General features: G+C 39.7%; 4 protein-coding genes and 2 non-coding genes across 16 annotated transcripts; 4 read left to right on the top strand and 2 right to left on the bottom strand.

Moving 5' to 3' along the window:
- Nucleotides 1-117,409: 117,409 nt before the first annotated feature.
- Nucleotides 117,410-117,514, top strand: LOC117199698 (U6 spliceosomal RNA). The gene has a single exon (XR_004481022.1). It is a non-coding gene; the product is annotated as a U6 spliceosomal RNA (small nuclear RNA).
- Nucleotides 117,515-206,514: 89,000 nt separating this feature from the next.
- SNTB1 (syntrophin beta 1) lies at nucleotides 206,515-438,622 on the top strand. Of its 3 annotated transcripts, XM_004265352.4 has the most exons (8): nucleotides 206,518-206,633; nucleotides 206,822-207,602; nucleotides 305,139-305,355; nucleotides 347,124-347,331; nucleotides 388,753-388,892; nucleotides 424,089-424,285; nucleotides 431,319-431,509; nucleotides 434,423-438,622. In XM_004265352.4, the coding sequence occupies exons 2-8, from the start codon at nucleotides 207,029-207,031 to the stop codon at nucleotides 434,513-434,515; spliced, it is 1,620 nt and encodes a 539-aa protein (XP_004265400.1). In that variant the 5' UTR covers nucleotides 206,518-206,633; nucleotides 206,822-207,028; the 3' UTR covers nucleotides 434,516-438,622. The 3 variants fall into 3 exon arrangements, with proteins under 3 accessions (XP_049556631.1, XP_004265400.1, XP_049556630.1); XM_049700674.1 differs by lacking the exons at nucleotides 431,319-431,509; nucleotides 434,423-438,622 and adding an exon at nucleotides 430,603-431,294 and having other exon boundaries at nucleotides 206,515-206,633; XM_049700673.1 differs by lacking the exon at nucleotides 206,518-206,633 and having other exon boundaries at nucleotides 206,725-207,602.
- TRNAR-UCU (transfer RNA arginine (anticodon UCU)) lies at nucleotides 346,186-346,258 on the top strand. The gene has a single exon. It is a non-coding gene; the product is annotated as a tRNA-Arg (tRNA).
- On the bottom strand, nucleotides 371,555-526,201 carry MTBP (MDM2 binding protein). 8 transcript variants are annotated; one of them, XR_004480980.2, is made up of 24 exons: nucleotides 525,981-526,187; nucleotides 524,861-524,941; nucleotides 521,891-521,964; nucleotides 521,644-521,795; nucleotides 519,950-520,008; nucleotides 517,837-517,981; nucleotides 516,696-516,813; nucleotides 514,683-514,817; nucleotides 512,548-512,642; nucleotides 511,647-511,719; nucleotides 507,141-507,258; nucleotides 491,714-491,887; nucleotides 490,411-490,518; nucleotides 481,354-481,509; nucleotides 476,507-476,645; nucleotides 469,699-469,854; nucleotides 466,842-466,937; nucleotides 460,640-460,906; nucleotides 458,811-459,060; nucleotides 457,967-458,080; nucleotides 454,874-454,939; nucleotides 396,963-397,021; nucleotides 376,122-376,282; nucleotides 371,555-372,106 (listed from the first exon to the last, which is right to left on the bottom strand). XR_004480980.2 is itself a non-coding variant. In XM_033419876.2 (22 exons), the coding sequence occupies exons 1-22, from the start codon at nucleotides 526,096-526,098 to the stop codon at nucleotides 453,552-453,554; spliced, it is 2,733 nt and encodes a 910-aa protein (XP_033275767.1). In that variant the 5' UTR covers nucleotides 526,099-526,184; the 3' UTR covers nucleotides 452,570-453,551. The 8 variants fall into 8 exon arrangements, 4 of the variants coding, with proteins under 4 accessions (XP_033275767.1, XP_004265401.1, XP_033275772.1 ...); XR_004480979.2 differs by lacking the exon at nucleotides 371,555-372,106 and having other exon boundaries at nucleotides 376,087-376,282; XR_004480981.2 differs by lacking the exons at nucleotides 371,555-372,106; nucleotides 376,122-376,282 and adding an exon at nucleotides 395,146-395,227.
- A 154-nt stretch (nucleotides 526,202-526,355) lies between these two features.
- On the top strand, nucleotides 526,356-563,821 carry MRPL13 (mitochondrial ribosomal protein L13). 2 transcript variants are annotated; one of them, XM_004265355.3, is made up of 7 exons: nucleotides 526,356-526,497; nucleotides 529,748-529,871; nucleotides 535,026-535,119; nucleotides 537,801-537,861; nucleotides 545,383-545,469; nucleotides 551,938-552,059; nucleotides 563,532-563,821. In XM_004265355.3, the coding sequence occupies exons 1-7, from the start codon at nucleotides 526,414-526,416 to the stop codon at nucleotides 563,551-563,553; spliced, it is 594 nt and encodes a 197-aa protein (XP_004265403.2). In that variant the 5' UTR covers nucleotides 526,356-526,413; the 3' UTR covers nucleotides 563,554-563,821. The 2 variants fall into 2 exon arrangements, with proteins under 2 accessions (XP_004265403.2, XP_033275781.1); XM_033419890.2 differs by lacking the exon at nucleotides 545,383-545,469.
- Nucleotides 538,170-539,729, bottom strand: LOC101282700 (serine/threonine-protein phosphatase 2A catalytic subunit beta isoform). The gene has a single exon (XM_004265354.4). The coding sequence runs from the start codon at nucleotides 539,693-539,695 to the stop codon at nucleotides 538,766-538,768; it is 930 nt and encodes a 309-aa protein (XP_004265402.1). The 5' UTR covers nucleotides 539,696-539,729; the 3' UTR covers nucleotides 538,170-538,765.
- Nucleotides 563,822-576,716: the final 12,895 nt, after the last annotated feature.

The following is a 576,716-nucleotide window of genomic DNA, read 5'->3' as shown; positions in this document are numbered from 1 at the left end:
GTAAGAGGAGTTTCACTGACTTGAGCAGCACTCTCCACTAGAACTTTCTGCAATAATAGAAATATTCTATAATCTACTTTTTATTAAGAAAACTGAAAATTTACCTGGCAGAGGGCATGATTCAGGAAGAGGTTAAGAATAAGGGCCAACAATTCAATCTATCTTCAAGTCCTAGATTGTAGTATCCAGGAGGGCAGTCACTAGCCACATACGGCTATTGAGCACTTGAAATAGTTAGTGCTAAGGAAATGAACTTGTAATTTTATTTTAGTTTAATTAATGTAAATGTAAACACACTTACAGCTAGTAGCTCTGGTATTAGACAATGCAAGTTTGGAAAAACCTATGTTCTAGAATGGAATTGTCCAATAGAAATATAATGAGTGCCACTTGTTTTTAAGTTTTCTAGTGGCCATATTAAAAAATATTTTTAAGTAAAATGATTTTAATAACATTTTATTTAACCCAATTATGCAAAATATCATATTAATATTTAATCAATATAAACAGTTATTAATGAGAAAATTTACATTATTTTAATTGAATCAAGTCTTCAAAATCTGGTATATATTTTACACTTAACAGTAAATCTCAATTTGGATGTTAAATTTCCAATGGTTAACATGGAACATAGTCCTACAAAAACAATGAAGTTGTGTTTAAGAGATAACTCTTTTATACTACTTTCATTTTTAAATTTTAAAATATATTAATTATAATTAAATAACATTGTTTTTTTCTTCCTGGGTCACACTAACTCCATTTCAAGCACTCAATAACCACACATGGCTTGTGACTCCCATAGCGGACAATGCAGCTCCAGATAAATAAAAAACTAACAAAATTGTTTTTTGTTTTTTTGTTTTTGTTTTTGTTTGCGGTATGCGGGCCTCTCACTGCTGTGGCCTCTCCCGTTGCGGAGCACAGGCTCCGGACGCGCAGGCTCGGCAGCCATGGCTCACAGGCCCAGCCGCTCCGCGGCATGTGGGATCCTCCCAGACCAGGTCACGAACCCGTGTCCCCTGCATCGGCAGGCGGACTCTCAACCACTGCGCCACCAAGGAAGCCCAAAACTAACAAAATTGAGATGAAATATAAAATGAGTTGATCTTGCAGTGAGACCAAGATAATGTGTGATGAAAGGTCGGCACTAATACAGATTTTGATGCTAGGCCTTCCTACCAGAACAAAAGTGGAAAATGAAACAACTTGCAGAAGTGAATTTCCCCATTTCCTGTTCACTTTTCATTCTCTACCCTGTTCTTTCCGAGGCTGCAGTATTTCCAGCGTGTGAATTTGGCCCGTGCTGCTTCCACATGTTCTCCCTGCCGTGGCTAAGGAAAATCTCTACAAGTGCAGAGCTTCAGGGATTCAGCCCAGCTTTTGTTAGATCCTCACACTTCATTCTGCTTCACCACTTTATCCTCAGGACATCACTCCACTGCCTCCACGGAGCTATAACTATTCTGGCTCACATCACTAGCATCTCCTTCGCTCCGGGTTCAACTGGATAAGCAGCTGTTAAGTACAAAAGAGTACTATACACTCCAGAGCCATCTTCCTCTTCTCTCTGTTCCCTGGCTCAGACAGATCATATGTGAGAAATGCTGCTTGTTCAAGGAGAAATAGGCTTGAAAGTGATTTCCAGGCTCCTATATCCAATTTTCTTCCCATCTTATGCTCCTGAGTATTACTGTAATGAAGAACTCCGAAGTGTCAGAGAGGAAGACAGGATGTTACCTCTAAAAGGGTACCCTATCCCTCAGAGTTTGAAGAAATCCAAGAGTCTCTTAATACATGCAGTCCACATATCGTGAAGGTCATCCACATCCAGGTGCAAAGAAGGCCCCAAAAGGATGGGAAACTTCTATTAAAGAACCATTGCCAGTTGTTCCTTGGAATAGCTTCCCTTGGAAATGACCGGCCCCCAGACACTCACTGTTAGTCAGCCAACTGGCACATTCCAAATTTCCAGTTCCGTTTTTGGACAGTCTAAATTTGTCATATGTTTCAAGAGTTTTCTGTAGGGCATTCTTTTTCTTAATGGACCTCAGGTGCAGAAGGTTGAGTTAATCATTTTCCCCAGTTCATAACACTTTATTGTCTTTGGTTCAGGAGAACCAAAGATAATAAAATATTACTTATTCATACATTCATTTGCTATGTATGTACTTTTTTTTTTTTAAGAAAATGTTGGGGATAGGAGTTTATTAATTAATTTATTTATTTTTGCTGTGTTGGGTCTTCGTTTCTGTGCAAGGGCTTTCTCTAGTTGTGGCAGGCGGGGGCCACTCTTCATCGCGGTGCACGGGCCTCTCACTATTGCAGCCTCTCTTGTTGCGGAGCACAGGCTCCAGACACGCAGGCTCAGTAGTTGTGGCACACAGGCTCCAGACGTGCAGGCTCAGCAGTTGTGGCTCACAGGCCTAGTTGCTCCGCGGCATGTGGGATCCTCCCAGACCAGGGCTCGAACCCGTGTCCCCTGCATTAGCAGGCAGATTCTCAACCACTGCACCACCAGGGAAGCCCCTATGTATGTACTTTTTTATTGAAGTAAAGCGGCAGATAAGTTGTACATATAGCAACATGGAATACTAATATAAATATTAAATAAAATAAATAAATATTATTTATTCATATATTCATTCATTTGCTATGTATTATGTACTTTTTTATTGAAGTAAAGTTGATTTACAATATTATATTAGTTCAGGTGTACAGCACAGTGATTCAGTATTTTTATAGATTATACTCCATTAAAAGTTATTACAAAATAATGGCTATAGTACTTTTATCCCCTTTTCTCACTTGGAAGTCTCCCTACAGAGGCAACCATTATATGCTGTTTAATATTGTCTCTCTTTTTAAAAAACTTTTATATAAGATGTGTAATTTTTGTGTGCATGTATTTTTTAACTATATAATTTATGTTGCTTATTTTATTCTATATTATTTATTTCATTTCCTAATTTTTCACTAAGGTCTGTAAGTTGAAGGTTCCTCCATGTTGCTATATGTACAACTTATCTGCTGCTTCCAATTGCTGTACAATACCCAGTGTGCATCCAATGAGTAGGGGATCACTCTGCCATCTCAAAAGTATCAAGAGAATCTGGGAGTTCAAATATGCTTAAATGGCTAAAGAAAGCAATAAACAAAGAGCTTTGTTTATAAACCAGGAGAATGATGTATGAACAAATAGAGACTATCAGTTAATGGAAATTATAAAAAGGAACCAAAGAGAAACTCTGGAGCTGAAAAGTAAAATAACTGAAATGAAAACCTAGAAGAGTTTAACACCAGCTTTGAGCAGGCAGAAGAAAAGAACTAGCAAAGCTAAAAGAAGACATTATCTAGTCTAAGGAGAAGAAATTTAAAAATGATAAAGAAAACAGAATCTAAGAGACATTGGGAAACCATCAAGCATACCAACATAAGCCTAACAGGAATCCCATCAGAAGAGGAGAAAGAGAAAAGGGCAGAAAGAATATGGAAAGGAATAATAGCTGAAAACCTCCAAATTTCACAAGACACTATTCTACATATTTAAGAAAAACTACTCTACATATTTTACATATATATTCCAAGAAGTATAAATTCAAAATAGATCCACACTGAGACACGTTATAATCAAAGTGCCAAAAAGCCAAGGACAAAGAGAGAATATTGAAAACAGCGTGGAACAGGGCCTTTGTACAATGAATAGGATCTGGGTGGAGGAAAGGAATGCCAAATCTTTTAGCTTCACTCACCAGGAATTTAGTCTCTTCAATTTGGGGGTAGAGGGGATGAGAAATGCTGGCAGTTTGCCTCTCCGGTTCAGATACCAGAAGCCTTGATTGGGAGCTGAGGGGAGTGGGAGGCTTCTTCTGCCTGTAGTGGAGCTTCCCTCAAGCTGAACTCAGAAGGGGGGATGGGGGGTGGGGAGAAAGCAGGTTGTGGCTCTAATGCCACAGACTCTCATGGTTCTTACTAAGAGTTAGTAGATTTTCTTGAATAAGTCTACTACCTTAGGATAATGTACAAAGACTTTAAATCGTTGTTGGGGTTTGTTTTTTTTTAATAGTTTTTGCAAGCTTTTCTTGTTTCTCACGGAAGTGGGTCCACAGAGCTCCTCATGGTGTCATGTGGAAATGCAACTCACCAATGTGTTACTTCTTAACCATTCCAAGATATCTAAAGAGACAGTGATCTGCCTGGAATTCTTGTGTAGTAACATTGCATCAAAAGACGTAGACATAGAGAATGGACTTGAGGACATGGGGGGAGGGAGAAGCTGGGGCGAAGTGAGAGTAGCATCAACATACATACACTACCGAATGTAAAATAGCTAGTGGGAAGCAGCAGCATAGCACAGGGAGATCAGCTCGGTGCTTTGCGATGACCTAGAGAGGTGGGAAAGGGAGGGTGGAAGGGAGGCTCAAAAGGGAGGGGATATGGGGACACATGTATGCATATGGCTGATTCACTTTGTTGTACAACAGAAACTAACACGGTATTGTGAAGCAATTACACTCCAATAAAGATTAAAAACAAAAAATTCCCAGTTGACTCTGTAGAATGCAATAATGTAGTATATTTGTGACTTTTAAACTGTTAATTATCCTACAGTTACTTGAAGATGAGGTCTCACTTTGCCAACACAGCTGGTGCCCTCTGCAGAAACACAGATATTTGTGGAAAGGCCACTGCCTCTCACTGCCCCCAAACTTGTATTTTCTGCATCCTTACTCTTCCTGGCCACCCAGTGTTTATGGAAAACTGTGGAAAATCCCTCCTCCCTCACTCTAGGCCACAATTTGTCACTAAGGTTGGCACTGATGGAAAGGTACTTCCTGTGTAACACAAAGCCCCTCGACAATATGCCTCTATAATCTGACGATGCCCCACTTTCCACATGCACAGACCTAACTCCATGGAGCTGGAGCTGGAAACCAATCACTGAAGCAAGTATCGTTGGATCCTCAAAATATAAATTCCTCCCTCCTTGCCTTTGCACACACAAAACCTTAATAAGACTCTTTACAGCAATCTGCTCATGATGCCTTCCTGCTTATTAAATATACATATTTTTGCTTGTCTCCCAATAGAAGCTCAAGCGTTTCCTAAAGTGGTGGAAAACTATGGCCTGTGAAGCCAAATCTGGCCTACTACCTGTTTTGGTAAAGCCCGTGTGTTAAGAATGGCTTTTACAGATGAATATTTGTAATCAATTAGATAATAGAGAATACTGATTTTGAGCCCTAAAGTGAAATGTTATTCCCCAAAATAATTCCATTTTTTCACTAATAGAGTTATATTACCAATAAATTTGTACTTAATTATTTGTATTATATTTTGAGTTTCACCATTAAAAATTTTGTATATATGTGCTTTCTTTCTTGGCATATAATATCAATAAAATTTATACTATCTTCCACTTGTCTAACTGGTCCACAAATTCTAACATATTTACTATCTGTCTCTTTAAAGAAAAAGATCTTCCAACTGCTACCATAATGGATGCCCAAGAGAATCTAAGATTGAAAAATGCTAAAGAGTAAAAAAGGTGTGAAAATTGGCAAACTTCTATATGGGATATAGTATCCTGGATCTGCAGGAAAAGACTGTGAAAGCCAGTGACAAAGTTGCAAGGCCCAATAACACAGACACAGATTTGCAGCAGATGTGGTCAATTTATTCCTTTCCTGACCAGATGGAGGCTATAAAGTCAGAAGCAAGGCAACCTTCTTTGTACCAGTTCTTTACACTGTCAACACATAAACTCCAAAAAATGCCAGGCACCTTGCTTTCTTCAGGGCAAAACACTTTCAGTAAATTTTTATTAGCCTAATTCTCACCCATATGCTTGGCTAACCCACCATGCGATGTTTTCTGTGCTCCAGCCACCTGCACAGTAGCATGATATATTTATGTCAGAGGCAACAGGATATGGTAGAAGCTTTGAAAGATAAGAAATAGGAATTTAAGGATTTATTCTGCCAGGTAACAACTAAGTGGCCTAATCTATTATATTAAGTGACAATCTACCAAGTCCTCAGTTTCTTCTCTATGAAATGGAAATTATAATACATAGATACTCCCAAGGCTGATATTCAAAACTTTTAATGGCCAATATAGTGCAGGCATTGATCAATCAGTAAGTATACTGGTCACGAAGAGCAGGAAAGCCACACAAGCCAGACTTATTCATAAGTTGTGTGGGGACTAAATGACAAATTGCATGTCATATGCTCAGCACAGAGTGTAGAACAGTAACTGCTTCATAATTTTTGCTATCATTACAGTGACACAATTCCTTCTCTTCTTCCTAAAAAAATGATTTCCTACCTTATTTGTTAAAATGCAGTGTGTTTTCCATATAGTGATGTATTCATAGTGTCAGAGCTTCCATTTCTTTATTTTGGGGTAATTTTACACAATGAAGAAATGTACTCTCTTGAAATAAATATCTGGAAAGGGATCCTTAAGGTTGGCAGGATTGAGAAACACTATTCTTTTGCCCACAACACTAAGAATAATACTAAGCAGTGAGATTCTTGCTAGAAGTAAATTAAGTTAAAGATTCATAGGTCTTAAAAAATAGTTAACTTGTAAGAAAAGGTTGCAGTAAATTTAACAGGCATTACCCAAGCTCTGACCACATGGAGAAAACCCTCAGGCAGGAAGGCTTTCATTATTTTTCCTCAGTTTTGATCTGTATACCTTAAGTGTTTTCTTGATTGAAAACAAGATATAGAACATTAGCACCAGCAATTAGGAGAAAGATCAAACAAGATAGCCAAGTTCTACATCTTCATTAGGTCCACCATGATGATATGGAGCAGAACTGATAGAACAGAACAGACTTATTGGCTATGCATGCAACATGCTGAGCAATCTTCTGTTTTACATATATTAACTCATATAATCCTCACAACTTTATCAGATTGTACACTGGACACCTTTCAACTACCACATCACACTCCCTTGGTCTCTCCTGCCCAGTATTCCACCACAACTACAGCAACCAGCTCTGCCAAGACTTCTACTAGCTTCATGTTGTACAGCTGATAGCATCTAGCTTCAGGCCACCTATCTTAGTCACTTCAGGCTCTATAACAAAGTATGATAGGCTGGGTGGCTTATAAACAACTGAGATTTTATTTCTTACAGTTCTAGATGCTGGTAAGTCCAATCAAGGTAATCTAGTGAGAACCTGCTTCCTGGTTCATAAGCAGCCATCTTCTAGCTGGGTACTCACATGACCACCCAGCTAGGGAACTCTCTATTGTCTCTTTTCTAAGGGCACTAATTCCATTCATGAGGGTTCCACTCTCATGACCTAATCATCTCCCCAAGGCCCTACCTCCTAATACCATCATATTGGGGGATTAGATTTCAACATATAAATTTGAGAGGAACACAAGCATTCAGTCCATTGCACCACGCATTCCATTTGTTTATTTTATCTCCAATGCCAAGACTTCTCTTTTGATGCCCCAGAGTAGGACACAAAGGTAACTAACTCAAAGCCTGCATATGCAATCCAGAAATAAAAAGGAGTTGACCTCTAGGCAAGTCTTTATTCAATGACAATTGGGAGCTGATGGATTAATTTTTTCCCCAAATGGACAGATGAAAGGTTTTTCACATGGTTTCTTAGACAGTACTGCAGAATTAAGTAACCAGTAGCTTGTAGCACTGGCCAACTCAGTCATGTATCTTTGTATTGGCTCTCTCTTCTCTGCTTCACTGCTCTTTCCTTATTCCTCCTCCCTGGGACTATACCCTCCAAAAATATACTCACACCTCTCACTAATAAAACTTTGTCTCAGACTCATATTTCTGGGGAACTTGTTAATAATCCAATTAGTACCAAGAGTGGCCTAGATAATAGACTCTCAAGGCAGAATTTTTGAAGCCTGATCACTCACCAGTCAGATGGCAATACAATCCCTATTTCCTACTGGTAGTTGGGGTGAGGATTACCATTGGAATTCAGCAGAATTAGAATTACTAAGAATTTTACCTGTTGTTTTGGATAAAGTGCCAGTAGAAGGTACAACATCGGATTATACAGTGGCTGTGGCAGATAAATGGTATATGGAGCCAATGATAATTATAATAATTATAGAACAGACTGGTTTTATTTGTTGGAAGTCTTGAATGAAAAGCAGATAAGAACATAATTGCCAATTTCAGCTCAGGGCCAGCTAGGAAAGCTATAGGTCCTCTACAAAGGAAGAAGACTCTACTCTCCTGCAACTGCAGGGCAGGTTGTGCTGAAAATCAGGCCCCTGATCTAACTGTAAGGGTGGCAGACCTTTAACAGAGATTAAGTGCAAACCTTAACAGATTTCTTATGTCAAAGTTGGTACCTGGTAGAAATAAAAAGGTGTAACTGTGTGACCTGGAAGGGGGACATTTAATGAATAAGCGTGAGACTTTTTTTTTTTTTTTGCGGTATGCGGGCCTCTCACCGTTGCGGCCTCTCCCGCAGCGGAGCGCAGGCTCCGGACACGCAGGCTCAGCGGCCATGGCTCACGGGCCCAGCCACTCTGCGGCATGTGGGATCTTCCCGGACCGGGGCATGAACCCGTGTCCCCTGCATCGGCAGGCAGACTCTCAACCACTGCGCCACCAGGGAAGCCCGAGATTTTTTTTTTTTTTTTTGTAAAATCAGATTTATTGAAGGATTACTTAAATACAATAAATTTGCCTCTTTTAAGCGTACAATGCAATAAGTTTTGACAAATTCACACACTCATGCAACCCCAAACATACTCAAGATACAAAATCATCCTTAAAAAGTTTCCTCATGTTCCTTTGCAGTCAACCCCCTCCCGAAATCCCCAGCCTCTGGCAACTATTGATCTGTTTTCTATCCCTAGAGCCTCACCTTTTCTAGAATGCCACATAAGTGGAATTATATAGTATGAGGGTTTTTATGTCTATGTTCTTTCACTTAACATAATACTTTTAAGAGTCATCCTTTTTGTTAGTTTGTTTCTTTTACTTGCTAAATAGCATTCCATTGTGTAGACCACAATTTGTTTATACATTCATCTAAGCCTGAGAATCCTGAACCTCCAGATTTCCCTGGACCTTCCACGCCAGCGAGAACATTCTCCTCCCTCTTGCCAGAGAATAGTTTTCCCTTAGTTGGACACCCTGTACTGTTAAAGGCCACACAGATCAAGCAGGGAATCATAGCCCCTTCTTTAGGAGGAAACAGCACACATACCAAGGGAATAATAGAATCTGTGTGTGTTAGAATAATGGCGCCCCAAAATGTTCATGCCCTAATCCCTGAGACCTATGAATATTACATGCCAAAAGAGACTTGGCAAATGTGATTAAGATTAAAACCTTAAAATGTGGAAATTTTTCTGGATTGGTCTGATTTAATCATATGAGGAAGAGAAAGGCAGAAGAGAAGGTCAGAGCAGTGTGACCAGAGGAGGACTCGACTCACTTTTGCTGGCTGTGAAGAGGGAGAAACAGGGCCACCAGCCAAGGTATGTGGCAGCCTTTGGAAGCTGGGAACAGTCCTCATCTTACAGTCAGTAAGAAAATGGGGGCCTCAGTCCTATAGCTACAAGGTACTGAATTCCACCAACATCCCAAATAAGCAGAAAACATATTCTCCCCTACAGCTTCTAGAAAGGAACTTAACCTGCTGACAACTTGATTTCAGTTCAATGAGACCCACACTGACTTTTGACTTACAAAACTGTGAAAAAGTTGTGGTATTTTAAGTCACTAAATCTGTGGTTATTTGTTACAGCAGCAATAAAAAACGAATATCCTGTATACTAGCAGGAATGGTATATTAGTAGGGATTGTGGGAATAGGGTGTAAAAGTGTGTCTTGGGGGTGTCAGAATAGAAGATGGGTCAGAAAATAGGCTTCTTTGGGGGATATATTCAAACTGGAGCATTCACACTTGGCTTGGCATCCCTATTCTGGCAGAGAGATCCTAAAACACTTCCGGGATCACTCCTTGAAATCTGACATACTGTTGGCCAAGTAGATGGCAGGACCTCCTTGGCATAGTCTTGAGAAAGAGTTAGAAAGCTAAGAGGTAAGAATATCAGAAAGGATTTATTCTGTGAAACCAGAAGGGCTCAGAGGGTATTACTTCCACTATAACAATAAGAAACTCACCAATAAGGGGTATATCTTTGACAAGATTGATAGTGGTTGTCCTCTGTGGGGCAGCATAGATGGTGAGAGATCTTGACACTGGGAATAAATGGATCCTGAAACAGCAGGGTCCAGTTGGCACACTTAAACTTCTGTAAAGGTTAACTGGATATAGTTTAACAATGTACAGTACACCAGACTGGTTTGCAGGACCTGTAGAAATCCGGCAATAGCTAATGTCTCTTGCCTAAGGGCAAGATAAAAGGACAACTGACTACTATGTTACTCAATTCTTACAATTCAGAAAAATAATCAAGTTCAAATAAATAAAGGTCTATGTCAGCAACCATAATGAAAAATTATAATTCTTTCAGATTCTTTGGACATAGAATTTTTCAGGTTTGACACAGGATTTAGAACTTTTCAGGTTTGACAAAGGATTTTAACACAATGAAAAATTATGATTCTTCATCCAGTTTCCAGATTCAAGTCAATTCACAGACTGAGCCAATTATTGAAGGGGCAAAAGGACCCTGAAATGCCACAGAATAACACATGGCAAAATCCCCTTAATCCTTCTCCCAAAGTGACATATGCCTGTTAGCCAAGGTAACTGTGTTGGAGAAGGGCAGTACTCAGACATTTCAATAACTGTTAAGATGTAGTGTCTGAGCTGACACTGATTCCAGGTGAACCAAAACACCACCATGCTTTCCACTGCTAGAAAAGGAATGTATGGAGGCCAGGTGATAAGTGGAGTCTTGCCCAAATCTCTCTTACATTGTTCTAATGGGTCTATGCAACCATCCTGTGGTTATTCCCCTGGTCAAGTGTATAGTTAGGTTTAGATATATTCAATAGGTAGAAGAACCTTCACTTCAATTCTCTGCTCTATAAATTAAAGTCGTTATCATAGGAAGGACCAAGTGGAAGCTTCTGAAAAAAAAAAACAAACAAACAACTCTTTCATCCCTAATCCTGATAGACAATCAGAAAGAATACTTCATCCTGAGAGGAACTGCCCTTAATGCTACCATCAAAGACTTACACAGGGAATTATACAGGATGAAGGGGTGATAGTCTCCATTTTATCTCCATTCAATTCACCTGTCCTGTCTCTGCAAAAGCCATATGGATCATCATAGATGATGGCCAGCTATCATAATCTTAATCAGGTGGTAGTCCCAGGCTCAGCTACAGTGCTAGATGTTGTATTTGCTATGCACCTAACGGTCTGGTGAATGCATTCTTCCTGAAACCCACAAATTAGGAGGATAAAAGCAGTTTGCTTTTACATATAGAGAAAAACTAATATTCACTGTTTGCTATGGACTATGCTAACTCTGCTGTGCTCTACCCCAGAACAGTTCACAGTAACCTTAATTGTCTTCACAGTTCGCAGAATACCACACCAGTGTACTAAGTCCTGGCTAAAATACAGCTCAGACCGTAGGTGAGGCCGGCAGCGTGGATCCTCACTCTGTGCAAATCCTCGGGTTAGGCAGCTGCTTCTGGGAAATGGCGGCAGATAGGAGTTTGTGGAAGACCCAGCTACGATTCTCTCAAAGGTTGCCCTCCTCCTGGACTTTGAAATGCTTTACATGATCGGTTTGGGGCTGGGAGATGCCAAGGACATCACAGTCAAGGGCCTTGAAGTTCTAAGACGCTACAGCCAAGGGTATCTGGAAGCCTATACCTCAGTCCTGACTGTAGGGAAGGAAGTTCTGGAAGAGTTTTATGGAAGAAAATTGATTCTCGCTGATAGAGAAGAATTGGAACAGGAAGCAGATAATATTTTAAAGGATGCTGATATCAGTGATGTTGCATTCCTTGTAGTTGGTGATCCATTTGGCGGTGTGGCTGACAGGGTCTTGGTGCTCTGGCCGGGTGTCAGGCCTGTGCCTCTGAGGTGGGAGAGCCGAGCTTAGGACATTGGACCACCAGAGACCTCCCAGCCCCATGTAATATCAAATGGCGACAGCTCTCCCAGAGATCTCCATCTCAACACTAAGGCCCAGCTCCACTCAATGACCAGCAAGCTACAGTGCTGGACACCCCATGCCAAACAACTAGCAAGACAGGAACACAACCCCACCCATTAGCAGAGAGGCTGCCTAAAATCATAAGTTCACAGACACCCCAAAACACACCACCAGACGTGGGCCTGCCCACAAGAAAGAAAAGATCCAGCGTCATCCACCAGAACACAGGCACCAGTCCCCTCCACCAGGAAGCCTACACAATCCACTGAACCAACCTTAGCCACTGGGGGCAGACACCAAAAACAACAGGAACTATGAACCTGCAGTCTGTGAAAAGGAGACCCCAAACACAGTAAGTTAAGCAAAATGAGAAGACAGAGAAATATGCAGCAGATGAAGGAGAAAGGCAAAAACCCATCAGACCAAACAAATGAAGAGGAAATAGGCAGTCTACCCGAAAAAGAATTCAGAGTAATGAGAGTAAAGATGATTCAAAATCTTGGAAATAGAATGGAGAAAATACAAGAAATTTAACAAGGACCTAGAAGAACTAAAGAGCAAACAAACAATGATGAACAACACAATAAATGAAATTAAAAATTCTCTGTAAGGAATCAACAGCAGAATAACTGAGGGAGAAGAACGGATAAGTGACCTGGAAGATAAAATAGTAGAAATAACTACCACAGAGCAGAATAAAGAAAAAAGAACGAAAAGAATTGAGGACAATCTCAGAGACCTCTGGAACAACATTAAACGCACCAACATTCAAATATAGGGGTCCCAGAAGAAGAGAAAAAGAAAGGGACTGAGAAAATATTTGAAGAGATTAGAGTTGAAAACTTCCCTAATATGGGTAAGGAAATAGTCAAGTCCAGGAAGTGCAGAGTCCCATACAGGATAAATCCAAGGAGAAACATGCCAAAACACATATTAATCTAACTATCAAAAATTAAATACAAAGAAAAAATATTAAAATATAGCTCAAATTGTTGCATGTTACAATTTGTACCATCAAGAAAGATGGACCACTTACTATTAAGTTTAGACCCATTTACTGGGCTACCTAGAAGGCTACCAGTTTCAACTGCGATCTGAAGCACCAAAGAGTCGTCTTCTTTTAAAAAATCTTCACCATAAATGTACTTATGCTTCTTCTTCTATCTTCAGTACATCCGTCCTTTGTCTCTGTCTCATTCTTTCTTTCTCTCTGTTTCTCCCACACAGGCCAAATTTTTATTGTTTTACTTTATTTTTCAAAGAATAATTGTGTTTTCAAATTATTAATTTATGCTGTTATATTTAATAATTCTTCCCATATATTTCATTTGCTTTTACTTATTTTATTTGCTTCTAAGATTAAAGTTTACCTCATTTAATTTGTCTTCATTAATACTAATTTTCCTGAAAATCACTTTGATTGCATCCTGTTAGTTTGCATTGTTATTCATTTCTTAATAGTCTGTGATTTCAGTTTTAACTTCCTCTTAGACTCAAAAGTTCAGAAGAGGTCAGTATGTTTTTGTTGTTAATCTCTATGTAATTGAATTTTATTTATTGACATTTGTTTGCTATCTTTTGTTGCTAATGCAACTTTGTGCTTTTAAAATATCCTTTAATATTCTTTGTAGCCTTATAATGGATAACTTTAAAACTATTCCATTGGTATTTAAAAACCAAGTATATTCTCTCCTTATTGAATAGAATAAAATTAAATCAACTTTCTAGCATGATTCATCCATCTTCTCTATATCTTTACATTTTTAAAAATATGTAATTCATTGGTTTCTGAGACAGGGGTGGTATGAATTCTTTTCTATTGCTTACGTTTCTAATAGCTTTTTATATATGTATTTCTTATAAATTAGCATAAGTACTTATAATGCATTATAATTTTTATCTATAAAAATTATTATTTTTTTCTATGTGATATTTTTCACCTTGAATTCTCTTTTGTCACATGTCTCCATTCTTTTTGTTACCATTTTCACAAAGTATCAATCACTTTTTTACTTTTTATTGTTTTTTTCTTTTGCATATGTGTCTCACAAGGAGAATATAACTGAATTTGATGGATTTGTTTACCTAACACAAAAATCTTGAATTCATCAGTTTTATCTTCTCTTTTGTCTTGCATGCTACTCAACTAACCTATTAAGTTTTTATTTCATCATTTATGTTTTTAATTATAAAGACTGACTATTCCTTTTGCAGGGATCCATTTTTGTTCACTTTTAAGAATGGGTTACTCTCTCAAATATTTATACAAGTATTATTTATACCTATCTTTATATTTCCTTCCATTTTCTACGCTAAATCTGTTTCATGAGGAGCTAGGGATTCTGTTAAGTTTATTGCTTCACTCTTATGCCTTAGTGCTCTGCAAAAGTTTGGTAATGTTTATACATCAGAAAGTGACTGTTCACTTAGCAAAATATTGTAATTTGAGTGTATTTCCATGGCATAAGTCAAAATCCCTCTTTCTTAGGCGGACAGTCCAGATTCTGACTGCAGGAGTCCTACCTCTGAGGAAAGTGCAGGGGATGAGAAAATGGCTTGTGGCAACCTGGCATGTAAAATGCAGTTTCTAGTCTCATATTCCTGTGTGAGCTATATGTTTCCTCATGGTACCACCCCCACTTTTGAGGTCAACAAGCCTAACTGGCAATCTCATACACTAGAACTACTACTTTCAACTCTATCCCCTCCTCTACACCTATTTCATTCTTCTCACTAACCAACTTTTTCTGCTACACACCAGACATAGCCAACAATGCCTGAATTTTCATTTATTCTACTGTAAACAGCAGACTAAACTAGAACCTCTTATTTCCAACGTCATAAAGATTTTCATGTTCCAATCTTGGGAAAGGTAGCTACCCATGCACCCATGTTTTGTAGCCAGGGAGTCAGGCTGTACTGATAGGATGGCTCTCAGAGTAACCATAGAGATGGAATAGTATAGGGAGAGAGTGGGAAGAGACTGTTACTAGAGAAACTCCTTAGAAACAGAGCAGGTGACAGTCAAAGGGAAAAACATACCAAGTACCTTGAGCAGGATAGACATTTAGTGATTCAATGGAAGAGGAAAAGGAGATTAAAATTAGCTAAATAACAAAAATGTTACATAAACTAGAAGGAACAATGCCAAATGGGCTTTTGCATGGCTCAACAGCTGTATAATGTGAACCTTAGAATGCATTACCATCTAACATGTATATGAATTTTGCAGCTCCAAAATCATCATATGATGCCTGCTTTCCATCTAGGCTATGTAGTATTTCTGTGTATATTTATATATATAGTTTATCCTCAACCTACTTCAAAAAGATTTTGTGTTAGCTTACGATGAAAGACAAGCATATAATCAGATTATTTAACAGTAGAAACAGAAAACAGCATAGATTCTAAGGGAAAATAAACTGAAGAGAAATATGGGTTATAGTTATGACTGAGCATTAAACATGGTTCTGGGCTTCTTGACACCCAAGGCAAAAGGTACTCAAAGTCTAAATAACAGAAGATGCTAGTTCATCAAGAGAAACAAAAAATTTTCCTGGGAAGGAATTTATCATATATTTACTCAAAAGATAATAAAACATATAAAAAGGCAACCTTGAAACAGATGCAGAAGCATTCTTTATATAAATACTTTCCTGTAAAAACCATAAGTTTAAAAATCAGAGTCTAACATTGAGGGCTTATTTAGATAAGGCATCTCTTTAGAAGGCTACGATATGCAGTCTTGGCCTGTATATCCTCTTGGACTTCAATGTTATACCCACCTCCTGCACATAGTTAATTTCCACTCGTCTGTTTATATTTGTTGTGGGTGTTGTCTCCTTCTCAAAGCTTGCCTTAATTAACTTTTTGTCCCTCAGGCTGAGTTAGGCATGTTTCAACATACTACATAGAACCACTGTTTACCTCCATCATAAGTATATGCCTTTATCGTTGTATCATAATTTTCCTGCTGCTAGAGTCATTGCTTGTTGAAAGCAAGGACTGTGCTTTATTCATTTTTATATTCCAAGTGCCTATGTCAGGGTAAAAGTTTTCAATATTTGTTAAATAAATGAACTATAAAAAGAATTAATGTTTATCTAGCTTGATACAATTTTATTGTTTAAATTTCCCATAGCCATAGACAGGGAGCCTATCTCTATGTTTATCTTTTTCTAATTCCAATGCTGTCAATCATGATTCTGATAGAACCTTAAGATCAGACTAAATTTTTGACTTGTTACTTTGAGAAAAGCTGTACGACTTGGATGTTAAACATGTTTCACAAGGACAGTGGGACGTGTCACCCTCTGGGGAATCATCAAACAGGGTCAACATTTTCCTCAAGAAGTAAATTTGTATTTGTCCATAACAGCTATCATTTATTGACTGCTTACAATAATCAGTTATTCCCTAGTTGATATCATTGAACCCCATGGTTTTAAAGGTCACCTGTATACTGATGACTCCCAAATTTATATCTCCAGGCCCAATCCACTCCCCATAAGCATCTTTTATTCATCAAGTTGCTCACACTAACCATCTTAAAGTCGTTCTTGACTCCTGTCTTTCTCTTATACACATACTTATTCTGTTACCAAGTACCAAGGAGTGTGATTGCTGGACTGTATGGTAAGAGTAGGTTTAGTTTTGTAAGAAACTGCCACACCATCTTCCAAAGGGGCTGTACCATTTTGCATTACCGCCAGCAGTGAAAGAGAGTTCCTGTTGGTCTACTTCATCAGTATTTGGTGTTGTCAGTATTCTGGAATTCAACTATTCTGATAGGGGTTTAGTAATAGCTCACTGTTTTGTTTTGCATTTTCCTGAGGACATATAATGTGGAGCATCTTTCATATGTTTGTCACCTGTATATCTTTTTTTTAATTTTTTTATTGAAGTATAGTTGATTTACAATGTTGTGCCAATCTTCGCTGTAGAAAAAAGTGACTCAGTTACACACATATATACATTCTTTTTTTATATTCTTTTTCATTATGGTTTATCACAGGATATTGTATATAGTTCCCTATGCTATATATTAGGACCTTGCTGTTTATCCATTCTAAATGTTATAATTTGCATCTACCAACCCCAAATTCCCAGTCCATCCCTCTCCCTCACCCCTTCCCCCTTGGCAACCACAAGTCTGTTCTCTATGTCTATGAATATGTTTCTGTTTTGTAGATAGGTTCATTTATGCCATATTTTAGGTTCCACATATAAGTGATATCATATGATATCTGTCTTTCTCTTTCTGACTTGCTTCACTTAGTATGATAATCTCCAGTTGCATCCATGTTGTTGCAAATGGCATTATTTCATTCTTTGTTATGGCTGAGTAGTATTCCATTGTATATATGTACCACATCTTCTTTATCCATTCATCTGTCGATGAACATTTAGGTTGTTTCCATGTTTTGTCTATTGTAAACAGTGCCACTATGAACATAGGGGTGCATGTATCTTTTTGAATTATAGTTTTGTTCAGGTATATTCCAGGAGTGGGATTGCTGGATCATATGGTAATTCTATTTTTAGTTTTCTGAGGAACATCCATACTGTTTTCGATAGTGGCTGTACCAACTTACATTCCCACAAACAGTGAAGGAGTGTTCCCTTTTCTCCACATCCTCTCCAGCATTTGTTATTTGTAGACTTTTAGTGATGGCCATTCTGACCAGTGTCACCTATATATCTTCTTGACGAGGTGTCTGCTCAGGTCTTTGGCCCATTTTTTTAAATTGGGTTGTTTTGTTTTTTTACGGTAGAGTTTGATTTCTTCGTATATTTTGGATAACAGTCCTTTATCAGATATTTCTCTTGCAAATATTTTCTCATTAATAAATATCTCTTCACTAAAAAAATGAGAATACTAAATTTATTAGTTAGGGCATTTTTTGGGGAAAAGGAAGGAAAAACAGAACACAAATAGTTTCCTTTTAAGCTGATACTGTGAAGTTTACACATATCACTTCTGCTCACATCTCACTGGCCATAACTTACATGGCAACATCTAACTGCAATGAAGACTAGGAAATGTAGTTTATGGTTAACTAGCTTAGGTGTCCAGTTAAAATTTGGTGACATGGGGAAGAACCCAATACTGAAAATAGGAAAGAGAATGGATTTTAGAGGACAGTTATGAGAAAACACCACACCCCACAATGTGTAGAAATAAAGAAGCAATTTTCACAAATTAAAGAACAAAAAAATTCTGGGTTCTGTAAATTTCAGTCAGTTTTAATGAGGTATGGAAATATTGAAAGTTATCAGGAGAGACATTTTATGACAACACAATATTTCCCATATTTTTAACCCCAAAATTTCTTCAAGTATGGTTCACTCTAGGTAAAGTGAACAAGTGACAATTGTATGATGTCTTTAGATACATCTATATTTCATTTTAATAGTTATTCCTTTATTAATTGGCTACCTTATTTTTGTGGCAAGCTATTCCAGCTTTTCATCTACAGGAATGATGTAAAGTTTCTTTTAAAAATATATTTAACCCAAAGCAGGGAATCACATTTAAAGAAAAATATCAAGTAAATTATAATATAGATATGAGATTTACATGACAAAAATTACTAAGGTTGTATACAAATGACTTAATCTATACACCTTTAATAAACTTTAAAAATTTCATTCTTTGTTGATATTTCCAAATAAATTAAATACGGTTAAAAGCAAATAAATTACAGTTTTATAAAGTATTTTCATAATTTCAAACTGTTCATATACCTCCACATTCTGAGGTTCTAATGCACTCCCATAATGAGGTACAGCACCTCATTGAGAATCATTAAGTAGTGGAATAAACAGTGAAATTTTTTAGTGTTGAGCTCCTTGCCTGAAATTAACATTTACTGGTTCATGACACTCTTGAGCCTCAGCCCTGTCATCTATAAGATGGGATAGTAACACCTCGCCTAACCTCCCAGATTTAAGTAGGAAACTCTTCAGCCAAAATTAAGTATAAGTGGATCTGCAAATATAAGGGATCCATTCAGCAATAGCAATAATCCTAGACTCAGTAATTTTAGTCAAAGTTTCGAACTGTGAATTAGAGCGCTGTTAACTAGTGAAAAGCCAATCAACGAAGGGCAAGAAAGGAACAGCCATGGGAACCCATGGTCAAAGCCGTTGGAATCCAGTTCACAAAAAGACCTTTCTTCTACACTAGCACCAATGGAAAATTTCACTGACTTCAAGTACAAAATCAACCCAAACAATACAAAGACATACTATTGAGTATTATCCTAATAAATGTCTCTTTAGGAAAGTAGTTTGGGAGACAGTGTTTTCATTTCCTTTAAGATAGTTATGCTACTAGTGTGTACTTTGTAATACAGCATTTTATAAATTATTATTCTAAATAGTAACTAAATTTATTACGATACAAACACACATATACATACACACAATCTTTTAGGTATTTTCTCCATTATAGAGAAGGGAAAATTAAGTCTCAGAATTCAAATGTCTTGTCTAGGATCATATATTTACAACAAGGCAACACTTGAAATGTCTACCACATTTATAGACACTCAATATATGTTTATTAGATAAATGAATGAATTAACAAATAAGTTAAACATTGAGAAAACTGAGAAATTTCAGCTCCTAAAATGAAGGTATCTTTTACTCTACCATATTGTTCTTCTATTTTCATTGAGTCACAATTCCATAAAATAGTAAAAATTAACAAAAAAATAGGAGCTTATATTATAAGGGCATTTGCCAATGGCCTAGGCTCTAGCTATGTCGAATTTATAGTTTCAAAATTATTTTATAGTTTCTGCTTTGTGCTCCAGAATGACTACTTTCACCATTCTAAGTTGCCCTCCAGTAGAACACTGCTTACTACAACTGCCAATATTCACATCCCATTTAACCCACAGACCCCTTATAGGATCAGAAACAGCATGTTCAAATTAAGCAACATGTATGATGTAAAGGCTGTTTTATGGATTACTTAAAAGTATTCATGGCTATAAATGTTTCTACCCTTTGATCTGGGACTTTTTATTCATAGTTCTCCACTCTTAAGATCTCCAAAGTTTTCTTCCAACAAGGAGGCCCGAATCTATTGTGATGAATAATGTGGGGGAGCTCTGTTTTTATTTCAGGCTCCTCCCTGCTATGGAGCTTTCAGATCATGTACACAGAACTCGGCAGCCAATGAGATTTACTTCTCTAAGCAGAGGTAATATGTGGAAATAGCTCAGCACCAGCTCTGTTTACTCTGTCTCAACTCACCTAGGGTCATACCATTTCAGAGCTTGTTGGTATGGCTACTTGGCAAGTTGAAATTGTCAGAATGACATGGAAGATTAGATGGAGATGGCAGTGAATTTATCCTAAATTTGAGTGACTTTTGGTGTTCTTCAAATTTTATTTCTAGATCTTACATGTGTAGATCCTTTTAGATACCTATTACCCTACTCAATTGACTCTCAAAGTAGTCAGAAGATTTTAATGCAAATATTCCTATTACTTGCCCTATGGTACCTAGTATGTGGTCTCTGCTCACCTCTAGGTGCCATGGAGATGTAAATGTACTTCAATGACTTTCTGGAAGCCCCTGATTTTGGAGCTGATTGAATGATCAAATTACTTTTCATATTAGGCAGCCCTATCAATAATCAACTCCACTACCACCTTTCCATTAAGACTACATCTGACTAAGAATTAGACATGTTTTTCTGAATGTCAAATACCTAGGGAAAACCACCCTTGATAGAAAACTCTATCATTAAAATAATGTCAAAAGAATGAAGTACCAAGAGAAAGAGGTAAAATGAAGTCCTGTGGCAAGGAGGTTGCTGCCTCATTTACTGCTCCCGGTAGCAGGAGTGCAGCTTTGACGGTGGACTGGGTTTCTTGAACACAGTTGGGTAAAAAAAGATGATCATGGGCAATTGGACAACAGCACCTTAGACAATTGCACTTAGTGCACCAACTATGAGACCTAAGAGTGCAGATACTTTGCCTTTTTTTTTTTAATCACAGACAAAAATAATCCATCACCAAGTCAACAGTCACCCCATTCCATTTGCATCGCAAAAATCTGAGATGCTTCAGCAATTTTTACCCTAACATGGAAAGTCAGCAATAGGGTTGGGGACTAAGAATGCCTCCTGCCATATCAGCAAACAAAGGATGTTGTGGTCATCAAGCCATCAACCACTGCAGCCACCTCCAACAGTGTCCCCTGAGGGGACGCAGGATGTGAAAGAACAGGATACTGGCACTAGATAGTTTAGGTGCATATCAAAGGAATGATTTCACTGAGCCCAAACTCTTGCATCTCCCCATACATAGAAAAGCACTACATCCACTAACTTCAGATGTCTGATTTTCTTTAATAAACAGTAATATTTTGATGTTCTGACTACCTGGTTTTTGTTGCAAAAACCCTTGTATACACTGGCTCCTCCCTTACCTCTTCGAAGCAGTCCCTCAGAGCGATCTGAGAGGCTGTCTTCCGGGCTTAAGTTCTCAGAAAATCCACCAAATAAAACATAATTCTCAACCTTTAGGTTGTGCATTTTTTTCAGTTGGCAGAGTGTTTGCAAACTGCCACATACTTTCTTGGGAGGAAGCAATAAGTAGTGATTAAAAACAGTGCTCTTGACTTCACTACTGAGATTTGATTCCCACTTTTACCTAATTATATGTGACTATTACTCTCAGTTGACTCCTGTTTGAAATGGGGCTGGTGAAAGTTTCCATCTCAGATGGTTGTTGTGAGGATTAAGTGGAATAAGGAATGTAAAATGCATAGTATACAGAAGGCACTCACTAAATGCTGGCTATTAGTTGAGGTTCTTGGAAATATTGGAGGCTGTCCTTGCCATCAGAAGTCTTGCTTTCATGTCATAGGAAAACACTGTAGTTTGTTTACCTACAGTGCTACAGCTAAAACCATGTTTCCTAGTCAAATCTCATTTATTTGACCTCATCATTCAAAAATGCACAAACTTTTCTTACATTTCTATTCCACTGAATGCATTATTCCCATTTTACTCCTTATCAATCATTCTCAAAATAATATCTTTAAATGAAATCAATCTCTGACAGTTCCAGCCTTTTTCTACATGGTACAAATGACTGGATGAAAGACTCATGTCACTATGGACAATGTTCCAACGTTTTCTGAATATTTGGTGCTCATATGAAACCCCTGCAGGTGATATTACCTCATCATCACACCTCGCCTTTAACTTGTTAAATACTCTGCTTGCAGATTCAACCTCACACAAGGATTTTATATTTGTATTTTTTTTTCTTGGAGCTGATCTTAATTTAATACATACTGCCATGAAGCAGCTTGCGCTAGATCCACAGAGGACAGTCCAAGCCTGACTGGCTGGCCTTGAAAGCACAACTCCTGTAAGTTAAACAGAGTTCATAGACCCTGCTGTGATCAGCTTCATTCCTCTTGCCCCAGACAGACAGAAAAATCTGCTCATTTTTCATGGTCCCTCCACACACACAAACATAGCCACACAGCCAGCGTTAAATCTCATTAATCGAATGGTAATTTGTTGCAAGCTATGTCTAATGCAATGCAAAAAATTGTTACTCGCCAGATGACCAGATCCACTCATTCTCTTTCTATTCAGAGTGCCTTAATATTCTGGTGCTTGGTATTTGAAGTTAATGAAGTTTTATTGTATGCGAGGCATCTACATAAAGGGTGGTCAATTTATATCAGAGCTCATTCTATGCAATGTGGTTTGCAATGAGGCTGTTTTCAATAAGTTGACTTTTATATTCCCAACCATATGTGTTCAGATGATCATGAGTATAGGATATTTGAGGAGAGCTGGAAATGTGTTTGACTTGTGAGGCCAAACTTCTAACACATCATGGTGGTCTACTCTCGAAAGCATATATATATATATATATATATATATATATACACACACACACATACACACACACCCATATATATATATATATATATATATATATGAAATGCATGTATGAACTCAAATCTAGACCACATTTACTTTTTTAAGTGCAAAACAGAATTTGCCAAATATTAGGAATAACAGAAAAATTATAACACTAAACAGGAAACAGTGAAATATTGATATCAGACTTCACTATTCCTAAAGTCCACTGGGCATTTCCCAGCTAGGCCCCTCTTACAGCTCATCTCCCATATGCCTGAGTCCTCTGCCATGTGCAGAAGTCATTGTTTACTCCATCTCCAGAAACCTCTTCTTCCTTCTCGAGTCCTCAAATTCTTATAGCCAGGGCTTCCAGAGCTAATATTAATGTTCCCTTATTATTTGAAGCAATTTAACTTAGCATCTTCTCAAATTCCACCTTCAGAATTAAGCCTGAGATTTTCTGAGCATATTTCTAGAGTAAATTCTTTTGTACATGATGAAGCTTGCTTTTTTTTTCTTACCTGAATTAGGAATAAAAAGTTCTCTAGTAGCCATAGTCAAAAATTGTCCATATCAAGCATTTAGCACAGTGTTTTAATTTTCTATTGCTGTATGACCAGTTAACACAAACAAATAAAAACATCATACATTTACTATCTTGCAGTTTCAATAGGTCAGAAGGCTGGGCACAGTGTCACTGGGTTCTCTACTTAGTCTCACAAGGCTGAAATCAAGGTGTTGGCTAGGTTGAGTTTTCATTTGGGGCTCATGGTCTTCTTCCAAGCTCATTCAGGTTAGTAGCAGAATCCAGTTCCTTGTGGCTGTACATGTGAGATCCCCTTTTTCTTGCTGGCTGTCAGCTGAGGGAGTCACTCTGCTCCTAGAGGCTGCCTTCAGTTGCTAGTTATGTGATACTATCACAACAGGGCAACTTACTTCTTCAAGGCCAGCAAGAGAATCTTTTTCACTTGGAATCTTTCTGACCTATGTTAAGAGTTCACCTGATTGAGTCAGGCCCATCTAAGATAATCTCTTTCTTAATTAGCTTAAAGTCAACTGATTAGAGATCTTAATTACATCTGCAACTCCCTTTACCTTTGCCACACAGTGTAGCACAAGAATGATATCCCATCTTATTCATAGGTCCTGCCAACAATCAAGGAAAGAGGATAGTACAGCAGAAGGTGGAATCTTTGAGGTCATCTCAGAATTCTTTCTACCACACATGGCATTCATGACAAGGTAACCTTCAGAAAGACAGTTTATTTTTGCTATACCTATAAACGTACTTTAAGGTGCAAGCACAAAATGTTCCTTGTAATTGCAAAAATGCACTGTGCTCTCCTTTTCATTCTTCCTTTCAACATGCTGTTTTTTCTTTCTAAAACAACCTTTTTCCCAAGACCCTACTCCCTACTTAGCGGACTATTACATATGTCTCAAGATCTAAGTCACTCAGCTTAGAAAACATTAATAAAATCTACTATGGGTCAAGCTCTGGCGACACAAACTCCCTCACAGAGTCACATGCTAGCAGGAGCTACAGAGAGAAATGGAGAGAGGCTTATAGGACTTCTGGTCTAAAGGTAGCAGGATAAAGACATTTCTAAACATTATATCCTTCCACCCATCAATGCAAAATAAAGAGAACAAGAAAGAAAAACACAAGCTATTTCTTTGATGAACTATTAATGGATAAGGTGATGGAGATATGGCAAACAACTTGGAAGATCAGAAAAAGGTCAAATATAAGGGCCTAGGTGGGGATACAGATGAGACGTCAACTGCTTGCCTACATAATCCTGGAGAAATTCTGAGATGTAAGGCACCAGATATATATAACAGAAAAAAACAAGTTTGAAAATCTGCAAAAATAGAAATTATATACCAAAATTCTCCAACCTCACCCCAAGGAGTTGAGTCCAACTGGAAGGATATGGGGGTTATAATATGTGGAATAATTGAACCAGATAGACCCTAAACTTGGGAACACAAGACAGAGAGGAGAGTAAAGGTGAGGACCTAGATTTTTAAAAGGAAAATAATGAAAGACTACATATTGAACAGTGAGACAACCAGCTCCCACCTAGGTATCAAACTTATCATCACTCAACCCCCATAGCTCACTGGCAAAAGACTGGAGGAAGTGTCTTTAGAAAAGTTGAACCATTCCTTAGGGAAGGCCTAGTGATACTGATGTTTGCTGGAGGAGATGGGGGCAGTTCCAAAGAGAAATAGCCAAATTCACCACTGATACCCCTACCATTCAATCAGCCTAATTGTCCCTCACATTTTAATGCCTCACTCTTGTAAGAGCAGACAGCTATTCTTATACCACAATACAGTGGTATTTCCAACACTTCGAACTATTCATAGTATATAGAGAACATGTAATAGCTATTTGTTGAATGGATGAATGAATGAACAAACGAATGGATTTCGTAACACTGTAAAATTATATTATAAAATAAAATTTACTTTAAAAAACGAATGAATAGCCAAGGATTACCAAACTGCTGAGAAAAGCCTTTGACATGAGAAAGGCTGAAAATGAAATGTTAAAAGGAAGTTGAAGAAAACAAAGACAATGCTAGGGCAAAACATCTAAAAATGAGATAAGAAAAAGTGGATCCAAAAGTAAGAATATTATATCAAAAAATTAATAATCAGAGAATAAGAATTAGCCTGGAAAACTAAAAAAAAAATGATCAAAACTTAAATTCAGCAAAAAGGATAGAAGACAATGACAAGTAAATATTCCAGAGAGTAGAATAAAATGATGAAAATATCAAAAGTAGGAAAGAAAGGACAATTCAAGGATCAATCCAGAAAATCCAATATCCAACTAACAAGACCCCAAAAATGAAGTATCAAATAAATTATGCAAGTACATTTCCCAAAATATAGAGTCCACCAAATTTTTAGGAAAAAAGGAATCCATACTAAAGTATATCATCTTGAAACTTCAGAACATCAGAAATTTAGAAAAAAATTTTAAACAGAAAGGTCACATACAAAGGTATCAGAATGGCATAAACTTCTCAAAGAAATATTGCCTAGAAGACATTTTTCTTTGAACTTTAATATTCTAAAGCCAATGTGATTTTGAGAATTCTAAAATCAAAGTATCGTTCAATGGTGAAATCTGAATAAAGACCTTTTTAGATATGCTCCAAAAAATTGCCTCCCACAGAACTTTTCTCAGGAAGTTATTCAAAAAGTTGATTAATAATACAAGGCAGATAAAAAGCAATGAAATTGAGTTATTTGTAGTGAGGTGGATGGACCTAGAGTCTGTCAATACAGAGTGAAGTAAGTCAGAAAGAGAAAAACAAATACCGTATGCTAACACATATATATGGAATCTAAAAAAAAAAAAAATGGTTCTGATGAACCTAGGGGCAGGACAGGAATAAAGACACAGACGTAGAGAATGGACTTAAGGACACCGGGAGGGGGAAGGGTAAGTTGGGACGAAGTGAGAGAAGAGCATGGACATATATACACTACCAAATGTAAAATAGATAGCTAGTGGGAAGCAGCTGCATAGCACAGGGAGATCAACTTGGTGCTTTGTGACCACCTAGAGGGATGGGATAGGGAGGGTGGGAGGGAGACGCAATAGGGAGGGGATATGGGGATATACGTACACATATAGCTGATTCACTTTGTTATACAGCAGAAACTAACACAACATTGTAAAGCAATTATACTCTAATAAAGATGTTAAAAATAATAATAATAATAATACAAAGCAGTAAAATCAAGAAAGAGACCTACACGGGATGCCTGATTTCCAACATGGAATCCCACCACGTTTCCTCAAAACAAAATGCTTATTTTTTCTGCCGAAGTAGTATGACAGTAAGGCATGTGACTACTGGACCTACTTTATACCTCCTTACTCAAAAGCGGTTGCCTAACAGAACAATGGAATGGCCTACTAAACTCAACCAAGACGTGGGCTCAGGTGCAGCATCATCCAGGATGCGGGATGTACACTAAACCAAAGGCAGATATAGCCTACTGTTTCTTAGTCATTAGAATACGTGAGTCTGGAAGTCCAAGAGTGGAAGTAGGATTGGCCTCTCTCCCTATCAGCCCCAGTCACCCACCTGCAGAATTTTTGCTTCCCAGCCCCACGAACTTGGACTCCACTGGGTTAGAGGTCCTAACTCTTGGATCAAAGATGTAGGATTGGAAAACCTTACGGCTGAGACTATCACCTGGTCGCTTAGGAGTAGGAATAAAGTAGCTTGTTCCTCTAACCTCCTCTGTTAAGTCTTACGGAGATTATAGCCAGCTGCTACCTTGAAGTCCTGTGACAGACTGAACTTAATGAATGTACAAGGGGTGGCCTGTATTGTACGCCTCTTGTGTGCCCAGCCTTTGATTCCAGTCAATGCTGAAGTAACTAGTTTTGAACAATGCAACATGTACATACATGTACCTTGACCACACCTTACCTCAGCTGCACCACATATTTCAATTTCCTTCCCAGAGCTTGTCTGATACTCTGGTGTGAGGAATCTACCCAGCACTCATATACATATATTGAGGAAATGTGAGGAGATTAACAACCCATGAGGCAAATCCTGACCACTGAAGATCACTGAGGAATCAGTGGATACATTTTTCCTTCTCTATCCCTTCTGCAGACAATTCTGGGGCATCACGTACATGGCTCCTCAATAGGTTTGTGCAGGACTGACTGCCATTCTCCACATTGTGCAGCAGTCACAGGTAACAAATGGCCCAGCCTAGAGCAGAAGGACTGAGGACTGCAAGATGGATAATCGAGAGGAAAGTGGAGGACTTAGATGACAGACAGGAAAGAAAGAAGGGAGGAAGAAAGGAGAGAGGGAAGGAAGGAACGGATGGACGGAAGGAGGGAGGGAGGAAGGGAGGGAGGGAAGAAAACAGAGGCAATCCCAGAAAAACAAACTCGTTCAGGAATGTAAAGATATTCATATACAATACATAACTTAGCAGTGTTTGATTTTTACTCAAACATAATAATGAAAACTAAATATGGATTTAAGAAAAATTATAAAATAAGTATCATGATAGAATAGAGAGGGGCAGTGGGGTGTAAGAGTGAAAATCTTTATCCAACATTATTAGAAGTCTCTAGGTGACATCTAAATTAATAAATCAAGTATGAAGAAAATGACTCTTTAGAGATATGGAGGGGTACAGGTTTTTTAAGCCTTTCAGCTTGTTAATTTTTTAAGTTGTGGTAAAACACATGTAACATAAAATCTACTATCTTAACCATTTCTAAGTGTACAGCTCAGTAGTGTTAAGAATATTCACATCGTTGGGTCACCAATCCACAGAACTTTATCTTGCATAACTAAACTTAAAACTCTATACCTATTAAACAACAACTCCTCATTTCCCCTTTCCCCCAGCCCCTGGCAACCATCATTCTACTTTGTATCTCTATGAATTTGACTGTTCCAGGTACCTCATGTAAGTGGAATCATACAGCATTTGTCTTTTTGCGACTAGCTTATTTCACCTAGCATAATACCCTCAGGTTCACTCACACTGTAGCATATTGCAAAATGTCCTTGTTTTCTAAGGCTGAATACTATTCCATTGTACGTTTATATAGCAACATTTCAATGTGCATATTCTGAGACACATCAAGTCAATTTCTAAAAATTATCTTAAGACAGACAAGTTAAACAAAATGAACATGAGGGCTTCCCTGGTGGCGCAGTGGTTGAGAGTCCGCCTGCCGATGCAGGGGACACGGGTTCGTGCCCCGGTCCGGGAAGATCCCACACGCCGCCGCAGCGCGGCTAGGCCCGTGAGCCATGGCCGCTGAGCCTGAGCGTCCGGAGCCTGTGCTCCGCAGCGGAGAGGCCACAACAGTGAGAGGCCCGCGTACCGCAAAAAAAAAATAAAAGGTTCGGGCCAGATATTCAGGATTTCAATATGGCTTTTTTTTTTTTTAACCCAATAGCTATGTGGGTCTCAGTTTCCCCATCTGTAAAATGAGTGTAATCATACTTCTTATCTCAAAAGGTACCACAAAGGAAAAAAAAAAATGAACATGAGATGTTCATTATAGCATTGTTTAAAATATAGAAAAATTAGTCAGTAAACTAGAGTACATTAATAGAGCACTAGTTATATAAATTACAGTACAGTTTATAGTTCATTCAATGAAATATGCAGCTATCACAAATATTTATATGCTCCTATATTTATTGACATTTATGATATACTAAGATTTTCCTGGTATATTATGGTTTATTCTCAACATATTAACAGAAATAGTTTCAAATTGTATGCAGAGATTAAATTTGTATAATACAGCACAATAGACAAGATGTTAACCATGGTAAGAATAATAGTTGATAGTATTAAACTATTTTTTGATAAGTCTATTATTTTTATTACAATAAAGAATTATTTTTATTTTGAAGGGGTCATTTTTTTCCTACCTCTGCTGTTTACCCAAGTGAAATAAATAAACACTTTATCTTTATGGTAAATTGTCTTTTCCACTCCTGCTCTTACCCTTTCTCTGGCTGCCGGTTGCATTCATTGCTCAGTAATACTATGACTCAATTTTGTCAGAATTAGTCTTCATCACAAAGTCAGGACTATCCTGAGTTGAGGCCATAGTGACCCTAAAATAGACATCCCTATATATAAAATCCTTTTCCTTAACTAGTTTGTGGAAGAAAAAGAAGGTAGAGGGAAAGAAGAGAAAATTAAAATGAAAAAATATGAAGCCATTTGCATAAAAACTGATGATATGCCCTCTCATTTCATTAATCAAAATGGCCAGCAGTGTGAGAGAACAAGGTCAGTGCATGCATGTGTCCCCATGTATTATGTATTTGTATCTTAAAGAAAAGCACGTTTAGAAAATAAGACAATTTTCCAGAAATGGGACCACCCTAACAGTCACCAGTTTGGGGCTCACTTGTAGAAAGTCCTTGCTTTAGGAACATAGACAAGATTAATACATAACAACTAGCTTAAGTGGTCCATTGAGATAGACAAAAGAAAGGTCAATATTTGTCCATACACTAAACGGAGAGAGAACAAATAGTGAAAGGGGAGCGTGTGAGCTAATTCTAAATGCTTTCATTGGTGTGTTCTAGAAATCCATTTTCAGCTTTCTTCTTTCTCCATCTACACATTCTCCCTTGAGTATTTTGCATATCCTTATTGCTTCAATTCTTAAGTAAAAAACAGGCTTATACACAATTACCAATAACAAAATGAACCTGCTTCCATACATGTAGTAAGAATAAAGGAGTTCAAAGGAGAAAGAGGCTATGTCCAATGGTGGAATCCAAGAAGGGGCATTGTTGCTGAGTACTGGGAAATAGGAAGGATTTCCTAGACTTGGTAAGAAAGAAGGAGGGTATTATATTAAATGCAGAAAGGGCAGAGCATATGGAAAGATAAGGAGAAGAAAATATTGAAAAAGTTAAAAGAAACTCAACAAATTAGTTTAAAGTAAAAAATATGTGTTATGAAATATCAGGGGATGACATCAGAAAAATAAATTAGGGCTGGATTTATGTGAGTCTTGAATGCCAAATTAAGAATATGAGACAATAAAAACACAAACCATTATAATCATAATATCATATTGATATTTTTCCACCTGTTCTCTTGCATTTCTGCTTGATTTAATCATACAATTGTTTCTGATACTGTTCTTGCATAAGAAGGTGGTTATTATATTTTTTAAAACTGAACAAATTAAAACCCATCATTAATTCAACAAGAAAAGTGCTGTCAGTTTTAATCTCCTTAATTGCACAGGTGAAAGGCATTACTAGAAGATCTGGCAACATTTGGAAAAACAACAATTCAGAGTTAGAGAAATAAGTGCAAACCATACACAATTCTCAGGGAAATTTCCCAAATCTTTCCAATAAGAATGGACATGGCCCATTCTTCATCCAGGCATGTTGACTATTAACGTCACAATCCATTTGCAATGGGGCTAAACTTTCAGGGCTAGAACAGATTGCTAGTGAAGGCTTAATGACCAGAGGTCTCAAAAAATTTGGCAACAAAATGCTGAATACTCTTACTGAGTCTGGAAAAGAAAAGCTTTAATTAGTGGTCATCGAAGCACAAAGCAAAGGGTCAGCACACCTACTTAGCAAATGTCTCTTTGAAGTAAAACTGTTTACTGGGCTGCTGATTCCCCACACATCCCTGCAAACAGGTGGCCATGCTTCCCATGCTGATTTGCACTGCTCTTTCTCCTCTGTGTGTGAGTGAATGGTCTGCCAAGTGGAAGGAGACCTGCCAAGATACTAAACTTGAACATGGACACACTCCTCAAAACTTATGTGACTTAAAAGTACCCACTACAACAGTATGCTGATCCTAAACTAACTTGACTGTGTTGAAACTGTCTTACATTCTACTTTTAAATTGTTACCATTCTTTCGAGGTTCAAAGAATTTTATTTCACTTAACCTGTCTTCTGGCCCAAGAAGATTTGTCTGTTCTCCCTCAGATAAATTATTCCTTGCCAGTGAGGCAACTCTGTAGGATTACTGAAATGGGCGTAGGAGCAAAAGTTTTCATATTTTTAGAAGGAATGGATCGGCTACACACTAGGCTAGTAGGGTTGGGTTGGGTAATTCTCCTTGTTCCGAACCTTCTTCTCCATTAGCTTGAAATTCCATCCTTAGAAATTAATTTACTTGAGTCTTAAAGTTTTCCATTCTTTAGGATACCCCTACTGAAATGCAAATACCCCCGAAAGCACTCAGCTGGCCCCTCCAGGGGAATGGAATACAGGCTGCATAACTGGTTTGGAGCAGGGACATAACAGCAGAAAAGAAAGAGATATTAAAAGGAACAGTAGAACGACAAAGGTACAATTTTCCTCCTCATCATTTTGTGTGAAAATGGGAGGAACATACCATTGTTTCTAATTTCATCTTCTCTCCCTCAATAATTCAGACTCCTAATCATTCCTTGTTTTCTAATAACCCAGCCTCACCTGAAGAGAACCCTATTCAAAGCAACAAGAACACCATAACTGTGGGAAGAAAATCACGACAAAGCACATTTAGGTTAGAGTCAAACCACTGGAAATTTGCATGTAACTCTTGGAGTTAAGCTGGGGCTGGGAGTACTGAGAGGCAAGAGATGCCATGTGTGATCACTATGTGCATGAGTTTTTCTGGAAACATAGGTTTTCATTTTTCTGGAATAAATGCCTAGGAGTTCAATTGCTGAGTCCTATGGTAAGTATAGGTTTAGATTTTATGAAATGGCTTTACTATTTTCCAGAACGCTTGTAGCATTTTACAGTCTCGCTAGCAACATATAAGAAATCCAGGTTCTCTGCATCCTAGGCAAAATTTGGTATTGTCACTGTTTTTTTTTTCCTCTGTTCTAACAGGTACGTAATGATACCTCATCATCATGGTGTTAACTCCCATTTCCCTAATGGCTAGTGATGATGAATATCTTTTCAACTACTTATTCACCATCTCTATATCCACTTTGGTGAAAAAGCTCTTCATATCTTTTGTTCATTTTCTACTGAGATTGTGTTGGGGATGTTTTAATGTTGAGTTTAAAGTTTTTTATATATCCTAACGATAAATCCTTTCCTGGCCATGTGGTTTGCAAATATTTTCTCTAGATCTATGGTTTATCTTTTTATCCTCTTAATAAGGTCTTTCTCAGAGCAAAAAATGTTTCAATTTTGATGAAGCCAGTTTATTGATTATTTTCCTTTTATGGATCATGCTTTATATGTTTATGTCTAAAAACTCTTCACCAAACCTTAGATCCCAACGATTTTTCCTGTTATCTTCTAAAAGTTTTATAATTTACATTTTACATTTAAATTTCATCCATTTTAAGTAAACTTTTGTATCAGGTGTGAGGTATAGGTTGAGGTTCATTTTTTTCCCTATGGACATCCATTTACTCCAGCGAAACCATCTGGGCCTTGAAATTTCTATCCTAGGAGGTTTTTAATTATGAATTCAATTTCCTTAATAGTTATAGTGCTATTTAAATCATCTATTTCATATTTAATTATTTGTGACAGTTTTTCATCTTGTTAGGTTATCCCTTTCTTGGTCTTTTGGCTAAAGAGAACAGGTTTCTATTAGAGTTGGGTTGTGTGTGTGTGTGTCTGTGTCCACTGGCATTTCTAGGTTGCTGGCTTCTCTGGTATCCAGAATCTGTACGAAGCAAAAAGAAAACCCAGGAAACACACCACCATGTTGTTCCTTGGATTCTGAGGTACCAAGCTAGTCAGACTTCTCTTCAACTTTCAGCCTTCTTGTGTACAGTTTATATATAATGCACAGGGTTTTCAGTTGTACTTAGTGGGAGAGATAGGGAAAAGTATGTGTATTCCATCCTCACAAAATTAGAAGTCTAATTGTTATCTTTAAATGTATGAATAAATATTTTTAAGTTTCTCTGTTTTAATTTCTAATATGGTAAACATCAATAGGTATAAACCACATAAATAAAAGTTTTTTGAGGTTGTCAAAAAATTTTGAAGTGTAAAGAGATCCTGATGCCAAAAAACTAAGGAAACACTATCATAAATCATTTTTTAAAGATTACTGCTGAAAAATGCCCAGTGTTTTAACCACAAATAACACACTGGAGTGCATTAAGGGAGTGGTCTCCATGGAGATGTGGAAGAAGCAGCCAAATCTAGCATTTATTTTCCCAGTACTGAGAACAACCTGTGATACACAGGGTGACCACATGTCCAGCTATGTCCAGAAAAGTTTAGGTTTCCACCTGTTTTCCAGGCATAATTATTAATAATAATCCCTTTCATTCTCAGAAGTATCCTGCTTTGTGTGATAAATTACATTGTCACCCAGTTTATACAGAACCATCAAGACTGTGCCACCATCCCTTTTTACTCTTTACTCTCTGTCTCAGAAAAACCCCTTAAACCTCATACTTTCAAATATCTTAGGATACAAAATACAAATATAGTATTTAATTTTAAACCACATGTTGATGCCAGGTAAGCTGAGTCTGGAAATGTCCATTTGTCTCATGGTGGCTGCCAAAACAGGACCAGTAATCACCCTCCCTGAGTCTCTCTCTAAGCCTTGACTGTGTGATGAGTATGTCTTCTACAAGGTTTCCACCTTGCCTTAAGATTCGAGCTAAGCATGTCCCCTTAGGCTTATCATCTAGGACCAGCCAGGAGAAAATCTTGAAGACCTTCTCAGATCCCTGGCAAGGCTTTAGCCATATTTTCTCACTCCTACTGCTAGCTCATCTTCCCCATCATGGGAATCAAGAAAGAAAAAAGAAAAAATGGTACAGATGAACTAGTCTGCAAGGGAGAAATAGAGATACAGATGTAGACAACAAATGTATTGACACCAAGGGGGGAAAGGGGGGAGGGGTGAATTGGGAGATTGGGATTGACATATATATACTAATATGTATAAAATAGATAACTAATGAGAACCTGCTGTATAGCACAGGGAACTCCACTTTGCTGTACAGTAGAAACTAATACAACACTGTAAAACAACTATACCCCAATAAAAAATAAAATAAATAAGTAAAATAAAAACAAATAAAAGCTTAGTTTTTAACACTAAAAAACAAAACAAAAAACTCAGCTATGATGGAAATACTAGAAAATGTTCCAACATTTGGATGGCTAATACTAGTGAAAAAGCAATTCATTCTTTATCCATTGATTTATAAAAACATTTACTGGGAACCTACCATACACTCTTCTCTTGAATTATATAATCACAGAGACTGGCATACAAAACAAACTGAAAAATACTCATTTCCTTCAAAATATTCTTTTCAAATACAATTTTTGGAAGAAGAAACCAAACATAATTTTCCATCTTAACATATCCTGGAAATATCTTCTATACACTAATTTTACCATGAACAAACTATATTTTAAAAGCACAAAACAAACAAAAATCTCATACATAACATTAAGAATTTTTGTGGGAATCATTTTGAAAAGTTACATGAGAGAAAAATATTTTCCCATGGAAAATACGAATTTGAAAATTATCTCATTACTGCATAGATTCTTATCAGACACCCAGAGCCTGAGTTATCAAATCAATTCCTAGAATTCTCAGACATAAGATTTTCTTCTCAGTCAGCAAATTGCAACTCTAAAGAGGAAATGAAAGTCTGACTTTCAGAATTTAAGGAAAGAACAATGTCACCAAGTTTATGTGGAAGAGAAATCTCCCATTTCAGAGACCTAAACTTGGGGCAAGCCCTGAAGAACAAGTTAATTTAAAATGGCTCTAAGTCTCCACCTCATAACATATGCAGAATATGCCACTGCCAGGCAGTGCTCTGCTACACAACAGGCCTGAGAGACACAGAGGAGGAGGAAAATATACTATTACCAACAGAATATTAGCCATAAGAGAAGAGCAGGGTCTGAGTGGCAAAATTAATCATACTACCAACAAATACCACCAATATTAGAAATGTACTTGCCAGTTTAGGCAAAATAGTACCATAGGGAAATTTTTTTCCCTGATATGTGGTTAACTTGTTTCCTCTTTATGAACCACCTTTTTCCTCCTCTGGACTCCCATAATTTAGTTTATCCCCAGGGAACTTGCTTACAGTTTTCAATCAATTCCTAGAAATTATTGAGAGTAATATGTGGCAAATAAGCCAAAACTCATTCCTCTAGAGCCCAAGTTTGACATCTTGTTCATAGAGCTCAGGCTTCACCCCAGAATCCTTCACAACACAGTACACAAGATACTCTCGATCAGTTGTCCTGGGTTGACACAAGAACCCTATTTTCCATCTTTTCCCTAAGGCATGAGTTTAACCACATAAAATATTTATACTTCTAGCCTATCCCTTCTTAACATAATCATTAAATATTCTTCATTAAAGTCTATCAGCACTTCAAAGCTTACCACCTTCACAGAGCCTTCCCAGTATCCAATCAGAGAAATCCGGTTTCCTGGATTTATTAAACCAAAGCCCAATTTTGCAAAAATTTGCCTTTCAATGTCATATTCAGACATGTACATCCTAATCAGCCAAATAAAGAGAGCAGCATGTGACCTGGTGGATGAGTACACATAAATGTACAAAAAAATATGAGTATATAACACACGCTTTTAAAAATAAATGAAGCATTCTATACAAGTACAGTGAAACACTTGAATCGTTTAACTCCTTACTTGTACAGTTCCAGAGCAGAAGAAAATGGTAGACTACCGAAGTAACACACACAAAAATAGTAAAGATGACAAAAGTTAAAGAAAATGAAGCAAAGATAGCACTTTTAATATGAATCAAAGCATAAAATACAAAAATATTAAGAAAATATACAGAGCCTATAATAAAGATATCTCTAAAATTTTATTGAGGTCATAAAAGAACAAAAGAATTAGAAACACTTCTTATTATTTCAAGACATTCCATGTTTCTTGATAAGAAAACTGCTATGAAGAAGTCACCTCTTCTAAAATTGGTTTGTGGTCTAAACCTAATTCTGGGCAAACAACCAATGAAATTTTTTAGAGGGGACATGTAGCTTGTTGAAATAATTTTAAAATTAAGCTAGAATAATAAATTGATGTGATTAAGAAAAATTTGAAAAAGAAGACTAATTAATATAATGTTTAATATTACAGATAGTTTACTTCTATTACTGAAAACATTGAAGTAACAATAGTAATAGTGTATAACAATAGTAACAATAGTTATTGAGGAACTATTATTTGACAGGTTTTGGAATAAACATTTTATTTAATTTCCACACAATCCTCTGTTGAAGACAATATTATGGCCGTTTTACCAATGGATAGGTTAAGTGATTGACCAAAGCTTACATGTAGAGGTAGAGCAACCTGTTAGGTAGGTGCACAGGCTCTGGAGTCAAGGAGATCTGTATCCCAATCGTAAATGTATCCCTTGCCAGCTCTGGGACTTTGAGCTTGTGATTTAACTTTCTGAAGCATCAATTCCTAATCTGCAATTTGAGGATAATAATAGCCATATGACTAATATATACTACCAAGTGTAAAATAGATAGTGGGAAGCAGCCGCATAGCACAGGGAAATCAGCTCGGTGCTTTGTGACCGCCTAGAGGGCTGGGATAGGGAGGGTGGGAGGCAGACGCAAGAGGCAGGAGACATGGGGATATATGTTATATATAGCTGATTCATTTTGTTATAAAGCAGAAACTAACACACCATTGTAAAACAATTATACTCCAATAAAGATGTTTTAAAAAATAATAATAAATAAAAACATTTTTAAAAAGAGCAATACATGAATGAAACAATATACATATGCTTAACAGAGTCCCTGTCACATAGTTGATGCTCATTAAATAAATTCAAGGTTAAAAATGCTGGAAAAAAAAAAACATGGTGGGACAGGTATTGAAAAGCGATAATAACAGCTAACATACAATGAGCATTTATGACATCCTGGGTACTGTATGTATGAAGTCATGTTAATTATCCTAACAATATTGGAGGCATTCACTATTATTACCTCCATTTTAGAGATTATGAAACAGAGGCACAGAGAGATTAAATAATTTGCCAGGAGAATACAGCTGAACTGAGGCTCAAGTGATGCTCTTATAGCCACTGTGATCTACAGCACTTCCTCACACACAATCACAGTGTTATGAGACATAGAGATGACGGAGTAGAAAAGCCTAAATGCAGGCTGTGATTAAGATACTATCAAATAGCCTAGGCTTGAGTAGATGAGGATTTAAACAAGAACAGAAACAAAGGAGTTAAAAGGGAGGGAATTAATAAGACACCTTTATTTAGGAAAAAAATAACAAGATTTAAAAAGCAACCAGATGTAGATGAAAGAAGAGTTTAATTTCCAACTTCGAGAAATGGGAAAAAAATGATGTTCTTGGTCAAGATATGGAAAGCAGGAAGAAAACACAGCCTTAAAAGAAACTACTCAAATTGGTCAAACTGGATACTCCACAAAAAGTCAAGAGCAATATTTTATTTAACATTTACTATGGGTCACGGACAATTTAACAGCAATAAAATCCTCTCAATTAACACTTGATAAATAAAGGGAACTTTTCACACAAAGACGACACAGTAAATACAAACAATGAAATAATGTATCATGGGGATTTCCTGGTTTAGCTTATCGAAGCCAAAGTCTTATTTTGCCATAACTTGATGCAGACAAGTTTTGCAAGTCTTTGGGAAACTCAGGGGAAACCCAAATATAATTGCTTAAAATTCTGAAGCTCCAATTAACATTCAGAACAAATAACATTCAGAGTTTTGTCAAATTTAGGCTATTTAAGAGACTTTAAAGTTCTCAAAAATCTGGGGTTCTTTTATTGATTAAGACACCCTATAAAATGTCTGGGAATGTTATGGGATAACAACATTCCCAGGTATATTATATTAACTATAAAATCTCCTATATAGACATCATTATCAAAGTCATTCTTAAAAGCCCAAATCACCTTTTTCTCAATCCTTCTCACCTCTTCTCCTACTCCTATGTGAATACATGGGTACACACTGACTTAGTCTTCAAAAGACAGGGGAAGAAGTTATCTAAAATATGTCGTTGCCAGGTACTGATTTATTCTGTGAAAGAAAAGGATTTCCCCTTCCTCTTCACAGAATCTCCCCTCAAACTTAGAACAGTCATTGGCCTGAAAGTCCCAACTCTAACTTCTCCAAGAAGACGGCATGATTTATAAAGGCTCCAGGGCTCCAGGCAGAAGAGCAACTGCCAGCTGTTGCTTAAAGTAATCACATCACAACAGAACACAAAGTAAACTCTCAAAAGCTTTATTCCCATCACTACCACCATCATCAACAAGTCAGTGTTTCACAGAGCCCTCAGACTATCTTGAGGAGTCTTTAATTCTTTTTTCCTGCAAAATTGTCTTTAAAAGACAATGGAGACAAAACTAGAAAAATTTCATGATACGGGAACAAATGACTTATTGTACTCAACTTCTGAGCCCTGGTTTATCTGACCAAGTCACGTAAACTCTTTGAGCTTCAATTATCTTATCTATAAAATAGAGGGCTAGGTAAAAAGGCTCTAAAATCTAAGCACAGTGGTAATGTTGGGATTAGACTGCTATTCCATCTCAACATCTCAATATGGACTAAAACTTTTTAGGTGGGAGAAGGAGAACCCAGGAAGAAAGCCCTCACTGGACTTGCTAAAGTTGATGTTGGGCCTCACGACCTTCTCTCTTGGAATGACCCTACCTTCAGTTGAAATTATAATAAAACACTACAACTCACCACTACTGTTGTCGCTGCTCCTGTTTTTCTGGAATGCTTTAGCATTCTGAGCTCTTCTCTTTAATTCCTTTCCCCTCCCCTCCCCTCCTCTCCCCCTCTTCTCTCTTTCTTTAAATATTTCTTGAGCATCCATATGTGCAATCACAAATGTTAGCCACTAGGGACAGAGCGGTACATAAAATGGACACAGAACTGGCTCACATGGAACCAAGCATCTAAGACTAGTTGTTTCCTCCAACCACAGCATAAGGTCATCACACCATAACGAAGCCAATGTTTAAGGATGCAAATTTAAGAGAAATTCTCACCAAAAGTCAGAGTCTCACATGCATAGATGCTGGAAGAGATTTTAAACTTTTGTTATTCTAATCTCATATAAAAACATTGGAGTGGACTTCCCTGGCAGTCCAGCGGTAAGACTCTGCACTTCCACTGCAAGGGGTGTAGGTTCGATCCCTGGTTGGGGAACTAAGAACCCACACGCTGCGCAGCCAAAAATATTAAAAACAAAAACAAACAAACAAACAAAAAATTGGAGTATCTGATAGATGTTACTCAGCCTCTCTTTGAGTACTTCCAGTGTTATGGCACTCACTTCCCCACAGAAAAATCCACCCCACATCTTCAGCACCATATAATATATGACACATGACATCCCTTTTCTCCAAGGAATACAGGAAAATCTCTTTTTAAATGGCTAGTATGCCTCTGGCAGAATATTTTGTAATGCCTCCCCAAGTGATTATTTTCAGAGGTCATTTAACAATCTTGATTATTAAGAACATGTAGTTTGAGATGATTAACATCTTGTACTGACACAAGAAATATTTCAAGTCTAACAAATATCTTAAGAAAGGACTTCCTTTGTGGTTCTGCAGCAGTTCAGGTTTGAAGTTGGTTGTTTGATGAGAGATAAGGCAGACAGATTTTAATGTTTTGTTTTAGTTGTTTTGATTGAAAAAGAGTACATTTAAAATATGTAAATATGATGGGTCTCTAGCAAAAAAAAAAATGGAAAATGAATATACTTATCTACTTTTGCTCTCTTCCATAACCCCAATAAAATGCCAGTAAAGGGTTTTTTTAATGCATAAATCCACAAGGACGAGGAGAAATAACAGAGGAGAAAATGATAATAAAATATTAGAAGATGGAAAGTAGATATATTAGCAGTAAATGCCTTAGTGAATTCAAGAAAACTAAACATTAATAGACAACTGGGGAAAGCTCCACTTGACTTGCCCAGAATTCCCTAAAGGCTAGGAACTACTAACAGTTCCCAAAGGGAGAAGAAAGGGGGTGGCATAATAAAGACAGTTGATAGAAAGTCAATTTGAGGAAAGATATCCAGATCTTGTCCCTAATTTCACAAATCTGGGGACTAGCCAAACTTTGGAGGTTTATTTTCAAGAAGGGATAAAGAGTCTTTATGTGAAGAACATCAGGTACATTTTTTAACATAGGTATCTTTCTAAAAAGAGGAGGATGAAGTAAAGTATATGATAACCCCATCAAAAAGGTCTTAGGGAGATCCAGAGATCTACCCAATAAACAAATAAGCTTTTCTAATCTTGCAGTCAACCCTGTGAGCTGAGAATGGGTCAGAGACACATCTGGGAGTGATCAACTTAGGGATAAAGAATGAGTTAAGATGACCACTACAGGTAAAAGATCCAACACAGGGAGGAAATGAAGGAAACCACTGAGGGACAATGAAAAATGAAGAGAGCTATGAATCAGGCTGAGGGACAGACAACCAGTCCAGAATAGGACAGAAAGAATGCTCTGGAAGAAATTCCATTAACAGTGCAAACTGGTAGAACACCAGTGTTTAATTTGGCGTTGCACTGTGTTGGGTAGATAAAAAACTATCAAATGCATAAACAAACAAAAAACCTTCAGAAAAAACATAAAGCTGTTCAGAGGGGGTAAAAAAGTTACCATAGACTATAATGCAGAAAATTATGCCTTGATCCCTCACTTTAGATGGTTCCTAAAATTATGTACATATTATGGAACACACAGAGGATATCAAATCCAAGTTCAGTCTGAGTATTAATTTCACGTCATAAAATGTAAATATTAACGACTGAATTGACTAAAATAAATATATTAAGAGGTTGGTAGATAGGAAGGCAGAGAAAGTACATGTATAAAGAACGCAGGGGGAGGGCTTCCCTGGTGGCACAGTGGTTGAGAGTCCGCCTGCCGATGCAGGGGACACGGGTCCGTGACCCGGTCCGGGAAGATCCCACATGCCGCGGAGTGGCTGGGCCTGTGAGCCATGGCCGCTGAGCCTGCGTGTCTGGAGCCTGTGCTCCACAACGGGAGAGGCCACAACAGTGAGAGGCCCGCGTACTGCAAAAAAAAAAAGAACGCAGGGGGAGGAAATAAAGCTAAGTCCTTATCTTCCATGGTGGGAAAATCAGCCACTAATTCTTAAAACTAAAACTTCAAGAAGTAATATAAGCAAATTATATAGAGATACAAAGGAAAATACTAAAGAATCAGTTAAAATACTTGAAAGATGTTGTGTCTGGAGAGGACAAAACTGGGAGAGAGGCAGAAAGGAAACACTGATTTTCATACCAATGAGAACGCTTTCTCAGGATCAATCTGATTTTTTAAACTGTAAGTATAATTGAGTTATTAAAACAGGAAAAATGAATAGGTTCCCTACAAAGCTCCAGGGCATCTGTTAACAGTCTAAAGAACCAAAAAGGAAAGCGTTTTCCCCCAGACGGAAACTCAGAATCAATGCAACAAAGCCTTGCATTCTAGCCCAGCTGGCAGAGCCCATACTTACCCAGCTGGAAACAGACAACCCAACATCTGGGTCCCAAACACTGAATCCATGTTTCACCTTCTTCCTACCTGCTATGTCAGATATCGAGGGGCTGTATATGCACTGTGCTGAGGGTTGAACTTGATTGCCTGTTTTTATTTCTAACATATGTAGGCAGAAATTAGGATTTAATGCAAAGAAGGAATGTGTCTCAATGTTTTGCTTTGGAAATCCCTAAAATACTACAGAGTCTATGGCTATGTCAGATTCAAGTTAAATGGCTGACAGAAGGAGTTAAGGCTACTGATATCCAACCAAATAATCTAAGTAATCTAAGACCACCTGTCAATCTTACTGTCTTCAAAATGTCACAGAATACTCCGTGTCTCAAAGACACACACACACACACACACACACACACACACACACACACACACACACACACACACAAGGTAGCTGAGACGGACTACAGATTTTTTTAATACAATTTAGTTGGCTTTTGCCTGATCCCACTGACCATATGGCAGCTAATCAAAGGGAATCCCCACCTTATGAAAATAGTATGGAGGTTCCTCAAAAAATTAAAAATAGAACTACCATATGATCCAGCAATCCTACTTCTGCACATTTATCCAAAGGACACAAAATCCCTATCTTGAAGATATACTTGCACTCCCACCGTCATTTCAGCATTATTCACAATAGCCGAGCTACAGAAACAACCTAAATGTCCATTGATGGATTAATGGGTTTTTTTTTCAATGTAAACATATAAATAGGATAGATAGATAGATAGATGATAGATAGATAGTGGAATATTATTCAGCCTTAAAAAATAAGGAAATTCTGCTATTTGTGACAACATGGATGAAACTTGAGGGCATTATTCTAAGTGAAAAAAGACAGACATAGGCAAATACTATATGGTATCACTTACATGTAGAATCAAAAAAGAAGTCAAACTCATAGAAGTAGAGAGTAAAATGGTAGTTACCAGGGGCTGTGGGGTAGCAAAAGTGGGGAGAGGATGGTCAAAGGGCACAAACTTTTAGTTATAAGGTGAATAAGTTATGAGAATCTAATATATAACATGCTGACTGTATTGATAACACTGCATTGTATACCTGAAATCTGTTAAGAGAGTAGATCTTAAATGTTCCCACCAAAAACAAAAACAAAAAAAAGTAACTGTGTGAGGTGATGGATGTGTTAATTAGCTTGATTATGGGAATCATTTCATAATGTGTGTGTGTGTGTGTGTGTGTGTGTGTGTGTGTGTGTGTATCAAATCATCACCTTGTATACTTTAAATATATTACAATTCTATTTTTCAATTATATATCAATAAAGCTGGGGGTGGGGGAAGGAATCCCTTCCAATCCATTCCCTCCAAGGCTCACAGGTCTGGATTAACAGGCAAATGATAAACTGTAACTGGCCTTATAAGGAAATTTCAACTTACTCGAGCAAAGCAGCCAGCTAAGACATAATAAAGAGGGCCGACAAAGCTTGTTCACAAGACCCCTTTAATGTTGTTTCCTGCCTCCTGAGTTCTCCTATTTTGGGTCTCAGGATCAGTTAAGGCTTAGAGGAAGCTAAGACTTTCCTGGAGGCATTTCTACCTGGCTGAGAACAGATATTATACAGAATCCCTAGGATTCCATTTTCTATTAAATCATCATAAGCCAGAGTGTCACAGATGCAAATTATCGTGCAATAGCATCTGTATGCAAAAATGACTCACTCATCTTCTGTTAACAGAAGGTTCAATTTGAACAAAGCATGAGTCCCAGACTTGAGACCATTGGCAAATGCTCCATGTGTATTTCTCTAGAGCAGCATTAGATGTGACCATGAGAATGGAGCTCTGGTTTTAAGACCATCATATTTTCACCCTGTAGCACCTCCCAGGAGTAGGCAGAATTTTCATATTCAGTTCTTTGGATGATAATTTTTTAGGTAAGGTCTGAAGACTTATTTTAATGTTTGCCTCTATTTTTAGTTCCTTCCTTACCCAGAGTATAGGAATTTCAGCTATTAGCATGGGTTCAAAAGTTTCCCACCAGATGAATTACACCCTAACCAAGCAGAATCCACTACTGATCACTTCATTTAATATCACTTTTAAATTTGGATTTGAAATGTATTATGAAATAAGGGTACATATATGCAACTTGTATATCCAAACCTAATGATTAGGAACTGGTCTCTTAAGTCAGATAGGATTGACATCATATTCTTGTTCTTTGCCTTCTAGCTGCATGACTGGGTCAAACTTTAGTTTTCTCATTTAAATAAAGTTGAAATGAAATGAAAGACAGCATCTGGAGCAGTATACACTCAAGAGATATTAGCTATTATAATTACATCATTTTATTATTAATACTTCTATGTAGTTACACTTGGAGAGAATTCATTTTTCAAATAACACCATATTTCTCAAAAAGTTTGACATTGTTGACCAATCCTTTCTGAATAATTTTATAAGGCCTGTGAGAATCAGATTCATATTTTTTTATATTATACACTGTTATCAAGTATAGGTACTTTTTTTTCAGAGAGATCCTGATATATATTTACTTAAATTAACCCTTCTATCTCAATTGATTTTTTTTGCAAGAAAAATTAATATGCCCAAACAAAGAAATAAAAAGTCAGTATTAGAAGGTTGATATATGTGGTGGATTACATTATTTTTATGTATTCACTGTCTTCTCTATGAAAGGATTATCTACTTCTGCCTTATGACCGACAGACTTGATCATTTCACTTACTTTGGCAAAAGAAATGTGAAAGTAACATAAGCTGCTTCCAAGCAGAAACTTTAAGAGCCATCAGGTAATCTCATCATTGTTCTTTTTTCCACCTCCTTAAGATTAATTTAGAATTTCTCTTTCAATTCTGGAACTCTGAAGGAAACACTTGCAAAGCATCTATAATTGAGACAGACAACTACAGATGCATCTATACCCGAGATACTGACAACCCAAAGTTCTTTTGGTATATGTGGGAAATAAATATTTATTGTGGTAAGCCACTGATATTTGGGGATTGTTTGTTATAGCAGCACAACCTAGAAAAAGCTGACCAATACAAAAAGCTCTTAAGTAAGGTATTTCCATGACAAGAAAGCTAAAATAGAGGGTATTGGTTGCTTAAGGAATGAATGAAAAAGAAATTTACTGAAGGCTGGAAAAATGATGACCCATATTATGTAGTGATAAACTGTTTGCAATAATGGAAAATAATGTATCAAATGATCTGTGGCTTTAAGAAAAGAGATTAAGAAACAGAATGCTACTAGATTTATGTAAGTAATTGCTATAAGTTGCATTTGACAGAGAACTACCAGAAAAAAGAAAGAAGTCAATAACAACTGGCCAGTTAGAAGAGTTGTAATATGAAACTGTTTCTCATCTACTAGCATAAGAGCAATTTGAGAAATACTTTGAGAAACAAAGACTAATGAATGTCATTAGTCATGGCAATATGTCCAATACAAGAGTGAGAAAACTATGCCCATAAATATAACCCCTCAATTCATTAAAATAGTTCCTGTTAAGATGTTTCAGGCAGATACAATGACTCAGAGAAAAGAGATGAAAGCTGTGGTTCTCCCCTGGAAATGTCATAGGCTTGAGTTACCTATAAGTACGTCTAAAGAGGTATAGAGATATGTTTCAAAAAGAATTTTGTGTGTGGGTTCTTGGAATAAAATAGATAAGAAGAGTTGTAATTCTAAGAGACCAACAACTTAGATTAAAAGAGACTACCATTTGAGGCTTAAACTGACATTTGCCACTTCCACCTTCTATAAACAAATGTAGAATGAGAAACCTATTAAGCCCCTAGGGAAGGCATTTTCCCCAATTCCCTCCTCAAATATGGGCAAGAAAAAGAGTGGAAAAAGAGGAATCTTCTAGTAAGTGGAGCCAGAGTCAAGCAGAACAATGGACTGATGAACTAATTTCAAGAAGCAGAATCTGGATCTTAAAAAAATGGTTTTTAAAAAATCCATTTCACAGGAGGCCTCTGATTGTCTGCCCTGTACGATTTCAGAATTGTTATGGAACGGTGATTACTGTATACTTCCCATTTGTTCCTTTCCCAAATATGCCTTTATACGTAGCTCACAAAGGTGGGGTCAGAAAAATACTTTTTTCTGTTCATGGGTCACAAAGAGATTCACATTAAAATCTGAGGCACAGATTACTGCAATATCCTAGATTAGGCCAGTTGGTGTGATTGGGTGCAAATCTGGTGGATATACCTGATAGACAGGGTCAATGTTTTTCAAGTAAGTCTGGGAAACAACTGTTTGACAAGATGAAGGGGAACTGAAATAGTTTACTATTATGGCCAAGTATTCACTATCCTTTCCATAAAAATATTATATTTTCCTACCCAGATGGTATGAGGTTTAACAATTTCACTTTTTTTTTTAACCAATGAAATTAGCAGTGATGTGTGCCACATCCAAGCAGAAACTTTTAGAGCGATTATATGGTTCTTTTTTTTTTCTCTTTTCCCCCTTCCATGGAAACATCATGTCCAAGATACTGGCATCTCCTTAGCCTGGATCAACCAATGGAGAAACACGTGGACCAGAATCACAACCATCTCAAAGTGAGCAGTAATAGAATTACAGATGACACATAAAGGTTATGTAACACGAGTAATAAAGAAAACCTGGTTGTTTTAAGACAATGAGATTTTTGAGTCATTTTTATCACAGTCTAACCTAACAAAAACTGATCAGTAATATATAGGAAAGCTATTACATTTAATATGATATGCATACAAATGCCACTTCAATTTTTTCAGAAATAAAAAATGCGCATTGCATTACATTTGCATTACAATGAGTAATCCTGGTGTATGTAGTAGATATATTTCACTTGTGAATTACTAATATATAATAATATTTCATTTGTGCATTATTCATACGTAATAGTATTATATATTTTGAACAGCCTCCCTATATTTTAATCACTTCCCACATTATGAATCCTGCTCTGCTGGGGTAGAATTTAGAACACATCCTTTCAGTGCAAATGCAAACAGGTGACTTATGTCCTGATACAACTGTATGAGACTTGAATTTAGAATGAAGCAACAATCTACAGAAGCTTCATTCAGGGAAATTGATTTTTAGCAAACTTGGAACAGAAACATTTAGTTCTTCAGAAATGGCAGTTGATGGGATGTCCTGCATTCTGTCCGGAGTGAAAGGAGATGGACAGCAGTGACCCTGAGAAGACCCTGCCACGTTGTTCTACATCATGCCTTGTTTCACAGCTTCGGAGTCCATGTCTCTATAACTTCTAAATGGGCTTTAATAAATTCCTGTCTTTTTAATTAAACTAGCCAGGGATAACCCTGTTGTTTGCTAGTAGATATCCAATATATATCAGATATATATTTATATATGTGAACAGAAAAATACTCATTTTGTTATAATTTGTACATAACAGGAGAATGATTCATATTCCCAGTGTAAACCAGGTCTCCTGAACATGACACCCTCCACCACTCTCATAGGTAGAGACTCAAGGAGAGGAACTTCATTACAGGATTGGATAGTCTTAATTTCTTGACTATTTCTGGATAACTACTTTATACACATACTTACACTCCATTGGCTCACACATCTCTCTTGCTTTCATTCATTCTCCTCTAATTAAAGCCCTCATCACCTCTTCCAAGGACTAATACCATGGTTTTCCTGCCTCTAGTTCCTCAACAATCTAATCCAATTTTTAGGCTGCCGCCAGGGCAGATACCTTTCTTCCATATTTAAGAACTATCCACTGACTCCAGAAAAATCCATCACCATGTGGTCCCAATCTACCTTTCTAGACTCATTCCCAACTAAATCCTCTCATGCTCCCTGCCTTTCTGACACATATGACTTCTGAAAAGGGTCGTCAGTGGCACCTTTACTCCTGAACACTTTTGTTCAGCCTACCACCAGAAATGCCTTCCACCTGGTCAATGCCTTCCACACCTGCACACACAGGAAATTGGAGGGAATAAAAAAGAAACTCTATCATCCTTCAAAAACAACCTCAAATACTACCTGTGTAGGGAGCTTTTCTCATTCCTGTGGGGGAATTCATCACTCTCAAAGCACTGTGTACCCCTCTTAGAGTGTCTATTTCTATTTGCTGGTATTGTTTTATTTGTTTGCAGATCTCCACATACGTATTACATTATAAACTCTAATAGAGCAGGGGTCAGATTGAATCATCTCCGTAAATCCAGAGTAGCACTATTATCTTTTGTCTCTAATAAGTACTCCAAGAGTGTCTACAGATAAAAGAAAACAGTTCTGTACGGAGTAGAACAGATGTTACGGAACAGGATACGCATTTCCTCAAAGGTTAAACGGCTCTGCCTCGGCCACAACAGTAGCCACACATTTTGTTCCAATGCGGCAGGGGAGCCTATAGAAAGTGATGAATGAAAAATGTTCTCAGGAAAGATCAGATTACCGTGATGCCTTTAGGGGAGAAAAGACGCATTTGGATGTGCATCTTTAGACTGTAGACTATTAAATGACCTTGAATGTTTGGAAACAGGAAAGGAGCAAAATCCAGTTTCCTCCTTAAGTGTAGGTCCATCAATGTTTAATTATGGATTTAACTATTGGCATCAACCTAAAATAATAAACTCTCCTACACAATGTCACCTCATATGGGCTGTCCAGCGAGAACACACTCAGGCCAGCATTTCTCTCAACAGGGAGAGAAAGGTGACATAATAGATTCTAGTTGCTCAGTGAATCTGAATTATGTGAGAACAGCCATATGAGTTTGGATGGAGTAGAGTGGGTCACAGGGTGATTTTGTACCTAATATCTCTGTCCCAGGCGACAGAATTCCTTTGCTCTTTTAAAACAAAATCAATTTGTTTGAAACTATAAAATTCAGTCATAAATTATTTGATTTAAACATTGCTCAATTTCAGTGATTAGCAAAAGGTGTAGAATACAATAGGTATTCAATAAAAAATTGTCACATTGTATTGAATTGCAAATGAATTAATGCCTCTTCATCTTCCTCCCCCATCCCCCACCACAAAAGAAAAAAAATTAACCAGCTGCTCTGGTTATTCCATGAATAGTATCATACTGAACTGTCTTTTTATAACCTAAGTTAAACTTTATGTTTTTATAATGCAAAAAATATTTTATTTATTTTAGTCAATCAGTCAAACATCGGCTTGACTCAAAGTATTGACTAAATTGACTATATTTTACCAACATATAGACACATTTCATGTTCCCTTTGTTGATCTTCTCTCTATTTAAATTTCTTCAACTTTGGGTTTTCTAGTCAAGTGAGGATATGTATCCTCAACATATTTTGAAATCTATCCTTTTCAAATCAGTCAGCTTACAAGTTCTTGATTCTGCAGTGCTGAAGTAGAAGGATTAAACCACCCTTAAATTAAACTGAAAAACTGTCTAGAACCAAGAACAGGTTGGAGAAGCCTTCAGTCTTAGAATGCAAGCCATTATTCTTTATACTAAAATTAAATGCAACAGAGAAGAAGCAATGAGTTCCTAAACAACCGCAAAGGGAGAAAAGTAGGTATTTATTGATGTGTCTCCATTCTCAATCTGAAATAAATACTCTTTGGGGGCAATAAATTTTGTGTGTGTGTGAACTTCATTTGTAATTCATTAGCTTGACCACATCAAAATGCAACATAAAGGAACAAAAAGGAAACAGGCAAATAAGGTTATATGCTTTTGGAAACTAAAAGGAGACAGTGAAAAAGCCAGGATTTATACAGTAAATGATTGAGAAAAAACAATGAAACAGCTGTTCCATCTCTTTTTTTTTTTTTTTTGCCTATTCTGGATATAAATATAAAAGTGTACACTCCTCCAAAACAGAATAATTCTTGCCTTCCTTAGAGTATAACAAAATCTATGTTTGTAGTTATACAAAAAGAAAAAACAAGTAGCAATTCATGTGCTATTATTCAGTTTTAGATCATGAAAGAGATTGTCATGAAAATATTCACCCCTAGTAGTACTAGGAAAAAGAGACTCATATAACAGAAATGGGAAAAAAGCTCCTACTATTCTCCATAAATATTTATGAATATCAATTTTTCCAGTCTGCATAAAATAGAATTCTACTTCCTACCATCAACTGAGTAGTGTTGTGACTATTCATGTGATTAAAAATAAATTTGTGATTTGGTGGAAACAACAAAATAGGTTGAAAAAAATTAGGTTTATTGTGCTCAGATTCTCACTTCTGTGCTGAAATCTTCATTGCATTCTGTTGATAATTACTAATCAACATTGCTTTTAGAAAAGACACCCATCACTATACCTGACACTATATAGCCACACACTAAATATTTTTTAAAAGACAAATCTGTTGGAAAGGTATCACTGAATCATGAGTCAGAGGCCAATTTTGACTATTTTTGTAAAATAACTTTGGCCCCAAACTTCTCTTCAGTATAACAAAATACAATGCCTTTTTATTTAAGTGGGGAAGGGTGGAAGAGTGGGATGAAGGGAACTAACTTTATTAAATTGCTACCGTGTGCTAGATACTGTGGCTGGTGCTTCCCATATATTATTTATCGATTCCTCACAAAGCTGATATTATTATACCAAAATTACAAATGAGAAACTGAGAAGAGATTACTAGCACATCAAATGCTTTATAGGTAGCATAACAGAATAACATCATTGGTATTTCAATGGAAACACCAAGATAAACAAATACAGCATTCCAAAGTGCCAGACTAAAATAGAAACTGCCAACGTTAGTGTTCTAGACTGGTTTCGCAAACTTTGGTCCCTGTATGCATAATGATACCTGTCCCAAATTGAGTACGTAAAAGTTCGAGAGAGTAAAGAGAAAGGCTTTAAACAGAGTTGCCACCATCTCTGAATCACATGGGGGCCACCACTGCGCCTTTGGCCTAGCAAGAGAAGCCTCACCAGGTCTCCTTGTAGAGCTTCAGATGAGTTTGGTAGGCATAGTAGGCTGAAATCTGACTCCTGCCCGGAAAGCAGGAGGGCAGGAGAGGTGAGTGGGCAAGCTACATTACCAGCTAAGCTTTGGTCAGGGGCATCTGAAAAGAAATTGCACTTCCCTTTGAGAGGTGGTCTGAAAGTACTGCATGCTTCCCGTGGACCGTGGCTTTGAGGAAGAGAAAATGAGCCTAGAGCCTTTTTTAAAGTTCTGCCCAAGACAGTCTTCTAGGAAGAATATCTGGTTTCCAAAAGTGAAAGTACCGGTCACGAGGTCCTCTGAAGAACCAAGGACTGTAAGGATGCAACCACAGAATGGGCATTGCCCTTAGAATGGAGGAGCTGCAGCTGGAAGATTTTAGGAAGATGAGAGACAGACAGACAGACAGACAGACAGAGACACAGAGAGAAAGTGAGCTTCATAGATCTGCAAGGCCAGAGAGGGCAAAGTTATAGTCTGACAGCACAATTCAAGAATTAATTCAGTTTCTTTGTCTCCTCCTCCCTGCCTATATTCCTTATTTAGATGGGCAAGAGTAGTAGCTAGTTAGTGGAGTAAAGGTGAAGAGAGTGACCACACCCTCACTCCCAATGCAAGCTGCCAGACACAACTGGCCTCCAGCCGGGAAGAGGGAAAACAATGAACATTAAATGAAACTCCATATTTTGAATAATTTCTGGGCTTAAAATTCATATTTAGAAGTTGAAATGCATTTAGAATTTGACGTGATAATTAGGACATGCTAGGTAACTTGCAAGATGTGAAGTTTCTTTCTGTCCCAGGTGGATTCAAGAACAGAGTCATGACATCTTTCTTCTGTTTCCCACAATGCTGGTACCGTGTGGATTGATTGATGCCATGGTTGTAAATATCAGGATGTCCCAGAGATCTCCCCCCAACATGGGACCACCCACCAACCTTAATACAGCCTGGCTCCCATCAGCTGCCCATTATTTGGTATAATGTGGAAAGATGTGGAAGGGCTGAAAACAAAGCCAGTGCCTAAGAAGGGACGTAAAGTGATACAAGGAAGGAAACTGTTCCCTGGAAAACAAGGAAAGGAAATAAAATTGCATGTCATCACCAGCCAGGGAAGTGCCCAGCACAAAAATGGCCCACTGGAGTCAGGACACCTCTCAGCTGAGAGGAAAGAAAAAACTGTCTATATTCATGGAAGATGTTTTGGTAGCAAAATCGTTTAGGTATTGACATATTTGAAAAAGAAATACTACAGCCTTATTCTTTTAACTTGGTAAAGTCTATTACTTCGGTATTTCTCCAAACCAACAGGCTAGAGGTACTCCGAGGGGTAACCTGAGAGTCCTCACGTGTGTTCTACATGCCTGGTACATAGTAAGTATTCAATATTTGTTAAATAAATGAATATGAGTCTAAATCTGTCAATGACGATAATATTAGTTTTCATCACAATATAAATATAACCCTTGGATCTTTGAATGTTTATTATTGTTTAATTGTTCTTTTTTGTTCCTGTTATAGCTTTTCATAGCTTAAAGAACAAAAGAACATAGTTACCATGGACTTAAAGTTCTAAGGCTTGAAACAAAAGAAGCAAATACAATGCCAACAATGGCTTGGGAAATAAGGAAACAGTTGGACATGGGAAAATTAAACTGCCAGGATGGTATAGGGGCTGTGAGAATACCCATTTCAAATCCCTGCCAGGGTAGGTAGCTAATGAACTTCCCGCAGTTCTCTCTCCCTTTCCCCTCACGGGCTCTTGCAAGTCTGACCTGAGTTAGCAACTGCAGCTACGAGGGGCCAGATTACTTATGAAAGTGTGCCTAATGCCCAAATATTTCTGAAGAAATCGAAAATCCACTTTTTTATGTCTAATTCAAGATTTTTAAATATGGGTTCAAATTTTTCTTAAAAATCGTATGCAAACCAAACAATACATCCACCATCTTGATTCGCCCACAGCCAGCCAATTTGTAGCTTCCACTCCATGGTATAAATCCTTATCAGTGTAATTTTTTAACCACCTCTACTAGGATTTGCTTTATTTTCCTTTTCACTGTTCTCATTTCTCTACTGAGGACAGAGGATTCTAGGAGTTCAAACAAAGTCAGGAGTTCTTACAAAAGTTCAAACTGAGGATGGGAGAGGAGACTTCTCGATACCAAGAGAACACTTGAGACGTGGAGATGCTTGGAGGGACCAGTTGCCTTTAAAGCAACAGAAACAGAGTGAACACCCAGTTTTTCCCCTGAGTTCAAAGACAAGGAATAAATGTTAGACAGCTCTTCCTCCATCAGGGGCTCCGTCTGACCTAGCATCTAAATGTGCTTTCAAATTGCCTTTGAAATTTGAGAAGGCTGTATAGTACCCTACTATAAAGTCAGCTTAGCCTGGAAAGCATGTCTTTAATGGCAGTCTAATATCCTTGGGACAGCTACTGTAAGCCTTCTCAGTAAATCACTCCTACTTATGGGTTTAAACTCTATTATGGTCCAGTTAGTCTTCATCAGTATGAGAAAGTCTGATTTGTTTGCTTTTCACATTCAAAGTATCTGTCTTGTTAGAAAACAAAACCAATATTTTGTTTGCCTTCTGCACACTGTTAGTAATTGGAGGTCCCTAAATATACATTTATTTTAGTTGTGCAGAGACAGTTACAGAATATAATTAAAAGGGATTTCTAGACCACATTTGTGGTGAGACTGCAATGACAGACCTGTGTTAATGAACTTCCCTCTCACTCTCCAAGATTGCAAACATCTTCTGGTTTCCCTTGTGTATGATTCAGAGAGAATTCAGCCTTAGGGAATATGAATACAGTCCATGTCACTTTAATCAGTAACAAATGAGTCTCACATTATCCGGTTCTTTCATGCTTTATTCAACAATACTATTGCACGTCATTTGGATTTGCATCTCTAAATTTCAGTTTCCTGGCCAAGATTTCTGGGACTTTCTGGTAAGAACTGGCAGACCCCAAAGTGGTTCCCTCCTCATTTCTAGCCACTTTGACAAATGCCTTTTTCTCTAAGAAATGCATGCACAAGTGCTTACATGTTTTTTTCTGCACAATCTCTGTATTTATAGCAGACTTTGAGTCCTAGAGTTTAGCTCTACAATACGTTTTCTCAGCTAAAATTCTAGGTATAGATTCATATATACAAAAAAACTTAAATTATTCTATCTATAAATGAATAGTGAGAGATTTGACTCACTGCCCAGGGATCTGGGTTGTTGTTAAATCCTGTCCTTAACAGGTGATTCCAAAAAGTAAGAAATTATCTCGAAACCTGTATTTTTGTCTATATAATAAGAGTCTTGCACCAAATAATACCTAAGTCCAGGGACAAATCTAGGTTTTATGAGGTCTGAAGTGTATACAATTTAAGGACTCTTTACAAGAAAATAAATTCAAAATTATGAACACAAAGTTAGATATAAAAAAAATTTATTTATAGTAAGGAATAACAACAAATTACTAATTTTAAAAGGATAACAAATACCATAGATATCACAAAAATAGAGAAAACTGAAATAATATTTTAAATAATAATTGCCTGGTACATCCCTGTATTACTTATCTCCTTACATATTTTAGCTGCATAGTCTTGACTGACTCTTCATTTGCCTATAATTTTGTAATATTATTCTCTACAGATAGAAGAGAAAGGCAATTCAGTCTTTCCTCTAGCAGGGCTGATCATAATTTGTGTTGTTCATAGTTTATTATTTAGAAAAGTTTCTTCCAGTTTCACAACCCATTGTTAATAACTTTATGTAAACATTTAATATGTTGTCAAATTTGGGGGAACATCTAAACAGTGTCTTTTTTATACAAGCTGTAAGATTCAGACTAATCTTCCACAGACCAGCTTCTGACTCCATATATTTGAGACTTTGCATCTTCTTTACTATCCACATACACCCAAGCCAGATGCTATAGATACATATCTAATGCAACATTATTTCTGGCACCTTTGAGTGAATCAGAAAAATGGCTGGTCGGAATATTCCTGAAAACCATTCCTATTATGAGATGGCTAGCAATAACTTAACAATAGCTGGAAGAGACTGCCAATCACATAAATATAGCCCATTAAAATCAAAACTCCAGTTAAATGTATCTTACTTTTTTCATATTATATATATGTGTATATATTAAATATATATTATATAACATATATTAAATATAGATAACCATGTGAAAATATTGCCAGGGATCCTCCCAGGAGCTTGAAAACATCCCATTAAATGAGGGGCCTAAAGTGTAAGTTTCAGTATCTTCACAGTAAATCCATTTCTGTTCTAAACCTTCCTAATTCCAAAAAAGGTTCTGAAAATTAAAGTAGCTAAAATTCAACCCTTTTCTTTTGGCTTAGAAAAGAAAAAGTGGAAGAGTAAAAAGAAGTGAAGGATAAGGAATCATAAATACACAGGCATATGGTTTAAATTATTTTGAGGTTATGAACTGATTTCAATCACTTCTAGCCCATTTCCACTTACTACAAACAAACAAGAGTTGGTTGCAACGTTCTCTTGTCAATTAGGTATAATCTATCTTGTATTATTTAAGGACTGAGTTGACCCTGTTCTGAATATAGGGTGGACATAGCTCATACTTAGTCATTTAGATTATTCACTAAAGTTACTACCTTTAATTCTGATATAAGATTGGGTTTAAAAATAGGCACCAGTCTGGAAGAAAGGTGTCAGGGATTTGTTGTTGTTGTTATTTGTTTGGGGTATATTTTTGCCATTACTGAAACTTAATACAAGTTTTGTAGTAATCCTTGAGTTGATCCGAGACCTAAAAACACAATCACAAACTGAAACCCTTGTCTTTAAGGAAATTTTATTAATTAATGGAAAAAGCCCTAGACTCTATACTTATCCATTCATTCAACAAACTTTTATAAATACTTAGTCATATGCGGCAAGCACTGTACTAGGCAGAAGCATGCATGTATAATTTGTGACTCTGACAGTCTTTCCCAAGATCTCTGGGCATGTTGATTCCACTCTTGCCTGTCTTCAAGTTCTGAGTTTGTTGGTGAAAAAAAAAAATAACTAAAACAAAGCTGCTTCCTACAGCCATATGATCTTCCTTTCATTGAATTATAACAGATACAAAATACTGCAACCTGGAGTCAAAAATCTAACTTTAAATGCCCTTTCTGCTTCCCGCCACCTGTGTGAATTAGCCTGGTGGTCTTCAAAATGTGTTACTTACATTCTTCCCCAAAGGCACAAAATTTAAGTTAATGTCTCAATTCTTTGAAATCAAAAGTTTAAATAGGAACAATGTCTGTGATTTTTGGTATATTGTAAATATTGCTATTTAGAAATAATATGGTTATATTACCTTTTAAAATGTGTCCAGTAAATCTAATATCATAATGATAGATACTTGCTATCATATGTTTAAAACGTATATGAAATCTCTTCCTTAACAGTTAGGAATTTTATCTCATTTCTTTTCCCTTTGATCTCCTTGAACCTATTTCCCATTCCACTTGTCACACACACACACACACACACACACACACACAGTACCCTAGGATAATATACTTTTATGCTTAAGAGGTTATTACTTTATCATACTTGTCATACGTTTCATACTCTACAACAAAATCTTTTATATAAATTTAAAACAAAGATTTAATGCTTGAATACTAACCAATTTTGTTTGAATCCTGTCATAATTATAATTATCACTAGTCCACAATTAAACAAAAAAAATTAAAATTTTGAAACTCATTAAACCAAAAGATAAATTTTTGGAAGTTTATCTCTTAAAAAGGTTGTTTTTTGCAATTAGCTCATGTCTCCACGGATGTCTCTAGAATAAGACAGTTTTCAGTACCGTGTCTATTCTTATTTTTCATTTTTATAGACGTAAATTCTGAGAAAATTTGTTCTTACAATAAACTGAATGGTATGCAAGAGCTTTTCTATTACATATCACCCATTTCTTTGGATTTCCTCCAAGGTATATGCCAAAATTCATGTAGTGATCTATCATCTAAAATTATTTTTAATAGTCTCTCAACTGACAACTTAGTTATTTCCTCCTTCAGTTTTGTTGAAAGCCAAGAACTGGAAAGTACCTGACCTGTGAAATGATTTGTTATCCAGTCATGAAAGCCATTCACTTTCTCAGTTTCTGGGAAATATACCAAAAAGGTTTTACCAAGTCTTATTAAATGACTCTTGGTCTTTCACACAGCGGCACCTTGTTTAACCCAATATCCTCAGAAACGTTTGAGAAAATCAAAATATTGCTATTTTCAATACACTTTTGGCAATACTAATTTTTAATAAAATAATTTTGTCTTATCATGTGGCTTAAATATATTTTCCTCAAAACCTTGGCACTACAAATTGAACCCATTCAGTTTATGGAAACTATCCACTACATAACCTAACTGGCAAAGTCAGTCCTCATTGTCTAACCAATTTATTGATTCCATATTTACTTTCTGTAAGAAAATGTTTCACTTTAGTTATCAATTCAAAATAAATTTATTAATTTATTATTAATTTATGACCATCAGCTAACTTATAAATTGTATGTTTAAGATACTTACAAAAACAATGGCGCTTTGCCATGCTTTTCCTTTTTAATGACTTTCTTTTTGCTTTATGTTCATGAAACTCTCCCTTAAAAACAATGGATTTTTGACAGTAACCAAACACACAGTAGACTAACAAATATTAGAAAGCTGACTAATGGCAAGGGATGGTGGGATACAGGAGTGCCTGAACCCTGCTAGTGTAAAAGAAAGGCTAGTGCAGCCATTCCGGATGAATGCTGGTGCAACTTAGTCAATTGCATAGACACTTCCCCTGTGACTCAGAATTTCCACTCTCAGATCTATATCCCAAAGACATTGTCACCTAAATGGGACTGCAATGAGGATGCTCATTGTGGAATTGTGGTGGAGGCAGGGAGTTGGAGATTATCAGTTTGTCTGTCACTGGGAGAATAGATATATATAATGTGGAAAAGGTCACCATCCAATGGATGGATGTTAACATTGCTGTGCTGGTTAATGAAGGAGGAGGAGGAGGGGAAGAAGAGGAAGAGGAAGGTGGTGAAGGAGAAGGAGAGCAAGAGGGAGGGGAGGGGGAGAGGGAAAAAGAGAAGGAGGAGGAGAGGAAGAGGAGGGGGAGGAGAGGGAGAAGGGCAAAGTGGGAGAGGAAGGGGAAGTTGGAGGAGAGGAAGAGGATGGAGAAGAGGAAGAAGAATAGATATATTTTATAATATTTGTGGAAATTAAAAAGACACAATTACATAACTAAAATTAGATGATACATATATTGCAGAAACACACATGAAGTGATAAACATTAAACACATTAGAACTGTTGTTACATTGCAATTTATCGTTATTTTATATACATTATAAATACATAAGATATAGTTAACATTCACACTCTGCTTTCAGATACCGCTCCACCTGAAATAGGACCAGCATCTACACTTAAGGGTACTCTTTTGTTCCTCCTTAAGTCTTCCCAGGCAGGATGGTTGGGGAAGAAGTTCCAGGGCAAAATAAATGATCCAAGGAGAAGGAAAAGTCAGCTCTTAAAAGAATTAATTTGGTCTTAGAATAAAAAAAAAAAAAAAACAGGTGAGTTGAATAGAGGACATCTAGCCCTTGATAACTGGAAGTGATCAGACTCTAGGCCAAAGACTAAGAATTGAGCCAAGGCATCTCCCTCCCTCCTCCTCTCTCATCCTCTAACCCCCCATCACATCTTAAGATAAGCGGGGAGGGATCTAGAGCAAATATGATACAGTGTTAAGTCTGGATAGTAGGCACCAGATGGTGTCTTGTGTTATTTTTTATATGCTTCTGATGCTTGAATTATTTTGTAATTACTAACAATTTGCATGAAACTTGTGTTACTAATGTGGTATACAGAAAATATTTGTTTAAACACGAAGTAAAAGACCCTTTGCAACAAATCTACAGACCCATCCTGGAAAATCCCAAGGTGATCTTGGAAATTACAATAATCCTCAGAGGATTACATTTCCAACCATTATCATGTGACTTGCTCTGACCAATGGCATCTGAGCAGATGTGACCTATGCCAAGTCCTAGGGGAAACTATAAGAACGTCACAGGCTGAATTCCATCCCCTAAAAATTCATATGTTGAAGCCCTAACCCCTAGTACTTAAGAATGTGACTATAGGGCTTCCCTGGTGGCGCAGTGGTTGAGAGTCCACCTGCCGATGCAGGGGACACGGGTTCGTGCCCTGGTCCGGGAAGATCCCACATGCCGCGGAGCGGCTGGGCCCGTGAGCCATGGCCACTGAGCCTGCGCGTTGGGAGCCTGTGCTCTGCAATGGGAGAGGCCACAACAGTGAGAGGCCCACGTACCGCAAAAAAAAAAAAAAAAAAGAATGTGACTGTATTTGGAGATGAAGCCTTTAAAGAGGTGACTAAGTTAAAATGAGGCTGTTTGGGTGGGCCCTAAACCAATCTGACTGATGTCCTTACAAGAAGAGATGTTTGGACATACAAAGAGACATTCTTTGTGGACATGCTCTCACAGAGAAGAAACCACGTGAGGATACAGTGAGAAGGTGGACGTCCACAAACAAAGGAGAATGGCTCCAGAAGAAACCAAACCTGCCAACACCTTGATGTTGAACTGTGGTCTTCAGAACTATGAGGACAAGGACAAGCACCTACACGTCCCACATCAGAACTACTCCTTTAACCTGGGGTAACATTAGACAGACTGGGAAGCTAAGTGAAGCCACATCAGTTAACTTGTAGTTGCCAACATGTACCAAGAGAATAAATGCTTGCTGTTGCAAAACACATGCACACACATGCACACATAGAGTAGAGCTGTGTGGAATATACTTTTTGCCTGAGTGCCAAAGGGCAAAGAGTTAAAATCAATATTGCACCACAGCCGAACGAGAACTGAATCACCATCACAGAAGGAACCTCTGGAATACAGAAATAAATCTGAAATTTGATATAAATTTTTCCTTGTCATTATTACCATTTGATTATTACACATTGTAGTGGTGGCCAAGGTTATGGATTTGACATTACAGTACAGGAAAAATGATTTCTCAGCCCTGTCAGCTGCCTGACTGCACCCACGGTTACTGAAGGCACTTTAGAAAAACAAAATAGAAGTGCAGTTTCAGTTGCCTTGGGGAGGGGAGCGATTTGGCTGGCTCTGAGGTACAGAGTGCTGCTAATGGTAAGTTGCCACAGAGTGATTAAGCTTTTCTTCCTCTCCATCATAACCAAAATAAATCCTCCATGGACTCAAAACAATAAGAAATTTTCTAAAAGCATTCTTGTGAAGCCTGTTGTTTTGAAGTTTGAGTTGAGTGAACAAAATGTGTTTTCATATGTGTTTTGTTATAACCCTTTTCCTCTAACACTTGCAGGTTTTACTTTTACAATAATGAATCTACATTTATATATCAATGGACTGTTAGAATTTCATGAAATAAAGAAGGTTTTCTTCCTGCCTTTGAAATTTTTATTATTTTTGGATCAAAGATGTATATCCTAGATGTTTTACAAATGAGTTTGAGGTCTTTCCAACTCTTAAAAATTTTAGATAGCTAGGTTGATAGTCTTTTTTTTTTTAACATCTTTATTGGAGTGTAATTGCTTTACAATGTTGTGTTAGTTTCTGCTGTATAACAAAGTGAATCAGCTATACGTATACATGTACCCCCATATCCCCTCCCTCTTGTGTCTCCCTCCCACCCTCTCTATGCCACCTCTCTAGGTGGTCACAAAGCCCCGAGCTGACCTCCCTGTGCTATGCAGCTGCTTCCCACTAGCTATCTATTTTACATTTGGTAGAGTATAAATGTCAATGCCACTCTCTCACTTCATCCCAGCTTAACCTTACCCTTCCCCGTGTCCTCAAGTCTATTCTCTACATCTCTGTCTTTATTTCTGTCCTGCCCCTAGGTTCTTCAGAACCATTATTTTTTAGATTCGATATATATGTGTTAGCATATGGTATTTGTTTTTCTCTTTCTGACTTCACTCTGTATGACAGACTCTAGGTCCATCCACCCCTCTACAAATAACTCAATTTCATTTCTTTTTATGGCTGAGTAATATTCCATTGAATATATGTGCCACATCTTCTTTACCCATTCATCTGTCGATGGACGCTTAGGTTGCTTCCATGTTCTGGCTATTGTAAATAGAGCTTCAATGAACATTGTGGTACATGACTCTTTTTGAATTATGGTTTTCTCAGGTTATGTGCCCAGTAGTGGGATTGCTAAGTTGTATGGTAGTTCTCTTTTTAGATTTTTAAGGAACCTCCATACTATTCTCCATAGTGGCTGTATCAATTTACATTCCCACCAACAGTGCAAGAGGGTTCCCTTTTCTCCACACCCTATCCAGCATTTACTGTTTGTATATTTTTTTTGATGATGGCCATTCTGACTGGTGTGAGGTAATACCTCATTGTAGTTTTGATTTGCATTTCTCTAATGATTAGTGACGTTGAGCATCCTTTCATGTGTTTGTTGGCCATCTGTATATCTTCTTTGGAGAAATGTCTATTTAGGTCTTCTGCCCATTTCTGGATTGGGTTGTTTGTATTTTTGATATTGAGTTCCAAGAGTTGTCTGTATATTTTAGAGATTAATCTTTTGACAGTTGTTTCGTTTGCAAATATTTTCTCCCATTCTGAGGGTTCTCTTTTTGTCTTGTTTATGGTTTCCTTTGCTGTGCAAAAGCCTTTAAGTTTCATTAGGTCCCATTTGTTTATTTTTGTTTTTATATCCATTACTCTAGGAAATGGGTCAAAAAAGATCTTGCTGTGATTTATGTCCAAGAGTGTTCTTGCTATGTTTTCCTCTAAGAGTTTTATACTGTCTGGACTTACATTTAGGTCGTTAATCCATTTTGAGTTTATTTTTGTGTATGGTGTTAGGAAGTATCCTAATTTCATTCTTTTACATGTAGCTATCCAGTTTTCCCAGCACCACTTATTGAAGAGGCTGTCTTTCCTCCATTGTATATTCTTGCCTCCTTTATAAAAAATAAGGTGACCATATGCGCATGAGTTTATCTTTGGCCTTTCTATCCTGTTCCATTGATCTATATTTCTGTTTTTGTGCCAGTACCATACTGTCTTGATTACTGTAGCTTTGTAGTATTGTCTGAACTCAGGGAGCCTGATTCCTCCAGCTCTGTTTTTCTTTCTCAAGATTGCTTTGGCTATTCGGGGTCTTTTGTGTTTCCATACAAATTGTGAAATTTTTTGTTCTAGTCCTGTGAAAAATGCCATTGGTAGTTTGACAGGGATTGCATTGAATCTGTAGATTGCTTTGGGGAGTATAGTCATTTTCACAATGTTGATTCTTCCAATCCAAGAACATGGTATATCTCTCCATCTGTTGGTATCATCTTTAATTTCTTTCATCAGTGTCTTATCACTTTCTGCATACAGGTCTTTTGTCACCTTAGGTAGGTTTATCCCTAGGTATTTTATTCTTTTTGTTGCAGTGGTAAATGGGAGTGTTTCCTTAACTTCCCTTTCAGATTTTTCATCATTAGTGTATAGGAATGCAAGACATTTCTGTGCATTAATTTTGTATCCTGCTACTTTACCAAATTCATTGATTAGCTCTAGTAGTTTTCTGGTAGCATCTTTAGGATTCTCTATGTTTAGTATCATGTCATCTGCAAACAGTGACGGTTTTACTTCTTCTTTTACGATTTAGATTCTTTTCTTTCTTTTCCTTCTCTGATTGCCATGGCTAAAACTTCCAAAACTATGTTGAATAACAGTGGTGAGAGTGGGCAACCTTGTCTTCCTCCTGATCTTAGTGGAAATGGTTTCAGTTTTTCACCATTGAGAACGATGTTGGCCATGAGTTTGTCATATATGGCCTTTATTACGTTGAGGTAAGTTCCTTCTGTGTCTACTTTCTGGAGGGTTTTTATCATAAATGGGTGTTGAATTTTGTCAAAAGCTTTTTCTGCATCTATTGAGATGATCAAATGGTTTTTATCCTTCAATTTATTAATATGGTCTATCACATTGATTGATTTGTGCATATTGAAGAATGCTTGCATTCCTGGGATAAACCCCACTTGATCATGGTTTATGTTTATGATATCTAGTGTCATAGCATTGTGGTCGGAAAAGATACTTGATACGATTTCAATTTTCTTAAATTTACCAAGGCTTGATTTGTGACCCAAGATATGATCTATCCTGGAGAATGTTCCATGAGCACTTGAGAAGAAAGTGTATTCTGTTGTTTTTGGATGGAATGTCCTATAAATATCAATTAAGTCCATCTTATTTAATGTGTCATTTAAAGCTTGTGTTTCCTTATTTATTTTCATTTTGGATGATCTGTCCATTGGTTAAAGTGGGGTGTTAAAGTCCCCTACTACTATTGTGTTACTGTTGATTTCCCCTTTTATGGCTGTTAGCATTTGCCTTATGTACTAAGGTGCTCCTATGTTGGGTGCATAAATATTTACAATTGTTATATCTTCTTCTTAGACTGATCCCTTCATCATTAAGTAGTGTCCTTCTTTGTCTCTTATAATAGTCTTTACTTTAAAGAATATTTTGTCTGATATGAGAATTGCTACTACAGTTTTTTTTTTTATTTCTATTTGCATGGAATATCTTTTTCCATCCCCTCACTTTCAGTCTGTATGTGTCCCTACGTCTGAAGGGGGTCACTTGTAGACAGCATATATATGGGTCTTGTTTTTGTATCCATTCATCCAGTCTATGTCTTTTAGTGGGAGCATTTAATCCATTTACATTTGAGGTAATTATTGATATGTATGTCCCTATTACCATTTTCTTAATTGTTTTGGGTTTGTTATTGTAGGTCTTTTCCATCTCTTGTGTTTCCTTGCCTAGAGAAGTTCCTTTAGCATTTGTTGTAAAGCTGGTTTGGTGGTGCTGAATTCTCTTAGCTTTTGCTTGTCTGTAAACATTTTAATTTTTCCATCGAATCTGAATGAGATCCTTGCTGGGTAGAGTAATCTTGATTGTAGGTTTATCCCTTTCATCACTTTAAATATGTCCTGCCACTCCCTTCTGGCTTGCAGAGTTTCTGCTAAAAGATCAGCTGTTAACCTTATGGGCATTCCCTTGTATGTTATTTGTTGCTTTTCCCTTGCTGTTTTCAATATTTTTCCTTTGTATTTAATTTTTGATAGTTTGATTAACATGTGTCTTGATGTGTTTCCCCTTGGATTTATCCTGTACGGGACTCTCTGTGCTTCCTGGACTTAACTGACCATTTCCTTTCCTATATTCGGGAAGTTTTCAACTATAATCTCTTCAAATATTTTCTCAGACCCTTTCTTTTTCTCTTCTTCTTATGGGACCCCTATAATTTGAATGTTGGTGCATTTAATGTTGTCCCAGAGATCTCTGAAACTGTCCTCAATTCTTTTCATTCTTTTTTCTTTATTCTGCTCCATGGTAGTTATTTCCACTATTTTATCTTTCAGGTCACTTATCCGTTCTTCTGCCTCAGTTATTCCACTATTGATTCCTTCTAGAGAATTTTAAATTTCATTTATTGTGTTGTTCATCATTGTTTGTTTGCTCTTCAGTTCTTCTAGGTCCTTGTTAAACGTTTCTTGTATTTTCTCCATTCTATTTCCAATATTTTGTATCATCTTTACTCTCATTATTCTGAATTCTTTTTCAGGTAGACTGCCTATTTCCTCTTCATTTGTTTGGTCTGGTGGTTTTTACCTTGCTCCTTCAACTGCTGTGTATTTCTCTGTCTTCTCATTTTGCTTAACTTACTGTGTTTGGGGTCTCCTTTTCACAGCCTGCAGGTTCGTAGTTCCCATTGTTTTTGGTGTCTGCCCCCAGTGGTTAAGGTTGGTTCAGTGGCCTGTGTAGGCTTCCTGGTGGAGGGGACTAGTGCCTGTGTTCTGGTGGATGAGGCTGGATCTTGTCTTTCTAGTGGGCAGGACCACCTCCAGTGGTGTGTTTTGGGGTGTCTGTGAACTTATGATTTTAGGCAGCCTCTCTGCTAATAGGTGCGGTCGTGTTCCTGTCTTGCTAGTTGTTTGGCATGGGGTGTCCAGCACTGTAGCTTGCTGGTCATTGAGTGGAGCTGGGTCTTAGCGTTGAGATGGAGATCTCTGGGGGAGCTCTCACCAATTGATATCATGTGGGGCTGGGAGGTCTCTGGTGGTCCAATGTCTTAATTCGGCTCTCCCACCTCAGAGGCTCAGGCTGACACCCAGCCAGAGCACCAAGATCCTGTTAGCCACATGGCTGCTAGTGTTGGAGGGTCTCCCGCAGAGGCGGGGGGCAGCTGTGGCTCACCACAGGGGCAAGGACACTCGATAGTCTATTTTTATTTGTGAATTATTCCAAGATATTCTTTCATAAAATCCATACATGAAAGTAGCTAAAAATTAAATGAAGTTCTCAGCAGTTCATTGTTTAACATTAAGGACACTAATACACTTGATAATTTCAGATAGTTTCAGAATATGATATCACATGATCTATTATTTGGTTTTGTATTATTTAAATATTACATACATTTTTGATTCAAAAATAGTATCCTTTCCAAGTTATCCAGTCCAAACACTCTCAATGTTCATATTAAATTCCAATATTTTACTTTTTAACTCTTTTAAAGTTCTTAATCATTTTTTTTCATAAAATTAACACACTTGAAAATCATCACAATTTACTTGCAGCATTTTGGTTTTCCAATGATGAATATACATTTATATTTCACTGGACTTTTAAAATTTTAACAAGAAGAACACTTAAGGAGATTTTTCACTGCAAGTTATATCTAGCTTGACAATTTACTACTTGAAATAAAAACAATATATTTAGATATTAATATTTATAATATTCAGATATTGACAATAAATTCAAACGTTACTGTTGGTACCCCACCCAAATGCCATAAGCATTCATACTTCAAAAAAGGGCAACTCGAATTTTTCTAAACAGGAGCCCTGTAACTCTTCCCATGAAGGCCTTCTCTAATCACAAGAGCCCACTCAGCCAGTGCACAAGGCACAGCAGACCAGAAGTACTGAGGAGTTAAGACACTCTCCTCACCCCCTAAAAGCCCTCTATCAAAAATTGATGGGATTTGGTGGATAGATACCTCAGCTCCTCACCTCTCTGTTGGGATAACTCTGAGGTAAGATCTACTCTATCCACCAGAGTTCTGCTACAGAATTGAGACCTAATTGTCTAGTAATAACAAGTTCAATAATATGCCTGCATTGGCTTCCTTCTTTTCCTTGTATCACTTCCCACTCACCCACTAGTGCTCCCAAATAAACAACTCACACCCACATCCTTTCCTCAGGGTTGGCTTCTGGGGGAACCCAGCCTAAGACATATACAATCATGAAATCACACACACATTAGAAATGCCAGAAATGACATTAAAGTGGGATCTTTTATAAGCCATTAGCTTGAGGTTTACAAAGGTGGAAAATTTTAATCTGAAAAAATTTAAACCTGTATCAGTTGTCTAATGTTACAATAAGAAATCATCCCCGGGCTTCCCTGGTGGCGCAGTGGTTGAGAGTCCGCTTGCCGATGCGGGGGACACGGGTTCATGCCCTGGTTTGGGAGGATCCCACATGCCGCGGAGCGGCTGGGCCCGTGAGCCATGGCAGCTGAGCCTGTGCGTCCGGAGCCTGTGCTCCACAACGGGAGAGGCCACAACAGTGAGAGGCCCGCATACCGCAAAAAAAAAAAAAGAAAAAAAGAAATCATCCCCAACTCAGTGACTTGAAACGATGATTTATTGTTTATCACAATTCTGTTCATTCGCTATGCAGTTTATCCTCTCCTTTTACCTGGATGACTCATGCAGTTGCCTTCAGGAAGAGTCAACTGGGTTTGAAGGTTCAAGTTGGCCTCACTCATGTATGACAATTGATGCTCATTGTTGGCTGGAGTGACTTGATTTTCCTGCCTGCGGTCTCTCGTTGTCCAGTAGACTACATCCTTACATGGAAGTCCCAAGACAGCATTCCAAGAGAACAAAGACAGAAGTGACAAGACCTCTGGAAAGCTAGATTCTGGAAATAGCAAACACCACTTCAACTACATTCTACTGGTAAAAGCAAGACACCAAGGTTAGCCTGGGTTGAGAGAGTAGGGTTATAGCCTTCATCTCTTAATAAAAAGAGCTGGAAAATGTTATGCCTATGCTTCCAATCTACCATAAATCCAACAGTCTTTGTAGTAGAAACCAGCTAGATATTCACTAATCCTACTTTCACTTTCTGGACATGAAACAGAACTATATCTCCCAGCCTCCCTGTAGGTAGGTGGAATCTAAGGGCTTAGATTCACAGTGCCTCCAAGTGCAGCGTATTACGCTGTAGTTTGTTGTCCCCTGCCCCAGCAACAGCATGTGCTGAAGATGTCAACATCACAAAACAGAAGGAGCATGGACCCCTCAGGGCTTTTTGAAGGGAAACTATTTGATTTTCATTGAACCTTGAGTGAAAAATAAACCTATAATCCATTAAGTCACTGAGATTTAAACACACTATAATATAAAATATCCTGACTAATAAAGACTTTTTTTTTTTTTTTTTTTTTTTTTTTTTGCAGTACGCGGGCCTCTCACTGTCGTGGCCTCTCTCGTTGCTGAGCACAGGCTCCGGACGCGCAGGCTCAGCGGCCATGGCTCACGGGCCCAGCTGCTCCGAGGCATGTGGGATCTTCCCTGACCGGGGCACAGACCCGTGTCCCCTGCATCGGCAGGCGGACTCTCAACCACTGCGCCACCAGGGAAGCCCGGTGATAGGGATTTTTTTGTTGCTGTTTTTGTTGTAGATTAAGGAGAAAATTCCCCCTCATTTTATACCATGTTAGCAGTCTTCTCCCTACTTAGGACATCTTCCTGATGATGTCTATTAGTTCCTTGGGCTCCGTTAGTCCCAAGGAAAATACAGATGACCAGACTTCCTACTGTGGCAGAGATTCAATTGCACAATATATATTTCTGACAGTTCAATTTCACAATTAAACTACTACTGTTCATAGAGAAGAGATGGCTGGTAGGAGCACATGCAAACATCTGGGGAGGTGAGCTTATGACTAGCTTAGAAAAACACTACCTTTGATGATAATGTCCAAAATTTACTTTCATGCACTCTCACACTCTCCTTATCTCTCACCTCTTAGATATATTCCTCTCTATTAGAACAACATTCATAGAGTTTTGCTCTGAAAGACCTTGCCAATTCCTTTAGATGTTAGTTTTCCCTTTGGTTCATAGCTGAAGTGACTTGGTCATATGATAAAGGATATCAAGTGGGTCACTAAGAAATTTTTATCCACTTTCTAGAGCAAAAACTCCTCCAAATGTTTTAAAGATGCAAACCTGTGCCTTTTCATGTCTGGCAATGATGCTGATGATGAGAAAAACCTTCCCAGACCAGGATGATCTATCCAAGATCTATTTATTTTTCCATAATTCCTCTGTTTATGTGTTCTCAGATGACTAATGAGGCCAATCTGGAGCTGGCAGATTTTGCCACAATTTAGACAGATGGTTTCAGTATATGTGTGTAAAGAAAGTTGGAAATGTGAAAATAAAGATATGTTTTGTACCATTCTGAGTTTTTCTAAGAGAACAAAGATAAAATGACAGCGGCATGGAAAGGTTTCAGTGTTACTAAACCATACAATGTGATCCTCTTACCTTATGAGCCTCTGGAATAACTACTGAGAATCACTACACTAACATATATATGGTTTCTTTAGTCCAAACACTTGGGAAAATCTAAACATATGCTCTAGTCATTGCTTTAGAAAGCTTGTATAAGCAATATTAAGTGAACTGTTGCTGATAAAAATGTGACCTCACTCCAAACCTGAGCCCTTCCTAGAACTGAAGCAAAACCAAATATTTCTGGGCAATTTGAAATATAAACAGGGCTGCCCATTTTTCAGGTCTTTGCATGGATGACACATTTCTAAACCTTCTACTTTAATCTAGTTATCCAAAGTTTAGTGTAATCTCTCTTAGATGCGAAACCCTAGAAGCCTTCATAAGTTTCCAATTCATTGCATAGAGCCAGCAATATGAAGACACATTCATTCATTCATGCATTCATTCATTCTTTCATGTATTATCAACTAGTACTCACTGAATACTTTGTGTAAGAAAAGATAGTTGATCCTGCAAAATTCTGGCATGAATACACCCATATCAGCCCTGTATTCAAGAAACTCATAGATTTCAGAGATGCGGAAATAAATTTTTGTGATGCAAAAGACGTATAAACAAAATTTGTATGATAAATGTGTATACCTCCTTGGAGAACAAATGCACTTTTTGCTGCTGATGGCTGTAATGGTAATAACAAGGAAGAAGTAGAATGGAGGAGAGAAAGAAGAAGAAACCAAGTATAGTAAGTAGTCCTGAGACATTACTCAGAAATGTGTGCCACGTGAATACCATTAATGGTAATTTGCTAAGCATTTAAGCTACTTCTGGTGGTGGAAGAGACAAGGGTTGTGTATGGGTCTTGGATGCAGGCATAAGGAACAGAACATCTACATGTGCTTACAAGGCCCTGTGATGCAGGACAGAAATAAGACTTGGAAGAGTGGGGAACGCATTGTGGTCCATGGGGTGGCTACCCATGTACTGTTGCAGTAAAGCTCCAAGTAAGTTTCAGGTTCTAAGTTCTGACTTGGATATCCAGGTCATTATGAAGATATGTTTTTCAAGGTAAGAGAATAGAAAAAGCACTATTTAATATTTTTGTTAGCTAGATTTATAAATTTTAAATGGCATACATTATAAGAACTTCTATTTCTACACTAGCCCCAATCCCACCTACAGACTGTGTGTGTTTGGGAGCCTCTTCATCAAAGAATCACAGGCTTTTTCAGACCAGGCTGGTTTCTTTGGTAGTAATATTCCCTCATAATCTTTGTAGGCATTTGACCTATTTGTTTCCAGTTAGTTCCTGTGTAAGTAACCACAGCCAGAAGTTTCCCTCCCATCTCTCTTGCTCTCAATATAATTGTTTCTACCTTGAGATGATTTGAAACGGTGGGTTTAGGTGGGTAGTCGATACTGTTTATCTGATCTTTGGCACTGGGTTGTCTGCCAGTTTCTGAATAACATGTAATGATAGGGAAGTGTTAAAGGCTTGAGGCCCACCCCTGTAAATCTGGTTTCATCAGCACAACCCCTAATAACTAGCCCAACTTCAACTCTCTCTTATAGAACTTTGCTAAATGTAGCAAAAAGAAGCCAGCACACATCAACAGTGTAATTTTTCCGACAAATTTAGCTAGATAAAGACTCTGTTGGCATATGGTCTGCCTTCCAAGGTATTGCAGATGAGAATTCTATCAAACGTTTTACTAAAGCATAACACAGATCACCAGCTTTCTAGCTTACCGTGTGTGCCCCACTCCTTAAGATCAAATGTTAAGCTAAATGTCAGGACAGTGGCCCAGTTTTAAGTATCGATTTCTATATTCATTGTAGAAAACAAACTCAATTACGTGAGACCCAAAATACAGTGCTTGAGCAAGAGTCAAGTTCATTTGTCTCTTACATAGCAGTCCAGTCCTTCAATCAGGCAGCTTTGACATTTTCGACATGCAACTTTCAACTCTAGGTCTAAAAGTGACCATTCCACTTCTCATCACCTCCCAAGTGACAGAAAGAAGGAAATGGGTAAAGGCAGCATAGACACATTCATATTAATGATAAGCACAGAAATATATACTTTCTATGTTCATCAGATTGGACTGGACTTACTCACATGGCCACATGGGGTTGCAAGGATAGTGGGAATATGTAGATGCTACTTGTGTAGCCATGTGTCTAGCTAAAACTGCGGTGTTCTATTACTAAAGAGGAAGAGGGATGTATAGTGATGGAGAATCAGCAGTCTCTATTACCATTACTCATTAGGTCAGAATAGGAGCCAAGAGAGGAAAAAGGAGTAAAAACCACAGAGAGAAGCAATGCTAATGACTAGGTAGGAACCTTCTCCTCAGCTGATTTTTAGTCTGACACCCTGAAGCTGTCAGCTCATTAGGAAGAGTTCCTTCTACACCGAGGCCTCCCTTTCGTCTCCCAAGAGGACACTCCCAAATTACAGAAAAGCCCATCTGCCACTTGGAAGTTTCAATGATTTGACTCATTCTCCATTGTTCTGTTAGACACACGTGCCACAAATAAAGAGACTCTTCTGTATCTGTGCAGTAGTAGCTCAGAAGAGCTCAGAGAAGGGCGAAAAACTCACGTAATCTGGAATACTTTTACAAAAGAAGTAGGACTTGAGGTGAATGCAAAGGAATAAAGAAGGACAGAAGGGAGTCAGGCTTCTGTGAGGATTGATCAGAGGAGCTACCCCTGCTACTCAGACTTTGCAGGTCTGCACAACCTTAGAGAGAATGACTCAGAGGCAGGTAAATCAGGACTGGTTTCCACAATAAAGTTCCCAGGTTGAACTTCACCAGGTTACTTAATCTCTCTGTTCCTCAGTTTTCTCATCTGTAAAATGTGGACAACATTTACCTCATAGGGTTGTTTTGAAGATTTCAATGAAAGGATGCATTCAAAGTGCTAAGATAATGTGCCTTACACATGGTGTATGGTTTTTTTTTCCACATGGTATATGTTTAATAAATGTTACCTAAAAACATGTATCTTGGTGCTTTTATTGAAAGCATAATAGATGGACAGAAAATATATTTTTATTCATAGTAATATTTTTCACTGCCTCTAACATTGTGCCTGGAATGACACAGAAGTCATTCAATAAATAAGTGAATGAATGAGTAAATGAAAACATTTTGAAACCCATTAAAGTAAGCAACCTATACAAGGTTTCCCTGGCTTCTCAAGTTTCTTAGTGGTTCTTAAATAGTGGCTCAAAAATGAAGAATTTACGTTAAATATGTGAGCCAATATACATAATTCTATCTGAACAAAGAAAGTCAAAACTGCTTATTAATTTACAGTGAAGCCATAATATCAGTCTGGGAAAACCAAACATGCAGCAGCACTGAAATATTCTAGAACACACACACAAAGAATCCTGAAGTTTCTTTAGGAAAATGGAGCCATCTACAGGCCATATCAATTTACCATCAAACAAAACTCATTCTTTGAATTAGTCATCACAGAACAGGAAGGCTTTTTTCTTTAATGTCTTACTATTCTTATTTTTTTGTTATTCTCATTCTTCTTCTTCCAAATACGTAGCTCCAGTTCCAAAGCATATCCAGAACACAACCAGTTTTTTCTACCTCCACCACCAGCTGTGCCAACATCACTTCTCCTTGGATCTGTGCAGTAATCTAACTTGTCTCCTGCTTCTGCCCTTGACCCACACAGGTCCATGCACAACAGAGTCACAGCCATCCTTTCAAAGTAAATTAAGTGTCCATTACATTTAAAACTAAATGAATGTCTACCATAAGTTATATACAATTTCAAGTATTGGTGTTAAAGTGATAACAAAGACATTGTACCTATTTTGTGAAGAAAACAGAAAAATTTATGGAAAAATCATTATATCCACTATAATAAAGGTAAGACCAGAATGAATGATGAAGAATTATACAACTAACTTCCTTAAAAATGACAGAGCATTTAAGCTGGTTCTTGAAGGACAAGCAGACTAGTACCTTCCTAGTCAAATAATAAGAATGGTAGGAATAAGGCAATAGCTGTCATTTAGCTGGGATTGACTATTACCAGACACAGTGCAAAGTGCTTAGATGCATTACCTCACTTAATCCTTACAGCTACCCAAATAAGTAGACATGTTATCTCATTCTACAAAGGCAAAAGCTGAGAGTTGCCAGGGTTAGGTAAATTTGCCTAGGTATACACAGTAGTGGATCTGAGAGCTGAATCCAGCCTGTTATGGAAGGCTGCATTCTTAAGAACTAGGCAATACTCCCTCTATGAAAGGCAGAGACAGAGATCCTGGTGACAAAGCTACTGCAACAAAAAGAAGATTCTCAGTATCTATTCTGCAGCCCTTTCACTGACCAGAGTCCTGGAGCTTTAAGATGACTGTGATTATTTAAATGAATGCCAATGCCAATGACATTGTCCTGCCAATTGCCAATGTCCTGCCAATCCCTGCCAAAAATATAAATTTTCACATTGCAACACACATACACACAGAGAGATACACCTGCTGCATGAGACTCTGAAAGCAAGAGGCTATAACCAGAACATTAGCCCCATATGGGCAAGCACTATGTGTTATCACTACGTGTCCCCAGTGTACCAACTTGGCATTTAGCGAATGTTGAATAAATGAACAGATGAACTGAGACTCTGACTGCATGTTAAATATCCAGTTACAAACTGAAAGGTAAGAAGTGCCATCGCAGGACAACAGATTGCACAACAGATTGTACGTGGTGCCCAACAGTTGACGGCTTTTATTTTCAAGGATTTGAACATTAAATAGGCAATTGAGCAAGGATTTGAAATTGGCTAAATCAAGTTATAGACTGGGTAAGTCTTGTGCATTTTAAGTCTAATTTTATAAACATGCCTCTCACCAACTTCAGTCAGGAACATGCATGATAAATACATGTTTTGCTGATAATCATTCAGGTAGAGCTTTTCCACCGATAGAGCCAGTAGTAACCATAACAGGGGGCACAGCATAGTGACATCAGTGGACACTGAGTTCCTAAGTGTTATGGTAAAAAAAACCAAGACCTTGAAATGAGAAGAAATGGGACATCGCAGTGTTCACGAAGACAAGCCCACCGGTTTTAACTCATTCAGTTTCAAGTAACAGAAAGCTTTCTCAAACTGGCTGAAACAATGATTGCCTCTTGTAAGTGATATATTTAAGAGATGTGCCCAACTTTAAGAATCACTGGACCCAACGCCTCAAAAAATATCATTAAGATATTGCTTGTCTCTCCAGCCTTGCTTCAGCATTCCTCTGTATTTGGCTGCATTCTCAGATAGGTTCCCATTTGGAGCTAGCAAACTGGGTTTCAAGCAGCTTCAAACTTATATTCTATAAACTTAGCAAGCCTGGTGAGTAAAGAAACCTCTTTTCCAATAATTCTAGCTCGTAAGTCTGTGGATTTCCTCTTATTGTCCCCGCCTGTGTCATTTGCCCATCCCTGAACCAATCACTGTGGCCAAGATCATGCAGCCATTGCTCTGACTGGTCAGGATTGAGCCATGTACTTATGGCTGGAGTCCAAGGATAGGGTCAACTCTGCCCACATGATATAGACTGAGAGTTAAAGAGGACTAATTCTCTAAATACAACTTATCTAAATAAAACACAGAACAAGGAACGCTGGGTTTAAAAAAATACACAATAGACAAAAGGATATGAATGGCAGAAGCTAAAAATATGGAAAAGCATGTTGAATGCAACCCTAAACCTGTTAGACCACAAACAGTCATTAAGCATTACATTAAGGAGTTTGACCAAGTTGTAATTTGATGGCAATGCTGTGAAAGGATATCATTCATCCTTTGGTTGTGGGTGACTGAATGAATGCATATGTGCATGAAAGAGGAAATGAAAGAATAAACAAATGTGGAACTTTTTTGTTTGTTTGTTTTTACTGTACTTTATTAAGTAGCTTCTTCTTGAACATAGACAATTACCATCTTGATACATTTTTTTTTCTAAGCAGTAGCTTTTTTTCTTTTTTTACATCTTTACTGGAATGTAATTGTTTTACAATGGTGTGTTCATTTCTGCTGTATAACAAAGTGAATCAGCTATATGTATACATATATCCCCATATCCACTCCCTCTTGCGTCTCCCTCCCACCCTCCCTATCCCACCCCTCTAGGTGGTCACAAAGCATGGGGCTGATCTCCCTGTGCTATGCAGCTCCTTTCCACTAGCTATCTATTTTACATTTGGTAGTATATATAAGTCCATGCCACTCTCTCACTTCGTCCCAGCTTACCATTCCCCCTCCCTGTGTCCTCAAGTCCATTCTCTACATCTGCATCTTTATTCCTGTCCTGCCCCTAGGATCTTCAGAACCATTTTTGTTTTTTTAGATTCCATATATATGTGTTAGCATACGGTATTTATTTTTCTCTTTCTGGCTTACTTCACTCTGTATGACAGTCTCTCGGTCGATCCACCTCATTACAAAGAACTCAATTTCGTTTCTTTTTATGGCTGAGTAATATTCCATTGTATATATGTGCCACATCTTCTTTATCCATTCAAGAGTCGATGGACACTTTGGTTGCTTCCATATCCTAGCTCTTGGAAACAGAGCTGCAATGAACATTGTGGTACATGACTCTTTTTGAATTATGGTTTTCTCAGGGTATGTGCCCAGTAGTGGGATTGCTAAGTCATATGGTAGTTCTCTTTTTAGACTTTTAAGGAACATCCATACTGTTCTCCATAGTGGCTGTATCAATTTACATTGCCACCAACAGTGCAAGAGGGTTCCCTTTTCTCCACACCCTATCCAGTGTTTACTGTTTGTAGATTTTTTGATGATGGCCATTCTGACTGGTATGAGGTGATACCTCATTGTAGTTTTGATTTGCATTTCTCTAATGATTAGTGACGTTGAGCATCCTTTCATGTGTTTGTTGGCCATCTGTATATCTTCTTTGAAGAAATGTCTATTTAGGTCTGCCCATTTTGGGATTGGGTTGTTTGTTTTTTTGATATTGAGTTGCATGAGCTGCTTGAAAATTTTGGAGATAAATCCTTTATCAGCTGCTTCATTTGCAAATATTTTCTCCTATTCTGAGGGTTCTTTTTTCGTCTTATGATTTCCTTTGCTGTGCAAAAGCTTTGAAGTTTCATTAGTTCCCATTTGTTTATTTTCGTTTTTATTTCCCTTTCTCGAGGAGGTGGGTCAAAAAGGATCTTGCTGTGATTTATGTCCAAGAGTGTTCTTGCTATGTTTTCCTCTAAAAGTTTTATACTGTCTGGACTTACATTTAGGTGTTTAATCCATTTTGAGTTTATTTTTGTGTATGGTGCTAGGTAGTGGTCTAATTTCGCTCTTTTACATGTAGCTGTCCAGTTTTCCCAGCACCACTTACTGAAAAGGCTGTCTTTTTTCCATTTTATATTCTTGCCTCCTTTATCAAAAATAAGGTGACCATATATGTATGAGTTTTTCTTTGGGCTTTCTATCCTGCTCCATTGATCTATATTTCTGTTTCTGAGCCAGTACCATACTGTCTTGATTACTGTAGCTTTGTAGTATTGTCTGAACTCAGGGAGCCTGATTCCTCCAGCTCCATTTTTCTTTATCAAGATAGCTTTGGCTATTTGGGGTCTTTTGTGTTTCTATACAAATTGTGAAATTTTTGCTCTAGTTCTGTGAAAAATGCCACTGGTAGTTTGATAGAGATTGCATTGAATCTGTAAATTGCTTTGGGTAGTATAGTCAGTTTCACAATGTTGATTCTTCCAATCCGAGAGTATGGTGTATCTCTCCATCTGTTTGTATCATCTTTAATTTCTTTCATCAGTGTCTTATAGTTTTCTGCACACAGGTGTTTTCTCTCCTTAGGTAGATTTATTCCTAGGTATTTTATTCTTTTTGTTGCAATGGTAATGGGAGTGTTTCCTTAATTTCTCTTTCAGATTTTTCATCATTAGTGTACAGGAATGCAAGAGATTTCTGTGCATTAATTTTGTATCCTGCTACTTTACCAAATTCATTGATTAGCTCTAGGAGATTTCTGGTAGCATCTTTAAGATTCTCTATGTATAGTATCATGTCATCTGCAAACAGTGACAGTTTTACTTCCTCTTTCCCGATTTGGTTTCCTTTTATTTCTTTTTCTTCTCTGATTGCTGTGGCTAAAACTTCCAAAATTATGTTGAAGAATAGTGGTAAGACTGGACAGCCTTGTCTTGTTCCTGATCTTAGAGGAAATTCTTTCAGTTTTTCACCATTGAGAACTATGTTGGCTGTGGGTTCGTCATGTATGTCCTGTATTATGTTGAGGTACGTTCCCTCTATGCCTACTTTCTGGAGGGTTTTTATCATAAATGGGTGTTGAATTTTGTCAAAAGCTTTTTCTGCATCTATTGAGGTGATCATATGGTTTTTCTCCTTCAATTTGTTAATATGGTTTATCACATTGATTGATTTGCATATATTGAAGAATCCTTGCATTCCTGGGATAAACCCCACTTGATCATGGTGTATGATCCTTTTAATGTGCTGTTGCATTCTGTTTGCTAGTATTTTGTTGAGGATTTTTGCCTCTATGTTCATCAGTGAAACTGGCCTGTAGTTTTCTTTCTTTGTGACATCTTTGTCTGGTTTTGGTATCAGGGTGATGGTGGCCTCACAGAATGAATTTGGGAGTATTCCTCCCTCTGCTATTTTTTGGAAGAGTTTGAGAAGGATAGGTGTTAGCTCTTCTCTAAATGTTTGATAGAATTCACCTGTAAAGCCATCTGGTCCTGGGCTTTTGTTTGTTGGAAGATTTTTAATCACAGTTTCAATTTCAGTGCTTGTGATTGGTCTGTTTATATTTTCTATTTCTTCCTGGTTCAGTCTCAGAAAGTTGTGCTTTTCTAAGAATTTGTCCATTTCTTCCAGGTTTTCCATTTTATTGCCATATAGCTGCTTGCAGTAATCTCTCATGATCCTTTGTATTTCAGCAGTGTCAGTTGTTACTTCTCCTTGTTCGTTTCTAATTCTATTGATTTGAGTCTTCTCCCTTTTCTTCTTGATAAGTCTGGCTAATGGTTTATCAATTTTGTTTATCTTCTCAAAGAACCAGGTTTTAGTTTTACTGATCTTTGCTATCGTTTCCTTCATTTCTTTTTCATTTATTTCTGATCTGATCTTTATGATTTCTTTCCTTCTGCTAACTTTGGGGTTTTTTTTTTCGTTCTTCTATCTCTATTGCTTTAGGTGCAAGGTTAGGTTGTTTATTTGAGTTGTTTCTTGTTTCTTGAGGTAGGATTGTACTGCTATAAAGTTCCCTCTTAGAACTGCTTTTGCTGCATCCCATAGGTTTTGGGTCATCGTGTTTTCATTGTGATTTGTTTCTGGGTAATTTTTTTTTTATTTCCTCTTTGATTTATTCAATGATCTCTTGGTTATTTAGTAGTGTGTTGTTTAGCTTCCAACTGTTTGTATTTTTTACAGTTTTTTTCCTGTAATTGGTATCTAGTCTCATAGCGTTGTGGTCAGAAAAGATACTTGATATGTCAATTTTCTTAAATTTACCAAGGCTTGATTTGTGACCCAAGATATGATCTATCCTGGAGATTGTTCCATAAGCACTTGAAAAGAAAATGTATTCTGTTGTTTTTGGATGGGATGTCCTATAAATATCAATTAAGTCCACCTTGTTTCATGTGTCATTTAAAGCTTGTGTTTCCTTATTTACTTTCATTTAGGTTGATCTGTCCATTGGTGAAAGTGGGATGTTAAAGTCCCCTAATATTATTGTGTTACTGTGATTTCCCCTTTTATGGCTGTTAGCATTTGCCTTATATATTGAGGTACTCCTATGTTGGGTGCATAAATATTTACAATTGTTATATCTTCTTCTTGGATTGATCCCTTGATCATTATGTAGTGTCCTTCTTTGTCTCTTGTAATAGTCTTTATTTTAAAGAATATTTTGTCTGATATGAGAATTGCTACTACAGCTTTCTTTTGATTTCCATTTGCATGGAATATCTTTTTCCATCCCCTCACTTTCAGTCTGTATGTGTCCCTACATCTGAAATGGGTCTCCAGTAGACAGCATACATATGGGTCTTGTTTCTGTATCCATTCAGCCAGTCTATGTCTTTTTTTGGAGCATTTAATCCATTTACATTTAAGGTAATTATCAATATGTACTTCCTATTACCATTTTCTTAATTGTTTTGGGTTTGTTACTGTAGGTCTTTTCCTTCTCTTGTGTTTCCTGCCTAGAGAAGTTCCTTTAGCATTTGTTGTAAAGCTGGTTTGGTGGTGCTGAGCTCTCTTGGCTTTTGCTTGTCTGTAAACGTTTTAATTTCTCCGTCAAATCTGAATGAAGTCCTTCCTGGGTAGAGTAATCTTGGTTGTAGGTTTTTCCCTTTCATCACTTTAAATATGTCCTGCCACTCCTTTCTGGCTTGCAGAGTTCCTGCTGAAAGATCAACGGTTAAACTTATGGTCATTCCCCTGTATGTTATTTGTTGTTTTTCCCTTGCTGCTTTTAATATTTTTTTCTTTGTACTTAATTTTTGATAGTTTGATTAATATGTGTCTTGATGTGTTTCCCCTTGGATTTATCCTGTATGAGACTCTCTGTGCTTCCTGGACTTGATTGACTATTTCCTTTCCCATATTAGGGAAGTTTTCAACTATAATCTCTTCAAATATTTTCTAAGTCCCTTTCTTTTTCTCTTCTTCTGGGACCCCTGTAATTCAAATGTTAGTGCATTTAATCTTGTCCCAGAGGTCTCTGAGACTGTTCTCAATTCTTTTCATTCTTTTTTCTTTTTTCTGCTCTGCGGTAGTTATTTCCACTATTTTATCTTCTAGATCACTTATCCGTTCTTCTGCCTCAGTTATTCCACTATTGATTCCTTCTAGAGAATTTTAAATTTCATTTATTGTATTGTTCATCATTGTTTGTTTGCTCTTCAGTTCTTCTAGATCCTTGTTAAACGTTTCCTGTATTTTCTCCATTCTATTTCCAATATTTTGTATCATCTTTACTCTCATTACCCTGAATTCTTTTTCAGGTAGACTCCCTATTTCCTCTTCATTTGTTTGGTCTGGTGGGTTTTTACCTTGCTCCTTCATCTGCTGTGTGTTTCTCTGTCTTCTCATTTTGCTTAATTTACTGTGTTTGGGGTCTCCTTTTCACAGCCTGCAGGTTCGTAGTTCCTGTTATTTTTGGTGTTTGCCCCCAGTGGCTTAGGTTGGTTTAGTGGGTTCTGTAGGCTTCCTAGTGGAGGGGACTAGTGCCTGTGTTCTGGTGGATGAGGCTGGATCTTGTCTTTCTGGTGGGCAGGACCACGTCTGGTAGTGTGTTTTGGGGTCTCTGTGACCTTATTATGATTTTAGGTAGCCTCTCTGCTGATGGGTGGGGTTGTGTTCCTGTCGCTAGTTGTTTGGCATGGGGTGTCCAGCACTGTAGCTTGCTGGTTGTTGAGTGGAGCTGGGTCTTAGCTTGAGATGGAGATCTCTGATTGAGCTTTCACCATTTGATATTACATGGACCTGGGAGGTCTCTTGTGGACCAATGTCCTGAACTCAGCTCTCCCACCTTGGAGGCCCAGGCCTGACACCCAGCCGGAGTGCCAAGACCCATCAGCCACACGGCTCAGAAAAAAAGGGAGGAAAAAAGAAAAAAGAAAGAAAAAAATAAGCGAAAAAGAAAGTTATTAAAATAAAAATTATTAAAAATTAAAAAGTAATAAAAAAGAAAGAAGAGTGCAACCAAACCAAAAAACAAATCCACCAATGATAACAAGCGCTAAAAATTATACTAAAAAAAAAAAAATGGACAGACAGAACCCTAGGACAAATGGTAAAAGCAAAGCTATACAGACAAAATCACACAAAGCAGCATACACATACACACTCTCAAAAAGAGAAAAAGGAAAAATATATATATATATATTTTGGGAAGTCTGAGGTCTTCCACCAGTGTTCAGTAGGTGTCCTGTAGGAGTTGTTCCACATGTAGATGTATTTTTGATGTATTTGTGGGTAGGAAGGCGATCTCTACATCTTACTCATCTGCCATCTTGAAGGTCTCCCTGTAGAACTACTTTTTAAGGTAGGCATTATTGAATCCCATTTAACAATTAAGGAAAATGAGGTACAGAGGCTGAATAGCTTAGTTAAATCACCATAAGTCAGCAACTGAGAATTTTAGCTGAGGACTCAACCTCTTAGTTGAGTGCTTTGAAATGCGGTGCAGTAAAACAGAGGCTTGTTCAAAATAGTGGACATAGAGTTACTAATGCACAAGCACAAGTAGAGATGCTAGGGCCCAGGGAAATCAGAAAACTATTGTGTTTGCCTACAGTGTCCTTGAAGTGGAAGCTCATGGGAAAATCGGAGATGCCTCCACATCTGGCCACCAAAGAGTAAAATGGTAGCTTGCAGAGAAGTCTGAAAAGCTACCACTTCTGGTCATCCAAGCCGCAAAATAGGAGCTGAAAGAGATGTCTGAGATGCCATCATGAGTGCGAAGTTTCAATAATCTCCTGAGAATAACAGACTTCCTTTCTCTGTACCTTCCAAGTATTGTTCAAATACCTATCATTGGGAAATCCTAACTCATAACTATCTTGTAAAGAAATCTTGCTCAAATATGCTTCTTGAATGCAGAGAAAACCTTAGAAGTGAGTGACAGCAGTGCAAAGTTGACAACCAAAATCCAGCCCAACTACTTTTTTTAGGGAAAAGTCAGCCCTGGGACCACTGGAACTATATGTGTCCCTGTAATTATAGAACGACACTTGACCTACTAGTGTATTACATTTCTCCCTATTGAGTTGATGTTCCAAGCAAGGTATAAGAACTCTTCCAGAATTTCCCCTATTATCATGATACGTCTTCCTAAAAAGTTACCTATCCATGGATATATGGTTACCATTGAGTTCAGCATATGTTTAAAAGTTATTCTTCCTACATTTTATACAGTGAAGCTCTATTTCACATTCATGCTTGTATTCTGGAGCCTATGAAATACAACAAAAATAATTTATTAATGGTACTAAAATATTCAAATAATTGAAAATATAAGTTGTTATTCATAAATAAAAATAAAAGAGGCCTATTTTAGTGAATAATTCTTTTTTTTAACATCTTTATTGGAGTATAATTGCTTTACAATGTGTTCATTTCTGCTGTATAACAAAGTGAATCCGCTATATGTATACATATATCCCCATATCCTCTCCCTCTTGCGTCTCTCTCCCACCCTCCCTTAAAGTGAATAATTCTTAATCCTAAAATTCAAAACTGTGACAGGGACTTTCATTATAAAAATACAGCTTAAATCTGAATTCTTAAATATCTTACTAGTCAAGCGTTCTTGGGCAAATGATTTCATCTCTCTTAGCCTCTACTTTCCCATTTGTAAAATGGTGACAATAACACACCCTTTATTGTGGAGATTAAATGAGATAACCTATGTGAAAGCACCTAGGTGACACATGTAAAATTAGTAATACTAATTAGTAATACTAATTAAATAAATGTGAGATTCTTTTTTAAAATAAAAGGGAAACTATGGTCCATGCTTTAAATTAAACAAAGAAGAAGAACACACACACACGCACAAAACAAAAAAACAAAAACCTTATTTTGGCTTTCGCCCAATCACAATACTAAATCACCCCCATGCTATTACTTAAGTTAATATAATTATGTACAAGGAAAGGAAGAGGCATTTACTAAGCATATAATGCATGAAAACATGACCTCCGCTAATTCATTGGATCCTGAAAGCAATTTAGGTTTGGTTTTACACCACATGCAACCTCTCAGACTTCAGAAGCTTTGAATCAGCACTGTACCACCTTGCCATAGATTGGGCACAAGTATAAAAATAAAGAGAAAAATCAAACCATAACTCTGGACTCTATCCAGGGTCTTGTCTTAAAGTCTTAGAAAATGTCTCTCTTTGGCAAAATAAAGGAGTAATCATATCCTTGCCCATGTGGAACCTCTACAGTCTCTTCAAGGTTGTCCTGTTCTACTGTATCTCCCTGACCCCAAATCGTGACCCCTCTGGTCTTTGTGATGTTCTTCCCCTCTGGCTTCAAAAGTATATTCTCACTCCCTTCAGTTTAATCAAACATTTTCCTCTCTTCCCTTTTATTCCAATCACCCATCAGCAGCCGTAGCTGTTTCACAAGTGTCTAATATCCAGCATACAAAACAGGACAACTGAACACTATCACAAAGGGAAAGATTGAAAATTGAACTTTAGTAAAATTAAGAACTTCTGTTCATCAAAAGATATCACTAAGACAGTGAAAAAGCTACAAAAATATATCTGCATTACATAAATCTGACAAAGAACTTAAATTCAGATTTTTTTTTGAAATCTACTTTATATTAATAGGAAAGGACAACCCAAGTTTTTTAAATAGGTAAAAAACTTTGATAGTTCACAAACGAGGAAATCTAAATTCCAATAAGCACATGAAAAGATGCTCAACATCACAAGGCATTAGAGAACTGCTGATTCAAATCACAGTCAAAAAGTCCTACATACCCATTAAAATGGCTAAAATTTAACAGTAACAATGGAATGGATCAGTGTTAGAGAGTATAGGAAACTGGAACTCTCCTATCTCACTGGTGGGAGTGAAAATTGTCACTACTTTAGAAACTATTCGATGCTATCTACTAAACCTGAATAGACACACATATTCATGACCCAGCAATTCCTCTCCAGGGTATATTCCTAATAGAAAGGAATGTGTCCACATAAGAGAAAAGGGTATATTTAAGAATATTCAAAGGAGTCATTGTAGTAGCCAAAAATGAGAAAACAATGCAAAAGCTCATAAACATTGGAAAATAAAATCATGGTGGTAGATTCATATGATAGAGTATTAAACAACAATAAAAAGGAATAAACTACTGCTATACACAAGGGCATGGATGAACTTCACAAGCATAATAGTGATCAAAAATACATGTTCCATGATTCCTTTTTTATAAAGTTCAAAGAGGGGAAAAACTAATCTAGGGCAATAGAAGCCAACAGAGTGGTTACCTTTGGTGGAGGAAGGGGCTGACCAGGAGATGCACGGGGATATTCTGTGGTATGGGCAACATTCTCTGTTTATATCGGGAGTATCACTTGAGTATTACACGAATACGTTCACTTTAGGTAAAAGCTAATCAAGTTGTAACTTAAGATTTGTTCAGTTTACGAAATGTAGTTTATACCTCCATAAAAAATACACACACAAAAATCCACATCCTTCTTCATACCTCTAATTAAGACTCATGGATTCCATATAACCAACTCTGTGACTTTAGAATAAACATAAGTATGATTGGAATTCACCCGTCCACACAGAACATTTTCATACTCCATACCCACAAGACCACCTTTTTCCAAAAAAACACTTATAAATATAAGCTGAACTGTCTGCAATTCAGCATTCTCTGGTCAATGGTTTGTGGAAATCATCATGTACAGAAATGGAAAGCAAGAGGTCAAGAGTTTCTAAAACAGTCATCATAATAGTGGCAAATATGAACAGATTATTTACTATACATTAAGCAATGTGCTAAGGCCTCTAGGTGTATTATTTCATTTAATCCTCACAATAAACATTTGAAATAAATACCATTAGTACTCCCATTACAGAGGCCAAGGAAAGTGAGACACAGAGATGTTAAGTATCTTATCTAGGTCCACACAGCTGACAAGCAGCTAGAATCAGGATTTAAACCCAAATATGTCAACCTACCCTGTCAACTCTGTGGACACTGGCCTACCCTGCCCTCCTCCTTGGGAAGCAATGAGACAGAGGAGGTGGGAGATAAATTCTCTCCTCCCTCTCTGCCCAGGGAAGAACTTCACAGTTAGGAAACACAAAGAAAATAGTGTAGATATTTCAGCTTCAGAGCTCCATTCTGGCCAGGAGCACATAGTCTGGGACTGGGGGTGTCCTCCTTGTGAGAGGCATTTCTGCACAATGGAATGGAAAGAGAATACCCAGCCTTTGGAGTATGAGAGATCTCAGAGCTCTCCCTCTTATATGCTCTTGAACAAGTCTGTTTCTTTTTCTACAAAATGAAGATGATCTATCTTTTTCATAAAGTTATTAAGTGAAAGAAAACATTGGTTATCTTAAACCACTGCAATTTGGGGAGTTTTGTTTGTCTGTTTACCACAATGGAGCAGAGCCTATGTTGTCTAGGACACTTTCCTTTCTGATGTCTCTACTAATCCTCATCACCGTCCTGGAATGTATTGCAGAGAGGTGATTAACTTAAAGACCATGCAGTTTTTAAGCTAAGGTCCTTTCCTATGCTTAGCCACTGTACAAACTGCCCTAAATTCCTTTTCTCCTTCCTTTTTATGTGACCTAACCTGGGAAATTTGGAAGAACACTCAAGTATCTTTATTTCTCTCCTTTTAAATTTAGAACCAAAACTAAAATGTTAATTTCTGCTTCCTTCAATCCAGATCTTATTTTGATCCTTTTCAGCAAATGAGAATCAAATAATTATAACTACCACTTCAGCATCACCTCCTTTAGGACAGATCTAAACCTCTGATCATTTTTGCCCCAAACTTTGTTGCTCTTTCCACTCCTTTTTTTTCACAGTGTGCTGCCATCATCCACACAGGTCCCCAAAATTCATATCCTCAGTTATCTTTCATCCTCTTCTCCCCTTCAACCCATAATACATTGTTTCAAGGTTGATTGAGTTTAGCCCCCTGCCTCAAACCTTACCTACCACGGGTAGTTTAGGAGAGCTGGAACTTTTTACCTTTTAATTGTATGTACCATCTTCCCAACTGGTCCCTCTGTTTCTACCTCTCCTCTCTCCTTGTTTAGGGATCTCTCATCTATATTTCCTGTAGAATAAACTCCAAACTCCTTAAATGACAGGTCAGGCCTGACACCCTCTTGACCTTCTTTCCCAAGTGCATCTAGCTCACTTCTCTTATCACAGTCTATACTTCTGCCAACCTGACATCAGCACCATTCCTTTCACGATCCTTTGTACAAGCTGCTCTTCCGTCCTCTTCCCAATCCTACCCCATCTGTCAATCTCTTACACATTCTTCAAAATACTGCTAAATGTAACTTCCTCTACAAAAGCTCTTTTTTCCCACTCCCAGCAGCCCAGTTGGTTGATTTCTACTCTGAGTTCCCACAGCACTTGATACGTTGAATTGTGATATCTATTTTTCAATTCCTGCCGTTCCTCAGAGTAAAAGTTGTGTTATCTCTATCTTTGTAACCCCAGTGCTTGGCACTCTACCTGGCATATATAGCTTTTATGAAGATTAAAAAAGGTATCTGAAAGAAAGTATATATAGCACGAATGAATGAATTAAACAAATGTAAAAGTTGCAAAGGAGAGTAAGAATCTGATTTGGAGAAAGAGCACTGCATTAATAATCCATACACCTGAGCGTTACTCCATCTATGCCATTCACTAGCCATGTGGCTGTAAAGGTGTAATTTTCCTCCTCAGTACTCTTAAACCCAAGGATCTCTGACATCACTTCCTATTCTAACATTCTATAGGGCTTGAAAGAGATCAACAAGCTAACCAATGACCTAAGCCTCTGTGTGCTGCAAGAGTTAATTCACATGCTAATGAAGTTCTAGGGTACAAGAATCCCTTTCCTAACTGAGGCCAGGAGGAAAGAGCCACAGCATTTCTAAGCAACAGCTTTAAAGACATAAGAAAAAGAAATATTGGCTCAGAAACAATATAAAAGGATACTCTCTGGATGTGGGACAAACCACATGAAGTAAGAGGAAATACTTTTTTTATGAGGAGATTCGAGCCAACCCCTCAAAACAAAACAAAACAAAATTCAGACAAAGTAAAAGTCCATTCCAATGCAAAGCACTTTCATTTAGGGGAAGGCAAATGGTGCAAGGTTCTTGCCGAGTTGGACCCAGAAGCTCCACTCTCAAAATAGACAGGAATTTTAACTTTACATGTGTGGTTTTGCTATTGTCAATTACGATATTTGTAATTAGCCTTTGTTGTCCTTTCTGGCCTGTGTTAGAACATTTTGTGGTTTCAAGAACAGGGACATACTGGTTCGTATTTTGGAAAGGGGAAGGGATGGCACTGAAAGGACGCATAGAAGGAAGACTGACGAGGATCTTATCTGTGCTACCAGCATTAGGGAGAGCAAGGAAGAGGGGAAGTCAAGTTTCATGGGAACCCAGGAAGAACCACCATGACGGCCTCACCAAGATCAGGATATACACAGATTTCACTTAGCAACATCTCTAGTAGTCAAGTAAATTGCTTGTATTTTCAGCAGCCCAAGTTTGCTAAACCATGCTCTATTAACCACTGTTAGCATGGCTCAATTATATCCTTTGCCCCTTTTTCTGTGTGACTTTCAACTTCTGCAAACTCATTACATTATCTCCTCATGTATCTAGGTCAGATATTTTCCAGGGAGGATCTGAACACTCCAGTGGTAACATCTTGTCTGATTAGCAAAGCATTTACACAATGCCACTAAGTAGGCTGCTGGCCAGCCTGCAGATTGCTCACACTTGAGTCTCTACCCTGATTCTATCAGCTCTGGCCAGAGTAAACTGGTCAAATGAATCAACATCAATGTTTACAAAAGAAATCCCTGGGAATGATATTTTGGGTGATGCAGGTACTCTCAAATTTGGTCTGTCCAGGACATAATAACAAGGCCCACTTAGACAGTAGGGGATAGCTTTCCTTGTTTTAAATTGGAAGAAGCTGCCAGTAACTCCAGAAACCTCTGAACATATCTTTAGTGTTCAGCAGTCACTTGAATGACCCAGTTACTCAGGCCAACAGAAGGCCACTTTTCAATGAGTTTTCTGCATCCATCAGCTGTATTGATTAAACTTCTGTTACCAGTTGGCTGAGCTATGCTGTAGTAACAATGGACCCCAAAATCCTAGTGACTTACAGAGGGCGACTTCTCTCTCATGTGTGTCCATTATGGCCGGCTCTGGCCCTGCTCCCTGCCATCTTCTCTCCAGAAACCAAGCTGACAAAGCAGCCTCTATCTGGACTCCACATTCCAGTTTATCCAACACAGTCCTAGCTTATGTCTATGTCCCAGAGTAATTATTAATAGCATATCTTTTCACTCTAAAGAGTTCATCTTCTCACTTTCAAAAATGCCTGGTTTGGACAATAAATCATGTGTCACTTTTCCTATCTGGGTTATTGATGATTTCCTGGCAAAGAAAAAAAGAGATGTTGCAAAAACACAAGCTGGCTCTTAAAAGTTTCTGTTCAGAAATGATACATGTCACTTCTGCCCACCTTTCATTGGCTAAAGCAAGATCTCATATCCATTCCTGAGTTCAGTAGGGTGAGAAAGTATAATTGCCCCCAAGGAGGGGCAGCAAGTATTCTGAATAAAATACAGCCTTCCACAGTGAACAATGGCAAACATAAAGAAAAAATAAAATGATATAAATGGTGTGCCTGAGGCATGTGTGTGGAAGAGATAAAAGGGTACAGTTAGAGTTACTACGATTGGGGGCTTCTATAATTTTATCAATTCCCTAGTCTTGCTCAATGCCCTCATTTTTTGAAAGGAGAACTGAAGCCCGGGAGGAGAAGTAACTTGCTCAAGGTCCTGAAAGTCTGTGGACCAGTACATAACCTGCTAATGTGTCAGTTAAGGAGTGTGGTGAACAGAAAGGAAGGTCTGGTGATAATATAAATCATATATGTCTAAATATAAAGCAATCCCAAGCCACTGAATTTGCATAGCGTTAAGACAGATGTAAAATCAACATCGCACAGAACACAGCAAATGAGAGAGTGCCCAATAACATGAGAAACTTTGTAAGGACTGGAACATAATCCTTCCTCTTTTAGGAGGGATGATTTTGGAGAAACTTCTCCCCTTCTATTCAGACATTTATGGCATATGAGTCTCACTTCCTTCTTGTCACTAGGTGACAAGTCACTGACTACCTCCTTCTACTCCAGGGCCCAGCCGCCCAGAGATCAGTGGTTCCCAACCTCGGCTGTAACCCTCAACCCTGGTCCCCAACCCTCTTCCAAGATTCTGATTCAGTTATTGGGAGAAGAGATGTTGAGGATTAGTACTATTTAAAAGCTCCCAGGTTATTCTAATTTACATCCAAGATTGAGAATCACTAACATAGGATTTTTTATAATATTCCATGGACCAGGATAATAGACATAATTTTTGGTCTAGCAAACCACTCTGAAAATAAGGAGATTTACATACTATTTCTTATCGACTGAATGTTTGTGCCCCCCCCCCCACAAAACTCATATATTGAAGCCCTAACTCCCAACATAATGGTATTTGCAGATGGGGCCTTTGGGTGGTAATTAGGGTTGCATGAGGTCATGAGGTGGGGCCTGCAAGACGGAATCAGTACCTAATTGGATGAGGTCATGAGGGTGAGGCATCCACGATGGGATTACTACCCTTATAAGAGACACGAGAAAGCTTGCTTTCTCTCCCTCTCCACACTCCCACAAAAAAAGAGGTCGTATGAGCACAGAGAGGGACAATGCCCATCTACAAGCCCAGAGAAGAGGCCTCAGAATGAAACTACCTGTTTGCACCTTGATCTTGGACTTCCCGGCCTCCAGAACTGTTAGAAATAAATATTTGTTATTTAAGCTACACAATCTATGGTACTTTGTTATGGCAGCCCAAGCTGACTAATATACACCAGTTCTCTTCAAAACTTCTCAAGTCCTATTTCTCACTGCTAGTACTTCCCAAATACACACACACATACATATGCACAAACACAAGCACTTAGTGTGTTTTACTTGTTTGCCTATAATGCATTTTTTAACATATAAGTAACATATAATTTATCACCCAAACCAGACATTTTTGAAAGTGAGAAGGTATACTATTTCATTGGTGTTTTTAGCTTGAAGATTCAGTGTCTCTCTAATGAGTATAATAAGGCTACAGGTTAGGAGACCTTTGGTCTAGCATTGGTTCTGCTACTTAACTGGCTTGGACACTGGCTGAGTCACTTCACCTCTCTGGATGTCACTTTCCCATCATAAAGGAAAGAAACAACACAGACACTTTTGTAAGGTCCTCTCTTCCAGGGCAGGAGTCACACAGCCATCCATAAGGCAGAAGTTCTGATCTACTTTATAAAATTTATTGAGCTTTCCAAAAATGCCAATACCCAGGACTCTCCTCTTCCCCCCAAACTGGTCATTGGTCCAGGGCAGATGAAACCATTCATTGTCTTGGTGGTTTTTAAAAAAACTTCTAACAAGCAGCCAGGATTAAAACTATAAGCTATTTTACAAATTTTTACCACTGAGAATACAGACTCAGGTGAAGTCATTTGCTCAAGAGCACGTATCTTTCAAGTGGCAAAACCAGAACACAAACTCTAGTTGTCTAGCTGCAAAATTCCACCCACTGCACGTGGTACAAGAACTCCTGACACATTATCAAGTGCCTGATGCTATTTCCAGAGCTTTGGCTGCTCGTATTTGAAAAGTTGCTTAGCTGACTGACCAGCCACACTCACCTATCAGCTGCTGCAGGTGTCAAGCACAAAAACTGGTTTCACTGTGAAGCTGGGATAGGGATATTTTTCCATCTGTGCCCAGTTGGATATACTGGTCTTCCATATCTGCGGTTCAAAGGAGAACAAGATGCACCAAGATTAATTGTGAATTATAAATAGGAATGTTTATAGATATAGAAACGCTCTGGCTTGCATTTCCACATAGAAACTTTCTGGTGCACTATATGGACGTTTTGATTAATGTTACATTCTTGGCTCGTTCTTCAGTTACTGCAACACACAGATTTCCGTCTACATGTACTATTAACTGTCATCTGAGCTTCCCACTCAATACAGCTGATAATTACACATTCTGGAAGCTGAGTGTCACAACCAATTAACTTGACAGGCTTCACCGATTCGGGTAGAAATGGAGACTGTACAAATCTGTTTTGTAGTATCTCGGTAGATATAAAGAAGTGATTAAGTGCAAGGACTACAATAAAATAATACTGGCTTAAACCCAGGCACATGAGGAGTGAGTAGAACGATTTTGAGCTTTGGAGCCAAAGAGACCAAAGTTCAAATCCCAGTTCTGCCACTTCCTAGTTAAAAAGCCTCCAAAAAGTTACAGTCAGCACCCCGTATCCTCAGTTGCAGAACCAGCAGATAAAGAGCGCCTTCTGTACTGTGTCATTGCATATAAGGGACTTGAGCATGCTCGGATTTTGGTACCTGTGAAGGGTCCTGAAACCAATCCCCCGCCGGCCAAGGGATGAGTGTACTTAGCCCTACTTTATCTTAAACTATATATCTACCCAAAAGTGCATTTTTAAAGGTGTCTGCTTCTTCCCCGCCCCCGGCGACAGGGTGGGGCAGGTGGGCGGCCAGGCCTGCTGTTACCGCTCCACTGTCTCCGTCGCTGCCACCGCCATGGCGGCCGCTGCAGCCTCGCGCAACCTCCGCGGGAGAACGGGTCGCCTCGTGGGACAAAATACAGCAGCACTCAGCCTTCGCCCGCCGTAGCCCGGGAGGTGGAAGGGGAGGAAGGAGGAAGAGCCCTGGTTCTTAAAGGAAATAAATTTTTGTTCAACCTACCAGCTTAAGAAATGGAACTGATCAATACTCTTTCTTTTTTTTTTTTTTTTTTGGTGGGGGGTGGGGCGTGGTCAGTAGTCGTAGCTCACGGGCTGTAGAGCGCTGGCGCAGCAGTTGCGGCGCACGGACTTAGCTGCTCCGCAGCATGTGGGAACTTCGCGGACCAGGGCTCGAACCCGTGTCTTCTGCATCAGCAGGCAGATTCTTAACCACTGTGCCACCACGGAAGCCTATGTGATTTGAGGGTTTAAATCACTGATTTAGGAGATAGATTGAGTGATGAAGGAATGATAACACTTCAGTCTCTGATTCTGAATTCAGACTTTATGTATTAACTACTTTGTACCATGCGACTGCACTTGAACTACCGGTGTGTAAAAGGACAGTTTATCATCCTCTATCAGAAGAGTCTGAAACATGAGATTTGAAAAGGTTTGACTCTACCTAAGACTAGAAGAAAGTCCACCTTCTTTTTTTTTCATTTTTTAATTTAATTTATTTTTTTATACAGCAGGTTCTTATTAGTCATCAATTTTATACACATCAGTGTATACATCTGACCAGTACACTTGAAGCTCCTAGAATTTGACCCATTCTCATATTCCCTTCCTCTGTGGTGGTAACTCAAAGCCTCTCTTAATCATTCCCTTCCTTTCCTCTATAGTTTCCCCACCCCTATATGTATCCCTAAATACACTTATAGTCGGCTTACCTGCTCTGAACTGTAGAATAATGTTATGTGTGCCTTACTGCACTTGTTCCACGCTGTGTCTAGAATTAGTTCACATTGATGTATGTGGCTGGAGATCACTTCTTTTCACTGCTATCTAGCATTCCACCGATTGAATATAAAACAACATATGTAACCATTCTCCTGGTGATGTGGCCATTTGAGATCCTTGTTCTTATGATCATTATTAAAAGAAGCACTTCTGTACAGCTTTTCCCAGTGTATCATTGTCAGTTGTTCTAGAGCAGGAGTCAGCAAATTACAGCCCAAGGGCCAAATCCAGGCTGCCATCAGTTTTTGTAAATAAAGCTTTATTAAAAAATAGTCACGTTCATTCATTTACATATTGTCTATGGTTGCTTCCCACCACTGTATCACAGGATCCCATTTGCTCTCCTGAACGGTGCCTCCTTCCCCCAGACCGCAACACAAAATTTCTGTATCCCTCCAAACAGTCTAGTTTTTTTCCCTTTTTTGAAAAAAATCACCATCTTTATAGTCTCTTAAAGAACCACCCGGAATTATTAGCAATTGCTTTTAAAAACTAATTCCCTTTTCTTGAAAGCAAGAACATTAAATTTCAAACACTCTGAAAGGTAAAGGGAAATCCTTGTGTTCATCTTGGGGATAGTAATTTAGACATGACTGAAAGGAATGTTTATGCTGTTTAGAAATAAAATGGTTGTTCTTTTTATAGATTTCTACCTCCTGCTTCCTATACTTCATACTCATTCTCACCCAGAGGCAATCCTTTCTAGGAATAATTCTATTCCATCTCCCTGAAGCAACTTTGTCTAGAAACAGTCAAAAGATGATTCCTTAGGAAACCAAATGTGTGGGCTAGTTTGGCCAAATGTGTGGCTAGCTACTACAAGAAGAATGCCAAGAATCTCTCACATCATGTGAGCTTTTGGAAGGAAATTCATTGCCTCCCATCTTTACAAGTGATTCCAATCCCATGCCTCAGAGCTTCACTGGGCAGTCCCAGAGGTAGCTTCATTCTGAAGCCTGTTATTTGCTTCCAGTAGAAATATGTTGCTCCCTAATAAGTAGTAAATGTGGTTTTTGGAAAATCCTTGGAACTTAATGCCATAGAGACTAGACCTTGGGAAATCTTATTTCCCTTGATAGCCAGCCTTCTCGGATGGGTTCAAAGCCTATTTTCTGCTTTGACATGTTTTAATTAAGCAAGTTACTTGACTACTCATTTCCATGGTTTTTCCAACAAGCATTTTAAAATAGGCAGCAACTAGGAGAAAGGCATAGTGCTGGTACAGATAAAGATGAATCTGAAATAGCCCTTCTCCGTATGGACAGCACCACTTACAATATTTGCTGAACTCGGTGCAAAATGAAAATGCAGGACCACTTGTTGGAAAATTTTTAAGATTTTCAAGATGGTGATAACATAGCATTCAACTAAGTGTGAGGTCCTTCTAAACACGGGGTACTGTGCAACTCATGTCTATGAAAGCCAGCCCTCATAATCTAGTGGATGACATAGACACAAGTTAGTTACCTGATAAAGCAACAAAGAACTTATGTTAAACATCTGCACAAGTAACAACTTATCATATAGACATGTAATTCTAAAGGATAATCAGGGTAAGCAACTGACAATAGGAAGTAGTTAAACTGGACTTTAAATGAGTGAAGACATTTTTATAGGGAGAGAGGGTGACCAAAAGCATTCTTGGCTGGGAAACAACACAAGAAAAAATTTGTGATGTGAGAATGTTGGCTTTGATAGAGGAGAGGCAGGAAAGCTACAGTGGTTAGAATGCAGAGTGCTGTAGGTGACGTGGTGGTGATGAACCCAGAAAGGTCATTTAAGGTCAATTACTGGGGTGTCCTGGGAGGCTGAATTCCTTAAATTTGGACTTTATCTTGATTTGGATATACTAAACCTTCCAAGGTTTTTAAGTAGGAGAATTATATAATCAGTTCTAGGATTCCAGAGAGAAAAATAACTCCAGTTGTAATGTGACAAATGGATCAGAGAAGAAAGGGACCAGAGACAGGGAAAACTATCAGGAAATAGTTAATAACGTCCAAGGGTAAGAAGTTGGGGCTCCAGGCTACAGATAGAAAGGAGACAGATGGAAGACACTGCAGATGGAAAATGCACTGCAGTGCATTTTCTTTGAAAATGAAAAAGAATTGCCAAGAGTGCACGTATTTCTTTTTTTTTTTAATTTTTTAAAACCACTTTATTGAGAGGCACGATTGACATGTAAAGATCTGTACGTATTTAATTTACACAACATGATGAGTTTGGGGATAAATATATACCCATGAAAGCATTAAGGCCATAAACACGTCCATCACTTCCTAAAGTTCCCTCCTGCCCCTCTTTAGTAGCACGTATGTGTGTTGTGTGTGTTTGTGTGTGTGTGTGTGTGTGTGTGTGTGCGCACCCGTGCGCTAAGAAAACTTAACATAATATTTACCCTCTTAGGAACTTGGGTGGATGGGTTATAAATATTCATGCAGCTCTCCTGGAGAACTCAATGCCAAGATTAGAAAGATTGTTCTTGTGCCTTGCCAAGCAATGAACAAGCACAGACCCCCACTAACAAGATCCACAGGGGAGCTGTCAGCAAGGTACAATCATGGCTGTCATGGTGGAGAACAGAAGGACCTACCCTGAGCTGCCCATGTTTGTTTCAGTCAAACTGCTGGGCTGTTGAGGTGTAGATGGGTCTGAAACACCTAATCCTTGCCAAGAGCTGGGCAAACTGGGTGAACTCACCCAGAAAATCTTTTTACATAATTTCCATAAAAGACTAAGGAAAGCATCAATTTTTTAATTGATAGATGGGTAGGAAGCAGGAAAAAAAAATTTTAATGTCCTTGAAGGATCTGTTTAAATACCCAAAGCATCATTTGTCTAGGAGGAATACTTTTTTAAATCGTAAAATTTTTGATACAAAAATGGATGACAATTATTAAAACACTGGTTTCTGGCCATAAGTCAAATCAATATAACTGCAGCATCAGAACAAAGTTGTATAGAAAGATTTTGGTTCAAATCGTGATTCTGCAACTTACTATTAATCTGATCTGAGACAAGTAATTTAGCTTCTCTGAGATTTTGTTTCCTTGAAAATGAACATAATTTTATTTGCTTTGCAAACTTCCCAAAATCATTATATGGGGCAGGAGATGAACAAGTACACAGCAAGCCTTGAGGGGCTCCAAAGTGCTCTAGAAATCAAAGATCTTTATTAGCAGTGCTACAGACCTTAGTGGTCTGTAATTTTTAATCCTACAGAATTAATTTACTTCCTTATAGCAAATATACTCCCAGAAAAATGTGGATTAGAAACCACTTGAATTGTCATCCTTGTGTGTATGTGTTTTGTTGTTGTCAGTTTTTGCACAAACGTATAACAAATATTAGCAGACATCATAACAAGGAGTAAATAGGAAGACCTGCCAGAGCCTTCAGTATGTAACCAAGAAAATATATTCCATGTATGCTGTCTTCTGAGCATATGGGAAATGTTAAAATAAGTGAACCCAACAAATACTTGTAAATCACATTTGTTTTTCTTGCTTCCCTGCCCCCAACAACAACAAAAAACACTCATAAATCATCCATTTTATGTATAAGCACAGTGGTTACCTCCTACTAGGCTGCTTCTGATGGTGCAAACTGGCCATGTTAAGTCCACCTGTTCTGGCATAAGGAATTCGGCTGGCTGTGGCTTGGATATGTCTTAGGTTCACTAGGTGTATATATGTCCCTCTCCCACTAGAAAGAAAAGAACTTCAGGGCAGGGACTGACTTCTTCCTTGTTGTATCTTCAGCATCTAGTTCCGCGCCTGACACACAGTAGGTGCTCATTCAATGATGAAGGAATGAATGAGAATTTAAGAGTTCTCGTAAAAGGATGCACAGCCAGTTTTCTTCTCCATATGATTATCCAATTTTCATGGGTAGAGTTTTTCCTCTGATGTGGGTATTTTTGCAAAGACCACACACACTAAGGCATCCTTTTGCATTTTTTAATAACCCAATTTCACCTAATGTACAGTTTTTGCAATGAGTATGAAATGAGTTTACACATGTAGGGAGTTTAGCGTTTACATGATATGTACTCAATAAGCTAAATATTACATTATTTATCTACAAGAGGCAGAAGAGTGACTCTGAAGCCAGATTACCTAGAATCATATCCTAATTCTTCCATCATTGCTATGTGACCCACATGTAACTTAACTGCTCAATGCCTTATTACTTTAGCTCTGTAATAGGAAAACAATACAGCTCACTTTACAGCATTGCTGTGAGGCTCACATGAGATGCTATGTTTGAAGGTAATGCAAGAAAATGGAACACATGTATGGTGGTGGGAACACAGTAAATACTCAATAAATACTAGAAAATAACGAAAGCCGAAGAAACATTTGTTAATCACCTGCTTTATGCCAGAAACTCAGCTAGCTGCTGTGGAAGAGAGACAAGACCCAATCCCTCATAGAATTTAGATTCTAGGCAGAAAGGATCTCAATCTGGGTAACAATGATAACAGGGATAGTTACACTTTCCCTCCATTGTTCCTTCAGAGCTCTGGACCGGCACACAATTGAGAGAAAAAGAATTTTTACAGCAGCCATGTAAATGGACTGTTAAATGGCTTCTAACACTTCAGCTCTTGGATGTAATTTGGATACAAATAATAATAGTAATAATAACCTTACCATGCTCAAAATTCTATATTTGATCTCATTTAATCCTTACAACAAAATTGCAAAACAAGTAGAGTTGCCCTCTATTTACAGATTGAAGTTCAGAAAAGATAAATAATTGCCCGAGGTCACATATCCAGTGTATCCCATAACTGCACTAACCATGCCTGGATGCTTTCCCTGGCCTTTTGCTGGAACTTGGCAGCTAAGCCGATAAGCTCAGCAGGAGTATATTCTCTCATCATGAGCACTTCCTGAATTAGGGACTGCCCTGTTGGCTGGCACGGTTGTTGCTGTGCTTTTCCTTTCCTTTGTGTTAGAAATCAGATGGCATGGGGCCAGCACAGCATCTTCCCCTTTGTTCTCCTCACTTTCCCAGGAATTCCACCTCCTGGCATCCCAATCAGGCTGTGTCACAAGGGCTCAGACCTTAATCCGAGCGGCTTTCGCCCTCCTAGCTTTGCAAAATGGCACACCGAGGTCTCTGACTTATCAGCCTGTTCTCCCACCTTGTCTGCCAGCCCAAAGCTAGCAGAGCGCTGGACACTGCAGGTCCTTCTCCAACCTCAGCTTTTCTTCCAACCTTCTCACAAGATCTTCAGCCTCTAGTTGGGCATCAGTGGCCACAGAACTGCCCACAGTGGAGGTCAGCCCACCGCCCAGCCAAGCATTTCCCTTCTTTGCCTTCCTGCAAAGAACTTCTTGAAGTTCCTCAAACAAGCACATCAAACCAGCCAACATTTTTGGGACATCCCAATACCTGCTCAGTGGTCCACAAACATCTGACATACTGGCCACCCCTCCCCACATAGAGGTTGATGGCCAACTCGGGATTTTCCCTGTGGGTGCATCTATCCCAAGACCCATTTCTTGTCTCCCGGCTGAAGGAATTCAATTGCTGGTTCACAACCTTGGGAGCTTCCTGGGTAAAATCTGAAAGTGACCCCATATACGGAGGGCAAAGGGAGACCAAAGAAAGAGACAGAGCCCTCCAGATTGGTAGGTGGCAGGTGTAATAATCAAGGGAACCTACATACAAGGCTCGTCTTGGGTGGCTCCAAGATGCGTAGATCTCAGCACCCGCCTTCCAAAATCTTAAAAGTTTATATATAGAGAGAGAGAGGCCTTAACCAGTTTCAGTCACATGTACCAGGCAGATGGTCCCGATACCTAAACTCTCTCTAGGCTCAGTCCCTGAAATGGCTCCAGTTATGGGAACTATGGGTGGAATGTATGTTTCAAGGACAGAGAAGGGGTGAGGAGCCTCTGATTGCCCAGGTCCAGCTCTCTGGTCAACCAGCAGTCTCATCCTCTTGATAACCTCCTCCAACTCTAAGTGTAACCAAGTTACATATCAAGTGTAACTGCTCTAACAAATAAACTCGAAATTGTGTAATGTCACAAACACAAGAGAAGTTTCACTCTTGCTTACATAATAATACTGAGTAGGCGAACAGGAAGGCAGAGACACAGGTTGCCAGAAGCTCTGTCAACATGTATATTCTAATAAAATAGGGAGGAGAAAGAGGATTTAGAAGGGTACGTGGGAGGGCTTTCCTGGTGGCGCAGTGGTTGAGAGTCCGTCTGCCGATGCAGGGGACATGGGTTCGTGCCCCGGTCCAGGAAGATCCCACATGCCGCAGAGCGGCTGGGCCCATGAGCCATGGCCGCTGAGGCTGTGCGTCCGGAGCCTGTGCTCCGCAACGGGAGAGGCCACAACAGTGAGAGGTCCGCGTACCGCAAAAAAAAAAAAAAAAAGAAGGGTACTTTTGGGAGATTTAGTGGGCCAGACTTGAAAGTGGTGCACATCCCTTCTGCTAATTTTCCATAGTCTAGAATTTAGACACGTGATCACTCTTAACTCCAGGGAGAAATGGGGAATGTAGACCCTGGCTGGGCAGCCACCTCCTGCACATAATTCTGTCCTATGGAATGGAAGCACAAATATTTGTGTCTTCAGTCTTCCCTAGACAAAAAGTAAGTACCAAAGGCATGATTCCAATCCAGGTCTGTCTGTCTCCAGAGTCCATGCTTCTAAACACTGGTAATCACAAAGCCAGCCAAGAGCTCAGTATTGCCCCTATGCTGTCCATGTTTCAAATCACTTCATCCTCAAAACAACTCTATGAAGTGAGTCCTATTATTTGATAGACAAAACATGACCCAGAAGGATCAAACAGCTTGTTCTGTGTGACCTTGGGCAAGTCACTGAACTTCTCCACTGCTCAACATTCTTATCTTTAAATGGGCTTTATAATAACACCCTTTAGAGTGTGTGTTTGATCAGAACCTGCCCCCACCCAGTCCCTGATCCTGACAACTTCCCAGGACCCTTCCAACTCTGCGTGCAACCCTAAAGCCAAGTTCTGAGATCAGTCTCAAAGGATGTCTTCTACCAGTTATCCCAGGAGCAGAATTGAGCTGTCCCCCAGGATGCCAGCCTTTGCTGGCAAGACAACCTATGGGCTGTTATTTTGGCCTGTAGGATGCTGTCTCTAGATTATCTCACTTTCTAGATAATCCTTGCTGTGGGTTATCCAGGCATTCCACAATAAAACACCCTACTGAGAGAAAAAGGTTTTTGGCTTTTGACCCAAAGATTTAATGTCCTTGCAGCTTTTGGAACACAACATTTCTCCCTAAAAGTTTACCATCAAATGGTGACATCTGTCAAGAATAAAAAGCTATAATTCTATTCATATACTACTTTGAAGTTGAAAACTAAAATTACATTTACTGGACATAGATTTAAAAACCTCTATTTTCAAAGTAACCACAGACCAATTTTTTACAGTGGAGCCTCATATCAGAGTAAATTTCACAGGGGTTGCTGCTTCTGAAAGGATTTCATGTCATTGTGCTTACAAGCCCAGGCATTGGAGCCAAGTTGCATACGCTTAAATTCCAGTTCTGTCACTCCCGCTAGCTGTGCAACAAGGGCAAAGGGATTTACTTTCTCTAAGCCAGTATTTCCCAACCTGTAGAATGGGGACAAATCCAGCGCCTGCCTTAGAGTGTTGCTGTGGAGATTAAAGGACTGAGGGTAACCGATGTGATCACTCAGCATAGTGCTTGGTAAACACTCCCTGGATTGTGTAAGGTAAGAAGGCATTTTATTTTCCCGTTCATTTTCTTAGATTTAGGGCCTGCATAATGGATCAGACAGAAATTTCCTCTTTCTAATATCTTGAGCCCATCAATCACTACAGTATGATGATCAACCTGTGGGTAGAATCTGCCTCTCATCCTATATCACGAGGGTGGCCCATGGCTCCAGAAAGTATATCCCCCCAAATAGGTTTATCCTGTTCACCCAGCATGTGATTAGTGTGAGGCTAATTTGTACCTCCAGAACTAAAAGAGGGAAAAAGGCTTTATAGTACAGTTGTTAAAAGCTTAGTTTTGGAGCCAGATAGACAAATATTAAGAATCCCGCATTCTGTGTGGCCTTGGGCAAGTCACTGAACTTCTCCACTGCTCAGCATTCTTATCTTTAAATGAGCTTTCTAACAATACCACTTTTATAGGTTTACTATGAGGATTAAATCTGATGTGACAGACACTGTGCTAAACATTTTATAAACATAATAAGTCTTCGGTGAGTACAGAAATCCTTTAAGCCTTGTAACGGATTCTCATTTTTTCTTCAAATAAAGACATGGTCAATGTAAACGTAAAATGATGCAATCACTATGGAAAACAGTTTGGCAGTCCCTCAAAAAGTTAACTATAGGATTGCTATGTGATCCAGCAACTCTCCTGCTAGGTAAATACTCCCTCCAAAATGAAAACATATGTCCACACAAAAACATGTACACAAATGTCTGTAGGAGCTTGAGTCATAATATCCAAAATGTGAAAACAACCCAAATGTCCATCAACCGATGAATGAATAAACACCATCAAATACTATTCAGCAATAAAAAGAAATGAGGTACTAATACATTCTATAACATGGATGGACCTCAAAAACTATATGCTAAGTGAAAGAAACCAGACACAAAAGACCACATATTGTATGATTCCATTTTCTTTTAACTGAAGAGTAGTTGATTTACAATGTCATGTTAGTTTCAGGTGTACAGCACAGTGATTCAGTTACATATATAAAGGTTTTATATATATTCTTTTTCATATTACTTTCCCTTATAGCTTATTACAAAATATTGAGTATAGTTCCCTGTGCTATACAGTAGGTTCTTGTTGGTTATCTATTTTATATGTGGCAGTATGTACATGTGTGATTCCATTTGTATGGAATATCCAGAATAGGCAAGTCTACAGAGATTGGAAGTATCTACAGATTAGTGGTTGCCAAGAACTAGTGGCGGGGAGATGAGGTGTAAACTGGTGCGAGGTTTCTTTTGGGGGTAATGAAAATATTCCAAAATTCTATTGTGATGATGGCTGCGTAACTCTGTAAGCACACTAAAAACCATTGAATTATACACTTAAAACAGGTGAATTGTATGGTATGTAAATTACATCTCAATAAAGCTGTCTACAAAGAATATATAGGCACACTACAGAGATGTTTCAAGTTTGGTTCCAGACCACCACAATAAAGCAAATATTACAATAAAGCAAGTCCCATGAATTTTTTGGTTTCCCAGGGCATATAAAAGTTACGTTTCCACTATAGTAGTCTGTTAAGTGTGCAATAGCATTGTGTCTAAAAAAAAAATGTACGTACCTTAATTTAAAACAATTTATTGCTAAAGAAAGTTAACCATCGTCTGACAACTCAGGGTTGCCACAAACACTTAATTTGTAAAAAACGCAATATCTGTGAAACACAATAAAACTAGGTATGTGTGTATTGAATGGTAACTACATCTACTGTAGGTTCCTGGCTGGGATGTCGAATATATTGGTTTGTGTGTTATAAACATTCAAAATGTAGCTATTGAATGAAGAGCAAAATAGAGAAGCCTAACTTTTCCTCTGAAATGTCCTGCCATTGCCAAAGAGTCTTCCTTCCCCTCCTAGCCAGAAATCAAGTTGAATCAAGTGCCAAAGCCAACCTAAAGACGTTGAAAGCGGGGACATTTTCCTTGCAGTAGGTATTGGTGTAGGAACTAGACCCCTTGCTGGCTGGCTCTTTGGTCTAAATAAGCAATAATCTCTCACCTACGAATACACACACTCTCTTCCATACACAACCAAACAGTCTGAAGAACAGAACGTTGTTTTAACAAGGTGACCAGACTAAAAGATTTTAATGACTTATTCAGTCACACCATTGTTTGAATGAATTTTTCCTCGGTGTTTACGGGTTGTTTAAGAAAAGAAACATAACATAACTTATTCATTCATTTAGTTAATATTTTTAGATCACCTACTCAGTGCCAAGCACTAGTCCAAGTGTTGCATATACTCAAATTATTGATCTACTTGGACCACATCAAACAGAAGCATTTTATCTCCTCAAGATGACCCTCATGTGCTCCTGGAGATCAAATAGGAATGCAAATTTAATTAAATTAAGGTCTGGTCAGCTATCCAGAAAAAGTAAAAAGCATACTCTAGTTGCTTAAGATTTTTAAGCAAAGAATGATGACACTTGACTGTCCATTGAGAAACCATTTCTTATTACTCTGGTCCTATGTCTTCTGTACACACTAAAGTATTTATCCAGGGCTTCCTGGTGGCGCAGTGGTTGAGAGTCCGCCCGCTGACGCAGGGGACGCGGGTTCGTGCCCCGGTCCGGGAAGATCGCGCATGCCGCGGAGCGGCTGGGCCCGTGAGCCATGGCCGCTGAGCCTGCGCATCCGGAGCCTGTGCTCTGCGACGGGAGGGGCCGCGGCAGTGGGGGGCCCGCGTACCGCAAAAAAAAAAAAAAAGTATTTATCCAAAGAGAATGTTGAAAGGAATTTATTCTCCAATGAATAACCTGATTCTCCGAACACGAATTTCACTACAGTTTCCAACACAAGAAAGAGGGAAAAATGGCACAGAAGGCAATAGCATGACACACTGAGGCACCAAACTTGAGTCCTCCAGCCTCCTCTGTGCTCAAAGCTTTACCTTGGCTGTTCCCCTAAGCTTTCAACTGGCTTCAATTACCTCTAGATTTAGCTTCAACAAACAACCAAGTATTGAAAACTCAATTTTCCATTCTTCAAAGTGCATTACCAGAAAAAGTGAAATGCAAGGCAACAAAGAGCATTTAATCATTAGGATCTTGCCCCTTGCTGTGGTGAAACCACACGGCTTGGCCCACTTCCAAGGCTAGAATTAATGAATGAGCAGGAATCTCAGGGAAAGCCTTTAACTACAGTCTGCTTAGCCCACAGAGCCTGCCCCTTTATTGCTCTTGGCATGTCTGCCTCTGTTTCTAATGGATCACCTTCCCGGGGGAATACGCACAGGGGGAAAGGTGCAGCCTTATGAATTCCTGTTTCCATTTCTTTTCTTCTCTTTAGAAACAGACTTAAGGAGATTTAATTATGCTGAAGCAGAAAAGTCTTGAGTCTTAAGACTAAGACAGCAATCAACTGTGTTCCCTCTCTGCCATTTCTCAGCTGTGGGGAATCTGACACTTGTTTGCGGCCATGCTCCTAGGCTGCAGTATCCCAACATCCAACCTTCCTTCAGCTCGGACCTCATGGGCCTCACAGCATCAGCATCACAGATCCCTCTACCTATACTCTACCTTCTTGAAGAGGCAGTGTGTTGTTGAGTCAGGGTCAAGGGCAATGCTGGCTACATCCTAGGGCTGGAACTTCATTAGATAAGCTATAGGTTAAGAGCTTCTTGGCTTCTATTCTAGATCTCCTCTCCTGATTGCTTCTCTCTGTTGGGCCAGCCTAAAGCTAGAGCAGGAAAACAGGCCTGAGGGTGCTTTGTGACATTTATTGTATGTAGGCTACCCAATAATCATATCCTTCTTCTTATACGAACATCACCTCAATAGGCTTTTAAGGAGTTCCCTCTACCCTCTCTAGACACAGACTGGCAACTGGCAACGAATCACCCTGCCCACCTCTAACCAATGCGTGAGCACATGACATAAGCTGGGGCCACATACCCTCCCTCCCCCAAATTTTACTCTTCAGAAGGATGATTAGAAAAACTGAACACAGATTTTTTTCTTGAGGAAGAAGACTGTTTAGGGGAAGACACATTATCAGTTCCTGCTCTAAAGAGTCCACTTATCCACCTTCTACTGCCCCCAGCACACACAGACGCACGCTGTTGTCCTGTTCATCAGCCCCCCTTCTGTTCCACGAGTAATTCCACATCCTTCCAATAAATTCCTTCTTTGCATCAGTTAACCAGAGTCAGTTTCTGATACTTGAAACCAAGCAGCTGCATAATAGGTTCATTTTTTTCTCAGTTTAATAAAGCCAACTCAAGGATGTAACTGGTCTCTAAAGATGGTCCATGCTTCCAATCTGCAAGGAAATCTTTGTAAATGTACATTGTATTTGTGTGGCACTTCCCAGGCTTTAAAGAACTCTCTCCACACACACACACACACACACACACACACACAGCATGTGCATATATATAAGTACGCATTCATATATAGACGTGCGTGTGTGTGTGTATGTGTGTGTGTGTGTGGAGAGGGATAGAGAAAGAGAGAATCATTCTCAACTGAGACTAAAATAAAACAAACAGCTCTCCAACTCTGTGACATAAATAGCTATTGAACACAGAAAAAAGTGAAATGAGGTGCTTAGAAAAAGAATGGCATTGTAAATGTCCTCAGATTTTCTGGCTCCAGCCCAGAATGCTTTTAAGTAAACAACACACAAAAGCATAAAACCAAATGCTTTAACACTTACTAATGAAGTATTATAGACCCCTTATCTCACTGAATCCTCTCCATAGCCATCTGGGATACTATTAGGCTTATTTAACACTATGAAGTAAATGAGAATTTCAAGTAAATTGTCTTGTGTCTCAGCTAACAAATTAGAAAAACAAGATGATGCAACACCAGATCGTTTGGAATGCCAAGTCTATGTTCTTTACCCCACATCATATCCATCCTCTACAATGGGGGAAGAAACATACGCTTAATGGACTTAAATCAGAAAACACTTTTAATAAACGTTACTTGATAATAAACGGTTTAACTATGGGAGGGAGGGGTACATTTCTGCCACTGAACATATATCAATGTAAATTCAAGGTAGATTCAAGAGTTCAATGTTTAAACGTGAAGCAGTAACCAAGTAGAATAAAATATAGGCAAGATTTTTCTGATCTCAGGGTGGGGAAAGCCTTTCTAAGCTAAACAAAGGAAGCATCTTAAAGGACATTATTGATATATTTGACTGCATACCAATTAAAAACATCTGTAGCACAAAAAGTACTATGAATTGAATCCAAAGACAAACAGGAAAAATATTTCCAAAATACATTATGCAAGATAAATAGTCTTAGTATATACATATTTCTTCTAAAAGAAAAATTAATTAATCAACACTTCAATATAAAAATATAGTCAACAGTCGTACAGTCAAATCACAGAAGTAATAGATAGGGGAAGAATACATCTAATTTAAAAATACAGGTTCTCTAATAATAAAAGAAATACAAATTAAATAAACTATGAGTTTCTATTTTCACACACCACATTGACAAAAGTTTTTTAGTTGTATCAATACTATTACCACACTGAATGCACTGAGTAATTCTGTAGCAAAGACTTTAATAATATGTAACAAACACCTTAAAAAATGTCATTATAACTTGTCTCAGTGGGGAAGTGTTTTAAAAATACATTACATTTATATGATAAAACGCAAGGCAGTTATTAGGTGACAGGATAATTTTCATCTTCTTTGTTTATACATGTCTATATTTTCCAAATTTTTACAGTGAGTATCTACAGGACAATGTGTGTGTATGTACATACATATAAACACATATATTGCTATACATACACACATGTATATATATATATACATACACATAAATGATTTTTTTAATTTTGCACATTGAAGTTTGTATGTATTCGTGTGTGTGTTTATTGAGAATTTTAAACTCAATGGGGCATAAATAAGAAACCATTTCATTCTTATCTTATTTTGTCAAATCTCCCTTTTCCCTCCCATGTTGATACCCTAGGCAGAGTCCATAATTTCTGGATTCTTTCAGTGATTTGGAAACTCAGTCTTTTCATTTTAAAACAGAGTCTGTTCTCTGCTTTGGGGCTCTCTCCAGCTCCAACCCCAGGCAATGCCCCAGCTTAGAGGCCCTCAGATGGAGAGGGGGCTGTGGTCTGCACTTGCCCTTTCTAGGTTGAGGTGGGGAAGGACGTGGTGGCTCCTGGGATACCAGCTGCTCTCCTTCTTATGGACCCAGCTTTTCCTCTCTGAGGGGCAAGGAGCCCAGGAGGCTCCACTGGTGGACCCCGCAGAGCCATCTTCACATGGCTCCCTGCTTTGCAAGATCCGCCCGTGCACCCACTTCTTCTGCACCCTTTCTCCTCTCTGCCACTCTGATGCTCCCAGAGCCTTTTGTTTCTGAGGCTTCTATCCGAGCAACTAAGCCATTCAGGATAGAGTTCTCCGGGGCTTACCCATCATGGGGAGCGGAGAAAGAGTTAGAATACAGAGCAGGCAACTAAATGCCTCTGGACACCTCGATTTCTCTTCATTCCTGTCCCCATGAGCTCTCGCCCTCCAGCTCCCTGCCTCCCACTCTCCTCCAACCATTCTCCACCCTGCAGCCCAAGGACTCCTTCTAAAACCCACACCCAACTGCTTAAAAACCTTTGAGTGATTTCCCACACCCTGAGGGTAAGCACCAAAGCTCCTCACAGGGCTGTGAAATGGCATCTGGTCTCTCCTTAGTGTCTGCCTTCATTTGGTCCTCCACTTCTTCTCCCATCTTAGCTACACTGAATGTTTACCCATCTCCAACTAGCCACACTCTCCCCATTAGGTCTCCACACACGTGTTCCCTTTTTCCAATGTACGCTCAGCCACGCCCAGTCCTATCACATCTGCCTCCCCCTTCACCTAATCAGTGTCTGCCCATTCTTCAGATTGCAGTCTAATCTATTACAATCCCTCAGGGAGGTCCCCCTCCTGAGACAGGGCAAGGGCCCCGTGGACCCTTCCATCACCTGTCATACACTCATTATACTATTTTGCGATCACTGATTTAATTTCTGTGCTCTCTCGTAGGCCGTAGTTCTGCTGAGAGTTAGAATTGCATCTGCCATATTTACAGGAGTTTATATCCTCAAGACCTAGCACCTAGTCACTTAACCCAGAATAATAAATACATAATGAGGATTTGACTATAAACGAATTCCTAAACTTGGATTGAAGGCTGCTTAAGGGTATCTGGCATGGTCCTCTGCAGGACACAAGCTGAATAATCAAAAAGAACTGAATAAAAGGTGTATTTTTTCCAAACTGTGGGCACAGCCTAAGGAAAGCAGCAAGGGTGGAACAGCACCCTAAGATATGTACCTAAGGAAGCACTTACCACCCCAAGGCCCAAAGGGGAATAGAAGGGAGCCTCGGTCAGGATCTACTCAGAGATAGGGCTGCACAGAGAAGGATACCTGAGCAGAAGCAAAGCTGATATGAACCTGCAATTCAGCAGGGAGTCAGGGAATGAACACCTGAACTTCTCCCTCCTCTCCACCCCCATCTCCTGTTGGTGTCTTCCATTGCCTGAACAAATCCAAGGCCACAGGACAAGGAAGTACAGTGATGTGGTCCATCTAAACCAGGTTTCCAGGGTGCAGAGCAGGGTGGAGAAGAAGGGGGGGGTAGATTTGGAGTGGTACCAGCACCAGCAGAGGTTTCCCTAGCTCTACATTTCTTTGTATCCCCCTCAGTGCCCAGCACAGAAACAGTGGGCCATAAACACCCATGAAAATGGATCCACTAAATTGAATTGAATGAAACAGAATGGAATTGAATTGCTTTGAACTGAATGGAGCGAACCAGACTGCTAAGTAGTTTACAAGTCAAAAGTTGTCTTATCTTTATGGTATAATCATGGATCTTGCACCCCTGAATTCCAGTACAGTCTCTCTAAGCCTCCTGGTTTAGCAGAGTTTGGAATGCACGACATCCCGTGTTCCGAGCAATTCCAGTGAGTCCTGCAATTCACTGTTACATGACACTGTATGTAACTTCATATGTTATCTTTAATTCCTGGGTCTCCCTCCCCACTAAGTTTATAAGCCATGGTAAATTGGGCAAAGAAATATTGTTTGTCTTTAGGGTTTCAAACCCTAAGAGGTAGTAGACTGTTAGAGGTTTACACACACGCATTAAAAAATGAAAAAAAGGAAAGTGCTACTTTTACGTGGGATTTCCAACATTTTGCAGCAGCATCTGTACAAGCCTCCAGGTGCTGGTATTGGCTCGTACAGAGCAGCACCTTGTGAACACGAAGCTAGTAATTTACCTGGTGCAGCGTCTGGGAGCACAGAGCCATTTGAACAGCAGCTGATGCTGGGGCAGGTGGTGTGCCCAAGGCATTACTGGCATCCCATTAGGAGAGCAGTTAGAGTCCTGGAGTTAGAAGGGTCACACGGGCCAAGTCAGGCTGACTCTAAAATAACCTGTCCAAAAATCAGTCATTTTAGTGGAAACAATTGCCAAACTCTTAAAGTAACAATCAGATGATTAGATAGTCCCCTGTTTACCCAATCATGTTATTGATATTTTAGCGTAGGCCCAGTCTTAAAAAAAGACAATTTAAACCCAGTAATTAAACTTGAACACAATGCGGGACTTCCCTGGTGGCACAGTGGTTAAGAATCTGCCTGCCAATGCAGGGGACACGGGTTCGATCCCTTGTCCGGGAAGATCCCACATGCTGTGGAGCAACTCAGCCCGCAAGCCACAACTACTGAGCCTGCATGCCACAACTGCTGAAGCCCACACTCCTAGAGCCCGTGCTCCACAACAAGAGAAGCCACTGCAACAAGAAGCCCGCGCACCCCAATGAGGAGTAGCCCCCGCTTACCACAACTAGAGAAAGCCTGTGCACAGCAACGAAGACGTAACACAGACATAAATAAAAAAAATAAATTAAAAAAAAATAGAAAATTTGAACACAATGCAAGTCCAAAGTGTCTAGTTGGACTAGAGGGTCCTTTATGACTCCAGTAGGGGAACGAACCCAACCTAGCTGCTATAGGAAAATTATTCTTTGTCAGATTTTTGGTATAATAATGAAAATCATAATAATTTCACCCACAGTTAAAACAGTCTGTGTAATTAAATCATGGTATAATGGGATTATACGGCTATACAGAGGCTGAAAAATCACTGATCTTGATGTCAAGATCTGACAGAACACAAAAAAGAAACCCACAAAAACCTCACAAAAGTAGTGTTTATAGAGTCAACTATAAAATAGCACAGTGATGTGATCAGTTGTGTAATATGGAAACTCAAAAAAAAAAGTTACATCATTCATTAAAACCTACCTAGTCTGTTCATTCCAAAAGAGAAGTTATTTTAAATTAGGTTCAAATAGCATAAAGGGAGGTGGAGATTTGAAAATGATAAGGACACACTTTAAGCCAAAAGATTTTACGTCACTTTGCTGTGCAGCAATGATCGGCACAATGTTGTAAATCAACTCTACTTCAATAAAAAAAGGTTTTTTAAATAGCTATCCACTGATGATGAAAAATCTGAAAGACAAATTAAGGAAACACTCCCATTTACCACTATAACAAAAAGAATAAAATACCAAGGAATAAACCTACCTAGGGAGACAAAAGACCTGTATGCAGAAAACTATAAGACACTGATGAAAGAAATTAAAGATGATACCTACAGATGGAGACATATACCATGTTCTTAGATTGGAAGAATCAATATTGTGAAAATGACTATACTACCCAAAGCAATCTACAGATTCAATGCAATCCTTATCAAATTACCAATGGCATTTTTTACAGAACTAGAATAAAAAATCTTAAAATTTGTATGGAGACACAAAAGACCCTGAATAGCTAAAGCAGTCTTGAGGGAAAAAAACGGAGCTGGAGGAATCAGACTCCCTGACTTCAGACTATACTACAAAGCTATAGTAATCAGACAATATGGTACTGCCACAAAAACAGAAACACAGATCAATGGAACAAGATAGAAAGCCCAGAGATAAACCCATGCACCTATGGTCAACTAATCTATGACAAAGGAGGCAAGGATATACAATGGAGAAAAGACAGCCTCTTCAATAAGTGGTGCTGTGAAAACTGGACAGCTACATGTAAAAGAATGAAATTAGAACACTCCCTAACACGATACACAAAAATAAACTCAAAATGGATTCGAGATCTAAATTTAAGACTGGACACTATAAAACTCTTAGAGGAAAACATAGGAAGAACACTCTTTGACATAAATCACAGCAAGATCTTTTTTGATCCACCTCCCAGAGTAATGGAAATAAAAACAAAAATAAACAAATGGGACCTAATGAAACTTAAAACCTTTTGCACAGCAAAGGAAACCATAAACAAGACGGAAAGACAACCCTCAGAATGGGAAAAAATGTTTGCAAATGAATCATCAGACAAAGGATTAATCTCCAAAATATATAAACAGCTCATGTAGCTCAATATTAAAGAAACAAACAACCCAATCCAAAAATGGGCAGAACACCTAAATAGACCTTTCTCCAAAGAAGACATACAGATGGCCAAGAAGCTCATGAAAGGATGCTCAACATCACTAATCATTAGAGAAATGCAAATCAAAACTACAATGAGGTATATCACCTCACACCAGTTAGAATGGGCATCAGCAGAAAATCTACAAACAACAAATGCTGGATAGGGTGTGGAGAAAAGGGAACCCTCTTGCACTGTTGGTGGGAATGTTGATTGATACAGCCACTGTGGAGAACAGTATGGAGATTCCTTAAAAAACTAAAAATAGAATTACCGTATGATCCAGAAATCCCACTACTGGGCATATACCAAGAGAAAACCATAATTCAAAAAGACACATGCACCCCAATGTTCATTGCAGCACTCTTTACAATAGTCAGGTCATGGAAGCAACCTAAATGCCCATCGGCAGACGAATGAATAAAGAAGATGTGGTACATATATACAATGGAATATTACTCAGCCATAAAAAGGAACGAAATTGGGTCATTTGTTGAGAGGTGGATGGATCTAGAGACTGTCATACAGAGTGAAGTAAGTCAGAAAGAGAAAAACAAATATCGCATATTAACACATGTATGTGGAACCTAGAAAAATGGTACAGATGAACCAGTTTGCAGGGCAAAATTTGAGACACAGATGTAGAGAACAAACGTATGAACACCAAGGGAGGAAAGCCGCGGGGGGGGTGGGGATGGTGGTGGGATGAATTTGGTGATTGGGATTGACATGTATACACGGATGTGTATAAAACTGATGACTAATAAGAACCTGCTATATAAAAAAACAAATAAAAGAAAAAAAAATCTATCGAAAATCACTGGGAAGTCCTGAAACATTTTGAAACCGAGAGAACAAAAGCAAGATGGGAGAAGCAATTATTAAGCTGCTGAAAAGTCCAGAGACAGGGACTGGACCCCAGAGAACAAAGAACAAGATGGATGAACTCACTTCAGAGACAATCGGATCATGCATTGCTCATGTCAAGGATCTGAAAACCCAGGGGGCGTCTCTGATAGAGCCATCTTGGGAAGGTCAGTGTGACACCACGTGTGTGACAGCCTCCTGCTCTTCCCCATCTGCTCGTCCTGGACCCAACAACTGGAGAAGAAAGAAGAGAACCTGATAGGCAGCAGAGTCGAGGGCGGGGTGCCTCTACCCGTCATATGACCGTGGACCACGTCTGAGCTTGATGGAAGGGAAAGGGAAACAACTCTGATTAGGATATAAGATTGAAGACTTGACTTGGACCAGACTATATTTTTCAATACCTGAAATCAGACTGTTTCTTTCTGTTAAAGTGACTTGGCAGCTATGGGATTTTTTCCAAGCTGTTATCAAGGGACAGGGAAGAGAGAGCTGACACATCAAAGAAGGCAGCAGTAGGCAGAAAAGAATGTTATTTCCTCTTTGTCTTCAATTAATTCAATCAAGAAAACAGTTACTTGTGGAACTAAGTGTTTACAAACCCCAATCACACTAATATTAATGCCCCCCACCGACACACAGAGTATTTTAAGAGGCATAGAGCCCACACAGAAAAGTTTGTCTGATTAGTCAGTCTGAGTCACTTACACATTCTCAAATTGAAGGAGACCAAGCCCCAGGATTGAGGGTCCTGATGGTCCTACCATAATTATGTAAAAGTGGTAAAGAACATTTCCCCGAAGGAAGGGGTGCTGGAAAAGAGAAACAAACAAAAAACAGTGGATGGACATTACAGTACCAAAGTGGAGCATATCACAGCAGCTGACCTACATGTTTTGGTTTTGTCTCAGTTGTCAGTAATCATCTCCTTCTGTCTTTTTCATTAATCTACTTTTTAAACTTCTCCCTTGAATATTAGGATTGATTAAAGGAATCAAAGAGCAGGACATCTGTGAGGCAGAGGGAGTGTGGGGTAGACTTCAGGTCAGCGGGTTCTTCCTGGAAGCTGTATGAACTTGGGACAAATGACCTCATAACTTTTAAGCCTTAACACTCCTTTAAAAACTTACAAGATTGACCTAACAAAGGAAAAAAAAAAAAAAACAGTCAATGGTCACATGAGTGACTTCAGAAGCAACTTAATTAGGTATTGGTTTTCCTTAGAGGAATAAAATATATAATCTATATTATGGTGCATCCAGTGGGTTTTAAAGATAAGATCAAGAAACATGAAAGTCACCTTTTATGTTAAACAATAAAGAGATTTATATAATAAACTGCCCAGGTAATAAGTAAAGGCCTAAATAGAAGGGAAAGAAAGAGGATAGAAGAGAAATAGAAACGGAGAACAAAAATTTCAAGGAAAAATTTCAAGGAAAAGGCAGAGACAAACACAAACAAATTACAAAGAAAGAAAAACCAGGCAGGGTGAGCGAAATAAGCTGGGGGTGGGGTGGGGTGGGGAGCGGGAAATACAAGCTAATGTCTGTATGATAGCAGCGCCATCTTGTGGCGTAAAAGGATAGTGCAGCTGATGGCTTCTGACGCCTTCCTCTCTCTCAACTGTACAGTAACTGCGAACAGTAATTTCACTTTCTTGGTACATTTGCAACGAACCAAGTGAAATCAAATAGCGGGAAAAGCCCAATGTATGGACTGAGGTTTCCCAATTCTTCCTAGGGGAAACAATGGCTCATAGAACATTCCAAACATTACAAAGATGAGATACACCTGAAAACATTCAGAACAAATCTAAAAATAATGACATTTGTAAGTAAAGTTTTCTTAATATTAAGTTTCCTGTGACTTACTTCTGTTTCATTTACCTCCATTAATTCATTTATTCATTCAACAAAGAATATTTATTGAACATACATGATGTGCCCCAAATAGCACTCTGTGGGTGGGAGATACAGCAGCTCCTGACCGATGAAGCTTCTGTTTCAGTGGAAGATAAACAATCCAGAAATAAACAAGTAAATATAAAGTGCCAGTTGGGATTGGGTGCTACAGTGCTAACCAAAGTGGCAGATAGGAAGCATGGGGGTGAGAAGGCATTACTGCTTTATCTGGGACGGATAGAATGAAAATGAGCAGAGACATGAAGCGAGGGAGTGAGTCCTGTGGCTTTAGGGGGAAAACAGACCCAAAGGGGACTAAGCGACAGAGGTGCTCAGGCTCTGGAGTCAGACACACCTGAGCTAGAACCCCAGCTTATCAGTTACCAACTCTGTTACTTGATCTCTCCAAGCTTGCATTTCTTCAACTACAAAATGAGAATTAAAATGCTTTCTTTGTCATACTCTTGGAAGATCAAATGGGGATAAAATGTTGCAAAGGTTTATGCATATAAAGTGCTTTGCACAGTGCCAGGCACGTGGCTCGTATACAAAAGGGGGGAGGGATAAATTAGGAGTTTGGGATTAGCACGTACACACTACTATATATAAAATAGATAACCAACGAGGACCTACTGTGTAACACAGGGAACTCTACTCAACATTTTGTAATAACCTACAAGGGAAAAGAACCTGAAAAAGTATATATATATATTTTTATATATATGTATATATATATGAATCACTTTGTTGTATACATGAAGTTGACACATTGTAAATCAACTATCTTTCAATTAAAAAAAACAATAAACATTAGCTATTACCTATGTCAGTTTTTTGGGGTTTTTTTTTGCGGTGTGTGGGCCTCTCACTGTTGTGGCCTCTCCCGTTGTGGAGCACAGGCTCCGGACGCGCAGGCTCAGAGGCCATGGCTCACAGGCCCAGCTGCTCCGCGTCATGTGGGATCTTCCCGGACCGGGGCACGAACCTGTGTCCCCTGCATCGGCAGGTGGACTCTCAACCACTGCACCACCAGGGAAGCCCCCTATGTCAAGTTTTGATCGATGTGACATTATAGACACAGATTTGAAAACACCTTGATTCTTATGTTTTTATGGGATTGTTCAATAATAATAGCTACTATCAATTGAGTGCTTACTCTATTAACCTTATGTTAAATCGTCACAATATGTCAAAAAGGGGTAATATTGTTTCCATTTTACAGATGAGGAAACTGAGGCCCAAAGAAGTTAAGTAGCTCGCCCATGTTCATTCATGCAGTCTGTGTGAGCCAGAATTCAGACCCAGGCAGTCTGACTGCCGAATCTGTGTTCTTAGTCACAACAGGAAACTAGTCCTCAATTAGCTCTGCACAGAAGGCAAGTGCTGGAAGCCAGAATCCGAACCCAGACTTCTCATTTCTTCCCCTCCATGTACCTCTCATTCAGAATTACTTGATTTAATCTCTGTGATTCAAATTTGATCATTACACCCAAACTGCACCAATATGATGCCAAAACAACTGATCAGTGAAAAATAAGATTTCAAATCACCTACCCAGTTGTTTTTCACATTAGGGGAAATAACCCATTAGGGAGTTGTGAAACCAATTTGGTCAATGGTAATCAGCTTCTTTTAAAAAAATGAAATAAGGCTTCCCTGGTGGCGCAGCGGTTGAGAGTCCGCCTGCCGATGCAGGGAACACGGGCTCGTGCCCCTGGTCTGGGAAGATCCCACACGCCGCGGAGCGGCTGGGCCCGTGAGCCATGGCCGCTGAGCCTGCGCGTCCGGAGCCTGTTCTCCGCAACGGGAGAGGCCACAACAGTGAGAGGCCCACGTACCGCAAAAATAAATAAATAAATAATAAAGAAAGAAATGAAATAGATAAAATGTAAAACACTATATAGGTACACATAGTAAGGTTAAGTATTTTCAAGTAAATCTTTGTTTCAGGCACACGCGTGCGCGCACGCGTCTATTTAAGTCCTCAGCACTCTCTGTATTGTGATGTAAAATGCATTTCTTACAGTGCGCCTCAATCTAAATATCTCAAAAAACACTGATTTAGGTGATATTCTTTAATCTTCTCCAAAAAATGATTAGTTGCTCAATTATACTTTTTGATTTCCAATCTAGCCTGTTGAAATCAGGTATGTACATCATAAGATGAATTACCAGAATGGAATTTTCATGCCTTGTTCAGGTATGTTGCTGTCATGGACAGACCAAGTCTTTACCTATATGTTATCAGCAAATCTGGAACAAGTACAATTTTTACTCTTTAGTGTTTATTATTCTTCCCAAAGACTTGTTGGATATTTTTTCTTTCATTGAGGAGACAAGTCATTTTAGCCTCCAACACATACTGCCTCATTTTGCTAATCATAAAATCTATGTCACACACTGAAAAAGAATAAACAAATTACAAGCCTTAAAGAGACAGTTTGGATTTTCAACCAGTAGGTGAGCTTATAGACCATATATTCAGCCATCCTCAGGCATTTTTCGAAGTTGGAAATGTCAGGCATTTATATGGTTTATCTGTAAGGCACTAACAATAATTGGAACATTATGGTCTTATTATTTGCCAAAAAAATTTATCTAAGCAATTCAAGTGGTTGAAGGTTAAGGGTGTAGAAAAATGTCATGTGACACCAAACAAAATTTTATTACTGTTTTTGCACTTACATAACTTAGAAACACCTACTTAAAATAAATAAATAAATAAATAGCTTCCTCCCTTATGACAAAAGTTTAATCTTAGCTCACACTTTTAGAGACATGACATAGGGCAAAGGATGTTTTGATAGCTTTAGAATTTTCTGTATAAAATATGATTTGGAGCCAAAAATATCAATACTCAAAACTAATCTGTAATCAAAATATCAATCAGTTCTCGTAGTATGGACTTCGAGGCAAAAAACAAACAAAACCCAGAAAACCTTCAATGTGTCTGATAGTTTAGTTCCATGGTTGGCCTTCCTTGGTGTCCTTCAGTCAGTATCAGAGAAATTTCTGAAACTGAAGAACAGAGGTGATCAGAGCTCCTTCTCTACTCACCTTCCATATCACCACCATCTCTAATGCTACCACTTCCACCATTACCAGACCTACAAAGTCTAGAGCCCTCTATGGGGAAAGCAATGAGTTCCTAAGTCTTGTCATCAGCCCACCAGCCTTCATGTAATAATCATTTGCTTCCCTATCTCTCTGCATGTCCACAATTCTATTAACCAGCCACAGAACAACTGATTTCCAAGAGAAGACTTAACACTTCTATGGCCCTGATTGTCCTGATCATTTCTGGTTTCGAATACTTTGCCCTCCAATCCTCAGAAACAGGGTTGAAATTGTGCCACACCTCCACAGTTGCAGCCTCTATGACAGGTATCACTTATCGCTCTTTCCTGCTGAGCCCAGACACAGCTTCAGAATCCTCCTCAACCCTGCAACTGTGGCAACCGCTAGCAGCTAAACAGAGTTGACATGAGATTGAATGTATTTGACCTTCGTGTTACACACCATCATAATGTCTAAAAACAACACTTTGACATTCAAACACTATATCTCAGACCGTCCCTGGCATTTGAGAGGGGAACAAAAACCAATGTCAGACAACATGTTTGATTTTAAGGTTTGGAGGAAAAGGGTTGCAGAATTTTGCATAATAAGGAAACGAATAGCTTCCAGGGAACAAAAATGGCCATGATTAATATGAACAAATAATGGGAAATCTAGTTCATCCCCATGTCTAGCATTTTGCCCCATTGATCAACCCAAAATCAAACCTTTTGTCAAATAAAGAGCTGTTAGTTTTTAGATTTAAACAAAATTGACACTATAGCTATGACAATGTATTCCCTTTCTGGAGGACATTTGCAGTAGAAGTCACATCTCAAAGGGGAACCAAAGGATTTCACTTTAAAAGGATTTGACTTTAAAGAATTTCAGCCAGGAGAAAACTGGAAATCTTTGGTTATGGCAAGATAATATATGTAATATATTAATTTATGTCTTATACTAGTCTAAACTAACGTACTTATCCCACTCTGGACTCCAAAAGGAGCCAAGCTTCCACGTTTTTCCCCATGGAAAGTGGGCAAGATCCCCACAAAAGACATAGAGTATCATCTGAAGAAAATATCTGATCTACCCAGACATCAGCATTAAGCTGAGAGGAAGTAGTATTTGAGCATCAGAACATATGTTGGAGGCTCGCTTCGGCAGCACATATACTGAAATTGGAACAGTACAGAGAAGATTAGCATGGCCCCTGACCAAAGATGACATGCACGTTCATGAAGTGTTCCATATTTTTAGAATCTGAAAAATAATAGATATATATACATATGTATAACTGAATCACTTTGCTGTACACCTTAAGCTAACACAACATTGTAAATGAACTAGACTTCAATAAAAGAAAAAAATTGGGTAAGTTGGGTGGGGGGGAGAAATTGGATCCCCTTCCCCCAATTAATGACATTAAATGCAGGAAACTGACAAGCTTCTTTAGTAAAATAAACATAACTAAGTTAAATAACAGCTATGCAACATAACACACTGTGTTTGTAGTCAATGCATTTAATCGGAGTTTTTGGAGTCTTCATACTAAAGTGGAATAAAAATTGTTTTGAGGATTAGAGACGGTATACACAAAGTCCTTAGCACGTAGTAGGTGCCCATGCAGTGCAGTCAGGGCAGCTTCAGGGGCTGATGTCTTCACGGTCATGACATCCTTTGTTTACTGATATAGCAGGTGACGTTATTTGTCCAAAGTAGAGAGAGGAAAAATATATTGGTGACATGTGGGAGAGTTGAGGTTGTTTCCTCAGGAATTGGTGGGTATTGGTCCTACTCTAGCACCTGCCATGAAGGAAACGTACTGTCTTCAGCTGATACGAGCCCCTAGGGGATATGTTAGCATCCCATTGACACAGGGGTATTCTTCCCAAAGAAGATGCAGAGCTAGAAATGCAGAGCTAGAAAATCAAAGCCCAATGTTGATCTACCTGGCACCAATCAGTAGGTACAAATGGTGTTTCAGGAGTTTGCAGCTTTCCTATCACCCTTAAAATGACATCATATAATCAGTAAGTCTTAAGTCTACCCGTATTCCGGGGAACAGAAAATCACCCCAGGTCTTTACTTCATCCTGCACTACTACGTATCACCACTAGATGACAGCAGTTGGCAAATAACTGCGTAGTCCAGGCTGGGACTGAATTTTTTTTTTTTTTTTTTTCTTTTTAAGGCAGAGCCGGAGCCACACTTGGGAAAGTAAAGCGTGGAAGGTGAATCACACGAAATAGTCTTTCAATAGGCTTCCATTTTCATTTTTCTCCATTGTTCCCCATCTGATAGCCCATTTGGAAAAACATGCCCCTGGGTATTCAGTATGTGAGGATTCCAAAGAACAATTGTTAAAGTGTTCTTCCATTGCTGTATCACAGGCCTTTGACTATTCAAGTGATACTGGAGGTATAAAGAAAGTACTGTAGCAAATATGGTCTTGCAGTAGATCATGCATCTGATTTAAGATTAGGTAAGTAATGATTTTAGGTAACTCAAGGATACATTTGGTGAAATGTGACCTAAGTAACATTTTGACACGTATAGACTTAACAAGACTTAAGTTTGCTCCCTTTGAGTGGAACCAAGGACGATGTTACAAGAGGAGAAGGGAGACATTTTCAAAAGTAAAGCTGGAACGAAATAAAATAAGGCCCGCTTGGAGAAGAAAAACAGCCAGTGTAAAAAGAGAAAAAGTGATTTATCCAAAAGATCAAAATCGGTAACTGCTGTTTCACTGATTTGGGCTGAGTTCTCTTAGCCAGCATTCTGCTCTAACTGACCAATCACAATCGTCCCTCTGAGAGAGAAAGGAGTGTGCAAATAAAGCCTACGTAGAAGCAAGGACACAACCCCTGGCTCCTCTTCTCTCTGAATGAAGAGATCCACAAGTTGTCTCTGGCCTTGGGAAAGCTCTCCAGGCACTGAATGTGCTAAACACTTGAATTCCATCAACTCACCTGATACTCCCGAGGACAGCATGTTAGCAGCAGGGGTTATGGGTTGGATCCCTGGTCCGCGGAGCTAAGATCCCACACGCCTCCCGGCCAAAAACCTGAAACATAAAACAGAAGCAATATTGTAACAAATTCAATAAAGACTTTAAAAAACAAGGAAAAAGAAATGCAGGGTCTAAGACCAAGACTCTTTCCTCCTCCAGGGCAAGACGTGGCAAAGTGAGAGGAGATAACACCAGCCGCTGAGGGCTCTGAATTCAGCGCAGGCACCTGACCCTCTCCTCCGATAGGTGGTTCTCCATCCGGTTCCGCTGACGGAAAGAATTGGAAGAGTGGGAGGTGGAGAAACGTGGGTCCTACCCGCTGCCAAACTGAGACCACAGCCTGCAACTGTTCCCTACCACCACCCACGATGATTGGGCAGCTCACGTCTGTGTTTGCAGTAGAGACAGCCATTTCTGTGCTACAACCTCGTCTGTTGTAGTAATAAAACTGCCTGCTATTTGTTTTGTTTTGAGCATCACATGGCCACTTCCATCGTAAAGCTTCTCATAGGTCTTCGCTTAATGGTTTTTTTTTTTTTGAATATTCATTTATTTTTAATGACTTATTAGAACAAATACCTATAGATATCATTATATATATGATATATAAATTAATTATACAATATATCATGTATTAATTATTAAAACATACTCTGGTAAATATTATATACTCAATATGAAACAGGAGGAAAGGGGGCAGGGCACAACCTTTAAAAGAATTACATAGCCCGAGGACACAACATAAACTGATTAGAACAAAATAGGTCCAAGATGGCGGACGAGCCTACTTCCACTAGACCTTGAGCCTCAGTATACACTCATTGTAACACATCAGCAAGCTAAGCGACACACCCACAGGTGCCACGACAGTTCCAAGGATGACCATAAAGGTCAAAAAGTGGGCGGTGGCTCAATTCCTAGAAATCCCCACCCCTTCCCCAAAATAGCTGGAATACTCCTCCCACTCATCAGCGTATGAAATTACTCACCCCTATAAAACTAACAACCCCATACCCTGGTGCTGCCCTCGCCTTCTTTTTTTTTTTATTTTTTTTTATTTTTTTTTATAGGTATACCTGGATTTAATTCTCACTTCTACCGCTTGGTAGCTGGATAGCCTTAGGCAAGTTTCATACCTCCCTGAAATTCACTTAATTCAGTCTGTAAAATGGCATAATAACTTATCATAGCATCCTTTTAGGAATTTTAAATCAGTTCTTGAAATAAAAGTACACAATATATAGACAAGTATGGATTCCTCAATAGATGTTTGACCTTTCATTTCTCCAGTATCCCACCCGCGTCAAATAAAGAAAAATACTTTTTAAAATTTATGAATATTTCATTGTTGTAAAGTTAAAGCCATAAAAATAATCAAATGGCCTACTATCATACCGTTAGAAGAAAAAAAAAAGGTGTTCATGAGAGTTCCATATTAGAATACAAGTTTTCCTTAGGCACCTGTTTATGTATGCTATTCTGCTCTTTGCAATAAATAATTAAATTTAAAAGACTTAATTCCTCACTTTTAAGACCTTATTAGTTTACAAATTACATATTGACCTATGCTAAATTTTATACCGACCCATGCTAATGAATTCAGTACAGAAAACAAAAAACACTGCACTCAAGCAAACTACATATATATATATATATATATATATAACTTATATGAGAATTGCTACTCCAGCTTTCTTTTGGTTTCCATTTGCATGAAATACCTTTTTCCATCCCCTTACTTTCAGTCTGTATGTGTCTCTAGGTCTGAAGTGGGTCTCTTGTAGACAGCAAATATATGGGTCTTGTTTTTGTATCCATTCAGCCAATCTGTGTCTTTTGGTGGGAGCATTTAGTCCATTTACATTTAAGGTAATTATCGATATGTGTGTTCCCATTCCCATTTTCTTAATTGTTTGGGGTTTGTTATTGTAGGTCTTTTCCTTCTTTTGTGTTTCTTGCCTAGAGAAGTTCCTTTAGCAGTTGTTGTAGAGCTGGTTTGGTGGTGCTGAACTCTCTCAGCTTTTGCTTGTCTGTAAAGGTTTTAATTTCTCCATCAAATCTGAATGAGATCCTTGCTGGGTAGAGTATTCTTGGTTGCAGGTTTTTCTCCTTCAACACTTTCAATATGTCCTGCCACTCCCTTCTGGCTTGCAGAGTTTCTGCTGAAAGATCAGCTGTTAACCTTATGGGGATTCCCTTGTGTGTTATTTGTTGTTTTTCCCTTGCTGCTTTTAATATGTTTTCTTTGTATTTAATTTTTGACAGTTTGATTAATATGTGTCTTGGCGTATTTCTCCTTGGATTTATCCTGTATGGGACTCTCTGTGCTTCCTGGACTTGATTAACTATTTCCTTTCCCATATTAGGGAAGTTTTCAACTATAATCTCTTCAAATATTTTCTCAGTCCCTTTCTTTTTCTCTTCTTCTTCTGGAACCCCTATAATTCGAATGTTGGTGCGTTTAATGTTGTCCCAGAGGTCTCTGAGACTGTCCTCAGTTCTTTTCATTCTTTTTTCTTTATTCTGCTCTGCAGTAGTTATTTCCACTATTTTATCTTCCAGGTCACTTATCCGTTTTTCTGCCTCAGTTATTCTGCTATTGATCCCATCTAGAGTACTTTTAATTTCATTTATTGTGTTGTTCATCGTTGCCTGTTTCATCTTTAGTTCTTCTAGGTCCTTGTTAACTGATTCTTGCATTTTGTCCATTCTATTGTCCATTCTATCTCCAAGATTTCGGATCAACCTTACTATCATTATTCTGAATTCTTTTTCCAGTAGACTGCCTATTTCCTCTTCATTTGTTAGGTCTGGTGGGTTTTTATCTTGCTCCTTCATCTGCTGTGTGTTTTTCTGTCTTTTCATTTTGCTTATCTTACTGTGTTTGTGGTCTCCTTTTTTGCAGGCTGAAGGTTCGTAGTTCCTGTTGTTTTTTGTGTCTGTCCCCAGTGGCTAAGGTTGGTTCAGTGGGTTGTGTCGGCTTCCTGGTGGAGGGTACTAGTGCCTGTGTTCTGGTGGATGAGGCTGGATCTTGTCTTTGTGGTGGGCAGGTCCACGTCTGGTGGTGTGTTTTGGGGTGTCTGTAGACTTATTATGATTTTGGGCAGCCTCTCTGCTAATGGGTGGGGTTGTGTTCCTGTCTTGCTAGTTGTTTGGCATAGGATGTCCAGCACTGTAGCTTGCTGGTCGTTGAGTGAAGCTGGGTGCTGGCGTTGAGATGGAGATCTCTCGGAGATTTTTGCTGTTTGATATTATGTGCAGCTGGGAGGCCTCTTGTGGACCAGTGTCCTGAAGTTGGCTCTCCCACCTCAGAGGCACAGCACTGACTCCTGGCTGCAGCACCAAGAGCCTTTCATCCACAGGGCTCCTTAATTTGGGATGATTCGTTGACTATTCAGGTATTCCACAGATGCAGGGTATATCAAGTTGATTGTGGAGCTTTAATCCGCTGCTTCTGAGGCTGCTGGGAGAGATTTCCCTTTCTCTTCTTTGTTCTCACAGCTCCCAGGGGCTCAGCTTTGGATTTGGCCCCGCCTGTGCGTGTAGGTCGCCGGAGGGCGTCTGTTCTTTGCTCAGACAGGACGGGGTTAAAGGAGCCGCTGATTCGGAGGCTCTGGCTCACTCAGGCCGGGGGGTAGGGAGGGTCACGGAGTGTGGGGCGGGCCTGCAGCGGCAGAGGCCGGCGTGACGTTGCAGCCTGAGGCGCGCCGTGCGATCTCCCGGGCGAGTTGTCCCTGGATCCCGGGACCCTGGCAGTGGCGGGCTGCACAGGCTCCCCGGAAGGGCGTGTGGCTAGTGACCTGTGTTCGCACACAGGCCTCCTGGTGGCGGCAGCAGCGGCCTTAGCGTCTCATGTCTGTCTCTGGGCTCCGCACTTTTAGCCGCGGCTCGCGCCCGTCCCTGGAGCTCTCTCAAGCAGCGTTCTTAATCCCCTCTCCTCGTGTACCAGGAAACAAAGAGGGACGGAAAAGTCTCTTGCCTCTTCGGCAGGTCCAGACTTTTCCCCGGACTCTCTCCCGGCTAGCCGCGGTGCACTAACGCCCTGCAGGCTGTGTTCACGCCGCCAACCTCAGTCCTCTCCCGGCGCTCCGACAAAAGCCGGAGCCTCAGCTCCCAGTCCCGCCCGCCCCGGCGGGCGAGCAGAAAAGCCTCTCGGCTGGTGAGTTCCGGTCGGCCCGATCCTCTGCGCTGGAATCTGTCCGCTTTGCCCTCCGCACCCCTGTTGCTGTGCTCTCCTCCGCGGCTCCCAAGCTCCCCCACTCCGCCTCCCGAAGTCTCCACCCGCGAAGGGGCTTCCTAGTGTGTGGACACTTTTCCTCCTTCACAGCTCTCTCCCGCTGGTGCAGGACCCGTCCCTATCCTTTTGTCTCTGTTTAGTTTTTTCTTTTGCCCTAACCAGGTACGTGGGGGGTTCCTTGCCTTTTGGGAGGTCTGAGGTCTTCTGCCAGCGTTCAGTAGGTGCTCCGTAGGAGTTGTTCCACGCGTAGATGTATTTCTGGTGTATCTGTGGGGAGGAAGGTGATCTCCGCGTCTTACTCTTCCGCCATCTTCCTGGAAGTCTCCGCTTAATGGTTTTGGCAGACATTGATGACTGGAATGGAGTCATCAGAATGGAGGGTTTTTTTTTCTTTTTCCAGCTTTACAGAGATTTAATTGACATATAACATTTTGTAAGTTTAAGGTGGATGCCTGTTGAGTTGATAAGTTTGTATGTTGCAGAATGATTTCCACCAAGAATGGAGATTTTTTAATCCTATCATTCCTCCTGCATTTATTAGCTAGAATTATCCAATAAAGAATGTTCTCTCAACAATTGTTGAATTACCTGAAACAAAAGAGGCGGGGTAGATGCTTCTTTCTTACCGTCTATTTTCAGAATAGTGAGCTGGTGCCCACGCAACCTCCAAACTAACTTGTTGATTTTACATACTTGATGTGTTTCACAGTGTTGTAATCATTATTTGTTTTTACATTCTTCCCAAATTTGGCCAGTGGGAAATCCTTCAAGTTGGCTCATATAATCTTGTTCTGGGGCATAATAATATGCCCCTAATTCATCTCAAAACACTTTCTTCCCCAGAAGTAAAATTAGGCATTTTTCCAAGGATCCCTGTTCCCTTTAAGATGGAAGTGGTACTTAGGTTTTACGTTCTGGGTACCCAGAGTAATCATTTAAACTGAGTTGGTCATGCTTCTAGGCCTTTTCAGTGGACAGGGCTAGGAAATTTGTAGTTTTTAGAAAGAGAAAAATAAATCATGAATACTGATATTTCTAATTCAAATCAAAGATTACAGAATTTTTACTTCAATTCTTTTATTTTAAGTTTGTCTTTTTTTACTCTGAAAACCTTATCTCCTAAGAGTATTAACTGAATTTCTTAGTTGCTTTATCTTGCACTCTATATAATGGTATTTAAAATAATAATGTGAATATTACCACTAACAACTAGCTGAAAGAATTCAATCTAAAAGATCTCTTTTAAGATTTATTTTATTGAAGTATATTTGCTTTACAATGTTGTGTTAATTTCTACTGTACAGCAAAGTGATCAGTTATATATACATATACATTCTTCCATATTCTTTTCCATTATGGTTTATCACAAGATATTGAATATAGTTCCCTGTGCTATACAGTAGGACCTTGTTGTTTATCCATTCTCTATATAATAGTTTTCATCTACTAACCCCAAACTCCCAATCCATCCCTCCCTCACCTCACCTCCCCCTTGGCAACCACAAGTCTGTTCTCTATGTCTGTGAGTCTGTATCTGTTTCGTAGAAAAGTTCATTTATGTAAGAGATCTTTATACTTTTTTTTGTCCTTAGGATATATCTCCCTAGGAATGTGAAATCGAAATATGTCTTTTAAAATCAGTTGAAATAATTCTTGAGATGGTTATGCCACAGAATTGATATAAAGTTAAGTTCACTTTTTTCCAGTTTATTTTAAAGTTTTAGGGCTTGTTGTATTTTGGTTGCTTTTCTCTTTGATTTAACTTTGTTTTTAACTATGTAAAATATTTACATGATTCCAAAGTCAAAAAAAATTTCATAGAGAAGTCTATGTCCCCTCCATATCCTCTAATTCCTTGTTCCCTCCATCCCATTTTTTAATTAATTTTTGGTTTATCCAGCTACTGAAATTATAAATAAGTATGTATTTCCTATGTCTCCTCCTTTCTTATCTAAACTATAGCATTGTGCAAACATGCATGTGATGCATTTTGTTTTTGTTACTTAACAATATGTCTCGGCCGTCACTCTACATTACGACGTAGAGGTCGTCCTGATTCCTTTTCACAGCTACATAATATGGCATTGTGTGGATGCTCCAAAGTTTATTTAACTAGCCTCCCTTCGATAGAAATTTGGGTTGTTTCTAGCCTTTTGCTAATTGGTTCTCTACATTTGTCTTATTTTGCCCTCCCAAGAGTCCAGTTGGTTTGGCTTCGTCTTATTTTATAGAAAAAGAAACTACTGCATAAGTAGTTAAGGACTTGACCAAAAGTCACAGAGTTAAGTGGGGAGGAGGGAACCAAGGATTCTCCCGCTTCCATAATTTCTGTTCTTTGCACAAATCTATATAATTCATACTTCGGTGTAAATAGCTGGTAACACCTTTGTTTTAGAGTGAGAAGGAAGGGGAGGAAGTGAGAAGCACATGCTTTAGGGTAGATTGTGGAGGAAAATTTAGCCTTAAGTTCAAGGCTGGAATTTCAGGTCTCAGCCAGACTGTGGGAGGAGTATCTGAGGGAACAGCTGGCCTCTCTGGCATTGTCCCCAGTCAAAGGAATGCCACACATCCACAAGCAGGTGGGTCTATTTTTGGCAGAAGGACCTTCTCAGTGCCTGCTAAAATCACATCTTGTCCCCTTCTATCGCAGGGCACTCAAGACTCCCTTTAAAGGATATAAAACAGTCCCTTCTCCACTCTTCCCTCATCTGTGACTACCCCCTTTGTCTTCTTTTGTACTCTGCAGACCAGGGGGAAAATGTTACATATACTAAACCACACAGAGCAAGCCCAGTTCTGATAAGTAAACATCATTTTACAGTCTTCTTATGGGAGAAATTAAGCTGATATTTACAGGAAGACTTAAAGACTTGGAACAGAATCTTTCATTAATTTTCCCTTTTTCAGAAACGAAATTGAGCTATTTGTAATGAGGTGGATAGACCTAGAGTCTGTCATACAGAGTGAAGTAAGTCAGAAAGAGAAAAACAAATACCGTATGCTAACACATATATATGGAATTTAAGAAAAATAAATGTCATGAAGAACCTAGGGGTAAGACAGGAATAAAGACACAGACCTACTAGAGAATGGACTTGAGGATATGGAGAGGGGGAAGGGTAAGCGGTGACAAAGCGAGAGAGAGGCATGGACATATATACACTACCAAACGTAAGGTAGATAGCTAGTGGGAAGCAGCTGCATAGCACAGGGAGATCAGCTCAGTGCTTTGTGACCACCTAGAGGAGTGGGATAGGGAGGGTGGGAGGGAGACGCAAGAGGGAGGAGATATGGGGATATATATATATGTATAGCTGATTCAGTTTGTTATAAAGCAGAAACTAACACACCATTGTAAAGCAATTATACTCCAATAAAGATGTAAAAAAAAATTTCCCTTTTCCCATCACTCTATTTTTTTAAGGGACAGTGTCAATTCTGAAGGAATATAAGCCCATATCATTATGTTATTTTAAAATGAGCATCTCAAGGTAGTGTCTCATCTAAGAATATGTTTAGCCCAATCTCCTCCCACCTTCTCCTCTCCAAAATAATCATATTTAGAATAAAGCACGGAGACCACTGTAACACAGGAGGGTCAGCAGCTTTTCAACTTCAAGACACAAACCATATTCACTGCACAGTCCTTCCCAAGGTGAAACAGCGGCCACTACATCTTATAGAGATTTTCCAAAAGGGTTTAAACAAAGGAGCTTTCATCCCTGCCTGAGTAGTCGGAATACGCCATTCCCTCAGTAGTCTTGTTAATAAAGGTTGTATTGTGCCATTGCTACACTTCTGAAACCAAACAGCACAAGTAAATTAGGCACATTATCATTGTACTGCAGACGAGGCAGCAGGGGGGATCTGATCTGACCACGTGAGGATCTGATCTCATCATGGATCTGACCAGCTTTCCAAGCTAGTCCGGCTCAGGACTCTCCCCAGCTCAGCTGGGTGGACCCACTCAAGTAAAGCCAGTACCCCATAACTCTGACCTTTGTCTTGTCAAGACCCCATAACTCTGACCTCTGTCTTGTCAACTTCAACATGTGAGTCAATGCCTGAAAGTTCACTCACTCAGCATACAGGAAGTTACTTTCTGCCATGTGTCAGAGATGAGGAAGAAAGTTGTGAGCAACACACACACACTCCCTGTTATCTGAGAGAAATGGGGAGAAATAGGAATATAGAAAGACAAATCTATACAAGTTAAGTGTTACAGCAGGACCTTGGGTACATTTTAAGCTCTTTGTGCCTGTTTGTAAAGGAGGATGACAAAAGTAGCTAAATCACAATGTTGTTATGAAGAGTAAAACACCTAGTATCAGGCACAGGGTAGGTGTTCTATAAATGTTAGATAGAGTTAGTTATTAAGTGAATTTGAAGTTAATGTGAAGCTAGGTCTTCTCCCTATCCTTTCTGAAGCATATCTTTCTCCTCCAGGGTTTCATTTAATGAACCCAACAAGCCTGTAACATAGATGCTACCCACATTTGGAGAAGTTGAGGCCACAGAGATGAATGGGCTTCTCCAAGTCTTACACTTCACATAAAGTAGTGGTGGAACCCAGATCAACTCACATCAATTCAGCCCCCAAAATTCCTTATGCTTTTAATCCATACCTTACGCTACATTCCCTGTGAGAATCAAAACTATGAATAAATACCCAGAAGAGAGAGAGATTAATTCTATCAGGAGGCATCTAGAGAGGCTTCTTGAAGAAAGAAAGTGAGCACACACTGCCCTGCTAATCCTCCCATGGCTCCTTACTGCTTTACAATAAAGTGCGAACCCTTCACCAAAGCCAGAAATCCTTTTTTCCTTTCAGCCCTTGTATCGGAGTCCCCAAAAAGTCCTATAAGTTACACCCACGAATTTTATCCCAATACATCATTTTTATCTATCTATCTACTGCTACCACCCTAACCCAAAGTACCACCATCTCGTGTTCAGTTTGGTTTCCCTACTGATCTCCCTGCACCCCTTCCTGCCAACCTAAAATCCATTCTCTGCACAACAGCAAGGGTAAGCTTAAAATGCAAATCCGACTGTGGCACTCCCCCACTTTAAAGTCCTCCAGTAAATATCATTTGTATTTAGAATTAAATCTAACTTCCTTTCCGTGACTCTACGTATACATGATCTGGTGTCTGCTTATTTCTCCCACTTCATCTAGTCAATGTCTTCTCTCCACTCATCATCCTGCAGCCGTAAATGCCTCCTTTATTTTATCCAACAGAAAACATTTTTGATCTCATCTCATGGCTTTGCACTTGCTGTTTTCTCTGCCCAGGATGCCATGGTCTTTTCTTCCAGACTTGTTCCGCCTTATTGTTCAGATCTCAAATATCACCTCCTTAAAGAGATCTTCCCGAGACACTTCATTTAAAATAGGACCCCATTCCTCCTGCCCCTCCCACCCGCCCCGTTTTTTCCTATTACTGCACACTGTCTAATTCCTTTAAGGTGCTAGTCACACTCTATAATTTTTAATGACATATTTATTTGTTGACTGGATCCCCATTGAAATGTGAAACTCCAAGAGGATGGGGATCTTGCCTATATTGCTCCATATGATATCCAGGGCTTGTAGTAGACATTCACGACATAGTTATTAAAAGGATGCAAGGAAGGGAGGAAAGCAAGTTTCAACAGCATTTTTTCAGAAGCATAAGACTTGAGCAGGTAAATGTATAAGGAAAGTAGGGAGGCAATTGAGAGCAGAAGGGACAGCTTGAACACAAATCTTGAGTCAGATGAGTTCAAGATTTGTTTAAAGAAGGACACGTGTACTAATGTGCCCAGAAAGTAGCTGTATAAGGAAACTAGGATCTTCAATCAGTTTACAAATGCTTGTCAAATGCCTGTGATGTCACAGATACTGTGCTGGACGTTCCCGTTACATACTGCTGCATAGCAGATTATCCTAAAACTTAGTGGCTTAAAACAATCACAATCCTTTATCTTCCTCACAAAGCTGCAATTTGAGCAGAGCTCAGCAGGGGCAGCTCATCTCTGATCCACGTGACACTGGCTTGGTAGACTCAACTAGGGGCTGGAAGATTGACTTCCAGGACGGTTCACTCCCATGGCTAGTTAGCACTGGCTGTCGCCTGGGAGCTCGGCTCCCACTGTGAGCTGGGGCCCACGCTTCCTCTCCCTGTGGGCATTTCTACAGATTGCTTGAGTTTCCCCACGGCACAGTGGTTGGATTCCAACAGCAAGGGTCTAAAGGAGAGACACAAACGTGCGTGGCATTTTTATGACCTGCCTTTGGAAATAACGTATCATCCCCTTCAGCTCTACCGTTTGAGACAGTCACAAAGTTCCATCCAGTTTCAAAGGGAGGAGACAGGGAATCCACCTCTGGATGGGGAAGTGACAAGGTTCTAGAAGAATACTTGAAATAGGAGATATTGTTGCAGCCATCTTTGTGAAATAGCAATACAATCTACCACTCAGGGATACAGCAGTGAGCTCGGAATTACAGTACCTGCCCTCAGGAAGCTCGGACTGTAATGAGGAAGACAAACCCATATGGTTTTGTAAAGTGTAAGTTCAGTGATGGAGGAAAAACAAAGTGTTAAGCTGAGACCAAATGACCTGTTGCTACGCTCACAATTTAACAGCTTAAGATAATAATCAGTTGCTTTCTCACAGTTCCAGTGGGTTAGGAATTCAGGAGTGACCTAGGTGGTTCTGGTTCAGAATCTCTCATGAGGCTGCAGTCACCACATCAGACTGGACTGCAGTCGTTTAAACTCTTCCGCTTCCAAGATAGTTGCTGGCAGGAGGCCTCAGTTTTTTGCTACATGGACCCCTCCACAGTGCTGCTTGAGTGTTCTCACAAAATGATAGCTGGCTTCCCCTAGAGTGGGTCATCCAAGAGAGAGGGCAAGGAAGAAACTGCAACTCCTTTTATGACCTAGTCATGGAAGCCACACACCATCACTTCTGTTATATTCTATTCATTGAACCCATACTCAAAGCCAGAGAATTAAGCTCCGCCTCTTAAAGGGAGAAGAATTTGTGAACATGTTGAAAGCCATCACAGACCTTATCTATAATGCAATGGAAAGAAATTTAGGAAGAAGTAATAATTGGGTCAGACATACTTTAGATAGATCATCCTGCTGGTGATATGCTGGATAGATTTGAGAAAGGTAAGACTGAAGGTCTGCAGACAAATTAGAAGAGCCCTGAAATATCCCAAAGAGAGATCAAACAAGTCTAAGTGACTTGTAGCAACAGAGGATGAGATGCGTTTAAAAAATGCTAAGAAGGCAAAATTGTGTTATGAAAGAAATAAAAGCATTCAAAAATTAAATGTCATATTTTAGACTTGAGTGTCTGATTGGAGTGATGGTTGCCAATCAAGATGGAAAATCCATGAGACAAAGCACATGGAGGAGAAAGAGAAAATTCAGCATTAGATATTTTGAGTTTGAGCTTCCAGTTTTAGTAAATGAACAGTGGTAGGTTTTTTGTTTGTTTGTTTGTTTTTCTTGCCACTGCAGCATTTATTTTTGTCCTATTTTGTTAACAGCCTCATTTTTACAAGGTGGCCCTATCCTCACCCACTCTGCTTGGACAGGGCCGTACCCAGTGATGTGCTGGTAAATGATCTCTCCAAAATAAGTAAACAAATAAAGCCCTAGTTTGTAGTGTGAAGACTCCCACCTTTTCAAATTTAATTCTCCCAACAGTTTAACAACCAACTCAGAAAATTACTGGAATGTTATAATCAACTGGTCCTGGTACGATGGGACTATATCTCTGGTTTAGCAATGAATCCCATGACCCAGATCTAAGCCAGTCAGCACACTGAATTTCTTCTTAACATGGTGACTGGTTCAGAGATGGACATTTTAGCCAATCAGAGCCAATGAGATGCAAAGAGATTCTTGTTATGCATCTGGGAAAATACTTTTATTTTTCCTTGATACTTGTAAATAAGAGATAATGCAAACAGCACTATTACACCATGTGAAGTTTCAGAATGGAGCCAACCTGCCCTGTGCAAAACAGAACTGAGAGATGGAAAGAAAGTAAATCTAGATGACATTATTTAAGCCATAAATCTAGGTGTAGCTAAAACTAACTCTATTCATAGACGTTCCAATTAAGTGAGCCAATAAGTTCTATTTTCCTTTTTCTTCTTTCTTTCTTTATTTTCTTGTGTAAGTAAATTTTGTTTTTCCTTTCCTTTACATTCAGAGTTTCTCAGCTGATATTATGTGTGACATCCAGATCCTTGGTTATATAAATCTGAAGCGCAGCAGACAAGTTCAGGATTGACAGAATTTAGTGAAAATTTAATCCATGAGAAGAAACAAATTCACCAAGGGAGAGAACCATCCTGCTAATCATAATTTTCTTAAAATTCTATAGAATGAGAGATACGGGAGCAACGTTAGAGATCATCCAATCAAACTCCTTTACTTAACAATTATGAAAACTGTGTCTCTAAAAGGTTCAATACTTTGTTCAAGATTACTTGGCTCTTTAGCCTTTAGAGCCAAGATGAAAACCTTGATTTCCTGACTCTTATGTATCCCTTTTCCCAATCATGGCAAATTCTGAGCTATAGGATCTAATTTAGCTGAGCAACTACATATCGTATTTATATTATGAATAAGTAAATGTATCATATACTACTTTTCAGTTTAATGGATAGCACTTTACTATTTCAGAGCACCTTGTATAATTTAACCTTCTTGCCAACACTGTAAAGTAGGTGGGACAAGTATTTTAGAGATAAGAAAATCTAGGCTTGGACTATTTGAATGACTTTTCAAAGGTCAAATAGCCAGTGAATAGTAAAGCCAGTAATAGAATCCAGGACGCTTGATTCCTTCCTCCAATGCTCTTTCTTCTGCTTCTCTTTCAACTTAATGATGTTTCATTGCAAGTGCTTAAGGTGTAATTTAGATAGCACAACTTCCCCGGATTTGAGATGGCTTCTCATAATCGTCAGAAAAATATATTCTAAGATGTTCGCTCTCTGCACTATTTCTGTAATTCTCCAGGCTGCTAAGACTCAATCTGCTTAGTAATCAAGGTGTCAGCACAGATGGTTTCACAAGAAATGTATTTGTTTCCAGGGCTACTGTAACAAATACCACAAACTTGGTGGCTTGCAAAAATGGAAATTTATTCTGTCACAATGCTGGAGGCCAGAAGTCCATAACCAGGGGTCCTGCTCCCTCCCAAGGCTCTAAGGGAGGATCCATTCCATGTCTCTTCCAGCTTCCAGTGATTGCTGGCATTCTCAGCTTGTGGCCACATATCACACAAATCTCTTCCTCCATCTTCACATAGACTTCTCATTGTGCCTGCCCTCTGCGTATCTCCTATAAGGATACTCGGCATTGGATGTAGGGCCCACCCAGATAATCCAGAATGATCTTCTCATCTCGGTATCTTTTACCTTAATTACATCTACAAAGATCTTTTTGCCAAATAAGGTAACCTGCCCAGGTTCTGGGGATTAAGACATGGATCTATCTTTTGGGGGGCCACCATTGAGCACACTATGAGAGGCAAAGGAGGATTATTTATTTATTTATGTGTTGACAAGAGAAGAGTTATTTATCCGAAGGTCAGAAGGCTTACAAGTGGAGTGAATCAAAGATCTGCTGCACCACCAGTGATGACAAAGCACTCTTTTCCAAAGGTGACCTTCAACTCATTTACAAATTTTGAAAAGATCTAAGTGGTCCATAACACATTCTCTGAAAAGAGGCCTTACCATCAGCTTTGTCAGCTAACTGTGGGTCATGGGCTAGAGGGTGAAAATGTATCCAACAAGTAGTGACTTGCTTACATGCTTAGGCATGTGCCCTGTTTATACGATACCCTCTGCCAGAGTTAGCTTCATGCCAAGAGGCAAACTTGAAAAGCCACTATTGAAACAAGAGCTCCTGTTTTTGTCTGACCAGAATATCAGATTCTTTGCATCATTCACTCTCTTGGAGAATCAACCACTAGACCATTTGTGCTTCTCCCATTGTCCTTTAAGTAAAGATTAATATGTGTTTGTTTCCAACTCCAGAGCTATGTCTGTGATGTGTCATAATCTATAGACCTCACATATAAGGCACAGTCTTTCAGAGGCTAGTGGCAGCTCTACTGTGTGCTTATTCTTCCAAGGGAAAGACACCTTCTTGTTTACAGTCTCCAAAAGAGAAAAAGAAAGGAAATACGCTTACTGAGCATGCTGGGCATGTTCCATTTGCCCCCAGATCTACTCTCCATCCTTCTCTACTCTGCTCCCCAGATCACTTCCTGTGACCTTAATGGACTCTCTTACCAAATGGCTTCAAGTTGGGTTTGGCCACTAGAGAATTCTGAAGGAACTGGAGGGAGAGAAAGCAAGAGGGAGGGAGGGAAGCTACTCTATTCATTTCCCAGGCCCCCAGTTGTTGCCAAGGGCTGGCAATATCTCTCACGGAGGTCTCAGCACCTCTCTGGCAGCTCCCTCGGCACAACCTTCTCCGTCTCCAAGTCCCAGGAAACACTGCTTTTACCCAGACTTTCAGGCCTGGAGCTGGTATCCCTAGAGTATTGCACTATCTTTTTTGTTGTTGTTGAAGTATAGTTGATTTATAATGTTGTGTTTGTTTCAGGGGTACAGCAAAGTGATTCAGTTACACATATACATATATATATTCTTTTTCAAATTATTTTCCATTACAGGTTATTACAAGATATTGAACATAGTTCCCCATGCTCTACAGTAGGTCCTTGTTGTTTGTCTATTTTATATACAGTAGTGTGTATCTGTTCATCCCAAACTCCTAATTTACCCTGCCCATCCCACCCCACCCCATCCCACCTCCTGCTTTTCCCCTTTGGTAACAATAAGTTTGTTTTCTGTCTGTGTGTCTGTTTCGGTTTTGTAAATAAGCTGATTTGTATCATTTTTTAGATTCCACACATAAGTGATATCATATGATATTTGTTTTTCTTAGTACCATAATCTCTAGGTCCATCCATGTTGCTGCAAATGGCATTATTACATTCTTTTTAAGGCTGAGTAATCGTCCATTGCGTGTATGTGTGTGTGTGTGTGTATATATATATATATATATATATATATATATATACACACACACACTACATCTTTACCCATTCATCTGTAGTATATATATATATATATATATATATATATATACTACATCTTTATCCATTCATCTGTTGATGGAAACCTGGATTGCTTCCACGTCTTGGCTATTGTAAATGGAGTACTGCACTATCTTTTGTGGTTTTCCTACACTTTGCCTAGACATTTTTAAAATAGTCCTGCTACTACACTTTCCTCAAATTTTACTACTTTTAATGGACCACCTGTTTCCTAAAGGGGCTCAGGCTGATGAAGCCCAATCCTTTCAAGGTTTTCTTCTAGACGTCCCTTTATTTCAGTGATTACAACAGTCCTACAGGGTAGGTACTCTTAACCCCATGTTACGATGAGGAAATTGAAGCTTACTGAGGCGACATAACTTGTCTTAGGAGACAAACTAGCAAGTGAGGAGTTAGGATTCAAACCCAGATTTGTCTGACTTCAAAGACCTTGGATTTTTAGCTATTTCTCCTCAACACTGAAGAAATGTCTTTTTTTATTATTGAGCTATAATTGACATAGGATATTAGTTCCAGGTGTACAACATAGTGATTTCATATTTTTACACATTGCAAAATGATCCCCATGGTAGATCTAGTTACCATCTGTCACCATATAGGGATATTACGATATTATTGAGTATATGCTCTATGCTGTACAATACGTCTCGTTACTTATTTATTTTATAGCTGGAAGAAATGTTTTAAAGGATGCCTGGAGAAACAAAATGTTTTAAGGCACTAAAATGCCAGAATGGCTTAAATGCTTTATCAAGGTTAAACTTTATAAAGCCATTCTGAGGGCCCATCTCTCCTTAGTATTGCATAAGGAGAAAAAAAAAAAAAAAGACAGCCCTACCCAGCAGCCACAATAATTGGAATGTAATTGACATCTCTACTGTATTCTCCTAAAAAAAGGCCAGGAGTAAATTACATTTTCAATGCAGAGCCAGACTTCTTAAAAGCCTCTTTCTTTCCTTCATCATTCTTTCTATGTATTCCATATATGGCAGCTACTCACAAAATCTTTTCCAACCCATCCCAAGCTTTCAAGATTTCTCCCAACAGGCTCCCTGTCTCCATCTTTTCTGGATTCCTTTATGCTTTCTGGATATTTTCCCTCCTACCAGTAACTCTGCCCTTTCCAATGAAAATCCCTGTTGTCTCTTCCAGGCTTTTCCAGATTTCCCTTTGGCACCATGTCCCATTAACACAGCTAAAGAGCTAGATTGATTTATCTAGCTTAACAAGCGTCTTCTGGGGAGAGTGGGAGTTACGTTAATATTTCAAATAATTTTTTCTCTACATAATATAGATGTACTCAGTTTTCAAGGAGAAAAGATTTTGGTAGCACATACGAAATCTATACTAAAGATGAAGGATAAACTATAAGTACTGGAGCATGGGAAGGGTAATGAGAGGGGTAAAGGGAATATTCAATTCACATCTTATTCATTCCCTCAACTTCCCAGTGGGCTGCCAATGTAGTACAAATATTTGTTTCAGTTCAATTGTGTGAAACTCCAGACATATTTTATTTGAGAAACAGCATTATGGCTACATATTTTATCCATCATAAATTGTGTTTGCACTTAAAATTATAATTACTAATTAATAATGATATTTATTTCCCTATCAATCGATTTACCATTAGTTCTTCTGTGTCCCAATTTCTAACCAGGTAACTACACAGTCCTCCCAGCGATACCCCCAAAGCAACCTCTACCTCCTGGAGAGTGATTATAAAATCCACTACCTTTCACATCTTTCCTTAAACACCTTAACTGATGGAAATTCAGGAAAAGATAGAATGGGTCTACAGTCAAGACAAGCTATTTGCAGTAGGTGCTTTTAAAAAAAAAATCATTTATGGGTTGACAGTAGTTCATCTGGAAATATTCTCTTTGGCAAGGTAAAAAAAACAAAACAGTTGATTAGCTCTGGGACTTAAAAGACAGACAGACCCTCACAGGAACATTAGACAATAACCCAATTCATCCTGAATCCACAGTTCATAAGATGACAAGGATCTTCATTTTTCTGGCCTCAAGAAAGGCATCAACCAAACTGAAAAGGAGACAGTTTGTTCTTTTTCTAGAGCCCGGTAGGGTAGGGAGTAGAGGAGGTGAGAAAGCTATCATTTGCTGAGCCCTGCTGTGTGTGAGACACTATTGCATAAGTTAATAACTTACCCTAGGGCACAAAATAAGAAAAGAAAGCAAATACGCAGGCCAAGAGTTAAGGAGTATTTGTATGTTCATTATCTGGTCTCTCCACCTCCACTGTTCTAGAAGTTGTAACATCTAGGGGAGCAAGCAGCTTGTCAGTCTGTTGCGGAATCCCCAGAGCCTCACATAGCACTTGGCACATTAAAAGGAGCTCAATGAACATATGCTAAGTAAATGAGCAAATGAATGAGTTCTTTCTTACTTCATAGCCCAGGGTTATCCTACTCCACCTTACTTGTGGCTAGAAAAACAAAACTCAAACGGCACTTGCTCTGAGATTTTAAGATGTCTCCCCTGCGGTGTATTGATATCAGGATAGAGTTTCTTCCTTTACAAACCAAACCTCCCCGTCCAGATAAATTATCATGGAAAATGGCACAGTACCATCAAATTGGAAATGAAAACCACAATTCCTGTTTGCAAACAAACACAATACCCTTAACGGTCATGGGAACACCTAACTTCGACTCCCACAGTTAACTTGAGAGCAAATTGGAAAGTTCAGCAGAAAAATTACATTATAATGAAAATTCCCATGAACTAATGCTGCTTTAGGTTTGCTTTGGCTGTATTTGCAGCCAAAACCCAGTCAATCAACCAATTGTTCACCCTACACTATACCAAAAGAGTGGTTTGTCTGATTTTTTTTTTTTTTTTGTCATTGAATTGATGAATTGCTTTGGCATCAGGTAGCCAGCTTTTATCTTGGGAAATAATAATTTTCTACTGGGAGAGCTATTCAACAGTGTGGTAGTACTTTATCACCAGCTGCGCATAAGTGGTGTTGTTTGCAATTTGATAAACGTGCACAGAGGCTCAGAGGTCCCCAAACACAAGTCTGATATGTAAACATAATCAAATCGTACTATTAACCAGGGGATCGAGTTGTCATTGCTCATCCTTCTCTGTCTTTTTCAACTTCTCGGTAAAAAAATCCTCATACTTCATTCTGCACAGGCGAAGGGAGGGATAGTTTTCAGTCTTAGATGGCACTAGAATGAGAGTTAAGTACCTTCCACCTGTTCTAAACTGAATTTGTGATTGGAGAAAACCACATCAAAACAATTTCATAAGAAACTGGAGCACTTCCAAAGGCTTTTAAGCTCATTTCAAAATACTGAGCAGTACCTAAGGAATGCAGAAGAATAGCTTATTCTTTCAACTTTTCTCTACCAAAGGCTTTGGAATCATAGAATTTCAGGTTAAGAGGAACTAGAAATGCCAAACACACACACACAAATAATACACACACACACACACACACACACACACACACACACACACACACCCCTCCTTTCTAGATAACTAAGAAGTAAAGTTAATTATTTAATTTAAGCCTTGCCAATAATTATGCCTTTTCTTCATTTTAAAGATTATGAAACTGAAGCAGAAAAATGAAGCAACTTACTATGTGTCCTATACTTGGTAAGTGCCAAAACTGGAACTCAATTCCATCCCTAAGCCCAAACGAATACACTGCACCACTTTGTTTCTATGATACTGCTGCCAACCTACGCTTGACTTCCTTTTTTGGCCATGAACTCAGCCCATCCAATCCTCAGACATCTCTGTTTGAGTTGTCTGCTCTGCGTTAAAAGTTGCCTTTCTATAACTCCTACCTACTGAACCTAGATGTGGCCTGGGGCCATACTGAATAAGTGTAATCTCTCTTCCAAGTGACAGGCTTTGGAATATTTGAAGCTGACAATCGTGTCACATGGAGCTCTCTTTCTTGTGGGTTAATATTCCCAGATCCTTCAGCCATCCTTCATATAACATGGTTCACTCTCTTAATTGTTTTCTACTTTATACATGTTTCTCTTCAACTGTCATCTGGCCTCACCAAGAAGACCGGAAATCTCACCATCCTCAATCTATTAATGCAGCAAAAATCGAATTAAGATTTCTCCATTCTGCACCAATCCTATATTTTGAAACCTCCACTTTATGGGCACCCAACCTTGCCTCAGAGTCTCGCAACCCTCACACAGAGTGTGAAATCTCTGACAATGCTCGTCTGAAAACACTAAGCAAAACCTCTATGAAATTAATCAGAGATCCCAATGGGACTCTGTATTATGCATCCTAATCCACTTGAATGTCCTGTCTCTCTCCTCAAAGCCTCATGGCCCAAGGATACCCTATCTCTAAGGAGTTCATAAATTCTTAAGTGCCTGCCACAAACCCAGTCACTCTTCTAGGAAAGTGGTCCCAGGTGGCCTTCCTTGCCAGAGTTGTCATTAATGTTAATAAGGTATAGTCACCTGTCACCCTTGCCATTGCTGACAAGACTGTCCCAAGGGGCTGTACAAGGTCTGGTTACCTTTGGAGCAACTATCATGAACTACAGGGAAAATGATGAGATTCTTATCAAAGGTATCAAAACAACCTCATTATACACTCTCCTTAGAAAATATGTCAGAAAGGTAGTCTCCAAGCTCAAATGTGTGAGAAATATGTTTGCTTTAATTTCTTGACTTTATTTCTATTGCAAGTTCCCAGATTACTAGAGGTTTAATCTTAAGAAATTGAGGAGTCCCTCTCCTTTGAAAGGGGTTACCTCCAATTTGAGGGGATTTTATGGAGTGCTACTGCATCCTGCAATGTTGGGATGAAGGCATCTGATTTGGTTTATTTAACCTCACAGGCATCAACTGAGCTGTCTCCCTTTGTAGGTCCCCTTTCCTGTCTTCAATCATTGATTCAATCATGTTTGGAATAGATGGTCTCCATTCTTTCTTTTTTTATTTATTTTGGCTGCGCCGGGTCTTAGTTGCAGCACGTGGGATCTCCGTTGCGGCATGCGGGATCTTTTAGTTGCGGATTGTAGACTCTTAGTTGCGGCATGCAGACTTCTTAGTTGCAGCATGCACATGGGATCTAGTTCTCCAGCCAGGGCTCGAACCCGGCGCCCCTGCATTGGGAGCACAGAGTCTTACCCACTGGACCAAACAGGGAAGTCCCTATGGTCTCCATTCTTAACTCTAGGCTTTCTCCTGACTCACTTCCTAAACACTCAGGGTCATTCTTCATTCTTAAGCCAGACAGAACTACAGGAAACTCAGTAGGGCTGTTTATGACTCTTTCCTCCTTTGCATTTTCCCAAATCTCTGGGATAGTCTGTTCATACGCATCCTTTCAGATTCCCTCTGAATGCGTAGACTTTTGAAATACAAATATCAAGGAAAAACTCCTTCTTTCGCCTTCTGACGTGCCATCACATTCCTGAGACAATGAGCTCAGAACCTCTTTCCTGTTACGTAATAGCAGAACGAAATTCTAGGAATAAACACGTTTAAAATGACATTCCACAAAGCATTAGTCTCTTGCAAGTAGAAGATGAGGGCACACAAAAAGATGGAAAAATCACTCAAACTCAGCAGCTGCCCCAAATGAGAATACAGGAAGTCTTCTGGTTACCATTACTATCCTTATTTCATAGGTGACCAAACTAAGATTACGAGAGGTTAAGAAACATGCGCAAAGTCACCTACCTAGTAAATAGTAGAACCAGGATTTGAGCCCAAAAGTCTGACCCCAGAGTAATGCTCTTAACCACTTCTGTGACAAGGAAAAGAGGCAGGAAGGAAAACCATAATGAAGGGCAATAGTGAACTAATGTTATGAAGAAACAGAAAATGTATAGTGCCACAGAAGTGTGTAATGAGGGTCAAAGGAAGAATGGGGGGGGATCTGATCTAATCTGAAGCTTAAGAATAGATCTCTCTGAAGAAGTGACCTTTGGGCTGAGATCTGAAAGGTTGCCTAGGAGCTAACTGGTCACCGGGAAGAAAGAATAGCACGTGCAAAGGCCCTGAGGCAGGATGACCACAGCTGTGTGTAGACCTGAAAGGAGGCCAGGACGCCTGGAGCAGAGGGAGTGTCAGGGAGACTGGTGAGTGATGAGGTTAGAAAAGGAAACAGAAGTCACTTCTGGCTGGGCCTTTTAAACTATGTAAATGAATTTTACTAGAAATGGCCATCCCATCAGAAGAACCTCAAGTCCTGCGTTTACATTATCTCTTCAAGCATCCATCATGAATGAATCTGATTGGTGTAAAATCTGATTGGTTCAACTTGGCTGACGTAGTCCCCACTTATCCAATCAGCAGGAGGGGCAGGATCACATGGTCTTCAGAGTCAATCATCATGAGGAAGAACGGGCGTTCTAATACAAACAAATATATGTATCTGGGCACAGGTTGCTGCATTGACCAGCATCTCTGAAATTACAAGATCCCCAGACATACTCAGGTTTCCCCTGGGCAGTGGGTTTTATTGTAAAGATAAAACGGGACATTAAGTAAAACCTGATGTTCATTCAGAAAACATTAGCTCTAGCAATGCACTGCACACAGCAGAAGCACTAGCCGTTCCATCACGTGATCAGCCTCTCAGCAGCAGGCCTCCAGTCTGAAAGCTCTGCCGTTCAGGTTTCCTGGCATTAAGTCTCAGGGTCTGCTTCTTCTCCTCCTGTTATTATGACGTAACTCTCTCTATCTTCGGGTCCAGTTCCAAAAAAGCGAGGGTCTAACTGAGCCGAGCAATCACCTTCTAGTATTAGGCTTCCGTGTTGAGGAGCATGCTTCCCACGGGTCGTTTCTGGGCAAAACCTAAAGAGACCTGCCATCACCCCAATGACATTTCCTCCCCGGAGAGCAGAAGGCGGCACAGTGGTGCTGTGGGTGGAGCATGAAAGCTTACACAGTGTTGTTTTTAAGTTAATGTGCAACCAACATTTTTAAATAGAAAGCTTTCTTGTACAACTCCAGATTTCCAGCTGCCCTTGAAAACCTGAATATCAGACAACGCTAGCCACAGTCAACAGATACTGAGTAGTAAGTGACCCGTGACCCCTTTAGAGGCCCATAAGCTCTCAGTTCAACATAGTCTCCAATATCCCTACGGTCAACCAGCTTCACTGATTTAACTTACATGCCTGACCCTTGTAGGCATCTGAGTTGGCAAGCACTAAAGTATGTAATTACGTGCACTTTTCTCAAAAGGGAGTTCGTGGTGAGGCAGGCACTTAGAGTCACTGACTACAGGACTGTCACAATATCAAGTTCAGAAACTCTACCCTAGTATAATTTCACTGCTGCTGGCAACCCCTGAAACAATTTTGAGATAGTCTCTGAACACAGTTAACTGGGGTCCCTGCCAATTGCGTATAAGGCAAGTGAACCTTCGCTCTACTGTGATAGCCTAACCAGACTCGACCTGATGATTTTGAGAAAGCTTAAGGATAGAGGAATGGCTCCTAGACGTTGGACCAATTCCATTCCACATCTTAGGCCATCCCGCTCTGCCCTAATAATACCTGTTACAAAACACAGTAATAGGATCTCCTTGCCAAGCTATGTGATCCTCCTGGCTATCAGATGGCCCAGAGGAATGGATATTCATGCTGGTAAAATTGGGCACTTAGCCCCTAAACTAGCACGTTCAGGCTAGCATGTAGCATGTCTCAGTATTGAGATGCTACGGCTTGTGGTAAAAACGCATCTTACGGGCCAAACTGGTGTCCACCTACCTGCCAACCACGTGACCTTGGCCGAGCCCCTTCATCTTTTTCAGCTTCAATTTCTTCACCTACAAAATGTAGATAATAATACGGACCTCAGTGAATATTCTGAGGATTAAAGGCAGTGATGGGTGTCTTCCTTCTTTACCCAGGTAGGGTATAAAATAACTTCAAACCCAGCAATGTGAATTACATTAAACCTCTCTAGCCACCCCCACCCCCCTCACCTTATCATCTTAAGAAGTTTCTTCTGGCCTCTTTCAGGTTACCACTCCTCCCAGGGCTTTCCCCAGTTCGAATATTTAGCCCTCGTTTTACAGAGAGAAAAACCGCTCAGTCCCACAGGTGGCTGCATACTTTCAATGAGGCTGCAGCTGCCACTGTTTCAGAGTAAAAGCCACCTGCCCCCCTTGGCTAATTCACTACCAAAGCATCCCACTGTGCTGCCACATGCCCCTGACCACCAAACCCGCAAGGCCAAGGTGGGGCCCGGCTCAGTGCAGCTGCTGCGGTCAGCAGGCGTGCAGCATGGGTGCAGAAAGAACCTCTGTGGATGACACAGGAGGGACCTGTCTCCCCTGGAGGCATATGCTGCTATGGAAGCTTCATTTGCCTATCCCATCTCTTGGGTCAGTTTTCATATTCCTGACGTTTAGGCTACCTGGCTGATGTTTAGGTTATAACTGATGTCTTCTCTCCCCTATCCCTGCCTTAACCAAGAATTGGTTCAGTCAGCACTGATTCTCCTTTGCTTTACTCTAGCATAGAGACAAGAAAACTAAGTATTCAATTTTCCTAGCTGCAATCTAGCTAGCAGTGGTGATGTGACACTGTTCTGACCAATGATATGTAAGTTTAGTGACACACACTCTCAGTCACTTTCCCAAGACAGACCTCCCATCCAGCGTGGCTGAGTTGGAAAGCATTTCTGACACAGCATCACCCTGTGACAGAACCATTCTTTCTCACGACTTCCTTAGTCTCCCAGGTCCCTGGAGGTAGAGAAAGACCTTCCATCTCACACTCTCCAGCCCGTCTCCTACAACGGGATGAGTTTGTTTCATGTTTTGTGAGAAAACATCACAAACGGGTAAAAGTCCTGGTCCAGCAGCAGGCACAGGGTGGATGCTCCTCTTGACCTTTTGATACCATTTGAAAATTCAACCACGAGCATATACTATCTTCCTGACTAAAAATTTACTATCGTTAGTGTCTAACTGAGGCTTTTTCATTATGTTATTAGAAAGAAGCAACAGAGCACTTAGAGGGAAATATATAACTGTCCCAAGCATTTTGTGTCTGAAACAAATACTTCAGGATTTGGATAAATAGGAGGAAATCTAGATTCTATTTCCAATGAACACAATGCTTGACTAAGCCATAGAACCAAGGATGTAAGCTGTCTGGACCTAGGCTACTTTAATCCCATCTTGGACACAATGCCCAGTATGCTTTTGGCCTTCGACCTGGGCAAAAGGCAATGTCTGTGACCCATTTTGAGTCACGACAGCTTATTGGCTCCTACCGAACATCTCTTCTGTTCTTAAAAAGCGGATTAATGTGGAATTTGCTGTCTCTGCTATGATCCCTTAAAAGGGCTACGATTACGGAGCCAAGCAAGGCCATCCGAGGTGGAGGCTCATTCTTGCTGTTCGTGCACTTGACAGTTTTCTCTGAGTGGTTCCCCAGTCCCATGCCTCTGAGGCCACAAGTGTGCTATCCTGCGGGGCCCAGCCAAAGAACTCCGGGTCGTGCCTTTCATCAGTACATTCAAGGCCAACGCCACGCGAAATTCATTTCAGCTGTCTCCCAGCTCAATTCTCACTTCTACAGAGAGAAGAATCCGCTAATGGAGACCTTTGGTTTCAGTGTCAGTATGAGATTGTGCTGAAAGAAGAGACTTTTTAATGTAAAAATAGAGAGAAATTATTTATCATCAATCACTCAGAGTTTGCTGAGTACCCAGAGCGGGGCAACATGTGAGTGCAGTGATAAATAACATGGGCCCCGGAATCAGAAAGACTTGGGTCTGAGTCCTGCTTCTGTCAGGTGTTTAAGGTCGAGGCACACGATAGTTCCAGCATTCAGTCATTCTGAAATGTAACTCTAGGCAGTGAGGAGGCACATTCTCTCTTAGCATAGCAAAACCAGATGATTTGCTTATACGAAATGGGTTCTGTGTTATGGTAATAGGAAGAAAACTAATCTCTCATGAAGGATAATAAAAGTTTTTTTCTGAATGAACCTTTCTGCCTGCCTGGTATCATTGAATATCCATTCTATGGTATTGTTGGGGACCAGGCTTTTTCTATCCTCTGGTCCCACCATCCTTATGACATGACTCTCATCCTCATGATGGCAGGAGATGTGTTGCACCTTCAGCCATCATGCCTGCTTCCCAATCAAGAAGAAGGTAGGAGGACCACAGGTCTTCTACCTAATGGAAGCCCTTCCCGTCAGACTGAATTTACGTACCATTGGTCAGAACTGTGTCATATCTCCACCGATAGCTGGATTGCAGCTCAGAAAATTGAATACCTAGCTTTCTTGTCTCTGTGTTAGAGCAAAGCAAAGGAGAATCAGTGTTGAGTGAACCAATTCTTGATTAAAGTAAGGATGGGAGAGAGAAGGCATCAGTTATTTAATGAGCTATTCATTTATGTTATGTTTATTTCCACAATCAGATGAGGGACTAGGGTTCAGGGAAACTGCAACAATTACCCAAAACGTAAAGGTAGGAGTCCAGCCCAAGTCATTCCTACTCCAGTATTTTTGCTCTTAAAAAGAACTTTCCTTGCTTTGGACAAGAATCTAGAGTTTCCCTTTAAGCACCTCAAGCCAGAGTAATGGTCTCCTTTACAATGTAGAAGTAACAAGCATGTTTGCAATTGGCAAGATACCTCCTTTACTGGCTTTAGGACGCAGTGAGATTGACAATTTAGTTGATTATTCAAGGTAGAGGCTTGCAAACCCTACTAGGCACTGCAGCTACTGATCTCTTAATACAATAGGCAAAAATACATCTATTTTTGGCCAATGATAAGGTCTCCAACTTGATTTAAGTACCAGTAACTTTCTCCACTTCTTGTAATGGTTTAAGTGGATGATCTAATATGACTTTTACAGTCATTTTCTTTTAAGATGTAAGCAGAAGGATGTTTAAACCATTTCCTCAGAAAGTAAAAAGCAAAGAGATACGGTTCTTGGGGCTTCTACAAAAAGGTGATCAACAAGGCATATAAATTGTGGCTGCTAAGAGATTAGTGATAGCCAGAGTTAGAAGGATTTGGATAGCCAGAGTTAGAAGGATTTGAGTTGGCTTCCAAATAAACCACAAGTGCAAGCGTCTGCGTATCATTCAGGGGACAAGGTCTTCGGCTTACTTCAATGCCTGATTCTTTAGATGGAAGGTTTATCTTCACAGTGTGTTGCCTAAGACCAGACTTCATAGAATATAGAGTTGCATCATTTCAAGATAATACCTACCTTCAGAAGGCTCTGTGTCACCACACAAAGGTGAGCCATGGACAAAAGCATAGCACTCACTAAACCGCATGGTCCATAGAGTAAGGTGTGCAGCTATAGTGCTGGGTATCAGAGAAGTGACAGAATCAGAGAATCGGCTTTGGAAATTGGCCCACGGTAAATGACTCACTCACTCATTCCACAAACCTTCATTGATCACCTACTGAGCTAATCGCTGTGACCCTATTTGGAATAATCTGATCACAGATGAAAGGGGACAGTGACCTGCTTTAGTGTGAGTGTCCAGTTAAACCAGGCACCATCTCGCTTATTAAGAGCTACTTTGAGAAGAAACCTTCACCCTTCCCAGAAACAAGGGGGAGATGAGCCCACAGTGACTAAGAGCATGACAAACTAATTCTTACTAGGACTTTGGAAGGTTTTGAAGCCTTAACAGGCAAGAACTTTTTGTTAAATAATCAAGCAGTTCTTTCTGAGAATCACACAGGGCTTATCCCAAAGTAAGGAAAAAGCTATTAGTCACCTGATGGGTTAGCCAATTGTTTATTCAACATGGTCTTTAAAGTAACCAAATGTGTACAAATTGAACTTTTGGAGCTATTGATGATCATGATGGGGCACGAACTGATGACCAACTCCACTTAGCAGTTTTCTGAATTGAGCTGTTGAAACAGGCACCAAATTCATGATTTCACGTACCCCAGCACTCATCACACCTAGTAGCAAATTTTGAATTATATTGAAATAGTCTCCGCATTATATGTCCTCTAAGGGCTGAAGATGTTCCTTATTCATCTGTGTATACTCAGCAGTTAAGACAAAGCCTATATATGAATACCAAGTTCATTTTTCTCTCAAAGGTAAAATTCACAACTGGTTAGGAAAATCACTTATGTCAGAGGTATAAAAATAAATCACTTTAATAAAAAGACAAAACAGGTGGATGAATACTTTTATTTGAAACCTTCTGTTACATTCTTCTTGGAGCAAAACAGCAACAAAATCTCTCTGTGTATTTACATGAAGAGGTGAAATCACGTCTTATTGTCAGTTCATGCTGCTATAACAGAATATCATACTGGGTGGCTTAAACAGTAAACATTTGTTTCTTACAGTTCTGGAGGCTGGAAAGACCAAGATCAAGGTGCCAGCAGATCCAGTGTCTTGTGAAGGCACTTTTCCTGGTTTGTAGACAGGTATCTTCTCGTTGTACCCTCATGTGGCAGAAAACAGAGAGTGGATGCAAGTTCTCTCCTGTCTCTTCTTATAAGGGCACTAATCCCATGCATGAGGGCTCCATACTCATTACCTAATTACCTCCCAAAGTTCCCTCCTCTTAATACCATCGCATTGCAGGTTAGGATTTCAACACATGAATTTTGTGGACACAAACATTCAGTCCATAGCAAACAGTTTTCTAAGGTGAAGTTTTGAGTGATACCTTTTCTCCTAAGAACCCTAGGCATGATTTACAACTCAAACAATATATGGGAACAAGTCCACAATGCCCTGTTCTATCATTTCACTGCTTACTTGATAGATTTCTGTACAGGTTCACAGCAAGACATGCAGGCACACAGCAAGACATGCAGGCGCTCTCTGTAGATAATAATTTGGTGTTATTTCAAACAAATGTTCAATAGTTACTTATTTGGGCAGGGAGAAACAGATTTTTCTCTAAATAAAATTTATACTGAAACAGATTCACTTACTAATTCAAATTCACTTATCAACGCACTGAAATAATTTGGCAAAACCCTTTTATTTCTCTGCAATTCTTGTTTCTCTTTCATTTTCCTGTGATACTTAAGAAACAAGTCACCGTATTGGGAGGCATATTAATGTGTGCAAAACTTAGATAATGAAACAAATTCTGGGCACAGTATTATATCATGCATTATTCATTTTTAGAATTTCAACAGATTTTCAGCGATGCCTGGACATGTGAGTCACAACACTTAACAGAGATAGGTGGGTGATAACAAGGAGGGCCTTTCTCTTTTTGACTTGAGGAAGCTCTCTATTTTGTCAGGAGCAGAACTAATTAAGCCTCCCAAGTTCTGTGTGGTAGAAACTTGAGACACCATAATTCTGATTTATTCTAAAGATGCTTTACGCTCAGACTGGGCTCTAAGATGCTGCATTTTAGGCATGCTTCTTTAAATTCATTAAGACCCCAGAAAGATCTAAAACAATCTCATTTAGTAAAACAATAGGGCTTTGAAGGAATTTAAAGCCCACAGCAGTCTCAGCAGAAGGCTAAAGGAAAGAAGACGTTATCATAAAGATATTTGTAGAGGTGGCCTCTGTCTAATGAAGTGAACCCCAGTAAGATTCCCAGGAGATTCACAAAGCTTTTAAGAAAAAGGAATCGGCAGAAATAGCAGCAGCTTGGATTGAAAGGAACAGATAGAGACAAAATGAAAAGAGGTCTTTAGAACCACTGAGAAGGCTACAAACTTGAAAACATGGCTACCTTTCATGAAAGAGAGAAAAATAACTCAGAGGTAGAAACAATAGCCCAGAAAGTGGAGCCAAGAGTCATGAGGGATTGTTTCCAAGTCTTTAGTCCTACTCACGCAACTACCAACCTGCCCTGCTGAATTTCAGAATTGCTATGAACTTACAACTCCTATATACCTTCAATTCCTGCCTTTTGAGAACAGAAGCATTTATAGTAGCTTTAGAGTAGAGATAAAACTACAGAATACACAAAACCAAAATTTGGTTCTTTCAAAAAATCAACAAAATTGACAAACCTTGACCTAGACTGACCAAGAAAAAAAAAGAGATAATACTCAAATTCCTAAAATCAAAAATGAAGGTTGGGATATTACAACTGACCTAACAGAAATTAAAAGATAGCAACAAATTAGATAATCCAAATGATATGGACAAATCCTAGAAGTATACAAACTGCCAAAAGAGACTCAAAGAGAAATAAATAGAAAATCTGAGTAGATCTAAAACAAATAAAGAGATTGAATCAGTAATTGAAATCCTTCCAACAAAGAAAATCCCAGGACCAGATGGTTCTACTGGTGAATTTTACCAAATATTTAAGGAAGAATTAATATCACCCTTTCACAAACCCTTCCAAAAGTAGAAGTCATAGAAACACTTTCTTACTCATTGTAGGAGGCCAGCTACTATTAATGTATTACCAAAGCCAGACAAAGACACCATGAGAAAAGAAAATAACAAACTAATACCCCCTATGAATATAGATGCAAAAATCCTCAACAAAATGCTAGCAAAGCAAATCCAGCAGCATATTAAAAGAACTGTACACCATAACCAAGTGGGAATGCAAGGTTGGTTAGCATCCAAAACTCAATGAATATGTTATACCAATAGAATAAAGCTACATGATCATCTCAAAAGATGAAGAAAAAGCATTTGACAAAATCCAACATCATTTCATAATAAAAACTTTCAAGTAGATAGAAATAGAAGGAAACTTTATCAACCTAATAAAGGGCATTTATGAAAAATCCACATCCATCATACTTAATGTTAAAACTTTACATCTGGGCTTCCCTGGTGGCTCAGTGGTTGAGAGTCCGCCTGCCGATGCAGGGGACACGGGTTCGTGCCCCGGTCCGGGAAGATCCCACATGCCGCGAAGCGGCTGGGCCCGTGAGCCATGGCCGCTGAGCCTGCACGTCCGGAGCCTGTTGCTCCGCAACGGGAGAGGCCACAACAGTGAGAGGCCCGTGTACCCCACACACACACACAAAAAAAAAAACAAAAAAAAACTTTACATCTAAAATCAGTAACAAGATAAGTAATCAACATTTTACTAGAAGTTTGAGACAAGACAATTGTTGGGGGGTGGGGGAGAAGATGGAAGAAAAGAAGGAAGGGAGGGAGAGAGGAAGGAAATGAAAGGGTATCCAAATTGAAAAGGAAGCTGTAAAACTATCTCCAGAAGACATGATCTTACATATAGAAAAACCTAAAGAATTCACAAAGAAGCTATTAGTGCCAGTAAACTGGTTCACCAAAGTTTCAGGATACAATATTAATATACAAAAATCAGTTTTATCTCTACACACTAGAAAATGAACAATGCAAAAATGAAATTAAGAAAACAATTATACTGATACTTATAATAGCATCAAAATCAGTAAAATACTAAGGAGGTGCAATACTTATACACTGAAAGCTACAAAACATTGTTGAAAGATATTAAAGAATGGCTAAATAAATAGAAAGACATCCTGTGTTCATGAATTGAAAGACAATATTGTTAAGATGTCATTACTACCAAAAATGATCTACAGAGTCAATGAAATTCCTACTAAAATTCCAGCTGCCTTTTTGCAGAAATTGACAAACTGAACTTAAAATTTATGTGGAATTGCAAGGGACCCTGAATGCCAAAAGAATCTTGAAGAAAAGAGAAAAGTTGAAGGACTCATACTTCCCAATTTCAAAACTTACTACAAAGATAGTCAAAACAGCATATTACTGGCATAAGAATAGACTTACAGATCCATGGAAAAGAACTGAGAGTCCAGGGATAAATCCATACATCTATGGTTAATTGCTTCTTGACAAGCACATCAAAGATATTCAATGGGGAAAGAATGCAAAAGATTAAAGTTGGACATCTACTGCACACCTTATACAGAAATTAATTCAAATAATGAATCAAAGACCTAAATTTAAGAGTCAAAATGCTGGAGATTGGTTCAAGATGATGGAGAAGAAGGAGGTGCACTCACTCCCTCTTGCAAGAGCACCGGAATCACAACTAACTACTGAACAATCATCGACAGGGAGACACTGCAACTCACCAAAAAAAATACCCTACATCCAAACACAAAGGAGAAGCTGCAATGAGACAGTAGGAGGGGTGCAATCACAATAAAATCAAATCCCATAACTGCTGGATGGGTGACTCACAAAATGGAGAACACTTATACCACAGAAATCCACCCACTGGAGTGAAGGTTCTGAGCCCCACATCAAGCTTCCCAACCTGGGGGGTGTGGCAATGGGAGGAGGAATTCCTAGAGAATCAGACTTTGAAGGCTAGCAGGATTTGATTGCAGGACTTCGACAGTACTGGGGGAAACAGAGACTCCACTCTTGGAGGGCACACACCAACTAGTGTGTGCATAAGGACCCAGGGGAAGGAGGAGTGACCCCATAGGAGACTGAACCAGACCTATCTGCTAGTGTTGGAGGGTCTCCTGCAGAAGCGGGGGTTGGCTGTGGCTCACCGTGGGAACAAGGACACTGGCAGCAGAAGTTCTGGGAATTACCCCTTGCCATGAGCCATCCCAGAGTCCGCCAATAGTCCCACCAAAGAGCCCGGTGAGCTCTTTCTGTGTTTTAGTTTTGTGCGCTATAAACACAGGAATTCTGATGACTTCTATTTTGCATTGTTTCTCATTTAACAAATATATTAGTGGGGAAAAAATCAATGGGGAAAGAAGGAATTATATAGACCAGCATTCCATAATGGCAAGAGGCAAAAAGAGTATTGTTAATCTATTCAGTGGCTCCGAAGACAATAGGACTTAAAGATGAAAAACATAGAATGCCTGCCCTCAAGATATTCCCTGTCTAATAGGAAAATAAATAAATGAATAATGTGGTTGATGCTATACAAAAGGACCATAAGAAGTACTGTTGGACTGGAGTGGGGAAAAGTTCAGTTAACCGTAGCTGGGGAGATAGTATAGGTTAAACAGTGATTAGAGGCACTTTCACAGAGGCAGTGATATCAGAATTTAGAGGGATGAGCTGGATTTCTCTGAACACAATAAAAGTTAAAGAACACTACAATCAGAAGAAAGTAAATATATGGGCAACACACACAATAACATGAAACAAGATGTTAAATTCTTGAAACTGCAACAACCTCAGGAGGACTAAAATACATATAGTAGAGTGATGAGAGATGGAAATGAAAAAACAGGCAGAGACCAAACAAAGCTCATTGCATTTCTTGTTCCATGAATAATTAGTTGCATAAATTCATTAGGAGGAAGAATAAAGATGTATTTGTCCTTTAATCCAATTATCCCATTTCTGATCATTTATGCCATAAAGATAATCCAAAAGAAGAAATATACTTTATGGGTGAAAATGTTTACTTCAGCTTTAACTATAAATGCAAAAAAAAAAAAACACCCCAAACCTATAATCAACTCAAAAGTCTGATGGGAGGGACTTCCCTGGCGGTCCAGTGGTTAGGACTCCACATTTCCACTGCAGGGTGCACGGGTTTGATCCCTGGTCGGGGAGCTAAGATCCTGCCTGCAGCACTGCACAGCCAGAAAAGGAAAAAAAAAAAAAGTCTAATGGGAGATAGAGTGACTTAAAAAGTCTTCCAATGCAATTAAATGCAACTATTTAAAAGGTGATAGACATAAGGCTGCAGGATATAGAAAATATGATACAATGTTAAATGGAATAAGTAGATAGAACAAAATATATAGTATGATTGCAAATATGTAAAAAAATTCTGTCCCCGCTATGGTGGGATTGGCATAGGACAGGGGTCGATTTCTTGACACGCAGAAGCAGCCTCACGAGTAAGATGATATTTGTGCCTACTTATTAATGTGCATAATTATTCATCACACTCTCCCTTCAATTCTCAAGAGGCTCCCAGAAGGCACATGAAATTCTATGGTCATCCTCTCATGGGAAGAAATTTTACCCCAAGTAAAGAGTCCCATAGTTCTGGAAATGATAGTGGGTCATTAGGGAAGGGGGTAGTTTTGAGCACAAAATGAGGTAGATTACTCAAATTGTGTTTTAGTCCCACACCTCACTCTGTCCCCTAAGCTGTTGAGGGTATTACACAACCACATTAACTTTAAAATTAAAGATTAAAAATTTGTGTCTCTAGTAAATTGAGATCACAAGGCAAGTTATGTTTTAGGTGTCACAGTGCATACTGCAAGAGCGTGGAAAAAATATTTCTCCCACTTCAGTGATGAATATTCGAGCAAGAAATAGAGAGGCCAAAAGTCACCTCACGTGGAATGGAAAATCAGCAGAGAGAATATCAGATATGAGGTGACCATAGAGGTAGGAGAGTCAGGGCAAAAAAGAAATTGATACGTAGGGATGCACAAGTTTTTGCACTCGTGTTTTTGTTTTAATGTATACTTGTGGAAAGGATGAGAAAGTGACGTACAGAAGTGAAAAGCAGTTGTTTTAAGGCAAGGGGAATTTAAGGGTCTTTTTCCCTTTCTCTAAAAATTTTTATGTAGTTCTGCATTTGTGACTTTCTCATAATAATACTTTTGTCTAAAATGTTGGCAGTTCTCTTAGGGCACTATTAGAAAGCAGAACCACTAGGGTGTACACATGTGTGTGCACATACACACATATATACATACATTTTTTACAAGAATTTGACCTTATACAATTTTAGGAGTCGGTTAAATAGTCACTCTAAGGCTGTTGTCTTTGTGTCTGATGCTGGAACTTGAAGTCCTCAAGGTAGACAATCAGGAAGAGAAGATGAATATAAAGTGAGTTCCAGCAAGATCCAGCTGGAATCCACAAGCATAAGCTGGAGCCTAGAAGGAGAGGCTGAAACCCATCAGTTCTTACCTGCATGGATGTTCTGTAGGATCCAAGGCCCTTCTTCACAGTTAAATACACACAGCTGGCCTGAGAGTTGGCGTAATGAAAGGAAGTTTCAGGAGAAGCACAAGTAGTTGCAGGCTCACCCCGGCATCACCCCAAACGGGTGAGCCAGCAGATCAGTGACAGCACTTGCGAGCTACAAAATGGCATCTGCATCACATCACCATCTATATGTCACCCAAGAATATCTCTTTTGTTCAACCCTAACCACGAACATACAAGAAATGGGAATTTGGGGAAATGTAGGTCACTGTGGCCAAGGTGAAACCTGACAAGGCCACCACAAAGCCAAATTGTGCTTTTTGTCAAGAACACCAACAGTTTTCATAACAAGACTGTGAAAATCTGAGCTCAAAGGAATCTCTCTTTTGCTGGGCTATCTTTGGTAGTATTTATTTAGAAGCATTTTATTTAACCTCATTCAGTTTCTTCCTTCATTATAAAACGAGGTTAGTAGTATCACCCGTTTTAAGTAGGTTTCTAAGTTATAAACCATAGAGACTAATTCGGACGCAGGATTTCTCAACCTCAGCACTACTGACATCTTTGCCAGATCATTCTTTGTGATGTGGGACTCTCCTGAGCATTGTAGAATGTTTACCAGCATCCCTGGCCTCTACCCACCATGTGCCAGCCCCCTCCCCAAATGTGACAGCCAAATATACTTCAGACATTACTAAATGTCCCCTGGGGGAGGAGGGCAGAGTCACCTGCAGTTGAGATCTACTGGTCGAGTGGATTTAGGCAGAGAGGAAATGACAAAGATTCTTTGCTTGGCCAAACTTTAGGCTCCTGAACCTTCTCCTAGCCCCATCTGTGTACTTTCTTATAAAATCTAGTTTTAGTAAGAACCCTGCTAAGTCAGTTTAGCCAAAATCCCCCAACCTTAATATCTAATTAGGTTCCTCACTCATCACCATCACCCAGGTGATATCTGATCAACCTGGTCTGTCGTCAGAAGAATCCTTTTAGGTTGGCTTAACCAGAATCTCCTTTACCCTTGATGTTTCCTCTCAGTAATTTTCCATCTACTGACCCCCACCCTGGTCCTTGGTTGTAAATTCCCATGTGCTCATGCTACATTTAGAGTTAAGTCCAATCTCTCTTATTTACTGCAAAATTCCATCACAGTGGTCCCTAAACCTATCACAGTAGCCTCCCTTCCTTGAATAAAGTCTTCCTTACAGTGATTTAACAGTGTCATTGAATACATTTTTTTCCTTTAAGGGGAATTCATTATAAAAAGATGTTGAATAGCTCACAGTCTTGCTGGAACAGTAGATAACCAGGTTTGCGTCTAGAAAGCAAGGAACAATGTGAGAAATTATGCCACAGAAATTTCCTAGAGAGAAAATTACTATTGCTGCTTCTAGGCTCTGCCCACTATAATCTGCACGGCTGACACCACTGACCCTTGACATCGGAACCTCCCTCCCACCCCGCCCCGGAGTCCCACTCCCTCTGCTGTTCAGGGTTAGTCTAACCCTAACCCTAACTCTAACCCTAACGATGGCTGCTGCCCCCACTAAAAGCTTCGTTGTGCTCCCCATTTCTTCTGGTTGCTAATTCCCTTTGAGAGTCTGCAGAGCATACATATGACCAGAGGAGACTGAGTTTATACCTATCCCCCTCTTAGCTGCATGAGAGGCTGGGGAAATGATTATCCAGTATCCTTCTGAGTCTCATGAGTGGGAAATTCTTCACACACAGGATACACTTCTAAAGCTGGGTGGACCAAATGAATGAGAATATCCACCAGACATATCAAGCCAATTGATTTGAGAATTATCTCTGATAATGAATGTGAAGAGTGTAGCAAGTTCCTGGCTTTAATTATAGAGCATTTGCTCCTTGCCTAGCAGAAGGCTAAGTACTATGATGGGTCCAAAGAAGTCAGGGTTCCTGAGCTCCAAGAAATGACAGTCAACTCCGACAATGGTCCAGAGTTGACCTTCCTCTAAGGTTAATCCCTTTAGCGCTGTCCTGTGTCCAGGGAGAGCAAACTCTGCCTTTTGGTTTCAGAAGACCTCATTACTGCTATTGGAAAGAACATTTTGGTCAGAGATAAACAACGTTTCCACTTTCTTGTTTGGAAAGCTATTTAGAGAAGGGGAAATGAGTGAGCAAGGGTTTCTGGTGATGTGATGGATGACAAAAGGCTTCTCTCCATGCTGCAATGGCCCAGAAAAGGCAGCAGTCACACACGTAACGCTCGTTACTGCTAATGGGAGTTGAATCTGGCATCCGGAGAAGAACATGCCCTTGGAGCTGTGCTTCCCTCTGTGGACAAGTTGACATTGAGGGAACCTTTGTCATAAATAATGCCTGCCATTCAAGAGAACATTCAGCCCATTGCTGAGGAGGGAAGACAAAAGAGTCACTGAAGTTTCACAGACTCTGGGAGCTCTCTTTAGGAAGACGAAAGAAGGCACAACAGGCCTCAGAGCCGCAGTGATGGATAAAAGAAGTAAAGAAGGGGTTCTGAGTTGCTGGGCCTTGTGATGGCTGTACTATATACATATATGTCAAACATCCAGGTACAAAATGAAAAATTCAGTTCCTGTTCCCAAAAGCTACAGTCTACTCTTTTGTGTTATATATTTTGACAAAAAGTAAAACAAAAAATAAAACACTATTTCAGGGTCGCAGTCCATTCAACCAAGAATTCTATCCCTGGAAGACTGTTTAAAGGTATCTTGGTGAAGGGCCCATGTTATATAAATTGACAAATAAATGAATGAGTGAAGGCTAAATGAAGGATAAATAAATAAATACAAGGCTTAACAACCAGCCTACTTGAACCTGTGTGCCTGTCATCCACCTCCAAGCACCTTTCAGAGAGTTCATTTTAAACTCTTCCAAAAGAGTTTGGACCTTGGACAGCCCTGCATTGAGGTTAAATAACTTGCCCAGAGTCATAGAACTGCAGATGAGGAACTGAGATTCAAACCCATATCCATCGAATTTCAAAGTCTTCACTGACTAAACCTCCTCTAAGGGCCATCCTTGTTCTTAGAATGTATCTCTTAGAATCCCTATCTGCTGTATATAGTATTGAGGTCTTCTCTTGAAACATTTTTTATTCAAGAAATAAATAGTGGTACCTACCATGTATTGAGCTCTCTTCTAGCCACTGGGCATACAGCAGTGAACCAGACAATGTCCTTTCTCTGTTAGAGCTTATATTCTAGTAGGGTGAGACAGAAAAATGAATCCGAAGTGTTATTATGTTCAGATGGCAATAAATCCAGTTGACCCATGTGCAAGGTTGGAGTTAGGGGTGCTGAGTCTCTGTGCAGTTGAAAACCTGAGTATAACTTCACAGTCAGCCTTCTGTACCCAGTTCTGAATCCTCAGATTCAACCAACTGCAGATCCTGCAGTACTGGAGTACGGCTTTATTGAAAAAACCCATGTATAAGTGGACCCAAGCAGTTCAAACCCTGTTGTTCAAGGGTCAAATGTAACTGAGGAAATAAAGCAGGCTGATGGACCAGAGCTGTGCTGCCCAATAGAGTAACCATTAGCCATATGTGGCAACTGAATACTTAAAATGTAGCTAGACCAATAGTTGAAATGTGATGTACGTGTAAAACACATATGGATTTCAAAGATTTAGTACTAAAAAGAGAGAGTAAAATATCTCATTTAGCTTATATTTCTCTTTAAATCCTTGAAGGTATTTATATTAGCTTTTTTTTCTTTTTCTTTTTTTTTTTTGGCGGTACTCGGACCTCTCACTGTTGTGGCCTCTCCCGTTGCAGCGGAGCACAGGCTCCAGACGCGCAGGCTCAGCGGCCATGGCTCACGGGCCCAGCCGCTCCACGACATGTGGGATCTTCCCGGACCGGGGCATGAACCCGTGTCCCCTGCATTGGCAGGAGGACTCTCAACCACTGAGCCACCAGGGAAGCCCGTATTAGCTGTTTTAAGATCCGCATCTGCTAATTCCATTACCTTTATCACTTTTGTTTTGTTTATAATAATGGATGCTTCTCCTGGTAGGAAGTTGTACTTTTTCTACTTCTTCACATGTCTAGTATTTTGTTTCTATTAGACCTTGGACCCTGTGCATTTTATAATGTTGAGTGCTGGATTTCCTTTTAAGATACATTCCTTTAAAAGGCATTGGACTAAAAAAAAAAAAAAAAAAAAAAAAAAAAAGGCATTGGACTTCATTCAGGCAGGCACTTAAATTACTGTACTTGTTATTCAGCTTGAAATTTGCCAAGTTTTCTTACAAGCTTTTTAGTGCAGGTTTCAAGTGTCCTTAACTCTAGAGCTAGTTTATTCTCCTTCGTAAGGCAGGACCCTTCAGTGTCCTGAGGGCTTCAACACGAACTCTTTACTGTGGTTGACCAAAACTCAGACATCTCCCAGCCCCGTGTGTGTTCTAGGAACCCTTCAGTTTACAGTTCCTTGGTTGTTTCTTTGCCCAGCCTCATGGAGGCTCACCTTTCACATCTGTAGGTTACTATTCAACACTATATTCAAGGGGACCTTTATGCAGATTTTGGAGAGTTTTTTTCCAGGCAGCTCCCTCCTTTCTGGTACTCTGACCCTTAAATTCCAGACACCTCACTCTTCCAAAATTCCAGCCTCCATCTCCTCCTATGCTCTGCTTGAGTTTCCCTCCCTTCACTGCAATCTAGGAAGTGCCTCTGGACAGACAGCCCAGATGAACATAAAGTTCACATTATTTATTTCTCTTCTCTCATGAATCACAGTCCTGCACTGCCTATTGTCTACTGTCCAGAAACAGTTACCTCATATATTTCATGCAGTTTTCTCATTGTTTACTGTCTCATCACAGTTACTCTATCACAGTCAGAAGCAGAAATAAGCCTGTATGAAATTTGGCCATTTATAAAAATTAAAATATTTTATTTTTAGAAAGTAAATGCATTCCAAGGGCATCTCATCATAAGAAGCATCTAATCTAGTCCACCGATTTTCAAACTTGGTTGCACTTTGGAATAACCTGGAATATCACTCCAAGGGTTTCTGATTTAGATGGTCTGGGATGTCATTTGGGCATTAAAAAATGTTAAAGACCCCTTGTTGATTCTACTAATATGCAGTCAAGCTTGAGAACCACTGATGTGATATACTGAAGTATTTACTGACTGACATTACACTACAAAGGAGTGGATGAAGTGTGGTTTTTGGTTTGTTTGTTTGTTTTGCGGTACGCGGGCCTCTCACTGTTGTGGCCTCTCCCGTTGCAGAGCACAGGCTCCAGATGCGCAGGCTCAGTGGTCATGGCTCATAGGCCCAGCCACTCTGCGGCATGTGGGATCTTCCCGGACCGGGGCATGAACCCATGTCCCCTAGCATCGGCAGGCGGACTCTCAACCACTGCACCACAAGGGAAACCCTCCATTGGCACTTTTATCTTTGCTTCATCCTCCTAAGGGAATGTGAGGCATGTGTGATTCCTCTTTTAGAAGGTTTGCTTTACTTGGTATTGCTACAGTTCACTCCTATCATTTCCTAATAATGACAATAGTATAAAAAGATTTTTTTAATGCTTCCCATAATTTTTTCATGTAATACCCATCGGATTATTACTGGTTATGTTTTATGATATAGAGATATTATAGATGCCTATATTTTTCTTTCTACCAACATGTAAAATGCTGATAAGTTAAAACCCTAGAGGGTGAGGCTTGACCAATCAAAGACAGGAAACAAGAAGAAACCTTGCCTAAAGGCATTCCACAAACATGAAGTGATCACCTAATATATTCTAGGCACTGTATCTGCTTAATAATATTACATGAAACTTTGACATAGACTATACTGTCCTATTTCTTTTTATGGTAAAAGGAGGTGGTTTTTTTCTTCTTTATCCTAGAAGCTACTTTAAAACTGGAATTAGTGAGAATAAAATAAAAGAGCTTGCATGCACAATGTCTTTCAAAAACAGCCATTTCTCTTAATGATAGCAAGTCTTGGAAATCTTGCTGAAAGCTACATGACTTGTTTAAAGTAAATGAGATTTCATCTTCCCATAATGATCATATCAGGGAAAGAGGAAATCTGAGAGATCAAGTGGATTACAAGGGCCAGGGACATCTCTAAAAACTATGAACCAGCACAGAGATGCAAATTTCCAATTTTTGGTCTTCAATGACAGAATTCAAAAATAAATTCAAACTATTATTACCATAATTCCATAATATAAAGAACATTTTAACCCCAGTAAGAAGGAAATTATCTCAGAATTCTAAAATTCTGCTATAAACTTAACATTATGAAAAACTCATTAAATATTTTATTTTTCTCAAAAGCTGGTGGGACTCAGGGTTCCTTCTGTCCTCCTTTAGTAGTTCATGCTTTAGTTTATTCTTCACTCATTTATTCACAAAACCTATGTTGAGTGCCCACCATGTTCTAGGATTGCTAGCAAAAGATGGAGATCTCTAAATACTGCAAAGTATGATTTTCAAAAAGTTAAAAACATGACTCATATGATCAATTTATTTAACTAATTTAATATGGAATGATCAAAGGGAATCAGCAGAATCGTAAAATAGTATCAAAGAGCATTTGAGGAACTGAGAATTTATAGGGATTAAAGAAAGAATATTGGAGTAAAATTGCTAGGTTAGGTAGAAAACGAATAAACTGTCCTCCGTAGTTAAATTTTCTACGAGACAGAAATTTGCATCTCTATTAAACAAAAATCTACCAGTTAAAAGGTAACATGACAGAATTAGGGCCCTGATCCATAAAAAATACAATATCAAATACAGGCATTTTCTCCTTGATTATTAAGTAGTCATTGGGTAGGTCTATTAGTCAATGTTCCAGAATGACACTGAAAGGACACGCAGTCCTCTTTGCCTTATTTCTAAGTATCAGATAATTTTGAGAACAAGAAGCAGATTCTATGGGCTGGTCTATTACAACTATACTTCCCCAGCTGCTAGAAAGGAAAAAATAAAAGGATTAAAGAGAATTAAGTCTTCAGAATAAATGAATATATATAGAACTTACATGTGGCACTTTTTTTTTTTTTTTTTTTTTCTGCAGTATGCGGGCCTCTCACTGTTGTGGCCTCTCCCGTTGCGGAGCACAGGCTCCGGACGCGCAGGCTCAGCGGCCATGAATCACGGGCCCAGCCGCTCCGCAGCATGTGGGATCTTCCCGGGCCGGGGCACGAACCCGCGTCCCCTGCATCGGCAGGCGGACTCTCAACCACTGCGCCACCAGGGAAGTTCCTACATGTGGCACTTTTAGTTCTCACGCAACTGAGCAAAGTGGTTATCACCAAGCAAATTTTAAAAATGGAAAGATCAAGGCTGAAAGCACTGAGATCACACAAGAGGAGCCACTATTCTCAAATCCATACATGTCTGTTCGAACCTTCAAGCACTTTCCAGTAGGCCATGTGGCCACTCATGAAATTCACAGGTTTGCTGAGCCATTCACTCACTGGTTAATTCGAAGGCATTTATTGATCACCTCCTACACACTCAGTATCTCAGGCCTGGCCCTGAAGCAGGGAGCTAAACAGGTTCTATCTTCATTTTATCTCTGCCTCATCAGCTTACATTCTAAGGGGCCCCAGGCCTTCATTTTAGCCAGTTGTCACGCAAGCATTTCCCTCTGACATATCAAAACACAGCAAAAACTAATCTGAAGTCATTTCTTTTTCTTTTTGGAAGCATGCCCCTCTTTCTGCCACTCAGCCCACAGACACCTGCCTGTTTCATCCGGCAGCCTCTCCCCTTTCCTGCTACCTCTCATCTTTCCCTTCCAAAGCCATTTCATTCCCTGAGTTCAGAGCTGCCGAGCTTTCCTTGCAAGTCAGACAGACACCTCACGCGTTCTATTCAAAGGTTTCAGATGCCTAAACGACCAGCAGCTGCTCTTGGGAAACCTGAGCCCAGAGCCCTTTCAAGCAGTGGCTCCAGGAACTCCCCTCCCCTCTGGGCCTGGGATGGACAGAAAGTCAGCCCAGGCTAGAGCTCACTTTCACACAGGACACATGTCTGAGAAGCCGGTCTTTGTTACAAAATGTCACAGCTACGTGAACAGTGGGAGCATAATTCAGGCCACTTTCTTGGTGGTCATTCACAATGGATTAGGTCACTGGTAAAACAGAACCCAAAGGTCCCCAGTGTAGAAGGGCTCCCTTTGGCTTTAGCAAGAATGCAAAACGTCAAGAGGGTGTACCTTTACAGCTCATGGAGACTATTATTTGCTTCCTTGTAAACTGGGGTAAAATTCATTTCTGTTTTGAGCTAGAGTGATGTGACTGTGCAATGCTTAAACAGCAGGCCACAGAATCCTAATCTTTTAGACCTGTAAGGACTCTACCAAAAAAAAAGAAAAAAGAAAATGGTAACTATTGAGGTGATGGATATGTTAATTAGCTTGATTGTATTGATTATTTCATAATGCGTACATATATCAAAACATCAAGTTGGGGCTTCCCTGGTGGCGCAGTGGTTGAGAGTCCACCTGCCGATGCAGGGGACACGGGTTTGTGCCCCGGTCCGGGAAGATCCCACATGCCGCGGAGCGGCTAGGCCCGTGAGCCATGGCCGCTCAGCCTGCGCGTCCGGAGCCTGTGCTCCGCAACGGGAGAGGCCACAACAGTGAGAGGACCACATAACACAAAAATTTTTTTTAAAAATTAAAAAAAAAAAAACAAAAAACATCAAGTTGTATACCTTAAATATTTACAATTGTCGTCAGTTATATTTTAATAAAACTGGAAAAAAAATCATATGTCCCATTCCTCTGCTTTCAGACAAGACTCCACAAGATCCGTAACATTCAAATCAGAGAAATCCAGTCAGAGCCCAAGGGAAGCGGGGTGGAGCTTCCCACCTTTCCCCTCAATCAACCAGTCCAAGGTTTAAGGACACTCAGCTCTCAAATACATTTTTCCTGGGGCATAAGTGAAATCCCTCACACCGGAGCCTAATCCTTTCCCCTTCCTCTTGTTCTGTAATTGCAGAGGTGCCATAATACTGGTCAGTATCCACTGAAGTGTGACCCATTGCAAATACTTAAGCACAATCTCTAAATGTTCTCGCCCCAAATGTCTGAAACTACACGACTGGTATAGGTGAACCGTGAAGTTGAACCGTGAAGTTGAACTAGAACCTAGTGAACTTGTCTGTGTAAACTCCCTGGGGGTCTGAAACGGGAAGCTCTAACTAACCCGTGGGAAAAGGCGTTTTTACTTCCTCCAGAAGGACTGACAGCCAGGCTCACTCTTATTATTCCCAGACCAAAGGCCAGGAGACAAATGGAGGCCCACATACCATATAACAATATATTTTAAAGGTATAAATCAAGCTGACAAACTGTTGGTTAAAATATGTTCTATCCACCTTCCTTGAAAAGTACACCTTCATAATGACAAAATTGAACAATATTTTTAATACTGTTAAGTTTAAGCGATTGTAAGTCAGTATAATATCAAAGATAACTGAATTTAATTCAAGTTACAGTGTTCTGTTGGTAAGCCGCCAATGTCAGAATGAGTTCTAAAGACATGCCATTCATAAATTATTATATTTTTTCATAAAAATATGCCTTGCCTTTATTTCAGCACATCACTAATTACACTGTTAAAGATTTGTCACATAATCTGGGATCTACTGCCAGCAAAGCCAAATTAGACAAACTTTCTTGAGTCATCAGAGTTCTTAGTTTTTTAAATTAAATTCAATGTAGAGAAATTTCCCTCTTCCGAGACAATAGCAATTAGCATTGTCAATGAATTCTTTAAGGAAAACAGATTCAGAAGTTAATCATAATTTTACATGTCATTTAAAAATTGTTGATGTGGTCACATATAATAAATTATGATCACAAAAATGTCATAAAATAATTTTATCATATAAGGCACAAATGCACTGTAAATTTAGCATCTCTTTATGAAATATTCAAATTCATAAGACCTGCGTTTCATTTCTCTCTTCTAGTGAATCTCATATGTTATCTAAATTTAATTTTGTTGCTCTAAGAATGATTTAGTCATTATTCTCAGCATGTGTCTGAGAGTAGTTATGATGTCAGACTTGATATGTTTCATCAACATGTTCCTCCATTGCCTAGATCCAGAAAACATATGTAATCTCTGATTTGTTCCCAGTGTCATTGCTATGAACATCGAGACCATTCTCCCAGTAACAAATTCAGATGATGTACCTTACATGCCACACAAAATATTTCTGTATTTCAGCCAACATTCTACTTTGCACACTTTATCACCTTACCCACCATTTGGTGCCATTATCTTAGGCCTTTCCTGATTGATCTTTTAATTACTTAAATAAGCTGAATCGTTTTTTTGAGAATTTGTTAAATTATATTAAATATTTTTATAAAGTACAACTTTTGCAATCCTAGCTTCGGTACCAATCTAATTGCCAATGTGAAAAATCAGTATCATGCTCCACATTCATTACATCTAGACCAATGCTGTCCAATAGAATTTTCTGCAATGATGAAAATGTTCTATATCTGAACTGTCCAGTATGGTAGCCACGCTCCACGTGTGACTAACGAGCACTTGAAATGTGGTGAGTAGGACAGAGGGCCTGGATTTTTTTTTTTAAATAACCTCTCTTTTTTTTACAAAAAAATCTATTTATTTATTTGGCTACACCAGGTCTTAGTTGCAGCACGCGGGATCTTTTAGTTGCAGCACGCAGAATCTTTTAGTTGCGGCATGCGGTATCTAGTTCCCTGACCAGGGATCGAATCCTGGCCCCCTGCATTGGAGGTGCAGAGTCTTAACCAGTGGGCCACCAGGGAAGTCCCACGACCTGGATTTTTAATTTCGTTTAATTTTGGTTTATTTAAATCTAAATAGCCACCATATTGGACAGCATAGATCTTGACCTACATATAAACAAATTTAAAAGTAATATGAATTTTTCACACTGTAAAATATTTCTCATTTGGCATGTATGCCTTCTTGTTCCTACCTGGAAACCCTATCTCCTTATGTAAAATTAGCTTCATGCTACCTGAGAGAAAGAACTTGTTAATTAATTTTTCTTTCTCTTAATTAAGAGTTCTGCCACTCAAATTATTTCCACACCCTGATACAGTGTCTGTCTCCACTATCTTGTCCCATCCAGGAGAGGGAGTGGAAAAATGTTTTGTTGATGCCTGAGTTGTGTGTGTTATGTGAGACTTTCTAAAACGGTCTTAGGTCAAAGGCTCCTCTTGCCCAAATCTAGGATGAGGCATGTGGGTGAAAAGGAAAATCTTGAGTTGAGAAAGGAGGTGGGGAGAAGAGAAAAGAAAGTAGGGCACATAGATTGGTTTATCCTCACCCTCCTTCTTGCTTTCTCTCTTCAGGATGCCCAAATGTGGAGAAAAATGGTAGTCAGCAGCTTCTGACCACAACTTTCTTCCATGAAAATGTTCACTGTTCTGAGGGAGGAGATCAGAACTTTGTGTAACCAACATGCAATAAGTAATAATTGATTGAATGACTCAGTAAGGCCCACATCCATATATACCACCCCCACCAACACTAGGAGGGGCTTTGCAATCAGCCACTCTTTGGGATCCAATAATTTGACACATTTAACTGTAGTCCTGAGAACCTCTTGACAAACTACATCACCTCCCTGGGATTCAGTTTTATCTCTAAATCAAGAAGTTTGCATATTGGAAAACAGAACCCGTCTTCTCGATCTTCACTAACGTGCTATTCTGTTTACCGTCCGGACTTCTAATGGAATTGTTGAATCTGTCAAGTGAGAGGACTATAAAAATGGTACATCCAGGCCGTCCTCATTAAAGGAACACCATTTCAGGGGTATTCTATTTGTTTGCTAGGGCTGCCTTCACAAAGTACCACAACCTGAGTGGTCTAAACACCAGAAATTCTTTGTCTCACATCTCTAGAGACTGGTAGTCCAGGATGAAGTAGTTGATAGGACATGCTCCCTCTTATGGCACTAGGGAAGGATCTGTTGCGGCCTCTCTCTTAGCTTCCGGTAGTTCCTTGGATTGTGGCAGCATAACTCCGATCTTCACATGGTGTTCTCCCTGTCTGAATGTGTCTGTGTCCACATTTCCCCTTTTTATAAGGACACCAGTCATACTAGCTCATAGCCCACTCTACATCTTGATGACTTCATCTTAACTAATTACAACTGCAATGACTCTATTTCCAAATAAGGTTCTATTATGAAGTTCTGGAGAGACCACAGCTCTGCCAACTCCTTCGATTTTGGCTCAGTGATACCAATTTCCCACTTCTGGCCTCCAGAGCTCTGAGAGAATACGTCTACTGTTTTAAGCCATTAAGTTTAAGCCATGATAATTTGTTACAGCAGCCATGGGAAAGTAATTCAATACATCTGAATCCAAGTTTTTCATCTGTTGAGTTGGGGATGGGAGACAGAATAGATAGGCAATTCTCAACTCTTGCTGCACGATACCATCAGCAGGAGAGCTTTCAAATTATTCTGATGTGGGGCTGGCTCCAGAGATTCTGGTTTAATAGTCTGGGGTGAAGTCTGAGTAGCAGTACTTACAAAAGCTCTCCAAATGTTTATAGGTTGCAGGGAAGCTTAGAAGCCACTAGACTAAGTGGTTCTTCCTGAATCTAACATGCTTTCATTCTATATTCTCGTACTTTAATACCATTACCTGTTTGAATGTGGGATAAGAAATCCCCAGAGAGGACAGGAGGAAAGAAACCTCCAGGAGAAACCAGGACAAAACTGAGTGATATGAAAGAGAACCAGAGGGACATAACAGCGAGTTTCAACATGTCCCTTTGGTGTTCAATAGCCTTCCTCTCCTGGAGAGAGTGAAATCACTCCTAGCAGTGAAGAAACACTGTAGAAGTAGGTGACTTTCAGAAAGGCTACATCCAAATGGCAAGCCAATTTACTTCTGTGCTTCACCAGAGTGAAAATCAAAGGACCAGTGGGAATTCAAAGGACTCCCTTTCCTAATGATTCATTTATCACTTTATGAAATATTTATTACAGTACTTTCTTGGATGCCATCCAACCTTTAGTCATTCAACAAATACATACAGGTTGCATACTGTGTATCAAGCACTGTTCTAGGTATTGAGATCCAGCCAATATCCAGAAAGATCCTATACTTGATGAGATCCTGGGGAAACAACATGGTGTGAGGAAAAATAAATCAGGGATGGGGAACATGAAATGGGGTGGGAGGTAGTGCACATGTCTGGACAGGGAAAGTCTCCCAGGAGATATATTTGAGCAAAGCTCTGAAGTGGGTGAGGGAAGAGCCTTGGGCATTCACTTAAAGAGCTTCCCCAACAAAGGGAGTAGCAAGAACTCATGGCTACTTTAATAAATCTAGAGAATCATCTGTCTTCGGAACTTGAATACTTGATTCAAGTATCAATGTATTCTCTTCTGCTTTGCCCTATTTCAAAATAATTTGGAAATGGAAAATAGGAGAAACTGTTTAAGTAAAGCTTGAGTATGGGGGACACTGCATTGGTGAAGAATTGGTTCTATGAATAAGACCCTTTTATACTCTTTTTAGCAATAAAGAGAGCAAAAAGAGCCTTTTCAGGCAAATACCCCCAAAGCAAAAGTTGAGCCACTGTGGGGCTTCAGTCTCCAAAGGGCAAGTTCCTTGACAGGAAGCTCGAGGGAAGAACAGTGACCAAGGCAGTAGACGCCCCTAAGCTCCATGCTGTTTTTCAGCACTGTGCTGTGATTTCCCTTTATCATTTTTGGACCAGTCCCCTTTCCAATTGGGGATCACAGCTGCTAAGAATAAAGTGGTGTCTGTTCTACTGGCAGAAGGCACAATGGCCCACTCATGTCATCAATGGGACTCATTGTTTGGGAAATATTGCCATTGAGATATTTTAAAATGTTAATGAATTAATTTCTGTTTCAATGCTGATTGTCACTCAGTTCCTTTTGTTTTTAAATGCAGGAGAGTTTTTTTAAAAAAACAAATTGTTGTGGATCAAAAATATTTCTCATGAATATATAAATTCAGAATTTCAGGAACCTCTAATATTATTTATTTAACCAACTCACTTAAAGAAGAGAACGCAGCTCAGAAAAGCTGAGTACTTGGCTAAAGCAACAATGCTACTTAATGACAGACTTGGAATTAACAACCAGTCTCTGTGCTCCATCCAGCATTCTTTTCACTATAGCAGCCTGTGCCATCAGAAATATTTTTGTTAGAGGGATCTGTAATTCACCATTAAATTTTCTTGCCAAGTAAGTATATTCTCCCAGCAATTTTTTTCTTACTACTCAAATATGGAGTCCAGTCAAATTTCTCATGGTCTTCTCATCAAATCAATGCTATCTTTTCCACTCAAGGAAAAATAGTCCTTGTACACTGGACAGTCTCAGGGAATCAAAGGAATGTGTTGTTCTTTCAGATACAGGCATGTTTCTTGATGCAGCCTGTTTGGTGGCTTGTGTGGACATTAGCTATAAAGCGTCCACCCCCTTTAGGTGTCCTGGTCAATGGTTTGTTGCTGTTAAATCACTCTTTCCAGAAGCTGAGGGTACATCAGCCATCTCAATACAGTGCCCTGAAGATTGCATACTCAATGAGCCTCACTGGAAAAAAAAGGGGGGTCCCTTTAATATTGTGGAACATATAAGTGTGATTCAGTCCACACTTACATCAAAAAAGCTCTGCTTTATCTGAATACCCATTATTCTGCTGTCATTAGAAGAAAACACGACCCTGGTTTAGATATGCAGATTGAGCACACAAAAAAAATAGCAATAAACTTGGCATTCAGAGAATTTTTGCTTTAGGTACTTCATTCAATCATCTATTCAACAAAAATGTTCTTAAGACCTATGAAAAGTCAAATCCTATTCTAGGTGTTAAAGAAAAAATTATTCATGACACTTGTTAAAGATGAAAGGCAGACTTCATTCAGAGGGGGGCTACTGAGATCAGTATGGGGACCACTGTAATAGGGTCTTGTAGTGGAGAAGAGATATTGGTCTCAACTTTGAACACAACCTGGGCAAGTGGAAATTTATAGCCAAGGAGCAGGGTGGGGGTCAGTAGATAGAAAATTACTAAGAGGAAACATCTGGGGTGAGGGAAGATTCTTTCTTAACCAACCTAACAGGATTCTTGCTGAAGGCAGGCCAGGGTGATCAAACATCACTTGAGGGATGCTGGAAGGTGAGGAACCCAATTAGATATCAAGAGTGATTGGGGAGGACCTTCAAGACGGTGGAGGAGTAAGACACGGAGGTCACCTTCCTCCCCACAGATACACCAGAAATACATCTACATGTGGAACAGCTCCTACAGAACACCTACTGAACACTGACAGAAGACCTCAGATTTCCCAAAAGGCAAGAAACTCCCCTACGTACCTGGGTAGGGCAAAAGAAAAAAGAATAAAGAGAGACAAAAGGATAGGGACGGGACCTGCACCTCTGGGAGGGAGCTGTAAAGGAGGAAAAGTTTCCACACACTAGGAAGCCCCTTCGCTGGCGAAGACAGGGAGTGGGCAGGGGGGAAGCTTCGGAGCCGCGGAGGAGAGCGCAGCAACAGGGGTGCAGAGGGCAATTCCTGCACAGAGGATCGCTGCTGACCAGCACTCACCAGCCCGAGAGGCTTGTCTGCTCACCCACCGTGCGGGTGGGGGCTGAGAGCCGAGGCTTGGGCTTTTGAGGTCAGATCCCAGGGAGAGGACTGGGGTTGGCTGCATGAACGCAGCCTGAAGGGGGCTAGTGCACCACAGTGAGCCGGGAGGGAGTCCAGGAAAATGTCTGGACCTGCTGAAGAGGCAATAGACCATTGTTTCGGGGTGCACAAGGAAAGAGGATTCCTTTCCCGTGTGCCCACAGAAGGCAGAGTACCACCTAAGCAAGCTCCAGAGATGGGCGCAAGCAGCGGCTATCAGCTCGGACCCCAGAGACGGGCATGAAACACTAAGGCTGCTGCTCCTGCCACCAAGAATCCTGTGTGCAAGCACAGGTCACTACCACACCCACACCCCTCAGGAGCTTGTGCAGCCCGCCACTGCCAGGGTCCCGTGATCCAGGGACAGCTTCCCTGGGAGAACACATGGCATGCCTCAGGCTGTTGCAATGTCATGGCAGCCTCTGCCGCCACAGGCTCACCCCGCATTCCAATTATGACTACTGTACCCCACCCTCTCGCTGGCCTGAGTGAGTAAGAGTGCCCTAATCAGCCGCTGATTTAACCTCCTCCTGTCTGGGCAGGGAACAGATGCCTGATGGTGACCTACAAGCAGAGGCGGGGCCAAAACCAAAGCTGATCCCCAGGAGCTGTGCGAACAAAGAAGAGAAAGAGAAAGGGAAATTTCCCACAACCACATAAAAGGATGCTCAACATCACTAATCATTAGGGAAATGCAAATCAAAACTACAGTGAGGTATTGCCTCACACCAGTCAGAAGGGCCATCATCAAAAAATCTACAAACAACAAATGCTGGAGAGGGTGTAGAGAAAAGGGAACCCTCTTGCACTGTTGGTGGGAATGTAAATTGATACAACCACTATGGAGAACAGTATGGAGGTTCCTTACAAAACTAAAAATAGAACTACCATATGACCCAGCAATCCCAGTACTGGGTATATACTCGGAGAAAACCATAATTCAAAAAGAGTCAAGTACCACAATGTTCATTGCAGCTCTATTTACAATAGCCAGGACATGGAAGCAACCTAAGTGTCCATCAACAGATGAATGGATAAAGAAGATGTGGCACATATATACAATGGAATATTTCTCAGCCTTAAGAAGAAATGAAATTGAGTTATTTTTAGTGAGGTGGATGGACCTATTTTTAGTGAGGTGGATGGACCTACCTATACTCTGTCTGTCATACAGAGTGAAGTAAGTCAGAAAGAGAAGAATAAATATCGTATGCTAACCCATATATATATGGAATCTAAAAAAAGAAAATTGGTTCTGAAGAACCTAGGGGCAGGACAGGAATAAATACACAGACATAGAGAATGGACTTGAGGACACGGGGAGGGGGAAGGGTAAGCTGGGATGAAGTGAGAGAGAGGCATGGACATATATACACTACCAAATGTAAAATAGATAGCTAGTGGGAAGCAGCTGCATAGCACACGGAGATCAGCTCGGTGCTTTGTGACCACTTAGGGGGGTGGGATAGGGAGGGTAGGAGGGAAACACAAGAGGGAGGGGATATGGGAATATATGCATACGTATAGCTGATTCACTTTGTTATACAGCAGAAACTAAAACAACATTGTAAAACAATTATACTCCAATAAAGATGTTAAAAAACAAAAAGAAGAGTGATCAGATATTCAGGTTTGAGGATTCTGGCTAAACAGACATAGCAGGATTCTTGCTAAAACTAGACATTGCAGAAATAAACATGTAAATCCAAGAGTTGAACCCTAGTAGAAAAAGAGTTTAGGAGAGCGTGAGTAGTTTGGTCAAGAAGAGAATCTTGGTTATAGGTTATAAGGGATGATGCTGAGCTAAGGCAGGTTTCCCGCTCTGTCATGTTTTGCAGCATGAACTTTGAAAAATCAGTTTTATATGTCTTGGCCTTGCTCTTCTCATTTTAAAATGGGAAGTTTTAATACTTGCCTTGAGATTTACACAGAAGAAATATCAACACTTTATAAACTGTGAATCACGTTTCAAATGCAAACAACAATTTTAAAGACAGTCCTTGTGAGGGATGCTAGTAATAACAATAATGTGCGAGTTCCTGTACTAGGATCTTTTAATCATCCCAACATCCTGCCAGACAGGCAGCATGATTTCCTTACAACCTGCCGTAACTGAGGCACAGTGAAGTGAAATGTTTGCCCAAGTTCCCAAGGCCAGAAGGTAGAGGATCTGGGATTCAAACCATGTCTGTGACTTATTAAGTTCTGAAGTGAAGGCCATGCATATGTGACTTCTACAAAACAGAACTGACTTCCATTTAGCAAGAAAGAACCATAAATGGCTATAAAACTCTTGGAGCAAAGTAACCAAACTGGTTTGTAAAATTTTATGCACATACAGTGACCTACTTCCCCTACCCCCAGCAATAGAAAATGTCTCCCAGACCCCGATGTCTTATCTCTTGATACAAATTCTAGAACCATCAAAAGCAATAATTGAAATCATATCTCCAGGTCAATCAGTCTTCAAATTTGACAGCTTAATCAAGAGATGTGTGGTCACCACTGTCAAAAAAACCTTTTTTTTTTTTTTGTATCTAGGCCCAGGCAATTTCAGGACGATAAACTCAGATAAATAAAGTTTACCTGGAGTTCATACAAATACAAATTTCAGGAACTGACCTTTGCCGGCCTAGACACTTTTTTCTTTCTTTCTTTCTTTCTTTTAACCACAAGCAAAAAAATCAATAGCAAAATCAAAACCAAATCAAACAAATGAACTGAAAAAACAAGCCTGAACAACTGACCACAAAAATTTCTAATTAGAAATTTAAACATCTAGGAAGAATTACCTAGAAAAGAAATTTTCTGTGGGTTTGCTCTCATCTTTCCTTTAAGGTGTCATTTTGGTTCTATGTGCAAAAGTGGATTAAAATCAACTTCACAGGCAGCCTTGACTTAAATCAAGGAGACAGTTCCATCATTACCTGGAAACTTTGCAGCCACAGCCCTGCTCCCATGTAATAATCCAAACCTTCACCTACGGCAAATTTGAAATGTTATATATATATGTTTTAGGTAGACGTGTGTTGGCGGAGAAAAATCAACTCATCAGACGTGCTCATCTGCCACCTGGCTTCCTCTGGGTGCCTGAAACATCCCTCAAATTAAGAACATATCAAATGGAAAGAAAAAACAGCAAAGACCAAAGCTGAAGGCTCAATTCCAAACAACTGTCCAAAAACAATGTTAACATCACTCTTTCTCAACTCTAAAAATGGCTTTTTTTTTTTTTTTTTTTTTTTTCGGTACGCGGGCCTCTCACTGCTGTGGCCTCTCCCGTTGCGGAGCACAGGCTCCGGATGCGCAGACTCAGCGGCCATGGCTCAGGGGCCCAGCCGCTCTGAGGCATGTGGGCTCTTCCCAGACCAGGGCACGAACCCATGTCCCCTGCATCGGCAGGCAGACTCTCAACCACTGTGCCACCGGGGAAGCCCTAAAAATGGCTTTTAATTAATTTATTAAAATCATTAAATTATGCCATTATAAAAAATTCATATTTTTAAGATATCTTTTCTGTGCTTTGTGTAGTCCATCCTCCAGTTGCCGAGAGAATGCTCACTTGAGCACAAATCTTCACTTCGCCCGCACGTATGTCGCCTGTGTGTTATGTTTATCGTGCCATACAGTACAAAGTTGGATATAAATGTGTTCATTACTGTTCCATGAAATGTATAAAGACATCTGGGTTGCTTTTCACTCATAGCAAACCCCTTCCATGTCCTGTCTCTTTCTGCTTAGCCTTAAAACAATCCTGTAAAGTAACTGAAAAAGGTACCATCACTCCCGTTTTACAGATTAAAAAAACAAAGCCTCCAAGAAGTTAAGTGACTCGCCTGGCAAAGGCTAACAGACTCAATGTCGTGTTGCAGGAAGAACAGGACACTGGAGCTGAGCAGACAGACCTCTAGTATTTACCACCTGCTTTCCTTCCCTTCTCCCTCCCTCGGTCCCTTCCCCTTCTCCCTCCCTCAGTCCCTTCCCCCTCTTCCTCCATCCTTCCCTGCTTTCCTTTCTCCTAGGGGTCAATAATTATTGAACTCTTTGAAGTCCAGGCAGACATCCTGTTCAGTCACTGACTAGCAAATTCATGGCCATACTCCCATTCCCGGCATCCAAAAGCAGAAACCCCAAATCTGACCAGTGTCAAATTTGAAATTGCGGCTCCTTCTTGTCTTCCAAATCCTGAACTTTCCTTCCATCTTAGCTATCATAGGTATTTTTGTTGGCTAATTTGGATAAACATGTATGTTGTTTACCAGTCCACATAATTTGCACAACTGTGTCTGTTGGGATCGCTTGAATATTCTTTTGTCTCCAAGTATCCTTGAGAACAATGATTTAAGCAACAAAGTTTGGGGTAATAAAAAACTGAGCAGACTTCCACATATGAGAAGGACTCAACTGGAAGATTAAGGAAGAAGGAAAGAGAAGTTTCACCCCTTGTCTCCAGCAAGACCACATTTCTTACAAACACCCTCACAATGCAGCTGCTATTTCTTGTTTCCAGCAATAATGCAGGGTCATTACTGTTGTCTTTAGTCACATGATCTCAGCTTCTGACCCCTCCATCCTTCATTCATAAAGTGAAGAAACATACCAATTGCTTCACTGTGAAGTTTGAAGGAGACTCCCTGGAGGCAATCAGCAATTTCATGATTAATGTCAATAGCAGAGATCAGTGAGCTATGGAAACGGGAGCTGGAGAGGGAAAGATAAAAGAGAAAGAAGAAGCAGTTGCATGGGAGACTACAAAAATCTACTTGTAAGTCAATTACCAATTTCCACATTTAGGTCTTCCTTGAAGGGAGAAAAATCAGTCTTTCCCAGAGTATGTGTAAAGACATGATGTTAATAGGCTTCACCACAAAAAAAAAAAAAAAAAATGAGGGGTGGGGTAGGAAGTCTTATAGTCATTATTGGGCTAAATAAAATTTGAAATTTTGTAGACTTTAATATGTGAATGGAAGTGGTAAGACAAGATGAGTACAGAATACATTGGTTTTACCAGATTTATGTGATCATGGAAACAATTTTCTTACAGTCTATGACACAGAATGTTCTGTGGAACACACTTTGCTCAGTTATACCTGTAAAAAAAAAAAAAAAAAAAGAAAGAAGAAGAAGAAAGAGGTAAGAACTCCAGATAAGATATAGTTGAATTTCTCACATTCACATAGTAACTTACAGTTTATCAAACACTTAACTAACATAATCTCAACATAGGATGTTTTGATCTCACTGTCCCCTTGAATTTTACCTAATCCCATATGGTCCTCGATTAAAGCAGCTCATGACCCTTGTAAACAAGGAGAATTCTTTCTCCATCTCCCTCCAATTTCTCCCATTCTTTTCATCCAGTGTTCTCTCCTCCTTCCCCCTGGACACTAAGGTCCAGCACTTTCTTCTCTTCCAGTAGGATCCTAAAAAGAAGGGGAGTTCTAGGAGTGCAACTAGTTATCAGTTCAACTGGTGTGGAGTACGTACCATATGATTAGTTACTAGTTGGTGATGCTGAGGTTGTCCCATGTTTCTGGCACTTGGAAATGCTAGAGAATAGCAGCAAATCAGGTTGCTGTATGTATAAAGGTAAATTCCAATCAGATTGACATCCCAGCTTCACTGCTGCTGTTGGACAAAGGAAGGAGACAAAAGTATGTCTTCTGCCACTTTACATTGTAGACATTGCTGGTGATTGGATAAAGCAGGTAAAAATAATTATCTAGTAATCTCTGTGTCATTTTTACTAATATGGAATCTATAGGAGCGAGTTGGAAATTTTTTGAACATGGCTTCTCTCAACTCTTGGTCCATGTGATATGGAAAGGATGAATTTCATCCCCCTGATCCAGGGCGTGTCACATGGCCAGACAACTCCCTCCGTTGTTCAAAGGGATCAATTGAGGGATGGGCACATGACGTCAGTGGGTCAATTAGTGTTGACCCTCGGCACTTTGCTGAAACTCTCAGGAAAGAGGAGCTCTTTGTTCTCTGTGATCATTAGCTGTGAGAATGATGTAAGCCTAGAGATTTTGGTGACCAAAACCGCCACATTACTTCCATGAGAATGAACCCAAAACTGGGGAAGGCAGGGCCAAGATAGAGAGAGAGAACAAGGTGACTTACTGGTGGCATTATCTGAGCTACTGGATGCCTTCCTGAAGCTAGAAACACTTCTGAATTTCTAGTTTTATGAGCCAATAAATCCTTTTTTCCCAGAGAAGTTTGATTTGAGATTGTAACTAAATGGATTTTGATTAATGCACGTTAGAATTCTTAACCCCTAGAAAGAGACTGAAAAATATATCCTTTTACTCATTTTGCCAAAGATGATTAGAAGGATTTCAAAAAATTAATGTTTGCCTTCGCTAGAAACTTAATATTCAGAGATATTTAAAAATTTTTTTTAATTGTTAACTTGGAAAAATAATTTCATTATCATTTTTAGAATGGTCCATTTTCTCTTAGTTTAAAAATGTATTAGCATAAAAATATTCATTGTAATTAGTTTTTTTAATCTCTCTGTATACTTATGTACCCCTTTTCTCCAGTCATGTATACTTGTTTATTCACTCTTTTTTTAATCAATTGACTCACAGTTTTTTCTATGTTATTATTACTCTTCACATTGAATCAATTTGGTAGTTATTGATCCTCTCTAGTTTTTGTTTTCTACTTCACTTATTTCTGCTTTTAAACTTATTGTTTTTCTTCCCTCTACTTGTTTTATGTTTAAATTGCTGGGTTTTTTCCAAGGGCTACAAATTTCCCTATAGTACAGTTTTAGATTTTTGGTAGGAAAAAACTCATGTATTTCAGTTCTAGGTATTTTCTGAGCTCCATAACGACTACTACTTAATCAATGGGTAAAAATGAAGTTTAATTTTTTTATTTGCTCATTTTGCTTTCCAATCATGTCTGGTAATTATTTAGTTTTATTTTTGTTGTAGTCTTCTAGTTGCATTGAGGTTATAGAAAAGAGTCAATATATTACTACTGAAACTTTGGTTTTCACTAAGGCATGCTTTGGAGGTAGATACATAATTGGTTCTGGCAAATGATCAATATATATTCACAGTGTAATTAGCAAATGTACATTTGCTAATCGTTAAATACAGAGTTTGTTGTAAATCCATTAGATAAAGCTTCTTAGTCGAGTTTTTTAATTTTTCTATGTTTCTCCTCATTTTTATTTTGGCTTGATTCATTCATTCACTCATTCACTTACTCAACCAATGCTCTGAGTGACTACTACCGGCCAGGCACTACTTTAGAACCTTGAGATATTGTGGAAACGATAAAAACAAAAGTTTCTGTCATCAGAAGGCTTCCTATGGGGGAAACCCTGATAATTTAAGACAGAGGGAAGAAAGAAGGAATGAAAGGAAGAATGGAGAGGTATATGGTATCTGAGGGTTCGATTCACCCAGCTGCTGATGTGGAACCCACAAATCCGGAGGGCTGACTGTAGTGCCATTTTTGATAAGGGACTTGAGCATCAGTGGATTTTTGTACCCTTGGGGGTTCTGGAATCAGTCCCTCTCAGATACTGAGGGATGGCTGCAGAGAATTACAGGTGGTGATAGGAACAATGGAAAAAATAAAGAAAAAAGATAAATAGTGCAAGGATGGGAAAGGGAAGTGGTCTGGATTATATGTGGGGTTCACAAGAAAGGGCCCACTGAGAAAGATACACTTGAGAAAAGACTCAAGAAAGTGGGGGTGTGAGCCAAGTAGATTTCTGAAGTCAGAGAAATTAGCAAGTAGAAAGGTCCTACAGTGGGAGCACACTTGGTAGGATCAAGGAACATGACGGACCAGTGAAGCTACCACAGAATAAGTAAGGGAGAGGCTAGGGCGTGATGATTTCAGCAAGGAAGGCTGCTGGGTTACAGTGAGGAGGGAGACTGAACGGGGACTTTTAGCTATTTTCAGGGCTTTGGCTTTCATTCTAAGTGAGATGGAAAGTCATTGGATGCATGTGGAGTGATTAATATGAGTAAAATCATAAACAGGTCATTTGGATATCTTTTGGTGGGGGGCAGGAGGGAAAGTGAACAGCTACAGTAGGCAAAGGGCAGAACCAGGGAGAACACTTAAAAGGTAATTGAAATGTACATGTAAAAAACTATGGGATGTGGCACATATATACAATGGAATATTACTCAGCCATAAAAAGAAATGAAATTGAGCTATTTGTAATGAGGTGGATGGACCTAGAGTCTGTCATACAGAGTGAAGTAAGTCAGAAAGAGAAAGACAAATACCGTATGCTAACACATATATATGGAATTTAAGAAAAAAAACTGTCGTGAAGAACCTAGGGGTAAGACAGGAATAAAGACACACACCTACTAGAGGATGGACTTGAGGATACGGGGAGGGGGAAGGGTAAGCTGTGACAGGGCGAGAGAGTGGTATGGACATATATACACTACCAAACGTAAGGTAGATAGCTAGTGGGAAGCAGCTGCATAGCACAGCGAGATCAGCTCGGTGCTTTGTGTGAACTAGAGGCGTGGGATAGGGAGTGTGGGAGGGAGGCAGACGCAAGAGGGAAGAGATATGGGAACATATGTATATGTATAACTGATTCACTTTGTTATAAAGCAGAAACTAACACACCATTGTAAAGCAATTATACTCCAATAAAGATGTAAAAAAAAAACAAAAAAACTATTGGAGCCCAGGCCAGAATGGTATCAGAGAAGGTAGTAAGATGAATGTATTCAAATACGGCTTAAAGATATAGCTAGCAAGATTTGCAAACAGATTAAATACACTTGGAGTATGAGATAAAGAAAGGAGTAAAACATGACTCCAAAAAAAGTTAATCTCTTCCTTCTCTCCATAACACTAAAGAGATTTTGAAAACTTTTCTTGTCATGCCTCTCCTTTTTATACGTATTCGTTTTCCAGTATTTTACTTCCATCTTGCTTTACACCCACCAAATGAATCACTGTTCTCTTTATTGTTTTATATACAGCCGTTGCCATTTAGATTTGCCCACAGTACTGTCTGTTGTTTTTTGAAAACACACCTAATTTCTTGGATCACACTTCTTTCTTCTATATTCAACTTCCTTTTATCTAAAGTTTATTATGTCAGCTATCAATTTATTGCTTCCTAGCTCGAAATTCACCCTTCAATATTTGCTCTGCAATAGTGGAAGAAATTCCTTTCAATATTTCTTCTTTACAATGAGTTAAGCTTTCTGGATAGAGGGCATGGGTGGGGCACTTCAGTAGGGAGGAGAGCTCCTGTTTTATCTGGATGTACTGACAGTGAGGGGTATCGGCATTAAGACATTCAATGGTGCTTGGCCCTAGCCACACACCCAGAACATGTATGGCTTTTTGGTCTAGCCTAGTGATCACTTGTCATGGTCTCAATAGGGACACTGTGAGTTCTGCCCACACTGGCACCCTAACTCCCTCTGCAATACTCCCTCTCCCTGGAGGTTTGTCTCCTATGACCTGTGGCCCATATACCAGACTTCTCACACACTCTGGCATCCTGACTCTCACTGCTTGCCCCTGCTCTGAGAAGTTTGTCTCCAGCAGCCCTCCTGATGCCACAGCCCTCCAGACAGGAACAATATATGGTAACCCCTCACCCACGCCAGTGCTCCACCTGTCCTGCAGACCTGCATGCCTGGCCACCACCTGTAGCATGCGTGTGGCTTGCCTCTGCACCCTGGAGTGTTTAGAGGATGTTCTCTTATTGTCATTCTAGCTGCTTTGTTTTTTTTTTTGTTTTTTTGTTTTTTTGTTTGCGGTACGCGGGCCTCTCACTGCCGTGGCCTCTCCCGCTGCGGAGCACAGGCTCCGGACGCGCAGGCTCAGCGACCATGGCTCACTGGCTCAGCCGCTCCGCGGCATGTGGGATCTTCCCGGACCGGGGCATGAACCTGTGTCCCCTGCATCGGCAGGCGGATTCTCAACCACTGCGCCACCAGGGAAGCCCTCTAGCTGCTTTTAAGATCATTTCTGTGTCTGTGCTATTCGGCAGTTTGACAGTGATGTATCTAGCCCCTCCCCACTTCTGTTGAAACCAAGCAGGTCCCTGTGGGACCTTCCTGGGGACAGACTCCCTGTGTCTCCCCCTTCTTATTTGTAGAAAAACTTTAGCCTCCTAGGCCTTCCACCAGTTCCAAAGAGCAAACTTAATCAGAGAAGTGAGAAAACGCAGAAACAAAAGAAAACAGTCAAGCAAGACAAAATTATAATACTTTAGCCATCAAGCAAGTCAAGGACATTTAGTTCCTCCTCAAGGGCCATAGATAATATCCTTAAGTTGTTTTGCAGATACCAAAACCCCCCACCAGTGGAAGAAGTTAACTGCATGCTGATCACCAACACATAGACCTCAGACTGGTTGAAACTAGAAGGTTAAGGATTGAAATTCTCAAATCATCACCCTGTTACCTCATGATCAACCAGAGAACTGTGCATAAGCTGACCACACACCCTGTGACCCTGTCCCTCACACTGTCTTTAAAAACCCTTCCCTGAAAGTCATTGAGGAGTTCAGGTCTTTTGAGCACAAGCTGCCTATTCATCTTGCTTGGCACCCTGCAATAAATGCTATATTTTCCTTTATCACAACCCAGTGTCAGTAGATTGGCTTTGCTGCATGTTGGATTAGTGGGCCCAAGTTTGCTTCAGTAGCACTGTTACGTTCTTGCACTTCCAAATATGAGAATCTGTGCCTTTCATCAATTCTGGAATATCTTCACCCATTTTCTCTTCAAACATTGCTTCTTTCTTATTCTCCCTCTTTTCCTTCTGTCCTCCTTTTTGACATACGTTAGGCCTCTTCATCCTAACTTGCATCTCTTTAACCTCTCTTTGTAGTATCTACTTACCCCTCCATTCTGATAATTTCCTCAGCTCTACCTTCTACTTTCCCCTATTCTCTCTTTCAATGGAACTAATCTACAATTTAACCTATCTATTGAGTTTCTAATATAAATGACTCCAGTTTACATTTCCAGAATTTCTATTTGATTCATTTTCAGATTTGCCTGTTATTTTTTATAGCTTCTTATGTTTAGTTTTTTCTAAAGTTCTTTTGTAGTTCTTTAATTGTCTTAAATGCCCTTATTTCATCATTTGAATTCCTGCTATTTGTTGTGTCTGCTGATTCTCAGGATAACTATTTTCTTAAATTGATTTATGATTTATCATTGTAAGTTTTTCTTCAGAAAAAATTTCTCAGTAAAAATCTTATGCATCACAGTTGAGAGTACATCCTTCAGAAGAAAAATTTGGCCTTCTGAAATATGCCAGAACAATTTTTGTGTTAATTTGTCATCATGGAATCCTCAAACCATGCAGGCAGTAAAAAGTACAATCTCTCATCCAAGTGCGAACATGCCAATGGTTAAATTTATCAGAAGGAACTTTGTTCCCACTCAGAGTCCAGGATGACAGACAAGGTTCCTTTTCATCTTACTGTGCCAATGGTTCATTTGTGTCTAATCTACCCTTTCACTAAAATGGTAGCCCTTGAAGGGTCAGACTTAATACAGTGGTCTCGGTTATAAACTATTTTCTCATGTAGGTTCATTTTGTCCTGTCCCATTATGTGCACCTAACACCCTAGTTTACTAAGACTGACAACCACCAACTTCAGGACTTCCACAGTTCTATAATATCAAGTCACTTTTTTACAGCTCCATTGACACCTCATGTCTACCCTTACTCATTGAAAACCTAAGCTATGAACTCAAAAGGATGTTGTCTATATATTTTTTTAACATCTTTATTGGGGTATAATTGCATTACAATGTTGTGTTAGTTTCTGCTTTATAACAAAGTGAATCAGCTATACGTATACATGTATCCCCATATCCCCTCCCTCTTGAGCCTCCCTCCCACCCTCCCTATCCCACCCCTCTAGGTGGTCACAAAGCACCGAGCTGATCTCCCTGTGCTATGTGGCTGCTTCCCACTAGCTATCTACCTTACATTTGGTAGTGTATATGTGTCCATGCCACTCTCTCACTTCAGGCTCTCTGATATTCCACCATGTTTCCAGATATAAAAGTATGACTATTATTTTAAAATATTTTTCCCATAGTAAAATGTAAATTTTCCTCATTCTGACACAAACAGTTGTAAAAAAGTTGTATTGCAACTGGCTTTACAACTGACAAATGAGAAATGTAATTTTCCTATTGCTCATTCTTTGCTTCCCAAAGTGCTTCTGTTGAACTAAAAGTCTAAGAGCAGAGAACATATTTTTATTTGAGTCTTCTGAGTCATATTAATTAGGCAATGTTTTCAAAGTGCTTTTTGAGATGAAACCATTATTCATCAGCAAACCCAGTTTTTTGTTAACATAATGATGGCTCCTTTTAAAGATGCTAATTGGCCCACCTGCCATGAAAGAACAATTTCACCTTTGCATTAATGACTGGAAACATCATACCTAGGCATCCTACTTATGAGTTCATAAATAAAGACTTCATAGGCAGAAATATATATGATTTTACTGTTACAACAGCGATGAAAAGTCACTGCAATGAAAGTGAACATTTTGGCAATGCTGTGCACCTCCTGAAAATAGAAAGTTGCTTGTGTGGGAACCACAAGAGAAAACCCATTATTCTCATTGTTTCCATATCATTGTTTCTATACATAAGAAAAATATTTTCATATTTCTCAGCAGACTAGACCTTACTGAAGTAGTCCATTCCCAACAACTGTCCTATGAATATGGTTTTAAGCTAGTTCTATTCTATGTCTATAGAGGGGAAAGAACTATTAAATGATTTTTTTCAGCATTTAAATGAAAATAACAGTAATGAGTAACTTAGCAGTAACAAGAAAGTTTCTCTCAGGTTCTTTTCTAACATGCAAAGATAATATTATGCTCTCTAAAATGTTATCCAAAGATTCTTTGGCATTTTTTTTCAAAATTATATTTTTATCCACTCTGTATTTCATTGGATATCAAATATTTGATATGGCATTTGAACTGACTTAATTTTTTCCCAAGGGCTAAAATGATTTTTTTATAAATCTTCCCTACAGAATCAAAACTATTTGGAAGGCAACATTAATAGCCTTCTCTTCTGAGAAAAGTGAGAGGGCTATAAAAATCTAGCATAGAGAGCCAAGTACACTACAGCTCTTATAAACCTTGAATCTAAAAATAAACCTTTTCATGACACTTGTTTGAAAAAAAAAAAAGGTTGTTCTAAGAGAATATTCTAGAAATAAATTTAATCCAAATGTCTCTTTTCAAAAGAATTAGTTTTGAAGTCATTGTTCCATAATAAAACAGCCTAGTATATGAGCAATTTGCTAGCTGTAAAGTAGGCATTTGGGGGTGTTCGGTTAACTTTTTTGTGGATCCAGAGGCCCTTGAATGGGCTAAGTACCCATTTATGAAATGGTGCCCCAGAGTCAAAAAACTAAGAGAGCAATCAAAAACACCTAGATAATTGTCAACAATCAGGTTCTATCCCAGGATAATCTACATGGTTCATATATAACATAAATCTAAATGAAATTTTTAAAAATCTGATGATATATAATGTTGAGAATCTGGTTTCTAAACAGAAGTCTTATTTCTTAATTTCAAAAGTCGATCAGGTTGGTTTATGAGGTTCCATACTATAGTAAATTTCACTGTGCCTAAGTAAGGAATTTTAAATAGCTGGGCCAAGAAACTCTCTACCATCAAGGAAGTTAACTAGATGCATTTTAGGGGGCTGCAGGTGTGTCTGAAATTCAAAATTTGGATGTTTACCTTTACATATGGCACTAGGTGTTGGGTACATAAGAGGTGAATATAAGATAATGGTCCAAAGTTCAGAGGGGAGGCTGACATGTAGATCTGCAGTTATAAAACAGTGATGGCAGGGAAAAAAACGAGCGATCAATTCTACTTGGGAAGCTCAGAGAAGATTTCTGAAGGAGGTATTTGCAGTAAGATTGAAAGTTGAGCAGGAGTAATGTAGGTGGACAAGGGGAACAAGGGGCATCCCGGCAGAGGTATGAAATAGGATTGCAGATTTGGAGAACTGTATAAGTTCAGTATGATTGGAGCATTAAATACCTGGGAGAACAGTGGGAACTGAGGTTCCCAAAATACACACATACATATATTTACACTTTAACATTTCAGCCTTTTAAAAAAGGTGACTTAGAATCAAATTATAAGAAGGGTGTATTATGTACCTTGATGGCTGAAAACAACACATATTTATTATCTCACAATTTACATGGGTCAGGAGTCTGGGCAAGGCTTAGCTGGGTCCTCTGCTCAAGGTCTGACAAGGATACAGTTAAGACATCTACTGCCATGTGCTCACCTGGAGACTTAGCTGGAAAAGAATTCACTTCCAAGCACATGCAGGTTATTGGTAGAACTAATTTCCTTGTGGTTGTATGAGGAAGGGTCCCAGCTCTTTGCTGGCTGGTAGCTAGATGTCACCCTCACACCCTAGAGGCTGCCCACAGTTCCCCACCATATGGCTCTCTCCTTAGGCAGTTCACAATATGGCGATTTGCTTTTCAGAGTCAGGAAGAGAGTCCCTCTCACTGACAAAGTCTTATATGATGCAGCCTAATCAAAGGTATGATATCCCATCACCTTTACCATATGTTATTGGTTATAAGGAAGCCACTACCTCTTCCTACACTCACGAGGAGGGAATTACATGAGTGTCATTCATTGAGGTGTCACCATAGGGTGTGTCCACCTCAGAGGGCTTGATGGAATCTTCATGGAATCAAATAGAAATTGAGTATCTAAACTGTTTTGATGTCATTTTCAATTCCTAATTTTCCAATGACTCATGTTAGAAAATTGGAGGTAAATTCCTTTGGAAAATGATCGGCCCTAAGATATAACAACACAACACATAGAAACATAACAAACATTCTCAAAACAAAATAATAGAAAATAAAGCTTTGATGAACTAATAGTGCTCAAAATAGCTCATAAAAATTCAGATATTACAAATAATATTAATTCTGTATTTGATATAACAAACTAAATATCCAAAGGATAGCAAAAATGACACATTGGATTCGGTCATCACAACCCCTCTTCCCGTGGTCCACAGCGAGGTAACAGGTGCTGAGAGCTATTCAGAGCTTTGTGAAAACTATTTGGTCTCTGGGAGTGATCATGACTGAATGAGATACAAAACAAAGCAATAGAAGTGGCAATTCCAAATGCAGCAAGTGATTACATGGAGTGACTTATTTACTAAAACCAGAGAGGAGAAACTTGAAAACTCCACTTATTCACTCAATAAGTATTGACACCTCCTACATGCCAGGCATTGAAAAAGGCACTGAAGACATGATGGCAAACAAGGCAGACTCAGTTCATGTCCTCAAGGAGTTCTCGTGACCTTGTGGTGTGTGGGTATAAAGTGAGCTCCTGTAGACTTGCCCTGCCTGGTATGGTACCCACTGACCACGTGTGGCTATTGAACATGTAAAATGTGGCTAGTAATGATTGAGATCATTATATACTATACTAAACTATAAGCTTAAGATGTACATTGGATTTCACAAATTTACTAAAAAATATATATATATAAACTATCTCAGTAATTTTTATATCAATTACAAGTTAAAATAATATTTATGCATTGAATTAAATAAATATATATGTATACATAAAATATATTATTAAAATTACTTTCATCTGTTTCCTTTCATGTGGCTTACATGTGTGGCTTGCATTGTGTTTTTACTGGACAGTGCTCTAGACTAGGAACTTCTCATTTCTATGTCTTTTGTGCCAAAGATGGTGCCTGTCACATAGTTTACTCCACACCCATCAGGAAGCAGTAAAAGCAGAGAGAGAGGGACCACCTGGGGCTGTGTAACAAAGTAAAGGAGAGTTGTTATCAAAATTTCTCTCTAAACACTGCTGTTCTTGGAACTAGACAGTGGTGATCTACCACTAAAATATATATATATAAAATAATTGTTTCTTCTCAATTTTCAGAGGGGGAAAGTCAAATAAAAGAATTTTCTTTAACTAGATTTTGGTTTTGTTTTATTCATTTATTTATTGGCTGTGTTGGGTCTTCGTTGCTGCGCACAGGCTTTCTCTAGTTGTGGCGAGCAGGGGCTACTCTTCCTTGTGGTGCGCGGGCTTCTCATTGCAGTGGCTTCTCTTACTGTGGAGCACGGGCTCTAGGCACATGGACTTCAGTCGTTGTGGCACGTGGCCTCAGTAGTTGTGGCTTGCAGGCTCTAGAGCACAGGCTCAGTAGTTGTGGCGCACGAAATTTGTTGCTCTGCGGCATGTGGGATCTTCCTGGACCAGGGCTCAAACCCGTGTCCCCTGCATTGGCAGGCGGATTCCTAACCACTGCACCACCAAGGAAGTCCCATTAGTATATTTTGTTCATGAATTTTTCTTAAATCTCTGTTACCAGTTGTTGCTTTTGTGCTATAAAATAAATAAGAAGTTAGTGTGATCAGTGGAAAAAACTGAAAAAGAGCCTCCATCCAGCAAACACTGAGAGCTTCCCTGGAAAACAGTTTTCCAGATTCCTTTGCAATTTATTTCCAAACTTCTTTCAAGTCCAGTTTACTTTTGGCTTCTGATCTTTAGTATCATGTCTTGTTTGGGATCCTCTTCTGCCCTTTGGACAGAAGTCAATATTTGCCTTTGCTAGCTTTGATGTTTGTTGCTACTAAAGATATTGGTTCTGTCCTTTTCTGGACTTGGGCAGGAGGAATCATAGCTCAGTTTTAGCCTCTTAGCCTTCCCAGCTAATTCTAAATTGTACCCACAGAAACAAGGTGTTAGACTGAGGAGACATTATTGCTTTCCATAGGATGAATCATTCCTAAGGAAAAAAGCATCAGCTTCCATAGTCCACTTGATACCACAGATGAACTTGTCATACTCCCTATAAGAAGAGGAACATTTTTCTGCCCCAAAATCCATGGCGGTGGGAGCTTTGGGAAGTTATTGAGAATCTAAAAAGTTACCTGTTCTTCAGATTACTTGTCAGGAGAGTGGGATTCTGAGAAAGAAGATGTACATGATGCAGAATGCATAGAATAAGAACTGTAAGAAATATCAGTTCCCTTGTTTTTCTTAAATTCAACTTAATTTGATTCTCTACTCCAACCCACCAGGTTGGCAGACTATTCAATCTCAAGCATTATTGGGGTCTCCTCTCCGTCCCAGGTTTGCACCACAGTATGGGATCTAAAGATACAGGGAAGGTCTTCTAATCGCCAGTCTATATGAGGACCACTGAAGTCTCAGAGCTCAAGTTTATTGTAGTTTAATGTGCCACTCATGGAGTCTGGGAACTCTTTCTAAGGCTGAGAACCTTCACAATAGAGTTTCCACCTCCTTATGCACTCATCATAGTCCTAACTTCTAAGTCCTTGTCTCCTCTTTAGGGACAGGCACAGAGCGGTGTATGGTATACAGATGCCCACTGGTCTGGGGACACACAAATCTTTCTCCTTTTCCACTTTCAGAGGAATCTCTTTTCATTTCCTGGCCCTCAAAAACCTTCATCATCTCACCTCTTTCTCTGGGGCACGATATTTTTAAATACCCACAGTATTTTATAAACGACAGAAAGCATTATTGACTTCAGGTTGCTTTTACTAAGGCTCTGGCCCCTACCTGGTACAGGAGGCAAGATGCGGTACAACAAGGAGGAAAAAAAAGAAAATTAAAATTTTAACTGATTAACCTGGGACCAACACTGTGAAAACCACAGATTTAAATAATGGCGCCTTTGTTTTTTGATCTGTCTCTAGTAACCAGTATTGGACGTGGCTCAATAAATATAGATTATGTAAATGAGTTAATGAATGAAGAGTATTCAGTTAGATTTATATCGGCCCCACCTTTCCCAAGGTCTGCCAAATTTAAGTTATCTCCGCCACTTTCTCAGGCTGCCCATCTAAATTTGTCTATCAACATGGCTACTATCTCAACAGCAAACAAACAGACCTCGTAGTCATGGTCTGAACCTTCAATGGTACATGCATCAGACAAGCAGAATGCAATCCAGGACATTTCAAACATCTTTTAATCAAACAAAAAGTCAGTGTACCTATTTTCTTTACCCTTCTGTATGAGGAATTTTGATGGCAAGACTGTTCATTTCCCTACCAATTCTAATGTGAAAAGAGTCTGCAAATTTCTGCTCGTCCCACGAAGCCTGCAAAATCAGCTTCCATTTGAAGAAAAATAAATGCAAAGATAAGACAGAGTAGGGGTGAGACCCTGGTGCCTTCAACACATCTCCATGTTGACAGAACTCAATTTTTTGCTTCACCCACTAAAAAAATTATTTGTATCCATTTCTAGCCTTCTCTCCTTTGATCCTCTTCAGTTGAGAAGCCCTTCCCTATATTTCCCATACAGCTCTATGGCTTACGTGACTGCCTAAAGGGCACCGTGGGTTTTCACATGGCAAGTGTGACAAATTTCTAGAGCACAGTGAAGACGATGAGGTAATGTAGAGTCCCATTCCGTCGGAGTCATTTATTTGGTTTTCATATAAGGAGCAGCCACTTGCTAAACAGAAACATTATCCTCCATGACTTCATGTTTCCACAGAAAGGTCGTCCCACTAAAGTAACACCCCTGGCCTCCTTCCCTACCTTTTACTCACTCCTTCCCAGCAGAGAAATGATTTATGCAACTGAGGAACGTGGGAGAAGAGATAGGACAACTCCGTTCCTTAAGAACTGTTGGGTTAGCCCTGCCTCTGTGATGGGGATTGGAGAAGCTGTCTTGGACCAAAGACTCTGTGGTTGAGTGAGTACGTCTGTCTAATCCTAGAGTTCAGTATTAGGAAGCAACATCTTCCAGCCTGGCTGTGGGGTCCCTTAAAAGTCCAACACTACTGTGTCATGTTCACTGTGAGCTATTGGGAATACAAATACCCATAACAAATAATCATGGTCCCTTCACTCAAGAAACTCATGGCTCATAGGAGAGACCAGGCACATAAACAATTACAATGTAAAGTGGTAAGGAGTGACTGAGAAAAGCACTGGGTACTAGGGGAACACAGAAAAATACATCTAATCCAACTTGAGGGGTTCAAAGAAAGCTCAAGAAGCAAGCTGAGTCTTCAATGAGAATTAAAATTTAGCATCAAGGCAGTAAATAACAACAAAACCTACCATCTATTGACAATACGCCATGTTCTAGGCACATGCTTTACATGAATTAGCTCATTTAATCCTCATGACAATCTATGAAGTAGATTATTACTCCCATCTGAACACGGAGGACACTGAGACTCAAAAAGTACATTATGTTTTTCCAGCTCATACATCTTGTCAGTGATGAGGCATATGCACTTTTTTTTTTTGGTATTTAAATCAGGATTCAGCAAACTTTTTCTGTAAAGGGACCGATAGCAAATATTTTAGACTTTGCAGATACTCTCAACTCTGCTGGAATAGTGTGAAAACAGCCAGAGAACCTGCATAAATCAGTGAGCATCGCTGTGTTTCAATTAAACTTTATTTATGGACACGGAAATTGGAGTTTCATATAATTTTTCTGTGGCACTAAAATCAATTCTTCTTCTTATTCTGAATTTTTTCAGGTATTTAAAAATGTAAAAGCCATTCTTAGCCATAAAAATACAGGCCATATTCAAACAGGTGCTAGGCCAGATTTGGCCCTCGGACCGTCCATTGCCAATCCCCGCTTTAAATCATTTTCTACCCGACTTCCTCTCTGATGCTTGCTTGCAGTTTTCCTTCTCCTTTGTGATGGTGAGGACCTTTGTTGGTTTTAGTTGTTTTTTATTAAAGTGTGAGTTACTGGATTTTCTTTGATGTCTTCTAAGATAGAAGATAATTTCTCACCTTCCCAAAGTGCCCCATAGCTGAAAGTAAGCATGTCACGGCTGGGACTTCCCTGGTGGTGCAGTGGATAAAACTCTGTGCTGCCAACGCAGGGGGCCCAGGTTCGATCTCTGATCAGGGAACTAGATCCCACGTGCATGCCGCAACTAATAGTTCACGTGCCACAACTAAGGAGCCCGCCTGCCACCACTAAGACCTGGTGCAACCAAATAAATAAGTAAATAAAAATATTTTTTTAAAAGTCATGACCGATGCTGGCGCCAGTTAGAACCCATCACAGTCTCTCTGCCCTGATGTGATTCTGAAACACTTGGCAGAACTTTACTTCTTGCTCTTCCAGCCCATTTTGTTTCTACCTTGTTATTCCCAGGCACATTCCTCTGAGTCAATAAGTTCATTCCTTTATAAGTCCAGATGGGGAGACTGATAATAAGTTCTGATGACTTCAGAAAATGGCCCTTCATGGAGGTGTTGGGTGAGCCCTAAAACATTCCTTCCATTTTCCAAAGAGGAGAAGTTAAAGGCTCTAGTAGACAAGGTGGTATAGAAGCCACCTTGTAGGAAAGGCCCAAATAAAGTAAAATTGTCAAAGTTCAAGTCTGACACTTGTGATAATGGTGAGGGGGTAGAACCTACTTTCTGAGCGCTTCCATTCTTTCTTAGAGGCTGTTGTGCCTGCTCAGCCCCTCTTACCTATCTGCACACTTAGGTGCCCAGGGTCCTCAAAACGCCCCTTGCTCAACTCCTCAGATCAAAGCCATTGGCAGAATGGCCTTTGGTATTTCGAAACTATAATGATGAGAACTCCATTTTTTTCCGACACCCAGGAATGGATCCTTTTTGGCAGAACTGCTAGTCACTTATCCTAAAGTCCATTCTCCCTTTCTTTCTTAGTAATAGAACCCAAAATTGTTACCCAGGCAAATGACTGTCTAGAAAAAAGATGAATCTTCCTAGCTTCCTTACAGCCATTTGTGAAGAAATGACTATGTTCTGAACAATGATATACAAGGCAAACTGTATTCAGTAGCTTTCAAGAAGCATACTTAGGTATCTGGTGTGCACCCCTGCTCTCCCTTCTTATTGTCTCTTTCTCCTTGAAATAAAGTTGCTATGGCTGTTGCTCCAGTAGCCACTTTGAAAATGACTAGGAAAGCCACACACAAGGGATGCTGGGTGGAGAGCTGGAAGGAGCGTCGGTCCCTAATTTCATTTGGTCATCAAATTAGTTCTGGACTACCTCTGGATTTTTTATACATGGGCAAAAAATAAATCTTTATCTTACTTAAGCAACCACTTTATTGGGTTACTATTATACACAGCTGGCCACACACACACCCCCGCCCCTCCCCGAAGTCTAACAATCATCATTTGTTACAATTGATACAATCATCATGTTAGCCAAACTCATACAGGCAGAAATATTGAATCTCTGACTTTCTGAGGAAGTTCAAATCATGGACCACCAAGTACTTAGCAGTGAGTAAAGATGATCAGGGGCACCTCTGAGACTGTTACGGCAACTTCCTGGCTCCCACTCGTCAGATCAGTTCTCAGCTCAGCTATGAACTTCACGGTTTTCCATCTTACATAGGGACACAGGGTAGGATAGAGGTCAAGAGCAGAAACCCATGACCCACCCATACCTGCTCAACCTCTTACTCACCGTGTGTCCAAAAGTAGGTTAACCTCTTTAAGCTTCAGGTCCTCATCACTAAAATAGTAACTACTTCATAGGATTATTGTAAGGCTTAATGAGTTAATGTAGGCTAAACAGTGTCTGAAACAAAGAGGTGCTATCTGTGTGCTGTTATTATTAATATTATCATCATTAGTATCTTTGATGCTTTGGACTTGATGTTGATAGCACTTGATCTTCCTAGTATAGAGTTACTATTTTATCCTTTGTAAGTTCATTTAAAATATTGTTTAGGGTTTCCCTGGTGGCGCAGTGGTTGAGAGTCCGCCTGCCGATGCAGGGGACACGGGTTTGTGCCCCTGTCCGGAAAGATCCCACATGCCGCGGAGCAGCTGGGCCCGTGAGCCATGGCCGCTGAGCCTGCGCGTCCGGAGCCTGTGCTCCACGACGGGAGAGGCCACAACAGTGAGAGGCCCGCGTACCGAAAGAAAAAAATTGTTTAATTATAAAAGAAATAAACGTTCTCTATTAAAAACAGTTAAACTGCACATAAGTCAATAAAGTAAAACTCAAAATGTTCCTTAACATGTTGGTTTCACTATGATTCCTAGGGTCAATCATTATTTTTTTTAATTTATTTATTTTATTTATTTTTATTTTTTGCTGCGTTGGGTCTTCATTGCTGCGCGTGGGCTTTCTCTAGTGGCGGCGAGCGGGGGATACTCTTCCTTGAGGTGCGCGGGCTTCTCATTGCGGTAGCTTCTCTTGTTGCAGAGCACGGGCTCTAGGCACATGGGTTTCAGTAGCTGCAGCATGCGGGCTCAGTAGTTGTGGCTCACAGGCTCAGCAGTTGCAGTGCATGTGCTTAGTTGCTCCACGGCATGTGGGATCTTCCCACACCAGGGCTTGAATCCACGTCCCCTGCAATGGCAGATGGATTCTTAACCACTGTGCCACCAGGGAAGCCCTCAATCATTATTAACGGTTGTACATGTATCCTTTCGGATATGTTCCATGCATGGAAAAATATACATAGACATATGTAGAGAGAGAAAGAGAGACACATATGTAGACAGAGAAAGAGAGACACATATGGATATGCATATCCTATTGTTTTATACAAAAAGCTCCTACTATAGCTACTATTCTATTATTTGCTTTTTTGACAATATTATTATTTTATTGAGATGTAACTGACATATAACATTGTATTCATTTTAGGTGTACAACATAATGATTTGATACATGAATATATTGTGAAATGATTATTACCATGATAACTTTAGTTAATATCCACCACTACACATAGTTACAAATTTATTTTCTTCTGATGAGAACTTTAAAGATCTACTTTCTTAGCAGCTTTCAAATATACAATACTCCATATTGTACATTACATCCCCAGGACTTTGTCTTAAAACTGGAAGTTCGTACCTTTTGACTTAATATGATCTTGACATCCTTAAAAATGTTTGCATTGTATTCCCTATTCATGGACAAATATGTTCTTTCCAGTTTTTTACTATTATAAAAAACACAGTACCTTTGTGCATTTGTGTGAGTATATCTGTCAAAAAAATTCCTGAAAAGAAAGAGCTGGGTCAAAGTCCACAAGCATCATAAGTAGTGCTGAAAAGCTCTCCAAAAATTTTGTTTCAATGTATAGCCCACTGATAGGGAAAGGAGTTCAATCTCCCTACACTATCTTTAAGATTATTATCAAATGTCTTAGATTTTTGCCAGCCTGAGAGATTAAAAACAAAATGCTTTATTGCTTTAATTTTTATTGTTAGTGGGGCTGAGAAGCTTCTGCTAAATTTATCATTTATCTGTTTTTTCTTTAAAAAAAATTTTTTAATGTGATGTTTTTTGTTTATGTCCTTCCAGTATTTGAATCTTGCCGTTTCCTCGAGGACTCTGGCTCCGTGTGCCTTGGGTCACCACGCATATGGACTCCTGCTGTAATTCAATCTCTTTCTGACTTCTGACACCAGCCACTCAGCTGGCATCTTGGCCTGAGTGCCTTGGTTCCAACTGCCCTCGTACGTAGATGGGAGAGGGGCTCTGGTGGGCAGGTTTGGACCCACTCATCCAAAAGGGTTAAGTGACAGAATGAAAAACTATAGCCCTTCTTTCCTAAGTCATATCTCCTCTGTGAGTCAGAGGAATAGGTTGTATAACCCTAGGCCTCTCCAAGCTGGTGTGAATCCTCACCCAGAGTCCAAGATCTCCAACAGCACCACATTTCCTAGTGAGAAACCATTACTCTTAAGTGAAGACTTTGCAGAAAGCCCAACAAGCTCTACCATCCTACTGTCATGCTATGTCAGAGTTGAATTCCTTTAGGAATGGTTGAGAGGAGCAGGGTCCTCCAGGCAATAAGGTTTCCCCAGCCCGGGGCCGTCTTTAGCTCACAAGGTTGACTCTGGCTAATACATTTCTTAGAGCTCCTGGAAGCACCTCTCAGAAGCAACTGAAGCCTCAGAATACAAAGGAAATACTAGAGAAAGTGGAGTCTACGAAACCAAGCTCTGGCTTTGCAAAGTGCATCTGTGGGCCATAATTTTGGTAGGTACACAATTTGAAGAACTTGTTTGTAAGAACCTATGCAAAGCCCGGTGTTGTGAGGCAAGCATGTATAAAACCCTCCAGAGGCCTCTTATAGGCTCCTTCACTGTCCCCTAAGAAACAGCATGGTTCAACCCACTCTGCCTTATTCAGGGAGGCCCCTTCCCTCTTCTCCCACGGATGCTGCAAAATCTTGCTTTTCATCCCCTTCAGGGAATACCTGAACTCAGGAAGCTGGGGCACTTGGCAAAAGCAGCAAAGTCCCCTTTAGAACAAAGAGGCACAGCTGTAAATGCAGCTCTGAGGACACGCCATACTCACCCACAGCGCTCTCCAGCGAGGAAAACCACTGACCTCTGAGAGAGACCGTGCATCACTTAGTTTGAACCAATCACCCACTTATTACTCATGCTTTTCCAACCCCCCTGTGCCCTCCTCAAACCACTGGGTCTGCACCAGTCCTGCTCTCCGTTTCTTTCAAGTTCCAACACAACACTTACTGTTCTGACCCTGTCCTTCTCTGAGGGTGCCCACCTTCCACATTTTTCTGGACACTGAAGGGTTCGGTCCCTATCGCGATGGGCTCCTTTGTGTTCACAGAGTCAGAACGGCACGGTGAAACTCTCCAGGACTTTGACATCCGGCAGAGGTGCAGCTGAATCCCAGCTCTGGCATTTGCCACCTATGACCTTGGGCAAGGTATGTAATAGTTTCCTCCGTTGTCGGGTGGATAATCACAGTTGCCCTGGAAAGTTGTTCCAATGATTAAATCAGATAATTATGTAAAGTGCTTAGCTCTGTGCTTGATTCATGCTATGAGATCTAAATATTATTCTTAGCTTGACCTCTCTTTTTTGGTAGTTTCACATAATCCTTTTCTTTCAAATCCAAATTGTCTATCCTTTGAGATCACAAACCAAGTCCTATGTTTTTTTTAAACCCCATAAAAGTGTCTAGCCCAGGCTGTTTATGGATTAGTCAATAACTGTTTCTGAAATTATTGGAATATTTAGACAATATTATGGTAAAAGGTGAGAAAGACGGGAATCACGTGTAAGAGTTGATGGCCTCAACAGAACTGGTACAGTGCTGTACAGAGCATGATTCTCCAGATACTGAAGAAAAATGCTCAAGTTTGACTCATAAAAGCTGAGTTATAATAACCTTGGCAACCTTGGTAAAGTCACACAACCTTGGGTTCTCGTCAGAAAATAATGCTTAACAAAACCTGCCTACCTTTCTGGGACATGTTGAGGTTCAACTGCCACCATCTATATGAAAACATTTTCAAACAGTAAAATATAGTATAAAAATGAAAGAGCTGAGAATGGCTGGGTAAATTAGACTTCTTAAGATTACCTAGGAAAGGAAGAAAGAGGTAGGCTGTTTCTCCTGGAAACTGCCCAGTGTCTGAACATTGTTAGGATTTGTAGCCTTGAAATGTGTACATAATCTGATCCTCCCCTGGATGACAGAGGGTCAGGCTGTACTTCCCAAGACTGCTCAGAACCAGATCTGCTAGCCCCTTCCACTCTGCTCCTGTGCCCAAGTTAACCCTGCAGTGGTTAAAAGCTGATTTCTAAAATATTAGGAGACTTTATGGGGAGCAAAATCCAGGTACTTACCCCGAAATGTTCTCTGGGTTGACTACATTTACAAAGAATGTACAGTGCAGAGAATTCTGAGACTCCTATAGATTCAAATAAACCCCAAATTTATCTCTATACAAGTCCCATTTTTAGCACTTTTTGGGTCAGGTTGGTTTCTTTTCATTTGCTTTTGCTGCAAGCTTGTGGAAGTGTTTGCTTCTTGACAAGTAGGAGTTGGGAAAGAGGTGGAAAATTACAATCTGATAGCCACACCATGCCTTTTGGGCAAGAACCTAATAGAAAAACATCGAGTCTGGTGTTGAACCATACAGCAGAAAACAGAAGGTCTAGCATCCTATTTCTGTCACTAGTTTGGACAGTGGTATAGGCTGAAGGCGCATACCATGAAGCAGAAGAAAGTCCAACTGGCTAGTTGCCATAAAACCTACCTTGTAGCATTACACTTACTGTATGAGCAGGGATGGGACCTCCTTGGAGCTCAGAGGTTTCATTCTATGCTGTGAGAACATGAGATTGTAACAGATTATGTACTGAAGACTGAAGACAGACCAAACATATGCCAACTTCCCAGAGACTGATATAAACATCCAGAGCTCCAATTCGGTTATGTATAGTGGGAGGTACCAAGTCATGACCCAAAGTTCAAATCCAGCCTGCAGCAGTCTTTGTTTTGCTTGTCATTTATTTTATTTCTGGGGCTAAATAATATTTTATGCAAATTTGAGCCAAAGGTTTTTCCAGCTTTACTGTGGTATAACTGACGTATAACACTGGGCAAGTTTAAGATGTAAAACATGATAATTTGATATACATTTATATTGTGAAATGATTACCACAGTTAGGTTAGTTAGCACATCCATTACTTCACAGAGTTATCTCTTTTTTTTAATGGTAAGAACTTTAAAGACCTACTCTCTTAGCAGCTTTCAAGTATGCAATACAGTATTGTTAACTACAGTCACATACTATACATTAGATCCCCAGAACTTATGTCTGAAAGTTTCTACGTTTAACCTCCTTCACCTATTCTTCCCCACCCATCTGGCATCCACCAATCTACCCTCTGTTTCTATGAGTTTGGTTTTTTTAGGTTCTACATGTAAATGAAATCATAGAATATCTTTCTTTTTCTGTCTGGCTTATTTCACTTAGCATCATGCTTTCAGTGTCCATTCATGTTGTTGCAAATGGCAGGATTTCTTCTTCTTTATGGCTGAATAATATTCCATTACACATATAACTCACATTTTCTTTTTCCAGTCATCCATTGAGGGACATTTAGGTTGCTTGTGTATCTTGGCTATTGTGAATAATGCTGCAATGAACATGGGGGTGCAGATATCTCTTCAAGATAGTGATTTCATTTCCTTTGGATATATATTCAGAAGTGGGATTTCTGGATTATGTGATAGTTCTATATTTAATTTTTTGAGGAACCTCCATACTGTTTTCCATTGTGGGTGCACCAATTTATATTCCCACCAACAGTGCACAGCATTCCCTTTTCTCCACATCCTCACCAGAACTTGTTAGGTCTTGTCTTTTTTTTTTTTGCGGTACGCGGGCCTCTCACTGTTGTGGCCTCTCCTGTTGCGGAGCACAGGCTCCGGACGCGCAGGCTCGGTGGCCACAGCTCATGCGCCCAGCCGCTCCACGGCATGTGAGATCTTCCCGGACCGGGGCACGAACACATGTCCCCTGCATCGCCAGGTGGACTCTCAACCACTGCGCCACCAGGGAAGCCCCAGGTCTTGTCTTTTTGATAACAGCCATTCTAACAGGTTGAGCCAAATTTAGAAAGTCATTTAAAAGTATATTTCTTGATTGTTTTGGCAAATCAGAGCATCTGGCTCCTATGCTTTTCCCAAATGACAGCAATCACTGCCTGTTCCTGAACAACACTGGCTCTTGACAGGGAGCTTGTGCTCTCCAGGTTTGCGTATCTCTCACCTCTGATTATTATCCAACACGGGGATCATTTATCATGGTGTTTGCAGAGAAATATCTCATCTATACTTATGTCTCTATCAAATTTGGAAAATTTAATAGAAAACTAGAGGGCAGAGTATTTTAAGAAAACTGAAAGAGGACATATTTCCTTTTGGGGGTAAAGAATAAACATCCTCATCAAATATATATATATATATATATATATATATATATATTTATCTATCATCATCATCTTATGGTCATAAGCTTCTCTCTTCCCCAAGGTAAAATCACTTTAGCCTTGAAAAACTTGCAGAGCTTACTGATTATAATTGACTTTTTGTGACAGAATCTAAGTTCACTCTAAGTTGATTCTTTGGGGGAAAACAAAATTCTCTCTTAAAAGGAAAAAAAAAAAGAAGATAGAAGAAGGAAAGAAAGAAATCCCCAACCAGCCTGAAACACATTTTTCAGTCACTTGATTTTCTGGAAAGAAAATAAATGGCAATAAAGTGTTTTGCATCAGTGAAAAAAATAAGACTCCCTTGCTCTGACTGTAATCTACAGCTGCCTTTACTTGGGGGCATTGGTGCTGGTGACATTGAAAAGAATAGCCATAGTTTTTTTAGCCTTTCAGAAAGCCAGTGAGACAGAGTTTAAAACATACCAGTGTTAGGGCTGCCAAAGACTCATTCTTTGGAAGAGAGGTTGATCCTCTTGTGGGTTTCCCTTTCAGAATGATTGTAAAGGCCCTCACTCAGAGGACCGCATATGTAAAATCTGAGTTTCTATCAACTGAAGCTTAAAATATAGTGAAGGTAACAGGGTGACCCAGTGGAAAGGGGACAGGATGTGGAGTTTGTCAAGCCTCAGTCTGAATTTCAACTCTTCCACCCAAAATTGATGTGACCTAGAATGGGCTTATTTCTGTGTGTTTCAATTCCCTATTTATGAAACATGGATAACTTCTGCTTCACAGAGAAAACATAAATTGACCCATTGTAGGCACATTCAAGTGTTGATTCTGATTCTTTTGTTTGTTTGTTTCCTTTATGTATAATAATGTTAGCTAACATGGACTGAAATGTTTACTATCTGCCAGACCGATGCCCCTTCACCTACATTCCAGTTTTCTCCTGCTTTTAAAGTTGCTCTAGTCCCTTTCCTAAATTTGAATACACTAGAGCAGGAGTCATTCTTTTTTTCTATAAAGGACCAGGTTAGAAATATTTTTGACCATCTCTACTGTCAAAGGGTTCAAAGGTCAAAGGGCTCTATAGTTTGTCAGATTATTCAAACCTGCTATTGTAGTATGAAAACAGCCACAGATAATATATAAACAAATGTCTGTGGCTGTGTTATGATAAAAGTTTATTTACAAAAAAAACAAAGAGCTGGACCAGGGACCATAGTTTGCTGCATTAGAACCCCCTTGACAAAATGTAAATTTCCAGACCCTACCAAAGACCAGAATCATCAGAATCCTTTGGAGTGAGGCTTACGTTTCTGCATTATTATTCCCAACTCTATTTTGAAAAAAAAAAAAAAGTATTAAGCCTATCAATAATTTGAAAGAACCGTACAATGAATCCCCATTTATCTTTCACTAAATTAACTTATTATTAATTTTGCATCATAGATCTCCTTCTCTTTCTCTTGTTCTCTGTCTCTATGTTTGAAAGTCAGTTGATACTTTGCCACATTTTCTTGGTAATCCCTCCCTTTCTCCATCTGAAAGTCAGTTACAGGCATCAGCACGTATCTTCTAAGAAGAAAAACTTTCTACGATTATCACCTGCAAGAAACTTAATTAACATGGATACAATTATATGATCAAATATACAGTCTGTATTTAAATGTCTTTAATTGCCACACACAAAAAATTCCTTGTAGTTTTTCTTTTATTATTGAATCCAAGGTCTTGCAATTTATTTGGGTTTCATGTCCCTTTAGCTTCCTTTCTTTTAGAAAATTCCACCCTGTTTTTTGTCTTCCATGACTTGACACTTTTGAGAAGCCCTGGCCACTTATTTTATAGAATCCCTGCAATCTGGATCTGCCTGTTTCCCCATATTTAGATATTTAGATGGTAGATTGGATCAAGCATCTATATGGTGATCTGTGCACCTTTACTGAAATATATTCTAAGTTCAAAATGAACTGCAGAGAAATTTTGAACTTACTAAGTAGGTTTGTTTTTGGTACTGCTATCAGGATAGTAATAGTAATTCTGAAACAATTTCTTTTTGTAATGTAGGACACACCAAAATGAATAACTCTATTGACATGTATGAAAACCAGATTTCTCACCTATTGGGAGACACAAATATGGAATAAGGAAAAGTAAGAAAGTATCTCATGGTGTAGAATTTGAAATGATAATAGGAGTATGAACTCTATCTACCTATCATCATAGTTTAAATAAGCACACCTAGTCTCCAGATCTTGATTTTTAAATCACATTTCACACTGAAAGGAACCAGGGGTCCTTAAGGAATGGCTGATCCCAGGGCTAGGCAGATAAAATACAAGTTGATCCTGAAATGGCTTGTTATGCCAGAAAGCAAAAAGCAAAAAGCAAAAAAAAAAAGTGCTTGATAATGAGGATCTGTCAAAAGAACACAAGAGGCAGCTTGAACAGGTTCATACTGGCCATATTTGATATATTTAAGCAGAAAATAGAAAAATGATAGTAATGAGTTAGAGCGCATTAGATAAGAATCTATATCACAGTGAAATTCAAAACCAACAACAAAAATCACTGTATATAGAAAAAAGTTCCTGCTTCAGAAGCAATAATAAATGTGGAAGAAATTATTGAATATGATACCTGCTTTTTTAACATGTTCCCCAGGTGGTTCTAATTCCCTCCAACCACTGGGAACAACTACTAGGTGTCTCCTTGACACTGTTCAATTTTATAATAGCCATGAATCTTAAACATAGCCCCAGGTCTGGAGAACCTAATACTTAATAGAAATATATGAAAAACAGAAATTCTAGTGAACCTGTGACAATTTGTTTTCTCCTTCAAAACACTTCTGAAAGTATTTTCCCTCGCTGTTTAATATATCAGTCATTCCGGCTACTCCTGAAACCTGCCTTTCTATTGTAGCGTGGTCCTAGGAGAAGTCCTGCTTACTTTCTCCATAATCCCCTGCCCCTGCAGTGCAAAGTCTTATCACCCGTGGAGACAGGAAAAGGAGGCAGCTGCCTGGGATTGCCTCCAGGCTCAGCCTCTTGCTTGTTCTATTTTTTTTTTTTTTGTCCCTTCACCAGGCAGACCAGAGCTTTCAGGCAGTGATTGCCAACTTCGAGTTTAGTCCAGTGGACACTGCGTGTAAATACACTGTCTTGCGATGCCTCAGAGGGCTTGAATTTTCATTCCAGAAGTAGGGTAGTAGCCCTTTGCCTTTAAATATGTCTTCCGCCTCTGGGTTTCCAAGTTTTGCAATTAATTGGGGCTACTTTTGCATAGTTCTAGTTTAATTATGCAGAGAAGCAATTCAAAAGTTAGCATATAGTTATGAATTTCTCTCCCCTTAAACACTTTTCCTTTGCTCCCATATTCAAATCGATTGCTAGACCCTATCAATTCTGCTTTCAACATTTTTTAAGCATCATCCTTTAACTTTTCACTTCCTTGCTACCACATTTTAAAGACGTGTATGGAAGAAATTTTGATTTCTTATTCCTCTTTACCCTTGCACCGGGACGTCTTCTATGCCTACTTAGGCCAACTTGCTAAAGTTTTAGTATGTGGTGGGATATACCTTGCCTACTAGGATTTCAGAGTCATTTTATTCAACATGTCTTCAGTATGGGATCTCACCTATCCTTCTACAGTTATAAAAAAGAATCAAATTTATATCCCTTAGGAAAAGTGACTTAAATTTACAGCATGGATATTAAAAGACTGGAAATGGTTGGTTTCAGCAGAAGTAGTTATGGAAGAGAACGAGAGAGAGTGGAACTCAATAAGAAAAGAGAGAGGATAAGCGTCTATAACTACAATTCTGCCTCGAGCTAGTCTTGTTGCCCAAAGTCACCACTACAACATTCTAAACACAGTGAGCAATCAGATAACTCACCTGACCTACTGGCTGAGAGCCTGGGTGGTCGTCTATCTAGTTTACCAAGGATCCACCCAGCTATCCACCAGGTCTATGCAATAGAGTGTGTTGGCCAACGCACTTGAAATGGATGATGTGCCTGTAGGCCTCCTGGGGCACGCCAGAGAAGAAAGGACCTGCTCAGCCTTCTGTTCAAGCGCTGTGCCCCAGTCTCAGTGCTTCATCTTTAAAATAAGAGTCACTCCTCCTGTGCCTTGAAGAAACTTTGAGAGCCAACGTGGAGTCTTCCGTGGGTCTCCCCTTCTTGCAGCAAGTAGCCTCAAGGGTCCCCTTGGGCTAAGAATTGCATCTGGGCAATTCCTCGTTTCTCAAGGTGGTCTCTGTTGCCAGTTAAGACTCCTCAGTAGGTCTCTGTGAGGCTTCAGTGGCCTCAAAGCAGAGGGTCCAGATGGGGGCCTGACTGAGCCCTCTGCTGTCAATCTCAGCTTGCTCTAGCTGCAGCCACTAATGACAACCTTGTTTCCTTACAAATTCCAGCCTGTGACTTTGGGGCCATGTCGTTACTTGTAAAAAACCTATTCTTCTGTTGTCTTTGATGGGGTCAAAAAAATTCATGTAGTTACATAAAAATATCTGATTCACAGGGAAGCCAACTATATGTCTTGTGTTGGGACAGTTCAAAATGTAGTTCCTAGACGACTTTTGCAAATCGTTCTTGTTGCCAGACGTGCTCAGACATTGCTGTGCAGTTGTGGGGGAGGATGGAGGGAAGGGGAGGGGAGATAGTTTTTTGGTCTTTTTGCTTTTTACCTTCCCCAAGAGGGGACAGTCTGGCCAGCTTGCTCCAGTAATGCAATAAAGACATTGCAATAAATAAAGCAAAAAATAGTGAAACAGTAGGGAAAGGGGCAGGTCACAACCTTTAAAGGAATGACATATCCTGAGGACACGACATAAACTGATTACAACCAAATAGGTCCAAGATGGTGGACGAGTCAACTTCCTCCAGACCTTGAGCCCCAGTATACACTCGCTGTAACACATCAGCACTCTAAATGACACATCCACAGGCGCCATGACAGTTCCAAGGCCGACCATAAAGGTCAAAAAGTAGGTGGTGGCCCAATTCCTGGGAATCTCCACCCATTATGCAAAATAGCTAGAATACTCCTCCCACTCATTAGCCTACAAATTTACCCACCCCTATAAAAACTGACAACCCCATACCCTGGGGCTGCTCTCGCCTTCTGAGGTGGTCCACACACTGTCCATGGAGTGTGTTTCTCTCTAAATAAATCCACTTCTTACCTGTCACTTTGTCTCTCACTGAATTCTTTCTGTGATGAGACATCAAGAACCTGAGCTTCATTAAGTCCTGTGACCAAGTGTGTGATCTCAGTTGAAAGGGTTTTGGCCGGGTTCAAGGCCCAGCTACGTGGATGCAAGTCCCAATCAGGGTTTTGGCCAACTTTGAGTCTTGGATGCGTGGGTTCAAGCCCCAATCTGGGTTTTGAGTCCCAGCCTGACGGTTCAAGTCCCAATCTGAGTTGCACAGTTTTAGTTTCAATAGTGAGAAGAAGAAATAAAATAAGAGTCACTAACCAGAATTATGATTCAGAATCTGGAATCCGGCTGCTTCCATTCATTTCACACTCAGTACTGCAGCCCTCTCATTCTCCCCATGAGCTCTTTATGTACATGTCTGTCTTGCTGTCTTAATTATCTTTGCATCCTTGGGTGTGCCTGTCTCCAGCACCTTCCACAGTGTTTTATAAGAGCAGGTACTCAGTAAGCATTTGGTCAACACGTATGTACACAGGTAGGCCTCAGCTTAGGAGCTCTGCATTTCAAGCACCCTCCTGCCCCTCTGTCATTCTGTTCTCTAATTTCCCCTCAGATGTCAAGGAGCTTTCTGCCTCCTCTTCTTCACAAGGTAAATACCTTATATCCAAACTCCATTCTGTAATTGGATAAATCCCCCTAAAGATGCTCAACCTATCTTCAGGAAACAGCATCAAAAGTACAATGATCCTATTTTCCAAACCTAAACACTGGAGCATGTGTTCTAACCAGTAAAAATTGACTCAGTAGGTATTAGGAAGTAATACAGTCTCTCGCTATCCGAGGGGGATTGGTTTCAGAACCCCAAAGGATACCCACATCTGAGGATGCTTAAGTCCCTTAAATGGCATAGAGCAGTGGGCTTTCCATACTGCAAGTTCCGCATCCACGGATTTAACCAACTGCTGATACAGAGGGCCAACTGTAGTTGTAATTAAGACAGTTCCTGACAATCCAAAATGTATGATGGTTGAGGCTCAAAGAGGACAAGGAAAATGGATTGTGCTGTAATCCTCCAAGGCCCTCCTTTGTGGTCTGGCCCAGTCTATCTCTCTGATCTCCCCTCTGGTCTCTCCCTTCCTCCCAGGGGCTGCTCCAGCCATGCTGGCCTCCTTTGGTCCCTTGAACCAGGCAAGCTTAGTTCTATCTCAGGTGCTTTGCTCTGGCTCTTCCCTCTCACTGGGACCCTCTTCCCTAGATCTCTGCAAGATTCCCCTCTTCTTACCATCCATGTCTCAGGCAAAAGTCACCTCCTCACAAAGGCTTTCCTTAACAGTGGCCTTGCCCCTCGTCACTCTAGACCCTGTTGCTCTGTTTTATTTTCTTCCTGGTATTTACTTCTCCGTGAAAGTATCTTAAGTTTGCAGTCTTTCTCCACCTCCACCCTACCGCCCACTATGATGTAAGCCTCATAGGGCACATCCTACCATTTGTCTGCTCGCATATCACAGCACCTAGAACAGTGCCTGGGACAGGACAGATGCACCACCAAACTTTGTGGAATGAGGGAGGAACACTGCCCCTTCTTGCTACTGCTCCATCACTATCCTCTGCTCTGTGCTGCTGAGGATTTCGTGGCCTGTTTTTGCAAGCCTATGTCCACCCAAACATCTGCAGGAAAATGCAGCTCCCACAGCAAAGGGGCACCCATGGGAAGATCCCACTTTGGGCTGGGTGGAAATGGAAGTCAAAAGTTTAGGACAGAAGGAGGAAACAGAACTGGAGACAGAGCTAAGTAAAAGAAATCTGGTTAAAAAAAGGAGGAGGGGACTTCAGCTGTAATATCTGGAATGCTCAAGTTGGACTGGGATTCATAACCCAGTTGTGTCTTTGTCACAAACCCACCACGTGGCCTTGGATTTGTCACTGCTCTTCTCTGAGCTTCAAAGGCCACACGCATAAAGTGAGGAAGCTAGTAGTCTTTTCAGACCTGTCCAGTGACCATTCTTCAAAAGGGGAGACCTAAGAGAACATAATCTGTCCTAATTGTAAGTATTACAGGGCTGCGGTGCAGTAGTCCCATCTAGAACCAAGAAATGAGGTAAGTAAAGTTTACCTTTGAGAGTCAGCCTTACTGCTCAGGGGCCAGATATGCAGAGCTGTGTGAGGGTTAAGAAAGGGCTTTTAGGCCAGCAAGACCACAGTAGTCATCAGCTTCAACTTACTAACATGTCTAAAGAAAAGAATGTGTCAATTCTGGAAGGGCCGGGTGTGCTCTAACTTTGGAAAGCAGGAGAGGCCAGAGAGACAAGGCTGGCTGCCCCTTTCTACACACATCTAGGGGAAGGGTCTAAACCCTCAGGGCTTTCCTCCCAGTGGAAAGGCTGGCCTCAGTCCAAGGTGAACACTGGGGCTGACAGGTTCTGAGCATTTTTAGGACAGTGTAGGACAATGATTAAGGTCCAAATTCTTCACACCTGGGTTTGTATCCTGACTCTGCCATTCATTAGCTACAGGACCAGAACAAGTTTTACAATCTGTACCTCCGCCTTTCCACCTGTGAAACAGGAGAGATGATAATAGTAAGTATCCCCAAGAATTACTGGGAGGATTAAGTGAACATGTATAAAGCACTTAGTATAGGGGCTATTATTCTAATTCCATTGGTGAAGGCATCTCTGGCTGACATGTATACCTCAGGCCTAATGATACTGAATATTTGCTCTTCTCCTTCTGATGCCACTATCAACAAGCAACCTACTGCTTCCCATGTAGGGCTGCTTACCCGGAAAAAAAATGTGCTTATCACAGAGATTCTGAGAAATTCCCATCCCGGAGCTTGCAATTTCTTATGGCAAATTGATACATTACTTCTAGTTATGCCTGGGCCTCTGACATCGCTTGACCACAGAGGCAAGATACAGGTGTGATATGAATGGACGATTTCAGTCCAAGGGCGATCTGTTTTGATTTCTAAATCATCACACTGGCATCCTGGTGCCTATCTCCACCTCAGTGCGTTTGGCAGCACTCAGGCTCCTGAAGAGCGACGTGTGTGAGTCCTCAGCCTCTAAAGCAGAGGGCAGCCCCCAGACGGTTTTCCCACCCAACACTGGAGCCGCCCGTGCTGTCCCGGCCGTGAGTACCTTTACATGAAAGAATAAACAGCTTTTGGAACACTGGTGGGTTAGAAATATAGGAAATAAGGTTGCTACCAGCAGAAGTATAAATCTAAGCATTCCCCTTGACCTACCTGCAGTGACTTCTTTTCCTCAAAAACAAAAAAACCCAAAACTCAAATGTTTCCATTTCATTCTGGGACCCTGCCTGGAATACCAACCACCCGATCTCTGGGGATTTGTCTGGGTTTTTAAACATTCTCCATTAAATGTGTGAGTCATTCTGGAAGGGTCAGAGAGCTTCCAATGATAATACACATCAGTGGGAATGTGTTCAATAGATTTCTTTCCTCCTGACACCTTGCTGGGTTGGGTTTACCTTTAGGAATTCTGATTTGTGGATTTTGTTTTGGTTTTTGGAGAGAGGGCAGAGAGAGGAGGGAAAAGGAGGGAAAGGAGAAGTGTGAAACACTTCCAGAGTTCCATGAGACCTGCTTAGGGTCGGGGAGAACTTGAGAGGTTCAAGGACCAGGAGGGTTCTGGGAGGTTCATCTAAGACATGGGTTATGTTGGCATTTCCGCATTGGCCTGGGAAAGTAACCAATGATTATAATATAATTTCCCAGGAAAAATACAGCTAGAGCTCCACATATGTCACTCATAAAGGAACTTTTGAGAGACAGTCCATTGCAACTGAGTTCTTAAATGGTGGACTTTCTATATTGGATCTCGGGAAGAAAGAGAACGTCACAGGAAGCATTTGGGTGGCACTGGGGGGAAAAAAAAAGATAGGTCAGAAGCAGAGAGCATATAATGTGCTAGAAATGGAAGAACATCTGTCTCTGGGGTCTGGGGCAGGCAGCGACCTGCTAAAAACCCCAGCCAGCAAAGACACCTCTCCAGAGACCCGGCAGAAAGATGTCCTGCATTTAAAAAGAAGTTTCCCGCAGTCGGGTTATGCTGACGTTTCATTTTGGGGTCTTGGGACAGCCCTCCCTCGTGACTCTCAGGGAACCCAGGGCCTCTGCCTGAGTCTACCTGACAGTCCCTGCGAAAAGGAGAGACAGGTAAGAACTCAGCAGGAGAAGCCGAGACTTGGTTTGAGGAAGCCAGAGGGAGGAGATTTGAATCTAGACACCCCTGGGGGGTAGGACTGAGAGGCGATTCTACAGAGGGTGTGAAAGGGGAGGGGGCTTGGGAGCATCAGGCAGGGGACCAACGCAGGACACACAGACCACGCCAACGTGCGGTGCGGGCGCCCGCGGAGAAGGACGGGTGGAGAAGAGACGCCTGGGGCGGGGTGGAGGGGAAGCTGTCCTTGCGGCGACGTGCGCTCGGAGGAGGGAGGCGGGGAGGGTCGAGCGGGCGCGCGGCGTGTGACTGCCGAGGCTGCGGCGGCTGGAACAGGTGAGCGGCCGCCGGGCGCTGGGTCCCCGCCCTTCCCCGGGAGCGACTCGCCCTTCCCCGGGAGCGACTCCCCCTACCGACCCTCGCCGGCGCTTAGCCGTTACGCGGCTTCCCCTCGGTTTGGGGTTTTGCCACTGGCAGCTGGTTTTTTTCCCCTTTCCTGTTTCTGTCTCTCCTTCTTCTTTTAGGTTGCTCCACCCCGCCCAGGATCAGGCCAGGGGGAACCGGCCGCACCGCGGTTGCCAACTCGCGCAGGGCGCTTTGGCGAAGTCCCGGAGTGGAGTCCCGCGTCCCGCCTCCTCCCTGCGGGGCGCGCTCTCCTTGCTCCCCCCCGCAACCCTTCCCCACTTTTCCCCCCTTTTGCAATCACATGGCATTTTAAGAATGCCGGAAAGATGGCGGTAGCGGCGGCGGCGGCAGCGGCGGCCGGGCCGGCCGGCGGGGGAGGCGGCCGAGCGCAGCGGAGCGGGCTGCTGGAAGTTTTGGTGCGGGATCGCTGGCACAAAGTTCTGGTGAACTTGAGCGAGGACGCCCTGGTTCTGAGCTGCGAGGAGGGCGCTGCGGCGTACAACGGCATCGGGACCGCCACCAATGGCTCGTTCTGCAGGGGCGCCGGCGCGGGGCACCCAGGCGCGGGCGGCGCGCAGACCCCGGACTCGCCCGCCGGGGTCCGCACCGCCTTCACCGACCTGCCCGAGCAGGTGCCCGAGTCCATCTCGAACCAGAAGCGCGGCGTGAAGGTGCTGAAGCAGGAGCTGGGCGGGCTGGGCATCAGCATCAAGGGGGGCAAGGAGAACAAGATGCCCATCCTCATCAGCAAGATCTTCAAGGGGCTGGCGGCGGACCAAACGCAAGCCCTGTACGTAGGGGACGCCATCCTGTCCGTAAACGGGGCCGACCTGCGGGACGCCACCCACGACGAGGCGGTGCAGGCGCTGAAGCGCGCTGGCAAGGAAGTGCTGCTGGAAGGTGAGGGGTTAACGCCGGGCGGGCCGCTCGGGATGCGCAGCGCACGCCCCCCCGCCCCACCGCAGCCGCATCCTCACACCCACCCGCTTGCTGTCACCCACCAGGGGGCCGCAGCGCGCTGCTGGCGGAGTTTTGACAACTTTTGCCCACCTGGGGGCAACTTGTTCCCTCCCTAGGGTTGTCCCAGGCGTTGACCCGTCAGGGGTGTAGGAAAGGGCTAGGCGAAGAGGGTTTCTGTGCCGAGCACCGGGTCGGAGGCGTAGTGATGTTGACTCATTTTTTATCCGCGCAAAATCCTTGTGTAGGGGCTGGAAGTGAAACTGGCAATGAAGTGTACGCGCCCGCGTTCCGAAGCGAGCTCACTGAGTAATAGCAACTCTGACAGTTTTCTGCTTTGGCACAATTTTCTTCTCAGGAGCCTGGGCTGCCCAGCTAAAAAAAAAGGGTTGAATCTCAAAGGGGCCAGAGAGGGGTGGCAACGTGTGAATGCTAGAACTCCCACCACCCTTCCCGATTTCCTCCTTTCAAATTGGAAACTGGGCTTCTGGCTCGGGAGCTGTGCCCAGGGCTGGGAATTGAGGTGCAGCTGTATGCAAAAGTTCACTTCTGCTGCCAGGGGTTTGGCCGGTGCCTCTGGATTCCAGGTTGCTCCGGTGGAGGGCTGGTGAAGTGGTGTTTCTGCCTGCATCTTCCCCCGGTGTTTCCCCTCCATTCCCCCGGAGTGATGTGGAAACAACTTTGCATTTGTAAACAGTTTCCCCTGCGTGTGAGGTGTCTTAGAAACTACTCTCTTGCGATCTTATGTCCCCATTCTCCTAGTTACCGAATGTGAGCAGAATAGGTAGCACCGTTTTCTGCGCTTTTGTGACTGTGGGGCGTTACGTGGGGCAGAAGGGCAGTGGTAAGGGGATGACGCATTCTCCTTTCCCACTACAGCTGCATTTTTCACTGGATGCCTGCCACTCTGCCCCTTAGCTTGCTTTGTACATAGCTCTTTCAGCACTAATGTCATGGAAATATCTATTTATTCAGCTTTTCCCCTGCTGTAGATTGAGTTATCTGGGGTCTTTGATTTAGTTTGGGTCATCTCCCTTGAGCTCCATGACATGCTTGCTGAGTCAACGAATAAATGAACCCATGGCCATTGAAACAATGTTTCAACTGAGACCTTGTAAACCAGGTGGTTGATTTAAGCCTAAATTAAGAACTTAAGTCAATTTCCTGCTCATCAGTTGTGGTGCTGGTGTGTGAAACCCAGAAAGTTCGAAGTTGGGAAACCAACTGTTCCCTGTAACAGCTGATGCAACTCTCTGGTACATGGCCCACATCCTGGCCTAGAATACACGTCCCCCCCCCCCCCCCTTATTTGTCTAGAGGATTTGTGATGTCTTCATATTTAATTGCTACCCAGGATCCAGAAAGTGGAAGGCTATTTGCTTTGGCTTTATGGTTAACATAAGTAAACAAAAAAAGTTTTCTTGATTCAAGTGTGTGTCGGCTTCTGTGACAAGGGGCAGGCGGAATCTGGAGCAAGTGTAGTTTGGACTATAAACGGCTGAATACCTGCTTGGCTTGTAATATTTACTGCAAAATATCAGGGGGCACACAGGCAGGTGGCTTCTATTTCAGGCACTGCCCTTCATTATGTCTCTTCTTCTCCTCAGTTTCACTTTAATGAATAGTGATTTAGCAAAGAAGTAAAAAAAAAAAAAAAAACTCTCTCACCCCAAAAGAGGAAGAAAATGTGACTCGCTACAGTTTAAAATAAACTTAGACAAAGAAAAAAAGTCAAGCAGTTGTCTGACTTTATTGGTGCAGCAACTGAAAAGTGAGCTTTGTAAAAATCTCTGAAGGTAACATTCTTACAACGGATTGTTGTGTGTTCCAGGCAAGACCTCTAGGGGCAGACCTATGGGCTTCTTAGACACGACCCACCTGGGCTTTGGGCAGCAGTCTTATTCCAAGCCTGAGTTTTCAGAAATTGACTGCTATTAAGATAAGCAAGAAACCCAACCCCCCCCCCCAAAAAAAAAAAACACTGTCTCTTCTTCTGAGAGTATTGGTCCGAAATGAGGTGGGAATGATCATGTATCATCAAATCAAACAGCACACAACCTCTCTTTTGTAGCTTGGCCTAGTACAGGGATTCCCAGCTGAAGGTGCTTTTCAGAATCACGGGAAGGGCTTTTTAAAATCACCTATCGGGACTTCCCTGGCGGTCCAGTGGTTAAGACTTCGCCTTCCAATGCAGGGGGTGTAGGTTCAATCCCTGGTCCAGGAGCTAAGATCCCACATGCCTCACAGCCAAAAAACCAAAACATAAAACAGAAGCAATATTGTAACAACTTCAATAAAGACTAAAAATGGTCCACATCAAAAAAAAAAATCTTGAAAAAAATTTAATAAAATAAAATCACCTATCTACTTGCTACTGCACTGAAATGCCATCTTGATTTCAGAATTTCTACATAGGAAAGTCTTTGCTGATGTAATCTAGTTGGACCAGAGGGCTAAGGGAGATGTATTAAAGATATATTTATATGGCAAAGACACTGTTTTCTATTTAGATTGCTTTTTTTGGTTTGTATGATTTTTGAGGGAGCGGTTGGAGACTAGTTTCATCCCTCAACCGCAGCCAATATGACCCCCATTACATGACATGCGCCCCCTAGTGGAGACTGACTGCCTCTACTAATGGTACATCCTGTGAAATGAAACCCCGCCCAGCAAATTTCAATGCCAGCGTTCTAGTCTTAGATTCTGCCACAGAAGGATGTCAACCTCCCTGAGCCTCAGTGTTTTCTGAAAAATGAGAATAAAGAAATGCTTACTTACTGGGCTGCTGTATGGAAGAGCACTCTGAGAATTTAAAAAGGCCTGGGGAGGGGGGCAGGACAGAATGTATCAAATGCCTGCTGTGATTATTTTTACAATTCACATGAAGATGAAATTGCCCCTTCTAAGGGACACACCTTTCCTATTCCTTTACTAGAGTTTATATTTTTTAATTTTTATTGTTTTTTTTTTTGTTGTTGTTTTTGTACTATAGAACTGTAATGTTAGGAGACCTTTGCTCTGGGAAAAGAGAATCACAGCAACAGCTAATATCTCTTGAGCACTTAATATGTGCCAGGTTTTACTTATATTTGTTCGTGTACACTTCTGGTAACCCCATGAGGTTAGTGCTACTGTTGCTTATTTTACTGATGGGAAACTAAAGTTTACAGACTTTACACATTTAAAGTTTACAGGTTATTTGCATAAACTACCAGAGCTAGAAGGCATCCAGGTCTATCAGACTTAAAAGCTCATACTTAAAACCTCCAGGTGAAATTGATACTCTGAGCTTCTGCTTCAACTGCGTGCTTGAATCAGTTGAAGCTTCATCAGTTATTGGGCTCAAGATGTCCTTCCCCACTACTCGAATGTGCTGACATGCTTGGGACGGCTTTGAGCAGGAAACAGCAATTGTGTGGACCGCTCAAAAGGGAGAGACAGGAAAGAGGATTGAGTCTCAAAGCCCTCATCACCAAGTGTCTGGCTATCAAGAGGGAGCTGCTGCGATATGGCCCAAATTTACAATGTGACTGAGCCTCCATCATTAAACACATGGCGGGCAAAGAGACGAAATTGCAATTCAGACTTAAAGAGTGAATAAACTATGCCAGTGAAGTCAGTGTTAAACCAAACGTGCATCAAAGTTAAGATCAGAAATCTTCACACTGTGAACTCCTTTCCCATTTTAGGGAGGTGGGAACAGGGACCCTGCATTCAGCCATGCAGATATTCAACCTCACAACTCCAGGGGTGCACCCTGTGGAGTTGGGCAGGGCATACCTGCATAGACGTCTTTGGCAGCTTTGGGTACAGAAGGGGGGGTGGGGGAAGAGGTTTTTGCCCTTATATTAATAGTAAAATCATAATTTGGCCTATATCAACCTTTTTGTAACTGAAGCGACAATAAAATTGGTTTCTTCAGAACTTTGTTGAGATCAAGGAGTGCAGAATGTTCTGGAAGTGGAGGTGAGGGGGGGACAGAATTATCCTTGGGTACAGAGGTCACTTATGGAACTAGACTAGAAAAAATAGAAACGCAAAGGAGAAAGTCAGAGACAGTTGTTGGCATTAACCTTCTCCATCAGAGTTCCTCCCTCAGTACTACTCCCAGGAATGCTTGTCTGCTGAGATCATCTAAAATATCACTTTCATAATCACTTTCTCCAGTGGTGGAAGTAGGGATGATGGGGCAGGGAGATGGCAGGGTGCAAGGGAAGGGCAGTGATTTTGCTGGCACTCAATCTCAGGATTAGATGAGAATTTGAAGTTTAAAGAATATTAATTTACTTAGGATGTACAGATTCTTAAAGAATACCCAAGAACCCTGGAATTAGAATCTTGAAACTTGAGTTATCTTTTAACTAATAATTACACTTTTTGCAATATACTTTATTTCTTTGGACCTTAATTTTCTTCATTGGAAAGCTAGAAAGCTGCAGTAAGCCATCTCTAAACCTTATTTCACTTCATAACTTATAAATTCAGACCCAACACACTTTTATTAACAAATCTTTCTAACACCCCTTTTATTATCATGAAATGAATTTCATAAATATAACCTAACTCTAATTTAAATTTAAAATCAAAATAATACCCTATTATTAACATGAAAAAATGGAGAAATGAAGTGAATTATAAAAAATATGTTTCAACAGATAACTGCATTGTACAACTACACCAGAGGTCATAATGAAGGAGGTAGATGCTAGGACTTGTATGTAAAATTACTATCGATGCATAGCTACAAATGAAGATGGGTAGGGGTATGTAGTATCACTTGGGATCTGGAAAAATCTTGCACTGTGAAGGACTGGCTCAGATGTTGCAAGGTGTCTTGGATCCCTGGCGGCTATCACTAAATGCTAGTCGTATGCCAGCATGACCCACCTTGACCTCAAAATGCCTCCATAAGTTTATGAACTGCTATTGGGGAAGGGCAAGAACCAACCTCTTAAGAACCAGTGTTCTGTAAGAATGCTAATTCTACTTTATAATGCCTAACCTTTTGTAAACTCTTTTTACACGTGTGATCGTACCTAACACTTATATAATATTTACCTTGTACCAGATGCTGTTCTTAGCACTTTACGTGGACCAAATCAGTGGTATCTCACAATACCCTGATGCTATCAGTATGTCTATTCTACAGATAAGAAAACTGAGGCCCAGATCAAGTAAGCCACTTGCCAGAGAAACACAGTGAATAAATGCTGAGGCTGAGATTGAAGCACAAGCCTTAAAGCCTTTGATCCTCATGAACAGCTGTATAAAATAAGCGGACTAGGGATGCTTATCCTTGACTTGTTGATTGGGAAAGTGAAGCTCCAAGAGGTGGAATGATTTGTCTTTATGAGGCCTTTCTTCTACTTTCTTGTTTGAAATATTCATTTTCTACTATGTCTGTAACAAATAACTAGAAACCCTGGTAAATTAAAACACACGTTTACTATCTTACAGTCTGTTAAAGTCAGAAGCCCGATGCTGATCTCACTGAGCTAAAATCAACGTATCTGCAGGGCTGCATTCCTTTCTGGAGGCTCTTTTCCAGAAGCTTCTAGAGACCACTCTCCTGCCTTGACGCATGGCTCCCTTCCATTAAGCCTGGGGTAGCAGTTTGAGTCCGTCTCACCTCTAATCACTCCAACCTCTATTATACCTCCGTCTTGCATTTTAAAGGCCCCTTGCGATTACATTGGTCACATCCAGATAATCCGGGATCATCTCCCCATTTAAAGTTAATGTTTAGCAACCCTAATTCAATTTGCAACCCTAATTCCCCTTTGCCATGTAAGGTAACATATTCACAGGATCTGGAGGCTAGGCATCTTCTTTTCAGGGGGTGGTGGAGAGGGATAATTTTTCTGCTACCACATCTGGTTTGCTAAAGTCATAATGGTGCAGAGTTCCCAGGTAGGACTTCATGAATACACGGAACCACAGTAAAGAATCACTTCCTGTCTCACTGCAAAAGAGTTCTTCATTCATTCATTTATTTATGCCTCTAACGAGTTATTTATTCCGTGTCTTCTATGTGCCATACGCCACTAGGGGATTGCCCTCAAGAAGCAACATTTGAGTGACAGACACAGATCAGCACCGGATCAGCACCGTACAGGCAACTACAGGATGGAGTGAAAAGGGCAACATGCGGGGTTTTATGGGATGCTGTGGGTTCCCGCGGGAAGGGCAGCTGAGCCCCTCTAGGGCTAGGGAAGGCAAATGCCTCAGGGCAGCCTAAAAAAGAGCTTGGCCATCAGCTGTAGCCCAGTGTGGCTGAGTGGGTAGAATGTGACCTTCAGACCTTGATGAAGGGCAAGACTGAAAAAAGACCAGAGAATTGAGCAGGGGGCAAGGCTGGTAAGCCTTGTTACAGAGTTGGATTTCATTCTGAGGGTGAAGTGTTTTAGGCAGGGAAATGTCACGCTCGGTTTCACATTTCAAGAAGCTCGCTCTCTAGGGCGGTGCTTCTAGCATGAGGTTGGCAGGGCTTTAGTGAAATGACTGGCTCCCTGTTTCCACCCAGCTGCCCTGGGACACGGCCACTTGACCCTGAATTATACTTGGGGGCAACTCCATGAGTAAGGCTTAGGTTTGCAAAGGGGCTTTACTCACATTACGATTTTGTCACCAGGTCACCCCTTTGTGGATGCTTGGACAGGTGTTACAATCTGCCTTTTGCACAGGAGGGTTAGGTGACTGGTCCCAGGTTACCTGTCAGTGACAGAGCTGGAAATCAGATTATCTAACACCCCATCAGCTCTCCTGCTGCGCGCTACACAAACTCAAGACATCGTGTGGGGACCAAAAGAAGTCTCAGAGGAATAAGCCTTGGCCTCTGATTTGGGGAGCCTTACAGTAAATAGGGAGGCAGGGCATTTGAGGCTGACTGTGAAATACTTGAGATTAGTAAGACAAATAGGGTGATTTTGACCCCAGCATATATAGCATAGTACCTGGCAGACATCAGGCTGTTAAAATGTGTTAGAAAAGGAAAAAATGGAAGGACAGATGGAAGGAAGGGAGGGAGGGAGGGAGGGAGAGAAAAAATTGGGGGATTTAGCAGTGACCCTTTTTTTATGACTCCCATCCTCCAGCACTCCTGCTGTTGGACTATGGTGATAAACATCTGGCATCCGATAATGAAAACTATACCTTTTCCTGTAGAGAAGAGGAATAAAGAAGGGACTTTATAAACCTAGGAAGCACTTACTTAACATAGACCAGTCTTGAAAGTTCCCAAAAGAGGAGCCAGGCATGATTTTAACAGTGATCCGAAAATGTAATTAATTATCCTTTTCGTGTTATATTTATAACCACTTTGCCTTTGCCCCGCTGTGGCACAGGGACCTCCACATCTGAATAAGTAAGAACGCTTTCTACCCAAGGAGATGAAAACTCTCTGCTTAGATATTTTAATTGTTTCTTTTTTAAGCTTATGTATCAGCCTGAGAATTCAGACCATGTTCCTTAAGTGAAGCTGATCGGAATGGTCCTTCAGTTCCTTCTTTCTGCCGGGGTAGGGGATGTTCTTCTTGTTCAGTGGTGCATTTTAGCCGTCGCCCCGTGAAGTATGTATAAAAATAACTCGCTGCACATGGCTCCACATTTGTGAAAGACATCTAACCAAAGCTACCAGTGTTCTGTTTGGCGAAGGGAAATCATTCTCTGGCAGCTAGTGGCCTGCTAAGAATTCTACTTCAGATGATGCATTTCAAAGCAGTTCATGTTAAAGAAAAGCCAGAATTTCCCCCTGTATTTGTAACAGGTGTTTTACGTACCAAACCTCATTACCCACTTCACTGGCTTTGATCTATAATAATGCTTGCCTTTAGCCCTGGTCTGCAGAGTGAGACTTAAGAGAAAATATACAATGTGCACCACAAAGTAAATATCCTAACAGACCCGCACAAATGAGCCGCATTCCCAGCGCAGAATAGACAAGATGGACAGGTTCATGATTAATAATGATTATCATGGATCTTAAAAGGATGACCCGTACTTTAGCTCAGTACTTTTAAAAACTGCTCCTCCCTGTGGACTGAAGTGTCGTTCTTAGCATGTTCATAAGTGTGGGAGGCTCTGTTTAAAATGTAACGGGTTGCTGAGGATGACTGCAGCTGACATGTCCAGTTTGTTTGCATTGCTGTTCAAACTGCTCTTGTTTCTTCCTTTCGCAATTTTGTTTTTTTTTTCAAAGTGGTAAAAGACAATGGTTCAGAGGGTGGGCCTTGGATTTATTTTGTCTGGGCTTGAATTTGCAAGTCACCTCTTTCTCCCTGTGTGATCTTGTGCAAGTTACTTAATTACAAGCTTCAGTTTCTTAATCAGTGGGTTCATTGTAAGGAGTAGAGTGATTATGTATGTAGAGTGGTTAGCTCATTGCCTGGAACCAGTAGTCTGCACTAAATAATTAGTAACTGTGTAATATGTCAGGTCTCATGCTTATCTAAGTATTATTTTTGGATAGAGGGTTCAATCCTATAAGTAAAATGAAGGGTTCAATCATATGTTCTATAAAGCCTTTTGGGGGGCACAAGGGACAGCTTGGGATTTGCCATGTTGGGGAACCAAATGATGTAAGTGATGGCTTAGGAGAGTTCGTTTGCCTCGCAGGTGTGAATTATGATCCCACAAGGGTGTATTTCACTGATGAGTTTTAGTCGCATCAGATGCTTTCCATCAACCAAACCACAGTGTAGGGTGCTGTGGCTTTTAGTGGGCAAATGTGAACTGTGTCTTAAAATGCTGATATGCAGAGGAGTGTTTTGTGAAGGAACAATAGGCAAGTAGGGATTTAACCTACACAGCAAAATTCAAAACTCTTTAAAATTTTTTCTAGTAATTATAGGAATGCGGAGATCTTATTAACCCAAAGAAACCCAAATGTTTCTTTTACAAAAAATGTAAAATATTTATATAATCATTACTAAGTCAGAAATATACTTTAGTTTTTTATTCTATTATTTAGTACTGTGTTTCATGGTCTCCAAGAGACCATCCAGTGGAAGATATGTCATTGTTTATGTACCCTGAAGAAAGAAAAAACTGTCTAAGATGGGAAGTCTGATAGGTTACCTGCATAAAGTTGGGACACCAAAGGGCTATGCCTTCAATGCAGGAATAAATGAAAAATAAACCCATCACACAAAAAGGGACAACGAAGGCACTCATTTCAAATTTGGTACTGGTGGAAGGAAGGAAGAATATATCTCCAATAATTTTGAATTGCAGGTTGGTTCTAATAAATATTTAGGTCTGAATATACAATGTCAGTGTGAGTTTTAAAAAGTACTTAGGCAGATAATCTAAAGTGTTTTCAGATAGAGAGAGCCCCCGATGAATGATAGGAGAAATTATAAATACTCTCTGCAAGAACTTGGTTTCCATCCCCACCTTCAGAGATTTTAAGGCCCATCCCCCAATTCAAAGATGATAAAATATGAAAAGAAATGGGCAGTTTGAATTGATGAGGTATGGTGTAAAATTGTTACACAACTATTTATTAAAATAATTTTTCTTTTAATGTTTGTAAGGTGGCACCTTGTTGGTAGATTGAAGCAAAAATCTGTAGAGGGATGAGATGAAATTCCTGTTCTAAAATAGAATACCCCAGAGGGGAGACAGGTGTAGAGTAATAAACTACATTTATGTAAATTACAATAAGTTCTATAATAATAAAAAGTTATAAAGGAGTAAATGTTGTGACAGAACTTATGGAATATCTGAAGGTACTAAGGATATATGAAGTGGAAAGGAATGCTTCACAGAAAAGGTGACTTGAGAGTAGGATTACATAAGCAAAGTGAAATTTAAAATATAGGTAATTACATGGCTATCTGGGGCCCTGCATTTCAAATACTTTCATCTGAAATGTCCTTCATCTGCAATGAAAATCAAGGTTAATGATTTTTCTTTTTTGCTTGCGATATCCATATACTGTCCTCTGTTCTGTACTTCATTTTTAGAATTTGTCTAAATCAAAATACTACATGTTTATAGCATTCCTTCGCCTACCCTCCCCCATATCTTCTCTCCTGTTCCCCAGAATATTAGAATATATAGCAGTATAGGCATATTATTTAGAATATTCTAATAGCAGTATGGGCATATGATTTAGAATATTGGAATACTTTTTTTTACATACTAGAATATATATTCTAATATTCTGAATAATATGCCTATTACTGCTATTTCTTGATATATCAGATTTAGCCATTATTGACTAAATCAGTCTCTGTTTATAAAATTATGATAATGTCAGTATTGCTCCATTTTCCAGCCAAGTAATATTCTATGATCAGGTCTTTTGCAGTTACTAACAGCTTTTCTTTTTTTTCCATTTGCTTAGTTTTCTTATGCCTAGCTCAATTTTTTTTTCCCCAAATGCAGCACTAATGTATCAAATTTCTAGCAATAATTATTTTTCAGATTTTCACACATATCAAATAATCCACCCATTCTGTTTATTTTTCTCCTGGAGCCCTGCCACTCTGGACTGGTTCTGTCTTGGCCTGGTGTGTGGCCATCTTCCTCGGGTTGTCCTTGGCTTTATCCTGTGTCTGTTTTCCCGAATCTACTATCACCTTCATTTCTTGTTTACTCCCTAGTTTTGCTGGAGCACTTTTTTTTTTTTTTTTTGCGGTACGCGGGCCTCTCACAGCTGCGGCCTCTCCCGTTGCGGAGCACAGGCTCCCAACGCGCAGGCTCAGCGGCCATGGCTCACGGGCCCAGCCGCTCCGCGCCGTGTGGGATCTCCCCGGCCGGGGCACAAACTTACGTTCCCTGCATCGGCAGCGGGACTCTCAACCACTGCGCCACCAGAGAAGCCCCGGAGCACATTCTTCAGTGGCTTTCTGAGAAAGAATGTTTCGGAGGTAAATATGTGATAATATCTTTAATTTGTTTTCTCACTGGGTTGGTCCTTTGATTGTGGTGGTCTGAGGTAGCAGTCATTTTCCCTCAGCAGTTTTCAGGGTTGCTGGTGAGAAGTCTTAGGCCATTCTCGTTCGCTTTCTTTTATGTGTGAACTATTTCTTTTTGCTGGAAACTTTTTTTTTTGTGGTACGCGGGCCTCTCACTGTTGCGGTCTCTCCCGTTGCGGAGCACAGGCTCCGGACGCGCAGGCTCAGCGGCCATGGCTCACGGGCCCAGCCGCTCCGCCGCATGTGGGATCTTCCGGGACCGGGGCACAAACCCGCGTCCCCTGCAAAGGCAGGTGGACTCTCAACCACTGCGCCATCAGGGAAGCCCCTTACTGGAAACGTTTAATACTTTTTTTTTTTTTTTTTTTTTGCGGTACGCGGGCCTCTCACTGTTGTGGCCTCTCCCGTTGCGGAGCACAGGCTCCGGACGCGCAGGCTCAGCGGCCATGGCTCACGAGCCCAGCCGCTCCGCCGCATGTGGGATCTTCCCGGACCGGGGCATGAACCCGTGTCCCCTGCAAAGGCAGGCGGACTCAACCACTGCGTCACCAGGGAAGCCCTAATACTTCTTTTTATCTCTGATATTCTCAGTTGTATAGACTGCCTTGCCTTGGTGTGAGGCTTTTGGTAATCAATTTTCCAAGCACTTAATGGACAGCAGTAGGCTGAAGCCATAGTTCCCAAACTGTGTGCCAAGATATCCTAGGGTGCCCCAGTGAACTCACAAGGGTACCATGGAATATTTTAAAGTTTCAAGGAAAACAGCACCATCTCTTGGATACCAGGCAAACTGTTAAAGGGAGTTTCAACATTAGATTGCTGCATTCCTTCAATAATGTGAATATCTTTGCAAAGCCGGGTTTTCTGCGATTACTGTGATAAGAAATTAAATTAAATTAAAAATAAGTACCACATGAAATGAAGGTGGCAGTATCCACATGATTCCAAAGCTTTAGAAGTTGTGTAGTGCCCAACAAGTGCTAAGTTTTTAGGACTTAAAGATGTACTACGTTGTTTGGACTTAACTGCTTAATAAATTGAATTGGTAGGTGTTTCTTTGGGCCTATGAGTGTCATGAAAAAAATAACTAAGACATTTAGGGTGCCATTTACCGAGTAGATTGGGGTTTGTGGTCCAAAGGCTCTTACACGTCAGTTCTGGAACAGTTTTCTTGTATTATTTATTTGACAGTTCTCCTTTGCCGTTTTTGCTCTCTGTGTGTGGAAATCTTATAGCTGGATGTTGGACCCTCTGTATGGACACGCTAAGAAACTAATTTTTGTTGTTATCTTTTTTTTTCTTTTTTTCTCCAGTTGTCCTTCTCTTTCATGTTTGTTCATTTTCATGAACAATTACTAGATTTGTATCTACAACTCTTGTATTGAATCTTTAAAAAATTTTATCTGTTCTATCTCTAAGCTCCAGAACATTCTCTTGGTCTCATTGTTCATTTTCTTATAGCATTCTCTTGTTTTGTGGATACAATATCTTTGCTGCTAAGAACCCATGAATAATAGTTTCCTGAAGACTCTTTTTTGCACTAATATTGGCTCAGATGTCTCGATGTACCTTTCTGTCCACTTAATTTTTCAGTGTGTTTAGGCATATCTGATAGTGTCACGTATTCTGAGATTTGTTCCATTTTTGTGTTCCCCGAGAGGCAGAGCCTGATAAGAGTATCTCAGTGTAAGAAGTTTATTTGGGGTAGAATCACAGAAAACACTGGTAGTAGAGTGGGAATGTAAGACGGTGATTGGAACAAATCCATAAAGACCCCACCGTGAGCCCCTAAGCCACTCTGGAATGCATCAGATCCTAACTGAGGGGTGAGGAAGGGGGTGAAACTTATTCACCAGCTCGCCATCATCATTTCGTTAAGGTTGACTGCTGAGGGTATTATCTCTCTGATACTCTTGCTGGCATCTCTGTGAGGGTCACAAGTACCCTCCTGCCAAAAAGATGCCCTCCAGGCAGAGAACTGCAGGTATTCACTCTAAGCAGCCTTCTCTGCATGTAACATTGACTGCAGAGGAGACATGATATACTAACTTGGGCTTCATCAGAACCTCATTTCCTGATTTAAAAGTGTTCGGAGGAAATCGTGATGGAAGATGTACTGTGCTCAGACCCATTTCTGTCCCAAAATCTTTTGTAAAGGCTGGTTCAGACACAATCAAGATGGAGTATATTATCCTCGGGAAGCCTTGTAAGGCAAAATTTTGCCCACCTTTACCTGATTTTTAATTTCTTTGAGTGTGTGGTTAGCAGAGAGGCTGGCAGTTCCACTTAGTTGATTGCACAGTCCCTGCAAGTAGGCTATGCACAGGTTAGATTAATTGAACCAAAGGGGAGCTCTGTGTTTCTCAACCTCAGTGCTATTGACATTTTGGACTAGATAATTCTTTGTTGGGGAGCAGGGTCCGTCTTCTGTGACGTAGGATGTTTAGCAGCATCCCTGGCCTCTACCCACTAGATGCAAGTAGCGTCCTCTGCCCCTACTTATAATAACAAAAAATGTCTGCAGACATTGCCAGATATCCCAAGGAGGGCAAATAGCCCCTGGTTGAGAGGCACTGGTGTACAGCCTATAGTACCGGTTCTCAGACTTGGCCATGCGTTAGAGACACCTAGGAAGCTTTAAAAAACCTCATGACTGGATCCCTCCCTAAGGGATCCTAATTTTAACTAGTCAGGGATTTATTCTGGGTATTAGTCGGTTTACAGGCTCCCCAGGTGATTCTAATGTACCTTCAGGGCTGAGAACCACTGGCCAAATCGATCTGCTCATTAACTGTAAAGTAGTGAAACAGAGTCTAAGGCAATCAGGAGTGGTGGGGCCCGTGGTGGACTGGGTTAATCCAATGTCATCTTAAGGTGGGCAACTTCGGCTCTTATTGCCATGTGGAGGAAGATCTCTTTTCTGTTTTGTCTCTGGAACTTGCGATTTTCCTTTATTGACGCTTTGGAGTGCACAAAATACATGAACAGCAAGCCCCTCTTTTGATAATACGATTCCTGTTCCAGGGACAAAGGAACTATTGAGTCTCAGAGGGACGGTCAAAAGTGTAGATGAGGCATGAGCAGAGTGGACAAACTAGCTTTTGAACAATAGCCTCACCTGTCGAGAACTTAGTTTTCTCATGGCTAACGTGGGGATAACAATAGTACTTTGTGGGGCTGATATGAGAATGGAAAGAGTGAATACAGAACTTAGTACAATATCTAGTACTGTGCATTGTATCAAAGTGTGTTGGTTACTATTATGATATATTTGTCTTCCTGCATAGATTATATGATCATAAGAGAAGGGATCAGGCCTTGTCTACTTTAAGAACTTCAATGAACTGAACAGAATTGACTCATCGGTAGTTGTCTGTTGGTCATTAGCCATGGCCCTAAAACAGCAGGATTTGGGCAAAACTAAGAAACAAGCAGCTTCATTTGGTAAGATTTACAGATGGTTAAATAATGTACGTGGTGTTGGATCAACAATTATTTAACAGTGTCTCCATGTCGTAGGTCTTTATCAATACCTGGTTGAAAGAGGGGCCTAAATTAACAAAACCAGATGCTCTGTCCCAATCCTTCTAACACCTGGAAAATAAAATTTTGAAATGGATTTGCTGGTTTAAATATATTTTGAACACTTTACAATTTTTACGTGGGTACATTTTATTTTAAATTATACCTCATGTCCCAGAATCATTCTCATTCTGCCAGAAAACGTACTCTCCACAAATTTATCTTTGCCTCAATAATTATGAAATGACAGGAGACTGTATTTCCAATATGGTATGTTTATCAATCTGTATTTGTCAGGGAAAAAAATGAATATAACTTTACAACTGTTCCAAGTACTGAATTAAGTTGTCTATCCTTTGAAAACGTCCATAAGGCGTGGAAGGATGATCTGAAAGAAGAAACTTTTTTTTTTTTTTTTTTTTTTTTGCGGTACGCGGGCCTCTCACTGTTGTGGCCTTTCCCGTTGTGGAGCACAGGCTCCGGACGCTCAGGCTCAGACGCCATGGCTCACGGGCCCAGCCGCGCCGTGGCATGTGAGATCTTCCCGGACCTGGGCACGAACCCGCGTCCCCTGCATCGGCAGGCGGACTCTCAACCACTGCGCCACCAGGGAAGCCCCAAGAAGAAACGTTTTAAAGAATGAATCTCAGCCAGTGATTTGTAAAATTCCATTCTCAGCTGCTTAATTTTTTTATATATGTTCATATTTATATACGTGTGGGCATGTAATGTAAAATATGCACATAAAATATATTTTGGGAAAATGGAAAGTTTCCCTGATATAGTTGTAGAGAAAGAACATACCTAGAAAACACACATGACACTATTTGACAGCTTTGCTAAATGAGTGTTGTGGACAGTAAGTGCTGCTACACACATAATGAGGGAGGAATCCTGAAAGCTGTGGACAATACAGAATGCTTTTACAGCGCCAGGGCCTGAAGTGGACACAGATGGTTCATTCTTGTCTGCCACTGCGTCCTTCCACGCTGGGTAGAAGTAGGGTGCTTGCTTGCAGGGCAGGCTTCATCTCTTTCCTCATCAGCCCCGTCCCCCCAGGCTGGAATAGTTAGACTTTTGGGGGCCGGTCCCAGGTCTTGGGAGCCTCCCACTTCCCAGGTTCTCTCTGTCAGGTTTCATATCCAGACTGGTCTCCTTCATCTTTGGCTTTCCTCTCCAGTCTTTCTAACACATTTACAGATTCCACCCCTTGTTTTAAGTTAAATATGTCCCCTCTAAATTCTTGTGTTGAGGTTCTATCCCTCAATACTTCAGAATGTGACATGGAAATAGGCTCCTTGCAGATGCAGTTAGTTAAGATGAGGTCATACTGGAACAAGGTGGGCCCTGACTTGTATCCTCATGCAAAGGGGAAATTTGGACATGGACACACACATACACACACACACACACACACACACAACCTTGTGAACATGAAGGCATAGATTGGGGTGATGTTTCTACAAGCCAAGAAACTCCAAAGATTGTTAGCATGGAACTGATTCTCCCTCATGGCCCTCAGAAGGAACCAACCTGGCCAACACCTTGATTTCAGACTTCTGGGCTCCAGAACTGAAGCCCAGAACTGAGAGAATAAGTTTCTGTTGTTTAAGCCACCCGTTTGTGGTGCTTTGTGATGGCAGCCCTAGCAAACAAATGCACCCCCTATAGGAGGTTTTAGAATAAATTCCATTAAAATTTGGCAAGGAGTTTAAGGAGTGGGTGCATAGTCATTGAGTTCTAGCACATTTTTTTCTCTTTGTCAAATGTCTGATGACACCATCTGTCTTTTCTAAGTGTTCAAATAAATTCCTCATCACCTCTAGGTGTGTAAGTCAGCACCAGTAGGGCTGAGCAATGGTAAAGGCTGTTGCAGGTTGATCTGTGCTCATGAAATAGGTGGGAACTAGCTCTCTGTTATGATGCATACTGCACTGCAAAATTTTGCTCTCATGCATCTTAGCCTTGCTGTGAGTACTGTTACTTGGAAGCAATTTCTCTACTTTCTGGCTGTGTCAAAACCTGATATCCACGCTACTGGAATAAATCATTAATGTCATTCCCCAAATGTTCACATATACGGTTGCTGGATGCAATACAGTTATTTGATTTAAAAAATTTAAGTATAAGTATGTCCCAAATACTGCGTGGGACATAGTTAGGCTAAAAAATTGGGCTGCTTACCTGAAAGCCAAGTTTAACTGGGCATCCTGCATTTTGATTTGGTAAAGCTGAGAACCCAATTTACATTGCTTTCAACATTGTAGCCTTAAAGCCAGCCAGTGACAAAACCATGAGTCACTGGAGTAAGCCAATCAGAGGGTGGATCATTTAGAAAGGGTTTTGTAAAGATACAAGTAAACCAAGAAGCTGCTCAGAAGGTGTGGCTAAAACCTAATATTATCACTGTGACCTGAAGTAGTTCTCATCTGAAAATTGAAGAATTGGCATCTTGATGCTGTAGGTGTAAAACTAATTAACAAGATTGTTATTACTAACAACCCCCCCCTTTACATCTTTACCCTGATTTCTTTCTAGCATGTCATACCCATAGTACTTCTATTCCTTAGTACAGCTGGCCTTCAGTATCCCTGGGGGATTGATTCCAGGACCCTGTGAATACTAAAATCTACTGATGCTCAAGTCCTTTATATAAAACGGGGTAGTCTAGGCAGCCTTTGGTATCTGCAGGTTCCACATCCGTGGATACAAGGGCCAAATGTATGTATGTATGTGTGCGTGTATATATTTATATATAGTGCATATATTGTATATTGTTTATTGGTTTCTTGTCAGATTCCTTCTGTTGGAGGCTCTATTCCCAGTGCCTAGAGGATTACTTGGAATTCAGTAGACACTCAGTAAATACTAGTTAAACTGAATGAATGAATGAGTAAATGGCATTCTTTAAGTAACCCAAGGCTTTACAGAAGACCCTTTAGTTAGTCAATTTAAAAGAAAGGCTGACCCTCTGAGCTTTCTATGTGAAGGTCTGAAAATTTTCTGCTGTTGTGAATTAATTTGGGCTAGTGGGGGCTGAGAGCATGGTGGGAGAAATTTAGAGATGGAAAGGTCCTTTTTTCAAAACTTTCTAGCATTCCGTTCCAAGTTTTTGAGTTGTGTCAGGCTGCAAGACATTGTATGGTCTAAAGGACTTCTCAAAGTCTCTGCAGCTTCTTGCTAACTAGTAGTGAAGTTAACCTTCTTAATACTGAATTCACCAGCCATCTCCTGGTTCCTCCAGTCGGTTTCGTGAAGGGGAACAGAGGCATATGGGAAGAAAAGTTTCATCGCCTGGATCTTACCCTATTATTGCCATAACTAAACCAGTTGCAGGATTTTTTCTTTTCCGCGGCATTAAAAAAACATGATCATGCTTGACCGATATTAAAAATAAGTTGAAGCATATATTTATCATTGAGAAAGACACTGTGAGCTAGTCACACTTATGAAAGTCCTTTCATGTGCTTCAAATAGCAAATATGTAAAGATGAAAAAACACCTAATAATTTTTTCGTTCCTTGGCAGCAGCATTAACATTGAGATTAAATCTTTGGTTGTTAATGTGTTCTAGAATCTTGTAAATAGGATTTTTTAAAAATCACCTTAAAAAAATCTGTATTTGACTAGTTAAAACAAAGTGGGGTTTGAAGTTAAACAGGCTGAGTTGCAGTTGCGCAACTCCCCGGACCCTCACTGCCTAAATCTTCATAATTCCAGTTATCAGAAGCCAAGGACTCTGGAAGAAAAAAAAAATGTTTTTGAACTAGAGTTGGTCCCTTGAGTGGAACACTTAATAGATTGTATGCTGAGAGATTACCTTTGGGGACAGCATTTGTTCATGGGCACCCGGTGTCCTCTCTCTTAGATCTTGCCTTATCTTTTCAGCAGCACGATTAGAAGTGGCGACTGCAGTCGCAGTGGAAAAATCCAGCAGGAGGTTATCATATTTAATGTTTCGGAAAACTTCCTTTTGAAGGCGATAACAGTATTTCTTAATCACTGTACTGCTGGGCAAGCACAGGTGTGTTGCATACCGTTAAACCACTCTCTCCTTAGGACATAATGTTGTTCTTTGAAAGTATTTGGCTCTCCTTCTACCTCTTTTTCCTCCCACCCCCTCTTTATGCCAAAGAAGGCACATTTCCCAGACTTACTCTCCACACCGAGCAAGGTGTTCTTTCAGAAATCCCGGATGATTTTTTTTTTTTAACTCATTCCATTCCAGTTGCATTTCCAAGCTCATGATGCATGTTTCTTATTTGGTTTCAGTCCACACATTTTGACTGAGCATCTCCCGTGTAATGAGCATTATAGCAGCTTCCAGAGGTAGAAGCAAGTCCTCAAGGGGCTTCCAATCAATCCACTGGGGGAAAAGACCTACAGAGTAGCCATGTTTTTCTCTTTTCTTCCGTTAGAGTTTGTCTTGCGCTGCGTCAGGGAGAACCATGGTGTAAACAGATAGCTCAAGCCTAGTAATAAAAAGGGTGGGTTGGAATAGCATTTCAGTCAATTTTGGTCACATTCAAAGTATGAGTCTTGAAAGGCAAGTGAGGGAGAAGCACAGGACTTCTTGATGTGAGTCAGTTAAGAAACATTTTGTAAAACCAGCTACCTTTTAATTTTAACTGCAGGATACAACCCTCAATCTTTGGTCAGCCGTGGGAACCTGCTACAATTTTAGCCTCAACCTACTTTCTTCTTCCTTCATGAACACTAGGCTTTAGCTAAACTCTTCTTCTTACCTCCTAAAAACACTGTACAGTATAGGATCTGCCACAATACTTGGCTAGCAGCAGGTAATTAGTCAATATTTGGAGAATGAGGGAAAAAATCAATATGAATGTAGGTATTTCCTCTTCCATTTCAATTCCAAATTTCTGAGAGAGAGAGGAAATCTGACTGGTATGGCTTGGGTGAGGTGTCTCCCCTTTGTCCAGATAGCTGTGTCCGGGAAATCGTGTCCAGGGCCAGGTGGTCAGTCAGCAGGGGTTTGGAGCATCTGCTCTGGGAAGGGTGTCATGAGTATGACCTGCTGTACTTCTGGGCTTAAGGAGCAGAATTTATTGAGAGATTGTAGAGGATCAAGTATCTGGAAGGAGCAGCAGGGAACAAGGAGTCTGTTGATTTTCCTTCTTCGCCCTTGTAAGTTGGACAGAGGTTGAAGGAATGGCCAGCATTGGAAAGAGTTACAAAGGATGTGGTATTTTCAGGGGAAAGCCAGGCTTCCGTCAGGGCAAGTAGGAGGAGGGAGTGTTTAAGAAAAGATTGAAGATAAGGAGAAAGAATCTTTTTTCACAAGTAAACATAATTCATTTTAGTTTATGCTTAATTATGGGTATTGACATTTTTTTTTCTCGTTATCTCATTGTGATCAGATATGCATTTACTGAATACATAAGACCAAGTCTGCATGGGTAACATTGCTTTTATTTTAAATGATGCATTCCAGTTCCAAACAGTAGTGTTACAAATTGAAGGGAAGTAACCCACTTTTAGGTTGGGATTTACCCATGATTGTTGAATGACTCAGTGAAAAGTGAGTGAGTGAATGAGTGAGTTAGTATAAAACATAAACTGAGAGTGAGAAGTGGGTGTGTTTGGAAAACTATCAGCTTTATATAATTGACTCTTCTGAGAAATATTTGCTACTCTCTGTTGGTTTGCTGCCAGAGCTTGTTTTCAAATTAACCCAGATTAGTTGTCTCAAGTTAGATAGACAGATTTGCAAAAGCTTTTTAGGCAAATGTACAATTGCATATTATAGGAGAACTATTGATTAGATAAACCAAATAAGAGGAAAATTCTCCCCTTGTAAACTTCCTGTGAAGTGCTCTTGCTGTAAAGACCTGTCCAGGAAGAGTTGAGTAGAAATCAAAGCGAAACTTGTCATCCTTGCTTTTCTTTCTGGGTGGAGAGCAAAAGGTAAACATCATGGTCGAATGGAAAAGTAAATGGATTTTAAATTTTTATGTGTGTTTCCCCAGTTTGAGGTGCTCAGGCTTCATTCAGCTGTACAGTTAAAATTGACAAGACCCCTTAAAATGTGACATAGTCACTCGAGGGTTGAACCTTCCAGTATAGCTATCGGGTGGATGCTTTTGGATGATGACTTTGTTGTATAACATTTGTTATGTTTATATATAAATGCAAGCATATTTATTTATAATTTAAATTATTATTACTTCCTTTGATCCTAAATTATCCTAGAGTATGTATTCATTTAGAGGAGGTAATGTTATGGTTAGCATTTTCCATTTTATTTAGTAGAGGAGTTAACAGTGGGTAAATGTAAAGTGAACTTCTTTCAAATCTTTTTTTCCAGTTGATTTTAATTTTTAAAGGGACATTCCTAGAAAAAGAAAATATTCAGTAAATTCTGTAAATGTTGTTCGGAGGAAGGCTTCAAGGATCTGGTCATTGCCTGGTTTTGTGGATTGAATTGTGTTCCCCCAATATTCATATGTTGAAATCCCAACCCCCAGTACCTTAAAAGGTGACCTTATTGGAAATTGAGTTGTTGCAGGTGTAATTAGTTAAGATGAGGTCATACTGGAGTAGGGTGAGCCCATCCAATGTCACTGGTGTCCTTATAAGAAGAGAAAATCTGCACACTCAGCCATGCATAGAAGGAAGACCATGGAAGAGACACAGGGAGAGGACAGTTATCTACAAGCCAGGGGGAGAGGCCCAGAACAGATCCTTCCCTCACCGCCCTTAGAGGGAGCCAACTCTGCTGACACCATAATCTTGGACTTCTGGTCTCTAGAACTGAGAGGCAATGAATTTTTGTTGCATAAGCCACCCAGTTCTTGATACTTTGTTATGGCAGCTCTAGCAAATGAATCCACTTGGCTATGTAATCTGATGAGCAGGGGTGGCTATACAGGGTGCCGTGGGTCCCCCCTCGCTAGAAACTGACTTTCATTTTGGAAATTCCAGTTCCATACCCCACCTCCTGGTATTTCGCTTCTTCTCTTTAACATCAGACATTTATAGTGTCTGATGAGGCTGAGTTGTGATATAATAATTTTCCAGGGAAGTCTATCGTATAGTCTGAAACTTCCTAAATAAGAATGGATCCCTTCCCTGCGTTGCAGAATTCATAAAAAGAGGCAGGTTGAGAGGGTGTTGATAAGGTACAGAACTGGTAGAGAGGCTGGATTCTTGCTTTGGCTCTAGCTGTTAGCTGTGTGGCCTTGGACAGCTCACTTCTCTGAGTCTCAGTCTTTTGATTTGCAAAACAGATCTTCTCTATCTTTTTGTGACTCTGTGAATGTAAATTCAAAAATCTAGACTACATAAGACAAAGTAAGCATACACGTAATCATAACATTTAATAGCCTTTTTCCACTTTCGTATTCTCCAAATAAAAATGCCGTTGGTTACAAAAAAAAATTGCAAAGTACAGAACACCTTATAATGAATATCACAGCCTCCTGCTTCAGCCTAGTTTTAACTAGTTTTAAAGTGAAGAATCCCCACCCTCCTTAACTTCCAGCTCACTTCCCAGAGGAAACCACTTTGAACACTTGCCATATTTAGCTCTTTTAGTGGTTACCACCCTATCTTTAATGATGTGTTTATGCTACATTTCCTTGATGATCAGGTCCAGACATTAGCTCTTTACTCCCCAACGCTTACTAGTTTTAAAGTGAAGAATCACTGATTCAGCAGACATTCCTAACGCCTGTAGGTCAACAGGTCCCTTTAGGAGTCTCACTCTCTGTGGATCTAATTTGAGAACAGAACTCTAGCTTCAGTCAAAGGGAAACCAGGGATTAGATGATTTCCACAGGGCATAACACAAGATGTCGGGAAGGAGTTTGGTTTAATTACTCAGCCTCAAATTGGGCCTGAACTGTTATGTTTTTACTCCTTTCTCTTTTTCTTTTTTAATATTTTTTAAATTTATTTTTTATTTTTGGCTGTGTTGGGTCTTCATTGCTGTGTGCGGGCTTTCTCTAGTTGCGGCCAGCGGGGGCTGCTCTTCGTTGTGGTGCGGGATTCTTATAGCAGTGGCTTCTCTTTTTGCGGCACACGGGCTCGAGGAGCGCGGGCTCAGTAGTTGTGGCGCATGGGCTTATGTGCTCTGCGGCATGTGGGATCCTCCCGGACCAGGGCTCGAACCCGTGTCCCCTGCATTGGGAGGCGGATTCTTAACCACTGCGCCACCAGGGAAGTCCCTCCTTTCTGTTTTTCTGCACATATTTATTTTAAAGGAAGTAAAATAAAACAAAATATTGTGTGTTATTTTTATAAAAAGGAAAAGTATCTACCCTGATAGCTCATCATTGATTAAAAAAGAAATTAAGAGATACTTGACAGGTTAGATGCTTGGTTCTTAAATACTAACCCAGCTGCTCTGAAAGGGTCAATTGGTGTTCATTTGTGGCACTAGTTTGATTTGGTTTTGCAACTTCCCTTTTCTGGAAAATTGCAATTGGCTATCCAAAGAGTAAGATACGAAGTTGAAGAAACCATTACTGTTTCTTGGAAACACAGCATTTCTGCAATACAGATTTTTCTGGAAATGCTATTAAGTAAATGACATTGGCTTATAATTTAGAAAACCTCTTTTTCATCCATGATGGCAATAAAATACATTTTACAAAGGTTGTCATGTTGACAACTTGGGGTTTCTTTGAACCTGTTCAAATAATCTGACGCGTCTGCTGTTCATTTCTAACTCTTGATCACGTTAGATGTCTCATCAAAGTGGAGACGGGAAACACTGATGTTAATGGAGTTTCGAATTTAACTATCATATATACCATAGCCACATATTAAGATATACATTAAGCCACATAGACCATAGCCACATAGATACATATTAACTCATAGCTTAAAGGGAGATATTAAAGGATGTGTCTACAAATGAGACAAACAAATTTGGTGGTGAGGTGAAAAGAAATGTAGAAGGAAGTGTTGGATTTTCAGCACTTTTTTCTATTTACCAACCGTCTTTCTGGAAATTCTCTTAGGAAATTCTCCTGGGCCCTCAGCAGTGAAAGCATGGAGTCCCAACCACTGGACCACCAGGGAATTTCCTGTCTTGCCTTGTTGACTTCATAATAGCACTCTTTCCGACTTCTCCTGTTCTACCACCTATCTTTTTTTTTTGGTAGATCATCCCCTATATGTCCCTAATAGGCTTTGGCAAGTGTCCATCTGTAATCTACTTCTTTTCTTCTTCCATAGTTTTAACTGTTATTTATTTGCACACAATTCTTAGATCCCTTTCTCTAGCTGCTGCTCCTATCCTGAACTTCCGGCATGCCAGCTGGACATTCCTGCATGAGTGACCTGGAAATTTCTCAAATGAGACATGCCCCAAACAAAATCGTCATTTTTCACTCTTCTGTTCAAACTTAACCTCCTCCCAGTGCCCTTCAGTTGGGTTACAGACTCATGCTTTGCCCACTTATCCAACCCAGGAAACGGAGGCTTGGGCTCTGCCCCTGCCCATCTCTCAGAGTTCAGTTCATTCTACCCACACAGGTTGCAAATCCTGATGCTTCTTTCTGTGCCCACTGTTCTTGTCCTAGTCAGGTCTTATCATCCTGTTTCTAGGCTGTAGCAACATCTTCATAGTTGGGCTGTCAGTCATCAGCTTCTGTAATCCTCCATTGTTTAATTTTATTTTTTGCCAGAACTGTTTCACTTAGTAGATGTTGTGATCATGTCATCTCCCTGCTCAGAAATCCTTGGCTAGATCCCTAGTGACTATCAGGCTACAACCGAAACTTCACAGCCTGACATCCGCCATTTCTTCATCTGTCCCCACTGGACCTGGCACCCGGTAGACGCCTGATGAATAAATGAATAATGGATGAAAGAATGACCAAATGAATGACTCAACAGGTATTGAGCGCCAAAGATACACTCGTCTCATGCTGCCAGGAAAGCTATTTCCCTCCTTCTAGAATGGATGAAATGGTATCCAGTGTGTCATCACTGTGCACTTTTTCATGACTATCCAGACGTGATCAATTTCCTCTCAGTTTGTGACTGGGGGATGTGTTATTCACACCACAGTCACAGCAGTTAATATCCGTCATGGTTATTTACATGTGTGCTGGGTATTCACCGAGAATTGGACCTTTTAGGGCAATGAAGACTCAACCCCTAACACAAAGCTTGGTGCACATGGGAAATCATCCCTCATTTGAATTCCCACCACCACTGATTTCTTTCAGACTCTCAGTATATCTCTCCTGAAGTTCTATAATAACTTCATAGGCATTTTCCCTGTCTTCACTCTCTCATCCTAAAATCTACTCTTCACAGCCCTGCTAGGTTAATTCTTTTGACCTAAAAATGAAAAGTTTGCAAAGATGTGAGAACACTGATGAAATCAGAGGTCAGGATTCTTGATTTAGAGGTTGTTGCCCTTTTGAGAGCATCTGAAGTTTTCCCTTTTTTGGTAACTCTGATGGTTTTAGAGATGTAGGCACCCTAGGTTGCAAAATGAATAGAATGTCATTTTGTGGGGCATGGGAGATCTTTCAATAAATTTTAGCTGCCTAACCATTTTGCAGTATTTGTACTTTGAGAGTAAATATAGAGTTAAGAGGAAATGTTCCTGGGAGCAGGAAGGAGACATGTATAAGCCTAAAGTGAGCCTAATAAGTGTATTTCCCCTGCTAAGGGGTCTTGGAAATTACCTGAGTTGTAGCATATAAATACGGTTATTGCAGCTTGACGAGGTTATGTTCACATGCACGTAGAGTGTGGACTGACGCAAATGACTGGACTTTGTCAACAGAGCTGAAGTTTGCAGGACAGCTAAATAAGTTGGAGACTTGAGAAAGGGAGAGTTCTGAGAAACATCCATCTCACCAAAGCGTTTCTGCTGCTACTGCAGATGCCACTGTGAATTGGAATTGCTTATTACTTCAGTCACTTTCCATAGTGCTTTGGGGGCTTTGGGGGATACCATTGCCTTTGTATTATCTAAGTCTGCTCCTGCCACCAGTGACTGGAAAACCTAGGGCATTTTTTTTTTTTTTTTTTTTGCGGTACGCAGGCCTCTCACTGCTGTGGCCTCTCCCGTTGCAGAGCACAGGCTCCGGACGCGCAGGCTCAGGGGCCATGGCTCACAGTCCCAGCCGCTCCGCGGCATGTGGGATCCTCCTGGACCGGGGCACAAACCCGTGTCCCCTGCATCGGCAGGTTGACTCTCAACCACTGTGCCACCAGGGAAGCCCCAAACCTAGGGCATTTTAACAGGCAGCCTGTTACTTGAGAGTTGGCTTCATGTTCCCTGTACTAAAGTAGACATTCCTCCTGGGATTTAACCTCCTGTGCAAAGCCTGAACCACTTCGGTAGGAAAAATGTGGCCCTAATCATGTTTGCCAGTCACCCGTGGCTTGCAAAGTACTTAATGCTTATTAACTCATTAATCTTCTCCATGAACCCTGTGAGGAAGGTAGATGTCAAGTCGCGTTTTCTTCCTTCCAGGGGTTGTGAATTCGAAACACAGATTTGCACAGGCTGTATAAGCACATGTATGGCCAATCTTGGGAAGTGACCCTACCATTTTGAGCTTTGTGAAATCAACATATTTTAGCAGCTGATTCTTTTTTTTCTGGTAACTCCAAGACGGCTCTTTAAAGCCACCAAGCAAAAGTCCTCATTGAGTAAATGTAGCAAGGAGACATGGGCTGAAAAATAAAACTTGAAGCAACAGCAACTGTTGGATGGGGTGGGGAAGAGATACTTACAACATCAGGACCGTGACGCATGACCTTGAGGTTGTTCCAAATTCAACATGTTTTATCAGTTTTTTGAGGCTCCTGTTTATCCAAGGGGTAAGGGTTTGTTTAACCAACTGTTTTCTAATCTCCTCAGAAATAGTTATGAATAAACCATGGCAGGTGCTCTTTTAAGAGACCCAGTCTCTGGCTTCGGAGAGTTCTTTTCTTCATTCTAAATCTGAGCAGTAGAAATGCATCCTAGTTGAAGATTGGGATTAAACGCTTATAGCTGAAACTGGGATATTATGCCTACTTCTAGGTAAGAGTGTTATTTCTGTCCCTTAGATCTATAAATTGAAGGTGATTTCTGAGGATCTGCCCTGTCACAGGGCCTGATTTTAATCAACATGCTTCTCAGATAACCATCTTGCCATCTTATTATTTTCCTAATGAAGTATGCAGAGCCCAAGGACGTGCAGACTGTTGATTCATCCATGTGTGCATTTATTCATTTCGCAAGTACTTCTTTATTACCCACCATGTGCCAACATGTGCTAAGCTCCTGGGGGGTGCTGAGATGGCCAGGCTTAGGAGGAAGGGCAGGTGGGCTATTTAGCTCTAGGTCTCATGTTCATAAAAGGCCTCAAATTAAGACTCCTGACCTTGTTCCCAAATGAAGTTTTATTTTGGCTGTCAATAAGGGTAATTTGTGAAATATAAGCATTTTAGACTGTATGAGCGTTCTGATAATCCTGCTTTGGCAGGTCTTAATTCCATAGCATATTGGGAGTTTCGAAAGAGGAAGTGACCTGGGCCAGGTACCGCCTCTGAGAGGTTTTAGGAATGGCTCTGACACCCTTCCTGTGTCTCGTTGCCCCCCAGAAGATCAGGCATCCTTTCCCCCAAGAAAGAAAGAAGGTGGTTTGCCGGGATGAAGGAGCATCTCCTGGCAGCAGCCGTGGAAAATAAATGTTAGATGGAAGGGGCAAGAGACAGCCTCTGGGGAATAGAACTGAAAAGGTATGGGACATCGTAAAGCCCCCTGGGCAGTTAATGGCACAGTGAGACTAGAATGAAGGTTTCCAAATCTGATGTGCTCTTCTCTTTCCTCCATAGAAGGGGACCTTCAACGAAAGATACTGTGCTTTACCTTGCTGCATGGTCCCCTACATCACTCCTTAGGATACAGGTTGACTTCAATTTGCCCTCCTCTCTCTCCCACACCCTCACTCCTTCTCTCCCTCCCTCCCTTCCTTCCTCCCTCTCTTCCTTTCTTCCTTCCCTCTCATTCTTTCTTTTTGTCTCTCTCACTTTCTCTCCTTCTTGTTTAATTGAGTACATCCTGCTTTATACTTATTGCCAATGTCTTCTCACTACACTAGTCCATTGTTTCTACTAACAATAGAGGTTGGCCCACATCAAAAGCCAAAAGCTTGGTTTTTATCAGAACAATATTTGTGTTATGTGCTTTGATCTTGCTTGACTCTCCTGCCTGGGGCCAGAGCAGGACTTTATCACAACAGTGAACTTGAGGCTGTGCGTTCTCCTCCCTGGAGCTGGGATGGCCAGGATGCAGTTAGCCTGTTGCAGAATGAGTATCACTTGGACTAAAAACCTGCAACCAGTTTTTCTCAGTAGGTCCCAACTACGTAAGGCAGAGAGGGAGGAAAAGAAAAAAACCCCACACAAATATTACTCAGCCATTAAAAAGAATGAAATAATGTCATTAGCACCAACATGGATGGACCTAGAGATTGTCATACTGAGTGAAGTCAGAGAAAGAGAAATATTGTATGGTATCGCTTATATGTGGAATCTAAAAAAGAAATGATACAAATGAACTTATTTACAAAAGAGAAACAGACACACAGACTTAAGAGAAGGAACTTATGGTTACCAGGGGGGAAGGGTGGGAGGAAGGGATAGTTAGGGAGTTTGAGATTGACATGTACACACTGCTATATTTAAAATGGATAACCAACAAAGACTGACTGTATAGCACAGGCAGCTCTGCTCAATGTTGTATGGCAGCCCGGATGGGAGGGGAGTCTGGGGGAGAATGGATACATGTGTATGCATGGCTGAGTCCCTTTGCTGTGCGCCTGAAACTATCACAACATTGCTAATCGGCTATACTCCAATATAAAATAAAAAGTTAAAAAAAAATAAAACCCACACAAACAAGCAACCCCCTTCTCCACCTAAAACACAGAGAAGACAAACTAGGCCAGAGTGACTTATTTACCTGCCTGTCCTGTTCTTATGATTTCTCTTTCTTTGGGTTTTAGACAAGTGCAATATGACAAAAGTTTAACTCTGTGTTTTCCCTGGAGTTCCAGAGTTATCTTTGAGCTGCCTGGTGGATAGCACACTCAGTGTGCCAAAGGCTTTTCAAACTCAGCGTGCCAAGACTGCACATACCATTTTCCTCTAGAAACCTGCTCATCCTCTTCAGTTTTCCAACTCTGCCACCAAGATCCCAAGCTAGAAACACTGGATTCAGCCTACACTCCTTTCACGCACCGTGTTCTGTCAGTTCTCCCGCCTAAACGTCTGTGAATCCAATTACTGCCGCCTCTCCACCCTGTACTCCACATGGCTTGCAGGAAGATCTGTCCAAAATGCAAAGCCGAATGTGCCATTCTCCTTTCTAAAAAGCTCTGAGCATCCCCCAGACTCAGAGCATCACGTCTGTACCCTGAAGCATGGTAGCGCCACGCTGCAGCCCTGTCGGGGTTACCTGTAGCCACACTGAATGTCCGACCAGGCCTTCACGGGGTGTCATCATAAATGCCCCTGTATCTTTGCTCTAGTTAGTTGCATCATCTGGAATATACTTTTACAGCTAGTCACATTCTGCTCTTTCTTTCAGATTCAGCTCAACTCTCTCTACTCTTTATTTTATTTTATTTTATTTTATTATTATTTTTTTGCGGTACACAAGCCTCTCACTGTTGTGGCCTCTCCCGCTGTGGAGCACAGGCTCCGGACGCGCACACTCAGTGGCCATGGCTCACGGGCCCAGCCGCTCCGCGGCATGTGGGATCTTCCAGGACTGGGGCACGAACCTGCGTCCCCTGCATTGGCAGACGGACTCTCAACCTCTGTGCCACCAGGGAAGCCCATCTCTCTACTCTTTATCAAGTCTTCTAAGGCCTCTCAATTAGTTGGTGGCTTCATCCTTTTACCTTTTACCTGGCTTACTAGAAAGAACATGAACTTCAGAGTTAGACCAAACATCTTGAGAGCGCGTTTCACTCTGAATCTCAGTTGTGAGTCCTTTACAGAAACTGCCTTAGATGAATACTTATGTGTGACTCAGCATCATAAATACAGAATTATTATCATTCAGCGGATAATTACAAAGGTGGGAGCTCAAGATGGCAGAGTAGAAGGACGTGGGCTCACCCCTTCTTATGGAAACATCAAAATCACAGCTAACTGCTGAACAACCATTGACAGAAAAACGCTGGAACCTGAATCTCAGTTGTTTCATTCAGAGCATCGACACAGTGCCAACTTTGTAGACTCATTGATAGGATTAAACAAAATGGCACTGTTTCCAATAAATACCAGTTTCCTTCTCACAAAACTGTAGAAATATATAGCACAGCGGTTAAAAGAATATGGCCCTGAATCCAGCACATGTGGCTTTATAAAGCCCAGCACCACCACTTAGTCATATCAGTGACCTTGAGCAATGACATTCCCTTGAGCAAATTACTCTTCTTTCAGTGTCCTCATCTGTATGATTATAGAACCTACTTTGTAGGCTGCTTGGGAATATTAAATGAGATAAATGTAAAGTTATTGTGTTTGACACACAGTAGTCATGCAATGGATGTTGGCTGTAATCATTTTCCCCCCACACTTGCCATGCTATATCACAATTATTTGTTTACATTCTGCTTTTCCTATTAACTTGAAGATTCCTAAAGGGAACAGGCTATGCCATACTCGTGCGTGTATCCTCAGCGACGACCAGGAAACATGGAATAAGCATTCAGAAGGTATTTCTTCAAATGCATAAAGCCAGGAGCATTTCATCCGAAGTTTTCATTCTGCACCACAATTAACAATACAGTCTGGGCTCCTTCCCGGACATTGCCCCATTCTCCTATCCATGCCAATCACCCTTTATGATCCATTCAAAATTGGCTCCTTTAGGAAGCCTCCCCCCATGTTACCCCAGGTCCATTCAGATCTCTCCTTTAGATCTCAGTTCCTGTTGTTTTATTACTTTTAAAGTCCATTATTATTATGATGATTTTGCAAGTGTATCCCCTGTAGGATTGGAGACTTGTCAACAGAGGGGACTGCCTTCTTCCCTGGTCTGTGAGTGCTGTTGGTACCAACAACAGTGACACACTTGTCAGTGCTTTTAATGAAACGTGTTACCTCTCAGGCTGCCTCTTATGGCAGCGTCTTTTCTTCCCCTTCCTTCCCTCTCTTCCCATTCCCTCCAAGGGCTCTTCCAGCTTTTGAAGAATGTGGTTGATCACTGCTTTTGACTAGAGAGCTTCCATTCCTGCTATGGACCCAGAGTCTGTCAGTTTAAGGAGTTTCTCTCCTCTGTCCTGTCTGTGGTGGTAACACAATTTTTAGTGTTCCCTATCCTCATTTCAGTTTAGTTGACCCCAGTTGTATTGCAGACATTTGTCTGCGTCCTTTGTTATACTTTATATTTTTTTAAAAAGTGTGTCCCTGGGCTTCCCTGGTGGCGCAAGTGGTTGAGAGTCCGCCTGCCGATGCAGGGGACACGGGTTCGTGCCCCGGTCCGGGAAGATCCCACATGCCGCGGAGCGACTGGGCCCATGAGCCATGGCCGCTGAGCCTGCGCGTCCAGAGCCTGTGCCCCGCAACGGGAGAGGCCACAACAGTGAGAGGCCCTCGTACCGCAAAAAAAAAAAAAAAAAAGTGTGTCCCTAACCTTATATGTGAAAGGCAATCCAGAGGGTTCTGGACAGGACAGATATAGGACAGAGATAAAATATGTATTGTAACATTGTTACCCACCAGAAGTCCTGAGAGAAGCTTATTTTGGAAGATTTCTATTAGAAGGGCTAAATTCTGTTCTAAAGATGCTCAAAGAGCTTGATGTAAATTAAAGCTGTATGATTTGGGTTAAGTTTCAAAGAAGGCATGATTATATTTGTTGTACACATGTTTTTCCATTGTTTTCAAATCAGATCCTCGAGTTGAAAATGATTCTTGTTTGGGAAGAAGACACAAACCAGTCAAGGGCTTCTCCAGTTCAAACTGGTTGACTATTAAAAAGAAGCATCAGCATACAGCACTTGCATTTACATCATCTTCATTGTATTCACTTTCTTAGCAAAGAAACCTAAATGCTTGTGATCTAATGGAACAGAAATTACTTATACATTTTCCCCTGAATCTGTCCTTTTCTTTATTTTTGTATAGAAACAAAATTTTCAGGTGCATTTTCCTAAAGAATAATTGTTTCTCCATTCTTCACATAACAGAAATAATAGAGACTAAAAGAGAATGCCACCCAGGGTTTCCTTTAATTCCATAAATTCTGATTTCCTTTTATCTTATTCTCTGGAGTCTGAGATTCTAATTTTTGACTGAGTCCCTGGACCTTTCTCTCTTCCCAAAACATTGTTCACCTCCCTCTGGGACGAGAAGTTTCCTTTCTCAGAGATACTGGGCGCCTGGCTCCATTCTAGTCCAGCCACAAATCCGGTATCACAGCAGCTGTCAAATATTCCTGATCTCCCCACCTAACACCTTCTCTCACCCTTCCATTGAGTGAACAATCTGGAAATAGATGGTCCAAAGTGACTCTTCCTGTTAGAATTCTGAGATCATTACTCCATACCTCTGTCTGTCTTTCCCATAACCCAGCTTAATGTAAACATAGGTAAAGATTGGTACCAGAAATAAATTGCTTAAAAAAATAAGTATGATCCATTTACATTAGATGAGTCTGCATTTTAAGAGGTACATCTTGCACACAGGATTTATAGTCTCCCTTTTAATATTGAAGGTTAAATTGGTTTGAGGTCCAAATTTTCAGTAAGCACTTGAAATCAGGCAAAGAAATGCCCAATTATTATGCATGGTTCCTATCATGAAGGCCGGGGTGGATATAGGGAATGAGGTGAGGGAAAGTAAGGAAAAGATCCATACTGACTTGATGTTCTGCAGAGTGAATGGTGATTGTTTTTCTTGCCTTTTTGTGTCAGTCCCTTCACTGGGATCAATGTATGCTGGAAGGAAAAGCCACTTGGCAATGTAGGATTAGTAGAAGACGGCATCACAAGACTGATTACTATAGAGTCAGATGTTGCAGTAGTTATAGACATAAACTGGTAGGAAGAGATGCATTTCATGATGGAAAAGACAGCTGGGATGCATAGAAATGTTTCTCACAAAATACCGTGGCTGATGATAACCGACTGCCCAGTGATTAGCAAGAACAACTATGTGTAGCAGAGAGAGCCCTGGGCTAGGAGTGCAGACCTGCCTGTGTTCTAGGCCCTGCCCAACAGCAAATTTGCTATGTGAGTTTGGGTTAATCACATAATAATAACATCATAGGTATTGAATATATGGAGCATTTTGTTAGGCATTTTATATGTGCTGGTTATCTGTTGTGCAGCAAACCATCCAGTGCTTAGTAACTTCAACCACGTATCATTCTCTCTCACAATTCCATGGTCATCGTTTGCAGTGGAGGAAAACTGAGGCTCAGAATAGATTGACCAACTTGCCAGGGTCACAGGCCGACAAAGAGTAGAGCATGCTGTCAGGGCGTCATACCCTCTCTTTCAGCACCTTTTAAATGGAACATCTGGCAAACCTTGCCAGCACCCCCCTCTGATGCACACTACTTCCTGCAACCCTCCCTTGCTTGTTTCTCTCCAGAACCCTTATTACCATCCGGTCTAGTCCATGCATACTTGTTTCATGTGAGTGTTGTCTGCCCCTCTCACTAGAATGTGGTCAAATGTAAATGATGTGGTTGGAGTATAAAAGAGGTACAAGTACAAGCTAGTGTTATTTGCACACAGGAAGTACCACTGTGTCCCCTATAGTATTCGGTATGACTTTAGGATCTCCCCATGATGAAGTTCTGAGGATGTGGGCTGCTGGGTATCCATCACTCCTGGCCTTAGGGTGCCAGCACACAGCCGAGGGGCTAATGGTTGGTGCTGCTTTGCTAGAACTTGAGTGGCATGAGGACGATGTGTTCCATGGGACTCAGTGGTGTGACGATGTACAGGTGGGTTAGTCTCCGTTTCAGGTTAATTGTTCCGGGCTTTGCTGCTGTTTTCTACGGTGAGTTTCACAGACAGAAACAACTGCCTCTCTTTCTAGCAGAGCTCTCAGGACATCAAAACCATTGTCCGGCTCTTGGGTGGATCAACAAAGCAATTGAATGCAGTTGCAGTGAAATAATGCAGACCCCAGAAAGGTCCAGCTGCTTGGCTGGGCCGTGACCATCTTCCCCAGTGATGCCTGCAGGTCTTTTGTGGGGAGTAGAGAAGTAGCATCTCTCTTTTCATTCATCAGAGTCATTAGTTGCAATTTATCGAGAATGAGAGAGGTTAGAGTTGGAAAGTGCAGAAGGATATATTAATATATATATATAGTATATTAATAATAATGCCACCATGCTCAAGAAACAACAAAGCCCGATAAAAACCTAGTAATAGAAGAAACGTTTTATTGAGGCATCTTGCAAGGGATTTCTGTGTTTTATCACATCAAAGGCTCTGAACTGCCCTCTGAGGAAGTAGTACCCCTGTGTAACAGATGAGAAGCCTAAGGCACAGAGATGCTAAGTGATCGGCCCAAAAGTCGCACAGTAATGTGTCAGAGCCCAGGTTTGAACCAAGATACTTTAGCTGTAGAGCCTGAGTTCTAAACAACTATACCACTAGATCTTTCTACTGCCTTTTTTGCTTTTTTGTTGATAGCATTTTCAAGGTCTAAAGAGTGTATAAGCAAGTCAATGAATGCATCTAAGATGTAAGCTCTTTGTATTCTTCAACTATATAAGCATGGTGCGTGTGCAAACAATTTATAGACATTGCTCACAGTTATCAAGTACGCTGGAGTGGGAAGTGATTTTAGAAGCAGTCTATTCCAGCTTCCCACCCAATGCAGGGATCCCCAGGGAATCATCCTTCAGGTTGGCTTCAACTTTAAGGTCAGGTGAATAAAAATATTAGCAACCAGCATAAGAACTGATGTTAATAATTGCTGTAACCATGGAAACAAACTAGAACACAAATGACAAAAAAGGTTCTTAAAAGGGAATAAAACACACACACAGAGTAATGACTAGATTTGGGAACCCAAGTCAATGAATAAAGGCTGGATAATGGAGGAGAGTGGGGTTGGGAGAAGTATAGACACTAAATGCCTGGGCATCTATAAACCACGGTCAAACCCGTTTTTGTTTGTTCATTTGTTTTGGTTAGGTAAATAAGATTTTTTGTGTGTTTGTGTAAAAACTCTGTGATAACCATTCATATAATTAAAAATAAGACGCCTGTCTTTTAAGTGGATATGGGACATAAAAGAGCCTCTAAAGGAAAAAAAAATAATGGAAAAGAAAAAGCAAGGACACAAAAGAACAACAGTAAACCCCCAAATGTATGCAGTATGGCAAGTTCATAGGTTTAAATTCTTCTATTAAAACATAAAATGTTTCAAAGTGGATTAAAAAGCAATATTCAGTCATTTGCATTCATTACCGGTGAATTAAAATGGTCTAGTCAATTGTCACATTGTACAGTATTTTATTAGTTAATATCTTCTCTAATTACCTTGAAGACAGACTTTAAGTCTTATTCACTTTGGTATTGCCAGTGTATAGCTGGTATATTGTTGTCAAATATGTGTTAGATGATTTAATAATAAAAAGATAATACGTGGATAACAATATGAGGAAGATAGTATTTAATCAAAAAGTGTTATACACAAGAGAGTGGGTGGTTTCACATTGATAAGTGATATAATCAATGATGAAGACATAATAGATTTGAAAGTTTATGTGCCAAAGAGCTTTGCTATAAAACATATGGAGCAAAAACTGTTAGAAATGCAAAGATAAATTGGTGGTAAGAGTATGGGCTTTGTAATCAGTCGTACCTGGATTTGAATCATGGCTTCGCTGTTTATTAGCTTGGACCAATTATTTATCCTTTCGGAACCTCATTTTCATCATCTGCAAACATGGAAATAACCTCATTGTTGTGAGGATTAAGCGAGGGAATGTAGGTCAAATACTAACCCACAGTAGTCAGCCGTCCCTCACCACCAGGTCCCTTAATTTTTTGGAAAAAATGGAAGGGAAGGAGAAGAGGGAGGGAGGGAGGGGAAGAGGAGCCCTGTTCTGTTTAATATATCACTGCTTGGATGTACCATTATTTGTTCTCTTGATGACATCTTTTTGGATGGCCATTAGAGAGTTTCTAATATTTTGCTATCAGAAACAAGACTGTAATGAATATTCTTAGAAATATGTCACTTTGCATACGTGTGAAAGTACTCCAAGAATTAGAATTTATCCTGAGTCAAAAGGTATGTGTGCTTATGACTTGGAGACTGTTGCCAGATTACTCTCCAGAGCTATGGTGCCAGTCTACTCTCCACCAGCAAAGTGCTGAGAATGTATTTTTCCTCATACTCTTGCCCATTACATTGTGTTATCAACTTTTTGATCTTTGCTTATCTAATTGGTGGAAAAAAAAACATTGAAACTTTGATTTGCATTTCACTTATTTTGAGTGAGGTCAAGCATCATATTGTAGATTTAATTTTTTTTTCCTATTTCTATTCTTTGCCCATTTTCTTGTTGGTGTTCTTTATAGTTTAAGGAAATTAGCCTCTTGTTAGTTGTAAAATATGTTTCCCATTTATCTTTTGACTTTGCTTAATAGTATTTTTTTCATTAAGACATTTAAAAAATGTTTATATTTAACATTTTATATTATAAAAAATGTTTATAAATGTCAAATTTATTAATCTTTTAAAAATGACATTCAGGGTTTATGTCATATGTAGCAGGGCCTGCCTTACCTTAGATTATTTTAAAAGGTCATTTTTCTTCTAATATTTATTGGTTCCATTGTTTAAATTTACGTCTTGATCCTTCTGTAATTTATTTTGTTGAAGGTGTATTGTTTTAAAATGACCTCTACATTTTATGTACTAAAACCCAGTTGTACTAATAATCCCATGCCTTTTGGTGTCTAACACAAAGATAAGACCAGGCAACCAGTGCCAGATACCAGCAAGGTGGTTGTTGAAGAGAAATATGTTAGTGCTGTTAGGACAAAGACCCGTGAACTACTAGTTACAAGGAAACTGATTTCCGCTCCTCCAGGAAGAAAGAACATTTTAACAAATAGAGAGACCAACAATGGCATCACCTCCTTTTTGCAGGTTTCTTTGTGGCTTAGTAAGCTATTTTTCTGAGTATTCCAGGAAGCCTGCATTCCTCTGTCTGCTTTTCAAGAACTTTGCACTTTACAATGAGCATCATTAACCAAGCAGTTCTTGGGAAATAAGCACATGTAGTAATGGGATATGTAGAACTCATACTGTCTAAATAACAAAATGAATTTCCTGGGAATCACATACCTTGTGCTGGAGGTAGACGTTTCTGAGATAGTCCATTGCAGTGATAAGAGACTGGGCTTCAGAGTCAGAGGGCCTGTGGGCCTGGCTACACATACCTCTGAGCCTTAGTTTCTTCATCTATAGAATAGGGATAGTAATACTACCAAGGGATTGTAGTCAGGCACTCCTGAAAGTTTAAATGATTGATAAATACTAGCTATTTTTATTACTATCCTGTTTTGGTACAATTCCATTGCCTAGCATTTTTTTTTTTCTTTCAGCAAGCATTTATTGAGTGCCCACCGGGTACTGAACACTGTACTGGATTCTGGGGCATAAAGAAGATTAAACAAGGTACCTGTCATGAAAGACCACAGTCTTAGGTTGTACAGAAGTATGGGGACAAAATACTAATTAGATCAATAAAGCCAAAAGCACTGTACAAATTCTAGATTATAATCCAAACTAGAGAAGGAGTGGCACATAGAGCAAAGTACCTTATGTTGGCACCAAGCCTGTGAGTGCACAACAGCTGGTAGGAAAATCAAGTAGCAGCTTCCTCTGCACCCTCCAAGCCCAAATAGTCCCCTTCTTTCATGCACGTAACGAGAGATGACAGCACGGGATCAGGTCCTAATGCACAGGCTTTCATGAACCCAGTCCTTCTTTTCATCCTGATTAGAGGATAAAGAAAATGGGTTTCCTGGCTGGTCTCATCCTGGTAAACATTTTGCCTGCTTTACAGAACTGCCACCCTAGTTAAGTGCAATTTGCTGGACCTGCAGTTGGTGGAAAACAGCAGGGCCTTTGTCAGTGAATAGAGCTGTAGTGACAGGGGGGACATTTATAAAAATGCTGGTGTGTCTCATGCCGCATGCCAGCTGGTGCTGTTAGTGCTCTTTTATGTGACTCTTGAAATTCACTATAATCAATTCTGAAAGTAAAGCCAAGGCATAATGAGTAATCAAATTCAGTTCTCTGGAACCCATAGTAGCGGTGGTTTTAAACGTGGGTATTGTCTCACTGGAAGTTGAAAACTTCTGAGAAGTTGAGAAAAAAAAGGTTGATATTTGTGTAAAGAATCATATGGGTTCTTTTCCAGTGGTTTTAGTTTTATTAAGAACCAGCAATCCATGAGTTGCAGGAATACCATAGACTAGGCACCTTGTAAACAACAGAAATTTATTTCTCACAGGTCTGGAGGCTAGAAGTTCAAGAACAGGGTGTCAGCATGGGGGGGTTAAGGGCCGTCTTCCAGGTTGCAGACTTCTCATCGTATCCTCACATAGTGGAAGGGAGGGGCGAGGGATTTCTCTGCGGTCTCTTTTATAAGAGTGCTAATACCATTCATTAGCTAAGCACCTCCCAAAGGCTCTACCTTTTAATATCATCACACTGGGCATTAGGATTTCAACATATGAAATGAGGGGCAGGGGGAGACACACTCAGACCATAACAACATGGGTAACTGGAACCCATGGATTTACGTGAATCCTGCAAATCCTGGTCTGAGTTACCATTTTGAGAAAAAGAAACACTTCTATTAAAAGTCTCTGGTTGCCTCACAGGGTGTTCTATACCAAGCATAGGGGTGGGTTAACTATGACCTGTGGGCCAATTCCAGTTCACCACGTTTTTTGGGGGGTTATCTGCCTAGGAATTAGGCTGTGTTTATTGTTTCCTGGAACTGTAGGTGTCAGAGGCTGAATTCTTCTGATGTCCTTGTTTTTGTCTGCTCTGTTGTCTTGGGTTTCCCTAGAGACTCCTTTAGAAATATGATCAGAGCCTTGCAGTTAGCAGCAATCCCCTGTTATTATACAGTAGCCACACTGATGTGGTGGCAGCATGTGTGCGAGGGGAAACACTCTTTTATCCTTTGATTATGATTAGGTCTCAGTCCTTAGTCTCCATCATTGCAGATTTAAGAGCCTTTTAATTTCTTTTCCTGTTTATATTCTTTGCTCATTTTTCTGTTGGGTTGATTAACTCTTGTAGGCATTCTTTATCGTTTAAGGAAATTAGCCTCACATTAGTTTCCCATTTGTCTTTTTTTTTTTTTTTTTTTTATGTTACGCGGGCCTCTCACTGTTGTGGCCTCTCCCGCTGTGGAGCACAGGCTCCGGACGCGCAGGCTCAGCGGCCATGGCTCACGGGCCCAGCCGCTCCGCGTTACGTGGGATCCTCCCGGACCGGGGCACGAACCTGCGTCCCCTGCATTGGCAGGCGGACTCCCAACCACTGCGCCACCAGGGAAGCCCTCCCATTTTTCTTTTGACTTTATACTCTTTTTTTATCCACAGAGAAAACCCCCCCCAAAAAGGTGAATACATTTGACTATATACAGTTCTTCACAAGTGGTTCTCAGAAGTTTTTTTCACCCCTTAGATGAAACAGGAAGACGAGGAAGGGCTGCAGTTGGGTATTTCCCTTCCCTTAGCTCGTTTGGGTTCTAATCAAACCCCAGTAGTTTAGCCTCCGGTAAAATAGTTTCCCTTGAAGACAGGCCTTGTTAAGGAGAACAGAAGAGTCTGGGTATACAGTTGACCCTTAAACAAAACAGGTTTGAACTGGATGGGTTCACTTATACGTGGATTGTTTTCAATAAATACGTTCTACAGTACAGCACGATCTGAAGTTGGTCAAACCTTCAGGTGGTTGGTTGGTGGATGTGGCACCATGGATACAGAGGGCGGACTGTAAAGTTATATGCAGATTTTTGACTGTGGGGAGTGGGGCGGTGGGATGGGGTGGGGGGTTGGCACCCTTAACTCTCACATTGTTCAAGGGTCAACTGTATTTCAGAATGGTTACTTTTCCTCTCCTCCTGCTGGAGGCATGAAGGGCTCATTTTCCAGTCTTCACGTTGAGAACCTGATGGAGCTCTCGGAGATAAAACTCAGGAAAGTGGGAGTCCCTCAAGTCTAGGCCTCCAGGAGTTTTAATCTCTCAAGCTAGGCCAAACCCAGTCTCCAATAATTAGTAATCAAAGGCTAATCAGCCAATTGCAGTTTAGGTATTCCTACCCAATGCTGGCTCCAGCAGAGTTTGTGCTCCTGGTAAGATGTGAATCTCTGTAGCTACCTGTCTGGCCACTTGTGGGAGCATGGTGATTTGCTCTCACACATTTGTGACCTCAACTCTCTAATGACCTAAGAAAAGTTGTTGATTTGTAGTTTCTCATCTTTTTTTCCTGTTGTGAGGATGGGAGCGACACCTTCCTAGCTCTTCGCGTGTCAAACCAGAAAGCGAGAGTTACCACCACCCTTTTTTGAACAGCCCATGAGCTAAGAATTAAGTCGTTGAAAAAAATTTAAAAGAGAATATTTTGTGACTTGTAGAAATTATATCAAATTCAAACTTCAGTACCCAGAAATCAAATTCTGCTGGAGCATAGCTACTCTTATCCATTGATACATTATCTACGGCAGAATCGAGTAGTTGCGAGAGGGACGCTATGGTCAGCAAAGCGTAGCGTATTTACCCTCTGATCCTTTATGGAAAAAGCTTGCTGACCCCTGGTTTAGCACGTTCTGGGTGCAGGTCCTGATTAAGTTCAAATCCTTTTTGACACTGTGCTTGAGCTGGAAATCAACATTGAGCACCTATCAAGTACGGGACAGGATCATCATATTCAGAGATGAGTGAAGACATAGGCCTGCCCCCAGGGAGCTTACAGGCTTGTGGGGCAGACTAAGGGTCAACCAGATAAGCATTTACTGGATTGTTTCAGAATGAAAGACATTGGAGTTAGCTTGCCAGAGAGCGTCATTAGAGCCCAGCCTATCGGGGAGAATAGGAAGTACTTGGTGATGGGCCAAGGGCTGGGTCTTCTTAGAGTGCCAAGGTCAGGAGATCGTTGGTGTGCTGTACTTCCTTACTCAGTGTTGATCGCTAACAGTGGTGGATGCCCCGTGACTGCTGTGGCCACCTCACTATTGTAATGTAATGTAATTCAAATAGGCATAACTGTGTCCAGTGTGGTTTTCAATTCTTATGTTACCAAGAAGTATACTGCTTTGGGGAGGGAGTGTGCTCATTTATCAAAAAAGTATTTGAAGCGGACTACCAACCTAATGACCAGTGAATCAGGAGAATTCCCTAAATGTTTATAAACAAGTAGAAATATGTGAACATTTCCAGGTTGGTCTTCACTCTGTTGGTCATATTTGCTGCTCTCTTTCTGTCCTCTGAAGCTTGCTTTGGGTTTCCTGCAGAAAAAAAGCTAAACCACTAACTGTTGAGCTCATATATATCCTATAATGCAGAGTGAGTCTACTATGATCTCCATAGAGAATAGCAACTTTAGAACTCATGGCCATAACCTGTTTTAAACTCTTTCAGTCCTTGTTGTTATGTGTATAACAGCTGAAAGATATCAGAAACACTTCCTGATCTTAAGTGGGTTGATGCTGAGGAAGGTCTGTGATGGGCTTATATGATAGGGTGGGTGTAGGCAACACGTAGATAATACAGTCTGGACTTCCTTATTCATTGACGATAACTTCAGTGAGGTCTGGAGTCTTTAGGAAAGAGAGGTGACCACACTAGCCTCTTGGGTCTTCTTTGTGTTAAGTGTTAAGGTCACCCGAGTTCCTGATTTAATAGTAGCTTTGAGTCTTTCTGGCTGTGTCCCCAAACTGCAGTCTGATTGCACACTATGCTGTGGTTTGGCAGGGGAACAAAGGTATATTCCCTTACCTTCTTCTTAGATTCTTTATCGGAGTGATTGTGAAATCCCCTCAGGAAGTCTTGTAAGTGAGCCATCAACAGATGACATTGCATGTAAATGGAGCTGGAGAAATAATGAAGCAAATGACCCATGCAGAAGTGACCTAGAGACTGTCATACAGAGTGAAGTAAGTCAGAAAGAGAAAAACAAATATCTTATATTAACGCATATATGTGGAATCTAGAAAAATGGTACAGATGAAGCAGTTTGCAAGGCAGAAATAGAGACACAGACGTAGAGAACAAATGTATGGACACCGAGGAGGGAAAGGGGGCAGGTGGGACGAACTGGGAGATTGGGATTGACATATATACACTAACATGTGAAAAACAGATAACTAGTGAGAACCTGCTGTATAGCACAGGGAACTCTACCTCACTTTGCTGTACAGTAGAAACTAACACAACATTGTAAAACAACTATACCCCAATTTTAAAAAAAAAGAAAGTGACTGAGGCACAAATAAAGAGCATATTCTTGACCGTCTTGCAGCTCTCATAGAATTTAGACTTGACAAGGACTTCCAACTCAATGCAGAGATCACTTTCATGAAACCTGTGTTCTGTTATCATCATCCAGGTCCTTTCTGAATGTGTCCAGAGGTGGGGAACTCATGCCCTCACCTCAACCCATATGCATTAGGGCTCACTAATGATTACGTTATAGGGATCTTGTGGTTGCGAGTGACTCCAAACTCAAACTCGTTTTAGGGAAAAGCAACATTTTTTAGCTCTCTTGACAAAACTTGGGAAGGGCAGGTTTCAGGGTTGAGTAGAAGCTAGGTTTGAATACTGGAAATCAATCAATTTCTCCATCTCTTTCCCTGCCTCCCTCACTTTCCTCATTTCCTCTTTCCCTCTCTGATTTTTCTCTATTCTCTTCCATCTTTCTAAGTAGAGATGGGCTTTCTCCACTTAGTGGAAAACAACACGGCCACCAGCAACTTCCCAAGCTCATATATCCCTGCTTCACAGTTAGAAAGGGTTTGCTGTTTGTTCTTTCTGGTTCCCATGTTCCCAGTCGGGGGGAAAGCTCTGATTAGCCTACCTTCATCTGGTGTCTATACTCACGCAGTCAGAGTAGCCAGGAAGGAAGGACACCCCCATTGGAACGTTATGGTTGGAATAAAGGAAAGTCTTCCACAGAGGAAGGGAAGAGTGTTAGGCTGATGAACCTAGGGATGCACATTAGAGACATCTTGGGTGCTTGGGAATGCTTTCCTGAATTAAAACTGCGTGCTTGTACTTCCTAGTTTTGCCTTCTCTTGAAACACAAAATGCATCAATCTTTTCTTCTTTGTGACCTTTCAAATATGTAAATACAGCTTCCCCGTCTGACCATTTGGCCTCTTACAACAATCTCCTGGCCTATGTCTCCTGTCTCTGAGTGACCTTCTCCTTTCACTTTCGGCTCCAATAGGACCTTCTTGGATGTCTCCCTACTTACTCGTTTCCTTTAGCCTCCTTACTCACCCTGTCATTCCACCTTAGTCCCCAGAGTTCCCCTTAATCGTCGCTCAGCTGGCCTTGGCAGCTGTGGGCCTGTTACCCAGTATCATGTAGGAATGCAGTTCTTTCATTAGAAAACAGGTTTGGGAACCTGATAGATCTGTTTTGATTCCATCTCTCCCACTGAGTAAAAGTGTGACCTTGAGAAATTGACTTAGCCTTTTGCAGTGTTGGCATGAGGATTACGGACTAATACCTACACATAGTCCCTAGCCCAAGGTCTGGCATTGAGTAGGCACCCAATAAAGGATAGCTGTGGTTATTGTCATCATGATGATTACCTTAATTCCTGACATCCCATAGGTAAGGGGCATGTGGCTAGAGACCAGATCCTCTAGCCTTTGTCCATGGAGAAAAAGATGAGACTTTACCTCACCTGGAAAAGGAAAAAATTGGCAGGTACAAGTTGGACCTTGGGACTTCAATTTCTTTCTCCCCTGCAGGCATTAGATTTCAATCTCTGTGCCTCTGGGAATGTAGCAGTTGATTTTCTCTTGTTTTCTACTTCAGGTCTTAGGCCAATTGTCTTGAGGGAAATAAAACCTCTGTTATCCCAAGCTAGGGAATTGGACAGAATTCAAATTCCATCCAGGTCAGCTATTAGAGACCCTAAAGGTAGAGATGATTCTTCTCTGGGGCTTTCTTGAAAGTGTCAGCCCAACTCATTCAGCTCAGTTGAAGAAAGACGGTTCTCATATTATTACTGTGGGTAAATGTCTTGGCATTTGAAGCTCTCCAACTTTTGGCTCTAGTTTAATTTTCCAGCTTTAATTCCCTTTACTTTCTAATACTTACCTTCTGCCATTCAGAAAAGGTCAATTTACTGTCCCCAAAGCTCGCCCTGTGAATAGGTACCTCTGAAATTTCCCTATATCATTACCCAAGTGGGTGTCCTGCACCAAACTAAATCCATCTTTACCACCTTATCCGTTCATCCATCCATGCCCATCTGTCCATCTATTGAATAAGATAATATTTGTTCTATTCTGTTATTAGTGTTCTGTTCCAGGTGCTAGATGTGACCAACATCAAGTTCCTGGTCTCGTGGAGTTTATATTCTAGTGAAAGAAACAGAAAACAAATACATAAAGAGATGCTTTAATGTCAGGTGTGTTAAGTGTTGTGCTGAAAACTAAAGCAAAGTGAGGACATAGCAAATGATGTTGAGGATGGGAAGGGTAAGGGAGTGACGCTATTAGATACACTCATTATGAATCTTAGACTCTTAATGATTTGGAGGATGGGAAGTGGAAGTTTAGGTAGTCCGGAATACCACCTCGTTCTCTGAAAGATGTCTAGCCACGGAGACAATACACCATTGCTCTTAAGAGCATGGGCCTTGGAGTTGGATTAAACTGTGTTTGAATTCTAGCTCAACCACATGTCACCACTTGCTGCCATCTCAGAGAGGAGATTTTTTAAATGATATATATTTAATATTAATTAATTATATATTTTATTTATTTTAAATTATATAGTACGTGTGTGTGTGTGTGTGTGTGTGTGTGTGTGTTTGCTAACCCCTGTGTTTCTGGGAACTTTAACTTAGCCAAGTTGCCTGACCTGAGATCAGATTGGATTTTTCATTACCCTTTTGTCTAATGAACCAAGTAAAACTGCCCTTCTACTAGGCTTGGCTTTTGATTTTTTTTGTTTTTAAATGTATTTAGTATTTATTTATTTATTTTTTGGCTGCGTTGGGTCTTTGTTGCTGCGAGCATGGGCTCTAGGCACGTGGGCTTCAGTAGTTGTGGCTTGCAGGCTCAGTAGTTGTGGCGCACGGGCTTAGTTTCTCCACGGCATGTGGTATCTTCCCGGGCTTGAACCTGTGTCCCCTGCATTGGCAGGCGGATTCTTAACCACTGAGCCACCAGGGAGGTCCCAAGGCTTGGCTTTTGTTAATTATCTCTTTGAATTGGATATTCTTCTTTTCTCACGCTGTGTGTCATGACATAGTGTTTGGGGGAGGTTTATAGGCAAAAAAAAAAACAAGACCGTCACCAACAACGGGTCGCAGGTTACAATGCCAAGATTCTCTGAAACATCTCAAATGACACAGTGAGCTGCGTGCTGGGCGGCACCGTTTGTGTCTGACTGCTTTAAGCTAGAACAAGGTGAAGGAAAGAGAATGGGTTGGAAAAGTTACCCGGTCGTAACAGCTGACATTTATTGGGTACCCACTGTGTGCAGACACTGTACTCAACTCTTACATGATGCTTCTCTTTTAATCCTCATACAGTTATTATCCCCAGCTTCCAGAAAAAGAAATGGAAGCTTACAGAATTTAAGTCGGTAGCTCAAGAGGTTGTAACTAATACGTGATGGAGCTGCTGGCTTAAGAAGTTTTTTAAAAAATATAAAATAATTCTTTGGCCCACGAGGGAAGAAAGCTTTAATCATGAGCCAAACGCATAAGGGAAAAGAAAAACCGGGACCAGCTGTAAAGGCAGGAGTTTTCTTCCAGTGCCAACAACAATATTGCCACCACTGCAGGTAGAGGTACGATCAGCGGGGACAGACTTCTTGCACATAAAATCTAGCCTTTACGATTTAATTTGTGTGGATATCTGAAGGAGCTGTATGAAAAAGAAATGGAAATAAACATATAAGGAGTGGCATGAGGGGCTTTGTAAACCCTTCCGTCCCAAATTCTCTCTTCTACCCTGTTGTCACGTCTGAAATTCCTTCATTAGTGACTAATGTCCTTGCATGTTTTTTCTAGATGTCATCGTCATGTGGGCAACACATTCATAGCCTATCAGATTTCATCAAAATTCAGAGTTTGTCTTTTCACATCCACTGCCTCCTATTTCCTACCCTGAGATAACTTAGTGTCCTCACTTGGCCTTTCGTTTCTACACTGAATCTCACTTCCTCATCCCCTCCATTAGCACTTCTCCACTCTGTGAATCTGTCCCTCACTCCTTTGTTCTCTAAAGCTGACAGTGGGTGATAAAGGGTCAGTTATTAGGTGGAATCTCTTAGCCATAGATAATATGATTCCCCTCCTTAGCACACAGTGTGGTAATATTCAAGCAGCAGGCTAATTCTTTTGAGTTTTCAATATCTGAATCATAATATTCTAGGTCGGGGGGGATGGCTGGAGGAAAGAGACTTCTTTTAAATTCTTCAGGAGCCTTTCCACATTCTTTTTTTTTTTTGTGGTACCTGGGCCTCTCACTGCCGCGGCCTCTCCCGTTGCGGACCACAGGCTCCGGACGCGCAGGCTCAACGGCCATGGCTCACGGGCCCAGCCGCTCCGCAGCATGTGGGATCTTCCCGGACTGGGGCACGAACCTGCGCCCCCTGCATCAGCAAGGCGGACTCTCAACCACTGCGCCACCAGGGAAGCCCCCTTCCCACATTCTTAAATCACAGTCCCCTTTGCTTGTGCATAGAGCTGGTTCTGCTTGTAAAATGGAAGCCAGCTCTTCATTTTCCACCTGACTTCATGACAGATGGAAATGTCTCTTCCGCTTCTCCTTATCGCTCAGCATCCTTCTTCTCTAAGCAAATGAGCATTCGTGACCCTTAGTAAGTCAATTCCATTTAAACAGAAGGCCAGACACACCCCAGTGTATTCAGTTATTTTATAATCAATTCCCTTTTCTGCAGCATCTTTCTTCCAAGGGTCAGAGAGCACTTTACGAACTATACTGGCAACATTATCACAAGTCGGAGCACAGTGAACGGCATCTGAGGACGGTGATTTAGGAGAGAGTGAATATGAAAAGACAAATTTGATTTTGATCAATGGATGATAAGCTCTTCGTGTGCTATCTCCATAGGCAACACCTAGAGAAATCAGCTCAACAAATGCATCCCAAATGAAGGAATTTCAGGCAAGCCAGTTGGTACTGGAAGTTAGGAACACAGCAAGTTATTTCACATTGTGGATACTTAGTAAATCTCTGCTGAATGATTAACCATGTAAATGCATTAATTCAAAATGTTTGTTGAGCTCCTGCTAGGTGCCAGACACTGGGCTCAGCCTGGGGATTATAGAGGCGGGGGGATGCTGCCATAGGATGCAGTAGAGAATGAATATACCATAGTGCTGGCCTTTAGGAAGCGCAGATGAAGACACATGAGACAAATCAACATAATAAAGATGATTAGAAGACACAAGAGAACAAATAACGAAGATGAAATTTATATAGCAGAGGTTACAAAACTGGCATATTTACAATGACCTGTTCAGAGTTTAAAAAGTAAATGTTCTTTTGAAAAATTGGGAGATCATACACACCCACCCACCCCCATACACACATGCACCCCTCAGATTTTGAGCTTCTTTTGAATCTCTCAAACCTGACAACATGAGCCCCTAATTCCCATTATGATATCTAGTGATGAGCCCCTAATTCCCATTATGCTATCTGGTGTATGCTGAGTAGCCTTTTAGAGACGGTGGTCCATCTCCGATTAGCCCCAGGTTCCCCGCTCCCACCCGTGCACAGTACAGACAAGTTCAGTTATATACAAGTGACCCTCTTTTGCATATATGCGTCCTTGCCACCCGAAGCGTTTAAGTTTGAAAAGGCTGCTGTAGGGTGCAGTGGGGAACGAAGAAGGAAAGAGTCAGTCCTATTTTGAGAGGTGTCAGAGAGGAAGTGAGTCTTGAGTGCTGTTAAAAGCTGAAGTTTTAATTAGGTGGCAAATGGTGGATGGCCATTAGGGGAACTGTGAGGTTTTGCCGGAAGCAAGAAGATACCTTTTCCTGGAGTGAGAAGGCAAGGCCAGATCATGGGAGACATTGCTTGGCGAGCTAAGAAATGTGGGCACATTTACAGCCTCTTTCCCTCGGCAACACCTTCTACTCAAAAAGACGACGATACAATGGCTTCTAAAAATTGAGTTCAAGATAAAGCCACCTAGTTACTAAGGCCAGAATCCTGAGTTCATCCTTGATTCTTTTGTCTCTACCCCTTCATGAATTTATTATCAAGCCCTGCTAATTCCACCTTCTAAGTATTCCTTGATTTCCATTCCTTTCCAGCTTCATCTCTTGTTCACTACATTCCTTCCAAGCCCTTGCACAGTTCCTAGATGTGTTTCTTCTCACCTCAGGTCTTCCTACATGCTGTCTCTCTGCCTAGATCTTAGTTTCCCTATGACAAGCTCTGGCCCACCCTTCAGGTCCTAGCTTAATTATCACTAACTCAGGGTACCTCGTTTTGACCTGGCCATGCTCCCTTTGTCTTCTTGCACAAGATATGGTCTTCCTATGTATGTTCTCAAAACATCCTTATGCTTCTCCACCACAGAAAATATAACGATTTTATTGCCTGTGTAATTATGTGTGCAGTGGCCCTCACCATCATTCAGCTGTAAGGTCCAAGAGAGCAGGGGTAGGTTGTGTCTGTCTTGCCCACTCCATCACCCGTCCCAACCCCAAGCAGGTAGCAGCATAGTAACCACCATATTGTATGAGTCACATTATTGCCATGGAGTAAAACTTATAAAAATAATTATAAAAAATAATGCTTCATATAGTAATAATACTGTGGTGTATAATCACTGCCATATTATTGCTGAGGAGTAATGACAGAGTGACAGGCTGTATGGGCAAAGGAATCTGGTTTATTCATTCATTCCAACCGTATATATTGGAGGTGCATTATGTGCCTAGTATTGTTTTAGGAGTTAGGGATAGAGCAGTCTCTGACTTTGTATGCCCATCGATGAGCGCATAAATGAAGGAGACAGGAAAGGATGAGCAGAAAGGAAGGAGGGAAGGAAGGAAGAATTATTAGCCTAAGTGATGGAATAATCTGTCTGCAGTAGAGAGGCCTGGCCTTGAAAGATCAATGAGCTTTCTTAATACTTCTTAATAATGAAAATAATCATGGTTATGATTGATTCAATTGAAAAAGTTTCTGTCCACATCCCATGATTACTAGAGTTCTATAAAGTGAAAGCTTTAAAGCTCGGAAAGAATCAGGTAACAGCTTTGATGCAAAGACTTGAACGGTCTGTTTGCCCAAAGAAGAAACAAATCTGGACTCCTAAGGAGTTAGGTAAGTTCAAAATGGGCACTTTAGCAGACAGGGATTCCAAGACCAGCACAGACTTTTCCATACTAATAGTTCAATACTGCAGCTGCTGAGCACCAGCTAGCTAGGCTTTCGGTGGAAATGTAAAGATGAGAAAAATAGCTGGCTCCTAACTTCCTATAAGTCTGTTTCAGTTTTCTTCATTGCAAACCTTTATCAGCATTTTTCACAAGACTTTCATAACAGCCATAACACTCAACAGGCAACCACAAGACGGGGGCCTCTTCACAACGTACAGACAGCCAACCACAAGACACTACCAGGGAAGTAGAATAAAATGCACCAGGCACATACAGAGAGGGACTGTAGTGGTTTATAAAGAGTATCTTGATCCATTCCCTACACATGGAGAAACCAATAAATTTAAGTAGTCTTTAAGAAAAGAGAGTTTTGGCTTCTCAGCAAGCAGTCTGGTCAACTGCTAGCATATAATGAAAGGAATTATTTGAGACTTAGCCTCCATCACAACAAGATTCTGCAAACATGTAAAGAGGAAAGAGAATGCTTTTCCTTTCTCTTTTATTTTCTCCTGCAACCAGTGAACTGTTGAAGGTCTGCCCTAGCAGTTAATTTTAAAAGTTGAGGAAAACAGGTTGTTGGAAAAACTAGCTGGAAATAGGCTCTGACCCAGACCTTCTAACTAATCCCTGGAAGGCTGTCCTCTAATTTTTTTCCAGACCTTCCTCTGATATCGAGTTTGAAAAATCAGGCAAACTAGAAGATTATTATTAATATGACCAGTGTTTGAAATAATATTTTTATTACTTATATTTAAACTATTAGTGAAATAGCTAGCCTTTATTATTTCCTTTCTGGGTGCCAGGGACCATACTACCCACTGCACATATAATTACTAACAATAACAAAATCAGTACAGGGTTGGTAGTATTATTTCTATTATTTTTAGAAGAGGAAATTGAGTCCCAGAGGGATGCAAATGACTTAAAGTCCCACAGCTGTGAAGTCACATGGCTGAGGACTCAAACGCTTGAGTCTGTCTTCCTCCAGAGCCTGGGCTATTTCCACTGCACTGGGCTTAATGAAACCAGAACACCACCCTTTGCAGTGAACAAGGATATGTCATTAGCACCATGCTAGTCTTTTGCTAAGCACTGAAGTATTAACACCATTACCCTGGAAGAAATTTTCATATTTTATTTTCCTTTGGAATTCACTGCCTTGAAGTTATATAGTCAGTTCAAGCACTAACATGTCTCCCCTTCTCTGGGCAGCTCCAAAGAGTTCCTGTGGCCCCCGATGCAGGAATTTGACTTTCCCAGACAGCAGATCACTTCACCCTCCTTTTCCCTCTCGAGTCTTTACAAGTCCTGCGTGTGCCAGATGCTTCAGAAAACAGATCCTTTGTATTGAATTTCCAGACCACAATTCCCAGATTGCGGAAGGATGAGGACCAAAATATTTTTATATTCCATCAGCTCAATTTTTTGTGGATAGATATATTTTTAGAGTCAGTTAAAAAGGAGGAGGGAAAAAAACCCACTCCCGAGCAAACAACTCCCTGATCTAACACAGAGAATGCAGGAGTCCTTACGTTCAGTGGAATGGACAGGATGTCAACAGTTGCTACAACAGAGCTTGTTTTTCTTTGTTGTTTTTTTTTAACATTTATTTATTTATTAAACATTTGGCTGCGCCGGGTCAGGTCTTAGTTGTGGCACACGGCATCTTTAGTTGCGGCATGTGGGCCCTTAGTTGCAGCATGCATGTGGGATCTAGTTCCCTGACCAGGGATTGAACCTAGGCCCCCTGCGTTGGGAGGGTGGAATCTTAGCCACTGCGCCACCAGGGAAGTCCCCAGAACTTGTTTGAATAGAGTGAGAATGTAATTTCTCTCACCTGCTTCAGAGCGGAAAGGGGGATGAAAGGTTTGGGTTAATTAGAGAAGTCAACAGTTACTCTTTGGCAGGTATCAAACAGTTAAGCACTGGCAAAGAAGTCCATTCAAGATCTCATCAAACAGACAATGCCTAGCAATGTGTAAAATGTATCTTTTGGGGGAAGAATAGAGGGAAGGAAAAGGAAAAAATAATCACTTTTTTTCTCTCCACTCGGAGACAAACGTTTAAAAATCGGTGTATTATTCTGGATTAATTTGTTTGTATATGTACATAGGTGTGTATGGGTATGCTTATATACATATATATTTTTTAAACAAAAATAGGACCGTACTACATATTCTGTATCTTCACCTGCCTTTTTTAACTTGAAAATACAACATGAACCTCTTTCACTGGTTGAAAAAAATATTATTTTTCTTTCTTTTTTTTTTTTTTTTGGCCGTGCTGTGAGGCTTATGGGATCTCAGTTCCCCTACCAGGGATTGAACCTGGGCCACAGCAGTGAAAGCCCCAAATCCGAACCACTAAGTCACCAGTGAACTCCAGGAAAAAAAAATTTTTTTTTTACATGATTGTTTTTCATTGCTTCAGAGAATTCCTTGAGTGGATATATGAGTTGTTGGCTATATATGTTGCTTTCTACCTACCTATTATAAACTATCCATGTTGACATTCTTGTAGGCGAATCCTTATTCAATACAAATTTCCTTACGATGAATTAATAAAAGTGGCATTTATTGGGCTAAAAGCTCTGCATATATTCAAGATTAAACTGTCCTCAGAAAGATCTACAGTCTGAATATAGGAAATACCATTTCTCTAATCTTCACTAATACTGAATATCCATGGTCCTGAGTAATAAAAAGAAAATCATCATTTTAAAAGCCAGCGACTTATTCATTTTGGTTGGCAAAAATTGCCTTAAGACTGCAACTTTTATATAGGAGAATGCCTCCTTGACCTTTTTTAGGTGAGAAAGGCTAGACCAGGGGGTGGAAAACTCTCTTCTGTAAAGGGGCAGATAGTAAATATTTTAGGCTTCGTAGGCCAGCAGGTCTCTGTTGCAGCTACTCAACTCTGCAGGTAATGGGTATGGCTGTGTTCCAGCAAAACGATGTACAAACACAGGTGGATTTGACTTCTGGCGCTATGGTTTGCCAACCTTTAGGCTAGACCCTCAGCATGGTCTTTAAGGATAAGATTGAGACAAAGACTGAACAGTAGTGCCTTGCAGGATAGAGTAACTGGTACTTGGGAAACTCTTGGTAGGAGGGGCAGCAATTAGAGGGGGTGAAAGTTTGGGGGAGGTGGGAGAGGACTCAGACGAGTCCAGCATCAGGGCAGTTAGCAAGGCTTAAGGAGAAGCCTGCCAGAGAGCAATTCCCTCTAGTGGGGGTGGCTGAATAAATTTGGCCGAGGAATTTCGTCACATCTAAGATTAATTTTAACTTATTTCCTGTTATGCTCCAAACAGGAGGCCTCCTCCATCTTTCTCAAGCCTCTGGTAAGATTTTGCTACACTTGCTACATTGTGGTTGTGTGCTTTGGAAGAATGAGGGCAATAGGACCAGTTCCAGGGGTGGGAAGAGGTGACATTGGCTGTGGTGAGTGAAGTGTTTGAGAATTAAACCAGAGAAGGGATCCAGGCAGATTGTGACGGGAGAATGTGATCTTGCTTCTCCCTCAGAATCTTCAGAAGTTCTGGCGGAATGCTGGACTCTACTCTCCATCTGTGGGATGGGGCTGTATCAGGCAGCGTCCTGGCAGGAAACAGATGCAAAGCTGGAGCAGAGTCGTGGGCAGGGCTAAGGGAACCGGCCAAGATGGGGACGGGCCCAGGGACCAGCAAGAGTGGAGAGCCATCAGCACCCCTAGGTGTGGGGAGGTACGGGAGAGGATCATGTCACCAGGGGCTGATGAGGGCTGGAGCCATCTAAGAGGGACCTGCTTGCCTTTGCTTGTAGCTGTGTGCAGCCTAGATCAGAGTAGACATCTAGGTGGCTGGGCCTGTTAAAATAATCACTCAGACCTCTTTTTTCCCATCTTTGTTCTCCTGCCTGTGCTCCCAGTGGCCAGACCAAATAAGTAAAAGTCAGAGGGCAAGGAGACTGGGCAGTGGAATTCCCAGAGGTCAGTCTCCCAGTACACCAAGAGGAGCAGAATGACCTGGGGGCAAAGAGTTGTAATCGAGAATACTATTCACTTTATTTGGATAATAATAATAATAAAAAAGGATATATCAGAAAACTGAAGGCCTTGGGATATCTGGGTTTTAATAAATCTGCCAAATTATTTAATGAACAACCATATTTTATTATTTATATTTTTTGTTTGAAACATGGCAACAGTGCTAGGTGCTTTAGACGGAGAGAGCAAGAGGGGACAGCAGATACATCTGTGATTCGTACTGGCTGCTTGCTCTTGTTCTGGTTTTAGGAGGCTAAAATATTCCCCTAATTAATCGATGTGTGGCATCTATTCAAAGTTTCTTTTGTCCTGGGAAAACTCTACCAACACTAAAAAATAAATAATAAAATATTAAAATAAAAGGAAAATGTTATGGCTGATTACAGCAGTTATAATTATAGCAATATGTCACATTTACTGGTAAAACATCGAACTTATGCTACATCAAACATATTAAGAGCAGCTGAAAAGGATGGTTTTGTATGATCTGTATTTGGTGTGAATGATCCATCTTCTCCAGAAGAGTCAGCCTCCGAGGCTGGTAGAGGGGCCAAGACAAACGTTAGGTCATAATCATCTTGTGTAGCTCTAGGAATCTGTACATTTTTCTGTTGTACGGAATTGCATTAACACTGATCTTCACGTATGTGGATCTGTTGGCTTTTGGAGGCAAGGGAGAGGTACTAGTTAATTTTTAGTGTAAGAGATGTAGATGCACCTTCTTCTCAAGGTTGATTGAATCAGATTCTCTTCCTAATGAAACTGGAAATAAATGGAGGTGAAGACATGTCTCCCCAGCACATTAGTTTCTTGTCGGAGGGATTCCGGGACCAAAAAAGAAGCACAACATTTTCTTTTCTTGGCCCAGTGCGATAACAGTAGTGTGCTCTGTGCTTTAGCCTGAGACACACAGTTTAGGAACAGATTGAGGCTATTTCGGCACCATCTGCCAACATAGTAATGATGACACCCACAAAAGCCCACCCCTCCCAAAGCCCCTCAGTCGCTAGACTACCTGCTGTTAGTTGAATGTTTTATTCATAGGTTGCAAGAGGATCTTACTCTATCAGGAGATAGAGAATTACCACTTGTACCATTGCTGCAAAACAAGCTCCATGAAATTTTCAACTTCCTTCATGGATGCACAGCCCCTTAAACACAGACCTTTGCGTGAGCCTTCGCTCAGCTTTCTGTTAATATGGGCTGATTACTCCCGCTCACATTGCAGGTCTCAGTTAACTACAGTGCTGCTGGCCAGGTATCGGGAACATCGATTGAGAAGCCAAGGAAAGGGTGCTGAGCGTGTTTTTGTAATTACCTCTGTGTTGCATGCAATTTCCGGACTCCAAGTGATAATGAAACACAGACACTCAGTGTCATTTTAAGAACTGTATCCTTTGAAGATTAAGCTTCATTGCGCTTGTCCTCACATACTTTGTCCCTACTAATCAGAGGTCTCCTTGCAGGACTATTGAGCAGAAAGACCTAGAAAGAAGCATTTTTGCTTCCATAGTACGGTCACTGACTTAGAACCCAAAGGTCCCAGAGCAAGTTGCCAACTCCAAACCCTCTTTAATACTCACAAGAGAAAAACAAGTCTGTTCATTTGTATTAGGCTTATATTAATGGAATGGCCAGAAACCTAGCAAGTAAGAACATGTTTGATGTTACCTATCTTCCAAGAACAGCTGAAGTTTTGATAGTTATCCCAAAGGATGACTGGTTCATATGGTCGACATCTGCTTGTAGAACTTTTGACCTTTCCTTTAGGAGTTCTGTGACTCTCAGGTTTTGACTGTGCACAAGAAGTACTTTAAAAGTTTGTATACACAATACCATGTTGGGCACTTTGAGAAATTTCTCAGCAGTAATTTTGGCCCTTCAGGATTTTTGCCTTACATTTAAGAACCCAAAGCCAGTCCCCACTCTCTGCAGAAGATGAGCTGTCACCCCTGTTCAGCAGAGTAAGTCTGTAACCTGGTTGTGCGTGTAGTCAAGGGTCTTCAGCCTCCTGATAAGTAACTATTGATTGTTCTCTTAGTCTATTCAAAAACATATACTACTATAACAACAAAAAAAAAAACCATATAAACCGGGTGGTTTATAAACAACAAACAGTTATTTCTCATAGTTCTAGAGGCTGCAAAGTCCAAGATAGAAGTGTTGGTACTTTCTGTATCTGGTGAGAGCCCACTTCCTGGTTCATAGTCGGCTGTGTCTGAACTGTGTCCTCACATGGCAAAAGGGACAAGGGAACTTTCTTGGAACTCTTTTATAAGAGCACTAATCTTATTCTTGAGGGTAGAGCACCTCCCAAAGGCCCTACCTCCTAATATCATCAACCTGGGGGTTAGGATTTCAACATATGAATTTGGGAGGATGGGGGGGGGCACAGATATTCAGTCCATAGCAATAGTAAAAACAAACAAATAAAAAAGGCTTTTTAGTCATTTTATTTTATACCATTTTAGCTACAGCATTTTCTGATTGTAACAGATAATAGGTATAATGTCCGTGACCGGGGACAAAAAGGACAGAACAGATTATTTGTTGTGCGGAGCCTTGTGTGGTGGCTTTAGGATGCAGCCTCCTTGCTTCCTCCATGCTTTTCTGTGACTGCAGAGGCTGGTTCAGCGTCCTTTCTGTGCAGTTGTCATCTTTTCCCTAAATGCATTGTTTTGCATTTGCCTTTAGGGAAGAGGCAGTCCCTCTGGGGACCCTCTGCAGGACCTGAAGAGTCCTGTATTGTAACCCCACCTCACTTTACATTTCTTTGGAATGTCTTATTTTTGCCCTCTTGGAAATCTCTATACATTCTCTCTTCCCAATTATTATTAAAAATCTGCTGGGAATCACTATCGGTTTTACGTGTCTCCCACCCGCAAGATGTGAGTCGATCTGTCCTCCTCTCTCCCTTTGGCAAGAGCCACAAGAGAGCCCTGGCTTAGTTTTGAGAAATTCATGCTGCGTTTGGGACCTCTTCTGATGTTTGTGTGGGGTTCCCCATCTAAAAAATACCCATCAGTCTGATAATTTCCAGAAAGAGAAAGGAAAGTTTTTACTCTGAAAGAGAAATCCATTATTTCAGCCTGTATGGGGATCACTTAAAGCTCCTGAAAGAGACAGCCTAATGAAATGCCACCAGTGTGGCTTGAAATAGTTAACAAATGCCAGAAAGATGGAGAACTTCTACCCCCAGGTGGAGGTGGAAGCTGGGCTGGGAGTCACACAGCTGGGGCAGGCTGCTCAGGGGCCATCTGTCACTCAAAACCTCTGCCTTCTGTAGGAAAATAAATGGCCTCAGACGAATGTGATGCTCTCAGTTGGAAACCTCCTTCAGAGCAGGCGAGCTGGTCACCTCTCAATAATGTATCCCTTACTCAATAATCCTAGGTTGGTACACTTCTCCTTATATCTCGTGAAAATCTTTTTTATTGCTTTTCAAGCCAATACAATATAATGTCCAGGAGAGGCAGGAAGAGGGTTTTTAAAGGCACAGTTTTCTACCTCAAAATGCTTTCCCTTAGGCCAAGGGCCGTAAATTGGCAGGCAGTGTTTTGCTTGTCTGGTAGATGGCTTGACTTTTTTTTTTAGTTAAATGTCTTTGATTTTGTTCCCTTGTTTCCACAGACCCTGCCATTTCCTACTGTTTTTCCTTCAGCCCATTCACAGGTGTGTTCTACCTGCCCAGCCCCTGCAGGTATTTGGGCTCAGGACTCTTGATTTAAACTCTTATTTTCTCAACTTGATAAAAGACAATAGTAACACGGTCACCTCTGCATCTCCTACACATACCAAACTTCAGTCCTAACCCAAGGGTGTTTTCGGAGAATGAAGAGTTAATATGTGTTTTTCTCCCATATAGAAGGTTTCTCTCCCATTAGTAAATTGGTAGCATTTGCCAATTTCCACGGTATAAATCCTCCCACCATGGCTGATTCCAGGCTGCCAATACAAAACCATCAAATGCTGAGGTGGGAAAAGATGCACAAAATCAGTTGTGCAAGCCAGCCCCAGCACACTGCTCATTGTTGCTGCAGTCGTACCCATGGTCTCTTCTGGTTTATTTCCTCAACTCTGAGCTAATCAGATGAAGAGGACATTACTCCGATTGTGGCAATGGACAGAGCAAAATGCCCAAAGAAAATATAGAATATATTGCTCTGGTGAACTTTAGAAATTATATCAAACATGAGGTCAGCAATTTTTTTCCCCTATAAACAGCCAAATAGTAAATACTGTAGGCTTTGTAGGTCACATACAGTCTTTATCACATACTCCTTCTTAGCATGCCAGCCATACAAGTAAGGTCAGGAGCCAGTCAGATCGGTCTGTGGGCTACAGCTTGTAGGGTATAAAAGAGTAAACGTGGGAAGATGGTCAGATTCATGTATATTTTAATTAGAAGGGGTCAAATACCCTAATTCTAACTATCTTTCTCTGAGTACCAATGCACAGAAAGAACATGAAGCAAAGTTACCTAGAGGTTTTTAATGCAGGGAAATAAAATTAATGAGTAGTTGCCACTGAGACTTGGTAGACTTGGTCATATGTCTGGAATATAATCATCGTAGGATAATGCTTCATCCAAAAGGAAAAGCGCTGTAAGAAGTGGAGGTGGATGCACTGAACACCAAAAACATGCATCCTTGGACCTAGACGTTATCATACTAGGTGAAGTAGGTCAGGCAGAGAAAGACAAATATCATATGCTATCACTTATATGTGGAATCTAAAAAATTATACAGGCACTTCCCTGGTGGCACAGTGGTTAAGAATCCGCCTGCCAATGCAGGGGACATGGGTTCAAGCCCTGGTCTGGGAAGATCCCACATGCCGCGGGGCAACTAAGCCCGTGCGTCACAACTACTGAGCCCGCGTGCCTAGAGCCTGTGCTCCGCAATAAGAGAAGCCACCGCAACGAAGAGTAACCCCCACTGGCCACAACTAGAAAAAGCCTGCGCACAGCAACAAAGACCCAAAGCTGACAAAAATAAATAAATAAATGAATAAATTAAAAAAAAATTATACAAATGAATTTATCTACAAAACAGAAACAGACTCACTGACATAGAAAGCAAACTTGTGGTTACCAAAGGGGGAAGGGGGGAAGGATAAATTAGGAGTTTGGGGTTAGCATGTACACACTGTACATAAAATAGATAAACAACAAGGTCCTACTGTATAGCACAGGGAACTATATTCAATACCTCATAATAACATAATGGAAAAGAATCTGAAAAAGTATATATATATATATATATATACACACACACACACAACACATATATGTGTGTATATATTAGAGAGAGAGAGAGAGGGAGCTGAGTCACTTTGCCGTACACCAGAAACTAACACAGCATTGTAAATCAGCCACACTTCAATTTTTTAAAAAAGAAGACAATGCATCCTTGTGTGCAAACTCACTGCCCAGTGTTTTGTGAGGACAGAAGACTGATGTGATATTACTGTGCCTAGAGATTAAGAGCATGAGCTGTGGGTTCAGATCCTTGCTCTGCCACTGACTAGCTGTGATGTCATCAGTCTTAAACTCCCTGGGCCTCAGTTTCCACATCTGTAAAATGACAGTCATAACTGTAACCACCTCATAGTCCCGCTGGGAAGATTGAGTCGATAGATTTAAACTGCTTATAATGTGTGTAGCACGTGGTAGATGCTTTATTACTGTAAATCCAGTAAAGGGAATGGACGATGCCTTCTTAAGAGATCACTCTCTGGAAAGAAAGATGTGGAAGTGATGGGAGAACCTGAACCTGGGTGCTTTTTCCTGTATAAAATATGAAATAGAGCATGTGCCAAGTTCTTGACCATGACAGCTTCGTGACTCAGAAGACAGAGAAAGTGATGAGGGCAGCAGCCTCTCTCCTAATCTTGTCTTCAGCCCTATTTATAAGGGGTCCATCACTTCCCTTTCCTTCCAGCTCTCTTCATGTCACTAGAATTAAAGAATCCAGTATCTTGTCTGTTGCAAACACAGATCACAGAAACCTTTTTATGGGAAGGGTGCAGACAACTGCTTTCCTGTTAAATTTCTTTTAGGACCATTGGCTGATTTCCCCTCGGTCTGCATGGGTTAGTCTAGGAATATGGGTTCATGCATGACTGTGTCATTTTCATTCATCCCAACCCCCAACTTCTCTGTTAACTTCGCAATTTTGAATAAGTTGCTCTGTGTTTATGATCCTCTGCTTCTTCACCAATAAAATAGGAGTAATAGCAACACTTCCACATCTGGGCAGAAGGCAAAAATGTGAGGAAGAAGTAGAAAGCACTCTATAAGCCCAAATACTTTGTAAATATTTAATACTTAGTAGTTGAGGTAGATGTCAGGGGAGTATGGAACACAACATTCATCTTTTTGTTATGACAGCTCTTTAGATGTGTTTAATTTCCCAGTGCAAACACTGTGGACCCTGACCTTTTCTGACCCCTTTCTCCTTTTCTTATTTCTCTTCTCTCACAGTACCCAAATATTTCCCACCCAACATCAAATCACAGTTCATTTTAATTCCTCAGCAAAGGGTAATTTTAGCTTATGAGGTGCCCCGATGTCCTGCTGTCCATCTTGAGTTCCTAAATGCTGTCACAGAAGAACTTAGGCTTCACTAGGAAATTCCCGTTTTTGACAGAAATATCCCTTTGTGTTCAAACTGGACTGAATGCCTTTATCCCAGAACAGCCCCCATTGTTGGAAGTCCTCCCTTCTCGTTAGGCTAGCTTATTCCATGGACAGGCTAAAGGCATTTCCTTCCAGCTTCACAACCCTACTGGGTCCTTGTCACTAATGAGACCCAGCGCCTGCTACTGTCAGCAAAGTTTCCTGATTGAGGCTAGGAGGGGTATAGGTAAATGAAGGCGGCAGGGGGATTATTTAAAAATGACACTTAATAATGCATGGAGATTTTTCCAGATTAACTCTGTTCTTTTGAAATGACAAGAGCTTTTCAGTAAACACTTGTCTGGATGCGGTTTCGCAAGGGAGATTTGCCACACTCTGAGGAGAGCTTTTGCTTCTAGTGTTTGTTGCTGTGCCCAGGTCACACCCACCTCAGCTGCCCAACAGAAGAGCAATTCTTATGAACAATGATTTGTTTTGCAGTTTTAGTTTATTCCTAAATTGCAGAAATGGTTGATGAGTGAAGTCTTCTGATAACTTTTTATTGGAACAGAATAGAGCATAGATTCAGGAATACTTGAGGCTGACATGTGTTTGGTGAAAAAAAGAAAAAAACAATAAAACCTCGTGCTTTTTTTTTAACTTCATGGTGTTGCATGCAGTTATCTGAGGCTAGATATCTTATATTTGTATTGCGCTTTGCAATTTGCATAGGACTCGTACTTTCACGTGCTTCTCGGCTTTAAAGTACTATTATTGAGGGTTTGGGGTGATGATGTTCAGTGACAGCTTTAGAAGACAGCTGTGATGAGTGATTGGGAGTTGGGGGTGGTATTTCTTTTACATTTAAGAAGGAAGGAAGAAAGGATGCATGGAGGGAGGGAATGAGAGAAGTCAGCTACTTAACCTCGTCAAGACTTGCTTTTCTTACCTGAAAAATGAAGATAATAGTAATCCTTACCCTGTTTGTCTCACAAGGTCTTTGATCCCCTGCAGTAACCTCTATATGAAAGTCCTGCTTCATCCAAAAAGTGCTTTAGAAGTTCTAGTGGGTGTTACTGCTTATATTATGATGATGCATGGAAAGTCCGTCCAGCCAAAGTTGTTTCATTCACTGGCCTCCTGCACTGTGAAATTCCCAGTTTCGGGGGTAACACAGTAACTCCATAGCACTCATCAACACAGTAACTGGATTGGTTTAGCCATTTACATGTTAGCTTCTAGGGAGACCTAGTAGGGATGAAAAATGGGATTATATATTCTGATAAATAAGAAGGGGCTGAGAAGAGTTCTGAACTGGAGAACAACAAGGAGAAAATGAGGACTGTATTGCAGGGGTAGGTTGAAGCCAGACTAAACAAAGACAGACCTTGATGTCCAGGCTGGCCCTAGAACTGCCTTCAGCCTTAAAACTCAACAACTGCTCTGACCCCTTAAGCAACTTCAGAACTCTTACGTCTCCCCAATCTCTGGGTAGTCCTATGGTTAGGTCGTTCTGAGCTTGTTTCGGTTTTCATTTCTTCTATCAAAACTTGTCGGTTTATAGGAGATAATGTCAGGTTTGGACCCAAATTGCCCTTCTTTCCCCTCTTAGAAAACATCAATAGAAGGAGTATATGCTATACAAGTCATGAGATGTGTTTAAACAAATTTATAGCTAACTTTTCTTTAATGCTTCATAGTTGACAAGTATTTTTCAAGTATTTTTCAAGTATTATGTAATTTATTTAGAGCATTGACTCTGTGGGTAGGTATCCTAAGTATTGGGGGAAAAAGGAAGGTAGTAATACATACCTGCCACCCAAGATTGATAGGATTAAATGAGACAATGTTTATCAAGCGCTCTGCTTAGCCCCCTGGCGTACAGAAAACACATATTTCTAATGCCCCTCGTTTATGGATGAAGAAACAAATTCAGAGAGGTTATGTGATATGTTTAAGGTTACAGGACAAGTCAAAGGTGGATCCTTAGGTCCGACTGCCTCTCCACCATGCTAACATGGCAATGAACAGTCAAACCACGTGACATTTAAGTTTGGATTCCATGTCACAAACTGTTGAGAAACAAACAGAGACAAAAAGAGGAAAAGGGAGAGACATAAAGAGAAAGAAGAGAGGGGGAACACAAGCATGTGCTGTGGTCTGAATGTGTGCCCCCCAAATTCATGTATTGAAATCCTAATGCCCAATGTGATGGTACTAAGAGGTGGGCCTTTGGGAGGTGCTTAGCTAATGAGGGTGGGACCCCTTTGAATGGGGTTAGCACTTTTATGAAACAGACCCCTCAGAGCTCCCTGGCCCCTTCCATCACATCACAGATACAATGAGAAGTCTGCAGCCTGGAAGAGGGCCTTCACCCAACCCTGTTGACACCCTGGTCTTGGATTTCCAGACTCCAGACTGTGAGAAATAAATTTCTGTTGTTATCACCTACCCAGTCTGTGGTATTTTGTTAGAACAGCCCAACCGGACTAAGAGAGCTTTTTATTTTTGCCTGTGTTGGGTCTTCGTTGCTGCACACTGGCTTTCTCTCGTTGTGGCGAGCAGGGGCTACTCTTTGTTGTGGTGCACGGGCTTCTCAGTGCGGTGGCTTCTCTTGTTGTGGAGCACAGGCTCTAGGTGTGTGGGCTTTAGTAGTTGTGGCTCGCAGGCTCAGTAGTTGTGGCTCGCAGGCTCTAGAGCACAGGCTCAGTAGTTGTGGCACATGGGCTTAGTTGCTCTGTGGCATGTGGGATCTTCCCGGACCAGGGCTCGAACCCGTGTCCCCTGCATTGGCAGGTGGATTCTCAACCACCGCGCCACCAGGGAAGTCCTAAGAGAGATTTTAAAATGTTGACTTGCTAAGACATAGGTGAGAGATAATAAGTACTTCATCTAGGCACAGTTAGGATATCGTAAAAAATGTGTGTGTGTGTGTGTGTGTGTGTGTGTGGTTGTGTGGCTTTAGTATGGTATGTAACCAAAGGGCTTATGGGAATGAAGCGCATTTAATTTTCCTCCAGCTTCTAGTTTCTTAGGCTTCCATGTTTTAGCCCTGCTGCATCAGACCTTGCATATTAATAGATGGTTGGCATGGCAATCCTTGGAGGGCCCCAGGGGAGGGAGAGGTCTTCTAATAAAATCCAAACTGGTTCAGCTGAAAATTTCGTGAAGTCTTTTTATATCTACTTTGTTTCTTGACCTCCCAACAAACATCATGGAAATGTCATTTCCAGCCACAGAAGTTTCGGTACCTTGATAGAATTCTGAGGGGAAGTAGACTCACGTTCATTGGTTCCCAGCTCTTCTTTGGGGCCCCCCTACCATCATTCAGCATCTCTGACTTCCGCCTGCTGCAAAGTCTTAACTCACCTAAGGTCTCTTCAGAATCCCAACATTTGTGCTGGGCCTTAAGCTGTTATTCCCTATAATCCACCAGCCTAAGGGCTACCTTCCAAAGAGCACAGTTAACAATAAGGAGACTTGGGGGGATATTGTGACACAGCTTTGGAACTGTTTGAACCAGTCTCTTCCTGCCTCCCCCACGTTCCCCCTGCATCCTTGGAGAATCCCAGGTGACTCATTTGTGCCTCGTGTAGTAGTTTGCTTAGGGCTTCCATAACAAAATATGCAGACTGGATGGCTTCCACAGCAGAAACTTATTTTCTCACAGCGCTGGAGGCTAGAAGGCTAAGATCAAGGTGGTGGCAGGTTTGGTTTCTCCTGAGGCCTCATTCCTTTTTCTCGCAGATGCTGCCCATGGCCACCTCCTCACTGGGTCCTCCCATATCTTTCCTCCGTAAGCACCCCCAGTCTCCTTTTGTGTGTCCTCATCTCCTCTTCTTAGAAGGACACTAGTCACATTGAGTTAGAGCCTACCCTAACAGCCTTATTTTAACTAAATCCACTCTTTACTGGCCCTCTGTCCAAATACAGTCACATTCTGAGGTCCTGGGGTTAGGGCTTCAACACATACATTTTGAGGGGGACCTCAAATGTATTTTGAGGGGGACCCAGTTTAGCCCATAGCACCTTGACAGCTGTCAAATCTTCATGCTTTGCTGCGTCCATTGTTTGTTCCTTTTCTGGCCTCACCTCCCGCCAGGGGTTGTCTCATGGAGATCTCTTGTCTTCCTCTGCCAGCCCCTCTCCTGAATCTGACTCCTGTGAGGATTTGCTGACTTCCAGGCGGACTCTTGGGTTTGCGCAGACTTTGTTGCATTGACCTCATGTTGTCAACATGGCCGCGGCCACTGCTGAGTTGGACTATGGCCCCCTTCCACCAGAGTGATGACTCTTTTTCTTAAGACATAAAATGGGCAGATGTGTGTGTTCTCTCTCAGATGCGCCTAAGTATCTTGGCTGCTTTTCCTGTCACACTCTTTCTATTTTATATATCCTCCCTCTTGGAATTTCACACATCCACTCCATGGGCTGGGTTGAAAAACAATTGGCATTGTGTTTAATGCCAAAGCTTCCTTGTCAGCTTATAGCCGTTCATCCTAGAATCATCTGCAAACTCTCAGAATCTCTATGCTGGGGTGGGGGGGGCTCTCTTTCCTCCTCCAGGACTTCCTGGACAATTCAAAGGTAGCCATTGTTCTGTCTAGGGCTGGCCAGAATGTCCAAATGCTTCAGTCATATCTCATTGGAAGTTACACCAACCTGTATTAGGGAATACAACATGGGTTTGATCCCTCTGGCCCTGGGGTAAATCCTAGAATTGCCTAGAATTAAACCCTATAATGGCCCCTCATTAAAGGAGTATTATTTCCCAAAGGTCTCAAGCTTCTTCATCTCTAAAGTGGTGATAATGAGAGTACCTATTTCTTAGTGCTGCTGTCAGGCATTAAATACGGTAGCTTAAAGTCTGGCACGTAGTAAGCACTCAGTCAATATTAGCTTTCATGACCATTATGCCAATAAGACGTCGTGACAGTCTTGATCTTTTTACGTTAGAAGCTTCCTTCTTCCTCTTTGCGCTCCTCTTTTTATTCAACAAAATATTTATTAAATAAGTGGTATGTTTTAAGCACTGTGCTAAGGTCTTTGCATTCACTGATCTTACTGGATTCCTCACAGTAAGCCTTGCGGTGGGTATTATTAGGAACAGAACTTTACAATCCTGGGAGTATAGCCTTGAATAAGACAGATGTGTTGTAGCCTCTTCCCAGAGATTGCAGCATAGTGGGAAAGTCAGATGTTTGACTACAATAGTCATCACATCAGCCTCCTCTACTGGAGGTGGTTGGCTACTCCTTCTAGTGATCACGGGATCCTGGAGTTTAAATAGAGTTGGCCTTACTATTGCTAAGTGCTTCATGTTGTGAAATTACATCCCCAACCTCTGGCATCCCTTAGGGCTCTTATCAGTGAAAATCCGGAAAGCTTAGAGAAGGAAGAGAGTGGAAAGCATATGGTCATTTGTATTTTGTTAGATTAGAGCTGATTATTTATTATCACCTGGTAAAGAAGACACACAGACCCAAGCTCCAGTCTTTCCTTCAGGAGGCACCGAAGAGTGTGGAATTCCCAGCCAGCATCCTTACAGAAGGCAGTTACTTGGTTGGTGGAATAGGAGTTTAGAACAGACCTATTGCTTGGAGATCCAGACTCACTGAGCCTGCTTGGGCCATGCGACTCTGCAGAGCAGTATACCGAACACAGAAATAATGTTTTAGAGAGAAAAATGATACAGACGCCTATGCGTACACCACCAGTTGCCAGCCACGGCTACCCTTCCTAGCCCTCCATTAAAAACCACAGCCAGATTTTCAATATGGGTAGACATTCTTGTCTGCACAAAGTGATCCCTCAGGTACAATGACTCACTCCAAGAAGAAGAAGGAACAGGCCACCCAATGATTCTGAAATAAACTATTGTACTTTTTTTTAAACCACTGTGTGAGTACTTCTCAGAGGTGATATTTACCTGCCTAATACTTTGCACACATATAATTTTATTCCCAATCAGGGCCTCTTGGGTGAAATTAGTTTCCTTTGTCACCCCGGTGATGTTTGTCACATGAACTAGCATTACTGACGTTGCCTAATAGCTGTAGTTCTAACTGTCCCTTGCAAAGATGTGTTTTACTCTAAAGTACGATATAAACTCCTGAAGGCATAGGCAAACAAGGGTTGACTTTTGCCCATCACATAAACTTCTGCACCCTTTCTATCTGTCAGCCTGCAAGAGTCTCAGAGAAATAGTGTATGTGCTCTCTATTCATAAAATATTCCTGTGCTCGAAATAGAAACGATCAACTCTGCACTGAGGGAAATGACAAAATGATGTGAAAGCAAAAGGAGAACTTCTCATGCTCAAGAACCCAGAACCCACGTCCCCTAAGCTAGGTTTCCGCTTTTCTGGTTAATGGTGAGGAATAACCAGCAAAGTCTACCTTAAATATAAGTTCTGCTAGAGACAACAAACATCATTTTGAATGTCCTTCCTTTTTTTTTTTTTTTCCGCATCATAAGCTATAATGCTGTCTTCCTCTCAGTGGTTCAAAGTTGCAGAAATGAGGAGAGTTAAGGTATTTGATAACCAAAAGTTATAGGAAGCTATTTAATAACCAAGGGAGACTTGAAAAAAAAGTAGCTGATTTACCAACGAGTCATATCAGTGCTTTGAAGAAAAGAACACAGCTGTTACATCCTATGAAAAGTGTGGGTAATAAAATCTTTACAAAGGTGTTGAGCTTTCCAACTTTTAATTTTCATACCCTCGTGGAAAGATAAGCATCTTCAAAAGAGCTAAATTGCTTCCTATGGCTTTTTGAGTTTTGAGACACTGCTCACTGTTTATACAGCCCTCCCATTTCCATGAAATAAAATTGTCATTCTAGTCGCCTTTGCAGAAATTACACAGCATTGGGGAATGTTGAGTGTTTTCCGTTGAAGTTCTTATTAGGGGAAGTTGAAAATTCAACAAGTCATAATAATTACCCAGAATTAAACCCATGGTATCTAGTAACAGCTGGGGTGCTGAATGATAGGGAAGTTCTGCCACGGACATCTGCGGGTTTGGCTTCTGGTTCTGGGTTTTGGTCCTTCCTGAGCGATTCAGGACAAGTCGCCTCTCAGTGAACCCCAGCTTCCTCCTTCGTGACGTGACTTGATGTCTGCATACTCATCGATGTCCTTTCCTGCACCAATGTTCTGTGACTCCTGGCAAGACCAGGGAGCTAAACTTTTCTAATGCAATATTAAGCAATCAAGATGTTAGGTCTCAGAAGTCATCTCTTCTAAGCCCCGTCCATCCAGAATGTCATAAACTGGCCCAGAGAGATGATATTGGTTCTCCTGGTCCATTTCTAATGCTCTGCCATTGACCCCCTTTCACTCTCTCTGGGTCTGAAACCAAGGAGCTGCTACTGCTTCATTTTATGGAACGTGTGTGGTTCCTTAATATTGTGATTGTATAGTTTGTTTTTAAAGAGAAAAAAAGACAGAGCTAAGCATTCTTTTTTTTTCTTCTTCTTGTTTTTATTTTCTTGAACAAACTAAAATAACAGGGTATAATTTGACCTGGATTTATAAAACTGCGATTTATTCATTGAATGGAAAACAACTGTACTTTTTCTTCTTAGCTATTATTTTCTCTAACCTTTTTTTTTCTTAGCTATTATTTATTAAGCCACCCCATGCCAGGCACTGGGCTAAGTTCTTTTTCTAGACATACTATTTAAAATCTTTAAATCATCATGAAAGATAGGTGTCATTATGCCCATGTTACAGAAGATGAAATTGAAGTACAAAGATATTAAGTTGCCTAGAGTCACTCAGTTTGTGATGGAACTGAGATTCCAGTTCATGCCAGTCATCCTAACCACAATGTACTGTATATATACACAGATATATATCCTATACATGTATATATCAATATGTATAAAACATATTGAGGAGATGTAGGTAGTGGTAATGTTTCCACTTCCATTTCTAAAACAGTTTGTTGCAAAATGAAACTCATTTTAAACTCACCCCCCAAGGATTTAGAATTCATTGCAGTAGCTCCTAGCATAGGGTAGGTTCTCAGTTTGGTTGAACAGATGCTTGGATTTATAAACATGGGATTTATGTATGGAACATCAGTATGGGGTCGGTGATAGAATCGGCAGTGCATTTGTTGATGTTGAGTTGAGATGATGGGTCTCCGTGTTTGCACTTTGACCTGATACCGTGGTCATTGGCACGGTGCCTGTGGGGACACTGGGACATTAACCCACACTCTGTGTTTAAAATATGTCGGTGGAAAGATTAGGTCTGATAAACAGATTTCTCTCCAGACATGTTTTGCAATAGTCTTGCTTTTGTGGGAGGTTGATGGTAAGTTAGACATGGTCCTTGCCCTGGTCCTTCAGCCTGTTCTGAAAGGGACATGACTTTCACTTTGGGGATCTTTGAAAGGCATAGAGCATGTAGGCAAAGTGTGGAGTTTTTAACTATAATTGATAATGATTATAGTTGTACCTACATAGGGAAATCTTATTTTTCAAAACAATTTTCAAGAGTTAATGCATGCATGGGGTACATAATTCAACAACTACCAAAAGTCCTACCTCCAGCCCTCCCTCTCATTCACCCAATTCCCCTCCCAGAAGCAACTGGCATTCTTCCAGAATATTCCAGAGATACTCTAGACATATATAAGCACTTAGGCATTTATGTATTTTTTTTCCACCAAGAGTAATACATTTTATACAATCCTATACCTTGCTTGGAAAACAGGATTTTAAAAAAGTGTCTAGCATTGAAGGGTCATTTAGTAAATATTCTGTTTAACAAATTAATCCCCAAAGGCAACAGCAAGAGGGAGGGGGTGGGGGAAAGAATAGTTGCGTGGCTGGTAATACCATTCCCCAGTAAAGCTCAGAAAGATGTCCGTAGGAAGCTGGCTTCTAATCTCCATTTGTTCCTCTGTGCTACAGTAGGAAGCTATGAGGTGTAGGTAAAAGATCACAGGGCTTGGAATCAAACTCATACTGAATTTGTTAGCCATTGATTTTCCCAGTGATCAGCAAACTGAGAATTCTCATAGGAAACTACCCAGCCCAGTGCTCGGTACATGGTGGATGTGACGCAGGAACGATAGAAACTCCTGGTCTTTCATGAATCTCCTCTGCAGTATTTTCATTCTACTTCAACCTGGGTCTTGTTGCAATATTCTACATACTGTGGAAAAAATCTGGCAGTAGTTTTTCTGGTCTCTGAAAGCAGTGGCCAGCATATACTGAGTGTTACTCTGTGCCAGGCACCGTGCAAAGCACTTTGCGTACATGATCACGTTTAAGGCTCACCGAAACCCTATAAGATTATTACCATTATTTTTCAGACCATAAACTGAGCAGAAAAGTAAAATAATTTTCTCACAGTCGCCCCTTGGGTGAATGACAGCTACAGGACTTGAACTCTGAGCTGCCTGAAACCAACATGCATACTTCTCACACACTCACCTGCTCCTTGTCTGGATCTGATAGTTTCACACCTGTAGACACAGCCTTTGGACATCACAGGCAAGAATGAACTTGTTACCACCTCAGTCTAGTTCTCCACACACATCCCTGAAGTTTTATGCAGCTTTACACACCTCGTTAAGTTGTTGCAAACACAAGTAACAAGATGAGTCACACCTTGAGCCCACATGTCAGCGTTCTTCTTTACTTTGTTGGTCAGCAGGTAAGGGCTTGTACTGAGGTGCATTTTCTGATTTCTCCTACTCTCATCTTCCAACCCTCCATTCAGGAGCCCTTCCAGCTCTTGATCACAGCAGGAGCCATACAACTCTTGCTGCGTAACGCAAAAAGAAAGGGAGAAAAGTGTTGACTGAGAATTCTAGCAAACGTTATTTAAGCTGAAAAGGAGCGCTGCAGATTGACTGTTAGACTCTTAGTGCTAGGAATGCCTGGACACTTTCTTGTCAGCCTTACAGTTTCAGATTTTTATGACTGTTTAATTACCACCGCTATCCCACATTGCCCGCAAGTGCCTCTTCCAAACACTATGGAAGTTCATTGTCAATTACAACCAGCTACGTTCACGCTCTACATTGTGGATCTTTAATAGCTTTCTTAACCCCACAGCACTGTCACAAACAGTCCAGATAACGGCTCCAGTTTTCCCTCTTAGAACTCATTTTTTTTCCTTATGTACCATGAAAACAAAAATCGGATGAAACTGTTATCTTTCTGCAGAAGAGTGATTTTCCTTGTAACGATTATTTAAACAGGAGTCTATTTCAAAATGTCCACCCTCATCTTACATGGTATCAGAAATCTGTTCATAAATGTATTTCGCCATTTGGATAATTCTGGGAATTACATATTTGTAATATCGATGTTGAAAGAGGAGTTTAATCCACAGAGGGTGATTTAATCAAGAAAATAGCTTTGCTATTGGAATATATGGTTCTTTACAGAGCAACAAATCGAATCCTTCCTTATCCAATAAAATTTATACTCAGTGGCCAACAGTGTCTCTGAGGACATCTGAGAAACTAGGGAAGAGAGCATCTAAGGGCTAAAATAATATTCAGGGATTTTAAGTGATAGCTGATGATTTTTAAAGAAACGTAAATTTTGAGCACAATAACCTAAATGGAAAAAGAATTTGAAAAAAGATAGGTACATGTATATGTATAAGTGAATCACTTTGCTGTACACTTGAAACTAACACAGCGTTGTTGATAAACTATGCTCCAATATAAAATAAACATTTTTTTAAAAGAAATGTAAGTGTTAAAAAATAGATTTTCTAAACCAAATGAACACAGAGCCCTTAAGTAAGGATGAGCAAAATAGTTTTGGTTATACTGCACCAGTGAGCAGGGAAAACTTTGGTTCCAGTTAAGTATATGGTGGAAACAGAAGCCTTCTTGTGGTGGGAAGGGAGAGGAGAGTAGTTTCAGTGTAATGCGATGCTGACCTCCCAAAGGATCATTGATCAGGTTGATTAGATTGGTTTATAGCAAGTCAACGGTCATATCATTTTTTAGGCTTTTGGTACTAGGGGTCTAATTCATTATTAGAGTTAACGATAATGATTAACTTCATAGATTTTGTTAATGATATTAAAGGATTTCCACATAGCAACTTTTAAGAAAGTCTCTCCTGCCTAGGATTGATGAAGCACCTGTCTTAAGGTAAGAAGACAGACTAGATAATGTCTTTAGAGTCCTTTCAGCGTATGTTACTATGATTAATATTGTGTATGGCCGGACCTTTTTGTAGGCATAACAACTGTTCTTTCTCTGCTGCAGCTGCTGCCACTAACTTCCTTCCTCCAGTCCTCTTTTAGTTTGGGGTTGTCTGAAAGCAGAGTCTGAGGCAAGGACTTAGGCACAGGTACTTTATTTGGGAGGTGATCTCAAGAAGCTGGAATGAGGGCAGAGAGATTGATGCAGGGAAAAATGGAAAGTCCAGGAAGAGCATAACATTGAAATATTGAGCTGGTGACCACTTTGGGCAACTGGGGCTTAATCTCATTGGGGACCCTTTAAGAAATTGTTCAGAATGCACCCAGAATAATCCCCCCTCGCCATAGGTTTGAAAGCTGCAACATCATCCACCAACTCCTCCCCCTGCCCCTGTTCCCTCTCTTCACCTCCCCCTTCCCTGCCTTCTCATTAACTCCTCCACGCTGAATGAATGGCTTCCGCAGCTCTGGAGAAAGTTCCGAGGCAGAGAGGTTGAGAAGCCTTAAGATGCGAGGCTCTCAGTATTTAAAGACCTGTCCACCACAGCCGGAGCTAAATGAAGTCAGACGTGGTTCAAGTCACAGAAGGCCATAGGGAGGGGGCACGAAGCCCCCATTAGCAGCTCCCAAAATATTCTAACTCCTTTTACCCACCAGCCCTTCTTCTCTACCCCACAGCCCACTTCACTACTGTTCATTCGCTCTCTGCCTTGTACTTTTCAACCCACTGCCTTCACTGGTCCCTAAGTCTCCTTGCTTTTCCCCTCATCCCCATGTCTATCTTCATTCAACTGTGCAATTCTGCCACCCCTGCTTTTCTCCCTCTATTGGTGATATCGTCCTTGTTTGGGGGCTTATCGTTTTTTAAATCTGCTTTCCATTTCATCAAAACAGAAAAAGACCAAAAAAAAAAAAAAAAGAAACCAAAAAGGGTGGGGATGGGTTTCCAAAGCTCAAATCTTACATTGGGTTAGTGATCGTAAAAATACTGTGAGCTAATTTGCAGCTGTCGCTTTAAAATCTAGTGCTTTCTTTCCATCAAATTACTCTTTTCCCTACTCCATGTTCCCTAGAAGGGAATCGCTACTGAAAATAACTTTTCAGCATTTGGAAGCCGGAATGTGGTGTGGCTTGAGGATTTGGGCTTGGTGGGGAGAGAGCTTTATTCTGAGAGATGCAGGAAGACGCACACCCTGCTTAACAGGTGGCCCGAGCTGATGGGACTTCATGTTCTATAGCAGCAGTGAAGGAATGTACGATGGACGCCAACTAGAGCCCATTAGAGCGGACAGGCCCAGGCCCATGGCTGTCACTCTAAACCCTAACCTTGTCAGGGTGTCCAAGAGCTCTGACTCTCAAATTACCCACACACATGCTGTTTGGTGCCCCTGAAACGGGGGTCTGTTTCAAGGTCTGTAGAAACATGAATTAACCTTTGCAGCAGAAAGGCTCATCAATGTCCAAAGCCTTTTTTCTCTCTGCTGTTGTCTGTCGGTTTCCTTTCCAACTCCGGGACCCAAACGATCTCTGCAGAGACTGAACTAATCTCTTTCCTTCATGGGGAATGAGCAAGAATTTCGGACTCCCTGGCTCGAGCTCCATCAAGCATATGCCTCCTTTGAGTTCCCAAAACATATTGTTTATGCTTCTGCAGCAGCGATGATGGCCTTGTAGTGTCATTTATCTGTTTGCATGTCTGCTGTCTTCCCGTGAGACTTGGAAGCACCTTGTGGCAGGAAACATATCCTAGGATGAATAACAGCTGCCGTTTGTTGGACATTCAGTATGAGCTAGGCATGGTTCTACGGCTGTAAGCATATTTCATTTTCTTTGCGGTAGTCCTGCTGGGAAGGTATTACTATCTTCATTTTGTAGATGGGAAAATTTGAAGTTGAGGGAGGTCAAGTTTGCCCAAGGATATACAGCTTTTGAGGGGGCAGAGTTGGAACTTGGACCCAGTAGCCTCTATGTCTAAGCCAGAGTGTATGACCAGTGAGCTGTATGGTGTCGCTTTGTCAAGGAACCAACTAGGAGTGAATGAAGGAATTCACAGAGCAGGCTTAGCAAACCCCAGGCTCGTCTCACACACTTATTTACACTCTGCATTTGGAAGTAATGCCAATCACACCCATCCTTCTACACTGAGGAAGAGCCTTTGCCTTGCTTTCTGAAAATAATTCCAATTGGCTTTCTGTATGGTTTGTAACGTTGGCATATACACTTCAAGTCTTTTCTAAGCATGTATAATATGTAGTATATATGTGTGTGTATTTATATATATATAAAACATTGTGCTGTATGTAGCTCATCTGAACCTTTGTTCATGTAACAACGTAACGCTATGAATATTCTTCCATAGCAAAATATCATTTCTCTGATATAGCTGGAAACAAGTCTTGTGATAAAATAATCAGATTGGAAGGGACTTTCTGAAGTCACCACCCACCTTTATCTAAAGCGGTGGTTTCAAACTCATTTTTAACCGTGACTTATTTTTTTTTCCAAATAAATCTATAAAGAATATCAACAAACGGCAGTAGGGTTATATTTGTATGAATTTATTTCATAACTGCAGCTTTACACATTTACTTATTAAGAAGGCAACCAACTAGAGTAATAAGGCTGTTTTGTCTAGACAGCCCTTTTTAGTTGGAAGTTAGGGATGGCAGTTGAAGTTTTATGCGTGCCTTGGCATCTTGTTTCGATTGTGCTGTGATGGGAAGATCATGGACCACACAGCTAAGTATCTGTGAGTGGTCATCAATATTTAACCACCGCAGTTAGCTGAGTATGTGCGGCAGGAGAAGCCTGATTTCAAGGTCTGTACAAACATGAATTAACCTCGTAGCAGAAGTCCATACCTTGGTGTGTGCCAATGTGTCAGAGTTTCATATAAGACACATTTAAATCTGGGAGCAGAAAGGCTTTTTATTATCAATGATAATATCAATGATATTATCATTATCATTTTAAAATATAGTCGAAGGTAAATTTTCACTAAAATATAAAATCTTAAATATTTGTGTAACCCCTTAAAGCACGCATTGTAGAAATATAGGATTCCATGACACTCTAGCGTTTTCTGGAACTCAGCTAGGAAACCACTGATATAGCATCCCCCCACAAAGTCTAATAAATTTATAAAAGCTGGAAGACAGGGAGGCTACCCAAGACTGCTTCAGGAATACACCCAAGTATTTAAATCCCCTCATTATGGTCAGAAAAATTTTCCTCATGCCTGACTCACGTCTCTTAAGCTGCTGCCTGCATTTAGCACAGTAGATAGAGGTTCTCAGAAAATCCTTGGTGACTGGTAGCTTGAGGCTTCTGTGGAGGGGTAAGGTAGTTGGTCACCTTCCTTCTCGCCAAATAAACATGTCTTCTCTCACCACTCCTGACGTAGCATCGTGGGTACCCGGGATTCGGCAGCATCATTTTCTGATTAGCCCCAAAATCCTGCCAAAGCAGTGGTGACTTCTTCAAGTCACCTCAACAGAGAAGACATTTAACTTGATATGTTTTCAGAGTTTGGGTTTGGAAAAGATCCTGGTTGATGCCCTTCATAGCACTTACGTGTGTCTCTCATCCATCTTGTCATAGCTCAGTCCAGGATACAGGTGGTTGCAGTGAGTCAGGCAGAACGGGAAAGCCCGTAACTTGACCTGTCCACTTGAGCCAACTAGTTGTTTGGGAAGTTGGATTCACCTGCAGCAGATAGGAACAGGAAATGGTAGGCAGATCTGAGGAATAAGGAAAAGACCCAGTTGTCAGAATGGGGTCACAAGGTCAGAGTCAAGAGCACTTGATACTGATGGGCTGTGTCTTATGCTGAGGGTGCTTAAATCTATCCTTGCTGGCTTATGGCGGGCTTGTATGAGAACCAGGGTGCTGGCCCCTAGGACAGAAGCCAAGTAGGGAGCTGGGAAGAAAGCAAAGCTTCAGAGTTTGGATGCCAGGCAAGTTCTAATACACTTAGCATTGGGCAACCCCAGAGGGCATACATAGGGGGTTTGTCCGCACACTCTTATGGGGTAGCTGGGTTCTTCTGGACATGGCACACCAGGAGGTGATTGAAATTATTTAGAGAGCACTGCCTTATCTTGCTGTCTGCCCCTTTGTCCTCGCCCATATATTCACTACCTCACCTATCACCAGAAGGTGTGGTGGTAGCCCAGACTTCTAAGAGAATTTGCAGCTGTTCTAATCCTGATAGTGAGTATAAAATTTTTATTGAAATATATGGATAGTTTGAAATTGTTTTACAAACAGGAGAACAAGAGCTTTGGGTTTTCTGAGCCTTGGGCCCTATTCATGTAATTGGGTTCCTACATGAGAGAGAAAAAAAGTCAGGCACATCCCGTGATAGGAGGAATGGTGTGAGCAAAGCTGAAGGTTGGGTGAATAAGTACGTTTCGACCCCAGCACACCATATTGGCTCTTCTCCCTTCTTGGTCCCTCTCTCTCCCCACATCCTTGTTTGTGCTTCTTGGAATTACCCTCCAAATAATTCACCTGTACCCAAGTCCTTATCTGGGGCTCTGCTCTTGGGAGGAAGCCAAAGTAAGAAAGTGAGTTTGACGATGAGACCATCTTCTTCCACTGAGTGTGCCGCAGCTTTGGGAGAACATTCTGTGGGGTGATGACCAAAAGCAGGCCCATCAGCCGAAACAGGCATCTTGACCTGAGCAAACCAGGGAGACTTGGCCAGGCCAATTATCCATGCATCCAAGAAAGCAGGGGTGTTCCTGGAGCAGGGAACTTGCACAGGGGGTAGTGAGGGAGGGTTGGGAACAGTGGCTTGGATCCAGTTGTAGACAACTTGGACAACCAGGTTAATGAGTTGCTTCTCTGTTCAATTCCTCGGCAGTTGGACAAGTCTTTCTTATACCCCGCTGTTTGCTTCTGACGCAGTGAGAGAGTTGGGGTTGGAAGCAGGTCCAGATCGATGCCCTCCACTGCACTTTCCTACTCGTGGTATCAGTGGAGTTCTGGAGTCACAAAAGCCCAGGCAGAAGAAAGTATTCTATTCTTCCTTTCTTGTAGAGAATTGACATTCTTTTGCCTCAATGCTTGTAATATTTGGGGTTTCTAAGGACCCACAGGGGGGAAATGTGCTCTATTTTGCTTTCTTCTTGGTGGTTTTAATTTCCCTTAACCTCTTCATCTCTTCTGGTAGCTCTGTTGTGCCTCGTACTCAGCCCTCCAAAACCCTCACTTCCCACCTCCCAAATAATGCTTAGTCTTTCTTTCCCTTTCCCTCCCAAGAGCAGTTAGTGAGCAAGGGATGTGTCAGAAGCAGGCCTGTTCCTAATATTTTCAGAGCCCTGGGCATGAATGCAAGTGGAGATCCACATGCTATTGGCCTAAATATTTTAACATTTTCAAACAGATTTTAAAAATTAAATAAAATCTATTTGCCCTCTCCTTTGCTGGATCATATTTAAAATTCTCAGATCCCTTGGAGTTCCAGTCCAGAAACTGGTAGGGGAGAGCTGGTGGGAGAGCAGGCAGAGAAGTGGCCCTGGGGACACCTTCATCCTCTCTGTCTCCACCCTTGGCTTCACAGACGCCACTACATGCTTTGTGCTCATGTGAGTGGACAACTAAGCCCACACAAGCTCTGTCTAAGCTCTGCCTCTACAAACATGCATTACTTTTGCTCCTCTTTGAGCCTGAGGTTGGCATACTCTGGCTCAATCAACCTCAGAAAGAAAGACAGGGGCCAATGAGACAGCAAATTCCAGGGAACTGAAAGGAAGGGAGTCACAAGCTCCAACTGGGCAATCCCCTTGGCCTGCAGGATTCATCACCCCATGGGGAAGGGTGTGGCCAGAGAAGGACCAGAGCAGACCTCTTTAAGAGTAGAGCACAGGGCGATGTCCTCTCTTGCCTGGTTCAAAGGGCAGGACTTCTCAGAGCTGATGGGTGGATACATCTAACACCTCTTTTCTCCCCACTTCAGCCTGTCCTCAGGCACCCTTAGAAGTGCTCTCTTGTTTGAGCCACTTGAGGAAAGAGGGCTCTGTTTTTCATTTCATTTTTATTTTCTCTAAAAATACCCTGAAGATCCTGTCTCAAAAAGTGTGGGCATTGAATAAGCAGCTTCTAACCCTGACCCCATTTCTGTGTCTGGAACACACAACAGAAAGTTCATCTTGACTCTCCCTGGCTTCCCTCCACCCTGGACATTATTCTTGGCTATTTACCATCAGTGCTGCGGGCAGGTCTCATCTGATAATGCAGGCCAACTAGGTAGACTCCTGTCCAGCCTCTGCAGCAAGAGGTGGAGAAGGCAAACTTCGTGCTCTGGAGGCCTAGCGTTATTTGCTAGCTGAGAATCTCCATCAGTAAAACTGAAATCAGAGAGAGAGTGTGTCATGGCAAAGTTGGACCAGAAAGGCAGCTGGTGACCTGGTGAGTTTTATTCATATTCCCTGGGCCACTGGAGTCACCCAAGCATTCCTTTGTCTCGGGCCGCCTTTCTGCAAAGGCTCAGTGACTTAGCTCTAAACTTGTACAGTGGGAGAACAGTCTTAATATAGAGTGGGCCGTTTGAATGGGGTTCAATGGGCTGCATCCCGGGCTCTGTGGTAGCCGGTGATATTACATATCATCTAGGCAGGACTGAAAGGAACATTAAACTGCATTTGCATTATCAGCGAGGTCCTGAGTGGCCTGTGGATCAGAATCAGAGCATTCTAATCAGTCTGCCTAATGTCTTCCTGGGCAGCCTCCTACAGGGCTAGGATTAGTTGGCACAGGAAGGCTGAACCACCTTTCACAGGGGAAAAAGTCATCCACAAGAAAGCCTGAAGCGTGTTGAGCCAGGGAAAGGCTAGTGACAAGTTAAAGGGCCTCATATTACGAACGAAAGGGCCACTTCTGGGGAACCTAAGGATTTCTGCAGAGAGGATCGGCTCTCTTGGCTAAAATGTGCGAGAACTCCTGTGAGGGGATCAGTAAGAAAATTGCTTTTCAGAGAAGCCCAGGCTCTGGACCTCTTGAGCTTTTGCCCTTGCGTGAATTATTTAGCAGTCCTCAGAACTACTTCGTAGGCTAGCAACAACTTCTATTTCCAGTGCAAAATCATGAAATTTTAGAATTTCAGGTGGAAGAGAAGGTAAGGGCATCTAAACAGAAGTGTGATGCAGAATTTCAGGTTGAAGAGAAGGTCAAGGACATCTAAACTGTGATGCTCAGTTCCTCTCCAAGGGGCTGCCCAGGGGACTTCCAGCCTCTGTGAGAAACCTCCCCTGACAGGGAACCCACTGCTTGTAGCTGAGGGCATTTCTGATTGTTAAAAGTTCTTATTCCCTGAAGTCCGGAACATCAGCTGTCCCAAAACAGAGACCTATATTTTAATCTCTAGCATCCTCTCTGAGTGAGGAAGCACACATATTTGCAAAGTCAGCTGCTGGAAAAGATGATTAACTATAAGTATTGACCTTCACAAAATAGAGTCGTTTGCCTAGAATCCTGGCTAAGGAATCAGTTTTGTTCTGTGTGACGGTGTGAAGAGAATAACAGAATATAATGTGAATAGCTTAAATAGGGATAAAAAAATTAAGGTTACTGATGTGGGACAATACTTTGAAGTATATTTCAAGTGAAAATTGTCAGTAATAATAATAATAGAATTCCACACAGACTATATACTTTATCCTTGGGCAGTTAGTCTGTGGCAGATATGCTTAAGGGGAGAAAATGTATTCCTTTATTCATTCATTCATTTATTTTATATTTACTTTTTTATTGAGGTATAGTTGATTTACAGTGTTGTGTTAGTTTCAGGTATACAGCAAAGTGATTTAGTTACACGTATATATTTACATATATGTATGTATATATACATATATATGTATATATTTATACATTCATAAAACATTTATTCGGTACCAACTCAGCCCTAAAATAGCCAGAAGAAAGACTTAAATTTTTTCATCTATGAAGGAGCCCAGAATCTGGTCAGAGAGAAGATGATTTAAATCACTCACTGTGGCTCACTGAGAAGAGGATTCCTGGGGTTCTACCAGGACTGAGGAAATGTACCTGGATTAAATCAGAAGGAATTTCCCAAGGTAAATGGGACCATCATATATTGATGTCAGCTAGTTCTCTTCGTTGCTTTCTCAGAAACCCTAGTCCCTTGATGAGTTAGAGATTTGGCTTTTTGATTAGTCCAGACTCTGGTTAGTTTCTCAAAATGTTTCCCCCACTGCCTTGCAAGCAGGACGATATCATGAATACAGGGAGTGCTTAATAAATGTGAAACGAGGAGGAGAGAAACAAGAAAGGAGAAGAATGCCACCTCTCTTACTTGTTATTTCAACCTCTGGTAATGGGACCCTCTGGTCTCTGCCGAATAGTTGGTCTCGGTACTTGACATCACTTGAAATCTTGCATAGAAGTGTGCTCAAGTCCTGTCCATCTTCTTTGCTTATCATACTTCTAGGCATCTTCTTTTGTTTATCACTTCTTTAAAGGGGACATCTCTAAATCATACAACCCAAGTCTATTCTTTTCTCTTTTTAACTACTTTTCTCCCCGCCCCCCCCGCCCCCCCCCCCCCCCCCCCCCCCCCCCCCCCGCCCCATGCACAGCTCATGTGATGCAAGCTTGTTTGCTGTTGTTTCCTGGACTCTGTTGAATACTGCCAGGCTCACATTTTGATGAGAATCAGGAAACCTGAGCATTGGGTAGGTATACACTGTAAACCTCACTTAAATATCAGCAACTTATCCTTCATTAACACGATAATGAACCAAATTCCCTGTTCCTCTCCTAAGGATATTGTGAGCTTAAGGAGACCAAACACACGCTTTGACTTTCATGCGTTCAATCTAAACTTGTTTTGGAGAAGTGAGTGGCTTAAGTTGAGAATGAATGACCTTGAATGTACTTTACTTATTAAAGGAAATGGAGCTATGCATGTCGAGGAAAAATGAAAAGAAGAGAAAATTACAAGATAAAGGTTGGATCTATTATTTTACGACTCCTAGAGTTGTGTATTGAAAGAGAATTCCACTGTGATGGGGATTTACGTCTTCTGGGTACGTGAAATTCCTCCAGTTTGTGCTATTATGTAGCTCATCTTTTCACAGAAATCCCAGAGTGCTGACAGATCAAGAGGTTTAACGTTTCAGATCCTTTCAGCATTCAGCAAATGCAATAAATATCAGAGGTGGCTTGGGTTGAATGTAAGAGCAGATTTTGTTTCTGCAGGAGAGAAACTTAAACCCACAGGCTTGCAGTAACTTTGAGGAGATTTTCTTCTACACCTCGCTCCAAATGTGACTTGGTATTTTAATAAATTTTGTGTATCTTGTTGCTTCCCTGTAGGGCATCATTCTTGCCCAAGTTGCCACCTGAACAAGGGGTCATTTCTAAAACTCTTCTGTTAGTTCACTTAACAGAGGCTTCTGAACTTTTTGCTTGAGGGTTTGGAATTTATACCGACACCTCATCCTCTAAGACGGATTCTTGGAAAAACTCTTTGGGAATAGTATCTGCTTCCTATTTAGATTGAAGAGCATGCTTTTAGTGAAGAATGTCTCTGCCAGAAAGGACTTAAAATATCCATCTCAATGATTCTGTTTCTTTCTAGTGTGTATTTATTTATTGTGGCCAAATCGCCTTCTGTGAAATGCAGTATTGGTGTCATACTTATGCGGGCCAGGCTCCAGTTCCCTTGGAAAAATTGCATTACACAGCTGGCCAGAACTGACAGCATAAGCTTTGGCTTTTGCTGAAGGCGAGCGTTATGGATGGCTTTTCACATGCTGGTCTTTCAAATGTAATCTTCTGATTTAGGTCGGCTGCTATCTCTGTGGTAGGCAAAAGGGAATGTTTCAGAAATACACTGGGAAGATACTCTTGGCATATCTGCATAGCAAAAAATTAATTTCTCCTCTGGAAGGCTAAATTCAATCCAGTTCCAACCCAAACTCCAAATATATGTGTTTCTGACATGGGACGTCCTTAAACATATAAAGAATGCAATATGAGAGATGCTAATAATGGACTCCTTTCTCTAAATATACTCCAACCTGTGATAGGTTTAGATATTCTCCTCTTGGCTCTAGCACTCTCACGTTTCTGGGTTTCCTCTTTTGAATAATAATAACTATTTTTTGGTAGAGCCTTTAATAGGTAATAATGTACATTATTTTAATGCTTCTGTCAAATTGTTATTATTGGGCATGAACTATTATCACACACTACAACATGGGTGAATCTCAAGAATATTACGCTGAGTCAAAGAAGCCAGAGACACACATATACATACTGTATGATTCTATTTATAGACAATTCTGGAATAAGCAAATCAGGTTGCTTTAGGAGTGGGCAGTAGGGAGGGTTGACTGAAAAAGAGCATGGGGGAAATTTCTAGGAGGATGGAAATGTTTTGTGTCTTATTATGCACTCTTCTAATCTGACTGAATGATGTGTTTAAGATCTGAGCCCTTTACTTTATGTGAATTACACCTAAATTTTAAAAATTATGATTTCTATTAGTATATATACATGAGGAGCCTGAGTTTTAGAAAGACCAAATGAGTTGTCCATTGTCATGTAGCTGTGGAGAGAACTGTGCCTCAACCCAGATGACGTAACTCATAAGTCCAGGTTTTTCCACTTTAAAACAATTTCCAAGAATGGTCATATTTACATGACTCCACTATGAGGTCAATGAGTTTTCAGAACTTTTCTTCCTGGGAATAGAGATGGCTTTCCAAAAGCACATGAGTGGGTACTGGAATGAGCAAAGAGAAGGGGGCCAGCATCACAGATTCACAGCATGTGTAATGGTTAATAGCTAGTGCTGGAATCAATTCTCACTCTGCAAGTGACTATGCATGTGACGTTGGGCAGGTAAACCTGTCTGAGCTTCATCTTCTTCATATGTAAAATGGGTTGCTGTGAGGCATAAATATAGCCATTCATAGACAGTCCATAGGTGTCTATGAATTATCAATGAATGTTTGCTATTATTAGTCACAATTCTGGTTAAAGGAGGAATAAATGCCCTTGTGTTATTCACAGGTTTACTGTATTATACTGTATTATTTACCTATATGTATTATAATGTGAAATCTTTGTCTCTACTATACCTGTCCAAGTGGCTACATAGTTAACTTATCATCATATTAAAGAAATGCATGTAAAGCTAAGAGTCAGTAGTTCCAGTACTTCTCTCCTTGACTTCCTTGTTTTGGCAACAGGCATTGTCAAACAATTTATTACTATATGTACTTCATGTGCGGTGTGTATAATGTCATGTATTTTTCCAAGTTCTGGAAGAAAATTCATTCTGAGTACAATTCACTTATAAATCTGTGATTCCATGAACTCTGGGAATGATTCACTGAAATGTCTTAATGTTTGTAAATGATTGTAGAACTGGAAGGGACCATCTTTTGGAAGTAATTAGTATATTACATAGTTTAATGTAGGTAGACTTTCTTAAAGCAGGATATTCCATTTAAAAAGTGTTTGAGTATTACTCAAGGATTTTAAAAAAAAGAAGTCTTTTTGAGACATGATAAACAGAATATATGGCTTTTTTTTTTTTTTTTTTTTTTCCCGATACACGGGCCTCTCACTGTTGTGGCCTCTCCCGTTGCAGAGCACAGGCTCCGGACACGCAGGCTCAGCGGCCATGGCTCACGGGCCCAGCCGCTCCGCGGCATGTGGGATCTTCCCGGACCGGGGCACGAACCCGTGTCCCCTGCATCGGCAGGCGGACTCTCAACCACTGCGCCACCAGGGAAGCCCAGAATATACGGCTTTGATGGTGAAGTTTGTTTTTCCAGCTTCACTTCTATTATTATAGATAGCATATTAGGCTATAAATGTTTGATTATTATATATCAGAGCCCTCTTTAGCTGGCTCAGGTCACAAATCCTGCATGACTTGTAGGCTTGTCCAACAAGGTAATATATTTTAGATAAGCACTATCTGTTGAACAAAAAAGAAGGAGTGAAAAGTTTGGAGCTTGATAGGAAATAAAGCACTTATATATTTTTTTTCATGAAGAAATACTTTAAACTTTCTGGTTCAAGATGCCTGACAACATCTGCAGCTTTTGTTTCCATGGCATGTTTGCATGGAGCGAAGCCTGGATACCCAGGACGATAGACAATAAGAATGTCTAGTCTATAATTCACAACCAGGATTTTCCATTTTGCAACCCTTCAGCTGGTGAGGCGGAGCTTGTAGGACCTTGCCTCAGAGGGATTTGGGGGAGATTTTGCCTTGAGGCAACAAAATTTAGAGTATATAAAGATTTTTTAAATGATTTGTTTAAAACTATGCAATATTTATAGATGTTATTTACATTAAGATAGTCCAAGTACTCTTTCAGCCTGTAGAAAACTGTTGAGTTTCATACGTAGAGTCAGTTAACCATATCATCATATTAGTACTGCCTATAAGTAATGTTATGAACCACAAAATTGATTTAAGATATTTTTCAGGCTGCTTGTCCCAGGCTTGTTAAAACTCTAGTTTTAGCCTCTGCCAATGAACACCTGGTTCCAATGTTTCACCACAAGTAATGGTTTGTCCCTTGCACAAGCCAAAAGGATTTTCGGTTTGCATTCTTCTCTAAGTGCAGGAAATATCCCTTCAAGGTCGACCAGCTGTCTCTTCAGGGTGTTCTGAATATGTGCTAAACATGATCTAATTGAAGATTTATAGTAAATATATGAGTTACATGTATTAGCGTCATTTAAGAGGTGCAGATACTAAGGCTTAGGGAGGTCAGGAAATGTTCCATGTAGCCATTTGTGGAGGAATCAGTAGCATAAGCCAGATTGGACTGACTCTCAATCTGTAATCTTTTACCTAAACTATATTGGTTCTTGAATAACCCAATCATTTTCCTGTTGTTTAGTTTGAGCTTTCCCTTCATAACACCCACAACCTCCTCCTTCTTCTTTCCTGCTCCCAGATTAGATCATGGAACATAGATAGTGTTTTAGAACAGGAGGAAGAGTTTAAGTCATCTGTTCATTTCAACAGCTACTTCCTTCTTAAGCTTTGATCTTTACATTTGCCCTTTGCTTGGCCCTTAGCTGTCTGCAAAGAAGATGGGGCAGGGGGCGGTGGTGGAGATGTGGATTACTTGGAACATAAGAAAATATCACTAAGGTTGGAATCCCTAAAATGACTCTAGGGTGATACACACCTGCCAGCTCCCTCTGTCCTAGTGTTCTAGTTCTCTATGTCTGTCTCTGGGAGTTTGCCTTGGTTGGAAAGCATAAAGGGAGCTACGTGCGCCTTTTAAAATAACAGACACTATACGTATAGTATCTGGTTTAATACACACAACAGCCCCATGTGATTAGTATTATTTTCTTCATTTTGAAGAGGAGAAATCTCAGGCTTAGAGAGGTTTAGCAACTTGCTCAAGATCTCAGAGCTCATTCAGGAGAGTAGATTCTACATTAGTTTGGATTTCAAAAGGCAGCTTAGCACAGCACAGTGGGGAAGAGGAAGGACTTTGCAGTTAGATCCAGGCTTGAGTGAAACACCATGACTTTGAGGCTGTGAGGCCTTAGAGTCATTTATTTGACTTCTGTGTCTTCATCAGTAAACTGAATAATAAGAGTACCTATCTTTCAAGGTTGTTGTGAGAATTAAAAGACGTAAGCTATGTAAAATTCTGGACCTTTAGTTAGCACTCAGTAAGTGTTAACCATTATGACTGTTATATTCCCTCCTCCCCCTGGGATTGAGGTGAAGCCCTCACCACTTCCCAAAGCTTCAGACTCACAGTTCTACTGCCTTTTGATCTCTGTCTTCATGGATGGTCTGTCTACATCTCAAACCTTACATCTTCAAAACCGAAATAGTTTACTCTCATGTCCCAAATCTGTACTTCTTCACATATTTTCTGTTCTTTTTAATGGCATCACTGTCTACCTAATTAACCAAGGTATTTGAAAGCTTGGATTTTATAGATAAGGAAGCTTAAGAACATTGGAGGTTAAATGATTGCTAATGACCACACAGAAAATTAGGACCCCAGCCAGGATGGAAATCCAGGTATAATGAGCTTTAAGTACTTTACCTTACATCTTTTTCCTTTTTTCCTTTCTTTCTTTCTTCACTCTCTCACTTATTCATTCATTTTTTTTAAACCTTTCAATCCTACACTTTTAATTGCTTCTCATCCTTTAACATTGCCTAGGGCCTCAAATATTATACTGAATAGAGTGGTAATAATGGGTATCATTATTTTGGTTCTGATTTTCAAGGAGATGCTTTCAGCATTTCCTCATTTAGAATGTTTGATGTCAAGTTTTTTTTTTTTTCTTTTGTTTTTGCGTGTGCGTGTGTGTGTGTGTGTGTGTGTGTGTGTGTGTTTTGTTTTATCAAGTTAAGGAAGCTACCTTCTATTTCTGGTTTACAAAGGGCTTTTTTTGTTTCAAAAAAACTGCTTGCTGGTTTATATTATAAAATGATTTTTCTGATTGAAGTAATCGTATGTTTTTCTCCTTTTCTTCTGTTAACGTACTGAATGACATTTATACATTTTCTTATATTTAACTGATCTCGCCTCCAAATAATCCAAATTTGTACTGTCTTCTAATATACTATTTGGCTTGGTTTGCTGATACTTTGTTTACTATTTTTGCTTTAATTTATGAATGAAATGGTTTGGCAGTTTTCCTTTCTGAAATTTTTCTTGTCTGGTTTTGTTATATTAGCTTCATAGAATAAATTGGGGAGGCTCTTTCTTTGTTTTCTGAAATAATTTGATTAAGATTTGAATCATCTATTCTTTGAAAATTTGACAGAATTCACTAATAAACTCTGGTTCTCTTTTCTTTGTGGGAAGAATATTGATCAGTGTTTCTATTCCTTTAAGAGTTATAGGACTAGCCATGCTTCCTATTTCTACTTAGTTTTAGTAAGGATCCCCCTGCCCCCTGCCCCAGGAATTTGTGCATTTCATTTAAGTCTTCAAATTCATTATCCTAAATATGTCCGAAGTTTTATTTTATTATCTTTTTAGTCTCTCTTGTGTCTGTAGTTATTTCCCCTTCTATTTATTTATAATACTGGTTTTCTGTTACCTCTTTTTATTTCATCAAACATGCCAGGAGGCTCTCTATTTTTTCAGTCTTTCCTTTGCTACTTTTAGATCTTTCCCTTGTGATGTGGAATAGTTTGACAATTTGAATTCTGATATAATCTTTACAGAATATGTTTATTAATTTAATCCTTCCAATATCCACAGGTTTTTCTAGCACCAATAGCAACTCATTAGTTATTAGTCACAATAACCTAGCCTATGTCTCCATGTCACTTGGACCATTTGCATTGCTACAGCTGGGGTTATTAGATTTATTCGATTAGATATTAGATTTAGAACATAAAAGACCAGATTCCAGGTCTGCTTCTTCCTTGAGGTAAGATAATTAAGCCCTCTGAACCCCAATTTGTCCACCTTTTTTATTGTTAAATTTTCCTGTGGGTCTATTTATTACAAAGAGTTGTATCTCTTTTCTGATGCTTACCATCACTCCTTCCTTGCCTCCTTAAAAAACAAACCAAACAACAAAACAAGCCCTTCTATCTTGGCTGCTCAGGGTCAAGAGAAGCTTCTGGAGGCTTAGAGGAAAAACTTGCGAGGTTTTAGTCTCCTGGATCTGGCATTTAGATGCAAGAAGCTTGCTTAGGCCTCTCCTCTGCCATCCTGATCGGTTCTTGTAGTTCTTGGCAACTCCTCTCCCAAAAGACTCGTAAGCAAGGTCAAGCTAAGTTTGGCCTATGGGACAAAATCCAGTGCATCAGGTGTGACCAATAGGCATTAGTTCTGTTGAGCAAGATGTGTCTGTGTGCACGTATGTGTGCTTGGGAGGGGGTAGAATTTGGTGGGGAAAGTTGTTAGGCTCTTGCCTCCTGGGCCATGGAAATCTCAAGCAAATAAATGCACAGCCAGATTCTTACAGGACTTGGAGATCGTGCACAGTTCAGCGGGGATGACAATAAGTATGAAATGAGATTGTGCCCTTAGAAGTGTTTTAAACGGTAAAGCCTGTTGAAAATGGCAGGTATTCGTAACATCGTCCAGTTTAATGGACCCTAATGTTTCAAAGCCCGCACCCCCATCTCCTTTACTCTCGGATGCTTCTACAGTCGCTTTAGGTCTGCAGCATATCCAGGTTAGGATGAATAAAAAATCTCAGACACGGCCTGAGTCTGCCATTGGTCGTGATACTTTGTTTACTTAATGTGGTTTCTTTCGGAAAAGCTTGATGACTCTGGGCTTCTGCCACTGAAAAGTAACTGCAAGTTTACTGAGCCCCAAGTCTGATTTGCAGGATGTTATTACCAAGCTACATCTGGAATAATAGAAGTTTATTTTCCAGAGATACCTGTCAGGAGGAAGTGAGAGCAGGACTTCCTGCCTTTTGACGTAAAGTCCTATTCACACATGATCTTCTATCTAGGAAAGAGTAAGAACAATATTAGGGCTTGAGCATTCAGACATCCTTTCTGCCCATTACTCATTTCCTGTCTTCAGATGTTAGGGTATAGCTGTTAAAACAGTTACTGTATTTTCCGAAGGAAGAGAAACTATGATTATTTGCGATGGTGAAGAGTTTACTGGCAAATTGTTGGAGGATCAAGTCTGTAGACATTGTTAATCCATATTCTCTCAAGTACTTATTAATACCTAATGAATACGCTTCAGTCCAATTGTGTGTGTGTATTGAATTATATGCTGTAGCAAACCCCAGATTTAATTTATGTGCAGTAAATGCATGAATGAAATGATACTTTATGCACTGATTTTGACAGTTCCTAGAGTTAGAAAAGAGATTGGTATTCTTGCAATACATGTTCTCATTTAAATTTCCTAACAACAGTAACAGCAACATAATAGCAATAGTTATATGTGAGTGCCAAGGATGTGCCAGGCACTGTTCTAATGGCTTTGCATACATTTTCAAAATTATTTAACCCTCATGACAGTTCTACAAGATAGGTCGTATTATTATCAGGTGAGGTAACTGAGGTTCAGAGAGGTTACATACCTTGCTCAAAGAAGCCCAGCTTGTAAAGTAGAAGATTTGGGGTTCGAACCCAGATTCTGTGACTCTAGAGCCCATTTATTAAACTAGTTCATTTTATTGTCTCTCTAAAGAAGACACTGTTTTCCTCATCTTCTAAATGAGAATTCTAAGATTTAGATATTGTAACTAACTGTCCCATTGTCACATAACTAATATGTAGCTAATAAGTATATAATAACAAAGAAATGTACAGCATGACTTTGCATGGTATACAGCCATGACCTTCCCTCACTGTACTGGAGTCATTGGATTCCGCATCTCAATGAACCACATTCCAGGAAGAACATAGAACATGACAGCTTGAAGGGATTTTAGAAGCAATCTGTTCTTCTGCAGAGTAAAAGAATCTTTTCTGCAACGTGGGAGATAGCTCATCCAGTTTCTGCTTGAATGTTACTAGCAATAGCGAACTCACTACTTCACAGTGTTTTCTTACATTGAACCCAAATACAACGTCTATAATTTGTCTTCACTGACTGTGGCTCTACCCTGCAGAGATACACAGAGTGAGTTCGGCACAGCTTTCTGTTCTTTAGGCCCCATCAATCTTCACTTTTCTAGGTTACCTTCTAATAATGGTAACTGACCCTTATGGTGTTTACTATGCCAAGTTCCTTAGAAGTTTTTTTACTTATATTAACTCATTTAATCCTCACAATACCTATGAGATGGGTGAAAGAAATAACACATGAAGAACCTAAGTTATTTACTCAAGAGCTTGGTGATAGAAAAGCTAGGAGTTGGACCCCAGCAGTCAGACTCCAGAGTTTATGCTCTTCACTACTATGAGCTAATGCCTCTCATTTAACCTATATTTTCTTTATTTCTTGAATCTTTGACAAGCCGATTACCCTCTTTACCCTCATTTGAACATTGTCTAACCCATTAGGGCTTCAGGTATGGGCTGATCAAGGTGACAAAGAGGGGAACTATCCTCTTCTGAACACCATACATGAATCATTGGAGCCTAATGTCCTATTACTTTATTATGCAGTCATAACCATGGCCATCCCTAGAACCTTTCTACACACAAAACTGCTTATAATACAGTTCTCCTATCCTACATGTTACAATGATTTTTATTTTGAATACACAGTGACAGAACTTTCCATCTTATCCCTATTATATTTCATTTATTTAGTTTGGGCTTGGGTGAAACTCTTAAATCCTTATTTTGTTATCTAAGGCATTAGGCCCCTCTTCCAGCAACTCTTTAGGGACCTAAAATAGTAAAAGCAACGTCTATGATGCCTGTCATACATTAGGTCATCCATTAACTCCTTTAGGCCCTGAGAGAATGTGGACCAGGAACCCGATAACAACTGGCTATCAGATGAGGAAGGTACTAGTGGTTCCAGCCTCCTTTTTGCCAGGCTTGTCTTTTTCTTTCTGTAAAGCCAAATATGTATATTTTATCTGTTTATAAGGTGCTCTAAATGCTTTGTGTACTCTGCAGAGTAAAGCCACCATCAGAGAATACAAATTATAGGAGTAAGATTTGGATTCATATAAGAAAAGGAGTATAAGAAAAACATTCCAGACAAAAAAGTCTTTTTAAAAGCATGACTTATAAATGTTCATGGTTGGACAAACAGGATTCGTTCAGGCACAAGCATCTAGCCATGTGTAGAGGCAGCATCCAGAGTGCAGGAAAGAACACGGGTTCGGACTGGCGGCTTTGGAGCCGGACTCCCTCAGGTCAGATCTGGCTCTGCCAATTGCTGCTGTGTGACCTTGGGCAAGTCACTTCAGCTCTCCATGCCACACTCCCCTAGCTTGTGAGGTAGGCATTATAATAGTCCTACTTCATAGAATTGCTCTTAAATAAGCTAGTATACTTCAGACATTTAGAGTAGGGCCAGATGCATAGTGAGTAGTCAGTAGCTGCTAGTTAGTATTCTAAAGCCCTTTGTTCATACAAGGCCCACTGCCTGTTTGGGTAAACAAAATGCTGTTGCAGTGCAGCCACGCTGATTTATTGACATATCATCTGTGTGTCTTTCATGCTACAATGGAAGGAAGTAGTTGTGACCAAGACCCTAAGGTCCAAGAAATTTTATATCTGGCCCTTTACAGAAAAAGTTTTTGCCAACCTTCATTCTTCAGGATAGAGGACAAGGATTTCTGAGCCTCGTCTGTTACTCCTTTGTCTTGAAACCTTGGATCAGCGACAGATACTCTCTGGCCTCTGCTACTTCTGTTATAAGCCTCCTTCTCCTGAAGAACAAATCTGTGAAAAATCGTATCTTGGAGATCCTACTAACTTTGTCTTTCATTTGCTCAAAACTTCCGTGTTTTACAGCCAGACTTTTGTGTTAATTGCTGTGGATATAGATGAGAATATCAATTTTTTATTTTTTCTAACACTAATGAATACTTAGCATGTGCGGACCTCAGTTCTAAGCCATTTATATGTGTTAGCTCATTTAATCCTCACAGCAACTCTTTGAGGCCGGCACTACTCTTTATCCCCACTTTACGGATGGAGAAATGGAGCCACCGAAAGGTTGAGAAAATTGTCCCAAGCTCACACAGTTGGCAGGTGGCAGTGGCAAGATTTGGAACTATGCAGTGTGGTTCCAGAGTGTAGAGTTTTCACTTCTACTGTAGTCACTCAACTTTGAGGACCTTATGATTCCACCAGAGAGACCTATATGTGAACAGATAACTGCACGTGATGTGTGTTTAAATATTTGTAAGATGAACCAGCACAGTGCCTTGCGTGGCATAAGCCGTCATCCTAATGTTTAGGTCCTGATGCTGTTAATATCAGTGGGGATCGCCACAAACCGTGGTTGGAGCTTAAGGGAGGCATGCCTGGAGGACTTCAAGAAGGAAATCTTACCTGAATTGAGACTTCCTTGATATTAAGAGGAGCTTGCCAGAAAGCTTTCCATGCAGAGGAAAAAACACATGTGCAGAGAACAGAGGCATGTTCAGAGAATTAAACAGTATTTCTCTATGGCTGGTCTGCAGACAATGGGGACCAAGAGGTAGTCACTGATAGGAAGTGGGCAGGGCCAGAATGGCTCTGTAGGAATTGGGACAGACCCAAGTCCTTTAGTGGGTGTCTCTTTCAGAGCAGAGTTCTATATCTGTTTGTTTATTGTCAAACACACACCCCAATCCTGCTCATATGCACTGGAATGTAAGCACCTCAAGGGCAGGCACCCAGTCTGTTTTGTTCACTGAAATAACTCCAGCACTAAAGGCCATGCCCATAGCAGGAGCTCATTAAATGTTTGTTCAGTTAATGGATAACTAAACCAATCAGCATCCTTCTGGGTGGTTGTAGGACTCATGGAATAGGATACTTTCCCTGGGCCCACCTGTCATCCCTGGTGACAATGAGCTTGCTTTGTTGAAGAGTCAAGGCAGGAGGTCACCTCAAATGACTCTGCTGTAGAAAATAGGGTAATTTTTGAGTTAGTTTTTAAAGTAGAGGCTTAGCAAATTCATAACCAGTTTATTTTAGTCCTGGCTCCACATATGAAAATTCAGCATCCTCACCCACAATGTCCTTGTGACCTCATGCAAACCTTTGGTCATCCTTCAAATGTCTGAAAATCCTACCCTCAAGGACCCACCTGGCAAAATATAAGTGAAAAAAATATTGGAAAGTGAATGAAAACAATGATTCTTCTAGGCCACCGTGCCAAAGTAAAGAAAAAGTAACCTAAGTATATAAGCTCAACATAGGTTTGTTTTCATTTGTCAGGTGCCCATAGGGCTTGGTAAAAAGTCAGAAGGCACATCTGCCTAAGGCCTAAGGATTTGGCACACATTTTAACAGTGATGTTAAATGTTTAACAGCGATTTCCCAAGGGATCATCGAATGTTTGAAGGGTAGGAGCCTTATTTCCCACCCCTGACATGTGAGGAGAATGAGGTCTAGAAGGTGAAATAACTTGCCCAGGGCTGGAGAGGTAGCGACAGGGCTGGAACTGGAACCAGGTCCCTGACTCCCAGGGTCAATTCTCTTTCCAGTTCACCGCTCAGCCTCCTGAGAGATTAGCTATAGTTTCTGAGAGGCTTATATTACCTCTTTCATCATTTCTTGGTCTTTTTGGAAATATTGATGATCTCCCTCTGCATCTTTCCTAAGATGACCCAGGAAATGGCATTAAGAGAAGTCTCTTGCGTATTTCATTGAGTCAGCAAACCCCATTGTCACCAACTTGTCCCCAATTTGCAAGTTTCACTGAAGGTCTGAATACTCAGGTTTCTTGGCTCCAGCTGATGCCTTTTCCTCTTAATCACATTAGAAAATGTACATTTCATGTTCACATCCCCTAGAGTAGTGAAATATTTCTTTTCCTCCTGTAATCTGGAAATCCCTTTTTTGGTTGTTTTGTTGTTATTTTTAAGAAGAAAACTTGCACATAACAGAGGGACTTGCTGGTTCTTCAGAAACCAGCCTGGTAGGAGAGTTGATTGGATTTGCCTAAAGCATTTCCTCATTAGTAGCCTGTGTGTGCTTTTCCTTTCAGATGTCACCTGGCCTCCTCAACAAAGATTTAATTGTGGCAACTTGGGGCCTTTGCAGACGTGGGTTTCCTGAATGTTCTTTTGAAATCTTCACAACTGGGCATCTTTCAGATGAAAAACTGGAAACATATTGAAAGTGACTTGGTGCATTATTGGTTTGGAGACCACTTCTTATTTCTCTTCTACCCCTATTTTGTAAGGGAGGATTGGAATTTTAATTGCTCAGCCATGGTTTTTAATTCATGATGCCCAGAAAGGGCATGGTTTATTAATTAGTCCTGATTATGAGGTGCCCTGAGCCTGGGCCTGGCTGCTTCTTGATCAGTTTCAACAGTTCTTTGCCTGAAATTACTGTCTGTAAGCACATGGCGGTCTAATTATGCAGACACTAGCTGTTCAGATCTGCCAGGTTAAACCCTGTATTATACATATGACAGTGCCTTAAAAGGCATTTGTTGCAATGCCAGTTTATTAGTTCAGCCTTACAAAATCCAGCTCTCTTATGTTATAGGCAAATAGCCTCTTAATTGGATGTTTTCTCCCAGTACATGAAAACGTTGGCTTAAATACACAGACACACACAGACACAGACACAGACACACACACACACACACACACACACACACTCATCCAGTTAATTTTTTTAAAAGTGCGAGAAACAGTATTGCTTCGTGGTTAAAGGTAAGGACTCTGGAGCCAGGCTGCCTCGATTTGACTCATGTGTCTGCCACTTTCCTGCACTCTAACTTGAGTTTATGAGTTTCTCTCTCTCTCTATTGCACAGTCTTCAGTAAAATGGGAATGATTGCAATGTCTGTATCCTAGGGTTGTTGTGAGGTTCAAGTGAGTTAGTACACAACAAACACTTATCAGAGTTCATGGAACCTAGTTCTTGTGTTTTTTACTGATTGCTCCAATACATTTATTTGTGGTTATATCTTATAAAATCTAGTTGTGTTAAGCTGGCACGGTTAGGGATATCTCCCTGTGGCAAAAGCTAAGAATTGTCCCCTAATGTCTATTCTCTTTTTCTTCCACAGTAATAGCCTCCCCTCACACCAACTTTTAGCCAGGTTGGCATAGAATTGTCCAGAGTTAAGAGTAAATTTCTTTTCCATGTAGAAGTGGCCATGTGACTAAATTCTGGCTGATGGGTTGTAAGTAGATAGTGTGTCAGCTTCTGAAAAGTGACCCTGAAGGAAGGGTAGTGTGTCTTTGACCTTTTCCTTCTTCCTCACGATGGGAATTTGGTCACGATGGCTGGAACCCAAGCAGCCCTCTTGGGTCATTAGATGGCAGGTTAGCAATGTAGAGCAGGAAAGGAGCAGAAGCCTGAGGACCTAAAAACTTCAGGGAGCAGAGTTGCCCTAGCAGCCCTTTTCTTTCACACTAGACTTTTGGTAAAAGCAAACCTCTATATTATTTAATACACTGTAATTTGGGGCACCTATTGCTGTCAAATCTAGTCTTAGGTAACGTCTTACCCTCCCTGAATTAGACCACATTCATTATTTTGATTGCAGTGTGTAGAAGTTTCAGGACACGAAGGCACAAAGAACCACAGAAAGTTTTCACACACTCTTAATTTCCTATTAGAGGCACTGCTTTACAACACCCAGACGTGGCTGCAGTGCTTTTACTGTCTGAATGAGGGGACTTAGCCTCAGGCCTCAGTTGGTGATTGGAGAGGGCACCGCTTGACAGTAGAATTACACTCATAACTGATGGCCAAATCTTGTAGAAACTACTTGTAATATCCCTCAGAAGGGATAGTCTGACAATTTTATTGCTTCCCTTGGGCCAGAAATTGTGAGCCTCCGGACAAATCCAAGACAATTTTCTTTTGCTCTCGTTGCTCTACCCAAGAACAAGTTTCTCCACTTCCTATAAATATCAAAAAGAAGCAGGCCTCCTAAACAAAGGAACTTTAAGCAGGTTTGTGGTGGTGTTGCTAGTTCTTCCTCAGGATAGATATGGAAATAGTTCAGTGATCTTAGTGTATCTTGCTTAGGAGCAATGATGATAATCTCTTAGTCTCCTTTATTTCCTTGAAATTGAATCTTATTTTCTGGCGGTGCCAGAGATCTCAAGACTCATTTAGGGATTTTGCTGAGCCATCTTCCCAACACTGGTGAAAAGGAGAGATGACATCTAAAGCTCTCAGAGGAAACATAGGTTCTAAGGAAGAGTGCCTGATTTCATACTTGGCACATCATGAAGAGTATGATAAATGTTCTTCTTTATCCCCCTTCCAAACTGAGGTCCAATTTTCCTTTCCTATGGAATTGTGATAGAAATTATAAATCAGAGTACATTATATAAAAGAAGGACTGTTATTCTTACCTCTACTTTTAAAAGTCCTAGCTGCCCTTTAAGGCCAAGTTCAAATGCCACCTACTCCATGAAGCATCCCTGGATTCTCACCTCCACAATGCTCACCCCCTACTCCAGCCAGAAGGATAATAATACAATCAAAGTAGAATCTTCAATCTCAGCTGATACTTGAATTTCCCATATATCAATAAGTATAAGTCTACAATATACATAGCTAAGCAGAGTTCTAGCTTCTGCAAAAGCATTTTAGAGATGGAAATTCAGTACCTTCAAAAGAATTTATTTATTCCAGTTTTTAGACAGCTTAATTCTGTCCCACTAAATTTTCTGCATTTGTTTATAGGTATGTCTGTGCTCCTCTTTAAATACACTGCCCAGAAATAAACAATATTCCTTGAAATACACTGTCCATGAATCACCTTTCTTCTTCTATTACTGCAACCTGTGCTAACAGGTTTGCAGCAACCATGGAGCTGTTTTCTCCCAGTTGCACTTATATTCAGTGAAAATTCTGAAATCTTCTTTTTAAATATGTGTTGGTGCTAAATGACATCTCCTCTGTCTTAGATTCATGTGGCTGGTTTTGATATTTAGTTTGGGTCCTCCAGTATATAGATCCATATTGCATGCATGTGGGTATGTTTGGTCTGCTTATTAAAGTGTTGCAAACCTAACCTGTCACTCAAGCCCCTAGATCCATTTGTCTGATGAATTCTTCCAAGGTCCTTTATTCTTATTATAGCTCATTCTGCTTTATGCCACAGCTTATGTACTTGTTTTATGCGACTGTCTTAGGTGGGGTTCCCTAGAAGCAGAGCCTCTGTCTGGGGAATCGGGCAGCAGCTCTATAGTCTCCCAGGTTTGACGGCTTCTGATGGTCCAAGAGCAGTTTTCCAGAGCAGGAGAGTAGCTAAGAATTGTTCTCAGCCAACACACAGCAGCTAGGATATAGGTGCCCTAGCTGCTGAAAAGGATCTGCCGGGACACCAACAGCATCCACTACAGTCAGCCATGATTTTGTAACTCTTAAGTATGGAAGCCATGTATTGTTTATTCCTGCAGTCTCCATGAACCTGAGTCCAAGTCTTACACAGGGAAGGCACTAGTTTGTGGAATTGAATCACCAGAGATCTGGAGGAAGTGCCCCCTGGTTTGCATCCATTCCAATCCACTGCCATTTGTAATAACAAATACCTCTAAGGGACTTACCATGTAAGTGACAGAGAGAAGGATATGGAAGCTTATATTGCATATTCCAAGAATCCAGTTTCCCTGTCCACTTGAAAGCTGTCTAAGGACCAAATGCTTAAATTTAGAATTGGCAAATACCACCTTAGTAAGCATATCAAAGAGCAGAATTTTAGTCTGCTCCATTCAGCTTTTAAACGATTTTGTTTCTTTAAATTTTATAAAGTAATATATGCATATGGCTAAACATGAGAATGGTATAAAAGAGTAATAAATGAATAGTAAAGGTCTATTTTTCCATCGTCTTGACTTGCAGTTCCACTCCTAGAGCTAACTACCGTTAACATTTTCTTGGATTTCTATCCAGAAATAGTTGTAGCTATACGAGGATAAATATCTATGATTTTATACACAAAATGAGTACAGTATATGCATTGTTCTCTAAAGTTTTTTTAGACTGTTAATAGATCTTAGAGGTTTTTCTACATTAACGCCTCTATAGCTATCTCATTTTTTTTTTAATGAATGTATAAACGTCTTACAATTTATTTAACCTGTCCTCTTTCTTTTTAGTGGACATTTAGGTTGTTTCTAGTTTTTGGCTTATACAAGTAATATTTTTGCCATCACAGATTTTTACCATTACAAAATAAGTGTTCTTCTATGTATTTCTTTGCATATATGTTCTTTTTAAAAAATTTTTTAAAATTTTATTTATTTATTTTTGGCTGTGTTGGGTCTTCGTTGCTGTGCACAGGCTTTTCTCTAGTTGCAGCAAGCAGGGGCTACTCTTCATTGCGGTGCGCAGGCTTCTCATTGCGGTGGCGGAGCATGGGCTCTAGATGCATGGGCTTCAGTAGTTGTGTCATGCGGGCTCAGTAGTTGTGGCTTGAGGGCTCTAGAGCGCAGACTTGGTAGTTGTGGCGCACGGGCGTAGCTGCTGTGTGGCATGTGGGATCTTCCCAGACCGGGGATCGAACCTGTGTCCCCTGCATTGGCAGGCGATTCTTAACCACTAAGCCACCAGGGAAGTCCCTGCATATATGTTCTTAATACTATTAAATTGAAAAGCCTATCCCTGAGTCTCAACAGAATAATGGAGACGTGGATAGTTAATGTGGCCACCAGATTCCCTACATCTATACTGAATAACTGTGTGTCTTTTAGCCTAAGATATGCTTTCTCACTCTGCCCATTTGTTTTTCAGCCTCTTTCCCAGAATGCACCTCATAATCAGAAAAGATAGAAATTGTCATAATTGAAAAAAGCTGAGAGTAATTCTCAAGTTCAGGTTATCCTTATGGCAAGTTCTAAAAACCACGTTGGTACATAATTTAAGGAATAGAAATTCTGAATCTTGTTCAGATTTTAAGAGTCTCTGTTTAAGAGCTTATCTAATACAAGTTTCAAAAATGCCATCAGACTTTCCAGAAATTCAGCCCTGATGTACTGAAAAGTGCTTACTGTTGTCTTTTTGCTTGCAGTGAAGTATATGCGGGAAGCCACACCCTACGTGAAGAAAGGCTCCCCAGTATCCGAGATCGGGTGGGAAACACCTCCGCCAGAATCCCCTCGGTTAGGCGGCGGGTCCTCAGATCCTCTGTCATCGCAGTCCTTCTCCTTCCATAGAGACCGGAAAAGCATCCCTCTCAAGATGTGCTTCATCACTCGGAGCATGGCCTTGGCTGACCCTGAGAACAGGTAAGGATGGCTAACGCCCTCCTCCGTATCTCACTGCTCTTTGGCCTCTGCGGTTGAAAGAGAGCTTTTACCAGGTTGTACTTGTGTTCTGGAAACACTGGACAGTTTCCAAAGAATAGCCTGAAAGGACCACGATGCAGGAATGTATATGTCAAGCTAGGCCTCCCTCTCTTTCTTCCTCCATCCTTCTTTTTCTTCCTTTTATCCTCATGAAGAATCTGTATACTAAGCTCTGGTTCTGGAAAGAGTTGAATCAGTGGAGTCAGGATCTTATGTGTCTTCCCTGGGTCTGCCTCTGCCAGTGTATGGAACTTTGGGCAAGTCTCTCGGAGCACTGAACCTCAGTTTTGTCGTATGTAAAATGGAAATAGTTGAAATCAATACCTCGTTGAGTTGTGAAGATTAAATGAGGAAATCCATGTGAACTGCTTAGCCCAGGAAAACCTTCCATGAATATAAGCTATATAATACTATGTATTATTCCTATTGGTTTTTTTTTTTTGGCTACACCATGCAGCATATGGGATCTTAGTTCCCTTACCAGAGCTCGAACCCCTGCCCCCTGCATTGGAAGCACAGAGTCTTAACCACTGGACCACCAGGGAAGTCCCCAGTACTATGTATTGTTGATGTTAGGTAACAATAAGCAACTAGGCCTCTCTGGGCCTCGGTGTTCTCAACTGTGTACTTGGAGGGTTTGATGAGAGCATCCTTAACACTTTTTGGCTCTGAAGCTCTCTTTATCCTCAAGAGAGAAAAAGGAGTGGCCTCGATCCAAGCCTGGAGTGCTATTTCCCAAAGCCTATACATGACATCTTTGCCACAGGATAGATATATAACCCAATCCATGGCAATTAGAAGGAATCCAGGCAAGATGAGCCAGTATTTGGGGTCCCTATTCCCCCAAAAGTTTTCCTTTATCTCTGCTGACAGAAAACATACATCTGGAAGGAAAATAAAAGACATGTAGAGAAGAGAGAGAGAAATTGAGCCAGAGAAGGGGGAATCGTGGTGACCTTTGCATCCTCATTCAAATGCTAGAAAAAGAAACAGCTCTACTGGCCCTTATTTACAAATGAGTGGGACAGCTGCAACCCCACCCCAACCCAACGAGGAAGTATTTGGCTGGGTTCCAAGCTGCTGATGGGGAAAACCCAAAGGAAATAAGAGCAGGGAGGAAGTTGCCTCCTTGGCTCACAGCTGAGTGCTTTTTTTGTTCTCTTCCCAGTAAACTTATGCTAAGGAAGCTGCTAGCCCTTCTGACCCCAGTCAGCTGCAGGGTCTGCCCTGCTCCCCGCCCGTCAGTTCTATCTGCATAGGGATCAGAGATCAGCCATTGTATGAGCGAGCCAGGGGGTATTAGCAAAAGATGAATCTGAGAAGGCAGATTGGGAAGGAGGCAGAATTCTTAGATGGTCCATTCCCACCCGTTCTCTGTTTTGCTTCCCCTCCCCCCAATTTCTACCACTTTCCTGGGCCTACAGTTGACATCCTGGTTCCTGAGTTTCCTCTTCCCTGGGCTTTTACCCACTCAGTCAAACAAGTCCTTTCTCCCAAGGGTCTGAGGTCTAAGGTTTCAGATCTGATGAATTCATAATTTATCCAGTGGCTGTCTTGTGCTGGGCAGCATGCTAATTACTTCAACCCAGAGACTGCAAAGTGGCAGCCTTTAGGTGTCCCCAGCCCACAGATATGTTTTTTTAGGGTCTGTCTAGGGTTGCAAAGAAATTTGAATTAGTTGTTACATTGAATAGTCAGAAAATTTCACATTAAAAAGCCAGATTTCTGGACTTCCCTGGTTGTCCAGCGGTTAAGACTGTGTGGTTCCACCGCAGCGGGCACAGTTTCAATTCCTGGTCAGGGAACTAAGATCCCGCATGCTGCATGGTGCACCCCCCAAAAAAAAGAAAAGAAAAAAAAAAAGGTTTCTGCAACTTTCACATGGGCTATAAGAAATTACTTTATTAAAAAAAAAAGCCAGATTTCTACGTTTCTAGAAAAATAAGATCTAATGATATCATTAGGCCTATATTGCTGCAGGCAGGCCTCCCATCTATAGGAGCCCAGTAGAGTCTTATCCTTTGAAAAGGGAATGAACTCTCCTAGTCACTCCTTTTGCCTTACACTTAGGGGATTCCGTTAATTACCTGCCTGGGTCTTCACATTTCCTGCCTTGTCCTTGAATTTGTAATCGTGTTTAGTCCTCTGAGTTTCTAACATCATCCCCACTCTACAGATAAAAATAACTGAGGCTCAGGGCTTATGTAAGTTCCTGTGGTCATATAGTTAACGTATGATACAACTGGTCTTTAATGTCATGCCTATAGAATGGGTGACAGTGTCAGTTTACCATTCCCAGAAAAATACAGAGACTAGAAAACTCGGGATATTGTAGAAGTGGTTAATACATTAGGGAGAGAGTTTGAGTAGATGATTTCTAGGGTTCCTTTCAACGGTGGACTTACATGCTATCATATTTCTCCCAATCATTTAATTACATTGTAAAGAATATTTGGGGAGATATCAGGCCTTAGTTCAAATATTGGAAGCTTCATTTTGTCAAGCCAGTAGAGAGGATGCATTTTAAAAAATTTTATAGTATTGAAGTATCGTTGATTTACAATGTTGTGTTAATTTCTGCTACACAGCAAAGTGATTCAGTTATACATATATATACATTCTTTTCCATATTCTTTTCCGTTATGGTTTATCACAACATATTGAATATAGTTCCCATTTTTAAACTTTTATATCGGTGCTCTTCAAGTTGACCATTGATAAGTGTATGTAGGGCCTCCTAGGTGGTAAGGGAAAGCCTGTCCTGCTGGGGTGTGAGAACCAGTAGGGCAAGACTGAAAAAGAGAATCCAGCTAAGCCAGAAGGTCCAGGAGGGGATTTTGGTCCAAACAGATACAAAACTGCTGACAGTAAATTAACCTTTCACAATGTGCCCGTGTATCAAATCACCATGATGTGAACTTTAAATATCTTACAATTTTGTCCGTTATACCTCATTAAAACTGAAAAAAACCCCAAAAGACTAGGGGTTTAATTGAGTCTTGACCCTGGTTGAATAAAAGAAGAAAAGAAAAAAGAAACGTATTTTAGGGAACTCCAGTCACATGCCGGGCAGAGTATAATGTACCAGTCAGAAATATGGAATCTGCAAAATTCAACTCTCTGCTGAGTATGAGACACACCTAAGACAAAGTGATTTTAAAAGGCCAAAAATATAGGCTGGGCAGATTATATAAGGCAAATGCAAACTAACAGCAAAAACAGAAAGCATCAGTTTTGATCTTGATATGTGACAGGGTAAAGTGCAGACTGAAAAGCACAGAACAAGACAAAGAAGAACTGGTTTATGTTAAAGGCCAGAGTTCACAAGGAACAGAATTCAGCAGTTACGCATGCACATCAGGTGACAGAGCAGCAACCTTTACAGCAAAATATGCAGAAAATGCAAGAAGAAATAGAAGCATACTAAAATTAGGTAGTTCAATACTACTCTCAATCCAAGACAAGGCAATTGGACAAAAGATAAAGATACAGAAGACCCAAATGACATAATTAAGGGATGTCTGGGCACATCACAGTCTTTGTACCCTGATAATAAAGAGTACACTTTTTTTTTTTCTAATCCACATAGAACATTCACAAATTAACCATAGATTGTCACAAAAAAATGCAGTAAGTTCCATAAGGTAGAAGTAATACAAACAACATCCTCTGATGATTGTGGAATAAAACTAGAAAATCAATAACTAAACCAAAGCACAGAAAGCCTTTCTTCATGGAGTTTCAAAAGCTCTCTCTGAAATAAATAACTCTTGGGTCAAAAGGGAAATAGAAACTGAAAGTGTACCATTTTTAAAAATAATGAAAATTATGCAAATATTAAATATAAAAGGGAAAGAAGTTGAAAGGGAGAGTGTTGCCTCTGCTGTCAGCTAGATCTACGGTGGAATCTTAGCTCCACCACTTATGTGTGAATTTAAGCAAGTATCTCATTTAATCCCGATAACAACCCTAGCTCATAAGTACTCTAATCTCTATTTTATGGACAACGAAACTTCGTTCAGAAACAAGAGTTGAAGCCAACGGGAAATCTGAGATTCAGACCCAGGCCTGGCTGGCACCAAGCTCAGTTTCTTAAACATGACACCCCATTGCTTCTGATTTTAGCGCCTGGCAGAACAGCTCACCTGAACTGTAAGCACCATGGCCAGGAATTAACAGTCTCCTGGATGCTAAAACCTCAGCATCTTGGGGCTAATCCCCTCGGTTGGTGACACACAGCTACTCATAGTTTGCATTAAAAGCTCTAATGTTCGGGCTTCCCTGTTGGTGCAGTGGTTGAGAGTCCCCCTGCCGATGCAGGGGACACGGCTTCACGCCCAGGTCCAGGAGGATCCCACATGCCGTGGAGCGGCTGGGCCCGTGAGCCATGACCGCTGAGCCTGTGCTTCCGGAGCCTGTGCTCCACAACGGGAGAGGCCACTGCAGTGAGAGGCCCACGTACAGCAAAAAAAAAAAAAAAAAAAGCTCTAATGTTCAATTTCTCAAATTGAAACAGCCATAGAACAGCAGGTAGCATTGCTGCTTTTTGTGTAAAAAAGGTCACCCAGCAGGCACTGAATACACAAGAATATGTCACTGCTAGTGTTGGTTGTCAATGATTACAATAGTTCTTTTGCCACCTTGTAAATATCTCCTGTGTTTCACAGTCAGCTCTTTGCCATCATGGCCACTGTCCTAGTCCAGGCCCAGACTATCCCAAGTCCTCTGGACTATTGGGACATATTTTCTACTGGATGCTTCCAAGGTTCTAGTTTGCCCCTCCCCCATCCCCTAGCATCTACCCTACTCTCAGCTAGTTAAGGGAGTGTGAAACACTCAAAATTTATCCATTTGGTCAACGTGGCTTCCGTCACTTTCACTAATCATGAAACTCCTCAGTATTGCATAAAATCCCCATGAGATTTTGGATCTTTCCTAACTGTCCAGCGCCTCTGCATCTCATCCGTTATGCTCCAGGAACCCTTAAACAATTTCTGCACACCCTACACTTGCCACCCTGACAGCTTCCTAGTCACCCTTTAAGACTCAACACAGGGGTAGCACAGGTCCTGCTAAACATTGTGTATAGATCCATTCATGATAGCATCCTTTATAATGACTTGTGATTTTTTTTTCCTAACATGATTACCCAGTTCTTAAAGCCAGAGGACCCTTGAGGTCTGGGATTCCCCATGCTTTTACTTTGATATCCCAGCTTTCTAAAAATTATTATGAAGAGAGGGAAGCAGCAAGTGATAGAGTAAATGGAGGGAAATATTAACAGTAGGTACACCTGGGTATTCATATATTCTTGGCACAATTGCTAATTTTCCAAGTTTTCTCTAAACTTGAAATTATTTCCAAATAAAAAGTTAAAGAAAAATCCACACACTGCCAAAAATAAGAATCCCAGCTTTCTAGAACATTGCTTGATATAAAGCAGGCATTCAAAAATATACGATGTTAATAAATGATAAATGGCATATTTATCTGCCCAGTTTTGCTATTCTTACCTTTTCAAAAACTTCTTTTTAAAAAAATCTTCTACTAAATATTCTTGCAAATAAAAGAAAAAGCACGGTTCTATCCTGCCACGCTCAGCAAATTTAAACCAAGACAATTCATTAACCAAGCCCGTTGAAAGCAGATGGACCAATGCAGTGGGTGTTATACAAAGCTTTGTGCATGACTCTGTGTACTAGTAACAGATCCCACTGTAGATCTTCATGGTTAAATTACAGAGCACACAATCTTTCTTGAAAAACAGTGCACATCTCTAGTTACAGCACGTAAGTGAAAAATGCACAGAAAGCGTCGTTGTGGTTTCAAATGGAAAAGCTCCGCTCATCACACCATGATTCAGAGGGATGGGATCTCGTAAATCCTATAGGACCCATGGATTTGTTCCCACAAACTGCCCTTGGTGATATCCCCATAATCCAGTGCCCAAGCTTCTGCCACAGAGGATCAGAAACCTAATTGGAGGCACAGTGACGTTGGATCCATCTCTAAGGGGTGGACTCATATTAACCAAGCAAACTAGGGTTCACTTGTAATGGGCAGTGTAGTTGTCAAACAGATGTAAACACCTGCATGGGAGGATCTGTGTGTCCCCGTTAGGGGCAGGCCGTATTAGAAGACAAATGTAAATAATAAGCAGAATACCAGAACTCCAAGTAACAAAAACACCGTGGGCTTTCAAGGCAGCCTAAGCAATGCATTCTCTCCATGTAGGCCAGCTATGTGAGAAATTAGATTGTCACCAAGGTTATCAGTACAAGATACGCCAATCGACCATAAGAAGTATATTTTCCATGAGGAAGCTGGAAGCTGTCCTTTCCTACATCAGAAGAGCTTTGCCACGTGGCCGTTATGTTAATTTCTGCTCTACTCAGACTCCCATCTCCTTTGGTCTGTATGTAAATGGCCCGGGGTTCCCCCAAGTGGCTCTCCACTGTCCCCTTAATTTCACATGATCTTATACCTGATGGGGATCAGAACAGTGGACTGAATTTTTGCTGATCAAATTATATCATTTTCCAGTCCTGGCTCCCTGAATTTGCTCCAGTATCCCCTGGTTCAGAGTTTTAGGTGATCCCAAATACTTTAGTTACACATTTATAAACAGATGGTCTTTTAGTGACCCCCAGCGGAACAGTAATCATTTTACTGGTTTCACCTTATTTTCTCCTTTTCCCACTGTCTGGGGACACATTATTGTCGCCCCCCCGCCCCCATATCTTATGTAGAATTCTAAACTGTACTCTTTAAACTTAGAATACTAGTGAAAAATCCTCTCCTGTAGTACATCCAGAAAGAAGATTCATGAGGTGCTTATAACCACCTTGTTTCCACAGTAAGTTCTTGCGTATGAAAAGTGTTTCTCCTGTTGAGAGGCTCACAAAACATGTATTTTCTTGGTTCGGTTTTCTTCACTCTTGGTTGGACACATCATGGTGGCCTCATAACTGAAAATACCACCAGCAGATCATGATTGATGTTACATTTTGGAAACAAAGGAAAAATGAAAAATCAATTATATTGGTGCTGTAGTAAGTGGACACAGTTTAAATATCTAAAACAGAGGCCCAGATTAACTAATATCAATGAATAAAACTCTAGATTGAAGTTAGAAAATGTGAGTTTGAATCCCAATTCTGTTACTTATTCCCTTTAACTTGAGGCAGATTATCTAATCTCTCTGATTCCCAGGTTCATCTATAAAATGTGCTTTAAAATACTGACCACGTAAGATTGTTGTGATGATTAGATGACTTAATGTAAATACCCTGTAATTCCTGGCAGCATAACCATGGCATAAATGCAGCTTTCGATCAAAATATCCTTATTCCTGGGTGCAAGAGGGGTGGGGGGAGTTTTTTCCAGCAGAGAAGTTTCCAGGTGATCTCCCCAAGCTGTTGAGCAGAGGCTGTTTTGTAAGACATTCTTTCACAGAGGGGTTTAGCCTTTTGAGACGTCTGGCTCTCTGCAGAAACTTCAGTTCCAGTTTCCCAACTCCTGGGCTCACGAAGCCTTAGCTGTCATTTATGTATCAAGACGGTCCTCAGCCCCCCACCACTACCTGATGCACTCTCTGACACCACCCCACTCCACCCCGTTTCATCAGGGATGCCTCATGGTCAGACTGAATATTCACCCTCCTGGTTTTCAATGCCCTTGTACCCTTTTTTTTTATACCTGGGAGTTTCCTTTTCTTTCTTGCAAGCTCAGTATTACATTAAAACATAAAGAAGCAAACTTTTCTTATTATATCTTATCCAGCATATCTAGGTGTTCATAGCAGAAGGGTTTCTGAATCTGTGTAGACCACCATTGTGCTGGAACGGGAAGCCTCCTCTCATGGCTGCAGAATTGCTTGTAATTGGCCATGTGTATCATGAACAAAAGTCAATGTTCTATTTTTTCAACTTATTTAGAAAAACAAGTTAAACTTTACCATCATGTTGAAAACTAAAAACAAACAATTTGAGTATTAACCTTTGGATGATCTACCACTTTCATTTGAAAGTGTGGGCTTCCCTCTACCACCAAGAGCACGATTTTGGTCATGCTTATTCATCTGTCTATACCTGACCGTTTATCTATCTGTCTATCTATCTATCCATCTCTGTATCCATCTACTTATTTATCATCTTCATCAATCACATATCTATCTATATCTATCTATCTAGCCATCTATCCATCTACTTATTTATCATCTTTATCAATCACATTATCTATCTATCTTTCTTTCTTTCTTTCTACCTATCTTGCTCTCTGTTCTTGTTTCTTACTCAGACAAGCCCAGTGAACTATTTTGTTACTGTAGGAAGAATATGCATAAAACAAGAGATGGCCTTGGTGTTTGTTTCAACTGTGCTCACATTCTGCATTTGGGAAATATAGGAAATGGAATATATACTATTATTTCAACAATTTGTTTAAAGATAATGGGAAGGGGAAATTCAGGGAGATTGGGCTGAATTAGTCAGAAACCTGACATAGGAAACAAAGTCCTAATCAGTTGTATTGTTTTTAAGTGTACATAGTGAGACAAAGGAGGAATGCCTCACAGCATTCATGAAACAGACCTAAGAAAATAGGTAAGATGCTCCCTTTTTAAAGTTATTTTAAATGAAAGTTTAAATTTTATCAAAAAACAATAAAGGCAGATAGTTTAAAAATCAGATAAATCTGAAAGATTTGTTTTACAAAAAAAGCAATGGATTCTTACCATTAATCTGCAGCCCATTTGTAAACCAATCCAGAGGCTCATGTCTGAGATCTGGGAAATTTCCTCATATTATTTATTTGATAAAATTCTCCTCTGTTTTCTTTGTTCTTTCTCTCTGCCTCCCGTGTTGGAAGGATATTGGACCTCCTAGATTGATTTTCTAAGTCTGTTTCTTTCTCTATTTCCACCATATTTTTTTACTTCATTTTTTGACCGTTCTCATGAATATATCTTGTTTAAATTTCAGCTATTATATTTTAGCTCTTTTTGTTCTCTGAATGTTCTTTTTTAAGAGAATTTTGTTCTTGTTTTATGGATCCCATATTTTCTCTTACTTCTTGTAGACTATTAATTAGTTTTGTTTATTTTTCATTGTGCTCTTTGTTTCTCCAGTTACCTTATTTCTGCTTGTTTCGATTTCATATTCCTTGCTGGAGGTTTTCCTCAAATGGCTGGTGACCCATTGCTATCTGTTCATTTTTTACATGGAGAGACTAAGAAGCCTGTTGGAACCTATGTGTGTGAGGAGTGGGGCTTAATCATTGTTGAGAATTCATGCACAGTTGCTGCTTGCTGAGTCAGCCATCCTAAGAGACCCCTTCTGATTCTGCAAATGTTGGTGTTTGGAAGTTTGAGTTACTTAGGGGAGAACCATCTAGTCTTTCTGTGGGTGTGGGTGGTGGGAAAAGTGGAGAACCTCCCTCTGCCAGTTTTCTCACTGTCCCACCACTCAGCTTGCAGACCTCACACAGGACCCTTGTTTTGAGCCCTGCATCATCCCCAGTCCTCTCTCTGGAGGTTCCAAGCCCCTGCAGGTTTGCAGATCCAAGGGGCTCACACTTCACTGAAATCCTGTCTTCAGCCCTTCAGATTGTAAATTCCTTGCCTCTTAGTAAGGAATTAAGAGGAATTCCTTGCCTCTGACTCTGTAGTCAGTTACCTGGTTCCACTGCTGTCGGTCCTTCACACATGCATTGAACTCTTGCCTCTCTTATTTTCTTGTGGGTTTTATACCTATTTTACTGTCTTTTTCCTGGGATCTTTTAAGGGAGGGGAGATGAACATGGGTGGCCAAGCCACTATGTTTTTCCCAGTGAGAACCCTTACATGATTTGCATCTTTGTATACAACAGAGTGCACCAAAGGTTCATTTTAATGAGCTTAAAAAACATTTTCATAGCCTTGTTATTTTTAAGAAAATCAGTTTCCTCCATAGGTACACTTCAGGACTGTATTCATCCTAATTATCATCCATTTTTAACCAGTGGGAGATGAATTAGTAAGGCTTCCCTGGCAATGGTAAGCAAGTTACAAAAGGGAATTCAACTATCCTTAGTTAGCCTTGAGAAAAAGAGTTGAGGAGAAGACTTGCCAAGCATGGTTCTGTGATTTCATCAATACACCAGTAAAATGAGTTCATTTTAGTCCATTCCTGTGCCTCTAAACACCATTCCAGGAAAATCTCAGTTTCCCCTCTTCTAAGAGCACTTTGGGACATTGAACTTGACCATCTGGGTGCTGAGAGATTTTTGCTAATGTTGACTCTCAATATTTAGGTCTTGATCCTTTGCTCTTGATTCATTAATTGAACTCCATTTGGTTTGCAAAAAGCTGCCCCAGGATTTCCAGCTGAGATAATGAAGCTTCTGAAAATAACTCCAATGCTCTCATGCAGGCGTTCTCTATTCAAGCAGGCATCACCTACCGGGCAATGGGGACAAGGGGGAGAGAGGGAGGTTCACAGAGCAGTCCCTGCCCTTTGGTCCTTTGACGCATGCGTGGAATTTTATTCTCCTTAGTAGAGGATGGGTTTGGGGCACAAAGAGCTGCAGACACATTTAGAACAACACCCACTTGGATATACAGAGCCTGTGACTGTTGAGAGATACTCTGTTTCTAAATAATAGGAATTTTGACATTGCCAGTCCTTCAAACCAGGTTGAGATTTCCTTCCTTCTCTTAATTTCAACTTTTAAATAGATAGTTTTGATCATTCTTTGCTAGATGTTGAAGCGTCAGCAATGACAGAGTTCTTGCCCTGACACAGCTTACCGTCAGGTGGGAAATAGGTACAAGCATGCCGGCAATTACAAAACAATACTACGGAAGGGTGACGAGAGAAGTAAAGGATGCTGTAGAAGCTGTCTCATGGGACAACTACCTAATCCAAAGTTCTGGTTTTGGAGGGGGTGGATGCAGGCAATAAGGGGTGATTGTCAGAGGCGGTGATGTCTATGCTGAGACTTGAATCATAAAATAGAAGTTAGTCAGGCCAAAGGTCACTGCAGGGAGGCAGAGAAGGGATTCTTGGCAAAGGAAATAGTATGAGTCTAGGCACCAAGGCAAGAAAAGACATAGTTCTGATAAAGAACTGGAAGAAATCGGTCTCTTTGGAGCAGTCAATGAGAAGACTGTGTCAGGAGTCTGGAAGGGGGCTTCCCTGGTGGCCCAGTGGTTAAGACTCTGCGCTCCCAATGCAGGGGGCCTGGGTTCGATCCCTGGTCAGGGAACTAGATCCCGCATGCATGCCACAAACTAAGAGTTCACGTGCTGCAACTAAAGATCCCACGTGCCACAACTGAGACCCAGAGCAGCCAAAAAAAAAAAGAGTTTGGAAAGGTTGTCACAATCTGACCTAAGCCATTTTATGGTTAGACTTCATCCTGGGAGGGTCTGGAGCAGTGGAACAACAGGACAGAGATCCCTCAGGCCTCACGGTGAAGCACGGGCTGGAAGCGGAAGGCAAGACTGGACGCTAGGGGAGCGGTGAGATGGCTCTCGCAGAAATGGAGGTGAGAAATAATCCCAGCTTCTACCAGAGTAGGACAGAGGCACTAAGGAGAAGTTGGACGAATTTGAGAGATTTTAAGAAAGAGAATCTGCAGGAGTTCATGATAAAATGGACTTGGAGGGATGAGGGGAAAGAAGCTGCCCAGAACTAATCCATGGAAGCAGAGCCACACACCTGGCCACTGTTTCCTAGATGATTACACTGGCCCTGAGTGAACGGGACTGAGGACACGTATGTTTTGGTACAGGGTTGGGGGTAGGTAGAGGCTTAGAACAACTTTAGGCCTTTGGAGATACTGCCTCCGTTGAGAGTGTGAGTATGACACCTTTGGACGGTTTTATGTCCCTACCTGGATCCACAAGCATCCTGAGGACCAGTAGCATGACTTGGCTTTCTTTCGCATTTGCCACATTTCTTAGAAGACCACATAGAAATCACTCGCTAAATATAGAAAGGCAACTGCAGTGATTCCACTCAGGGTCCTGGCAGGTGTCTGTCTTGAAGGGTTAACTGAAGAGCTTTTAATGAAGGGACTGTTTATGGAAGAGTGGGCTGGGTTAAAGGAACCAGCAACGGATGGAGAGGCGCCCAGCATTTAGCAACAGCAGGAAGCTATTCCTACCTCCTGGGACCGAGGGGCAGAGGGCACAAGTTTCTGCAGCCCAGTGAGGACCCTGGGAGATGCACAGTGGCCCAGGAAGGGTTGGGGGTAGGTCAATACCCTCAACCCTTCGTTGTTTTTTTTTTATAAATTATTTTATTTCATTTATTTTTGGCTGCTTTGGGTCTTCATTGCTGCGCACCAGCTTTCTCTAGTTATGGCGAGCGGGGTCTACCCTTCGCTGTGGTGTGCGGGCTTCTCATTGTGGTGGTGTCTCCTGTTGCGGAACACAGGCTCTAGGCATGCCGGCTTCAGTAGTTGTGGCACGTGGGCTCAGTAGTTGTGGCTCACGGGCTCTAGATCGTGGGCTCAGTAATTGTGGCGCATGGGCTTAGTTGCTCCGTGGTGTGTGGGATCTTCCTGGACCAGGGCTTGAACCCGTGTCCCCTGCATTGGCAGGCAGACTCTTAACCGCTGTGCCACCAGGGAAGCCCAACCCTTCTCTTCTTCTGCCCTAGAATCTCCTGTCGATGCTTCCAATTGGCTGCATGCAACTGGGAGCCAGAAGCTAGGGAGCCTGAATGATTAGTTAGAGTTTGACATCTTGGAGCACAGAGCAAGGCAGAGAAGGGCAGAGAATGAATCTGGAGGCAAACATAGAAAAAAATCACAAAAGTGTATATACATTCTGCCTTTTTGAACATAGGTCTGATATGTTTATGACAAGTTATATACAAGTTATATACTAGTTATAAGAAAAATGTGGTTGACCCCAACACTTCGTTTCCTGATCTTGTTGGATAAAAACGTCTTGGACAGTCCCAAGTCAATATTTGTAGGTTCCTGCTTAATAAATGGTGTTATGCCCCGTCTAGAGTTTTTTGGGCCTCACACTGTCGTGGCCTCTCCTGTTGCGGAGCACAGGCTCCGGACGCGCAGGCTCGGCGGCCATGGCTCACGGGCCAAGCCGCTCCGTGGCATGTGGGATCTTCCCAGACCGGGGCGCGAACCCGTGTCCCCTGCATCGTCAGGCAGACTCTCACCCACTGCGCCACCAGGGAATCCCCCGTCTAGAGTTTTGATCGAGATTTCTTTTCACCACGGTGATGCGAGCTGGATATAGAGATGACAATTGAGAAGCTTAGAGAAAAAGACAGTCTATTTTACGCAGGCTGGAAGCTGCCAGAAGGACAGGGAAATGGAGTGGACAGGGCAGCATAGCTAAGAAATGGCCTTCATGATCATTGTTGTCATCTCTTCGGAAAGTGGCAGAGGTCTGGAGGGGGTGTCGTCTTCCATTATGACAGAGCTGAGGGCTGGAGAAAGGGCAGGTGAGAGCAATGCTGTGGCTATACCAAGCTGCTTTTGACAGTGAAATCTCCATAAAAAGGCAACAGGTAGACAGATGGAGATGTGAGGAGACGGGGGTACATTTGAGCAGTAACCGTTGGTCAGTGGGAATCAAAACTGAAAACTCTTTTTAACATGCATTTGCTCTGCTCTAAAATGCCACATCACTTACCCTTTAGAGACGCGCTTTGACTTGAAATATGGTGCTTTTTTTTTTTTCCCCTAGAATAAAACCCTCTCCTCTACCTCTGTTACGAAACACACAGTAAAGGCCAAGGAGTACAATGTGCTTCATTTCCTGTATTATTAAATATTCAGGCAATTGGAAAATGTTTCCTCATGTTACTTGGAAATGAAACACTAGATCCAGAAGTTAGAATTCTTGGAGCTATTTTCTCAAGCTCTCTGGCAATATTTTTTTTACTGGATGTGTTGTGTCATCTTGAAAAGATGATTGACTTTCAGGCCAGGCTAACCTGGGTTCCATTGCTAGCTTTTCTACTTATTATCTGGGTGATTTTGGTCAATTTACTTAGCTTCTTTGAATTTTTTTATATATATATAAAATGAGGGTGATAGCATTTCTATGTATGTGCTGTTTTAGGAATTAAATAACTTGGTATGTGCCTAGTTACCTGCCACATAGTAGGCACTAAATCCCTTCCCATTTAGCTTTTTTTCTGGTGCAGAAATAGCCAACCCTAATAAGATTATCAAGAGAGTCTTTTAGTGTCATGAAGATATGTTAAGAATGTTTTAGATAGTTTTATTAAGTGCTGGGAAAGCCCTGGGAAGAATATTGAGTTCGAAAGTATAAAATACCTGTTTAGGTAGATGAAAACCCCATCGTGATTTTATACACTTCTGTCTGATACCGCATCTGTAGTAGTTGACAGTCTGAAGAACTGGGTCAGTCTGCAAATAGTATCTTTAGATTGATTTCTCCAGGAAAGAAAGAGACAGGACTTGAATCACTAAGAAGGGGTAGACTCTTACCAAGGCCACATACAGTTTTATAGAAATATTCCAATAAGTCTTGATGGAAGAATTCTCTAGCCAGCTGTCAGATATGTAGAGAAGGAGAGTGATAGAAAAAAAAAAAGCGCATGCATGCGCCAGAGTAGGAATTAAAACCAAAATATTTCTGCGGATACCACAGTAATCCCAGGATCCTATTGACTTCAATTTGCATCAGTTTTCCAGGCTTCACAAATCTATTATCATTATGTCTATGTACAGAGTTATAGCAGTGCTGTTGATGGGCGACCAGCAGTATAGAACGTGTATTTTAGTCATTTCTTTCTGGATGTGCAGATTCTTCTGTTATGTTCCATCCATCTTTTCTTTTTGAATTCTTTTTTTTCTTTTTAAACATCTTTATTGGAGTATAATTGCTTTACAATGATGTGTTAGTTTCTGCTTTATAACAAAGTGAATCAGTTATACATATACATATATCCCCATATCTCTTCCCTCTTGCGTCTCCCTCCCTCCCACCCTCCCTATCCCAGCCCTCTAGGTGGTCACAAAGCACGGAGCTGATCTCCCTGTGCTATGTGGCTGCTTCCCACTAGCTATCTATTTTACGTTTGCTAGTGTATATATGTCCATGCCACTCTCTCGCTTTGTCCCAGCTCACCCTTCCCCCCCCCATATCCTCAAGTCCATCCTCTAGTAGGTCTGTGTCTTTATTCCCGTCTTGCCCCTAGGTTCTTCAAGACCATTTTTTTTTTTTTTTTAGATTCCATATATATGTGTTAGCATACGGTATTTGTTTTTCTCTTTCTGACTTACTTCACTCTGTATGACAGACTCTAGGTCCATCCACCTCATCACAAATAGCTCAATTTTGTTCCTTTTTATGGCTGTTGAATATACAATATTCCACTGTATATATGTGCCACATCTTCTTTATCCATTCATCTGTTGATGGACACATAGGTTGCTTCCATGTCCTGGCTGTTGTAAATAGAGCTGTAGTGAACATTGTGGTACATGACTCTTTTTGAATTATGGTTTTCTCAGGGTATATGCCCAGTAGTGGGATTGCTGGGTCGTATGGTAGTTCTATTTTTAGTTTTTTAAGGAACCTCCATACTGTTCTCCATAGTGGCTGTATCAATTTACATTCCCACCAACAGTGCAAGAGGGTTCCCTTTTCTCCACACCCTGTCCAGCGTTTATTGCTTGTAGATTTTTTGATGATGGCCATTCTGACTGGTGTGAGGTGATATCTCATTGTAGTTCTGATTTGCATTTCTCTGATGATTAATGATGTTGAGCATCCTTTCATGTGTTTGTTGGCCATCTGTATATCTTCTTTGGAGAAATGTCTGTTTAGGTCTTCTGCCCATTTTTGGATTGGGTTGTTTGTTTTTTTGATATTGAGCTGCATGAGCTGCTTGTACATTTTGGAGATTAATCCTTTGTCAGTTGCTTCATTTGCAAATATTTCCTCCCATTCTAAGGGTTGTCTTTTCATCTTGTTTATGGTTTCCTTTGCTGTGCAAAAGCTTTTAAGTTTTGTTAGGTCCCATTTGTTTATTTCTGTTTTTATTTCCATTTCTGTAGGAGGTGGGTCAAAAAGGATCTTGCTGTGATTTATGTCATCGAGTGTTCTGCCTGTGTTTTCCTCTAAGAGTTTGATAGTGTTTATAAGGTGAGAAATGCACCATTTTCAGGCAGATGCTTATAGTTTTTGATGTCTGTAGAGGAGAGGAGAACTAACTAAACATACGGGCGTTGAGCTGAATGAACTAACCAAAGCTCCATTACAAACCAATGTTCAGAGCAGCTGAGAGTTTTTGCTCCAGGTCTGTGTGTTGTAATGGAAAGAGCTTGTGCCTTTGAAAACAGAGGGACCCAGGTTTACATCCTGGCTCTTTGGATCTTGGAGATCTTATGTTATCCCTCTAAGCCTCAGTTAATCCATCTATAAAATGGGCATTATAAGACCTACTTTTCAGAGTTGTTACACAGATTAAATACCTCTCAAAATGAGGTATGCATAGCCTCATAGATAAAGTCGGTTTTATCAGGGAATATATAAGACCAGTAAATGAAGAAGTGTACTTTCCAGGAGCATGAATTCTTCTCTGAATTTTGGGAGAATAGAATTTATTATGGAGTTCATTCACATGAATTTTAAAGCCAAAACATGGGACTTCAAACAAATTTATGCTTGGAGTTATTTTAGCTCAAACCTAGATTCCCTGAAAGTACAAGTTTACTCATTTCAACAATTAAGAGTTCTTAGAAAGTTGTTAGAAGAACCTATATATATATAACAGTATTTAGCAAATGTTGTCCGTCACATCACAGTGAAGCAATAGTAACCAGCCTAGGTAACTTAAACAGAGAGGGATTTAATATAAGGAATTCACTGCTTACAAAAAATGGGAAGCCTTTGGAATGGGTCTCCCTTAATGACCCTCAGAACTATATAATACTGATATAATCAGGAAAGTGGGGAACCAGGAGGTTGCCACTGAAACTGTTGAAATTATATAGCACCAGAGCAGTGATCCAGGAGTCAGGAAATTGGAATAAAGATGCTGGAACCTTGCATCTGCCTTGTGACACATAGAAAGTTGGTGATTGGACACCATAGCTCCAAGCCAGCTGCCATTGCCTCTTCCTTTTGATGCTGCCAGCCTTGTTTGCCAGCAGTGGCAGTTAAAACATTAAAAGTTTGTCCTCCTCTTCACTTCCACCTCCCAAATCTCATGGGAATATATAAAACCTATATCTGGCATAATCTTATATGTCTCCAGAACCCTAACTGCAACAGAATCGGGAAAGGTGGATAAGTTTTTCTAAGCAGTCTACGTTATAGAGAGGGTATCATGAGGCTGAGTTAGCCAATTCAAGTATCCATCACATACAGTGTTGGCTACATAGTGGGAGCTCATTCTCCTCTCTTTTTCTGTAAAGACTCAAAAACAAGAGCTTAAAGGAAATTCTGTGCCTTGATATGGTTTGGGGAATTGTGGCAAAGATAGGACCTCCTCTCCTGGATCAGTTTTGTAGAGTTTTGGAAATAGATGATAGTGGCAGGAACAGTAGTGCTCACCGCATCCATTTGTTCCTCTGAATTTCCAGGTTTCTTATAGTTATGTTGGGCCTTGTGACTAATTCTGTCTAATGAAATATGAGCAGAAATGATGTGCACACTTCTGGGCTGAGGCTGTGATGGGCACATGTGTTCTTGGAGATACAAGTACAAGATGGGGGAGCTTCCTGAGTGACTCCATGAGCAGATCCCCACCTTACCCACCTGGGACCCTTTATGGACATATAGCATGTTATTTTCATAAAGTTTGGTTATGTGGGATGACTGAGATACCAGGATCATTTGATACCACATTAAACCTATCCCATCATGACTAATGCGATCATCCGTAAATGCGCTAACCAGTCAGTCAAGCTGATTAATATTTACTGGAAGACACCCGTGTTTCTCCTGAAGCTAGGAGTCTTCAGCAAATGAAATTTTCTCTTTCCCACTTTATATAGTTTTTAATTTAGAACGCAAAAACAACCATATTGCTTTTTTTTTTTTTTTTAGTGAATGAGCATGACTTAGCAAGTGAATGAGCATGACTTAGAGTTACCAGATGAAGGACCATCGGGCCTTTTCACACTCAGAACATGTGAAAAGCATCCTTTGTTGTTGCAATTATAGCTGTTGCTTTTGGGGACTGTTATTACTTGTGGCCAAGGCTCTTTCCCTCAGGGGCTAGAGGACACCTGTTTGGTCAATGAAGAACAGACTTGAAAACACTTTCCTCTCTAATTTACCTTTGCCCCTTTACCCATTCTCTCAAGTTTTCATCTATATTAGCTTCTCTACAATAATTCTCAGGCTTCTTTTTTTTAATCTTGTCACTGCATAATTGATGTGAAAATAAAGTGAGATAATGTATGTTAAAGTAGTTCACAATCTATAAAGATATACGAATGTAAGAGAAAAACATACCTCACTGAAGATGTCTATATCTCATCACCCCTTCATCAAGGCCCAAAGAAACCCAAAACTTCCCCAGCTTGAGTCTCCATGTATCACCCTTTTACAGCTGTTACAATGTGAAGGTTTTACATTTATTTGTGTCTTTATTTGATTAACATCTGACTCTTCCCCTAGCTCCCTGAGTTCACTGGCCATGTTTGCTTTTGCTCATCAGTGACTGGCTCAGGGCAGGTACTGAATAAATAGTCATTGGGTGTATATATGTAGGGATATATGGATGAATGGATTGATGAACGGAAGAGAGAAAAAGAACACAAGAAAGACCCAGGAGATAGGAAAGCGCTTCTCAACTTTCCTCTCCAGCATTTCTGTAGTCTGCAGGTTACCATCGATGGGCCAAACAGATGTCTAGAATTTCTTCAGCTATGATCTTTATGGTACCTTGTAAGTTCCCCAAGGTACTTCTGGTTCCCAGATGGAAAAATTCTTCCTTACAATGATTGCCTCAGTCAGTATGTTAGATTGCAAAAACCATGAGGCACCATTTATGAGAGGAAAACTACCCTCCAGTTATGACCAAAGGGCAGAGAATTCATTTTTTTCAAGGGAACCTCGGTTGACCTCTGTTGGCCTCTTTGTAAGAGTTGGATAGCTTTAATATTGTACCTTCCCTATTTCCATGTAGCCAGTGCTCTAATTGCATGTTGTAACCCTTCAGCTTAGAATTACTTGTCCCGAAGAGCCATGAACTTGGGCCCAGAGGACTGGTGGGGGGAAGGACTGGACTAAAGACTGGCCTTGGGAAGTCAGTGTCCCTCCTCTTCCAGGAGGTCCTGGAGCTAATCAGTCCCAATGGAGCCAGAGGACCCTAGCTCCAGGCATTCTGGGAATCAGACGGAGTTTGTGCCACTCCAGGTGATGCAGCTGTCCCTCCATTGCCCTACGTAACCCAGGCAGAGAGGATGGCTTCCAACCACAGGAAATCAAAATCCAGCCTGCAGACAGATGTCATTCAAGGTCCACCCAGGAAAACAGACTACTCTGGGCATTTTAAACAGAGGCAATGAAAGGCAGGAAATTGGTTATACTGGTGAAGGAAGAGCTGAGAAGCCAACAGGGGTGATATGACCACCCAGAGCTGAGCAAGCTCTCTTAGACTGAAGGGACAAAGTAGGGAGGGGGTGTACCAGCATCCAGGGCACAGGGCCACTCGTATGGGGAGGGAGAGAGTCACTGATTAAGCATACAGATTCCTGGGCCTATCCCAGACCCACAGAACTGGAACCTCCAGAAAAAGAGCATACAAATCTGCAGTTTTAACACATTTTCTTGGCATGTCTAATCATTGGTTAAGTATAGAAAATCCTCTTTTGAAATAATCAAACAAAAGCAAAAATCCCCAAATATAAAACTTGATCCAGTAGACTTGAGATCAAATACTGGTTGTGCCGGGATTCACTAGTTTATAGCCTCGGGCATATTTGGGCCTCAGGCTCCTTATCTGTAGAATGGTAGTAATGATGTCAGCTACATTGTAGGGTTTCTAAAAATGGAAAGAACATATGTACATGAACCCTGAATGTGGCAGAGCTGCTAGGAGGCAGATCTGGGACTTGAATCCAGAACTTTCTAGTCCGTGTTCACCATGAACTTTCCATTGAAATCTGTCTTCTTTTTGACTTCACAGAGGTGTCTACGTCGGAATTCTTTAAAGAATTTCTTAGGTGTCTCCAAAGAATTATAAATTTGATTCTATTCACAAAGCTGTAATACATGCCTACTTAGCAGAAAGTACTCAGTGAATAGAGCAGTGTGTTATTCGACACCTTGCTGACGTCTTCCACCTAGAACCACCTATTCACCTCCCTACCCACTGACTCCTAACAGATGGACTTCATAAACTCCGGTCATTCTTTAGTCATCACACCAGGGGAGATATCACCTACTCTGGGAAGTCTTTGCTGTCTCCCTCTCTCAAGACAGAATCATTGCTATTATTATCCCGAGGAACCCTGGCTATCATTTTTACAGCACTTACTGTATTAAGAGCAAGGCAGTAAGTGACAGAACTGGGTTTGAGCCCAGCCCTTTTATTCCAAAGCTCATATGGCATAGAACCATAACTTCACATACTCTCTCTCTCTCTGTCTTCAACCCCCTTCTAAAGTTGCCCTACGCAGACGTAGAGAATGGACTTGAGGACACGGGGAGGGGGAAGGGTAAGCTGGGACAAAGTGAGAGTGGCATGGACATATATACACTACCAAATGTAAAATAGATAGCTAGTGGGAAGCAGCTGCATAGCACAGGGAGATCAGCTCGGTGCTTTGTGACCACCTAGAGGGATGGGATAGGGAGGGTGGGAGGGAGATGCAGGAGGGAGGAGATATGGGGATATATGTATATGTATAGCTGATTCACTTTATTATAAAGCAGAAACTAACACACCATTGTAAAGCAATTATACTCCAATAAAGATGTTTAAAAAATAAATTAAAACTGAAAAAATAAATAAATAAAAATTTAAAAATAAAATGTTAAAAAAAAAAAAGTTGCCCTAACCATTCTGGATGGGGGAAAGGGGGGAAAGCCTATTTCCTCCACTGAGCTCTGACCTTCTAGTCATCCATTCCAGAGCAAAACCCCATGTTCCATTCATTTTTGTGTCCTAGCACAATGCATGATTTATAATAGAGCAGAGGTCAAAGTATGGTCCCAGACAGCAACATCAGCGTCACCTAGGAATGTATTAGAAATGCAGATTCTTGGAAGTCTGAGGGTGGGATCAAGCCAACTCTATTCTAACAAGCCCTACAGATGACTCAGATGCACAGTCATCTGAAAGATGCACACTCCCTCCTACCTGCTCTCCAAAACACAGGTTCTCAGCCCTCTGTGTACTCTTAACAACCATTGCTTAAGCAGCTTTATAGCATGTGTGGCATCTTGTTATCATTGCCTGATTCTCTCTGTGAACTGATTTCTTAGTGCAGGTGTTTGATCTAGTGCATACTTAACTAGCCAGTACCTTATTCAGTGCCTGAGCCCTGGTAGGTGCTCAGTACATGTCTGCCAATAGAAGGGGTGAATTCATGAAGACAGGGAAGCTAGACCCATGCTTTCAAGAACATGATACATTTTTAAGAGCTGGAAGGAACTTTAGAGAACAATTCATACTAAACTGAAGCCCAGCTGAGGAGGGTTCCCAGGTTACAGCAGTGACTTAGTGGTAAAATAAGACATGAATGATGTCTTGATGTCTTCGAGCTCCTTGCTGTTCAAAGTACGATACAGAGACACCAGCAGCAGTGCATCACCTGTGGGTTTGTGAGAAACGCCACGTCTCAGGCACCCCCTCCAGACCTGTTATACCAGAACCTGCATTTTACTATGATTCGTCTCACTACAGTTTGAGAGGCATTTTCATTTTGACTCAATCACTGAGCTTTCACCAAATTAATCTCTCATCCTTTGGTTGACTGTCCTTGTTTTTGTTTTCTAAAGATGAAATTCAATTTCCTAGTGAATCCACGTATGTGAGGAATTTATTAAGGAGGGGATGGTGGTGGTGAAATTAATTAAATTCACTCAGTGCCTTGGAAATAAAGCTTTAACAAATGATCAGAAAAAGTTCCTTCAGTGCAGATGGGACGACTGATTTCTCGTTTAGAACAGCACCCAACCTGGCTCAGATCCAGGCAAAATGTCAGCTGCTCCAGCTCATGAAAGGTCAACATATTGTTTCAAACAACTTTTATGAAATGCTCATCTTGGACTTCCCTGGTGGTGCAGTGGTTAAGAATCCACTTGCCACTCAGTGGTTAAGAATCTGCCTGCCGGGCTTCCCTGGTGGCGCAGTGGTTGAGAGTCCGCCTGCCGATGCAGGGGACGTGGGTTCGTGCCCCGGTCCGGGAAGACCCCACATGCCGCGGAGCGGCTGGGCCCGTGAGCCATGGCCGCTGAGCCTGTGCGTCTGGAGCCTGTGCTCCGCAATGGGAGAGGCCACAACAGTGAGAGGCCCGCGTACCGCAAAAAAAAAAAAAAAAAAGAATCTGCCTGCCAATGCAGGGGACACGGGTTCGAGCCCTGGTCCAGGAAGATCCCACATGCCACGGAGCAGCTAAACTAAGCCTGTGTGCCACAACTACTGAGCCAGAGTGCCACAACTACCGAAACCCGCATACCTAGAGCCCATGCTCCACAACAAGAGAAGCCACTGCAATGAGAAGCCCGTGCGTCGCAAGGCAGAGTAGCCCCTGCTTGCCGCAACTAGAGAAAGCCTGCGTGCAGCAATGAAGGCCAAACGCAGCCAAAAATAAATTAATTAATTTAAAAAAAAAAGCCAGTTGCTGTTTTAAAAAAAGGAAAGAAATGCTCATCTCAAAATTGGAAGCACTATGAAGATGGTTATATGTAAGCCAACACCTCAATGTCATCAACCTTGTACCCTTACTCCAGCCTGCTTTGTTCCCACAGGATCTAAGGTGGAACCATTTGAGGCTTTGTTTTCTCCCATCTGAAGTAGAGCCAACTTTCTGTTATGGTTATGGCAATAGAATAACAGTGTGAAACAGGGAAGCTCATTAGCATAAAATATTTCCCTCTAGAGTTTCAACTTCTGCCCCTAAGTCTAAGCCTAAGGGCTGCTTACAATTAGTAAAATCGTGTGACTTGAGTTCCTTATTTCCTCTAGCTGTCCAGGATGCAAAATGAGTGATGGTGTTGGCAGGCACGAGAACAAAGGAGGGAGTATTAAAAGCATGGGTCATACCCAAGTCCTATAATTGGTTCCTTTCAAAGTTATTTGCTGTATACCATACAATACCATACTAATCAAAATCTCAGCAGGGTTTTCTATAGAAATTGACAAACTGATTAAAAAATTCGTATGGAAATGCAAAGGACCCAGAATAGCCAAGCAGTTTCAAAGAAAACAAAGTGAGACGACTAACACCACCTCTTTCAAGCATTTTTATAAAGTTACATGATCAAAACAGTGGGGTACTAACTTCAAGATAGATGACTTGATCAATGGAAAATAATAGGGGTCCAGAAAAAGACTCATACGTAGACGAACAACTGATTTTCAAGAGAAATGCAAAAGTAATGGAGAAAGGATAGTCTTTTTAGTGAGTGGTGCTGTAAAAATGGCATGTCCAAATGCGAAAAAAACCTTCGCTCCGTACCTTACACAGTATATAAAATTAGTTCAAATGTATCATCAACTTAAATGTAAAACTTAAAACTATAGAACTTCTAACAAAATAAGGGAAGACTTTTGTGAATTTGGGTTGGGCAAAGGTCCCATATATGGCACCAAGAGTGCAATCCATAAAGACTGATAAATCGGATTTCATTCAAATGAAAAACCTATTCGTAAGAGAATGAAAACACAAGAAAATATTTGCAGAGTAATACTTGATAAAGGACTTGTATCCAGAACAATGTATTAAAAACTCTCTAAATTTAATAATAAAAAAGGAATAATGCAGTTTTTTAAGAGCAAAAATGTATACAGACACTTCACCATAGAAGATAGATGGATAGGAAATAAGCACATAAAAAGATGTTCTACATCATTAGTCATTACAGACATGCAAATTAAAACCACAAATGAAATAACACTACACACATTAATCTGGCTAAAACTGAAAAGACTGATCATACCAAGTGTTGACAAGGGTTTGAAGGAATTGGAACCTCCATACACTGCTGATTGGAAATGAAAAATTGTTACAAGCACTTTGAAATGCAGTTTGTCAATTCCTTAAAATGTTAAACACACGTCTATCATATGAACCAGCAATTTCACTGCTAGCTGTTTACCCAAGAGAAATGAAAGCATGTGTCCATAAAAAACCACAGTTGTTCATAGCAGCATTATTTGTAATAACCAAAAACTATAAACAACGCACATGTCCATCAAAAGGTGGTGGATAAACAAACAGTGGTATATTCATACAATGGATTACTGCTTGGCAATAAAAGGGAATGAACTATTGACACATGCTACAACATTGTATGAATCTCAAAATAATTGTGCTGTGTGGAAGTCAGATAAAAAGGAATATATACTGTATGATTCCATATATTAAAATCCTACATAATGCAAACTAAGCTATAGTAAGAGAAATGGAGGGAAGAAGAGCCATGGAGGGTATACATGTGTCTAAATCTTGTACACTGAAAATTATGTGCAGTTTATGGGGCTTCCCTGGTGGCGCAGTGGTTGAGAGTCCGCCTGCCGATGCAGGGGACACGGGCTTGTGCCCCGGTCCGGGAAGATCCCACATGTTGCGGAGTGGCTGGGCCCGTGAGCCATGGCTGCTGAGCCTGCGGGTCCGGAGCCTGTGCTCTGCAACGGGAGAGGCCACAACAGTGAGAGGCCCACGTACCGCAAAAAAAAATTTTAAAAATTATGTGCAGTTTATTGTATGTCAATTATAACTCAGTAACGCTGTTTAAAAAGAAATGCAGTTATAGAAAGAGTTTCCAATGAACTGGACTGTTTGCTGTTTGAGAATATCCTCTGCTTCTGCGCCTCTCTGTCCCTGGTCGTGGTCCCCCTGTCCCGCAGACTGGAATGCCCTCCATCCATTCTCCACCTGTCAAAATCCACTTACTCCATAAGCCCCATCTCAAATGCCTTTGTCTTCCAGAAGTATTTCCTGATCCTTGCCATCTAGCAGCTTTCCTTGGATAACCTATGCTTCTTTAATGGCATACCTGTTCTGCCCTATGCTCTGCCGCCACCCTCACTAGGCTGTAAATGGACTACATCCAACTTATCTTTGTATCCCACCATGCCCCACCATGCCTAGAAGACTTCTGTATCCATGTATGGTTTGGTGGACCCATTTCTCCAAAGATACAAGTATTAATTCATAAATCAAATGGTCAGGATAGAATGCTCTTCCACTCTGCTGTAGTTTAACCTTTAGTATGTAAATTGTTCTCTCCTCTGCATTTCTACTGCTGGTACCCCCATAACTGCAGAGATGTCCTAGCTGGTGTCTCTCCCCTCCAGTCCCATCTCCCCAGCATGATCTCCCTAAAATACAGCTTGGTCATGTCACTTGCTGAAATGAAATTCTGTCAGTGGGTCCCCTTCAGCCTCTCTCCCCTGTTTGTCCCTTCACTTTCTTGCCCACATTTCCCCTACACTTCGTCTAAGCCAAGACCCACACAGAGTTTCCATAACGTGCAGTGTGGATTTCCTCTACTGTCCTTTGCTCAGGCTGCCCCTCTCCTTGGGATACTCTTCCCTGGGCTAGCCAACTGACTCCATCAACGATATTCTAACCAGTGTGCTATGTGGCCTTTCCTGGAGGGCAGTCATTGAGTTCTTTTTTTTTTTTTTAATTAATTAATTAATTTATTTATTTATTTTGGCTGTGTTGGGTCTTCTTTGCTGCGTGCGGGCTTTCTCTAGCTGCGGCCAGCGGGGGTTACTCTTTGTTGCGGTGCGCGGGCTTCTCATTGTGGTGGCTTCTCTTGCTGCAGAGCACAGGCTGTAGGTGCGCAGGCTTCAGTAGTTGCAGCACGCGTCCTTAGTAGTTGTGGCGCACGGGCTTAGTTGTTCCCCAGCATGTGGGATCTTCCCGGACCAGGGATTGAACCCGTGTCTCCCGCATTGGCAGGCAGATTCTCCAACCACTGTGCCACCAGGGAAGCCCAGTCATTGAGTTCTTTGTCTGCCACTACCCACTCCCCCCTCACCTTTCAGTCCCTGCAGACAATAAGCTCCTCGAAAGCCATGGCCATATTGTCAGACTCAGTGTCCCTAGCACCTAGCAGACTACCTGGCAGAGAGCAGACCTTCAATAAATCTTTTTGAATGAATGATTCAAACATGATTAAGGTTATATGTACTTGCGCCAGCCTCAAATCTGTCTTCTTTCGGTTTCTTTTTTTGGAGGAAGTATATTGAAGTCTCGGTAAAAGCAGTCTGGGCTAATTGATAAGCAGTCCTCATGCAGATTGCCCGAGGGTACAAAGCTGGATATAAAGTTTAATCAGTTGCCTTGAACATCTGGAGGGAACAAATGTTTGGAATGCCTTGAGGCAGAGGCAAGTCTCCCTGGCAGCAGCCATAGAAGTCACTGCATTCTTTTCTCCCCTCCAAGGCCTGCCCCCTCCCACATGTCACCCACCCCAGTCCCCGGCACCTCCCCTACCCCATGCACTCCCATGCCAAGAAGTAGAGAGCTTTGAGTTAATTCCTTCATTTGTAACAATTTTCCAGTTCCACTATTTTAACATATATTTTCTTTAAAAAAAAAAAAAAAAGCAAATGAAGTCAAAACAAAATCAAACAAATCTAACCCACAGCCTTGCTGCTTCACAGAGAAACTGACTCTCTCCACCTTGTTTCACACCTTGGCATTTACTGTAAGAATGAGGAAGATTGAATTTCGTGTAGCGTGACCTTTTGAAACTCAGGACGGTCCTTTGCATTATTCTGATTTTCACCCTCTCTTGCAACCAGTACAGAATTGCATGACAATTTAAAACTTGTCTAGATAGTTCAGATATAGATTTTTTTAAATAGCAATTTTGTGGGTAGCTGATTCATTTGTTCGTGCTTGTTTAAATCCTTCATGTAATGAAAATGCTGATTGCTATCTACAAAAGAGGTGAAAGTGTCTTTGAGCAAAGCCTTCACAGAGAAAATAATTATGAAGCTGTCATTTCCATAAATACCTTGACAGTGAAATATCTACAAAATACTATAGTGAGTGTTTCAAACACAGAAAGAGCTACTAGCCTCAAATTCAGGATCAACCCTCTGGAAAATGGTAGAGAAAGTTGTTTGGCTCCAGCACACCATGAGTTCTCCATTCTTTCCCTATTCTCTGAACTTGGAACTTAACATGGTTGTTAAGAAGTTGGATTCTAGGGACTTCCCTGGTGGCGCAGTGGTTAAGAACCTGCCTGCCAGTGCAGGAGACACAGGTTCGAGCCCTGGTCGGGGAAGAGCCCACATGCTACAGAGCAACTAAGCCCGTGCGCCACAACTACTGAAGCCCGTGTGCCTAGAGCCCGTGCTCCACAACAAGAGAAGCCACCGCAATGAGAAGCCCGCGCACCGCAACAAAGGGTAGCACCCGCTCGCCGTAACTAGAGAAAGCCCACATGCAGCAATGAAGACCCAATGCGGCCAAAAATAAATTTTTATAATAAAAAGAAGTTGGATTCGAGGCTCAGTAATATTGATACTACTGCCTGTAAGTGTGACCTTGGCTAAATCACTTCTCCTCTTCCAGAAGTTAGGGTTTTGTTGGTTTTTTTTAATCTTTAAAACTAGTGGTTGGCTTAAATGACCTCTAACTTCCTTCTGGATTGCTAATTCTGTCTTTGATCACTCATTCATTCATACATTAAACTACGATAATTTTGGTTTCTGCCTTTCTTTATCTTTATCTAGTTCTCTCATGCTAACGAAAATTGCCAATGGTCTTTTCCACTTCCTGAATCCAAATTCCCTGGCAGCTCTAGTCCTTTCAGGTGGTAGAACTTCTTCAAATTTTTCTTGTCCCATCCAGTTTATGTCTCCTCTTCGCCATTCTCTCGGGGCCCTCTTCTCTGCTGGCTGGTGGCTATTAATAATCTTTGTTGAAGGGTTCACGTCTACTAATGGTTTAAGGTGCTGCCTTCCGTAGCTAACACATCTTTATTTATATAGGGGTCATAGATATACAGTAGTGCTTTTGCCCTTATATTCTCCCCTTTTCTTCTCCTCCCTCCTTGTAAGACTTAGTCAAAGTTAAAACTAAATGGATGAGAGATATTTTGGTGCTAGTGAAGTACTCTTCTCTATGTAAGCAGCTGCCAGTTTCACATGGTTAATTATTGCTTAAGTAATTTATAGAGAATTTAACAAAAGATTCTCTGCTCCTTGAACAGATACAAACTCTTCTCTTGTGTTAGGAATTTCTTATGATATTTGAAAACTTAAGAAAGTGTGTATGTTTGTCCAAGATTGCTAGACAGTAATCTTAGTGATTACAGGAACCATATCCGTGTTGAGTTGCCCTTCTCCTCATGTGCCTAATGCCATGTCTAGTAGGTACCAGACACTCAGAAAATGATAAGGAAATAAATGAAAAAGGCATCTCACAATTTTGTAAATGAGGCAGACCCATAAGTCTTACTTTTTCACATGAAACTCTGACATAGAAGAGTTAGATGACATCCACTTCTATTCTTATCTCTCAGAGATAAGCACTTTGAATTAGCATTCCTCGTGGCTTCAATTCTGTGTCATCATTTTACCCTGTTTTACACATTTGCAAGGCTGCCTGCTTTTACATCTAATCCGGGTAAGTCTCACAAGATCACAAATTGATTATTTTAGCCCAAGAAAATCATCTATGGCAAATTGTGTGATAAACATTATAATATGAAATAAAATACAATAAATATTTCTGAGCTGAATGCTATTGCACTTCACCCACGTAAACTAGCCTTCTCGTGGGACATTAAAACATGTTTGACTTTATTTAATGTACCAAGCTTATGACTTAGAACTGAAGACACTTTGTACCATAGAATTAAATTCCATTCTTCAAGACTAAAAAGGTTAATTTCTAGTAAGGGAAAAAATAAAAATGTCAGTGCAGGCAGTGATAGAACTTTATCTGGAAAGGGAGTTACTATAGAGATGAGACAATCTTTTACTAGTAGACAGAGCCATCCATTCACTTAGCCCAACCAATACTTATGGAATACCCTCCTCCATGTGCCAGACAGTGGGGGTGAAATGAAGATAATTCTGCTATATGTCATACCTTCAAGGAATTTATAGTCTGGTGGGGGAGATAAACTATAAAAGGATAAATCTTGAAAGAAATTATCAGATGACTAAAAATGAGAACTCTCTCCAAGTGTAGGGCAGTAAGGAGCTACATGTCAGAGCTACATGTCAAAATGCTTTCAAGATATTTCTAGAAATATGAAACAGATAGCATGAGTGCTGTCAATCCTCACTGCCATGCCCATGGCAGACAGCAATGTATGATTATGTTACTTCACCTCATTGAGCCTAGAATGAGACCTCTGGCTCCTTCACAAGACATCATTTCAGGAAACCACTACTTTTTAATCAAAGTTGACCTAGAAAGTAGAACTTGTATCCCACCTTAGATATTGCTCCAGCTCCACTATGAAAATTTGGTAACTTACAGTCTGGCTAGCTTTTCTGAAAGGGAGATAATATTGATAACACTTGGAGACTGAATGAGCACCAGGAAAAAAAAGACAGGAGGCATCAAGGATGACTGGGTCATGCAACCTGGATTATTGGGAGGATGCTGATGCTGTGAAGACAGAGTAACCACAGAATACTCTTGGAGAGTAGCTGGTATATGTATATTCTACAAGTATGAAGTTATTACAAGACACCTAAATGAAGATGGAGCATTTATAATGTTTCTTGTCAAATCTGGACTTCGTTTTTTTTTTGTCTTGGTGATTGGCACTGTCATTCATTCAGTTGTATAAGCCAGAAAACTAGGCATCCTAGACTCTTCCCTTTTCCTCACTCCTCATAGCTAATCCATCATGAAGTCCTATCAGTTTTGTTTTCTATACATTTCTAATCCACGTACTTCATGCGATTTCCACCACTAGATATTGTGCGGGACATACTTAGCGTAAAAAATTATTCATTGTTTATCTGAAAATCAAATTTGACTGGGCAGCTTATATTGTTATATGTGAAATCTGGCAACCTTAGCCCAAATAATCTAATTACACAGAAGCAGGCTTCAAATGCTATGCTCTGGATTGAACCATGGGGTGGATTGTTTATTTTGTCAGTATATTGTACTAAGATTCTAGAGACAAATGTATATTTATTTGACCTGCATTGCATCTTGTATATTTACAGGGCTTTAAAAAAAGAAAACTCCAGTTGAGTAAGGTCAAACCACAGAATATTTTGTGAGGTACAGATGAAGTGTGGAGAAGAAGAACAAAACGTTTTCTCTAGTTTGACATTAGCTGTCTCCTCTTCCAAAACTTTGATAACGATATCGCTCCCGTAGGAGAGGCCAAAGTGCTGAAATTCTTCACATATTTTGTAAATTTATGTATTAGTGAAACACTGAAACGAGCCAACGTGAGAGATATTGTCAGGTTCCCTCAGAGCTGAGCAGAATACTATATCATGCATGACCTGTTTTTGAAATGGGGTTTTGTGAAAAAACAGCAGAACACCTTTTTCTGGCTTCTGCTCACACTTGACACATTCCTTAGATGATCTCGTCAGCTCCCATCATGGCAACCATATTCCCAAATCTCCATTCTTAGCTGGGGAGTGTAGTTTTAAGCAACAGAATCAACTCTGGCTGAGGATGTTAGGGTGCTCGCATATCTCCCGGAGTTCAGATAGCCAGGCTAGGAAGTTCAACATCCAGCCACATGGTGAAGGCTGTTCTAGAAGAAATGCCACCGTTGCCATCACTTAACCACCATCCACAGCCCACACAGCTGCCTCAGCTTGCTCCTGTGACAGCTGGCACTGGCCAAGCTCTACCACTGCTGCCATTAAGAGCAGGGTGCCTCCACCACTATACGTGCCAAAGGATGGACCCTGTACTCACCTACTTTCTCACATTGCCTCCTTCAGAATTGCCATTTTGAGTGAGTGGCTCGGTGCCCTAGCGGTGAGGAGGGCTGAGAACTGGAATTCTGGCTTCTACTTTGGGGAAGCTCAACTCAGAGTTTGGAAAACTTTCCAAATACACGGGAAGGGTGTTCAAAAGATATTGAGCAAAGCGTGAAAATTCTTCTCTACTCTTTTAAGCAACAGACCATGCTTTACAAACGTCCTGCTAAATGGAACGTAATGACTGAGACACAAGCCTTGCAGTTAGGTGAACTTGGGTTCCAGTTCTAGCTTTGCCTCTTACTAACTGGGAGATTGGACGAGCCTAGCCCCTCTGAGGCACAATCTTCTCATCTGTGCTGTAGACACATTAATACCATTCCCCTCATAGGACGGTGATAAGGATAAAAGGAGGACGGTGAACTCCTTTGGTGGTGGAGTTTACATCCCACAGGACAAATCCTCATCCTCATTTTGAATATTATTACTGCCATATTTTACCTCTTTCTTTAGTGTTGTCTTTTTCACAGAAGACTGTCTTTTTTCTAGTGAATTGTTTCACTAACGACATATCGCAGAAGGTATGCAAGCATTCACTGTCTTCAACTTTTTTTCTAGTATTTTCTTTCTGATTACATTTCAAAAAGATGAGAAATTGTAGAAAAGCAGAAAAGTAGAAATAAAAATGCCTCGGAATTCCACTATCTAGGGGTAGCCACTGTTAAAGGTCTGCCATGTATGTGTCTGTCGGGAAATTTTTTATCAACCACCAGAGTCACAGATTTGTGGAACAGGAAACAACCATGTGGTTTGCGTTCCCCTTGATTCCCTGTAGTTCTGCAAGTCCACAGGCCACCTTCCTACTCACCACCTTCATCTGTGTTTTCTCCAGCCTCACATCGGAGGGGAAAGGTCACTTGAAACCTTCGTTGCCAGGTTGCAAGTTATGTTTTATTTATTAGTATTGTGTTAGGAGGCTTCAGTTTTGTGTGTCAGCCTTGTGTTTCTAAACAGGGGAAGTAGAGGATGCTGGGAAATATTATCTGGCTCCGTGAGAGCCTTTGAGAGAGTGAGAGGGGAAGAAAATGACTCTTTTAGTGTGAGGTTTGCCAAATGATCTCTGAGAAGCTGTGATATCATTCATAGGCCTTGCCAGGCTGCATGGAAACGGCTCATCTTGGCAGACATCTAGAGTGAGCATATAATTCCTCGGGGTTGGTATGGGCCTTTATCAGAAATAGTTCCATAGGCAGTATTTACATAACTGTGGTGGAGTGTGAGAATAAACACAGCTGTGGCATTGCCCTAAATATTTCTATTCAGTAGGGAATTAAAAGAGAACTTTATCGCTGAATAAAGATAAACACAATTCATCAAGCAGTGGTCAGTTCAACTGGGGAACAAAACAGGAGTTAGAAAAGACTGGCCTGCTGAAAATAGCTCCAGTCAGCCAGCCTGACTTTATTGCTCCTTCCCTCCCTCCCTCCTTCCTCCTCCCCCAGTTCCAGAAATGTAGAAATCATCAGCTCTCAAAGAAGTTGTCTAGATTTTTTTTTTTTACACCAAGAGGAAGTGGAAGCCCCTCAGTCTGTTTACTGCGTATAGACCTACTGTGAGCCAGTATGCTTCCGGGTGCTTTATCTATGCGTCTCATTTTAGAAGCCTTCCCTTTTTTTTCGGGTTGTAGAATTGAATGTGAGTAGGGAGTAAGATTATTTTGCCAAGGAGACGATTTTTTAATACCAACATGTGTTGGAATGGAAGCAGGATTGCCACAGCTTTAAGTGGTCTGCATCTTACAGGTTCCTTTCAGCATTCACATATATATAGGGTGCTGGCGATATTCTGTTTCTTGTTCTGGTAGTGGTTCAATGGGTGTTTGCTTTGTAATAAAACACTGAGCTATACAAGATAAAACCACGGTAAAATACCGTGTTTTAACTGAACAGAGGATAGCAGCTGAGTTTTCCAAGTTTCTCTATAATAATTTCATTTTCAATTTCTTAAATTTCCAAACATTATTCGTTTACAAGAAGATGTGCATGTATATAAATGTAACAAGTAGCAAGTAAATAACATAAACATGAATAGTAATAGAAACCCAGGAAAAATTAACTTTAAATATTTTATGAAGACCATCTTGAAGACAGGAAGAAAAAGTAGTTAAGGACTCTTTTCTTTGAAAGTGACAGACACTCAACTCAAACTACTTAAATGAAAAAGGGAAACCAGGAAGTTCAAGGGGGTGACTCCAACTACAGGCCTGGGTGGATGGAGTGATTCACATGATGTCATGAAAAATCTGTCTTGGCTCTAAGCATCATATATTTTAAACATTAGTGCAGTCCCAGGTCAGCTATGCACAGGAAGATAGTTCCATGGTTTATTAGTTTTTTAGGACTGCAGGAACAAAGTGAGCACAGACTGAAAGCTTAAAAGAAAAGAATTTTATATATTCTCTCTCAGTTTTGGAGGCCAGAAGTGTGAAATCAAGGAATTGGCAGGGTTGGTCCCTTCCCGAGGCTGTGAGGGAGAAACCGTTCCAGGCCATCCTTGGCGTTCCTTGGCCTTGCGATGCTTGACTCCAGTCTCTGCTTGCATCGTCACCAGGCCTTCGTCTCTGTGTCTCTGTGTATCTTTTCTGTCTCTTCTACTGAGACTGTCATTGGATTTAGGACCCATCCTAATCCAGTGCGTAGATTAATAAAATAAGCATCTCATTATCATCCTTCCTTTCATTACTTCTGCAAAGATTCTATTTTCAAATCAGTCACATTTGAGTTTCTGGATAGGCATGAATTGGGGGAGGTACTATGCAACCATCTACACATGGTGAGCTTCTTGGGGGCAGGGACCATGCATTCTGCTTTTCTCTGCAGCACCCAACACACATGTGAGTGTCTGGAAGACTCACCAGTACTCACAGCATATTTTCTGTGTGCATGGGTAAAGAAATCGCTGCATGTTCCCAACTCCATTTTGTAACCCAAGAGATTTACTGGGATTTTCTGTTTTAATAGGCATGACTGTCTCTTTACTAATAGTGTAGCTAAGAGAGAGCTAACTTGCTTATATGTGCCCATGGGTCCAGATAATATAAAAGCATTGCGTCCACTAATACAGTTTCTTTTTCCAGTAACTCAGACAACAACACAGTCTTAAAATGCCCAAAGCTTAAATGACAACCGCTAACATCGGGATTTACCAGTCACGAAGCACATTCACAGTTATTATCTCATTTGGTTCCTCAGTAATAACCCCATGAAGGTTATTATTATCACTTTCATTATAATGATCATTATCACTTTCATCCTCATCATCATCATCCCTGTTTGATAGGAATAAAGAAACTCAAGGCTCATAGAAACTGTGACCTATTTGTGATCTGTGTATGATTCAGGACTTGTAGTTGTGTTTGAAAATTACACAGCTCAAACTGGCTTCTGCAGAAGGGGAACATGGAAGAAAATACAAGGATATGCTGAGTGTCAGGTACGGCTGGATCCAGGTCTCTCATCTTTGAGCTCTGCTTTCCTCTGTATTGGCTTCATCTGCAGGCAGACCACCCCTCTTGATGGCCAGATGGCCATCAGCAGATCCATGATTATAACTGTTCCCTCTGTATATATGATGAGAGAAAAACATCATCTTAACAGTGACTCCTGAAGAAATCCTGGGCCTGGCTCTCCTTGGCCAAATTGCATCACACCTACAACCTTTAACCCATCAAGCCCCCAAATCACATAGACTGAGAATGGAGGTAAAGCCTATTACCAGAAAGGGGGGGAGTAGAAACTGGGCAGACAGAACCATAGATGTCCATAGGAAGCATAGTTTATAAATGACAGAGTTTGGGCTTTGGGACAATGTTGTTTTAACCAACAGGCCAGTCCGGCTCCTCCCCCTCCCCTCCCCTCCCCCCTCCTCCTCTTCTGTTCAAATACAGTGAATACACAGTGGGTACACATGGAACAAAATTCAGAAAATACAGAGTTATACTGTGAAAGTTTCCCTTCTTAAGTGAGTGGGTTTGCTGATTCATTTTGGTTCTAACATTCTGCAAGGATTGATTGTGTTCTCAGTTGCTTGTTGGCATTTGTATTCAGGCGGGCCAATAAGACAGTTTTTATAATGTGGCTGTGTTTTTATGTGGCTTGCAAACATAGTTTGGTGCTATCTCTATTGTGAAGATATGGCTTCGATTACAGAACTTGGCTTTGGGGGACTATTGTACCTCTTCTGTTATTAAATGTGTATATGTTTATGCCTCCATATGTAAAGTCTAGCATAGAACTATTTTTTTTGAAATAAAATTTTTTTTAAATTTTTAAAAAAAGAGAAAGTTTCCCTTCTTATCTTGTCCTGTCACTCAATTTCCCTCCTAACTGAACCTACCTGTACACCTCTCCAGGCATAGTCTCCACATTTACAAACATTTATATGGATCATTTTTACATTAATGATATGATACTGCTCTCACTGTCTGCCCTGTGCATTTTTCACTTCCATTGTATCAGACATTTTTTGGTTCTCTGACTCTCATGACTTCAGCCACCCAACCACAGTGCCATTTTTACACACCACTTAGTTATTTTTCCACCCCTGAGTTTTTCTTTTCTTTCTCCCCCCACCCCGGCCACCTCCCCTCTCCCTACTTTATTTCCTCATCTTTATCTCTCCTTTAAAAATGGATGAGGTAATTATCAGAGTTGAAAGTGCCTTTTTAAAGAATGAGTTACCTGAAATATTTGACCCTACAAAATGGTTCTTTTGGGGTAGGTTGTCAGCAAAATACTTCAGTAAGATGAAGCCATTCCACATCTCTTTTCACCCCGAGTCACTGGTTAGCTCAGGCAGTTCAGAAAGCAAAAGGACTTCAACAGATAGTTGTAGCTCTAGTTATGGCTAAAACTCAACATAAACCTCATAAAGTCCTTTTAGGTGGAACAAATTAGGAAGTTGGGATAAGGGATAATGTAGAATCAGGTTTGCCCCAAATCTTCCAGTATCTCTCAAGAAACTCATGCATCTCTCCCCAAAGTTATTTTTTTTTCCATCCCAAGATGTTAGAAATAGCCCTTGTATAACTTTTTAGTTTCTCCTGGGGCTTGCATTTTTCAAGTCCAAGTACTCTGAAAAAGAGTCTCAGGGCCCCTGGAGGACTCTCCCTCGCCTCATGGGACCACTACCATCTTCTTGTACGCAAATTGGGAAGACTCTTCATTGTAAACCAGAATACAAACCAGAATTGATGAAGATTAGCTTGGCCCTGTGATATCCCATGCATACGTTATCTCATTTTTGTCTTTTCAATGATCTTGAGAGGCAAGACTGAGCCATCTTACGGATAAGAAAATTGAAGCTTAGGGAGGTTAAGGAAGTTGGCTCACAGCCAACAAGTTTTAAAGTCAGCCTGAACCCCCAAATCTATATGCTTAACAACTACCTCCTGACACATGTGGGTTTGAATTGTTTTCTTTAAAAATGGGCTCCTGAAAAAACTACGGCACAGCCAGCCCAGGAATAGGATTTCTTTCTCTCCTTATACTCCAAGACATGCATTGCACCCGGTACATTTACATTTTGGCAAAATAATATTAAATGACAAATTAAGCCAAAGTGTGTGTGTTTGAGATTTGTGCTAGGTAGTGTGATAAGTAACCATATATATACATAGTCACTCCATGACCTTGACCAGCATCTTGAGTTGTCTCTCGGAAGTTCTGGGGACTTTCGTGCTACCAGCTACTTGTTGTTTGCTTTAGCGTGTAGAGTACATTGGTATTAAAAGGAAAGGTTGGTACTCTTCTTCCTCCTTCCCCTTTGGGTTTAGGGAGAAGTGAATGTGGATCACTGAATTCTCTCATTTATTCACTGCACAAATAATTGACATCATTTCTGTGCCAGACGAGCCAACAATTCTTCACCCACTATCATTTTTTGGTGATTTCATGCTGCTCCCATATGCTGTCAGTGAAAGGCTCTTTCTCATCGCCCTGTTGACACTGACCCCTCTCTTGAGTCACATTCTGTCTCTTTACAGAATCTATAAAGCTGACAGAGCTCAGCTTTGTCAGAAAGAATGGTCTTCCTCTTCACTCACATCTGTAAGCCCCTCCTAGGCTGTTGATTCACAACCCCGAACACTCGCCCTTTACATTCAGGACAGACTCCCCAGAGCCTTACTTCATCCAAGGCCTGTCTGTGGTGGTTTTAAGATATGTCCCCAAATCCTTTGATTCTCTTCCCTTTAAGAAGTGAAGCCTAACTCTTCCTCGTGAGTGTGCATTGGACTTAGTGCCTTACTTCCAACACAAAGAATGAATCAGACATATATACACTAATATGTATAAAGTAGATAACTAATAAGAACCTGCTGTATAAAAATAAATAAATAAAATAAAATTCAAATCAAAAAGAAAAAAAAAGAATGAATGAATCAGAACTGATGGTATATGACTTTGGAAACCAGGTGATAAAAGGAATAGGAGTTTCTTCTTGCTCTCTGGGGGAAACCAGCTACCACGTCATGAAGACACTCAAGCAACTTTTGTGAGATAACAAAAGTGTGGAGTTTTTTTTTTTTTGGATGTGGACTATTTTTTAATGTCTTTTATTGTATTTGTTATAGTATTGCTTCTGTTTTATGTTTTGGTTTTTTGGCCCCGAGGCATGTGGGATCTTAGCTCCCAGACCAGGGATGAAACCCACACCCCCTGCATTGGAAGGCAAAGTCTTAACCACTGGACTGCCAGGGAAGTCCCAAAAGTTTGGAGTCTTAAGCCACTTAATTCTGGGGGAATTTGTTACTCAGCAGTGGATTACTAATACACTTTCCAAGAGCCCTCTGTTGTGTTGCCCTTCTGGTGACAATCCCCTACGGGCATAGCTCTTTGGGGGATGGTTTGAGCTTGAGCTCAGAAAGGCCTGCCATGATCCTTAATCTATATAATTTGTGGAACATATAAAGCATTTACCCAGGCCTCAACCTCTAGAAATTCTTAATAGGTCTGGGATGGGGTCCAAACATCTGTGTTTTTTTGTTTTGTTTTGTTTTGTTTTTGTTTTTGCGGTACGTGGGCCTCTCACCGCCGTGGCCACTCCCGTCGCGGAGCACAGGCTCCGGACGCGCAGGCCCAGCAGCCATGGCCCACGGGCCCAGCCGCCCCGCGGCACGCGGGATCCTCCCGGACTGGGGCACGAACCCTTGTCCCCTGCATCGGCAGGCGGACCCCCAACCACTGCGCCACCAGGGAAGCCCCAAACATCTGTATTTAATTAAATGATTAAAAAAAGAAAAAAAACTACTCAGGGATTCCTGAAGAATACTTTTGATGGAGAACTTCTGCTGCCTTCTTTTTTTGACTATAAAAAGCCACAAGCCTCTCTATTCTGTATCCTCTGTTCCTTCTTTGAGACTGATGGGGCGGGGTGAGGTCAGTTCACTTTTCAGCATGTTCACTTCAGCCACTGGGGACCCTGGCAAACACCAAGCTCAATGCTTTTTTCTTAGGACCCCACAGAGCACCCTTCTCAAACTGAAATTGCGTCAGATTTACCTGGAGGGGGATCGCTGGGCCTCACTCCCAGGATTCCTAATTCAGTGGGTCCAGGTACGAGTTGAGAATTTATATTTCTAATAAGTTCCCAGCTGATTCTGCTGCTGCTGGCCTGTGGTCACACTTTGAGAACCACCACTAAAAAGGCATAGGACCTGGTATTTAAACTTTGCCTCAAAAACAGTCCAAGATATCCCCCCTATAGTGCAGGCAACAACAACAACAAACGAAAACAGGCAAACAAAACCTCACCCATTTTGCCTGAAACAAGTTATCCACGGTGACAGAAATTCTGCTGGTGGTTATTTGAGGGGAAAATAACTGGAAAGGGAGTGTGAGGTGACTTCTGGGATACTTGTAATATTCTGTTTCTTCATCTGAGTGGTGGTTACAGGAATGTGTTCCCTTTGTGAAAATACATTTACCATCTGTGCACTTTTCTATCTCTATGTTACGCTTTAAAAGCTTACTTAAAAATTAATAGTAATGATAAATGCTGTCAAAATCTGGGGAAAATGGGCCTCCTCTTCACTAGCCTGGACCTCTGTGTATAGGCCAGCTTTCCTCTGGTTACGCTGGCAACCCAACAAAGAAATTATTCTTTCTTTCTTTCTTGCTGGCATCATTTTTGTACGTGTGTGTGTGTGTGTGTGTGTGTGTGTGTGTGTGTGTGTGAGATACCTGGCTAGTGGCTGCTTCCCAAACTGTCATTAAGAAAAAAAAAATCCAGGTCTTCAGAGGAAAATATTCTAAGAGAAATATTTGCATGTTTTAAATTCCTAGAATAATGGATATTGATAGAATAATTTGAAAAGCAAGTTGAGCTCTCAGTAATGTTTTTGGAGAATCCTAGTTTGTGTTTGGCTACTCAACTTTACTGAGAACTTTGGGAGGGAAGGAAAACTCACCCTAGATTGACCACCCATTTCTTTGAAAAGTGCCTAAGAGGCATGAGAGTATTTTCTTCTGGGTAAGAACACATGTCACCTAAAAAATTCCCTGTTTCATCACATAAAACCTTTGAAGTCTTAGCGAGAAGACTTGTTTTGCAAATTTCTTACCGAAAAGAATCCGCTAATTGTTGCTAAAACTCCCCTAGAGATATTCTACTTTTTAAATAATTCTTTTTCTATCATTTCAGTTTATGGGTAGAAAAGGTTTACTCACTCTAAAATGTTGGTTTCAAATGTAAATGAGGCCAGGTTACACTGGGACTTCTAATTTTCTGGTGATCTGCAAAACTGTTGTTTTAAATTTAGGAGCTAAGTAGGACACTGTTGGGCATATTTGTTGGTGATGATGCCTTGAGGCAGCTGTAGAAGACAATGGATGCTCCCTTATTGGATGCCATCCAGTCTAAAAGGAGAGGCATTGTAAGTCAGTATTTAAATTCATGGTCTTTTGAGCCTCAGCATCATGGGTTGAATCCCAGTATCACCAACTTTGTGGCCTTGAGTCAGTTCTTTCTCTGTCCCTCCAAACTTTAGTTTTTGTTTTTTTTCTTTATCCTGTTAAATGACGTAAATAATATCAGTCATAGGGATATTACAAAAATTATTAAAAAAAATATAAAAGGGTTTAAATTTTTGCCTGACACATAGTAAATACTCAGTTAATGTTAGCATAATTATTGAGGGATGAAGGGAAATTGATACATGGATCATTTCATTTAGTTTTGAATTTCCCAATCCCTGTAGCTTTCTAATGCAAACATGAGTGAAGAAATGTTATTTATTTGCATGTATACATACATGAATGAATAAATAAAATGTATGCTTTTCTCTCTGCAATAAAAATTATCTGTCTAAAAATTATAGATGTGGAGAACAGGTTAATGGTTGCCAGGGACTTGGGATGGTGGACGGGAGGGCAGCATCTGTGACTGTGAGGGGTGAGTGGGGGGAGAGTTATATAAAATAGAAACCTCGGAGTAAACTGGGTAAAGGGTATACTGAAGCTCTCTGTCTTAATTTTGCAATGCCATGTAAATCTGTAAGTATTTCAAAACAAAATTTAGAAACTAAAAGGATTTGTCTAGAATTTCTGCCTTTTACCATAATTACAGTATGTAGATCTCACTCTGAATCTCAGGTGATCCCTTTGGAGTTCTGGCATAAACTTTGGTATTTGACTTTAAATATAACACTTTTGGGAATTCCCTGGTGGTCCAGTGGTTAGGACTCTGTGCTTCTACTGCCGGGAACCCAGGTTCGATCCCTGGTCGGAGAACTAAGATGCTACAAGCTGCATAATGCAGCCCCAAAAAATAAATAAACAACACTTTTCGTGCATCTCTCTCCCCACTGTTACCCTCTCCTCGGCCAACTCACTCCTGCACTACACTTGTCCAAGTATTAAGTGGTAGGGAAATGAGCCACAGACAGGATTCTTAAAGAGTTCAGTTTGGTTGTCTTTGATGCTAATTCACAATTAACCCTAGCAGTAGGATTAAGCAAGTGGGTAGATATTTCAATCTACTTCCCACCAGCAGCAGCTATGTTGTGAGTATATTGTTAAAATCCTCTGTGGATTGAGAGGTAAGGTAAATTAATATCAGCTCACAGTTTGGAAGTCTTAATATGATACTACTAAAAACCCACTCAGCTGAGTAACAGGAAAACCAGACATCCTTAATTCAGGTGATTGGATGGTTGGATAGCTAGGCCCCCAGTACCTCGACCAATGCCTGCGTATAGTCAATGTTTGTAGATGAATGGATGAGTGAGTGAATGAATGAATGAATGAATGATGGGGGCATTAAGGTAAACCATGGGAAACAAGTTAAAAGTAAGAGTAAAGAATTAGTTCAACTTAGCGGGGAGAGGCAATATAGAGGTAGGAGGTGGGGAAAAAGGTTATTACGGAATTATATGAACTCTCATCTGTGTGAAACTTTTGAAAATTGTAAAGCACTGTAAAGAATCTTTTATTCAATTGAAAAATAAAATAAAAAATCTTAATTGAAAAGCTAAAAATTAAAATAAAATGTATAATAGGAAAAGAAAACAAAGAATTAGTTCACCTTTGAGGCCCAGGACTTAGGAAGCATGATCTGCCAGGGAACCTTCCAACGCTTCTCTCTTTGCTTCTCTAGGCAGCTTGAAATCCACTCTCCAGATGCTAAGCACACGGTGATCCTGAGAAGCAAGGACTCAGCCGCTGCCCAGGCCTGGTTCACTGCCATCCATTGCAACGTCAGTGACCTGCTCACCCGAGTGATCACCGAGGTCCGAGAGCAGCTGGGGAAGACGGGCATTGCTGGGAGCCGGGAGATCAGGCATCTTGGCTGGCTTGCAGAAAAGGTAGGGAAAACGTTCCCCCCGTCGTAGGCATTTTCCCCAGGCTTTCCCAGCACTTGCTGCAACCACTGAAGTCAGGTACCTCATTCCACAGGCTGATTCTCTCATTGGGATTTCTCGTCTGTCTCCAGCAGATTTTCCGTTGCATTATGCAGGGGCTGTCTTCAGCAACCTTGATTCCCCACAGACGGTCCAATATGTGGCAAAATGCAGGTGGTCACTAATTGTCTGTTGCATGGATGAATGAGTGAGAAAGTGACCGGACAGTCTGATTCTCACATGTACACAGGAAGGGCAGGGGAAATAACTCAGACTCACAACACAGCTGTCTCCTTGGGAGGGAAGGAAGTTGAAATTGTTGCTTAAAAGAGCGTTCGTGTGGGGTTTGATGGACCTGCTTGTTAACATCGACGCATTTACAAATAATAACAATGATAATAACAGCAAGGATTTCTTAAGCAGCTACTCCATGCTGACTCTTATATATTATCTTTAAGTTGTATTCTTAAGCCAGCAGGCTCCGAATGTGTCATCATTTATGAGCACCTATTTTGTGCTAGGCACGGTGCTAGGCAGGAGTGGGGAGGGGTGTATAAAGATGAAAAAATGCTTAATGTCTTTCCCCAGGGAGGACAGCTGCTGTGGAAGGGACTTAGGGTCATGGTAACACTGTCACTTTGACTTCTTTTCCCAAGTAGTGTGATACGTTGAAGATAGTAAAACTCACTGCAGCAATCTCCTGGGAGTTAACCCTCCTCTTGATTTCAAAGGATTGAACCTTTGCCATTGCCCTTACATCTGATTGCTGTCCCTTGAACTTGACCTTCAGTGCTCAGGTACACTGGGCTTTGGTGACAGTCTGACCTCCCAGTGACTCACATTCTAATAGGTGGTAAATGGGAATAATGATTGTTGCAATAACAGCTTTCCTGCCAGTGAATCATGTCATCTGAGAAGACCCAGTCCAATGGCAACTGAAAATAATACTTGAACACAGCATTCGGCAGTTTTCCACCATTGTTCTTTGTTCGCGTCAGTTCATGTGTGGGTCTCAGCCACAAAGTTCAACACAAAGTGGGCTGTTTGGTTTGGTATTGTCCCATCTCTCACAGATTTCAAAGGACTAAAGGGACAGTGCAGGTTGTGGTGGCACCAAGATCGTAATAAACAAAAACCACAGGTAGTCTCTCATGACACCGTGTGTGGGGATTCCTGATGAGAACAACACTGCAGATCTGGATGATAGCATTTTAGAAGTCGTTCTCTAACCCTCTCCGCTTTTTACTCTCTCCAAATGTATGTGTTTTTATTAGGAGTCTCATTAGTCAGGGATCTTTCAGTTGCAAGTGACAGAAAGCTCAGCTCAGCTTGAGCATGAAAGGGGACCTACCACTTCTGATAACTACAGTGTCCAAGGGTAAGCTTCAGGCATGGTGGGATCCAGGGACTCAAATAATAATAATAGACCTGCCTCTCCATCTCTTTGTACCCTGTCCACTTTGTTGGTTTATACCCTAGCAAGCCCCCTTTACTTGGCCTAAGAGTTTCAGGCTCGTGGGGGCGGTTTTGTTTTGATTTGTTTTTGTAGCTGTGGCTATTTCAGTGAATAGAAACCTCTTTTCTCTCATTAGTTCCCACAGAAGTCCTAAGATCAGCCTGACCCAAACCATGTGCCCCGTTTGTTGAAGGGAGGTGGTTCTCCCATGGAAAGTTAGGCCGCTGTGCAAGGAAAAGACTGAATGGGTTCTGGGAAAGCGAAAACAATAGACATTCGCTATAGAAGGAAAAGGGGAGGAGTTGATTGGGATGAAAAGTGTCCTCACTCGGTTAGGGTCCGGAATGGATGTGGAAGTGTACTGCATACTTTAGGATCCAGCAGGAGGTGGATGGCAAACTCAAAAGGGATGACTGGAAGGGATTTAACATAGCAATAATTTATAAGGTGTGGCCGAGGCAAGGAAAACCAGTAAGGGATGGAGAAGCACTCCAGAGCTCAACAGTTAGAGGTCACTGCCATCCTTTAACCTGAAATGGCCAGGAACGGGAGCAGTTACCTGAAACCAGCGAGACTTGTAGCTATAGAAAAAGGCATCCATTAAGAGCTATGGTCTTCGGGAGAGAAACACAACCCCTGCCGATCCCTGCCTGCCCATCTCCTGCTGGTGTCTCCCATTGGCTGAGGCTGATCTGAAGACAGAGGCAAGAGAGCCCCACTGATGCTCTGTTAGGGTCAGACTCCCAGGGCTCCGACCAGGGCAGAAAAGGATGGAGCGTGGATCTAGAGGCAAAAGGAGGCTGTCCAACACACATCCCTCTACCTTGCAAGTAACTGAGATGGTCTCAACTCTAGAAGCTACTTTTCTCTCATCTCTTTTAATACCAACTACACTTAAAACCATTACTGTCTGGATAGTTGAAAAATGATATTGTGTCATTAGTAGTGATCTTGACACTTTTTCCAAAGGTTCCATTTTCTCACTTATAAATTGTCTGCTTATGCCTTTTGCTTATCCCAGGTTATCAGTAGACACGTTAAGCATTCCTGTGGAGCAGTCATAAAGGTGCATAAAAAGCTTTCTGCTTTTAGAATATTCTTACTCTTTTGATGTAATTTCAGATCATCATTACAGATGTTTCTTTAAATTGTAGTATGCACTTTATCCATAAGAGCAATTAGTAATGAGTTATCATGGATAATTATCAGAGGCAAGGATGTCTTTTATTGCTTTCATCTTCAGAACTTCTTAAAAGATTACCATAGATCAAGTCCAAGGGAGCAAATGCAAACTGGAATTTTTTTGAATAAATATTTAATACTGAATCCTAGTGTGTAGACATATGAATGGTTTTTAGCAAAATGTTAGAATGAATGGCAAATCCTTAATACTGTGGCTTTCTTATATTGTCACAAATATCAGAGAATTCACTTGGTATTTGTAAAGATATAAAGTATGATCCTATATATATTCAGCTGTAATTTACCTTAAATTGATATCCTTTGTCTTTTCCTATACTGTCGATCTTTGATTTTTTTGGATTAATAACAGTAGCTCTAGGACAAGGTCTGTACATATTATATTCAATTTCAAGTTTTTAAAATGCATTTACATGAACTAAAACAATATGAAGCAACATTTTCCCTTCTAAAATCCTATTCAGTGCAAACCCTAAAACTTCCTCTACACTACACAGAAGGAAAACTTTATATTTAACGTTATTCTTCATTGTGAGATGGTCCAGGGACTAGAAGAATGTCTCCTAAGAAATGCTTAGGTCTTGAGTCAATGGGGAGAGTTCAGTACACTCCAAGAGAGGAGAATGAGAATGAGAAAAAAGTGGAGTTTGTAGGGAGAGCAGACCAGAGACTGGTCTAAAGGGAAGTGGGGTCATCCTGAAGGAAGGCGGTAAGCAAATCTGGTACCTTGGATGGCACCCAATTATGGAAGATCTTGAAAGCTGGACAGATGGTTTGAATTTGATTTGGCAGCAATAGGAAATCTTCATGTAGAAAATCAGAGAGAAGGGAACTTAGAAGTGACCTCTATGGACTGAACGTGTCCCCCCAGAATCCGTAAATTGAAACCCTAATCCCTAATGTAATGGAATTTGGGGGTGGAGGCTTTGAAAGGTAATGAGGTTTAGATGAAGTCATGAGGATGGAGAGCTCCATGATGGGATTGGCGCCCTTATAAGGGATGAAGACACCAGAGCGCTCTCTCTCTACCACGTGAAGATACAGCAAGCAGGTAGACTTCTCTAAGCCAGGAAGAGAGCCCTCACTAGAACCCCAGGCTGACACCCTGATCTTGGGCTTACAGGCTCCAGAACCGTGAGAAATAAATGTTTGTTCTTTAAGCCACCCAGTCTGTGGTAATGTGTTACAGTAGCCTGAACTCTGGGACCTAGAAAATGGCAGGTGTTTTATTTATGGTCACACTTTAAGTCAAGATACAGGAATAATTAGTGAATGGGACAGTGCTGTGATATAATTTTTAATTTTTAAAAGAATCCAGTGCAGCTCATTCATGGCGATCAATTTAATTCTTTCCTTGAATTCTGGCAGCCATTCCCTGAACTCTCTACAGAATCAAGGTCAGCACTGCAGTCGCCTTTGAGTGGGGCTGTATTCCTTGTCTCCTTGGTGTCCTCGGTCCTGTGAACGACACCACAGTGACACGTCCTGGACTGCTTTCCCCTGTGAGTGCCCTCACCTGGAGATGAGCCAGGTGCACCAATATAAAGTCTTTCCTGTGATCATATTAGTCTCAGGCCTTTTAACTCTTTGCAAAGCCCCAGTTGCCCCAAAAGGCCCATAAATGCTCATCCCTACCCTGAACAATAAAATGCATTATGCTCCAAACAAGTTTTTTCAATCATCTTTCTTCAGTTAATCTTCTTACAGTCATTATTGAGGTGTTTTCAATGGTCCAATTTCAGACAAGAGAAAAAGAAAGAGAGAATATAGGGCTTCCCTGGTGGCGCAGCGGTTGAGAGTCCCCCTGCCGATGCAGGGGACACGAGTTCGTGCCCCGGTTCGGGAGGATCCCACGTGCCGCTGAGCGGCTGGGCCCGTGAGCCATGGCCGCTGAGCCTGCGCGTCCGGAGTCTGTGCTTTGCAACGGGAGAGGCCACAACAGTGAGAGGCCCACATACCGCCAAAAAAAAAAAAGAGAATAAAATAAGTAATAATAAAGAAAAAATAAATAGAAAAAAATAAAGTTGTGACCCTCTCACTACTTAAGAAAACAATAATAAACAGGGATATGGCAGAATTCTTAAATTCTGTTTTGTGCTCAGTTTGTAGGTTACTGTCTTTGCTTTACCTTGTTATCTCAGTTTGCAAACACTTCTTGTCAGATTAAAAACACAACACAAATAAAAAAAAAAAAATACCCCGTTGGTAGCTCTGAGATGCAAGTTCAATTCTCAGCTTTCCTCATTTCCACTAGTTTCCTTCAAATGGGCAGTTTTATAGAGCTGTGCCTCCCCAGGGTGTTGTTGGAAGAGATGAAGCTGGTAATTAGTATTTATTATGTGCCTAGTCTGTCTCAGGCAATGTGCTTGAAATAATCCCTATCCTAGGAGGCAAACTTGGAGAAGTTAAGAAACTTTTCTAAGATCACTCCTCTAGAAAGTGGCAGAGCCAGAGTTTGAACCCCTCTTTCTAACTCCACAGCTCAGAACTCTCCACTAAGCTGAGCTAATAAGGGACCCAGGGAACAAGTGTCCATATGAGTGAGACCCCCCCAGAACCCCGTGTCAGAGCACCACTACATACCAAAAGCACAGTTTTAGAACTAAGAGACATATCAAAATAACTCAAATCCTTCGTTTGCCTTTATGAAAATAAAGGGTGTCTTTGTCAGTTCGGGCTATCACAAAGTACCAGAGACTGGGTGGTTTATAAACAACAGATATTTATTTCTCACAGTTCTGGAGGCTGGAAGTCCAAGATCAGGGTACCAGCATGGTTGAGTTCTAGTGAAGACCCTCTTCATGATTTATAGACAGTCCTCTTCTGTATCCTCAAGTGGCAGAGAGAGAGAAAGGGCTAGCTGTCTTCTTATAAGGACACTAATCCTGCTCCACCCTCATGACTTAATCACTTCACAAAGGCCCCACCTCCTGATACCATCACATTAGGGCTTCAACATATAAATTTGAGGAGGACAGAAACATTCATTCCACAGCAGAGGGAATTTACATACCACGACAGAACAACACTTACTAAAATCTTTTCTCTCCTGTCCTACAAAGACTGAAATTATCTTTGGTAGGATAGGTTAGAGGAACACTAGAATACACACACACACACAAATATAATTTGTGTGTACACACACACACACACATTGTCTATTAAATGCAGTAAAAAGGATTTGCACTGGTCCTTTCAGCAAAATATTGACTTACTGTATGGCTCAGAGGCTAATACACCATGGTAACTGAAATCTGAACCATGTTGTTGAAAGACTGGGATTATTTAATTAAACCATGATAATTGGAATTCATAGACGTTGGAAACATGCAAAGCAAGGCCGATGCTGTGTGTGTTGTTCATCTCTGTTTGTTTGGTCTTTAGTTCTTCTAGATCTTTGTTAAACATTTCTTGTATTTTCTCAATCGTGCCTCCATTCTATTTCCGAGATTCTGGATCATCTCTACTATCATTACTCTAATTCTTTTTCAGGTAGATTGCCTATTTCCTCTTCAGTTATTTGGTCTCATCTGTTTTTACCTTTCTCCTTCATCTGTGACATATTTTTTTGCCATCTCATTTTTGTTTTTATGAGTGGGATTGTGTTCCTGTCTTACTGGCTGTTTGGCCTGAGGCTTCCAACACTGGGGTTTGTGGGCTGTTGGGTAGAGCTGGGTCTTGGTGCTGAGATGAGGGACTCCATGAGACCTCACTCTGATGAATATTCTCTGGAGTCTGAGGTTCTCTGTTAGTCCAGTGGTTCAGACTCGGAGCTCCCACCACAGGAGCTTTGGCCAGACCCCAGGCTCGTGACCCAAGATCCCGCAAGCTGCCTGAGGCCGCATAAACAAACAAACAAAAATAACAAAGTAAAAAACAGAATTAGACTAGGAAACTAACAGATATGTTAGGAAGAATATAAAAATAAAAATATAGATGAATCAACAACTGGAACGTACATCAGTACCACAACATTAAAAAAGAGGAGGGAAAAGAAAAAAAGGGGTGGGATGGGGAGGCCTTGGCTGTGGAGGGCGGGGCCTAAGCAGTGGCGAGGTTTGGGCAGTGGGAGGGGCCAATGCTCAGGACCCACAGGGCTAGAAAGGCCCTGGGGCCTGTGGGGGGTGGGGCTTAGGCTGAAGGAACAGAAGGGGCCCAGCCGTGCCCCCCACCCTGGCCTCAGAGGACAGGGGACCTCACCTGGGGACCCAGCAGGCTTCCTGGGCTCGAGTGGGCGGGGCAAACGCCCTCCTCTCCTCTCCTGCTTCTCCAGTCTGGGGTCTGGGAGGGCCCCCCCACCTGCCTCTCCTGATCTCCCCGGCCTCCCTCCTATGCCCCCAGGACCAGTACGGCCGGTGGGGAAGGGGGAACCTTGGAGGGCAGGGGAGCGGCCTGGGAGCTCAGCAGGCTCCCCAGCCCAAGTGGGCCAGGTGATCGCCCTCCGCTCCTCTCCCTCTCCTCCTGGAGAGTCCCTCCCGCCTGCCTCTCCTGATCTCCCCATCTCAGGGGCGCCGAGCCTGTCTGGCCTCCACTTCTTCCCCCTCAGTCCCCCTACATCCTACCAGTTCACCTTGGGGTTCCTTCCGTCTCCTTGGGTGTCAGAGTTCTCCACCAGCGGCAGGCTGGCGCCCTAGTTGTAGGGAGACGCTAACTCTGCATCTTCCCATGCTGCCATCTTCTCTGTTTTGTTTCAGGACTATCTTTTTTTTTAAAAAAAGTTTGAGTGCTGTAGCATATTGCTTTTTATGAAATATAGCCTAGGGCTTTGTGTATTGTACCAAAATAGATTTAGAAGTGAACACTCCACTGTCTCTCTCATAGAAGTGTTCTTCCTTGGTGTCCCAACTCCAGGAAGCACACCAGTTATAATAAACAATTGTCTTGGACTTCCCTGGTGGTGCAGTGGTTAAGAATCCACCTGCCAATGCAGGGGACACGGGTTCGAGCCCTAGCCTGGGAAGATCCCACATGCCGCGGAGCAACTAAGCCCGTGCGCCACAACTACTGAGCCTGAACTCTAGCGCCCGTGAGCCACAACTACTGAGCCCATGCGCCTAGAGCCCGTGCTCCACAAGAAGAGAAGCCACGGCAATGAGAAGCCTGAGCACAGCAACGAAGAGCAGCCCCTACTCACCGCAGTTAGAGAAAGCCCATGCACAGCAACAAAGACCCAAACAGACCAAAATAAATAAATAAACAATTGTTTTGTTTGGGCCGCTTTAACAAAACACTATAGACTGGGTAGCTTATAAACAACAGAAATGTATTTCTCACAGCTCTGGAGGCTGGAAGTCCAAGATCAAGGTGCCAGCATAGTCAGGTGAGGGCTGTCTTCTGGACTGCAGACTTCTTGTTGTGTCTTCAGATGGGGGAAAGGGCAAGGGGTCAGGGACCTCTCTGGAATATCTTTTGTAAGGCATGGATTCCATTCATGTAGATTCCATGTCCTTACAACCTAATCACTTCCCCCAAAGCCCAACCCCATAATACCATCACCTTGTCCGTTAGTTTTCAGCATATGAATTTCAGGGAAACATTCAGACCATATGTAGAATTAAATATTTGCTTCGTGCTTCATAGTGATTTCATCTTCATTTCCTTTGACATTCCTGAGAACTCACTGATTCTACTCCATCTAACTACCAGAGCAGAGTTGAGTTCTGTTCTCTCAGTGAGTGAGCATGAGGCTGTGTGCCCAGTTTAGAGGTGGGGACATCCTTGCTCTGCAGGAACACATTCCCTTTCAGGCACAGTCGGAGATGTTGTGCACGCCTCGTGGTTGTCATGGTGAAAAGTGCTTATTGGGATTCTGCCCAAAAAAGGTGTGATCGTTGAAAATAAAAGCTACTCTTTGAACCGTGCTGACAAGAAAGCCGATTCTCGGTGTTGGAATGATTAGTTTGACCTTTCGTTTTTAAGTGGTTTTATGAAAATATGAGCACTGCATGCACCGTAATTTTAAACAGGGAGTGTTGGGGTTTTTTTCTTCTTCAAACCAGACCTACAAAAATCAAGCTAATTTTAAATATCCATGTAGGGTCAGGTAATCATCTCTAAAATACCAACTGCTGGGAGTCTTTACCTCCTTGTTCTCCTCTTAAAGAAAGGGAAACTGTTTAGTAATAGCAAGACAGTCCTACCCAGAAATGTCCTATTAAATAATTACTTTGAAACATGACGGATTTGGAGATCTGACGAAGCCTTTCTTTTCTGATACAGTTTTTCTGGTCCTGCTGGGGTTTGCTGTCCTCCAGGAAAAGGTGATAGGAGGTGTGTGAGCAGTATTTGTGTGCCAAATGATGCATCACGGGGATGACCTGAGAGGCCCCAGTCTGGAAGAACAGGTTTTAAAGAGCTATTTATTACTATATCCATTTAAGGAGGAAGTTGGTAGGAAGGAAAGAAGGAAACAGGAAGGAAGGAAGGAGGGAGGGAGGGAGTGAAGGAAGGAAGGAGGGAAGGAGGGAAGGAGGGAATGGGAGAGAAACACATGCTTTAATAATTTTACCTCCATTAGATTGAAACCAGCTTATGTTAGAGGATAAAAGTAACATTTGGATTTAAAGAGACATGCTTAAAACTTTCACTTGGATCCCTGATGCATGGCATTTGATTCCTGGAACTATGATAATAGCACTTGACAGTTCAGCACTGTCTTATTTAGGTGATAATCCTAGTAAATTCTTCATGTGAGTGGAAGGGCAAATGAATAACCATGAAGTCTCATGGGTCCTGCAAAGGGATTTTTTTCCTCCCCTCAATTTTTAATGAGGCCCCAAATTTTTATTTGTCGTCCTCCCCAATGGCTCCTGGGAGCACGATGTGTTCGGTGTGGGCTGTGGAGCCCACGCCAGGCTGCTGGCCTCTGCATTTGAGGAGTCCTCAGCTGAGACTCTGACCCAAGTTCCAACACATTTTTGGCTCCATCATATTGATTCCTGGCTCTGATACTAATGTGCAACTAATGAGTTGCATGGCGTACATATTAACCCAGGCTCTGGCAGTGCTAATGCCAGACGAGCCATGAGATGGAGTTGGGAGGAGGGCAGCGAGACACCCCGTGCACTGACATCTTAACAGACGTGAGCAATTAGCAAAGCTGTGTTGCAGAATCACCATTTCTTAGCTTACAGGAAGTAATAAGCCATCAAGAGGTGGAAAAACATGTCTTATATCTCCTCTTAAATAAAAAATCCTTCTGCATCAGAGGGGTGCTCTGTGACCTGTGAAGTAGGGAGGAAAGTTGAAATGTTTAAAGTCAGGTAATAGCTTTTATTACCAAAGGGAAGCTGACTGACTTCCAGCCTTGCTGTTGAGTAACAGTAGATTTAAGACCTTCAGGCATGGCCACGTGGCACTGACCGCAAGGACATTGGTGACATTTCAAGGCAGTGCTGTGTTGTCTGGTTTTTTTTGTTTGTTTTTTCAGGGGATGGCAGGTTGGAGGTACAAAAGGGCATGCCACTCAGGCCTTAGAAGACAGTTGTGCACAAAAATTTCTACCAGCACATCCTGGGAGACATAATATGTCAAAGAAGGAATCGTGCCTAGTTTTGTATGGTACCCAGAGCGCCTAGCACCGCTGCTGGCTTATAGTTCAGGGCAAATGGATTGAACTGGTTAAGGAGTTGAGAAAATTGATTACAAACTCAGCCATGCTACAGAAGACAGTTATTTGACTTTGGACAAGGCACCTCTCTTAAATTTGTTCCAACTGCCTTATTTTACAGATGAGGAAACTGAGGCAAAGAAAAGTAAATGGTTTTTCACTTTACTGCACTGCTTCCATTAAGCATTAAGTTTATATAAGAAAGTACCTGCTATGATGGCATGGATAAACAGTGGACACCAAGCCCAAAAGACCCGGTTTTGACCCTCACTCTGCTCACACAAGCTCCTTCGTCTTGGGCAAACCACTGATAGTTTCTCTGAACTCTTACATGCAACCCTGAAAAAGGCAATAATGATGCATGTGAAAGCTCTTTGTAAACTGTAGAGCTCCATACAAATGCAAGCTATTATCATTAATTTATTTTCCAAGACACTGCTTTCCAAACTGTTAATACAGTTTAAAAGAGGTAATGTAAGAGAAAAAGAAGTAATGGGATCCGTGGCCAAATAACTTTGAAAAAAAGCTATATTTTGCCTTTAATATTTTGCCTATATTAAAAGCTCTGAGAGGTCCTGATATAAAGAAACCCATTTGACTGTGTTTGACGTAGAGGTCCCTGAATCTGTCTCACCATTGTAATTCATCATCTTTACCCTTGTAGAAACAGATACAAAAATGTCACATGCCGTAGAGAACAGACTTGTGGTTGCGAAGGTGGGGGGGGTGGGGAGAGGGATGGACTGGGAATTTGGGGTTGGTAGATGCAAATTATTACATTTAGAATGGATAATGTATAGCACAGGGAACTATATACAATATCCTATGATAAACCATAATGGAAAAGAATATAAAAAAAATGTATATATGTATATAACTGAGTCACTTTGCTGTACAGCAGAGATAGGCACAACATTGTAAATCAACTATACTTCAATTTAAAAAAAGAGTGTCACGTGCTTATCTTGTATAAATGTCTATAAATGTTATATCCACTTATTGACCATCACTGAGTGTCTGGTGCGCAAACAACAGTATTGTATTGTTTCTCGAGAATTTTGTAAGCAACTTCATCAGAATTGCCTAGAGAGAGGATGCTGATGGTTAAAAATTCAGATTCTTGGGCCCTACCCCAAACCTACTGAATCAGAATCACCCCAGGAGGCGGAGCCTGGAAATCTGCATTCTCAGCGAGCTCCCCAGAGATTCTGATGCACATTGGAGTTTAATAACCACCGCTGTCTACCATCGTGAAAAAGAGCATGGACTACGCAGTTAGCCCACCTGGTGCGATGACCCTCCAGCTGTGTGGCCTGGACAAGCCCACTTTGATGTTTCTAAGCCCCAGTTTTCTTATCTGTGAAAGGGGTATAATAACTACTTGGCAAAGGTTTTGTGAAGATGAACTGATGTAAAGAATGCAAAGCGCTTATCACATCTGCCCTAGTCCGTTCGGGCTGCTCTAACCAGAGCCCACAGACGGGCTGGCCTATGAACAGCAGAAATGTATTTCTCACAGTTCTGGAGGCTGGAAGTCCAAGATAAGGGTGCAAGTTTGAGGCCCTCTTCCAGGTCCAAACTTCTCCTTGTATTTTCACATGACAGAAGTGGAGAGGGATGACTGTGGGGTTGCTCTCATAGGAGGGAAAATCCCGTTCAGGAGGCCTCTGCCCTTACCGTGGAATCACCTGCCAGAGTCTCGACCTCCTAATTCCATCACCTTGGGGATTAGTATTTCAACATATGATTTTTTAGGAGGACACAAACATTCACACCATAGCAACCTGTGATATAATGAGATCTCATTAATAGTAAAAGTTGCTATTATTATTAGGACCACTGTACAGGGTGGAGATATAAACATGATCGCTTTCCTCAAGTGTGCTCTGTCCAGGGCTGGAGTTAAATTTTAGCAGCTGACTATGGACACCACGATACGTGCTGCGGGGATATGAATGAAGTGAAATGAAAACAGGGATTCACTGTTTGGAGGGACACCTGGAAGGCTCTACAAAGACAATATTTGAGCTAGCTTTGAAGTAGATGTCTTCTAGGTGACAGCCAAACAAGCCCACTAATAAACAGAAAAAAACAAACAAAAAACCAATCCTAATAGGACTTCCAGCAAACTCACAGGACATTCACCACATGTCTGACACTGCCTTCTTGGTAGTTATGTGAGTTGGCTTCCTATCACCTCATGTCTAAAGGTAACTGTTCTTTCTCTGATTTAATTTTCTGCAGAGACTGCCATAGGAAGCACTAAAAAAAAAACCCTGTAGATATTCAAAAATAATTTAAAATAATGATTCCAGTTTCTTTATTGACTCCCTCCTGCCCCTGCTGCTTCTAGTTGCTATTTAATAACTTTTGATTTTGCTGCTTCTCTCCCATCCCCACTCTTTGGTCACTGGCCAGCAAGTGTCTAAGAGTGACCATGAAGCAAGGTCTAATTACTTCCAAGCTTAGTGGTGGATAAAACTAATAACAGCCAGTATTAATTTCTTAAGTGCTCTATTTAGCATTATCAAGAAAATTCAGCAAAGTTAGGTTAATTGCCTGCGGGAGGGTCAGCCCTGCTCAAGGGCATACGTGGGCTACAAATGCAAAACACAGTCCCTGTCCTCAGGTAGTTTATAAGCTGATCAAAAAAGGAAACAACAAAGTGAGAAGTTTCAAAATCAAACCGTGATCCACAGAGAAAATGTGCAAGGCAAAAACCAATCCTGTTGGATTAAATAACAGTATAAGTCTTCCTGTGATTAATTAGATACAGCTGAGATCAGGTGGGCTAGGAACATTGGTCCAGCCTCATGGAGAGCCCCTAAGGAAAGATTTGGGTGGAAAATATGAATTTAGTAAGTCTCATCTCCAGTACCCTTAGGGATTACATATTTTCACAAGAGGCATCAGGTCTGTGCTATGATTCCAGAGTGTATCAAGCCAATTTGTCAAGTATTTCCTACAAAGCCTGGAAAACAGCAGGCAGAACTGTGGCCCAGCGCTGCTGGAATATCTGTGCGCAGAGACATGTTGAATATTAGATAAAGTGACACACGTTTCTCTTCTCTCCCTTCCAAGCAGAAAAAGAGGAAGAATGAGAGAGAGGGTGACATGATTCGTTTTCACTCGCTTTTGAGATGTTTTTAAACTTATTTTTCTCTTTGAAAATTAACGGGTGCTTGTTGTAAAAACTATTGTCCATTCATCTTTTAATCTGATTATGGATTTTGCAAGGGTGACTCTGCAGTGTGGGCAGCTCTCCCCAGAGACACTCCCTTGATGATGGGGAGGCAGGTTGGGTTGGAACTTCACATCTTAGCAAGAGTCTCCTCTAATGACTCAGGGCGTCCTGCTCCCATCTGATGCCTGCTGGCTGGACTGTTGCTGGTAGGTGGTCATTGGATCACCCATAGAAGTCACTGGTGGGAGAAATGCTCCAGCATGGAGCTGTACACATGGTCTACCCCATTATTTCCCGAGGGTTAAGGAACACTGGGTCATGAACTACACGAGAGGGAAGCAGGCAATTCTACACTGAGTTCTTCCTATGTTAGGATCTTCGCTTTTTCTGTTTCTTTTTTTTTTTTCTTGCCTGCTAGTGGATTTATTGTTTTTATTTTGTTCTTTTATTTTCCCTCTCTACTTATTTTGGAAATTATATAGCCTTTATCTGTTGTTTTAGTAGTTTCCCTTTAATTTTCAATATGTGTATATGACTTCACAAAATCTAAACAAAATTAATATCTCTAACTCACTCCCCCAAATGTAAGGATCTTAGGAAGCTTTTGCTCCACTCCTGTCTTACATGTTATTTTGTTCAGTGTCTTATTTGCCATCTTGTTTTACATTCCCCAAATTAGTGGTCACTTTTTAAATCCAACAACAGACCCTTGCTTAGATTTGCATACAAGTTGACTGCTCTCTTTGCTCATCATTGCTTTCTACACCCCACTTCTTCCTTTGGAATTCAGTTTCCTTCTTGATGAAGTACTTCTTTAGTGCTTTTCACTTTTGTTTTTTTCAGCAGGAGTTCTTTTCTTATTTTCAGCATCTTATTCCATGTTTATGGTTTCTAATATTTTTAACAGACTTCTATGTTAGTGTCTGTCCTTTTACTGTATATAGTTAGTTGTGTTAGTTGGCTAGGGCTGCCGTAACAAAGTACCACGGACTAAGTGGCTTAAACAACAGAAAATTTATTTTCTCACACTTCTAGAGGCTACAAGTTTGAGATCAAGGTGTTGACAGTGTTAGTTTCTTTCTCTTGAAGCCTCTCTCCTTGGCTTGTAGACAGCTGTCTTCTCCCTGTGTCTTCATGGGCTGTCTTCTCTGTGTCTTCACTTGGTCTTCCCTCTGTTTGTGTCTGTCTCCTAATCTCCTCTTTTTAAAAGAATAACAGTCATGTTGGATTAAGCGCCCCCCTTATGATCTCATTTAACTTAATTACTTCTCCAAAGACTGCATCTCCAAATACAGTCACATTCTTAGGTACTAGGGGTTAGGACTTCGACTATGAATTTGGGGACTAGAGGAGACACAATTAAGCTTATAGCATAAGTTCTTAGTGTTCTGATAACCCTATATGATGTGTCTGTTAACCCATTCTCATGGAAGATTTTTATCATGTGTTGTGAAATTTTGGACTGTAAACTTATCTCCATCGGGGGCTTAATTATTGGAATACTTAGTGCCTGGGTCAAAGTTGTGTCCCTACAGAACAGCTTTATCTTGAAGGATCTGCCAGGTGCAGCCAGAGTTTCAGTGGCTCAGGTCAACATTTTTGATAATTGCTCAGCTTGGGGTTTCATGGACCATGTGGGCAGTGTAAATGCTGACCCCAGACCGTCATGGGCCATAGCCTGTGGTTATAAATGATCAGAGGAGGCCTTTTATCCTATTCAAATCACAGGGTGTTGTCAGGAAAATTTTTTTCTGTCTATTCTTTCACTAACTGTGAAGCCCTTCAAGGGTTCAGATTTATTCATGGACAGCAATTACAACTTCCCACCTTGCAGGCATGGCCTGCCATGGCGTTGGGCAGCAACCCGCTATTCCCAAGGAGTGCTGAAACCTGGTTTTGGTTATGGAAACCAATAACCTCTCCTTCAGTCTACCCCAGCCTCTCTACACCAGCTTGGCCATAGCATCAACCCATTGCTTTGCAGTTCCCTCTTTTTTTCTTGCACCTGAGATTTTGAGGTATTCATTTAAAAGGATATGTGTTAGATTTTATCCAGCATTTTTAAGTGTTTCAAGATAGCTAGTCTCCCACTGCCACAATGAAAATGTAAATGATGGGTTCTAGGGAAGAGTAACATCTTTATAATGATGAATAGTCCCTTTCAAGAACTGAGTATTGGTTTAGATTTTCTTTGAATCCCTCCATTCTATTCTTTTTAATTTTCTTTACATGGATTTGTACTTATTTTTATTTACTTTTAGCTACTATACATAGGATCTGTTCAGTTTTCACTTTTACAGACTGTATATATGAAGTCTGTGATTTCTATGTATTAACGTTGTACCTAGCCAACTTGTTGTATTCTTCTGTTACTTATAAGTTTTCCCATTGCTTCTCCTGGGTTTTCCAGTTATAGAGTCATCTCAACCCCCAAATATGATCATTTTACCTCTGTCTTCCAATTTTTTTATGACCCTATTTTATTTATTTTGCTGGATTGATAGTACTTTCTTAGCAGTGTTATATAATAGTGAGGATAGAAAGCATTCTGATATTTTCTTTTCCCTAACTTGAACAGGAATGCCACTTGTGGTTTCTTGTTAAGCTTGACACTGGCTAGTTCGCAGATTAAAGTAACTGACATTTCTGTAGGTCTTCAGAATTTAAAAGCACTTTTCTGTACATTGTCATCTTGAATTCTCACCACCACCTGGTTTTGTGAGACACAGAAAAATGCCCAATTTGCTTAATTTTCTTTTAAAGACGACTTATTGAAAATTGGACCTGAGTGGGCAGTGACCTTCAACTGGTACATACCGGTGGAAGTTTTATCCACTTTTGGTTACCAGATTTAATAATAAGACCTTCCTATTCAGACTTCCTATTGTTTATTTCTTATTGAAAACCCAAATTGGGTCTTCTCTTTAACTAAAAAGCAAGTGAGAAAAATCCAAAAGCAGTGCAATGTTTTGAACTGGAATAGGTATGTCTCAGTGTAAACTTTTAGGGGAATAATAGCGGTTGCTTTGAGATGCTTGTATAAAGTGCTGAAAAACCCTCATCTGTTCTGTTTGTATTTACACAGTTGTTGATATTCACTAAGGCTGCTCTGTAAGTTTGTACAGTTCGTGCACCCCACAAAGGTGCCCAGCAGTGGGGAGTAATAGGGCAAAATCCAACTGACATTCCACTTGCCAAGCCTCCTGCGTTGGGTGTTAGCAGGAACCTGACCCCACTAGAAGAAAGGGCCCTTTATTTTCAACATAATGACAGTCTGTAGCTAAATGGTGTACCTGCAGGGCTGCTTCTTCCCAGAAGAGGGCGCCTTTTCCTAATTCTCTTAAAGAGGACATAGGCTGATACCACAAGCCATGGATTAAACCCTCTCCCCTAAAGCATAAGTCCATACACAGCTCATGGGGGTTACGGTGCAAATTCATGCTAGTGTTTTACAGGGGTTTTGCCTAATCTGGACTTTTAAAAACTTATTTGTTTATTTATTTTAACATCTTTATTGGAGTATAATTGCTTTACAATGGTGTGTTAGTTTCCGCTGTATAACAAAGTGAGTCAGCTATATGTATACATATATCCTCATATCCCCTCCCTCTTGCGTCTCCCTCCCACCCTCACTATCCCACCCCTCTAGGTGGTCACAAAGCACCGAGCTGATCTCCCTGTGCTGTGCGGCTGCTTCCCACTAGCTGTCTGTTTTACGTTTGGTAGTGTATATATGTCCATGCCTCTCTCTCGCTTTGTGCCAGCTTACCCTTCCCCCTCCCCATGTCCTCAAGTCCATTCTGTACGTCTGCTTCTTTAGTCCTGTCCTAATCTGGACTTTGTTTTTACAAATGTGAGATAATTTTTGCAGAGGGTTCCCTTTTATATCTCTCAGTTTTGAAACATTATACCGTCTTCATCACTGTCAACAACACGCATCTACTGGGTATTTACTAAGCAGGGATCACTAATACGCACTAGGTGGAAAAGAGTTGAACTCAGCATGTCTGCTTAACAAGCAGTAGCCAGAGGTGTGTGTCATGGATCGTCTTGTAGATGTATTACTTTTGTTTGAAGCGACATTTCTAAAGAAGCACAAGCAGACGTGGTAAGGTCCACATATTTCCATCTGTTAGCCTTGCGGCTATTTCCTGGGAGGTTGGCAGTCTTTGTGGGAGCTGGAGGAAGTAACATCTTTTTCCAGAGTGAATTACAAAAGGCGGGAGAAGCACATAAGGCTCCTGAAAGCAGATGGAAGTCTTCGTGCTCTTCTGCAGCAGAGGACTCAGCCCATCTCTTGCTGCTCCTCCAAGCTTCGGAGAAAGGGAACTGCTGAGTCAGCACTGACGATTCAAATGAATACAGGGGGGCAGGGAATTGTGTACATCGCCCGCTCTACATTCCTCACACATGAAGGAACGTAAGTGTGGGAAGGTTCTTTACCAATCCAAGATCACATGCTTGTCATGGGAAAGTAGAGACTAAAATGCAGCACGGACCTCTACTCTGGGATTCAAGAGGCCCCTCCTTGTGAGATTTCAAGCACTTTCATTCCTTCAGTAACAATTTACGATGCACCCACTACATGCATTCATAGTCTCTGGAATAGCAATGGCTTGAATAAGGAAGCACATCTTACTGGAGACAGTTGCCTGGCTTTGAATCCTGATTTCTGTGTGTCTTACCTGGGAATGATTTCTATAGTTCAGTCTTTAGATCTGATGTTTCTGTTGGTGGAGTAGTTGGATGTATGAATATGGGACACAGGCTGCCTATCCTTAGGCTAATCAGTGGCTGATGACATGACCACACGAGAAAAGAAGAACTGATACTTTGGGAGCTTGCAAGAGTGAGCTGCTAGATGTGGAAGCCTAACTGACAGGTGATTGAGACTGAGAACCTGAGAACACCTGCGCCATGAGAAAGCAGAGGATGCCATCTGCAAAGACAGCTGAACACACACATGAAGAAGCAGAGGTGACACCTGAAGAGGAAGAAACTGCCTCCACTTCATCTGCCTTTCCGTTTCTCAGGGGGCCTGGCTCACCTTCCCTCCTGGTCTTTGGGTTCTGTGAGACCTCTCCAGCCTCACTTTCTACGCCCCCTCTTGATTTGGTCCCATATTTGTCATTTTTCCTTTTTTGTAATCAGAGTGTCTGAACCAAAGCCAGCTGTCACTCTCAGACACTTGGACATGGAACCTTTGGGGGAGCAGGGGTCCTTTCGCCCAAAGTCTTCACCTCATGACTCTCTTCATCCTGCTGAGAAGGGCTGCAGCCACCTCTTCACCGTCCAGGTTAGAATCCACACTGGGGAGATGAGGCCTTGACTCAAACTTTCTATTCTGTTAGAAAGAGCTCCAACAATTCACTAAGAGCTCAATCAATCCACTAATCCCCCAAGTGATGAGTGAATTGATTATTGAACTGAATTTTAGGTCTGAACATTTGACGTGATCCCTGAATGAAACTTGAATCTCACAGAACTTCTGGGAGACTCAGCCGTTGCCCTGTCTCATCCTGGGAGCACAGAGAACACTTGAGAGCACATGGTCTTCCTGTCCTGTCCTCCAGGACTGCGGTTCTCAAATGTTTATTTGCATGAGAATCATCTGGAATGTTTGCTGAGACACAGGTGGGTGGGCCCCACCCCAAGAGTTTCTGATTCACTAGGTCTGGATTGGGGTCCAAGAATTTGCACTGTTGACAAGTTCACAGATAATGCTGATGATGCTGGTTCCAAATCACGCTTCGAGAAACACAGCTTTAGAACAAAACACAGGTGATAACTAGAGAGTGAATACTAAAGAGTCCAGGGCTGCTTTTGGAGATGATGAACATATTCTAAAATTAGCTTATGGTGATGGCTGGCCACAGAACTCTAAAAATATATGAAGAATCATCCAATTGTATACTCTCAATGGGAGAATGTTGTGGTATGTAAATCACATGATAATAAAGCTCTTCAAAGAGTCATGACTTTAATTAGAGTGGGTTGCAAGCAATATTTTTCTTTTAATTAATTGGAATGAAACAGAAAATATCAGCTTGTGTTTTATACGTTGTATTAGTCAGGGTTCTCCAAAGAAACAGAGGAATAGGATATATAGAGAGACAGAGACAGAATCTGCAGGGCAGGCTGGCAGTTGCGGCAGGATTTGCAGTTGCAATCGTGAGTCCAAAGGAAGTCTGGAGACAGAACTCTTTCCCCTCTGGGGGACCTCAGTGTTTTCTACTAAGGTCTTCACCTCATTGGATGAGCCCTGCCCACATCATGGAGGATAAGCTGCTTTATTCAAACGTACTCTGATTCAAATATTGACCACATCTAAAAAATACTTTCATGGCAACACCTAGATTGTTTAATCAAACAACTTCACTCCATAGCCTAGCCAGACATATAAAACTGACATAAACAATTTACCATCCACACAGTAAAAATATCACTCCGTGAAACTGTTGTTTCCATTTGCACACAGATGAACTGGCTTGTGATTTAAAATGTCTTCATGACTGTGATTCGCAGATTTAAAAGTATGAAAGCCTCTGCTTTAGAAAACTTCATAAAGTCAACAAAACAAACAGAAAACCTGCTTTCTTACTTTTGGTGAAGGCACACTAAATGGAATGCAAGGAAATCTTTATTTGCCTCCAATTTAAAGACCCAGCGGGGAGAACGCAGTCTCCAGACTCCAGGAGCCTCATCTGGCTGTCAACGTTATTACTCTAGACAGCCATATGTTTGTGACTGTCTGAGGGATTGTAACGCCAAGCCTGGGATGATTGAACCGAGTGGAAAACACGTGTAGCCTGGCAGGCACGTCTCACAGACACATCAAGATGATTAAACAGAGGCTCCCTGTATCATTAACATGCAGCCAAAGCAGTTCTCGTTGAGGAGGCTCTTTTGACCTGGCAGCTTCTAAGCATAAAAACACTGTGATTTCATATAGGTTATCACAGAATATTGAGTAGAGTTCCCTGTGCTATACAGTAGGTCCTTGTTGGTTATAAAACCTATATGAGAAAAGAATCTAAAAAAGAATGAATATTTGTGCATATATAACTGAGTCACTTTGCTGTACATCTGAAACTAACATAATATTGTAAATCAACTATACTCCAGTAAAATTTAAAAATAAAGATAAATAAATAAAAACACCGTGGTTTCTTAAGCAGTTCCGTGCTTAGCTGATGCCCCTGAGCTCCCACTGCGTCCCCAGGCAAGGCTCACAGTATGAGTCGTGGATGGGGTGAGACACAGCAGTGGACGAAGTTGTCTGTGATATGCATTACTGTGTATTTTTTATTTTGTAAAGGGCTGTGAAATTAAGGATCTTTTTTTTTTTTAGCACGAAGGATGTGGTGAGGCTCTCAGTGGGACTAGAGATGGGGTCAGGCTCGGTATGAGGTACGGAATGTCTGAGCGGTATTTTTGGTAACACATTTACAATTTAAAGGTTTTTTTTAAGGTAATTTCATATTGTCTCGTCCAAGTAAGCTGTCTCAGGATCTCAGATACTTTCATCCTCATGAGACTAGTGAAATCTAAATTCTAACATCGACATTCACCATCCTTAGGTAGGTAATGAACCCCCTCCCCCGATGTGGCCACCCCCTACCCCTTGAGACCAGTCTGATGGTGAGAGCCAGAGCTGGCCCCGTTCTTTGCTGAGATTTGGAATCATTCCCCAGAGTGAGAGTGCCCAGCTGGCCTGGCCCAGCTGTATTCCCAGCAGTGCTAGGAGACAGCCGGTCCTGATGTAACCCCACAGGGAAGCAGCTTGACTGCCGCGCCTCTTCCCCTTTGTCTGGGTCCCTTGGGCATCAGGCTCTTTTACCCACTTGAGTGTGCGGATGTGCTGGCACGGTTTTCCTTCTCTCTGTACTACTGGCTTCTCCTTCCAGCTTTAGTGTAACCAGTCCCCTTTTCTCAGGCTGTGCATAGCTGTGTCGGGCTCTTGTTCTGTCCACCAGTCAGATTAACCTTGACAGCCCTGCTCTGTGACTTATGCCTCTGCTTCCTTCACTCCCCATCTTGCAGCGACGGCCCATCCATTTCCCTGTGACCAAGCCCAGTTTTCCCCCCATTTCATGGCCAGCCTGAAACTGGACTACAAAACCATGCAATCTGGCTGTAGAGACACTACACCATGCTGACCAAGACAGTCTGTAGGTCAATTAAATAATAAATTGATAGATACAATAATAGACAAGTAGAGAATTTCAGCTATCTATTGCTAAGTAATATCTACAACAATTAAATGCCTTTTTAATTGGGGTAGTGGCTTCAAAACAACCACCATTTTATTCTCTCTCGCAATTCTGTGGGCTGACTGGATTTATCTGGAAAGTACTTCTGCTCCATGTGCTATCGGCTGGAGCTGCAGTCTGGGGGCTTGACTGAGCTGCCCCATCCAAAATGGCACACGCATATGGCTGTCCAGTGATACTGGTTGTCAGCTGGGAGCTTGGCTGGGATTGTCACCTGGAGCACCTTGGTCCTCTGTGTGCCTTCTCTGTAGGGCTTGGACTTCTTGAAGCATGGCAGTTGGATCCCCGATCCCAGGAGTTCCAAGTGTACAGAAGCAGAAATTGCAGATCTTTCAAAACCCAGTCTCAGAAGCTACAACAGCATCACTTGTGCTGCATCCTGTTAGTCAAAATTAGTCACAGGGCCAGCCTAGGAAAGGGAAATACACTCCATTTCTTGATGCATTTGTATCCATCTTTAATCTGCCACATCAAGACAGATCAAGAGATGAATAAAGAATAGGTGAACTGAAACATTCCAATTAAAGTTTTGAGGAGGTAAGGGTGGTTTTTATGTACTTCAATATAGTTGCTTCACTGTATTTTCTGAAATACATAAATTGCTGTTTTTTAACTTTAATAAGTATAATACATGCATGTATGTGCATATGTTATTAGTACGACTTGATGAATTTTAACAAACTGAACATACCCATGCAACTTGCATCCAGGTCAAGGAAGAGAACATTATCAGCACCCGAGAGAGCTTCTTCGATAGCTATTGCTTCTTACTGTGACCAAAAAAGTGTTGAAAAAGAAGGATCTATTATAAAAAACAACAATTCTTACCAATCTTCTATCCTTTACAGGTAAAACCACATCTTTGACATTTGCAAAATAACCACCAACCCTTCATGATTATTTAAATTATAGATTTCAGGGCCCAATTGACTAATATCCATCAATTTGTAACAAATGAATGGAAGTGCATTTTCCTGACAGTTGAGTGGCCAGTCTGAATGTTTAGTGAATTGACCAATGGCCTATATTTCTTAGCAAAGCTTTTATCATTGTCAAAACGGTATTTAATTCTTCAAATGTGTTTTGAAATGAGGCATAAATAAATATAAAATTAGGGGTTTTAGCAAAAGCATCATCCAGCAATTAGCTTCAGAAACACACACAAAAAAATCTGCATGTGCACATAGTGTCATTTTGTCCACTTTACTATTTTCAGAGGTAGTAGCTAGATTCTCATGAGCTAGAAATCACACAATTACACAACTGACTATTACACAGAATTCTGATTAACTTTTAATGTGCATTTATATTTTGAAATGGGCACTGATAAAAGATCAAGAACCAAGGCTTGTTCTTATTCTTTAAGTCTTGACTTAAAGTCTCCTCATGGCATGCACCTTCCCTGGCCACCTTATTTAGAGGAAGGACCCTTTCTTCCCACCTTGTTTGTTATCTACCTAACCGCTGTGATAGCTTCAATAATAGGCTCAAAATATAACCAGGTCCTAAGCCCTGGAACCAGTGAATGTTATCGTCTATGGAAAAAGGGTCTTTGATTATGTAATCAAGTTCAGGATCATGTGATGAGGAGGTAATCCTGGATTATCCTGGTGGACCCTACCAGTAACCACAAATGTCTTTATAAGAGGGAGGTAGGGGGAGGCTTCATACAGAAGAGGGAAAGTGATGCGATGGAAGTGGAGAGGAGAAGTCAAAGAGAGAAGATGCTATGCCTTTGGCTTTGAAGATGGAGGAAGGGGCCCCTGAGCCAAGAAATGCAAAGAATGCAGCTCTAGATGCTAGAAAAGCAAAGAAAGAATTCTCTAGAGCCTCTGAAGCGATTGCTGATCTGTGGACACTTTGACTTTAGCCTCGTATCACTAATTTTGGACTTCTAGCCTCCAGAACTGTAAGAGAATGAATTTCTGTTGTATTAAGTCACCCAGTTTGTGGTAATTTGTTACAGCAGATATAGGATACTAATATGTACCTATCACAATTTGATTTACTTGTTGGCTTATCTTTTTTTTAATTCTTTCCTCCTTCACTGAACACTAAGCTCCTGGGAGTAGGGACTTTGTTCGTCTTTACTGCTGTATCCATGGTATGCAGTTGGGTGCTTGGCATAGAGTAAATGTATACAAAGTGATACTGAAGCTAATGACAAGTTGGAGAAGGTTTTTGGAGGAATGCATGGACATTAGACTGGGTAAAGTAGGGGAGAGCGTTACAGACAGGGGGCGCTGTTATGAGCAAACGTGCAAAGGTGAGAATAAATTAACATGGGGTTTGGGGATATGAATGAAAAAAGAAATGGCCAAATAAACCCTCAGTTCCCATTGAGAATCAGGAACACTCTCCCATGGAGGGATGACATGAGAGCAGATTAAGCAGGACTTTGAAAACCCAGTAAAGATGATAGGAGTAGAAAGGGATGAAGTGAAAGCTGGCTAGCTTTGGACTGGTGGGCAAATGGTTTACCCAGTGGGCAGTTATAAGCATCAACAAAGTAGCCTCCCTTAACAAAAGAGAAAGCTTTATCTTTGAGGAATTAATGAAGAATTTTGCAACTGGAAAATCTACCGAGATATTCTTTTAATTTTAGCATACAATGTGTGTTCTGTTTTAAAATTAAATCTTGGTTTTATTTTGAATTACATGTAAATAAGTAAATCCACAACCTTTTTAGGACATTAAGCCTCTGCAGATCTTAAGCCTTTGAAGCTGCAAGATGGGCTAGAAAGCACTGGTTCATCCCTGGCCAGGGCTGTGTCCTGCCGCTGCCCCAGGTGGCTCAGAACAGTGGATCGTTTCCAGTCTGCAGAGATCAGCAAATGGTGATCACCGATGGTGGCGCTCCCAAACTCTTGTTTTGTATGATGATGACTTACGTCCTCAGTAAGAGCTTACCAGTCAAAATGGTGATTAATTAGCAAACTCACTAATTGGGATCCTTCCTTGTGGTTCTGTTGTGAAGGATACTCATTTTTCCACTGGTACTTCCGAAAACCGCCATCCTGTAAAAATGCCAATTTAGCAAGAACCCTGGCTATGAAACAGGCATGTGCAAATCACACATGCTTATAAAAATCCATCACACCCCTTGTGGGGGGCAGATTAATGCCCCTCACCCCCACCAGATGTTGTATTACTTTTCTACAGCTGCTACTACCACAAACTTCAAAGTTTGAAATGATTCAGAAATATCAAAATCATTTGAGGTTTATACGTGAAGGCATGAGCTTTTTAGAAGAGACTCCCACTTTGTAATTGACAAAATTAATAAAGGCTCATCAAAAACTCAAACAATAGAGAATTGGGTAAAGTAAACAGTGAAAGTCCTTCCTCTCTTCCTGCCTGATCTTATCCTTGAGCAGTTCAGTATTTCCCTTCTTCAAGACAAGGACTTTTTGTATTTGTGAATTTGAGACAGCTTTAAAAATAGACTCCCCGGATGCCTTCCTAGATGAGGTGATTTATGGGATTAGGAAAAAGCCCTGTCCAACTTGCCATCTCCCCAAATAATGTTCTCATTATGCCATTTTATGGCTGAAACTCCATCATTAGCAATTCATTTCTTTGGCTTAATGATTTGGTTTCTTAAGATGCAGATACCTCATACAAGACTAACCCTTTAAGCCCTAACGATCTTTATAAGAATGAGTTTATTTAAATTAAGACTTTCTCTCTCCCTGCTCCCTTATCTCATCACATGCTTTGTTTATTATCACAGTTTGGAATCATTTGTGTGTTTTGGTGCTTTTTTGTCTGTCACCACCACGGACTCTTAAGTTTCATGAGGTCAGGGACTACTTATGCCTTCGTCACTATCCAGTTACTGGGATACAATGCTACCAGATGTGCTCAATAAAGATGTGATTGGATGGAAGACCTTGAAATAATGGAATCAGACATGAGACCAAAGGGTGCTGGAACATTACGGAAGGCACGGGCAATACAGTGTGAGAGGGTGGGGCTGCCTCCCAGGCCTGCTCTTCTGCTGATGTGCACCCGTCAGCATCTAGGGCTTCCTTCCTCTTGGCTCCCACTTCCCTTGGTGGGGCTGTGCTGTGGTTAAATAGCTTGAATATCACACCTGATGCCATAATTAAACTTTACTGACCTCACAGTTTTCTTAATTACCCACCCTGTAAATCAAAACTCTCTGGAACTGATTTTTTAAAGTCTGAGGCGATAGAAAATCAAAGCAAGAGTATCTGTTTTATTGTTTTTTTTTTTTTCTCTGAGTCCCAAAAGCTGTTTTTTGCCCCTTTTTCTTTTTAACAGCTGTATAAACATTTGCAAAAACAAAAAACCATGAGAACAGGGTGTGGGTGAAGGATCATTTGCAAAGGAATCCGCTGTTTGCAGAAATATTTACAGAAAGGTAGCCTGTTATTCCAGGTGTGCACATCGAATTCACTGACCATGTTAGCACTTGCCTTGAATGGCATTCAATGCACAGGGAATTTGGGAACTAAGAATAACAACGCTTCCGGAATAGGAGAAAGTAGACTTGACTCAATGGGACTCTGATATAAGCCTCATGATGAGTGGTAGCAGCCACCACAGTTTAAAATTGGATATCGTTTGTTTGTTTGATGATTTCTGTAACATCTGTCTCCTCTTCCAGCCTATAAGCTCCATCTGGGGAGTCTGGTTCTGCTTCTTACAACATGCCCAGCTCCTGGGCCAGTGCTTGCATATAGCATGTGCTCAAAAATATTTGTCCCGTGAATGAATACTTATTACCTCATTCAGTTAGGATGGCCAGTACTGGTGGTGTGAATGGATTTTTAAAAATTGTTCAGCTTCTTAGTTTGACATAGGACTGTTCATTTATCATTTTTGTCTGAGTAGCTTTCTAGCAAAGCTTTCAGACTTTATTCACACTTTAAAAAAAAATTTATGCTGACAGATGACTCAGCTTTTCTCACGAATGGTGTTAACTGTGGATCATTAGTGACTGTTATAATAGAAGCAGTTGGAAGAGATTGTCCCCGAAGATTCTCGTAATGAGAAAGTAGTAAAATTAAACTCAAGTAGTCTATGTTCTTCTTTTTACATGTTTCATTATCATCATCTTCAACCGAACGATCTCATGTTCAATTTAATTTAATGAGAATGACTCTTTGCATCCAGAGACCAAACGCTTGCATATTACGGAAATCACTTCCTTTAACCTAACTCACACCCCTCTGCACACAGTGAAGATGAAAGAGTTTTTACAAGGGTGGGAGAGAAGAGGCTGCAGACTGGACTGTGTAGGACACTCAGGGGGATGAGGCTGGAAAGGACCCCAAAATTTGTTGGAGGCGAGGTATGAGGCAAGGGAAGAGACCAGAATGAGTGCCTTTACAGACTCATAAAACAGGGCCATTGCTGCTACCAGCTGCAGTCCTTCTATAACCCATTGCGTTGTCATGGTTAATATGTTTTCAATCCCAAACCTTACACTCCCCACACTGTGAGTTTAAAGCCAGAGTTATTCTTAGACATTCCTTCCTGACAGTGAGCGAGGAGGTCCCGGAGTTATGCGTCTCTGGCAAATCTTATCTAGAATAGCATGTAAGCCTTTGATCCTCAGTTCTTAAGATGGATGGGAGAAAAAAGTGACTCTAATGAAAAAGGTCACCAATTCTCTAGGGGTCAAAGATGAAGTGGACTAAATCTAACGGCGTTTGGTAAATGAAAAGCACATAAGAAGATGCTATAGGAAGATGTAAATTTGGGAAACGAAAGAGGAAAAGACAAGACGTGTGTTCTTGTGGGGTTGGGGATGGCTAATTTTCAGAACTTACTGATGATCCAAGGGCCAGGGAAAATCCAGGAGACAAGTGTCTGAGAATCCATGATGCCGAGTGTCGGATGCGTTACAGTGTATGTTTTGTGTGTTAACCACTTCTGCAGATGCTTTCTTTAGGGAAGTACAGTCAGTGTGTTCTGCATCCCAGTCTGTGTGTTCTGCATCAGTGGATATGGAGGGCTGACTGTACTGCCACTTTATATAAGAGACTTGATACAAGGATCCTTTTATATAAGGATCTTGGTATCCACGGGGTTAAGGAACCAATCCCCAGCAGACACCTAGGGATGACTGTATAACACCTCAAAGACAATTCATTCCAGAGAATCAAAAGTGTTGTCATGTTCAGTTGAGACCTGTGATTAGCACAGGGGTAGCCAGGATCAGACTTGTTAAGGATGTGCTGATATGACAGTGGGCATCACTTCATATGTGATGAGCCCTGTAAGGCCAACAAAAACTGTGGGGATTCCAGGAAGCATCATTATTAACTGTGCACTTTCACAACACACACTCCTACTGACACTCTATATAATACTTCTGATACTTCCTACTTTTCATATGTCACCTCATTTGATTCTCAGTTATCCTGTGAAGTAGATACAGGTTTTTCCTTGAATTACACCAGCATGAGGCACTGGTTAGAAACCAGAGGAAAAGAGCAGGGAGAAGCCAAGTTGCACTAAGGGATGACTAATAACGTGAAGGCAAAAATTTCGATTTCAAAACTCTCTGCAGAGTTAGCACATTGAACTGTCACTGGATAGCAGTTAAAACTATTCCTAAATGAAAAATTCAGCTATAGTTTGTAGCGTATTGAAACCATATTAGCCTATTTTGTCTCTTTACAACACTGGCCAAGTTAACTTTTTTATATTTGTTGCTGATTTACTCTCTTTGCTGCCTCGTCTAACTTCCATTAAGTGGCCTGAAACAGGGAGCAGAGTACCTAGCACACAATTTGTGGTAAATAAATACTTCTTGAATGAATGAAAGAGTTCTGAAAGCAGGAAAAAATGACAAGAATGACATTTCTTTTCAGAAAACAACATTCTTTTTAGATTCTTAATAGTGTACTACATTAGCAGTTTTATAAATTTGAAGTTAGATCTCAGATTTAATTAGTATGAGGGTAATTTTATATGAAACCTGTCATTAAAAGTCCTCCCGGGCGATTCAAGGTCATCCAGAAAATATCCACCTTTGGGAGAGATTTCAGCTCTGACCTGGTACTGCATTTGAAACTGTGCCTTCCTAACAGTGTCTCATTTAATTCTGCTGAGCTTTTGTAGAATGTTCAAATGTCCTTGGAATTTTCCTCATGATTCTTTTACTCCTGAAAGTAGCATGTTGACCACAAAGAGATTGTTCGTTGCATAAGGGAAAGCTGAAAGAGAAAACGTTATTAGAGAGAGAAGGAAAAGCACATGTCACCCTATGTTTTCACAGTTACTTTTCTATCTGGAAATGACATTTATATTGTTTCTTGTTTGATACCTACAAAGAGTGCACCCACAGACATGAAAGAGACCTCTTTTCAGAGTAGGAGGTGCCTGGATGTGTGATCCGCCAAATGCCTATGAACTTGGATATTTAGACAATCCTAATAGGGTAGAGATGGAGGACATGCCTGTGTTGGAATTGTCAGAAGGGGATGAATATGAAGGAATGTGAAAGCTGAAGCTAGGAGGTAGAGTGTTTTAACTGGACATATTGTCACTCCTAATAATTTTGGTAATTCTAATTCTCTTAATAAAAAGAAGGAGAAAACAGATTTTGGGTGGGCAGCTAGCATTTAGTCCCATATTAAGTAAATACAAAAAAAATCATGAAAATGGTACATTAATGACTAGAGTTTGGAAAAACTACTGTGCAGGAATCAAATGTCCATGGATATCACATTAGGAAGAAACGAAGAGGGAAAATCCCCGAGCAGAGCCTTTTCTAGATTAGAGGTTTCCTTGGGCCAACACACCTTTACTCAGGTCAACTCATTTCAGCAACATTTATCATACTATCGTAGACACTGATGAAATGGTTAAAAAATAAAAGGCTAAGGGACTTTCCTGGTGGTCCAGTGGCTAAGACTCCACGCTCCCAGTGCAAGGGGCCTGGGTTCGATCCCTGGTCAGGGAACTAGATCTCGCATGCCACAACTAAAAGATCCCGAGTGCCACGACTAAGACCCAGCACAGCCAAATAAATAAATATTAAAAAAATAAAATTTAAAAAAAGAAGGCTATGATCCAGTGTCAGAATGAGTAATGTGGGCCAGGGAATCCCAAAGCAAGCTGTGCATCAGAATCTCCAGACGAAGTTGCAAAAAATAGAGATGTGTAGTGTCAATCCCTAGATATTACGATTCAGTGGATTTGGGATTCTAGAGTCTGTACTTTTAAGGAGTCCCCTGGTGATACTGAGGCGGAGAATCCAAGGGCACTGGTCTTTGGAAATCACGGGGAGAAAATGAGTGCTCTGTACAATATGATTGTGCACATGGTAATTGACACGTTGACGTTTTCAAACAATAGTGGACACAAAAATTCCCGAGCCTTTGCTGTAAATGCAGGTTCCTGGTGCCACCCCCAGTGCTTCTGAAGAACTGGATCTTGGAAGGGGCAGACATCTGAATTTGTAACTAGCAGCCCAGCTGATTCAAAAGCAGGTGATCTGCACAACAAATGTTGAGAAACACTGATTTTTGAGAACTTGATATTTTCCAGGCACTGTGCTATAAACCATGTAAACACAGTATCTGACTCCATCCTTCAAATAATCATATGGGAGAGGGACTTTTATTACCCCCATTTTACAGATGTGGAAACTGAAGCATGGAGAAAACTGGGTCAAGATCATACTGTAAATAGCTGAGTGGACTTGCAGACTAGAACTGTCTGACAGCAAGATTTATGATCTTAATACTAGATTGCCTCCTTGCTTTCAGGAGGTCAGAGGGAAAAAAAAAAAAAAAAGAATCTTCCCAGTCGAGGCAGGCTTTATGAGGCATTTAAACAAAAGTAGGATAAGGGGACTTTGGAATTTGTTGCTTGGTCCTTGGACACATAAAGTTTGAGCTGTCTCTAAAATGAAGCCTTTTTTGCTTTTGTTTGTTTAGTTATAAAACTCTGAGAGCTCCAACTGAAAGCAAGCAAGCGTGTTGATATTTTTTTCATACAGTAAATAGTGGAATGGTGTCTGACATTATTGAATAGCTAGCTGTTGGACTAGGCCATGACTTTAGAAAATGCTGATGTGTTTTTGAGGCTGACACTCCCTACATTTTTTTGCCTTTGATAGTGTTTTTTAAAATTGAAATATAGTTGATGTACAATGTAATCTTAATTTCAGGTTTATTACATAATGATTTCACATTTGCATATAGTATGAAATTATCACCACGATAAATCTAGTAACCATCAGTCACTGTGCACAGTTATTACAATATTATTGACTATCTTCCTTATGCTGTATGTTACATCCTCGAGACTTATTCCTTTGACGAACTGTTGGTTTTCTCCTTTAAAGGATAAATAAAGTAAGAAAATAGATAAGGAAGCCCACAGATACAGTGAAAACAAAACAGAGGATGCTGAGGCATAGATTATTTTTTTAATAACTTGCTCTTCTAGATTTAGTGATAATGTCAGCTGTCTTTCAAAAGATAACTTTTTAAAAACTTATAAATTTCTGCTGCCTATTAGCAGCCCTTTAGAGGGCAAATTTCCTGGGCATTAGAGAAGTAAAGGCTGTACGTCAAAGATAACTTGTTTACCAGACAGGGACTGTAATTGAAATAGCCCTTTGGAATTAATGAAAGTATGAAATAGCTTTTCCCCAGCAGACCGAGAGGAGTCTAATTTAATTATCTGTGAGTGTCACAGATTAGAAGCAGCCTTTCATTCACTTCTAGAAGCTGAGTATGGACAGCTCATACCTAGTGAAGGGAACAAGGAATTGGAGCCATGGGTATGTGAAGAATGCCCATGGGAGAGTACAGTGATCACAGGCCTCTGGGCTCCAATGGCAGTAATGGTTAGGTCCTGTTTACGGTGTTTATCGGGGGCCTGAGACACCGAGGTATGACTTCAGTCCTTCGGCATTCAGCCAGAATCTACTGAACGCCCCCCTGTATCCTAGGCATTATGTAGGCACCATGCATACCTAGATACAGTATGGAACCGTGAGTATTCTGTCCAACTGGTTTCCTTTTGGGGGACAGGGGGCAGGAGATTTCAAAACAAATGCCAAACTTCATATCACTTCATTCCATACGTTATTTTTCTAACTTGAACTAGTTGTAACCTGAGGTAGGCAGAGTAATGGTCTCCCAGAGGTGTCCACAGCCTAACCCTCAGAGTCTGTGGATATGCTGCCTTAGGTGGGAAAAGGAACTTCGCAGGTGTAATTGAGTTAAAGCTCTTGAGGTGGTCAGATTTTCCTGGATTATCCAGGCAGCCCCAATTTCATCACATGGGTTCTTACAAAGGGGGGCAGGAGGGTCAGAATCAAGACAAAGGATGTGGTGACAGAAACAGAAGGAGCAATGCCATGTGGGGTCATGAGCCTAGGGATGTAGGCAGCAGCATTTGGAAGGCAAGGAAATGGATTTTCCCTTCTAGCCTCTGGAAGGAAGCAGCCCCGCCAACACCTTGATTTTAGAACTTCTGACCTCCAGAACTGTAGGATAATAAATACCACTATGTTTGCAGTAATCTCTTAGAGCAGCAATAGGAAACTAATACACACACTTTTAAAAATAGGGAGAACTCACATAATAATACAGATTTAGGGCTTCTTTTGAAAAATCAGAGACTGGGCAATGCTGAGCCCACAGTCTTTCCTGGCAATGATAGGCTAAAGCTGAAAAGAAGCTACCTTATAACTGGGATGTGGTTAGCTTGTTTTTTTCTTGTATCTGGTCCTCTGTAGTCTCTGAATTTGTGACTGCTTGTCTAGAAGATTCTGTAGTTCATATAGCCTCCATAACATTGCTGAAAGCATGTGTTTTGAATCGACCGTTATTTTAAGCCATGAGCTGGAAGGGTCAGAAGCCATTTAACTTCCTAGTGGTTCCAATATCTAGAAAGGTTTGGTAGTTACAAATATTCAAACACTATTTCATAGTCTACTGTACTCATCTGTTATATGTCCCTAAACATATGATATGTGGATGATTTAAAACTACACAGCACGTTAAACTGGACCTCACCCTCGTAGAACTTGCAAACATTTGTACTGGGGTGAACACCACCCATGAGGAAATGTGTTAACCAAAATAACAAAAACATGCAAATTAAATTTATAGTGTAATGGAATGTTTCATCACCTTTAGAAAACAAACTGTGTTTCATTTACTAGCCCCTCAATTGTTCAATGAAGAGTAAACATAAGAGACTAATTTTCGTTCTAAATAGAAATATCCCTTTAGTGGAACAACCTATTATGGGCTATGAGACATTTACACCTTAGTCTTGAAATACTTTAATGAGATGTGAGACTGGGGGAGTCAAGAGCTTTGATGATTAGGAAGGGAAGTTAGGAGCTTGGATTAGACTGATGTCTGGCCTGAGTGAAGCCCTACGTGCCAGGAGGTGGGAAAGAGGGGCAAAGGGAAGGACCCGTGGGAAACAGCCTGCTGCACGGGTGCACAGAACAGGATCCGGGCTCTCCGGCCTGCAGGAAGCATCATGGCTGAGTTCCCAGCCGTCTTCCCTCCTACCTTTTACCTCATTTTCCCACATCATCCCCCTTTTCTTGTAGGAGACAGCTTTGTGATACGAAAGTATCACAGCTTTGAAGACAGGAACTAATGTAACCTTGGCTATACGTGACCTCTCTGAACCACAGTTTCTTCTGTAAAATGGGGATAATAATAAATGCCTCATCGTGTTGGAAGGATTGAAAGAAGTGAAACATATCACAGTGCTTGTCTTATTTCCTAGAGCTGCCATAACAAACTGCCGCAAACTGGGTGGGTTAAACAACAGAAATGTATTGCCTCACAGTTCCGGAAGCTAGAAGCCCAAGATTCAGGCGCTGGCAGGGTTGGTTCCCTCTGAGGGCTGTGAGGGAGAATCTGTTCCTTGTTTCTCTCCTAGCTTCTGCTGGGTTGCTGGCAACCTTAGGCATTTTGTGACTTCTAGACGCATCACCCTGATCTCTGCCTGCGTGTTCATGTGATGTGCTCCTTGTGTGTGTGTCTGTGTCCAGATGTCCCCTGGTATAAGCACACCAATCATATTAGATTAGGGGCCCCTGTATTCTGGTATAACCTCATCGTAATTAATTACATCTGCAATGACCATATTTCGAAAAATGGTCACATATTGTAGTATTGGAGTTAAGACTTCAACATATGAATCTGGGGGAGGGGGCAATACAGTACAACCCATAACGGTGCTCATCATAGAGTAGGCTCTTAATACGTGTTTACTCTCTCAGCCGTATCCTCCCTTGATAAAGAGAATTCTTTCTTGTCATATAGATTTTTAAATTGTCAGATTTAAATGACTCAAAATCTAATAAGCCTCACACATGTCAGAATGGCTGTCATCAGAAAGCAACAGATAACAAGTGTTCACGAGGGTGTGGAGAAAAGGAAACCCTCTTGCGCTGTTGGTGCGAATGTAAATTGGTGCAGCCACTGTGGAAAACAGTATGGAGGTTCCTCAAAAAACTGAAAATAGGGCTTCCCTGGTGGCGCAGTGGTTGAGAGTCCGCCTGCTGACGCAGGGGACGTGGGTTCGTGCCCCAGTCCGGGAGGATCCCACGTGCCGCAGAGCGGCTGGGCCTGTGAGCCATGGCCCTGAGCCTGCGCATCCGGAGCCTGTGCTCCGCAACGGGAGAGGCCACAATAGTGAGAGGCCCGCGTACCGCAAAAACAAACAAACAAAAAACCTGGCTGTGCACTTACCTCCGTGGATATGTGTGATCTGCCCTAAGGTTGGCTTCATTGTGAAATACCGGGGACCAAGGCATTACTTTTAATAGAGCCACCAAGGCCTCTGTGAGAGTCCGTTAGCATCTGACCTTCTGCATACTCAGTAAATAAGATAACTTTCAAAAAAATCTACTCTGGGTCTGCAAGTGTTCAAAGGGAAAAAAAGACAAAACTGGAAAACTGACTGAAAATATAGTGGGTTCAGACCATTTTCTTATGATTAATTTCTTGTCTTAACCTTGCGCCCCCAATTCAGAACGTGACCTGGTTTGGAAATAGGGTCTTTGCAGATGTAATTAGTTGAGTTCATACTGGAATACAGTAGGCTCTAAATTCAATGACGGGTGTGCTTATAAGAAGGCCATAAGAAGACACACAGAAAGCAGTCCATGGGACAACGGAAGCAGAGATTGGACACATGCAGTACGAAGCCACAGAACACCAAGGAGTACTGGTAGTTACCACATGATAGGAAGAGGCAAGGAAGAATTCTTCCCTGGAGTCTCCAGAGGGAACATCGTCCTGTCGACACCTGAGGTGACTGATGTATCTATCACCCAAGTGCCAGAGTTTCACCTCACTAACTTGTATGTTGACTGTGGTGAGCATTCCAACCCTAAGCCCAGAATCTGGGGCATTACTGTATATGGCTTAGAGGAGTCCAGACCCAGTTTCACAGTTTGGCAGAAGAGAGCAAGCTTGAACCTGAGGACTGCTGCTGTTGGTTGTTGGGAGAGTTGGCGTATAAAAATGATGTCCTCTTTAATTGCCCCACAGTCGGACTATATTTTTCATGCCATAGTTTTCACTCTGCTCTCTCCAGCATTTTTCATCACTGTCTTGACATCCAGCAGACAAAAGGGATCACTCAGTCTGCTGCTCACTCTAAGCCACCCTTGAATTCACCGTGTAATCCAGGTGCCAAACAATTTGGGAATTGTGTGAGAGGCGAGAAATTAGTCCTGTGAAGCTGAGGCTCCCCCAGAACCCCGTCCTGAACCTTCTTTTTCTAGCCTTCTTCCCCTTTCCCCTTTGCTTTCTCTTTCTTTCCATTCTCCTCTGCGTCAAGCTGTGGATGACCCACCTGGCTCCTGAATGCTGGGTCTCGGCGTGGTTCAGGACCACTTGGAAGAGAGTTGCAGGTTGCGTGGAACTTCCTTAGCGCTTCCCTGTGCTCCCTTTGGTAAATTGGAGATGATCTTTATCTGCCTCTCGGAGAGTTGGTGCAGGGATTATCTAATGTTTGTAACGCATTTGGAAATCGATAACTGCTAATTATTTTACCCTGCTATCTTGTCCTTTGTTCTAAATACTTTGCAACCTGAGGTGAAAAGACATAAATTAAAAAGTGGTCGAGATAACCATGATCTCCAAAACAAAGGTTGTAATTGACCTTCTTTTATGAACTGCTTTCACTCCACTGTTAGTCACTCCGCTTATGCTACACCTTCCTTCCTGAGCAGGATGGATGGAAGAAGAGTGCACTCGAGGTACGCAATGGGGAGAGTTAAGCCGCCAGTACCTGCCGTATGGGAAGAGCTTTATATGCATTGTCTCATTCAACCCTCATATAATATGCATAGGAGGTCATTATTAGCATCTTACACATCAGTGAACAAGTGCTTATGGCAGTTCTGCGAAGAACTGGTAAAGCCAGATTTTGAAGATGTTGTTTGGCTCCAAACACTTCTTCCTCACCTTGTGCTCAAGTAGAAGGAGAAAATAAGTATGTTATTTGTAATGAGGTGGAGGGACCTAGAGTTTGTCATACCGAGTGAAGTAAGTCAGAAAGAGAAAAACAAATACCGTATGCTAACACATATATATGGAATCTAAAAAAAATGGTACTGATGAACCTAGGGGCAGGACAGGCATAAAGACGCAGATGTAGAGAATGGACTTGAGGACACGGGGAGGGGGAAGTGTAAGCTGGGACGAAGTGAGAGAGTGGCATGGACATATACACACTACCAAATGTAAAATAGATAGCTAGTGGGAAGCAGCCACATAGCACAGGGAGATCAGCTCGGTGCTTTATGACCACCTAGAGGGGTGGGATAGGGAGGGTGGGAGGGAGACCTCCGCAAGAGGGAGGGGATATAGGGATATATGTATACGTATAGCTGATCACTTGGTTATACAGCAGAAACTAACACACCATTGTAAAGCAATTATATACGCCAATAAAGATGTTAAAAAAAAATAAGTATGTTGGGAAGAGTGAGTTGGTATGAGGAGAGAAAAAGAGACCCACACATTGTTTTTTGCCCTGTGAGCAAAGTCCACTGAACACAGAAGAGGTATAAAGCAAGAGTCTAGAAACTAAAGCAGTCCCAGCCTATACAGCAGGGAATTTTAAACTAAAAAAAAAAAAAAAAAAAAATCTGATTTTGAATTTGGAGAGGCTGTTAGCAATAATTTAGTCTTACCCTATCCTTTGACAGATGAGGACATTAGAGCTCCAAAGGCAAATAATTCTTGCCCAAGGTCACTCAGATCTTTAATTTGATATTCTTAGTAGAAAGAGCTAATGTTTTTTAATTCCATAGACCTCTTTACTTATTGTTTGTTCATTTTTATCTATTTTATTTATTTATTTGTTTATTGAGATGTAACTGACATATAGCACTGTATAAGTTTAAGGTATGCGGCATAATGATTTGACTTACCATACATCATGGACTGATTATCACAATAAGTTTAGTGAACATCCACCATCTCATAAAGATACAAAATAAAAGAAAAAATATATATATTTTCCTTGTGATGAGAAGATTTGCTCTCAACAGCTTTCATATATAGCACACAGCAGTGTTAATTGTATTAATCATATTGTACATCATTAGTACTTATTTATTTTATAACTGCAAGTTTGTACCTTTTGACCATCTTCCTCCAATTCCCCCTCCCCCATCCCCACCTCTGAACCGCAGATCTGATCTCTTTTTCTATGAGTTTATGTTTGAAGTATAATTGACCTACAACACTATATTAGTTCCAGGTGCACAACATAGTGATTCGATATTTCTACACATTGCAAAATGATCACCATGAGAAAAGCTAACATGTAAGACTTGCCTGTTTACTGTCCTCAAGACATTTCTAAGTTCTTTATGTGTATTTATTCATTTAACCTTTACAACTCTTAAGAGGCAACAGCATCATTCTTTTCTTTGCAAGTACCTACAGAAAGGGCACGGAAAAGGTTTTGGGGTTTTTTTTTGTATTTTTCATTATCTTATAACTTTAATTTTTTTTAACATCTTTATTGGCGTATAATTGCTTTACAATGGTATGTTAGTTTCTGCTTTGGTAAAACCATCTCTTTGAAAGTAATCTGCAGATTCCAGGTATTTTAGAGGAAATGAGTTCAGCAGTTTTCAAACTGTATTTCAATGTTTGTTAGGAACCCCGCTCAGAGATGTGAGTTGTTGGAGGATAAAGCCATAAAGACTGGGACCCTAACCCGGCTGCAACCCTATACAAACTCTCTTTCAGTTGTTTCACATTTTGTTTTATGACTAGATGACTGTTGAGACCTGCCTCAAATTGAGGATTCAATGACTACTTCCCTCAATTCTTTTTTAAATTGAGATAAAATTGACATAGAACATTGTGTAAGTTTAAGGTATACAACGTGTTGATTTCATACATTTACATCTACTTCCCTCAGTTTTCAACCTTGACTTCTTACCACTCTCTCTTAGATTCTGCTTGTCTTTTCATAAACCTTTTCTCTCATGCTCTGCAGAGGTGACTGTGCAATATCGCCCTATGGGATTTAGCTCACTTCAGTTGCGCATCAGAATAATTTCAAAATTGAATGTCTGTTTCCCTGCTTTTTCACTTCACCTTCTTCATTAGAAACATGATCAGTTCTTGAGTCTCTGACCAATGCAGCATCTGATGGCGGGAAGCTGGAGTGGAGATGAAAGTTTCACATCCGTTTCAGGAGTCATGTTTCAGTAAAATGCAGACACATCCCCAGAACTGTTGCATAGACACTGGAGAATCTTTGGGTGCCAGGAAATTTGGACTTGTAACAGAAGTTGTCACCAAACTACAACCTAAATATTCAAGCCTGAAGAAAAGTGTCCTTGAAAGGCTTTACAATGTGGAGCTCACGTGGCCCAAAGTATAGTTTTAAAAACCTGTTCTTCAACATGAATATTTTCTCCTTGGAAAGTCGGTGGTCCTCATGAGCAGACTTCTACCTTTCAGCATCCACATAGTATCAAAACGAACATTCTGTACACAAGGATGGTGGGGATTGCCCACTCTGAGTCTTTTTGCAGCAGAATTAACTTATCAACACAGAAGTCTTTAATAAACCACAAAATGTTCTAGGGCTTTGGGATTATTCATACCCATATATGCCACTTAACATGTGTGTGAGTTTATGATTCCACCATTAGAAAGGTCTGCACTTTACTGATGTTTACTGTTGACATTTATTTTACAAACTTAATATTGTTTTTGAAGAATGATGCTTAGTTGTGTTTACATTTAAGTGACTGGTTCCAGTCAAAGTTAATGGATCAGATGTGACGAGGTAAGTAAGACAGGCGCTTTGGGAGGATTGTTTGTAGCTTCTCCAGTCCTATTTAATGAGCTGGAAAAGTAATTTACTAGGTTTAATGTAGAGGCTGGAAAAAATTTATTCTAAACCCCCCAAACACTTTATGCCTTGAGACCATAGCTTATTCACCTTGTAGGGTCTGGTACATTGCCTTCTCTAACAATTCATTTTGATCTCTTGAAGATACTGTTGGAAAAAGCAATAAGCTAAGGCTCAATTTTTTTGTATGCATAAAATGCATAAAGGGGGAAATAAGCCAGGCAGTCATTCACATTCTAGTATAAATAGCTCTACAGGGGATTTCTTCATTCTAAAAAGTAAATGTTTATTTGGAATTGTTGGAAGGTGGGCATTCAAAAGTAAAGGTGATCATTGTGTAATGAATTCTTCCTGGGAGGAGAATGAGTTGAAATTGTCAGCACCAAAGATAATCGTGTCTTGCCTTATAGTTTTTCCCAGGGAAAGCAGGTAGTTATATTGTTGCTGTTTCCAAAGAATACCTTTTTTTGATAAGTTTAAAAATTGGTGAGCCTGCCACAATTTTCCCACCCTGAGTTTCACCATCTGCCAGGTACCAGGCTCAGCACATAACATGCACTGTCTCATTTAATCTCCTCTCCAGCATTATGAGGTCCATGCTACTAAACAGGCTCTAAATGATGTTTAATCTGCATTTTAGACACTTTAACCCAATCTTCACAACAACCCTCTGATACAGGTACTATTATTTCCCCATTTTACAGATATAAAAACTGAGATACAAAGAGAGTAATTGACTTGCCCAAGATCCCACGGTCTTGTGGGGATGTTGTAGCAAATTGTGGAGCTATGATTTATGTTCAGGCATTCTAGCTCCAGAATATACTGTTGTATATGTTATCAGTGAGGAAACAGAAGGACAGAGAATAACAACTTGCTCCAAGTTATACAGGTCAGGCAGCCTATAAGCTACATAAACCTACAAAAGCTCAACCCTCATATCATCCTGCACACCTTCTCTCTGATCAGTCATTTGTAAAGCCACACACACTTGCTTCCACCTCAATACAGATCTCACTGTGGTGCTTAGAAAAGATAATGATAAGCATAGAAAGGGAAGAAATTGCTTTATCATTTATTTAGCTTACTGTTTATTTAGTTTACTGTTTCTTTTATTTCTGAATAAATTGGAGATGGTGGTTCATTATGAGAGAGTTGAATCATCACTGGATTAACTGCCAGTATCAAAGACAATCTTAATCTCATCTATAGCAGTGTTTGTTATCTTTCATGATGATAAGAATCACCTGAAGATCTAGTAAAATGCAGATTCTGATTCAATAGGTCTGGGATGGACCTGAGATTCTGCATTTCTAGCAAGCTTCCAGGTGATGCTGATGCTACTGGAACATGATCTGTGCTTGGAGTACCAAGGCTAGAGCACTGAGCTTTTCCAAACTGATCAGAAAGATTTATGCCAGGGCCCAGAGTTCAAGTGGGAAGGAGGGCATTTTCATAGGTGGAAGAACACTTAGGGAGTCTGGTCAAATCAACACTGGGCAGAGGAGGGATGGCTCATGAGATAAGGTCTGAGCTACACAGACTCTCAGGATTGAAAGGAACTTTAAAGGTCATCTGGTCCAAACATCCAGCTGATGTTTGAATCCTCTTGTATCCCTGCCAGGTCATCTCAGCCTTGAGTTACAGAAGTATTCTCCATGAAAGGAAATAAACATTCAGTTGAACAAACGAATTTTAAGATGGTGCCTGAATCACAGAAACAATCTAAGAGTGAAAGACTGGGGGAAGAGCTGTGACGTCTCATGCCTGTGGAGACAGACATTTGCCTCCATGGTATATTTTTGGAGCCTTTGGATACTTATTCAAAAGCCTTCAGACCTTACCATTTCATAGTAAAAACAATGCACTCTACCAGAGAACCAGCTGGGAGTGCTTATTCCCCTACGCATTTGCGTCCCACTATGAAATAGAGATTTCAGTGCTGACTGGCAGGTGAGAAACAGTGACAGATGTTTGGCTGCTGGGCTACTTCTTGGCTGCACTGACTGTATATACCAGGGCCCTTGAGAAAACATATTTTCAAGGATCAAGAATCATGCAGCCGGGGCTCCCCTGGTGGCGCAGTGGTTGGGAGTCTGCCTGCCGATGCAGGGGACACGGGTTCGTGCCCCAGTCCGGGAAGATCCCACATGCGGCGGAGCGGCTGGGCCTTTGATTTTTACAGCCTGAACCAAAAGGCACTTGTATTGTTGAGTCTTCTGACTGGGGGGATGCCAACTTCTTTTCAGGTACTCTTTTCTCAGGCTGTTGCTTGATGGGTCTCTGCTTTCTGTTTCAGGTGCCCGGGGACAGCGAGAAACAGTGGAAGCCAGCCCTGGTTGTGCTGACTGAGAAGGACCTTCTAATTTATGACAACATGCCACGGAGGAAGGAAGCCTGGTTCAGCCCAGTTCACACGTACCCTCTTCTTGCCACCAGGTAGCCATGGTTTTGTGTCTGGGTATGATGTGTGGTCTGTTTGAAACTATTTTAATCAATTACAATTATTTCAGCATATTATGATATTACTGCTTCCTCTTGCAGTTAAGAGCTGAGAGTTCCTCCAGAATATAGCCACACATTTTTAGCCGTTTATTGATAGATTATTATTTATGACCAAACACAGGGCAACACAAAGCCAGAGAACAAACTGCTTCTCCATCAGGAAGGAACAGTGCCATCTGTGATATGGTCCCAGCCTAGTCACCTTCCTGGGTCTCCATCCCATTCCCTCTGAGATGAACTATACCAGTGTGTTTACAGTCTTGACGTTCAGGTAGAATTAAGAAAGGGACTTCACTTGGTGGCACAAAAAATGTCACGTGGGAATGTCCCATTGTGCTTTTTAAAGCTCACTCAGCGGGAGACCCCATAACAAGTTCTTCTGCAGTTGTGTGATGCTGCCCGTGGAAGTGGGGCTGCCAGGGTCTGTTTCTTAGCACCTTCAATGCATACTTACTGTTCATGTGACATTATCCTAATACATCATATGCTTACCCCCTTCTTTAAGGCCCTATATCCTGAGCATGAAAGCACATCAAACCAGAGTCTTGCCTTCACGCCTGGCTTCTGCTGCGAGCTCTTTCTGTATGTGCCTTATGACAATGGGTGCAGTTTTCATTACTCCTGTTACCTCTGTTTCTCTACCTAGAAGCTATGTGTGTTAACATAATGTTTGTGGCCCCCGCTGGCATAGTGTCTGGTAATTTGGGGCCCTTAAATGTCTGTTGAATGAATTATTGAACAATGTGGGGCAAACTCTGGAAGGAGTTTGGTCCAGTGGATGCAGCAGAGTGGACTGAGGTTTGGGGGCATCTGTTCTGAGCAAGAGGTAGAATCAAGATGGGTTCTCCGTTCTGAAGGGATTGAGATGCCTGACAGGTTATAGTCAAGGCTCAGGTGCAGGGAAGACAACGAGACTCAGTGGCAGAGCAAAAGTACCACAAACTCAAAATGGCAATAGTGAATAGAGCTGAAACTCCCTAAAATCCCTCTTACTTCCACTCATGGTTGGTTATGGAGAACAGCAGAAGTAACCTGAAAATGCGAATTACTGGCCCCAGAGGTGAACAGAGGAAGCCTTCCGGGGCTAGGAACCAGGCCTAGATCACTTAGATATTAATCAAATAAATAAAATGAAATAAAACAGTAATTTAATTTGAGTCTCCTAAGCCTCAGAAATTTCGGCAGCCTAGCTATTCAGGTACTACTGATGTTTACAATAAAACCTCAATGATCAGAATCCAAGCATCCTGAAATGTTCCTGCGAAGATTCAGGCTATGTCTTGGGGTTCATTCAAATTCAGCACAATCCCCATCACTTTCTTTTTTTTTTTTTTTTTTGCGGTACGCAGGCCTCTCACTGCCGCGGCCTCTCCCGTTGCGGAGCACAGGCTCCGGACGCGCAGGCTCAGCGGCCATGGCTCATGGTCCTCCGCGGCATGTGGGATCTTCCCAGACTGGGGCACCTGTGGCTCAGGGCACTCATTGAAGAAAATCATAGATATGAACCCATAAAAAAGCAAAGCCCCCAGAAGGAGAGATGGGTGCACAGACACAGTGAAGGGTATCTGAGTAGGTTTGGGTGGGGCGCCTGTCATAGGCTCATGAGCCATAGGGATGTCAGGTCTGGATTATGAGCAAAACACATGAATAGCCTAAAACCATAAGCCTGCGTCCAGTATGGAAATAGGAAATGGAAACCCCATTCAGTGCAAACTGCTCATTAGAACAGAAGATGCAACATTTCAAAAAATCAATGTCTGCCACCTAAATATAAAGGAGATGTAGCGGGGATACTTGACCTCTCATCTCGCTACCCCTCTCCCAAATTACTGACCTCTGCACTGCAAAATACTTCACTGTGATGTGCGTATATTAGCGGTAGGAGCAATGATAAAATTAGGCCCATAATCATGACCCTGATCTTAAGCTGGAAGCCTGTGAGGCAGAGGGAAGATGTTAAGGCAGCGCTGGCAGTCCATTCTTACTTCAGCCCCTTGAGCTAGTAGGTAAGGAGCTGTCTGTCCTTGAGCAGCAGGCTGGAGATGCAGGAGCTGAACTTCCCATCCTAGTTTTGCTCCCACGAAAACAGTGTTACCCCGCCTGATCACTTCACCTCCCTCTTCTGAGTCCTCATCTGTTAATGCAGTAGGCAGAATGCTGCCCTCTGCCAAACCCAGCGAGAGAAGCGCTTTGGGGAAATGGGTTTTTCACTGACCTTGTTCATCAGCTACCGTGGTTTGCACACATTGGTCATGGTCAGCTCCCCTCCTCGACCCTGTGGATGTGTCTAGAAAAAGACTTTTGGCAAGGAGCGAGGAAAACGACCCCTCCCTTCCCCTGTGTAATCACGTGGGGGAGATGTAGCCCCTTTGTAGCTCCAGGCTGTGAAGCAGCGTTCATCTCAGCTGAGGACTGAAACTCTTGTGTCCTTGCAGGTAAAGCTGGTTCTCTGAGGTGGGAGGCTGGGCTGAGGATGGTTTAGAGAAACCACCATTAGAAGCGGTAGAAGTCCAAGGAAACTCTGGATCATTGCATTATAGAAGCTACCCCAGTACTTCCAGTGGCTTCTTCCCCGACCGCATGTTGAAGTTCATCAGGTGACTCTTTCATTTACTTTCCATGTGTTCCAGGCAGTCACATGTGGCACTGTGCCCTTGATATATGAGCATTTGGGCACATAGCCTGTCTAGTAGCGTTATTTGTCTTCGAGGGCATTTCTCTAAGGAAGGGGAGTCATGTCTTTTTAATATTTCTCTTGAAAACCTTTTTTTGAGGTAAAATTTATAAACAGTACTGTACATGAATCTTAAATGTATGGTTCAATTAATTTTTATTTGTGGATACAGAGCCACGTCTTCTAAAATTTTATTATAGGTTAGGGTGTCTACTAATTAATCATCCTGGGTAACGTTATCACAAAGGCCATGGTAGTACCATTTGCAAATAGCTAGACCCAGCTGGTAATAAGCCAGTGGCTGACCTTTGTGGAGGGAGCATAGATCAACGCCAAGGGCTTTACATGGATTCTGTCTGAGTTTGCAAACTTATCCAATTTAAGAATCACCTGGCTGTTTATTAAGGATTCTGGCCCCAAGGCCCTGCCCTGGAGATTCTGGCTGAGCAGGCCAGGGTTACGAGTCAGGAGTCTGTTTTGTTGTTGTTTAAGAAAGCAGCTCCTTTTTTAAAAAAGTTATTTATTTTATTTTTGGCAGCGTTGGGGTCTTCATTGTTGCTTGCAGGCTTTCTCTAGTTGCGGCGAGCAGGGGCTACTCTTCATTGCGGTGCACGGGCTTCTCATTGCAGTGGCTTCTCTTGTTGCGGAGCACGGGCTTCAGCAGTTGCGGCTCTCGGGCTCTAGAGCATAGGCTCAGTAGTTGTGGCGCACGGGCTTAGTTGCTCCGCGACATGTGGGATCTTCCCAGACCAGGGCTCGAACCCATGTCTCCTGCATTGGCAGGCGAATTCTTAACCACTGCGCCACCAGGGAAGCCCAGGAGTCTGTGTTTTTAACAAGCATCAAGCACATGTAGTCCTCAGGGATACCACATTTAACCCTCACAACCCTACAAGGTTTAAGGTTTATTCCGATTTCACAAAGAAGTAAGCTGAGGAACTAAGAGGTTAAGTAACTACCCACAGTCATACAGCTGGTGAGAATCAGACCTGAGATTCTGCTTCTGAACCCACCTTCTTTACCACCATTCTCTGCAGCGTCCCAGGAGCATGTTTCTTATTCCCTGAAGTTTTGGTGGCTCTTTGAATCTGCTCAAAGCTTCCCTTAGCTCTCCTAACAACTTAATCATGAATAGATGGCCACTCAGATCCCCCAACAGAGTGAGGACGGAGCTGGGGATGCTCTCAGAGACCTGGAGTTTCTACCCAGGACTTAGACCAAGGGTTCTCAAAGTAGGGTCCCAGACCGCAAATTCTCCATCCCACTTCAGACCAATTAAATCAGAAACTTCTGAAGTGGAGCCCAGCCCATCTGTGAGTAAACAAGCCCTCCAGGTGTTTCTGATGCAGGCTAATAAGAACCACTGGTTTAGAAGATTCCTGGAAGGCTCTGCTGCCTTCCAGGGTTCATGGTAGGAAGGAAATGCCATAGCAAGGACTGGGTGCTTTCTCCTCTGTGGTTCTTCTGAAGCACTGTTTTGCCTCAAGCTGTGATGACCAATGATGAATTAGTTCAAAGGGTGTCCTGGATCCAGGTGCTCACAGAGTCATCAGCAGCTCCTAGAATGTACAGTATGGCTGCCCTGCTTTTTCATCTTATAGGCATTTTCCATGGGTCCTTTGCCCTCTACCTCAGCTTCCTTTGAATGACTGTGCAGTGCCCCACTGCATGGATCCTCCAGTGCACAGGATGTCACTGCACAGTGATGACTTAAGTACAGCCTTATTTAGCATGATGCCTGGCACATAGCAGGACGGGGCAGCTGTCAGTCCTCTTCTCTTTGCTTAGCGGTGCTGGGAAGCATTGTTCGGAATGTTAGAGACAGTCTTGCATGAGAGAAACTGGCTGGGAGTGTCACCAGTAGGAAACAGGTTTCTTCTATGATTGAATTATCCCTCAGACAGTACAACATGGCTCCAAATCCCAGCTACTTACCAGCTTTGGAAACTTGGGCAAATCATACCATCTCTTTTTGCCTCATATCCCATATTTGTAATATGTGGATGATATTTGTACCTGCCTGACAAGGTTGTTATAAGGATTACATTAGGGGCTTCCCTGGGGGCACCGTGGTTAAGAATCTGCCTGCCCATGCAGGGAACACAGGTTCGAGCCCTAGTCCGGGAAGAGCCCACATGCCGTGGACCAACTAAGCCCATGCACCACAACCACTGAGCCTGCGCTCTAGAGCCCATGAGCCACAACTAAGGAGCCAGCATGCCACAACTGAAGCCCACGTGCCTAGAGCCTGTGCTCCGCAACAAGAGAAGCCACCGCAATGAGAAGCCCGCACGCCACAATGAAGAGTAGCCCCCACTCGCTGCAACTAGGGAAAGCCTGCATGCAGCAATGAAAACCCAATGCAGCCAAAAATAAATTAATAAAAAAAAGAGGATCACATTACACAGTGTAACGTGCATATGATATGATGGTAAATGCTACATAAATTTAGTTATTTTTACTCTTATCTCCTTAAAAAATAAAAGAACAACAACTTAATTTAATGGTAGAGAGGAAAGATCACAGTATTGGATTTGACAGACTTGGGTTCACACTCCAGTTTTGCCCAGTTAAGCCCAAGTTTACAGGCTGTATGATCTTGAGCAAATCACTTCTCCTCTCTGATCCTCATTTTCCTTGTCTGAAAAATGTCTACTGCAGAGTGATTATGAAAGTTAAAATATGATGACTGTATTAGCTTGTGCTGCCACAACAAAATACCATAGACTGGGTGGCTTAAGCAACAGATAATTATTTTCTTACAATTCTGGTGGCTGGAAGTCTAAGATCAGGGTCCAAGCATGGTTGGTTTCTGGTGAGAGCTCTCTTCTTGATTTTGTAGATGGCTACCACCTTGCTACAGGCTCACATGACTTCTTTGCATGCATGAGAGAGAGAGAAAACTTGAGCTCTCCAGGGCCTCTTCTTACAAGGACACTAATCCCATCAGAGCATGGCCCCATCATTAAGATCTCATTTAACCTTAATGACCTTGGTTCTATCTCTGAATATAGTCACATTGAGGATTAGGGCTTCATCTGTATGAACTGATAGGGTAGGGGTGGAGCAGAATTCAATCCATTGCACTGACTTAACTACAGCCTTATTTAGCATGATGCCTAGCACATAGCAGGACTGGGCAGCTGTCAGTCCTCTTCCCTTCATCTTAGCAGTTCTGGAAAGCATTGTTCAGGTCAGAGACAGTCTTTTCTTTTGCACAGAAAGAACTGGCTGGGACTGTAGCCAGTAGGAAACAGTTTTCTTCTAAAATCAAGTTATCCCTCAGCTCAGACAGTTCATAGTTGATTTGCTGATTTGTTTTGAGGTTTTCTGGGGGGGCCCAGGCACACCTAATTTATATTTTTCTGGGAGATGAAAATTTGACTGTATTTCAAGGCAGAGGCCCTAGAAATGCTCACAATATGTTCTTGGTGTCAGCCTCCATGCAGAGAAGTTACAGGCAGTCACTTTTTCCACTGACAAAATTCCATGGTGCCTCTGTACATTGATGGCGCAGTTCATAGCAGTGTGCTCAGGAAGTTTGCAAACATGTTGTAATTTTAGTTGTTCTCATCCTTCAGCTTTTTATGCATCCCTGGGAAAACATTTTTTCCTTAGCTAAAAGCTTATTTGATGTTGCTGAACATTAAAAAAAAGAAAGGTATTCTTGCCCATAAGGAGTAAGTGTGTTGGTTTTTTGTCACTGTCTTCACAAATGGCAAGTGAGATAGGTCTACAGAGAGCGAGGAGTAAGGTTGCAATATTTCTGGAATTCTAGAAGAAGTTTAACCCAGAAGTTCTGCCCACCCAGTCCCAGTGGTTGGTGAAAAATTCAGAAGCACAGAGCTTGTAAAAAGAATGACGCTGCTCTGAGCCCAGTTCCCTGACCTGTGGGTTTGAAGTAGCTCAAAAAAAGGAACAGACGGATATGCACTCCTCTCCTTTGATATCACTTGGGAACCGGAGACATGGAACATTTGGGGGAATCTTTGGTGCCTCAGGAACTAACCTGTTTCTAAGTGCTGAAAGTAGCTGCTGCCTCAGGCCAGCCTCAGACATTTTAAGAATGCTTTCCACTGGAAAAGGCTGGCCAATTGCATTTGTCAAACATTAAATTATAATCAGCCCATGGTTTTCACGCTAAGCCTAGGAGCCACCCTCACTCTTACCGAATGTGGGCATATTCCATGGGCATTCCCTAGGGTAGCATGAAAGGATCTACATGCCCAAGAATCTGCACTCTGTCAAACTGAAAAGTGTGGGGTTTGCCTACACACCCATCCATTCCATTTGTTCCCATATACCTAGTACACATATTAACTGTCAGCATCCTGCCCTCCTTCTTACCAATCCAGGAGTTCTTCAGAGGTGGTGAGTGGGAGATTAGCAGAGTGAGGAGATTCATGGACTTTGGAATCAGACAAACCAGGAGTCAAATTCTGAGACCTCTACTTGCAAAGTGATTTGGGGCAAAATATCAGTCTCTCTGAAAACAAGTCTCCTCATCTATATGAAGGAGGTAATGGTATCTTCAGCTTCATATAGTTATTAATAGGACCAACTGAGACAGTGTATGTAAACGTTTAGCAGATTACTGAGATATAATAAGTGATTGATAAATGCTAGCAACTGTTATTATTGGGGAAAATATTAATAATTGGCATTAATGTATGAATGACTGAGAAGTAATTGGACCTATTTGATCCTACCTGTGATACGGTATTTATCAGGGACTTGTAGTGTCTTAAACCAAAGTCATTGTGATGTAAGGTTTGGGTTAATTAACAGTTGTGGGTTTGTTTATAGGGAGAGGGAAGTGTGAGATGGAAATAGGGAACCTGGAACCCCTTACCTCACATCACAGAGTTAGTTCTGAATGCTGCCTGTAACAGCATTGCAGGTAGGTGGCTTAATTGATGGCTTCATCCTTGGAGAAGGAATTTCAGTTCAATTTAAGAAACTTTTAACAGGCTGCTGCTAGGAGCCAACATGGTACTAGAGGCTGATAGTAGGGGAATTAAAAAAAAAATGCGAGAGATAAAAGCCAAATGTTGTAAGAGCTAATTGTTCAGTTTATGCACTCATGGCTTTATTTTCTCAGTAAACCAGGGCTGATTTTAATTGTCATTACCTTACATGGAGAAGTTCTTGAAGATCTTTTAATAATATGTATTCTATACCCATTGTGATATACGTTGAAGTAATTAAAGCATAGATGGGATAGAAGAATATGTAAAGATAATCAGACAATTCAAAGAATATATCTAAAAATTAGAGTTCTAAAACTGCTAAATAATTAAAAGGCTATTAACTTGAAAGGAAAAACTTACCAAGACATTGGATGATCATGATGTGACAGCATCCATCAGACTGTGAGTCTTGTTTATCCCTGGAGAAGGAAAGTACATGGATGAGTTAAGCCCATGGATGACCTGAAGTCTTCATTATACTCTCTCACTTTAATTTCCTTCCCACCTAAAGTTGACCAGGTGGAGCTTGGCCCCTTTTCCTGGTATGATGGAAAGAGTCTTGTGGACCTGGGCTCAAATGCTGGACACTCAATATGTGGTCCTGGGCAGCTACTTTACCACAGAGAACCATGGATTCCTTGTTTGGAAAATGGAGCTCATAATACACTGTCAAGAGTCATTGTGGAGGATAGACGAGATAGTTTATCAGTGCAACTTTTCACATCTACTTTCCTCCCTCTTTATAACTGCCGGAAGCTGGCTCTGAATGATTGTGAGGCCATGGGGAATGTGTGGAGGATGATCACGTGTCTCTGGAAATGCACCTGGGTAATACCATTAACTAGTCAAAACTGGGCTCCAATCTGTTTTGCTGCTCATTCTCCTATGTTCAGTGGGTCTTTGCTTATACTCAGTATCCCTCAATGATATCAACTTTCTGAGAGATGGGAACTTGCCTAAGTCTTTTACCACCATATTCAGATGAAAGAAGTTTCGAAGGTAGAAATAAGGTAAGTGTTCAGTTATTCTTGGCCGAGGGACAGCACGCTTGTTCTTGGGCAGCCCTTCCTGTCTGATAGTTTGGGGTTTATTAGAGATTATTTCCCCTCACTTCTTTCCTGAAGAGTCTGTTGACTGCTGAGCCCCATTAGGGGTGACCAGTTGATGAAAGTATTCAAAAGGAGCACCAGAACCACTGAAGGGATCTAACCGGCTGCTTTTCCTTCCTCCCTCCCTTCCTTCCATCCTCCCTTTCTTTCTCTCTCTCTTTCTTTCTTCTTCCTTCCTTCCTTTCTTTCTTTCCTTTTCTTTACTTATTTTTGTGTGTCTTGCATTGTGGTATGCAGGGAGATGCTAATTACAGCAATTAAGTAAAATGAGGATGTAATATTGCTTAGCAACCCAGTTACCTAATCTGTAATTTTACTAATTTGGCTGAATCTGTGTGCTGCAACTGTTTTTGTTTTAATTAAGGATATTAATAATAATTTTTTTAATGGAACATTTTATGTGAACACCTATCCAGAATTAAATTAGTGCATAAGCATCCCTTGTGAGATAGATTTTTTTGTTTCTGTTTATCTCAAAACCAGTCAGACAAAAGGGGCATATCTGAGGATCAAGAAACAATATGCAGCCTTATGTCATACCTCAGTTATTGATAGAGAAACAGGTGGCCTGGCCTCCCACAGGAATGAGTATTTCTACTGTCTTGTTCCCCCAAATCTTGGACAAAGAATTTGACTTGAAAGTGGGCTTATCACACAGCCCTTCTGAGCCTCATGGAATCCACCACTTTGGGAATTGGAAGTAATTTTAAAATGTTTCACCCTATCTTATAGAAAGATAAATGGGTTAGGGACCCAATTATATATAATTCTTTAAATGTACACTGGATCCATGCTAGCCATGAAGGTAAAATCTTAATGACTTTCATTTTTTTGATAAGATGATTACCTTCTACTCCCAGACCAAAAACACCCCCAAAACACTCAGACTCCCTAAGCAACCAAGCTACTACTGAAAACACCAGTTGCTAAAGATGGATTTGAAAGAAGAAACAGGAAATGGATGTTAGACTAATCTCGTAGAACATCCAATCCCAGATACCTTTCAAGATCACTTTTTTTTTAGGACTGAATCAATCTGGAAATTAGCATTTTAGTGGATGCAAACCAAATTCTTTGGATTTAGCCATAACTACTGTTTGGTGTGGTTGAGGGATGGAGGGTGGGAGAGAAGTCAATATCTCATAGCAGTAATTAATCACAAACTTCTTGGAAAACAGTCCTCTTTGTAGTCTAGCTGTTCATTTAGTCATTCATTTAAAAAATATTTACTGAGCGCCTGCCATGTGCTTGGAGTTGTTCTAGGTGCTAAGCGTACAGCAGGGGATAATCAAATAATAAGTCCTGCGCAGATCAAATTAATTATAATAATGACTATTACTGTATATTCTGTGCCAGGTGCTGTTCCATACAGTATTCCTGTAACTCATTTCATCCTGACATGTTGCTAACCCCAGTTTCCATTTGATGAACCCAAGGCATGAAGAGTTTAAGAAACTTGTCAAGGTCATACCATTGGCAAAGAGCCATTGGGGTATCTGCCTCTCTGCTATGTCCCCTCCTACCTATGGCTTTATTCTCTTGCTCCACTCTTCTCATGTTATATGGTCCTATTCACTTCTTCAATTATCTACACTCCTTGCTAACAGGGAGTGTAAAATCTTGCTAGAGTTTGTGGCTTTGCTTCCAAACATGGAAATGTGTATCTGAATTTTGTACCGGAACAAAACATGTCCTTCGGCTTCTCAAGCAGTTTCAGATAAAACTTAGAAACTGGGTGTGAGACCAGAGGGCAGACAGCAAAAGCAAGAAGAACTACAATCCTGCAGCCTGTGGAACAAAAACCACATTCACAGAAAGACAGACAAGATGAAAAGGCAGAGGGCTATGTACCAGATGAAGAAACAAGGTAAAACCCCAGAAAAACAACTAAATGAAATGGAGATAGGCAACCTTCCAGAAAAAGAATTTAGAATAATGATAGTGAAGATGATCCAGGACCTCAGAAAAACAATGGAGGCAAAGATCAAGAAGATGCAAGAAATGTTTAACAAAGACCTAGAAGAATTAAAGAACAAACAAACAGTGATGAATAATACAATAACTGAAATGAAAAATATACTAGAAGGAATCAATAGCAGAATAACTGAGGCAGAAGAACGGATAAGTGACCTGGAAGACACAATGGTGGAATTCACTGCTGCAGAACAGAATAAAGAATGAAAAGAAAAGAAGACAGCCTAAGAGACCTCTGCGACAACATTAAACGCACCAACATTCGTATTATAGGGGTTGCAGAAGGAGAAGAGAGAGAGAGAAAGGACCAGAGAAAATATTTGAAGAGATTATAGTTGAAAACTTCCCTAACATGGGAAAGGAGATAGCCACCCAAGTCCAGGAAGCGCATAGAATCCCATACAGAATAAACCCAAGGAGAAACACGCCAAGACACGTAATCAAATTGGCAAAAATTAAAGACAAAGAAAAATTATTGAAAGCAGAAAGGGAAAAATGACAAATAACATACAAGGGAACTCCCATAAGGTTAACAGCTCATTTCTCAGCACAAACTCTACAAGTCAGAAGGGAGTGGCATGATATACTTAAAGTGATGAAATGGAAGAAACTACAACCAAGATTACTCTACCCGGCAAGGATCTCATTCAGATTCGATGGAGAAATCAAAAGCAAAACCTAAGAGAATTCAGCACCACCAAACCAGCTCTACAACAAGTGCTAAAGGAACTTCTCTAAGTGTGAAACACAAGAGAAGAAAAGGATCTACAAAAACAAACACCCCAAAATCAAGAAAATGGTAATAGGAACATACATATCAATAATTACCTTAATTGTGAATGGATTAAATGCTCCAAACAAAAGACACAGGCTTGCTGAATGGATACAAAAACAAGACCCATCTGTATGCTGTCTACAAGAGACCCACTTCAGACCTAGGGACACATACAGACTGAAAGTGAGGGGATGGAAAAAGATATTCCATGCAAATGGAAATCAAAAGAAAGCTGGAGTAGCTATACTCATATCAGACAAAATAGACTTTAAAATAAAGAATGTTATAAGAGACAAGGAAGGACACTACATAATGGTCAAGGGATCAATCCAAGAAGAAGATACAACAATTACAAATATATATGCTCCTAACATAGGAGTACCTCAATACATAAGGCAACTGCTAACAGCTATAAAAGAGGAAATCAACAATAACAAAATAATAGTGCGGGACTTTAACACCTCACTTACACCAATGGACAGATCATCCAAACAGAAAATTAATAAGGAAACACAAGCTTTAAATGACACAATAGACCAGATAGATTTAATTGACAGTTATAGGACATTCCATCCAAAAACAGCAGATTGCACTTTCTTCTCAAGTGCACATGGAACATTCTCCAGGATAGATCACATCTTGGGTCACAAATCAAGCCTCAGTAAATTTAAGAAAATTGAAATCATATCAAGCATCTTTTCTCACCACAGCGCTATGAGATTAGAAATGAATTATAGGGAAAAAAACGGAAAAACCACAAACACATGGAGGCTAAACAATACGTTACTAAATAACCAAGATATCACTAAAGAAATCAAAGAAGAAATCAAAAAATACCTGGAGACAAATGACAATGAAAACGCGACGATCCAAAACCTATGGGATGCAGCAAAAGGAGTTCTAAGAGGGAAGTTTATAGCTGTACAAGCCTACCTCAAGAAACAAGAAAAATCTCATGTAAACAATCTAACGTTACACCTAACAGAACTAGAGAAAGAAGAACAAACAAAACCCAAAGTTAGCAGAAGGAAAGAAATCATAAAGATCAGAGCAGAAATAAATGAAATAGAAACAAAGAAAACAATAGCAAAGATCAGTAAAACTAAAAGCTGGTTCTTCGAGAAGATAAAATTGATAAAACCATTAGACTCATCAAGAAAAAGAGAGAGAGGACTCAAATCAATAAAATTAGAAATGAAAAAGAAGTTACAGCAGACACCACAGAAATACAAAGCATCCTAAGAGACTAGTACAAGCAAGTCTATGCACGAAATGGACAAATTCTTAGAAAGGTATAACCTTCCAAGACTGAACCAGAAAGAAATAGAAAATATGAACAGACCAATCACTAGTAATGAAATTGAAACTGTGATTAAAAATCTTCCAACAAACAAAAGCCCAGGACCAGATGGCTTCACAGGTGAATTCTATGAAACATTTAGAGAAGAGCAAACAGCTATCCTTCTCAAACTCTTCCAAAAAATTGCAGAGGAAGGAAAACTCCCAAACTCACTCTATGAGGCCACCATCACCCTGATACCAAAACCAGACAAAGATACTACAAAAAAAGAAAATTACATACCAATATCACTGATGAATATAGATGTAAAACTCCTCAACAAAATATTAGCAAACAGAATCCAACAACACATTAAAAGGATCATACACCATGATGAAGTGGGATTTATCCCAGAGATGCAAGGATTTTTCAATATACGCAAATCAATCAATGTGATACACATTAACAAATTGAAAAATAAAAACCATATGGTCATCTCAATAGATGCAGAAAAAGCTTTTGACAAAATTCAACACTGGTTTATGATAAAAACTCTCCAGAAAGTGAGCATAGAGGGAACCTACTTCAACATAATAAAGGCCGTATACGACAAACCCACAGCAAACATCATTCTCAATGGTGAAAAACTGAAAGCATTTCTTCTAAGATCAGGAACAAGACAAGGATGTCCACTCTCACCACTATTATTCAACCTAGTTTTGGAAGTCCTAGCCATGGCAATCAGAGAAGAAAAAGAAATAAAAGGAATAGAAATTGGAAAAGAAGAATTAAAACTGTCACTATTTGCAGATGACATGATACTATACATAGAGAATTCTAAAGATGCCACCAGAAAACTACTAGAACTAATCAATGAATTTGGTAGCCTTCCACCTGTGAGGCTGCAAGGAGAGGTCTGCAACCTGGTAGAGAGCTCTCACCCAATTATGCTGGCACCCTGATCTTGGACTTACAACCTCCAGAACTATACACCAGAAATACATCTACGCGTGGAACTCCTACGTAGCACCTACTGAACGCTGGCAGAAGACCTCAGACCTCCCAAAAGGCAAGGAACCCCCCACGTACCTGGTTAGGGCAAAAGAAAAAAATAAACAGAGACAAAAGGATAGGGACGGGTCCTGCACCAGCGGGAGGGAGCTGTGAAGGAGGAAAAGTGTCCACACACTAGGAAGCCCCTTCGCGGGCGGAGACTGCGGGTGGCAGAGTGGGGGAGCTTCGGAGCCGCGGAGGAGAGCACAGCAACAGGGTTGCAGAGGGCAAAGCGGAGAGATTCCAGCGCAGAGGATCGGGGCCGACTGGCACTCACCAGCCGAGAGGCTTGTCTGCTCGCCCGATGGGGCGGGCGGGGCTGGGAGCTGAGGCTCCGGCTTCTGTCGGAGCACAGGGAGAGGACTGAGGTTGGCAGCATGAACACAGCCTGCAGGGCGTTAGTGCACGTCGGCTAGCCAGGAGGGAGTCCGGGGAAAAGTCTGGACCTGCCGAAGAGGCAAGAGACATTTTCTTCCCTCTTTGTTTCCTGGTGCACGAGGAGAGGGGATTAAGAACGCTGCTTAAGAGAGCTCCAGAGACGGGCGCGAGCCGCGGCTAAAAGTGCGGAGCCCAGAGACAGACATGAGACGCTAAGGCCGCTGCTGCCGCCACCAAGAAGCCTGTGTGCGAACACAGGTCACTATCCACACCCCCTTCCGGGGAGCCTGAGCAGCCTGCCACTGCCAGGGTCCCGGGATCCAGGGACAACTCCCCCGGGAGAACGCACGGTGAGCCTCAGGCTAGCAATGTCACGCCGGCCTCCAGCCGCAGGCCCGCCCCACACTCCGTGACCTCCCTACCCCCCCCCAACCCCGCCCCGGCCTGAGTGAGCCAGAGCCTCCGAATCAGCGGCTCCTTTAACCCCGTCCTGTCTGAGCAAAGAACAGATGCCCTCCAGCAACTTACACGCACAGGCGGGGCCAAATCCAAAGCTGAGCCCCTGGGAGCTGTGAGAACAAAGAAGAGAAAGGGAAATCTCTCCCAGCAGCCTCAGAAGCAGCGGATTAAAGCTCCACAATCAACTTGATGTACCCTGCATCTGTGGAATACATGAATAGACAACGAATCATCCCAAATTAAGGAGCAGTGTGGATGAAAGGCTCTTGGTGCTGCAGCCAGGTGTTAGTGCTGTGCCTCTGAGGTGGGAGAGCCAACTTCAGGACACTGGTCCACAAGAGGCCTCCCAGCTGCACATAATATCAAACGGCGAAAATCTCCCAGAGATCTCCATCTCAACGCCAGCACCCAGCTTCACTCAATGACCAGCAAGCTACAGTGCTGGACATCCTATGCCAAACAACTAGCAAGACAGGAACACAACCCCACCCATTAGCAGAGAGGCTGCCCAAAATCATAATAAGTCTACAGACACCCCAAAACACACCACCAGACGTGGACCTGCCCACCAGAAAGACAAGATCCAGCCTCATCCACCAGAACACAGGCACTAGTAGCCTCCACCAGGAAGCCTACACAACCCACTGAACCAACCTTAGCCACTGGGGACAGACACAAAAAACAACAGGAACTACGAACCTTCAGCCTGCAAAAAGGAGACCCCAAACACAGTAAGATAAGCAAAATGAGAAGACAGAAAAACACACAGCAGACGAAGGAGCAAGATAAAAACCCACCAGACCTAACAAATGAAGAGGAAATAGGCAGTCTACCTGAAAAAGAATTCAGAATAATGATAGTAAAGATGATCCAAAATCTTGGAAATAGAATAGACAAAATGCAAGAATCAGGTAACAAGGACCTAGAAGAACTAAAGATGAAACAAACAATGATGAACAACACAATAAATGAAATGAAAAATACTCTAGATGGGATCAATAGCAGAATAACTGAGGCAGAAAAACGGATAAGTGACCTGGAAGATAAAATAGTGGAAATAACTACTGCAGAGCAGAATAAAGAAAAAAGAATGAAAAGAACTGAGGACAGTCTCAGAGACCTCTGGGACAACATTAAATGCACCAACATTCGAATTATAGGGGTTCCAGAAGAAGAAGAGAAAAAGAAAGGGACTGAGAAAATATTTGAAGAGATTATAGTTGAAAACTTCCCTAATATGGGAAAGGAAATAGTTATTCAAGTCCAGGAAGCACAGAGAGTCCCATACAGGATAAATCCAAGGAGAAATACGCCAAGACACATATTAATCAAACTGTCAAAAATTAAATGCAAAGAAAACATATTAAAAGCAGCAAGGGAAAAACAACAAATAACACACAAGGGAATCCCCATAAGGTTAACAGCTGATCTTTCAGCAGAAACTCTGCAAGCCAGAAGGGAGTGGCAGGACATATTGAAAGTGTTGAAGGAGAAAAACCTGCAACCAAGATTACTCTACCCAGCAAGGATCTCATTCAGATTTGATGGAGAAATTAAAACCTTTACAGACAAGCAAAAGCTGAGAGAGTTCAGCACCACCAAACCAGCTCTACAACAACTGCTAAAGGAACTTCTCTAGGCAAGAAACACAAAACAAGGAAAAGACCTACAATAACGAACCCAAAACAATTAAGAAAATGGGAATGGGAACATACATATCGATAATTACCTTAAATGTAAATGGACTAAATGCTCCAGCCAAAAGACATAGACTGGCTGAATGGATACTAAAACAAGACCTATATATTTGCTGTCTACAAGAGACCCACTTCAGACCTAGAGACACATACAGACTGAAAGTAAGGGGATGGAAAAAGGTATTTCATGCAAAAGGAAACCAAAAGAAAGCTGGAGTAGCAATTCTCATATCAGACAAAATAGACTTTAAAACAAAGACTATTAGAAGAGACAAAGAAGGACACTACATAATGATCAAGGGATCGATCCAAGAAGAAGATATAACAATTGTAAATATTTATGCAACCAACATAGGAGCACCTCAATACATAAGGCAAATACTAACAGCCATAAAAGGGGATATCGACAGTAAAACATTCATAGTAGGGGACTTTAACACCCCACTTTCACCAATGGACAGATCATCCAAAATGCAAATAAATAAGGAAACACAAGCTTTAAATGATACATTAAACGAGATGGACTTAATTGATATTTATAGGACATTCCATCCAAAAACAACAGAATACACATTCTTCTCAAGTGCTCATGGAACATTCTCCAGTATAGATCATATCTTGGGTCACAAATCAAGCCTTGGTAAATTTAAGAAAATTGAAATTGTATCAAGTATCTTTTCCGAACACAATGCTATGAGACTAGATATCAATTACAGGAAAAGATCTGTAAAAAATAAAAACACATGGAGGCTAAACAATACACTACTTAATAACGAAGTGATCACTGAAGAAATCAAAAAGGAAATCAAAAAACACCTAGAAACAAATGACAATGGAGACACGACGACTCAAAATCTATGGGATGCAGCAAAAGCAGTTCTCAGAGGGCAGTTTATAGCAATACAATCCTACCTTAAGAAACAGGAAACATCTCGAATAAACAACCTAACCTTGCACCTAAAGCAATTAGAGAAAGAAGAACAAAAAAACCCCAAAGTTAGCAGAAGGAAAGAAATCATAAAAATCAGATCAGAAATAAATGAAAAAGAAATGAAATGATAGCAAAGATCAGTAAAACTAAAAGCTGGTTCTTTGAAAGGATAAACAAAATTGATAAACCATTAGCCAGACTCATCAAGAAAAAATGGGAGAAGACTCAAATCAATAGAATTAGAAATGAAAAAGGAGAAGTAACAACTGACACTGCAGAAATACAAAAGATCATGAGAGATTACTACAAGCAACTCTATGCCAATAAAATGGACAACCTGGAAGAAATGGACAAATTCTTAGAAAGGCACAAGCTGCCAAGACTGAATCAGGAAGAAATAGAAAATATGAACAGACCAATCACAAGCACTGAAATTGAAACTGTGATTAAAAATCTTCCAACAAACAAAAGCCCAGGACCAGATGGCTTCACAGGCGAATTCTATCAAACATTTAGAGAAGAGCTATCACCTATCCTTCTCAAACTCTTCCAAAATATAGCAAGGGAGGAACACTCCCCAACTCATTCTATGAGGCCACCATCACCCTGATACCAAAACCAGACAAGGATGTCACAAAGAAAGAAAACTACAGGCCAATATCACTGATGAACATAGATGCAAAAATCCTCAACAAAATACTAGCAAACAGAATCCAACAGCACATTAAAAGGATCATACACCATGATCAAGTGGGGTTTATTCCAGGAATGCAAGGGTTCTTCAATATACGCAAATCAATCAACGTGAAACACCATATTAACAAATTGAAGGAGAAAAACCATATGATCATCTCAATAGATGCAGAGAAAGCTTTTGACAAAATTCAACACCCATTTATGATAAAAACCCTGCAGAAAGTAGGCATAGAGGGAACTTTCCTCAACATAATAAAGGCCATATATGACAAAACCACAGCCAACATCGTCCTCAATGGTGAAAAACTGAAAGCATTTCCACTAATATCAGGAACAAGACAAGGTTGCCCACTCTCACCACTCTTATTCAACATAGTTTTGGAAGTTTTAGCCACAGCAGTCAGAGAAGAAAAGGAAATAAAAGGAATCCAAATCAGAAAAGAAGATGTAAAGCTGTCACTGTTTGCAGATGACATGTTACTATACATAGAGAATCCTAAAGATGCTACCAGAAAACTACTAGAGCTAATCAATGAATTTGGTAAAGTAGCAGGATACAAAATTAATGCACAGAAATCTCTGGCATTCCTATACACTAAGGATGAAAAATCTGAAAGTGAAATCAAGAAAACACTCCCATTTACCATTGCAACAAAAAGAATAAAATATCTAGGAATAAACCTACCTAAGGAGACAAAAGACCTGTATGCAGAAAATTATAAGACACTGATGAAAGAAATTAAAGATGATACAAATAGATGGAGAGATATACCATGTTCTTGGATTGGAAGAATCAACATTGTGAAAATGACTCTACTACCCAAAGCAATCTACAGATTCAATGCAATCCCTATCAAACTACCACTGGCATTTTTCACAGAACTAGAACAAAAAATTTCACAATTTGTATGGAAACACAAAAGACGCCGAATAGCCAAAGCAATCTTGGGAATGAAAAACGGAGCTGGAGGAATTAGGCTTCCTGACTTCAGACTATACTACAAAGCTACAGTAATCAAGACAGTATGGTACTGTCACAAAAACAGAAATACAGATCAATGGAACAGGATAGAAAGCCCAGAGATAAACCCATGCACATATGGTCACCTTATCTTTGACAAAGGAGGCAGGAATGTACAGTGGAGAAAGGACAGCCTCTTCAATAAGTGGTGCTGGGAAAACTGGACAGCTACATGTAAAAGTATGAGATTAGATCACTCCCTAACACCATACACAAAAATAAGCTCAAAATGGATTAAAGACCTAAATGTAAGGCCAGAAACTATCAAACTCTTAGAGGAAAACATAGGCAGGACACTCTATGACATAAATCACAGCAAGGTCCTTTTTGACCCACCTCCTAGAGAAATGGAAATAAAAACAAAAATAAACAAATGGGACCTAATGAAACTTAAAAGCTTTTGCGCAGCAAAGGAAACCATAAAGAAGAACAAAAGACAACCCTCAGCATGGGAGGAAATATTTGCCAATGAAGCAACTGACAAAGGATTAATCTCCAAAATTTATAAGCAGCTCATGCAGCTTAATAACAAAAAAACAAACAACCCAATCCAAAAATGGGCAGAAGACCTAAATAGACATTTCTCCAAAGAAGATATACAGAGTGCCAACAAACACATGAAAGAATGCTCAACATCACTAATCATTAGAGAAATGCAAATCAAAACTATAATGAGATATCATCTCACACCAGTCAGAATGGCCATCATCAAAAAATCTAGAAACAATAAATGCTGGAGAGGGTGGGGAGAAAAGGGAACCCTCTTGCACTGTTGGTGGGAATGTAAATTGATACAGCCACTGTGGAGAACAGTATGGAGGTTCCTTAAAAATCTAAAAAGAGAACTACCATATGACCCAGCAATCCCACTACTGGGCATATACCCTGAGAAAACCATAATTCAAAAAGAGTCATGTACCAAAATGTTCATTGCAGCTCTATTTACAATAGCCCAGAGATGGAAACAACCTAACTGTCCATCATCAGATGAATGGATAAAGAAGATGTGGCACATATATACAATGGAATATTACTCAGCCATAAAAAGTAATAAAATTGAGCTATTTGTAATGTGGTGGATAGACCTGGAGTCTGTCATACAGAGTGAAGTAAGGCAGAAAGAGAGAGACAAATACCGTATGCTAACACATATATATGGAATTTAAGGAAAAAAAAGGTCATGAAAAACCTAGGGGTGAAACAGGAATAAAGACACAGACTTACTACTAGAGAATGGACTTGAGGCTATGGGGAGGGGGAAGGGTAAACGGTGACAATGCGAGAGAGAGGCATGGACATATATACACTACCAAACGTAAGGTAGATAGCTAGTGGGAAGCAGCCGCATAGCACAGGGAGATCAGCTCGGTGCTTTGTGACCGCCTGAAGGGGTGGGATAGGGAGGGTGGGAGGGAGGGAGACGCAAGCAGGAAGAGATATGGGAACATATGTATATATATAACTGATTCATTTTGTTGTGAAGCTGAAACTAACATACCGTTGTAAAGCAATTATACTCCAATAAAGATGTTAAAATGAAAAAAAATATAAAAATTAAAAAATTAAAAAAATTTAAAAAAAATGAATTTGGTAAAGTTGCAGGATACAAAATTAATGCACAGAAATCTCTTGCATTCCTATACACTAATGATGAAAAATCTGAAAGAGAAATTAAGGAAACACTCCCATTTACTATTGCAACAAAAAAGAATAAAATACCTAGGAATAAACCTACCTAGGGAGACAAAAGACCTGTATGCAGAAAACTATAAGACACTGATGAAAGAAATTAAAGATGATACCAACAGATGGAGAGATATACCATGTTCTTGGATTAGAAGAATCAATATTGTGAAAATGATTATACTACTCAAAGCAATCTACAGATTCAATGCAATCCCTATCAAATTACCAGTGGCATTTTTTACAGAACTAGAACAAAAAATCTTAAAATTTGTATGTTGACACAAAAGACCCCAAATAGCCAAAGCAGTCTTGGGGGAAAAAAACAGAGCTGGAGGCATCAGACTCCCTGACTTCAGACTATACTACAAAGCTATAGTAATCAAGACAAAATGGTACTGGCACAAAAACAGAAATATAGATCAGTGGAACATGATAGAAAGCCCAGAGATAAACCCACGCACCTATGGTCAATTAATCTTTGACAAAGGAGGCAAGGATATACAATGGAGAAAAGACAGCCTCTTCAGTAAGTGGTGCTTGGAAAACTGGACAGCTACATATAAAAGAATGAAATTAGAACACTCCCTAACACCATACACAAAAATAAACTCAAAATGGATTATAGACCTAAATGTAAGACCAGGCACTATAAAACTCTTAGAGGAAAACACAGGAAGAACACTCTTTGACATAAATCACAGCAAGATCTTTTTTCATCCACCTCCTAGAGTAATGAAATTAAAAACAAAAATAAACAAATGGGACCTAATGAAACTTAAGAGCTTTTGCACAACAAAGGAAACCATAAACAAGACAAAAAGACAACCCTCCGAATGGGAGAAATTATTTGCAAATGAATCATCAAAGGATTAATCTCCAAAATATATAAACAGGTCATGCAGCTCAATATTAAAAAAAACAACCCAATCCAAAAATGGGCAGAAGACCTAAATAGACATTTCTCTAAAGAAGACATACAGATGGCCAAGAAGCACATGAAAAGCTGCTCAACATCACTAATCATTAGAGAAATGCAAATCAAAACTACAATGAGGTATCACCTCACACCAGTTAGAATGGGCATCATCAGAACATCTACAAACAAGAAATGCTGGAGAGGGTGTGGAGAAAAGGGAACCCTCTTGCACTCTTGGTGGGAATGTAAATTGATACAGCCACTAAGGAGAACAGTATGGAGGTTCCTTAAAAAACTAAAAATAGAACTACCATATGACCCAGCAATCCCACTACTGGGCATATACCCAGAGAAAACCATAATTCAAAAAGACACATGCATCCCAGTGTTCATTGCAGCACTATTTACAACAGCCAGGTCATGGAAGCAACCTAAATGCCCATTGACAGACAAATGGATAAAGAAGGTGTGGTACATATATACAATGGAATATTACTCAGCCATAAAAAGGAACAAAATTGGGTCATTTGTAGAGACGTGGATGGATCTAGAGACTGTCATACAGAGTGAAGTAAGTCAGAAAGAGAAAAATAAATATCGTATATTAACACATATATGTGGAACCTAGAAAAATGGTACGGATTATTCGGTTTGCAGAGCAGAAATTGAGACACAGATGTAGAGAACAAATGTATGAACACCAAGGGGGGAAAGCCACGGGGGGTGGGGGGGGTGGTTTGATGAATTCGGCAATTGGGATTGACATATATACACTGATGTGTATAAAATGGATGACTAATAAGAGAATAAATAAATAAACATTTTAAAAAAAAAGGAAATTGGGTGTGAATTGCACCTTGAAACCCTGTCCCTGGGCGCCAGTATTTTTTCTAGCTGGGTAAGAAAGTTATCTTCTCTAGGGAGATAGCATTTCCTTGGTTTCTGTAGTGTAGTCCCCACTGCAGATAAGAGACAGATGGTCGTATTTTTAAGGATACACTTGCTTAAAAATGTAAACTAATTGAAAGATAAATAATAGCTGTTTCAGAGTCCCCTGCCCCCCACCCCACCGAGACTGCAGATCAGGAAAGATCTTTGGCAAGAATCTTGAGAGGAATGTAAAAAGGCTGTTCCTGGCAGGATGGGAAAAACTCAGGCAGACAGATTCTGTCCTTAGCCCTTTCAGAAGTCCAGATGATGACTTTTAAAATCTTACTGTCCAGCTGACATTTACTTGGTACATTGTATCCAGAATCTGACTACTGTAATGTGTTCTCAAATGCAGTCTGCAAATGAAGAGCCCAGTAGGAGCTTTTCACTGGCCCCAAATTTCAAAGGATTTCAAAATAGGTCAATTGTGTATGAGTGTGTGTGTTTGTGTGTGTGCACTTCCCTTTGTAAAATTGAACTCACATTTCAAAAACTTTTGAAAAACTTCCATTGATGCCGTTACTCAGCCAACATGTATTGAACACCGACTATGAATCAGGTAAGATACTACACACTGAGGAATCAATGAGAGATGGACAAGGCTCCTACCTTGAAGGACATTAGGGGAGATGACGTGGTGATCTTAAGCAGTGGGGTAAATGAATTGATAATGATGTGTGGCGTCCAGAGGAGGGACGCCTACCTCGAGGAGATCCATGCTATGCTTGGTCTTGAGCACCAGCCGATCACTGTGCTGTCAACAGCAAGTCTGCTTCCCCCAACATCTTCCTACCCAGGAGCTGTCAACTGACGCACGAGCAACAAACCTTACATACAGAGAGGGCACCCAAGAACTCCTGCTGGCTGCCAGCCTAGGCAGTCTGAGCCTTGCTGGAAATGTCGCTACCTCACCTTAGATCCCAAGAAGCAAATCATCTACTCCAAGTGTGGTTCTCCCAAGAGGGCCCAAAGTCCAGGGACGGCTTTGATCTAACCATAGACTCTCAAGGTGAGAACTCTACCATCCCTGGGGAGTCGCTGACCAGCCCATGCTTGAACACTTCCACAGATAACTGCAGACATGTATGCTTGCCCCCTCCTCCTTCCCGTTCCTCACACGGTCTCTCATCGCCAAATTATGTTCTGAGTGATTTCTGGTGCTCAGTTGAAAGGATGGAAGAAGAGGCTTGAACAGAGCAAGAAGCTCGTCGAAGGCCCCCCAGTGCACCCCTGAATCCAAAAGGATCGTGTAACTTCAACTGGCAGGTCTCAGCAGCACTCGTGACTCACTTGCTGGAGGCCAGTAGGTTCATGTAAGGGATTAATGAGGCCATGAGTGTAGGTTTCATCCCACATGGATCAGTTAACTTCATTCTGAGAAAGGCTATTCCACAGCCACAGGCGTCAGGTGTCAGGTAATAGGAGCTAGACATGGACAATTTAGACTAACGCAGACACAAACGAATGCAAGAGGACACAGATGAGTTCATCTAGTATTCCAGCCCTGAACTGCTGCTAACATTAAACAAACAAAACATGTATTCCACACTGAGTCAGAATGCATATATTTTTCAGTGCAATGGAAGTCCTGATTCTAGAAATTAAAGGTGAAATATTTGGTTTCATTTTAGTCCCACAGCCTTGTAAAGCTAATCTTTACCTTGTGCAGTATATGTTGCTTAGAGAAAAATTTAAGAATTAATAAAGTAGAAATAAAATCAAGCATGAAATTGCTTGACAGTTTAATGGATTTGTTTCTAAGCTTTTATTTTACAGAGTTCAACTGCATATTTGGAGCCTTTCAATGAGTACAGGTGCACTTCTCCACATTCACATATGTGTTTCTAAAATAATTTGTTGGGACTGTGTAGTACCCCATCCAGAAGATGTGTACCCAAGTGCATTGTGTGGATATGTGACGTAGTTCATTTGATTTTCATCTGGAAAAAGTATCCTTTTGTTACCAGTATGCATACTAGGTAGCAGAAAAGACAATTTGCTCTGTCTCACAGTTTACATACAGTACTGTACGTTTCATTAACCAATACTGGTATATTCAAAAGAACACATAATTCAGCATGTTCTTCAGATTGCAAATCAACTTGTTCTTTGACACAAATGTTAGATAATTCACACTTGGGTAGGTGAAAAATCCATTTTGCCTCTTCCCTTTTCTTCTTCAGTGAGAATTTGGTGATGAAACAAAGTACACCAATAGTCCTCCCCACAAAGGGCTTTTTTTTTTTAATCATTATTTCCTGTAACACGGTGAATTTCCCCATCAAGGACTCCCTGTGCCTGGTATTGGTCAGCTAGATACAGGGCTTCCTCATACCTTGTTACACTCTGTTAGTAATTTCACTCCTTTATATCCAGACTTACCAAATGCAAAATTCCTAACAAATTGCATTTTCCAGTTATTATTGGCTTTAATTTTATAGTCTCTCTAGAGAAAAAGAAATATTGGTAAGAAATTCACAAACATGTGACATTCTTCAGAGGGTGGTGTAACTTCTTTTTTGCTTCACTTGTGCCTCTGTGTTACATTTACACTATCCCTGGACTGTGACAAAGTTGATGTCCTCTGGGTGGAAATTTAGCGGATAGAAAGTGAGAACGTGAACAGGGAAGGCATCAGGAAAATAATTTTTACTGAATGCTTACTATGATGCACTAAATACTGGATCAAGTCCTTTATGTATTTTCTTTTTGTGTGTGTGTATAAACATGACATTTAATGCATTTAACATTTATGTACCCTTAGGAACATAAAGAATCAGGTTTGTTTTTTCTTTCCTTAAAAAAAAGTAATTTTAACTAAAAAAAAAAAGTACCCAGTTAAAAGCAAATAAGAGCAGAAAAAGATATATAAGGAGAAGTCAAATTTTCTACTTCAGATCTGTTTCCCAGGGCAACCACTATTAGTCTTTTCTTATATGTTCTTACATAAATATTTTATAAACACACAAAAGCATATATAACTATGTAAGTGTGTGTATTACTCCTTCCCCACCTTCTTTTCTTAAACAAATGGGAGCCTGGTCTATTCACTTTTGTTTACTATAGATGTTTCATTTCTGTAAACATCAATACAGCCCATTCTTTCCACAGCATATATATTATAACTGAGTATATATACTATGAGTATATATATATGATGACATTTAACCAGGTATTCCTAGTCTTTTGCTTTTATAAACAACGTGGCATTGAAAATCCTTGAATATACATACATTCCTTCACATACTTTTTAATTTATGTAGAAGCTGCCCCAATGTATACCCCAAATCTGTTACCAAACTTTTTGACCTCTTCATTTCTCTTTGGTTAACATTAGCATCTCATTGTTATTTTGATTAGCCAGCCATCTTCTGTTTAGTTCCACTGATCTTCCCATTTCTACCTGAATGAGTACTAACCTGTTTTGAATAATACAGCCTTAAAATATATTTTTTATGTCTGGTAGGTTCAGTCTCCTTATATTTCTCTATAAAAGGAGCATTTAAAAAATATTTTAAGGACAACATTTCAGATTGCCTTAATGACAGACTCATACAAATCCGTCACAGGCTGACCTTGGAGATACTTGTGGGTTTGGTTCCAGATCATTACAACATATTTTTTTATATATTTTCTTATATTTAATCCTAATCATATGAGGCAAGAATTATATTTTTAAAGTAAGGAAACAGAGGGTAGGGGCAAGGGATGGAATAATACTTATTGATTACAAACCATATCTAGGTTCTGTACAAGTACGGTACACAGATCATTTCATTGGATCTTTATAACACTACTTTATGAGGTGGTGACTCTTAGAACATTTCACTAATGGTAGAAGAGGGTTCTAATGCAGTTTGTTATGCCTCCCAAACCTATGTCCCTTTTCGGTTTACCATGCAGCCTGCCACCTGTGCCCAACTGACACAGATTTTAAGATTTTAAAAAGGAAGAGCTAGATATATTTCTTGAAGCAACTAAAACGTAAACACCTTTGAGGAGAAGAACACTTTTGAGCAACTAAGAAAACTCAATAGGAATTTGTGCTTTCTGTACATACTTCTTCTTAATGAAGTTTTACCTGACCCTCAATCCCTTTAAATTCTTAGGCTTTTGAGAAGTGCTTTCCATTTTCTCTACTCTCACCCAGATTTTGAAACCTCCCAGAAGCTTCTCAGTTACTCCTGTTCCCTTCTTATTACGAAACACCCTCCTCCCTCCCGACAAACTCGACTCAGTCTCTACATGTTAAATCCCTGGGTGGCGGCACCCATGTCAGCAGACATTTTCCTTCACGCTGTCCTGGACGCTCCTCTCAATGAGATTCATGGAACTTCTGTCTTGCATTATCTTTTTACTGGGGTATAATTGACAAATAAAAGTATACACGCGATGCTTTCATGTCCATGTATATTGTGAACTGGTTACCAATCAAGTTAATACATTGATCATCTCACATAGTTACCTCTTTTTTCACAAATTTTAATTAGCAGATTTCAAGTCTACAATACAATACTATTAACTGTATCACCAGGCTGCTCATTAGATCCTCAGAATGTATTCATCTTACAACTAAAAATCTATACCCTTTGACCAACATCACCCCATTTCCCCCAGCCTCAGCAATCATCATTCTACACTCTGCTTCTATAAGTTTGCCTTTTTTTAATAAAAGATTTCATGTATAAGTGACGTCATACAGAATCTCTCTTTCTCTGTCTGGCTTATTTCACTTAGCATAATGCTTTCAGGTTCATCCATGTTGTTGCAAATGGCAGGATTTCCCTTTTTTTAAGGCTGAATAATATTCCATTATGTATATATGCACCACATCATCTTTATCCATTTGTCCATCGATGGACTCTTAGGTTGTTTCCATATCTTGGCTATTGTGAATGATGCTGCAGTGAACTTGGGAGTGTAGGTATCTCTTTCAGATGCTGAGTTTGCTTCCTTCAGATATTTCCTCAGAAGTGGCATTGCTGAATCATATGGTAGTGCTAATATTAATATTTTGAGGAACCTCTACACTGTGTTTCCCTAGTGGCTGCACCAAGTTACATAACCACCAACATGTACAAGAGTTCCCTTTTCTCCACATTCTTGCCAACATTTGTTATCATTTGTAATGTCTCTATCTTCAAAGAATTGTACAGCCAAAAGCCTTTTTCAATTAACCTTTTGCTTCAAGTCAGCATTGCAGTCCACATCTCCCACTGAGTTTCAACTTTGTGTAAAAGAAAGCTCCTCAGAGTTAAACGAGGCTGTCGCTAGAAATTCAGTGGGCTACAGTATGTTTTATTTCAGTGATCATTTTGGTCTACAGTATTTAAGCTTGCAAGAGAAAATAAGCTTTTGGATTTCCTCTGTACAATTTTTAATCTAGAGGTAACAAGCCCTTTGCCTAAGAAAATAACTCTCTCATCCACCAAGTGAATAGACACCTGGAATTTCTCTAGCCAATACTGAAGTGTTTCTTTCCGTATTAAAAGATAAGGCTGAATATGCAAATACCCTGGAGAGAAGTAATATTTACTAAATTATACTCATTCTCTCCTGCAAATTATTGATATGAGAGTCTCTCCCAGAAGGAGGTTGGGGTATGGAGGAGAAGGAGAGAGCATGAGAGATTTGAGTGTTTACAGGGGGCAAGTGAGAAGTAGGAGCCAGTGCCTGCTCAGAAGGCAGCACTCACAGCCTTTGATTCCTCACGTTTCCTCTGCTCTTTTAGAAAATATTTACCATGAGAGTCACATTTTATGCTGTGAATGTATGTCCTAAAGTCAGTGTGAAATCATGTACAGTAAAAATCACCCTTGGAGGTGCATCAGACCCGGGTGACAGGCAGAGCCACGACGACGTTGCAACAGCCCTGAGGCTGAGTGGAGGTGAGAAAACAGGCTCACGGATTTTAGGCTGTGCCTGGGTTCCACAACCGGCAAGTGACTGAGGCACCCCTTCATCCAGTTCTTCCAACTTTAAACCCTTCTGTCTCTCAAGTGTTGGGTGCCTGCCACAGTTCCCCGACCAGGGGTCAAACTCAAGCCCCCTGCAGTGGAAGCGCACAGTCTTAACCACTGGACTGCCAGGGAATTCCCCAGAATCTGCCTTTTACCGAGACCCCTCCTGCCAGCCGTGTGGCTCACAGGGTCTTGGTGCTCCAGCCGGGTGTCAGGCCTGAGCTTCTAAGGTGGGAGAGCCGAGTTCAGGACATTGGTCCACCAGAGACCTCCCAGCCCCTTGTAATAACAATCGATGAGAGCTCTGCCAGAGACCTCCGTCTCAACGCTAAGACCCAGCTCCACTCAACGACCAGCAAGCTACAGTGGTGGACAGCCCATGCCAAACAACTAGCAAAACAGGAACACAACCCCACCCATTAGCAGAGAGGCTGCCTAAAATCATAACACGTTCACAGACACACCTAAAACATGCCACTGGACGCAGTCCTGCCCACCAGAAAGACAAGATCCAGCCTCATTCACCAAAACACAGGCACTGGTCCCTTCCACCAGGAAGCCTACAAAACCCACTGAACCAACCTTGCCCATTGGGGGCAGACACCAAAAACAACGTGAACTACGAACCTGCAGCCTGTGAAAAGGAGACCCCAAACACAGTAAGTTAAGCAAAATGAGAAGACAGAGAAACACACAGCAGATGAAGGAGCAAGGTAAAACCCCACCAGACCAAACAAATGAAGAGGAAATAGGCAGTCTACCTGAAAAAGAATTCAGAGTAATGATAGTAAAGATGATCCAAAATCTTGGAAATAGACAAAATACAAGAAATGTTTAACAAGGACCTAAAAGAACTAAAGAGAAAACAAACAATGATGAACAACACAATAAATGAAATTAAAAATTCTCTAGAAGTAATCAGAATAACTGAGGCTGAAGAATGGATAAGTGACTGGGAAGATAAAATAGTGGAAATAACTACCACAGAGCAGAATAAAGAAAAAAGAATGAAAAGAATTGAGGACAGTCTCAGAGACCTCTGGGACAACATTAAACACACCAACATTCGAATTATAGGGGTCCCAGAAGAAGAAGAGAAAAAGACTGAGCAAATATTTGAAGAGACTATGGTTGAAAACTTCCCTAATATGGGAAAGAAAATAGACAATCAAATCCAGGAAGTGCAGAGTCCCATACAGGATAAATGCAAGGAGAAACATGCCAAGACACATATTAATCAAACTATCAAAAATTAAATGCAAAGAAAAAATATTAAAAGCAGCAAGGGAAAAGCAACAAATAACATACAAGGGAATCCCCATAAGATTAACAGCTGATCTTTCAGCAGAAACTGCAAGCCAGAGGGAGTGGAAGGACATATTTAAAGTGATGAAAGGGAAAAACCTGCAACCAAGATTACTCTACCCAGCAAGGATCTCATTCAGATTCGACGGAGAAATTAAAACCTTTACAGACAAGCAAAAGCTAAGAGAATTCAGCAACACCAAACCAGCTTTACAACAAATGCTAAAGGAACTTCTCTAGGCAGGACACACAAGAGAAGGAAAAGACCTACAATAACAAACCCAAAACAAGAAAATGGTAATAGGAATATACATATTGATAATTACCTTAAATGTAAATGGATTAAATGCTCCAGCCAAAAGACACAGACTGGCTGAATGGATACTAAAACAAGACCTATATATATGCTGTCTACAAGAGACCCACTTCTGACCTAGGGACACATACAGACTGAAAGTGAGGGGATGGAAAAAGATATTCCATACAAATGGAAATCAAAAGAAAGCTGGATTAGCAATTCTTATATCAGACAAAATAGACTTTAAAGTAAAGACTATTACAAGAGAAAAAGAAGGACACTACATAATGATCAAGGGATCAATCCAAGAAGAAGATACAACAATTGTAAATATCTGTGCACTCAACATAGGAGCACCTTAGTACATAAGGCAAATGCTACAGCCATAAAAGGGGAAATCAACAGTAACGCAATCATAGTAGGAGACTTTAACACCCCACTTTAACCAGTGGACATATCATCCAAAATGAAAAGAAATAAGGAAACACAAGCTTTACATGACACATTAAACAAGATGGACTTAATTAATATTTATAGGACATACCATCCAAAAACAGCAGAACACACTTTCTTCTCAAGAGCTCATGGAACATTCTCCAGGATCACATCTTGGGTCACAAATCAAGCCTCAGTAAATTTAAGAAAATTGAAATCATATCAAACATCTTTTCTTGCCACAATGCTGAGATTAGCAATTACAGGGAAGAAAAAACATAAAAAACGCAAACACATGGAGGCTAAACAATACGTTACTAAATAACCAAGATATCACTAAGAAATCAAAGCGGAAATCAAAAAACACCTAGAGACAAATGCCAATGAAAACATGACGATCCAAAACCTATGGGATGCAGCAAAAGCAGTTCTAAGAGGGAAGTTTATAGCAATACAATCCTACCTCAAGTACAAGAAAAATTTCAAATAAACAACCTAACCTTACACCTAAAGCAATTAGAGAAAGAACAAAAAAGTCCCAAAGTTAGCAGAAGGAAAGAAATCATAAAGATCAGATCAGAAATAAATGAAAAAGAAATGAAGGAAACAGTAGCAAAGATCAATAAAACTAAAAGCTGGTTCTTTGAGAAGATAAACAAAATGATAAACCATTAGCCAGACTCATCAAGAAAAAAAGGGAGAAGACTCAATAGAATTAGAAATGAAAAAGGAGAAGTAACAACTGACACTGCAGAAATACAAAGCATCATGAGAGATTACTACAAGGAACTATATGCCAACAAAATGGAAAACCTGAAAGAAATGGAAAAATTCTTAGAAAAGCACAACCTTCTAAGACTGAACCAGGAGAAATAGCAAATATAAACAGACCAATCACAAACACTGAAATTGAAACTGTGATTAAAAACCTTCCAACACACAAAAGTACAGGACCAGATGGCTTCACAGGCAAATTCTATCAAACATTTAGAGAAAAGCCAACACCAATCCTTCTCAACTCTTCCAAAATATAGCAGAGGGAGGAACACTCCCAAACTCATCCTACGAGGCCACCATCACCTTGATACCAAAAACAGACAAAGATGTCACAAAAAAACAAAACTACAGGCCAGTATCACTGATGAACATAGATGCAAAAATCCTCAACAAAATACTAGCAAACAGAATACAACAGCACATTAAAAGGGTCATACACCAATGATCAAGTGGGATTTATCCCAGGAATTCAAGGATTCTTCAATATATGCAAATCAATCAATGTGATACACCATATTAACAAATTGAAGGATAAAACCCATATGATAATCTCAATGGATGCAGAAAAAGCTTTTGACAAAATTCAACACCAATTTATGATAAAAACCCTCTAGGAAATAGGCATAGAGGGAACTTACCTCAGCATAATAAAGTCCATATATGAAAAACCCACAGCCAACATCATTCTCAGTGGTGAAAAACTGAAAGCATTTCCACTAATATCAGGAGCAAGACAAGGTTGCCCACTCTCACCACTATTATTCAACATAGTTTTGGAAGTTTTAGCCACAGCAGTCAGAGAAGAAAAAGAAAGAAAAGGAATACAAATCGGGAAAGAAGAAGTAAAGCTGTTACTGTTTGCAGATGACATGATACTATACACAGAGAATCCTAAAGATGCTACCAGAAAACTACTAGAGCTAATCAATGAATTTGGTAAAGTAGCAGGATACAAAATTAATGCACAGAAATCTTTTGCACTCCTATACACTAATGATGAAAAATCTGAGAGAGAAATTAAGGAAACATTCCCATTCACCACTGCAACAAAAAGAATAAAATACCAAGGAATAAATCTACCTAAGGAGACAAAAGACCTGTATGCAGAAAACTATAAGACACTGATGGAACAAATTAAAGATGATACAAATAGATGGAGAGATATACCATGTTCTTGGACTGGAGAATCAACATTGTGAAAATGACTATACTACCCAAAGCAATCTACAGATTCAATGCAATCCCTATCAAACTACCAATGGCCTTTTTCACAGAACTAGAACAAAAAATTTCACAATTTGTATGGAAACACGAAAAACCCCGAATAGCCAAAGCAATCTTGAGAAAGAAAAACGAAGCTGTAGGAATCAGGCTCCCTGAGTTCAGACTCCACTACAAAGCTACAGTAATCAAGACAGTATAGTACTGGCACAACAACAGAAATATCAATCAATGGAACAGGATAGAAAGCCCAGAGATAAACCCACAGGCACATGGTCACCTTTCCTTTGATAAAGAAGGCAAGAATATACAAACTGGACAGCTACATGTAAAATAATGAAATTAGAACACTCCCTAACACCATACACAAAAATAAACTTGAAATGGATTAAAGACAAATTTAAGTCCAGACACTATAAAACTCTTAGAGGAAAACATAGGCAGAACACTCTGTGACATAAATCACAGCAAGATCCTTTTTGACCCACCTCTTAGAGAAATGGAAATAAAAACAAAAATAAACAAAAATAAACAAATGGGACCTGATGAAACTTAAAAGCTTTTGCACAGCGAAGGAAACCATAAACAATACGAAAAGACAACCCTCAGAATGGGAGAAAATATTTGCAAACAAAGCCACTGACAAAGGATTAATGTCAAAAATATACAAGCAGGGCTTCCCTGGTGGCACAGTGGTTGGGGGTCCGCCTGCCGATGCGGGGGACGCGGGTTCGTGCCCCGGTCTGGGAGGATCCCACGTGCTGCGGAGCGGCTGGGCCCATGGGCCATGGCCGCTGAGCCTGCGCGTCCGGAGCCTGTGCTCCGCAATGGGGGAGGCCACGACAGTGAGAGGCCCGCGTACAGCCAAAAAAAAAAAAAAATATACAAGCAGCTCATGCAGCTCAATATCAGAAAACCCAAACAACCCAATCCAAAAATGGGCAGAGGACCTAAATAGACATTTCTCCAAAGAAGATATACAGATTTCCAACAAACACATGAAAGGATGCTCAACATCAATAATTATTAGAGAAATGCAAATCAAAACTACAATGAGGCATTACCTCACACCAGTCAGAATGGCCATCATCAAAAAGTCTACAAACAATAAATGCTGGAGAGAGTGTGAAGAAAAGGGAACCCTCTTGAACTTTTGGTGGGAATGTAAATTGATACAGCCACTATGGAGAACAGTATGGAGGTTCCTTAAAAAACTAAAAATAGAACTACCATATGACCTAGCAATCCCACTACTGGGCATATACTCTGAGAAAACCATAATTCAAAAAGATATAAACCACAATGTTCATTGCAGCACTATTTACAATAGCCAAAACATGGAAGCAACCTAAGTGTCCATCAACAGATGAATGGATAAAGAAGATGTGGCACATATATAGAATGGAATATTAATCAGCCATAAAAAGAAATGAAATTTAGTTATTTATAGTGAGATGGATGGACCTAGAGTGTGTCATACAGAGTGAAGTAAGTCAGAAGGAGAAAGACAAATACCATATGCTAACACATACATATGGAATTTAAAAAAAAAAAAAGGTTCTGAAGGACCTAGGCACAGGACACGAATAAAGGTGCAGATGTAGGGAATGGAGTTGAGGACACAGGGAGGGGGAAGGGGTAAGCTGGGATGAAGTGAGAGAGTGGCATGAACATATATACACTACCAAATGTAAAATATGTAGGTAGTGGGAAGCAGCCGCATGGCACAGGGAGATCAGCTCGGTGCTTTGTGACCACCTAGAGGGGTGGGATAGGGAGGGTGGGAGGGAGACCCAAGAGGCAGGGGATATGGGGATATATGTATACATATAGCTGATTCACTTTTTTATACAGCAGAAACTAACACACCATTGTAAAGCAATTGTAGTCCAATAAAGATGTTAAAAAAAAAATCACTCTTGAAAATCCCTTTAATCTCCCATAAAATGCAGTTCTCCTCCATGTCTCAAGAAGTCCAGCATTGCTGTTCTTTTTCAAGCTTTAACACTGATACACAGATTGCTACTTCTTCAGCTGAGTCCCCTGGTGGTCTGCTTGCATTTGGAGGCTGTGAGCATGAGAAATGCATGCAGAAGTGCAGCCAGATAATCCAAAGTACAAGAAACACAGGGGGTAACTAAGTCTAACCCAGGAAACAACAGATTTCCTTTCTTGTCTCATGCTCTCACTGGGTCATACATATGCCCAGGAATGGAATGGGGGAGATGGGATTTTCCACATTATTTAAATTGTTCTCTCAATCATTTACTTAATTATCTTCCTTTCTGGTTGAGTGAGTATAGCTGAATTTGTCTAAATAAAGTTAAAGTCACAATATTCAATTCCTCTGCATAGTCAACCAGATGCACAGTTCTTGGCCACTATGCTAATCTCACTCTACCATTGGCCAGGCACTGGGTGAGGAGATGGCAGAAAACCATGGTGAACATTAGGGTATAGTGGACCTTTTGGTTCCAGATCAGAAAATTGAGAGCAAATCACCAATTTGGGGCTTTTCACAGGTGTATCAGGTGAATACAGTAGTTTCCATTTTGATAATTTCTCTCTCTCTGTTTTTCTCAACAGGCTGGTCCATTCAGGTCCAGGGAAAGGCTCACCCCAGGCTGATGTAGATCTGTCCTTTGCAACACGAACTGGTACCAGGCAGGGTATTGAAACGCATCTCTTCAGGGCTGAGATCAGCAGGGACCTCTCACATTGGACAAGGAGCATAGTACAGGGGTGCCATAACTCAGCTGAACTCACTATTGAAGTCACCACAGGTGAGCATTGTTGGCTTTGGTTTTGTGATGTCACATCCTTATGGAAAGAATGCACTGTCTACTCCACCACAGCCTCAAAATTGTTTCCATTACTGGCCATTTAGGGTACTTAAAATTCCAGAGATAAACTTAAATTCCAGAGGTAAATTTAAAATTCTTCTAAATTAAGGCACTGAATGCCCTACTAAAATGGAACCTAGGGGTCTGATTGTGAAAATATCTCATCGTCATTCAGGAAAAGTGGGTAACTTGGATAGTCAGATGTCATTTCTACCATGGTAAACAGTGCAAATCTAGAACATTTCCATCATGGTAGAAAGCCCTGATGGTATCTGCTCTGGATGAACAGGATTTTCCCACAAGACCTCTAAGGTTATGAAATAAATGAAATAGACACCAAGAAAACAATACCAAATGAAATCAATGACATTAAAAGCTGGTTCTTTGAAAAGATAAACAAAATTGATCAACCTTTAGCCAGACTCATCAAGAAAAAAAGGGAGAGGACTCATATCGATAAAATTAGAAATGAAAAAGGAGAAATTACAACTGACACCGCAGAAATACAAAGGATCATAAGACACTACTACAAACAACTAAATGCTAATAAAATGGAGAACCTGGAAGAAATGGACAAATTCTTAGAAAGGTACAACTTCCAGGACTGAACCAAGAAGAAAGAGAAAATATGAACAGACCAGTCACAAGTAATGAAATTGAATCTGTGATTAAAAATCTTCCAACAAACAAAAGTCCAGGACCAGATAACTTCACAGGCAAATTCTTTCAAACATGTAGAGAAGAGCTAACACCTATCCTTCTCAAATTGAACACTCCCAAGCTTATTCTACAAGGCCACCACCACCCTGAAACCAGACAAAGATACTACAATAAAAGAAAACTACACACCAATATCACTGTTGAACATAGACACAAATATCCTCAACAAAATACTAGCAAACAGAATCCAGGAACACATTAAAAGGATCATACACCATGATCAAATGGGATTTATCCCAGAGATGCAAGGATTCTTCAATATATGCAAATCAATCAATGCGATACACCATATTAACAAAATGAAGAATAAAAACCATATGATCATCTTAATAGATGGAGAAAAACTTCTGACAAAATTCAACACCCATTGATGATAAAAACTCTCCAGAAAGTGGGCATAGGGAGAACTTACCTCAACATATGGCCTCAAAGGCCAATATGACAAACCCATAGCAAACATCATTCTCAATGGTGAAAAACTGAAACCATTTCCACTAAGATCAGGAAAAGACAAGGATGTCCACTCTCACCACTCTTATTCAACATAGTTTTGGAAGTTTTAGCCACGGCAATCAGAGAAGAAAAAGAAATAAAAGGAATACAAATTGGAAAAGAAGAAGTAAAACTGTCACTGTTTGCAGATGACATGATACTATACATAGAGAATCCTAAAGATGCCACCAGAAAACTACTAGAGCTGATCAATGAATTTGGTAAAGTTGCAGGATACAAGATTAATGCACAGAAATCTCTTGCATTCCTATACACTAGCAAGAAAGATCAGAAAGAGAAATTAAGGAAACATTCCCATTTACCATTGCAACAAAAAGAAGAAAATACCAAGGAATAAATCTACCTAAGGAGACAAAAGATCTGTTTGCAGAAAACTATAAGACACTGATGAAACAAATTAAAGATGATACAAATAGATGGAGAGATATACCATGTTCTTGGACTGGAGAATCAACATTGTGAAAATGACTATACTACCCAAAGCAATCTACAGATTCAGTGCAATCCCTAACAAACTACCAATGGCATTTTTCACAGAACTAGAACAAAAAATTTCACAGTCTGTATGGAAACACAAAAGACCCCGAATAGCCAAAGCAATCTTGAGAAAGAAAAACGAAGCTGTAGGAATCAGGCTCCCTGACTTCAGACTCCACTACAAAGCTACAGTAATCAAGACAATATGGTACTGGCACAAAACCAGAAATATAGATCAATGGTACAAGATAGAATGCCCAGAGATAAACCCACACGCATATGGTCACCTTTCCTTTGATAAAGAAGGCAAGAATATACAATGGAGAAAAGAGAGCCTCTTCAATAAGTGGTGCTGGGACAACTGGACAGGTACATGTAAAAGAATGAAATTAGAACACTCCCTAACACCATACACAAAAATGAACTTAAAATGGATTAAAGACCTAAATGTAAGGCCAGACACTATAAAACTCTTAGAGGAAAACATAGGCAGAATACTCTTTGACATAAATCGCAGCAAGATCTTTTTTGATCCACCTCCTAGAGTAATGGAAATAAAAACAAAAACAAACAAATGAGACCTAATTAAACTTAAAAGCTTTTGCACAGCAAAGGAAACCATAAGCAAGACGAGATGACAACCCTCAGAATGGGAGAAAATATTTGCAAATGAAGCAACTGACAAGGGATTAATCTCCAATATATACAAACATCTCATGCAGCTCAATACCAAAAAAACAAAGAACCCAATCAAACAATGGGTGGCAGACCTAAATAGACTTTTCTCCAAATAAGACATACAGATGGCCAAGAGGCACATGAAAAGATGCTCAACATCACTAATTATAAGAGAAATGCAAATCAAAACTACCATGAGTTATCACCTCACACCAGTCAGAATGGCCATCATCGAAAAATCTACAAGCAGTAAATGCTGGAGAGGGTGTGGAGAAAAGGGAACCCACTTGCACTGTTGGTAGGAACGCAAATTGATACAGCCACTATGGAGAACAGTATGGAGGTTCCTTAAAAAACTAAAAATAGAACTACCACATGACTCAGCAATCCCATTCCTGGGCATGTACCCTGAGAAAATTGTAATTCCAAAAGATATATGCACCCCAATGTTCACAGCCGCACTATTTACAATAGCCAGGACATAGACACAACCTAAACGTCCATCAACAGAGGTATGGATAAAGAAGTTTTGCCACATGTATACAATGGACTATTACTCAGCCATAAAAGGGAACGAAATTGTGCCATTTACAGAGACATGGATGGACCTAGAAACTGTCATACAGAGTGAAGTAAGTCAGAAAGAGAATAACAAATATTGTATATTAATGCATGTATGTGGAATTTAGAATAATGGTTCAGATGAACCTATTTGCAAAGCAGAAATAGAGACACAGACATAGAGAACAAACGTATGGACACCAAGTTCGGGGGTGGGATGAATTGGGAGATTGCGACTGACGTATGTACACTAGTGTGTATGAAGTAGATGGCTGGTGAGGGCCTACTGTATAGCACAGGGCGGGGAGAAAGACGGTAAAATCTGTTTGAAGGACATATATTAAGTTAACCTTAAAAATGCACTGCAATATACATTAGATGCAGACAAATACTGTTTGACTCCACTTACACGAGGTACGTAGAACAGCCAAATTCATAGAGTCATAAGTACACTGGTAGATGCCAGGGGCTGGGAGGTGGGCAGGGGAGGGGGAATAGGGAATTAGTGTTTAATGGGGACAGAGTTTCCATTTAGGAAGGTGAAAAATTTGGGAGATGGATGATGGTGAGAATTGCACAACAATGTGAATGTGCTTAGTGCCACTGAACTGGTTAAATAGTTAAATATGGTTAAAATAGTATATGGTTAAATATGGTTAAAATAGTGCATTTTACATTATGTAACTTTTACCACAATAAAAAAAATTCTTTTAAAAAGAATTAATTAAGTGGAATATAAATCCTTTCTCCATCTCTGCTCTGAAGCAGAACTATTCCTCTATCCTAAACGAGTATCTGTCTCTTGAGGTTCCTGAATTAGGTGTTTCATCCAGGGAGGGATGCCATATAAAAACAAGACATTTTGTGTTTACTTTAGGTTAAAATAAATTAAGTTGGCCTTAAAAAAAAAAAAAAAAGACCTCTTAGGTACAGTGTTTCCAAACTTTAGTCACACTGAAAACAAGAACAACAAAAACAAAGTTTTTTAGTTGTACCCTCAGAAGCCTCCGATTGCTGATGCCTATCCCTAGAGATTGTGATGTAGCAGTTCTGGGGCAGGGCCTGAGAATTTGCATCTAGTACGATACCAGGCAGTGCTGGTGCTGCTGGTCCGTGGACCACTCTGTGCAGTACTGCACTAGGGTGCAACTTCCTCCAGCACCCAGGAGGATTCTAAAAGATGGGACCCACGTCAACGTGTAGTAGGGTTTCTCCACATTTCCTTTACTGGTGCAAACATGAAAAACCAGATGTTTTGTAGAATTTCTGCTGCAGCATCTCTGAGATAATCACTGTCTTTTAAAAATTATCCTGAAACTAGTTAGTACCCCCCAATATTTTCCAACATTGTTGAAAATGTCTCTCGGAGTGTCACTGACGTTTTTATTTATTTTTTTTTATTTTTTATTTTTTTTTGCGGTACGCGGGCCTCTCACCGCTGCGGCCCCTCCCGCTGCGGAGCACAGGCTCCGGACGCCCAGGCTTAGCGGCCGTGGCTCACGGGCCCAGTCGCTCCGCGGCATGTGGGATCTTCCCGGACCGTGGCACGAACCCGCGTCCCCTGCATCGGCAGGCGGACTCCCAACCACTGCGCCACCAGGGAAGCCCGACGTTTTTATTTTTTAAGCCACTCTGTATGGCACAAAAAACTAGAGTTTCAAACCAGAGAGTTGGTCACCTGAAAACTAAATTTAATGAAGTTATACGTGTAATTGCAGAGAAGTCCAGACTCCTTGCAACAACTTCTGGGGTGTTCTAGAAAAGAATGAAGATGGCCAAAGGGGTTTGGTTTAGTTTACATTCCACAAATTTCATAAAATCCTTCTCTCAGTAAGCTGAACTCTACTTTGACAGGAAAACAATGAGGCTGTTAATAGACTAGCCAAAGGAGAATAACAAAGAATTGTGTGGACTGAGCTAGCTGGGTGGTGGGAGAGAAGAAATTATGGAAATGGCCAAAGGTGCAGCCCAGTTTCAAATGGAAAGATGCCTGCAGAGAGTTGGGGGGAGGGGCTTTGTTTTAATCAGAGCTTCAATTAACTTGATAATGGGTTCAATTTATCCTGTGTAGATTAAGAACGTCTTCAGATAACTGATTACATTATATATAAAGGCCACAAATACCACTTTAGGTCAATTAAAATTAAAAGTAACCAGAGTCAATTAATTCAAACCATCCAGTGGCACAGCTTTCAAATTCAAACATAGAGGAAAGGGGAAAAAACATGTTTAGAGCTCAGGCACCCACATATTCTGCAGATGTTAGAAGTGAAAACTTTCAAAAACGAGGATTCGAGATGGGAAGTCATAACTACATCTGTGCCGTGTCTATGTTATGTTTTGGTCATCCTTGAACTGGACGGGTGGCAGGGGTCTAGGGCCCTTCTGAGAGGATAACTTAAGACTTGCCAAGGGGCTCTTCCCAGGACTCATTAGAGAATGCACCTTTGGAAAATACCAACCCTTTGTTACAAGTTGAAAGATGGCTGCGGTCAGTCGAAGGAAGGGGTATATGTTTTAACCAATTAAAAGCCACCTCATTCTGTGGGCAGACAGACACTCTGTTCCTTCCCCCAAACTCTGAGGGGCTCCCCCCACCCCAGTTATTAGTCTGAGAGCCTCTTTGCCAAGATCCCTCCCCACACGCCTCCGTGTCCTGAGCACCAGCGTGTGAGAAGGCTGTACAAGACAGACTGGAAGCAAAGAACTTGAATTTTGAAATCTAAACCACTGGGTTGTGACATGTTCACCTCTCTGAGCTTTGCTTTTATCACCTATGGTATTAAGCTAAGGTCCTGCTTCTAAAGTGTGCTGAGGTGAAATTCAGTTTGGTATATAAAGCCGAGCTGAGCTGAAGTTGGTACAGAGTAATCAGTACTGCCTATGTCCTCCTAGCCCCAAAGAGCTTTCAGATGTATATGAAGGCCAGAGCCAATTGACTTGCCAGGGCCGGTTAAATGTGGTGTTTTGTGAGGCAAAAAAATCCAATCTGATGCTTTTGCTTTTTTTTTTTGGCCGAGCGGCTTTCGAGATCTTACTTCCCCGACCAGGGATCGAACCGGGGGCCGGCAGTGAAAGTGCCAAGTCCTAACCACTGGACCGCCAGGGAATTCCCTCCAGAACTTTTTGATTAAGGGTTTTAAACACTCACAAGTCTTCCTAATGGGAACTTGGAATCAGGTGGCAGTCCCCCTGTCCAGCTCATAATCTGAGAGCGCTGGTCTCTTTTCCTAAACGCAAGGTGGACCACAGATAAATGCTGGCACCTAACCTGATCAGAAGGTTTTACTTTTGTTCCGTTGGATCAGAGGGCACCTTGTGGACACCAGCTGAGGTTCCTGAATACCACACTGGACACAGGGAGGAAACAGCATCCTTCACCGAAGGTGCCACACCTGACATCGATCTACAGCAGCAGCTTTTCCAGGACCCAAGATGATCAGATCATCAGGGAAACTCAAAAAGCACTTCTTTCTGTTTATAAAATGAGCTTTATTCAGCTTTTTTAAAATTAAAAATCAGGTTATTTTTTCACTACTCACTCCTGACTTCTTACATGTGTTTTTGTTACCTTGGGTAATGTCACTGGGGGATTGCTTGCTGCTTTCACCAGGTGGTAGACATGGCATTGATTGATCGATTGATTGACTGTGTGTGTGTTGACGATGATCAGAGGTAGCTTACTCTAAATCAAATGTCAGTTTTTTCCAGCTTGATACAAGGCCATTGGAACACCCGTCTCCCTACATACATGTTGTCAGATGGTCATATAAGGGCTAGAGCCCAGACAAAATCCAGCAAAAGGAATTTCTTTCAGTTCATTTCCCTTAGTTTCACAGGGCAAGTTACATTACAATATCACAATCAATCTAAGGAGAATATTTTCATGAATGATTATTAATTTTTAACTTTAGAAAGAAGTTGGTGGCTGGGCCCTGGGTTTGGGGAGACTAGAAGCTTAAGTGCCTGGGAAAATGGATGGACTTCCATTGTTCATACTTCTGTCTCCATCTGTCTCTTTCAGCTTGCACCTATAAAAACCAGGAGTGCCGGTTGACCGTACATTATGAGAATGGATTTTCTATTACCACTGAACCACAGGAGGGTGTCTTTCCCAAGACAATCATACAGGCTCCTTATGAAAAGCTGAAAATGTCTTCAGATGATGGAATCAGGATGCTGTATTTAGACTTTGGAGGCAAAGATGGAGAGCTTGTAAGTGCACTTTTCTTTAGACAGTGTGGTTTCGTATATTTTGTCTTGCAGTACACCCATTATGGCCTGCAAACATAACGCTGCCTGTATTTATTTAGCGTTTGACTATTTACAAAGTACTTATAGGTTCATGTCTTAATTGAACCTTTAAAAACAGTGAGGGGAATCCAATTTTTTCAGTTCTTTACTTTGGTCTCATTTTCCATGGGAATATTACAGAAATATTTGAATCAAGGAAAGGATCCTTTACAAAGTCAGCATTAAATTCTTTTCAAAGAGGGTCCCACCAGCTTTAAGATATACCATTCATTGTTTAAAAGTATCAAGCATCTGATCTAACCTGGGCATTGCGCCAGGTGTCAGGGATGTAGGGATGTAAAACACCAGTCCTGGCAACCTGGGGGGTCTCAAAGGAGCAGAGAGCATGAAGAGTACAGACGGGGAGGGGGTGGGAAGGGGCAGAGTGGAGGGGGCAGTGAGGAAACCCAACAAAAGTGGTCAACTCTACCTGAATGGAGAGAGGGCCAGACAAGGACCCAGAAGTTTTGAGCTCATATCAAAAAGTGTCCAACAAGCTCAGCAAGTTTGTCAGTTAACATAACATTTACACTTCTCATATCATTGCAAATTGCCCATGTATTTAAAATCATGATTTCCTGTGATCGTTACCGCCTACCATAGTGAAAAAATATGTTACTCTAGTTCCACTGAAGGGTGAAAGTGGCACACTCCTCTGCTTTCTAGCAAGTATAGTTCTCAAGAAGACATAGCATCTCATTTAAGCTGTGGAATGTAGAACTTCAAACAGGACCTTGATTTGGAACAACTAGTCTCTGTCTAGGTCCTTCCTAGTCAACAAATATCTGTTGACTCACACTTGATAACGGGGACAGGGGAGATATAAAATGCAGAGATAAACCTCAATTTTAAAGATCTAGTCATTTTAACTCAGCTACTAGCCTTGCACAATTCTCCCTCTCCCTACTCCCGTCTCTCTGAAGGAAAGGGCCAGGGCCACACTTGAAAGAGCATAGGAGCCTGAAATCTCAAAGTTTCAGCACCACTGTCCTAGATCATGCAATACTACTAGCCCCAGTGCAGTACCAGGTTTCTTCCTATGGGTGTCACAGGAGTCATGACGAAGTCAGTGCCCCGTGGCTGACAGGTGATCTGAACTCACTTTCTGAGAACAATTTCCAGCCAGTCATTTTTCTAACCTTTAAAATAGATCCGCAGAATTTTACAGAGTTTTGTTGTTTATTTGTGTGTTCAATCAGTAAATTCAGCCTGAAGGCACCAGTTTGGAAAGAAGAAAGTGGTTGGAAAGTCCATTTTGCTGAGAATGCTTCTGGTTCAGTTGCTGCTCTATCCATCACCCAGCTGTGCACTTTTTCCTAAGGGTGACTGCTCCCTAGCAGCAGGGAAAAGAACAAGAAGCAGTCTCCTGTTTTATCCATGGCTTGAAAATTCAAGGCTATTTTTGCCCATGAGGAAAAAAATCACTTGTATCTAAATTTCAGCCTTTCTGCCTGTAATTACAACCTGACTTGAAAGACTTAGGAAGGACTGATTTTTTGCTGCCAATATATTAGGCTGATAAGCTCAAGTTCAGACACAGCTCCCCCAGGGTCTAGCTATGCAACCCCCAGAGGCAGGTGCCAGGGAGGAGGAAAGGAACAGAGGTGAGCTGTACAAAATGCAATAAATGGAGGGTCAGGAGACCCTTGCTCTCTTTCTGAGTGTGGAACTAACTCACCAATTGTCTTGCGCAAGTCCTTTTATTTCTTTGGATCTGAGTCTTTATCCATAAAATACAGTGACTGAAGTAGATAATCTTTAAGGTTACTTCTAAAAGTTGCATTCTGTGTTAGTGAAATAGAATATGGTGATTACGCCCAGACTCTGGCATCAGACAGACCTGCGTTTGAGTCCATGCTTTCTCTTTACTGCAAGATCTATGATCCCAGAAAGTTTTATAACTTCTCCAAATCTTAGTTTCCCTTATAAAACATAGAGATAGTAACGACAGCTACCTCATAGTGATTTTGTGAAAATTAAATAAGATAGTATATAGAAAATATTTAACACAGCACCTGGTTCATGCTAAATACAACTTAACTTTGCTGGATGTTATTTTATGATCAGGTTGTTATTCCCCAACAGTGTCATCATCAGAACAGAATTGGGGACAGTGGATGAGAATTGGGAGCAACACACTCAATGCTCCTGAATTAGGTCAGGTGATAAAAATTCAGCCTATTAGGCTCTGACCACGTGCCAGCCCAGTAGGAACACACGGAGAAGGATAAAACTTTAGAGGGGGTCTTAACAGACAAGTGATGTACGTGATTACAACAATCTATGAGTATAGGACAGTGAGGACACAGCTGCTTCAAAACCTGGGTTCTGCATTTTATGGTTTATAAGGAATTTTCACATACAGTATCTCATTTTAATACTCTACCCGCTGTGAGTTAGATAGGCCTGGGAAAAATTTTCAGTGACTTGTCCGAGATGATGTACACATCTAAAAAGTATTAGAACCACGACTGAAACCTATGATGTGAAATTTAGTACCACTTCATACTGTACCTAATCCGACATAAATAATATCACTATCGTGATACCAAAAATAAATGGTTTAGACAGTCAAGAAGGGCAACACTGATATTTATGCTATGGGTATGTATAAATTTCACAGAACTTATTTTGGAAAAAAAGATATACGAGATGTAAGGAATAAGTTCAAAGAGTTATTTTTTTATCTCACTGGGGGGCAAGGATTTAAAAACACAATTGCTCCAGTTAACACTTAAAAGTAGGAAGTGCATAGATCTGTTTGATGTGTAAATGACTATTTTGTATCAAGCATTAGTTTAAAATCTTTCATATTCTCTTCTTTTTGAATTTCAGCAACTGGACCTTCATTCCTGCCCCAAGCCGATTGTTTTCATCATTCATTCCTTCCTGTCAGCTAAGATTACAAGGCTGGGGTTGGTGGCCTGAACAGAGGAGCGAATTGCCTTTGAGAAAAGGAGGGCTGCGATGCCACCAAAAAGTGTCGTATCAGACACCATTTGCAGTGATGCACCAGATGTAGCATGCCACTGTCAGCTTTAGATCCCAAGAGTCCTGTGTAACAGTCCCAGACTCCTCTGTCAATTTCAGCAACTATAAAGGGTACCTTCAGAAAAATTCCACAAGGACTATCAGAATGAAACTGTTTTTTTAGAACAGTAAAAGGGTAAAGAGGTGAGGCTGATTGGAAATACACAGCATAGCTTTTAAATAATGACAATCAAGGACATGAACATTAGAACAGCATGTGCAGATCTTAATCATACCAGTTTCTAGGCAACTGGTTCACCCAGGTAAGCAAGGGCTGTATAGATGAGAAATGGACATTTTTCACCTCTCCCCTCCCCACCCCAGTAATAAGGACCCCTTGTTTTATTGTGCTTTATTTCCTATTTCTAATTGAGTTGACTTTCGCTGGTAAGGAAAGAAAAGTACTTCAAATGGAAACCCACCTTTTATTTAAGTGTGAAACAGCTGTTACTTTTTCTTAATGAATTATCTTTCAATGATGTAGAATGATTCTGAAGTGTTCTTATTAGCATATGATGAGTGGGAATTAAATAAAGCATCAGATACTGATCTGAGCTGTAAGCTGGTGGATTCTGAGCCAAAGTAGACTGCTTAAATTGCAAAGCTTTGCTGAAGAGTGGTGTGCGTGAAAGATGATTAATTCTGGGACTACACTCATACCCAAAGTCTGCTATCTTAGAGCCATGACTTATAGCTTTATTTATAAAAGCAAATTATGGATTTTTTTAAAAGATTGTCAATGGATATATATATATATATATATATAAAATAATTCATGCGGGGTTAACTAATTTTCCCCATTTTGTGGTTTTCAGTGGAAGTACTCAGCAATTTATTGGCTCTTGTTTCTGCCTGTGCTTGTATGCATGCATTTTCAAGCAAGTAATAGAGCAGCCTTATATGATTCTGGTTAATGCCGGGTTTTACATAGAGAGCCAATGTTATAATCAAACCCATCAAACCCATCAACAGCTCTTTTGGAATTCCAGGGAAGTAATATAATGACCTGATATTTTTCTACAAGAATATTTTCAGACATCGTATAGCATATTACTGATTTAACACTTTTGCTTTTACCTTTCAAAACAAATTCACTGAAAACACACCTATTATTTGATTTTAAAGTCACTTTTCTCAAATCTTGAAAATTAGCTCTAGAATTTCTGTATTTGTAACCATTCTCTCCCCTATAGTTTTACATAGACAAATGTTTCAGGTTAGGTTTGTGTGTTATTTTTCAGAACCGTATTTTAGCAAATACCTATGCAAAGAGCTTTAAAAAGTAAAACTGTTTTAAAAGAATGTGATTTTGTTCACTCAGATACATGTGTTTCTTGAGTTTTACTTTAGATCAGCATTTTATTTTAGATCAGTGTTTCCCCAAAGTAATACAAGTAACATGTAATACAAGTTCCAAGGGGCATTGATTGACTGGTGTTTTGTCGGGGGGCAATTAAAGGGATTGGTCATCAAAAATGTTTGTTCAGGGCTTCCCTGGTGGCACAGCGGTTGAGAGTCCGCCTGCTGATGCAGGGGATACGGGTTCGTGCCCTGGTCTGGGAAGATCCCACATGTCGCGGAGCAGCTGGGCCCGTGAGCCATGGCCGCTGAGCCTGCGCGTCCGGAGCCTGTTGCTCCGCAATGGGAGAGGCCACAACAGTGAGAGGCCCGCATACCGCAAAAAAAAAAAAAAGTTTGTTCAATACTGAGTTAAAAAATGTTAAACAGATTTCATGATTGCAGGCCTCCTCAAAGACTTTATTGCACATTGCGATTCTGCAAGGGGGGCATCCTGTGTGCCATTCCTAAAGCTTACCTACAGAACTCCTCTCTAAAGGAGCTAGTGTTAAAACACACACACACAAAACAAAACAAAACAAAAAATACATTTTGGAAAACACAGCTTTAGGACACTGATTTTGTTTTGTTTCCTATTTTAAAATGCTAAAGAGTGAAGTCCCAGCCTGAATATTGTAGGAAATCTTTGATGAATTGTAAATTGTAACGTACTCTTTCATTATATATTTTCAAAATCACTGGATTGTTGTTATACGAGAGAATTATACTTGTGTATTGTAAATAACATATTAAAATACATATATTAATGCCAATAGCTTAATTCAACAATGTGTAATCTAAGGTGCTCAGTACTACATGAAGTGTGAGTTAATTACTCATAATTTAGTTGCAGAGATCCTATTATATATTTATAGACAAAATGATCATAATTACAAATATTATTTCTTCATCACTTGAGTTTTGGACTGATTAATATCTGGATGCGGGTCAACAGAAACTACATTCTCTGTGTTTATAAAAGTTTAATTTAAATATTTATATTTTAGAAAAATATATTTGAATAAAGTTAATGCATTTTCTGAATTAAAATGTGTTATTAGCAAGAAATAGAAAATTTTACTAAGAGAATTGTGTAGATAAATCATTTTTCTTCCTCAAAGTTAAATTGTATCATATCAGAGTGGCTATGATGAATCAATTTAAATACTCATTTTTTCTCATTCTGAATTCAACAGGTTATAAGTTTACACTGTAGATTTAATCTTGTTGATGTGTGTTATGAATGTTGTGAATAACACAAACTCATACATCTGGATCGTGTGTGGGTATGGTTAGCAAATCAACTGAGTGATTTTGGGGGGTTTGTTTTTGTCCAGTTCCCTCTGTGCTCAATCTGTTTCTTATTTGAATTGATGAATTATTAAACTCACAATGTCTGTCCTTTTAGGGGCAAACCAACACCAATGAATGATGTCTTAATCTATATTTTGTGGGAAGCTGCCCATTTGTTAGATGTGATTAGGTGAGCCCTTTGGTGTGGTGACATATCTTTAAACCATCCCGTTGGAATTTAAAGAAAGCCAACAGGAAGATTGCTATCAGTTTTTTTTTCTGACTTGAATTAAGTAGGAGGAACAAAACTATAAACCTATTCAAAAAAACACTCAGGCAGAGACATTTCATTAATTCTATCAATTGATGCATTAAAATGCTGAAAAATGCATGTTTCTTTATCCAAATGCTTGTTGACCCTGCTTGGTTGAAGTCAGAAGGAGATCTTAACGGGCAGAAGGATTCTTCTGAAATTAATGAGCAGGGCCTTTCTGGCCCCTGTTACAAATACTGGATACTCTATCTTGACGGGATTGGAGTAGACTGGGGTAAGGGAGTAATTTTTGAATGTACCATGAGTTAAAAAAAAAAATGTGCCTATGTTTATAGCACTATGGCTATCATGTAAAATTGATATATGAATTAAATAAATATTCATCTCTGAATATGGTGGGCTGGCTGGTGGTTTCCTAATAGCCACAGAGGGATATGGGTGTGTAAAGACACATCCTGTTAGTCTGTGCCTCCAAGACTGGCCTTGAAAGGTGCTAGTGGGTGGAGGTGAGGGGATGATGCCACTAGCAATTTTTTTGTGTGTTTTTGTGTGTATAGTTCCAGGATGGGTCTTCACCTGGGGCTTAGGGCTTTCAACTCTCATTTTAACTAAATTTTCATGGGATTTTACCTGTACACCAAGCTCCAAAAACTCAAATTCTCATAGAACTTGGTTCGTGTCTAAGTTACTTGTAATAAATGTAACACGCTGGGGTTGAGAAGTCTTTTACTATTTGAAAATTTAGTAGTATTGAGATTTAGAACTGTAGAATCTGTTTTGAAGAGACTTCAGAGGTCATCAAGCGCATTATTGCTCAAAGTTTACCTATAATTTTAGCAATACTACCTTAGTATTGATATTTTAGGATATGGAATTTGCTAGTAATATAGCCACATGGTGTATACATATAAAAATGAATGTAGGGCTTCCCTGGTGGCGCAGTGGTTGAGAATCTGCCTGCCGATGCAGGGGACAAGGGTTCGAGCCCTGGTCTGGGAAGATCCCACATGCCGCGGAGCAACTGGGCCCGTGAACCACAATTACTGAGCCTGCGCGTCTGGAGCCTGTGCTCCGCAACAAGAGAGGCCGCGATAGTGAGAGGCCCGCGCACTGCGATGAAGAGTGGCCGCCGCTTGCCACAACTAGAGAAAGCCCTCGCACAGAAACGAACACCCAACACAGCCATAAATAAATAAATAAAATTAATTAAAAAAAAATGAATGTACACCAATTATAATTTTTGGAAAAATCTGTACCACCACCACATACACTATAATCCAAGTACTACATTTTGACAAACATTGACCTTGTAGCATATGCCACTAAATTCAGGAATCTCTTTCTGAACATCCCTTGTACTTGTTCATTCCACCTGAAATTGAAAATTTTCAGCTATACAGAGGAGGCTCCTTATCTCCTGAGGCCAGCCATCCCATTGCCGGATGGCTAGAGTTGTTAGAAAATTCTTACACTCGTAGAGCCAAAACTTAACGTCTGTGTCAATTTTAGTCATCACCCTGTTCTACTCTAGAAAACACTGAAAGTCCAATCTCTTTTCCACGTGAGTGTCCTGTATAAAAGACAAATCAAGGCTGGGGGCTCCTAGGTAATATAAAATGATCTGAAAATGGCTTTAAATAGGATATTTAAACTTTCTCGTTTTTATCTTTAAAGAACCAATTGGCCAAGATTAAAGCTTCCATAATACTTAGTGGTGGGAAGTGACGGGAAAACAGGCATTTATACACCCATTAGTAGGTATATATTTGGCAATAATTTGGAGGGCAATTTTGCAATATCTATAAAATTTACAAATACATGTACCTTTTGACTTATGGGAATTTGTCCTACAGATATATTACAGAAGTGCACAAAGGCTAATGTATAAAGATCATCTTTGCAGCAACATTCGTAACAAGAAGCTGAAAAGGTCCACGTGACCGTCGATAGAGCGAAATAAATCATGGCTCACCAATGCATCAGAATATTCTGCAGCTGTTACAAAGCATGGTCCATCTAATATGGACAAGATTTCTAAATGCAAGTTCTGAAAAATGCAGATATAGATATGTAGATACATAGTCCATTTGTTCTTTAAAAAGAAGTGGTTCTCAAGAAGAATGGTACTGCGGGGCATTTGGAAGTCTGTGCTAGTGTTGTTGTCACAATGATGGGGCTGGGGCGGGGGAAGGGGTGCAGGAGTATGACGCTATCAGTTTGATGAACAAGAGCCAGGGTGGTTAGATTCCCTGCAATGTGACGACAGTCCTCACATCCAATAGAACCATTTCCCACACAATTATTGTGCCTGCTGAGTTAGGTGAAAAACACGTATAATGATCTGAGCCTAGACCTGACTACATTTTACAAATGAAAACATTTTTTGACTGATTCAATATATTCTGAATTTTCTAGGTATACAACTACCATGCATATGGAAGAAAGGCTGTTTTTGTTTTGCTCAGGGCATTTTATAAAACATTTTATAAAAACAAGTCACTGGTAGCGAGTGTGTTTGTGGTACTTGAGTCAAACACATGACGGCTATTATATGTGCCTCATTCATGCTGAATCCAACTAAAAGTCAAATATTCGACTACTTCATTTTGTCTTTCAGTGTAGTAGTACTCCAGCTTCTCCATATTGAAATGCATATTATTTTATTATCATTAATCTTTTCCAAAACTTCTTTACAATTAGAGGATATCAATTAAAACAAATTTCTGAGTGCATGTAAGTTAGATTACTCTACTAGGCACATCCTGTGTATCTCCTCAGATTCCCTCAATGCGATTGGCTGGTCTCCCAGACTTTTCACCCGCTTATTCAACTTCAGGCATCACCACAGACAGCTCTGCTTGACCTAAGTGTTTCTGCCACTTAGAGCCAATCCATTGCTTGCCTGGAAACGCTGCTTCCCCGACCTCTCCCCTGGGCTGCTGCCAGGCAGCCAGGCTAAGGAGAGACATACTTGCATTTCTGGGTTCTCTCATCAATGCCAGACTTGGATGAAAAGCCGCTCTGTAGGGCATAGGTGTCCTGAGCAGCTGCTAAAGGTGATGAGCTGAGCAACCCTCATCTGTAGGCGAGTTATTGAAACCTTTGTGGAGCCAAACGGGAGATGATCACAGGAAGGAGCTGGGCAGATAACCTTCCTCTGCCTCCTTCCTGTGGACCCGCCATGCACCGTATATCCTGAGAGGCATCCCATGTGACTGCACACCTGCTAGGTGACTGGCCGTGTCTCTCTGGGCTTCATGAAGCAGCAGCCGGTGTCATCATGCATCACCTGCCTTGCTTCCCTGCCTCCTGCCCGCTTCTTGTCTTCACTCTCAGTGAAGGCCTTGGAATTGGGCCTCCTAAATAAAGCATCAGCACCTAATCCTTGCCACATGTTTCATTTTCTAGGGAACTTGGCCTAAGACCAGTATTTATGAATTTCACCTGAAGACAGCAAAGGGCACATTAGAAGGGGTGTTGGGTCTGCTCGGTTGAGGAGAGATGCACGTGTGTATAATACGCTTGTACTTGTATAACAATGTCCACAAGGATACATTTTTTTAAAAAGGCCTCTTACTATCAGTTACTGCTGAGAAATGGGGCCAGGGATCATATGACTGTAATACCCACTATATTACATGAACTTCTTAAATGTGCATTTAAAAATCCTCTTTTAAAAAAGGTTTTCTGGGGCTTCCGGGAAGATGGCGGAAGAGTAAGACGCGGAGATCACCTTCCTCCCCACAGATACACCAGAAATACATCTACACGTGGAACAACTCCTACAGAACACCTACTGAACGCTGGCAGAAGACCTCAGACCTCCCCAAAGGCAAGAAACCCCCCACGTACCTGGTGCGCGAGGAGAGGGGATTAAGAACGCTGCTTAAAGGAGCTCCAGAGACGGGCGGGAGACGCCAAGGCTGCTGCTGCCGCCACCAAGAAGCCAGTGTGCGAGCACAGGTCACTATCCACACCTCCCTTCCGGAGAGCCTGTGTAGCCCGCCACTGCCAGGGTCCTGGGATCCACGGACAACTTCCCCGGGAGAACACACGGCGCGCCTCAGACTACTGCAACGTCATGCCGGCGTCTGCCGGCGTCTGCCGGCGTCGGCCCGCCCCGCACTCCATGCCCCTCCCTCCCCCGGCCTGAGTGAGCCAGAGCCCCCGCATCAGCTGCTCCTTTAACCCCGCCCTGTCTGAGCAAAGAACAGACGCCCTCCGGCGACCTACACGCAGAGGCGGGGCCCAATCCAAAGCTGAGTCCCTGGGAGCTGTGAGAACAAAGAAGAGAAAGGGAAATCCCTCCCAGCAGCCTCAGGAGCAGCGGATTAAAGCTCCACAATCAACTTGATGTACCCTGCATCTGTGGAATACCTGAAGAGACAACGAATCATCCCGAATTAAGGAGGTGGGCTTGAGAGCAAGATTAACGATTTTTTCCCCTTTCCTCTTTTTGTGAGTGTGTATGTTTTGCTTCTGTGTGAGATTTTGTCTGTATAGCTTTGCTTCCACCATTTGTCCTAAGGCTCTATCCGTCCGGTTTTTTTTGCTTTTGTTTTTATTTTCTCTTAATAATTATTTTTTTATTTTAATAACTTTTATATTTTATCTTACTTTATTTTATTTTACTTTCTCGTTTTTTTTTTTTTTTTTGCATTACGCGGGCCTCTCACTGTTGTGGCCTCTCCCGTTGCGGAGCACAGGCTCCGGACGCGCAGGCTCAGCGGCCATGGCTCACGGGCCCAGCCGCTCCGCGGCATGTGGGATCTTCCCAGACCGGGGCACGAACCCGTGTCCCCTGCATCGGCAGGCGGACTCTCAACCACTGCGCCACCAGGAAAGCCCTACTTTATCTTCTTTTTTTCCTTCCTTCCCTCCTGCTTTCCTCCCTCCCTCCCTCCCTCCCTCCTTTCTTTCTTTCTTTCTTCTACTAATTCTTTCTTTCTACTTTTTCTCCCTTTTATTCTGAGCCGAGTGGATGAAAGGCTCTTGGTGCTGCAGCCAGGAGTCAGTGCTGTGCCTCTGAGGTGAGAGAGCCAACTTCAGGACACTGGTTCACAAGAGACCTCCCAGCTGCACATAATATCAAACGGCGAAAATCTCCCAGAGATCTCCATCTCAACACCAGCACCCAGCTTCACTCAACGACCAGCAAGCTACAGTGCTGAACATCCTATGCCAAACAACTAGCAAGACAGGAACACAACCCCACCCATTAGCAGAGAGGCTGCCTAAAATCATAATAAGTCCACAGACACCCCAAAACACACCACCAGACGTGGACCTGCCCACCAGAAAGACAAGATCCAGCCTCATCCACCAGAACACAGGCACTAGTCCCCTCCACCAGGAAGCCTACACAACTCACTGAACCAACCTTAGCCACTGGGGACAGACACCAAAAACAACAGGAATAACAAACCTGCAGCCTGCGAAAAGGAGACCCCAAACACAGTAAGATAAGCAAAATGAGAAGACAGAAAAACACACAGCAGATGAAGGAGCAAGATAAAAACCCACCAGACCTAACAAATGAAGAGGAAATAGGCAGTCTACCTGAAAAAGAATTCAGAATAATGATAGTAAAGATGATCCAAAATCTTGGAAATAGAATAGACAAAATGCAAGAAACATTTAACAAGGACCTAGCAGAACTAAAGATGAAACAACAAGGAACAACACAATATATGAAATTAAAAATTATCTAGAAGGGATCAACAGCAGAATAACTGAGGCAGAAGAACGGATAAGTGACCGGGAAGATAAAATAGTGGAAATAACTACTGCAGAGCAGAATAAAGAAAAAAGAATGAAAAGAACTGGGGACAATCTCAGAGACCTCTGGGACAACATTAAATGCACCAACAGTCAAATTATAGGGGTTCCAGAAGAGAAAATGAAAGGACCTGAGAAAATATTTGAAGAGATTATAGTTGAAAACTTGCCTAATATGGGAAAGGAAATAGTTATTCAAGTCCAGGAAGCAAAGACAGTCCCATACAGGATAAATCCAAGGAGAAATACGCCAAGACACATATTAATCAAACTGTAAAAATTAAATACAAAGAAAACATATTAAAAGCAGCAAGGGAAAAACAACAAATGACACACAAGGGAATCCCCATAAGGTTAACAGCTGATCTTTCAGCAGAAACTCTGCAAGCCAGAAGGGAGTGGCAGGACATATTTAAAGTGATGAAGGAGAAAAACCTGCAACCAAGATTACTCTACCCAGCAAGGATCTCATTCAGATTTGATGGAGAAATTAAAACCTTTACAGACAAGCAAAAGCTGAGAGAGTTCAGCACCACCAAACCAGCTCTACAACAACTGCTAAAGGCAAGAAACACAAGAGAAGGAAAAGACCTACAATAACGAACCCAAAACAATTAAGAAAATGGGAATAGGAACATACATATCGATAATTACCTTAAATGTAAATGGACTAAATGCTCCCACCAAAAGACACAGATTGGCTGAATGGATACAAACACAAGACCCATATATTTGCTGTCTACAAGAGACCCACGTCAGACCTAGAGACACATACAGACTGAAAGTAAGGGGATGGAAAAAGATATTTCATGCAAACGGAAACCAAAAGAAAGCTGGAGTAGCAATTCTCATATCAGACAAAATAGACTTTAAAATAAAGACTATTAGAGGAGACAAAGAAGGACACTACATAATGATCAATGGATCAATCCAAGAAGAAGATATAACAATTGTAAATATTTACGCACCCAATATAGGAGCACCTCAATACATAAGGCAAATGCTAACAGCCATAAAAGGGGAAATCGACAGTAACACAATAATAGTAGGGGACTTTAACACCCCACTTTCACCAATGGACAGATCATCCAAAATGCAAATAAATAAGGAAACACAAGCTTTAAATGATACATTAAACGAGATGGACTTAATTGATATTTATAGGACATTCCATCCAAAAACAACAGAATACACATTTTTCTCTAGTGCTCATGGAACATTCCCCAGGATAGATATCTTGGGTCACAAATCAATCCTTGGTAAATTTAAGAAAATTGAAATTCTATCAAGTATCTTTTCCGACCACAACTATGAGACTAGATATCAATTACAGGAAAAGATCTGTAAAAAATACAAACACATGGAGGCTAAACAATACACTACTTAATAACGAAGTGATCACTGAAGAAATCAAAAAGGAAATCAAAAAACACCTAGAAACAAATGACAATGGAGACATGACGACCCAAAATCTACGGGATGCAGCAAAAGCAATTCTAAGAGGGAAGTTTATAGCAATACAATCCTACCTTAAGAAACAGGAAACATCTCGAATAAACAACCTAACCTTGCACCTAAAGCAATCAGAGAAAGAAGAAAAAAAAAAACCAAACTTAGCAGACGGAAAGAAATCATAAAAATCAGATCAGAAATAAATGAAAAAGAAATGAAGGAAATGATAGCAAAGATCAGTAAAACTAAAAGCTGGTTCTTTGAGAATATAAACAAAATTGATAAACCATTACCAGACTCATCAAGAAAAAAAGGGAGAAGACTCAAATCAATAGAGTTAGAAATGGAAAAGGAGAAGTAACAACTGACACTGCAGAAATACAAAAGATCATGAGAGGTTACTACAAGCAACTCTATGCCAATAAAATGGAAAACCTGGAAGAAATGGACAAATTCTTAGAAATGCACAGCCTTCTGAGACTGAACAGGAAGAAATAGAAAATATGAACAGACCAATCACAAGCACTGAAATTGAAACTGTGATTAAAAATCTTCCAACAAACAAAAGCCCAGGACCAGATGGCTTCACAGGCGAATTCTATCAAACATTTAGAGAAGAGCTATCACCTATCCTTCTCAAACTCTTCCAAAATATAGCAGAGGGAGGAACGCTCCCAAACTCATTCTACGAGGCCACCGTCACCCTGATACCAAAACCAGACAAGGATATCACAAAAAAAGAAAACTACAGGCCAATATCACTGATGAACATAGCTGCAAAAATCCTCAACAAAATACTAGCAAACAGAATCCAACAGCACATTAAACGGATCATACAGCATGATCAAGTAGGGTTTATTCCAGGAATGCAAGGATTCTTCAATATACGCAAATCAATCAACGTGATATACCATATTAACAAATTGAAGGAGAAAAACCATATGATCATCTCAATAGATGCAGACAAAGCATTCGACAAAATTCAACACCCATTTATGATAAAAACCCTGTGAAAGTAGGCATAGAGGGAACTTTCCTCAACATAATAAAGGCCATATATGACAAACCCACAGCCAACATTGTCCTCAATGGTGAAAAACTGGAAGCATTTCCACTAAGATCAGGAACAAGACAAGGTTACCCACTCTCACCACTCTTATTCAACATAGTTTTGGAAGTTTTAGCCACAGCAATCAGAGAAGAAAAGGAAATAAAAGGAATCCAAATTGGAAAAGAAGAAGTAAAGCTGTCACTGTTTGTAGATGACATGATAGTATACATAGAGAATCCTAAAGATGCTACCAGAAAACTACTAGAGCTAATCAATGAATTTGGTAAAGTAGCAGGATACAAAATTAATGCACAGAAATCTCTGGCATTCCTATACACTAATGATGAAAAATCTGAGTTGAAATCAAGAAAACACTCCCATTTACCATTACAACAAAAAGAATAAAATATCTAGGAATAAACCTACCTAAGGAGACAAAAGACCTGTATGCAGAAAATTATAAGACACTGATGAAAGAAATTAAAGATGATACAAATAGATGGAGAGATATACCATGTTCTTGGATTGGAAGAATCAACATTGTGAAAATGACTATACTATGCAAAGCAATCTACAGATTCAATGCAATCCCTATCAAACTACCACTGGCATTTTTCACAGAACTAGAACAAAAAATTTCACAATTTGTATGGAAACACAAAAGACCCCGAATAGCCAAAGCAATCCTGAGAATGAAAAACGGAGCTGTAGGAATCAGGTTCCCTGACTTCAGACTATACTACAAAGTTACAGTAATCAAGACAGTATGGTACTGGCACAAAAACAGAAATATAGATCAATGGAAGAGGATAGAAAGCCCAGAGATAAACCCACGCAAATATGGTCACCTTATCTTTGATAAAGGAGGCAGGAATGTACAGTGGAGAAAGGACAGCCTCTTCAACAAGTGGTGCTGGGAAAACTGGACAGGTACATATAAAAGTACGAGATTAGATCATTCCCTAACACCATACACAAAAATAAGCTCAAAATGGACTAAAGACCTAAATGTAAGGCCAGAAACTATCAAACTCTTAGAGGAAAACATAGGCAGGACACTCTATGACATAAATCACAGCAAGATCCTTTTTGACCCACCTCCTAGATAAATGGAAATAAAAACAAAAATAAACAAATGGGACCTAATGAAACTTCAAACCTTTTGCACAGCAAAGGAAACCATAAACAAGACCAAAAGACAACCCTCAGCATGGGAGAAAATATTTGCCAATGAAGCAACTGACAAAGGATTAATCTCCAAAATTTATAAGCAGCTCATGCAGCTTAATATCAAAACAACAAACAACCCAATCCAAAAATGGGCAGAAGACCTAAATAGATATTTCTCCAAAGAAGATATACAGAGTGCCAACAAACACATGAAAGAATGCTCAACATTACTAATCATTAGAGAAATGCAAATCAAAACTACAATGAGCTATCATCTCACACCAGTCAGAATGGCCATCATCAAAAAGTCTAGAAACAATAAATGCTGGAGAGGGTGGGGAGAAAAGGGAACCCTCTTGCACTGTTGGTGGGAATGTAAATTGATACAGCCACTATGGAGAACAGTATGGAGGTTCCTTAAAAAACTACAAATAGAACTATCATATGACCCAGCAATCCCACTACTGGGCACATACCCTGAGAAAACCATAATTCAAAAAGAGTCATGTACCAAAATGTTCATTGCAGCTCTATCTACAATAGCCCGGAGCTGGAAACAACCTAAATGTCCATCGGATGAATGGATAAAGAAGATGTGGCACATATATACAATGGAATATTACTCAGCCATAAAAAGAAAGGAAATTGAGCTATTTGTAATGAGGTGGATAGACCTAGAGTCTGTCATAAAGAGTGAAGTAAGTCAGAAAGAGAAAGACAAATACCGTATGCTAACACATATATGGAATTTAAGAAAAAAAAATGTCATGAAGAACCTAGGGGTAAGACGGGAATAAAGACACAGACCTACTAGAGAATGGAGTTGAGGATATCGGGAGGGGGAAGAGTAAGCTGGGAGAAAGTGAGAGCGTGGCATGGACATATATACACTACCAAACATAAAATAGATAGCTAGTGGGAAGCAGCCGCATAGCACAGGGAAATCAGCTCCGTGCTTTGTGATCGCCTGGAGGGATGGGACAGGGAGGGTGGGAGGGAGGGAGACGCAGGAGGGAAGAGATATGGGAACATATGTATATATATAACTGATACATTTTGTTGTAAAGCAGAAACTAACACACCATTGTAAAGCAATTAAACTCCAATAAAGATGTTTAAAATAAATAAATAAATAAGGTTTTCTGTTTATGGGCAAGTAATGTTCTGAGAGTAGTGAATAATATTTTTAACTTGTTTATAAAATCTTACATAACAGAACTATTTGAATATAGGACTGGAAATTGATTATCATGTCACCCAGTCCTCTAAATTACACTACATTGGATTTCACTAGGGGAAGCAAGTCTAATACCTCATTAAAATAACTAAACCATGTCCAAGTAAGGGATGGAAACACATTTGTCTGATAACAGAAAAGCAGTAGGAAACTGTATTTTGGCCTTTTATCCTCCATTGTTTTTTTTCCTTCGACATAAAAAAAAGCAGTTTATTGCAAGAGTATAAGACTCGACACTGAGAACATTGCTCAGACATTGTCACAGCAAAGAGTAGGGCAGAGGCGGAGGACGGTGAAAACTAAGGATGACCAGTGCGCACAAGAGAAGTGGGAGCTGATGCACACGCAGCCTATCCCCCAAGGCACAGGCAGCACGCGGGCAAGGCCTCTAACCCTAACTCTAGCCTCGGGCAGAGCCCATCCTGCTCTCACACTTGGCCTGATGGCTGTGATTCTGCCTTAGCTTGGAGCAGCGCCTGGGAATGTTGAAAAAAAAACTTTGTTCTTTTCAAGAAATAAAGCCAGTTATATTTTCAGCAACTTTCAACTGTAATTCTTTGGATGAATATAGTCTATTTCTTCCCAAGAACGCAAAGGAAAGTCCAGGAAAGACCTTCACAACCCCTCATTAATTGCAGTGTCTCTGCTTTGTAATTTTCACCTGCACAAGGGGTGAAGGAAATGCTTCCTCTGCAAGTTTTCTGGGTCTCACAAGAAAGGCAAACAGAGTCCAGAAAGAAGCGACTTCTTTCTTCTTCAAGTCAGGCCTTCGAACTAAGACCTTAATCAGTGAAGTTTTTGCAACTTTCCTTCTTGCACCTGGCCTCTCAATGAATTCTTCAACATGAACAGAACATAATGTTTACACAAAACAAACCACTTCACAACCTAGTGGCTTAGAACACAGTGCCATATTATCTCACTATTCTGTGGGTTGCCTGGGTTCACTCACAGAATATGGCTGTATGTAGCTGGAGCATTCTGTTGGACTGAGGTCCAAGATGCCTCACTCACTGTCTTGCAGCCGGTCTGGCTGTCTACTGGGTCACCTCAGTTCTCTTCTGTATGGCCTCTCAACATCTAGTAGGCTAGACCAGTTCCCTTATGTGCCTACCTTACATTCAGGCAAGGTTCTACAAGAGCAAACCGGAAGCTGCAAGATGGTCAAAGCCTAGGTTCTAGCTCACACCATGTCATTTATACCATATTCTACCAGTCAAAGCAAGTCATACTGCCAGCCCAGATGCAAGGACGAGGGAGATAGACTCCATCTCTTGATGGGAGGAGCTCAAAGCTTTGAGCTTTGAGAGTGCATTCCACTCTCTGGCCACAATTATTTTCATTTCTCTTACATACAAAATATGCTCATTTCCTCCCAATATGGGATAAAGTCCAATATTTCATGATTTTCATCAGTCCAGATAGGGATGAGACTCAGGGTGTGGCTTTTAAAAATCCAGAATATTGTGACCTAAGAAACCTAAGTTAACTGCCATCTGTACGTCCAACATACAATGGTGAGGCAGGGACAGGGTAACTGCAGCAGACACTTCCTTTGTTAAGGGACTAATCACTAGTTCATAGTAATTCTGAAATCCAGCTGGGCACATGTCACCATTTATCCCTTGCCGGGGCAGGGGATGTGACCCAGGGTTCATTTCTGCTACCTGGGAGTGGTACTCTAATCCATTATTATTGGCTCTGCCCTTTGGCCTCTTGGCTTTGACTTTCTGAAAAGTCTTTCTTTTCCATAAAAAAAATAGTCCATATTTGCAACTGAACACTTTTCTCACCCTGCTTCATGCCCACTGAAATTTGGTGGCTCAGAAGTCTCTTTTCATTTTGATACAAATTCCTTAAAATTTTATGGACTTTCTGTTGCTAAGAAAATTCAATGGAGAAAGAACTGTCTTTTCAACAGATTATGCTGGTAAAACTGGATACCCGTATGTCAAAGAATGATGGTGGATCCCTTCTTCACACCATACACAAAAATTAACTCAAAGTGGATCATAGACTTAAATGTAAGAGATAAAACCGTAAAGTGGAAGGACAGAATCGAAGAAAATATTTGTAAATCATAGATAAGGGACTAGAATCCAGAAAATATAAAGAATTCTTATAACTCAACAATAAAAAGAGAAATAATCCCACCTAAAAGTCCTTAAAAAAGGATTTGGTGGACATTTGCAGAAAGAAAATATGCAAATGGCCAATAAGCATGTGAAAAGATGCTCAACAACATTATTTATCAGAGAAATGCAAATCAAAACCACTATGAGATATTACCTCATATTTCCTATCATTTGTCAAAAGAAAAATAATAACAAGTATTAGCAAGGATGTGGAGAAATTTGAACTGCTGGAAATGTCAAGTGGTGCAGCTGCTTTGGAAAACAGTCTGCCTTTTCTCAAAAAATTAAACAGTTACTGTTGAATATATAGTCCAACAATTCCACTCCTAGGCATATACCCAAGATAAATGGAAATATATGTCTATGCCAAAACTTGTATATAAACCTCCATGGTAGCATTATTCATGATAGCCAAAAAGTGGAATCAGCCCAAATGTGCATCAGCTGATGAACAGATAAACAAAATGTGGCAGATTCATACAGTGAAATGCTGATACATGCTACAACAGGGATGAACCGTGAAAACCTCATGCTAAGTAAAAGAAACCAGACACAAAAGACCATAAATTGTATTAGTCCACGTGCATCAAATGTCCAGAATAGGCAAATCCAGAGAACCGAAAGCAGATTAGTGGTTGCCAGTGGTGAACAGAAAATGACTGCTAGTAGATATGGAATTTCTACTGGGGTGAGGAAAATGTTATGCAATTAGACAGTGGTGATGATTACACAACTTTGTGGATATACTAAAACCTGTTAGATTATACACCCTAAAGGGTGAATTCCATAATATGTAAATTACATCTCCAATAAAAATAAAATGTGTGGGCTCTCTATGTATCAAGTTATAGTCTAGTCTATTAGATGAAAACCACACCCACAATTCTTTTCAGGACAGGTCCTCTTTACTTTGGGTGTCAGAGTGCCATGGGGCAACACCCTGAAGATTCTTAAAAGCCCTTTTGTCTTGCTACGAGAGTTTACTTTAAATATTTCTAAGGTCTTAATAAAGAATTATATTGCTAGACCTTTGGTTTGATCTTTTTCTTGAGGCTATTACTTACTTGGAGAATATTTTGCCATTAGAGATACTAGAAGCGGGAAAACATTTCATTTTCCAATCCAGAATGTTCTAAGCCCTCTGTATCGCCTCAAAATGCTGCTAGAAAACTGAACAGTCCCTCCTCTTGTTCATCTATCTTGTCCTGCACCTTATTGTATTCAGCCAAATAAACAAACAAATGGCTCATTGACACTTCTAGCATTCTGTCTGGAAATAACCTTAACTAGATCCATGAGTTCATTTGGTACAAATTCTCTTTTCCAGGTTATGTAGGCAACAATTTTGCCAAATGTACCATCACTATATAACAGAGCTGAGCTAGTCCAGCCCTGTGGCTCCCTCTTTCTCCAAAAAACAGTCCTTATAAAGAGTGGGAGCTTTAGGCATTATTCCAAGCACTGGGAAATAACTCCTCAGAACATCTGATATCTAAGTTCAGCCTATATTCTCCCTCCCACATGAGGTCCCGCTCATACTTATCGTATATATAGACAGAACAACTGGTCAGCAGGGTTCCTCTCCTGGAACACAGCCCAAAGTATGTACAGCTGAACCTCAGTTCAGCCTGCCTTTTCTTCCATGACTTTTAGTCTATTCCAAAAATTGACCTGAAGTCTTTGGGCCTTTTAGATCTCTCCTTTGTACCTGCTTTCAAATTTATCTGAAATATCTTGTCACTTTTTACTTTGAAATATTTTTTATGGGAAGTTCACAAAAGGCATGAAGTATGAGCACTGCATGGAAGTTAAGTTAAAGTAGTATCCGAGTATGGAAAGCGTGCAGGTATAGGGAAGGCTTGTAACTCCCCTTCTCCAGAAGCCCAAATAAGGGAGGCTGCAGCCCAAACCTCTGACCCTGTGGGAGTCTAGGCCCTGACGTGGATAATGTGGAGATCAGCTTTGGAATTCCAGGAAGGCATCTAGAAGTTTAGAAATTAATTTCTTTGACCAATTAAATTTACTGAAAAAGCGGCCAACATATTTTTTAAAATGTTCACCCTCAGTATTTTCAGCCATCAGAAAAGGAAACGGGGACTCTGCTGGTGGGTGTACAAACTGATCTCTCAGAAAGGCAATTTGGAAAAATTTACCAAAAATCACAAATTCCACTCCAAAAAACTTATACTAAGGAATAATCAGTGATGTACCAGGAATATTCATTAAAGTTTTATTTTTAGTAAGGAAAAATTGAACTCATATGTCCAACAATGAGGGACTGATTTAACAAATTGTGGTTCATTTGTACCATGCAGTTATTAAAATGATGATATATGATATAAAAATCATTTTATATCATATATCATTAAGTTAAATCACATTGTTAAGTGAAAAGCAGGCTATAAATTAATATACATATACACACACATCACACATATAAACACACGTACACAAACATACACACACATATGACACCAATTCTGAAAATATTTTAAACATAATGTTTAAAAATATTAACAGTGGTTACCTATAGACAGAAACAATGTTAGAATTTTTTTCCACGCTTTTTTGCATTTTCCACATTTTCCAGATTTTCTGCCATGGGAAAAGGTATTTTTTTTCTGGGAGTCTGTACTTAGTCATTTTCACTGTTTCTTATTTTCATAAGTTTTGCTCTTTCTTCATTTTTGATCCCAAATAAACATGAATAGCTCAACAGTGGTGGCTCTAGGGCAGGGGTAAGGGAACATGGCTAACTGTGTGAATTTTCTTGCCAATATTTTCTAAATCAGGGGCCGTCCAATAAATCATGCTATTGGAACACATGAGAAAAACCACTGGCAATGTCTTACTTAAGACTTATTAATTTAAATAGGCCTAACAACAAAGACATTTACCAAGAAGTAAAGAAATATCTTTTTCTATTTATTGGAATAATTAAATAACCAAGAGTAAAATTTGTAAACATATATAAAAATATTAAAAAATTAAAATATAGTAAAACTATAAAATAAGTATACAATTATAAATACATTAACTGAGCAACCTCAAAACTATATAAATATAGGATATTTATGAAATTCTTTAGAGATGTAACATCTATTCTTTGAATAAAGTTTGAAATTTGTTTGTAATTTTCAAACTATGGAAGGAAAAAGTAAATAGCTCTGTCCAATTTATAATTATCCAAAGAGAATGATTTTGTGCTATTTCTTGCTTGTCTTTTCTAATACCCATTCAATCACCTAGGGAGAGAAAAAAATATGATTATGGTACATTTCTATTGGAAACACAAGTGATAGAAAAAGATATTGTTAAAATTTCAAAAGAGTATGGTAGAAAATTTAAAGCAAAAAATAACCTGTCAAAATCTTAAAATATATATTATCTTGAAAATACATTTTACTAGCAGTTACCAGTGGGGACAGGGAAAGGGGAAGGGGCAATATAGGAGTATGAGATTAAGAAGTACAAACTATTATGTATAAAATAAGCTACAAGGATAATATTGTACAACACAGGGAATAGAGCCAAGATTTTATAATAACTATAAATGGAGTATAACCTTTAAAAATTGTGAATCACTATATTGTACACCTGTAACTTACATAATATTATACATCAACTATACTTCTATTAAAAAAAAAACTAAGGAAATGATTATCACGCACACAAAAAAATCAGTAGAGCGGTTACCTCCAGAGGTGATGCAGTGGGATATGGTGGGGAAGGGATTCTTTGGGGGTTTCCAAGGTCCCCACAATATTTTATTTCCCAGGTTGCACAGTGAGTGATCCCAAGGATATTCTCTTTTAAAATTATGTTTTTAAATTGTATGTGTTAGGGAGGGTGGGAGGGAGGGAGACGCAAGAGGGAAGAGATATGGGAACACATGTATATGTATAACTGATTCACTTTGTTATAAAGCAGAAACTAACACACCATTGTAAAGCAATTATACCCCAATAAAGATGTTAAAAAAATAAATAAATAAAAATAAATTGTATGTGTTTCTTTGCATATGTGTATACATATTACATGTTAGATCATGAATTTTTAAATGGAAAAAAAACCCCACATTTTATTTTCTTGCACAAGAACACTTTTTGCTGAACTTCCGCTGCGGAATACAGTAGTGTTCTCACTGGACAAGATGAAGCTTCTACTCTATTTTCCCACCTTTATTTGAAAAATGTACTTTCAAAGCATCACTAAAAAGAAATTAACTAAACTTTGAAAATAGCTAATAGAAATGGATTAATTTTTCCAGCTCTTTGGATTTTTTTTTTTCTGTTTCTTTCTTAACATCAGTTTAGAAGCTCTTTTGTTAACAGAGAAATCTCTTAAATACTACTAAAGATTCTGCTTGCATAAGTCTATTATTAACTATTTTAAAGAGTGGTCATAGGGACAAAGTTGAAAAGACCACTCACTAATTCTTACTGCATATATTACAGCATCATAGGTACTAACCTGCAATAAAATAGCAATTTAATTGAATGTCGTTTCTTGGGAATAATTTATTTACCTGTACAACATTGTTGCTTGCTGTTTTCTTCATTTCTTCAAATAGACCCCTTGAAGTTTTAAGATCCTAAACATAATAAAATACAGCAGCTTAAATCTGCACATTAAATTACAGAGAACAAGTCATTATTAAAAACTTGAGATGATCCTAATTCTGTAAGTATCAACATGAAGAGGGAGATACTACAAAAAAATCAAAGTAACAGATTATAATTTAGTTCCTGTCAAAGTACTCTAACCAAAATACATCCATATATACATAAATCCATGCCACTCTAATCTCAAATACTCAATGGCACTGACCAAACCTAAGCCCCATCCTCAACTATGAGTAGCCACATTAACTTCATTACTCAGGAAATGAATATACAGTTCATATTTATTTTTCAGATAAAATAACTTTTTTTCTCTCTCTTCTTTTTGGCTATTTCATTCCACCACAAAGAGGGAATGACATAGGAAATAAAACTGAAATCTCTGACTTGTAAAAAGGTAATGACTATATCAAATTATATTATAAAAATTTTAAAATCCAATTGTATTTAAAAAAAAAAGTAATCCTCCGCTGCACTTCCAAGCTATGTTCCATTGAAGTAGTCACTTTGAATTCTTTAAGCTCTTTCTCTTATTTATACCTTCATGTTACTAAATAATAAGCTTATACTTTATTTCGTGATTTAACAGTTCTAGACAGTGATTGCTGTTATCCCAGATTCAGGTCTCTGAATCCTCCCACCTCCCTTCTCTTCCTCTCAGTAACAGCTGCACCACAAATTTTTGATTAGTAAATAGTCAATGTTTGCATTTTATACCTAAGCAAATATAGTTCAATCCTGAGCTAAGTAATGTATAACAGTTATAATTTCTCTTTCATCTGTTTTGTTTATCCTGTAGTTGAACTACGTTTGCTTAGTTTTCCACGTGTATAATCCTACCCCCACCCCACAATGCTGTGAAAGACTGATTAAATGTACAGCAAAGTTCTTCAAACACTCAGGGATCCTGGATAATCTCTCACTTCAGCTTTTCGTTTTTGCTTTTGTTTTCTTAATTGTATTTTTTTAAACTGGAGATCCTCCTCCCATAGCCTGCTCCAATTTGGTCCAATTGCTCCCTCAGCCTGGTCCCATTGGGACTTATCTTCCCCAGTCTAGGTTAGTTTTTCTTTTATTTCTTGATTCAGTCCCTTGTTCTATTGAATTTCATCTTCTCACAGATTTGTCAAAAGGGTAAAAAAATGACAGAATTTTTCAGACCTTCCATGACTGAAAGTATCTGTACTGAATTTTCATACCTGACTGACTTCTAGACCAGGTATAAAATACTAGGTAAATCACTTTCCTTCAGAATTTGAAGATACTGTTCTACCTTCTTCTGGCACACAGAAAAATCCAATGCCACTCTTATTGATTCTTTGTATGTAAACTACTTTCTCTCCTGGGAAGCTTTTAGGAAATATTCTCTCTGTCCCAGGAGATGTGACATTCCACAGTGATGTGGCTTGTAGAACTGTCATCCACTAGGCTGGACAAGCTGTGTGCCCTTTCCAGCAGGAGGAGTGCGTCCTTCAGGTCTAGAAAACTTTCTGTTATATTTTTGAGTTTTCTCTCCTCTAGTCTCTATTTTTGAAACTCCTATTATTAGCATATTGGATCTTTTGGATTAATTCCCCCATTTTCTTATCCTGTGTTTAATGTTTTTATCCTTAATTTTGTCATTAATACTAATTTCTGGTAAATTTCTTAATCTCAACTGTTCAGCCTTTCTATTGTACTGATTTTATCATATTTCTAATTTTAAGGAGCTTTCATGTTCTATAGTTTTTGGAAACAGCATCCCATTCTGGTTTTGTGCACTCAATTATCTTCTCTCTGAGACAATATAGTTTTTTATGAAGTTTTCTTCAGCTTTCTGCTCCTTCATAGTTCCCTTTGTTCCTTCATGTTTTGGCATCTGCTGTATTAGAAGCTTTTCTCAAAAGTATGCTAACTCTTGGCTGTCCAGTCATATTTTAAAATGAGATAGTAAAAATCTTACTGGAAGCTCTGTCTGTACAGAGCTTGTTCATTGGTATCTTTACAAGGTAGGGGAATAACGGGCCAGCTGGACTTTTTACCGTGGCCTCCAATTCTTTTTTCTCCAGAGACTATTTCCTGCATTGTCACAGGGGTGGGGTGGGGGGTGGTGAGGATAAAACTATGTATAATATACTTATCTGTAGTTAACATTGCGGGGGAAAAGCGTGTAGAGCAAACTGAAGGCTCCCCAGTTCACTCTGTAGATCTCTATTTAACTCCTCTTTTTTTTCACCCGGCACCTTGCCCCTGCTTTCCATGATACTTGGTGTCTCCAAGACCTGAGCAGGTCAGAGACCGTGTCTGTTGAACTGGCTTGCCTCTCACAGGTGTCCCCAGGCAGACATTTAGGCTGTCACTTCTTCTACTCTGTTATACCACGCTTCCATGTGTTTTTTTTTTGGTTCAACAGTGTATGAAAACATTTCTACATTTCTCCTTTCCTCTTTTCTTAGTTTTTGTACTTTCAATACTGTCTTTCTTGAGAGATTTTAGAAAGGAAGGGAATCGAATGCATGCGGTCCATCTGCAATTTTAATCAGGAACCCATATAAAATTGTGATTCAAGTCAGAAACTCTGAAAACTGGAACTAATCTAACACCATGTAAGTTTTACAAAATTGTCATCTGAATGGCCGATCTGTCCAATGTCTTACAACAAGCAGATAATGGATCCAAAATTAGAAGCTGGGTGCTTCGATACTCCCTCCAGTAGTTTCACTATATACTAAAATTACTTGAATAAGTTGAATAAAGTAAGTGGAAGCTTATTATCAACTTAAGTCAAAGGCTTGTTAGGGAAACACTGAGGATACCAGTTAAAGTGTAGTTTTCTACATCTGAGAACTAAAATCAAATAAATCAAATATAAACTTCTTGACTCCAATTTTTCTACCTCCATTAAAAAAAATTGGCAATAAGCTATCAGTGTAAAAAATACTCAGTCAATATTATCTTGTGTCAAATAGGAACATTAGAACTTGACCTCGGTTTTGCCATCAGTAGAGAAGACACTGTACCTTTAGATAGAACTTCGAGATCTCAAAGAGACGTTGGCTGCAAGCCGTGAAACATTCGTGAGCCTCAGTAATCCTGTGTTTCTTCAGGGTTTCAGTAACTACTTCTTTCAATATCTTGAACAGAACATAGTATACAACTAATATGTCTTGGAAAAGGTACAAACATATTATTTCAGCTTTAGAGTTAAGTTCTGTGAATCACAGAACCATGTAGCTATGCTAAAGATAGATAAGCTCATTAAGACAAAAGCATCTAGAAGAACGGAGATCTGAAATAGTGACACGATCACACGTGTCGCAGGCTATCTGTCAGGAAGAGAGGACTAGAGTATCTGAAGAGAGGAATTCATATCCTGAGTTCTGAATCAAAATCTGAGTGTAAAAGGTACACACAGCAGGGATATACAGGTGTGTACTTATTTTTTATTACGGAAAATGTCAAACACTGTAAAGAGAATATTTGTAACAAATCCTCATCTCGATATATCTACTACCAGTTTCAAGAAGGATCAATTTGTGGCTCTTTCTGCTTCACTTATATGCCCCCACTCACTTTTCCATTGTCCTTCTTGCACTGAATTTTTTTTTTCCTCCATTTTTTTTGGCCATACCGCACAGCTTGCAGGATCTCAGTTCCTGGACCAGGGATTGAATCCGGGCAAGGCAGTGAAAGCCCAGAATCCTAACCACTAGGCCACCAGGGAACTCCCCTGAATTATTTTAAAGTAAATTAAAGATACCATTTCATTTCATTCATAAAATTTTTAGACAAACGTTTAAAATGAATCAAATGAAGAAATTTCTTCCCGTGCAGAACTAAGAGAGTCAGGAAATAAATCTTTACCCGTGTGTGTTTCTGTGATCTTGATTCCTTACTGGGCCTCGATGTTTTTGATTCAGGCACACTTTTTTGACCTGAACTGGCATTTGTAGTGACTTTGGGAGTTTCATTGCTAAGAACTGGAAGAGATGGACAAGTCACAGATAATGATCTCTCTGCCCATGGCTTTCTGGATGTCACTGCATGATGATGATGATTAGTAATGCCACTTCTCTGAGAAAGAAGAGAATCTGAACTTTCAGATTTCACAAGTCTAATGGGGGGGAATATAAAAATGCAGATTAAGTGAATCAACAATGAAGTCCATTTTCTGTCTTAAATGTTACAACCATAACCATTGACATATAAACCCAAGAAAAGCAAACACAATTTCTTGCTACTACTGCCTTAAATAAGCAGTCAACATCATATTATACAGTTGCTCCCTTAGTTCTTCAAATGAGTGACTAGAACACAGAAGGCAATGAATAACATTCTAGGATTTCAGCTAGTATTAAAAGCTAATAGGAAAAACTAGCAACATTACTGTCACCCTCCCCGTTAATTTACAATTTCTCACAGAAATCAGGGATGGCACTCCAGGCAATGCTATTTATAGATCCAGTACTCATCTGCCAAGTACTTATACTTTTCTATTAAGATAATTTTGATGAAGAAACCATAATAATCATGCTTGTTGTAGCTATGCAACTACCTGAGCAAAATAAATAACAGTGTTAAAACAAACCGAAATAAAACTATAAAAGTAGCTCTTGTTTCAATCTTTCTAGAATGTTTAAATTTCCTGTTACAAGATAGGGTCTCATATTTTTCAATTCTGTTAACCTAGAGGCCACAGTGTACTTTCTTGTCTGGAACACATATCTATCAGTCACAGTCAGAAATAAAAAATATTATTACAAAATACAGTATCCTAAATGTCAATGGATTTGCTTTTTAGCTTTATCGCATGTAAATAGTACCATGAACTTGTAAAGTCCTCATGAAAATAATTTAGTTATTCCCCATCAGGGAAAAAGGATTCTAATAATTTTCACTGTTTAAAAGAAGATTTGAAAGTTTCACTTTAAGATATTTGATACTTTTTGAAAGATTTACATATAATAAGAATTTAAGGTTTGTTTTAGGTGTCAAAGACCTAAATTTGACAAAGGTTCTAAAGATATATAAATTCAATAGAAATTAGAGTGTTTATCTCATAAGCTTCTAATTTCTGTTCAGGTATTTGGATATTTTATTTAGCTAGCAAATAAATTAGCTAGAAAGATCTCATTTTTCATATATTATTATGTAGGCTTTAAAGCTATATTTTATATGAAACAAGTTGTTTTAAAACGGTACCTCATGGGAATTTCCTGGTGGTCCAGTGGTTAGGACTCCTCGCTTTCACTGACATAGCCCAGGTTCAATCAAAAATGGTACCTCATGAAACCCCTTGTTTAAGGGGCCAGTGTAGGTAGGAAACAGTGAGAAGAGAGCTAACAGAAAAACTGCATCCCTAAACATCCCCTTCAACAGAGCAGCTCAGCTGCTTAATCTATTGGATAAGATCGCCAGTGTTCCATGGCTTAAAAGCTTTACAACCCATCGTGCTGATGGGCTGTATATTAGCATACAAAGCAAGAAACAATGTGTTTTTTCCAAGTCATTTCTTTGTATAACTTATAAGCATAATCATCAACTGCTCACAATACAAACACAATTCCTGGTATGAATGAATTACATTAAAATCTGCACAGAAAGCAGCTTAAAAATCTGAAAGATTAATTCAATTACCCTCGGCCTAAAATACTTTCTGTCAAGATACTATCTTTATGTACTTAATATACCACCTTTTGGGGGGATAAAGGCAGTTCAGATCTTTTGATCTCCTTTTTCCTCGGGAGACTTCAGTCCGGAGTTCACTTTGTAAAGCTTCTCCATCAGGGATACTTCCGGGCTCTGACAAAACTGCTGGAGACGGAAGAGGGCTCAGTACGGTAGGTACTGGAAAACTTTCTCTGGTGCATGTAGTTTGAGTTTCATAACGAATAAGACGAGACTGAAGTTCTGAAAATCCCCCATCTCTTTCTAATGCTTTTCGGTCATCCAAGCAATATCTAAACAAGAGAAAGATCTTTAAAATCAAAGACTCGAAGGCAGCCATGGGCTTTTCCCTGCCAATTAGTGAAAAGCAAAACATGTGCTTAAAAAGTTCTTACTAAACTTCCTAATAATTGTTGGAAGGTTGAGTGAACGGCCAACTTCCCTCACAAGTTCAGTTTTTTCCAGCCTGCTACACAACATGGCAAAAGATTAAAAAAATTTGAAGTACAATCTGATTCCTCTTTGACTGTTTCTGGGCAACAGATTAAGTTAATCCTCTGGCTTATTTTCAAAATAATACAGTTGCTGTTTTGATACTTTTTAAATCTCTACCAACCTCCGATACTTCAGCATGGCTGATATGTAATGACATGAAATGCTAACTTCTGTTAGAAAGAACAAGTTTATTTTCAACACAAAGATTAACAGGGTATAAAGGCATTCTAAACTGGCTCACCAAACACAGCTCAGAACATTTTGAAATTTCCCTTTGAAACTCATTTCCACCTTACTGACTGATTGACAAATTTTCCTTCAAACACTTCAGCTGTGTGTGCATTTGGTTTCTAGCTAAATCTGATTTAACAACAATGAGATGTTTGCTCAGTGATTTAACATCAATGAGATGTTTGCTCAGTGAATGCTTCTGGACTTAAAGAAATCCCATCTTAGGGACTTCCCTGGTGGTCCAGTAGTAAAGAATCCGCCTTACAATGCAGGGGATGCAGGTTCTATCCCTAGTAAGGGAACTAAGATCCCACGTGCTGCAGGGCAACTAAGCCCACGAGCCACAACTATTGAGCTCGCACCTCAACTAGAGAGCCCGCGTGTCGCAAACTACAGAGCCCACGCACCCTAGAGCCTGCACGCAGCAACTAGGGAGAAGGCCGTGCGCCACAACAAAGAGCCTGCACTGCAAGGGAAGGTCCTGCGTGCCTCAATGGAGATCCCACGTGCCACAACTAAGACCTAACGCAGCCAAAATATAAATAAAAATAATTAATAAATAAATGCTTTGATAAGGCTTAAAAAAACAAAGAAATCCCATGTTGTTAAGTACAACAAATAAGCGTATCAAGAAAATCACCAATGAGATGTGTGACCTTGGAATACCCTTCACATTCTCCCCTTCTACATCAAGGAAACAGTTTCACATATACGATGACAGGACTTTAAACATTAAAACCTTTTTCTGTTATCTGTCCTCTTTACTTGTAAAATTCTAAGAAGTTCCTTAGAGTCAGAACTTTGGGTCTATAAGCTTTTAGTTCAACACTCAAGGAGTGTATCATTACCCCAACCTGATTGCCTGACAGAGGTTTTCTCTTTCCCTTGTGACACATATTTGATTTCTAAGAGTACAGACTAGAGAGCCAGACTCCCTGGATTTAAATCCAGCTCTACCATTGCGTGAACATGGCCAAACTACTTAATTTTATCTATGCTACTGCTGCCTCTTCTGCAAGATGAGATTCGTAGCAGTTATCTCAAAGAGCTATAGTGAGGATCATGAATGGGTACACGTACGCACTCAGAAACAGTGCCTGGACCATGCAAGCAAAGCTGTCAGTAAATGTATGCTGCTGCTCTTATCATCACCATCATCATCATCAGTGGTTTCATTTTCTACCACAGCAAATCTTATGCTATGCTGATGATATGTAGCTCAGCCAGGATTCAGACCCAGGTTGGTGACTTCAGAGTCTGGCTTTAACCAATTTAGTATGCTATCTCTCACGTAAAGTGTAAGGGTCATCTTACTTAGGGGTCAACCCACGGCTGAACATTAGAATCATCTGAAGAGTTTTTATGAAATACTGATGCCCAGAGTTTCTGATTTAATTGGTCTGGGGTTGGAATCAGTCTTGGACATTTTTTTAGAAAGCTACCTAGGTGATTCTAAAGTGCAGCTAGGACTGAAAAATCTCTGATATAAACCAACACTTTAATTTAACAGGTGGGAAAAATGAGCTCCTAAGTTATACTGTTAACTGGTGGCAGAAGAGTGACTAGAACCTAGGTCTCTCAATTCTCTAACATTCTTTCTCTAGTCTGTTGTTTAATAAAACACGTTTCATTAAAAATCAGCCCCAACCCTAAGGATTACTGATGAGTCCTATTTCTATCCTGGGCGATTGACAGAATCTAGAAAACCACTAAGAACCATGAATGTTAAGGAAAAGTTCTAGGAGAGAGGAAATGTAATTCCTGATTGGCTTACAGGAAATTTTTCAGAGAAAAATAATGCATAGTTTGACTCCACATGCATACTTTTTTCTACTCTAAGATTTTGATGCTAAGATGCAGATTTTTTCCTTCCAGTTTTAACATCTCTTAATCACAGCTGTTCATAATGTCATGCCTCCAACTGAATTATGTGCACTGTGCATATTGACTTCAATTGTCATTTAAAATGTCTTCAAAGTGATTTTACTATGATTTGGCATCAAAACAAAAAGTGACTTTGTAAATAAGAAAGGAACAGAAACAGAGTAGCAGGGTGCGTATGTGATAATAGTGAAGAAAAATATTCACTGTTGGATGAATGAGTAAACGTCCACATTTTCTTGCAAAACAATAACCAAATGCTTTATGTGTCCAAAGAAAGAAAAATACCTATCAGAAGATGAAGCTATCATTGTCCTGTAACTACAAAATAGGCAAGATACTGCCTAGCACACACCAAGCAATGCCGATGAAAGCCGGAAAAACTGCCAAATCTCCTGGAATACATGAAAGAAAGTTCAGAGCAACAGGAGGCTGGTGTGGCCAACTGACTCTCAGTTTGACAGTGGAATTCAATTTGTTGTTAAAGAAAATGGTGCATCTTACAATCAATGGTATCTTACACTCCAGGATAGGAGAGAGAAGTGAAAAACAAGTCAACTGTGGATAGATTTCATTTTGGCTTAAGTAAACATTGATCTGTACTTGAGCAGTTTATATATTTCTTCCAAATATTCCTTATGTTTGAGTAGAGGAAAAGCTCAAGGATTCCAAAGGCTCACGGCAATGTAAGGAGAACTTTCTTTGCAGTGTCATATTTACTTTGAAATTTCACTTGAACTTTGCTTCGAGTAGAAACATAATCTACATTTAATGTGAATAGGCCCTCACACTATAAACCCAAATCCTGAAAAAAAGCATGTTTCTGGACTCACTGTGCTCACCTCCTGCAACTTTCTTAGTTTGATCTCAATGGCCCCAGATTAAATTTACAGCAAGGAAAATGGAGTCACAAATTTGTTTATTTGCTTATAAGGGCAGGCAACTTTCACTTTTTAAAGTCCTCAAATTCTTATTTCAACTGTTTTTTTCATACTCAGACAGACAGAAGTTCAATGTTGTTGCATGTATACATACATTGTTCCTTGTTATTACTGAGTAGTGCTGCTTTAATACCAGTTAATTTATCTATTCTCCCATTGATGTACACCTAAGGCTATTTCCAGGTTGTGGGTATTATGAATAAAACTGCTCTGTGGGTTCTTTTACCAGTCTTTTTGTGGTGTTAGGTTTTCATTTCTCTTAGGAAAATGACTATTAGAAATGCTGAGCCAGGGAGTCTGAGTATGTTCAGTTTTATAAGAACCTGCCAGATCCTTTTCTGAAGTAGATAAATCACGTTATACTTCCACCAAAAATGTTCCAGGGTTCTGATTGTTCCATACGCTTGTCAACACTCATCGGTCTTTTATTTTAACCATTCTGGTGGCTGCACAGTATTTTATTTTATGGATGCACTATAATTTATTTAACCAACCTCCTACAGTTAGACATTATTTCCAATGTTTCTTATTTTAAATAACACTGTGAAAAATACCCTTGCCTAATAACTTTCCGTGTAAACGCTAATTTTATCATTAAGTGAAGTTAATCTATCTGATATTATAAACAACTGCATGGCTTTTGGTAGATTACCAAGCAGCCCCCCAGACAGGTTGTAACAATTTATATTCCAAGCTGGCTTATTCATGTCCCTTTACCTCCACCATGATTTTATGGGTGAAAAGGATTCTCACTGTTGTTTCAATTTACATTCTTAATGTAAATTTAAAAAGCTGACTGGTGAAGAAAACTCTTCACGTGTATTGGCCATATTTATTTCCTGTTTCAAAAACAAATGGTTTAAGATGTTGCAAACTCTTCCATAGGGGCCTTTATCTCATTTTCTTATTGATTTGTAAGCATTACGAAGAAAATTTACCTTCTCATTTATGTCAAAAAGTATTTTCCTCAGTTTAATCCACACTTTTAATCTTGTTTCTGTTGATAACTGACATTACTGTTTTAAAAATTAGGACAAATCTATCACTCTTTTTTGATTTCTTCCTCTGCTAGAACAGATTTTCCCCTACATTTTATGCTAGTTCTTTACTTTCACAGTTTTCCCACTTTTAATTCTTAATACATCTGCGATTTATTTTGATATTCGGCGTGAACAAAGAATCATTTCAAACAGATTTATTTTTATTTGAATACTTAATCAACATTCTCACTACTATCTACGGAACATTTTTCTTTTGCCCTCTGATTTGAAATTCTTTTTCTATCAGATCAAATTATCATGTATTCTTGCTTTTTCCTTGGAATTTCTACTTAGGTCCAGCCCCACACCGTAATTACAATAGCTTTATAATAAAATTTTCCAGTAATATGATACAATTTATCTCATTCTTTAAACGAGAGGAGACTTCTTACCAGATAAATTATAGAATTATTTCATCAAAAGGTTCAAAATTGACAAGAACTGTATTAAATGTTTGCATTGATGTCAGGAGAATTAACACCTTTATAACACAGGATCTTCCCATAGAGAAACAAGGCATGTTTCCCCTAAGTAATCAACATTGCTTTTATGTCCCCTAATACATATTATTTGTAAATTTTCCCATTCTACATTTCTTACAAGAATACTTCTGATATTTATGATTTTATCTATTTTGAATGGGATCATTTTCATCCTGTTAAAAACTGGACATGGCTAGTTTAAAGGAAAACTTGTGTCTTTTATATGTATTTTATAACTGGCTACCTTACCAAATTCTACTACTTGTAAGTCTTTCAGGTCTCTTCTCTGCAAAATAAAAAGCAAATACAAAAAAACCTTTTGGTATCCGTTTTACTACATGTAACTCTTTTAAACTCTTTAGTTTTCCTTATTTTAACTGATTGGCTAGAACATATAGAAAAATGATTAAAAAGAAAAAATTGGTCAGAGCAGGTATCTTTTTCTTGCCCCTGACTTTAACGGAGAGTTTAATTTTGATGCTCAAAAATAACCAAAAATTTTTGCTTCTAGTATCAAATTTGACATAACTTTACATATTCTTTAAATAAAATAAATCTTATTTAAGCATAACAAGAAACCTAACCATTCCTAGAATGACCTGTTGTCACTAAGGTCTTGAAAATTTAACCTAAAATACATTATCTCCATCATTCCATTTCTTGTCCTGGTGAAAATGGTAGATGTGCACATGACCTCCAGAACTCCTAATACCTCTAAGCAAGAGAATCCTTGGAAATTTCATTCATCTGGTCAATTAGAATTCCATAAAAATGTACACATAATTAACATGTTGCAAATGAGAATGCATTTTATCTAACAGTTTCTGAGCAATTACAATGACCAGGGAATATTAATGTGACCAGTAGTATAAATACACATTTACAATGTAGGGACTAAAATAATTTTGACTAAAATATCTAGTAACTAATAATAGGATGTTTAAATGTAAAACTGATTAATCATCAAATAACTTTTTTCCAACAGAAGACAAATTATTTGTGTATGTACTGCTTAGTTTTTTGAGGTTTTTTTGACATACTTTCTCTTTGCTTCTCTGTCCCAATTTATATCATTTTATTACAGTCACTCTTCACACTCACCTAAGATAAGCTATATCAACAACACACAGAAGAGTAAAGTGAAAATAAAAAACTCACTCAATTCCATGATAATGACATACTGAGGCTTTTTCAAAAGGTAAACCCTGAAGTTTCCGAGGACTAAGTTCTGGCGTCAGGACAAAAGTCTTTTCCCTGAAACAAAAAGTTTTTCATTTGTATTTAAAGTTTATTTAGTGATGAAGAGAAAGCTCAAGAAACTGTCTAAAGAAGGAAATCTGACTTCCTTCTCTATAACTGGATCTCATATGGGACAAAGAAGGAAATGAAGTGAGGTTAAGCCTATGGGTTTTGTCACTTACATTTTCTGTGTCCCAAGTTTCAGAAGTTACCATGCTACTTGCTTCACAAAACTATTCTGAGAAATGGTTAAATCAAGAATAGAAAATGGTTTCTAGTGGAAGTTCAAGAAACAGCATTATTCCTGAAGAATATTTTTTTCTTGGTGTCGGAAAATGTTTATGAATTTAGCTAAATTCTTTTTTCTAGGGGAATAAAGTCAAACTCCAATCTTTAGTGACAAAAGAAGTATTTACTTCCTCCTATAACCACATGGGGAATGCAGATTTTTCTTTGCCTGGGAATGAAGTCATTTTGACACCTACTTTAAGAATCAGTGACCTTTTAAATATCAGAGGATAAAAAGACGAACTGCTGATTTCAGTTCTTCTTCTGAAGTAAGTTTCCAATCAGCAGGTATGTTGGAACTAATCATGTGGTGAGCTTACATAAAATATTCATGTTCTACCCCTCCACACCTAGACCTGCAGGGGTACATCAAAATCTCAGGAAGAAGCCTGCTGTAATTAGGTTAAACTCTCCTAGTTGTTCTAATAAGTGCTCTCCTTCTCTTCCTGATTTGGGAGGTACTGTTCTAATGAACTGAATCATGTTCCTAGAGTTCAGAACAGGTTAGATGGGAATGGGAGAATTATACAAGTGGTCTTTACACAGTTAAGAGGCAGAATGAAATACCAGGGGCTTGAATTCAGAAGACTTAGAAATGGTATACATAAAAACAAGTAGATAGTAGAGTACCATGAATAAATTGGCTATCACATTTTCCCCCCTTGGCTTTAGTAATGAAAACTGCCCATATGCCACTGAAAATTAAAAATTATCTCTGAGTACTAAGATAAGCGCTTGAAATTATTACATTAAAATGTAAGACATATGCAAGTTAATGAATCCCAAAAACCAGAATTTATATTCAATGCATCCATTTAAACAGTTCTGAATAAATAACATGAATAAATTGCAATGATCCCAGTATTTTGATGACTAATTATTAAAGTGAATAATTTTGTAATATAGAACTATTTAGGTACCTAGCATTTCACTTCTTTCCTTTGCCATGTTGTCTTCCATTTCTTATTTTAATCTCTCTAAGCAGCTCTATCTATTTTTGTTTAATTTTACTCACACCTTGTTCTTTCTAAAGGTAACACTGTAATACATATGTATTTTGTCAATGTTTAATATTCCTCTGGTGTATATATAGGAGTCACTCCTGTACTTTGTTTAACTTAGTATTGCATTTCGGTGGTTCCTTGCATGGGTAGACATTTAATAAAAGTCTGCAGGTCCTTGATTCATTACCATGAAAGCTCATCCTTCAACTTTAATTTTAATAGAAGATATATTTGATAATGACACAGTTCTTTACTAACATCAAGGAATTATAGCAAACTTCCCTAAATAAATCACTGGTAAACTACAGAAAGAATTAATAGCATCTCCCCTAGACATTGCAGCTAGAAAGACATTCTGGTCAAAAAGAGTACAACCTACATAATCAGTTTTGGCAAACCCATCTGACTCTGCCAGTTCACGCTTAATGATTTGGAAGGACAGTAATCCAATAACTAAACAGATGAAAATGTGTACATAGTTCTTCCCTTTCTTGACTCCCACGAAAAAGACTATCAATCTCTCAAAGCTATGAGAAAAAGAAAATTACTCTAAAATCACACTATTTTTATGTCATTAAGATCATTAAGTCATTAAGACTCCAAATTATTAAGATCCTCATGTTTTCAAAGTTGCTCCCCATCTCTCTCTCTTTAGTGAACACACACACGAAGGCAATATGCTCTAACATTACTTTTGAGAGCTAACTATTTTCAAATAAATCCTTTCCAAAATTAACCCTTAAATTCAATATTTGCCAAAACAAGCTTTGAAAAAGTAATCAAAATGTTCTATAATTCTTAAGGTCCTTTGGAAGGTTCTCAGAATAATGGAATAGAAAAAAGAAATTGGGGTAGTGAACAAATTATTCAAATCTCACAAGTGTATGATGCCATAATTTTATCTGTAATTAAGTAAACTTCAGTAATATCCAGAATTAATTAGTAACTTAGTGGAAGTTTTCTTGGAAGCCAAATTAGTTGTAAATTATTCATGTAGACACTGAGTTCTTCCTTGGTAATGGTATAGCTTTGAAAGCATTTTTATTACACTTCCCCAATCTCTTCAGTTGAAAGGCTGTCCTTTTTGCTATTAGACATAACTGACAGTGTCACGGTAAGTAGTGGCAAAATCAAAACTAGAGAGTGATACAAAAAAGAGAATTTTAAAAAATATTTGCAAGTCAAATTACAATTTTTTCTTAAAAAGTATTGCCATCTGTATACAAAGTAGAAGCTGATTTCTAAGAGAAATATGCTGAGGTTGCTTTTATTATTCCTGTTTCCCTTATAGTCAATACTACAAAACAGTAGGACATTTGGCTAAGGTAAAATGTGAGGATTAAGGCCAATTGATAAATGCTGGGCTCAAACTTGTAGAATTTGTCAAAGTGTCACAGAGCATTAGTTAACTGGAGAAATGAGATGCAATGTGTTTTTTAAATGATTGCTTAAAAATTAGTTGAAATTGTAAGTTTATAACTTACCCTTTCTGAATCTGTAAAGGTTGAAGATCTCCTATTGGTAATCCATCTGAGGTAAAGAATTTCAGCAATTCTTTAGCATCCAATAATGTGACTGAATCCCGTGGACTCTCTTTGTGGCCCAGTAACTGTTCAGATGAACGAGGTAATGAACCAGTTCTGAGAAAAAAATGTTATGTAGATTTATTAAAAGTGGATTAGGGCTTCCCTGGTGGCGCAGTGGTTGAGAGTCCGCCTGCCGATGCAGGGGACACGGGTTCGTGCCCCGGTCCGGGAAGATCCCACATGCCGCGGGGCGGCTGGGCCCGTGAGCCATGGCCGCTGAGCCTGCGCGTCCGGAGCCTGTGCTCCGAAACGGGAGAGACCACAACAGTGAGAGGCCCGCGCACAGCAAAAAAAAAAAAAAAAAAAAGTGGATTAGAATTCACCATGGTCAGGAAAAGCTGCTATGAGCAGAAACCAGAAAAATACACACAAAAAAATTGAAGATCTACACATTTAAGAAAGAAAGTCATTGCAAATCACTTAGTATCAAAGTATATTTTTAAAAATCTGTAGGTCACAGTAAAACTTGCAGTTACCATATCAACAATGCTACTACTTAACTAAAATAAACATAATTATATTTTCTCTTTTTTTTTTTTTTTTGCGGTACGCAGGCCTCTCACTATTGTGGCCTCTCCCGTTGCGGAGCACAGGCTCCGGACGCGCAGGCCCAGCGGCCATGGCTCACGGGCCCAGCTACTCCGCAGCATGTGGGATCCTCCCGGACCGGGGCGCAAACCCGTGTCCCCTGCATCGGCAGGCGGACTCTCAACCACTGCGCCACCAGGGAAGCCCCATAATTATATTCTTTATAAATGATGATTAATTATTTAGTAGTGCAAAGTCATCAATTCTATAAAATTTAAATCTAAACTCTCTTGTATGTTCCAAAACCTCACAATATTGTAAATTTTGAGGGCAGAAACTGAATGTTGCAATTATCTATGAACTTGAAAGATTACTTGAAGTACACCATGAAATGAGATGGTAATCCGAAATTTCTCCAAGGTCTCTTCTAGCCATGATTATGGCATTATGAATAAGCACTGAATCATTATACCTGAAATATATGCAGGACTTTATACTTTTCAAACTACTTTACATACAATATATTCTTAATACAAATTTCCTTGAAAAAAGATTGGTCTTATCTCAAAATGAAATTAACACCTAAAAATAAGAACTTTGTAAAATTCTTATCATACTAAGCCTAAAAAAGAATCATTGTTCCTACTTTTCATATAAAGACACTAACACACAATAGTGCCTTACAGACCCAGGGTGACAAGCTATTTAAAATGACAGAGTCAGGGCTTCCCTGGTGGCGCAGTGGTTGAGAGTCTGCCTGCCGATGCAGGGTACATGGGTTCGTGCCCCAGTCCGGGAAGATCCCACATGCCGCGGAGCGGCTGGGCCCGTGAGCCATGGCCGCTGAGCCTGCGCGTCCGGAGCCTGTGCTCCGCAGCGGGAGAGGCCACAACAGTGAGAGGCCCGCGTACAATCAATCAATCAATCAATCAATAAACAGACAGAGTCAGAACTAGACTGATTCTGAATTAGATACTAGTTCTATTCTATAACTCTATGAACCCAAAAAGTTCCAGAAAGTTTTAAAAACGGTAAAGAGGAAAATAGTTTCAGAGAATGCTAAAGGTTTTATCAAGCACTGAGTCACAGATCATGACATTACTCTGTCACCAAAGCAAAAATAAAATCTTTCAATACCTACACAGAACATTAATTTCCTGACTTTATATTAATTCAACTATTTCCTGATTAATCACTCAAATCAAGCATTTTTACTGATAATTTTATGATTAAAATGTTGACATTATGGCTTTAGACATATTTCTAAACATGACAGTGCCTCTTTCCTCTTCCTATTCCCTTATTTATTTATTTATTTATTTATTATTCATTCTTGGCTGCACTGGGTCTTTGTTGCTGTGCGTGGGTTTTCTCCAGTTGCAGTGAGTGGGGGCTACTCTTCGTTGCAGTTCACAGGCTTCCCATTGCAGTGGCTTCTCTTGTTGTGGAGCACGGGCTCTAGGCGCATGGGCTTCAGTAGTGGCACACGGGCTCAGTAGTTGTGGCTTGCAGGCTTTAGAGCGCAGGCTCAGTAGTTGTGGCGCACAGGTTTAGCTGCTCCATGGCATGTGGGATCTTCCCAGACCAGGGCTGGAACCCGTGTCCCTTGTATTGGCAAGTGGACTCCCAATGACTGTGCAACCAGGGAAGCCCTCCCTTTATTTTTAAATTGAAAATATAAATCTAATAAAAATAGTCAAACACTTAAATATTTTCTCTGAACTTTATACTCCAGGAGGGCAGGAACTACATTATGAGTTTAATTTAATTTCTGTGTGGCCATTCTTTAATAGTGACTCACAAAATCTTAATGAATATTACTCTCAATCATTTTATAAGCCAGTTGCAATGGGGAAATGTATACTTTGCATTTACATAGAACCCAGGACACAAGAATATCAGAGCAATTTAAAAGCCCAGTTTGTGATGAATTATACTATCAAGATATGTCTTAGGTTAAAAACAAAAGAAAAATTACTGACAACACTTTGTTTATTGTTTTCAAGCTTACAAAGTATTTTTTCATACATTATCTCATTAAATTTTCACAACTTTGGAGTAGAACTGGGATTGTTATCCCCAGCTTAAAGATGAGGCAACAAAGTCACACAACAGGTGACTGAGTTTGTCTAAAACCAAATTCTTATGACTTTTAAATTTCACTGTGTAATGGTCCTGTATTCCAGCTGAACCTGCTTTAACACAAAACAAATTATGAAAATATATAACATAACTTTTGTCCCCAGCCAAGAATTTGATGGTATCTTCCCATATTTTGAAGTGTCCACAAATATTGATTGAGCATTTACTCTGCAATTATCATTGTAAGGTACTGAAAAAAGAGTTCACTGATGATAATTTACAGACTCATAATCACTGCTCTCAACTGTGTAGAGGTATGACTTGAAGTAGGAAAAAGAAGGTGAGGAGAGTGAAAAGAGATAAATACACCAATGTAGAATGAGGTAGAAAAGGTACAATAAAATAAGTTTCATGAAAGAAGTAATAACACAGTTTTTTAACTGCATCATTTATAAAAGTCTTAAGAGAAAGGTGCTATTTGAGCTAGACTTAAATGACAAGCAAGCTTCTTCTAGTTCAAGATGGTGGATTAAACATACACATGAACCTTTCCACTCAAACAAATAAAAATCGAAGTACTGGGCACTAAGTCTATAATAGGATTGAAAAAAGGAAGAAGGAAAAACAGTGGACCAAAGAGTTCAATGAATTTCAGGAATAAACTAGAACAAGAGCCTCAACAAGAATTAGAGAGAAACCTACAAAAAAGGTAGAACATGTCTTCTTTTTTCCACCCCACAAAGCCACAGAGGGACTCTAAACTTGAGCTTGGAGTGGCAACGGGCAGAAATCAGGTGACATATTTTCAGAACTCTACTAGAACTCTTGTTCTAGTACGACCCTCCCACACCAATCTTATCCCCATGCTTTTACCTCCAAGTCAAAAACCGAAACTATGAAATCCAGAACTATGTGCCTGTCCTACTGTTGGTGGTGGAGCCCCCAGAATATAGCCCCATTATTTTAGTTATGGGTAAAGGACCAAGGCTACCTGCCTTTTGATACCCCCAGGGGCCCTATATCTCCCCTCCCCCAACATTAATTCAGGTGTGAGCAGGTAGGGAACAGAACTACACATATAGAGAGAAAATGTATGCAACTACCAATATAACATAGCCTAGTACTAAATTCTTAGCTATGAAGAATCAAGGGCCACCAGACACTAAAGAACTACACCTAAGAGAAAAACACCAGAGGAGCAAATAAAACAGATCGAAAGGATCATTTAAGGAACAGATAAAACAAGTTAAAAGAAAACTCCAATTAATATCCTTATAGTATCTTCTCAATTCTCATTATTAAAAGAACAGGTAGCTATGAAAAAAATAGGGTAGATAACAAAAAAGAATTATTAGGAATTTTAAAAATGGCTGCCAAATATTTAATAGAAACGATGAAAGTGAAGGTCAAGGAAATACCCTAGAATGTAGAGCAGAAAAGATGAAGAGATGGATTATTGAGAGAAGAATCAAATTTGAATGAAAAATCAATCCAGGACATCTAAAATTAGTTAAAACAGATATTACAGAGAAGAGAGAAGCAAAAAGAAAACGGAAGGAAGACTACTATTAAAGAAATAATAGAAGAACATCTCCCGGAGCCGTAAGGCATTGGTGGTTCAATGGTAGAATTCTCGCTTCACCCAGAGCTGAAAAAAAGACAAAAGGCTTGAGACCAGAATAGTTCACACCATGATGGCCTCATGTAATTTCAGAACATTATGGAAAACAGAAAATTCTAAAAGTCCCAGACAGGGTAAAATACCTATTAAGGAACAAAAATCCATGTCGCATCAGACTTCTCATTAAGATACGAGATCCAAGAAAATGCAGTTCTAATCTAGAAATGTATTCAAAAGAAATACCAGGATAACAGTTGTGCAGGTAGAAAGGGTCAGTCCAAATCAGAGTAGCAAGTCAGAGAGGTGCAAGAAAAATGACTTCAAGAAAAAAAAAAAATTGCCTATTGCAAATAACATAAGGTGCCAGAGAAAGAAGAAGGATAAATGGTGAAGAGAAGTAGAGATGTTAATTTCCTCCCCTTTCACAATGGGAAGTTAAAATATACAATCTAAAATTCACGGGTGGGCTTTCCTGGTGGTGCAGTGGTTAAGAATCTGCCTGCCAATGCAGGGGACACAGGTTCAAGCCCTGGTCCCGGAAGAGCCCACATGTCACGGAGCTACTAAGCCCGTGCGCCACAACTACTGAGCCTGTGCTCTGGAGCCCACGAGCCACAACTACTGAGCCCGTGCGCTACAACTACTGAGCTTGTGCCCTAGAACCCACATGCCGCGACTACTGAAGCCCCTGCACCCAGAGCGTGTGCTCTGCATCAAGAGAAGCCACGACTATGAGAAGCCCGTGCACCACAGTGAAGAGTAGCCCCCGCTCACCACAACTAGAGAAAGCCCGCACACAGCAACAAAGACCCAATACAAACAAAAATAAAAACAAATAAATAGACATTTAGAAAAAAATAAATAATCACGGGCAAGAAATGCAAGTTCTTTTACGGGTAACCTGTCCTTTTCTCAACCTTCTTTCTAGATTGTCATTTCCCTCCTGACCTATAAATGTTAGAAACCTTCAAGGAATGGTCTTAAGCCCTCTTTCCTTTTTCTACATCGTCTCACCAAGTGATCTCATGCACTAGCATGTATTTAGAAAAACCCTTTTAATGACAACTGCAAACTGACTTCCAGATTTCTCCTCTGATCCACCTAACATGTCCACTTGCATAAGCCATAGAGCAAACTTAGCATCCTTAAAGCAGAACTCTTGGTTTTTCTCCCCAAATCTGTCCTTACTCCAACTTCTCTCCAATCTTCCCCAAACCATAAGTGAGAACACCACTCACATGCTGTTCAAGCCAGAAATCTAAACTGTCTTGGATGCCTCTCTTTCCCTGTCCTCCACATCCAGTCCATCACAGGAAGGTTTTTTCCCCAGCTAATAAGCACCAAAATATATCCCAAACTTGTTCTCCACTACTACTCTAGTTAGAAATCAAAGTTATCTCTCAGCCTACAGAAAAAGCCACCCAACTGATCTGTCTGTTCCTAGTATCCTCCTCCTACAATCTATTCGCCACAAAAGAGTAAAAGTTATTTTGCAAAATCAGATCACGTCACTCTTTGGTATAAAATCCATCAAAAGTTTACCAATGCACTTACAATATAATCCAGAGTCTGTATGAAAACCTATAAGGTCCTGTGTGACTGAATGTGCTTCACCCATTTATCCATTAGGTCTCAGCTCCAATGTAACCTCCTCAGGGAGCCATCCCTGACCATCCACCTCATCTCTCCACGCCCACAGCAAGTAAAATTACTCTCCTTCAGTCCCTTTGTTTCAGTCATTACACATAGAGTAATTTATAAGTATTACATTTACTTGTCTGGTTACTCCTCTAAGAGGAGAGCCTGACACGTAGTTGGTACTCAATAAATCTGTTGACATCTATGAACAAAATGTTGTTATAGCAAGTCACAAATATTATAGCAAGTCATAAATGTTATCAGCAGAGGATCTAAAGATAAAAATGTGATTTGGGGGAAGTGAGTTGGAGGAGGGCAATGCAAGAGAGCCAAATCCCTTCTCTTTATTCCATTATTCTACCACTCAACAATTATGTACTGAGTGCCGACTATGTATTGAACCAAAAACAAAACAAAAATAAACTCTGCCTCTTAGAGATAGTTAATAGATACTATACAAACATAAAAATGTAAAACAGGAAGAGTTTAAAATAGCTCAAAGAAGAAGAGTACTCTTTCTTCATTTTACATGTTCCTGTATTGTTTAAATTTTTCTTTCATATTCATATACCTGTGTATATCTATAGAAGATGGTCTGGAAAGACATCCACTAAAATGTTAACTGTGTTTATGTACACCTAGAAAGTACAAGTAGAAGGTAGTAGAAAAAGAGCATTTCGTGGACACACTACTCTGTAGTGCTCTATCTATCTATCTATGGATTTATAGTAAGCATATATTTCTTTTATAATAAAACCATAAACTACTAATATCTCATAAATACAAGGATTAAGATTTAAAAAGTCATTAAAAAATACTGAGCTATTTAAATATTACCTCATTTTTTGTTTAGCTTTTTCAAAAGTTTCCAAGTTTTGAAGAACATGCCTTTCTGGCCACTCCAGAGGATTGGTTTCCACTAGACTTGAAGAAATACGTTCCACTGGATTAGAATCTGAAGAGAAATATGTAAGTACTGAAAGGTGTTAACATACTGAATTTTGCTATATAAAAATGTATGTAGATACATACATACATTGTGTGTGTGTGCACATGTGCATGTGTATAAAGGCAAATTCGATTAATTGTACAGTACTTACCTAGGGCATTTATTAAGGATATCTCTGATGGCCTGAACTGTGCAAAATACCATAGAAAAGTTTTTTGGAAATGAAAAAAAAAATCAGTATTAAGCTTTATTTTACTATCTCCTCATAATAAAAGTTATGAGCTAGAATTCAGAAGATAAATTAGCACTGTAAAAACTCATATGGAATGAAAGCATAACTTTGTTATTTTTGTGAAATTAGTTTTAAATGGAAAGGAGACAACTCTGTGGAGAATATACTGGATATATTATGTGATTTCCATACTACAAAGAGGAATTATCACCAGTATCCTGAGAAATTCATATCTTTAAAAGAGATTACCGGACTTCCCTTGTGGCGCAGTGGTTAAGAATACGCCTGCCAATGCAGGGAACACAGGTTCGAGCCCTGGTCCAGGAAGATCCCACATGCTGCAGAGCAACTAAGCCTGTGAGCCACAACTACTGAGTCTGCGCTCTAGAGCCCGTGCGCCACAACTACTGAGCCTGTGCTCTTGAGCCCGCGAGCCACAACTACTGAGCCCGCGTGCCACAACTACTGAAGCCCGTGTGCCTAGAGACTGTGCTCCGCAACAAGAGAAGCCACTGCAATGAGAAGCCCACGCACCGCAACGAAGAGTAGCCCCCGCTCGCTGCAACTAGAGAAAGCCTGCGCACAGCAACGAAAATCAAAAGCGCCCAAAAATAAATAAATAAATAAATTTATATTAAAAAAAAGTGAGAATCATTAAAAAAAAAAGAGAGATTACCTCATTCTCAAAAGTACAGTAATACCATAAATAACTTACGATGTTTGCAGGTAAAGGTTACTTTAGAAATAATTCTCACTATGTATTAGTGTAAGATGCCTTAACACACATTTTCAAGTAAATCGCTAACGTTAAATATTATTCTACCACTAATAAAATATTATATGTAAGGGTGTGCTTATCTTTCCAGCCAGTATGCTTCAATGAACTAACACTGAGATTGTTGATAACACTGCAATTCTCATCAAAAACATACAGGGACACCTTCCATTCTCATTATAAATTATAAGTACATCCCAACTGTTTTAACACTGGCAAAATAACTAACTGTACTACATTTTGGATTCAAAAACTATCTGGTGTTTTAAATTGTTTGAACTATTACACACTAATAAACTGACTGAAAATTACTGGACATTAGCTATTTGACTAACCATCAACCCTGACAAAAATACCCATTTTATAGTTTGGGGTCTTACAAAGTGATAATGATTTGGTAAGAAATTTTTGAACAAAAAAGAAAAAAATTAATCATAAATGAAAACAGAAGCCAACTGCATAGTATTTTTCCTTTACTTATTAAACTATTTAGTCAAATAGCTTAAAATATTTTTAATGCCTATACTGGACTGCCCCAACCAAAGACCATCCAAATATAGCACTTCCCATTTTTTAATAAGGGTGGTGAAATACTATTTTATAGAATAATGAGCTTTATGATGAAATAATCTACTTTATAATGTTGGCATGGCTTTTCGAAAAAAGTATAAAGAAAAAAATCATTAGCAGTTCTGAACAGTTACAGGCTGTGTTCACAAAGAATACAAGCCATTTTAAATAAAAGTTAACATTAATTATTCCTAAATATTACAATATAATTAATTATTAACTTTGACTATACAATCTACATAAATATAAGTGACACAGGCTAAATATTAAGGAATGGATAGGCAAACATTCATATGTATCATGTCTTTTGGGGAATAACTTAATTCTTACAATAAAATGAAATACAATATTTTATTTATGTGGCAAGCAGGACACGGAGCCATGCTGACAATCAAAAAGGAGCCTCTGAGAAACCAAATACGCTGCTTCATTTTATTTATTTATTTTTAAAAAATATCTATTTATTTGGCTGTACTGGGTCTTAGTTGCAGCATGCGGGATCTTTATTTGCAGCATGCAAACTCTTAGTTGTTGCATGTGGGATCTAGTTCCCTGACCTGGAATCGAACCCAGGCCCCGTGCATTGGGAGCACAGAGTCTTAGCCACTGGACCACTGGGGAAGCCCTACCACTTCATTTTAAAACAGTGTTTCAGGGGCTTCCCTGGTGGCGCAGTGGTTGAGAACCTGCCTGCCAATGCAGGAGACGCGGGTTCGTGCCCGGGTCCGGGAGGATCCCGCGTGCCGCGGAGCGGCTGGGCACGTGAGCCATGGCCGCTGGGCCTGCACGTCCAGAGTCTGTGCTCCGCAACGGGAGAAGCCACAGCAGTGAGAGGCCCGCGTACCACAAAAAAAAAAGTGCTTTACTTTACAGGAGAAACAAAGAAATGGAAGTGATACAAAAGGTAAGTAAGGACTCAAAACTGCCCTACAGGGCTTCCCTGGTGGCGCAGTGGTTGAGAGTCCGCCTGCCGATGCAGGGGACACGGGTTCGTGCCCCGGTCCGGGAAGATCCCACATGCCGCGGAGCGGCTAGGCCCGTGAGCCATGGCCGCTGAGCCTGCGCGTCCGGAGCCTGTGTTCCGCAACGGGAGAGGCCACAACAGTGAGAGGCCCGCGTACCACAAAAAACAAACAAACAAACAAACAAAAACTGCCCTACAAAATCATAAATCACAGCAAACAAAAAGGAAAGTTATATTTCAGATAACAATATGTGGCTAGTGAATACAGGCCATGATAGCCTTACATTTCAAAATATGAATGAATCAACAAAAAAAGGTTATAACTGGTAGATTGTGTTTATTAATAGGGCAAGAATTATAAACATACACTAGAAGATTCTTATTAAAGTATTTGAAATCAGAAAATTGTGATCTTATAGCATTATCCAGAAAAGTCATTTATGCAGTGTTTATGTGCCCCAACAGTCCCAGGTAAAGGACACTGTTTTTTGAGTTCAGATATCACATTTGGCATTATGAAAGTCTTTAGCAAGTTATGGCAATGAGTAAATAAAATGGTATGTCTATACTCTCATTTGTTACACATGCTAGAGTTTTCACAAAAAAAAGAAAAAAAAAACGGATCAATAACCCTAACAATTCCTAATAACTCCTAGTGTGCATGGTTGCAAATAATGGGTCAGAATATGAAATATAATTGACCTTGCTGCTTCTTTTGCTGTAATTTGCATGTAGGTGTACAGTTGACCCTCTGTATCCACAAGTTCCGCATCCACAGATTCAAGCAACCATAGATAAAAAATTTGGGCGAAAAAAAATTCCAGAAAGTTCCAAAAAGCAAAACTTGAATTTGGTGTTTGCTGGCAACTATTTACATGGCATTGACATTGTATTTATAACTATTTACATTGTATTAGGTATTATAAGTAATCTAGAGATGATTTAAAAGACAGGAGTAAGGTACAGAGCTGGGATTCAGCCTTGTTAGTATTGCTCCAGAGCCCATGCTATAACCAAGAAGCCATGCTCTCTCACTTACTGAACATATCTTGCACTTACAAGTAACCTTATACTGTCTCCAACATCTTTCAGATTACTACGCACTATTTAACTTTGGTACTGATATTAACAATAGTGATAATGAAAATACAAACAACAGGTAACAATTTTTTGGCACTGATTGTGTTCTAAGTGTTTTACATGTATCAACTCAGTTAATCCTCATAATAACCCTAGTAACTGGGTAATATTATCATCCCCATTTGAAACATGAGGAAACAGAGATATGGAGAGATTAAATAACCTGCCCAAAGACATACGGCTAACAAGTGACAAAGCTGAGATTTAAACCCTGGCAGTCTATCTCCAGAAGCCTGGGCCCTTAAATGTGGCACTAGATGCTGTATTTATATTTTGTTTTCCAAACAGATCATAAGCCTGTAGAAAGCCAAGGACCCAAATTTTTACTTCTTTGTGTGCCTTCATGGCATCAAACAGAGAAAAGGCACTCAACAAACATTATTATTAACTTGATTCTTTGGTCATTTTCTTATTAATGTACGAATAAAAATGATTCTCACAGAATAAAAACAAAAAAATTATCCTGTACTTTTAAAATGCCAGGCAATCTTCAAATGCTTCTTTGTTAGATCTTGAAAAGCTTCACTCTATTCAAATTCATCACAAGAATGGAAACCAGGAAAACAGAAAGAAATGCAAGTTAATATAGAAATTATTTCCTGCTCCCTCAGTAGAAGCTTGGTACTGTTCCTGCTATAATAAATGGCAAATGTGGAGCATCTTATTATATGTACTTTTAACTATATTAAATTTACTGAGTAGGTTCTACTTTTTTTATCTTATGAAAACATAGCTTAATGGAAATTCATCCATTCTAGTAGCTTAGTAACAGTTTTAAGGGGAATCACCTTAAAGTGTTTCTCCCTCTGCTCAGAAACAATTATACTGAACATGCTTCAAGAAAGAAATTATCAGAGAATTTCTACTGTTTAAATGATGAAAAATACAGCTTATTATATATACATACATACTTGTATATACAAGTATATATCACTATTAAAATTTATGATAGATTTTTATTTGATTGATATATTTTATTAGTTTTAATAATAAATAACCATCATAAATGCCACACCCAAAAAAGAACTAATGTTTAAAGTAACAGAAAACTTACCATTTAACCTATTGGAGGTGTTGTCTGTCTTTATTAGACTTGTTTTAGGGATAATAGCATCAAAATGATCGAAAAAGCATTCCCTTGTGAGTATTAATAGACTTTTGAGTTCATCCACAGAAAGTACTTCTGGCTGCTTTGCTAACTTTCTCCTTTCTGTAAGACAACAAATCAATATGATTAACAATATAACTGTCATTTTAAAGCCTTGCGAGCTCATCTACTAGTCTTTTATGGGAAATATTTTCAAAAATAAAACAAATGAATCTCTCCAGCAAATCAACGTTCCTGGGTAGGCCTGTTTTCAATTTAGTCCCATTTGAAGGTAACGGTAGAATTTCCAGTTTTGTGAGATAAACAGAAATACAGTGACTTGTTAACACTAAAAGGTGACCAACGGTAAAGGCAAGTTTACGGAACTTTTCAGGAATACACTGCAGAGCATGAAGAACAGCCTATGTTGGTGTTTATGTGAAAATAAAACCTGTAAGACTTTCAGTTAAATGTGGTGGTTTGGCCATTTCCATCTATTTCTTCTCCCACCCAAAACTTAAAATCACAACAGAGGAATAAAAGAGGACAACAAAAGAAGACAATAAATAGTGACAGTTTAAGTTTAAGATAATGCTGGAGTGGTAACTGAGAGTTTGCAGAGCAGAGGAAGTGTTAACTTGGGTGCCTGCAGAGGTATCAGGAAGGTCCTAAGCTAAAACAAGACTAGACACACATGGACGTTCTGTATCTAGCCTCCAGCCCTCAAGCCAGATGACTCTGCTCTCATTTTTTTGGGTAGAAACAGAAAAGGAGTCTCAGACTGCAGAATGTCAGGAACATTAAAAGGTGGTACTGATGCTGGAGTTACAACTAAGAGATTAAGTAAGAGTCTACATCCTGAAAGGTCAGACTCCAACCCTGGGGCCAGAAAGCTAGCAGCTACAAATGCCCCACTGAAAAGACTAAAGGATTCTCCTTTTCAAAAACTGAATGCCCCCATAGAAAAGAGCTTGATACTGACATTACAGTGGAATTAAGGATAGGAGCTCACAACCAAAATGTTAAGTAGCTACTCCACCACTCTTGAAGCTTCCCAGATATTACATTATAGTGAGACATAAAATTTCCCACTTAGGACAGACAGAAAAAAAATCACTAGACATCTAAAGAAAGGTACTGAGGGGAGAAGGGACTCTGCATTTCCATGGTCTTATGTTTAGACGTGTAAGGACTTTGATTCAGTAATGCTCCCAGCTCCCCTTTCCCTCCCATCACTCACTGAGCTAGTCTGGAGAAAAAACTAGGCACGTTCTGATTAAACCTTTCCTCTCCAACTTTCATCTGAGCTAGCAAGTTCTTAGGATACACACTCTCTGCAATGCAGTGAGGGCCCTGCCCGGTCAGGGTTGATCTGCAGGTGTCCCGCTCTGGCTGTCATTCAGGGGCTAAATTCAATTCTGGGTATATGTAGAAGAAAACCCACCATAGATCTAAAAAGTCATATCCTTCAACTCAGTAATTTATCTGTAATTTATCTCCATCAGTGTGTTTCTTAAGTTTATTTCTCAATTGGTTCCAAATTTGGGAGAGAAAACAGGTATTATTTACTAGGCCCCTCCAAGCTAAAAAAAAGTCCAGGATGAAAAGGAGAGGCTAAAGCAAGCAAAAAGAAAACAGGAGCCCAGAAGAAATAAAAACATTCCAGGGAACAAAAGAAAACTTGCCATAATTAATACTCTCGTCGAAATAAGAGAAGATACTATACTCATGAAACAAATACAGGATGCTCTGATAAAGGAAGTCAATGAACAAGAAAATATTTTTTAAAATTAATCACATGAGAGCTCAAATTTTTAAAAGCTGCAAGACATCTCCCAGAAACTAGAACGAAGAGATAATAATATGGAAACAGAAAGGAAAAGCAGGCATTCTGTCCAAAAAAAGCTGACATATAACTAATTAGAGTTCTAGAAAGAAAAAAAGAAAATGGGAGAAAAAATTATTACAGAGGTAAAAATTTTCAGACTTAAGAACGTGAATCTTCTGTTGATATGGCTCATCAAGTACACAGCTCAGGGCTTCCCTGGTGGCGCAGTGGTTGAGAGTCCACCTGCCGATGCAGGGGACACGGGTTCGTGCCCCGGTCTGGGAGGATCCCACATGCCGCGGAGTGGCTGGGCCCGTGAGCCATGGCCTCTGGGCCTGCGCGTCTGGAGCCTGTGCTCCGCAATGGGAGAGGCCACAGCAGTGAGAGGCCCGCGTACCGCCAAAAAAAAAGAAAAAAAAAAATACACAGCTCAATACATTGGAGAGGGGGGGAAAGGGGAACACGCACATTATGATTCAGAGTAAAGCTTTCAGAGACAAAGCTTCTGGAGGTAAAAGTTCTAGAAGGGGTAAAAACAAACCAAAAATAGGCCACTTCAAAGGATAAGACTAGTATGAGATTTGTCAACAGGAACACAGCAACATAAAACACAATGGGATAGGGGCTTCCCTGGTGGTCCAGTGGTTAAGACTCTGCTTTTCCACTGCAGGGGACACAGGTGTGATCCTTGGTCAGGGCTCCCACATGCCGTGCCACGTGGCCAAAGAAAAAAAAGACAATGGGACAATGTCTTCAAAATTCTAAGGGTAAACAATTTTTAACCTGGAAGTCTATATGGATTATCAATCTAGTGAAGATATTTTCAGACATGCAAGAGCTTGAAAAATGTATACCCCATGAATGAACTTTTACTCAGGAAGCTACTGCAAGATATGCTCTAACCAAACAAGAGGGAAATTCAAAGAAAAAGGGAGGACAAGGGGTCTAGAAAACAGGAGATTCCAAAAGAAGAGAAGAGGAAACAGGAGTCTCTTAAGATGTCAGTAGGTCTAAGGAAGCATTTTGTCTAAAATACAGTAAAATATGAAACACTCCAGAAAAAAAAAAACTATGAGAAATAAAAAGGAACTACTGAGTTTGAACACGCAATAAATTTACTGATAGATGTGTGGCAGAAATGTTGGAGGCTCTGGGAAAACATAACAGTATTTTGCCTGTACAGAAGAATGGGCAAATTAAAAATAAGGTGATTATCAACCATAAAAAAAAATAGATTATACAAGAAAGGAGAGTTGACCATCATCATATACTACATGACTCAGCAGTAAACTTATACATAGGTACATAGGTAGGTAGGTAGATGGATAGCTAGACAGGAAGAGACAAAGGAAGGGAGGGAGGGAGAGAGAGAGAGGGAAAGAAAGAAAGAAAGAAAGAAAGAGAGAGAGGGGGAGAGAGGGAGGGAGGGAAGGAGGAAGGGAGGGAGGGAGGAAGGAGGGAAGGAAGGAAGAGGGAGGGACAGAGGGAGGAAGAAATGTTAAAACTAACCATTAGTTTAACCCCAATTCATGATTTCACTGTAAAGGATGGAAAGGGAAAGGGAAGTTGATGTGGGAAAGCTAAGTATTCAGTTCCATATTAGGCATTAAGATAATGTCTAAAACTGGTAAATCAAGAAATAACAGCATACATATGTTATTCATAAAGCTGGAGGAAAGGTCAAGGAAAACCAGCCGGAAGAGCTGAGGGCAGCTGCCTGTGGACAGAGACAGAAAGATGGGGAGAAGGTAGGGCACTGCTGTTTTCCATTTTAGGTTTTTCAATAGCATTTGAAATTTTTAACTATACCCATGTACTACTTTTATAAAAATATTTCATTTTTAAAACACTTCTGAATAACATTTTCTTCTATAATAGAATAGTGAACTATAAATTCGTAGAGAATTCAATTCAACAAATATTTATTGAGTATGTACTGTCTGCAAAGCACTGTGCTGTGCCCTTAGATACAGAGGATTAAAGCATATTCCATCACACTGTGTGAGGCTGGCACGTAAATAATACAAGGGAATAGCTGGACGCCTCTGTAAAATCCCACCTCACCAACCTGGATGTTGCCAGGCTCAATCCAGTTCTGATCCAAAATAAGTAACACATGATTTCTGCAGTCAAGAACATTAGTAATGGTAAAGTAAGAGTTGTAATAAATGCTGCTTTTATTACATTTTCTTAGTGAAGATGAAGCTTCAGTTGAAGCTTTTTATTTTCTTACCATCTTCTGGGAGCTGTCTAAAATGAAAAGTTGTCAATGATTTGCTTTCATCTGAAAGATGCACAATAAGTAATGTGCTACAGAAATTAGCCCCACATTTTTATTAATGCTAAAAATATACTTAAATAATGAACCTGACCTATCCTTATTAAAACTGTCAATTATATTACAATAACGGGCAATCTGAAGAGCAGGATATGACTTCCTATTGACCTTGATGACTGGGCAACAGAGAAAACAGATAAGGTTTAATAGGGTTATGAGCAGGATAATTTACCTAGGTGAAAAATAATCTCTACACAAGTGAGTTTGCAACACAAGTGGCAGATAAAGATTTGGGAGAAAAATACTGGACTAAAGTCTAAAAATGAATTAGCAAAAGAATGCTTTTCCTAAGAAAGCTAGTAATAACTCAGGACCTAACTAAGAAAAATAGAGTGTAAAATATCTAAAAGTATCAGCAGATGGACCACCAATCAGGGCTGCACTGGGTTCTATAAATTTAAAAAAGATGTGGGGAACTCAGAGTAGTGACCACAATCCTGGAGCAAAATGTCAATACTGCTATTTTGGTATTTGTTTTGTATCACACTGAACAGTTTTTTATTTAAAAATTGTTCAGCATTCTTAAACCTTTTCTTTAAAAATCAGTGAAACAAGATACTTAATATTTCTAAATACAAAATTTATAAATTATAAAGATCAGGTAAAACATAAATTATAAAATTTATGTATCATTCTAAATGTTTATATCTAAATATCTATACATCTACATCTAGATATAGTATGGAGGTTCCTTAGAAAACTAAAAATAGAGTTATCATGTGATCTAGCAATCCCACTCCTCAGCATATATCCAGAGAAAAACAATTTGAAAAGACACATGGACCCCAATGTTCATACAGCACTATTACAATAGCCAGGACATGAAAGCAACCTGAATATCCATCAACAGAGGAATGGATAAAGAAGATGTGGTACATATACAATGGAATATTACTCAGCCATAAAAAGGAACGAAATTGGGTTATCTGTAGAGACATGGATTGACCTAGAGACTGTCATACAGAGTGAAGTAAGTCAGAAAGAGAAAAACAAATATCGTATATTAATGCACACATGTGGAATCTGAAAAAACTGGTATAGACGATCTTATTTACAAAGCAGAAACAGTGACACAGAAGAAGAGAACAAACGTATGGATACCAAGGGGGAAGTGTGGGGGGATGAATTGGGAGATTGGGATTGACATATATACACTACTGATACTATGTATAAAACAGGTAACTAATGAGAACCTACTGTACAGCACAGGGAACTCGACTCAGTGTTCTGTCATGACCTAAATGAGAAAGAAATCCAAAAAAGAGGGTATATATGTATACATATAGCTGATTCACTTTACTGTACAGTATAAATTAACACAACATTGTAAAGCAACTATACTATAATAAAAAATATAAACAAATAAAAATTAGATATAAATTTTAAGAGTAGAATTAATAAAAATAAATTATTCTAAAAAATTAAACCCTAACAGAAATTTTATTTGATTTTTGTGTTATTTTAAAAAACAGAGTACCTCATTAATGTGAGTAAATTTTCATGCAGATTTTTCCAGTTGCTTGTTCTGATGCAGTATACTCAGATAAACAGTGGGGGAGATAAGAATAAGTTTACTCCATGTCTTATTGATAATTTTCAAAAAAAATTTGAACAACTTTTTGTTTTCCAGCAAAGACTACAATCTGTATTGATACTGAAATGTTAATTTTTTTCCCAAAGAAAACTGTTCCTATTATATCAGTTTTCATCATGTATAAATTAACTGTATCGATTTAAATACTTTTATATTTATATTCACTTCTTTGAAAATCACTGAAATAGACACTAAGATAGTCTTACATTGGAAACTTCATTTTGTTGTCATTCTCCTCTGTCTTTAGAGATATTTGAAATCTAAACAGATGCATCTTTGTCCCCAGATTTTCAATTCATTATTAACTCTCTGAGTAGAGGAGAGATTGGTTAAGCAAATAATTCCATCATAAATAGATTAACTGGATCATTAATCTTAATCAAGATTTAATGCTCTAGATTACAAACTGGCTAGTACATGGATACCCCCAGAGCTGATGTCTCCAGCAGCTACTAGCTCTGAGGCTTCCTTCAACTTCAGGCCCCCTACTTGCCCTTGCCCAGTGCTGTGGCATCCTTACAGCTGCTGCCTGTATTACAGCTCAGATGCTGGTAACTTCTACATTTTCAGCATTTATTTAGCACTTTCTTCCCCCTCCCCACCCCCAGCAGAGCTTCCAATCACAACTACTAGGCAACAACCTAATTATAATTATATTTCCCTTCCCAACCAAGCAGGAGGGATGGCCTTACTGGGCTTAACTCTTCTTACCCAAAGGAGAGATACACCAACTTCAGATAGCTGCCCATTCTTCCACTCTCACAGTTTTTCTGGTTGGAAGGGTAAGGAAGAGAGGTGAAGATGAAAGAGAGAGGAGATGTTGAAGGAACTCAGTTTAAAGAGCTGACAGAGGCTTATGGCAAAGAATCAAAGCCTAAAGGGGGTTTAGCAGGGCTAGAACAAAGTCAAGAAGTGAATAACACTAAGCTAGCAGATGTTAGAAATAAAGGAGTTTTATCCACAAAAATACTAGTATTTCAGCATTTTTTTCCTTTTTCTTTTTAATTGAAGTATAGTTGATTTACACTGTTGTGTTAGTTTCAGGTGTACAGCAAAGTGATTCAGATATATACATATAAATATAAATATAAATATAAATATATATATATATATATATTCTTTTTCAGATTCTTTTCCATTACAGGTTATTACAAGGTACTCAATATAGCTCCCTGTGCTCTACAGCAGGGCCTTGTTGCTTACCTGTTTTACGTAGCGTAGTCTATATTTGCTAACCCACACTCCTAACTTATCCACCCCCCACCACCCCCACCTCCCACACCACGGTCTTCTTTGGTAACCGTAAGTTTGTTTTCTATGTCAGTGAGTCTTTCTGTTTTGGAAATAAGTTCACTTGTATCATTCTTTTAGATTCCACATGTAAGTTATATCATATGGTATTTATCTTTCCCTGTCTGACTTACTTCATTTATTGTGGTAATCTCTAGGTCCATCCATGTTGCTGCAAATGGCGTTATTTAATTCTTTTTTATTGTTGAGTAATATTCCACATCCTCTTTATCTATTCATCTGCTGATGGACATTTAGGTTGCTTCCATGTCTTAGCTATTGTAAATAGTGCTGCTATGAACGTTGGGGTACATGTATCTTTTTTTTTTTTCTTATTCTAGTAAAATAACTTTACAGTGTTGTGTGAGTTTCTGCTGTACAATGAAGTGAATCAGCTATATGTATACCTATATCCTCTCCCTCTTGGACCTCCCTCTCCCCCTTCAGTTTTCACCTTTTCCAGATACATGCTCAAGAGTCAGATTGCTGGATCATATGGTAACTTTATTTTTACTTTTTTTCCCTTGGGTTAATATGTAGTACCTTTTATTGAAACTAATTTGCCTTTCCTAATTATACTTTCCTTGAGCTAATATCATTTTCATAGTTAAAAAAAAGTGGTTCAAGGAGTTTAAGACTACACAATTACCTTTGTACAATTAAAAAAGTAGATAATTCTTATATGAATAATCAAGACCAAGTATTCTAAAATTATTTTCCATTGAATAAAACAAAATACTGAATCCAAGGTATTTTTTAAATGCTTTTAAAGAAAAGAGTGGGGCTTCCCTGGTGGCTCAATGGTTGAGAGTCCGCCTGCCGATGCAGGGGACGTGGGCTCGTGCCCCAGTACGGGAAGATCCCACACGCTGCAGAGCGGCTGGGCCCGTGAGCCATGGCCGCTGGGCCTGCACGTCCGGAGCCTGTGCTCCGCAACAGGAGAGGCCACAACAGCGAGAGGCCCGCGTACCGTCAAAAAAAAAAAAAGTGATATTTTTCATTTTATAATGTATCTACTTAATAATCATTTTTTCTATATGTAACTAATGAGGCCTCACAATTTGAATTAGCTTCTTAGAAATTCTATATCAATTAGCTTAAAATAAGTCCAGATTAGGTACTAATGAATGATTATTTATAAAAACAATGTTAAGATAACCAAGTTAACATTTAGTAATAGAGGAAAAACCTTAAATAACGACCCTTAAAAAAGTGTCAATTTCTTGAATAAAGAAAAATCCATAGTGCCAACTTCACTCAGTATGTGAAATGTGCTTAGTTATGATTAAAGTCTAAGGATCAATGCTCACGTTAACATATTAATTTCTCTAGATTTGTATTTTCTTCTATTTGCAGTCTCTATCCTCCAGTATAGCCAAAAAGATATAAAGAGAAATTTTGTAAAAATTACTACATTAACCAGAATAATAAAACTTAGGTGTCTTTTCTAGCATACAGTTAAAAATAATGAGAAACAAAATTTTCCTGGACAAATATTATTATAAATGTTAAAAGCAATGTACAATAGCAATATACTGAATCTGGTGGGAAAAAAGTTACAGACCTTTTCTACCCTACCTCACCTCTATCAAGAACAGCTCTACAGGGACTTCCCTGGTGGTGCAGTGGTTAAGACTCCACACTCCCAATGCAGGGGGCCCAGGTTCGATCCCTGGCCAGGCAACTAGATTCCCGCATGCATGCTGCAACTAAGAGTCCACATGCCACAACTAAGGAGCCTGCATGCTGCAACTAAGGAGCCTGTGTGCTGCAACTAAGGAACCCACGTGCCACAACTAAGGAGCCAGCAAGCCGCAACTAAGACTCAGTGTAACAAATAAATAAATAGTTCTACAAATGAATATCATATCTAAAAGACAAAGTGTATAAGAAAAAGTGACAAAATAACAATGCCTTAGGTCTGAACAAGTCAATATTCCTACACCAGAATCAAATGCACCAATCATTACTTACTCAGACATTCTTTCAAAGCCAAAGCCTGAACATTAGCTAACTGTTTCTCTCTCTGTATAAGCTGCTCCCCAGAGAAATTTGGAAGTGACAAGAGGTCAAGAGGAAAGCCTGAAAAACAGAAAAAAGTCAGTATTAAAGACGATTTGTAACAAAAATCAATATTCAGTCCTCAAGAAATGTGTTATAACATAATTAAAAGTCAATTACTCATCTTTCTTGACCTTGCATATTTCAAAGTAAATAATAATAATTGAGCAGCAGAAAATAAGTGTACTAAATTATTTTGCATTTTAAACTTTGACCTGCTTCTTAAATTGAGAGAATTTAGGTAGCAGAATAGAATTCCTTCCACCACCTTTTCTTCTACCTGCTTGGCTATTGAAACTCTTACACAAAACACAGACAGAGTATGGGAGCTGGTCTCCAAAGATGGCCTCCCAGTGAATCACACTTCCTGCCACTCATTCGCCGCGCAGTCCTTCCACAGTGAATCTAGGTTGGCCTCACGTAACTAATAAGGCGTAGTAAAAGTGACAATGAATGGCTAGGTCACAGGAAGCCTTATAGCTTCTTAGAACAACTGCTCTAAGAGCAGTTAGCAACCATAGAAGGAATCAGACTCCCCAGAGACCATGATGTTATGAGGAAGCCCATGTTGGCCAGGAGGACAGGACACGTGAAGAGGAAGTAGGCTCGCATCTGTTCCAGCCATCCTAACCCAGGCACCACACATGCGGGTAAAGAGCCATCTTACACACCAAGCCCTGTTAAGTCTTCAAAATGATTGAAGCCCCAGCTGTGTGTGACTGCAGTCATATGTGGATCTTCAAAACAGAAACATCCAGCTGAGCCCAGTCAAGCTACAGGACTATGAGACATTATAGTAAATCGTCATTATTAAGCTGCATTTGGGGTAGTTCGTCATACAGTGATAGGTAACCAAAGCATGGAGCTTGGAGAGAAAAATAAAAAGATGGGCAATAAAATAGAACGAGATGCTTGAGAGAAAGTAAGTGAAAATAAGAAATAAATTCTAGAAAAATAATACTTGTTTAAAGTGGAAAACACTAAAAATTTTCCTATTTGGAATTGAAGGCTGGCTTACTAAATTTTACTAAGTATAATGTATAAGGGATTAATTCTCTGCACTCTAAACTGTCCAAATATGTTATAAAATATTCAAAATAAAAGTAAATTTACTGAAAGTGAAATGGAGTTTGGAGACAGTAAGTTCATTAAAAGTTAAGTATGTACACAAAGAAATGTAAAAACGTTTTGTTTTCCACCTAAAGTTAACACTTACTCAGTTTGGTCTCTTCTGTCTTTGCTTTCATCTTTCCATGAATTAAACTGAGTGCAAATGAGCCATTGATTTGGTTGGCTGAGTGAATCAATGTGGCTTTACACTTTCTGTTGCCATTACCTTGTAACAAGAGATAATAGCTAGAACTCTCTCCTTTCACTTCAACATCTGGAACTAAACAAAAACAATTATTTTGTTAAGTATGTGAAAATTCAGCAGACAACACGGCAGAATCATACATTTGATCCATAGGATATAATGACATGTCTATGTTATTTCAAAACAAGGTGTTACCCAATACATTGGGGGCAGTAGTTGTTCATTTAACTGAGGAAGCTGTTAAAGCAGAGAATCATAACAAAAATGATACTCACAAAGCATATACGTTTTACTTTACATTAATGTAAAGTAAAATTTACATATATATTTTACTTTAAATTAAAACTATGTGGTCTCATTCATTAACTTTTGATGTGGCTCATTAGCATTCCATATGTCTTTCCTATATATCCACACCCGTAACGTATCAACTACTATTTCCAGCCTCTCCTTCTTTAAAGTGGAACAAACTGACGCCTGCAAGCACACACAGCTCAACTGTGGGAGCAGAAGTGTACAGATATACTTAAGGGTAGCTTTTTGGTCCCTGCAGTGTGCATCCATAATGTATTTTACAGGAGGACTGGAGAGCATTCATTAATCTGGCTTGCCAGAAACGTGAAGGTCAGTTAAGACAGTCCAGTGCATTTTAAAAACAAATCAAGTGAGGGTTACAGTGAAGGTTGAGGAAAAACTGTGAAGCCTTTGAGACTAAAAATAGAAGTAGAATCCCTTTTGTTGAAGATGGTGAATTGGACATAAGCATTTATTTTCATTATCTCCTGAAATTCCATGAAATGAGAATAAATTTTAAAATAGCATAAAACTACAAGAACCAATGTCTGAGAGAAGAGACAATAGCAACTAAACCTTGAAAGCAGGAAAGCAGATGAACAAATGGTAACAGACCTCAGACTCTCAATTGTTAAGGAAGCTGAGAAAAACAATAGGGAAAGCTTGGAAGCAGCAAAATTTATACTATAGCCCCTGACAAGAGACTCTGGGATGACACTGCAAACAAAATGAAGGTGAAATAGGAAAGGAGGTTGAAAGTCTACCTGAGAAGCAGTTTGGCTCCTGACCTCTTCTTATTCTATTCAGGCAAAAGATTGTCCTCTCCCCAGCCCAGAAGACTAGTGGTTATTCTCTGGAGAAGGTAAAACAAAATGCCTCTGGCCTGGGAGATACAGGACAGAGCTTAGGGTTGGAGTTGAATATCACTGCATTAAGTGAATGCTTGTATAGTGAATATTGAGGCCTTTTACCTTTCTTCACCTACAGAACTTCCACAGTTCTGGAAGCCAGATAGCAGAATTGAGCCTTCTTTTAGAAATACGGTCAGTACTAGGGGAAGGACCAAAGAATTCCAACCTTGGGATTGCCTAATGTCTCAGTGAGATCACCCTAAAATGAAGATCAAAGTCAACAAGCTCCAAACATGCGCTCAGATTTTCCAACCAGCTTTCTCATACCCCCTCTTAAATAGGACCAGGCAGCCAAACACTATGGGACGTCAGGGAAAGTCTCTAGTATGAAAACCATATGACAAAGCAAGCAAACAGAAACAAAGTGACTTGTAGAGAAGCAAAGAATATACAGTAAAAAGAAATCATAAAACAAAAGCAAACAACAGACAAATCAGGCACTAAAATCCTCAGAGAAGAGACTATATTGCATCCATTAAATAAGAACAGGAAATTGTAAGAAAAGAACACTAAATAAGAAAGAGCTCATGGAAATTAAGAAAGCAGAAATATATATTTCAACTAAAAGGTTAGCATATAAAGTTCAGTGAATCTATCAGAAAGTAGAGTAAAAAGTCAAAGAAATGGAAAATAGGAAGAGAGACACACACAAACCATGAGGAACAACATTCTACCAGGAATATTAGAAGAGAGAACATAAAAAAATGGAGGGAAGGAAATTATCAATAAAATAATGATAAGAACATTTTTCCTGGGAATACCCTGGCAGTCCAGTGGTTAGGACTCGGCACTTTCACTGCTGGGGGCCAGGGTTCAATCCCTGGTCAGGGAACTAAGATTCTGCAAGCTGTGCAGCACAGCCAAAAAAAAAAAATAATAATAATTTTTTTCCCAATAAAAAAAAAGCTTCCAGGCATGCTAGAATAAAATAGACACACCAAAAATAAAAATAGACCCACCAAGGTGCACCATCATGAAAATTCAGAAGACTAAGAAGAACAAGTATATTCTACAAAATACCAGAGAAAACTTAGGTTTCTTATTTAAAAAATGAAAAATGAGAATGGCACAAGACTTCTAAGTAGCCTCACTAAAAGCTGGAAAACAATGGGACAACTGGGAACAATGGGAACAATGCCTTCAAAATTCCACTGGAAAAATATTCTCCAACCTAGAATGCTATATTCAAATGAGACGGTAGAATAAAAACTTTTCCAGGCATAGAGGGTCTCAAAAATTTCCCTCCTATGCACCTTCCCTCCTATGCACCTTTTCTCAGGATGATTTTAGAGAATGTGCTCCACCAAAATGGGAAAATGAAAACAACAGGAAGATTAAAGGATCCCAGGAACCAACAAAGAAAGCAAACAAAATTTCTATGATGAAAAGAGTCTTAGATCCAAAAGCTATGGAACAAATCTGGAAAGTAAAACCAACCAGTCTAGATTAGGCAGGTCATAAAGATCCAGAAGAGATTTCTTACATATACATGATTGATAGGATGGTTAATATGCTTTAATGTACTGAAAGGAGTTTCACAACTAGGGGAAGGCTTTGTGATTGAATTTTTTAAAAAAATCATTAACTCTAGGTAAAACAAACTATTGTACAGGAAAGAAAAATAAAATATAGTACATGGCTCAACTGTGAATAGTGATTAGATCATAATAATTAAAACAATGAACATTAATCTAAAATTACTATATGATCATTCTGGGAGGACTGAGAAGAAAATGTGAAATGAGGAAGAATGTAAAGGAAATGAGAAGAATGTCAATGTGTAGTAAGGGCAAAGTGAAAAAGGATTGATACTTCTCAGTGTGGGAACTTACTATAAAGCTACAGTAATCAAGACAGGGAGGCACTGGTATAAGGACAGACATACAGATTAATAGAATAGAACTGAGAGTCCAGAAATATGCCCTCACATTTACAGTCAAATGATTTTCAATAAAGGTGCCAAGACAATTTGATGGAGAAAGAACAGTCTTTTCAAAAATGGTCTTGAAATAACGGGACATCCATATGCAAAAGAATGAAGTTGGACCCTTACCCCCTACCTCCCAATATGTAAAAAAAAATAATTCAAAATGGATCATAGATGTAAATGTAAGAGGTAAAACTTTAAAATTCTTGGGAGAAAACAAAGACATAAGTCTTCATGACCCTAGATTAGGCAATCATCTATTAAATATGAGACCCGAAGTACAAGCAACAACAACAAAAAAAAGAAATAGAAAATTGGATTTCATGAAAATTAAGCATCTTTGTGCTTCAAAGCACATCATCAAGAGAATGAAAAGTTAATCCACTATGGAGTTTGGGTGATAAATGTGTCAATGTAGGCTCATCAATTGTAACAAATGTACCACTCTGATGTGTGATGTTGATAAGGGGGGAGGTTATACGTGTGTGGGGACATGGGCTATATGGAAATTCTCTGTACTTTCCACTCAGTTTTGCTGTGCACCTAAAACTGCTCTAAAAAAATAAAGTTTATTAATTTAAAAGAAAGTATCCATATGACAAGGCTGCTGTTAGGATTAAATGTGAGACGTTGCATGGAAAGTGCTTAGATCACTGCCTAAAGTATTCTAATTGCTCAATAGTACCAATTAAAAAAAAAGTCAACCCATGAAATAAGGGAAAATTTTTGTAAATCACGTATTTTATAAGGGATTTGTATCTAGAATATATAAATAACTCCTACAACTCATAACAAAGAGACAACTCAAAAAGTGGGTAAGGAGTCTGAATAGGCATTCCTCCATAGAATATACAAATGGCCAATAAGCATGTGGAAAAGTGGAAAGATTCTTAACATCATTGGCCAATACGGTCACGTAAATCCAGACCACAAAGATATACCACTTCACATCCCTTGGATGACTATAATCAAAAATACAGACAATAACAGATGTTGATGAGGATGTACAGAAACTGGAACCCCTGTAAATTGCTGCTGGGAATATAAAATGGTACTGCCACTTTAGAAAACATTTAGGCAATTCTTCAAAAAGTTTAACATATAGTTAATATACAATCCAAAAATCCCATTCCTAGGTTTATATCCAAAATAATTTTAAGCATATGTTCACACAAAAATATATACACAAGTATTTATAGCAGCATTATTTATAATAGCCCCAAACTGTCAAACACTTCAACTGATGTGTGAATAAATACAATGTGATATATCCAAATGACTGAAATATTATTCAGCAATAGAAAGACATGAAGTACTATACTACAACATGGATGAACCTTGAAAACATTATGCTATCCTTGAAAGAAGGCAGTCATGAAAGACAGCATACCGTATGACTATGCTTAGATCAAGTGTCCAGGCAATCTACACAGACAGAAATAGATTAGTGCTGCCTATGGGCTGGGAAGAGAAGCAGGTGATGGGAATCAGGAGTAACTGCTAATGGGCGTGGGGCTGCTTTCTGGGGAGAAGAAAATGTCCTCAAATTGATTGTGGTGATGGTTGCACACTCGTAATCCATCCTGTAATAGACTAAAAACCATGCAATTGTATTTTAAATGGTTCACTTGTATGGTTTGTGAATTATAACTCAATAAAGCTGAGGTTTTTAAATTTATAATGATTTTAGGAATGTAAGGTTCTGCTCACTAAAAAAGTTCTTAACGTTTTGAGATATATACATAATATATATGTGTGTATTTATATACAGTATATATATAGTATGTGTGTGTACATATATATATGCTAAGAAAAAATCTACTGTAACTTTATTACAACAGTTTACTTCACAGATATGAACACACTGTGGGTTAAAGACTATCCCCCCAAAAAACCATGAAGTACAAAAAAATTTTTTGCAATTAGCTAGCAATAGAAACAGTAATCCTGTTCTTAAACATCAGTCCTAGAAAAGGAATTTAAATAAAGGTTATCAGAAAGGAACAACACTGTTACCAGTTGTATTTGAAACTAAGATTTGCCAAGAGTTATAGTGACCTTAATTCATTTACCAATTTAGCACCTTGCCAATTCAAGTTATATGCCTCTTCAATCCATGACATTCTTTCCACATTTATTTTAAATCCTGTCACCCAATGAAGGTACTATAAAGCACTTTAATCACTGAAGCCTGTAGTTACAACAATCTTATTTTCCTCAAGAGAAAAATGTTTATTTTTAAAGAACTCCCCTAACCATAATGACCATGCAGTCATTTAAAAAACTTTGCTCCAGATTTGGCAGGTGTTAACTGAAGACTTATCAGATAACTTTTATGTAAATACCACAGAGACTAACAGATTTACAATTAGCATAGTTATGCAATTCCCATAGCTCTTCCTAAAGAAATAAGGGAAAATGATTACAACAAAACATTTCTATTTTCATCTGTTATTTTTACACTATCAACTTATAAGAGATTGATTGGCTTGCATGCCCCCTCTCCCACTAAAAAAACATCCACTTTGGACCTACTATATAGGTAAAATGGGAGAAGCAGAAATTCCAATTGTCCTTTAGTTGTATCAAATTTTACGAATAACATATGAACTATAATGAAGAGATGTACCACTAGTTTCATTAGCAAACAAAATTCTAGTATAATAAAAATCAAGTCATATTTTATATCAATAAGTTTCTCAGTGGTTCTTAAAAGCCAGTAACACCCTTTCTTTTCTTGCACTGTTAGTGGGGATGTAAATTAATACAGCCACTATGGAGGAAAGTATGGAGGTTCCTTAAAAAACTACAAATAGAACCACCATACGACCCAGAAAATACCACTACTGGGCATATACCCTGAGAAAACCATAATTCAAAAAGAGTCATGTACCACAATGTTCACTGCAGCACTATTTACAATAGCCAGGACATGGAAGCAACCTAAGTGTCCACCAACAGATGAATGGATAAAGAAGATGTGCCACATATATACAACGGAATATTACTCAGCCATAAAAAGAAACGAAATTGAGTTATTTGTAGCGAGGTGGATGGACATAGAGTCTGTCATACAGAGTGAAGTAAGTCAGAAAGAGAAAAACAAATACCATATGCTAATGCAGATATATGGAATAAAAAAAAAATGGTTCTGATGAACCTAGGGGCAGGACAGGAATAAAGACACAGATGCAGAGAATGGATGTGAGGAAATGGGGAGGGAGAGGGGTAAGCTGGGACAAAGTGAGAGAGTAGCATTGACATATATTCACTACCAAATGTAAAATAGATAGCTAGTGGGAAGCAGCTGCATAGCACAGGGAGATCAGCTCGGTGCTTTGTGACTACCTAGAGGGGTGAGATAGGGAGGGTGGGAGGGAGGCGCAAGAGGGAGGGGATATGGGGATATATGTATATGTATAGCTGATTCACTTTGTTATACAGCAGAAACTAACACAACATTGTAAAGCAATTATACACCAATAAAGATGTTAAAAAAAACAGTTCAACAATATAAAAACAAAATCATATTAATGTACAGAGGAAGTAATATTTCCATATTATAAAATGAAAAATATCCCAGGATGATTAGGGGAACAGGATATTCTGGTTAAGTGAATAGTCTAAATTATTGATGAGTATTATATATATTTCTTAAGAAGCGACTAAATAATATACCCAATTATTTTGATAATTATGCCAAAAATTAAACAATAAAATAAAATCTAGCCTTCAATGTAGGCATTTTAGGAAGCTATACACTTTCCAACAGTTACATCACTGTAAATTCTAGACTCAACTTTTGACATGGTCCTTAGGTCAGCTAGGGAATCACAAGAAAAAAATGTTAATTACTTTACATCGATAAAGCAATTCCAAAAAATGTATTGCCTAGCTTGATCCCCCACCTTATTCATCAGACTAAGCTTTGAACAATTTATCGTAAATTTAAAAATAAATTGTAAACTGCCACTGAGACTCTCCAAGAAAATGCCCTGGGGCTCAATTTTAGAAAGAATCTAACATGGTTTAAGAAATAATAGTATTGTGGAATAGGTGTTGGAAGCCTCCTACTGAGAAGATTCCAAAAATGTAGAAGGATTTATAGATTCCACTATGACTATTTCAACCAATTAAATAACATTAGGATCATAAACTGTATACATTTCCTCTTAGTTGAAACACAGTAAAATACACAATATGAAAGCTACAGTGAATAAAGAAGTTATTCAGAAGATATTTCAAGATCTTACTCACCATCATGAACAACAATGATCCTTTACTGTTTCACAGACATAGAAAGGATTTAAGATAGGACAGAATAACAAAAAGCTATTGCAGAGTTTACAAAGTGTTTACCTTCATTACCAATAGTGTCTAACAAGTTTGCAAGATATACTAAACAAGTATATTATCCTCATTTTCTAGCCAAGGAATTAAAGGTTTAAAGTAGTTATCCTTAAACCTTTTTCTACCTCAAAGCATCTGAAGGACTTTCAGAAACAGTGGCTCTCCAGCCTAGAGTTGAAGAGAGCATGCCTAGTGCAGAGGCTCTCAATACTGGATGCACATTTGAAACACTTGGGTGCTTTTACAAACTACTGATGCCCTGATCCTCCCCAGAGATTTGCATTTAATTGTTTTCAGGTAGGGCCCAGCTTGACTTTTTCTTTTTTGATAAATGCCAAGGTTATTCTAATGTGAGCTGGTATTAAGAATTACTGAACTAGGATAGAAACAAAACTCTGCATTTAGGTCTAAGAGCCTTCAGGTGATTTTTGCCAAAAAAAAAAAAGTTTTAATGAGGTATAATTTACATACACATGTCAGAGTCTAAGTTTGATTAGTTTAAGGAAATTATACAATTGTTTATCCATGATTATAATTCAGTCTCGAAAGCTTCCATTATCTCTTTGTAGTCAATCTCCTTTCCTGCTCATGGCCTCAGGCATCTATTGATCTGCTTTCTGGTCCTTCTGCCTTTTTTAGAAATTTCATATAAGTAAAATCATGTACTAGTCTTCTAAGCCTGACTTTATAAACTTAGTACTATTTAGGTATACTCAAAACTTTTCATGTCTTTTTACTGCTGAGAAGGATTCCATTATATGGACGAAACAAACCATGTTCATCTGTTCACCAGTTGACGGATATCTGCATAGTTTCCAATTCTTAGTTATTATGAATATTGCTTTTATAAACAGCTGCTTGCAAGCATGTGTGAACATATGCTCTCATTTCTCCTGGATAAATACCTAGAAATGGAAGAACTGAGCTGCAGAGTTAAGTGTAAGTTTAATGGCCCGACTGTTTTCCATAGTAGCTGTACCGTTTTACATCCCCACCAACGTGTGAGACTTGCAGTTTCTCTGCATCCTCATCAAAATATGATAGTCACTGTTTTTAATAATATCCATTCTAGGGCTTCCCTGGTGGCACAGCGGTTGAGAGCCTGCCTGCCAATGCAGGGTTCGTGCCCCGGTCCGGGAAGATCCCACATGCTGCGGAGCGGCTGGGCCCGTGAGCCATGGCCGCTGAGCCTGCGCGTCCGGAGCCTGTGCTCCGCAACGGGAGAGGCCACAACAGTGAGAGGCCCGCGTACAGCAAAAAATAGTAATAATAATATCCATTCTAGACAGTTATTATAGAATCACATTGTGGTTTTCATTTTCATTTCCCAAAAGTTTAATGATGTTGGGTATCTTTCATGTGTTTTTTTAGCTCTTCATGTATCTTTAGAGAAATGTGTATTCAAGTCTCTTACCCACTTATTAATTGCAATTTCTCCTTACTACTGAGTTGAAAGAATTTGTTTTTATATACCTGTCCATTGTAAGACATATGATTGAAACTATTTTCTCTTAGTAGCCTTTAAAAGTTTTTCCTTAATAGTTCTTCAAAAAGGAGATTTTTTTTAACATCTTTATTGGAGTATAATTGCTTTACAATGGTGTGTTAGTTTCTGCTGTATAACAAAGCTTCTCTTGCCTCTCCCTCCCACCCTCCCTATCCCACCCCTCTAGGTGGTCACAAAGCACCGAGCTGATCTCCCTGTGCTATGCGGCTGCTTCCCACTAGCTACCTATTTTACATTTGGTAGTGCATGTATGTCAATGCAACTCTCTCACTTCATCCCATCTTACACTTCCCCCCCCCATGTCCTCAAGTCCATTCTCTACGTCTGTGTCTTTATTCCTGTCCTGCCCCTAGGTTCATCAAAACCATTTTTTTCTTTAGATTTCAAAATGGAGGTATTTTTAAATTTTGGTGAATTTATAGATTTTTTTTTCTTTTTACAGATCATCCTTTTGGTATATATGTTTTTTAATAGAGGTTTTGTAGTTTTAGTGCTTACATTTGGGTATATGACTCATTTTGAGTTAATTTTTATGTAAGATAAAAGTCTAAAAATTACATATTTTATATACATATATATGTAATTTTTGAGTTTTTACATACGGACATCCAATTATTCCAGTACTGTGTTAAAAGGACTATCCTTTTCCCATTGGCATCTTTGTCTCTATTCTGTTCCACTGACATATGTGTATTCTCCAACACCACACTGTCTTAATTACTATGGCTTTATAGCAAGTTGTGAATCAGGCAGTGTAAGTTCTCAAAAGTTGTTCTTCCTTTTCAAAATTGTTTTGGCTGTTCTAGATCCTTTGCAATTTCATGTAAATCTAGTATCCGTTTGTCAATTTTTATGAAAAGTCCTCCTGAATTTTGTTAGAGATTAGATTGAATCTATAGGTCAGTTTGGAGAGAAGGACCATCTTAATAATACTGAGTTTTCTGATCTATGAACACAGTATATTTCTCCATTTACTTATATCTTCTTCAACTACTCTCAGCAATGTTTTGTAGTTTTCAGTGTACAGGTTTTGCACTTCTTGTTAGATATAGTCCTCAGTATTTTATTCATTGGTGTCTGGTCTAATTTCCTTCCTTCTACTTCACTTGGATTTAGTCTTCTAGCTTCTTGAGGTTGATGTTTAAATTACTGATTTTAGATCTTTCTTCCATTCTAAGATAAGCATTTAGAATACTCTTAGTACTGTATTAGCTGCTTTCCATAAATTTGATATGTTTCTATTTTCATTCAGTTAAAACTATGTTTTTAATTTCACCTATGTGCTATTTAGAAGTGTGTTTAAAATTTAGTTTCCAAGTATTTAAAGTAGTTCTCAGATTTCTTTCTGTTGTTTATTTCTAATTTAATTCCACTGTAACTGGAGAACATACTGTGTATTATATCTATTCTTTTAAATTTATTGAGCCTCATTTAATAGCCTGACAGATACATGGTGTATCCTGAAGAATGTTCCATATGTGCTTGAAGAGAACCAGTATGTTCTTGAGTGGTGTGTTTAATAAAAGTTAATACAGTAAAGTTGGCTGACTGTTTTCACTACTGAATTCCTAGCACCTAGAATAATGCCCTGAACACGACGGGCACAAGATAAATATAAATATTTGCTGACTGAAAGAATACTTTGACTCTGCCACTGAAATCTCTTTCAAAATCTTTATCTAAGTCCTTTACCTTTTCTCAAGATCAAAATTATTTATAAATCAGTTACACTGAGTCATTTTAACCTTAGTTTCAGCTCACTATTTTGAAACACTTCGATCACACTGACTTGAGTATGAAGAAGGCACTTGCTTCCTCAATTCAAAATGCTTCATTAGTCCTTGTTAATAATTTTTTTTGCCGAGTACCTTTAAAATGTTTCCTTTCAAAAGAATTCCAATTTTTTAAAAAATGAGGCAACAATAGAACTCAGGATTATGAAATGATCATGGATGACCGGTAGAAAGACTTGAGTGGAAATTCTGATCTCACCCTGTGACCTTAGACAAATTTGTTGATTTCTCTGTACCTTAGCTTTTTCATTTGTTATATAAAATTAGGCAATGATCAACATCCAATTTTTTGACAATTTCATAAAACATTTCTGTGAACATATGGTGAGCCAGGCTCTTTTCATTATACAACTGGCTTTTCAATATAGTTTTAAATATAGAAGCCTTTCTTCAGAAATGTAATAAGGTTTAGTTAATTGCATTTGTTCATATAGTTCTTTTACGCTTTTCCCAGTACCATAATACTTTCTGGGTATTTCACTGCAAAACACTTTTAAAAATCATTCTTTAAAATTGGGCATTGTTCTTCTATTTTAGGTCAAACCATATGAATTGCTGATATTTTAACAATTTTTGATATACAAAGAGAGGTTCAAACTAATACATATGTCCTATGTATAATACATTGATACATCCCTTTATTTCATCAAGGGATGATACATTAAACTTAAGCAACTGATAAAAACTGGAGCACAAATTTTGGTTCACATTGCAGTCTATTCAGTCTTTCTTTACTTTTCCAGACAGTGGTTATTACTAACTAGAAAAACACTACATATTTCACTTATTATTTTACAAATATTTTTGAGTACCTATTAAGTGTCAGGCACTGTTCCAGGCACTGAGAATAAAGCAATGAATAAAAGTAAAAAAACTTCACTTTGTCTCTTCTCACTTCTAGTGAGAGAAACGGACACACATTTAGTATATTAGATGGTAATCAGCACTAAGGAGAAAAATTAGAGCTGGGACGATGGAGATGATGTCAGGAAAAGAGTCCGTTTGCAATTTTAGATGGGATGGCAAAAATTAGGTCCTGAATGAGAAAATGACTTTGGAGTAAAGGTTTTCTGAAACTGAGAGACCCAGCCATATGCCTATCTGGGGCAAGAACTAAACCTGTTACCTCCACTAACATGTAAGCTCCCCAAGAGCAAGTTCTTTGTTCAATTTACTGCTGGTCCAGCATGTAAAACAGTGCCTAGTATACTGTAGGTGCTCAATAAAAATATCTGTTGAAAAACTGAGTATTTCATGCATATACAAACATATAAATGCTTACTTCACACATCTGAGCTGTTATCTGTACCACAAAAGGTAGCATAATAACGTTTGCACACCTTGTTTTATTTATGTAATATCTCTTAGGGATTGTTTCAGCCCCTCCTCAGTGCCTCTTTTCTATGTTACAGGATAAATTCTAGAAGAGGATGAGCCAAGTCTGTCTTGCTCACCAGCAACCCCCAGATTGCAGTACCATACCTGATTCATAGTATCTACAAAGCATGAATAGAAACGTGACCGACTGAATGCATGAATAACAACATGATAAAGGTGTAAAACCAGGGAATAGTTTTAGGAAACAGTACAAAGTTTAGTCTGGAGGATAGGGGACAAGGAAGGCGACAGCCAAGAACAGTTGGGCATGATTCAGTAGGTTATGGGGAAACAGAGTTTTGATTTAGGAGGCTGATAGTTAATACCTTATTTTGTAGTAAGAGAGGCCATTAGTAGTGGCACTATGAATGGGATAAGACGTTTTCCTATGTAAGAGGCATCAAAACTTACACTAGCTAAAACTTGACTACTCTTTACAAAAAAAGTTCTGTCAATGGGATAAATAATTTCCCCTACAGAAAGGGTTATGGGTAAAATAGAACTTAATAATCAACTGTTCAATTTGATTGTTTCTACTTCTGAGATAAAAAAAAAAAGATTGTAAAGTGTCAGCTTAATCAGCCCTTAATGATATGGCCTAATCAACAACTTGGCTTCGAAGATGGTCATGTGATATATGTCTAATTATTATTCAGAAGTTACTAATGCTAATCCCCAAATTTTAAGAGGTGATAATTAAAAAAAATCAAATCAAGCCTCATGATAAGGTATTTTCTTAAAGTAGCAATGAAAGTCATGAAAAAAAAAAACTAAGAGTAAATTCTAAATCAATAAATTATCTTAGAAAAAGTTACAAGAGGAAAAACAAATAAAGGGTTGTCCAGAATACACTCAAGTTTAGTTAAGAGATGTTACTATTCATGTTAATAAGTTGTAAACCTATGTAATATTGAGAAATGGATATTATCCTGTGATTTCACGTAGTATAGTGAAACGGACTCTACTGCCACCCAGTAAGTCTACTTCTGATTTTGTTTTAGCATCTGCCAAAATCACCAGGTATACGCTTATTCCCTGTGAGCTGAGAAGGGTTAAAGCCACATTTCTTCACGAATTAGTGCAGTGCAATAAACTACATTAACTATGTCTCTTCCTCCAGGAAGCCTTCCTGAATTCTTAAGGCTACGTTAGGTCATACACTCTGAAAGTATCCTCCACTTTACTTTCACCCTGATGGATAAAGAGATTTATAATGATTTTTCAAAGTGCCTTCTTCACTTGACTATAAACTTTCCAAAGAAAAGGACCATGCCTCTAATTCCTCAAGTGTAAGAACCCAGTTTGACTTCCCTTTATTTCCCACACTTTGCACAATACTCTATATTATGCAATAAATGGTATTTTGATATTGATGTTAATGATTATAACTCTTTAGGGTCTTCCAACTACCATTTACTAAACCATTTTCTAACTTTTCCTCCACTTTACCTTAAATTCAGGTATTTCTAAAGGTCCTATCCTTGGCTCTCTTCTTTAGCCATGTTGTCTATGTGTTTTTTCCCAACCACTCCTGTTTCCACTATCACCTTTATACACCCGCGGTGGACTTTTACACTGGGGGCTTCCCAGTATTCAGACCCTTGTATAGTCACCTCCCTCTTGAATCTGGCCCATTCTTGTGAGTAGCTTTAAATAAGAATACAGCAGAAGTGACACTTGGCCAGTTTTGGGAATAAGCCTTAAAAAGTCCCTGTCACCTCAATTTTTCTTCATTTTGGAATCTTGAGTAGCCATGTAAAAAATTCCAGCTAACCTGCTCCAGAGATTATAAGAAAAAAGCACGTGGCAAGGAAAAGGCATTGAGAGAGAAAGACAGCTGTCCCTGCATCCCATCTGAGCCCATCCTCCAAACAATCCACAAGTTCAGCGCAGCCACACATCAGTGACCACTGGTAAGACTGGCAGAAGAACTGCCCAGCTGAACCTAGCTCAAACACAGAAGTATGAGCAAATACAGCGTTTGTTCTTTTAAGCCACTTAGTTTTAGGGTGATTTGCTGTAAAGCAGATAAACAAAAGAGCTGGTAAACTAAAAATCTAAATCTCCTGCCCTGACCACTCTCTAGAGATATACATCTAAACTTCAAACACTAACTTTAAATTCCCACATAGATATTATCTACATTTCAAATTCAACACTTGCTAAAATGAATTTTAGTTATCTCACCTATTTCCTATAAAGTACTGTGTAAACCGCTGATTTTAAAATTGTATTCCTCAGAATTCTAAGGTTCTAGAGTACTTCTAGAGATTACAATCTGGGTAGATACGTTTCAATTCCAGTTCTTAGTCCCATAATATCACAGGTCACAAAAACTAAGTATAAGCTCAGAATTAAACTAAACAAATCATCGTCCAATTAAAACAGAAAACACTGAAACAAAGTACGAAGGAACACATTTTAGCTATGTGACTTTGGACAAGTAACTAACATTTTGACCTGCAATTACTTAATGAAGTATTAGAGATTGGATTTAAATAATCTGATTTTATAATAGAAATTAATGACATCTTGAATGTAATAGATTATTAGAGAGGCAACACAGTGCAGGGGTTAAGAGCAGAGTGCCTGGGTTCAAATCCTTGGAGATGTTAGAGATATTAATTGGCAGAATCTTGGTTCACATCCTGTTTCTGCCAGTTAATAGCTCTGTAACTTCTCCAAGTCCCAATTTCCTCATCTGTTAAATGTTTATAAGGTTATTTTAAGTTTATAACGTTATTATAAAAATTAAATGAATCAAGATTTCTAAAGTACTTAGAATACTGCATAGCATATAAAAAGCTGTTAAATTCTACAGAAAATTGTAATCACAAGTTTGTTTTTTTAATATACCATATAATAAATTAATCTATTTCCATAAATTTTATTCCTGAAATGTCTCTAAGAAACCCATGTTTAATACAATTAACTATCTAATTAACCAAAATTTCTGCCTTTAGAACACTGATATTTTATGAATGAATAACGTTGTATATACTTTCTGTTGCAGTAGGTTGTTAGATAAGAAAAACATCTTAAAATGATACGGGTCCTCTTAATCAGTAGTAATAATATATTTTCTCATAAAGAAATGTTATCTCCATTTCAAAGTTGATAAATACATTATTTATGTGGCACCATTAAAACTTAAAAATTTACTACTTACCACTGATTGTCTTAGGCTTTCTAGCTATATATTCCTTCCATTTTCTTGAACTGAGCTGGCTGGGAGGAGGAGTAAGTATGCTACTAATGGTACATGGCAATACAAAAAGAGCACCAACCTGGATAAAACAGAACATATTTTTAGGAGTGCACAATGAAATCAACTCTAAAATAGCGTCATCTGACAATTTTCCACTCATATTTCATATTTCACTAAATACATAACACGTATTTAGTCACATTCTTTCCCAAGAATTCCACTATAAAAACTAAAAAAAGAAAAAAACAAGAACACTGCCCTACCTCCACCAAAAAAAAAAAAAGCCAGAAAACAGAGAAAGGATTCAAAGTTACAGGTATCCGTTTTACTTCCACTGAGTCATGTATCTCTGAAAACCGTATTCACAATGTTTAAGTTTAGGTTGTGGGTATAATTTCTTCGTATATCTGCAAATCAATGAGAGGTCACAAATTCTATCCTCAAAAGATTTTGTCATACCGAGTTATACTTTTATAAACTTTTGACTGGATGGATTATTGGTCTGGCTTCAAAATTAGAATCTAAAGGCAATTTCAAAACTTTTGTTGCTAGATATCAGAGATTTAATGCTAGTAGGTATAAAATTTAGAGAAACCATGAATCATATGCCAGAAAACATACAGCAGCTTCTAACTGATTGATGAGCAAACTCAACTTATTCATCTTTGTATTCCCAGTGCTGGGCACACAGATGTTTGTTAAATATTTGTCCCCCCAAACCCACCATAATATATTTAGGTAAGTTCTCAGTTTGGTTAAGCACTGAATAAAACAAACTGCAACCTTGAAAGCTGTATTTTGCCTGTTATTTTAGAAATGTAAGCTACAAAATCAGCACATCCCAATAAATACATTTTTTTTTTTTTTTTTTTTTTTTTTTACTTTTGGGGAAATTTAGGCAAGGCATTTGCTATCAATCTCAAATCTAATGCAAAATCACTTTTAACTGTCCTATGTAGATAGAAGGGTTACATGAGATATGTGACACAAAGTTAATTAATACTTTTAGTTGCTATTTATTATTTTTACTTACGTATTCTTAACTAACGAATATGAAAGTAAGTCTATCGGGAGTAAAACAAGGAAGGTAAAATTAAATATGCTTATTTTTCTTGATTATTATAGCCATAACCTTTTTATTTTAAGTCAAATGTATTTTACATGGTCAAGCATTAGATATTAAAAATAAAAATATTTAGGAATGGAAAATAATCATTAACTATAAAAGATATATATTTAATTTCCTAAACACTAAGTCCTAGTTCTTCCTTCTTGCTTAAGTAAGACTTCTTAGACCAAAATGCATAACAAAACTGTCTGGCCCAAAGGGTGACAAAGCTGTAATGTGAGTATGCCAGATCAGGGCCCAACTATAGCTTAACAATTATAAAACTGTTACAATTATAGTTAGAGCTTAACAATGTAAAGATACTAAATGCAGTTCATTGCATAATTTATAGCCTGACATAAATGTGTCCTGACCCATCAGCAAAGGAAGTGACCACATTTCTGAGACAGCCTATTTTTGATTAAACATTTGCTACAAATATGAAAATAAACTTTTCTAAATCCCATAAGCTATAATTCCCTACAAAATAAATTTATGTCAATAGCTTACACTACATTCACAACAAACTTGGATTCTGATAACTTGTTCTCACTCATACACTAATCATTAGATATACTTTGAGAGACTTGAGGATGATCCTTTTATGTTAACATTCTATTCCAAAATTTAACAGCCAAATAACATTTCAAACCCAAGTTTCAAAACTTTGATTCAATCTTTTCAGCAGGCAAACCCCCAAACAAGCAGGCACTATGGCAATCATGTTTTTAGCCTTATAAATTCTCCTTTTTAATAAAAATATTCCCTGTCCATGTGATTAATAGACATCATGATTCCCTAACAACCCTATCTTGCCTTTTCTAATCTAATAAAATAGGTTTTCCTCTAAAAGGCTTTTATTTTTATTCTGAGGCTAATCAAACATCTTTTTTAAGCTCAAAAGTTGACTTAGGATCACATAAAGCACTAGAATTTAAGCACTTTGACAGCTTCCCAAGGAGGGAACTTGTCCACTTTATTCTCTCCAGTATTCTCTCCAGTTGCAACAAGCAACTGGCAGGCAGTCCAAAAAACAAAAAGAAAAGTTGAATAAATAAATGAAAACCATGAAGCACTGGGATTATTTCAAGGAATGACCGTGGAATTCAATTTTTTTTTTCAAAAATGTAAAAGACTAACTATGACACAGTGTAAAAGGACAGTGAACTGCTTCACAGTTAGAGATTTAGCCAAATTACATAATGTATGTTTCTAAAAGTTATCCCTTTGCTGAATTAAAGTAGGAACATATATTTAAAGTTCTATTTATTTGTCCCTGACTGATAAAGTGTAGTCCAATATTTCAGTCATTGTCCGAGAAGCAATAAAAATGACAATCTAATACAACAAATTTAAAATAAAACAATTGAAAATACTATATTAATAGATATCAATAGTTTAGCTTTCTTCTAGGATTAGAGTTGCCTATCTTCAATATCTAGATGGGTTAAGAATTATTTTATAACCGAGTTAAATTATAGGTATATGTCTGATTTTGACTTGAAACATTACCTATAAAACTAATTCCTAAAAATTTCATCATAACTTCAAAATATCTAGAGGATATCTAGTGCTTTATAAATTGCAGGAAAATGTTTCATTTAAGTGTGTCTATCATTTGGGCCACATAAACTTCAAAGACAAGAATTAGATAGCAACCATCATTTGTATCATACTGTACAGTTTATAAAATATATTCCAATTTGGTTTTCATTACAACTTTTTGAAATAGGCAAAACAGGAATTATTATTTCCAGTTCACAATTTAAAAAGCTATAAACCAGTGAGTGGCAGAGCTAGGACTTAAATCAAAGTTTTCTAAAGTACATGTTCTTTTACTTGAGACTTTCTACTATATCATATTCCCTCCCTCCCTTATTTGATAATATAGGTGAGATGATTAATGATAAATGACATTCTCATTTCCTGGATAGGGTTACACAGTGAACTATTTAGCTACTTGGGTTAAAATATGAACAGAGTTGTTTGTTTGTTTGTTTTTATTCTTAGTGTTTTTTCTTCTTCTGTTTTTTTTTTTAACTATACCACTTCACAAGACTTCTGTGTGCAAATTTCTGTAGAGATGTACGATCTTATTAGCCTGTTTAAAGTACACCATCCACCCTACTACCCTATCTCAGCCTGCTTATTTTCTTCATAGCTCTCTCATTTTCTATTTTTCCTACCAAAATGTAAGTTCCATGAGGGCAGAGTCTTCATCTGTACAATCCATCATTGGAGCCCTAAAATCTAATACAATGCATAAAGTAGAACTAATGTTGAATAAACAAAAAAAGAAATTTTAAATTTCAAAATGTAGCACATTGGGTACTTCAGAGGTGAAAAAACAGGCTAACGTTATCTTCAGACTGTTCCTTTAAAGGCCATTTCATCAAATAAATACTCTGATACACTGCTGCCAGTCAAAATTTTGAGGCTGCAAGTCAAAATTTTGAGGCTGCAAGTCAAAATTTTAAGTTATTATATAGCCAAGCATCTTAAGGCCAAAATCATATTTTCTTTACTACATCAATTTTCTAAGGGAACTATAACCAAGATTTGATTAATAGTGCCATGGGGAAACCATAATTATAACAATCATTTTTCTCCCTGCAGGACTATTTGATAATTGAGTACTTGTTGTTAAAATAATAAGAAAATGTTATGCAAATATTGCCAATGAACATTTTGTGCATTAAAAATTGTTTTCATAGAAACAAGGTAGTTGAGCAAATAACCAGAAAGAAAATTTTAGTTTTTCCTATTGAAAACTGTACTTGACTTTATATGATTCCACTTAAAATTCTTTATGTTGTAGTTAAAAATTTTTTTAAATATATCAATTCTACCATATCATTATATATGTTTTATATATATATATAAACTAGTCAAATAGCTGAAAATCTTCTAAACATCACCAAAATTAAAAAAGAAGAACTGAAAACTTACAAATGATAATTTAGTGAAGTTTGAGACATTTTTCTCATCTCCACCTACCCATCCTACCATGAAAAAGATAATGCAAGCATATACATATCTTGCCACAGAACTGAAATCAGATGTGAAAGGGGCAGGTTAACAATAACCTAATGTGTTCTAAAAGCAATTATCATCATGAAGCTTATTTTTGAAAATCTCTTCTAAAAAAAAAAAACATCACTTCATGTCTGCAGAAGACTTTGGGGTTATTATGAAAAGTCCAAAGTATCTTAACATGAATTAGGACCAAAACCTTATGTTAAGTTAAAGAAACCAAATCATCACACAGAAACAGATTTTAAAAAATACATTCCCTTTTCTCACACATCTGTAAGTGTTAAGTTAAAAACAAAACAAAAACAAAAAAACAGCCTCTATACCTTGCCACACAGGGAAGAAACCTGCTCCAACAGCAGCTTGGAATTCTGTTTGGTATTGTTTTCTGTCAGTCCTCTGCACTAAGGAGTTAAAGAAATGATGAAATGGTAATTGTCAAATAATTCAACTCCCTAAAATAAGTTTGATTCTCCAATTCACAAGGTGCTTAAATTCACTGATCAACATTTTTAACTGTGGGAACTTACAATTACTCCTTTCCAAGGACAATTATTTTTCTGATTCTGAAAATACATCAAGAAATAGTGATACTATAAATAGCATTACTCTAAACTATTAGAACCAGAGATTTGTACAAACTGGAGCTTCTGAATAAAAATTCAAAAACACTGTACTAGGGTTTCATTTCTGGCCAACAACAAATTCTTTTTATATAAAATATTGTTCTTAGATCTGTTCCTAAAACTTCTTAGATATATTTTCTTAAAAAAGAGTCTAAAATATGTTGAATATTTACAGACATATGTGATAGCATTCTTATTTACTTAAGTATTTAAAAAGATACAGTGGACTGGCACTTGTATCTATCCTGCCAATGGCAAGAGAAACATCTGAACATTCCAATAGTATATAAATTATTTTGTTTTTCTTCACAGATCCCTAACATTTCTCCCTCTTACCTACCACATAAGCAATAAGTAATAATTTCAGGAAGTCTTCTGCCTATTCTAGAGGCATAAATATCGTGCCTGAAGGAGTATTCTTTTTTTGCAAGTTGTAGAATTTCTCTTAAAGCAATGGCAATGAAAAGTATACTGATATTATAAAAAAGAAAAACAACAACAAAAGTATGGGCAAATATTTAAATGTGGTGGTACCAGGAAACAGTCTTACTTGACACAGAAAAATTGTGATCTATAATGAACATGTAAATGAAAAGGATACAACTCAAATTCAATGTCTGACATATAGCAGGAAGGTAGGTCTGATAATTTTATCATCTGCACAAATTCTAAAGCAGGGCCATAATAATGAAAAACCTAAAAAAGAAATGAAAATTATGTAAGACTTTAAATACTATAAATAAAATGAAGTGAACAAATTAGTGATCAGGGTTTAAATCTTTAAAATGGGTCTTAAAAAGCACGTATTTACATATTATGCAAGACAAACACTTAATTCTCTATCAAAGATAAGAATTTCTTCCATATCAATTCTACCTTTCCAAGTGGAGAGATATGGAGATTTCTTACTAACTGGAAAGAGTTTTAACAGGAGGAAAATGAGTACAGAAAGAGGCAAGCAACAGAGGACAAGAGTTCTCAACTTTTCCTGTTTATCTCTAGAAAGACAGACAGATAAGCCAGGAGGCTAGGATGTTGAAGAGGGTCTGCGAAACTGAGAAAGAGAAAGAAAAGACACTCCAGGATGAACTTTGGTATGCTGAGATTAAAAAAAAAACAAAAAACAAAACAAAGTCCTTGGAGGAAATACTAAAGTAATTAAAGAGAGAACTAGTAAAACAAGAACACTAATTAACAAAGAAAGCTCCACTCAGAGAAATAAAATTCAGTATTTCTTTGGATAGAGTCTAAAACTAAACTAAGAGTGAGCTAGTGAAGAAAGTAATTCAAGAGTTGGGGCTAGAGTGCTTCACAAGAAGGGCAAAGAAAAGCAAACACATCTTCAAACACACAAAGTTTTAAACTTGCAGAAAGCTGAGTAATTTCATCATATATGATTATGTGTATGTATGTGTATGTACACATAAATACACAACACACCTAGTGTGTATTTATATATATGTATGTATGCATGTATTTGTTTATGCATAGAGAGGCTTACATTTATTTAAGACGTTGAACCCTAAATTTATCTCAATAGCAGCAAAAATCAGACACATTATTCATACTTGAATGGTGTACTACCAAAGAAGAAAAGTTGAGGTCATCAATCTTATGATTATAATCTTTAGAAAAGAATTTAATATTCCTGTGAAAGATGGTCATGGTAAGTTACTTAAAGTAAGTAATTCTGAACTATTAGGAAATGTGTCAACATCAGAAATACGTCTTTTGTACCACCCTTTGATCAGAAAATATTACCCATCAATCTGACATCCTTGCAACTTCATGACCACTATGTTTTGTGCATTCTTGAAATGCATCCTTCAAAGTGAATTTCTAAAGTGCTTCTATATAAATACTTCTTCTTATATTATTTGTCCAATGTGGAAAAAAAAGCGAACCAAACCCCTCTTAATTATTATACTTTATAATTACTTGCATTTTAAGAATAAATCTATGGAGACATGGGACAAGAATCAATACCTCTTAAACTGTAAATGAAGCAAATGTCAGGTACTATATCAGATGCTCATCTCTTACTTCATTTAACCCTCATAATTTTGTAAGATAGTGTTTATTACTATCTCCATTTCATAAGTGAATTAATCAATCTACCCAAGGTGACAATACCTCATAGGTGACAAAGTCAGGTTTCAAACCGAGGTCTACCTAACATCAAAGCCTGTTCTCTTTCCACTGTATCATACGCCCTTCAAACTGAGTCTTAGAAAGGTCACATGGTAAAGTTCAAATCAAAAGTGGTTTCAGGGGCTTCCCTGGTGGCACAGTGGTTGAGAGTCCGCCTGCCAATGCAGGGGACACGGGTTCGTGACCCGGTCCGGGAAGATCCCACATGCCGCGGAGCGGCTGGGCCCGTGAGCCATGGCCGCTGAGCCTGCGCGTCCGGAGCCTGTGCTCCGCAACGAGAGAGGCCACAACAGTGAGAGGCCCACGTACCGCAAAAAAAAAAAAAAAAAAATAAGTGGTTTCAGGCCTATACTGATCTAAAGTTAGGATCGTTCCATTTTGAAAACAATTTAAAACAATGATAGTTTTGCCAACATTCAATACTGATAATACAGTATAATTTAAGCACTTAATTATAATTATAGTAAAAGTTATGCAAGTGAGCACACTTAAGCACATATATTAGTAATGTTAATTAAAGATTCAAACATATCTTATAAAATATTCATGAATAGATGATGGCAAAAACAATTAAACATAGATTACCTTTGGCAAAATACTCTTATCCTTTGATGGTATTATCTTTTTGTCAAGAAAGCAAGTTTTTAAATTAGATGTACTAAAATTCTTAGGTGTGACTCCCTTTAAACAAAATTCAGGAAAACTAATTTCACATCCAAACTGAAAAGAAACGAAGAGAACACAGTTACAGGCATCATGAATTAAGTTACAAAGATTAATACATCTTATTGCAATGTAAAAGTTGAGAGGAAAACCATATGTAAATTTATTTTTGATCCTCAGTTCAAAATGCAGTTCTTCCATTTATGTACATATCATTCGTATTTCAACTTTCACATGAATTTTTCATGAAAAGCTCTCCTTGGCCTTTCACTAGCCCACAAGAGGATACTAAGCCCATTCTCGGCAACCAGAGAACAAAGCAACCCCCTTTACATATAGTTGTTCAGTACCTGCTTCCTACTGTCTTAAGTTCTGCAAAAATAGAACTTGCTTGTCTCATTCACCACTAGATCCTTAGTGCCTCACACATAGTTTGCTTTCAATATAAGTTGTTGATAAAAAGATCAATTCCTGCAGAAGTAGTAATAATAGGGGTACTAACAGTAATGATAATGACAATGATAGGTAACACTTACTGAATGGTTACTTTGTGCTTTAAATAATTTAAACCTCATAAAAATCTGAGTTAGGAACTACTATTATACCTGTCTTACAGATAAAGATAACTGTGGCACCAAGAGGCTAAATATTATCTAACATTTCACATAAAACTAGCAAGAAACAGAATTAGGATTTGAATGCAGGCAATCTTAACTCTAGAATCTGTGTCCTTAATCACTATAATGCCCCTAGGCTAAAAGCTATTCTCCACCAGAAAAAGTGATTTCAAGTTTTAAATGCAGCCTGGGGAGATATGGACATTTAATTTCTTATCCATAAAAGAATAAAAGAATCACAGAACCCTGCCATTATCTGTCTGTATGTAGACATGCAATTTCAAAAAATGTATACAAAAGTAATTCTCCTAGCTAATTGTGTCCTGCATTCTTCTTGTAGGCTATATGACTTGTTTACACTAAAACCACTTGCAAAGAAGAATTATCTGCAGATTTAACTTCCCCGAGATAAAGAAGAGCTGGCAGAGCTGGCGTGCAAATCAACAAGAAGGGCCCAGCCACGTTAATTCCTGTTGTCTTATTAGAAGTTTTATTAAACTATAATTAAGAGTGAATTGAAAAGGAAAAAAAAAGTCTAGTAATTAGTACAATAAATCTTTATAGGAACACAACGATCTACTCGTGCTCCCAAACTAAACAAACATTAAGAAACTTTCTTTTAGTTTTGCCTATAGACAGAAACACATAAAATACCAGGAACACTGATTTCAACATGGACACAGCTTATAAAAACCACCAAACATATTCATTCACGGTAAGGGATCGCAAAATAGAATTGGAGCCTCATAGAAATTTAACAGCGGGGTTTAATCTAATATTCTCATCTTAGAGTTGAGAAATCTGGGGTCTAGTAAGGTTAAAAAAAAAAAATTGTTCAAAATCAGCTGGTTAGCAGAAAGCACTGATCACTTAAGGTGGTATCACAGGTAAGAAAACATGTTCTAAGCAGTTTTCCAGGAGTTTACATATGCAATGAACTAAAGCAGCTTGCATAAACATGAACTCAACTAATGTTAAATTCTGCTTTAAAAGAATGTTACATTCTAGAACTGCAGTGCCCAAAACAATCACAGTCACTATTTAAATTTAAATTAATTAAAGTAAAATATAGTAAAAGATTCAGTTCTGTGTTTGAAGTAGTCAAGTATAAAGTGCTAGTAGCAACATGAAGCCAGTGGACTATTGTATAAGGATAAATTCAGAACATTTCCATTAATGAAGAAAGTTCTATTTAGATAGTGCTTCTCTAGAACATCTTTATATGGTACCTTTTCATTAGGATTCATTTAAACTATCTGTGTTGTAAATAAGGTCGAAAGGCCTGCTTTGCAAACTGTGATAACAGAAATCCACTTACCTTCCTTTCCCATATCTGAATCTTTCCCCTCCATAACTCCTTTGAATCAATAGCATTTCTGAGATCTTGTAAAGACACAATATTAGCAGAAAGGTATTCGGCAATTTTCTGACAACTTCTATAAATAAAAGTTTATGATAATTAAATATAGGGTTTTAAATTTGACTTAGATTTAATGGTTATAGTTAGCTACAAGCCAAACAGGCAAAAATGCAAAGTTTATATTGCTGCTTTTATCAACTAATATTATAGAACATTCATTAAGTCAGTCTCTGAAGAAGTTGCTATCGTGTGTTCATTTAATCTCAACATCCCCTTGAATTATGAGTAATTACCCTTAATACTACAGATGAACAGATTTTCCTATTATTATTTATTAATTTTAACGTCAGATATACACATATGCACACACATATACACAGATTGAATGAATTCTTATCTTCAAAAGGAGAACTGCTCTCCTCAATTGTTCCCACACAGTTCTGTATGGAATTTCATAATAGCACTTATCACAGACTATCACGACTATTTGCATTCCTGTTCCTCCCTGTATTTCAATGAAAAAGATCAAATCTCACTTTCTTATTATCAGTATATATTGCTGTGCTTGGCATAAAGATAGTGCTCAATAAACAACTGCTGAGTGAAGAAAATCATGAAGTTAACAAATCTAATACTCATTTAAGGATCAAAACTGTAATACACAGTTGATCCTTACTAAAATGTCATAAAACACAACAGTATATATTTATTTCTACATTGCACATAAAACAAAAAACAAATATGACATTATAAATCTGGTGTATCCATGTATCCATGGTATTTATCACGGTGTTCACTGGACAATACAAACCTATTTAAAAACACATAATGTGTTTGGAGAATTAATGCTCAATTATAGTTGTAAGAAAGCATTAACAACAGTTACTAAAAACTTAAAACTTCTCAGAAATATAAAGTATGAAATAAGAAAAATGTAGGTTCTTCTCAACAGATAAATCTCTAATCACAGTATGACATAAAACTATCTTGTCACATTTTAAAAAACCTTCAAAGGCTGGGTCTATTAAAAACAGGGTAGTAAGTTAATTGTAAAAGTGGACAACACAGATAGTGGTCAAATATGAACAAAGAAGCTTACGTTTCACAATGATTTCCTGCTATGGTAATTTTTGCTGAATACCATTCCTTCAAATGTTTTAATGCTCCTACAGTAGGCAAACAGTCTCTCAATTTAGGTGGATCTTTGTCAGAAGGCAACAGTATTATATCTATCATTGCTCTACCTAGAAAGAGATAAAGGCATTTTTGTAATTTTTTAAAAACATTTTTATTTTATATTGGAGCATAGTTGATTAACTATAATTTTTTAAAGATGTTAGATCTGGGGGCTTCCCTGGTGGCGCAGTGGTTGGGAGTCCGCCTGCCGATGCAGGGGACACGGGTTCGAGCCCAGGTCTGGGAAGATCCCACATGCCATGGAGCAGCTAGGCCCGTATGCCACAACTACTGAGCCTGCATTCTAGAGCCCGTGAGCCACAACTACTGAAGCCCACGCGCCTAGAGCCCGTGCTCCGCAACGAGAGAGGCCACCGCAGTGAGAAGTCCGCACACCGCAACCAAGAGTAGCCCCCGCTAGCCGCAACTAGAGAAAGCCCATGCACAGCAATGAAGACCCAGTGCAGCCAAAAAAATACATACATAAAATAAATAAGTTCAAAACATAAATAAATAAAAATAAATTTTAAAAAAAAGATGTTAGATCTGAAATGTCTCAAAACAGTACCTTGAACAACTGAATTTTACATTTATTTAGAAGATGAAGAAGGATTTTAACTTTAATTGCTGAAATTCTTCAAAACGATATACATCTTCAGGAGTTCAAAATTTTTAAATGTTCACATTTGATTTAAAGCCATGTTACTTTGAAATAGCTAGCATATGCCAGAAAAACAATGAACTATATCATAATTACTTGCCAATTATGTGCCAGTGGTTAATTATACATTGCTCGAGATCATCAATGCTATTGTTGTACTGAACAGAGGGAAAAAAACCTGTGCAATTCATTATGTTCTTCTATACTTTATTTTGTTATATAAAAGGGAATGAATTAGTATAAGACTGTAATGTTCAAATAAATTATTTCTCTTTTTAAAGAACAATAAAGCACTCAGAAAACTCAATTATACTGACAACATCATTGGTTCCTGAGAAAGAAGGTTAACTTCATGAAACTTTAAATTTTATAAAATGATAAATTTTACTGAAGGACCAGAAAAATCAAAATGAAACAGAAACCAAATAAAAGTTTGATAATGAAAGTATTCCAATTTGCCAAAATAGCAACTGTACATTCCATATTTTGAACTTCATATAAAAATCTGACACGTTTGTTTATCAATGTATTCAGTTATCTTCCATATAGGATCTTTTATACTAAAATATAATCTTGAATATAAGGATTAGACTGTGAGCTATAAAGTCCTTTATGATAATCACATATGCTTTACTCATCATTGTATACTCAGCTCCTAGTACGACGCCTGACATATAACAGACACAACAACTATCTGCCTAATAAATGACCTCCAATAATGAAAATATTCAAAAAGTATTCAAAAGTATTTGTGGATGCCAAAGCGTACCAAGCTTTAGATGAATCAGCTACTTGATTCACACAAAGGAAGATTAATTTAAGACAAAATACAGTTTTAAGAATAGTATGATGCAGTATTTCATAAAATATGCTTTCTATTATAGGAAAAAAATGGATTGTGTAAAAAAATGCTGAGTCAAGGGCTTCTTTTACTGCATGACTTTCTATTTGATAATATGTATAGTGACTTCACACCATAAAAGTATGTTATCCAAATGATCTAGGTTAAAGAACTTCTTTTTCCAGGATTTGCTCATGGGAGTAGAGTTCTATAGAACATTGTGGAAAACAATGGTATATACAGTGCAAAGCTGCTTCTTCAGTAATAACTGAAGAAGGAAACAGATGAGTAATTTCTTAAGTTCTAATTTTTGTCTAAGTAAATGAAAACAATTAAGAAAATTGTGATGTCTCAACAAGGTACTTTATTAAAGTAGTAGAGTATGTTTTTTAACAACTTCATATAGAAAATTATTTTTCATTTTTCATTTCAAAGTTAGAAGTGAGAACACGAGCATAAAGAATGAATTTATCACTCATTCACAGAAAGTGTAAGATAAGGCACAAATTATTGCAAGTAGTCATAAAATATTACCAGGAGCAGGAAGTTTGTCTGATAACTGATGCAAATTTTCTGCAGATTCTTCATATAGGCTAAAATAAAACAGTAGGTTAGGAAAAAATATATATACACACATTACATATAATCATAATAGGTAATATTAATTAAATGGATCTATGTGCCATACACTATTAAATACTTAGCATTCAGCATTATCTCATTTGATCCTCAGGACAATCCCATGAGGCACTACTATAATACTATTTTTATCCTCACTTTAAATAATTCACCTAAAGTCCACATAAGCTGTAGCTGTGGAAGCTAGGATTACCCTGAGTCCAAGTTCTTAGCCACACCCCCAAAACAAACAAACAGCATTAACAAAAAAGGGGAAAAAAGCCCTCCCTAAATTATATCTAGTATATTAAATATAAATCATAACTAATAGACCATTTTTCTGAACCTTAAAAGTAAGGTATTACTAAGTATTTAATAAAGAAGGCTACTGCTTTTCTCTGAATGGCACATAACAGCCCTGACAGGAAAATATGATACTCTCCTCCAATTCTTTAAAATCTATTCATTTTACCCATATGATGAATTTTTTTTCTCAAGATAGTTTATTATATAACATAAAGGTATTTAAATCCTTTATTATAAACTCACCATTGTCTAAAAAACTTAAGGCGCCTTACGGTAAAGTATAGTTTTCAAGCTCCCTCTTGTGGAAATAATTATTAGGTCACTTACTAGAAATAATCACTTTTATACTTGTCATCTTCTAATAGTGGTGAGAAAACATATGGAATGGTAAGAGCCCTAAGGCTAGAAGGCATCTTAGAAATCATCTAAAAGGATCTCAACACTTTACAGATGAGAAAATAAAGCACCAGAGAAGTTAAGTGACTGGCCCAAGATTATATAATTAGAGACCACTTCTATTAGCCTCTGTTACAATGCCCTTTCTATGGTCCTACAATGTCTCCCTTCATTAATCAGTATAAACAAATATGATTTGAAAACAGGAAAACACAATTTGAAAATCTGCAGCAATTTATAGAAGTATAATATTTGAATATTAAAATAAACAAAGGAGTTTTTTGTGATGAAGTATTACAGAAGACTGAAATGACAAGAATGAATTATGGTTCAGAGATGGTATATTTCATGAAGAAAAAAAAATTATCAAAACTCACATCACCTGGATCATCTTATATACTGTACCACAATTCAAAAAACCTAAAAGTGAATTCAATCATCTACATACACCTCAGAAACTATGGATTTTAAAGGTGCCTGAAATGCTGAAGATACATATAAATTGAAGAAATCATATATTTCAGTCTCAAACAGCAAAATGAAACTGTGGTTTGAATGCCAGTTATTAACCTTAAATAAAGTTTCTATTCAAGCTCTTGAAATATAACATCAGGCAGAAGTTTGCTGCAAGAAAGTGACATATTAATAAAAATATCAATTTTTATGATTCCTGCAATTATGCAAGCTTAAGAAGCTAAACATTTTCAGATACCAGTTTGTGCATTTTAAAGAATTTTATTCAAATGAAAGGCCCAAATTGCCTGTCTTCCAAAACAAAGAGTTGAAAATTTGAATTATGTAAAATTCCCTCACGATAGCTGCTAACATATCAAATCTTCACTCTCACGGCTAAAATACTATCTAATGTCAAATATTTTAAAGACATGATAGAAAGTACATAAGCATACTCAGCCAAGGATAATGACTCCCTGCTATTACTATCTTCTTCCTCAAAACACTCAACAGCACTCAAACATTCTTCGATATTTCTTTGAAGAACATCTTCAATTTCATCTTTTTCCACACCAAAATGTATCTCTTCCCAGTCAGAACTACAAAACTAATATAGCAAAAGATTGCATTAAATAATGGGTTCATGGAATTATTTATATTAACAAAGACATTCACTAGTGACTATTTTCTTATTCATATTACCTGATAAAATCCACATATTGCCTGCACTGCAAAGAACCACTTCCTGGAACCTGGTATACCGCCTACCAAACAGCCTTGAAAACAAAATCATACTTATTAGAAGAAAGGCCTACCACAAATAAGCAGATGTTATAGCATACATACTTAGAGAGTTATGTAATTTTAATATATATATATATATAAAATATGGATCTTTAAAAATCTCTGCTAAAAATCCAAACAGGAGAAGCTGCCTAAAGAGCAAAATTATTCACTCGCTATGAATACTCTGCTTTAGTTCATCACAATTCAAAATCTACATCATTATATTAATCATCATGTCAAACACTAAAATCTACTATAAAGATGTTGAAAAATACACCCACTCGATTACTCTTGAGTAATACAAAACCGTGCAAGTCATTTTAAGGAGAATGGTTCCCTCCTCAAAGACCATGAAGGTTTGGTTCAGCCTTGCCAAAGAGAGAGGAGTTAAAGAGTAACTTCAGCCTAGAGATAAAGAAGATGCTCTTCTTGGAGGCTGGAATATTACATGAAGATACAAAATTAAGGGTCACCCCAGGGTGTGAATCAAAAGAGCAATGAAGAATTTAGAGCTACAGAAACTGTATTCAAAGGAGGGAGAAGGAGAAATGTGATAACTGAGCCAAACTCATGGAAGCTAAGAATGATGCTAAGTGCCTATTACCAGTTACTGCCAAAATCTCAGAAGACTTTACCTCCTACTTCCTTAAGAAAATAGAAGCTGGGCTTTCCTGCTGGTGCAGTGGTTAAGAATACGCCTGTCAATGCAGGGGACACGGGTTCGAGCCCTGGTCTGGGAAGTTCCCACATGCCGCAGAGCAACTAAGCCCATGCGCCACAACTACTGAGCCTGCACTCTAGAGCCCACGAGCCACAGCTCCTGAGCACACGTACCATAACCACTGAAGCCCGCGAACTCTAGGGCCCCTGTGCTGCAACCACTGAGCCCACGTGCTGCAATTACTGAAGCCTACGGGCCTAGAGCCCGTGCTCTGCAACACGAGAAGCCACTGCAATGAGAAGCCCGTGCACGACAACAAAGAGTAGCCCCTGCTCACCGCAACTAGAGAAAGCGCATGCACAGCAACGAAGACCCAACATAGCCAAAAATAAATAAATAAATTTATTTTAAAAATTAAACATAAAAAAATAAAGAAAACAGAAGCTATTATAACTCCCATAACATCCTGTCAGCAAACATATTGCCCTTCCTGCATTCCCATTAGGTCTTTCCTCATTCTTCCCTGTTACATGTAAGAGGCACTACCCTTCCGATCAAGGTTATCCCTCAGACTTCTGCCGGGACCCCAGGCCACTGACTTTCCTGCATCTTCAATCTCTCCTTCTCTGTCATTTCCTTCCCATTAGCATTTAAATATGCACAAGTATTTTTCAAATTATTTTTTTAATCACTTTTAAATTCACCTCCCTTTTCCAGTTACTACTATATCTCTTTCTTTACTCTTCAGGAAGATAAACTTTCTAAAAGCACTATCTACACTTGACTGTCTCTATTTCCTGTTTACCTTTTCTATTCCCCTTCTAATCCAATTTAATCTGTTCTTCTGTCTCCAACATGCCACTGAAACTACACTTACCAAAGTCACCAATGACTAATGTGTTTCTAAATTTAACAGTTTTTAGTCCTGTTGGTACTTGACCTCTCAACGTAAGACTAAGAAAGGAATCGAAAATGACACATTTGACTACTTTCTCCCGAAAACACTTGCTTTCTGTGGAACCTATCTTTCCCACTGCTCCTTCTCATTCCTTTAAAAACTGGTGTTCAGCCCCTTTAAATACTGGGATTCATTTCAAAATTTTCTGCTATTCTCACTATCCAAAACAATCCCATCCTTTCTCATGGCTTGAACTGACATCTATATGTTGATGATTCTATAATCTGTTTCTCCAGCTTCACTCTCCTTTGGAGTTCCAGACACATGTATCCAACTTTTACAAAATATTTTCACTTTGCAATCTTACAGGCAACTAATCACATGTTCTTAATTGAACATGTCATAGTCCATCAAAATCTTTCTTGCAATACTAGTACTGACTTAAATTATACCAACTTGAAAAATTAATGAGTATTACCAGCACTTGGCAAACTGGCTAAGGTAGCATATAGATATTAGAAATAATTTCCCAAAGGTGACAGTTGAAATCCAAGAGACAGGTTCTCTGATGAAAGAGAAAGGAACAGATTGTACAGTCATGAGAACTATAAAGGTATCAAAACAAGCACACTCTCCCTGACATCTCCAGAAACTTCCTTCAGCTTTTAGACCTGTTTTGATATCTCCTTTTTTCTGAGCCTCTGAAAGACACTCTCAGATAGAGGCCAAGAAAAGGAAGAAAAAAAGAGGATAACTAACAAAGATGTAAATACATGGATCTGTATAATGCCAGTAGAAACCAAAGGAGAAAAGATTTTTACAAAGTAAAGAGTATTTTATTTTCAAAAAAGTCAAATACTTTGAAAAAGTTAAGGCAGATAAGAATGGAGAAAAGATTACTGAGTTTAACAATTATGAAGTGCTTTTAAAAGAATCAGTAAGAGGTAAGGATGGAAAAATAAAAGGTAAGGAAATGGGTATAAGATTAATGATGTATTTGTACTCACGACAAAATCACAAATCCTCCTTATAATGCCACATTACTCTATCTTATATGGAGCTGAAGATGGGCAAGAAAATCTCATAAAGGGAACAAAACTCAAACTGAGACCCTAAAATAATTTTCATAACAACTTTATGACATCCAAGCATCAGGAAGAGAGGGATAGTGTCTTTTCCATTTTGTATTTCTTTCATTGCCTCCCTATCCCAGTGACTTGTACACAGTCAACAAGTGTTTCTTGGACTCCCATGTGACGAGATTAATTAAATTTATTTCCAATGCAAATGCTGTGCCAGTGAAAAGAGAGGTTTATGTTTTACTTACCAGGGAAGGTACTATCTTCTGGATTAATTGAAGCATTAATGCTTCTTTTCAGGAGGTGATAAACATTTGCTGCTCTTAAGTCTGAAAAAGAAAAAAACAAACTAAGTCAACTGGGTTCAAGAGTTACACAATGTAGACCTATTCCAGTTTCACCATCAGAGATTCTCAAGTACACTATATTGTACATAAAAGAACTACACTCTGTACAAGTTTTGATATAATAATCTAAAGCAAGCAGAGAAAATAGGTAAAGCTCCCGGTTTGCACATGCCTGCCAGTTAACACAAATCCAAAATTCCCCCAAAAGAATAATTTTAAACGGAGAAGGAAAATCCTGTTACAATACTCTGTACACAACCCCATACACTTCCTCCTCAAAGCGCCGCTTTATCAAAACAAGCTAAATAAAATGCAATACAGATTCTAGACAGGAGCACCAAAAAGCTGTGCATTCTCAAACGGTCGTAATTGTCTTAAATTTATAATTTGTTTTGTTTGTTTTTTTGTGGTACGCGGGCCTCTCACCGCTGCGGCCCACTCCCGCCGCGGAGCACAGGCTCCGGACGCGCAGGCCCAGCGGCCATGGCTCACGGGCCCAGCCGCTCCGCGGCATGCGGGACCCTCCCGCACCGGGGCACGAACCCGCGTCCCCTGCAACGGCAGGCGGACCCCCAACCACTGCGCCACCAGGGAAGCCCTATAATTTGTTTTTTTAACTTAGTTTATGTGTGGAACGTCTCCTCCCGTTAGGATGTAAACTCTAGGAGAGTAAGATCCTTTTCCATCTTGTTCCTTTCTGTATTACCTGCATTTGGAACACAGGAGGCAGAACGACCTATTGAATGCATATATGTCCAAAGAACAGAAATTCCATTTCCAAGGCGTAGGGAATTTATACAGTTAAATATTTACTGTGTCGGAAACTTATGAATCTTACATCCACAATTTTGTCCCTATTTTTTCTACGGAGAAAATACTTTTATCAGCCCTTACCAGGTCGATCCCAGATAGAGTCACAGCTTCCTGGGACAACTCCATACAGGTCACTCCAGCAGAACTTGATCACAATTTTTTCTCCTCCCTGCAAGCCGTTCCCGCTCTTTCTCAGCCCAGCGCTTACCTGGCTGTTTCTCGGTACCCTCAGAGGACGAAGCCCCTGGCCCATGCTCCGCCACCGCACCCGCCGCCGACGGGACTTTTTCTTCCTCCCAGATCACTAGGAGTAGGTACCGATCCATCTCTCAGGGCTGAGGCCCCGTTTCAGGTCTCTGCTTCCACATCCAAACAGGCCCGCGCTACTGACGCACTTCCGGTTCCTTCTACTTAGGTCGGCTGGAAACTGTGTGCCCTCCATTGGTTTTCCGCAGCTTTTCCAGCAAGCGAGTTACTTTCGGGGGTTATTCTCTCAATAGCTAGATCATTTCCTCCCTTCATGACGAAGCTGCTACGGTGGCAAGATTGGAGGAGATGCAGGAAAAGCAGAGAAGCAGACGAGTGCTGGCTTGTCTAGGGTCTGACATGTTCGGCTACATGCGTTTCCTGCCGGGCCCTTGATGCTGCGGGACAGGTCTTGGATCCTGGAAAAAGGACTGTCCTGCTACTGGGGAAACATGTCGAGTTTTTCTAGGGCGCCCCAGGTGAGATCGGACTCTTGTAGCTCGATGGCATTCATTACGCTGACAGAAGGAGGTCGGATTTAGTGAAGCTGAGTAGGATGGGAAGCCGGGTCCTTGGGCCAGGAGATGCTTCGGTGAAGCACAAAGGGTGGTGATTCTGACCACCACTTGCTGTCGTTTTCTTGGTACTCCTACCCTCCCCTTTTCAGTCAACCCCTCTCTTGTTTCTTTCCCCCTCCCCCCTCGGGAAGAAGGAGGGAAGGTCAGCGAGGTAATAAGCTGGATCATATAGGGCATTGTAGACTATTGTAAGAGTTTGATTTACTGAGCAAAATAAGGGGAGTAACATGATCTCGCTTAAGTGTTAAAAGGAGCATTCCAACTGCTGAGTCGAGAATAGACTGTACAGAGATGGGGATTGGTGGAGAAGAGAACCAAAGAATCTGTCTGGAGGCTATTGAAATAATCCCGGCTAGACATGATGGTGGCACAAACCAGACTTAGTAACTGTGTAGTATTGAAAAGTGGTCACGTTCCGTTTGAAGGTGGAGCCAACAGGATTTCCTGCAGGACTGTATGTGCGCCGACAGCAAAAGAAAAAACAAGGATTATTCCAGGGTTTTTTGTTTCAACAACCGGAAGAACGTTCCATCAACTGAGATAGGCAAGGCTGAGATTGAAGCAGGTTTCAGGAGGAAGAGCAGGAGTTGGTCTAAGCCGCCTCTTAGTCTAGTCCTGCTCCAAGTGTGACTCCTTCCTTGGACTGTTTGTTACCTGTCCCTAATGAGGTAAATACAGGAAGTAAAATTAAACATTAAAAAACTGTAGCAGGGCTTCCCTGGTGGCGCAGTTGTTGAGAGTCCGCCTATCGATGCAGGGGACACGGGTTCGTGCCCCGGTCCGGGAAGATCCCACATGCCGCGGAGCGGCTGGGCCCGTGAGCCATGGCCGCTGAGCCTGCGCGTCTGGAGCTAGTGCTCCGCAACAAAACTAGCAATTTGACATTGTGGCAGTATTTTAATTGTTTTATCAAAGGTTTTGTTTTTTGTTTTGTTTTTTCTATCAGGTATTGGTCTGCAGTGGATTGGGGAAAAACTAGTCTTCTGCTGCATATGGTTTAAGAAGCACTGTAGTGTACATGCCAGGTGGGCAATTGAATGCAAGTGTAGAGTTCAGGAAAGAGGTCCAGGCTGGAGATGTAAATTAGGGAACCATAAACATACAAATGGCATTTAAAGTTATGGGTCTGGATGAAGCCTGTGTGGAAATGTGTAAAGAGAAGAGAGGAGGACCAAGAACAGTTCTGGAACATTTCAACATTTCAGAGGCAAGAGAAAGAGAGAACTAGCATGACAGGAAAACAAAACAAAACAAAGCAATAGAGGGTGGTGTCCTGGAAATCAAGTGAAGAAAGAATACCCGGGAGAGGGGAATGATCAACTGTGTCAAAGACTTAGAATTGACCAGTGGATTTAGTAATGTGAAGGTCATGGTAAACTTGGCAGGCAGTAGTGTGCTGGTGATGGTGTGGGAAGATAAAAGCCAGGGTGGAGTAGGTTGAAGAGAGAATGAGGAGAGACAAATTAAAGTAAAGACAACTCTTTGCAAGAGTGTGCTACAAAGAAGAGGAAAGAAATGAGGCAGTCGCTGGTAGGGAAGGGAGGTCAGGAGTTTGTTTTTTTTTTTGGATAATTTTAATCATACATAAAAGTAGATATCACCCAATTTCAAAAATCTCACAGCCAATATCATTTAATCTGTACCCCCATTCATTTATTTCTCTTACTTATGAATTTGAGGTAAATCTCAGACTCATATTATTTCATCAGTAAATATTACAATATGTTCTTTACAAGATTTTACAAGGATTTTTTTAAAAATCCCATTACCATTTATCAAAGCTAAATGGAAATTTAACAGCAATTCCTTAGTATCATCAAATATCCAGTATGTGTTCACGTTTCCAATTTTCTTACACATATCATGTATATTATATAAATATGTAATATTTTTACGGTTTCTTCCTTTGGATTAGGATCCAAAGTAGCAATAAGTTGCTATTTTTTTTATGTCTCTCTTAATAATAGGTTCCTTTTCCTGTCTTTTTTTCTTACAGTTTATTGAAGAAACAAGATTGTCCTGTAGACAATTGAATTGAATTTTTTTTTTTTTTTTTTAGTTCATAAGCTGAGAGAGGTATGGAAAGTATATGGGCTAGAAGCTCTTTATTTGCAAAGGACATGATCATCTATGTAAAAACTGGAATTTACAAAAAGTTACTAGAACTGATAAATGAGTTTAGCAAGGTTGCAGGATACAAGACCAAAATACAAAAATGTAGTGCATTTCTGTATACTAGCAACAATCAGAAATTTAAATTAAAAATACAATACCATTTACAATGGCATCAAAATATATGAAATAAACTTGACAAAAGATATAAAAGGGGAATGGGGTAGAGACTAGAAGAATGAGAACAGGAAAACAGCAGATTGGTAAGCAGTTTTATAAGCTGATTTGAGATTTGTGATAATTAAATTTAAGATAAAACCAGAGAGCCTAGTTGTACTTTTTCCAGCACTGTTTGGCTGCTTGTGTATATCCATAGAGAAAGCATCTGATCAAGATCTTTCTGGCCTGTGCTTTTCTTAGAGTTTGAAGGCAGTGATGGACACAAAGACAGCGGTTTAGTCCTGAGCCAGCCTAAGATGTCTGTCTAAGGCAGTGTTTTAAAATTTAAGTTTATTCAACATCATCCATCTATGCTTTTCCAGCTACATTCTGCTATTTAACTCTCCCTTGGAATTAAACTCCTGAATAGTCTTCAGTTCATAATTGGCCACTCATCTTTCAATGTTAATGTACCTTCCAATCTCAAAATATTTTTGAAGACCTTCATAAACAACTTCTACTTTCATAAGAGCTTTTCGTGACCCCTCCAGATTCTATTCTATGTGGTACAAAAAATATAAGTCATAATGTAAAGGAAAATAATATCTTTGGAATGTTTTTAAAAGAGCATAACCCATATTGCTAATAGAAAAGCAAGCAGGAAAGATCACTGTGTTAATCTTTGCAGAGTAATGAGAACAGATCCCCCTTTTCCAGAAATAGAAATGAGAACAAAACAAAAAAATTATTTAGTGATAGGATCTTTTTTCATAATAATTATTGATGTTAACTGTAGATTATGTGTGATGGTATATAATAGCAAACTCAGCTGTTTCCATTTAATTAGAATTTTCTTTGTTTCCTCTTCTGTCTTTTCAAGCAATGGGCCACTTTTGCTCGAGTTTGGTATCTCTTAGATGGGAAAATGCAGCCCCCTGGCAAACTTGCTGCCCTGGCATCAGTTAAACTTCAAGGATTGCATAAGCCTGTGTACCATCAACTGAGTGAGTATCATTTTAGACCTGTTATTGGTAATCACAGTTTTCATGTCAGGATAGAATTTTGAAGATGTTTGACTGGGCTGTTTATTTTATTTTTTTTTTATTTTTGGTTGTGTTGGGTCTTTGTTGCTGCGCACAGGCTTTCTCTAGCTGTGGCGAACGGGGGCTATTCTTTCTTGCGGTGTGTGGGCTTCTCATTGCGGTGGCTTCTCTTGCTGTGGAGCACAGGCCCTAGGCACGTGGGCTTCAGTAGTTGTGGCACGTGGGCTCAGTAGTTGTGGCTCACGGGTTCTAGAGCACAGGCTCAATAGTTGTGGCGCACGGGCTTAGTTGCTCCACGGCATGTGGGATCTTCCGGGACCAGGGCTCGAACCTGTGTCCCGTGCATTGGCAGGCAGATTCTAAACCACTGCGCCACCAGGGAAGCCCTGGGCTGTTTTAAGGATCTCTTTTTTACTGAGGATCCCTTATTCCATTCTTGTTAAAAACCTGTTGGGGGCGGGACTTCCCTGTAAGATCCAAGTATCAGTTCTTACTCTTCATCTTGCCTGACCTGTCAACAGCATTTTTTGTAGTTGATCATAGTTTAAACTTTATTTTGAAACATGAAATATACAAAGATATATTTAGATAGATAGAGATGTATTCCTCTACCTATATATGAATATAGGTAATATTTTAAAGAAAATTAATAATAATGGTGGTGAAATGAATACCCATACACTCAGCATTTGGGTTGTTTTCCTCTTTTTTGCCGTTACAAACAACATTGCTATCAGTATTCTTCTACCTTTTTCCCAGGGCACATGTGGAAGAGTTTCTCTGAGGTCTGTCTGTAGGACAGGAATTACTGGGTTGAAAATGGGAACCTAGTTAGTCTTTATATGCAGGTGTTTTCATTATTCCTCATCTCAGTAACATTGATGTTGTCGTTCTTTTTAGTTCTGACTACTCTAGTAAATGGGAGATGCTCTTTCTTTGTGGTTTAAATGTGCATTTTCCTGATTGCACATGGAGCTGAGAATCTTTTCATTTGTTTATTGGCCTTTTGTCATTTCCCATTTTGTAAAAGGTCTATGCATTTCTTTTTCCCATTTTTCCACTGAGTTGTTTGTCCTTTACTTCTTTCTAACTTTTATTATAAAAATGTTCACATTTTCAGAAAAGTTCAAGGAGTAGTACAGTGAATTTCTCTATACCAGCCACCTAGATTACCCAATTATTAATATTTTATCATATTTTTTACTCAGTGATTTGAAAATAAATTACAGATATCATTATACCCTAAATATTTCAGCATATGTCGCCCAAGAACAAAGATATTCTCCTATGTAACCCATATGCCATTATCACACCTAAATATTAACTTTTATAGCCCTTCCTGTATATATGGCCATCGTTTGTCATATTGTTTTTCTGGGAAATTGTATGCCAGTTTTCAAATAAACATGTTTACAGTGATTATAAACACATGAAACATACCCAGTATATGTTAGAAAAAACTTAAAACAACATATTTGTAAATTGAAAATTGCGTGCAGTTTGTTTTGATTTTAGTGACATCTTATGGACATGAAAAGTCCAAAGTTTTGCTGATAAAAACCAAATATTAAATATAGTGAAACAAAAATGCAATTCATTCTTTAAGAAGTAAATTTCTAATTTCATAGAAAAGCTATTCTCCATTACCAGGGAAGGATGGCCCGACAGGCAGCCCCAAAAGCTCCTCTGGTGTTCTAGCAGCACGCTTATTCATCAGTACTTAAGGAATACTTTTGCAGTAATGACGTGCTTGTAAGGAAGCAGAACTTTAATTCAGTGGACAGATAAGTGCTACACTTTAAGAAGAATTAGGTGGCTACTACTGATTCCACCTTCTCCCAAATTTTGTGAAAGGAGGGCATTCTGCTCCTAACTCCAGATCATCTCGATCTTGACCCAGACCACAGTTTCCATAAAAAAATAACCTTATAAGTGGAACGTTGGTTTGCCACAGCATCTCACAAAGTCCATGGACCTGTATGTATGTTCAGATACATAATGTATACAATATTTGAACTATTTTATAGGCACTCCCTTCTCCTTCTGATTAGAGCTGCCCTCCTGAATGGGAGACTTGGGAGCTCTTTGAACATGTTTGCTTTTCACTGATACAGGAAAAGGAAGGCCACTTGGTGATTTTTGGATTGTGCCTTATTCTTCTTGAGGATTCCATTCTTTTCACTGCCTACAAATTAATCAGTTAAGGAGAACCATATGAGCATTTAAAAGAAGCAAAGGGAAACCTTTCTTAAGCATTATCTAAAGTTATTAGATCATCTTAAAATACTTCTGGTGCACATGGAATGAAATCAAACGAAAGTTTCACACAGTTCTTAAAGGTTAATGTTATGAATGTTAGCACACCAAACAATTCTAACGATTCACTAGTCTAGTATTCACTAGTATTCTGCCTTGCATTATTTATTTAAATCTTTTAAGGATTTGTTAGAAGAAAAAAGTTTAGAATGCTCTTCTTAAAGTTACACAGCTAATGTATGTTTCTCTCTTACTATTCAGTTGTGTCAGTCTATTTCAAATGTTAACTCTGCGTCGTTTAAATTTTACAGTCTTAATCGCACATTTATTCTTCATCTCACTCCTAGAATATCATTGTACAAAGCACTGAAGCTTTTGCTCCAGGTTATATCTAGAATTCATGCCTCTTTTAAAAGGAATATTTACATATTATCATAAATTTGAACAACACACCTTGTTCCTCTCACAACTTCTTTACACTCAGTAGATTTTGTGGTAACTTACATGATCATCTGTCACATTAGCCCTGCAGAATTTCAGGGATGCTAAAAAAACGTTGAAGTAGGCATTTGGACATTTGTCCTTCAAGGCTGGAAACAAACATAAAGGCCAAAGCCAACCTTTGTTGCTTACTAAATTGGAACAGCTATTTTTCAAACGTTTCTCAAACCGAATCTTGTAAGGAGACCCAATATGTAAAAGCAGTGTTGCACTGGATGAAGGAGACCTTAGATTCCCTGACATAAACCTTTGAGTTTTCCCTTTGATTGAATTAGTTTGAATTTTATTTGGCCATTTAATTTAGCACCTAATATTATAAAAAGAAATCAAATAGGGTCAGAAATCTAAGTTGATAAATTTTTGTAAATAAACTCAATTCCTTTTTCTAAAAATTGCTTATTACTAAACTTTAACTTTTAAAAAAAGTTTTTAAGTTTGAAAGATATTAATTAACTTCTACCATCTCTTGATCAGGCAGTAGAGTTCCAATTTATATGTATTTGGTGCATATTGTAAAATGTAAAATGTTTCAATTAAAATTTTAAAATGACATATCTATTTATTTGGATTAATAGAAATTTAGATAGAAATGATTGCACTGTATCCAGGATTTTAGGCTTTAATCATAATATTGGCTTTTGTTTTAATACCTAGTGCAGTTAAAAAACATTTAATTGCTGGTTGGTTTTAATTAGAGACAGTGGAGAAGTGCTTCTAAGAATTATTAAATACAGTAGAGATTTGGCATAAGTTATTAAGGGAGAATAATTTTTCCCAGATTAGATGTTCATACCTTAGAGCTGAAAGAACACGATTGTCAACTGATTTGTGGTATTCTTTCTAATGTCCCTTGAGATCCTTTTTGAAGTAAAAATGTGTTTTGAATGGCGCAAAATGCTTTTTGCATATTTAAAGCTTAAACAACATTTAAAAAATAAATTCAGGTTTATTAGAAAGTTAAAGATTCCATTTTTCCTCCAAATAGGTGTCACAGAAAGAGCCTGAACAGGGAGTTAAATACCTTGTTGTGAGCTTTGACAAATCACTTAATCTTAACAAGCCTTAGCTTCTTCAACTCTAAGTGTCCGGTTGAAAGCTAGTGTAATTTCGGCATTATTTGGGACTGTGTAGGCATCTTCTCACCCTCTTCATTTGTTCTTCAGGTTCATTTGCCCAACTGCCTTAGTAGCCCACCATGGGTCACTTTTGGGAACTTTAGTCACTTAATTTGCCAAATAGTCAAACTTTCCTTTTCAACCAGCTAACAGCAAGCTTCCCATTCCCAGATCTTTCCTTCCCACCCCTGGATTACCTTACACGCTAATGAAGAAAACTCACCTGCTTTATCCTCTTTCCTTTACCCTTGCCTTATATAAACTATGAACTTCTCACTGAAAATTCTGTCACTCACATTCAAGCTCTGCGTAGACTCTTACAATGTAATCTTCAGTTTTGAGATACTGTACTTATTTATACTTATTTTTTCAGTGGTGATTTTTTTCAAATAGATAACCTTCAAGAATCTTTTGAAGTTTGTTTTTCTATTACTAGAATAGGCACTTAATAAATGTTTCTGACTACTTGATTTTGTCATGTACAGTGACTTGTGAAAACTTACACGTTGACTTCTCAGGTTTTTTTTTTTTAGATGAACAGCCAGGCCTAGGGGTACTTTTCACTGGAAAATTAATCCAAAACATATATTTTGATTTTCAGATCATCTGTTGCATCAAGTATATGTGTACTCATAGTTGCTAGTCGCGGTTTAAATTTAACTAGTTAAATGTGTTTGGAAAAAAACCTTGGGTTAGTAGTTAAGCATAAGACCCTAGTATTCTTTTCTCTGAATTTGAAAAGAATAATCAATTATGATGTTTTACATTTGTTTCCAATTTACCTGTTGGTAAAACAAACCATTTTTCATCTATATGCATATGGTTTTCATTTTCTCTTTTATTTTTAAGGGAAAATTTGTATGAGATATTTAAAAGTGGTGAAGCGTAATTAATAGTACATTTTAATGAAGTGTAATTATTGATCGGCAGAGAAAATAGGAGTAACAGTAGTTTGCCTTTAAAAGATGTGTCATTGTTACTGGCATCTTTATTGAATTCTCTTTTACCTTCCAGTGTTGAGATTTTCCAACTGTCCAGCCAACTCTTTCGATGCTTAGATGTTATGTGAAAGAGAAACATAAATCTATTCAATGATTTTGATGTTGCACTGTGACTTGCTTTATATTTTTTGATGTGTTTTTTGGACTTTGATAAGCTTTATAAAAAACCAAGCTCACTTTTTCTTAAAGTCAAGAATTTTCATATAAAATCTTTTTTTTTTCTTTGTTCTTTTTAAATCTAGGTGACTGTGGAGATCATGTTGTCATAATGAACACAAGGCACATTGCATTTTCTGGAAACAAATGGGAACAAAAAGTATACTCCTCACATACTGGGTAAGATAATGCTTTTGTCAGGGAAGATAGGCAGTTGAATATATTACTTTAAGAATATTATTGGTCTTATTTAAAAGAAAAAAGGTTTTTTCGAAATTTAAGAAAATACCAATTTTGTTCATGCCACATGTATGATTTACTCAATGAAAAAAACTGCAATACTGTACCAAATACTCATGATTACCTGAGAATATTCGTTTTTCCTGGAAGCTTTTCATATAACCTCTCTGATCTAGATTCTTCCCATTTTTTAGTCAGTCTTCTCACTTCTTTCTTTCTGTTTCCTATAATTCATCTTACTGCTGTTTCCAGAACCATCTTGAACTTCTAAAAGCACATGAGATATTGAAAGAATGGTGAGTGAAATCCCAAGTTTGGAAGATACCTAAAATCTCCACAACATGCCTTTCAAGTTATAGGTCTGCCTATCTGAATAGTAGCTATCTCCTAGCTCATGAGGCAGCCCATTCATTCTGCCTTTGATGTGGTCTAAATTTTAGAAAGATCTCAATGCTCTTGAGTCATCATCTGTTTTCCTCTAGCTTTCAGAATGGTCTTAGTCCTTTTTTGGACAGTGTAAAATTATATCTTCCACATGACATCCTTCAGATAGTTTTGAGACAATGATCAGCAAGTACCCACTGATCTGTCTTTTCTCTAGACTAAACACCTGTAGTTCCTTCAAAGTTCTTTTTATGGCTTCCATTCAGATGTCTTATCTCCATTATACCTTGGTCACTGTTCTCTGGGTGCAATCACTGCTTATCAGTATCTTTCTTAACTAAATACACTCACCTGGCTGTGTTTTAGTGGTTTTCTGGTATAATGTGACTCCACCATCTTTCAGTTATGCAATCTTCTATTGTAGTAGAACTTTTCTTCAAGGCCATATCACTATGTGCTACATTGAGTTCACCATCAGTTAAAACTTATAGGTCTTTTTCAAACATGCTGCTGTTCAACCATGTATCCTCCTTCCTGTGTATTTTAGTTGCATTCTAATCAACTGTAGTACCTTAAGTTTACTCCATGTAAATTGTATCTCTGGCCTTCTAGGATCTTTTGAGATGTTGATTATGTCATGTAATGTGTCAGTTAACCCCTCAGTTTCAGGTCATGTACAAATTTAGTTAAGCATACCTTCTTCAGTATCATGCAAGATATGATTAAAAATGTTGGCTTTTCATTCTTGATCAAAATTATTATTTTTTATTTCCAAGTGCACCTTCATCTTAGACAGGCAGACTTTGATATTCCCATCTGTTTCTTTTCCTCTCTTGCCCAAGTAGGTCTTAAATGCTTGGGATAACTTTTTTGCTTCCATTAGCCAGCCTTTGCCCATTCCTACACTTAAACACTTTCATGAACTCTTTATTTAATGTAACAAAAATGAATTCACATCCATCTTTAGTAATTTTTACTGTTGGTAAATCTCTATATACAAACCAAGTTTTATAAAATTTCCAGGTAATTGGGAAAGAAATATGAAAATACAAGATAACAATGTGATAAAACATAAAGTATTTTTTTCCTGGAGAGAAAGAATACAGGAATAGAAGTCTAGACAGGTATTTCTTTTTTTGAGGCTGAAATTCCATGAAGCAAATGAAAGAGCATGAGTTTGAAAATTATCCATCTTTCTCAGCAAATTTCTAAATTTGCTTTCTTAAGTTTTATTCCTAAAACGTGTTTCTCTAAATCATCTTTAAAATGTTTTCAAGTCTTGTTGAAAGAAACTTATAAAAGGAATCATATTTAGGTAACCTTACATTTTTCTTGCAGTCTATTGCCTTTACATTTTATTTTTCCCTTCCTCAAAAATCATTACCATTCAGTGTAATAAAACCTTGCATCTGTATGTTGTTTTTGTTTTAAATTTCTTAAGCACTGTCACTTGACTCTGATAAAAATCTTGAGAGGTAGATGGGGCAGATATTATCATTTTCCTTATATGAGCAAACTCATATATAAAGAGATGAAATGAGTTGCCTAATATTATACTGGTAGCCACTGGCAAAACCTAGATTCCAGACCTGGATCTGGGGTATTCAAGTTACCAAGATGCCCTCAGTACTATCCCAAATATTTTTTTTAATCTACATTTTATATATAATTTTGATCTGAACACAATGAAATATTTTATTACTTAGAACCAACACATGACTTCCTGTTAATAGGAAACAGGAGCACGACTTGTTTAGAGTATTAACTTGCCTTCAGAACCAAGTAGTCTACCACTGTTTTCTCCAAACCTGACCCCTAGCTTATTCACTTTGTCTGATTTGTCAGGGAATGTGAAACATTCTGGCACTTTGCTTTTTTTTTTTTAATTCAAATAGTGATAAACTAAGCAGTGATAAAAATGTTTGACTGAATGAGTGAATGAATGAATGATGAATAACTTTAACTTCCAGTAGAAATATAAATAGTTAGCCAAGAAATTTTCTAAGATGTGGAACTTTTCATGAAATAATGATTGCTAATTTGACCACTTAAGGGAATAGCATTTCAAATAGCATAGGTTACTGCTTAATTTTTAAGACATTGATGAACAGCATAGTTTCGAGAAACAAGTATAATTTCATAATAAAAATAGTTTTCATATTATAAAAGAATGTTCATTTCAAGAATACTGTACCATAGCCTACTCCCAATTTTAATGTCTTTGTTTCTTTTAATAGCTACCCAGGTGGATTTAGACAAGTAACAGCTGCTCAGCTTCACCAGAAGGATCCAGTGGCAGTAAGTTTATAGTATTTTTTATTATATCACACAAGTTTTGATAGGTATTATTTCGTTATCATTCAATTCTATATGTTTTTAATTAGTATGTTTTGCATTTAATCAAAGAATTTTGATGCTTTTCTTTTTAATTTCTTAACATCTGCATGATCACCTAGAATATGATATGATTGCTGAAAATGTTTGGGGGAGACAGATGTATGTTTGTATGTGTGTATATATGTTTATTTTCCATTATATCAAATATGCTAGGTATGTTGTTCCAATCTTTTTTTTTGTTGTTGTTTAAAATGGAAAGTTTATTTGCTCAGTACACCAAACAGAATGCAAGCACTGTCATGACAAATATACAGAAATATGCAGATCAACATAAAATAGTAATTTAGTTTAAAGGAAGGGAAATCTCTTTAAATGTTATGACAACGTACTCCCAAGAATCTTTTTTTCAGTTAATTATACATTTCAATAAAATACACGGTAATGAATTAAGTGGAAGTTAGCTTGTGAATTTTTCTTAAAAATAAAAATCCAGCCCTATTAATCCATGCCAGTTAAACACTCTAACTAAAATCTCCAAGTAAGTGCAAACGGAGATGGAGTTAGTTACCTCTTTTGCTTGAACAGCCCCAAGGAAAGCGGTTACTACAAACACAGCAGGCAAACTGTTAAGACTGACCGATCTAGAACATAGCGTTGAACTAATCTCAGTCTCAAGTTGTGCTAAATGCTCATCATTAGTATGGCACAGTTTGGTCCATGATACGGTTTAATGCCAAGACAGATCCCAATTTGTTACAGAAACACACAGATTACTGTTGCTTTTTTTTCTTTTGTTTCTAAATATATATATTTTAAAAAGCCAGGTATACTTCCACATACAAAGGCAGGTTTTCCCTGGAGGAATTTACAGAAAGTAGTCTGGGGTGCGCCGGGTCACGTGAGGCTCTCCACGACGAGGTGCTGGGTCAAACTGAAGGAAGGAATACTTCAAAGTGTCATCTAATTCCATGATAGCAGCCTGGTTCCCACAACGATAACAGTAATTCGGTGCGCTGAAAATGGTAACCACATTCCGATCGTGACACCAATTGTATCCCTCCATTACCAGTTGGTGAGCACGAGAAACCAGTGTGAGACCATTGGCATGGTTAAACGTTTCAGAAATATCTTGTCCAAATGTGTAGCCAGCGCCGCGTGGTGAAATACCCCACCCACCACGATCATCTGGATCTGACCATAATAGATCACACATTGGGCCCTCATGTGGAACTTCTTGTAAACGATCCAGGGCTCTTATATGATCCAGTGTATCTATGGATGGGGAGAGGCCACCATGGAGGCAGAATATCTGCCCATCTACTAAAGCTGTAAGTGGCAGATAGTCAAACAGATCTGTAAAGTATTTCCAAACATTGGCATTCCCATACTTTCGCAGACATTCATCATAAAAGCCATATACTTGGGTAATTTGTCGGCTTTCGTGGTTTCCTCTCAATATTGTAATACGTTCTGGGTAACGCACCTTTAATGCCACAAGCAGAGTCACAGTCTCCACAGAATAATAACCTCTGTCTACATAGTCACCCATGAATAGATAGTTTGTATCTGGTGACTTCCCACCGATTCTAAAGAGTTCCATAAGATCATGGAATTGACCATGCACATCTCCACAGACGGTAACAGGACAACGGACCTCTTGCACATTTGATTCTTTTGTTAAAATTTCCTTAGCCTTTTCGCACAGCGTCCGCACCTGGTTCTCGTTCAGTTGTTTACACTCGTTCAGCTGCTCGACCCACTGGTCCAGCTCCTTGGTGAACGCCTTGTCGTCCATGGTGGCCCGAGCCCCTCCCCCGCTGCCTCCCGCCCCCCTCCCCGCCCCCGCGCGCTCCAGCCCCGGGCGCCGCTCCCCTCGCCCGGCGCCGCCGCCGCCGCCAGCTCCCAGCGGGAGAGGAAGGAGCCGGGGAGCGCGACCCCGCGGGCGGCTCCGGGCGCACGGCCTCCGGGAGACCCCTGCCCGCCCTGGCCCGTTGGGCCGCGCGCCCCAGGAGTCGGTGAAGGGCGCGGGGAGGTGCGGGGCTTCCGCGCAGCTCCCGCCGGACGATGGGCACCTGCCGCCGCCGCCTCCCGCCCGCCGGCCGCTCCCGGTTCCCTTGCCCCTTGTCTCTGTTGTTCCAATCTTAAATTCTCACTGACTTTTTCGTTGTTGTTGTTCACTTGATTTACTGATTACCTGAGTTATGTTAAAATCTCAGTTGTGGATTTATTAATTTTTCTTTGTAGTTCTGTCAGTTTTTTGTTTTTTTGTTCTGTATGTTTTGAAGATTTAGTGTTGAATTAACTTAAGTTTGGGATTATAATCTTCTTAAGGAATTGATCAAGGTATATACTGACTCTCTTTATCTCCAATAATGCTTTTCAACTTGAGGTCTGTTCTTTTTATATATTAATATAGCTATATCAACTAATTTTTTAATTTTGTTTGCCTCATATTTCATTTTACAGTTTAATTTACTGAGCTAGATTTTATTTTCTTTTTTATCCCCTTCTTTCTTGCCTTCTTTTGGATTGACTGAGTTTGCTTATTAGAAGTCTAGGATTAATCAATATCTTTACTTTCCTCAAAATCAAATCAAGGCCCCTAGAAGATTATTAATACCTATTCTCCCTTTCAACCTGTATGTTTTCTCTGTTCAAGATTTTTAAAAACTCTTAAAATTCAGCATTCTTGTTATTGTCTTATACTGTTACTGATTCTTTATGGTCTTCTTTGCTTACGATCGCTTCTTGTAACTGGGATCAATGTCCTTCTCCTCGAAGAACTTCTTGTTGACATTCCTATCATAACATTCTGAATAGTGAACTCTCCTTTTCTGTCTGAAGCTATATTTTTGCCTTCATTCTTGAAAGATAGTTTTGCTTTTATATGCAATTCTAGGATTACCGATTTTTTTCTCTCAGCTTTTTGAAACTATGATTCACATAGATTTTAGTGTCCGTTATTACTGTTGATATCAGATGTCACTTGTTTCTTTATGTGTATTCTGTCTTTTCTTTCTGAATACTTTTAAGATCTTTTCGTCGACTTTGGTTTTTATATGTTTCTTTTTGGGCTTTGTCATTGTTTTGCTTGCGGATTGGTGTCTTCCGAAAATTCGTCAGCTCTTCTATGTATCTTCTAATATCGGCTCCCTTTATTCTCTGTCCTTTCCCTTTGGAAATCAGATTATACATACATATACAAATAACTGCAATTATTGTATTTTTTTCCTTTTCTTGAAGCTTTTACTGTTTGTTTCTTTTTCAAATTTGCTGGTCGGTTTTGACAGTCTTCTGTTCCCTTTGTCATACTTTGGTTCCCTCTTATATTTCTTTAAAGATATTAAACGTAATTCTTAGCATTTGTGTCTGATTCTGATATTTGTGGTCTTTGTGGGTTTGCAATTTATTGTTTCTGTTCAGGATACTTGGAAAGTATATGTACCTTGGAACTTCATCTCTGGGAATTTTTGAGACCTACGTTAAAAATGAATTTCTTCAAAAAAGATTTACTTAGCTTCTGGCAGGTACATGGGGCCATATATACGTATATACCTATATATATATGTATATATATGGCATCCTAAGACCTCTTTAAGCTATACTTTCGACCCCTGGATTTTGGTCCCCATAAAAAGGGTGAATTTGGGGCCTTGTAAGGTCAGGTTCATAGTTTAGCAGTTATCTGTCAGGAAGGACTTTTGTTTTTTCATTTCCTCACTCAGCACCCTGAGTATTGCCTTTCTGTTGAGAAGCTGGGTTTATGAGGTCATCTTGATCCTACCTCCTAACCCCAAAGTCATAGTCCTGTAAAACCCAAGCCCTGTACTAAACTGATGCCCTCAAGGCCAATGCCAGCCCTAGGACTCTTTTGTCCTTTCTTTTACTTTTGGCCTCTAGTCAGTCCCATGCTTTTAAAGGATTTAAAAAGCAATACTGTTAACTTCACTAATGTTTATTATGTTATCATTAGAGTTATATACTGGGAGAAATTTCTAAACCAAATGCTTGTCCTCAGTATTGCTAAAAGCAGATCCTCCTTTTGCCATTTCACAGTTTTATTTTTTCTTCCTTAACTCTTGATAACCTAGTCTTTAAACTGTACTCCTAGATTTGGTAGCATTTTCCCCATTGGGACCTGTTTTAGTTTTTTACTTAAATGAGCAAAGTGTTAGACTGTGAAGACACTCCTTTTTACTTCCCTAAAATGGTGAATAAAAATAAATGTCTATTGTCAGGATGCAACCATTTGTTTGGTGTTGTACTGCCTATAATTTTCTTGGCTAAGGTGGTGGTGGGGAAGGGCATGTTTATTATTATAAGGTCTGACATGGCATTTAGACGTTACATGCTTTACTGTTTATTTTTACTTTTCATAATTATAAAAACATGCTCAGAAATTGCTTCTTAAGAAATATTTAATGTTCTGCTTTATAATTCATGTGTCTTTAGATTATCACGGGTCAAAATAAAATATCCTATTTTGACTATTAATATGGATTGCATATAATAGTAAAAAGTTGTTAGGGCTACTGGTAATATATACTACAACTTTTACAACAAATTATAGTATTAATACTTATAAATATGTTTCAATGTTTTTAAAATTAGTTTCTAGTTTATTCAGGTATGCCAACTATACACTAGGAGGCAGTATAGTCCAACTTTTGATGTTAAGAATTTGGCTTTGGATAACATTTGCAGAAATTGTTTCAAATTATTTTTTATGAACAAAGATTGAAATGCATTGCAAAATGTTTGATGATGGCTTGGAAAATATTTAGAGTTAAATCCATTTGAATTTTTACCTCATTAAAAGATCTTAATTTTTTTTTTAAGTCTTAATTTTGATTGTGTTTCTAAAAAGACTGACATGTTAACGAAGAGGTCAGTTATTTTACTTCCAATTGAAACACTCAGTGTTTTTCTGGAACAGTAGGTCTTCTTCCAGCAGACATAATTTGCTTATCAGTACTTGGTATATGTGGCTTTTAGGAGAATTTGTTTCATGAAGCATCTTTCTGATTATTAGTACGATCTTGGAATATTACTTGTAAAGTACATTGATTAACATATTTAAATAGTAGGCTTTTAAATATTTCAATATATTTTTATAATTACATAGAAGATCACTAATTCTAAACTCAAATAAATATATTGATTCAGCCCTTTCCTTATATCCTTTCTCCCTCTGTCATACATTTTAGTTTCCTTAGGAGTCTCTGTGTTCTTGTATTTTTCTTCTAATATGGTTCCTTTCTTATGTTTATTCCCTCTCCTATAGTTTATAAAGATACTTTATGTGAAACAAATGTCACATGCCTGGGTTACACATTAGATGAGGAAAGTATTTAATACTTATTAACCTTACCTTGTTCTATCTTTCTCACTTTCTGAATTCCTTAGAGTTTATGCTTAAGTCTATACAGCTAGAATTACTTCATTGCATATGCAAGTTGTGTCACATTTATTTTTTGGGGTATGTATATTTGTATGTCTGTCATCCCCTTTTTCGCTCACCTGGCAGCTTGTAACCCTTTCATACTTTCCAGCTTTCTCTAATTTGAGTGTTATGTTTGCATTTTTTAATAGGGCATATTTTAAAAATACCAACTTGTTAATTCAAGTAAATACAACTAAATGTTTTTAAGAACATGAAAACCAAATGCCAAGTAACCCTGCTAATGCAACAAAATTGCTGTTAGGATGATATAATGACAGAAGATACAATGACTTGCTTATCCAGACAAGATGCTGAGTAGTCTTAACATTGTCACTTTCTACTAAAGACTTTTAAAACATTAAAAATTTTAAAGACTAATATCAGTGCTGCCCAAGAGAAATTTCTGCTATGATGGAAATGTTCTTTGTCTGACCACTTGAAATGTGGCTTATGTGATTCAGGAACTGAATTTCTAATTGCTTTTAATTTTAACAATGTAAGTCTGTATTTAAATAGTCTCCAGAACATAAAGTCTCAACAGCAGTAACACAGAAAATAGATGGAAAATATATATGGGATGCCATTAGCTTTAGTACATAGTGAGGTAGTCTGATGTGATGAGAAAATAAAAAGATCAGGAAATCCTCTTATAGTGCAATCCTATTCCAATGTGTATTGTTTTAATGGGTTTAGTTTCATACATGCCAAATGATATCCTTGAAATATGAGTACAGATGGAAAAAATCAGTTTGACTCTCCAAATGTCTCTTAGTTTTATGAAGCTTTTGCAGTATATTTGTACACACTGTATACCAGGAGGCCCCCAGGAAATTATGGAGCACCAGGTGACACTGCGTGCCTTTCTCTTGACAAAACATACATAAAATCACATTCAGGCCAACAGTGAGGATAACCTTAACAAGGGGAAAAGTAAATCATGAAAAGGTTAGTTTGCCGTCTTGGGAGTGGGTATGACAGGGAGAAGGGACTTTGTCTTCTTGAAAAGTTACAGAGAGAAACACATTATAGGTGTGTTTGCAAGTCCTGTATGTCTGTTCTGGGAGTAAACCTACCTGGATTGAATCCAGCACCACCACTTAATAGATACATGAAATTACGGGGTGCGGTTCTGTAACCTCACTAAATTTGTTTCCTCATCTGTGAAGTTGGCCTTAGTATCGTAAACAAGATAACGAATGTAGTGCAGTGACCGCTGTACACACAGTAAGTTTTCAGTGAATGCTAGCCATTACCATTGTTACAGATTGGTGACTTACAGAGTCAGTTGCGTGACTGTATGGTCAGGCACAGTTTATGAATTGGAAACCTCCTGATCTCCCACCTGGAGGAAACGAGATTAAGCCTCCCTAGGATCTGCTCTAATCTGTATGTAATAGGTTATTATTTTTTTAATAAATTTTTTAAATTATTTATTTTTGCTGCCTTGGGCCTTCGTTGCGGTGCGCGGGCTGCTCACTGTGGTGGCTTCTCTTGTTGCGGAGCACGGGCTCTAGGCACGCAGGCTTCAGTAGTTGCAGCACGTGGGCTTCAATAGTTGTGGCTCGCAGGTTCTAGAGAGCAGGCTCGGTAGTTGTGGCACACGGGCTTTAGTTGCTCCACAACATGTGGGACCTTCCTGGGCCATGGATGGAACCCGTGTCCCCTGCACTGGCAGGCGGATTCGTAACCACTGCGCCACCAGGGAAGCCCTGTAATAGATTATTTGAGCCACAGGTTCTTGTATAAGCTTAAAGAATTTTTTCTTATTCTATCTAAAATTGACACACAAACAAGTTATCTGTTATCTCTTCCTTTTGTCCCTTTTCTAAATAAAAATAAACAGATTTGAAAGAAAATAATAATGTACAAAACAATAAAAGTTACTTTTCTGTTACTGCCACATATATGCTTAGGTCTCAGTTTCATTTCTTTCGTATTCACATTGAATCTTAGCCCACTCGTTTTCATCACTATCTCTTATTGTGTTTATATCCCCAGCACATTTTTCTTATTGAGTCCCCCGTGTATCTGTTTTTCAGATTGTTAAACTAGCTATTTATGGCATGCTGCCAAAAAACCTTCACCGAAGAACTCTGATGCAGAGGTTGCATCTTTTCCCAGATGAAGTAAGTCACTGATGATACTTTCTTAAATTTTTTTTAACATCTTTATTGGCGTATAATTGCTTTACAATAGTGTGTTAGTTTCTGCTTTATAAAAAAGTGAATCTGTTATACATATACATATATACCATATCTCTTCCCTCTTGCATCTCCCTCCCTCCCACCCTCCCTGTCCCACCCCTCTAGGTGGTCAAAGCACCGAGCTGATCTCCCCGTGCTGTGCGGCTGCTTCCCACTAGCTATCTGTTTTACATTTGGTAGTGTATATATGTCCATGCCACTCTCTCACTTCGTCCCAGCTTACCCTTCCCCCTCCCTGTGTCCTCAAGTCCATTCTCTAGTAGGTCTGCGTCTTTATTCCCGTCTTGCCCCTAGGTTCTTCATGACTTTTTTTTTTTTTTAGATTCTGTATATATGTGTTAGCATATGGTATTTGTTTTTCTCTTTGACTTACTTCACTCTGTATGACAGACTCTAGTTCCATCCACCTCACTACAAATAACTCAATTTCGTTTCTTTTTATGGCTGAGTAATATTCCATTGTATATATGCACCACATCTTCTTTATCCATTCATCTGTTGATGGACAGTTAGGTTGCTGCCATGTCCTGGCTATTGTAAATAGAGCTGCAGTGAACATTGTGGTACATGACTCTTTTGTACCACATGAATTATGGTTTTCTCAGGGTATATTCCCAGTAGTGGGATTGCTGGGTTGTATGGTAGTTCTATTTTTAGTTTTTTAAGGAACCTGCATACTGTTCTCCATAGTGGCTGTATCAATTTACATTCCCACCAATGCAAGAGGGTTCGCTTTTCTCCACACCCTCTCCAGCATTTATTGTTTGTAGATTCTTTGATGATGGCTATTCTGACCGGTGTGAGATGATATCTCATTGCAATTTTGATTTGCATTTCTCTAATGATTAATGATGTTGAGCATTCTTTCATGTGTATGTTGGCAGTCTGTATATCTTCTTTGGAGAAATGTCTTTTTTGGTTTTCTGCCCATTTTTGGATTGGGTTGTTTGTTTTTTTGATATTGAGCTGCTTTCTTAAATTTTTAATTAAATGTTTTCTCATTTTAAAAATTGTTGTATTTTCAGTAATTTTATGTCAACTTCTGAAATATTTTTTGCATTTTATAGTGAATGCACTATAATAACAATTGCTTCTATCTTAAATCATAAAGTGAGCCATCATTGGACTAAAAACCAAAAGTCTGTAAGTTCTATATTTTCATTTTAATAACTGCTTTCTTTGGAAGAAGGAACTATGGTCTACTTTGTTTGGAATAAGAAATTATAATTAGAGCCCCTGTTAAATTGAGGGTACTCATAGATAATTTCATGAACTACAAAAAAGTATGAATTTAGTTTACTTTTTTTGTGACCTGTAGCTTCTATGAATCATAGATTAATAGCTCGGCTTTGGTTGCTAATTATTTCCCATGATTTAACTTGAGAATACTTATTCCTACTCAGAATTTGTTCAGCTAAAAAGTACTTGAAAATAAAAATAGACATTTTTATCCATAACTGTTGTACTGGTATAAGTACTTGGTTTTTCTCTCTGGTATAATATAATGAAACACTATAGAGGTTCTATAATAAAATAGTTGAGTCCAGGCCATGGAATCGGACTGCCTGAGTTTGAATACATGCCCCCACCATCTACTGACTTCATGGCCATTATTATCTCTGTTTTCTTATCTGTGAAATGGGCATAATAATAGTACCTACTTCGTAAGATTGCTGTAAGGGTTAGATGAGATAACATTCGTAGAGTACTTAGACCAGGCCCTGGAACAGTAAGTTCTAGTTGCTATCAATATTATGGGTTATAATTGTTGTCCTTATAGTTCCTACTAGAGGAATAAGGTAGAATTCATTCCAGGCTATAAAGTTATTCAACTGTTCAAGACACTTGTATGTTCTGTTGTTAGTTTAAATAATGCATGAGTAAATTATTCAGGCTTTTATCAAAGTGGCTAATTTATTACCTTTACTTTGCATGAATGAGTAGAATAATTTCCCACTATTCACTTTACCTCTGAGGTAACAAGTATGGGAGCAGTATCATTATATAAGGATAAATGACTTTGGGCATGAAATCACAAGAATTTTAAAACTCCTGTTTCTGATTATACTTTCACATGCTTTTAGGAACCATAATTTCTACAAGGAACAAAAAAATAGTAATGTTATTTTTACCAGTTATAAGGTAGATACATTTCAGCATAAATTACTTAAATAATTTCAGGCTATAAAATAAATGAGCCCATTTCTCCAAAAATGGATTGCTAGATTTTTTATTGTCATGACTATGGGGAAACAGGCACTCAGACATTGCTGGTAGCAGTACAAAATGGTGCAACCCACAAGGAATCGGGGAATTAGGTAACATTTAACAAAAATACATACCTAAGGAGATTCATGCTTGATCCGGCTATCTTATTTATAGCAATTTACCCTGAAGATACACATATACAAGATTATTGTTTCCACATTATCTACAATAGTAAAGTAATAGAAATAAATAAATGCTTATTCATAGGAAATTGGCTAAATTATGCTATATCTATTCAGTTGAGTACTATGCAATTATAAAAAAGGAATGACAGATATCATTGTAATGATAAGTAATGCTTTCCAGGATGTACTGCTAAGTTTAAAAAAGCAAAGTGGAAAAGAATATAGATAGCATACTACCTTTTATATGCATTTATACATATGTATGTTTACATACACACATATATATTTATCTCTCTTCTTTTTGCGTAAAGAAACACGAAGAATAAATGAGAAAATGAAGTTGGTTACTTACTAGATGATGGACACAAAAAGATGAAAGGAGTAGGGAAGAGAATGAGATTTTTGGAGAATACCTTTTAGATTTTTTTTTTTTTTACTTTAACTTTTTTATCATGTTGAGGTTTTATATATTCAAAAAATAAAAGGACAATACCAATAGAAGTAAGCAGAAGTAGTGCACAGATTGTGTTTTCTAAGTGCTATTCCCTATTAAAGGAATGTGGTTCTTCTTAGAAATGTTGTTTCTAGGTCCGGAACAAAGAAGAAGGTTATTTTGGAGTGCACACATGCACAAGATTATTATTTCTGCATTGTTTATAATAGTAAAACAATAAGTAACAGAAAGTAAGACAGTGATCAAAACCCGATGGAGAAATATCAAGAGAACAGAGGAGGCAGCTTGAAGTGGTGCCCACTGACCAAATATGGACTGTGTGAGCCTTGAATGGTCATAATGGTGGATTACCTTGAATAGAAAACAAAAATCTATGAGCCCACAATGATAGTCCCAAAATTATTTTTAACTGATTATAATTTCCCTTCTTTCTGGAGAAGGAAAAGCTCTTCTTTAGAGAAGAATGTCATCTAAAAAATGTAGAAATAGTACTGAATTAGAAAAGCCACCATTATCAGCATATTCTGTATCTATTGAGTAAAGCATTATAGAACAGGGTATTCACACAGTTTCAAAACATCATGTCACCAAGTACTTACTATTTAAAAAGAGAAAAGATACTTTTACGTTAAAGCCATCTGGTGAACCACCACTCATAACCAAGATATTAAATATATCATCAATATGGGACAAACTGACATCACGTGCCTCCTGCTATGAATGAAGCACTGAAGACCCAGCATAAACTATATAGTGTCCTGTCAGAAGTGTTTAACCTAAATCTAACGATGAGGAGAGAGTCCTACACATCCCAAAAAAGGACATTCTGCAACATAATTGGCCTGACCTCTTCAAAAATGTTAATTTCATAAAAGAGATAAAACAAGGAAACTCTTCAGATTAAAGGAAGCTAGACTAAATATATTATGTATGTTAACCAACATAATAACATAATAGCTGTAGCATGTGATCCTTGACCTTGGATTGGAAAAATTCAATTTGGGAAATTTGAATATACACTGTATATTAGAGTAAAAGGTGTTTCATCAATGTTAGTTTTCCTGAACATGAATTTGTAATGTGGTTACATCGGAGACAATTCTTATATTTAGGAAATATATATGCTGAAATATTTAGGGATGAAATATTTGCAGACTACTCTCAAATGGTGCAGTCAAAAAGAATGTTTTTGGTGTATGTGTTTATGAATAGATAAAAAGAGAGAAAGCAATCATGTCCAATTTGAACAGTCAGTGAATTTAGGTGAAGGTTAGATGAGTGTTCACTCATTTTGGCAACTTTTCGGTAGATTTGAAATTCCTTTAGAAATTGCAAAAAAGTGGGAGTTCCCTGGTGGTCCAGTGGTTAGGCCTCCACGCTTCCACTGCCTAGGGCCTGGGTTTGATCCCTGGTCAGGGAACTAAGATCCTTTAAGCTGCGTGGCACGGTCAAAAAAAAAAAAAAGTATAAAGAGGAAAAATTTCAAAAAAGTAAATGATCACCTCACCCCTGTGTTTCTTTTTTCTACTTTTATTCTTTTCCTTATTTCCCTCTTAGGTTCACCACCTGCTCTGTGCAGAGGACATAAACGCATAAAAAGAAAGTTTTTCTGGTTTCATGTGTAATGCCTAATCAGCATCTTTAATTCCTAACTTTGCATTGATTTTGTCCATTCTTTCAGTGGATTCCTTTAATAGTGGTGAAATTTGGTAAGCTCATTTCAGTCAAAAGTCTATTCAATTCAGCAAACATTTACCAGGAACCCACTATGTCCCAAACTCTCTATGCTGAGTGAGCAGTTGGCAACTTTTAAAATTGTCTTTGCAAATACAAGCTAAGGATTTTTTTTAATGGCTTCCCAAAGAAGTGTGAAATAGTCATAAATTTTCGTGAATACCAAACTGGCAGATAGACTTCTTTAGTAAGTAAAAAAACAAGGACCCCTTAACAGTATTTCACGTGTCCAGGCTTTCTCTGCTTGTTCTGATTCTGTGTGCTTACACTTGCATATTTGAATATGCTGGGGAAGGGAATTTTAATATTTTTCAAATACTTTTCAGTGAAGAAACACTTCTCAGTAGTATTTATTGTGTTTTGTATATGTTGATAGTGACCCAGCCTATCCAAACCATAATTTTAAAGTCATTTTAAATTTTAAAAAATATTTTTTAATTTTTGCCATATTAGGTTTTAGAATGAGTTTATAGTGCAGTAGAGCTCTGTGATTCTCTAAAATTATTTTTAAATTGTATTTGATTCTTGACATCTTGAATAACTTATTTGATGCCATGTCCTTGCCCAGATATTTGATTCCCAATTATACTGTTGCTCTCTGCAGACAACTGTAATTTACTGTATAATCATCCTTCTTTTCTGAAAATGTTTAGGAACACACTAAAATGAAAAGAGGGAATTCTGTCTACGATCCCTGGGGAAATGCCCATAGGACACTTCCATATTGATACCTTACTATTTTTTTGATAGACTCTCCAAAATTAACTGATCATTCAGATCCACAATATAATTCTCTTTCCCTTATTTTTGTTCCATGAGCACAGTATAAATGTTAATTCTTCTGGTTATTCATGCTCTTCATCTTATCATTCCCTTTATTTAGTCCACTTCCTGTTCTTTTAAGATACCTCTCAAATGTATGCTTTACTCTTCAGCTTGCTTTTCGTTACCCAAGTTCAGACTTTCTCATATTTTACCTTTCCTTTTATTTTTCTGAACATTTGGATATATTTCTAGGGGAAAGTAGTTCTGGGCAAGTGCCATTAATAAAGGCACCGGGATTTGAGTGTAGACCAACGCCTGAAAGGTGAGGAGGTTGTTTACTCAGAAGCCATGGGCATTTGTGGAGGGGTGAAGTCGGAGAGGTGCGCTTCCTGGTTTAGCTAAGGAGTTAGAACTTCATCCTGAGAGATTTTTAGCTAAGGGGTGACTTCTTTAAAACTGCAAGCCTTTAGAAGCCATGATCTTTTTATTTTCCTTTATATACTCAGCACCTAGCACAATTTCTAGTTCATAGAAGGAGTTCAGTAAATGCTTGTTGGCTAAATGACGCAAAGATCCAGCAGATTTTCATTTTCGAAAGTTTTTTTTGGCAACAACATGGAGCATTAATTGAAAAAGGTTGTGGCACTGGAAGCAACAGACCTTGTGCATACACTCATCAGATGAAACATTGTGAGAATGAGCCAAAGCAGTGCCTTTTTTGCAGTTGAAAGGAGGGGGGAAATGTAACAATATTCAGAAAAAGTAGAATTTATTGACCAGATACTTGTCAAAATTGAAGACATCTAATGTATCATTAGGAATAGGTTTGTCAAGATTAAAATATAGAATGTATTACTATAATGAGATTACTTATGTCACTGATTTAATGTATTTTTCAGGGATTTTTACAAAGTTTTAATTTGAAGATTGTGTTGTTCTCATTTTATAAACATTCTTTTATTATTTTTTAATACTAAGAATTACTAATTTATTACTAGGGAATATATTTTAAGAAGATTAAGCCTAAGTTTTTACTTACTCTAGGATATACCAGAAGATATTCTTAAGAATTTAGTGGAAGAGCTTCCTCAACCACGAAAAGTGCCCAGACGTCTAGACGAGTACACACAAGAAGAAATAGAGGCTTTCCCAAGAGTTTGGTCTCCGTAAGTCTTTCTTTTCCTTCCTATTTTTGTTTTTTAACCTGAGTTTAGTTTCTCCTGTTTTCATATCCAAATGATAAGATCCTTGAGGGTAGGAAGAATGAACTTCTTTTCACTCTCTCGGATACTCTTTGCAGCTTCTACCTACAAATAAGCTCTAGATGTAGATGGTAGAACCAAAAGTCTCGGAGTCTTAAGACCTTGCTAGGTAAGTGCAAAGATGTTCATATATGCCTATAAATTATCAGATATTTTGTTTGGGATGACACAACTTGGATCGATTGTAGTCTCTTGGGATAATAAATGAATTGTTCTTACCTAAAACAAAGTGATTCTCTGTTTTTTCAGATTGCTTCACTAAGCCAAGAATATGATCTAATGAAAGTCATTAGTTCTGGATACTTAGAGTCAATCCAAATAGAAAAACAAAATAAAAAAACACTTTTGCTCTCCTCTATTACAATTTCCTCTACCTATGAGCCAGAAAGCTGCTTAGCTTTGACATACTGTCCTATCTAATTGTTTCCAGGCTGTTTTGCCTGGCCTACCAGGCTCTTTGTAACCTCATCAGCTTCAATTCTTCTCACTCCACTGTGCTGGTCTAGCATAGCAGACTGTGTAAGCTTGGCACCCTTTTTATGCAATTTAACTTTTCCATGACTTTGTTCTGCTGTTACCTCTGCCTAAAACAACACGTCCCTCACCTCGTCCTCCTCCTCCTCTGGAATAACTCTTACTCATTCTTTAGGCCTTAGTTCAGATGTCAGTCTCCTTTAAAAAGCCTCACCTAAACATCAAGAGCAGACTAAGTGCTCAACCATCTTCTGCTGTAGCACCTGCCGTGTAGCTCTGTCATTACCACATTTATCTCCTCAAAAGCAAGGGCTGCATTTTGTTCATTGTTACATCCCCAGTGCATAGAACCGTACCTCACCTGATAGGGCCTCAGAAATGTTTACAGAATTTACACAGTAGGTTTAGAGAGCTACGCATCCTCGTTACTTGATCTACAAAAGACAGCTAATCTTCCCACAGGATACTTAACCATTGTACTCTGAAAATCCATATCTCTTGATCAAGGGCTGTTTGGCCAGATAGGTTTGTGAAAACCTAAGTTTTCCCAGGATTACAAGTATGTCCAGGAATCTAATCCTTGACTTTCATTGTGTGTGTATATAACTTCACTCTTTGCACACAGAGGTCTTTAGGGTATTCTGTTTAAATCTTTTTGACTTTGCTGACTTGTATAAAGTTCAACTTTAATTAAATCTGCATATAATGAGCAAAATAATATTATTAGTGATCATTTACACTTTCCAGCTGGCCCGCACTGTGCTAGGTGGTTTGCATACATTGTACCTAATTCTCTTACCAATAAGATAAAATACATTATTCCTGTTTTTAAGACTAAGCCAAAGGTTGGCTGGTTTGTAGTACAGCCTGAATTTGAAACTAATTGTAGCTGATTCCAAAACCTGTGTTCTTTCCACAAAAGTAAACTGCTGCATTAATTAATTTATTCAACAAATATGTATTATGTGCAAGACACTCTTATGTGCAAGACACTATAATAAGCACTAGGACACACATTTGAAAAATTACCATTAAAGCAATTATTTAATTCCATTTTATAAACTTTTATTGAGTTTATACTACGTGCTATACCTTTTGACAAATGCCAAGGAAATGCAGATGATGAAGCATTTAAATGAAACTTCCTCCAAAAGTCCTTCCTATAATCCTTGAGCTGGGTTAGGCCCCCTTTATAGGGTCTCATTGTACATGTTCCTTTTCTTTTACTGTATTTATTCTAATGTAATTAAATATATGCATGATTACCTGTTTAACGTCATTCCCTTACGAGACTCCATGAGGGACGTGTATGTTGTCTTGCTTAGCACTGAGCACAGTGACTGGCTCATTAAGTGGGCACTCAGCAAATATTTACTGAATGAATAAATGAAGAAATAGAGTATCCTTTTATCAGCTTTTATAAATGAGGTTAGAAATAATTTTTAGAACATATGAAGGTAGTAAACTGCTCCAATTTAATACTAATTCTTCATGTCAGAATCAGTGAAATTGACCAACTTATAAAACCCTTTGTTTTATTGTTTTTGTTCCTGTTCACTGTATCATCTGAATTATCCGGCTGCTTTTCAGTTGATATCAAACAAGTGATTAACAAACTCTATGTGAAAAATTGAAAAAATTGGCTTTATGATGTCTGATATTTTTATCAGCTAGCTATTAGGATACATTCTCATGTTAAGTATTTCTCTCTAAAATAAGGAAGTACGTTTTCTATTATTCCCTTATGTTCTGGTTTTGATTGCTTGACATTGACATACTTATGGACGAGAAACTATACATTATGTGACCTGATTTGATTCTAACAACTGAATTAAGTGTGGAGTGCTTTTCTCTTTTCCTTGGCTAATTTTTAGATACCTGTTTAATAGTTTGCCTTCTTGTCAAAACCTAAGATTCTGTTTTTAATTCTTTTTATTTAAATTCTTTTTTTCCTCCAGATCATATAGTGGTTTATTTAGATAAATCAGTAAATAAAAGGTTTTAAAGTTTGTTCCACATGCTATGATAGTTACAATTATTCCCTCCTTTGGCATCTGAGAAATGAAGCTTCTGAACTACTTTGATGATGTTTAAACTTTAGGAAAAATCATTTTAGTTTAACTTGTTTTTAGAGATTTACATGGTCATTTAGTCAAGACATATCCAATGTACCTTTTCCTACTTAAACTACATAGAACTACTTAAACTACATAGAACTACATAGAATGTACCTTTTCCTACTTAAACTACATAAAACTCAGTCCATATAAACATAGAACATTTTTCTAGGAAGATGTTAACATTTTTACAAGTTCCTTAAAAGAGACGTGGAATTTGCCACAAATTGAAATTAATCCCTAACTTATAGAAATCATTTATTAGCTTAAATTTACCACCCTGGAACCTTTTCTTTACTAAAAATTCACAATAATATAGACTGTACATAAAATAGACAACATTTACTTGAAACATAATACTCTTTGGAAAGTAAACTCAGGCATTCAGTTGAAAAATATTTTAATTTTGGGGTTTTTAAAAACTACTAAATGTTTGGGCTTCCCTGGTGGCACAGTGGTTGAGAGTCCGCCTGCCGATGCAGGGGACACGGGTTCGTGCCCTGGTCTGGGAAGATCCCACATGCCACGGAGCGGCTAGGCCCGTGAGCCATGGCCGCTGAGCCTGCGCATCCGGAGCCTGTGCTCCGCAACGGGAGAGGCCACAGCAGTGAGAGGCCCGCGTACCGCAAAAAACAACAACAACAAAAAAACTACTAAATGTTCATTGTAGAAAATAAGAATAAGATATATACGTAAGTAAATAATTTCACCATACTTAACATTTTGGTGTGCTAACTTCCTGCTGCTTTGTGTTAGTTTTTATGTTGTATGTATGTTTGTGTGTTTTACAAATTTGGGAAATCATGATTTTTCTCTAAATATGGTCTCACTGCACATTTTCCCAATTTACAAGATTTTTTTCCCCACAAGCATGATCTTCAGTGGCTGCAGGATATGACATCAGTTTTATTCTGTAAATCTAAGTATGTCATACCTGATTTTCTTATAGAAACTCTGTCATAATTGAACTTATATTCCTAACCAAGATGGATGTGGTACTTTTTTTTTTTTAAACTGGAAATACCAGAGGTGCTATTTAGTTATGTGACCAAACACATATTATTCATGTAGAATTATATATAATGAATATTCTAAAGTGTATTCTAAATCAGTTAATCCAGGCAGTATAATAATGAAATAACCATTCACAACAAATTATATTTAATGTTATTATAGTCAAAGAGTACTCATCAAACTGTTCATTTTACTAAGGGATTACTGGTTCATTTAAAACAAATCAGAAGGTGACTGAATGCCTTCATTATATTAATGGAATTAGAAAGGGTTTTTCTATAATTATTTTTAAGGAGACTTTTCGTGAAACTTAGAGCCACTTGATGCATTATTGAGTTACTGTTTTGAAATGGATTTTCCTGCCCCTTCTTTTCATTCCAAATTTCCCTCTGGCAGGAATATACATTAGACATAGGCTTTCCTTTATGCTTTATTAAAGTTGTGATCCTTCCTCACTAGTGGCCACACAATATCTGTTAACTTATGTTAACTTATATCTGTTAATATTATGTGTTAATAAAGTTCAAGTGTCAAATAGTATATACATTAGAACTACAATTAAAATATTTGATACACCATGCAGTGCAATCCCTTGAAAGTGAGATTCCTCATTACTGATAGATTTGCTTTTATGAGAAAAAAATTTTTTTTCTCCTTTTGGAGAAGGAACCTACTTAAAATATACTTTTTGTTCCACTCAAAATAGCTAAGCCAAGAATAGAACCTTCCTTTGGAATGTAGTAATTGGAAATTATTCAAGATAGATCTGATGGTGAACCTGCAGAGACTTGACTGAAGCAGATGTACCTGGATTGCACCATAAATAAATACAAACAAAAATAGCTTGCTTTGGTTTTTGTTTCCCTAGCAATAAAACCTAACATATGTTTATGTTATAAAAATGTACATTTTTTAGTTGCAACTGTTACTAGCTTTTGGTTCAATGTAAGTTCTTTACCATTTCTGTTAGAGACAAAAAGCTTCTGAGCAACAGTAACAATTGACAAACTAAGCTTTGAACCCAGTAGCTGATTAACAAAATTATTTTAATCTCAGTTAACAGCTACCATTGTTGGGATTTCATTTAAGTTATTTTCAATCACTTAAAAAGTTGTATTCCCTCAGGGCTAACTTCAGCATACTCTAGATTTTGTTAGGCTAGTTGTTTATTTATTTTTAAAACAATGGTAGGCCAGAAGGAAAGAAACTAATATTTATGAGGAAACTATAAATATTGTTTTATAACTAAAAGCCACTTTCTCATATGAGAAGTATTGCCTATACACCTCACTTCTTAAACTAGTGTGTATACTTGGTGTATTAGTAGTTTTTACATCTCATGGATATGTAAATTGTGTCAGAATATGTTATAAGGTTTTATCTTGTGTTTCTTGATGGTACAGAGTAAATGTGCATTTGCCATGGGCAAGTGGTGATTGTAGGGTACACACTTAGAATTTGTTTCTCAAAGATAAAACAGTAGCACTTATCTCTTTTTCACAGTTCAGTTGCCTGAGATTGTAGCTTTCAAATGGTCAACTTATTTTAATTCTGTCAATAATTATTTCCATGTTCATTGCAGTTTTGCCAACACATTACAAAACCACAATAATCATGGAAATTATAATGCTGTCACTGTAATGGAAATTTTTCATTATGTAGGGTAAAAATAAAACAGTTCATTTGAAACTTTTAATTTTCATTTCTACAAAACTCTGTAGGAGAGCTTTTCTTAGGAAAAACTAGGTATGTAGAAAATTCCAACTTAGAGTTGCTTCACATTATCCACAGATTGATGAAACAAAATCAAAAAAGAAATATGTTTTTTACTCCTCACTTGTTAAATCAGTAATGCTTTATTTTAAGCATAACCCTCACCTTTGTAGAGAAACTAAGTGTGGAAAGTTTCAGCATCAGTAAACGCTTGAAAACAGACGTTTATGATGAAAACCTATGTTCCTGGTCTAACTCTCTTTACAGAGTGTGCTGTTAGAAGTGTACCTGCAAAAGAGAGAGAATATGAGGATGACAGTGAGAAGGCTTGAGGACAACCATGATTGGCCTTGGAATTGTCTTTGCTGAAAGTAGGATTAGATTTAGGGAGTTTAATAGGTAATCCATGCAGCTCTGTAGAAGAAAACGGGTGCCAGGAACGATAGCACTGCAGAAGGGACTTGGTGAGCATCCTGTCCAGTCAGTTGCTCTGGAAGTCAGCAAGGATTTCAGCTTTCGGCTTGCCCTTCGACATAAAAGCTACTCATCCCCAAAATATACAGATTTTCGGTTTTAGTTAAATGAATGCCCAGAGAAAAATAATTTTACCTATGGCTTTATAAAATGTGCTTCAGATCAGAGACTTAGTTAAAGACGGTGGAGAAGGATTTTTACCTTTTCAAAACCCGTAAAGATCTGGGACCTGGACATCTTCAAGATTTTCCATAATTGTGTGCTAGTCTAGTCATGTGGCATTTTCGTACAAGATTTAACTTAATTTGCTACTCTTCACAGTCAGAAGTTATTAGCTGGACCTGGGGAGAAAGCTTACGTTCCAGCTTTTCCATCATTTCAACCAGCACAGCGTTGGCTTAAACCGTAGACCTCAGTATTTCCAGTCCTGAATTTTGCTCATATTAAGCCTTCTAAACTATACTGTTCTTTTGGATATGAACACATTAGGACTGGTTGTTAAAATAAAAAGCAATCTTTATATAAACAACCAAAACCAAATCATTTACATCTGCTAGCCAATAGAGCTTATGACTTAAAAGTGGTAATTGAATGTAACAGTAATTCCTATTAATTTTAATTGGAAAAATTTTTTGATTTTTAAAAAATTTTAACAATCTTATGAGTTTATTTTTTAATTTTTATTTTATATTGGAGTATAGTTGATTTACAATGTTGTGTTAGTTTCAGGTGTACAGCAAAGTGATTCAGTTATACATGTATCTATTCTTTTTCAGATTCTTTTCCCATATTGGTTATTACAGAGTACAAATAGAGTTCCCTATGCTATATACAGTAGGTCCTTGTTGACTATCTATTTTATATATAGTAATGTGTATATGTTAATCCTGACCTCCTCATTTATCCCTCCCCCCCCCCGCCACCTTTACCCTTGGTAACCATTAGTTTGTTTTCTATGTCTGTGAGTCTATTTCTGTTTTGTAAATAAGTTCATTTGTATCATTTTTTTAGATTCCACATATAAGTGATATCATATGATATTTGTCTTTCTCTGTCTGCTTTACTTCACTTAGTATGATAATCTCCAGATCCATCCATGTTGCTGCAAATGGCATTATTTCATTCTTTTTTATGGCTGAGTAATATTCCATTGTACCTAGAAGTGAGTTTAGTTTTTAAAAAATCACTGTTGAACTTTTTCTGATCAGGTTAGTGGTACAGTGTCTGGGGAAATGAGTGTAGCAGCACCATTGCTCTATTACCTGTACAGCTAACATCTTTAGTTCAAGGAGTATGTGATGTGACCAGATTTTCTGGAATGGTTTATTCTAGATAGTTCCATTCTTACAGTGGAAGTGACTTAAAACTCAATCAGACTGACCTTTTGTATTTCTTTCTTTTTTTTTTTGATATACAATATAGTGTTGTTAACTACAGTCGTCATGCTGTACATTACATCCCCAGGACTTTTTATTTCTATTTTTTAATTTTTAAAAATTTTTTGGCCACGCCACATGTGGGATCTTAGTTCCCCAACCAGGGACTGAACCCATGCCCCCTGCCTTGGAAGTGCGGAGTCTTAACCACTGGACCGCCAGGGAAGTCCCTGAGAATTCAATTCTGATTAATGTAATGTTGCTGTACATAGACTAGCAACTTTTTAAGAACCTAAATACAATGACATTTGCTCAGTTACTAAAGATACAGTTAATCTTTTTTTTTTTTTTAATATTTATTTATTTATTTGGTTGCTCCGGGTCTTAGTTGCGGCAGGCGGGCTCCTTAGTTGTGGCATGCAAACTCTTAGTTGCGGTACGCATGTGGGATCTAGTTCTCTGACCAGGGATCGAAGCTGGGCCTCCTGCATTAGGAGCGCAGAGTCTTATCCACTGCACCACCAGGGAAGTCCAAGTTAATCTTTCTTTCATGATAGATGCTAAAGGAATTTTAGTACCCAGGCTCTGTTGATGTTATCATAATTTACAATTAGTTATTGTTGTATCAGAAAAGCATAAAACTGCCTGTTAATAAAGTCCTCTGGTGGGTAAAGAGCCAGAAGGATACTATATATCTATTAGAATCATGTCTAGCTAACGAGGAAGTGTGTTACCTTCTATTAGGCACAGCACAGCTTTAGAAACTTCCTACTGAAAGCGTTTCTTTTGCTTCTTCAGCATCTTCAAATAGTCGCCCCCTCCGTCTTATGAACAGCTCTGTCGGAGGTCTGAGGTGAACCCTTGCTTGTCAGTGTGCGGTCCACGGACCAGCATTGCATCACATGGGAGTTTGTTAGAAATGCAGAACCATGAGACCCTCTACAGACTAACTGAATCAAAATCTGCATTTTTACAAGAACCCAAGCAATTTGTATGCCCACTGAAGTTTGAGACCCACTCAGCTAAATAGCCCTCCCCTCCCCTTTCTTATATAATCTTGGATTGCCTTCTTTTAGTGGGAGTAAGCAATACAGATGTGTTGTATGTGTACCTGCTTTCATTTGTGTAGGTGGAGAGAGAAATAGAACCATATTTAGTGTAAAAACCTCACTTTTCCCCACAGGGGTACCTCCTGTAGCCATGTAATATGTTTGATTGTCTCGCACATGAGTTGATATTTCTAGCTCTGCGAACATCCAATGTACCTAGTCTCTTGGCTATGATACTGTTCCCCCTCCGCCCGTTAGAAGCAAATTAACCATCTGCAAAAGATTCCAAAAGCGGAAAGGATGAGTCTGCAAACAAAGTGGCATTTTCAAGGCGGTCATTATAATTACAAGTATCTTACAAGCCTCCACTACATGCAAGATACTGTGCTAATTGCTGGTAGTATAAGATCAATTATATTGGGACTGTGCCTTCAAAGGATGGGAGTTGTGTAGAATAAAATGGTGTTTGCAAACACTGGAGTCAGAAGGTCTGCACTAGATCACTACCATCCACTTCCTAGCTGTGTATCCTTAGACAAGTTACTCAGCCCCTCTGAGCATCAGTTTTGTCAACTGTAAAATGGGGTTGATAACAGTGTCTTTCTCACTATATAGTTAGGAGGGTAAAATGAGATAGTGCATGTGAGGTAGTTAGTATATTTCATGGCATCTAATAAGCACACAGCACTATTATTTACATACATAACAACACTTATTCACTTACTTAGGGCAAGTGTAATTTGAGAAACACCGTAATAGAAGTATGCATGAAGTTCTCTGGCAATCTCAGGGAAAAGAGCCGTGCCTAAGTTAGGAAAGGAAGAGTTGTGTAGGGTTTCCCAGAACATGTGACTTGGGGGGTGGATTTTGAAGGATTAGTCAAGTCCACCAGGCAGAGAAGAGATAGGAGATACTCCAAGTGCAGAAAATATCAAGTACCCAAGTCCAGAGGTCTGAAAGTTTCTATCTGGGCAATAGCAAGTAGTATAATGGGACCAGAACGGACAGGGTGTGGAAAGAATGACTCAGAAAGGTTAACTGGGACCATGTCCTGGAGGGCTATGTGTTAAATTCTGTGTTTGAATTTGACAAAGCAGTGGAGAGCTAGTGAAAGTTCTTCCACTCTATGGAAGTGGGATAAGAAAGAATCTATGTTAGAGACTCTCAGATGTCTTTCCCTTTGCCCCATTTCTCCTAAACTCCAAATCCTACTTACTAGCTGCCTGCCATGGCCAGATTTCATCATATTCAAAACAAAATCCTTCCCTTCAGAATCTGTTCTCCTGCCTGTATACCCTCTCCTGAACAAATAGATAGCGTTACCATTTCCTGAGTTCTTCAAGGTGAAAATTAACAGTCATCCTTGAATTGTCATTTTCCAGTAGCTCCTTCCTCTGTCATGCGCCTGGTCTCTTCCCTCTTCCCCTCCCTGCTCTGGACAAGTTAATTTTCTGCTTCTTGAATCCTGAACCCATCCTTTCTTCTTACTCATCACTGCCCCAGCCCTACAGAGCCGTCATCTTAACCCTCCTCACTTCCTCCAAAATGTCTTGAAACAAAATTGGGCTTCATTAGCCCCCGATTGCCTTCAGGTCACTGTCAACATTTTTTACGTGACAGATTACACCCTTCGTACATTTTATAAAATGTATACATTTTATACATTTCCTATTTTACTTGTAAATTCCACTAAAGGGTACTTTCGTCATCTCATTGTTAATAAATTAACTTTTGGTGTGGAAACAACCAGACTGTGACTAAGCACATTTAATTTCACTGAGTGGAATTGCAGAGACTTCTCGTTAGGGCTACTTGTTAGAAATCTTAGAAGATTTCTTTCCAGTGGCATCACCGCCACCCTTTTGTAATTATATGAACCAGCTGGACAAGAGAATAAATTGTTTCTTAAAATGCACTGGTGTCTCTTGACTAGGAGCTTTGATTGTATTGAGTCACATACCCAAGATTCAAAGGGTGCACTTTGGAGCCCCTTCCAGCTATTGTATCAAACTGTCATTTCCCAGACTTTGGATTCAGTTTCTACATTTGAAAAGAGATTTCAGAAACAGTGACAAAATGCTGCAGTTTCTCTTCTTGTTACAGAATGACGATATGGTGAAGCATATTTGGTTAGTTTCCCAGATCAGTGCCTGTGTTCCTCATAGTTAAATAATAATTTTAAATTGTAATATAGTTCATTTACTTAGTTACCGGACTGTTGGTCTTCCTATCTGGGCTATCTGGTCTCTTTGTCTTTTTTTTTTTTTTTTTTTTTTAAGAAAAACATGATTTAAATGTAGAAAGGGATGAGATAAGTTGTTTCAGGGCAAACAGAGTTCACCTGTTTCCTTTTTTTAAAGGAATTCAAACTGTTGAATATTTTTACAGCTGTTTCAAAAATATCTATTTAGTTTACTAATCACTAAATTCCTTCTGAAAATTCTGTAGGAGCTCAATACCTACAATTACACTACTCTGTAAAAGATAACAGGACACTAACAGTTTTCGCATTCCATAATTTCCTATTCCTCATTTTCTCCATTGTTAAAATTTAACATTTCTCTGAAAATGTTCTTTGTTTTAATTTACTATTGGAAGGAACTTTCAGGTGTGATTAATCCTATAAATATATAAACAAAGAAAAGACTATATATGTATATAGTAAATTAAAAGACCATATATGTATATAATAAATGTGTGTGTAATTAAAATATCAAAGGGCTGGTGTTTATACATGTGTTTTGTATGCTCCTGTAATGAAAATTAAATTTAGCATATGATAAAATAATACAAATAGGGAAACTGCTCATTCAGAATTTGCCATTATTAGGCAAATCCATATCTTTATATATAATCCTTTCTATTAAAAGGGCTTTTGGGAAATTGAATTCAAGCTTTTAAGTCACTACATACATTCATGCATAGGCACACGGGGGCCTATATTTATACTCTGCAAAGAACTTGAGAATTGTCACTTAACTGTCTACTTTGTGATGATTTGGCCTTAATGTTTTTCACCAAAAATTTAGATATGATATTTGTAGATATTTCTTGATGAACAGTTACTTTCATTTTAAATTGGAAAATAATCTTCTTGCATCATGCGGGAGAAAACGAAACTGATTTGTGAAAAAATAAATGTTGATTTTTGTCTTTCAGACCTGAAGATTATCGGCTGTAAGAGAAGGAAAATTTCAGAAAATAACAGTGCGGTGATTGAAACTTCTTCCTGATGAGTTTCTCCTTCCTACAGGGCAGGGTGAAACAATTGCTGCCTTTTGACAAGAAACCTGTTTTGGGCGCTGAATGTTTGTGAGGAAAGGTCAGGAAGGGATATTCCTTCAATAGGAAATTGCAATAAAATACATTATTTTATAGAATTGTTTTATTATGTAATCTGATTTGAATGTTATAATGATGATGAGAATAAAACTGCTTACTTGGTTAACTATTCAATTTCTCACTTAATGAAAAAAACCAAACCCTAGGTAGCAATGCAGTTAAAATTGCCAAGTGCCCATTCATGCAGATTTCCTCACGTTCCAGCTCCCTGTTTTTGACACCTGGGAAAACAAGGCCCACCTTCACTTTTCTTTTCAGTGACTATTTTATCTAACCTCGCATCATCTGAGTTCATCCCTCCAGCTCAGTAGGGTAAGGTTTGTCCTGAGGTATTTTCAAACTGCTTCACTTTTTTCTGTGTCCCATAGAGCCTCTTGGTTTCCATGACACCAAAATAACAAAGTAATGCCTATCTGCTCCCTAGAAATCTCACTGCCCCACCTGTGATGCTGTTTGCAGACCCGTGCACTGTGTGTCCATATCTCTCCTGTTGGCTCCTATTCACCTCTGTGCTGGGCACTGAGGTTGGACCGCCGGGATCAATGTGTCCAGCAAAATCTCCTCCCTGGGAATTAAAGTGCTGAGACACTGCGTTTGGGCATTTTTACGGTAGTTTTCTTCTCTTGCCCTAGCCAATCAAGGAGTGTCTCTGACCCCTTCTCCCGTTCATGCAGCAAACATGTACTAAGTGCCTGCTATATGCCAGGTGTTGGGGAAACAGAAATCACACATGTCTTCCCCCAACACCTCCATGCCCCACCAAAGAGCAGAGTGTCTATTGCAGGGCGGAAAGGAGCTGTAGATAGATTTGTAAATAAGTGCACCTGGGTGTCAGACGTGCTGATAAAACTATGTATGAGCTGTGATATAAGTACATTTAGGGGAAAACAGTATAAACATTAAATATAAAGTACTGATAGTAAGCACCTGATAATATGCCAAACACAACTGCTTTATATAAATTAAAATTCATTTAATCTCTATATCACCCTATAATGTACATAATGTTACCTCCCCATTTAAAACTGGGCACGCTGAGGCAGCAATAAGTAACTTGGCCAAGGTCACAGAACTGCTAAGTGGCAAAATCAGGTTTGGATCCAGGCAGTCTGCCTCAGAAGTCCATGGACTTAGTCGCCACTAGGCGAGAAAAAGTATTTATGTATCACAAATTCTGTAATAAAGCCAGCATGACCCGGTACAGGTCAACAGCTACCATTCAAGGAAGTGGCAGTTACAGTTTAAACTATTGGACCAAAAAGAAGCCCCATCCCTTTTGATGTGGTGCTCTTGGGTGTGAGCCAGTGTGAAATAAGCCCCCAGCTCCCAGTGCAGCAGCTTTAGTAGGGAGGAATTCTTGTCTGGTATATCCCAAGCACCTAGAACGATGCCTGGCACATATTTCTTGATTGAGAAGGGCTCACTGAAGGAAGCCCTTGTTTCTAACACAGCTGCAGGATTTGAAAAGGTGAGATCATAGCGACATGCTTTATAATAATATTGAGCCCAGTCATCATACCGTCAGCCCTCCACGTCATGGATGCAGAACCCACGGATTCAGGGGGCCTATTGTATCACACCATTGTATGGGTGGGACTTGAGCATCCTTGGATTTTGGTATCTGCAGGGAGTCCTGGGAACCATTTCCCCGTACATACTGAGGGACGACTGTATTGAATATTCAGGAAGAATATTGAGACTGATCACCATAACCCTCATTCTCACTTGCTGTGCGAGAGTCCTTTTGTAGGGGGAGGGGTTGCCTGAACTACAGACCCAAGTAGACCTAAACGGGCTATACTGTTGGACTGAACGGCCCCTCCTGCTGTTGGGAGTTAGCTCCATTTTGCATTCGGAGAGAACCAGAGCAAAGAGGCTTTTGCACCAAGTGGCCTTGAGAAGCAGAAGCTATCAGACTTCCCAATCCTGCCCATTTGCCATTGCTTGAGAGTTTAACAGCCAGATCTGTGCGTTTCCTAGGAGAACACAAACACAATAGCCAAATAAAAATCAAAACTCGCGGGCTTCCCTGGTGGCGCAGTGGTTGAGAGTCCGCCTGCCGATGCAGGGGACACGGATTCGTGCCCCGGTCCGAGAAGATCCCGTGAGCCATGGCCGCTGAGCCTGCGCGTCCGGAGCCTGTTCTCCGCAACGGGAGGGGCCCCAACAGTGAGAGGCCCGCGTACCGCAAAAAACAAACAAACGAACAAAAAACTCGCTGTTTAGGACCCAGGAACTTGAGGCGGGGAAGACAAGCTGAACCGCTAGAAGTGTAGCTCCAATTAAAGTAGAATGAACAGAAGAAACAGAAGAGAACTTTAAAAAATACGAATACTTACAGAAAAAGAAGGAAACCCTAGTTATTCCAACATCACATGGGAAGGAAAAGAAAGCTGATATATATATATATATATATATATTCTGTTGCAATGTGTGCCTGTAACGTGCAAATTAGCGCAGATAAGGAATAAAGTCACTAAAACCAGAGTTATATTTGTCCAGATGCAGTTTTTCACCAGGTGCTATGTGTTATGCTATTAACACCAGGTAAATGAGAAAAACACCATCCAGTTGAGCATAATGACCTGTGAAAGAATAATACACAACACCTGTCTCTCCATTTTACCTACATGCATTGCCTGCTTTGTCTCCTCAGTAAAACATAAGTGTCCTGATTCTAATAGCAAAGGAAAAGCCTTAAATATTGCAGAGTTTTGAAACATAGAAAATGTGATTTTGCAGTAGCCGGCGGGGGGTGGGGGGCGGCGCATAAAGTAATCACATTAATGAATTCAGAAACAACACTAAAAAAAAAAGAAAAGAGCTTAATCTTAACCTCCCAATAATCACCTGCTTCCTGGGGCACTGAAAACTGAAAAGCACTCATTTGCAGTCTGTAAGGATAACTGCAAACCTCCTGCAGCAGGAGAGCACTTTGTGTCATCTGACCTCATTTGGGTTCCCACAAATAGCTTCGTTTTGAGAGGGGTCAATTAACAAAACAATAAAAGAACTATTGTTTCTTTAAAACAGCAACCCAATATTTTCTCTCCTGAAGGAGAGATAAAAAACATATTCAGGCCAATGAGGAATAGGAGGAACCAAACAGGCTCAGTTGGGGAGGGTCTACCTGGGGCTTCCTGGATCCAACTCACCATACACAGAGTTTGGGGTAGAGGAGGGTGGGCCCTTCTATGACGCTTTAGTCCCCTATCAAGTTTCTGAATTGCCACTTTCCAGGTCCCTTTTCTGTCTTAAGCCCATTCAGCGGAACGAAAAGCAACAATAAGCCACAGCCATCTACCTCTGGTTTCCTGTTTCATTTAAAAAAATATAACCTTCCTCCCAGCTATTCTCCATTGTTCAAAAACCACAACTCTTCACCATCAACACCTCTACCGAGCAAACTTCATGTCTTGTCACAATAGCATACTATATTTAATACAATGTTTCCTTATTAGGAACTTGTGATATTTAAAACTGTGATAGTTTCCTTGTATCACTTACAAGACGGTATAAGGTTTGAGCTTTTCTGCCTCAACTCCATCTTTCCCATAAACCCATAATCCATCACGCAGGGATTATTTTTTAGGAATGCATATGCCGCATTATAGGACAGACAGGTGTACTCACTGTAAATCCTGGTTTAGCTCATTCTTCCATCAGGCGGACTCTTCATCCAGGGTCCTACGAGGTCACACTGGCTCAACCCCAGCAGAAGTCATCACCTAGGATATACTGTACAAAAGTCTGCTGCCATCCCTTTATCACGTCTGGGTTGGAGTAGGGCCCACCTACTAGTGACGTCATTGCCACAGCCTGCCCTCATCTCCAGGCCTGGGGTATCCCCAGGGTTCCATTAGGACCTAGCAGGTGGGCCAAGTTAGAGCTAACTTCTAAAGCAGGTCTTTAAAGCCATCCTTTACCCGGAATGCAATCCTTTCTTTTCTCATCCTACTTCTTACTCTAAATTTACAAAGCGAATACTAAGAACTATGGGCACTGAGATTGATAAATAATGTCTCTTTGTTTAGATAAACTGGGCCACAAGCTGGCCCAGAGGCTAGGGCCGTAGTGATGAAGTAATGCTGCCATCTTTAAAAGTGACTGAAGAGCAGAATTTTGTTTTACTTGTCAGGTGTAACCCAAAGGAAGGAAGTTTTTTTTAAAAAAATGCATGTAAATTGCAGTTATCAGATTCTCACTAGAGTCCCTTCCTCTCCTTTCTTGCTAATTCCCTCCTTGCTAGATCCAGGCACCTCACTATGCCTGTGCTCCATCTTTTTTCTATGCTGCATGATTTGTTTTCCTACCTTCTCCTGGAAAAGGGGTTTAGTACCACAGTCGGCCAAGAACAACATTAAATGTCCAGGTGTCTCCTGGCTGAAAATTCTCCCATAGACCGGTAGCAAGTTCTGAGTCCGCAAAGCCTAAAAGCCCCAGGAGGGATTTTGCTGCCTATCTCTACAATGCTAAGTTTGAATTGGATAGAACTCTATTTAAGAAGGTATGATCTTTCCAAGACAGACATTAAGACTCTATATCAACTTAAATATAGGTTCTTGCAGAGAAATAGCCTCTCTCCCTCCCCCCAACCCCGTCTCTCCGCAAAAACTTAAAATAAGAGAGCTGAGTAGTTTTGCAGCATCACTACTGCTCAGGGCTTCACCTTAGATGAATGTTAACCTGAGATCAGCTACCAGTAAAACGGCCAGTCACTCCACCTGAGGCCAACTTTTATTAGGCTGTGGCTGCCAGGAAGGTTTAGGATACATTTTCCACATGAAGATGGCATAAACAGGACCACTGAAGGAGACACACATTTTTGCCAGTGCCATTTGGTCCATGAGAAGCTCTTTCGATTTTCAACAAAGTCTTTATTTCAAGTCTTGACTTTGCTTTCACTGCCTTCACTTTTCAATTCCAAAGTTAATACCTATTAAAGTCTTGCAAACAGTGGCTGTCAGAAGAGCATCTGTTGCTCGTGGCACACCTGTGCTTTATCTGTTGGGGTTATGGAGATCCAACTTGTCAACCTGTATTAAACCATTGAGAATCAACACTTTAAAATGATGATGCCATCTGGCATCTTCTTTACCAATCGTGAAACTAAAAAGGGTTTTTATTTTACTTTTTTTGAATTTTATTTACTTTTTTTACAGCAGGTTCTTATTATCTATTTTATACATATTAGGGTTTTTAATATTTAGAGGAAATTCTGAGCATAAAGCCTATCCTTCTTTTACTTTTTGGCAAATTCACAAAGTCCAAATAAAATATTTTTATAAGTTGTTAGAAAAATATTATCACTTTATTATTATGCACTGTTACCGGCACGGTGGATATGCAGAGCCAATAAATCATGGAGAAATATGCATATGTGTGTCCTTCAGAAAATCTAATCTGGAAGTCTAAACCATGGAAGCAGTGATTAATTAGCCAGCTCTCTAGTCTGTATTAACAAGGAATCAGCTGCTCTGTTGCAAGTCACTCAACCAATATTTATGCTCCAGAAACTGTTCTAGGTGTTTGAGATGCATACGTGAATAAAAGTTTCCTACTATCATGGTGTCCCATTGTGATTTATAATAAAAAAATATATGATATATATATACTCTCTATATATTTGATATATATACTTGATATATACATATATTTAATATATATACTTGATATGTATATATATTTGATATATCTATTTATACTTGATGTATATATACATATACTTGATATATATACATATATTTGATATATATACTTGATATATATATACTTGATGTATATATATACTTGATGTGTGTGTGTATATATATATATATACCTGATATATATCTATATATAGATAGATACTTGGTCTTCGTCCCTCTTTCTGGCACAGAGCTCTTAAAATCCTCGGCATTTCCTAAGTGATGAGAGCCATAAAGGTGTCGTTTATTATGTTAATGAGGTGCTTTTGGACCACATCTAAGGATGACAGGGAGGGGAGAGGAGATGGAGTTTGAAATAATCAACGACAGCCAATGATTTACTCAGTCATGCCTATGTAATGAAGCCTCCATAAAAACCCAAAGGTCAGGTTTCTGAGAGCTTCCAGGCTGGGGAACCAAAACACATCCACATGTCAACGTGCTGAGCCCCAAACTCCATGGGGACAGAGGCTCCTTTGCTCAGGCCTCGCCCTCTGTATCTCTTCACCTGGCTGTTGATTCGTATCCTTTCATATTCTTTGTAATAAACCAATAATCAAGTAAGTAAACTGAAGTTTACTGAGTTCTGTGAGCCGCTCTTGCAAAGTAATCGAACCCAAGGAGGGGATCATGAAAACCTCTGATTTATAGCAGTCAGTCAGAAGTACAGGTGATAACTTGGTCCTGTGACTGTCATGTGAAATGAGGGCCTTCTTGTGGGACTGAGCCCTTAACCTGTGGCATCTGACGCTAGTCCAATTCTGATGCTAGTGTCAGAATTGAGTTAAACCTGTGGGACACCTGGACAGCTTCCATGGAGAGGGAGTGATCCATGAGGTTATATCTGGAGGAAGAGCGTTCCAGGCAGTGGGAATGGCAAGATGTGATAGGACATTACCTGGCATATTCCAGGAACAGCAAGGAGTTAGCATGGCCTCCCACCAAGTTAGTTCTGGAACCCAAACACCCTCCGTCTTATAACTCCAGCCTCCTAGAAGACCTTGAGTCCCCTGCATTCAGGTGGTAAATGGGAAAGAAACAGGTAGACAACACACACATACTTCTTAACTCCCTTGACTCGGAAGCCACAAACATATTTCATAGGTTGAGAACATGTCACGTGGCCATACTGAGGGAGTCTGGAAATGAGAAAATAATTTGTGCTCAAGAAGAAGAGAATATAATTTTAGTTGAAGCTAGCCTGTCTCTAACACAGCAACCAATATGAATTATCTGGCATTGGTGTTGGGCTGCACCCTGCAGGCCTGCAAGGCCTCTACTCACCCAGCTTCAAGACAGAAGAGCCCAGAGTCAGCGACAGAGACATCAGTGGTTTAATGGATGGGGGAGCCTACCTCTCTGAAGCAAGGTCCTGGAGCAACACCCCACCACGTGCAGCAGACCACGGGCAGGACAGGGCGCAGTCTTCACTCCCAGGGGGAACGCGGAGATTGCCAGTTACAGGGGGAATTGACCTCAGGTTGGCTCATCGGTTACCGGGGAAATTTGCAGAGGGGCACGCCCCTCACCACCCCTGGATAAGAACAATCACTAGCTGGGGCCTGGTGCAAGCATATAGGAAGGTCAGTCGTGTGAGTGGGGTGTGGGTGAAGCAGGCACCGGTCGATCAGGGGACGTACAGAGAGCAAGAGAACAGTCACCTTGAGTTGCCTGACCGTACAGAGTGTCTCTTTAGTGATACCAGATTTAGGGAGATGAGAAGGCCAGTCTTTAATCAGTTAAGGGAAGAATGTATGGTCAACAACTCCAAGCTAATATAGGTCCCTAATGAGTGACAAAGCAAGTGATTGATTCCAAACACACCTGATATTGCTGCAGTCAGTGCCTGCTTTGATAGGCACAAAAATTAAAAAAAAAAACAAAAAAACAAGTAAATGTTAGGGTTCAGAAATGGTGTCCAAGCCATAATCTTTCTGGTGACCACAAATGTCATTGTTCAGCTGTCTAGAAATCTGACAGCAGAAACCATCAGGCCATTCGCACACTGCCAAGCTGCTGGGTAGATGCGTGACCGGGTTCGTGGTCTTTTTAATTACTCTCCATTCTTCAAAGCCATCTTTAGCCATGCAGGTATAGACCCAGTTCCTTCAGAAAGCACTCCACATGTGGACCGCAGACATTTCAGGAGAAGAAAAGTAAACTTTCCCAATGCTCTAGACAGACTGTTATTGCTACCTGTACAATCAGCTTTTGAATTGTATCCATTTTTCTAGCTTTTCTGTGGCCTGTGGTCCTTCAAGTTGTGGCTCGCTCCCGATTTGATAAAACATGCTCACACTTGAGAGTGGAATCAGAGATAGAACTTGTTGGCAACACTCCAAGAACAAGAGCAGGTGGCCAGTAACAGTGGAGATTTAGTTAGCAAGGCTTCTACTTGTGGTGTCCAAATCTGATAACTGGAATGTTTGTAAAAAGAACTCTATTTGTGAAGTTCGATCCTTTCAGCCTGCAAACTTGTCAGCTCAGAAGCATAATATAACCATATACATGAGAAAGGACAGGTAAAGTGCAAGCACATGAATTTTCTAATAACCAAATCCTCTTCATACATCTATTCAATAACTGAGCACATTCAAATAACAGTGATTTCTCAGAGGGAAAGCCCAGCTGGTTAACGATTTTGTGACATGAGTTTTAGGGCATAACAGGGATACGGTTTTATCAGGAGTCACTGAATGTGGGCCAGATGACAGGACAGGGAAAAATGGAGATGAAATGTCTCCGGTAATTATACATATCTTTTCTGTCTGACTCAGTTTTGTTTTGTTACCATACAAAATTCATTTAGAGCTGAAGAAAAGATATTTTTACTTCTTTGGATTCCACTATAAAACTTCTTTTAAGTTAGGTTAGAAAAGTTGATTTTCACTATGTTGGTCATGGTAATGTTTTTAATCAATGAGATAAAATGCAATTAAACATTCTAGAAACAAACAATGAAATATGGTTATTTATGCCAGTGTATGTTTTTTTATTACTTAGCAAGATACAGAGAAAAAAGTAAATCATTACTAACATTTGTGCATTTAGATATGCTACCAAAACAAGCAAATTATCCCAGCCCTCCTACTGCCTCTTTTATTCTGCTTTTAAAAGTAGCCCTGCCTCCACTTTCCTAAACATCAGTGACTCATATTTCTTCATTCATTCACATCATTCATTAGGATGAGACTATTAAAAAGGTAATAGATTATTTTTGTAAAGTAGAATTTTACACTGAAATCTCCTGTGATTTTCCTGTAAAATTTCTGAGAGCACACGCTTGTTGCAAAATATTTTTCAAACAATACAGAAATGTTAAACATGAACAGTTAAGTGAAATGAACACTTTGCACAATCCCATAACCAGGAAGTAAGCCTGGTAAGTGTCTGGAGTTTATTCATCCCAATTTTTCAATACAGATAGATGAACAGAATAATAGATAAATATTGTACATATTGTTCTGCAACTTGCTTTTTTCATTTATCAATAGATTTAAGCATCTCGTGTCAGCCAAATTTCTAATCAAATTATTCAGTCTGATAAATAACGTAAAACTGTTGCAAGTATATTCGCGTAGTTAATTTTTGTTAAGGATAGAGTTATTCCAGAGAGTATAGAATATAACCAAGACTTTGTGGCAAAAGAATTCTCTGAACTCTGAGCTTGTCTAGCACAAATGGACCATTTACATCAGTGTTTCCAGTGCCACAGCAAATCAGAACCAAAAGTTATGATTTTTTTAAACCAAATATTTTGGTTCATACCTTGGAAACTTCCATTCTGCATTTGAACAGCCCTTCTTTGGGGGGACAGGCCCAAAGGGATTAAGTTCTGGTGGTTGTCACAGACTAAATTAGTCATCCAAAATCATTCTTCACTGTCTCAACCTTCTTGAGTTTGTTATCTGCCGTTAATATCGTACTTACTCTGAAAAAAGCAGAAAAACCTCAAAACCAGCATGCCATTCTAAAATCATTCTCTCTTCCTCCTCAAGTTTCTAACTCAGTGAAATTCCCACTCACTCAACCTCCCAAACTTGCAATCTTGAAGTAATTCTTACCTTCTGCCTGTCATTTCCCAACCTTATCCCATCAGTCAAGTTCTGCCCATAGTACATACTTCTTCATCAGCTCTCAAATCTCTCTCCTCTTCTTATTCCTCACTGCACCACTGTGGTCCAGGCCCTCGTCATCTGAACTACTGCACCAGGCAGCGTGGTACATACGGGGAAGGGGTCATGAGCTACGAGAGCAAACCAATTAGAGTTAGAGTCCCTTCTTTTCCTCTTCTCTGGATGTGTGTCATGTTACTTACCTTACATGTTTGATCGTTTGTAAAAAGGGAATACTTACCTAACTTGTGGAAATCAACTTAATATAAGGAATCCGGAATAGAGGCTAATACGTGGGAGGTCTTCATTAAATGTCTTTTTCTTTTCTTGATCTTTCCCCACACCAGTCAATCTTAAATTTACACTATATAAAAATTGTGTCTGCAAATAATATGCCCAATCAGGTCACTTACCTACTTAAAGACCCCTACTGACTTCCTATTGCTTTCAGGCAGAAATCTGAACATTTTATCATGGGATAGATCTTCCACAACCTTGTCCAAATTACCTTACCTGCTTCAACTTAGAGCAAGAAGTTAGGAAGCTCCTACACCATCATATCCACCTTTTCTTTCCCTGCACCCTAATATGTGGCTGAACCCGTGGCAGATACTAATTAAAAGTTTGATAGATGGATGGATGCATTCACAAAGAGATGGATGAATACATGAACACATGAATGAATACATGTATAGGAAGACAAGATGTAAATACCTCTTCCTCACATTCTGAAATACTTAATAGATCTGAATTCGCAAGCTTCTAAGAAGCTGATCATTCATTCCTAGGCATAATTGCTGTCTCCCAAATGTTCTGGCTTATAGCTAGAGGAAACTCTTCCCACTGTAGACTGAGTATATGATTTGACTCAGACTATAAATCAAACTGTGCTAGGGTGAGATGATTCTACAAACATTTACTGAGCAGCTGTTAAGTGCTAAGCACACTGTGGACAGTCTGAGACCGCTTAAAGTATGCACACAAGTAAAATGGGAGCTCAGAGGTTAAAGAACTCACTAGAAAAGGGGACTATGGTGTCATGGTTATGGAGGTTGTCCAGGTGGTGATGGTGGGGTTCAGAGAAGGCTTCACACAGGAGGAGGAGCCTGGCTTAGTTTCAAATGGTGAATATGAATAAAAGTAGGTCCTTTACTTCTTTGGGACAACTGAGGGAAGTTGGAAATTAAATGTTATTATGGAATAACTGTTACTTTCATAAGGTGTGATAATGAAATTGTGGATTTGAGGAAAATAACCTAGATGCATGTTGAAGCGTTTAAGGGTGACGTGTCATGATGTCCATAACTTGTATCAAAATACTTTAAATTTATGAAACAAATATGCCCAAATGGTAAAACTTATTTTTTAAAGGAGATGGTATATGTTTATTTGCTAGTCTCTCTACTTTTCAATATGTTTAACATGTTTCATAATAAAAGTGAAAACAAACAAACAAAAATAAATAGGTCCTTTAAACTGGGGTGGGACAAAGATGAAGGTTTCCCAAGTGGAAGAAAAAGCATGCCAAAGATAAATAAGAGAGAGCACACATCAAGGGTTTTTGCAACTAGTTCACTGTGGCTGTAGTCTGGAGAATATTTAGCTGAGAGATACATTTCAAAATAAAATAAGAAAAACCAGGTTGGAGAGCTTGTGGAAACAAAAATGAAAAAGGGATAGTAGAAGGTAGGGAAATGTTCCAGGTGATCTCATCCATTTGCATAGCCTTTAAATACTACCTACATGCACCTGACTCCTAAATTTATATCTCTAGCCCTGGTTACTCTCCCAAACTCCGACTTATGCTCAGTTTTCTCCTAAACTAAACTTTTCAACCACTCTGCCCCAAGTCTGTAATTCTAGGAATCAAGAGTTTCTAACCAAAGTGATGAAAATTCTGAGGAGTAATGTCCTTTTATGAAATTACACTTTATTACTTTCAGAAATGATATAAAGTATAAATTAAAATGTAAGTATATTCCTGCCAAAATAGGTAAGTCAATAAAAATGTACTTCAAAATAAGCTTTTATTACAAGGCAATGTACTGTAAACATAAAAATCTTGAATTTGAATTACACCTTTTATTATGAACATTTCACTCAATAAAAATCTCATGAACTGGGCTTCCCTGGTGGCGCAGTGGTTGGGAGTCCGCCTGCTGATGCGGGGGACGCGGGTTCGTGCCCCGGTCCGGGAGGATCCCACATGCCGCGGAGCGGCTGGGCCCGTGAGCCATGGCCGCTGAGCCTGCGCGTCCGGAGCCTGTGCTCTGCAGTGGGAGAGGCCACAGCAATGAGAGGCCCGCATACCACCAAAAACAGAAAAAATAAATAAAACCTTTAAAAAAAAAAAAAAAAAATCTCATGAACTGGGTCCAAGTGATGACAAATTCCAAACTAATGAAGTGTTCCCACAGCTTAAATAAACAAATTTAGATCACCAAGTAAAATCAAAGCCAAGTGTATTTGCACAACTCAAGAGTGATATGGGGACTTCACTCGTGTTGCAGTGGTTAAGAATCTGCCTGCCAATGCAGGGGACACGGGTTCCATCCCTGGTCCGGGTAAGATCCCACATGCCACAGAGCAATTAAGCCCATGAGCCACAACTACTGAGCCTACACTCTAGAGCCCGTGAGTCACAACTACTGAGCCCGTGTGCCACAGCAACTGAATCCCGTGCGCATAGAGCCCGTGCTCCACAACAAGAGAAGCCACCACAATGAGAAGCCCGCACACCGCAACAAAGATAGCCCCCCGCTCGCCACAACTAAAGAAAGTCAGTGCGCAGCAATGAAGACCCAACGCAGCCAAAAATAAATAAATTTATTTTAAAAAAAGAATGATATGAATGGACTAGAACCTCTAGTGTTTATACTTCGCCATTTATATCAAACTTTGAAGGTCTTCTGAGTGACATAAGTAGTCTTTGCATTTCCAAGGGCCAAACACTAACGTATACAGAATATCCTCTCTACTCACTTGTTGAAAACCAAGAAATCTGAGATACAAGGGAATGCTATGACTAGTGACACACCCCAGTCATTTAAAGAGTTCTCTCAGGTGATTCTGGACCACGTCATTCAATCTTGTGCAAGCTTTCCTCCTCATTAGTCCTGCTTTCTACATGTGGAAGCATGTGCCATAACTACAAGGGAACCACTGTTGGTTATCTGCTCACTGTCTTCTTTCATTTCTTG

The sequence above is a fragment of the Orcinus orca genome, chromosome 17 (genome assembly GCF_937001465.1).
Source record: "Orcinus orca chromosome 17, mOrcOrc1.1, whole genome shotgun sequence".
Lineage (NCBI taxonomy): Eukaryota > Metazoa > Chordata > Mammalia > Artiodactyla > Delphinidae > Orcinus > Orcinus orca.
Note: the sequence above shows the minus strand (reverse complement) of the source record. Positions and strands in the feature narration are given on the sequence as shown.

What these genes read in the sequence shown, in the direction of transcription:
- SNTB1 (XM_004265352.4), top strand. Translation starts at nt 207,029, where the DNA reads ATGGCGGTAGCGGCGGCGGCGGCAGCGGCGGCCGGGCCGGCCGGCGGG. An exon ending in CAAGGAAGTGCTGCTGGAAG is followed by an intron (nt 207,603 to 305,138) that starts GTGAGGGGTTAA and finishes TTTTGCTTGCAG; the next exon opens with TGAAGTATATGCGGGAAGCC. An exon ending in TTGGCTGGCTTGCAGAAAAG is followed by an intron (nt 347,332 to 388,752) that starts GTAGGGAAAACG and finishes TTTCTGTTTCAG; the next exon opens with GTGCCCGGGGACAGCGAGAA.
- LOC101282700 (XM_004265354.4), bottom strand. Translation starts at nt 539,695, where the DNA reads ATGGACGACAAGGCGTTCACCAAGGAGCTGGACCAGTGGGTCGAGCAG.
- MRPL13 (XM_004265355.3), top strand. Translation starts at nt 526,414, where the DNA reads ATGCTGCGGGACAGGTCTTGGATCCTGGAAAAAGGACTGTCCTGCTAC. An exon ending in GTTTTTCTAGGGCGCCCCAG is followed by an intron (nt 526,498 to 529,747) that starts GTGAGATCGGAC and finishes TGTCTTTTCAAG; the next exon opens with CAATGGGCCACTTTTGCTCG. An exon ending in GTATACTCCTCACATACTGG is followed by an intron (nt 535,120 to 537,800) that starts GTAAGATAATGC and finishes TTCTTTTAATAG; the next exon opens with CTACCCAGGTGGATTTAGAC.
- MTBP (XM_033419876.2), bottom strand. Translation starts at nt 526,098, where the DNA reads ATGGATCGGTACCTACTCCTAGTGATCTGGGAGGAAGAAAAAGTCCCG. An exon ending in AGAAGATAGTACCTTCCCTG is followed by an intron (nt 521,965 to 524,860) that starts GTAAGTAAAACA and finishes TTTGTTTTCAAG; the next exon opens with GCTGTTTGGTAGGCGGTATA. An exon ending in GCAGGAAATCATTGTGAAAC is followed by an intron (nt 516,814 to 517,836) that starts GTAAGCTTCTTT and finishes TTTTATTTATAG; the next exon opens with AAGTTGTCAGAAAATTGCCG.